This window comes from Heterodontus francisci, chromosome 8 (genome assembly GCF_036365525.1).
Source record: "Heterodontus francisci isolate sHetFra1 chromosome 8, sHetFra1.hap1, whole genome shotgun sequence".
Taxonomy (NCBI): domain Eukaryota; kingdom Metazoa; phylum Chordata; class Chondrichthyes; order Heterodontiformes; family Heterodontidae; genus Heterodontus; species Heterodontus francisci.
Window position 1 is genome coordinate 61291802 of NC_090378.1, and position 576716 is coordinate 61868517.

A 576716-nucleotide genomic window follows, 5' to 3' on the forward strand; every position below is an offset into this window, starting at 1 on the left:
CCATTAAGTGGCCGTTAATTGGCAACTTAAGGGCCTTGATTGGCCTGGGGCAGGTGGCCATTTTCCACCCCCACCCCGCCCTACGTAAAGTGGGGCGGAGGCGGGAGCAGGTTGGGAAGGCCTCCCAGAGCCTCCCGCTCCATTTGACGCCACCACCCCACCACCATCCGGCTTGCTGGGGTGGCGTAAAATTCCGGCCATGCTTACAACAAGTAAACAGCAAAATTATTAATTGCAAAAGTACATGGAAGTATCTCTAAAAGAGAACTCTGTATTGTAGAATGATGGCACATGTTTAATCTAGCCACCCCTACCTCCATATGGGATGCAGTGATGCATTATTTCTGAGACTGGATCACAGTTTCGTTTGATTAGAATTCATTTCTGCAGTTTCCCTTTTACTTTTACTCTCCTGTTTACTGTTTCATGGCAAGAATCCATGTTTCATCTTAAAATTTCTATTTTTTGTTTACTTTTTGTGCTACAGAAATGTTAAAATATATACAAGACAGTAATACAGCAATGCAATACCAATGAGCATGAATACAAAAGTGAAATACTGTGGATGCTAGAAATGTGAAATAAAAACAGAAAATGCTGGAAATACTCAGCAGGCAGGTTGCTGTGTTCTGGTGAAGTGCCATTGACCTGAAATGTTAACTCTTTCTCTCCCCACAAATGCTGCCAGCCCTTCCAGGTTTTTCTGTTCAGTGAACATGCATCAAGTTTGGACAATTATTGTGAAAATGACACTATTTCACAAAGGTTCCACTAACTGCTTTGTGCTTCTCAAACTAATCAATAGGATTAGCCGTCAGAATAGATGACAAACTTCTCAACGTTATCATTAGGTTTTTTTTTAACTTTCTTATGTATAATATTGGGTGCTCAATCAAGTCATTTACAAATCAGGTGAAACAAACATTTTGAGCAATTTTTTCCCCCTTTAGTTCAGTGTCAGCAACAATAGTATTGAACTGGTTGATACATGTTAAGAATAGTTAATGTACAGTCGTTTTGCTATTCAGCTCTATTGATTAACAAGTATAATTTCCATTCTGAAATACATTTTTTTTTTGCACTTGTAATGAATGTATTGTGGCTTTTATTTTAACTCTGCTACAATGATATTTGTATTTTGTTACTTTTTGTGAATCATAATCATGGAACTATAGTCACTATCTGGGCAGTGTTTACAGTTTTTATGCTTTTCTTTAAGAAAAAAACACAAAAAATATATTTTAATTGAAGAATTTTAGCAAATTTATAAAAGTGTACAAATGACATGGTAAATACTACTGACAGACATGTAAAATTTAGAATATTTCTGACTAACATGTATTGTTTATGTGTGTACAAATATGTCTTGCTGATTCTTTTTAGTGAATATTAATTTTATGTTGTAGTTTTAATGGGAATAAAATGGAGCAATTTTGCTTCACATTTACCCAAAAACCATACAGAGTAATGTCATTATTTTGAAGTGCAAGGGTAGCAAGGAGAGTGTTGGGGTTTGCTCTATCTCATCTGTTAAACCCACTGAGGTTCACCTTTAGAACTTAACAGCACTAAACCTATCCTCACAGAAGCACATCAGTTTTAAGGTACACAACTAAAGATCTTTTGAAACATTGGTAAGAACACATTAAAGTATGGAATGAGAGAAAAAACCTTTCTGCCAAATCAAGCCTACTTATTGCAATAGACCAAATACAATTTATTTAAATTCCTGAGTGAACTGTAAATTCCAAGAAGACAGTAAAAACATTTCCTAACACCTGAAAGATACTAAACAAAAACTCTGGGCATCAATCTAACATCACAGTCTCCAGTTTTATTCCGAATGTGGTATTTACAGGGTCCGAACAGAAAACTGGCTGTTCATCAAAAGGTCTTCTGTAATCCTGACTCTACCTTTCCAATTTACATTACAGTGCTTACGCTGAAGATGTTGGTGCAAATGCTTCTAAATGGGTTAAGTGACAAACTGAAAACTGTTTCCTCCCTGTTTCAAAGTGGACTCTTGATCATTGCCAATCCCTTGCATCATCAACAATAACTGCATGTGATAATGTACTGTAATGCATAATTTATAAGTAATTTATAAGAAACTGGATTGCTACCTTTTGTGACCCTATTCCAAGTAATTTTGGACAGTGTATTTTGTGTTTTCTAATGGAGCTTTATTGGTTAATGGGTTGTGTAGTATGGTAGCGGTGGTGCAGTACCATGGCTTGGTTAACCTATAATGAAACCATTGTCCAAAAAGTACAATGTTTATGGGCATCTATACAGAATTATATATTTCTGGTGAAATAGGCATAGGTTGTGACAATAAGTTTTATTAAATTTGAATGTAATTCTTACTGAGACACGCAAAAACAACTGGAAAAATCAAGACAATTTACGATAAAACCAAATAATCGGGTAAATGAAATCAATAAATAGAAAATACCAGGATTGTAGCGCACATTTAAGTCAAATCTGTGGCGATAACATCTACAGGTCTAATTACATAATTTAGTATAGGTCAGTATATCATAATATAGTCTTATTTATTTAGAGATACAGCACTGAAACAGGCCCTTCGGCCCACTGAGTCTATGCCGACCATCAACCACCCATTTATACTAATCCTACATTAATCCCATATTCCTAACACATCCCCTCCTTCCCCCTACCTATACTAGGGACAACTTATAATGGCCAATTTACCTATCAACCTGCAAGTCTTTGACTGCAGGAGGAAACCAGAGCACCCGGCAAAAACCCACATGGTCACAGGGAGAACTTGCAAACTCCGCACAGGCAGTGCCCAGAATTAAGCCCGGGTTGCTGGAGCTGTAAGGCTGCGGTGCTAAGCACTGCGCCACTGTGCCGCACTGTGTCTGTGAAACACTTGCAATGCAGCTCAGCAGAAGAGCCACTGAAACCTCAGAAAACAGTATCTACACCATTTATTGGGGATTTACATGACTTCTCTGCTGAAGTTACAATGGACAATTCAGAAAATTCCCATGAAAATTCAGCCCCCGTATATTTTGACAAATAAAAAGACAAGGCAATCTGATTTAAATGATGGCTCAGAAAGACATAAGTCTAATATGGTTAATAAAGTATTGCGAAACAACCTGTTCCTACTAATCCCATCAGTATCGGTACCAAAATGGGTATTGCCCCATATGTTGCAAATATGTTGATTTTGCTCCTGTTTACTACATGCCTGTGAAAGCTTGCAAATACATATCATAATTTATTATTTGCATGATTCAGTAGATAACTGCAGAGATATTTGGAAAAAATGAAATAAAAAGCGTGAATTTAACCTTTAAAAATGTTTTATTGTTCTTTGACTACAACCTGTATATATTTGTTATTTTCATTTTCTTTTTTTTTCTTTTGGGCCTCCTTATCTCGAGAGACAATGGATACGCGCCTGGAGGTGGTCAGTGGTTTGTGAAGCAGCGCTGGAGTGGCTATAAAGGCCAATTCTAGAGTGACAGGCTCTTCCACAGGTGCTGCAGAGAAATTTGTTTGTCGGGGCTGTTGCACAGTTGGCTCTCCCCTTGCGCCTCTGTCTTTTTTCCTGCCAACTACTAAGTCTCTTCGACTTGCCACAATTTAGCCCTGTCTTTATGGCTGCCCACCAGCTCTGGCGAACGCTGGCAACTGACTCCCACGGCTTGTGATCAATGTCACACGATTTCATGTCGAGTTTGCAGACGTCTTTAAAGTGGAGACGTGGACGGCCGGTGGGTCTGATACCAGTGGCGAGCTTTTGTGTCTTTGGGGATCTTGCCAACTTCCTTGCGGCTCACATGGCCAAGCCATCTCAAGCGCCGCTGACTCAGTAGTGTGTACAAGCTGGGGGTGTTGGCCGCCTCGAGGACTTCTGTGTTGGAGTTACGGTCCTGCCACCTGATGCCAAGTAATCTCCGGAGGCAGCGAAGATGGAATGAATTGAGACGTCGCGCTTGGCTGGCATACGTTGTCCAGGCCTCGCTGCCATACAGCAAGGTACTGAGGACACAGGCCTGATACACTCAGACTTTTGTGTTCCGTGTCAGTGCGCCATTTTCCCACACCCTCTTGGCCAGTCTGGACATAGCAGTGGAAGCCTTACCCATGCGCTTGTTGATTTCTGCATCTAGAGACAGGTTACTGGTGATAGTTGAGCCTAGGTAGGTGAACTCTTGAACCACTTCCAGAGCGTGGTCGCCAGTATTGATGGATGGAGCATTTCTGACGTCCTGCCCCATGATGTTCGTTTTCTTGAGGCTGATGGTTAGGCCAAATTCATTGCAGGCAGCCGCAAACCTGTCGATGAGACTCTGCAGGCACTCTTCAGTGTGAGATGTTAAAGCAGCATCGTCAGCAAAGAGGAGTTCCCTGATGAGGACTTTCCGTACTTTGGACTTCGCTCTTAGACGGGCAAGGTTGAACAACCTGCCCCCTGATCTTGTTTGGAGGACTTGTCACGTGAGACTCTTGAGGACTTGAACGCATGTGAAAGCAGCAGGGAGAAGAAAATCCCAAAAAGTGTGGGTGCGAGAACACAGCCCTGTTTCACGCCACTCAGGATAGGAAAGGGCTCTGATGAGGAGCCACCATGTTGAATTGTGCCTTTCATATTGTCATGGAATGAGGTGATGATACTTAGTAGCTTTGGTGGACATCCGATCTTTTCTAGTAGTCTGAAGAGACCACGTCTGCTGACGAGGTCAAAGGCTTTGGTGAGATCAATGAAAGCAATGTAGAGGGGCATCTGTTGTTCACGGCATTTCTCCTGATCTGACGAAGGGAGAACAGCATGTCAACGGTCGATCTCTCTGCACGAAAGCTACACTGTCCCTCAGGGTAGACGCGCTCGGCCAGCTTCTGGAGTCTGTTCAGCGCGACTCGAGCATGAATTTATGAGTATGAATTTATGTGGGTTTTCACCTTCTCGTCCATCGTAACTTTGGTGGGGGTGCTATAGAAATCCCTAGTGACCCCGTAGTCCAGATCAATGCAGCCTGAAGATGCCAGAAAAAGTCTCAAAGGGCATTTATTATTTTGAGGGAAGTAGCAATGACTGCTTCCATAGATGCCCTGAAGAACACCTTAGTTCTGGGCTTTCAGTACTTAATTCAAAATATACTGCCTGATCTTATGCAAATAAGCACAAAACTAATGAGTTATACGGAAAAGGTGCAAAAGCCGTTGCTTCTCAAGGCAGTGACAATATGCTGTCATTAATGCAACCCTCTCCAATGTCAGGATGGAGGGAGCTTGTAGTCTGGTCCCAGTAGGCATTGGACACACAAGTGACACGGCACCAGAGCAAATCCATTAATGGAATAAAAGCAAAAATACTGTGGATGCTGGAAATCTGAAATAAAAACAGAAACTGCTGGAAATACTCAGCAGGTCAGGCAACATCTGTGGAGAGAGAAACAGAGTTAACCTGAAACGTTAACTCTGTTTCTCTCTGCAGATGCTGCCAGACCTGCTGAGATTTTCCAGCCCTTTTTGTTATGTCCATTAATGGTGTTGGCATTGATAAGGCAAGTACCACTTCATTCATTGAAGGCTTCATCGGTACACTCCCAGTCACAAACCTCACAACCTGACACTGAGGTAGGTTAGTATCACGGGTGGAAAGAGTTTTAGGCACAAAGGGCAGTCACAGTGATATCAAGCAGCAGTAGTAATAGGGCATAATGAAGAGACAAAATGGTGGCACACATGTACATTATTTGCAATTCAATATGTTTGTGTATTTTTTCTAGGGAATTTTCCTGTTATCCCTTTTATATGATAGTAAATGTTTGTAACTATCCTCTCCCAGAGAGAATATTAGAAGTAGTACAGTTTAGATGAAAGGTTGTCTATGAATATGGCAAGGGATCGTGAAGGACTTCATTTTGAATGGGGCAGCCCTTTTTATTGGAAGAAGTTGGTGGTATTCTCTTGCCTAATGGCCTGTGCTGTTGGCAGCAGAATATCTGGGCCAGCCTCCGGTCTCTACTACCTTTGCCGTAAACAGGGGATTGGTCTCCAAATCCTTCCTCTTCACCTTCTATGATTGGAAGGCCCAACTTGGAGGGACAGTATGAATCATCATTTAGAAACGTACAGATTAATCAAGAACAGCCAGCATGGATTTGCCAAAGGAAGATCATATCTGACTATCCTGATCAATTTTTTTGAGGAGATAACAAGGAGGGTTGCTGAGGGTGGTGCATATGTAGCCTACATGGATTTTAGCAAGGCTTTTGACACAGTCCCACATAGCAGTCTGATCAAAAAAGTAACAGTCCATTGGATCCAAGAGAAAGTGGCAAGTTGAATCCAAAATTGGCTCAGTGGCAGGAAGCAAAGGGTAATGGTCAATGGATGTTTTTGTAACTGTTTTCAGTGGGATTTCACAGGGCTCGGTACTAGGTCCCTTGCTATTCATGGGATGTATCAATGATTTGGACTTAAATGTGGGGAGCATGGTTAACAAGTTTTCAGATGATACAAAAATTGGCCATGTAGTTAATAGTGAGGAAGAAAGCTGCTGGTAATGTAATGGAGCAGCTGGAAATTTAAAGCTCAGAGACCTCCCAAGATAAAAATAGCAGCATCCGGGAAATGTATGCCCATTCCGGGAGAACCATGCCCCATTCTGGGAGAGCTTTACCCATTCCGGGAGAACCATGCCCCATTCTGGGAGAGCCTTACCCATTCCGGGAGAACCATGCCCCATTCTGGGAGAGCCTTACCCATTCCGGGAGAACCATGCCCCATTCTGGGAGAGCCTTACCCATTCTGGGAGAACCATGCCCCATTCTGGGAGGGCCTTACCCATTCCGGGAGAACCATGCCCCATTCTGGGAGAGCCTTACCCATTCCGGGAGGGCTGACGATCCTGCAACCTATACTATTTTCTATTGTCATATATCATTATTTAGGGCTGTTTCAGAGATGTCAGGTTTGATACTTGAAGCTCTTGGGCAGCTTTTGCCAGTTTTCTAGGTTTTTATTTATGCACTTCAGAAAACTTAAGACTAACACTTAAAGCAACAATTTACTCAGCAAAAATGGCACGAACAGTCAAGTCCGAACTCCCGCCCACCAAACAGGGGAAGCAGCGCTCCTATCACGTGACAAGAGCGTCTTTCTGGAGTCACGGGTGACGACACAGAACCAAACTCCAGGATCGCGGGAATGTGGAAGACTCGGAGACAGAGAAGGATCGCGGGAATGTGGAGGACTCGGAGACAGAGAAGGATCGCGGGAATGTGGAGGACTCGGAGACAGAGAAGGATCGCGGGAATGTGGAGGACTGCTTTGGTGTGATGGTAGAGGCGGTGAACTGATGGCTCGCAATGAAGAGAAACAGTTGGGGAAGCTAAACCGATTGTGGTTGCAGAGGGAGAAAGAAGGTGAAGGAATCTGCTGCTGTTCATTTGTATTACTATCTGTTACGGAATAAATAAATGGAAGAAGGAGGCTTTTGAAATGTGGCTTGGTGACAAGGAGTTGGCAGTGCCTGAGAGCGGCTCCCCGGGAGGATTGCACAGTTCAGGCACTCTCAGCAGCATCTTTGGGTTTGATTTGCCCTATTGTGCTGGGATTCAGTTCCGTAGGACTCTCCTCTGTCTCCCCGCCCCCCCATTCCCCCACTCCTGTCTTCTCTCCCCCCCACCCCCACTCCTGTCTTTTCTCTCCCCCCCCCCACCCCCACTCCTGTCTTCTCTCCCCCCCCACCCCCACTCCTGTCTTCTCTCCCCCCCCCACCCCCACTCCTGTCTTCTCTCCCCCCCCCCACCCCCACTCCTGTCTTCTCTCCCCCCCCCACCCCCACTCCTGTCTTCTCTCCCCCCCCCACCCCCACTCCTGTCTTCTCTCCCCCCCCCCACCCCCACTCCTGTCTTCTCTCCCCCCCCCACCCCCACTCCTGTCTTCTCTCCCCCCCCCACCCCCACTCCTGTCTTCTCTCCCCCTCCCACCCCCACTCCTGTCTTCTCTCCCCCCCCCCACCCCCACTCCTGTCTTCTCTCCCCCCCCACCCCCACTCCTGTCTTCTCTCCCCCCCCACCCCCACTCCTGTCTTCTCTCCCCCCCACCCCCACTCCTGTCTTCTCTCCCCCCCCACCCCCACTCCTGTCTTCTCTCCCCCCCACCCCCACTCCTGTCTTCTCTCCCCCCCACCCCCACTCCTGTCTTCTCTCCCCCCCCACCCCCACTCCTGTCTTCTCTCCCCCCCCACCCCCACTCCTGTCTTCTCTCCCCCCCCCAACCCCACTCCTGTCTTCTCTCCCCCCCCCCACCCCCACTCCTGTCTTCTCTCCCCCCCCCCCACCCCCACTCCTGTCTTCTCTCCCCCCCCCCCCACCCCCACTCCTGTCTTCTCTCCCCCCCCCCCCACCCCCACTCCTGTCTTCTCTCCCCCCCCCACCCCCACTCCTGTCTTCTCTCCCCCCCCACCCCCACTCCTGTCTTCTCTCCCCCCCCCACCCCCACTCCTGTCTTCTCTCCCCCCCCACCCCCACTCCTGTCTTCTCTCCCCCCCCACCCCCACTCCTGTCTTCTCTCCCCCCCCACCCCCACTCCTGTCTTCTCTCCCCCCCCACCCCCACCCCCACTCCTGTCTTCTCTCCCCCCCCACCCCCACCCCCACTCCTGTCTTCTCTCCCCCCCCACCCCCACTCCTGTCTTCTCTCCCCCCCCCACCCCCACTCCTGTCTTCTCTCCCTCCCCCACCCCCACTCCTGTCTTCTCTCCCCCCCCCCCCACCCCCACTCCTGTCTTCTCTCCCCCCCCACCCCCACTCCTGTCTTCTCTCCCCCCCCACCCCCACTCCTGTCTTCTCTCCCCCCCCACCCCCACTCCTGTCTTCTCTCCCCCCCCACCCCCACTCCTGTCTTCTCTCCCCCCCCACCCCCACTCCTGTCTTCTCTCCCCCCCCACCCCCACTCCTGTCTTCTCTCCCCCCCCCCCCCCACCCCCACTCCTGTCTTCTCTCCCCCCCCCACCCCCACTCCTGTCTTCTCTCCCCCCCCCACCCCCACTCCTGTCTTCTCTCCCCCCCCCACCCCCACTCCTGTCTTCTCTCCCCCCCCCACCCCCACTCCTGTCTTCTCTCCCCCCCCCACCCCCACTCCTGTCTTCTCTCCCCCCCCCACCCCCACTCCTGTCTTCTCTCCCCCCCCCACCCCCACTCCTGTCTTCTCTCCCCCCCCCACCCCCACTCCTGTCTTCTCTCCCCCCCCCACCCCCACTCCTGTCTTCTCTCCCCCCCCCACCCCCACTCCTGTCTTCTCTCCCCCCCCCACCCCCACTCCTGTCTTCTCTCCCCCCCCCACCCCCACTCCTGTCTTCTCTCCCCCCCCCACCCCCACTCCTGTCTTCTCTCCCCCCCCCCACCCCCACTCCTGTCTTCTCTCCCCCCCCCACCCCCACTCCTGTCTTCTCTCCCCCCCCCACCCCCACTCCTGTCTTCTCTCCCCCCCCCCACCCCCACTCCTGTCTTCTCTCCCCCCCCACCCCCACTCCTGTCTTCTCTCCCCCCCCCACCCCCACTGCTGTCTTCTCTCCCCCCCCCCACCCCCACTCCTGTCTTCTCTCCCCCCCCCACCCCCACTCCTGTCTTCTCTCCCCCCCCCACCCCCACTCCTGTCTTCTCTCCCCCCCCCACCCCCACTCCTGTCTTCTCTCCCCCCCCACCCCCACTCCTGTCTTCTCTCCCCCCCCCCCCACCCCCACTCCTGTCTTCTCTCCCACCCCCACCCCCACTCCTGTCTTCTCCCCCCACCCCCACCCCTGTCTTCTCTCCCCCCACCCCCACCCCTGTCTTCTCTCCCCCCACCCCCACCCCTGTCTTCTCTCCCCCCACCCCCACCCCTGTCTTCTCTCCCCCCACCCCCACCCCTGTCTTCTCTCCCCCCACCCCCACCCCTGTCTTCTCTCCCCCCACCCCCACTCCTGTCTTCTCTCCCCCCACCCCCACTCCTGTCTTCTCTCCCCCCACCCCCACTCCTGTCTTCTCTCCCCCCACCCCCACTCCTGTCTTCTCTCCCCCCACCCCCACTCCTGTCTTCTCTCCCCCCACCCCCACTCCTGTCTTCTCTCCCCCCACCCCCACTCCTGTCTTCTCTCCCCCCACCCCCACTCCTGTCTTCTCTCCCCCCACCCCCACTCCTGTCTTCTCTCCCCCCACCCCCACTCCTGTCTTCTCTCCCCCCACCCCCACTCCTGTCTTCTCTCCCCCCACCCCCACTCCTGTCTTCTCTCCCCCCACCCCCACTCCTGTCTTCTCTCCCCCCACCCCCACTCCTGTCTTCTCTCCCCCCACCCCCACTCCTGTCTTCTCTCCCCCCACCCCCACTCCTGTCTTCTCTCCCCCCACCCCCACTCCTGTCTTCTCTCCCCCCACCCCCACTCCTGTCTTCTCTCCCCCCACCCCCACTCCTGTCTTCTCTCCCCCCACCCCCACTCCTGTCTTCTCTCCCCCCACCCCCACTCCTGTCTTCTCTCCCCCCACCCCCACTCCTGTCTTCTCTCCCCCCACCCCCACTCCTGTCTTCTCTCCCCCCACCCCCACTCCTGTCTTCTCTCCCCCCACCCCCACTCCTGTCTTCTCTCCCCCCCCACCCCCACTCCTGTCTTCTCTCCCCCCCCACCCCCACTCCTGTCTTCTCTCCCCCCCCACCCCCACTCCTGTCTTCTCTCCCCCCCCACCCCCACTCCTGTCTTCTCTCCCCCCACCCCCACTCCTGTCTTCTCTCCCCCCCCACCCCCACTCCTGTCTTCTCTCCCCCCCCACCCCCACTCCTGTCTCCTCTCCCCCCACCCCCACCCCCACCCCCACTCCTGTCTTCTCTTCCTCTCCCCCCACCCCCACCCCCACTCCTGTCTTCTCTTCCTCTCCCCCCACCCCCACCCCCACTCCTGTCTTCTCTTCCTCTCCCCCCACCCCCACCCCCACTCCTGTCTTCTCTTCCTCTCCCCCCACCCCCACCCCCACTCCTGTCTTCTCTTCCTCTCCCCCCACCCCCACCCCCACTCCTGTCTTCTCTTCCTCTCCCCCCACCCCCACCCCCACTCCTGTCTTCTCTTCCTCTCCCCCCCCCCCCACCCCCACTCCTGTCTTCTCTTCCCCCCCCCCACCCCCACCCCCACTCCTGTCTTCTCTTTCCCGTAGTGAAGTGTTGGTAATATTACCCTTAACTGCATAATTTAGTTTGATTTTAGGTTGACTGTAGTTTAGGAGTTCAGTGCCAGCTCTGCAATTTGACTGCATTCAAATGCTAAGGCTCAACATTTGCTTCATCAAATATTAGCATAAGCAATTGCCCCCTTCTTCCAGCATGTACTTATGGGATACTCGCAGCCTGCATGGAACTGCCATTTTTTTGTGATTAACACTGCATGTCATAATCTCTCTTGGTTTCCCTACAAACATTGAGTAGCAAGGGTGTGAGGAGTTGTGTTTATGATTTCAGGCTCCCAGTTTTGTAAGTAACAAGAATGCAATGGTCCTGATCTGCATAGCCGCCATGCTGTGCGAGTTTTAAAAAAAAAATTCCAACCAAATTTTTGATCCCTACCATCTGATCCTGACCTATTTATAAAAAAAAGTTTGTTTTGTGCAAATGTAATAGAATAAAAATTCAAAGAAATGTGTGTCAAAGTATGACACAGCACCTAGTTTTAGATATTTTATTTACTGATCAAATGTTATGTTTATTTTGAATGTTTGGGAATATGAAATATCAGAGTTGAAGTAATATACATAAACCACAAGGGTAAAGCTCTTGAAGGGTTTATGGCTGTTATTTGAGCTTTGAAGTTAAATATCTGTTTTTTGCTTTTTTTCAATCTTTTATTTAAGAACATTACCTTTAATAAAGTGAAAAGGAAAAGGCTTTTCAAAAAAAACTTTCAATCTGGACATCAGTGTACAGATCAACCGCAATGAAGGCTCCAATGATGAGTCACTGCTGGCAAAATAACTGACAACATAATTCTGACAAACATAATTATAAAGTCGAAATGTATTTTTTTGGTTCAAATGGTGGCTGTGAACCACTCTAACTTCACGTAACATTATCTATACTCCTTTTTCCAACACCAATGACTGTTGTCAGCTCCAAATGCTTGGAACTACTGAGTATTACTGAAATTGGAGGGTATGGTGCAATTTTAGTGGTTGCTGTGCTCACCCCTGTGTTCACTGACCTACATTGGCTCCTCTTTCGGCAACAACTTGATTTTTAAAATTCTCATCTTTGTTTTCCAATTCCCCTATGTTCTTCTCCTCCCTATCTCTGTAATCCCCTCTAGCCCTCAGATCTCTGTGCTTCTCTAATTCTGGCCTGTTGCGCATCCTAGATTTTCTTTGCTTCACCATTGGCAGCCATGCTTTCAGCTATCTAGGCTCTGTTCTGGAATTCCCTCGCTAAATCACTCTACCCCTCTCTACTCTTTTAAAACGCTTCATAGAACTGATCTGATCAAGCTTTTGGTCACTTGTCCTAATATCTCTGTGGCGCAATGCCAAATATTGTTTGATAACGGTCCTGTGAAGCACCTTGGGTTGTTTTATTACATTAAAGGCACGATATACATGCAAGTTGTTGTTAGACAGTAGTATATTAAAGGATATAATCACTTGTTTTTGTTCAATAGAGGGTCGCCTGAGAGACATACGTCAAAACCGACCCAGACTAGTGAGTAAGCATACCATTTTTTTGGGCTTCTTAAGCTGCAGTTTTATAATTGACCAGTAACACATTTGACTGGGAAAGTGAACCAAGATTGCTGTGGTCCAGTTCATGTAACAACTTCTTGCAAGTGGTGAGTGTTGCCATCTCCCACTTAACAATAAGATTCAAATACTGGTGGCTTTTTCCATTTTGGCACTTGGGTTTCTAAATATTAACCTTGGTTCAGTTTTTCTTCATATCTGATATCAGCAACTTCGTGCTGGTAGGAGCTTTCTGCTACTGTGCCATACCTTTCACAATGTTTTTAAATGTGATCTTTCAATAATGTGGAAGGCAGACTCCTGTTGGTAGTATATTACTGTACCACAATGCAGCAAAAAACAATAATAGTCAACCTGCCCATTCTGAGTTTTCTTCTACATCTGGCAGTGCTACAATAACAAATTTATTAAGAGCATTTAGAATGCTATGCAAAAGCTTAGATGTAGGGAGGTGTTTGAGATTGCATACAAACTTCTTTGTTTACCATACCCAAAACTAAGAATTAACATACATATTTGCAATTTCTGTACCAATGGTCATTTGTTCGAATTTCCTCCACTCCATTTGTGTTCAGAGGCTGAGATGCATGTTTTTTTTCCTGTGCTCCTACTTCAAATAAATACACTGTAAAGAATAGGAAGAAATTTGCATTTATATGGCACTTTTCACAACCTCAGGATGTTCCAAAGCGCTTCACAGCCAATAAATTATTTTTGAAGTGTAGTCACTGTTGCAATGGTTCTTTTTCTGAACTTGTACAGTAGGTTTTGAAATAAACACTTGGCATGTCAAAAAGTACTGCAAAAAATCTTCAGAAATGGCTTATACTGGTATTGCAGAATTGACTGTAGAAGCTTCCTGTTTGCAACACAGTTCTGCTGCAGATTTCACCTGTACCTGCCATAGCAACAGCCAATCAAAAATTCTTTTTGATGATTCGATTAATGGTGTGTATAATGTTGCTGTCAGTGTAAAGTCGCAGTGTGCTTATTAATATTTATAATTTAAATGTTATAGGAAAGTGTCATTGATTTAATCTGAGTGCTTTAAATTGTCTGAATTCATGCTTTTTAATTCACTGAGAGGTACATTTTCAATACTAATGCAATATAATGGACTGTTTTAGTACTTTGCCCTAAAACCAACTAAGTTAATGCATGGAAAAATGGGTATTACAGGTGATCACTTTCCATTTAGTGGTAAATTGAACTTTTGGTATCTTATTTGTAGTCTTCCTTGAATTCAGCTGTTGAAGTGAAAAAATGGATTCCAAGTATCAAGACTGAGATGGAGTATTATCTTCAGGTGAATAATTCTGTTTATGAAAGGGACAATGTTTCACTGCTGGGGCAAACAAAATCCCCTCTTCAACAGTGTCAACTCATCATTTGATGGTGAAAGTTTTGAAAGTATTAAACACAGTTCATGAATGTTTGTTTCCATTTTGCCTTGGAATAGAATTAAACTATATTTGTGCAGTTAACCTTCTTTCGAGGAGCTGAATCAAGATGGCCAAAACCTATTTTACATTGGACTTTGGGTTTTTAAGATTCCACAGATGACATTTTTACTTTGGAGTTGTATCTAGGGAGTTTCTTTATAATGGATTCTGCTCTAGGAATACAGTGTATACAGGCAGATTTGTGGTGTAGACCACTTCTTGCTACAAATGGGTTGATAGTGCTGAAACTCATTTCTAGTTAGATATAGTTCTTGGAGCTAATGGGATCAAGGGATACGGGGAGAAAGCGGGAACAGGTTACTGAGTTTGGCTGATCAGCCATGTTCGTATTGAATGGCGGAGCAGGCTCGAAGGGCCGAATGGCCTACTCCTATTTTTCTGTGTTTCTAGGAACCTTGCAGACAGCATCAAGATGAGATATTCATCTCATCACTCTGCACTGGATTCAAAACAAAAGTCCCAGAGATGAAAACGCTGTCTCCCAAATTGTAATACCCACCGTTTCAGTGCAACCTTTAATAGCTCAAATGAGTCCAATTTAAAGAAAGATATGTGAAAGCAATGTTGGTCACTAAACATTTGGTTAAGTAGAAAATAATTTTTGTTTGCTAAGATTCTTTGTTAACCAAATTACTTGGGCCTTTTGCTTTCATTAAAAATATATTTTGTAGGGTTTGTTATATATGTAATATAGGGTGTACTAACTTGTTTTATGTACATGTCTGGGTGTGTGGTTTAACAGGAAATTAAAGTGTTAATAAATTAAGTCATATTTTGGTGATGTAATAAAAGGAAATGTTTTCACTGCTTTACAGCAATCACAACTATCCCATTACTCAGAAAGGAAGATAAAGGAATTCCAGGATCACATTGAAGAACTTCAGAAGGAGTATCAGCATTATTTGTGGAAGCTGCGTCGGTTAGACCCTTCCCACAAGGAACACCCTTGGAAACCCCGTGCTTACACCCGGAAAAGACCATCTAACTCTGCAATGCCGACCATCAGCCAACTGGGTATTAAAAATTACATCTGGTGGTAATTTGATGTAGATAAGCAGCTGATGGGTCTCCAGTGCACTGCAGCACGTAGTACAATAATGCAAATGGTATCTTAATAGGGCATTCATCACATTTAAAATCCTCATCCTTTACTTCATGGTTTTGGCCCACCCTATCTCTGCAACTTCATCCACCCTTTAGTCTTCCACTCTGGCCTGTCATGAATCTTTCTTTCCGTCCTTCCCCTGAAGCTTTCCTCCCGACTCTCAAATCATTGGTGTAGCCGTCAGTAACTTTTTGTCTGGAACTCCCTAAATCCTTTTGCTTCCTACCTTAATTCATGCTTTTAAAACCTATTTAAGCCTCATCTGTTCAACTAATTTTTCATTAACACTTCTTCAATTCATCTCCTTGCATTGTCACGGTTTGTTGTCCATTCCTTCCAGTATCAGTTTCTGTTTATCTTTCCTCTCCTGCTGTATAATGCCCTGGGATTTTTTTAATACTAAATGTACTATTTGTTGATTAATCTGTCATTGGTCAGAGAAATTTGGAAGAGTTGATATTAACAGAAGAACCATAACTTGAAACACATTGGCCAAATTTATTTTTCCTCGAATGAACCAAGTGGGAGCTTGAATTCAATCATGAAAGAGCCACTTGATCAATGGAAATACATTTTCTGGCAATCGAAGGGTCCCTACCTAATCCACTGTAACTTGATGCAAACCTTGTAAGACTCTTAAATAGGGGGTCTCAGTTTCCCTCTAAGGTCCTGACCCCATATTGAGTATCAATGGCACAAAACAAACTTTGGTTACAATTTCCACTTTATGTGGAACACTTTTATTAACTCACAAAGCAATAGTATATACTTAGAACAGCAGTTGCTTAGTAGACCTGCGTGCTGAAGCTCGTTCCCGGGTGGTCAGATCCGCTGAATGAATTCTTCCGCACGACTTCCTGCGACTGACCAAGTCACAAAGTCCTTGTGAGCTGTGGCTTTATACCCCTTTCTGATCCTGGTCCCTCAACATATAAGGTAATGACTTGGGTCATCTGATTGGGTTTCAGTGCCTTATCAATTCCACCATGGCGATGCAGGACCACCTGCATGTGGTCAAATCCTGCTCTCAACAGGGGTCTGAGGTGCATACCAGCAATGGATGTGATATCTGCATCTTGATAAGGCAAGGAGGAAATCATTCACATATATTCCAAGAGGTCATTGTCCATGAGAGTGGTGGTATGTGTGGTGTGGGGGGGTGTCCTTGTTCAGTTACACTGTCTTTAATTTTAAAGTCCAATATGAACCCCAGTGATGATGCCTTCAGTCAGAATTCTTCTGCCTTTGTCACAATGTCCTCCACACGCCTTGTTATTTCCACCAGGTGAGCCCCCACACGCTGATCCACACAACTGGTTACATGCAAGAAATGCAAGACCTATTCAAATCCCTTACAATCTCTAATTGTAGAAATTACTGCTATGCAGTACAGATCTGTGTGATGTAATTAACTGTTATGAGGCTGTCGGATCCTGTGCCAGTTTGTCTGTCAGTTTCCATTTAATGCATTTATTCAAAGCCACCTTTTAAAATGATTTTTAATATTGATTCATCTTACCTGTCCTATCTAATAATAGTCTCCACCACTGTTCCTTGGCCCTTTATTTAGATTTTGTCAATTTTTGAAAATGATCTTTGTGCACATTGTATAAATTCCAACTAACTCACTGTATATCAAATGTCGTGGTATGCCTTGCTGTGAGGTGTTGGGAAAAGTAATTTTGACACACATGAACCAAATAATTCCCTTTAATGAAAAATTCTGAAAATAGATTATTAAATGACTATACAATGTAGTTTCCCCCTCCCCCACCCCGTATCTTCCTTTTTTTAAAGCTCTGTGCCAATTTTACCCTGTGAATTTTTCTATCCAGTAATTCAGATTAATAGCCAGATGCACTAGTGTTCTGTTTTATTAAATTAAGGTTTTGTTACTTACAGCTACATTGCAGAGTTTGAAACGACTTTGCGTGCCTCAATCAAACAAAACTGAAGGAGAGACTTATGAGCATGACTCTGATGCGGAATCTGGTGAAGTAAGGGAAAGGAGCTGCCCAAACCCACGAATACCAGATGGTGTCATCTATGACTGTTCAATAGTTAATCCAAATTTTCAGGACCAGCCCCTCACCTTTAATCCTGCTAGAGTTCCACCAAGATTTTCTATGCATCTAATTCCAAAAAATTCATCAGAAGACCCACACCTCATGACTAAAATTCTTATGTCTCATCTACCGAACTTAGAAGCTTCATCTTCCTGTCAAACTACAGCAGAATTGAACAAAAAGGAAAAAGAAATACATGCTTTGAAGATCAGGGAAGATTCCCAGGAGTCTGTTTTGCAGACTAAAAGCTCTGGTATCCTGGGATTATCTTGCTATTCTTCAGATGAAGATACATAGATGCCAAGTAGAAGCTGATTCATATTCATAGCTCTAAATGTTTATCATTTTGTCTTTTCAGCACTTATTTAATGTAAACTTTGAATATATATATAGCTATATAGCTTTGTGCTATTTGTATAGTATTGTTGAATTTCCGTTTCATCCTAAGTATGGTAATGAAATGTATCCCCTAATTCCAATTCCCATAGTTGGTATGAATTTAAATCATTCAGAAATAAAATAATCTTTCAAATGCGTATTGCGTATCGTTTACTTTCAACCATTAGTGTATAATGACTGGCAGGTCTACAGTTCTGTTGATTGAGCAGTCAGTCTGACCAGCATGCTGACCTATATTTTTGGAGCCTTTTATTTGGAAAACAAATAAATATATAGGTACAATACCAATTAAAATAAAATTCCATATGCAGACGTCAAACCCATGCATTAAAGGTGCGCGTTACCACTGAATTCCTGCAGGACGGAAGTGCCGGGCTGATGTGGGAAATGACGTTGATGCTGGTGCAATATGGCGGAGGAGGTGGATGTTGATATTGAAGGAGATGGAGCCGAACTGAGTTTGGGGTAAGAGGTGGTCCTGGGGTTGTGGGTGGAGTTGAGGCGCTGCTTCCCGAGTCTCATGGACTAGAGGGAGAGGCCAGAAGCTTTGGCCTGTTTTTAACAGCTGGAAGCCGAGTTGGGGCAGCGGCAGGCTGCAGCTGCGATGGGATCCGCCTGGGTTTGTTTATTTCTCGCTGCTTGTGCAAAATGAAATGTTCTGTCATTCGGTCATTTCACTCTGGTTTCTGAAAAATTCATATACCAGTGTAAGCAGCAGCTTTTGCATTTGAGAATAAGGCGGCATACGTTGCAGCCTTATTAAAATAAATTTAATGTTTTCAACAGTCAAACCTACAGGAAGAGGTTTGGATTTTCCCAAAGTGTTTCGCAGCCGATGAAGTCCTTCTGAATTGTAGGTTTTGTATAGAATCATACATCGCAGAAGGAGGCCATTCGGCCCATCGAATCTGCACTGGTACTTTCAAAGAACAATCCAGTTAGTCCCACTTCCCCGCTTTTTCCTCATATCCCTGTAATTTTTCCAGTTTCCTTTTAAAGGCTATTGAACCTGTATCCACCACCCTATCGGGCAGTGCATTCCAAATCCTAAATACTTGTTGCATAAAGTTTTTCCTCATGTTGCCTCTGGTTCTTTTTTCAGTTATCTTGCATCTGTCTTCTTTGCTTATTGATCCTTCAGTCACTGGAAACAGTATCTCTGTATTTTATCTAAACCCTTCATGATTTTAAACATCTCTATCAAATCTCCTTTTAGCCATCTATGCTGTCAGGAGAACAAGCCCAGCTTCTCTATCTGGTGACTGTAATCCCTCATCCCTGCAGTCATTCTAGTAAATCTCTTCTGTACTCTCTTCATAGCCCTCTCATCCTTCCTAAAGTGTGGCACCCAGAATTGGGCAGAATAGTAGAAAATTTCCCATTAAAAGAACAGATATATAAATGAACAAATTTAACAAGATATGTAAGCAGATATAAGACTTTTAATACATTACAAATCAATTGCCTTGGATAGAACAGAGCTTTTAAGTAAATACCTTAATTAGAGCAAACCATACATATCTGCCTTTCACAGTTTTCCTCTGACAAATACTGTGGTAAAAGGAAATCCGGCAGCCAACTTGCCTACTTCGAGTTCCTACAAAAAACAATCATTTAATGATGAGATGCTCAGTTTTTGGTGGTGGCTGAGGAGTAAATATTGGCCAGGATAACAGGAGAACTGCTATTCTTTCAAGAACGCGATGGGATCATTTATGTCCATTTAAGAGAGCATACAGTGCCGCATTTCATCTGACTGTGGAGGACAGAATTGATGGTTCATGTGCTCAAGGCCCAGGTCATTCTTGAACCCTTTTGACTCAAGCAAAAGTGCTATCGCTCAGCCAAGGGTAAAGGTCAGAAAGCAAGCAAGGGAATGAAATATGGCAGTAAGTTCAAAGCATAATTAGTAGATAATACACCTCTATTGCACTTCAATATATTTCAGAATACATAGCTGACACAAGAAATGACCTTCCTTCAATCATAAGGTCAGAAGTGGAGATGTTCGCTGATGATTGCACAATGTTCAGCACCATTCGCAACTCCTCAAATACTGAAGCAGTCCGTGCAGAAATGCAGCAAGACCTGGACAATATCCAGGCTTGGGCTGATAAGTGGCAAGTAACATTTGTGCCACACAAGTGCCAGGCAATGACCATCTCCAACAAGAGAGAATCTAACCATCTCCCCTTGACATTCAATGGCATTACTATCGGTGAATCCCCCACTATCAACATCCTAGGGGCTACCATTGACCAGAAACTGAACTGGAGTAGCCATATAAATACCGTGGCTACAAGAGCAGGTCAGAGGCTAGGAATCCTGAGGCGAGTAACTCACCTTGTGACTCCCCAAAGCCTGTCTGCCATCTACAAGGCACAAGTCAGGAGTGTGATGGAATACTGTCCACTTGCCTGGATGGGTGCAGCTCCAACAACACTCAAGAAGCTCGACACCATCCAGGACAAAGCAGCCCGCTTGATTGGCACACCATCCACAAACATTCACTCCCTCCACCACTGACGCACAGTGGCAGCAGTGTGTACCATCTACAAGATGCACTGCAGCAACGCACCAAGGCTCCTTAAACAGCACCTTCCAAACCCGCGATCTCTACCACTTCGAAGGACAAGAGCAGCAGATGCATGGGAACATCACCAACTACAAGTTCCCATCCAAGTCACACACCATCCTGACTTGGAACTATATCGCCATTCCTTCACTGTCGCTGGGTCAAAATCCTGGAACTCCCTTCCTAACAGCACTGTGGGTATACCTACCTCACATGGATTGTAGCGATTCAAGAAGGCAGCTCACCACCACCTTCTCAAGGGCAATTAGGGATGGGCAATAAATGCTGGCATAGCCAGTGATGCCCACATCCCATGAATGAATAAAAAAAAAGTCAAGCTACTCCTGGTTGTCTGGGAACTGAATTTTGTTTTGTCACTTTGCCATATTGCAAAGTCCACATGCAGATGACCTCAGATTTCCTGTCAAGAGGTACATAGCTTTGGACACATTTTTAGGTAAGAAACAAATGAAAAACTTTGTCTGCACACTTAGCCTTAATTTGGGACCCATTCATTTTTTATTGGTAGACAAAGGAGGTCCAGGGGATGTGAGGAAGAACTTTTTTCCACAGTGAGTGGTAATGACCTGAAGCTTGTTGTCCATGAGGGTGATGGAAGTGGAGACAATTAATGGTTTCAAAAGGAAATTGGCTGGGCACTTGAGGGAAATAAACTTGCAAGGCTACAGGGATCGAGCAGAGGAATGGGACTGATTGGATTGTTCTACAGAGAGCTGGCATGGAGTTGATGGGCTGAATGGCCTCCCATGCCGTTATGATTCTGACAAAAGCAGTTTCCATTAGCTGAAGGGTCAAAGAACTAGGAGACAGAGATTTATAGTTTAGGGCAAGAGATGCAGGGTGGATGTGTGCAAGAACTCTTTTACATAGTGAGTGGTAATGACCTGAAACACTCTGCCTATGAGGGTGGTGGAAGTGGAGACAACTAATGATTTCAAAAGGAAACTGTATGGGTATGTGAGGGAAATATGTGAGGGATAGAATGGGGGAATGGGACTGACTGGATTGCTGTACAGAGATGCAGCTTGGTCTCAATGGGCCGAATGGCCTCTGCCATAATGAATCTATGACTGGTTCACAACCCAAAAAAACCTGGGAATTTTTGTTCACTTTGATTTTTAAAAAATGATTTGAATAATCTTTATTCGTGCATCAACCTTGAGGTCATCCAAAACTCTGCTGCCTGAGTCCTAACCTGCATCACCAATATTCCTTCTAGGTTGCACAGCAACCCGAAAGTTACCACACAAGCTGTCTGCTTTAAGATACCACGTGTGTGGATGCATAAAAAAAATGTAAAGGTACTGCCCACTTAAATGAATTGGCCGCGTGCGACAAAAAAAATGAACAGGGACGTTGTTCGTCAGCCCTGTGCTTGCTGACCTACATTGGCTCCCATTTATGCAACACCTTGATTCTAAAATGTTCATCCTTGTTTTCAAATCCCTCCATGGCCTCGCCCACCCCTATCTCTGTAATCGCCTCCAGCCCTAGAAACCTCTGAGATATCTAGGCTCTTCCAATTCTGGCCTTTTGAACACCTCCAATTTTAATCGCTTCACCATTGGCAGCCATGCCTTCAGCTGCCAAGGCCCTAAGTTCTGGAATTCCCTCCCTAAACCTTTCCGCCTCTCTCCCCTCCTTTAAGATGCTCCTTAAAACCTACATCATTAATCAAGCTTTTGGTTAACTCCCCTAATATCTCCTTATGTGACTCAGTGTCCAGTTTTGTTTGATAACACTCCTGTGAAGTTCCTTGAGACATTTTACTATGTTAAAGGTGCTATATAAATACAAGTTGTTATTAGGCAGTATCGTATTAAAGGAATTCATCATGTGCTACAGTTGTCAACAGTGTATATTGGGAGGTAATACAATGGTGGAAGTAGTCTGACCCTGTTCTCACCCAAGAACTTTCTAGATGGGTAACTTGATCATGAGCAGGAACTGTGATTGATCTCATGTCCTGAATGAACCTCCCAACCACACAACTTGGGGGAGCAATTTCAAGAAAAAGTGAAGTGGCATTTTTATTTGTAGACAATTTTATTTACAAATTATATTGATACATGGTTAAATTTAGGTGGTATAATTCAATTTGAAGTTTTAGGTTAGTAGTTTTCAAACTTTATTGGAAATCGTGTACAACTCTGTAAATTTTTAACACATTTCCATTGATTCCCTGCAAAAACTGCCATGCTACTAGGGATCCCATATCCTAACAGTCAATCAACAGTGCCAGTTTCCCAAAGGAAAACAGTGTTATTACTAATAAATTTAATGTTTTATTAAAACACAACAGTGGAAAAGACATGCCTGAAAGCCAACTGATATTAGTTTCTCCTTAGATCCTCTTGCAGGTCTGCTTGAAATCCGTTGATTTAGCTAACTGCTTACTTGTAAATAATAATATCTAACTACAGATTTGAAAGTTAGTATGTTAAATTTAAATTGCTGAAACAATTTGGAAGATGTGCACCATGGCATACACGAGCTGTGGTAGTCAAGTGTACAATAACTGAGGGAAATCGTAACCCCTCCAAAATGGGTGGGTGTGGCCAAGATGGGCGTAAAAAGTTTTAAAATCTCAAACTCGAAACTGGCCACTTCTGGTATTATAGCGGCGGGATGGTGGTGGTTAGGAGGGGGAGTGTGTAACCAATCCACTCCCAAGAGGAGGGTTACTCATTTAAATATTTTAATGAGTCACATGCATCAGATTTTATCTCTATTCCAGCTTTAATGCTGGCTTGCCAAGTTTCTCAGGGCTTGGGAAACCTGGCAGATAAAGTGAGGTAAGGACTGCTGTGTGGAAGAGGTGAATGCTTTTCCAGCTTTGAGCCAGCCAGTAGGAGCATAAGAACATAGGAAATAGGAGCAGGAATAGACCATATGTCCCTCGAGCCTGCTCTGCCATTCAATATGATTGTGGCTGATCTTCTACCTCAACTCCACTTTCCTGCCCACTCTCCATATCCCTTGATTCCCAGGGGAATCAAAAATCTGTCTAACTCAGTCTTAAATATAGTCAATGATGGAGCATCCACAACCTGCTGGGGTAGAGAATTCCAAAGATTCACAATCCTCTGCATGAGGAAATATTTCCTCATCTCAGTCCTAAATGATCGGCCCCCATGTTCTAGATTCCCCAGCCAGGGGAAACAACCTTTCAATGTCTAACCTGTCAAGCCCCTTCAAAATTTTGTATGTTTCAATGAAATCACCCCTCATTCTTCTACATTCCAAAGAGTATAGGCCTAATTTACTCAGCCTCTCAAAATAGGACAACCCTCTCATCCCAGGAACCAAAATAATGAATCTTCGCTGTACTGGCTCCAGTGCAAAAATATCCTTCCATAAATATGGAGACCAAAGCCCTGTACAATTGTAGCAAGACTTCCATATTCTTGTACTCCAATTCTCTTGCAATATAGGCCAACGTGCCATTTGCCTTCCTAAATGCTTGCTGTATCTGCATGCTGACTTTCTGTGTTCCTTGCACGAGTATACCCAAGTCCCTCTGAACATCAATGTTTAGAGGTTTCACGCCTTTTTAAAAAAAAATTCTGCTTTTCTATTCTTACTACCAAAGTGAATAGTGTCACACTTCCCCACATTATCCTCCATCTGCCATCTTGTTGCCCACTCACTTAACCTGTCTATATCTCTTTGCAGGCTCTTTGTGTCTTCCTCACTGCTTACATTCCCACTAGCTTTGTATCATCATCAAACGTAGATACATTGCACTTGGTCTTTTTGTCTAAGTCATTAATATAGATTGCAAATAGCTGAGACCCCAGCACCAATCCTTGCAGCGCTCCACTGGTACTGCCTGCCAACTTGAAAACGCCCTACTCTCTGCTTCCCACTTGTTAACCAATTCTCTATCCATGCTAATATATTACCCCCAACTCTATGCACCCTTATTTTGTGTATTAACCTTTTTCCTCCACGCAAGATCAGGTGGCAGGTTGTTCAACCTTGCCCGTCTAAGAGCAAAGACCAAAGTACGGAAAGTCCTCATCAGGGAACTCCTCTTTGCTGACGATGCCATCATACATTCCTCTGATGTTTCCGGTGTCAGATACAGGAGAAATGCCTCGAACAACAGATGCCCCTCTACGTTGCTTTCATTGATCTCACCAAAGCCTTTGACCTCGTCAGCAGACATGGTCTCTTCAGACTACTAGAAAAGATCGGATGTCCACCAAAGCTACTAAGTATCATTACCTCATTCCATGACAATATGAAAGGCACAATTCAGCATAGCGGCACCTCATCAGAGCCCTTTCCTATCCTGAGTGGCGTGAAACAGGGCTGTGTTCTCGCACCTACACTGTTTGGGATTTTCTTCTCCCTGCTGCTCTCACATGCGTTCAAGTCTTCAGAAGAAGGAATTTTGCTCCACACAAGATCAGGTGGCAGGTTGTTCAACCTTGCCTGTCTAAGAGCGAAGACCAAAGTACGGAAAGTCCTCATCAGGGAACTCCTCTTTGCTGACGATGCTGCTTTAACATCTCACACTGAAGAGTGTCTGCAGAGTCTCATCGACAGGTTTGCGGCTGCCTGCAATGAATTTGGCCTAACCATCAGCCTCAAGAAAACGAACATCATGGGACAGGACGTCAGTAATGCTCCATCCATCAATATCGGCGACCACGCTCTGGAAGTGGTTCAGGAGTTCACCTACCTAGGCTCAACTATCACCAGTAACCTGTCTCTCGATGCAGAAATCAACAAGCGCATGGGAAAGGCTTCCACTGCTATGTCCAGACTGGCCAAGAGAGTGTGGGAAAATGGCGCACTGACACGGAACACAAAAGTCCAAGTGTATCAAGCCTGTGTCCTCAGTACCTTGCTCTACGGCAGTGAGGCCTGGACAACGTATGTCAGCCAAGGGCGGCGTCTCAATTCATTCCATCTTCGCTACCTCCGGAGAATCCTTGGTATCAGGTGGCAGGACCGTATCTCCAACACAGAAGTCCTCGAGGTGGCCAACATCCCCAGCATATACACACTACTGAGTCAGCGGCGCTTGAGCCAGCTTGGCCATGTGAGCCGCATGGAAGATGGCAGGATCCCCAAGGACACATTGTACAGCGAGCTCGTCACTGGTATCAGACCCTTCGGCCATCCATGTCTCCGCTTTAAAGACGTCTGCAAACGCAACCTGAAGTCCTGTGACATTGATCACAAGTCGTGGGAGTCAGTTGCCAGCGATCGCCAGAGCTGGCGGGCAGCCATAAAGGCGGGGCTAAAGTGTGGCGAGTCGAAGAGACTTAGCAGTTGGCAGGAAAAAAGACAGAAGTGCAAGGGGAGAGCCAACTGTGTAATAGCCCCGACAACCAATTTTATCTGTAGCACCTGTGGAAGAGTCTGTCACTCTAGAATTGGCCTTTATAGCCACTCCAGGCGCTGCTTCACAATCCACTGACCACCTCCAGGCGCATACCCATTGTCTCTCGAGACAAGGAGGCCAAAGAAGAAAAAGAAGAACCTTTTATGTGACACCTTATTGAATGCCTTTTGGAAATCCAAGTATACTGCATCTCCTGGTTCTGCTTTATCTACCCTACTAGTTACATCCTCAAAAATCTGATAAATTCGTCAAACACAATTTACCTTTAGTAAAACCATGTTGACTTTGACTAATCATACTCTGATTTTCTATGTGCATTGTTAAGACTTCCTTAATAAATTCCAGCTTTTTCCCCAGCGGCTGATGTCAGGTTCACCGGCCTGTAATTCCCTGTTTTCTCACTTCCTCCTTTCTTGAATAGCAGTGTTACATTTGCTAGCTTCCAATCTGCTGGGACTGTTCTAGAATCTAGAGAATTTTAGAAAATCATAGCCAGCGCATCCACTATTTTTGCAGCTACCTCTTTTAGTACACTGGGATGTAGGCGATCAGGTCCTGGGAATTTGTCGGATTTTAGTCCCTTAAGCTTCTCCAATGATTTTTCTCAACTGATAATTACCTTAAGTTCCTCACTCTTACTAGTCCCTTGTTTACTTTCTACGTCTCGTATATAATTTGTGTCTTTTACTGTGAAGGCAGACACAAAATATTTGTTCAGCATCTCTGCCATTTGCTCGTTCCCCATGATAATTTCTCCCGTCTCGGCCTTTAAGGGACCAATGTTTACTTTAGCTACTTTCCTTTTTATATACTTGTAAAAGCTCTTGCAGTCTGTTTTTATATCCCTGGTTAGCTTACTGTCATTTTTTTCCCCCTTTTTAATCAACTTTTTGGTCGCCCTTTGCTGATTTCCAAAACACTTCAAATCCTCAGGCCTACTACTATTTGAAAAATTATAACCATGTTCTTTTAATGTAATACCATCCTTAACTTTTTTTGTATTCATTGGATGTGGGCATCGCTGGCATTTATTGCCCATCCCTAATTGCCCTTGAGAAAGTGGTCGTGCCTTCTGGTGGGGGGGCGGTACTGCCTGAGTAAACCATGGATGGATATTTTTTTTATTTATTTAGAGATACAGCACTGAAACAGGCCCTTCAGCCCACTGAGTCTGTGCCAACCAACAACCACCCATTTATACTAATCCTACATCAATCCCATATTCCCTACCACATCCCCACTACTCTCCTACCATCTACCTACACTAGGGGCAATTTATAATGGCCAATTTATCTGTCAACCTGCAAGTCTTTGGCTGTGGGAGGAAACCGGAGCACCCGGCGGAAACCCACGCGGTCACAGGGAGAACTTGCAAACTCAGCACAGGCAGTACCCAGAATCGAACCCGGGCCGCTGGAGCTGTGAGGCTGCGGTGCTAACCACTGCGCCGCCCTTGAGTTCTTCCTGAATTTTTGTTTTTTAATGGAATGTATTTTTGTTGAACATTTCAAATTGTTTCTTTAAATGTTTCCCACTGTTTATTTACTGCTATAGCTTTTAGTCTATTTACCCAATCAACCTTAGCCAGCTCTCCCCTTATACCGACGGAATTGGCTTTGATTAAGTTCAGAATTCTTTGGAACTGGAGTATGTTGCTATCAAACTTAATATGGAATTCAATCGTATTATGATTACTTTTTCCCAGAGGATCTTTTACTATGATATTACTAATTAAACCTGCCTCATTGCACAATCCTAGTTCTAAAATAGCTTTATGGCCTGATTGGTACCAAAGTGTATTGTTCCTGGAAACTGTCAGGAAGGCATTCTCCAAATTCATCTTCCAGACTGCCTTTGCCACTTTGATTTGTCCAGTCTATAAAGTCCCCCACAATTATTACACTGCCTTTGTTACAAGCTTCAGTTATTTCTTGCTGAATGCTCTGCCAACAGCATAACTACCGTCAGGGGTGTATAAACAGTTTTCTGCCCCTTTTCATTCCTAATCTCCACCCATTCTGATTCTACTTCCTAATCTTCTGAACCAAGAGCCTTTCTCATGACTGTCCTTATGCCATCCTTCACTATCAGGGCTACTCCTTCTTTTCTATTCAGGCTGTCTTTTTGAAATGTTGTGTAACCTGGAATATTTCCTAACCTTGGTCACCTTGTAACCATGGCTGGTAGAATTCAGCCCCATGTGTCTCATGGCAATTAGATCCAAACCATTTATCTCTATGTGCTGCTAGTTCATCTACCTTATTGCGATGCTTCGCACATTCAGAAAAAGAGTCTTTTTTTTACTACTATTCTTTGCATTGACCTTATTCGCCGATGCACCATTACTGTTAAACTCTTTGTCCCTTCCTGTTCCACTCTGCCTGCCTTTTCCCAAATCGGTCCTCTGTTCTATTGCCTTGACATTTTTCTTTAGATTTCTAAATCTCCCTTCACTTGAGCCCTCTCCCCACCTTTTAGTTTAAAGCCCTATCCACAGCTCTAGTTATACAATTCACTAGGATGTCAATCCCAGCCTGTTTTAAGTGGAACCCATCCCAATGGAACAGCTCCCTTTTTCCCCAAGTACTGTTGCCAGTGTCCCATGAATTGAAACCCCCTTCTTCCCATCACCACTCTTTGAGCCACATGTTTAATTCTCTAACCTGCTTGACCCTGTGCCAATTGGTGTATGGCTCGGGTAACAATCCAGAGATTATTACCTTTGAGATTCTGCATTTTAATTTGGACCATAACTCCTCAAACTCAGCAGAACATCATTCCTAGTTCTACCTATGTCATTGGTTCCTACGTGGACCATGACAAATGGATCTTCGCCCTCCCACTTCAAGTTCGTCTTCAGCCGCGAGGAGATGTCTTTAACCCTGGCACCAGGCAGACAACACAACCTTCGGAACTCCTGGTTGCAGCTGCAGAGAACACCATCTATCCCCCTGACTATACTGTCTCCTTTCACTGCCACATTTCTTATCAGTCCCCCAGCTTCAATGCAGGAGTGCTGTGCCCCAGCTTCCCTCCAATGATTTCTACCCCCTCATCATGATCAGACCCACTCGCATTCAGTGAGCCCCCACCCCCCACCCCCACCACTTCTGCTCCCAGTCTTTCTCCACCACCCCACAATAACCCCCTCCTCACAATCTCTACCCCAGCAGCAGGATATATACCAACAGCTCCTCGGCTCCGGCCTCTTCTGCAGTGTTTCTCCACCTGACAGGGGGCCAAGTCTATCAATCAGGCTGGCTTCCAGGCAGGGATCCTGTTCTAGTTTAAACTCTGCAGTATTTGAGGAAACCCAGGCTTCTGACCAGAACTCCACTCCCCCTCCCACCCCAGCTTAGAAATCCTGCCCCAGCAAAGATTGGGAGCTATTTCTTTGATTCAGGATTAATTTTATTGTTTGTGGTTCTGAACCAATCAAAAAAATTATTCATTTTTGTTTTAAGTGAGGACAGTGGCACAGTTCCTGGTTTCCTGCAGGACCATTACCTGGATTCCTCCTGGAGGAGTAACAATGGTTTTTTGGTAAGTCCTAAAACTCAGCATTGTGGTGGATAATTTTAAACTTATAGAACTTATTAAATATTAAAATGTAATTTCCTGTGAAGCGCCAGTTTTTTAACAAATGGGTCACAGCGCAACATTGGACAAACTAAAGTTAACAAATTCAGCAATCAAGCTCATACACTAGTCTGAGTTGAGAACACCTTGTTCATTATAGTGTTACAAATTTGGGTCTGCCATAGATACCTTTTCAGGTTCAATGGCATCAGTGGCTCCTGTAAGCAGCCTAAAGTCTTACTTTTGTTTTGTTTAATAAGGTAACTCAAGTATGTAACAGTAGCATTGTCTCCTGTTTTTGACTAATAATTGATGTCTTTTGCATGTGTGCTTCTTCAATCTCTCAAGAGATACCAAGTAAATGCTTGATAAGGCAAGGCCAGCTGATATTATTGGACTCACTTAGTTCAATCCATACAATTTACCCTCATGCAATAATGCAAAATTAACAACATGCCACATTACACCACATCAGTGGATGGTCTTAATTTAAACAAATGACTTCTACCTATCTTCCAGCATCTCTAACCTCTTTGTTTCACTGAAAATCCTCACAAATTCCCTGACTATCTTTGTTGGCCTTCCTGTTTCAGAAAGCCTGTGCTTGATTCTCTTTTTAATCTGTTGCTGATCAAAGACTTTCTGGTGCAATGGGTGTGAGGTATTTATTGGTTACTGAGACAGCCTAACAAATCGCTTATTATTTACAGTCTGTAGGAAAATTACAAAAACTCTAGTGCTTTTGTCTATCTCAAAGAATTTTCTTTTGGCTATGCTTTTAAAAACCTAAGTTAAAAGTAACCCTTTTTAAAATTTCTTTCTGTGGAACATATGAATAAGAGTAAACCATTACCCTCTTAAGCCTATTCTTCCATTTACTTAAATATAGCTGATCTGTACCTTAAATCCATTTACCTGCATTTAATCCATATTTTTTGATACTCTTACCTCGTGAAAATCTGTCGATCTCCTGAAAATTCCAATTGACCCAGCATCCACTCTGCCTTACTAGCAAGGGAATTCCAGACTTCCAGTACTCTTTGTGTGAAAAAGTGCTCCCTGATTTCGCTCCTAAATGGCCAAGCTCTAATTTTGAGGTTATGCCCACTTTATTCTGGATTCCGCTCCCAGTTGAATATTTTCATTATTTTAAACATCTCAACCATATTCTAAACTCGGGGGAATACATGCCCAATTTATACAACTTGTCCTCATAATTTAACCCTTTAAGCCCTGGGAAAATGGTGAATTGATCCTGAAATGTGATAAATCGCAGAAAGAACTTGCATTTATATTAGTGCATTTTGTAATCTCAGGACATCCCAAAGTGCTTTACAGCCAGTGGATTAGTCAATGTTGTAACATAGGGAGACGCAGACACCAATTTCCACACATCAAGATACTAGAAACTGCTGTTGATTGAAGGATAAATGTTTTGGGTTTGTTGTGTTTTCATCTTTCTTTCTTTTTACAGTCCTGGACTTTGGATAGCTCTCTCAGTGAAGAGAATAGAGCAGCTATTGAGAAGATGTTGCAGGAGGAAGAGTATCCTTTTTATTGGTGGCGTTATTGTACAGATTCATTATCACTGGAGTCAGATGCCGTTATGTTAGCTGATAATTTTCCTTTGATACAATACAGCTTCTCCATCACTCCAATTTCAAAATTTGTCTTTCTCGACTTTCAAACTTTGTCTTCCTCTGCTTTGCCTTTGTACCTAATGACTCGTGATCCTAAATAATTTCAGCCACCGTCTAAATTCCCTCTTCCCCAGTTTCCCATTCTTCTGTCCTCACTTAATTTCACCCTGCACGTCAACTCTGCATTTCCATGACCACCCTCCTGACCTCACTATTAGATGTGATCTTGGCATCTCTAAGGTCTGTGCCATTGTTACTAGTTACTTCTGAGCACTTCCACATCTCTCTTGCTTCCAAAACCCTTTTTCTGCCCCACCCCACTACCATCACGCTGCTCTGTTGGGAAAAACTATCTGCTAACCCCTCTCCAGCTCTCAACTCCCTCTTTTTTGGCCCTCCATCCACTAAGGTGCTGCTATCTCCTTTCATCTCTCAGCAGCTTGACACTGCTTCTTACACCATCACCAACCAAGTTGGTTTCCTGTACAAAACCTGAGAGCCACAGGCTTGAGTGCAGATGGTGCATTAATGCCCAAACTGGCATTAGAAGATCTGGAAGATCATGAGAAAAATGGTCTCTCCCTCTGTAGCCAAATCATCATTTTACTCTAAATTATTTTTTGTAAGCAAGGGTAATCCCAAACTCTATTCCTGCATTACAGATTATCTCCTTCAAGTTCCCAAAGTTCTCACAGTATTTACTCCTGCAAGTTGTTCCACATATTGGCCCTGCTATGAAATGATGAGGTAATGAAGCTGGAGGCAAGTGGAATTTATTTCCAGGACAAATAGCCACAGTATATTGAGAAACAGGGTTCATGTTTCAGGTCAATTTTGAAAGGTCATTGGCCTGAAACATTAACTATCTCTCTCTACAGATACTACCTGACCTGCTGAGTATTTCCAGCATTTTCTGTTTTTATTTCAGATTTCCCATATCTGCAGTATTTTGCTTTTGTCTTCAGTATATTGGTTGGTTTGTCAACTGGCTTCCTGCCTCTTGTTATATCTTCTAAAGAACAATTTGACAATCATGGTCTTATTTTCTGTTTTCTTTATCCTTATCGGTTTTCTCCCTCCTTTTTCTGAAGAGGTTGACTCCTTTCTCGCAGTACCGTTCCATGGACACTATTGTCCACCAGTACTTCACTCAAGTGATTATTCTTGATGTGTAAGTCTGGACAGTGAGTATTCTCAGGCAATTTCACCATTAGGGGCATTGTAGCCAGGTTCAATCCTGTGCACCCATATTTCCAACAGGAATTTCTGGATAGCATTCTAAGGTTGAGCACCCTGGTTAACTTACTCCTGCCTAACCCAAGAGCATCAAGACTAATTTATCACCTCTAGTTGGTTCTAGTTGGAATCAGCTATCTCAGCGCAGACTGTAACTCTCTTTTTTGACTATATTTGTCCCTTAACCATTTGATAGGTACTACCTAACAGGGAAAAAACATCCACAAAGCAGCTGGTCTGATCACCAAGAGAGAGAGAAAATACCTGTGAAAAGGTGAATTGACATGTATGGAGATTCATTTGTTAATATTTAAGGCATATAATGTATTACTTTATAAGTGAACCTTATTCAAACAAAACCTGTCTTTTTTAATCTGTTTAATAAAATGTAATAACACCAGAAAATGTATTTGAATTAATAGACATAGGGAGTGAAAATATCTATGTTCAAGACCAGTTAAAATGAAATGAGGAGTTCCCTGTTGAATCAGTGCTTTTATTCAATGAAAAGTTGAGGCACATCAACCAAGAAAATTCCAAGTTTATTCTCTCTACTGTGATAGGTTAGCTGTTCTCAGATGGGTGTGGGGGGCTATAGAATTGCTGTAGTGCTCCATGATACAGAGGGGAAAACCAGTCGAGTTTTGTTCATGATAACCTTTTCTGCTTAGAAGTATGTACTTCTGGATATTGGGTAGGGACAGGATTGAGTGTGGTTATGAAGCCATCTGCAGTCAAATTGCACAGACTCATATTAACTGTTGAGGTTTATACTTGAATAATGGCCATTGGGGTGAGGTAGTGGAAAGTATCCAGCACCAGTTAAGTCAGCGCCTTTAGGCAAGATGGTCAGGGAAGAAAGCTGAGTGGGCATCTTACCAACAACTTGGATTTATATAGCACCTTTAACATAAAAGGTCCTAAGGTGCTTCACAGCAGCATTATTAAACAAAATATGACACCGAGCCACAAAAGGAGATGTTAGGTCAGATGACCAAAAGCTTGGTCAAAGAAGTAGGTTTTAAGGAGTGTCGTATAAAGGAGGACAGTGAGGTGGAGATGTGTAGGGAGGGTATTCCAGAGCTTGGGACCTGGTAACTGAAGGCACTTCCACCAATGGTGGAGCAATTAAAATCAGGGATGCACAAAAGGGCAGAATTAGAGGAGCGCAGATATCTAGGAGGGTTGTGGAGCTGGAGGAGATTACAGAGATAAGGAGGGGCGAGGCCATAGAAGGATTTGAAAACATGGAGGAAAATTTTAAAATCAAGGCGTTGCACGACCGGGAGCCAACGGAGGTCAGCAAGCACAGGGGTCATAGGGGAACGGGACAGGGTGCAAAGTAAGACACAGGCAACAGAGGTTTGGATGACCTCAAGTTTACAAAGAGTAGAATGTGGGAGGCCAGCAAAGAGTGCTTTGGAATAGTCAAGTCTCGAAGTAATGAAGGTGTGAATGAGGGTTTCAGCAGTAGATGAGCTGAGACGGGGTGAAGTCAGGTGATGTTACGGGAAATAGGCGATCTTAGTGACGGCACGAGTATGAGGTCAGAAGCTCATTTCAGGGCCAAATATGACACCAAGGTTGCGAACAGACTGGCTTAACCTCAGACTGTTACCAGGGCGAGGGATGGGGTTGGTAGCCAGGGAATGGAGTTTGGACCAGGGACCGAAAACAGTGTCCTTAAAATGTGAAATCCAGAACCTGTTGTATTATTTTTCAGGTGTTTGTGTGGATAGGTAGAGTATTACTATTGTAGGAAGTAGTTTGTACAAGTTCACATGATACGTTAAATCCTTGCTTTGTAGTGTGTGTGAAACTATTCGATTGTTTCTTTACATATTAAGGGGAGAAAGATACAATTTTGCATTTTTATTTAAGTTGGCACAATCTGCATTTTTTTCTTTTGTCTTTGTCTGGTTGTGTTCCCATGGCAGATACTACTGGGCCTTTACCAGTGCTGCTTTAAATATGGCTGCTAAAAGTTGCACAAGAGAAGTCCAGTGTTTGACTTTCTGACTTTCCCTGTGTACAAGCCACTTCCAAATTGCAGTTAGTGCCATGCTAATGCCACCACCTTCTGAGGGATGAGTCTTAATGCTGCAGTGGCAACACCAAAGTAAAGTTGGAGCACTTCACTAAGGCTTTTAGCCAGGATGATCCCATTAAAAAGAAACATTTTGCTTTGGTATTGATGCTGTCAGAACTTGGCTGCACTAGAGCAGTGTAAAATTAGCTATGGAAATTGTTTAGTCTCTTTGATGTTGTTACGAATGAGGCGGGAGGAGTGCACTGTTTTTTCTAGTTCTACTTCTCCACAGGCCACAACATACATTTAAATGTTTACCCAGTTACCGATACAGTCAATCATAGACTCTATTTTTTAATCGCAGAATAAAATACATCAACCAGGTTTCTATAATAAACAACAAAATTGTCCGTTTATTATAAAACAAGACGGAATCAGTATCGAAACAAAGCTTTAACACAGAGTGAAATATGAAAGTCCCCTTTTACATTAGCCCCTCTCACATGTGCGCACACACACAAGCGCATATAGGTTAACCAAAAAGGAGATTTTCTTTTTAGAGCTCTGTTACCAAAAAAAAGCTAAAAAAGAATACTTTGGCCAAATACGTGCTAGTTCTTAAAGAAAAAAGAGAAGATATGGAAAGATGTCAGTTGTCCCTTTTTTGGTTTGGTGTCCCAAATACGTGTAGACGGCTATCACCGGGATCTTTCTCTGGAGCAATTTGTTCAGGCGGCGTCGATTTATCCGGCAGGTTTTTCCAGCATCTCAGGAGAAATGCGGCAACCGAGGTTTCAGGCAGGCCTTTCAGGAGGAATGCATCATCAATTTCTCTCTTTCTTACACTCGCATCTAAGAGCTTCTCAAAGAGATGGAAAAACTGGCAGGGTTTTCAAAGAGATGGAGCAGGGTGAGCTGGGGGGACTGCTCCCCTGGCTGGAATTTAAAACTCCAACTGACTGTCCAAAGCGAAACCAAAACAATATCTCAAAAGTCAAGCCTCCTGACACCTATAAATCATGATCTGTCACTTCTCTGTAAACATCTGTCCCAAGTCAGAAAGCCCCTGCTGTGTAATTATCTGAAGTTAGGTGACTTCCAGTAAGGGTTGTTTACAAACCAGGTCCAAAATACCTTACAATGACCTCTTTTTAAAAAAAAACACAAAGTACAGCATCTATGGGATCCTTTTTTCAATTTTAAAACACAAGTCTTCAATTTAACAATAAATGGAAGTACTTTCGTAACAATGTTTCCTCACAGAGAAATGACATAGATTGGAAACTTTGCAGTGCAATGGATTGTGAGCACAATCATGTTGCATTGCTCAGTGCATTTAGTCTCAAGTGCAATATGCCATCATGTCAACTTACTGTAGAGAGAAATCTGAATATATACATCAATATATTGCCCCCGCCTCATCCCAAGGTGGGCTAATTATTTCTTTGTCTGAGTTGGTTTTAGTTCAGCAAGCCATTGCATAGAACTCTTCTGAATTTGACCTACTGTTCACGCAAATTTAATACTTGGGCACTAACTATGGTTGAAAAATCTATTCATCAACAAGCCTGGGACAACGTACTTGTAGTTTTGAGTTTTCAAGTAACCCAAATGTATGTATCTATCCCTCTACCATTGCTTATTTTTTATTCCAAGCTTTCTTGCTGCAACAATTGTAGTTTTGCTGCAAACAGAGATGTTGTCGAAGCTTTTCGTCTTGCACTAATCAGGGCAATCATAAGAATAACCAATGTAAGGGAAAACAACAACTTATGCTGCATGATGAGAGTGCTGGTTGGTTGGCAAGTGAACTCTGATCGGTAGAGGCGCTGCTATGGCAAATGCACCAGTTTACGGTGACTGACAGTTAACTGCCAAGCTTTGTTTAATATTTAAACCAGGCAGCTTAACTCTGATTGGTCAAGGCATTGTCCTGAGGAATGAACCAGTGAATGGCTGTCACTAATTTTGTTCAGCTGAAACAGGTGCAATGTTTCTACATATTTTTTCTGTCTGCAAAGAACAGGGCCCTGTGTATTAATATATGTAGCTTCCAATACACGCAAATGCACCACACTGCGAGTCCTACTGACAAACTTAAATTGGTTATCAGCGTAATTCTTAGCACGCTGTGGATTATTTAGCAAATGTTGTCCAATCGCAAAATCACATCTAATGTTGGACACTGTATTTTGAGTTTTGCAAGCACGGGCTGATTGGGTACGGCCCGTACCTTGCCCGTTGTGAACAGCAGAAGGGACACGTTGCTTGATACGATCCACCGGTCTTTGGGACGTACGACCTATATACCTAGCATCACACTGGCATTGAAATTCATATATCATATTACTCATTCGTGTGATAGGTAGGACGTCTTTTTGGCTTGACGGCAGCTTCCTGTTAGTGGCAAACGCCACATGTGTTGCTACTGCATAGTAGCAGCGTGAAATAGCTAGCTTTACCTGTTGCAAAATTTGAGCAAAATTGTCATTGCACCTGTTTCAGCTGAACAAAATAAGTGACAGCCATTCACTGGTTCATTCCTCAGGGCAATGCTTTGACCAATCAGAGTCAAGCTGCCTGGATTAAATTTTACACAAAGCTTGGCAGTTAACTGTCCGTCACTGTAAACTGGTGCATTCACTATGGCAACGCCTCTACCAATCAGAGTTCACTTGTCAACCAATCAGCACTCTCTGCTCATGCAGTACAAATTGTTGTTTTCCCTTGCATTGGTTATTCTTGCGATTGTCCTGATGAGTGCAAGATGAAAAGCTTCAACAGCATGTCTCTATCTTCAGCAATAATCAAGTTGTGTACGACTAAATGACTAATTGTAGTTTTATACTATTCTCCCCTACTTCATTAGCTCACTAGTAATCTATATGTCAAAGATGCATTTTGTGTGCCTGTAAATCATTTGGTTAGTACTCGCTGTTGCTTCTTGTAATTGAACATTTTCTTCTAAGTTAAAATTGTTCTGTTACTTGTATAAGCAGCAGAATGTTAGGCTCACTGTGCACTGGAACGTTTATTAAAAAATCAATCTTTGGATGTAGGCAACAACCTCTCATATGGGCAACATCTTCTATAAAGGTCAGTGTTTAATTAAAAAGGGAAATCATTACAACTTCAACTGATACATGTCAGTGAGTGGCTAAAGGTGAGTACTTACTGGCAACCTTGCCATCAAGGGACTGTCACCAGTCAAAAATTCAGTAGCTGATGGTACAGTTCCACAATGGGGGCTGCTTACTTGCTGACCAGCCATATATAAATCTCTCTTTTTGACTGAGATCTGTATGACATGCTACTAGTGAGAGGAGGAAAACAGCGATTTCACCAGTTAGATTAGTGAGCTACTTAAATATTTATTTCTTACCTCCACCAACCTTATATGGATGTGTACTTCATTTTAAAACTCTTCAGGAGTGTTTGTTTATCTATGCAAAAGTATCATTCTACTTCATACCCATATAAAATCGACTCAAAAAAAATCACTTTACTGGAAACTTTAAAACTCATACAACTGAGATTAGCATAGGGACAGTAACGTAAAAAAAAATGTTGTGAAAGTTAAATCCTGTGAAATTGCAGCATCAGTGGATATTTTGAATTTTGTTCTTGTGGGGTAAAATACTTTAGTTAGTTTAGGAGAAACGTTTGGCTAGGCTGCACAATGACAGGTCATCAACGTTTGTGTGCTAAATCAGAGTGGCTGATGTAGACCCTTTGAGTTCCTGATCTCACCCATGCGACCCTTAAAAGGTGCTAAATGGAGGCCAACTAGTTCTGCAGAACAAGACTAAGACATTTAGTACTGCTTTCACCCATCTCATTGTAGCTGGTTTCAGAGCTTGCAGTAAGGGAGGAGAAGGCCTATTAAATTATCAGCAGTTAAATGATGGATTTTGATGTAAAAACATGCTAACATTTCATTAGGAAAAAACACCAATTGCAACTGAAATTTTGATTGGTTACAGAAATAATAAATGCTCTACTTAATTGTTAAGCTAATAATTTACTACTTTGTTTTCTTGTTGCAAATACTGTTTATTTTCTTGCCTGTACGCATTGACTTTTTTTCCTGTTTTTACACAGTATTCGTCAGAGGAAAGCTGTGAAAGGCAGGTATGTATGGTTTGCTCTAATTAATGTATTTATTTAAAAGCTCTGTTCTATCCAAGGCAATTGTCTTATATCTGCTTACATATCTTGTGAAATTTGTTCATTTATATATCTATTCTTTTAATGAGAAATTTTCTTCTATTGTGCAAAATTCTGGGTGCCACACTTTAGGAAGGATGAGAGGGCTTTGGAGAGAGTACAGAAGAGATCTACTAGAATGACTGCAAGGATGAGGGATTACAGTCACCAGATAGACTAGAGAAGCTGGGGTTGTTCTCCCGAGAGCAAAGACGGCTAAGAGGAAATTTGATAGAGATGTTTAAAATCATGAAGGGTTTAGATAAAATACAGAAACGCTGTTTCCAGTAACTGAAGGATCGATAACCAGAGAGGACAGATGAAAGGTAACTGGCAAAAGAACCAGAGGCAACAAGGAAAAACTTTTTTATGCAACAAGTGGTTAGGATTTGGAATGTACTGCCTGATAGGACGATGGATACATGTTCAATAGTAGCCTTCAAAAAGAAACTGGATAAATACTTGAAGGAGAAAAATTACAGGGATATGGGGAAAGAGCGGGGAAGTGGGACTAACTGAATTGCTCTTTGAAAGAGCTAGTGCAAACTTGATGGACCGAATCGCCACCTCCTGTGCTGTACTATTCTGTGATTCTAAATTGGTAATTCTCAAGTCCTTGCCCTATAAATGTTAAATGAGTGCAAGTATTTCACTGATATGTTCGTCTAGTCTAAATCAGATTATTGTAAATACAACTTGATCTCCCATAGCACTATACATGAGGAATTAAGAACAACTGTTGTTTTAAGGAGAAACCAGGTCCATGTCTGGGGATAAGTGGGCATGAGGACACAGATGTAATTCAGTCCTCAATTAAAAGATTGTGCATTCTGTGGATGTATGAATTCACAGTGGGAAATTTGACAGAAAATGCAAGCAGATGTCAATTTTTTTTTTATTTGTAGTCAATCACCTATGGCATTGCACACCTGAAGTCAAGACCAAATGTAGATTTTAGGGGAAGTGGTCTTAAAAGTAGAGTGCATAGATGTAATTCAATCTCCCTTTTAAAGTCACATGTTATACTTTTAATTTCATTATAATTTTCCATACCCACATTTATAATGCAAACTGTCTATGTAAACTTGTCACGTTGCCATTATACCTTTCTGCCAGTGATGATGCTTCAGTGGGAGGGGGCGTTTGGGGGGAGGAGAAGTGAGAGGGATGGAGCAGCAGGTGGGGAGGAATGGTTAGAGGAGCAGAGAAGGGGAGGATACAATGGTTGAACTTATAGTTCATAAAGGAAGATGTGAAGGGGGAGTAATCTTAATTTTCACCTCTTTGGCATAATTTCTTCCCCTTTCCTCTTCTCTCCATCTCTTCGTTCTCCCCACCTCTTCCCCTCTCTGTCTTATCCCTCCCTTCTCTCCTCCATGTCATCCTTTCCTCTCAACTACCTCTACTTCCTCCTCCTGTTTCCCCTTTTCCCTTCCTCTTACCCATCTCCCTTTTCCCTGTAGGATGTATGTATGTTTAGCATTTGAACTGGCCACGTGCATAACTGCAATTTTTGTTAATACTGGCCTGATCCCCCCAGCACATCTAGTTCTGCTTGTATCAGTTCAGAATCCTGTCCTGTCCTAACTCTCACATGTATCTTGGTATCATCTACAAACTTGTGGAATGTTCCCCAAAAGCCTACACCTAGATTGTTAATTAAAATGGTATATAGTTCTAACATCAATCCCTGTGAGACACCACTGGTAACCAATCCCCAAGCAGATCTATTTACAACTACAGTCTGTCTATAGGTTTTCAGCCAATTCTCAATCCACTGTACCAAATGACCACTAATTCCACAGGATCCTAGTTGGAAAGAAGCCTCTTATTAAAAGCTTCCTGAAAGTCCAGGTAGGCAATATTGCTCATCCACTAACCTGGTGATTTATTCCAAAAAAAAAATCCAATCAGGTTAGTAAGATGCAGCATTCTTTTCTGGAAGCCAAGTTGGGTTTCTCAGGCCTTTTCTGTCTAAATGGTCATATAGTACATCCCTAATGATTCCCTTGAACATCTTGCCCATTACTGACAAGTCAATGGACCTTTTGTTACCCAGTCTCCCCTTTTAAAAATATTACCACCTTGTGTGACCATGTGTTTTAAAGTTATTAGTAGGTGGGAACTAATTGAAGTAGTCAACCTAATGCAAATAATGAAAGGATCAGTTTCTTTCCTGAGCTGAAGAAAATCCTTCCATCCAGCCACAGACTGTCTCATCAGCTTTTCCATGAGCATGTACATAGTGATACTTATACTTTTAGCTATAGCGGATATAATGGACATTATTTGCATTGTTTTAACTCTATTGCTATTAGTGCCACGCCAGAGGCTTGAGTAAAAATTCCAGACTGACACTCAATTTGCAGTACTGAGGGAGTGCATCAATGTCGGATGAAATGATAAACCGAGGCCCCTTCTGCACGGTCAGGCGGACATAAAAAAAAGTCCCCGGCACTATTTCGAAGAAGAGCAGGAGAGTTATCCTGGTGTCTTAGCCAATGTTTATCCCTCAATCAACATCACTAAAACAGATGATCTGGTCATTATCACACTTTTGTGGGAGCTTGCTGTGCCCAAATTGGCTGCTGCATTTCTTACATTATAACAGTGACTACACTTCAAAAGTACTTCATTCGCTGTGAAGTGCTTTGGGATGTCCTGCGATCATGACAGATGCTATATGAATGCAAGTTTTGTCTCTTTTAAGAAGTGTAACAGTAGTACTCCAATAAGGGAAGGAACACTTGGTTTCATCAGTCTCTTCGGCTTACTTTTTAGTTCTGCTTAAAATGGCAACATTGTCTTCCAGTAAAAATAAAACAATCCTTGCACATCACTTGACAGATTTGTGAACACAGAAAAGCAATCCATGGTGCACTGATGCCACAGTCACTGATCGCTTCTGTGCCACTGAATTAACATTATTTAGAAACAGTGAAGGGTTGCAGTAATTCCAAACAGAACAGATCAACATCCGCTGCTCTGCATATTTACCATTGGTGTTCAATTTGGCAAACTTTCAGTAGAGCTTTCAGGATGGCCTATTCCCCATTGCTTCAGGGTGATAGCTAATTTAGGATATTTGATGTAACATACACAATATTGGACACTCGACAACTCAATACTCATTGACCTTAATCTGACCCAATCCCCACATTATAACCATCACTGAAGCTGTTATCAGATTTGTGCCAAACAAATGCAGCAAAATCAGACCTGATTCTACTCATGTACATCAGTAACAAGAAAGTCAGAAAAATGAGCCTCCTGTAATGTCGAGTCCTGTTGATTTACTACTAAACAAAACACGAAAACAAAATATGATTCCTATTTTACTGCATTTTCAGAGAATTGGCTTCAGTTTCAAGTATTAGCTTCTTTTAAATTTTTACAACCTGAAAATTAAAATTAAGGAAACCACTGACTTTAAATCTGCTCTTTATCTCACCATGAAGTCGGTTTTAAAAAAGTGAACATATGGGTAGGAAAGAGGCAACATTAAATATCTATTAAGTTAAATGGCACCCAATTGTTCTGCGTATTAAAATTTTAAGCCACATTTGGCTTTTTTGTATGAGCTGGGGGCAGTAGACTAAACCTGAGTTGTTTACATTTTTGAACCATTACTAGGAAAATATAAACATCATGCTCACTGTATTAATTATATATAAGAAACACCTAACCTGAATGTAATACTACTGCACAGTTTGTGGAAAGCAACCAAGCCGTTTATACCATCTCATGGTCTTGAAAGTGTAATTGTATTTTACATCAATAAATCACCAAAGTACTTAGTATTTGAAAGATACAAAAACTTGAACTAATCAGCAATAGTTTATAATTTTCTCAAAATTCAAACACTATTAACCATGCTATAATTTGATTTTTAATTTATGAATTACTACTGCATTGGATGAAACTAAAACAAATGCTTGATTAAATTGGCAGGAATTATTCATTTTTTTTCTCTTAGCAATTTTGTATTAGAATAATTTGAAAGAGGATTTATCTTAATTCCTCATAAACAGTGGAATTAATTCGCCTTGATAACATGGATTATCTGTACAGCATTAAAGTATAATTTTATTTTGCAACATGTTTTCTATTTATCTATGTTCATAAAAATATAACTGTATAAAAATACTTTAATGGCTGCAGAACAGCCAACCGACAGGGACAAAAGTAGTAGGCCTAAAATGGTTGGCTGCTGGCCAGCGGGGTCAGGGAATAGCAGTGCAGTGCAAACATGAAGCAGTAGCAATGGAGGCCAATGGAAGGAGGCAGCAGGCCAAAACCGGCTGGCTGCTTTAAAAGTTGAGAATGGGTTTGGGCGGTTAACAGTTGAGAACAGGCCTGAAGCTTTAATGGGCAGGGGGGATGAAGCAGACTGGATTCCTTGGGGGTCTAGGAAGCTAGAGGAGACACAGAGCAGGGCAGTGACAGGAGACACATTATCCTCGGAGACACAGCATGGGGCACTGACAAGGAGGCTGCTGTTGCCATAAAAGAGCAGGGGAGAGGAAACCCTGCAATTCAACTGTAAAACATTTAATTTATGTATGAACTTTTGTAAACTTTAAATTCTGTTTTTTTTAAAACATCGACTTGTCTGAGCAGAAAAGTCACTCAAAATAAAACGGTGGTGGAAATTTTGGGAAAAGTTCACAAATTTGCATGGCCAATGGTCAGATTATCTAGTTATATTGTGATAAGGTTCCATGTGTGAGTTCTATATTTAGTATGAACAAAGGAAATTATATAGGGAAAAGGTTGACAGCATACGAACATACAAATTGGGTGCAGAAGTAGGCCATTTGGCCCCTTGAGCCTGCTCTGCCATTCAAATAAGATCATGATCTGTTTGCGCCTCGAATTCCACACTCCCATCTACTCCCGAAAACCTTTTGATTCCCTTATCTCCACTTTAAAAGTATTCAATGACCCTCCCTCCACCACCTTCTGAGGCAGAGAGTTCCAAAGTCGCACAACCCTCAGAGAAAAGATTTCTCATCTTAGTTTAGTTTAGAGATACAGCACTGAAACAGGCCCTTCGGCCCACCGAGTCTGTGCCGACCATCAACCACCCATTTATACTAATTCGACACTAATCCCATATTCCTACCACATCCCCACCTGTCCCTATATAATTCCCTACCACCTACCTATACTAGGGGCAATTTATAATTGCCAATTAACCTATCAACCTGCAAGTCTTTGGCATGTGGGAGGAAACCGGAGCACCCGGAGGAAACCCACGCAGACACGGGGAGAACTTACAAACTCCACGCAGGCAGTACCCAGAATTGAACCCAGGTCGCTGGAGCTGTGAGGCTGCGGTGCTAACCACTGTGCCTAAAAGGGCAACCCCTAATTTTAAAACCGTGCCCCCTAGTTCTGGACTCTCACCCACAAGAGGAAGCATCCTTTCCACATCCACCTTGTCAAGACCGTTCAGGATCTTATAAACTTCAATCAAGTCTCCTCTCACTCTTCTAAACTCCAGTGAAAACAAGCCCAGTCCAATTCTTCCTCATAAGACAACCTGCTCATATCAGGTATCAATCTCGTAAGCCTCCTCTAAACCACCTCCAATGCATTTACATCCTTCCTTAAATAAGGAGACCAAAACTGTACACAGTATTCGAGATGTGGTCTCACCAATGCCCTGTATAACTGAAGCATAACATCCTTACTTTTATTTTCAACTCCTCTCATAATAAAGGATAGCATTCTATTAGCCTTTTTAATGATAAAAGCAAAATACTGCAGGTGTTGGAAATCTGAAATAAAAACAGAAAGTGCTGGAAATACTCAGCAGGTCAAGCATCATCTGTGGAGAGAGAAGCAGAGTTAACATTTATGGTCGGTGACCTTTCATCAGAACTGGCAATGATTAGAAAAGAACTAGGTTTTAAGCAAGTGAAGTTGGGGGGTGAGGGTCAGGTTGGTGGGGAAGAGAACAAAAGGGAAGGTGTGTGATAGTGCAGAGGGCAGGAAAGATTAAATAACAAAGCTGTCCTGGGACAAAGGCAAAGAGTATGTTAATGCTTGTGGTGAAAGACAAAGCATTAGTCCAGAGAGAGTGTTAATAGCAGAATAATGAGCAGTTCTGTCTACAAGAAAAACAGGCACATGGTTAAAAAAGAAAATAAAAAAATATAAAGATATAAAAAAAGGACAGTCACGCTCTGAAATTATTGAACTCGGTGTTCAGTTCACTGGGCTGTAGAGTGCCTAATCGAAAGATCAGGTGCTGCTCCTCCGGCTTGTATTGATGTTCACTGGAACACTGGAGACACACTCGGCAAACTCTGCTCATTATTCCGCTATTAACACTCTGGACTAATACTTTGTCTTTCACCACAAGCATTAGCACACTCTTTGCCTTTGTCCCAGGACAGCTTTGTTATTTAATCTCTCCTGCCCTCTGCCCTATCACACATCTTGCCTTTTGTTCTCTTCCCCAGCAACCACCGCCCCCACCCCCCACTTGTGTAAAACCTATTTCTTTTCTAACCTTTGCCAGTTCTGATGAAAGGTCACAGACCTGAAACGTTAACTCTGCTTCTCTCTCCACAGATGCTGCGTGACCTGCTGAGTATTTCCAGCACTTCCTGATTTCATTTCAACCTTCTTTATGACTTGCTGTACCTGCATACGAACCTTTTGTGACTCATGCAGCAGAACACCTAGATCCCTCTGCACCTTGGAATTCTGCAGTCTTTCACCGTTTAAGTAATACTCTGTTTTTTTTATTCTTCCTGCCAAAGTGAACAACTTCACATTTTCCCACATTATACTCCATCTGCCAGATTTTTGCCCACACACTCCATCTATCTATATCAGTCTGCAACCTCCTTCTGTCCTCTTCACAACATACTTTCCTACTTATCTTTATGTCATCTGCAAATTTAGCTACCAAGCCATCACTCCCCTCATCTAAATCATTGATATAAATTGTAGAAAGTTGAGGCCCCAGCACAGACCCCTGTGGACTCCACTTGTCACATCCTACCAATCAGAAAAGGACCCATTTATGCATACTCTCTGTTTTCTGCCATCCAGCCAATTTTTTATCCATGCTAATATGTTACCCCCTGCACCACGAGCTCCTACTTTACTCAACAACCTTTTATGTGGCACCTTGCCAAATGCCTTGTGGAAATCCAAGTAGAGTACATCAACGGGCTCCCCTTTATCCACAGCACATGTTACTCCTTCAAAGAATTCCAATAAATTGATTAAACATGATTTCTTTTTCACAAAACCATGCTGACTATTCCCGGTTAGCTTGAGTTTTTCTAAGTGCCCAGCTATAGCCTCCTTAATGATAGATTCTAACACCTTCCCCACGACAGACGTTAAGCTAACTGGCCTATAGTTATTTGCTTTATACCTTACCTGCCACCCCTCTTGAATAGAGGGGTTATATTTCCTACTTTCCAGAATCCAGTGAATTTTGAAAAATTAACACCAGTGCATCTACTACCTCATGAAAAATGTGACAATGAGATGTCAAGTACTTCAGAAGTACTGCATTAGATTTGTAACCTGTTTTACATAGATTTATGAAACTGCTTTCATGCTGTCTTATTAGGTTGTTTAGTAGTGTCTAATTAGTATAGCTGCATACTTCAGAACCCTTTAAATTTCTTTATTACTGTGAATGCAATAATATTTATTTCAACTAGATTTGAAATATACCATATTTAGTGTTTGTTTTAACAGTATGGAGATAGTGGAAAATCTGTTAACTCAAAGTAGTAATTCACAGCATATGAAACAATGTTTTAAGGCAGAATTTAAAAAAAAAAATTTAAATTAGAATTGAGGAGCAGATAAGAATGAGAGATTGATTGGATGGGCATTAGAAATATAATTGTTCATTTTTATATTATCTGTCAACCCCAAAGAAGGTTCACATATGATTTCTATGTTCCTATAGAAGGAGCAGTATTTTAGTTTACTGATTGCAAGATTCTCAAGAACAGAATTATTTACAATTTTAAAAATTTGCTTCAGCATGCTACAAAGAATGGCATATTACATTTTTTAACCAAAGATACCTAATTAAAACCTCTTTTTGTAGTAATGAAAACAATTTGTTTCTTAATGTGCATAAAACTGAATTTAGTTCATGCCATAGCTTCAATTTTCACCCTAGGACTCCTGGAACAACAAGCAATTCTTGGCCAGCACGATGGACACCACAGGAGAAAAACCTTTTTGAGCAAGGACTGGTAAGAGATTGAAGGAACAATTCATCAAAATGGTTGTTTTACCCCAGAAAGCTTATGTTGAAGGGTTATGGTGGAGCCGATCTTTACTCAGTCTTGCATTTATTTTTCAAGGTAAAAAGATTACAAACATGCAGCTGCTCACTCAAACCTTCACCAGTTTGTGTCTCCTGATATAGACTCAAGTAAGACCATAATTAACACCCTCCACCTGCATATGATTAAACACAATTAACAATGCCTCTTAACCAGGCTTGATTCTGGTCTGTTTTGAGTTAGCTGACCTCCAGGGCAGCAACTGTGTCAGGTCCTACTACAGACATCAGTGATTCCAGAATTAGGAGCAGAAATTTCAACCAGGGTCTTGCTCATGATCGCAATCCAGTAACTCTTGGTGACAAGTACATGTGTGTGGACCTTGGGTGAGGATATGATTTGGCTTGGTTGTGATTCTCTATATGGTTTAATAACCTAACACTCACTGTCCAGGCATATATATTAGGAATTGGCAGTGTACTGGAGGGCTGTCAGCATCAGTGAAACCATATTAGCAAGTATCAGTGATTTTTGAAGAGTAGAGAAAATTGGCCAAAAAAAGTTCATTTTCCAATATTTGTATGACAAGATGTTTGTTGTAGCCCAACATCTGCAAAATAAATTCTGTATTATATTGCATGCTGCATGTAATATCTATATTTTGCTTGTGTTGTAAGGAAAGTGTAGGAGTTGGTAAAGAGAGAGTGGCACTAGGATTAACAATGTAAAAATTAAGTCAATAGATTTTTTTTGCGAATAACTGAAAACATGGGTGCAACAGCAGGCAATCATTCTGTCCTTGGGGTTGAAACCATCAAGTTTGACTGAATGAAAATCTCCTCTCTCCATCAGATAAAAAAAATCCTGCTTGAAAACCTTGAGTCAGTTCAGAGTAGCGGCGGCTTAATGTCGTGTCGCTACACTTTCCCTCGCCACTGTTCCATGCAGGCTCTGGAGAAATCTGGGTGGCAGAAAGTTAGGCATGTCATTGTAGGATTCACAGGTGAGACAAAGCCTGATAGGGACCGCAACGTGAATGCTCCTTCTGTGGCCCCCTTATGAGTGGCTATAAATGCTCATTGCAAAACAGTTCAAAAGTTGGCACTAAATTGTTACAGAGAGATCATAGGTATTGCTCATATGGGGATAAAGTGCAGCAGTGAATGATCTTCAGAAACTGAAGTTAAGGTACAGTTGTTGAGGGGCATTTTAATTTAACCTATGCTTAATGTAAGTTCCATTCCCCAACAGTATTATCTCAAACTTTGACCTAACAAAGAAATCACAATGCAGAAGTTCTGACTTTGTAAAACACGAATGGTGCATTCTTTTTACTTGCCAGAGGCAGAGATGGCAGAATTAACCCTAACAGTAATGCGAGAAAATAGGCTTGGATTGTACAACTCAAAATTATTTCTAACATCTGTTAGATCAGAATAAACACACACCCCTGGTTTAACCATTTTAGATGAAGATTTTTGTTTCAAAATTTAAAAAATCAATCCAAAGACCTGCACAGTGGTGCAGTGGTTAGCACCGCAGCCTCACAGCTCCAGCGACCCGGGTTCGGTTCTGGGTACGGCCTATGCAGAGTTTGCAAGTTCTCCCTGTGACCGCGTGGGTTTCAGCCGGGTGCTCCGGTTTCCTCCCACAGTCAAAGACTTGCAGGTTGATAGATAAATTGGCCATTGTAAATTGCCCCTAGTGTAGGTAGGTGGTCGGAGAATTGAGGTAAGGTGGGGATGTAAGGGAATATGGGATTAATGTAGGATTACTATAAATGGGTGGTTGTTGGTCGGCACAGACTCGGTGGACGAAGGGCCTGTTTCAGTGCTGTATCTCTCTATGACTCTATGACTTAGTGAAATGGCTGAATTCCTCTCAATACCACTCATAAAACTGATCTATCAGATAATGTATTAATTGGAACCAATCCATTAATACCATAAAGTTGTTTAATGGAGATGCTAATTTGAATATATGTGTATGTGTGTATATATATATATATATATATATATATATATATATAAAATGGCCTAGAATTTCCTGGAATGTTTTGCTATTGTAATGGCAAATCTACAGCATGTGGACCATTATGCAGTGCAAAAGAAAGGAAATTATGGTGTAACTGACTTGCATCACTACTTAACATCACTCCATAATTTCTTGGGACTTTACACTGCTCTGCCGCAACCCTTGAAAACTGTGCTACGTTAATTATTGCATTGCCGCCAACCATTAAAATCACCAGTGGTCGCAAATTTTCTGAATTAATGTTACCTTTATTGTCGCTGCCACTTAAACTAGAAAATATTAGCTTTGGTGGGCTCTTGGTGACCTGGTGGCAGCATGAGTTGTTGATTTTCATAGTGCATTATTGTAGCACTATTTGCTTTAAACAGTCTGCTTTTTAGAACTGCCGAGGCACAAGAAAAAAATGTGCATATGATTTTAATTAGATTTTCAAAATTGAAGTCTTTGTACTCAAGTAGACATTCTGATATAACCTCATTACATGTGAAACTGCCTGAGGCACTGGCGGTGCTGCCTCGTTCTAATTCAACGCAACAACGTGTGTTTCTCCATAGTGTCAAAAAGCATTTTAATTGTATTTTGTGTTACCATCTAAAATTTTGAACACAATCTATTACAATTTAATAAAAATAACAGGGTGACTGCACAATATATTGGGTCATCAGTGAAGCCTGTATATTTTTGCAAGATTTGCTTTGACAATTTCAGATGAAGTTTATAAATCAATTGGAGATCTGAATCTATCAGTAGCTTTATTACTTTAATAACTTTTAATAAATCAAAAAATACTGTGGTTAAGTATGGGTTTCAAAACATTTTTGTCATATAAATGTTAGTATACGTTAAATCATACCAAGATTTTATTCCAAATTGTATTTCCTTTTCAATGCCAATGGGGATAACCTTAATAGCCAATAAAAGGGAAGGAAAGGTGTTTTCCTGAAGTCCCTGCGGAACTTTGTTTCTTTCTTTCTTTGGCTCCTTGTCTCGAGAGACAATAGGTAAGCGCCTAGAGGTGGTCAGTGGTTTGTGGAGCAGCGCCTGGAGTGGCTTTAAAGGCCAATTCTAGAGTGACAGACTCTTCCACAGGCGCTGCAGATAAAATTGATTGTCGGGGCTGTTACACAGTTGGCTCTCTCCTTGCGCTTCTGTCTTTTTTCCTGCCAGCTGCTAGGTCTCTTCGACTCGTCACTCTTTAGTCCAGCCTTTATGGTTGTCCGCCAGCTCTGGCAATCACTGGCAACTGACTCTCACGACTTGTGATCAATGTCACACGACTTCATGTCGTATTTGCAGACGTCTTTAAAGTGGAGACTTGGACGGCCGGTGGGTCTGATGGCAGTGACGAGCTCGCTGTACAATGCGTCCTTGGGGATCCTGCCATCTTCCATGCGGCTCACATGGCCAAGCCATCTCAAGCGCCGCTGGCTCAGTCGGGTGTATATGCTGGGGATGTCCTTGAGGACTTCTGCATTGGAGAAACGGTCCTGCCACCTGATGCCAAGGATTCTCTGGAGGCAGCGAAGATGGAATGAGTTGAGACGCCGCTCTTGGCTGACATACGTTGTCCAGGCCTCGCTGCCGTAGAGCGAGGTACTGAGGACACAGGCTTGATACACTTGGACTTTTGTGTTCTGTGTCAGTGTGCCATTTTCCCACACCCTCTTGGCCAGTCTGGACATAGCACTGGTTGCCTTTCCCATGCGCTTGTTGATTTCTGCATCTAGAGACAGGTTACTGGTGATAGTTGAGCCTAGGTAGGTGAACTCTTGAACCACTTCCAGAGCTTGGTCGCTGATATTGATGGATGGAGCATTTCTGACGTCCTGTCCCATGATGTTCGTTTTCATGAGGCTGATGGTTAAGCCGAATTCATTGCAGGCAGCCGTAATCCTGTCGCTGAGTCTCTGCTGTCACTCTTCTGTGTGGGATGTTAATGCAGCATCGTCCGCAAAGAGGAGTTCCCTGATGAGGACCTTCCATACTTTGGTCTTCGCTCTAAGACGGGCAAGGTTGAACAACCTGCCATCTGATCTTGTGTGGAGGAAAATTCCTTCTTCTGAAGACTTGAACACGTGTGAGAGCAGCAGTGAGAAGAAGATCCCGAACAGTGTAGGTGCGAGAACATAGCCTTTTCCTGAAGTCCCTGCGGAACATACAGTGCGAAAGTATCAGAGTGATAACCGCCAAGTTTTGATACTGTTGTAATGAGTACATACTGTCAGTGTATTGGAGCAGTCGTTGCTAAATTTAAGGTTTATTGATTATTCAGGCAGACTGTCTTTTTCTGGTATCATGTCTAGTTTGGCATATTATAAATTGATTTTTTAACGGTGTCTGCGTGAGAACAATAATGATTCTATCGCATTAATGCAATTTATCAATTTCTGAAGTAATAACAAAATGCCAAGTTTTCATATTTTTACAACAAACTTCTCTTGTTAATGTTGGAGGCTTTTGTAACAGTGATGGAAAATTAGATTATTCAGTGACCCATCAAAGATGAAAGTAAATTTCTCTTCCTAAAATTGGTGCCTACTTAGACCACACCTTTACCTTTACTGTTAGCCAGGAAATCTACAACTTTGCCCCCAAAACAATTTTCTAGATCCTGAAAATATCTGAGTTGTGCTTAAATGAGAGTGTAAGAGTTGGAATGTGTTTTGGTCAAATTGATTGTAGGTTTCTTTTAACATGAATTTTAAGTGTTTTTATTTGCCAAGTCACACACCTAGCAAAAACTAATTTAAGTTGCAGGCAGCATGGAAATGGTGAGTGCTGGGTTTGTGTAAGAGCCGAAGGTGCAAGTGAAGCCACATTATAGTGGGAAGCAACCTGCATTCATACAGGCCACAATCTCTTAACTGTCCAAATCTTTTAGACTGCCCGTGCACAATATGAAAGCATCAAGCAAAGTATATTCCAATTTGTTACAACAATATGGTTCAATGCCATCCTCAGGAACGTACCATTCTCCTCGCAGATGTGTTTTGTGTGTGTTTTTCTTTGGTTTCCCATACAGCTAGCTGTCTTTATATAGTTTGACATGACTGGCATTAAATTAGGTTGCCAAGTTTGTGCTCGTCATATCAAATTATAGGTATCTTTGTACTGAGAATTCACTTCCAGGAGAATATCTGTTCAGTCTGGCCAGAATAATACCTTTACAGATGAAACGGAGAGGCCTTTATTCCATCAGTCCTGACTGGATACGACATCCCAGAGTGAAAGGACAGTGTGCTGACCTATATGTGCTTTCAATGGTATATTAAGCATGAACTATAAAAACCTAATTCATTTTACTTTCAGGCACAATTTGGTCGAAGGTGGACAAAGATTGCGAAGCTAATTGAATCACGGACAGTGCTGCAAGTGAAAAGTTACGCCAGACAATATTTTAAGAGCAAGGTGAACTTGGGCAAAGATAACTTTTTTTTAACTTCTGTTTTGGATCCTCTTCTCCTAAAGGTATTGAGTTTTGCTGGGAAACTATCCCATGAATGCAGCAGCCCTCAGGTACTTCGCATGTATGACTATTCTTCATGTATGAGTATAGACACTGAGTGTGGGCATTAAATTGGGCCATATTTTTCCCACCTAATAGCAGTTGATCAATGGATTGTTGGAAACTGCTTCCACTAACCTGAGCGGGTGCGCAGCCACGCAACAGCCTAGAAGGTACCACACAAGCCTTGTTCTTGATAAATAACGCGTATGTACGGCTGCACAAAAAAATTTAAAGGGGCCACACACTGGGGAAAAAAAAAAGAGCCATGCAGGACAACTAAATTTCAAAGGGAACATTGGTTGGAACTCAAATATAGGAACATAAGAAGATAGGAAGAGAAGGAGGCCATTCAGCCCCTCGAGCCTGTCCCACCATTCAGTGAGATCATGGCTGATCTGCGGCCTAACTCCATATACCTGCCTTTGGCCCATATCCCTTAATATCTTTGCTTAACAAAAATCTATCTATCTCAGATTTAAAATTAACAACTGTTCTAGCTTCAACTGCTGTTTGTGGGAGCGAGTTCCAAACCTCTTCCACCCTTTGCGTGAAGAAGTGCTTCCTAACATCTCTCCTGAACAGTCTGGTCCTAATTTTTAGACTATGCCCCCTAGTTTTAGAATCTCCAACCAGTGGAAATAGTTTATCTAGCCTGTCTTTTCCTGTTAATATCTTGAAGACTTCAATCAGATCACCCCTGAACCTTCTAAATTCTAGCAAAAACAGGCCTAATTTGTGTAATCGCTCCTCGTAATTTAATCCCTGTAGTCCAGGTATCATTATTGTAAACCTACGTTGCACTCTCTCCAAGGCCAATATGTCCTTCCTAAGATGTGGTGGCCAGAACGGCTCACAGTACTCCAAGTGGGGTCTAACCAGGGTTTTGTGCAGCTGCAGCATAACCTCTGTGTTTTTATACTCCAATCCTCTGGATATAAAGGCTAGCATTCCGTCACCCTTTTTGATTATTTTCTGCACTTGCTCGTGGCATTTTAAAGATCTATGCACCTGAACCCCCAAGTCTCTTTGGACATCCACTGTACTTAACCTCTTCCCATTTAGAAAGTACCCTGCTCTATCCTTTTTTGGTCCAAAATGGATAACCTCACGCTTGCCTGCATAGAAATCCATCTGCCACAGTTTTGCCGACACACTTAGTCTGTCAATATCTCTTTGCAATTTTATGCTATCATCTAGACTGTCTACAATGCCGCCTAACTTTGTATCATCAGCAAATTTAGATATATGACTTACTATGCCATCATCCAAGTCGTTAATGAATAATGTGAATAATTGAGGCCCCAACACAGATCCCTGTGGGACACCACTAGTTACATCCTACCAATCGGAGTACTTACCCATTATCCCCACTCTCTGTCGCCTACCACTCAACCAACTTCCTAACCATGTCAATAATTTGCCCTCAACTCCATGGGCTTCTACCTTAGTTAACAGTCTCTTATGTGGGACTTTATCAAATGCCTTCTGGAAGTCCATATAAATAACATCCTTGGACACTCCCCTGTCCACTATCTTAGTCACCTCTTCAAAAAATTCAGTGAGATTTGTCAGGCATGACCTTCCCGTCGTGAATGCATGCTGGCTGTCCCTGATTAACTGAATTTTTTCTAGGTGTACAGTCACCCTATCCTTGATTATAGACTCCAGCAACTTGCCCACCACAGATGTCAGGCTAACTGGTCTGTAATTTCCTTGGTTCCCCCTCTCACCTTTCTTAAAAAGTGGAGTGACATGTGCAACTTTCCAATCCAGGGGGACCACTCCTGAATCTAGGAAACTCTGAAAGACTATAGTTAGGGCATCTACAATGTGGTCCCCTACTTCCTTTAACACCCTCGGATGGAAACCGTCAGGTCCTGGGGATTTCTCACTCTTTAGTTCTATTAATTTCCTTGTTACTGATGATTTACTTATGTTAATTGTATTATGTCCCTGTCCCCTATCAGCTATTAATTTTACGGGACTTCCAGCAAGTTATCCTCCTTTTAAACGGCGAGAAGGCCCCGTCGTATGTTACCAGCGGTTGCAAGGCCAGTGGGGCCTTCATCTTAATATGAAAATTACATTAAAATGGAAGAATAATTACCCACTGGTAGCGATGGCCGTCCCACGCCGATATTCCGGCCAATAGGCCGGAACTCCCACACCTTCAGGACTCTGTTTGGAGTTCCAAGGCATGACACTGGTGGGGAGGGGGAGGAGTGAAAATTTCAGGGTGGGAGATGGGGGGAATAAGGGAGAAATATTGTATTTGGTTGTAGGGATGGTGGGAAGGGTTGAGGGTCAAAGGTGCTAAGATTGTGGGCGGGGGTGAAAGTTTGGCATATTAAAAAGTGGTTTACAGGGGGGATAGGTCTTTTTATTTATGGGGGTGTGTGAAAGGAGATTCAAAGTTTCAATTAAATTTTATGTACTATTTTTGTCCAACGAGACCTTAAAAAATTTAAATTGCTCTGCGCGGCTTGAAGTCCTTTAAAAATGGTGCCTGCGCAGTGGCGCCAGACACTGTTGCTTGGGACAGAGTGGCTGCCCCTCTACGTCATCTTTGGCGGCCGTTCCGCCCCCTCCTTTTAAGTGAGCGGGGACTCAGTGGCGGCCACTGCACGTGGCGAACCGCCGACTTCAAAGCGCGTCACCGTGAGTTGCGACTAGCCCCAGATATACCATTAAAAATGCTAGAAGCATAAGCCAAGCATATAGGGGGAACTTTAACCCCCCAAAACAGATGGATTGGGGTCAGGTGGGATTTAAAAGTTTTAACATCGAACCCAAAGCCAACCCATCTTTGAAACTCACCTTATAGATTTAATGGAAGTGGGACAGGAGATGGGCAGCCAACTAGCTTTCAGGAGTTGGGTTGGCTATTTAAATATATTGGATCGGGCTGTGAACCTTACATTTAACCTGCTGTGCATGTTTAACCCTGGATGGCTGGGTTTCTTGGATGTTGGCAAACCCAGCAGCTGAAGGGAAGCAAGGACAGCTTCAGTAAAAATGAAGTGCTTTTACAGCACCAATTCTGGGCCAGAAGAAGCAGGAGTACTCCCCCGGATCTGCAAGATTACCTGCTTCCTTGTCATTGGAGTCCGCTCACCTCCTTCCAAAGACTCCTCCTGGATTGGGGATCTGACACACATAATTCTACCCCTGGGAAGAGGGGATCGGCAACCTGCCCCTCCCAGAAGAGGGGATGGTATTTCCCCCCCCTCCCCTTACAAAATCCAGACCCCTGCCTCCCTCAAGCTCCCACAAACCGAGGAGTAGATTCCTTACATGCAACTATGGCACGTGGCCTCTTCCAGAGTGTTCCCAGCCCGAAAGGGAAACAAGCCTAGCTCCTGAGTGGGGAACTTGTTGGGAAAAAAAGGTGCATGCTGGGGACTAAAACTCCGCACCTCCCAACCTACGCAATGCATCCTTGTCAAGTATCGGGGCCATAAACTGTATATTGGAGTTATTCACTAACGTTTTCTTGAACAGTGTCTTATCAGTAGCTGCCTTTGTGGATACTGCAACACATTGCACCACAGAATGATGGGATGTAGGTCTGTGCTATAATTCCCACAGTATAAGCACTTGATTTCAAATGTGTCATAGTGGAGGTTGCCAAGTGGAGGCCAGGTAATACCCTACAGTTGATATGGCCATAAATTGAGACCCAAAGATGTGCAGAGAAGCAGAGTCATCAGAGTTACGGGAATGCCAACAGTGGCCTTCAGAATCATTATGAATTCCTCAGTTTAGTGTTAAAGCTAGAATAAAGCACAAAATGAAAAAATAATTTCGTAGAACTGTATTTGAGGATCTTGCAATCGCGTTGTAAGCTAAACTTTATGGGCCATTGTGCTCCCGAGACTTGCATTTAGTTTCGGAGTCCTAGCCTGTCTAGTTGATGTATTAGATTAGATTTGTCTGAACTACAGGGATTCTAAGGCAAATCTCACATGTTTTCCAAAAAGTGAGAGCTTGACATTTCTACAAGGCAAAGAGTTGGCATTGATTAAAATACAAGGAAACCTGATAATTACTGCATTGCATTTGTTACCATGATTTTGAGAAAACTTAGTTTAGTAGATTATGGTTGCAAGTGATGTGTAAGTTGTTGAGAAAGTGGACATTAGTAGGGAGTATCTGTGTAAGAGACTAGAACTTTGTGTCATTCATATGAAATTTGTATTTTTTTAAATTCCACAGACAAAAAATGAAAAACCTGTAGAAGAGACGAGTATCTGGACTGCCAAAACAACATTTGTGTCTGGAAATGGCGCCAACCTTTTGATAGGACCCGGGCACTACAGCACTACATCATCACGAGATCAAGCTTATCCTACTGTCAATACTGTTAAGATTGAGCATTTGTCTGATGATGAAGATGTTGATGTCATGGATGAAACAGATAGTGACGATGATGGCCTTCAGGAGCAGAAAGGAACAGAAACTCAGTCTGATTCAAAGACAGATGAACCTGAGGTGACCACTTATAGTTACGGTGTTTCTGGAGTGGATGAATCTTTGGTTATTTCTCCCACTTCTGCTGTGACATTGCGAAAGTGTTTACAGATGTGCGACATACAGGAAGTGTCAAAGCCCGATGACACAACTAGTAGTAACACTGATAATGTGAAGTCCATGATTGATAATCAAGAAAATGAAAGATCGGTAAAAAGAGCCAATGTATATTTCGAAGGCCACAGCAAACATGGACGTACTACGGAGACAACTAATGAAGGATTAGTCGTGCAAATACCAGATTTCCTAGAGTTTAAGCAATTAGAGGAAAATGAGAGAATCCCTAATGATATTTGTGCATGCAGTTTGCCAGAATCAGTTTGTGAAATGGAAGTGGACGAAGAGAACTGTGATAACGAAGAAGGGGAGGTACTGAAACCCCCTGCACAAGAAGTAATATTGGACAAAAACATGATTACAGAAGATGAGAAACAAGCTATCCCCGAGTTCTTTGAAGGGCGATCATCAAAAACACCAGAACGTTTTCTGAAGATTCGCAACTATATCCTGGATCAGTGGTAAGAAAAGGCAGTGTTTTAAGCCCATTTACAAAATGCTTGATAACATACCTGATAAAGCATTCACATTTTAAGATGATTATTTTTCTATCTCTTCGAAGATTCTGCAGCCAAATCAAAAGTATAGTTAGAATTTGATTTTGAATTATTTCAGAGTGATTCAGCTGAGATTCTTGGGGTGGGGGGGCCAAAATTGGACAGCCTCCAAAATCAGGTATAGGGATTGTGGTGCACAATTATCCTATGCCTGTTCAAAGTGAAGCATGGAGCACACAAAAGTTCATGCTACCTGCTAATTGTAATGATTGTGACGTCCAGCCTGACACTGAACCTGCTGCTGAGTGGCTGCACACCTCAGCAAGGGGCTCAAGTTGGTGCGAGGCTAGCACCACACCCAGCATCATTCCCTGCAGACTTTGCCAACGTTTATAAATTTCCGCAAGCAGCTAGTTCCTCTACAAACTCAGCAAGAACCAGTAAAAAATAACAAGCAACTAAATAGCAAGTTGGATGATGATGCCTTTAAATGTGCCATTGGGTGGTGTGAGGGGGTGGGGTGGGGGTCTGTTGTGTTGCTGAATGCGTATTTAGCTGTTTGTGTTTAAGAGGGGATGTTAACTAGAGCAGTGAAGTCCACATTGGCAGGTCAGGCATTGAATCACTGTTAGATGCTGACGGACGTCACACTCTGTCTCGTCTCCATACATCCAGTGCACGCATATAGTGTCCATGCTAACATGTTCAACAACATGGCGTTTGGCGTGGGCTGCACCGGAAGTTGTTGGTAACAGTGTGGGTGCCATTGTTCTCATAAAGCCACACCTGTAGTGCTTAAACTGCCGAGCTGAATTTTGTGGCCAATAAATCTGTTAATTAAATAATACTTTATAGCTCAATTAGAAGTGCTTTCAAGATTTCTTTGTATATTCATATATGCATATTTTGAATAATTTTTAAAAGTTAACTTTGTGGTGAAGTATTGTCATAGATAGGTACCTAATCATTTCCTGCATATCAACTCGATGAAAAGAATTGGGAGAAAATATTTCATGTAGTTTCCTTTTCTGAGCACAGGAGGATACTGTCAACTGGTATTGTGCACTGTGCAGAACTGTACTCCCATTGGAGAATTTTTTTTGAATCCTCTCTTATTTTTCTCTCAGTTGGGGTTTCCTGGGTTGTGCATCTGCATGCAATCTGGTCTAAACCTTTACTAGTCCCGTTCTGAAGCAGGCCAGGCTTGGTAATGCTTTCATCTTCTTTCATCATCGTCCCCTGTCTTGCCTATGTGCCTGGCCTCTACTCAGTGTTACCTCATAGCAGAGTCAACTTTGATATGGTGGAGGGGGAAGAGAGTGAGCGAGCGCACGCATGTCTCCTACCACTGTGTGATACTCAATATTGTGCTGATGCTGCAGTGCGCTTTGCTGATTATCCATTCATTTAGTCTTAGTATATGCCACTCAGTTTTACTGGTGGTATTTACCTGTCTACCTTCTCCTTATAAGGGTAATTTGATGCACTATGGACTCAAATAGTATTTAATCCACTCTTTAAATAGATCTTTGCCCAGATGCTGTGTAGTGCAGCTTGATTTATTTTTAATTTCTTATCTCTAGTGAAGTAGTTTCTGTTTGTTTAATATTTCCCAAGCAGATTGCCAAAGATTGGGTATGTGTATATATCTTGTGAGGAATCAGCAGGTGGGGCAACCTGGGCCATGCTTCTTTCCCTCCTCCGTCCCCCACCCCCCAATTATTTTTGCTACCAGATTTGTACTTCCATTTTGGAGACCAGTTTTTCTGGAATAAAATTAAATGTGCCCTTGCTTGTTCATCTTTTTCCGTATGAAATATAATGTGGAATTTGTAGCAAAGTATCATATTTGACAAGTCTGGGTTTTATTTTTTTTCTAAACTGTCTTGAGTGTCCCAGCAATTAGAATGTCTGACAGCCACAAATTGCAGTATGATGGCGTATGATTTGTTCCTGCAGGGAGAAGTCTAAACCCAAATACCTGAATAAAACATCAGTGCGTCCAGGACTGAAAAACTGTGGAGATGTGAATTGTATTGGACGAATACACACATACCTGGAACTCATTGGAGCTATAAATTTTGGCTGTGGTGAGCTTGTCGCATGTTTTATTTGGAAGATAAAGTGCTTTTTTCAAATTCTCAATTGGAATATATTTACTGTCCAGTTTTTTTTTACAGCGATAGGCATTAATCTGTAGGAAAATCCCATGCGTAAAATGAGTATTATGAGAGTTAGTTTTGATGTTCTTCATATAACCATTTGGTGTCGTTTAAATAGTTAAAATGATTTCAAAGTGTCAGAGTTTTCCTGGTAGTCTGAACAACTGATTTGTTTCTCTTTTTAATATTGTTCTCTCTTACATTAATTCCATTTCTTTTTTAAACTTTTCCTCTCCTATTACTTAGATACAGAAAATCCTCTGTCTGAGTGTCTTTGCTATTGTATTTGTTGTTTCCTTTGGGTGGTGCTGTAACTCCTTTTCAGACATGTTCCTGCAACCGGGTTGATCTGTGCAGCAACGGTGACAATGTCAGGAATTGGTATCACTTTAGAGATTACAAATGGAGTGAGAAAAAATTTTAAAACAGCAAATGCTGAATATCTGAAATGAAAATGCAAAATGCTGCAACTGTACAATTCAGCTATGACCAACTGTCACACCCAAAACATTACCATTACTTTTCTCCTTGATATCAGTAAACAAGGATACCTCTCCTGTACTAGCCCTCAATATAAAATTGTTCCTTGAAACATGGTAGCTTGCTTTTTACATGGCCAAACAATGCAATGGTGCATCTGGTTAGCTGAATTCCTTTGACGATCTCACACTTCCTGGTAAGCTAGACTGGAGTTGCCAAATATAAAGCCATAATTGGCAGCACTCAGCTATGGAGCTATTAGTTAATTGAATTGCAAACCCCTGCCTTTGCACTTGGAAGTAATCAAGCAAAAACCAAAATGCCTGCCTAAGTTTGTACGCTGTATTATTAATTCATGACTTTTCTTTAATAATTTAAATTAGTTACGTGAGTCATTTCAATTCCTCGCATGCTGTGTTATCTTTTATCACCGGCTATTTGCTTCATGATTCCAGCAGCTCAGGAATCACCACACAGCATTTGACCAGTTTTATCTGCATAAATCCTTATAACCCTCAATCTTGTTCCTAATTAGATAGCTATCAGACTCATTTTAAAGTTATTAACTGACAAGATTAACAGGTGTTACTGAGTATTCAGTGTACATGAGAAATAGAAGCAGGAGTAGGCCATTCAGCCCTTTCAGCCTGTTCTACCATTCAGTAAGACCCTGGCTGATCATCTACCTCAGCAACATCTCCCCGCACTATCCTCATATCCCTTGATTCCCGCAGTATCCAAAAAGCTGTTGAGTTCTTGTTTGAATATACTCAACAACTGACTTTCCGCAGTTCTCTGCGGTAGAGAATTTCAAAGGTTCACAACCTTTTGCATAAAGAAATTTCTCCTCATCTTCGTTCTCAATGGCTTTCGTCTTATTGTGAGACTGTGACCCTTAGTTCTAGACTACCCAACCAGAAGAAACATCTTCCCAGCATCTACCCTGTCAAGCCCCATAAGAATTTTACATGTTTCAATGAGATCACCTCTCATTCTTCTAACCTCTAGGGAATATACTCAATTTCACCTTGTAGAACAGTCCCCTCATCTCCAGAATCAGTCTGGTGAACCTTCGCTGCACTTGCTCTAAGGCAAGTATAGTCTTCCTTAGGTAAGGAGACCAAAACTGCACAGTAATACAGGTGTGATCTCAACAAGGCCCGATACAATTGCAGTAAGACTTCTTTACTCTTATACTCCAATCCCTTTGTAGTAAAGGTCAACCTACCATTTACTTTCCTAATTGCTTGCAGTACCTGCATGTTAACTTTCTGTGATTTGTGTATAAAGACACTCAAATCCCTCTGAATACCAACATTTCACAGTTTAAAGAATATTCTACTTTTCTGTTTTTCCTACCAAAGGAGATACATTCAGATTTTTGCACCTTATATTATTCCATCTGCCTTGTTCTTACCTGTCTAAACCTTTTTAGCAGCCTTACTTTCCTTTAGCTTCCTTTCTCAACTAAATTTGTATCATCACCAAACTTGGATACATTGCACTTGGTGCCCCCCCACCCATCTAAGCCATTGATATAGTTTGCACAGATCCTTGCCGTGTCCCGCCAATTATAGTCAACCAACCCAAAAATAACCCGCTTAATCCTAGTCTCTGTTTTCTGTTGGTTAATCAATCCTCAATCCATGCTAATATATTACCCCCCCCTCAATCCAGTGAGCCCTTATTTAATGTACAGCACCTTACCAAATGCTTTTTGAAAATCCAATTGCACAATATTCTCCAGTTCCTCTTTATCCACCTTATAAGTTACAACCTCAGAAAACTCTGATAGATTAGTCAAACGTGATTTCCCTTCCATAAATCCATGTTGACTCTACCCAATCATATTCTGATCTTCTAAGTGTTCTGTTGTTACTTCCCAAATAATAGATCCTAGTATTTTCTTTACTACTGATAGAGGCTAACTGGCCCTGTTTTCTGTCTTCCACCTTTTGCACATGTGGAATTACATTTGCTAACTTCCAATCCATGGGGATTGTTTTAGTATCTGTGGAATTCTTCAAGATCAAAACCAATGCATCCACTATTTCTGTAGCTGCTTCCTTTAAAGCCCTAGGGTGTAGGCTATCAGGTCCAGGGAATTTGTTGACTTTTAGTCCCATGTAAGATTAGATAAGATAGTGGGAGGTTTACTGCCCCTTTTTAATGCAGGAACAGACTTGGCAGCAAAAGCTTTTTGTGAATCGGATTTAAGGACAAGTTTATTAATTTTTCAGATAAACCACAGTCACAAAGCCAGGCAGTGATTAACAGTCTAACACAGATGCTACCCATATTAGATACTGGACGACAGAGCGCATGACTCTTTCTTCTGCAGTTTCTGTTCCTCAAATTTTTTGGTCGGTCTCTCTCTCTGTCTTGTTCGACATTCTCTGTCATACACAGACTCAGACAAGATATCTTTAACCTATCTGCTTTCCAATTAACCCTCCCTTCCCCCAATTATTTGTTTAAAGATGCCTTTCTTAACCAATCAAGGATAATTCTTTAGCTGTTGCTAACCTTTCGAATTTACGTAGGTACTACCCCTTTGTGTTGACTATTGTATTTCATGCTTTTACATTCTGAGGTTCCTTATCTCATTACGAGACAAATCTACATACTGTTCTTACGAAGCTGTTTTCACTGTCTCCTCTCGAGGTCCTTTGTTGCTGCAAGTATGCATTTTAAAATTTGACATAATCTCCCAGAATCCCTCTACTATGACATCTTGGCTATACTGTACCCTATTTCCTAAGTTTTCCCACTTGTTTTGTTCATTCATGGGATGTGGGCGTCACTGGCTGGGCCAGCATTTATTGCCCATCCCTAATTGCCCTTGAGAAGGTGGTGGTGAGCTGCCTTCTTGAACCGCTGCTGTCCATGTGAGGTAGGTGCACCCACAGTGCTGTTAGGAAGGGAGTTCCAGAATTTTGACCCAGTGACAGTGAAGGGATGGCTATATAGTTCCAAGTTAGGATGGTGTGTGACTTGGAGGGGAACTTGCAGGTGTTGTTCCCACGCATTTGCTGCCCTTGTCCTTCTAGTTGGTAGAGGTCACGGGTTTGGAAGGTGCCTTAGTGCATTGCTGCAATGCATCTTGTAGATGGTACACACTGCTGCCACTGTGCGTCAGTGGTGGAGGGAGTGAATGTTTGTGGATGGTGTGCGAATCAAGCGGGTTGCTTTGTCCTGGATGGTGTCAGGTATCTTAAGTGTTGTTGGAGCTGCACCCATCCAGGCAAGTGGAGCGTATTCCATCACACTCCTGACTTGTACCTTGTAGATGGTGGACAGGCTTTGGGGAGTCAGGAGGTGAGTTACTCGCCACAGAATTCCTAGCCTCTGACCTGCTCATGTAGCCATGGTATTTATATGGCTACTCCAGTTCAGTTTCTGGTCCCCTAGGATGTTGATAGTGGGGGATTCAACGATAGTAATGCCATTGAATGTCAAGGGGAGATGGTTAGATTCTCTCTTGTTGGAGATGGTCATTGCCTGGCACTTCTGTGGAATGAATGTTACTTGCCACTTATCAGCCCAAGCCTGGATATTGTCCAGGTCTTGCCGCATTTCTGCACAGACTGTTTTAGTATCTGAGGAGTCGCGAATGGTGCTGAACATTGTGCAATCATCAGCGAGCATCTCCACTTCTGCCTGAAGGAAGGTCATTGATGAAACACATGAAGATGGTTGGGCCTAGGACACTACCCTGAGGAACTCCTGCAATGATGTCCTGGAGCCGAGATGATTGACTTCCAACAACCACAACCATTTTCCTTTGTGCTAGGTATGACTCCAATCAGCGGCGAGTTTCCCCCCTGATTCCCATTGACTTCAGTTTAGCTAGGGCTCCTTGATGCCATACTCGGTCAAATGCTGCCTTGATGTCAAGGGCAGTCACTCTCACCTCACCTCTTGAGTTCAGCTCTATTGTCCATGTTTAAACCAAGGTTGTAATGAGGTCAGGAGATGAGTGGCCCTGGCAGAACCCAAACTGAACATCACTGAGCAGGTTATTGCTAAGCAAATGCCTCTTGAAAACACTGTTGATGACACCTTCCATCACTTTGCTGATGATTGAGAATAGACTGATGGGACGGTAATTGGCCGGGTTGGACTTTTCTTGCTTTTTGTGTACAGGACATACCTGTGCATTTTCCCACATTGATGGGGATGCCAGTGTTGTATCTGTACTGGACCAGCTTGGCTAGGGGTATGGCAAGTTCTGGAGCAAAGGTCTTCAATACTATTTCCAGAATATTGTCGGGGCCCATAGCCCTTTGAGTATCCAGTGCCTTCTGTCCTTTCTTTATATCACGTGGAGTGAATTGAATTGGCTGAAGTCTAGTGTCTGTGATGCAGGGAACCCCAGGAGCAGGCCGAGTATGTTTTGCATTGCTAGATCTTTTCGAAATCTATCCCATTGAGCACGGTGGTAGTGCCACACAGCACGATGGAGGGTATCCTCAATGCGAAGGCAGAACTGCGTCTCCACAAGGACTGTGCGGTGGTCAGTCCTACCAATACTGTCATGGACAGATGCATCTGTGGCAGGAAGATTGGAGAGGACGAGGCCAAGTATGTTTTTCCTTCTTGTTGGTTCCTTCACCACCTGTCACATAGCCAGACTAGCAGCTATGTCCTTTAGGACTCAGCCAGCTCAGTCAGTACTGGTGCTACCGAGCCACTCTTGGTGATGAAAATTGAAGTCCCCCACCCAGAGTACATTCTGTGCCCTTGCCACCCTCCGTGCTTCCTCCAAGTGCTGATCAACATGGAGGAGTACTGATTCATCAGTTGAGAGAGGGCAGTCGGTGGTAATCAGCAGGAGGTTTCCTTGCCCATGTTTGACCTGATGCCATAAGACTTCATGGCGACCGGAGTCAATATTGCGGACTCCCAGGACAACTCCCTGCCCACTGTATACCACTGTGCCGCCACCTTTGCTGGGTCTGTTCTGCTGGTGGGACAGGACATACCCGGGGATGCTGATGGCAGTGTCTGGGACATTGTCTGTAAGATATGATTCCGTGAGTATGACAATGTCAGGCTGTTGCTTGAGTCGTCTGTTGGACAGCTCTCTCAACTTTGGCACAAGCCCTCAGATGTTTGAAAGGAGGACTTTGCAGGCTCGACAGGGCCGGGTTTGCCTTTGTCGTTTACAGTGCCAAGATCGATGAGCTCCAGCCACTTTACCATAGTACTTTGCCGTACTACAAAAAAGGGTTCTAATAAAGGTAAATGTTAATTTATAATAAATCAGTTGTTAGCTTATAATAGCTAGATTTAACAATTAGTATTCTGGTTGTAACTTTTTGGTAAACTTACACCCATCTATTTCTCCAGTACTATTTCAATACTGGTGCTAATATCCTTAAGTTCCTAATTTTCACTCGACCCTTGGTTCCCCAATACTTCAGGAATTTTGTTTTTTGTCTTCTATTGTGAGGATAGATAGAGTTTTCATCTAATGTCTCTGCCATTTTCTTATTCCCCATTATAATTTCTCCTGGCTCTGTATCTAATAGACCCATGTTTATTCTCACTAAGCTCTTTTTTACATACCTGTAGAAGCTGTTATGATCTGTTTTATGTCTCCTCATTTACTCTCATATCCTATTTTGTCTTTCTTTATCATTTTATTGGTCATCCTTTGCTGAATTTTAAAATCCTCTCTATCCTCAGGCTTACTACTCTTTTTGGCAACATTATAACCTCTTCCCTTGACACTATGTTTACCTTCTCTTGTTAACCATAATTGTGGGGGACTTTAATCTTCATATAGACTGGGCTAATCAAATTAGCAAAGGTGGTCTGGAAATGAGTTTGTAGAGTTTTTTCATGGCAGTTTCCTGGAGCAATATGTGTGGAACCAATTAGGGATAAAGCTATTTTAGATCTAGTATTGTGCAATGAAGCACAGTTAATCAGTAATTTTGTAATAAAAGTTCCACTGGCAAATAGTGATCATAATACAATTGAATTCCACATTGTTTGAAAATGACATATTCCAATCACAAACAGGAATCTTTAACTTAAACAAAGCCAATTATCTCGGTATGACAGGAGAATTGGACAAGGTTGATTGGGTAAAAGTTATGGCAGTAAATAAACAGTGGGAAACATTTAAAAAGCAATTCAAAATGTTCAACAGAAATACATTCCTTTGAAAAACAAAAACTCAGTGAGAAAAATCTGTCTGTGGCCTACTAAGGAGGTTAAGGATAGTAAAAGAAGAGACTTAATGTTGCAAAGAATAGTAGTAAGTCTGGGGATTGGGAGTGTTTTAGAAACCTGCAAAGGGCACCAAAAAGTTGAAAGGGGCAAAATAGTAAACTAGCCAGTAATGTAAAAGCTCTTAAAATCTGTTTTCATAAGTGTATAAAAAGGAAGAGAGTAGCTAAATTAAACTTTGGTCCCTTGGAAGCAGAAACAGGAGAAATTATCGTGGGAAATGAGGAAATGGTAATGGAAATCACACCTGCCAAATAGAAACATATGGGACACTACTGAAACCTTTCTTTTACTGAACATTGCACAGAACTTGTTTTAAAAAAACAGAACTGAGTGGCTGAAAACATGGTTGCACATTTGCATTCTGAGAAACAGTTGAATAAAGTGGCAATGGAAGTGCTCACTGATTCAGTTCACAAGATTGGTCTGGGCAACAGTGATGATCCACGTCTTGTCTGTGTAAGAGTCAGCACTCCACCCTCCACCAAGTGTGTCTAGTAAGCTTTGAAGTCCAACAAACCCACCCGCCCCCTCCACAGGAACCTGCTGGCCAAACTGGGGACTGTTTAAATTGTGCCACACAGAAAAGAACAGACTGCATTTTGATGATAAAAGAGAAGGAAGGAAGGTCTCTCCCCGTCTCTCTCTCCAGCAAAGTCCCAGGGACCCACAGTAGCAGCTTCAGCCTCAAGACAGAGCACTTTTTCAGCCCTCTGGTACCAGAGAAGCAAGTTGGAAATTGTGCACAGGGCCCCAGTGAGAATTCCAAGACTTCAGCTTTTCTCAAGGACATTTCCACCCAGTAACTGAATTTCCTTTATTCTGAATTCCACTTCAACTCCCCCTCCCGCCCCCAATTGTTTCCTCCCCTCTGTATTTATTTATGTGTGTGTTTCTCTCATATGCATGCGAGCGTGGTGGCATCGCGTATTTTACACAGAATGTTCTAATCACAGAATAATACAGTGCAGAAGAGGCCTTTCGGCCCATCGAGTCTGCACCAATGCATTAAAACAGCTTACCTGTCTACCTAATCCCATTTGCCAGCACTTGGCCCATAGCCTCGAATGTTATGACGTACCAAGTGCTCATCCAGGTACTTTTTAAAGGATGTGAGGCAACCTGCCTCTACTACCCTCCCAGGCAGGGCATTCCAGACCATCACCACCCTCTGGGTATAAAAGTTCTTCCTCAAATCCCCCTTAAACCTCCCGCCCCTCACCTTTAAACTTGTGACCCCTCGTAACTGACCCTTCAACTAAAGGGGAACAGCTGCTCCCTATCCACCCTGTCCATGCCCCTCATAATCTTGTACACCTCGATCAGGTCACCCCTCAGTCTTCTCTGCTCCAGTGAAAACAACCGAAGCCTATCCAACCTCTCTTCATAGCTTAAATGTTCCATCCCAGGCAACATCCTGGTGAATCGCCTCTACACCTCCTCCAATGCAATCACATCCTTCCTACAATGTGGCGACCAGAATTACACACAGTACTCCAAAGTTCCGTACAACTCCAACATGACCTCCCTGCTTTTGTAATCTATGCCTCGATTGATAAAGGCAAGTGTCCCATATGCCTTTTTCACCACCCTATTAACCTGCCCTTCTGCCTTCAGAGATCTATGGACAAACACGCTAAGGCCCCTTTGTTCCTCTAAACTTCCCAGTATCAGGCCATTCATTGAATACTTCCGTGTCACATTACTCCTTCCAAAGTGTATCACCTCACACTTTTCAGCGTTAAATTCCATCTGCCACTTTTCTGCCCATTCGACCATCCCGTCTATATCTTCCTGTAACATAAGACACTCCAGCTCACTGTTAACCACTGGCCAATCTTTGTGTCATCCGTGAACTTACTGATCCTACCCCCCCCACATAGTCATCTATGTCGTTTATGTAAATGACAAACAATAGGGGACCCAGCACAGATCCCTGTGGTACGCCACTGGACACTGGCTTCCAGTCACTAAAACAGCCGTCTGTCATCACTCTGTCTCCTACAGCTAAGCCAATTTTGAATCCACCTTATCAAGTTACCTTGTATCCCATGTGCATTTGCTTTCTTGATAAGTCTCCCATGTGGGACCTTGTCAAAGGCTTTGCTGAAATCCATGTAAACTACATCAACTGCACTACCCTCATCTACACACCTGGTTACATGCTCAAAAAATTCAATCAAATTTGTTCGGCATGACCTCCCTCTGACAAAGCCATGCTGACTATTCCTAATCAAATTTTGCCTCTCCAAGTGGAGATAGATTCTCTCCTTCAGAATTTTCTCCAATAGTTTCCCTACCACTGACTTGAGACTCACTGGACTGTAGTTCCCTGTCTTATCTCTACAACCTTTCTTAAATAGTGGGACCACATTAGCTGTTCTCCAGTCCTCTGGCACCTCCCCCGTGGCCAGAGAGGAATTAAAAATTAGGGTCAGAGCCCCTGCAATCTCCACCCTCTCCTCCCACAGCATCCTGGGACACAAATTGTCCGGACCTGGAGATTTGTCCACTTTTAAGCCTTCCAAAACCTCCAATACCTTGTCACTCCCTGTGACAATTTGCTCAAGAATCTCACAGTCTCTCTCTCTAGGTTCCATATCTACATCCTCATTCTCTTGGGTGAAGACAGATGTGAAGTATTCATTCAACACCCTTCCAATTTCCTCTGGCTTCACCCACAAATTTCTCCTTGGTTCCTACTCTTTCCCTGGTTATCCTCTTCCTAATGATATACTTATAGAATATCTTGGGATTTTAGTAAGACTAATAAGGCTAATAACTTACATCTTTTTTACTTAAATCTAAGAAGACCTTAGTGGCGCAGTGGTTAGCACCACAGCCTCACAGCTCCAGCGACCTGGGTTCAATTCTGGGTACTGCCTGTGTGGAGTTTGCAAGTTCTCCCTGTGTCTGCGTGGGTTTCCTCCGGGTGCTCCGGTTTCCTCCCACATGCCAAAGACTTGCAGGTTGATAGGTAAATTGGCCATTAGCAATTGCCCCTAGTATAGGTAGGTGGTAGGGAAATATAGGGACAGGTGGGGATGTGGTAGGAATATGGAATTAGTGTAGGATTAGTATAAATGGGTGGTTGATGGTCGGCACAGACTCGGTGGGCTGGGTCGCTGAAGCTGTGAGGCTGCGGTGCTAACCACTGCGCCACTGTGAACTTGTATAAGACGCTAGTACAGCCTCAGCTAGAGTATTGCGTCCAGTTCTGGGCGCCGCACTTCAGGAAAGACATGAGGGCATTGGAGAGAGTACAGAAAAGATTCACAAGAATGGTTCCAGGAATGAGGAATTTCAGTGATGGAGATAGATTGGAGAAGTTGCGACTGTTTTCCTTGGAGAAGAGAAGGCTGAGAGGTGATTTGATAGAGGTATTCAAAATCATGAGTCTGGACAGAGTAGATAGAGAGAAACTGTTCCCACTTGTGAAAGGATCGAGAACGAGAGGTCACAGATTTAAAGTAATTGGAAAGAGAAGCAAAAGTGACATGAGGAAAAACTTTTTCACGCAGTGAGTGGTTAAGGTCTGGAATGCGCTGCCTGAGAATGTGATGGTGGAGGCAGGTTCAATTGAGGCATATAAAAGGGAATTAGATTGTTATATGAAAAGGAAGAATGTGCAGGGTTATGGGGAGAAGGCAACGGAATGGAACTGAGGGAATTGCTCTTTCGGAGAGCCACAAGGGACCGAATGGCCTCCTACACTGTAATGATTCTGTGAAAGGGCTCACTGAGGGGGTAAGCTAAACTCACTGTGTTTTATAAGATAAACCCTATTACGGCCAAACCAGGAAAGGGGCAAGAGGGGAGCCCGAGACCCCTTCCTCACCCAGTCGTAACGCATTGAAAATATTTTGTGTCTGTCTTCACAGTAGAAGACACAAATTACATACCAGAAATAGAGGGTAACCTAGGGGCTAATAAGAGTGCGGAAATTAGGGTAATTAGTATCAGCAGAGAAAAAGTATTGGAGAAACTCAAGGGACTAAAATCTGACAAATCCCCAGGACCTGATGGTCTATATCCTAGGGTTCTAAAAGAGATAGCTGCAGTGATCGTGAATGTGCTGGCTATGATTTTCCAAAATTCCTTCAGGGTACATTTTGGAGCACCCCTCCCCACCCCCCTGCCAACATCAGGGTCATGGTGGTGGTGGGGAGGGAGGGGGGCTGGAAAATGCCTTGGGCAGAGGCCCAACATGGGCCTTGACGCTGGGAAGGCCCGGCCTGATATTGCTGGCGGTGGCAAGGCCTTGTGGCAGCCACCCCACCGCTTGACGATGGGAGCAGAACTTACATATTTAAAAAATTACAAGTTAACAAATTAATTACTTACCCACTGCTGCTGTCCGACCCGCTCCGATATTGGTGCCGGTGGCTGGCACTCCTGTGCCTTCGGATCTCCGTCTGGAGATCCAATGTGGGACATTGGCAGGGAGCGGGGAGTAGGTAAGTATTTCAGTGCAGGAGGTGGGGGGGGAGCGGGGTCAAACTGATCTGATTTGGTGTAGGGGATGGTGGGAAGGGGTTGAAGTTAACAGTTTATGAACTTTGGGGAGGGAAGGTCAGGTACACAAAGTAATTATTTTGAGGGGGAGATGGCAATGAATGAACTGTATGGTTATTTGGGGGGTGGGAGAGGGGCTAGAAGTAATTATTTAATTTTTTGAAATAAATTTAAAATGCCTACATCTTTATATATTTAAATTATTGTAAGGGCTGGAAGTCCTTTAAAAATGGTGTTGGTGCCTGCGCAGTGGCGCCTTATGCCATTGCCAGGGCTGGACTACCCACCTCCTCCATGTCATTGGGGGGGAAGGGGGGGGACGCTCTGCCCCGGCTATTTAAATGAGTCACTGTGTTCAATATCTTGGTGGCTCCACGACGTGATTGGCAGCGAGCTTATAAATTCCAGCCCTGAGATTCTAGAATGGTCCCAGGAGATTGGAAGTTAGCAAATGTAACACCGCTATTCAAGAAAGGAGAGAGAAAACAGGGAACCACAGGTCGTTAGCCTGATAACAGTCGTTGGCTACGTGCTGGAATCTAATATTAAGTAAGTCTTAACAGTGTACTGAGAAAAGCATAGTATGATCAGAACAAGTCAACATGGTTTGACGAAGGAAAATCTTGTTTGACAAATTTATTAGAGTTTTTTTTTGAGGATGTAGCTAGTAGGGTAGATAAAGGGGAACCAGTAGATGTATACTTGTATTTCCAAAAGGCATTCGATAAGGTGCCACTAAGGTTAATAGACAAAATATGCGCTTATGGAGTTGGGGGTGATATATTAGCATGGATAGAGGATTGGTTTACGGACAGGAAGCACAGAGTAGGGATAAAGGGGCATTTTCAAGTTGGCAGGCTGTAACTAGTGGAGTTCCGCAAGGATTGGTGCTGAGGCCTCAGCAATATGCAATTTTTTTAATGATTTGGACGAAGATACAGAGCAATGTATCTAAGTTTGCTGACAATACAAAGCTGGGTGGGAATGTAAGCTGTGAGGAGAACTAAAAGAGACTGCAAAGAAATATCGACTGGTTAAGTGAGTGGGCAACAAAGTAGCAGATGGAGTATAATGTGGAGAAGTGTGAGGCTATTCACTTTGGTTGTAAAAATAGAAAAGCAGAATTTTTTTTAAAAATGCGTGAAACCTGTAATTGTTGATGTTGAAAAAGACTTGAGTGTACTTGTGCAAGGAACACAATAAGTTAGCATGCAGGTACAGCAAACAATTACGAAAGCACATGGCATGTTGATCTTTGTTGCAATGGAATTGGAGTACAAGAATAAAGAAGTCTTATGATAATTGTACAGGGCTTTGGTGATACCACACCTGGAATACTGTGTGCAGTTTTGGTCTCCATATTTAAGGAAGGATATACTTGCATTGGAGGCAGTACAGCGAAGGCTCACTGGATTGCTTCCTGAGAGGGTTGTCCTATGATGAAAGACTGAGTAAATTGGGTCTGTATTCTCTGGAGATTAGAAGAATGTAAGGTGATCTCATTGAAACATTCAAGATTATGGGCTGAATCGCGCTTTGAAGATGATGGTGCACCTGTGCGGATCGCTCATCACTGAGATCCCCGCTATATTTAGCGTAACAGCTCATTAGCATCACAGCGACACGCCCCCCCCCCCCCCCCCCCACTTAAGTGGTGGGGGCAGGACATCCAACGCCATGATGGACATCGGCTCAGCGGAGGAGCAGGTGCTGGGGCCTTATTTAAAGCGCCCCAGCACCTGCTTCCTGACAGCTGCCAATACTTATCTCACTATAGACGACTGGGGATGTCGGCAATCTGGCAGCAAAGCAGAAAGTGCTGTAGAAACTCAGCAGGTCACGGACCCAAAAGTTAACTCTTCTTCTCTCTCCACAGATGCTTCCAGACCTGCTGAGTTTCTCCACCACTTTTTGCTTTGCTACCACATACTTACTCTGCTTTGTCCTTGTGTCATATGCAGTTGAGCTCCTCCTCTTCTATTCAAGTGTAACATTCCTTTTAGTAAGCTTGCTGCACCTGGGTGAATAATCTTAATTTTGCACATATCAGAACATAAGACTGAATTGTATAAAAAAAAAAGGCAAATACACTATCAGAAATAAAAGCTTCATTTAAGAATATCTACATATTATGGGCTTTTAATTTCCTGAATGTGAAAAGCCGCAGAAAAATATGCATTTGGAATCTGTAATCATTTTGTTGCTAACTATTATATGAAAAGACATGTAACTGAATTAAAAGTACTACTTAAAGAACCAGGAAAAATATGTTGATATTCTAGCTGCATTGCAAACCAGAAATATTGCATCAATAATTATGATCAACTGTTGTTGAAGCAAAATGTATGTGAACATGTATATCTCTGTTGATCTGTCATTGATGAAAAAACAGGACAACAGCACAGATTTCCTCATTAGTCCTGCATTAGTTTTCAAACATATGCAAAAAAAACCTTGCAGCCAGAAAAGGACCAGACAAAAAACCGAAGATGGCAGAGGGGTGCTCTGAGGTGGCCCCACAGTTCAGCGATACCTTCCTGCTCACTCTCCTCTGTGCTGTGCGACAAGGCACGAGGTTCTTTTCCCCAGCGATGGTAAGAAGAGGTCTGCCGCCTGACCAAGGCAGCCTGGTTGGAGATGGCAGAGGAGGTAAGTAGCTGTGGGGCCATCCCGCGTCAAAGGGTCCAATGCCGGAAGAGGATGAACGATCTGTTTCGCACCGCAAAAGTAAGTGTCACTTAGTATCATGGTCCCACTGAACCTGGGTGTCTCCGCAAACGTGTGCCACTGCCGTGCCAAAGACAGGGAGGTTGGACGGGGATGAATGATGTGACATGAATGGATGAAAGTATGACAGAACTCACCCTTGTCTGCAGTACAGAATATGGCACCTACATGAGTGGCTCATTCAGTAGTGCACACTGTGCCTTCCCCACCGTTGGGCCCAGCACCCCTCTTGTGACGTTTCGGGTTGTTGCCTTGCCATCCTTAAACTCTGCCTCCTTGCTGCTCTGGGCAAAGAGAGTCCACAATGCTCATGAGGTGCGTTGGACTGGTGGAGGAGTGCCAGATATGCAGATGCTGACACAGGCTGAACTGCAGACCATCGAACTGGCTGCGACACATGTGGACCATGCATTTGGTGCCGTTGAGCTCGGGCTCCTGGACAAACATGTATCCATTTGATATACACAATGATCACTGAATATCATGGTGTTTGACATAATGCTGTCACAATCATTACATGCTCACATTAAAGACTGACACATGCTATTTTCATTGTATCTTGCAGGTCAACGCTCTTGAGTCGGCAATGGCTGCCCAAGCCACCTCCCATACCTCAGAGGAAGAGACATCCTCAGAAGACGCAGTGTCCCATGACACTCCCGCATCTTCCACCAGTGCAGATGCAGTCACCTCAGTGGGAGTCCAGTCGGACTTACAGTCTTGTTTACAAGCTGGTGAGAGCACTGCACATGCGCCCGAGCAGCTGACTGAGGCTGAGAAAACCGAGGCCTCTGACAGTCGGAGGCTGTGAGGGGCCAGGCCCATGCTGAGCCCTAGGCTGCTGCTGATGTCAACAGCACAGGGCATGCTGGAGCTGCAGCAGCAGTCATGGCAGCATCTGGTGGAGATGCCACAGGCCTTGCGCAGCCTTGAGCGGATGATGGGGGAGTCCATCTAGGCCATGCCAGCTGCCGAGTCCCATGCATTTGAGCACATGGCATCATACATGGAAGCGTCGTTGGCCCTTCTGGCCAGATTCTATTAATACACGCTGATCTGCAATCCCTTGCCGAGGTCATCAGCTCCACAAATCAGTAGCAAGGCGAGAGAGGGTCCAGGGGCATGGAGACTGCCCCTGCCCCTGGTCCTTCCCAGGAGAGCAGAGGGGTTCAAACGACCTTGAGCTAGAGGAGGCAACCTGCGTGCCATATCGGGGGTTCATCATCAAGGTGCATCCATTGTGGCCATGGCCCCTCCGCTGGTGAGATGAGCTCTAGCAAACTCGACATCTGAAGAGAGTTGTGTAGGATTCCCCAGCCAGCTGGGCCCCTCCAGGCCTCGTGCGCACAGAGGGTGACCGCCAAAGTCATCCGCAGCCAAAAGGCAATCTGATCAGCAGCCTTCCTCCAGTCAGGCTGCTAGCACTGAAGTGGCACCACAAAGGAGCATCCGCAAGCATTTTCAAACAACACTGTGACACAGATGGGTCTGCACAGGTGACACAACAATGTAGAAAGGTCGAAATCAAAGTCATCTTCACTAACGTGGGCGGCGCAGTGGCTAGCACCGCAGCTTCACAGCTCCAGCGACCCGGGTTTGATTCTGGGTACTTCCTGTGTGGAGTTTGCAAGTTCTCCCTTGCAAGTGACCGCGTGGGTTTCCGCCGGGTGCTCCGGTTTCCTCCCACAGTCAAAGACTTGCAAGTTGCTAGGTAAATTGGCCATTGTAAATTGCCCCTAGTGTAGGTAGGTAGTAGGAGAATTGTAGGGATGTGGTAGGGAATGTAGGATTAGTATTAAAATGTGTGGTTGATGGTCGGCACGGACTCAGTGGGCCAAAGGGCCTGTTTCAGTGCTGTAGCTCTAAGTAAATAAAATAAAAAAATAAATAAACGTGTTACTTTTACTGTGTGAATGAAGTGTGCCAGCACGTACCGATTGTGTCTCCTCCCATTACATCATTGGCCTTTCAGAACTGCTAATGTATGGAATAACATCATTGCCCTGCCAGTATTACTCATGTGCATCTCCACAGATGCGGTAACATGAACAATTGCTCAGTATGCTGCTACCAATAATGGTGGACGCAAAGATGTTGCAGATGCGGACTGCTGCACAACAGGTGAACGAGGATGCTGTGTGGCTTGCAGAGCCCATGGTGGTTCCTATGGCATGGAGAACCTTTGATCAATGGTACGTCAATAGCTCGCTGCTCGCCCTGCATGTGGCGCCTGGATGTTTTCTGTCCTCCCATGCGCCTTTCCTGCTGTATGTCCTCATTGTCCGAGGAGGGGTCCTGCTCACGCCTGTCCTAATCCTTCAAGGCCTACCCCCTACTGAGTGCGTCATGGTGCAGAGCAGAGCAGACAGCAACAATGCCAGCTACCCTTTCCACCTCGTACTGCAGGGCACCACCCGATCTATCCAGGCAGCGGAAGCACATTTTTAGCATGCCTATTGCCTGCTCAATGATGGTGCTTGTAGTTCCGTAGCTGTTGTTGTGTATCTCTTCTGCAGCAGTGGTGGGGTGTCTCACTGGTGTCAGGGGCCATGTCTGCAAGGGGTAGCCCTTGTCTCCAAGAAGCCACCCATCCATCTGAGCCAGTTCAGTGAACAGCAGTGGCAGCTGTGACTGACGCAGGATGAAGGCATAATGGCAGCTGCCTGGAAAGCAGGCATAGATTTGCATGAAGCATTTCCGGTGATCACATCCAAGCTGCAAGCTGATTAAGTGAAAGCCCTTGCAGTTTACATATTCAGCTGGTTGCCCGGCGGGAGCCTTGATGGCCACATGGGTGCAGTCTATGACCCCTTGCACCTGTGAGAATCCCGCGATGGAGCCGAAACCGATGGCCCTCTGGGCCTGGCTCTTGGTGCATCGTGAAGCGGACATAGTCACCTGCCTCTAGAACAGGGCATCGGTGATCTCCCTGATGCAGCGGTGCACTGCTGACTGTGTTACCCCACAAAAGTGGGCCCCTGAAATAATGCAAAGATGTAAAAATTAAGAGCTGCTGTCACTTTGAGGGCCACAGGCATAGGATGTCCCCCGAAGCCCATTGGCTGCAGGTCATTGTTGAGCAGGGCACAGTGATGCATCACAGCTCTCTCGACATCCACAGTCGCTTCTGACACTGGCGCTCTGACATCTGCAGGTATGTCATGCAGGACCTGTAGGTGCGCGTGATCTGTAGTGTCGAACTCTCCTTGGGGGCTGCTGCTGCTCACGACCGGGGGCCTGTACAGGGGCTGCAACTGCCTGTTGGTTTTGCCTGTGGTGCATATGGATCCTCACGAGAAATAGGCAAATGCATATAGGGTGAACATGTCCATCACCAAGTTCCAATTAAACTGGGTTGCTTAACTTCTTCGAAGGCACCTAACAGGGTAGAGATTGATGTTGACTGGTACAACAGGTGCTTTCATACATCAACAGTGAGTCATGGCAAGGAATTGCCCATCTTAGCCCCCACCAAGAGTGGCACCACATGACCACATAAAGGTTCTACAAGCTACATTGATTGACCCACCAGACATATAACCTTTACATGCCTACCGTTTCTGGCAATCTCCCCGCATACGGGGTGACTGGAGTGCCATTGCTTCTTCACTGTCAGGCAATCAATGGACAGAGTGGACAACCTTTACAAAGGGCGGAAATGCAGTGGCTCACTACACGTCTGCAGACTTGTGTCCCCTGTAATACCATTGCCTCTTCCAACCTGCCTTTAAATATGCAGACTTGCGACTCCTGTAATCCCATCTGCCCTCCCATCTCCCTTCAAGCCTGCAGAGTTGAGAACCTGATAATAACATCCCCGCCCCCCCCTCACTTCCCTTCAAGTATGCTGACTTGTGTCCCCTATAATGACATCCCCCTCCCACCTCCATTCAAGTATGCAGAGTTGAGAGCCCAGTATACCCAGACTTACCTGCACTGAGTGAGTACTCCTACTTCTGATGTCCTGTCAGCTGTTCTCATTCGTGGATGGATGGCACGTGACAGCCGCCTTTTCAACAAAAAATGCAAAACTGTGGAGCAAGAGGCAGCGGGATGCATAATCAGGCAAGGTAAGTAGCGCTTTACATATGGTAATTGGGGTGCCGCCACCGAGTGGCGAGGGAGCCACACCGAGATCCCACCTCCGCCAGTAAAATGGGGCGGGACATACCGGCGCAGGGGTCACAGCAGGCCTCTCCTGGAAAAATATTCCCCCACCACGACCCCCGATTCAGGATGAGGGGCCGATGATTGAGAACTGAGATGAGGAGAAATTTTTTCACTCAAATGCTTGTGAATCTTTGGAACTTCTCTACCCCAGAGGGTTGTGGATGTGGCATCATTGAATATATTTGAGGCTGAGTTAGATTTTTGGCCTCTCGGAATCAAGATATATGCGGAGTGGGCAGGAAAGTGTAGTTGAGGTAAAAGATCAGCCATGATCATGTTGAATGGTGGAGCAGGCTCGAGGGCTGTATGGTCTACTTCTGCTCCTATTTCATATATTCTTAAGTTAGCCATAGTTGGACCACTTCTCCTGTGGCTTCTTATTTCTTAAGGGAATGTATAATCGTTATGAATTAATTCTTTAATGTTTCCCATTGCCTATCTACCCTCATATCTTTTAATCTGGCTTCTCAGATATTTTAGCGAACTTTACCTAACCCTAACCCTCACACCTACATTGTTTGCTTTGTTCAGATTTAAGACCCACACTGCTAACTATAAAACAAGATCTATGAACCTCCCAGTGACTGATTATAGAAGTTCACAACAAGATTTCAGGTTTTAAGACTTTTACTATAACAACTAAACTAAAAATCAACTTTAGCTAAAGCATACTTAGCAGGTAGCTAATACCCTAAATTACAGAGAAAGGTATTTCCCATTAACTTATTAACACACTCGAAAACCCCATACCACATTTATACATTACACAGTGTTCTCAGTGAAAAGGTGTCCTCGCAGTTAAAAGTCCCAAACTCCTCCCAGTGTACTTCTCAAAGCCAACGTCCTCTTTTTTCACTTCTACTGAGCACATTCAACTGGACTTTCATTAATAAGGCAATCTCTGGTGATCCTGTTGGAATTCTCCACAAAGACCGAGTGTTCGAACTTGGTTCAAATCTTCGCAGCCTTTTGCTGTAACGGTGATCTGAGAGCAGCTGTTTCCCCAGAAACAGCTCACTGGTGTGTCTTTCTCTCTCCCTCTCTCTCTTTTTAGACTGTGCTGCTGACTGCTGGTCTTTGTTTCTTCCTTTCAGTCCCCAGACCTAGGAAAGCCTCTTGAATTTATCCAAATCAAAAGTCGATAGTCATTTGCCTTTGACAATTCTCAGAGACCATAAATCTGACCGTAGCAAAACCACCTGGGCCTTCCTTTGTTTCCAGGTGTTAAAAATTGGCTCTCAAATCTGCATTTTAGAGTCTGTGGATCCCTGTTTACAATCTGTATGTATGGGAGAGCAAAAACCATTGTCCTTTAGGTGTTACAACCTTGCACCCTTTCAAAACGATCTTTGACCTAGGTTCCTTTTACTCATGGTAGCCAAGACCCCTGGCTTGTCTCTGGACAGATATTGTATGAGGTCACATGTTTTCTCCAAATGTCCATTTTACACTGCATAAAAGATCACAGTTTTTAAAACATAGCCATACTGCAAAGTCCAGCGTTCATAACATATTTAACTAAGTATAAATTTACTACAAGGCTATTAATTAACCCTGTCTCATTGCGCAATACGAGATCAAAAATAACCTGTTCCCTAGTTGGTTTCATGACATACTGATTCAGAAATCTATTTTGAATGCAATCCATAAACTCATCCTCCACTCTGTTAATGCAAATTTGATTTCCATAGTCCATCAGAAGATTAAAATTCTCATGATTACAGTATTACTTGTTGCAGGCACCTCTCATTTCCTGATTTATACTTTGCCTAGCACTGCAATTACTGTTAGGGGAGCCGATAAACAGCTCCCACCAATGTTTTCTGCCCCTTGCTATTTCTTAGCTCCACGCAAACTGATACTCCTTCTTGATTTTCTGAAATAAGATCCTTTCTCTCTACTGTCTTTTTATCACATACTTTATCAGGGCCACCTCTTCTTTCCATTTTTGTCTATCTCTTCTAAAAGTCAAGTGTCCTGGAATACTTCATTCCCACCTTGGTTACTTTGCAACCACATCTGCGTAATGACGATCAGACCCATTAATTTCTATAATAAAAGCAAAATACTGCGGATGCTGGAAATCTGAAACAAAAACAAGAAATGCTGCAATCACTCAGCAGGTCTGGCAGCATCTGTGGAAAGAGAAGCAGAGTTAACGTTTCGGGTCAGTGACCCTTCTTCGGAACTGACAAATATTAGAAAAGTCACAGATTATAAGCAAGTGAGGTGGGGGTGGGGAAAGAGATAACAAAGGAGAAGGTGCAGATTGGACAAGGCCACATAGCTGACCAAAAGGTCACGGAGCAAAGGCAAACAATATGTTAATGGTGTGTTGAAAGACAAAGCATTAGTACAGATTAGGTGTGAATACACTGAATATTGAACAGCAGCAAGTGCAAACCTGAAAAAAAATCTGAAAAAAACAGTGGGTAAGCAAACTGAACAAACTAAGATGAAATGAAATAAATGCAAAAAAAGATAGTAAAAAATGTAAAAAAGAATGTAAAAAAAGGAAGAAAAAATAACTAAAAATGAAAGTAAAATGGGGGGCTGTCATGCTCTGAAATTATTGAACTCAATGTTCAGTCCAGCAGGCTGTAGTGTGCCTAATCGGTAGATGAGATGCTGTTCCTCGAGCTTGCGTTGATGTTCACTGGAACACTGCAGCAATCCCAGGACAGAGATGTGAGCATGAGAGCAGGGGGGACTGTTGAAATGGCAAGCAACCGGAAGCTCAGGGTCCTGCTTGCGGACTGAGCGGAGATGTTCCGCAAAGCGGTCACCCAGTCTGCGCTTGGTCTCCCCAATGTAGAGGAGACCACACTGAGAGCAGTGAATACAGTATACTACATTGAAAGAAGTACAAGTAAATCGCTGTTTCACCTGAAAGGAGTGTTTGGGGCCTGGGATAGTGAGGAGAGGGGAGGTAAATGGGCAGGTATTACACCTCCTGCGATTGCTATCTTTGGTATTATTTCATCTATTTTGTTGTGAATGATTTGCACATTCATTTCTTGTGTCATTAGTTTTTTTTTTCATTTTTCTCTGATGTTACCCTAGTCCCTAATGCCCCATTACCTTTGTTAAGTTCTCTGTCCCTTTCTGACCCACTGCTGATTTTTACTTAAATCACTGCTCTGCTCGACAGCCTCAATATTTCTCATTGCTTTTGATCTGCTATGTATCTGCTATTTTGTGGGTTGGGGAAGGATTTTTTTCAGTCAGAGGTTTGATAACTTAATACTTTTGCCTCTTAATTACTCAAGTTAAATCTGCTTGTTCTTGATATCTATTCCTCTTATCATGTCCCACTCAAAGGTATCAGCAGTTTGAGACTTGCGTCTAACACCTGTGAACCTTAGCTGGTCTTTAGCGCAGAATATCCTGAAGAGTATTATTGATGAAATATTGTACCTTTTTAATGGTTAATAAATCAGAAAGTTATACAGTACAATTACTAAAACCTTAGTCACCAAACTCTCATCAGAAATAGGATCTTCATAACTCACTGGAGCCCCATCTAGGTGCTCAGTGATAACGGCTCCTGTAAATATTTAGTTGCTTTTTTCCAACAGTTTTCTTCACCAGTATTTCTCCCCATCCTTCTCATCTGAAAGCATTGTATCCTTGCTGGACTATGGTTCCATGGTAGATTAATTCTACACCGAACTATTATTTTTACATGGTACTTGATAGTGCTGTTTGACCTTAAGAGCATCATAGCTGACATTCCCACCTAATATTCAAACTCCTATTTCTAGCATTAGATTGCAATCAGGAATTGGAATCCAAGCCAACATTAATCCCTGCCCTCATTCAGTAGCACTGAGCACGGGGTTATTTTGGTCTTATTGCTTGAAACGTGATGCAGCATTATGAGATGATCCTATTTTTCTGGCAATAGATCCATTTTGTCTGCTGTATCCATAAAAATGGACCATAGATCAGAAGCGGGAAAATTAATTTTTGCTACCTGTTGACATTGTCACTGAGGTTTCATGCTGATCAAAATCTGAACTTAGTGTTATAGGATTTCACTGTATGGTTGATGGGTTCTTGGTAAAAATTTACTTAGTTCTTTGCTTCCACAGAACAGGCAGTATATAATCGACCACGACCTGCAGACCGGACACGCAATAAAGAGGAAGGAAAGGATAGTGTACAGACATACTTGCTTGCTCAAAGATTGCAGTCCATGGTAAGTTGAATATATGTAGCAACTGCAGCAGCCTTTTACACCACAGTTGTTAAAGTGAAACCGAGTTCTAAAATATCTTTTCATAGAATCATAGAATTTTACAGCATAGAAGTCATTCGACCCATTGTCCCTCTTCTCCATGCCCACATAGTGTTTGATTATTCCATGATAAGCTGGATACACTAACCTTGAAAAAGTAGAATGCAAAAAATGTAATTCATGCATAGTTAGGTAGATCTAGCATGGAGTAGTAGACGCCTGACCCAGGAGTTATGAATTTGAATTTGAGTTGTGTTTTAACATGTCTGTGACTTCTTCGGTCTTTTCTGACCTGACCCCTTCCTGTGAAGATTAGAATTGTGGAAATCAGGGGCAGAAGGATGCCAATTGGCCCATTGTGCTAGTGCAAGCTCTCCAATTGGTGTAATCTACACTAATCCCATTCCCCTGCAGTTTCCCCATACCCTTTACATTCTTCCTTTTCAAATAGTTATCCAATTAACTTTTATATTAAATCCCTATCTCAATTTGCAGATGTGGTCTGAAAACTTTCTTCATGAAAGTTATTTCTTCTAACTTACTCCTTTGTTCTCGTGATAGCTCTGACTCTGTATACTTCTGTTACTGATTTGCCAATCAATTGGAAAAAATTACCATCTCAAAACCTTGCATAATTTTGAAAACATGTCTTAGATTTCCCCCTTAATTTTCTCTTTCAGCGAAAAGAGATGCCGTTTTCAAGCCATTTCTCATAACTATTACTTACCTTTTCCTCGACTCCAATCCCCTTTCTATAATGAGATTCCTAGAACTGCACTAAAATACCCATCAGGAAGATTAATTTGTGAAGCATCGCTAAAAATGACTAGCTTCATCTTCTTTGGGTTACCTAAGGATGAGAACTTAAGTATGGGTGTCTCCAGGTTGAACTTTTTTAATGTTTTATTTGCCTTTAAAACATTCTCTACTTTAGGGTGTTTCATCGTAGTACTTAATTCCAACACATCATTCTAGCATCTGGTCTAGTCTGAGTGCCCAACCAGTTCGACTGACCAATCAAGCTTCACAATTATTCTGTCTCTTTAGATATAACATCATCTTTCTGTGATGATCTTGTATGATTAACTGGGATGGGTGTTCGTCTCTAAATAGGATTGTTGGTGTAAAGCTATTCCAGACCGACAAGGTCCACTAGCCTGACTCCCAATTTTAAATTCTAGTCAAATCTTATTAATAATACATTTCTCAAATTCCACAGTAGTACCCCAAGAGAAATCATCAACATACTTCATGAAGATGTCCGAAAGTTTACCTTTTTGATACCAATAAAGCATTGCAGGATCTGCTTTTAGCTGAACTCAATCTATTTTCAGCAAAGCAGATCTCACCAAAAAATACCACACTCTGGAAGCATCATTCAGGCCATAGATGTATTTATTTAGTTTCATAGTTTTCCTTCTGCATCTGATGCCTCTTTGGGTGGTTTTGGAAACATTTCTCTCTGTAAAGTATCGCCCTGCAGAAATGCGGCTTTTATGTTGATTGATCTACACTCCCATGAATATATGGCAAAAGAGCTAAAATGATATTGAAGGTTACTTTTCCAGGTGTGGGAGAGTCCACTCTTATTTCTGTATTAGCCGGTCGGTCTTCAAAACCTCTAGAATCTAACCTTGCCTTAGCTTTGTAAGTCCTATCTGCAAGGACTTTTTCATTACAAATCTACCTATGTGACAAAGCTGGTTGCCCCAAATCTGGTAACTCAGAATAAACTCCAAACTCTCTCCAACTATCTTAATTCCCTTTGTTTTGCCCCTCTCAGTTTATCCACAAGTTGTGGCAGCCACAAACTTCACAATCATGGAGACTCCTGCTTCTAGTTTTGTTTCAAGACTGTTTGGTTGTCTTTATATCATTGTCTAATCTATTCAAGCTATGGTCTTTACTTGCACTTTTATGTCTGTCAGGACTACTGCATGATCTCCCTCATGCACTTTTGGAGGGCCTTTCATGATCATTTTCTGACACAAGAATCACTTCTGGACTCACTGTCGGTATTTGCACTGCACTTTCTTACTCCCCAATCTTTCATCCCATTCTATCAGGCCTAGGACCCTGCTTCTTGGCCATCATCCTGAACATTCAACCAATATTTAAACTTGCTCGTAGTTTTTTCTGCATGTCCCAAAGTTGTCACATGCCCCCATTTGCCAGACCCCTCTGGAATATATGTCACCTGAGTACCTACTCTGGGCAGTTGGCCTTTGTATGTGATAGCTTTGTCATGTGTACCATGACCATTCACATTACCACTATCCAGCCCTTGATCCACTGTATTCTGTTCCTCAGGAGCTTCATCATAAAAGACATGAGCAATTTGAGGTACGGGTGCCTCATTTACCTCTAGCAGCTGCTCAGAGTCCAAGATTTTGTAATTCGTTTTGATTAATCATAAGGAATGAACCGTAGCAGTTGGATTGCCATGTTAGATAAGTACTGTTTTACCATCACGACTATTACTCTGACCTTTCCATTCCCTCTGACCCTCTCTTTTATAATGTACCAAATCTCCTGAATTAAATTCTGTCTCAGATAGTCTTATGCAGTGCCTCACTGCTCTCCTCCAAATTTTCTCCGAGACCTCAGCATCAATGAAAGCCTTCCTCCCTGTAAGTAAAGCATGCAAATGTGTGGAAAAAGTGGAACTAATTGTAATACCCTCCAGAGCAGGAGGACTATTGCACAGCACAGAAGGTAATTTGGGATTTCACCCATAGACTAACTGATAGGAACTTTATTTTCCAACCATCTGGAGTGAATTCTTTGCATGTGGACATCTTTTAACAGGATTTTTATTCTTTGGCAACTAAGGTGAGAAAATTGCTTATGTAAGCATTTTTATTTTTCTGGTTCTTATCACCTGATGCCATTAATACTTGTTTAACACACCAATGAAAAACATCAGATTTTTTAAGGGAATACTGTAATGTCCTGACTGGGTAAATTACAGATCTATTGACTTTCCACAAATAATGCCTTATCATGTTCCATGTCAAGTTTCATTTGTGCCTTTTTTCGTAAGGTTTGCTAAACAGCGAAGGTATCTCACTAGAGACTACATCAGTACTTATAAAATGGCTTAATCCAGCTATTTTACGTGGAATTACAATTCTCTTTAGTTACCTCAATGTGCCATCATTACCAAATCTAAAGCAACTCATACTTTTATATTCCTTAACCTTGTGCCAACCCTCACTACATAATGAATCAAGGTAACATTTTAACCAATCTGTTCCACATACTGTGAAATTGCAAGCACTATCTAGTACGGCACAGTTAAAGGGGTCCATGAGTAACACATTAATCACAAGACTAAAACTCCTTGTGACCAGTATAAGTTGTTCAAATGCACAATTATATTCATCCTCTTCTCGGAATTCTCTTTGTTATGTGTCATTTTGAGGACCCTACCTCTCCACTTGGGGCAGTTCATCGCATAATGATACTTGGAGTCACACCTGAAGCACCTATTAACTGTTTCTTGAGCATTCCTGGGATTCATTCACATATTATTGCTGTTCTAATCCTGTCTTCTGCTGTAATAGCCAGATCTGCTAAAGGTGCTTTCATTCTCATTCTGCCTGTCTTTAATCCTTCCAATGTATTGACACCTGCATCCAGTATCTGGACTATTTTGAAATCTAGCAATTATTTGTGTCACTGCACAATGTTCAGTTTGTTCCATGTAGGCTGAAGGAAATAACTGTTTCCCCAGGAAATCTTTCAAGGCAGCAGACATCTGATCCAACAGGGTCTCCCTCTCCGAGAACTGAACACCAGTTATAACCAGTAACCTGTCCTGAGCACAATCCAGCAATGTGAATGCTGGTACTGATCCAGGGATCCCAAAATTGAATTTTATAAATCTTCTATGTGATCTGTTAACGTCCATAATATATTTTTCCATGAAATGACCATCTGTTTTCCGAAGTCTGGCTATAGCTCATAGGCTTTGAACAGACCATCTTCCTTTCATCCAAGAGCTCTCGTCGAAGATCTAAAACTCTTATCACTATCGAACTGAGGGCATCCATCTCACAAAATACTTTTGTTTTCTGATTTTACTTCCTGTAGGAAGCAACAACACCAAAACAATACCTTGTTTCCTCTTTGGTAGGGACATAACTCATGTCCACATAGCCACTTCATTCTTCCACTAGACATATAGTTCAGACGCTAAGAACATCGGAGGTGTAATCATGTCCCAACAGTTTACACTTGCTGTCTGCCATTTTCCACAATGGCCATTAGGATGTCTGTCTGAACTTTTTTTCTTAATTTTCAACCTTCATCTTGAGGCAACCATCCTCTGTTACCATATTATACTTCAGAAAACCACTTGGCGAAGGATAGAACTGGAGCCAATCCTCACTCACTTTTATCAGCATTTAATTACAGAGTTACACATTATAAGCATACACTGCCTAATCCAACAACTACCGTTTCAGTCTGTGTCTATTCATAGGGGCACAAATGAATCCCCAGTTAATGCCCAACACCTGCATACAATTAAACATAGTTAATATACAATTAACATCAGCCAAAGGAGAAAGGCTACTGTGGAGATGAAGCAAATATTTTATATATTTTTGCAAATGATTGTTACATGCATAGGTAACGCTTTGGATATCACTTTACCCAACTATGCTAATTCTTATTTGTTATAGCGTACCAGAAGACGACGTGTGCGAGATGCTTGGGGCAACTGGCGTGATGCAAAGGATCTGGAGGGGCAAACATTTGAGGTACTTAGATAGAAAAATATTACATAGAAATAACAGCTTTAATGTCTTTGAAAAAAATTCTACCAGAGACTGTGGTGCACTTTTGCATTAACTTGTTATTTACAGTGTACTGGAACTGTACAAAATAGAAAAATAAATGTATTTGTCATTATTATAATTTGAATGAAGTAATGAGTTAGTTCAGAACAAGTATCCAAATCAACCCAAAGTTTAGAGAAAACGTATTTAGTATTGAAAACAGAGAATGGTGGTGGAAAATCAGGCAATGAATGGGAGAAGGGCACTCCACGAACATTGCTGTCATAAAGTGGGATCTGCTATATATAACATCTTAGGTTCAGTGGCATCAGTTGCTCCCGTAAACAGTTTGACATCTTATTTTTATCGAAGTTGACTTAAACTACCCTATATCCAGCTTAACTGGGGAATGCGACCAGAACCAAATATACATGTCTTTTGCACTTACACTACTTCAAGTTCTTGAAAGGCTGATTGAGCAAACAATTGTTAAGAACAGGCTTGATTCAAATCTCTAAACTATTTTGTTTCAGTGAGTGAACATACGGAGCAATAATTATGATCAGATTCACTTAGTTCAATCTGCGGAGCTTGGCTTTGCATTGTAATACAAAATAATGAAAATGGCACACTTCTTATTAGAGCTTTAGTTCCTAATGACAACCCAGATGTAGTGCTGAAGAACTATACACCACATGAAATAGTTCTAGTCAAGCTCTTTCAGTGCAGCTATGAAGTTGGCATATACTTGATGATTTGGAAAATTGACAATGCATGTCCTATCCTCAAAAAGCAGGATAAATCCAATTGAACAAATTACCTATCTTCAGCAAAGTGATAGAAGATTTAATCAATAGTGCCATCAGATGACACCTAGTCACTGTTTAGCTGCTCATTTACTTCAGTTTGGGTTCTGCCAGAACTGCTTGGCATTTCTGTGGCCGCAGACGTGAATCCAGGATGGTGTGTTGCTTCCCTGGTGCCAGGGTCAAGGATGTCACTGAGCGGCTGCAGAACATCCTGAAGGGGGAGGGTGAACAGCCAGCAGTTGTGGTCCGCATTGGAACCAACGACATAAATAGAAAAAGGGATGTGATCTTCCAGTCAGAATTTAGGGAGCTAGGGAAGAAATTAACAAGCAGGATCTCAAAAGTAGTAATCTCCGGATTACTGCCAGTGCCACGCACAAGTGAGTATAGAAATAGAAGGATAAGACAGATGAATGCATGGCTGGAAAGATGGTGCAGGAGGGAGGGGTTCAGATTCCTAGGACATTGGGACCGGCTCTGGGGCACATGGGACCTGTACAGGCCGGACAGGTTGCACCTGAACAGAGCTGGGACTGAGTTCCTTGAGGGACGTTTTGCTAGTGCTGTAGGGGAGGGTTTAAACTAGTTTGGCAGGGGGATGGGCACCTGAGGGTAGACTCAGCTGGGACAAAATCAGAAATTAAAATGGAAGGTGGAAAATTATTGGATGAGTCTGGAAGACAGAGGAAACGAGGGTTAGAAAGTAAATTAAAAAAGAGTTTGGCAGTGCTCCAGGGTATCTATTTCAATGCCAGGAGTATAGCAAATAAAGCAGATAAGCTGAGGGCACAGATAGACATGTGGCAGTATGATATCATAGCTATTACAGAAACATGGCTTAAGGAGGGAGGGAATGGCAGCTCAACGTTCTTCGTTACAGGGTTTTCAGACGCGATAGTGGGGAGGGATAAGAAAGGAGGGGGAGTGGCAATTTTGGTCATAGAAACAATTACAGCTGTGAGGAGGGATGATATGTTGGTATGCTCATCAAATGAGGCCATATGGATTGAGCTAAGGAACGAAAAAGGGGCAATCACACTGCTGGGAGTGTACTATAGACCCCCAAACACAGGGAGATAGAAGAGCAGATATGTATGCAAATCTCAGAAGTGCAAGAACAATGGGGCAGTAATAATAGGGGATTTTAATTACCCCAATATTAACTGGGATAGTTTTAGTGTGAAAGGAATTGAGGGAACAGAATTCTTGAGGTGCATTCTGGAGAACTTTTTTAGCCAGTATGTAGCAAGTCCAACAAGAGAGAGTGCAGTTTTAGACTTAGTTTTAGGAAATGAAGATGGGCAGGTGGAAGGAATGGCAGTGGGAGAGCATTTTGGTGGGAGTGGTCATAATTCAGTCAGTTTTAACATAATTATGGACAAGGACAGAGATAGAACAGGAGTTAGAGTTCTCTATTGGGGCAAGGCCAATTTTACTAAACTGAGGAGTGATTTAGTGAAAGTGGACTGGAAACAGCTACTTGAAGGTAAATCAGTGTCAGAACAGTGGGAGGCATTCAAAGCGGAGATTCAAGGGGTTCAGGGTAAACGTGTTCCCACAAAGAAAAAGGGTAAGGCGGCCAAATCTAGAGCCCCCAAGGAGCCTACATGGTAAGATAAGGCAGAAAAGGAAAGCTTATGTCCAGCACCAAGAACTCAATACTACAGAAAGCTGAGAGGAGTATAGAAAGTGGAAGGGTGCGGTTAGCACCGCAGCCTCACAGCTCCAGGGACCCGGGTTCGATTCCGGGTACTGCCTGTGTGGAGTTTGCAAGTTCTCCCTGTGTCTGCGTGGGTTTTCTCCGGGTGCTCCGGTTTCCTCCCACAAGCCAAAAAGACTTGCAGGTTGTTAGGTAAATTGGCCATTATAAATTGTCACTAGTATAGGTAGGTGGTAGGGAAATATAGGGACAGGTGGGGATGTTTGGTAGGAATATGGGATTAGTGTAGGATTAGTATAAAATGGGTGGTTGATGTTCGGCACAGACTCGGTGGGCCGAAGGGCCTGTTTCAGTGCTGTATCTCTAATCTAAAAAAAAAGGAAATTAGGAAAGCAAAGAGAGGGTATGAAAGAATATTGGCAAGCAAAATCAAGGTGGCCCAAAGGTGTTTTATCAATACATTAAGGGTAAGAGGATAACTAAGGAGAGAGTAGGGACAATAAAAGACCAAAAAGGTAACCTATGTGCAGGAGCGGAAGATATGGCAAATGGTGAAATTTAGGGCGGAACAGTGGCGCAGTGGTTAGCACCGCAGCCTCACAGCTCCAGTGACCCGGGTTCGATTCCGGGTACTGCCTGTGTGGAGTTTGCAAGTTCTCCCTGTGTCTGCGTGGGTTTTCTCCGGGTGCTCCGGTTTCCTCCCACAAGCCAAAAGACTTGCAGGTTGATAGGTAAATTGACCATTATAAATTGTCACTAGTATAGGTAGGTGGTAGGGAAATATAGGGACAGATGGGGATGTTTGGTAGGAATATGGGATTAGTGTAGGATTAGTATAAATGGGTGGTTGATGTTCGGCACAGACTCGGTGGGCCGAAGGGCCTGTTTCAGTGCTGTATCTCAAATCTAATATTGGTATGGTTCTTAATGAATACTTTGCGTCACTCTTCGCAAAAGAGGGGGACGATGCAGATATTATAGTTCAGGAGGAAGAGTGTGAAGTATTGGATGTGATAGACATAGGGAGAGAGGAAGTATTAATGGGATTAGCATCCTTGAAAGTTGATAAATCACAAGGGCCTGATGAAATGTATCCTAGGCTGTTAAAAGAAGCAAGAGAGGTAATATCAGAGGGTCTGACCATCATTTTCCAGTCCTCACTGGATACAGGTGTGGTGCCGGAGGATTGGAGAATTGCTAACGTTGTACCTCTGTATAAAAAGGGAGCAAAGGATAGACCGAATCATTACAGGCCACTCAGTCTAACCTCAGTAGTGGGCAAGTTATTGGAAACTATTCTGAGAGACGGGATAATCTCACTTAGAAAGGCACATTTTAATCAAGGATAGTCAGCATGGATTTGTTAAGGGAAGATTTTGATTGACGAACTTGATCGAATTTTTTGAAGTAACAAGGAAGATAGATGAGGGTAGTGCAGTTGATGTGGTCTACATGGATTTTAGCAAGGCTTTTGACAAGGTCCCACATGGCAGACAGGTTAAAAAAATAAAATCCCATGGGATCTAGGGAAATGCAGCAAGGTGGATACAAAATTGGCTCAGTGGCAGGAAACAAAGGGTAATTGTTGACGGGTGTTTTTGCGACTGGAGGGCTGTTTCCAGTGGCGTTCGGCAGGGCTCAGTACTGGGTCCCCTGCTTTTTGTGGTATAAACGATTTGGATGTAAATGTAGGGGGCATGATCAAGAAGTTTGCAGATAAAACAAAGATTGGTCGTGTGGTAGATAGCGAGGAGGATAGCTGCAGTCTGCAGGAAGATATTGATGGCCTGGTGAAATGGTCAGAAAAGTGGCAAATGGAATTCAACTTGAAGAAGTGTGAGGTGATGCATTTGGGGAGGTCAAACAAGGCAAAGGAATACACAATTAATGGGAAACTACTGATAAGTGTAGACGAAGTAAGGGACCTTGGAGTGAATGTTCACAGATCCCTGAAGGTAGCAGGACAGGTCGATAAGGTGGTTAAGATCCCCTTACGCCCCCACTCCAATGAATTTTGCGCTCGGCATGACGTTGAGCTCTTCTTCCGTCGCCTCCGGGCTCACCTTTTTGACCAGGAGTCCTCCTCCCGACCAGCAGACCCATTCACCCGCCTCCGGCATTCTCCCTCTACCTTGGCCCCTCCCCCTGGCCACTTACCCGCTCTTGATCTCTTCATTGAAAACTGTCGGCAAGACATTGGTTATCTCAATTTCTCTGCCCCCCTCACTCTCTCTAACCTGTCCCCCTCTGAACTTGAGGCACTCCGTTCTCTCAGGTCTAACCCCGACATGGTCATCAAACCTGCAGACAAGGGTGGTGCTGTTGTTGCATGACGTACCGACCTCTACCTTGCAGAGGCTCAACGCCAACTCACAGACACTGCTTCCTACCTGCCTCTGGACCATGACCCCACCACCGAACATCAAGCCACCGTCCAAAGGATTGTCACTGACCTCATCTCCTCTGGAGATCTTCCCCCTACAGCTTCCAACCTCATAGTCCCGCAACCCCGGACAGCCCGCTTCTACCTCCTTCCCAAAATCCACAAACGGGACTGTCCCAGCAGACCCATTGTGTCAGCCTGCTCCTGCCCCACTGAACTTTCTTGACTCTATCTTTTCTCCGCTGGCCCAGTCTCTTCCCACCTACATCCGTGACACTTCTGACGCCCTACGTCATTTTGACAATTTCCAGTTTCCTGGTCCCAACCGCCTCCTCTTCACTATGGACGTCCAATCGCTCTACACCGCCATCCCCCACCAGGATGGTTTGAGGACTCTCCGCTTCTTCCTGGAACAGAGGCCCAACCAGTCCCCATCCACCACCATCCTCCTCTGCCTGGCTGAACTTGTTCTCACATTGAACAACTTCTCCTTCATCTCCATGCACTTCCTTCAAGTAAAAGATGTCGCCATGGGTACCTGCATGGGTCCTAGTTATGCCTGTCTTTTTGTGGGATATGTCGAGCATTCTTTGTTCCAGTCCTACTCAGGCCCCCTCCCCCAACTCTTTTTCCGGTACATTGATGACTGTATCGGTGCCGTTTCCTTCTCCCGCCCCGAACTGGAAAACTTTATCAACTTTGCTTCCAATTTCCACCCTTCTCTCACCTTTACATGGTCCATCTCTGACACTTCCCTTGCCTTCCTCGACTTCTCTGTCTCCATCTCTGGGGATAGGTTGTCTACTAATATCCATTATAAGCCCACCGACTCCCACAGCTACCTCGACTACACTTCTTCACACCCTGCCTCCTGTAAGGACTCCATTCCATTCTCCCAGTTTCTCCGCCTTCGACGCATCTTCTCTGATGATGCTACCTTCCATGATGAAGGTGCTTCTGGTATGACCTCCTTTTTCCTCAACCGAGGATTCCCCCCCACTGTTGTTGACAGGGCCCTCAACCGTGTCCGGCCCATTTCCCGTACCTCTGCCCTTAACCCTTACCCTCCCTCCCAGAACCGTGACAGGGTTCCCCTTGTCCTCACTTTCCACCCCATCAGCCTCCATATCCAAAGGATAATCCTCTGCCATTTCTGCCACCTCCAGCGTGATGCCACTACCAAAAGCATCTTCCCCTCCCCTACCCTCCCCTGTCAGCATTCCGAAGGAATCGTTCCCTCCGCGACACCCTGGTCCACTCCTCCATTACCCCCACCACCTCGACCCCATCCCATGGCACCTTCCCCTGCAATCACAGGAGGTGTAATACCTGCCCATTTACCTCCTCTCTCCTCACTATCCCAGACCCCAAACACTCCTTTCAAGTGAAGCAGCGATTTACTTGTACTTCTTTCAATGTAGTATACTGTATTCGCTGCTCACAATGTGGTCTCCTCTGCATTGGGGAGACCAAGTGCAGACTGGGTGACCGTTTTGTGGAACACCTCCGCTCGGTCCGCAAGCAGGACCCTGAGCTCCCGGTTGCTTGCCATTTCAACACTCCCCCCTGTTCTCATGCTCACATCTCTGTCCTGGGATTGCTGCAGTGTTCCAGTGAACATCAACGCAAGCTTGAGGAACAGCATCTCATCTACCGATTAGGCACACTACAGCCTGCTGGACTGAACATTGAGTTCAATAATTTCAGAGCATGACAGCCCCCCATTTTACTTCCATTTTTAGTTGTTTTTTCTTTTTTCTTCTTTTCTTTTTTACATTTTTTACAACCTTTTTTTTTGCATTTATTTCATTTCATCTTAGTTTGTTCAGTTTGCTTACCCACTTTTTTTTTCATGTTTGCACTTGCTGCTGTTCAATATTCAGTCCGTTAACGCCTATTCTGTACTAATGCTTTGTCTTTCAACACACCATTAACATATTGTTTGCCTTTGCTCCATGACCTTTTGGTCAGCTATGTGGCCTTGTCCAATCTGCACCTTCTCCTTTGTTATCTCTTGCCCCACCCCCACCTCACTTGCTTATAACCTGTGACATTTTTAATATTTGTCAGTTCCGAAGAAGGGTCACTGACCCAAAACGTTAACTCTGCTTCTCTTTCCACAGATGCTGCCAGACCTGCTGAGTTGTTCCAGCATTTCTTGTTTTTATTTCAGATTTCCAGCATCCGCAGTATTTTGCTTTTATTATATTGGAATCCTTTTCTTTATTAGCCGAGGTATAGGATGTAAGAGCAGGGAGGTTATTCTGGAACTGTATAACTCATTGGATAGGCCACAGCTTGAGTACTGCGTGCAGTTCTGGTCACCTCATTACAGAAAGGATGTAATTGCACTAGAGAGGGTACAGAGGAGATTTACGAGGATATTGCCAGGACTGGAAAAATGCAACTATGAGGAAAGATTGGATAGGCCGGGGTTGTTCTCCTGGGAACAGAGAAGGCTGAGGGGAGATCTGGTTGAAGTGTACCAAATTTTGAGGGGCCAGGATAGAGTGGAGGTGAAGGGTCTATTCACCTTAGCAGAGAGGTCAATGACGAGGGGGCATAGATTTAAAGTGATTGGTAGAAAAATTAGAGAGGAGATGAAAAGCTTTTTCACCCAGAGGGTGGTGATGGTCTGCAAAATACTGTCTGAAAGGGTAGTTGAGGCAGAGACCCTCAACTCATTCAGAAGGAGTCTGGATATGCACCTCGAGTGTCGTAAGCTGCAGGGCTACAGACCAAATGCTGGAAGGTGGGATTAGAATGGATGGATCGTTTTTTAGCCCCGACAGACACGATGGGCCAAGTGGCCTCTTTCTGTGCCTTAAACCGTCTATGTTTTTATGATTCTATGATTCTGCCCTTGTTGCATTAATGATCTTGACATGAATGCTAATGCTGAATGCAGAGGAGAAGTGAAAGTAACTGCCCTCCCTTAGGGGAAGTGGTGGCATAGTGATATTGTCACTGGACTAGTAAGCCAGAGACCCAGGGAAACCCAGGCTCATGGGTTCAAATCCCACCATGGCAGAAGGTAAAATTTGAATTCAATTAATAAATCTGGAATTAAAAGCTAGTCTAATGTTGGCCATGAAACCTTTGCCGATTGTTGTAAAAACCCATCATGTTCACTAAAGTCCTTTAGGGGAGAAAATCTGCTGTCCTTATCTGGTCTGGCCTATATCTCACTCCAGACCCATAGCAGTGTGGTTGACTCGTAAATGCCCTCTGAAATAGCCTACCAAGCCACTCAGTTCAAGGGAAATTAGGGATGGGCAATAAATGCTCGCCGAGCCAGCGATGCCCCCCAACCCACAAAAAAACAAATAAAAAATAACATCAAGGCAGTGTCCAACTAAGTCAGGCATTGAGGAGCCCCAACAGAACTAGGATCAATGGAAGCCATCCAATAGCTGGAGTTACAACAGACAGAGAGGAAGATGTTTGTGAATTTTTTGTTCTATTTATTCACGAGATGTGAGCATCGCTGGCAAGGCCAGCATTTATTGCCAATCCCTAATTGCCCTTGAGAAGGTGATGGTGAGCATTCCTTGTGGTGAAGGTGCTCACACACTGATCTTTGGTTGGGATTTCCAGGATTTTGATCCAACGACGATATATTTCCAAGTAAGGATGGTGTGTGACTTGGAGGGGATCTTGCAGCTGCTGTTGTTACCAAGTGCCTGCTGACCTTGTCCTTCAGGGCAGTAGAGGTTGCGAGTTTGGGAGATGCTGCTAAAGAAATTTCGGCGAGTTGCTGCAGTGCATCCTGCAGATAGCACGCACTGCAGTCACAGTGCGCTGGTGATGGAGAGTGTGAATGTTTAATGTGATGGATAGGGTGCCAGTCAAGCAAACTACTTTGTCCTGGTTGATGTTGAGCTTCTTGAGTGCTGTTCGAGCTATACTCATCCACGCAAGTGGAGCATATTCCATCACACTCCTGATTTATGCCTCATAGATGGTGGAAAGGCTTTGGGGAGTCAGGAGATGAGTCACTCGCCACAGAATACCCAGTCTCTGACCTGCTCTTGTAGCCATAATATTTATATGGCTGGTCCTATTCCAGTGAATGATGACCTCCACCCCAGGATGATGATGGGTTTTAATTATATTAATGCCATTGAATGTCAAGGGGAGGTGGTTAAACCCTCTGGCTGAATTTAATGGGGCCGCTTGGAACCTGTGCGGAGGTTGGGGGTGGTGCGTGAGGTGTAAAATCCGAACGGAACACGTTGAACCAGAAGTCCGACAGCTTTGCGTTGCTTCTGCAATTTACCGACAGCAGCCAACATGGAGGGTGGATCACACACCAATGTGGTGGAAGAGCAAAATTAAGGCATTTGAAAGGCCAATTAACTGGCATTTTACAGTGCATTTTGATTTTTACTGATGATGCGCAGGAACCACAGGGCTTTGGAGCCTCATCTGGTTAATTCTTGTGACAAGGAAATGCGAGCTCAGTGCTGGCTGCCTTGACCAGTCATTGAGAGAGCTGGCATGCCCCCTTAGGGAGGGTGGTGCACAGAGGGCATTGCCTAACGATGGCTAAAGGTGGGAAAAAGGTGCTGGTACTGCAGGGGCATATTGCCAGGGTGCTATCAGGGCCGTGCCACATACTGTAAAGGATCAATTCAGGGAAAGTGGGGGAGGGCGCCATCTGGATGGAAACCCTTGGACAAGGAGAGTGGCCACTTGTCATGGGTCTCATTCACCCAGGCTTCAGGGCCCTGGTTGAGGATGAAGAGCAGCTGGTGGGAAGGGAAATCCAGGCACTGGCAGGTGTACATCAGTTACCTCAAAAAAACAAGAAGGCCAGCCTCAGGGTGGGCATGCTGGAGAACGGCGCAGAGGGCAGGCAACAGCCTCCTATGCACAGAAGAGGCTTTCCCCAGGAGAGAGTCTGCCGTCTGAGGTTGAACTATATCCAGATGTCCGAGCGGTAGTGTCAGCGAAGACTGCGCCTCTCCAGAGAGGCCGTCACAGATCTTTGCGCCTTGCTGCAGGATGAGCTGAGACTCGTGGGGATTGGAGGCCACCCAGTTCCAGTGGCGCTGATGATCACCATGGCTCTCAACTTCTACACCTCTGGCTCTTTCTGGGGATCCACCGAAGAAGTGTAGGATTTCCCAGTCTGCAGCTCACTGATGCATCAAGAAGGTGACCAATGACATGTTCAAGAGGGCCGGCAACTATGGGCACTACCGCGCCAATCCAGGCAGTCAGGTGGAAAGGTCCATTGGATACGTAGCCATTGCTGAATTCTCCCAGGTGCAAAGTGTCATCAACTGCACGCATGTGGTCACCAAGGCTCCCATGGATCAGCCAGCAGCCTTCATCAACAGAAAGGGCTTCCACTCGCTCAACCTTCAACAGGTATGCAACCACCGAAAGTGGATCTTTCAGGTGTGTGCACGGTTCCAGGAAGCAGCCATGTCGCATACATACTTGGGCAGTCCCAGGTGCCACAGCTTTTCCGGTCCCCATGCCACCTTCAGAGATGGATACTGGGAGACAAGCGCTACCCACTAAAGACAAGGTAACTCACACCTGTGAGGATCCCATGCATAGAAACAGAGGAGAGGTACAACACCTGCCAAGGGTCAACCTGAGTAACCATCGAGGAGGCCATAGGTCTACTGAAGATTGAATTCAGGTGCCTCGATCGATCCAGAGGAGCCCTTCAGTATGCCCCAGTGAGGGTCTCTCGTATCGTGGTGGTCTGCTGTGCTCCGCACATCCTGGTGCTGCAGAGGGGGGAGGTGTTTAACAATGAGGACATCGTCGATTGCATTGCCTCCTCCAACGATGAGGATGTGGAGGAGGCAGCTGATCAGGTGATTTATGATGAAAGGACCCCATGGGCCACAGACAAGGCGCAATGAGATACATGCACGGGAGGCTCGGGATGCACTGACACAAAGATGTATCTTGTTACCTTTTATAAACATTCCAGGAGAGCTTTACCATTAATCAGCCCTGTTGTCACCTCCTTCATTTTGATCTCCATCGCCCAGCACCCAGGTGCACAGTGCACATTGACTAGGCTGAGGAGCTGACCAAATGCAGCTTAATCCTTCGCTTCCAGCTCATTGAGGGAGCCAGACTGTAGATGAGGTTTCAAACGGCAGCTAGAATTGGAAGGAGAAGCAGCAACACTGCATGAAGCCTTCATTCCATGGCACAACAAATGCGAGGCTTAACAACTATACATATTCTAGTCACCTGTGAACCCCGAGCGCAGCTTGGTGCTCTTCTTAAATCTCCTATTCATGCTCCTACGTGTTGCCCCCCTCTGCGCTTGCAGCTGAGGTGGAGGCAGGCTGCTGACCTTGCTTTCCCGTAGCTTAGGATGACCTTGGCCGTCGTCCTCTGGCTACCTGAGGCCTGGTGGGCCCTGGAATGCTGAGGGGCTCCTGCACAAGTGCAGGATCCTCCTATGTCATTGTGGCTACTTGAGGCACCGGCGTCACTGGCAGAGGGGCTGACGAGCTGCTGTCCATGACAGGAGCGCCCTGATGTGGAAGGCAGTTCCTCCTCCCTTGAAAGGTACACATCTACCATCCTGCTCACCTGAGAAGTATGGGGACCTGGTGGACACTCCAGGTGCCTTGTTCCCCTCTCACCTTGTCGTTGCTGCATTGCTCTGCACGCATCTCAAGCATTCGCTGAGTGGTCTGCTGGATCAGGCTCTCCATGCGGGTCGCCAGTCTCTCCATGGAGGAAACCATGCGCACACATGCCAGGGACATGGCACCACTCAGGACTTGGATGGATCCTCCATCATCCACGCACGGGTGCGCATAGCCTCCACAAGCTCCACCAGATGTTCCCTTACTTCTCGTTGCAGCTCCAGCAAATGCCATGTTGCTGACGACTCCAGAAGCATATCATCAGCCTGGCCCCTCGCAGTTCTCTGTCAATGGCTTTGGCTGTCACAGCCTCCATCTGCTGCTTGGGCATGTCTAATGCCTACAATGTGCTCACACTGAATCCAAGTGCAACCACGTACCCACCGACGTGAGAGTATCTGTGCCGATGGAGGGTATGCGGGAATGATTTCACGGTGCACCTTCTGAAGATCTGTCCTCATCCTCAGAGGTGGCCGGCTGCTCCCGATCTCTCCAGCTCTCCATGCTTCGACATGACCCTGCCCTACATGAGAGAACAGATACCTTGAAGGGTTAAGGGCTTCCCATTTCCTCATCCCAACCATGCCTGCTTTGGTGCTCCATGTGTCCAGTGGTGGGCACGAGCGCGATGCCTTGTGTGTGCCAGATGCACCCTTGTGCCCCTACACTCGTTCATTCACCCTGTTGGGTGGGCACTCCTGTCGTACCAACAGTGATGGCACGGTTGCCCTGGTGCCCTGCCATTTCCAAGGTCTGCTTCTGTATGGGTCAGGATATGCAGGTACGGCGCCCCTCCACTAGTCTTGGCCCTTTCCTTACTGTTGTGTGCTGTCTTCTCCTGAAAGCACAAGAAAGAAAACTGTTCGGTTCCCACGGAAGCAACAACACCTATGCTGGTGGCAGCCCAGTGATCCAATGTCTCCTGCATGCAGCCATTCTCGAAGGACCTTGTGGGTGTCAGCAAAAACAGACAGATGCCTCTCACTGAGATGAAGCCATGTCTTTGGCAACATATGCTACTGCCTGACCACTTTTGCCACAGTCTGGGTGGTCACTCCCTCTCCATCAGATGCACCCTCTCGTGTTGCCCCATGCATGGGAAAAGAGTTATGGAGTACTCCGCTTTGCAGACCGATCTGGATCCAGGTTCTTTGGGTGACCCCATGGCAGCCGACCTCCTTTCCAGGCTTGCTTGGTCAAGTGAGCTGGTCTCCTCCTTCCCTCCCTAGAGAAGAGGACCTCCTGCCTTGCCCTTGCAGCGGAGGAGAACCTGCAAAGAGGCATCGCTGAACCATGGGGTCACCCAGGGTCTTCCTTCTGTCATTCTTGCTGCAGCCTTCCATTTAGCTCCTACACAGCAGGCAGCATCTCCTTGGTAGCAGGTAGGCAGAAGTTCCTTCACAGCAGGCAGCATCTCCTTGGTAGCAGGCAAGCGAGGCACCTTCACAGCTGGCAGCAGCTCCTTTGTAGCAGGCAGCAGTCAGGCAGGGACTCTTTGAAAGCAGGCAGCAGTGAATACAGGGCTGGCAGCCCTTTAAATATGGCACCAGCACCTGCTGTGGCATCACTTGACACCATCTCACTTCACACCTCTGCAGTTCAATTGGACAACCCCTGCGCCTCCCAAGTTAATTAACTGACCACCGTGATATCACGTGCGGCCAGATGCTGAACATACAAACTGAAGCAGCACCCGTTTACAGTCCTGCTGCCAGGCCTTGCCGTAAAATCCATCCCTCTATCTTTGTACGTACGATCATACGAATTAGGCCATTCAATAAGATCATGGCTGCTCTGTTGGTGTCCCGAATTCCACACCCTCATCTACCCCCGATAACCTTTGATTCCCTTGCCGAACAAGAATCTATCTATTTCCGCCTTAAAAATATTCAATGACCCCGCCTCCACCACCTTCTGAGGCAGAGAATTCCAAAGTCGCACAACCCTCTGAGAGAAAAAATTTCTCCTCATCTCTGTGCTAAAAGGGCGACCCCTAATTCTGGACTCACCCACAAGAGGAAACATCCTTTCCACAACCACCTTGACAAGACCGTTCAGGATCTTATATGCTTCAATCAAGTCTCCCCTCACTTTTCTAAACTCCAGTGGAAACAAGCCCAGTCTGGCCAACCTTTCCTTATTCCAGGTATCAATCGAGTAAACCTCCTCTGAACCGCCTCCAACACATTTACATCCTTCCTTAAATAAGGAGACCAAAACTGCACACAATATTCAAGAAGTGGTCTAACCAATACCCTGTATAACTGAAGCATAACATCCTTACTTTTATTTTCAATTCTTCTCATAATAAAAGACAGCATTCCATTAGCCTTCTTTATGATTTGCTGTACCTGCATACTAACTTTTTGTGACTCATGCACTAGAACACCTAGATTCCTCTGCATCTCGGAATTCTGCAGTCGTTCTCTGTTTAAGTAGTACTCTGTTTTTTTATTCTTCCTGCCAAAGTGAACAACTTCACACTTTCCCACATTATACTCCATCTGCCAGATTTTTGCCCACTCACTCAACCTATCTATATCGGTCTGCAACCTCCTTATGTCCTTTTCACAACATACTTCCCCACCTATCTTTGTGTTATCTGCAAATTTAGCTACCAAGTCATCGCTCCCCTCATCTAAGTCATTGATGTAAATTGTAAAAAGTTGAGGCCCCAGCACAGACCCCTGCGGGACTCCACTCCTCACATCCTGCCAATCAGAAAAGGACCCATTTATGTATACTCTCTGTTTTCTGCTAACCAGCCAATCTTCTATCCATGCTAATATGCTACCCACTACACCTTGAGCTCCTACTTTGCGCAATAACCTTTTATGTGGCACCTTGTCAAATGCCTTGTGGAAATCCAAGTAGAGTACGTCTTTATCCCCTTTATCCACAGCACATGTTACTCCTTCAAAGAACTCCAGTAAATTGGTTAAACATGATTTCCCTTTCACAGAACCATGCTGACTATTCCCAATTACCTTGAGTTTTTCTAAGTGCCTAGCTACAACCTCCTTAACCGATTCTAACACCTTCCCCATGACGGACGTCAAGCTAACTGGCCTAAAGGGTGGCACAGTGGCGCAGTGGTTAGCACTGCAGCCTCACAGCTCTAGCTACCCGGGTTCGATTCTGGGTACTGCCTGTGTGGAGTTTGCAAGTTCTCCCTGTGTCTGCGTGGGTTTTCTCCAGGTGCTCCTGTTTCCTCCCACAAGCCAAAAAGACTTGCAGGTTGGTAGGTAAATTGGCCATTATAAATTGCCACTAGTATAGGTAGGTGGGAGGGAAATATAGGGACAGGTGGGGATGTGGTAGGAATATGGGATTAGTGTAGGATTAGTATAAATGGGTGGTTGATGGTCGGCACAGACTCGGTGGGCCGAAGGGCCTGTTTCAGTGCTGGATCTCTAAACGAAACATAGTTCCCTGTTTTCTGCCTCTCCTCCTTGAATAGAGGGGTTATATATTTGCTAATTTCCAGTGTGATGGAACCTTACCAGAATCTAGCAAATTTTGAAAAATTAACACCAATGCATCTACTACCTCATTAGCCACCTCTTTTAGGAGCCTAGGATGAAGTCCATCAGGACCCGGAGACTTGTCAGCCTGCAGCTGTATCAATTTGCTCATTACCGCTTCCCTGGTGATTGTAATTTCACCAAGTTCCTTTCTTCCTTCCACCTCCTGTTATACAGCTGTTACTGGATTGTTTTTTGTATCCTCTAAAGTGAAGACAGAAGCAAAATATTTGTTCATTTCATCCGCCATTTCCTTATTATCTACTATTAACTCCCCATTCTCTCTCTCTCTCTCTCTCTCTCTCTCTCTCTCTCTCGAGGACTCACTTTAGTTACTCTTTTCCTTTTTAAATGCCTGTAGAAACTCTTGCTGTCTGTTTTTACATTTCTAGCTAGCTTCCTCATATGCTAATTTCTTTCTCCTGATTAACCTTTTAGTCATTCTCTGTCATTTTTTATATTCTGACCTGCCACTCATCTTTGCGTAATTATATGCTTTTTCCTTAAGTTTGATACTTACCTTAACTTGCTTAGTTAACTACAAATGGCAGATTCTCCCCTTAGAATTTTTCTTTATATTAGGAATATACTTATCCAGAATATTCTGAAATATCCCCTTAAATATCTGCTACTGCTTCTCTATTGATCTGTCTCCTAGCCTAGTAACCCAGTTCACTTCAGCTAGCTCAGCTTTCATGCCCACATAGTTGCCCTTATTTAAGTTTAAAATATTAGTCTTCGATCCACTCCTCTCTTTCAAATTGGATGTAAAATTCAATCATTGTGGTCGCTGCTACCTAGAGGTGCCTTTACTCTGAGGTCATTAATTAATCCTGTCACATTACACAATACCAAGTCTAATATAACCTGCTCTGGTTGGTTTCCAGAACGTGCTGCTCTAAGAAACTATCTCGAAAGCATTCTATGAACTCCTCATCCAGGCTACTATTGCCAATCTGATTATTCCAATTTATATGTAGATTAAAATCACCCATGATTATTGCCATCCCTTTATCACAAGCACCCAATATTTCTTCTTGTACACTTAGTCCTACATTGTGTTTACTGTTTGGGAGACTTTCCCCCACTATTCCTCATCTCCACCCAACCAATTCTATATCCTGATCTCCCGAACCAAGGTCATCTCTCACTATTGCATCAGTACTATCCTTGATTAACAGTGCTACCCCTCCGCATTTACCTAGCTTCCTATTCTTCTTGCATGTCATATACCCCTCAATATTCAGGACACAATCCTTGTCATCCTGCAGCCACGTCTCCGTAATGGCTTTCAGATCAAATTTATTTACTTCAATGTGCGCTATCTGTTCATCTACTTTGTTATGAATACTACGTGCATTCAGATACAGAGCCTTTAGTTTTGTCTTTATGTTATCTTTGTAACATTTAGTCTTGACTGTTCGTGTGTTCTTAGGTTTTTTCTCTCTCCCTTCCTGCCATTCTCTGATCTTCATTTCACATATTACTATTCTGCTCTCCTGCCTTGACTCTACCCCTTGATTTGCTACATCTACCCATGTTTGATCCCTCAACACCGCACACCCCCCCTGCCCACCGCCCCCCATTTAGTTTAAAGCTCTCTCTACTTCCTTAGTTATACAGTTTTTTAAAAATTCATTCATGGGATGTGGGCATCGCTGGCCAGACCAGCATTTATTGTCCATCCCTAATTGCACTTGAGAAGGTGGTGGTGAGCTGCATTCTTGAACCGCTGCAGTCCATGTGGGGTAGGTATACCCACAGTGCTGTTAGGAAGGGAGTTCCAGGATTTTGACCCAGCGACAGTGAAGGAACGGCAATATAGTTCCAAGTCAGGATGGTGTGTGACTTGGAGGGGAACTTGCAGGTGGTGGTGTTCCCATGTATTTGCTGCCCTTGTCCTTCTAGTTGGTAGAGGTCGCGGGTTTGGAAGGTGCTGTCCAAGGAGCCTTGGTGCATTGCTGCAGTGCATCTTGTAGATGGTACACACTGCTGCCACTGTGCGTCGGTGGTGGAGGGAGTGAATGTTTGTAGATGGGGTGCCAATCAAGCGGGCTGCTTTGTCCTGGATGGTGTCGAGCTTCTTGAGTGTTGTTGGTGCTGCACCCATCCAGGCAAGTGGAGAGTATTCCATTACACTCCTGACTTGTGCCTTGTAGATGGTGGACAGGCTTTGGGGAGTCAGGAGGTGAGTTACTCGCCTCAGGATTCCTAGCCTCTGACCTGCTCTTGTAGCCACGGTATTGATATGGCTCTTCCAGTTCAGTTTCTGGTCAATGGTAGCCCCTAGGATGTTGATAGTGGGGGATTCAGCGATGGTAATGCTATTGAATGTCAAGGGGAGATGGTTAGATTCTCTCTTGTTGGAGATGGTCATTGCCTGGCACTTGTGTGGCGCGAATGTTACTTGCCACTTATCAACCCAAGCCTGGATATTGTCCAGGTCTTGCTGCATTTCTACACGGACTGCTTCAGTATCTGAGGAGTCACGAATGGTGCTGAACATTGTGCAATCATCAGCGAACATCCCCACTTCTGACCTTATGATTGAAGGAAGGTCATTGATGAAGCAGCTGAAGATGGTTGGGCCTCGGACACTAACCCGAGGAACTCCTGCAGTGATGTCCTGGAGCTCAGATGATTGACCTCCAACAACCACAACCATCTTTCTTAGTGCTAGGTATGGCTCCAGCCAGCGGAGGGTTTTCCCCCTGATTCCCATTGACCTCAGTTTTGTGAGGGCTCCTTGATGCCATACTCTGTCAAATGCTGCCTTGATGTCAAGGGCAGTCACTCTCACCTCACCTCTTGAGTTCAGCTCTATTGTCCATGTTTGAACCAAGGATGTAATGAGGTCAGGAGCTGAGTGGAACTGAGCGTCACTGAGCAGGTTATTGCTAAGCAAGTGCCGCTTGATGGCAATGTTGATGACACCTTCCATCACTTTACTGATGATTGAGAGTAGGCTAATGGGGCGGTCGTTGGCCGGGTTGGATTTGTCCTGCTTTTTGTGTACAGGACATATCTGGGCAATTTTCCACATTGCAGGGTAGATGCCAGTGTTGTTGCTGTACTTGAACAGGTTGGCTAGGGGCGCCGCAAGTTCTGGAGCACAGGTCTTCAGTACTATTGCCAGAATATTATCAGGGCCCGTAGCTTTTGTAGTATCCACTGCCTTCAGTCGTTTCTTGATATCACGTGGAGTGAATCGAATTGGCTGAAGTCTGGCATCTGTGATGCTGGGGACTTCAGGAGGAGGCCGAGATGGATCATCAACTCGGCACTTCTGGCCGAAGATTGTTGTAAATGCTTCTGCCTTATCTTTAGCACTGATGTGCTGGGCTCCCCCATCATTGAGGATGGGGATATTTGTGGAGCCACCTCCTCCAGTTAGTTGTTTAATTGTCCACCACCATTCTCGGCTGGATGTGGCAGGACTGCAGAGCTTAGATCTGATCCGTTGGTTATGGGATCGCTTAGCTCTGTCTATCGCATGCTGCTTATGCAGTTTGGCATGCAAGTAGTCCTGGGTTGTAGCTTCATCAGGTTCACACCTCATTTTGAGGTATGCCTGGTGCTGCTCCTGGCATGCCCTCCTGCACTCTTCATTGAACCAGGGTTGGTCTCCTGGCTTGATGGTAATGGTAGAGTGGGGGATATGCCGGACCATGAGCTTACAGATTGTGGTTGAGTACAATTCTGCTGCTGCTGATGGCCCACAGCGCCTCATGGATGCCCAGTTTTGCATTGCTAGATCTGTTCGAAATCTATCCCATTCAGCATGGTGATAGTGCCACACAACACGATGGACGGTATCCTCAATGTGAAGGCAGGACTTCGTCTCCACAAGGGCTGTGCGGTGGTCACTCCTACCAATACTGTCATGGACAGATGCATCTGCAGCAGGCAGATTGGTGAGGACGAGGTCGAGTATGTTCTTCCCTCGTGTTGGTTCCCCCACCACCTGCCGCAGACCCAGTCTAGCAGCCATGTCCTTTAGGACTCGGCCAGCTAGGTCAGTAGTGGTGCTACCGAGCCACTCTTGGTGCTAGTTGGTCCCAGCATGTTTCAGGTTCAGACCGTCCCATCGGTACAGCCCCCACTTTCCCCAGTACTGGTACCAGTGCCCCACAAACTGAAACCTGCTTCTCCCACACCAGTCTTAGGGCCACATGTTCATTTCACTAATCTTATGTGCTCTCTGCCAATTGGCACGTGGCTCAAGTAATAATCCAGAGATATTATCCTTGAGGTTCTGCTCTTCAACTTGATGCCTAGCTCCTCATACTGTCTAAGTAGAACCTCTTTGCTAGTCCTGCCTATGTCATTGGTATCTATATAGACCATGATAACTGGATCCTCCCCCTCCCACTCCCAGGTTCCTGTCTAGCCCTGAGCAGATGTCCCGAACCCTGGCACCAGGCAGGCAACACAGCCTTCTGGACTCATGCTCTTGGTTGCACAGAACAGTGTCAATCCTCCTCACTATACTATCCCCTATTACCACCACATTCCTTTTTGCTCCCCTCACTTGAATGGCTTCCTGTACCACTGTGCCATGGCCAGTCTGCTCATCCACCTTGCAAACCTTGTTTTCATCTACACAGGTTGAGAGCACCTCAAACCTGTTTGACAATTGCGAAGTCTGAGGCTCCTCCATTGCTGTCTGTTCAGTCCCTTTACCTGCCTCACTCACGGTTACATCCTCCTGTCCCTCACTGCTGACCAAAACAGATAACCCTATTCTAAGAGGTGTGACCGTCTTCCAGAACAAAGTGTCCAGGTATTTCTCCCCCTCCCTTATGTTGAGCAGTGTTTGCAGTTCGGCTTCTAGATCAATAATCGGAATTTCTCTAGCTGCGTCAACTTTCTGCAGACATGTTTGTCCTGGATCGCCTTGGCATCCAGGAGCTCCCACTACCACAGCTGCGACATAACACCTGTCCTGCCATTGTTACTTATGCTATTAATTAATCTACTTTAATTACTTTCTAATTAACTTGGAATAATTCCTATGTATTATAGAATTTACTGCACTTAGCGAATGCCAGTACCACCTACAACTAAAGTTATACTTTTCCTAATTACACAGGTGTGTGTTTTAGGTATTTCAATTATTTTATTTTATCTTTTATTTATTTTAAGAAGAAGAAGACTGATATTTTAGCTTCTACTTAGTAGATAGACTTAAATGTCAGAGAAAAAATAAAAATCTGCAATAAAAAGAAAATAAAGTAAGAAAATACCCACCAGAAAACTCACCAACCAGCTCCCTGTGTCTCGCTACTCTCTTTCCCTTCTCGTGCTGTTTGTAGCTGCGCAGTCTCACCCAGCCAATCACCTACCTGCTTCCCTGTAATGTCCACTTAACAAAACTAATCCACTTTGCCGCTATTAATATACCCTACCAATACTAAAATGTTACCAATAGTAGTAATAACCTCAGTAATAAACCTTAGTTTTGGAGATTGTATGTTCATCTGAACCTCTGAATTCGATTGCTGTTGATTTATTTGTGTGTTTTAGTCTTTATGCAATCTCAGGTGATTTATGAATTATCATATCTTCACTGACCAGTATACTGTAATAATCTTCAGACCTGTCGGGAGGCGGGGTGGGGGGGGGCAAGTTCACAATGTTTTCTTTTGACAAGGATAAAACTTCCTTTTTTCACGTTTACTTTCTGTCCTTTCTCATATGCACACTGTTTATAGCCAAACAGGCAGTGTTCTCCAGGCTTCCGCCAGTGGTGTTCTGCAAAGATATATGATAGCAGCTGGGCTGACAGTCCCTCCTATTTTGGCTTCCTTTCCTCTGGAAGAATGCCCAGCAACTGCTCAGCATTTTCTCCAGTAACACAATCAAGATTAGGGTGTTGGGTATTTCAGGTCACTAACCGACATCCCACATGTTGCCCATTTGTGCTTAACAGTTCCCCACTAGGCTGCCTGTCAAACTTCAAACATCAAGTATCACTGGATAACATTGAATATTGTTTTGTGAATTTTAGCATCTCACAGCAGAAGAGCTGGCCAGGAGGAATGAGGAAGAGTTGAACAAACCTCCAAAAGTAGCAAGAGGCCCACGCCAGCTGAAGAGGTATAAACTCTTCAAGAACTACAGTAGCATGTTTTTTTTTAATCGCAGCATTGAGGAATTGATTTGAGAACCCTGATCATAATATTTGCTTTATACATGTCACGCTTGCTTTTGGGTTCCACCTATGCAGATGGGCAGGATGTGGCACATCCTAAGGTTAATCTTAATTAGGTGTGTGTGTTGCCTGTTGTCAAGATTAGGGGTCACTCCATGTTCCTTCCAGAATATTTTTGATACATGAACATTTTGAAGGCATCTGGAAAAAAATTAAACAAACTGCTCAAAATTATTTTTGGTGTTTTCTGGAATTTGGGAAGATGATTTCTTGGGCTACGAGTGGCTTTGTGGCTGGGATTCAGCTGCAGTTGTCAGTTAGGAAATGTTTAAAATTCTTATTAGATTCTCAGGTGTGGTGGAGACTGTTTAAAATTTGGAAGGATTTTCCATTTTTAACCACGACATACAACTACCTTTACTGGGATCAAAGCAAATCTATATACAGTCATAGCGAGTGCATGAATTTTTCTTTATGAACCAGTTTTCTGCCAGCAAATTGTGGCTGTTTGTCAAAACACTTGAAACAATATAAGTTAACAAATAATTGAACTGATTTTAACTCCCTCCACCTGGTAGAAACAGGGATGTAGCAGAGAGAAAATTATAGCAGTGGACTTGCAGCCTTATTTCCCATCTGCAGTCGTGTTTTCTTTGGTGTTTTCATGGGCAGCTGAACTGATTCAGGTGGAGGTCTTGTGAATTCATACAAAGTGGTGTCCCATGAAGTACACAAGTACCCAGTGTCATTTTAACAGCATACTGGGTGAAGAGTCCATAGAAGATGCTCCACTCAGTAAAGCCTGACAATGTAGGAGAAGATGGCCAAAAGGTTATGTGTTAGTTTTTTTTTAATGGGTCAGAGAAGCAGGACTTCTGCTACGGGTTGCAGGAGAATGATGTGGGGTGCAGCAGCTGCTGTTCCAGGCTCCCCTTCTCATGATCACAACTCCGCCTTCCCCACCTTGCTCTGGAATTTACCTTTTTTTGGCTTGGAGTGAGTAAACTGCATCAGGCTGGCCATTTGGGATGTGCAGGTGTCCATACATATGTTAATAAGGCCCAGCCCTTGAGATGACCACATGACGAATTGGGTAACCAACCTATTCTGCCAGTTGGCCGTTCAGGAATTAAAATGCATCCAAGTAGCTGTTAGTTTTTTTCTTTGGCTGATGTACAAAAAGCCAGAACGTTTTATAGCAGTGCAGGTAAATACAGACTTTTATTTAAATGTTATTTTCCTGCAGCCACCCATGCGCCAGTGTTCATGTTTTTGTCTTCAGTGATCTGATTATTGTGCCTCATTCTCTCTCCTTAGCTCTTTTGACCCTTTCCAGTTGATCCCATGCCACTGCTTCAGTGAAGAGAAACCGGTATGAGTCTTATCTGTCTTCAGAGAAAGATGATAACTTCTAGTTTGTTGTGTTTATTTTTTTTTTAAATTATACCTGTTGGTAAATGGCATTTTCATTTCAGGAGCCATTTCAAGTGAAGGTAGCTGCAGAGGCATTGTTGGTGATGGATATGGTGAGCAAAAAGAGCAGTTGATTTAATCATTTTGGACTGATTTTTTTCCACTTTGCAGCACAAGTATACGTTGCTGCTAACTTGCAAAATTATGTACCATTTTAGTGGAAATGATATTACCAAGAATAATAGCAGAATCTATTATTGCCACAAGTGCTTAATAAATACAACAGGTCTGTGGAAAACTTCATTAAGTTAAAAAAAAAAGTATACAAATGCCAGTATCCTAAAATTCAGTGTAATACAAAATAAATTCCTCAAATCTTAATTTCTTTAAGCTGCAATATTTATAAAAATGCTTTTAGTGTGTTAAATGTCAGCCCATCTACTGTAATTAATGGAATATTTGATGTTTAAAATGTGTAGTGATGCAAAAAGAAATGCCATAATAAAATACCTTAAAAATTGATGGCAAAGTTCAATGTGTGTCATCTTAATGTACAAAATGCAATGTTTCATTAGGTAGTGCATATTGTGAACGAAACTAAAGTATGAAACTCTTAAAAAAATCAATTTGTGAGCATATAAAGTGCATGGGAGCAAAGCTTAAGTTGTTCAAAGTACATCAAGCAGCATGGTCCCCTCAGCAACATTTCAGACATTAGTGCCAAATGTTGATGGTGCCTATGAGTAGATTCTGTTGTTGAATCTTCAGCTGCTTCATCAATGACCTTCCTTCAATCATAAGGTCAGAAGTGGGAAAGATACTGAAGCAGTCCATGTAGAAATGCAGCAAGACGTGGACAATATCCAGACTTGGGCTGATAAGTGGCAAGTAACATTCGCGCCACAGGAGTGCCAGGCAATGACCATCTCCAACGAGAGAGAATCTAACCATCTCCCCTTGACATTCAATGGCATTACCATCGCTGAGTCCCCCACTATCAACATCCTAGGGGCTACCATTGACCAGAAACTGAACTGGAATAGCCATATAAATACCGTGGCTACAAGAGCAGGCCAGAGGCTAGGAATCCTGCGGCGGATAACTCACCTCCTGACTCCCCAAAGCCTGTCCACCATCTACAAGGCACAAGTCAGGAGTGTGATGGAATACTCTCCACTTGCCTGGTTGGTGCAGCTCCAACAACACTCAAGAAGCTCGACACCATCCAGGACAAAGCCTGACCTTCTCAAGGGCAATTAAGGATGGCCTGGCCAGCGTCGCCCACATCCCATGAATGAATTTAAAAAAATGTAACAGCAGCTGGTGACTCAATATTCTTAATAGAAGAGATACAACAAGACTTCAGTCTTACAAAAGACCTTAGAGACTTTGTATGGTAGACTAATTCTGACTATGGGAGCTCATACAATCAGTTACTTCTATGTTTGAGTTCAAAATGCACTCACTGAAATGGCAAGTTGATTTCAATGACAGACTACTTAGGTGCACAATTCAATTGAGTACACTTTTAACTAGTAGAATCAAGGTGCATTGCTCCAGCATGCAATTGTTTGATGAAACAAGGGAGATGGAAAGATAATATGGAACAAAGATATTCAAAGCATGTCAGATTACAGAAATTGCATTATAATTGCCATCTCTACCAGAACTAGCTTGCAATTCTCCCCATCACATTTTCCTTCCTGTACTCTCCCTAGGTGACTCTTAATGCCTGGGCAGTTAAGGTGAAAATCTACCCCTTAGTTTCTTGTGACTAGTGTAATAGATTTAGTGTTGAAAAAAATCAAATGATGGGAACACCTTTTTCCTCCATGGTTTTGAAGCTCTACTGCAGTCCTAAAAGGGTTAAGTGTCAATTGAACTCCTAGATATTGCAAATAACTTGAAAGTTGTGTGTGTTTTGGTTTGCAGTGTTTTTATTAAGGCACCATTTATACCTGTGAATTCTATTAATTTCAGTTGTTAGAATGAAATGGCTAGGGTGGAGCATAAATACTGGCATAGACCAGTTAGGCTGAATGGGTTGTTTATGTGCTTTCGACTGTTTTAGGTTGATTTGTTTGGTAAAGGATTTTTAAGATATACATTGAGTCACAAAGTTATTCAGATAATGATGCAAACAGACAGCCTCTTCTGAAAATGTAAATCAGAATCAAATACAGGTTGACTTTTTCCATGCAAAATGTATTCTGTGAACCTTCAAACATATAATGTGCATTGGGCTTTTTGTATTGAATCTTCTGCAGGATTTTAAAAATTAATTTTGTTACAACCTTGTAGCAAACCCTCCACTCAGATTTTATTTTAAGGCTCCCCCCCCCCACCCCCACCATTTAAAGGAGTATTGAGCTTAAGACAATCCTGTGATTAACAAGAAATAATTATTTCTCCACTTTGTTCCCCTCATATATCTCAGATGTGACCAGTGGTATTGTCTATGAATTTGCAATGTGAGGAATTGCATGCATAAACCTGTGCTTATTAGACCACTGACATTCAGGGAAACCGCTATAAAAAAAAAATGCTTGTTTATGGAAGAGAGTACATGCTAAATAAAAGAAAATAAAATTCTACTGGTTTTTACCGTGTAATTGTATTCATTATGCATTACTGGCACAATACTTTTGTAACTTGCTATAACAGCAATATTGTAGGTACATGGTAATTTGTTGAATGCATGAATTTTCCATATGTTGTTAAAAATAATTGTCTTATTTATTCCATGTTTAGCACGCCCATGTGTCCATGGCAGAAGTGATTGGCCTATTAGGTGGGCGATATTCCTCAGGAAAGAAAGTATTAGAGGTAAGTAGGATTTTGGATTGGTTTTAACGTCCCATGTTTTCCCTCCCTTTCCTTTCCATGCCAGAGAAATAAGTTAAGAGTGTTCGGGGTCTATTTTGATTAAAACAGCAGTATTAACAGACTTGTAAAAGACCATTAAAATTGGCAGAAGAAACAGAAGTTAATAATGGGTTAACGCATCTGTTTAAAATTCAAGTAACCGAATGTTGTATGGCAAATGAATGAAGAATACTTAACTGATGGCTGAAACAAATGTTAAATTAACAGATTGTTAGCAATAGGGAAACACAGTTCTGATGATGGGAAAATTATTTTGACCTCGTTGTGAAAAAATGTCTAAATAAGGGATTATTTCCTGTTTACAGATCTGTGTTGCAGAGCCATGTAACAGCTTAAGCACAGGATTGCAGTGTGAGATGGACCCAGTGTCACAAACACAGGCATCAGAAGCCCTAGCTGGAAGAGGATACAGCATTGTTGGATGGTACCATTCACATCCTGCATTTGATCCTAATCCATCCTTAAGGGACATTGACACCCAGGCTAAATACCAGGTACAAACTTAGCAAAGACCCAGAATTTAAAAAGTACCACCCATACCTCAATGATTTGAAGAGCAACAGTTTAATTACATTTTTCATGTATGTTCAGATATTGGCTATGAAGTAAAGGCCTGCTCAGGTCAGGAAAAAGAAACCGACCCGACCCAACCCAAATCCCTCTGATTTTGCCCCGAGCCCGACCCGGCCCGAGTCCGACTCGACCATCCCTTTACTTACCTTCCGACTCGGAACCTCCAGGAAGCTGCAGCGCATGCATGATGACATCATAGTGATGTCACTCGCTCACTGCGCAGATTCAGTTCCGTCCCGGACTCCCAGCTCAGGTAAGTTTTTTAATTTCAATACTTACCAGCAGAGCACTTACCGTGTGTGTCCGGCCTGACCTGGACTTGGCCCAACCTGAGTCCGAAAGCCGGATCTGGAAGAGAGGCCCCACCCAACCTGAACCCAATACATGTCGTCAAGTCCCATTGGTTCGGGTCGGGTAGCAGGCCTTTATTATGAAGACATAGTTATGCAATAAGTTCTCATTTGCCCTCAGCGAGCCTAATAACATAACCTATGTCAGATTTAGCAATACAATAACTACTCTATACTCAAAAAGAAGGAGAAGCAGTAATTAGGATGTACTGAATTTGCAAAAATCTCTGAGCATATTTCCCCATTCCATAGCTTAATGACACAGGGGTAAATTTGTCTCAGGCAGTGGCGCGAAATGGGAGATATGTGATCAGGTGCTGTGTGTAACAGGCGGCCGATCTCATATTGCCCAATTTGTGCCACTGCCTGAGACAAATTTCTACCCCACAGTATTTAAGAATTACTGGTTATGCATTTTGGGGATTCTGTTCAGTTATAAGAAAGAATCTCCGCATCGAACAATATTACTGTGCAGTTAGTGAATAAGGTATTCTGGAATGTGATCAGAGTTGGAAACACCGCCAGTCTTTCCTTCCCCTGCTCCATTAGGTAAATAGCTCTTACTAGATTTTCTACTCAAGTGAACTTGGGGAGTTGATATGGCACAGGTGATCCACTGGAGCTATACTGGCATTTTCTTCCAGATATTGTCGGGTGTATTATTATACGCAAATGACAGTAGTACATTGATTTATTTGCGCCTTAGCAACACTGGGTCGCAGGGATCTTTGGTGAATCAAAAATCAAAGCAGGCTCCACAGAAGACATCACAATTCCAAACTTTCTTTAGGAATTGTTTAAAAGTTAGCCCACGAGTACTTAGAATGCCCATGTCAGTTAAATACAGTAAAATGGAATTACAAAAAGTGCACACAATTTGCTCAGGAATTATATTTCATTTAACAGGGAACAAATGCACAAGGAAAGGAGGACCAAATTACTGGCAATTTATGCCAAGTTCATCTTTGGTATTCCAGCATTGCTATGGGTGCTGCAAGGATAGAGAGTTTGTAAGCTGATCATTGGGTGGTTAGGTGCACTGCTAATGGCAGTGTCAGAATTTGTCTTGTAATATTAACAGTTAAAACATTAAATCAAGTCCCTGAATCCCACCTGAGCCATTTTCTGCACCTTCTCCAGCCATGCTGTCAGGTTTGCCAGAAACATTCAAATGATCCTGACTCCAGAAAGGTCGCCAAGCTCAGAGAAGCATGCTTCCAATAGGCATAACTCGTGCCCAATTGCACATACCAGCATAACAGTTGAGCAAAACATTTAGTTTCTCATTAAAATAAAAGCAAAATACTGCAGATGCTGTAAATATGAAATAAAAACAAGAAATGCTAAAAATACTCAGCAGATCTGGCAGCATCTCTCTACACCTCCATCCCCCACCAGGACGGTTTGAGGGCTGTCTGCTTCTTCCTTGAACAGAGGCCCAACCAGTCCCCATCCACCACCACCCTCCTCCGCCTGGCTGAACTTGTTCTCACCTTGAACAACTTCTCCTTCAACTCCACTCACTTCCTTCAGATAAAAGGTGTTGCTATGGGTACCCGCATGGGTCCTAGTTATGCCTGTCTTTTTGTGGGATATGTCGAACATTGTTCCAGTCCTACTCAGGCCCCCTCCCCAACTCTTTTTCCGGTACATTGATGACTGTATTGGTGCCATTTCCTGTTCCCGCCCGGAACTGGAAAACTTTATCAACTTTGCTTCTAATTTCCATCCTTCTCACCTTTACATGGTCCATCTCCGACACTTCCCTTCCCTGACTTCTCTGTCTCCATCTCTGGGGATAGGCTGTCTAATAATATTCATTATAAGACCACCGACTCCCACAGCTACCTCGACTACACTTCTTCACACCCTGCCTCCTGGAAGGACTCCATTCCATTCTCCCAGTTTCTCCATCTCCGATGCATCTGCTCTGATGATGCAACCTTCCACGACATATGTTTTCCTTTTTCCTCAACCGAGGATTCCCCTCACTGTGGTTGACAGGGCCATCAACCATGTCCGGCCCATTTCCCGCACCTCTACCTCACCCCTTCCCCTCCCTCCCAGAATCGCGACAGGGTTTCCCTAGTCCTCACTTTTCACCCCACTAGCCGCCACATCCAAAGGATCATCCTCTGCCTCGTGATGCCACTACCAAACGCATCTTCTCCTCCCCTCCCCTGTCAGTATTCCAAAGCAATTATTCCCTCTGTGACACCCTGGTCTACTCCTCCATTACCCCACCACCACATCCCCTTCCAATGGCACCTTCCCCTGCAATTACAGGAGGTGTAATACTTGCCCATTTACCTCCTCATTCCTCACTATCCAAGGCCCCAAACACTCCTTTCAGGTGAAGCAGCGATTTACTTGTACTTCTTTCAATTTAGTATACTGTATCGCTGCTCACATTGTGGTCTCCTCTACACTGGGGAGACCAAACGCAGACTGGGGACCGCTTTGCGGAACACCTCCGCTCAGTCCAAAAGCTTGACCCCAAGCTTCCAGTTGCTGGCCATTTCAACGCAACCCCCTGCTCTCATGCCCACATCTCTGTCTTGTGATTGCTGCAGTGTTCCAGTGAACATCGAAGCAAGCTCGAGAAACAGGACCTCATTTACCGATTAGGCATGTTACAGCCTACCGGACCGAACATCGAGTTCAATAATTTCAGAGCATGATGGGCCCTGGGCCCCCCTTTTTATTTTTATCTTTTCTTTTTTCTTTTTTATTTGTTTATTTTATTTTAGTTTGTTTAGTTTGTTTCTACTGTGCCTGCCCACTCTTTTTTTTCATGTTTGTGCTTGGGGCCAGGGCTGTTCATTTTTCTGTCAATTAACACCCTCTCTGCGCTAACGCTTTGTCTTACCATTAACGAACCGTTTGCCTTTGCTCCATGACCTTCTGGTCAGTTTATTCCCTGTGACCTTGTCCTATCAACACCTTCTCTTTGGTTATCTCTTGCCCCACCCCCGCTTTGCTTGCTTGAACCCTATTACATTTCTAATATTTGCCAGTTCTGATGAAGGGTTACTAACCTGAAGCGTTAACTCCGCTTCTCCACAGATGCTGCTAGACCTGCTGAGTATTTCCATCATTTCTTGTTTTTATTTAGTTCCTCACGTCTTTTTGATGTTGAGTCTGATAAACCTCTAAGATAAGTTATTTTGCATCTTGAGATGTGAATGTACAAGAAGGCTAAGATTCAAACTCAGGTTATCTGGTTTATAGCATAGCGCACTATGTTACCATTGATTGCCCTGCACAAAAACACTTTGTAACGAAGGTTTCTACAATCATTATGGGATTTTTCCCTAATATTCTACATTGTGTGACATAGAATGTGTGAAATACATCATTGCACCCATTTTCTTACTGTGCATAAGTCTAATTACTGGTTCCTCTGCATTTCAGAATTACTTTTCACGTGGTGGAGCTCAGTTTGTCGGGATGATCATCAGTCCATACAATAGTAGTAACTCCTTGCCTTATTCCCAGGTCACATGTCTTATAGTTAGTGAAGAACTCAGCACAGACGGCCGCTTCCGTAAGTATGGGTAATTGAAAACTCTATTTAATGTTTTTCAGGCTGGCAAGACAATATTTGCCCTACCTTCTTTCTCCTCATCCTCTTCCTCTATCCTCACCATCCTGACTTGTTTCAAAACTGAACTTCACATAGACACTAGGATTGCCATTTTTTTCCATGAACATGCATGTTGACCTGCATATAGGAACATAAGAACAGCCATTTAGCCCCTTGAGGCTATTCCACAATTCAGTGAAATCATCTGCTTGTGCCCCATATCCCTTAATGCCAATGGTTAACTAAAATCTATCAAAATCAGATTTAAGGGCAGCAGATACATGGGAACACCACCACCTGCAAGTTCCCCTCCAAGTCACACACCATCCTGACTTGGAACTATATCGCCGTTACTTCACTGTTGCTGGGTCAAAATCCTGGAACTCCCTTCCTAACAGCACTGTGGGTTTACCTACCCCAAATGGACTGCAGCAGTTCAAGAAGGCAGCTCACCACCACCTTCTCAAGGGCAATTAAGGATGGGCAATAAATGCTGGCCTGGCCAGCGTCGCCCACATCCCATGAATGAATAAAAAAAAAGATTAACAATTGACCTAGCATCAATTGCCATTTGCAGATGAGAGTTCCAAATTTCTACCACCCTTTGCATGTAGAAATGTTTCCTCATTTAACTCCTGAAAGATCTGGCTCTAATTCTTAGACTGTGCCTCTAGTCCTAATCATAGAGTCATAGAGAGATACAGCACTGAAACAGGCCCTTTGGCCCACCGAGTCTGTGCCGACCAACAACCACCCATTTATACTAATTCTACATTAATCCCATATTCCTTACCACATCCCCACCAACCTCCTAGCACCTACCTACACTAGGGGCAATATATAATGGCCAATTTACCTATCAACCTGCAAGTCTTTGGCTGTGGGAAGAAACCAGAGCACCTGGCGGAAACCCACGCGGTCGCAGGGAGAACTTGCAAAATCCACACAGGCAATACCCAGAACTGAACCCGGGTCGCTGGAGCTGTGAGGCTGCGATGCTAACCACTGCGTCGCCCAACCCGTCTCACCAACCAGAGGAAATAGTTTCTCTTTATCTCCCCTTTGTGTTCCCCTTAATACCATGAAAACCTTAATCTAATCACCCTGTAACCATCCAAATCCCAGGGAATACAGCCCTAATTTCTATAATCTCCTCATAGTTTGACCCTTAGAGTCCAGGTATCATTCTGGTAAACCTATGCTGCATTGTCTCCAAGGCTATTATATCCTTATTCAAGTGTGGTGCCCAGAACTCCTCACAGTACTCCAGGTGTGGTCTAACCAGTGTGATCCACGGCAACCGTGTCTACAGCTCGAGGAGCTTCGGCTCAGATTCAACGCGCTGGAGGCCGAGCTACAGACACTGTGATCACTCGGAGGGGGAAAGATACCTGGACACTTTGTTCCAGGAGGTAGTCATACCCCATAGAGTCATAGATACAGCACTGAAACAGGCCCTTCGGCCCACCAAGTCTGTGTCGACCAACAACCACCCATTTATACTAAACCTACATCAATCCCATATTCCCTTACATCCCCACCTTCCCTCAATTCTCCTACCACCTACCGACACTAGGAGCAATTTACCGCGGTCACAGGGAAAACTTGCAAACTCCGCACAGGCAGTACCCAGAACCGAACCCGGGTCGCTGGAGCTGTGAGGCTGCGGTGCTAACCACTGCACCACAGTGCAGGTCTTTGGATTGATTTTTTAAATTTTGAAACAAAAATCTTCTTCATCTAAAATGGTTAAACCAGAGGTGTGTGTTTATTCTGATCTAACAGATGTTAGAAATAATTTTGAGTTGTACAATCCAAGCCCATTTTCTGGATATGGTCTTCTGATTTGGTCAGGGACAGGAGGATGTGACTGCAAGTGAGGCAGGTAAGGGGATTGAGAAGACAGAAGTGGAGGAGACTCAGCCCTTGCAATTGTCCAACTTGTTTGAGGTTCTTTCAGCTTGTATGGATGAGAGCAAGAGCTGCAGGGTGGATGAGCAAACTGACCATGGTACTGTGGTACAGGAAGCCATTCAAGTGAGGCAATAATAGGAATATAGTGGTAATAGGGGACCGTTACGGACACGGAACACGGAACACAAAAGTCCGAGTGTATCAGGCCTGTGTCCTCAGTACCTTGCTCTACGGCAGCGAGGCCTGGACAACGTATGCCAGCCAAGAGCGACGTCTCAATTCATTCCATCTTCGCTGCCTTCGGAGAATACTTGGCATCAGGTGGCAGGACTATATCTCCAACACAGAAGTCCTTGAAGCGGCCAACACCCCCAGCTTATACACGCTACTGAGTCAGCGGCGCTTGAGATGGCTTGGCCATGTGAGCCGCATGGAAGATGGCAGGATCCCCAAAGACACATTGTACAGCGAGCTCGCCACTGGTATCAGACCCACCGGACGTCCATGTCTCCACTATAAAGACGTCTGCAAACGCGACATGAAATCGTGTGACATTGATCACAAGTCGTGGGAGTCAGTTGCCAGCATTCGCCAGAGCTGGCGGGCAGCCATAAAGACAGGGCTAAATTGTGGCGAGTCGAAGAGACTTAGTAGTTGGCAGGAAAAAAGACATAGGCGCAAGGGGAGAGCCAACTGTGCAACAGCCCCGACAAACAAATTTCTCTGCAGCACCTGTGGAAGAGCCTGTCACTCCAGACTTGGCCTTTATAGCCACTCCAGGCGCTGCTTCACAAACCACTGACCACCTCCAGGCGCGTATCCATTGTCTCTCGAGATAAGGAGGCCCAAAAGAAAAAAGAAAAGGGGACCGTATAGTCAAGGGGATAGACACCATTCTTTGCAGCCAAGAGCGAGAGGCCAGAAGGCTGTGTTGCCTGTCCGGTGCCAGGGTTCAGAACATCTGCTCAGGGCTGGAGAGGAACATGCAGTGGGAGGGGAAGGATCCAGTTGTCATGGTCCATGTTGGTAACAGTGATTATAGGTAGGACTAGGAAAGAGAAAGGGAGTATGAGCAGCTTGGGGCGAAATTAAAACGCAGAACCTGAAAGATAATAATCTCTGGGTTATCACCTGGCCACAAGCAAATTGGCTTAGGGTAAATAAGATTGGACAGTTAAATGCGTGACTCACAGATTGGTGTAGGAGAAATGGGTTTTGATTCACAGGGCATCAGCACCAGTACTGAGGAAAGTGGGAGCTGTACCGTTGGGATGGTCCACACTTGAACCATGCTGAACCAGTGTTCTGGTGAGTCATATAAGTAGGGCAGTAGTGAGAACTTGAAACTAAATAATGGGGGGCGAGGGATTAAGTGAGGGAAGATGTGATAATTTAAAGAGAGAGAGGAGAAGGCAAGAGAGCAGGATAGCAATAAGGAACATGATAATCAGAGTGTGGTAGGAATTGACAGTGTGTACAAACTCAAGAGTGAGCCAGCAGATAAGGTTAGAGGATGTGAACTAACAGAGTGGGGGGAGGTTTTGGGAAAGGTGAGATTTGGAAATCCAAAGAGCCAAGGCATTGGAACAATATAGTGTTGTGGGTAAACACAAGTAGAATGGGACAGGAAGGAACAGAGAGTTTAACAGAAATTGTGCATCAGCAAATAAGGTCTTTGAAGGGAACAGAAGCAAAAAAAATGAAATTAAAGGTTCTATATCTGAATGCGTGAAGCATCTGCAATCAGATAGATGAACTAGTGGCACAAATAGAGGTACGTGATCGAGATCAATTCGCCATCACAGAGACATGGTTACATGGTGATCAAGGTTGGGAAATAAATATTCCAAGGTACACAATATTTCGGAAAGACAGACAGAGTAGCAAAGGAGGAAGTGTAGCACTGATGGTAAAGGATGACATAAGGGCATTATTGACCAAGGATCTTACCTCAGAAAATCATGAAGTAGAATCAGTATGGGTGGAAATAAGGAATAGCAAGAATCAGAAAACACTGGTGGGAGTAGTTTATAGGCCTCCTAACAGTAGTTATACCATTGGACAGAGTATTAAATGAGAAATTATTGTAGCTTGTAACAAAGGCAATGTAATAATTGTGGGGGACTTTAATCTTCATATAGGCTGGGACAACGAAATTGGCACAAGTGTTCTGGAAGATGAGTTTGTAGAATGTTTTCGGGACAGTTTCTTGGAGTAATACGTTGTGGAGCCAACTAGGGATAAAGCTATTTTAGATCTAGTATTGTGTAACGAAGCAGGGTTAATAAGTAATGTCATAGGAAAAGATCCACTGGGAAACAGTGATTATAATACCATTGAATTCCACTCCAAGGGAGGCGGTGGCGTAGTGGTATTGTCACTGGACTAGTAACCCAGAGACCTAGGATATTGCTCTGGGACATGGGTTCGAATCCCACCACAGCAGAAGGTGAAATTTGAATTCAATTTATAAATCTGGAATTAAAAGCTAGTCTAATGATGGCCATGAAACCATTGTCAATTGTTGTAAAAACCCATCTGGTTCACGAATGTCCTTTAGGGAAGGAAATCTGCTGTCCTTACCTGGTCTGGCCTACATGTGACACCAGACCCATAACAATGTGGTTGACTCTTATATGCCCTCTGAAATGGTCTAGCAAGCCACTCAGTTGTATCTAACTATTTGTCAATAACAAAAAAAAGAATGAAACCAGACGGACCACCCAGCAGCGATCTAGGCACCGGAAACGACAACGGCAAACCAAGCCCTGGCGACCCTGCAAAGTCCACCGTACTAATATCTGGGAGCTTGTGCCAAAGTTGGGAGAGCTGTCCCACTGAGTAGTCAAGCAACAGCCTGACAAGTCATACCCACGGAATCATACCTTACAATGTCCCAGACACTGACATCGCCATCCCTGGGTATGTCCTGTCCCACCGGCAGGATAGACCCAGCAAAGGTGGTGGCACAGTGGTATACAGTCGGGAGGGAGTTGCCCTGGGAGTCCTCAACATTGACTCTGAACCCCATGAGGTCTCATGGCATCAGGTCAAACATGGGTAAGGAAACCTCCTGCTGATTACTGTCCTCCCTCAGCTGATGAGTCAGTACTCCTCCATGTTGAACAGCACTTGGAGGAAGCACTGAGGGTGGCAAGGGTGCAGAATGTACTCTGGGTGGGGGACTTCAATGTCCATCACCAAGAGTGGCTCGGTAGCACCACAGCTGGCAGAGTCCTAAAGGACATAGCTGCTAGACTGGGTATACGGCAAGTGGTGAGGGAACCAACAAGAGGGAAAAACATACTTGACCTTGTCCTCACCAATCTGCCTGCTGCAGATGCATCTGTCCATGACAGTATTGGTAGGAGTAACCACTGCACAGTCCTAGTGGAGACGAGGTCTTGCCTTCACATTGAGGATACCCTCCATTGTGTTGTGTGGCACTACCACTGTGCTGAATGGGATAGATTTCGAACAGATCTAACAGTGCAAAACTGGGCATCCATGAGGCACTGTGGGTCATCATCAGCAGCAGAATTGTACTCAACCATAATCTGTAACCTCATGGCCTGGCATATTCCCCACTCTACCATTACCATCAAGCCAGGATACCAACTCTGGTTCAAAGAAGAGTGCAGGAGGGCATGCCAGGAGCAGCACCAGGCACACCTCAAAATGAGGTGTCAGCCTGGTGAAGCTACAACCCAGGACTACTTGCATTCCAAACTGCGTAAGCAGCGTGCGATAGACAGAGCTAAGTGATCCCATAACCAACGGATCAGATCTAACCCCTGCAATCCTGTCACATCCGGCCGTGAATGGTGGTGGACAATTAAAGAACTAACTGGAGGAGGTGGCTCCACAAATATCCCCATCTCAATGATGAGGGAGCCCAGCACATCAGTGCGAAAGATAAGGCTGAAGCATTTGCAAAAATCTTCAGCCAGAAGTGCCGAGTTGATGATCCATCTTGGCCTCCTCCTGAAGTCCCCAGCATCACAGATGCCAGACTTCAGCTAATTCGATTCGCTCTGCGTGATATCAAGAAACAACTAAAGGCACTGGATACTGCAAAGGCTATGGGACCTAACAATATTCTGGCAATAGTACTGAAGACCTGTGCTCCAGAACTTGCCTCGCCCCTAGCCAAGCTGTTCTAGTACAGCTACAACACTGGCATCTATCCGGCAATGTGGAAAATTGCCCAGGTATGTCCTGTACACCAAAAGCAGGACAAGTCCAACCCGGCCAATTACCGCCCCATCAGCCTACTTTCAATCATCAGTAAAGTGATGGAAGGTGTCATCATCAGTGCCATCAAGTGCCACTTGCTCAGCAATAACCTGTTCAGTGAGGCTCAATTTGAGTTCCGCCAGGGCCACTCGCCTCCTGACCTCATTACAGTCTTGGTTCAAACATGGACAAAAGAGCTGAACTCAAGAGGTGAGGTGACAGCAACTGCCCTTGACATCAAGGCAGCATTTGATAGAGTATGGCATCAAGGAGCCCTAGCAAAACTGAAGTCAATGGGAATCAGGGGGAAAACTCCACTGTTTGGAGTCATACCTAGCGCAAAGGAAGATGGTTGTGGTTGTTGGAGGTCAATCATCTGAGCTCCAGGACATCACTGCAGGAGTTCCACAGGGTGGTGTCCTAGGCCCACCCATCTTCAGCTGCTTCATCAATGACCTTCCTTTAATCATAAGGTCAGAAGTGGGGATGTTCGCTGATGGTTGCACAATGTTCAGCACCATTCGTGACTCCTCAGATACTGAAGCAGTCGGTGCAGAAATGCAGCAAGACCTGGACAATATCCAGGCTTGGGCTGATAAGTGGCAAGTAACATTCGTGCCACACAAGTGCCAGGCAATGACCATCCCCAACGAGAGATTCTAACCATTTCCCCTTGACATTCAATGGCATTACCATGGCTGAATCCCCACTGTCAACGTCCTAGGAGCTACCATTGACCAGACACTGAACTGGAGTAGCCATATAAATACCCTGGCTACAAGAGCAGGTCAGAGGCTAGGCATCCTGCAGCGAGTAACTCACCACCTGACTCCCCAAAGCCTGTCCACCATCTACAAGACACAAGTCAGGAGTGTGATGGAATTCTGCCCACTTGCCTGGATAGGTGCAGCTCCAACAACACTAGAGAAGCTTGACACCATCCAGCACAAAGCTGCCCGCTTGATTGGCACCCCATCCACAAACATTCACTCCCTCCACCACCGACATACAGTGGTAGCAGTGTGTACCATCTATAAGGTGCACTGCAGCAACGCACCAAGGCTCCTTGGACAGCACCTTCCAAACCCGCGACCTCTACCAACTAGAAGGACAAGGGCAGCAAATGCATGGGAACACCACCACCTGCAAGTTTCCATCCAAGTCACACACCATCCTGCCTTGGAACTATATCGCCGTTCCTTCACTGTTGCTGGGTCAAAATCCTGGAACTCCCTACAATCAGCATTGTGGGTGTACCTACCCCACATGGACTGCAGCGGTTCAAGTATGCAGCTCACCACCACCTTCTCAAGGGCAATTAGGTTTGGGCAATAAATGCTGGCCTAGCCAGCGACGCCCACATCCCATGAATGAATAAGAAAAAGGTTTGGAAGTGGCATGCTGCAATCACAAACAAGAATCTTAAACTTCAAGCCAATCACGCTGGCATGAGGGGAGAACTGGCTCAGGTGAATTGGGTAAATAGACTAAAAGGTATGCTGGTAAATGAACAGTGGGAAACCTTTAAGGAAACAATTCAAAATGTTTTACCAAAATACAGTCGTTTGATAAACCAAAACTCAGCCAGAAAGACCCCTCCGTGGCTCACTCAGGAGGTTAAGGATAGTATTCTTCTTCTTTGGCCTCCTTGTCTCGAGAGACAATGGGTCAGCGCCTGGAGGTGGTCAGTGGTTGAAGCAGCACCTGGAGTGGCTATAAAGGCCAATTCTAGAGTGACAGCCTAGTATTCGTATTAAGGATAGTATTAGATTAAAAGAAAAGGCTTACAATGTTGCAGAAAAGAGTAGCAAGTCTGAGGATTGGTAGTGTTTTAGAAACCAGCGAAAGGCCACCAAAAAGTTGATAAAAAAGGAAAAAGTAGAATGAGAGTAAACTAGCTAGTAACATAAAAGCAGATTGTAAGAGCTTTTATAGGTATATTGAAAGGAAGAGAGTAGCTAAAGTAAGTGTTGGTACCTTGGAAGCAGAAACAGGAGAAATTATAATGGGGAATGAGGAAATGGCAGAGGCATTGAACAAATATTTTGTGTCTGTCTTCACAGTACAAGACACAAATTATACACGAGACATAGAGGGTAAACAAGGGGCTAGTCAGAGTGAGGAACTTAAGGTAATTAATATCGGCAGAGAAAAAGTATTGGAGAAACTTAAGGGACTAAAATCTGACAAATCTCCAGGACCTGATGGTCTACACCCTAGGCTTCTAAAAGAGATAGCTGCAGAGATAGTGGATGTGCTAGCTCTGATTTTCCAAAATTCCTGAAATTCAAGAACAGTCCCATCAGACTGGAAGTTAGCAAATGTTACACCGCTTTTCAAGAAAGGAGGGAGAGAGAAAACAGGGAACTACAGGCCAGTTAGTCTAACATCGGTTATTGGGAAAATGCTGGTATCTATTATTGAGGAAGTTTTAACAATGCACTTAGAAAAGCACAGTCTGATTAGAACAAGTCAACATGGTTTTACAAAAGAGAAATCCTGTTTGACAAATTTTAGAGTTTTTTGAGGATGGAACTAGTAGGGGAGATAAAGGGGAACCAGTAGATTTCCAAAAGGCATTCTATAAGGTGCCACACAAAGGTTAATAGGCAAGATAAGGGCTCATAGAGTTGGGGGTAATATTTTGTAATGAATAGATAATTGGTTAACAGACAGGAAGCAACAAGTGGGCATAAATGGGACATTTTCAAGTTGGCAGGCGGTAAATAGTGGAGTGCCACAAGGATCAGTGCTGGGGCCTCAGCTGTTTACTCTCTGTCTCTTCATCTAAGTCATTGATATAGATTGTAATGTATCTAAGTTTGCTGATGATACAAAGGTAGGTGGAAAGGTAAGCTGTGGGGAGGACATAGAGAGGCTGTAAAGAGACACAGACAGGTTAAGTGAGTGGGCAACAAGATGGCAGACGGAGTATAATGTAGAGAACTGAAGTTATGCATTTTGGTCATAAGAATAGAAAAGCAGAATATTTTTTAAAAGATGGGAAACTTTGTAAGTGCCATGTTCAAAGAGACTTGGGTGTGCTTGTACAGGGAAGACAAAGTTAACATGCAGGTACAACAAGCAATAAGGAAATTAAATGGCGTGTTGGCCTTTATTGCAAGGGGATTGGAGTACAGGAATAAGGAAGTATTGCTACTGTTATGCAGAGTTTTGGTGAGAGCACATCTGCAATACTGTGTGCAGTTTTGGTCTCCACATTTAAGAAAGGATATGCTTGCATTGGAGGCAGTGCAGCAAAGGTTCACTAGTTTGGTCCCTGGGATGAGGGGGGTTGTCCTATGATGAAAGCCTAAATAAATTGAGCCTGTATTCTCTGGAGTTCAGAAGAATGAGAGGTGATCTCATTGAAACATATAAGATTCGAAAGGGGCTGGATAGGGTAAACACTGAGTGATAATTTCCACTGGAAGGGGCATCAAAAACACGGACACACAGTCTCAGGATAAGGACCGATCATTTAGGATTGAGAAGAAGAGAAATTACTTCACTCAAAGAGTTGTGAATCTTTGGAATTCTCTACCCCACAGGGTTGTGGATGCTCCATTGTTGAATACACTTAAGGCTGGGATAGACAGATTTTTGTATCCCAGGGAATCAAAGTTTATGGCAGTACGGGCAGGAAAGTGGAATCGAATCCTAAGATCAGCCATGATCGTTTTGAATGGCAGAGCAGGCTCGATGGGCCATATGGTCTACTCCTGCTCCTATTTCTTGTGTGTTTGTGTACCTGAAGCATGACTTCTACTCCTTTGTATTCTAGTCCTCAAGGTCAGCATTTCATTAGTCTTTCTGATTATTTTCTGTACCTATCCATGACATTTTAACGATGTTTGCATAGATCCGAAGTCTCTTTGGACTTCCACTGTTACTAACGTTTCACCTTTTAGAAAGTATTCTGTTTCATCTTTTTAGGTCCAAGGTGGATGACATCAGATTTGCCTGCATTGAAATCCATTTGCCACAGTTTTGCTCATTATTTTAATCAATTAATATGCCTTTGTAATTTCATGATTCCAGCTATACTGCTTACAATGCTGCCTATCTTTGTGTCATCAGCTTCCTGTCCTATTATCTAATACAAACAGATATAAATAATAATTACAGATCCTTACATTACACCATTTGTCACGTGCTGCCAATTAGAGTTTATTGTTATTACTCTGCTGCTGCTCAACCAATTTTCTAACCATGTCAATAATTTGTCTTCAATTCCATGGGCTGCAACTTTAGTGAACTGTGTCTTATGAGGGGCTTTATCAAATTCCTTCTGGAAGTCCATGTGATTAACATCCATGGGTATTCCCTGTGCACTACATTAATTGCCAGTTCAAAAAGTTCTGTCATGTTTATTTGGCATTGCCTACCCTTTACAAATGCTGTCTGATCAGCTGAAATTTTTCAGAGTTTTCAGTCACTTTCTCCTTAATCATAGACTCTAGTAATTTCCTGACACCAGTTGTTAGGCTAACTGTCCTGTAATTCCATGGTTTCCTTCTCTCATCTTTCTTATATAGCAGAGTGACATGCACAGGTTTCCAACTTAAAGCAATGGTTCCCAAATTGAGAGAACTTTAGAAGATTATAGTAGGGCATCTGCAATGTTCTCACCTACTTCCTTTAAAACACTAGGATGGAAACCATCTGCTCCTGGGGATTTGTCACTTTTTAGTGACATTATTTGCTTCATTACTGTTATTTTCACAGAATAATACAGTGCAGAAGAGGCCCTTCGGCTCATCGAGTCTGCACCGATGCATTAAAGACACCTGACCTGTCTACCTAATCCCATTTGCCAGCACTTGGCCCATAGCCTTGAATGTTATCACATGCCAAGTGCTCATCCAGGTACTTTTTAAAGGATGTGAGGCAACCTGCCTCTACCACCCTCCCAGGCAGGGCATTCCAGACCGTCACCACCCTCTGGGTAAAAAAGTTCTTCCTCAAATCCCCCTTAAATCTCCCGTCCCTCACCTTTAAATCTGTGACCCCTCGTAACTGACCCTTCAACTACGGGGAACAGCTGCTCCCTATCCACTCTGTCCATGCCCCTCATAATCTTGTACACCTCGATCAGGTCACCCCTCAGTCTTCTCTGCTCCAGCGAAAGCAACCCAAGCCTATCCAACCTCTCTTCATAGCTTAAATGTTCCCTCCCAGGCAACATCCTGGTGAATCGTCTCTGCACCCCCTCCAATGCAAACACATCCTTCCTATAATGTGGCGACCAGAATTGCACTCAGTACTCCAGCTTACCAAAGTGGCCTTACCAAAATTCTGTACAACTCCAACATGACCGCCCTGCTTTTGGAATCTATGCCTCGTTTGATAAAGGCAAGTGTCTCTTATGCCTTTTTCACCACCCTATTAACCTGCCCTTCTGCCTTCAGAGATCTATGGACAAACACGCCAAGATCCCTTTGTTCCTCGGAACTTCCCAGTGTCAGGCCATTCATTGAATACTTCCGTGTCACATTACTCCTTCCAAAGTGTATCACCTCACACTTTTCAGCGTTAAATTCCATCTGCCACTTTTCTGCCTATTTGACCATCCCGTCTATATCTTCCTGTAACCTAAGACACTCCACCTCACTGTTAACCACTCGACCAATCTTGATGTCATCTGCGAACTTACTGATCCTAACCCCCACATAGTCATCTATGTTGTTTATATAAATGACAAACAATAGGGGACCCAGCACAGATCCCTGTGGCACGCCACTGGAAACTGGCTTCCAGTCACTAAAACAGCCATCTGTCATCACTCTCTGTCTCTTACAGCTAAGCCAATTTTGAATCCACCTTATCAAGTTACCTTGTATCCCATGTGCATTTGCTTTCTTGATAAGTCTCTCATGTGGGACCTTGTCAAAGGCTTTGCTGAAATCCATGTAAACTACATCAACAGCACTACCCTCATCTACACACCTGGTCACATGCTCAAAAAATTCAATCAAGTTTGTTCGGCATGACCTCCCTCTGACAAAGCCATGCTGACTATTCTGAATCAAATTTTGCCTCTCCAAGTGGAGATAGATTCTCTCCTTCAGAATTTTCTCCAGTAGTGTCCCTACCACTGACGTGAGACTCACTGGTCTGTAGTTCCCTGTCTTATCTCTACAACCTTTCTTAAATAGTGGGACCACATTAGCTGTTCTCCAGTCCTCTGTCACCTCCCCTGTGGCTCGAGAGGAATTAAAAATTAGGGTCAGAGCCCCTGCAATCACCACCCTCGCCTCCCACAGCATCCTGGGACACAAATTGTCCGGACCTGGAGATTTGTCCACTTTTAAGCCTTCCAAAACCTCCAATACCTTGTCACTCCCTATGACAATTTGCTCAAGAACCTCACAGTCTCTCTCTCCCTGTTCCATATCTACATCCTCATTCTCTTGGGTGAAGACAGATGTGAAGTATTCGTTCAGCACTCTACCAATGTCCTCTGGCTCCACCCACAAATTTCCCCCTTGGTCCCTAATGGGTCCTACTCTTTCCCTGGTTATCCTCTTCCCATTGATATACTTATAGAATATCTTGGGAGTTTCCCTACTTTTACCAGTCAGAGCTTTCTCATATCCCCTCTTTGCTCTCCTAATTGCTTTCCATCCTACACTTTCTGTACTCCACTAATGCTTCCATTGATTGGCTCTCCTTGTATTTGCTAAAAGCCTCTCTTTTCCTTCTCAACGTACCCTGAATGTTTCTGGTCATCCATGGTTCTCTGGGCTTGTTGCTCCTACCTATTACCCTAGAGGGAACATGTTGGGCCTGTACCCTCCCCATTTCCTTTTTGTATGCCCCCCACTGCTCTTTTGTAGATTTCCCGACAAGTAACTCTTTCCAGTCTACCTTGGCCAAGTCCTGCCTTATTTTACGAAAATTCGCTCTCCCCCAATCCAAAACCTTTTTTTGCAACTTGTCTATTTCTTTCTCCATAACAAGCTTAAATTGTACCATGTTGTGGTTGCTATCACCAAAATGATCCCCCACCAACATATCAACCACCTGTCCGGCTTCATTCCCCAGAATTAGGTCCTGCACTGCACCCTCCCTTGTTGGATCCTCTACATATTGAGCTAAAAAGTTCTCCTGTATACATTTTAAGAACTCCACTCCATCTCAGCCCTTAACATGATGACTATCCCAATTAATGTTGGGAAAGTTGAAATCACCTAATATAATTACCCTATTATTTTTACACACCTCTGCAAATTGCACACATATTTGCTCCTCAATTTCCCGTTGACTATCTGGGGGTCTATAATAAACAACCAGCAATGTGGCTGTCCCTTTTTTATTCCTAAACTCTACCCATAAAGCTTCATTTGATGCCCCCTCCAAGATATCATCTCTCCTTACTGCAGTAACTGGCTCCTTAACTAATATTGCAATGCCCCCTCCTCTTTTACCCCCTCCTCTGTCTCACCTGAAGATTCTATATCCCGGGATATTGAGCTGCCAATCCTGCCCCTCCCTCAACCATGTCTCCGTGATGGTTACTATATTACAATTCCACATGTCAATCCTTGCCCTTAACTCATCCGTTTTACCTGTAATACTCCTGACATTAAAGTAGAGGCCTTCCATCCTGGTCTTACTCCCTTGAAACTTACTTCTGCTGTATTCCCTATGACTTGTTCACTTTCCTGTGTTTAGCTGTGTCCCTATTCTGCTAGAAGTCTGCATCCCCTCCCCCTGCCAAATTAGTTTAAACTCTTCCCAGCAGCACTAGCAAACCTGCCAGCAAGGATGTTAGTCCCCCTCTGGTTCAGATGTAGACCGTCCCGCTTGTATAGGTCCCACCTTCCCCAGAAACGGTCCCAGTGGTCCAGGAATCTAAAACCCTGTCTCCTGCACCAACTCTTAAGCCACGTGTTCATCTGTGCTATTCTCCTATTTCTATACTCGCTAGCACGTGGCACTGGGAGTAATCCAGAGATTACAACCCGAGAGGTCCTGCTTTTTAATCTGCTGCCTAACTCCCTGAATTCTTGATGCAAGACCTCATCCCTCTTTCTACCTATGTCATTTGTACCAACATGTACCATGACCTCTGCCTTATCACCCTCCCCCTTCAGGATGCCCTGCAGCCATTCAGTGACATCCCAGACCCTGGCACCAGGGAGGCAACACACCATCCTGGAGTCACGTTGACGGCCACAGTAGCGCCTATCTGTTCCCCTGACTATAGAATCCCCTATTACTATTGCTCTTCCTCTCTTTCCCCCTTCCTGTACAGACAGGCTGCTTGCGGTGCCAGAAGCTTGACTCTGTCCGCACTCCCTGGAGGAACCAGCCTCATCAGCCTTCAAAATGGAATACTGATTTGAAAGCGGGACCCCAGGGGACTCCTGAACTACCTGCCTGTTTCTCTTGGACTGCCTGGTGGTCACCCATTCCCTTCCTTCCTCAAGTCCCTTCAGCTGCAGTGTGACCACCTCTCTATACGTGCTATCCACAATGCTCTCAGACTCGCGGATGCTCCACAGTGTTTCCAGCTGCCGTTCCAGCTCTGAAATCCGAGCTTCCAGGAGCTGCAGCTGGACACACTTCCTGCATACATGCTGGTCCCGGGGACTGGAAATGTTCCCGGATTCCCACATGCGGCAAGAGGAGCAAACCACGGCTTTAAGATCTCCTGCCATGACTAAACCCTTTAAATTTAAAACTTTAGAAGACTATTATAATTTTTTTTAAAAACAACTAAGTCTTGCTAAAACAATGACTTACAATTCAATCCAGTTTGAAAAATACCCACCAGGACTTATTCACCAGTCAGCTGTGCTCTTTGGAAACTCTCGGCTCCCCTCACTCTGAGGACAGGGAGAAAATGAAAGGAGCTCCTCGCTCCCTCCTCACCGAACTTCCTCAGTCACCAAACTTCCACTTTTGTACTCTAATGCAACCCAAGTCAGCACTAGAGTGCAAACAAGGTCAGCACTGTAAGATGGCCCACTTTTATACTGACTGACTCTAGCCCCTGAAAACTAAGCCAATTCTCTAGTTAACAAGGTGCAGCTGCAAGCAGAGCCTGAGTGAACCCTGTTTAAAGCTGGTCTATTTCGCTTACATTAATTTTGGTAAGTTTGCATCTCTGATTTAATATTACTTTCCTTGGATCTTGTTCATAGATCTATGTTTCAGTCAATGTAGCCATCAAAGCAAGTATTCTCCCTCGGTTTAATTTAAGCAAAATTATTTAAAAGAAGATTTCCAATAAAGTTTGCTGATATGTTAAATGTAGAACAGTTATTGAACCTGTGTTTTCTTTTAATATAGGACTTCCATATAAGTGCGAATTGAAGCAATTGAATGAAGAGCCTCTATGGATGCAAATGATAGACAAAGCACGCTGGATAATGGAGAAGTACAAACTATCCCTGAGGCAAGTAATAAAATTATTGATTTCGGGAAGGAATCGCATGCTCACCGGTAGAACTGTGCTAAAACTATTTATTGTCCCTGCTTCTAGATTGGGTCTGGTTGCTGAATGTCTAATTGACAATGACCTGTGTGCAGCAGGTTATTTATTTTCTTTTCCCTGTGAACCTCCCAAATTCAGCAATATGCTCAACCCCAGCTATGTCTCACTCTGAAACTACCAATGCCTATTTCACTATAGAGATCGAGGTTTATAATGTGTTGCTCCCTCCACTGGCTTAACTTTTATCAGTTCACTACCTTTAAGCATTTCTTCTGCTTATCTTCTCATATTCAGATTTTGTCCAGATGTTTGTCATGTATCTATCTACCTGAGTTTGCGATTGTAGAAAACAGAAAATTTACATCACAGAAGGAGGCCATTAGGCCCATTGTGTCTTTGCCAGCAAAAAAAATGGTACCTAGCCCAGTCCCACTTTCCAGTTCTGGGCCCATAACCCTTTATGCTACAGCACTTCAAATGCATCTTTGAATACTGTTTAAATATGATGAAGGTTTCTGCTTCTACCACCCTTTGGGGCAGTAAGTTCAAGGCTCCAACTGCTGACTGGATAAAAATATTTCTACTCATCTCTCCTCTAATCCTTCTGCCATTTACTTTATACCCCGGTTCATGACTTCTTTGCTAAGGGAAATAGGTCCTTCCTGTCCACTGTATCTAGGCCTCTCATAATTTTATACACCTCAATTAAGTCTCCCCTCTGCCTCCTTTTTTCCAAAGAAAACAAGCCCCTGCCTATCCATTCTTTCCTCGCAGCTAAAATATTCCATTCTTGGCAGCATCCTTGTAAATCTCCTCTGTACCCACTCTAGTGTGATCACATCCTTCCTGTAATGCGGTGACCAGAACTGTACACAGTACTCTAGCTGTGGCCAACTAGTGATTTATAGCATAATCCAGTTCTAGCTTAATATCCCTACTCTTTTATGCCTCTGCTAATAAAGGAAAGTAACACGTATGCCTTCTTTACCAGCTCATCTATATTTCCTGCAACCTTCAGTGATCTAGGCATTTCTAGGTCCCTCTCTTCCTCTACACTTGTCAGTACCCTACCATTTATTGTATATTCCCTTACTTTGTTTGCCTTCCTCAAATGCATTATCTCACACTTCTCCAGATTGAATTCCATTTGCCTCTTTCCTGCCCTCCTGGCCAGTCCATTGATATCTTCCTGCAGTGTACACCTTTGTTCCTCACTTACCAATCACATGGCCAATTTTTGTATAATCTGCAAACTTCTTAATTATGCCCCCTTCATTTTGGTCGAAATCATTGATATATACGGCAAAATGCAAGGTACCTAGTACTGAGCACTGCGAAACTCTATTGGGAATAGCCTTCCAGTCACAAAAACACCTATCAATCATTACCCTTTGCTTCCTGCTACTGAGCCCATTTTGGATCCAACTTGCTATTTTCCCTTGGATCCTTGGATTACTTTGCTGACAAGTCTACCATGAGGCACTTCGTCAAAAGCCTTGCTAAAATCCATCAACATGCTACCCTCATTGACCCTCCTTGAAAAAATTCATTCAAGTTCGTTAGGCGCGACCTTCCCTTAAATAATCCATGCTATCTGTCCTTGATTAATCTGTGCCTTTCTAACTGAAGGCTTATACTGTCCCTCAGAATTTTTTCCAGTATGTGCCCACCACCAAGTTTAGGCTGACTTGCCTGTAATTACTCGGTCTATCCCTTCCTCCCTTTTTTAAACAATGGTACGGCGTTAGCAATCATTCAGCCCTCTGGCACCCATGCCTGTAGCCAGAGAGGATTGGAAAATGATGGTCAGAGCCTCTGCTATTCCATCCTTTGCTTCTCTTAGCAGCCTGCGATACATTTCATCTGGGCCTGGCAATTTTTCTACTTTCAAAAATGCTAAACCCCTTAATATTTTCCCCTCTCGTTTCTGATGGTCGAGCAAACTCATGTTTATGAATTTACTTGGTTAAGATGAAGTTGAATGTGTGCTGCATAGCCAATAAAAACTGAAATAAACTTGTGCTATCTATTCAATGCATATACTGGCCAGGATTTTGTCTTTGCGACAGGGGTCTCGATCACCGGCTAAAACACTGGCGAGAGCCCCGTGTCGCCTCCTCTGGAGGAGGCCCGCCGGATTACATGCCTGTTAAACGCCACTTAAGTGGACAGCAGCAGGCCTTCCCTAGGGTTAAGGACCCTGGCAACAGAAGTCCCACCTGCTGAGGGCTGTCAGCCATTCAGAGGCAGGCAGCTCTTTAACTGAGCAGCGCCACCACAGCGATGGTGACTGCTGCTTGGTACTAGGCTCATCTGAAGCCTGGATAGGCCACAGGTAAGTCACAGCGGGAGGGGTTTCGCAGGGTGGGGGCTGCGGGAGAGGGGTGTGTAGGGCGATTGCAGCAAGGGCAGGGTTGGCTCTCAGCGTGCCAACTCCCCTTCCTGATGCCGAGTGCCTTTACCAGGCATTAAGTGCCTTATAACGAGGAATCTCGCAAGCAGCCGCCAAGCAGCCTGCACGGATTTGCTTGCCATGTTCCCCGTGCGCCTACAGGCCCACCTGCCACTGGTATAATACCGGTGGCGGTGGCAGGATGAGGCCCTTATTTGGCCATTAATTGTCCACTTAAAAGGCCCTCAATCGCCAGCTGGACGGGAAGGCTGTTCACAGGCCTTCCTGCCCTGGACTTAATTTGGGTGGAGGCTGGGGGGTAGAAACATAGAAAAATCGCAGGAGTAGGCCATTCGCGCCTGCTCCGCCATTCTAAAAAGATCATGGCTGATTATCTAATTCAGTACCCTGTTCTCGCCTTCTCCCTATATACCTTGATCCCTTTGGCATTAAGAAGTATATCTATCTCCTTCTTGAATATATTTAATGACTAGGCCTCCACTGCCTTCTGTGGTAGAGAATTCCACAGGTTCACCACCCTCTGCATGAAGTAATTTCTCCTCATCTCTGTTCTAAATGGCATACCCCGTATCCTGAGACTGTGGCCCCTGGTTCCGGGAGAGCATTTAATCGGTTTTAAAATCATTAGTTCATTAATATTAAATTCCTTGGTTTTACTTATGTTAACTCCATTTAAATAGGGGATGTTGCACATGACTTCCTTTGTGAATACTCCGAGGAAGTATCATTCAGAATGTTTACAATCTTATGCTTGTCCTTGGCTTTAAGTCCACTTGCAATTTTATGGCTGTCATCTCTTTGACTGCCCTCATGCTGCTTTTGTACTGAAGTAATTTTTTACTATTGCATTTAGCATCCATTGTGATGATTTATTCCGAGATGTCACTTTGCACATCTGATTTCCGTTTTAACGCTTTTCAGCATTTTCTTACTTTCATCTCAGTGACCCTGTTTCTCCTGCAGGATTTGTAGAAGTTGTTTTCTTCTTCATTTCATTTTTAATTTTTAATCCAAAGACCGAAGCCATAGTCTTCAGTCTCTATTACAAACTCCGTTTCCTAGCTATCAACTCCATGCCTCACCCTGGCAACAGTCTGAAGCTGAACCGTTGTTCACAACCTTGGTGTCATATTTGACCCAAGATGAGTTTCCGACTACATATCCACACCGTCACTAAGATTGCCTATTTCCACTTCCATAACAATGCCTGACTCCGCCCTACCTCAGCTCATCTGGTGCTGAAACCCTCACCCATGCCTTTGTTGCCTCTAGACTTGACTATTCCAATGCACTCTGGCCAGTCTCCCACATTCTACCCTCCGTAAACTTGAGGTCATCCAAAATTCAGCTGCCTGCATCCTCACTCACACCAAGTTTCATTCACCCATCACCCCTGTGCTTGCTGGTCAAGCAACGCTTCGATTTTAAAATTTTAAAACTCCTCCATGGCCTCACCCCTCTATCTCTGTAATCTCCTCCAGCCCTACAACCTTTTGAGATACCTGTGTTCATCCAATTCTGGCCTCTTGAGCATCCCTGATTTTAATTGCTCCACCATTGGTGGCTGTGCCTTCAGTTGCCTGGGCCCTAATCTCTAGAATTCACTCCCTAAACCTCTCCTCCTCACCATCTGTCTTTCCTCCTTTAAGACACTCCTTAAAACCTACCTCTTTGATCTTTTGGCCATCGCCTTATGTGGCTTGGGGTCAAATTTTGCTTTATAATGCTCATGTGAAAGGCCTTGGGACATTTTATTACATTAGGTTTCTAAATAAATGCAAGTTGTGTTGTTTGTCTCAATTCCTTTATTTCTTTGCATTTAGCCCTTTTAAAGATGCCTGGTCTTGAGTAATTTTGACCCTCCTTGATTCTGATTGTAGAAAATCAAGTGAGAGTGAAGTGCTCTGTTGCAACAGCAATGATCTCTCACTTTAATGAGAATCAAACAAATTGTGCAGTTGGGAATTGTGGCGTTAAGAATTTAGAGGAAACTCTTAATAACTTACTCATAGCTTCTTCAAATCATAAATTATTAGCTCTTCCTTCTTTGCAGCAGAATCTATATTCCACAGCTCCCCACTGAGTATTCTATTTTTATAGCACAAATGTGGCCAGCAGTGTAATTCATTTTAACCACAGGGGCACTTTTAAATAAATGATTACGCCAAATGTACAAGATGTAGCCAAGATACATGCAGTCTCTACGATCAATTGAAATAATCGACCAAGCCACCCACACACTGTATTTAAAGATTTAGTATTTCCATACCACAAATTTCCATATCTGTCTTGTGGAAGCTCAAGTCTGCTCAACCTTTTCCAGTAATTGTAATCTCTCAGTTCTGGTGCCATTCTTAAAAAATCTCTTGCACTTTCTCCAGTGCTTCTATGTCCTTTTTATTGATTGGAGATTCGAACTATGCACAGTACTGTAAATACAACCTGACCAGAGTCCTAGGTAAGTTTGACACAGCTTCACTACTTTTGAATTCTATGGGCTGCATTTTAAGAGTCCACCGCCAAATAGGCGGCGGATGTAAAAAAATCCGGCCCGCCCGCATTTTCAATCACAGCGGCTCATTTGCGTGGCCACGGTGCCCGCCCCCCCGCGATGACTTGGAGGGGGTGGGCAAGCCGCCGCAAGCAATGACGTCCGACGCCAGTGCGCAAGCGCCAGCGCCATTTTTATAGGCCTTACAGCCTCAATGCACACTTAAAATTTAAAGGGATATTTAAAGGTTTAAGTTTCCTAAGAGTAAAGAAAATAAATGCACTGTCCCACCACCCCACCCCCCCACCCCCACCAATGGTAAATCACAACATTCCTGCCGTTTTCCCTCCCCCCAAAAACTTCAGCACATTTGCCCTTTACCCCTTCCCATCACCCCCGTCCCCGACCAATCTGCAGCGCTTTAACCCCGCTCCCCCCCCCCCCCCCCCCCCCCCCCCGTCACGCACAGAGAAAGAAAATCCTCCTGCCCCCCCGCAGGTGTCGCGCCACGTTTCCCTGAACGGGGATTCGAAGGCACGGCATTGTCGGCCGTCCGAATGAAGATCGGTGCGGCAATTAAGGAGGTGACGGGACCTTCATTAAATCAGGTGTGTAAATTAGTTTATATATTTAAATGGGGGTCCTGTCGCCAAACGGCGGGATTGTCGCCACAAGGCCTCGCCGCTGCCGCCAAGATCAGCACGGGGCCTTTTGGGGTGGGCCTCTGCTGCACTGATCTTCATTGCCCCCCTGCCAATGTTCCTGATGGCGGAGTGGCTTTAAAATCCAGCCCTATATCTCTAGAAAAAAATCAGTGTTTTTCTTAACGTTTTTAATTGTTTTGCTGACCTGCGGTGCTGCTTTTAATGATTTGTTCACTTGTATCCATAGATCCCTTTTTTCTTCTACCCATTCAATTTCTTACTTTTCCTACCAAAATGCATCACTTCATGTTTATCTCTGTTCAATATAATTTGCTGCTTAACAGCCCTGTCTGCAAATTTTCTGATCTCTTGTTGGATTGACTAACTGGTGTGGTACAACAGTACAATTTTGATGGAGAGAAGAAGTTTTTATGACCAGGTGGAAAAGGGATCAAGGGGTTCCCTCTCAGCCTTTGCTTGATTTAACCGTAATAGGGTTTAATTTTAAAAACACCGTATTTTTAGCTCCCCCTCAGTGACTCCTTGTTCACTGCTTTCCAATTGTAAGGTAAAGAAATCAGGCAGGTTTTCTTAGATTTAAACAAGAAAGGTGGAAGTTTATTAACCTTCAACTCTAATTCGGTTAACGGCTACGAATACGCGACGCGACCACTCTAGCAGGCATAGGCGATAAACACACATGCAGATAGAGACAGAAAAAGTAGAAAGAATAAAGGGGAAAGGTTTGAGGCAATACCTGGGTTTCTATATACAGTCTTTTGAGTTCGATGTAGAGACTTTAATTGCTGGTATGTCTTGCCATTTCATTGGAGCCCAGTGCACGCTTTAAAACCTGTTTCGATGTGGAAGTCTTTTCTCTCTTGAGATTTAGCAACTTCAGTGGATCCAGAGATTAGTGAAAGAGAGAGAGACAGACAGGAGAGAGGCTCTTGTTCCAAGTTCTGTTGCAATCTGTGAGCAGTTCAAAAACCAGACCTGGGCCAGCAGGTTAGTCATGTGACTCACTTTTGAAACAAACTCCTGCGTTTGTAGATTCCAGAGCTCTCGGTGGGGGGGTGGTGTAGTGCTGTCTCTTACACCGACAAGATGTGGCTCACCATTGCCCAGACTGATCTCTGTTAATTGAATCAGTGAGCAGTTCCCATTGTCTCTCCAAGTACTGTCTCTTAGTGTGCAGATGTTTTTCCAGCCACTGCTGATCTCTTTAAACAAGTCATCTCTTCATTCCAGCAACAGTTTAAAATTAATGTTCATATGACAAAATTAATAAGCCTTATTCTTGGCAGGTGGGGGTCTTCATGACACTTTGTTGGGATGGAGAAATTTCACTTGATTAAGTCTCAAAGCCTGAATCTAGACTTGTCTAGAAATTAATCAAAATGTTCAGAAGTGTAAACAATAATTGCAGCATAGATTTTTTAAAAAGAAATCAGCCAATCCAAAGCACAGTGACTTTTTCTAAGCTGTCTTATGGTAAAAATGTAAGATAAAAGCATTTTTAAGAAAAGCTGCCATTGTCACCTAACACCCTTCGACTACAACTTTCATTCTGGTGTCAGTGAGATCTTAAGTGCACTGATGATTTTTGGTGTGCACTACAAAACTGTCAGCGTGGATCTGCCAGCATAAATGTACAATCTCCAAGACTGTAACTGTTGTTGGTGTGAAGCCGGCTTCACATTTTTTGTACCAAAAATTCTGGGATTACAGGCTTTTAATATTTCATCAGTTCTTCATAAATTAGTAGAAGCTGACCCACAGTCAGAGGCTTGTAAGAAACATATATATTTGAGTATGTGCATGAGGAGTGTGACAACCCCACTAAGATGGAAACAAGCAGAATAGCCACACCTTTCTACTCCACAGATGCTGCTAGGTACAAAGCAACAGCACAATGAGTTCCACATTAGCCTTGTGCAGTCAAGCATCAGAAGATAAGGCAAGCAACATAACATTTAATAGCTTATGTAAGAGTCACATAATCATCGAAATGATATAACGAACCAATGTTGTCACTTAAATATTCCACAAATTTGACAGAAAACCATTTTCACATATTTTATTAGTTTATTTTCAACAAAATAGAATGCATTTCGTTGTCACTTCATTAGTTACTTAATTCTAACCACACAAATCACAAATGTGACCTGTGCTCTGCTTTTCAAACTATGTATACTGATTCCAATCCACTTCAATGTAGTGTAGTGATGTTGCAATTTTACTGACCACTCATCCAATAAACAGGATCCTGCCAAAGTAACATTGAAGAGAAAATTGTTCGAGAAGAGCAGCAGGCCTTTGTATCAGTGGTTGCTACATTGTTGGTGCAGTCAAGAGCTGCTGTGGTGATAAATTATAATGTGGAATATTGTGTAAAGAGGCCATTAGAGAGATAAAATTAGATAAGTAGACTGTGCTCTTCTACAAGGACACACATTTACTCAAAACAATATTAAATCACTATTTTTGCAGCTACAATCTGTCACCAGTCATGGTTAAAAAGGTTTCTCTGGAAAGAGCACAATACTGAGTTGATATCTAACCCAGTGGCCCAGTGGGCATAGTAGGGATCCATCTCTATGGAGGTTGGGAAAGCTAGTAAAATGCTCTGCTAATGTTAATGAAGTTCATTGGATGGATGTAGTCTTTGCACTGTTTCACTGAGCTAGTAGGACTGTAATTGTGGACAGTAATTCATGCCCAGTTCCTCAGAGCTGTTCCAGATAGAAGGTTTCTTTTGAGGGCTATATGGGGAGATTTATAGCTTTATACAAGATGAATGTATTAAGAGTTGGGGGTATCCCACATTTTCATCTGGTTTTGTAAGGCTTTCAATCTTGTGCCTTATTGCCCTCATAAAGTCCTCAGATACTGAAGCAGTCCGTGAAGAAATGCAGCAAGATTTGGACAATATCCAGGCTTGGGCTGATAAGTGGCACGTAACATTCGCGCCACACAAGTGCCAGGCAATGACCATCTTCAACAAGAGAGAATCTAACCATCTTCCCTTGACATTCAATGGCATTACCATTGCTGAATCCCCCACTATCAACATCCTAGGGGCTACCATTGACCAGAAAATAACTGGAGTAGCCACATAAATACAGTGGCTACAAGGGCAGGTCAGAGGCTAAGAATCTTGAGGCAAGTAACTCACCTCCTGAAACCCCAAAGCCTGTCCACCATCTACAAGGCACAAGTCAGGAGTGTGATGGAATACTTGCCTGGATGGGTGCAGCTCCAAGAACACTGAAGAAGCTTGACACCATCCAGAACAAAGCAGCCCGCTTGATTGGCACCCCATCTACAAACATTCACTCCCTCCACCACCGACGCACAGTGGCAGCAGTGTGTACCATCTACAAGATGCACTGCAACAACGCACCAAGGCTCCTTAGACAGCACCTTCCAAACCTGCGACCTCCACCAACTAGAAGGACAAGAGCAGCAGATGCATGGGAACATCACCACCTGCAAGTTCCCCTCCAAGTCACACACCATCCTGACTTGGAACTATATCGCCGTTCCTTCACTGTCGCTGGGTCAAAATCCTGGAACTCCCTTCCTAACAGCACTGTGGGTGTACCTCCCTCACATGAACTGCAGCGGTTCAAGAAGGCAGCTCACCACCACCTTCTCAAGGGCAATTGGGGATGGGCAATAAATGCTGGCCTGGCCAGCGACGCCCACATCCCATGAATGAAGAAAAAAAAATAAACTAGCAGCTGTGAAATCTGGGATGTGCACTCCTGCTCTAAAATCCTTGGAGAATAACTGGAAGATTCTCTGAGCATACTTATCTCAAAAGAAGAGTGAAAGTGTCCCCATCATCCATCCTTTTTGGTATGTTGGTGGCATTGCAAGGGGAGTTTCAGGGTGCCTTTCCAGGCAGTCTTGCAGCAGTTCCTTTTGTAATGGATCTCTGAATTGCTGATTTCATATCATTGCATCGAGTTTACAATAGAGAAACAGTCCATTCAGCCCAACTGCACTGTGCCAGTGTTGATGCTCCACACGAGCTATCTAGTGAGGCTCTGTTGGATGCCAATAACTATGACACATTTCTTCAGGACTTCAAGTGTCACTGTGGTCTTTTGCATCTTCCTTCAGTGACACAATTCTTGGTTTAGAGCTTCAGGGCTTGCAAGAAAGGGTTTGTTTCTGTACTGTGTAAAATCCAGGACCTAACTGAGGTGAAATTGTTGTAAAACAAAAATTCAGGGAAGAGCTTTGCTGACACCAGCCTGTCATTCACCATCCCTGGGGAAGTTCATCTTCATGACCACTATATCTATTTGCCATGCTCCTTTACTCGAGGACCTGATTAAGCATCTAATGATGGGTAAGTTTGAGGCACGACATTGGACTTTGACATTTTGCACATCTAAATGGCTAGAATATTGCAAACTGTGTAATGTACGTCCTTCCACCAAGTTGAAGGCATATATCCTTCAGATAGCTCACGACGAAGTTCTGAGGCTTGGGATTATAGTTGCTGGATATGTAAACAAATGCTTATGTATCCAGGTATTGGTGCATACCTGGTTTTGGTTGCTGCTCAAACTCTAGCCCTCCACCTGCTGAAACCATCAATTAATGCAATAAAGACAAATACTGAAGCACTGACTCTCCAATCCTCATTGCTTCATGAGCACAGCTTTTTGATGAGATTGTGGTACCCTGTGGTGTCTTCCTAAGCGATTGTCATAAGGATGTTGACAATTTACTCACATTTTAAAAAGAGTTTGATAGCTTTCCATGTCACTTGGGAGGAGTCCTGGTACCTGCTGTTTCCCCAGTGAGGGCTAAAATCATGCATTTTTCAGTTAGCTAATAACTATCTTCAGAGGAAGATGGATAAGCATAGTCACTTTGTCGCTAGCTCTAAATTAATAAGTCTGGTGATGGGAAATGTATTAATTTGAGACCTGACTCAAACAGATCTGCAGCACTGTGAGAAAGAACTTGTATTTATATAATGCCTTTCATTTTCCCAAAGTACTTCACAACAAATTAAATACTTTAAAAATGTCACTGTTGTAGGGAAATATGGCATCCAATTTGCCAACACTGCATCTGACAATCAGCAGTGAGTTAAATGAGCAGATAATCTGTTGGTTGAGAGTTAAATATTGGGCAAGCCACCAAGAAAGCTCCCATTCATCACTTTCTCCATTGACATTCAGAAGCCGTAGAATAGGATTCTGGAGTTTGTATAGGTTGGAGGTTGCCCAAATTCAGTTATCGCTGTAGATCCCTTCTAACAATGCAATAAACTACATAAATCTCAATGGGTTCACTCCATTAATCTCTAATTAGCGTATGATGACCAAAATTGAATCATGCAGGTCTGTGCCCACTTTCTGGCAGCTGCCTCAATGCTCTTATATTACGTCAGTTGTCCATCACCCCACTATTTGTGCTTGCATAGCAAGTTGTTATGCTTGGAGATGAGGGCTATTTCCCTCACGTTTGTCTTATCGCTTCTTAGGAACCCACGCTCAGCTGTGGACCCCATGAAAAGTAAAGCAGAATTTGTAGTGGGGCAATTTGTGCAAAGTGTGAAAACAATGAATTTAATCTGCCTAATGGTACTTCCTAGTTCTATACTTCAATATATTCTTTAACAAGAACATAATTTAATATTTTTGCTGTTTATGTAATCTTCCTACCAACAAAACGGGATTTTTTTTTAAGAGGGAAAGTAATTTATAATTTGTAGTTGAACTTTCCCAATATTAATCGGTCAACCATTGACAGCCATACCTTAAGCTGCCAAGGCCCTAAGCTCTGGACTTCCCTTCCTAAATCTCTCTACTTCTTTACCTCTCTTTCTTCCTTTAAGACGCTCCTTAAAACCTTCTTCTTTGACCAAGCTTCTGGTCATCTCCTTTCATATCTCCTTATGTGGCTCGGTGCCAAATTTCGTTTGATAACACTTGTTTTAAAAAAAAAGTGCCTTGGGAAATTTTATTATGTTAAAGGCACTATATAAATGTAAGTTGGTGTTGTTATTATATGAATAATATTGATTTCCTTATCCCTGGTTTTCCAGTCCTTCAGCAGCTTCTAATTTAGTTTGCCAGCCATTTGACCTGATCCAAAGAACAATTTCCCTCACTGGCTGCTAATCAATCTTTTGGTTTTCCATTAAAATTAGTGACTAGCCATACAACTTTAGGATTGTTCCTTATGTTTTCAGTAATCCTAGTTTTGAAACAATTCTGTGGCCTTTCAGCTTTCACCTTGTAGACTGGTATAACATGGGTTTTTACCCCCCACAAATGCTATGCCAGCAAAAATGTAGCTAAGTCTGTTCTTCTAACAACCTTTTATGTCTCTTGTCACATGTGATAAATAATGAATGATAAAGTATATGGTACAGTAATTCTGGAACTATTGAATTCATCAAAGCAGAAGGAACAAGAAAAGTACTGTATTTGCATGTCTGTTTTCATTGAACTGTTGTCTTCTTGGAACTTGAAAACCCGTCGTTCAAATGACTGTTTTCTTCAAAAGGCAATCTCTGCTGTTTATGTATTGCTACATAGTAAATTTATACAAGTTCATCATAACTTCCTTGCTGTTGTGCTCTATGCCTCTATTAATAAAGCCTAGGATACTGTATGCTTTATTAACTGCTCTCTCAACCTGTCCTGCCACCTTTAATGTAGCTGCTGGCTCAGTGACTTCATCCAATAAGTAATTTAGCCATACAGATCAGGAAAACTTCAATCCCTGGTTTTTGCTGAGTGAGTTCATCTCAGCTGCAGTAATGATGGGAACACTACAATTAGCCTCGATATCTCTCACTCATGGAGGGCAAAGTCGGCCAGAATTCCTGCTCCTGATTGCTAGCTAGTGACTCCATAGTCAGATACCTTGCTAATACTTTTAGTCAAGGCTCACAGATGGATAATAGAATTTTGGCTGTGGGCAACCCTGTATCCAACAAGGAGTTGATACCAGTAGGGAGGTGAATGCAAATTAGTAAAATAGATAAAATACAAACATGCTGTATAGCTACATTTTTTGTCACTTAATGTTCTATGAATTTTAACTTAAAAACAAAAACATGCTGGAAATGCACAACAGCTTGATTCACATCTGATCAGAGAAAGGTGTGATAAAGTTGCAGCTATAATCATTCATTATTTGTTTAACTTTTGAATTCAAGAAAAATAAATTATGTTTTCTTGACACCCTGCAATGTATTAATATCAGGGTACTACTTAATGTACTCTGCAGAATATTATGACCTTAGAAATGCTACAGTATAGCCTATTTACTATTTTGTTCTCTCCTGTTAACAGTAGTGTCCCAATGCTCCGCATGTTTCACAGAGATTCCAATTTGACATGTTTACAGAAGGTAAGTTTGAGAAACACTGTAGTGTTATACTGTTATATCCAAGATTGTATTCGTATAGTGTAAATGGAGACAATGCAGTACCTGAAATCTAAAAGTATCAAACTTTTTTTTTAACCAGACTTCTGTGTTTATGCATACAACTAAGTCTGTATTATAGAACAGTATTTAGCATCTGTTTCTTAGATTATTCACATGTTTGAGTTCCATATTTACCATTACTATCTATAGTCAGGAACCTACACATAATGTTCTTCAGAATGGTAGCATGGCCAGAAAGGCCACAGAGACCCCAATTGCTTTCAACAGCTGTGTCTCTGTAAAGGTACTCTTACATGCAGGGCGAGAAGGGTGTAATATTAGTTAGCCCCACCAAGGCTGGAGAGGTTCCCCTAGACACAGCCAATGAAGTGCCTTTTATCAGAAGTTCATCCAACATAGAAGAAATATTCCAAGGTGCTTTACAAAGTGAGAGATGGTACAGATGTTGAGCCATGGTTTGTGAGATTGGGAAAAGTGACTGAAAGCTTGGTTTATGATAGGTATTTCAAGAAGGCTTTTAAAGACAGTGAGAAAAAAAAACAGAAGCACAAGAGTTTAGGAGCAGAGATCACGAGATTAGGGGCAAGATCGCTGAAAGCTTATCCACCATTGCTGGGGTGAAACGAAGAGTGATGAACACAAGACCAGAATCAAATGATTGAAGGGAGGGGAGATGAGGCTTAGAAAAGCTGCAGAAATAGAGTAGGGAGAGAGTAAAAATAAGGATAGAGATTTTATTTTCAATGTGTTGGGGAAAAGGAGGTCATGTAGGGCAGTGAGGATGGGCCTGATGGACACATAGAAACAAGAGTAGGCCCTTCACCCTTTGTACCTGTTCCACCATGCACTTAAATTTTAGTTGATCTGTATCCCAACTCCATTTGCCCACCTTGGTTCTATATCTCTTTTAATATCCTACGTAATAAAAATATACCAAAATACTGCAGATGCTGGAAATCTGAAATAAAAACAAGAAATGCTGGAAATACTCAGCAGGTCTGGCAGCATCTGTGAAGAGAGAAGCAGAGTTAACGTCTCAGGCCAGTGATCCTTCACCCCTTGTGATATACCAATCCCAGTTTTGAAATTTTCAATTGACCTAGCATGAACTGCTTATTGGGGTGAAAGTTCCAGATTTCCACTACCCTTTGTGTGAAACAGTGCTTACTGACATCACTCCTGAATGGCCGAACTCTAATTTCCAGATTATACTCCCTTGTTCTGAACACTCCATTGGGGAAATACCCACTTTATCATATCCTTTAATCTTAAACACCTCAATTAGATTAATCTTTAATCTTCTATACTCGGGGGAATTCAAGCCTAATCCATGCAACCTGTCTGTCCTCATAATTTAAACCTTTTAGCCTCAGTATCATTCTAGTGAACCTGCACTGCATCCCCTCCAAGGTCACTATCACCTTCCTGAGGTGTAGTGCCCCATGCAGTATTCCAGATTCAATCTAACCAGAGCTTTATACAACGGTAGCCTAACTTCCACCCACTTGTATTCCAACCCCTACAAGGCTAATGGAAATGAAAGGAGTTGGCTGCGTTTGCTGACAATTCAACCACTAGGTGGCACATTACTGGTACATGCACAAATGCAGCCTCATTGACTGAAACGTCACTGCAACGTCTCAGGCAGCTGCTAGTAATAAAAATGGTGCTGCTCAATTTGACAGAAAAGAAGAATTGAACCCAAACCCCCTCACCCCTCAATGGCCACAATCGCCGCCTCCACACACCCCCAACAGTACCCTACTCCCTCTCAAGATTGCTGCTTCTCTTACCCGCTCCCTTCAGCGATTGCTGCCTCAATCGCTGCATTCACTTCCTCGCTCCCTCCCGCGCCCATCTTCTCGCTGCTCCCTCTGCCCGCTTCAGACCGCTTGCCATTCCATCCTGCCACTCTCGCCCACACCCATCTGCTCACCATTCCTTCCCTGCCTCGCCACCTGGAGCAGTGGTGGGGGGAAGAGGTGGGGGAGCGAGTGAGGTGCTAGTAGCGAGGCAGGAAGTGAGCACCGAGATGGAGCAGCGAAGAATCGGGAGCAGTGGGATGAAGCGACCAACAGGTGGGCGTGGGGGAGAATGGCAGGAGGGAGCAGGGAAGAGAAGCGACAGTTCAGGCGCCGATTGCTGGGGTTGGGGGTGAGCAGGGAAGAGAAGCGATGATTGAGGCGCCGATTGGGGGGGTGGGGAGCGTGGTGCTGTTGGAGGAGATGGAGGCGGCGATGGCGGCCATTGAAGGGTGAAAATACACTCTGACCTCATTACGTCTGACGTGATTACGTGGTGACGTTGGCGCGCGCATGCACAGACCCATACTTGCAAGCTGGCACACATTCGAATGTACTGATGATGTCGGCGATCGCTCTGCACATGCTCTGCAGGTCACTGTAAACTGCAGGTAAAACTTATCATGAGAACAGAAACTCCAACCTACAACATGCAGTGTACAGAATTTAGGGAGTGGCGGAACAGGCATGGAGGTCAATGAAGGGGGGGAGAAAAGGTGAGTGATGTGTTGAGAAGAGGGGATTGTAGGAACTGGTGCTTTGTTTAAAGAAAGGAGAGTATCAATATTAACAGGACTAGGTAAGGTGAGTGCTCGCAGTAATATGGTGAAGAAAAGAAAAAATGTCATCTTGAACTTGGGGGTGTTGATGGAGTTACAGCTTGAACTTGGGGTGGGGGGCAATGGGGAAGAGTGCCACTTTGAACTGTGGGGGTGCGACAAAGAGTGATGGCTTGAACGGGAGAGGGGTGAAAGAATAGTTTTAGCCAATGTTGCCACTAAGCTGCACAGCAACCCAAGCGTTCCCATGCAGAAGTCAGCACTTTTACATTATCACATGTGGGCGGCCAAGCAAAAATATTTAAAGGGGCCACACGGTTAAACAAATCGCCAATGCACTCTGAAAAAAAATTAGAGGATAAGTGGGACCCAGCTTGACCTGAGTTGGAATAGCAGAAGATTACCAGGTTTAATGGGGTTGGTGGAGTTTGTTGGGGGGTGGGGAGATGAGAAATAGCTTGAACAAGGAGTGGAAGAAGTTTGCAGGTTGAGTTGAGCAGCAGGTGAAAAGCATCAAGTTGAATTGAGGAGGGAGAGGCAAGTGCTATTATAAATTCGGAAGGTTAGAGGAGGAGAGCATCTCTGGAAGTGTGAAGAGTTGAATGGGTAATGGTGATTCTGACGTGAGTGGGAGTTGGATGTGGGAGTGTGACTCCTGAGTTAACTTCTGGGGAAGAAATTGTAGCAACCAACCGTTGGCAACCTTGGCGTCCTATTTGTCCCTGAGCTGAGCTTGCGACCCCATGTCCTCCCCATCATTAAAACTACCTACTTCCAGCTCTGTAACATTGCCGTCTCCACCCCTGCCTCAACTCCTGTGCTGCCATTGATAGCCATTGCAGAAAGATGGTTGCAGGATGACATAGATTGGGACCTGAATATTGAAGGGTGCATGACATTTAGGAGGGACAGGAAGCTAGGAGAAGGTGGAGGGGTGGCGCTGTTAATTAATGATGGTATTAGCACATTAGAGAGGGATGACCTAACTTCAGGCAACCAGTATGTATTAATGATTTGGGTAGAGATGAGAAATGATAAAGGCAAGAAGTCACTTGTGGGAGTGTTGTACAGGCCCCCTGACAGTAACCACACAGTAAGACAGAGTATAAAGGAAGAAATAATGGGAGCTTGGCAGAAAGGTACGGCGATAATCATATGGGATTTTAATCTACATATAGACTGGAAGAATCAGATGGGCAAAGGTAACCTAGATGAGGAGTTCATAGAATGTTTTCGGGATAGTTTCTTAGAACAGCATGTTCTGGAACCAACCAGAGAGCAGGCTGTACTAGACCTGGTATTGTGCAACGAGATAGGAGTAATTAGTGACCTCATAGTGAAGGCACCCGTAGGTAGTAGCGATCATACTTTAATTGAATTTTACATTCAGTTTGAGGGAGAGAAGAATGGGTCCAAGACTAGTATTTTAAACTTAAATAAGGGTCATTGTGAAGGCATCAGACCAGAGCTAACTAAAGTGAACTGGCAAATTAGGTTAAGGGATAGGTCAATAGAGATGCAATGGCAGACACCTAAGGGGATATTTCAGAATACACAGAGTTGACACACTCCAACGAGAAAGAAAAAAATCCAACGGGAGGCCCTACTATCCGTGGTTAACTAAAACAGTTAAAGATTGTATCTAACTTAAAGAAAAAGCATATAATTGTGCAAAGGTGGGTGGCAAGTAAGAAGATTGGACAAAATATAAAGAACAACAAAGAATGACTAAAAGGTTGATAAGGAGGGAAAAATTAGAGTACAAGGGAAAGCTAGCTAGAAATATAAAAAACAGATAGTAAGAGTTTCTATAGATATTTAAAAAAGAAAAGAGTTAACAAAGTGAGTGTTGGGCCTATAGAAAGTGAGTCTGGGGAATCAATAATGGTAAATAAGGATATGGCAGATGAATTGAACAGGTATTCTGGATCGGTCTTCACCTATAGGGGATACAAGTAACATCCCAGAAATTGCTGTAAATCAGGAAATGGAAGGGAGGGAGGAACTCAAGAAAATTACTATCACCAGGGAAGTGGTTCTGAGCAAATTGTTGAAGCTGCGGGCTGACAAGTGCCCAGGTCCTGATGGACTTCATCTTAGGGTGCTAAAAAAGTGGCTAGTGAGATAGTTGATGCGTTGGTTTTAATTTTCCAAAATTCCCTAGATTCGGGGAAGGTTCCATTAGATTGGAAAATAGCCAGTGTAACTTCTTTATTCAAGAAGGGAGGGATACAGAAAGCAGGAAACAACAGGCCAGTTAGCTTAACATCTGTCATAGGGAAAATGTTAGTAACTATTATTAAAGACGTTATAGCGGGGCACTTAGAAAAATTCAAGGTAATTAGGCAGAGTCAACATGGTTTTGTGAGAGGGAAATCATGTTTAACCAATAGATTTCTAAAAGGCATTTGATAAGGTGCCACATCAAAGGTTATTGCAGAAAATAAAAGCTAATGGTGTAGAGGGTAACATTGGCATGGATAGAAGATTGACTAGCTAACAGAAAACAGAGGGTAGCCATAAATGGGTCATTTTCTGGTTGGCAAGATGTAACGAGTGGTGTGCCACAGGGATCAGTGCTGGAGCCTCAACCTTTTACAATTTATATAAATGACTTGGATGAAGGGACCGAAGGTATGGTTGTTGAATTTGCTGATGACACAAAGATAGGTAGGAAAGTAAGTTATGAAGAGGACATAAGGAGGCTACAAAAGGATGTAGATTGGTTAAGTGAGTGGGAAAATATCTGGCAAATGGAGTTTAATGTGGGAAAATGGGAAATTGTCCATTTTGGCAGGAAGAATAAAAAAGAAGCATATTATCTAAATGGTGAAAGTTTACACAGCTCTGAGAAGCAGCCCGTGTAGAAATGCAGCAAGACCTGGACAATATCCAGGCTTGGGCTAATAAGTGGCAAGTAAAATTCGCACCACACAAGTGCCAGGCAATGATCATCTCCAACAAGAGAGAATCTAACCATCTCGCCTTGACATTCAATGGCATTACCATTGCTGAATCCCCCACTATCAACAACCTAGGGGCTACCATTGACCAGAAGCTGAACTGAAGTAGCCATATAAATACCGTGGCTACAAGAGCAGGTTAGAGGCTAGGAATCCTGCGGCGAGCAACTCATCTCCTGACTTCCCAAAGCCTGTCCAACATCTGCAAGGCACAAGTCAGGAGTGTGATGGGATACTCTCCACTTGCCTGGTTGGTGCAGCTCCAACAACACTCAAGAAGCTCGACACCATCCAGGACAAAGCCGCCCGCTTGATTGGAACCCCATCCACAAACATTCATTCCCTCCGCCACCGACGCACAGTGGCAGCAGTGTGTACCATCTACGAGATACACTGCAGCCACGCACCAAGGCTCCTTCGACAGCACCTTCCAAACCCATGACCTCTACCAACTAGAAGGACAAGGGCGGCAAATGCATGGGAACGCCACCACCTGCAAGTTCCCCTCCAAGTCGCACACCATCCTGACTTGAAACTATATCGCCATTCCTTTACTGCCGCTGGGTCAAAATCCTGGAACTCCCTAACAGCACTGTGGGTGTACCTACCTCACATGGACTGCAGCGGTTCAAGAAGGCAGTTCACCACCACCTTCTCAAGGGCAATTAGGGATGGGCAATAAATGCTGGCCTAGCCAGCAACACCCACATCCCATGAATGAATTAAAAAAAAAGAGGTATCTGGGTGTCCTAGTGCAGGAATCACATAAGGTTAGTATGCAGGTTCACAAATAATTAGAAAAGCTGATAGAATGTTATCACTTATTGCAAGAGGAATTGAATACAAAAGTAGGGAGGTTTTGCTTCAGGGCATTGGTGAAACCACATCTGGTGTACTGTGTACAGTATTGGTCTTCTTATTGAAGGAAGGATGTAAATGCATTGGAAGCAGTTCAGAGAAGGTTTAGTAGACTAATACCTGGAATGGGCAGGTTGTCTTATGAGGAAAGGTTGGACAGGCTATGCTTGTATCCGCTGGAGTTTAGAAGAGTAAGAGGCAACTTGATTGTAGCATATAAGATTCTGGGGGAGACTCTAGAACTAGGGGTCACTGTTTAAAAATAACAGATGGTGCAAATTTTTTTCTCAGAGGGTCGTGAACCTTTGGAACTCTCTCAAAGGGCATTGGTAGCAGAGTCTTTAAATATTTTTAAGGCAGACATAGATAGATTCTTGATAAGCAAGTGGGTGAAAGGTTATTGGAGGTAGGCAGGAATACGAAGTTGAGCTTGCAATCAGATCAGCCTTGATATCATTGAATGGCAGAGCAGGCTTGAGGGGCCATGTGGCCTACTTCTGCTCCTGATTCATATGTTCGTATGCTGAAACCCTCATCCATGCCTTTGTTACCTCTAGACTCGACTGTTCCAATGCTTTCCTGCCCAGCCTCTTAACTTGCATTGTCCATAAAATTGAGCTAATCCAACACTCTGCTACCCATATCCTAACTTGCACCAAGTCCCGTTTGCCCATTACCCCTATGCTTGCTGGCCTACATTGGCTTCCAATCTGGCAATACCTCAATTTTAAAATTTTCATCCTTGTTTTCAGATTCCTCCATGGCCTTAGCCCTTCCCTATCTCTGTAATCTCCTCCAGCTCTATGACCCTCTGAGATCTCTGTGTTCCTCCAATTCTCAGCTCATGTGCATCCCTGATTTTTATTACTCCACCATTGTCAACTGTGCCTATAGGTATGTGAAGAGAAAAAGATTGGTGAAGACAAATGTGGGTCCCTTACAGTCAGAAACAGGGGAATTTATTATGGGGAACAAAGAAATGGCTGACCAACTAAATGCATACGTTGGTTCTGTCTTCACAAAGGAGGACACAAATATCATACCAGAAATGTTGGGGAACACAGGGTTTAGTGAGAGAGAGGAACTGAAGGAAATCAGTATTAGTAGAGAAATGGTGTTGGGGAAATTGATGGGATTGAAGGCCGATTAATCCCCAGGGCCTGATGGTATGCATCCCAGAGTATTTAAGGAAATGGCCCTAGAAATAGTGGATGTATTGTTGGTCATCTTCCAAAATTCTATAGACTCTGGAACAGTTCCTACAAATTGGAGGGTAGCTAATGAAACCCCACTATTTAAAAAGAGAGGTAGAGAGAAAGCAGGGAATTATGTCAGCCTGACGTAGGTAGTGGGGAAAATTCTAGAGTCCATTATCAAAGATTTTATAGCAGAGCACTTAGAGAACAGTGGTAGAATCGGGCAGAGTCATCATATGAAAGGGAAATCATGCTTGACAAATGAGGATGTAACTAGTAGACTTGATGAGGGGGAGCCAATGGATGTGGTTTATTTGGCCTTTCAGAAGGCTTTCGACAAAGTCCCACATAAAAGATTAGTGTGTAAAATTAAAGCGCATGGGATTGGGGGTAGTGTATTGCAATGGATAGAAAATTGGTTGGCAGACAGGAAACAAAGTGTAGGGATAAATAGCTCTTTTTCCGAATGGCAGGCAGTGACTAGTGGGGTACCGCAGGGATCGGTGCTAGGATTGCAGCTATTCACAATATATATGAATGATTTAGATGAGGGAACTAAATGTAATATCTCCAAATTTGCAGATGACACAAAACTGGGTGGGAGGGTGAGTTGTGAGGAGGATGCAGAGAGGCTTCAGGGTGATTTGGACAAGTTGAGTGAGTGGGCTAATGTATGGCAGATGCAGTATAATGTGGATAAATGTGAGGTTATCCACTTTGGTAGCAAAAACAGGAAGGCAGATTATTATCTGAACGGCTATAAACTGAGAGAGGGGAATATGCAGCGAGACCTGGATGTTCTCGTACACCAGTCACTGAAGGCTGCAGATGCAACAGGTGGTAAAAAAGGCAAATGGTATGTTGGCCTTCATAGCAAGAGGATTCGAGTACAGAAGCAGGGATGTCTTGCTGCAATTATACAGGGCCTTGGTGAAGCCACAGCTGGAATATTGTGTGCAGTTTTGGTCACCTTATCTGAGGAAGGATGTTCTTGCTATAGAGGGAGTGCAGCGAAGGTTTACCAGACTGATTCCTGGGATGGCGGGACTGACGTATGAGGAGAGATTGAGTCGGTTAGGATTATATTTGCTGGAGTTCAGAAGAGTGACGGGGGGGTGGGATCTCATAGAAACCTATAAAATTCTAACAGGACTTGACAGGGTAGATGCAGGAAGGATGTTCCCGATGGTGGGGGAGTCCAGAACCGGGGTCATAGTCTAAGGATATGGGGTAAACCTTTCAGGACTGAGATGAGGAGAAATTTCTTCACCCAGAGAGTGGTGAGCCTGTGGAATTCGCTACCACAGAAAACAGTTGAGGCCAAAATATTGTATGTTTTCAAGAAGGAGTTAGATATAGCTCTTGGGTCTAAAGAGATCAAAGGATATGCGGAGAAAGCAGGAACAGATTACTGAGTTGGATGATCATAATGAATGGCGGAGCAGGCTGGAAGGGCCAAATGGCCTACTCCTGCTGCTATTTTCTATGTTTCTATGTGCCTTTGACTGCCAAGGCCCTAACCTCTGGAATTCCTTTCCTAAACCTTTCTGCCTCTTTCCTCTCTTTCCTCCTTTGAGACACTCCTTAAAATCTATCTTTTTTGACCAAGCTTTTGATCACTTGACCTAATATCTTGGTTAATCACTCAGTGTCAAATTTCATTTTAATAATGGTCTTGTGAAATACCTTAGGATTTAGATTTTAGAGATACAGCACTGAAACAGGCCCTTCGGCCCACCGAGTCTGTGCTGACCATCAACCACCCATTTATACCACATCCTCACCTGTCCCTATATTTCCCTACCACCTACCTATACTAGTGGCAATTTATAATGGCTAATTCACCTATCGACCTGCAAGTCTTTTGGCTGTGGGAGCAAACCGGAGCACCCGGAGGAAACCCACGCAGACACAGGGAGAACTTACAAACTCCACGCAGGCAGTACCCAGAATTGAACCCGGGTCGCTGGAGCTGTGAGGCTGCGGTGCTAACCACTGCGCCACTGTGCTGCCCTTGTTGTTTTACTAAAATAAATGCATGTAGTTGGTTGGTCTCTTGAAATCTAAATGTTGCAAATCTATCCATTGTGAAATACAAAAGCACTTAAAATTAACCCTGAATCTATAATTTTTTTTCATAAATTTCAATATTTTCTTTGTTCAATATTTGTGTTTCCCATTTTGGGCCTACAAATACTAGTTTTCTTTCACCCCAAAATATAGCAAAGAATTGTTTCGTACACTTATGGTTTAAGTTGCAAAACATGTGTAATGGCTTTTATTCATATTTCATAGGCTTATAATCTGCTGTCAGTCTTTGTCATTTTTTTTTATTTTAAATCTTTTAGCTTTGCTAGCTTTCTAATTTGGCATGCAAGTGTAACAGATGGTATGATCTCCTGGAATGCAATAGTGCGGGTTCACTTTCTCAAATTATTGGATTAAGTCAGTATTTAAAATACATCTTTATTTCAGATTTCCAGCATCTACAGTATTTTGCTTTTATTTTAACTTAAAATACATCTACTTGTGTTATTTGTGGAGTATTTAAAATTTTTCAGTAACATTTTCAACCTCTCATTTTGTTCTATTGTAGCTGCTTGAATCCATGAGGAAAACATTGGAAAATCAATGGAATGCTGCAGTCACTGAAGAGTTTCTGACCCAGATTGAAGATTTGTTCCTTGCAGGTTATAATGTTGAAGACAGGAACAATAAATTTGAAACTATTGCTAAGCTTCCAGTAGAACCAGCCACTTAATTTGTGCCGCATGCATTTGCAAGATCTACATGTCTGACATTCCACTTTCAAAAAATTAACTTTGCAATGAAAAATCTAATGACATTGTCAGAAGGGTCACCAGAAACTGTACAGTTGAGAAGCCAAAGGAATTTTCAGTACAATTTTGCTAGTTTCTAAAGGAAATTGAATGTAAGAAACCCTGCATTAGTTAGAGAGGAAGTAAAGTCTAGGAGATTATTTTCTTCCCAAAGTACTCCCCTTTTTACAGAACAACAATGATCTTTACTGGCAATTTCTTTGACTTTTTATAAAAAGTATGCAATTTTCTTGTCGCCATGGAGACGATTGAGTAGGGTCATTTCCATGAGGTCAGTTATGGGGACCATTGAGGAGTGGCTCAATTGGAAACAGCAATCACTATGATTTCAAACTGGTTTGTGTGCCTCTCTGAAATTGCTTGACCTTGGGACGTTAGCAGGGAAATCTGCATTCTAGTCTGTAGTGTGACTTCTCAGGCTTAGCCAGCTTTCACATTTTGTTGTTGAGCCCACTGCTCTGAGATGCTCCCAGTTATTAACTGAAGCATCTTAGCAAGGAGGAAGTTCCACAACAAGGGTCTCTATAGCATCAAGGAGATAATTGTCTTTTCAAAAAAAAGGTTGGATTAATTCCTGGTAAAACCATTATTTCTTCTTTAAAAACAGTAAATATTTTAAACAAAGATTACTTCCACGAGTCTTTCCCTCCCTTTAGTTAGATAGTACAGCTGAAATGCATCACAAAACAAAAGTTTATCAAAGTTGCACGACCAGTTGCCCTGGTAGTTACTTTGCTTCTTTTAGTGCAAGACAGAAGGTACTATTTTGAGCCATAATGTATGACATTTGGATTTATGAGCTTCAGGCTTCACCTTATACTGTAGCATGTGGACTCTGTTACTGAAATCTGGAGTGTTAGCAGATGAACAGGTTTCGATTCCAAATGCACTGATCTGAAGTGGCAGCTACCTGCTTAATCAGGACTGACCACTGCCACCTTCTGTTTCGTAAATGACTCTATTCCTGCTGCCCTCCTCAAAAACAAATATAAGTAGTTGTGATGTTCCTTTACTTTTTTCTTCCTTCTCCTATTTCTCTGCTTGGGGAGGAAAGGAGGACATTTGAGATAATGTTAAAATAAAAATTTGTGTTTAAGTTGTAGAAATAGGTCAGTGAAAAGGTTGAAGTGATAGATTTTACAGACAGTATACACATTGTTTGTTACTAAAGTCAGGTGGTTGATTAAGGTGGTATCTGACAATTTATAGATGAACCCTGGAGTTAAATCAAATAACTTGCTATTTATTGTATGATGGAAAGTATCCAGTATAATGAATAACATTGTGGTAGAATTACTCTGTGTGTGAGATAGTTTTCCCTGGAATCTTAGGCTGATTTTTAGTTTCTAAACTGTGTGCCATAGTTATTTAGATGTCTGCATTTTTAAAAAAACCTAGTAGGGAGTTATTGCTCTACTAGACAGTGAAGTTATTATTGGACATGACATACATTGGCTGCATACTTTCTTGGTAAAGCTACAGTAATCACGTCACATTTGATAATCAAACTTCCTGATGGCAATGGCTGTTTATGCATTCCAGTTGTTAATGTAGACATCTGTTGCCTTCGTACAGACAGCCTCACTGAAACTGGAACATGACATTACTGTAAAACAAGTGACTAAAAGACTGCAGTTTTGGGTTTCTGAAGTTTAATCCTCTCCTTATTTTGGATTCAAGGTGCTGACCAGCAGTTTTAATTTCCATTCCAGCACTAGGCCTAGGCATCAATATTTCAGAGCAGGAAGGTTTACTTCATTGGCAGCCGAATGAAAATAGATTCTTTAAATGCATCATCTGTGTGCTATTCTCGCAGGTGAACCACGGTGGTAGGTCTTCACGTGGCTGTTTTTGGACTGGAACAGCTTGGAATATTACTGTAAAAAAGAATATATCAACACATTATAAAAATAGTATTTCAGGAGGTAGTGTGTGCCCTTTGTATCAGTCCTAGCAAAATCTCATTTGTGTACTGGCAACTTTTTTTTGAAATGTCACCTAATTGGTTTTCTCCAGGTGTCTTGAAATATTAAATTCTGAAATCTGAAGAAATGTTAAGCATGAAATAGATAAAACTACTATTATTTTTATTCATAAGGCTGACTTTGTTTTGGACCATGAGAGTGTCTTCTGTCTTTTGATTCCAAAATATATCAACATATTATACTAGCACTGTATCGCCATTTAATTTCAAAGTAAAACTTTCTAAAAGGTCAGATTAAACAAAAAGTGTTTTCAGTGTGATTTGCTTCACTATTTCTGTGATCCAGACAATGACCCCAGACTTTTTTCCCCATTGAGGAAGTCAGTATGCCTCTTCACATTGGGTGTGCTGGCCTCTGAAGATGTACTTACCTCAGAGTCCCAAGTCACAGGAACATCCAGCATTGGGAGTCCTTGGTTCTGCCCCCTCCACATCACTAGCCATGTAAGGAGAGAGTGGAACCTGCATTTTTTACAATCCCCAGGTACTCCCAGTGATGGTTGAGAACCAGCCGTTCTGGGTCCGCGCTATTTTCCAGCCCTTCCACCAAATTTATGGTGGGAGTTTGCCAGAAGGTCTGAGGAATTTCAGCCCATATATATATATATATATATATATATATATATATATAAAACCGCTTAATGGTCATTTGAAGCTAGCTGATGGAGTTAGGCTGTTCAAAGCAATCAAACAAATAAGTTTCAGATAAAGTTTTAGCATAAAATTTTATAGTATATAAATCTGTATAAAGTTTCAATGATTTAAAAGTGATTTATTTATATTCCCTATTCCTGACATGATGTAAATAGTGCTAATTAAACAGCACGGTAAATATGAAACTGAATTCTTTCATGTCAGATACATTCTGCAAGAAACACTTTAAACATTTGTGGCAATCATTTCTATTTTTTTTTAATGAAATTGTTTCATTTATATTTACATTGGATTCATGGTGACATAAAGCTAACAATGGCAGACCCCATTTATTCCACCTGAAACAATCAATAAAACAAAAGGTTCCATATATTGATTGGTAGATTTTGAGCGATGTAATCTGTTACACAATCTCTCAGTTTAAAAACCATATAAGCAATTCAAGCTTAACTCTTGTGGTTTATGGCATTGTTTTTGCTATAGTCTTATAACAATCCCAAGTCCATCTGTTAATTCATTTATTCAGTGTTCAAAAGTACAGAATTCAGATTAACTGAATGTTGTGCATTCAGACGTAATTGAGGGCATTTGGAGTTGATCCAGAGTACTGTTATGAGATGATTCAACAACCTTAAAAGGCTACTGTGGATTAATGGAAGTTCACAGCCAGTTAGTTAGACCCAGTCACAGCTTCTTGGCACTTCTTTGGGAATCATGCACTAGTAGTAGTAACCACAAATCTAGGAAAGACAGAACAGTATCCTGAAGCTTATTTAGGAAAGGTACAAAGAGAATGGAAAAAATGAACAAGACACAAGAAACGCACATTTCAAAAAGAACCTTTGCAAATTACAATAAATGAGCTACTTGCTTCAAAGTATTTGGTCACAGCATGAGCCTATCCAGATCCAAAGATCACAATCAAAGAAATGGAACTGACTTGACTGCTGTTTGACCTAGGCAGCAATTTATGAGAGCTCTTATGAACCAGGAAAAATGGTGGTGGTAGATCAAACAGCAGCTGAAACTGCAGTCACATGTTCTTGTGCTTCAAACTGTACTGAACCATACGATACATTCTTGTTTAATTACATCTTCCATGGACATTGCCCTCCATACGTTTATTTCTTGTCAACTTGTCAGTAAGTTTTTGATAAGGCAGGTCACAGTGCAATGTTTATGTGGGTTTTAGTTCAAGTCAAGATATAATGAATGTATTGTTAATATTGACTGCATGGTAGCGTACTGTAAATAATACTTTCCTAGAACAATATCTACATTATTTTTCATTGGTTGAAAAGTTATTTGTATGTCTATTTGTGAGGTTATAGAAAGTCAAAAGTATGTACAGTATATGTAATCAACATGTATATACTTTTTGACTTAAAAAGTAGTTTAAACTAGCTTATTACATCTTCATGTTGTAAATAAAGGCTTTGAGAGTTGCAGTTTTGGAATACAAGATTAATAAATGATCGGTTTTGTACATTAATAATGTAGTTTCAGCAATGTAGTTCATATATTTTGTATTAAGCCACAATAACTGCCAATGGACAATGTTTATTGTCTGTATATATTGTCTTTTCAGTACTGTGGGAACCTGTGACTCAAAAAATGAGTGAATTAAAAAAAAGTTTGATCATTTTTATATTGTTATTAAGTTTTGTTTACAGAACTAATTACAGGTTCTTACAAAAACATAATAGGCCAGAATGTGCTGTAGTAGGACACCTTGTGGCATGCTAGTGAGTCAGCTGTTCCCGTAGCCTTCAGCCCAAAAATGTTTTGCTTTAAAGTTACTGAACGTGTCAGCTGATAATAGTGCAGCAACAGCAACAGGGTACCTGGGAGCTTGGTGAATGAATAGTCTGTCTCCTTAGCCAATGAAATGTAAAGATTGGGAAATAAACAGAGGAAAGTCTGAGAAGGAGGGTGAATTACAGTAGGTGAACTCAATGTTAAATCAGGTAGAGAAAGAGATGGAAAGAATAATTGGATTGAGAAAAAAGTCAAAGGAACAGTAAGAAAATTTTTTAAAAATTGACCTTTAATATCTCCAACAACAATTCGCTACCCGAAGGAATGAGATTGCACACTGTAACTGTTCACTTTCTGGGCCAAGCAGGTTGATTGGCAGTTATTAATAATTATTACATGGTTAAAAGGATACTTACTGTTATTAATTACCAGCCAACTTTCTGTGGCGTGTTTCAAGGGCAATTATTGTGCAAATGCAGCAACTTCATGAAACTCACCGGGAGGTTAAGTGCGAGATACTGCTTCCATGAACTTAACAGTGGAGTTGTGCAAATCATCCAGCAACTTGTGGCATTTCATATTCATGGGGTAACTTTTCCTTGCCACAAGTTTAAGTTTGTGCATTGTTCACACATTAATTTTTTAGAAAATTCAGGCCCACTGTTTTAGTACTCTTTGAATTGCATTCCCTTTCATTTCTTAACATAGTATCATTTTGCAGTGTCAAAGCTAAAGAAAGACTAAACAAACAGAAATGTAGGCCGGCAATGAAATCCCAGCGTCGGGATCTAAAGTGGGTGGCAGAATTGGGAGAGTGATATTGTTGGGGCCGTCCGATTAACAGCTAGTAAGCGTGGGAGCCAGCCAGTTAGGAGGTGCAGACGGGAGGAAGTACAGGGTCAGGAAGGTTAGTGCAATCTTTAATAGGCAGCCAACAGTACTTTTAAAGGTAGAAGCCCTGGAGCAATCAGATAGGAAGCTCTGGCAACTGCAGAGATTGAGAAATGGCAGAATGCAGAGCAAGGGTGGTGCCCAGGCTCACTGATGCCTCCCTGGAGGTATTCCTCGAGGCACCACGGACTCTGAGGGAAGACCTATTCCATTGAGATAGGAGGAGAGACTGGCTTGCCAGACAAAAAGGGCATGGATGGAGATAGTGGAGGAGGTGAGCAGCTTTGGGGTTATCCCACATATGTGACTGCTGTGTCGAAAGAGGATCAATGATCTGATGCCTTCTGGCAAGTTGAGTGCTGCACATAATGCTAAGCTTGCAGCCTTAAATGTGACTAAAGATAGGTATGAATGTGCCAAAAGTGGTGCCCACCCAGTGAGTGGCAATGTCCTGGCAGCAGCATTTGCTGACACATACGTGGTAGTCACTCTGTGGAGTATGCAGGTCAGTCAGAGTTGACCCCAGCATTGCTCGTACTGAATGGTTGCATGCTGGAGGCATCCCTGTGGCACCATGATGGACAGTTAGGCTGCCACCAACATAAGTGTGGTCAGTGTTTATGATGGGCGAGTAACTACGTACATTTATATGCTTGCAGGAGAAGAGAACTCAATATGTGACACAGATTAAGAACTGAATCCGTACACCAATAGAGGAAGAGGCATTGGAGCTGGGAGGCAGAGCAGGCTATCGCTGATGGTGGGACGGGTTTGGAGCTTCAAGCGAGTGAATGGTCTAAAGAATGGGTACAAGAGACCCTCTGGCGAGCACAAAGCACCACTGGTCACATAGAGCTCCAGAAGACGAGTAGTCAGAAACATGTGTTGCAACACACATTGCCCTCTCATCACTCTTCTCTCAAAGATCATGGATAAGAACAGCCAGCTGCAGAGCCTACGGGAGAGGCCTCCACTTCTGAGGAGGAGACTTCAGAGGATGCAGTGTCACATCATTCCACCTCCCCTTCCACCAGTGTGAGTAGCAAAGGGTTTACAACCTAGTGAGCACAGCATAGACATGCCATAGTAGCTGACGGAGGCAGTGACAGTTGCGGCCATTCAAACTCAAAGGACCATGGGAAGGCGGGATGTGGCTGATAACAGCACCTACAGGAACAAAGAAAAAGGGGTTATCCCGCAAATTTGAACATGTGCTTAGTGAGGACAATCGGATTACCTAATCAAGTGAGACAAGAGCAATTGTCTCATCAGACAAACAAGTGCCAGAAGGGGCCTGTGAAAGGTAGGAATAGCGACATGAGGAGGATACCCCGGAGATCAGCACTGCAGTTGGGACTGGGATACGCACCAAAATGTTGCACCAGGAACATTTGACAAAATTATTGTCTCAGCCACAGACATGGGGGCGATTAATCTGTCTATCAAGTATATATTCAATCTAATGCCATCAAAACACAGTCCAATTTAAAACACATTTCTCCCTATAAATAAAGTAGCTAAGCGCACAAATATCAATGGAGAGCAGCACAACAGTATTAGCTAGCTAGCAAGCAAAATAGTATGCAATGCCAATGCGAATTACTTTTGCTGCTAGGTTATTTTAAAACACAGGGTTAAAGGCTTGAAGCAGTGGTGCCCAACATTTTTGCATGGGGGGCCACATTACAATTTCTGTCTTACATAGGGGGCTGGTGAGACAATTTTGGAAAGATAAAGGCATTACAAATTTATCTTACAATTAATCAAAACAACAACAAAGGTGCATTTTTGTGAAGAAGCTTTAAATGAGAAGACTAATTTATTGACATACTTTTTGGACACTATGTTGGACACTGATTTAGTGAGACATCTGGCATTTATTTGCTTGCCAAAGTAGTCAATGTTTGCCTGCACACTTCTTGTAGCGATGTGGAGCATTCCAGATAGATGTCCATTGTTGGGAGTGATCTTGACCGCTCCTTCTCCCACTTCTCTCTCTCTCTGTCGCTCTCTCCCCCTCCCTCTCTGCCGTCCCCATCTCTGTGTCATCCCTCCTCGCTCTCTGCCCCTCTCTCTGCCACCCCCTCTCCCCGCGTTCTCTCTCTCCCTTCTCTCTCTCTCTGTCTGTCTCTCTGCCCCTTCTCTCTCTGCCCCTCGCTCTCTCTCTCTGCCCCTTTTCTGTCTCTCTCACTGCCTCTCCTTTCTCTCTCTACTCCCTCTCTGCTCCCCTCTCTCTGCCCCTTCTCTCTCCCTCCCCCTTCTCTCTCTGCCCCCCTCTGCCCTCGCTCTCTGCCCCCCTCCCCTCGTTCTCTCCCCCTCCCTCCCCCTCTTTCTACCTCTGTGTTCCCTCCCTCTGTCTCCCTCCTCCCCTTCCCCCTCCCCTCCCTCTCTCTCTGACCCTCTCTCTCTGATAGTTGCTTAGTGATTGGTCAGTTTTTTTAAAAATTGCAGCAGGCAGTTTCACAGCTGACATATGTTCGGAGTGGGACCAGCACTTCCAATTCGAACAAGTTTGTGATTTACTGGTGGGCTTTTAAAAAAAATCGGAACCTGCCAAAAAAACCCCGAACTTGTCCAAATTGGAAGCACTGATCCCACTCCTGTCAGCTGTGAAAGTGACAGCTGCGATATTTAAAAAAACAGACTGGTTGAAAAAATTGAAAATTTCTCGTCCCTGAAATTATCAGTCACGGACCCCAAAATTTTTACCACAGATACCAGTGTCCGTGTACGGACAAGTTGCAGACCCGAGTTGGGAATGGGTGGTTTAGTCAATCATCGGAAGATGCAGATAGACGGGATGTTGACGGAGTGACTAACTGATGGAGTCCGCTCCCAGGAAAGGCAAACTCAAAAGGCTTGGGTGAGAACATCGTTATATTGCTAATATACTTGGCGTTCTGTCAAATCTCAGGTCCCCCGTATGCTGTTAGCACGACGTTGTTTGGTTTCAGAGCACCTTCCCTTGGATAACCATTTTTCTCCAAATTTTCAGGAAAGATCTGCTGGTATAGTCTGAGCGGGATGATGTTACTCTGCGCTCCAGGATCAATCTTCACCTTCAGATTTATCATTGTGGGCTTATTTTTCAGCCTCTTTCTGATCTGAATGCTTGTGTGAATTTCTTTTCTCTGGTAACTGTCACATCCAGACATTTCGTGCAATTCTACGGTTCCTATGTTTATCATGTTCTCAAACCCATTGCCATCTTCCAGGATATGGATGCTTTGGTTTCTTTCACTGTTCCTTCGCCCTGTTACTCTGGCTCTGATGACTCGCCTACCACTTTGTTGCCTTGTTCTGCACATCTTTTCCCAGTGATTGGTCTTTCCGCAAGCTCTGCAGATTGATCCTTACGCGGGACATTTCCTTCTATCTGTCAATTCATGTGGTCGTCCACAGCTCCTGTACGTCTTTCTCTCTGTTTGGTGTACATTCTTTAGTTGTTGTTTTACTGCATCGACCCTGCTGCCTGTCTCTTGTCTTAACTGAAGGCTAGTCATTTGGGAGGTCAGAGTCTTCATCTGTCTGCTCGTGGCTTCATGTGCTCTGGCAGTGTCTACAGCCTGTGATATTTTGAGCTTGTCCTGTCCGATTAGAGATTTCTGTACTTCTGGATGTGCAGAACCCCAAATGAGCTGATCTATCAGCCATTCATCTGTGTCCTTAAATTTACATTTTCTAGCTGCATTTTTCAATCTTGCTACAAAATTGTCAATAGGCTCACCTAGTTCCTGTCTGAGGCCTTGAAATTCATATCGGTATATCCGATGATTTGATTTTGGCTGGAGATGGGTGCTGAATCTTTCAAAAATTTTGACTGGGTTTCTGCTGTCCTCTTCAGTTAGGTCCCAGATGTTAAATAAATTTAATCCTTTATCTCCAGTCCACATAAGGATATAGCTGACCCTCTCCTCTTCACTAGTGCCTTGTAGGAAACTATTGATTGCCACATTGCACTTTTGTTAAAAATTCTCAAATGCCTCTACGACATCATCAGCTCCCCAGTTCATGATGAGTTGTAGCAGTGCATTCATTCCTGTCCCGGCTGACATTTTTTTTTTAGAGTTTTCACACGAGTCACTCAGTTTTTCTGCCTCTCTCTCTGGCACTAATTTGGATCACTTTTCTCAATCTGATGCTTTAAAGAATGTTGTAGGTTTACTGACAGACACTCACTGCCACCATGTTTCGTCTTTATGTTGTTTCTGGTTCCCAGATGTTGGAAAAAAAATCACACTTTAAACTTGGAAAAGGCTGGAGTCAGTCTGGTTTATTTCAACACCATGCTTGTGCTGTAGAACCTGGTTGAACTGGTTCTTGTGTTACATATAACATGACTCCCCTGTGCAGCCGTGAATGAGGCCCCACACTGGAACACTTACACATAACATCTAGTTCCTAGTTAATTAGTTCCTAACACTTTACAAATAGTATAACAATATATACATATATAACATTCGGGACTTGAGTGAGGTTTAGCCGAGTTTGGGATAGGATATGTGGTAAAGACAGAGAGACAAAGATTGCAGTAGCTGAACATAAAGACTTCTTTTATTCTGTCTTAGTTTCTCTTTCTCTTTGCAAGCATGTGTGTTCTACAGCAGCCTCTAGAGTACACAATGCACAATGCAATTGCAATTTCAAAACACTACAATACAACACCAGAGGGTTGTGGCGGCTCAGTCATTGAGTATGTTCCCAAAAAAAATCGATAGATTTTTAGATATTAAAGATATCAAGGTATATGGGGACAGTGCGGGAAAATGGCATTTAGGTAGAAGATTAGGTATGATCTGATTAAATGTGGAGCAGAATCAAGGGGCCAAATTGCCTATTTTTGCTCCTATTTCCTATGAAAGTACATTTTAAAAAATCTACCTCCCAAACAATTACCAGTCCATGTCGCACAGTTACCTGCAATTCACTTTTACCAGCGCACCGAAATAAAAAGCACCATACCTTAGCGTCGCACGATGCAGGGAAATGTAATTTCAGGTGTTATTTTGAACCATCTGCCCAGCTACTGAGATCAAAAACTGAATACACAGTACTCTGCCTATATATCACTCAATTGATTTTCTCATCAAATATCTATCCAAATTTCTCTCAATATTAGTAAAGTTATCAGCTGCAATTGTTTCCCTGAGTAGTCCATTCTATAACATATATCATTTTCTAAGTGAAATAGTTAAATCGGATCTGTCCACTCACTTCCCTCTTTGAGCTTCATCCCATGCCTTTGTCTTCAAATGTACCTTGCTGTTGATGTGCAATAACTAAATCTGGTACATGTTCCTCAAAGAACACCAGAGGGTAGAATTTCAGGTACATGCATTTTTGGATGCATGGCATCCTGTGCCTGAATTGTTGAGGCCTAGGACACCCTGGATATTAGTCCTCAGGACTGATTTCAATGCAATGAAGAGTAAAACAAGATTGGGCCACTGTTAGCTTTCACATAAATGGGGAGCAGTGGGGTGAAGGGTCAGGAGATAGGAGGCCAGGGAAAGTGGTGGCCCACGTTCTTTAAATGTAGGTTTGGGAGGAGAATCCTTCTCCTGGCTCCAAATTCAGGTAAGTAAATTTTAAAGATCTATATTTTTGGTAGCAGATGATCCCATAATCTGCATTTACTGAGTGCAGGGCAACCAATCTTGCACTGGGGGCCTCAAACAGATGACGGGCCTCTTACTTGCATATGTAACTAGCCTATTGCCTGTTTCAGGTGTGCACTATGTACAACAGCTATTAATTCTTCACCAATATGGCAGTTTCCACACTTTAGGCTAGAAATGTGAGCACTTCCTGCCTACCATATTGGGGGATTAGTAGGCCAGTTAGCGTCCAAAAAACCAATAAGTGGTGTAGGATTAGATTTGCCTGCTGCAGAGTATTGCTATGGACAAGTCCTTGATGACATCCTAAAAATCCAGGGACCCTTTTAGAGTCTCCAGTTGTCTATTCACTTAGCTACTAATGCTGGGGACTACCAAAAGTAATCTAATATAATTATCACTAGAGTCTATGTTGCCAAGAAAGAGTATATTTCAGTTCTATTGTGTCAATATTGTGCTGATTGGTGTCATGCTGTGTTTTCTTGATTCAATATATTTTATCTGTAAAAAAATCTGACTGAGTATCCAGTGATATCTTAGCATGCCATTTTTTCATTTTCTGAAATGATGAGGGAATGTATTGGGCAGCAAACTCTGGTCAGTGGTTTTCTGCAATTTGGGGTCAATTCTTAGCTTTGTTAGACAATAAAGATGCAGGTTTATTTCATAAGAGACTCTTAGATTTAAACTGCTGGCGAAAAAGCTCAAACTAACAGAGCCATCAAAGTTAAGACATGTTAGTTATTGGTTGCACAAAACATGAATAAATTCTGGGTTTTAAATTCTTCGTATTGATAATTTTAGTGAGAAAGTTGAAGTGAGTTCAAAATTTTAAAGAATTAAAAGAAACAACTTTTTCAGTGGCCATGAAGGAAGCTGAGACACAGCAAGTCAGCTTTTGTAATATGAGAGGAATGGAGGAATTTCATGAGTGTGGAGTGGAATCATCAGCACTAAGGATAGTTTGCTGATAAAGGTAAAGACGGAGATAGCAGATGCTCTGGCCACAATCTTCCAATCCTCCATAGATACGGGAGTGGTGCCAGAGGACTGGAAGATTGTAAATGTTACAGTCCTGCTTAAAATAAAAAGGGAGAGGAATAAACCCAGTAACTACAGGCCAGTCAGCCTAATGTTGGGGAAACTTTTAGAGTATAATCCAGAACAAAATTAATTGGCACTTGGAAAAATATGGGTCAATACATGAAAGCCAGCACAGATTTGTTAAAGGTAAATCATGTTTGACTAACTTGATTTGAGTTATTTGATGTAGTAAGAGAGGGTTATTGTCGTATATATGGAATTTCAAAAGGCATTTGAAAAGTACCACATAATAGGCTTGCTAGCAAAATTGAAGCCCATGAGATTAAAGGGGGAGTGGTTGTGTGGATACAAAATTGTTTAAGGGACAGAAAGTAGTGAGTGGTGAATGGTAGTTTTTCAGATAGGATGAAAGTATACAGCGGTGTTCCCCAGGGGTTGGTATTAGGACCACTGTTCGTTTTGATGTATATTGACTTGGGTATACAGGGCATAATTTCAAAGTTTGCAGATGACATGAAGCTTGGAAATGTAGTAAACAGTACAGAGGATAGTAACAGACTCCAGGAGGAGATTGACAGTCTGGTGAAATAGGCAGACCAATGACAGATGAAATGTACTGCAGTGAAGTGTGCAGTGTTGCATTTTGGTAGGAAGAATGAAGGGAGGCAATATAAACTAAATGGTACAATTTTAAAGGAGTCGCAGGAATAGAGAGCCCCCGGGGTATATGTACATCAATCTTTGAAGGTGGCAAAATAAATTGAGAAGGCTGTTTAAAAAAAAAAGATGCGGATCCTTTGCTTTATTAGTGGAGGCATAGAGTGCAAAAGTAAGGAAGTTATGTTAAACCTTTATAAATGACTGATTAAGCAACAGCTGGAATAGTGTGTTCAATTCTGTGCATCACACTTTAGGAAGGATGTGAAAGCCTTAGTAAGGATGCAAAGGAAATTTACTAGAATGGTACCATGGATGAAAGACTTCCAGTTACGTGGAGATACTGGGGTTGTTCTCCTTATAGCAGGGAAGGTTAAGGGGAAATTTGACAGTCTGTAAAACCTTAAAGGGTTTTGATAGAGTAACTAAGGAGAAAGTGTTCCCAAAGGCCAAAGGAACCAAAACCAGAAGACACAGATTTAAGGCAATTGGCAAAAGAACCAGAGGGGAGGTGAGGAGAAAAGTTTTGAGCTGTGAGTTGTTATGCTGTGAAATGTGCTATCTGAAAAGGTAGTGGAAGCATATTCAGTAGTAAATTTCAAAAGTGAATTGGATAAATACTTGAAGGAAAAAATGTGCAGGGCTAAGAGGAGATGGTAGGGATGTGGTATTAATTTGGATAGCTCTTTCAAAGATCTAGTATAGGCAGGAAGGGCCAAATGGCCTCCTCCTGTGCTGTATCATTCCATGATTCTATAAGGAATGAAAAAGGTTGTTTGATGAAAGGGGGAAGGTAATCGAGAACACCCACATTCTGGTCACTCTGTTGCTGTTTGCACCTTCTTGTTCAACAACCTTTTCCCTTTGCATTTTCCACAGATTTCATTTTGCTTTTTGTTTGACAGTACCATGGTAATGGTAAATGAGGTTAATCAAATTGTTCAGGAATAGAAACAGGTCCATAATAAATCCTTAAAGGACAATGAGGCACTGTTGTAGGGTCATATCCTAGTGGTTTGCATTATACAAACAGCTTATTTTTTTTCTCCCTCAATCAACATCACCAAAATCATTTAATTGGTCATTTATTTCATTGCTGCTTGTGGGATCTTGCTGTATGCAAATTAGCATTTCAAAATACTTAATTGGCTGTGAAGCACTTTAGGATGTCTTGAGGTCATGGAAGGCATTATATAAATCCAGTTCTTTCTTTATTACACCATGTAGGTCAGGGGATTAGAATAGTCTGAAAAGGAAGAAAAAGAGAGAATGATTGTCACCAGCCTTTTCATCCTTTTTTTTCTGGAATAGGCATTACTTCTTTTAAAATAAATATGGGCAAAACATGCCATTCCTTTGGTAGTAGGGGAGTTTCAGAGCATTTTTTAAAATGTAGAAAGTAGCAGCTGTGCTTTGAGAGATAAAGAACTGTGCCTCTTTCCTGCAAGAATAACGTAATTGCTAAAGAATACAATAAGACTTTGGCATTGCCACTTTGAGAATTACAAATTAAAAAAAAAAATAAACAGTGAGTAAAAGCTGTGAACATTTCAGAGGTTATTAGATCTGCTAGTGTTGCTCGGTAGGAGTGACAACCACTCATTTTGGTTTAAAATGCACCTTGTTTTGATATATGTCACTGTTATGAGCTCTGGACTTTGTAGCATGATTATGTTTTAAAAACTGTGATTTTTAATGTTGTTTAAGATGAAGTCAGAGAAATCAGGTGACTTCACATCAACTCTGCTTAAAGACAGGACAGGGATCTCAGTTACCAGGACAACAAAGAACCCAGATCAAAGATCTTTTAGAAAAGCAGGGACTGCAGGGGTACAACACCTGAGGAATGATGGATTTCACCCTCCCAGACTTTCAGATTGTAAAAAAGGCGTCAGTGGTTCCGAAAATGTAAGTACGAATACACTCTGCTGTAGCCAAACTTGTGGACTTTGCATATTGGAAAAGACAATTGGCTATTGATTCCAGATAAATTCATCAGATTTTCAGAAGGCAGGCAGGCTGTAGGGAAGACAGGAAAGAGACAAGCGGTGGCAGCCTCAAGGGAGAGAGAGAGAGAAAGCATCTGCTCTTAGAAAACTGATACAGTGAAAGGCTGCAAAGACTTGAACCTTTTTTGAAAGTTGAGGTTTGTGGAGAAGTGAAAGACCAACGGGATCACCAGAGATTGCCTTATTCATGAAAGTCTAGGTCGAAAGTACTTAGAAGTGAGCCAAGAGGACATTGACTTTGAGAAAGTTCTGGGAGATCCAACCCTTTGCAATTGGGAGGAGTTTGGGACTTTTAGCTGCAAAGATTTCACCATCAAGGAGGGCTGTGTTACATATAAGCGTGGTGAGGTTTTCAATTGTTTTAATAAATGAAGAAAATACCTTTCTCTATAATTTGGGGTATCCGCTATTTACAAAGTATTATTTAGTTAATGGGGATTTCTTTTTGTTTGTTTGTTAATAAAAGTCTTAAAATGTGAAATCTTGTCGTGCAATTCTTTAAATTGGGCTGGGGAGTTCATATCTCGCGTTTTAATGTTAACGGTCTCACTGAGGTCATAACAGTCACCCATAAAAAACAAATGCAGCTTCATATGTTTAAATAGTGTTGCCTTGCAGTCTTGGATGATCGGTAATATTGCTCCCAACATTTACTCGAACATAACAGCTCCTTTGTTGGACTTCCCCAAGGTGTTCCATAAAGTGCCACATAATAGGTTTGCCAACAAAGTTGAAGCCCATGAAATAAAAGGGACTGTGGCAATATGGATATGAAGTTGGGTGAGTGACAGGAAACAGAGAGTAGTGGTGAACAGTTGTTTTTCCAGACTGGAGGAATGTGTATTATGGGGTTCCCCAGGGATCAGTACTAGGACCACTGCTTTTCTTGATATATATTAATGACTTAGCTTTGGAGGTACAGGGAACAATTTCAAAATTTGCAGATGACACAAAACATAGAAGTAGTGTGAACTGTAAGGAGGATAGTGATAGACTTCACGAGGACATTGTCAGGCAAACCCCACACCTGCCAAGACTGAGGCACACATTATTTTGCTACATGAACATTAAAACTTAAAAGTGCAAGCCCCTGACAGGAAAGACAGTTTTGCATAGTAACAGACAGTGTTGAAACAATGAGGACCCAATAGTTGTTTTCCCGATACACAGAAGTGGTCAAACCAGTTTTAGTCACCTGACTAACTGGCTGTTGTAGAGAATTTGAACTTCAAACAAAGAATGTTGAAGACAGAATGCCGTGTGCTCCTGGAACTGAAGCAAGAATTATCTCCTCTCCTGTCTGCCTGCTCCCATCTCCTTCCCACGGAACTGAATCTTGTGAAAACATGCGCACCTCAAAGAGGGAAAAGTTTCCTACATGAACAAGATTTAAGCAGAATACTAGGCCCCAACGAAACGCAAGAATTACCTACCAAAGGACTATACCATGAGTGAAGCACAGTAACAAGATATTGCCTCAAACTGTTACACTTTATATGTTCCTCTTCTCTTTTCTGTCCCTATCTGCACGTGTATATCACGTATGTATGCTGGCATGGGCGCGTCGTATATCCGTAGGTGTGAACTACATTAGAGTTTGCGTAAGTTTAATAAATGTCACTTTTCTTCTTTAAACCACAGAAAGCCTGTTTGTGCTCACTAATTTGCCTTATAATTGGAAAGCTGTGAACAAGAATTCGCAACGGGGCAGCTCAAAACACAGTGGCTGGAATTTTACCTTCGGGAATCTGGTCCCGTCGGAGGCTTTCAGGAGGCAAAATGGCATTGTGATGACGTTGGGTTGGGTCCCCGGCATCATGACACACAGACACCGTTTCACGAACCTAGGAACTCGGGTGTGATCGAGTCTCCACTCGCCGCCCAACTAAAAGCAATTAAGAGCTCATTAAGGTCATTGAGAAAGCAATTGCCAACAAATTTATTTGGGCCGTCTGATTTTACGGCCGTAAATCGAGTCGTGGGGCGTGTCGGGAACCCGGCAAGTTTAAAAGGGCGGCAGGCAGTGAATTGGTGAGGGAGTTGGAGGTACTGTTTTTTGCTGTTTATTTATTCTGATAGTATTTGTGTGTCCTAACAAATGGTGTTATTTGTAGCTTGTACAGGAGGGTTCATCTGAGTGTTACTCACTGCTGCTCAGGCCCCAGCTGCTCTGAGTAACTGCGTGAAAGGAAGGGGATTGTGTGTGCCTGTCCTGGCAGTTGGAAGCTAATACCTGTGGTCATTGCATCTGGTCATCAGTACAACAATGGGAATTGTGCACTCTGGAGGTGGATCATCAGATGAGGACTATGTCCCAAGGAGGGACAGAAGGACAACTGGGCAGGGGAACGTGCAACCAGCTGGCCCAGTGCATCTTCGTTATGTGGGAGGGAGAGCAGGTGGCAGAGTGGGCTGGGTGCGAACACGTCAGGAGACGTGCCTACCCAGCAGGCAGGGTATACCGCCCGCGTCTGAGCTACCTGCAGCTGTCAGAACGCCAATGCAGAAGAAGGCTACAGCTGTCACGGGAGACTGTCACATCTCTTTGTGAGATGCTGGCAGTGGGTGTAGCCTCAAACTGCCTTGGTGCCCATCCAATACCAGTCGCTCTGAAGATGACCATAGCTCTTAACTTCTATGCATGTGGCTCTTTCCAGGCTTCAATGGCAGACTTGTGCGGAGTCTCCCAAGCAGCAGCGCATCAATGCAGAAAGGTTGTGACTGATGCGTTGTTCCATCGTGCTAACAATTTCATCACATTCAAGACAGACAACACAAGTCAGGCTGAGAGAGCCAGAGGCTTCGGCACTAAATCTGGGTTCCCAATGGTACAGGGCATTATAGACCGTACTCATGTGGCCATTAGAGCACCTGCAGGTCAGTCAGGGGCATTCATTAACCGCAAGGGTTTCCATTCACTGAACGTTCAGCTTGTCTGTGATCATGGAAGGAAAATCATGCAGGTGTGTACACGTTACCCTGGGAGTTGTCATTGATGCACTCATTCTCGAAACTCCCAGGTGGCTGCACTTTTCAGTCCTCCTGACAGACTGGAGGGATGGATACTTGGCGACAGGGGTTATCCTCTGAAGACATGGCTAATGACACCGTCGAGGATCCTAAGGGGTCATGCTGAGGAACGTTGCAATGAGAGCCAAGCGGCCACCAGAGTGACAATCGAACAAACTATTGGCCTACTCAAAATGAGTAGGTTTCTCGACTGCTCAGGTGGAGCCCTGCAGTACACGCCATCAAGGGCTTCCAGAATTATTGTCGTCTGCTGTGCCTTGCATAACCTGCCGATGGAAAAGGGAGAGGCCCTGGAGGATGATCAAGGTCAGCGGGAGGCGTCATCAGACGAGGATGGAGTTTCAGATGAGGAAGATGGGCAGCAGTCACATGATGATCGGGGAGAGGAAGCTGAATGCCATTTAGAGTTAAGTGCGAGAGAGACCCGGGAGGCTCTAATAGGCAGGTGTTTCTCTTGAGCGGATCTTAATATACAAATAATTGACATTTCCAAAATATACTTTATTCATAAAAATCTGTAAAAAATGCATTACAAAACAGTTCCAAACAGCACCAAGTCAAACAATACAAAGAGTGCAAAGGAGATCAGTTTCCTTCAATACAGGAGTGAGTTGCCTCACAACCCTTCCATTTCATTTTACATGCCATGTCTATTTTACAGCAAACAAATATTTTCCGAATATAGTTCGAGGGGTTTTCCATGGATCCAGCCCCTCAGTTCAGCTTGGTGGGAGGACCTTACACAGTGGTCTTTCTCCATTGAGCCTTTGCTGCGGCTGCCCCAAGCTTTAGTGTGTCCCTCAGCACGTAGTCCTGGACCTTGGAATGTGCCAGTCTGCAACATTCGGTCATGGACAACTCTTTGTGCTGGAAGACCAGCAAGTTTCGGGCAGACCAAAGGGCGTTTTTCACCGAATTGATAGTCCTCCAGCAGCAGTTGATGTTTATCTCTGTGTACGTCCCTGGGAACAGCCTGTAGAGCACAGGCTGCTGTGTTACAGAGCTGCTTGGGATGAACCTCAACAAAAACCACTGCATCTCTTTCCACACCTGCTTTGCAAAGACACATTCCAGAAGGAGGTGGGCAACCATCTCTCCCCCACCACAGCCACCTCGACGGCATTGTGTGGAGGGGGTGAGACTTCGGGCATGCAGGAAGGATCTGACAGGGAGGGCTCTTCTCACCACCAGCCAAGCGACATCTTGGTGCTTGTTTGAAAGTTCTGGTGATGAGGCATTCCACCAAATTACTTTGGCAGTCTGCTCGGGGAACCATCCAACGGGATGACATTCCATGCAGACCACTGCCTGATGGATTGGTGGTCAAAGGTGTTTTTCCGCAGAAACTTTTCCATGAAGGATAGGTGGTACGGCACGGTCCAACTGGATGGAGCGTTCCGCGGCAATGTGACCAGGCCCATCCTTCGCAACACCGGGGACAGAAAGAAGCTCAACACGTAGTGACACTTGGAGTTTGCGTAGTGGAGGACGACACACAGCTTGATGCAGCCGCACACGAAGATAGTCATCGGGATGAGGGCGATTTTGGGTTCATTTTTCCCGCCCTTATCCAGAGGTTTGAACATCGTGTCCCTCCGGACCCGGTCCATTTTGGATCCCCAGATGAAGCAGAAAATGGCTCGGGTGACCGCCACAGCGCAGGAATGGGGTATGGGCCAGACCTGTGCCACGTACAGCAACAAGGTGAGCGCTTCGCACCTGATGACCAGGTTCTTACCCACAATGGAGAGAGATCGTTGCTCCCACATGCTCAGCTTATGTTGTACCCTGGCTACTCGCTCCCTCCAGGTTTTGGTGCACGTCCCGGCCCTTCCGAACCATATCCCCAGCACCTTCAGGTAGTCTGACCTAACAGTGAAGAGGACAAAGGATCGGTCAGCCCAGTTCCCAAAGAACATGGCCTCGCTCTTGTCTTGGTTAACTTTGGCTCCCGAGGCCAGTTCGAACTGGTCGCAGATGCTCATCAGTCTGCACACAGACAGCGGATCCGAGCAGAAGACGGCGACGTCATCCATGTACAGGGAGGTTTTAACCTGAGTGCCTCCACTGTCTGGGATTGTCACCCCTCTTATGCTCGCATCCTTCCTAATAGACTCAGCAAAGGGTTCAATACAGCAAACAAACAAGACAGGGGAGAGAGGACAGCCCTGTCTGACTCCAGATTTAATCGGGAAACTTTCTGATTCCCGCCCATTGAGTGAGACTGCGCTACTGATGTTTGTGCAGAGCAGTTTGATCCAATTGCAGATTCCCTCCCCAAATCCCATTTTGGAAAGCACGTCCATCATGTAGGTGTGCGATATCCTGTCAAAAGCCTTCTCCTGGTCCAGGCTGATGAGGCAGGTGTCCACCCTCCTGTCCCGTACATAAGCAATCGTATCCCTGAGTAGTGCGAGACTATCCGAGATCTTCCTGCCGGGTACAGTACAGGTCTGGTCAGGGTGAATCACCAACTCCAGAGCAGACTTGACTCGACTGGCTATGACTTTTGACAGAATCTTGTAGTCAATATTAAGTAGTGAGATGGGCTGCCAATTTCTGATTTCTGCCCTCTCCCCCTTCCGCTTGTAAATGAGGGTGATGATGCCTTTCCTCATGGATTCTGACATGCTGCCGGCCAGGAGCATACTCTCGTATACTTCCAGCAGGTCCGGGCCGACCCAGTCCCACAGAGTCGAATACAACTCAGCTGGTAAGCCATCGCTTCCGGGAGTTTTACTCGTCTCGAAGGACTTGACAGCCTTTGTCAGCTCGTCCAGAGTTGGCGGCTTGTCCAGTCTCTCCCTCATGCTGTCATCTAAGACCTCTGTGATAGATGACAGGAAGGACTGGGAGGCTCTGCTGTCTGTGGGCTTCGCGTCATTGACATTGCGGTATGAGAAGAGTCATTGTGAGGGTTGGAGAAGGCAAATACACTCACCTTCAGGGGGAGAGATGATCTGACGACGCACACCTTCACATAATAAATCCAACCCAAGTGTGTGACCTCGCATCTAAAACATCTTGTGTTGAGCTACGATGTTGGATGCAACTTCAGGAATGACCAATGACATGTTAAATTTTCAGTTCATAAATTTTATTACATTTGTTTCCTTGACAAATCAAATAAATAATTGGAAAGTAACCCAGTGAACTAGGAGTGATGTTACTCTGATTTCTTTATACATTTGCGAGTGCTCTTGCGTGTGGACGATCCCTCACTGCCAGTGTCACCAGAGGCAGCTGGCTGATCAGGCTGCCGCCCTGCTATTGATGACTTTGGCGGACGTCCTCTGCCTGCTCGCGGCCATGTAGGCTGCGGTGTATCAGGGTGCTCATGAGAAATATCAGGAGCACCCTCTAACACCCTGGGAGTTTGCGGTTCACATGTCACTGGCAGAGGGAGCAAGGATCTGCAGGATGCATCGGGGCGCCTGAGAGGAGCACTCATATGTGATCTGCTGCTGACCCTGTGTCCTCCTGAGGCTCGGCTGGTCCTCAATGGTGACCTCAGAATGATGAGCAGCCTTGACTTGTCGCCTGCACATCTGAGTCTGCTCTCTGACGCTCTGCTCCAGGGAGGCCACACTTGCTCTGAGGTCACAAATAGCATCCAGTACTGACCCCTCCACTGCAGCCGCCAATCTTTCAACGGAGGATGCCAGATGGACAAATGCCTGAGAGTTTGCAGCACTGGATGGATGTTTTCAGAGTATGAGTCATTGATGCCAGCATCTCTGGTAACTCCGCCAGATCTCCACGTACTGCATGCTGCACCTGCAACATCTCCTGCCGAATGGATGTTCTCAAAGACTCGTCGTCAGCTTGCAGCTCTACACTGGCCTGACCTCCCACACTCCTCCGAGTGTGTGAGGCATCGGCCGATTCTGCCTCTGGCAACTGTGTTGTGCTTACACCTGCATGTGAAGACGACTCCGCGGACACACTAATCCCAACCGTGGTGGAAGTTTCTGCGCTGGCGCTGTGAGGTGCGAGGATGTGACAGTGCACCCTCTGAGGCGCCCTCCTCATCCTCAGAGGTGGACGGTTGAGCCATTGAGACGCTTCCTGGCCACTGCTGTGTTTCACCTGCAGGGAAAATCATATTGATCCGTTTGATCAGCACTGCAGATTTAAATACATATTATTGACTGCATTTTGGTCACATCTGTGTGATTCAAATTTTGAGAGCTCACTTCAGTGCATTAGACAATCACCACACCACCGCCCTCTCCACCCCCCCATTCACTCTTACATCACATACTGGGTCACTCACTCTCTTAGCCAGGTCCACCGGCCTCCCCATCTCCTACAGTGCATCCTCCGTCCTCCCCTGTTAGCATCAAGGCACCCTCCTCCATTCTGGTAAGGTATGCCTGATTGGCAACTCCACCATCGGTCCGGGACTTCTCTCGGGCATTATGTGCCCTCCTTTCCTATTTAAACAAAAATATTTAGTTTAGACATATTAGTTGATACCTCACGCACTCACCCATATGGTTTGTTGTTGCATTTCACTGCTATACCAGTACAGTGCCCAACTTGAACACTTCTGGATCACCGTGCATCACAGACTTGCCCATCTTGTGTCCCAATGCAAGGCAGCATCCAAACAATGATCATAGAGGGCTGCCACCTTGCAGCGTGAGGACACATAGACCCTCCCTTGACACATTAACGATAAGATGAATGAGGAATGCCCCTTACCCAGGCAGACCCGGGCAGAGCGAAGCAGGTCATTGACCTGCTTGCAGCACTGGAGCCATGTCCTCTTTACAACGCTGCGGCTGCTGGCTCCTCCGCAACCTCCGGCCAGGCCTTCTTGGTTACTTGGGAGGGCTGCCTTCTGCTGTCTGCATTGAAGAAGACCTCCTGCCTTGCCTCTACCACCTGAAGGAGGACCTGCAGTGATTCCTCTGAAAATCTGGGGGCTGTGCGGAAACATCTCCCCTTCATTCCTGGTGATTGGTTCTGCAGCTTGTTTGTTTGCTCTCTTTCTTTCCTGCTCCTGGGCACTGCCAGTCCTCCTTCAATCCTTGCAGGCGCAGAGCCTTCTATCCTCCTTTAAACTTTCCACAGTAAGCACCAGCTGTCTTCCTCTGATGTCAGGTAAGAATCAGTGAGTCCATTTCATTGCTGTAAGTCTTTTTAAAGGGTTTACAGCAGCGTTTTCCGGATGTGGCCCAGTCCAGAGGCCTGCTACCTGACCCGAACCTGACGGGACCCGACGACATGTGTCGGGTTCGGGTCGGGTCGAGCCCATCTTCCGGGGCCGGCTTTCAGGCTCGGGTCAGGTCGGGCTGGACACAGACGGTAAGTGCTCTGCTGGTAAGTATTAAAAATTTTAAAAATTACCTGAGCTGGGAGTCCGGGACGAAACTGAGTCTGCGCAGTGAGCGAGTGACGTCACTATGACATCTTGCGCGTGCGCTGCAGCTGCTTACAGGTTCGATGTCAGAAACGTAAGTAAAGGGATGCTCGGGTCCGGCCGAATAGTGGTGGGGTCGAGTTGGGCTTGGGGCAAAATCGGAGGGACTCGGGCCGGGTCGTGCTCGGGCCCGCTGTGGTTTGGTCGGGTTCGGGTCAGGTTCTTTTTCCCGACCTAAAGCAGGCCTCTAGCCCAGCCCCCAACACTGCTCAGCAACCACCTGCCTGCGCCCTTTCAAATCACAAATACGCCACGGGGCCACTAATTGGCTGCGCTGCGTGTGATGCCGGTGGCTGGGAAGCGCGGAGCGAGATTGGAGTCCTCATCCGCTTCTGCCTCATCTGCCCCGGAGACACCGAGAGTGGCAAAATTCTGGCCTGTGTGTTTAAAATTAAACCCTGTTACAATAAGACCAGGTGAAGATAGTAACAGACCCCTAGACATCTTTCTCACCTGGTCGTAACAACATAGACAGGCTGGTGGAATGGGCAGATACATGGCAGATAAAATTTAATGCAGGGAAGTGCGAAGTGACACATTTTGATAGGAAGAACGAGGAAAGGCAATATAAAATAAAGGATACAATTCTAAAGGGAGTGCAGGAAGAGAAACCTGGGGGTACATGTGCACAAATTGTTGGAGGTCGCTGGGCATGTTGAGAAATTGGTTAAAAAGGAATATGGGATCCTGGGCTTTATAAATAGAGGCATAGAGTACAAAAGCAAGGAAGTTATAATGAACCTTTTCTAAAACACTGATTGGGCCTCAACTGCAGTACTGTGTCCAATTCTGGACACTGCACTTTAGGAAGGATATGAAGGCGTTAGAGAGGGTGCAGACAAGATTTACAAGAATGGTTCCTGGGATGAGGGACTTCAGTTAAGTGGATAACTGGGCTTGTTCTCCTTAAGAGGTTTGATAGACATGTTGATAATCATGAGGAGTCCCGGCAGATCAGACTGAAGAAATTATTCCCATTGGCAGTGTAGTATAATGTGATATAGATTGTTGCTGGGTAGATTATGTAAATAGACTAAGCATCATTACAGGATGTGATGTCACAGATTGTACAGCACCTCCTGTGAGGAGTATTGTGGAGGGAGATGCTAGATGTTTGTAAATAAACTCCAGTTACCTTAACCGACGGACTACTATCTTTATTCAGTACAAAGAGTATAGTAATCCGGATATTACAGGCAGAAAGGTTGAGAACCAGAGTACACAGATTTAAGGTGGTTGGCAAAAGAACCAAAGGTGACATGACGGAAAACTTTTTTATGCAGCACATGGTTATGATCTGAAATGGACTTTCTGAGAGTGTGGTGGAGGCAGATTTAATCATGGCGATCAAAAGGGAATTGAATTATTATCTAGAGAGAAAATACAAGGCTACGGAGAAAGGGTGGGGGAGTGGGACCAGTTAAATTGCTATTGCAGAGAGCCAGCCCTGTCTTGAAAGGCTGAATAGCCGCCTTCTCTGCTGTAACTGTTCTGTTGAAAAAAAATTTTGCAAAATGATTTTACATTTAAAGAAGACTGCAAATCACAGAAAAATACAGGAGAGAAGAACATACGGCCCATCATGGCTATACCAGTTCTTTGAAAGACCTATTCACTTAGATCCCTGCCCTTTCCCCATAGCCCTGCCAAAAAAATCCCACCCAAAGACAAGCAAAAATTGCAAACAAGAGAAAATTTAAAACACGAACTAAAGTAAAAGCAGACTTTAGTCAACAGCAATTTGCTGGAGCCTTGCTGTTACTGCCCTGGGCTGGTTAATCCGGGAAATGCGGGTGGCCGGGGCCAAATGAGTGAGACACCGGGATCCAACTCCATCACTTCCTGCCAGCAGAGTCGAGCGGAGTGGACAGGGCCTGTCCTGTGGAGCTGGGAAGAGTCTGGGACTCGGTCCCTGTCTCTAAACAGAGGGTGGTGGCTGCTGCTCCTGATCTCGATCTCCCACTCCCCTCTATCGGAGAGGTTTGACCTGGGAGCCTCCTACTCAATACCGGGAGTAAAGCGGCAGGGACAAAGGTAAAGGGCAGACTCGCGGGCCCAGTAGTTGTTCCCTTGCCTGGTCTCACTGCATTCATAATACTCCTCAACCCCTCAGAAAGCTGAGGTGAAGCTATAACCAAGAGTTGGACCCAAAGAAGCAATGAAACAAAGTAGGAACGCTACACTTGCATGGATAGTCCTTTAATATCTCTAAAGAGGAAAAGCAGGTTACACCTGAATTTAGATAGAGCCTGACACTACCTCAAGACGTCCCAAAGTGCTTTACAGATGTTTTTCAGAAATGAAAGTTAGAAGGTCAAGTCCCTAAATGGTGTTCAACACACTTAAAATAATACAAGATATGACCATCACAAAAAGGAAATTAATAGCTTGAATCTTCTGCCAAATGCTTATTAACAAATCAGGAAATTCACACATGATATAAAAGCTTAGTGAAGTCATGATAAAGGATACCAGTGAAGCTCCAACAAGCAAACAGGCTGAAAAAAATTCAAACAACAAATGCCTAAATCACACACTGAATCCATCCATAGCCATAAAGACAAACCAACACTGAGGACCCTCCTGCTTTGACAAAGGGTTTACATCCGACATCCCATCACACACCTACTCTTACATGCTAATAGGCTGTAATGGAAAGGGAGGGGGGAAGTTGGTCTGAAGTTTGACAGTTACATGGAACGTAGCACACAGAAACATCCTTTGGCTCAACCAGTCCATGCTAGCGTTTATGCTCTACTCGAGCCTTCTCTCATTCTTCCTCAACTAACTCTATCAGCATAAATCTCTATTCCTTTCTCATGCATATTCTTATCTAGCTTCCCCTTAAATGATCCAAACAATTTGCCTCAGCCACTACCTGTAGTAGTGAGTTCCACATTCTCAACATTCTGGGTAAAGATTTCTTGGTGACTATCTTGTATTGATGGCTTCTAGTTTTGCTCTTAAATGTTCGGATCAGAGAGATAAGAAAGGTGGTGAGGAAGAAGATGTGATACTATTCCTGAACCTTGTGTTGAGCTTTTTTAAAAAGATGTAGGTCAAAGTTGGAATGGCCAGAGTATAAGAGGGAGCTACAATATTGAGAGACAGGACAGTTAGTTATAGTTAGGGACAGAACTGAGGTGTCAGTAAAGTGATCACCCAAATTCAGTGTCCTGTTGCAGATGATCAACGTATGTAGTTAATTTCCAGACGTGATTATTGTGTCATTACATATTATAAAACACAAATCAAGCAGATCATTAAAAAAAAATCTTGTTGCCCTTCCTATTTTCTCCTGTATTTTAATGCCATGTAAGTACTGTGGCTGCAAGAGCAGTTCAGGGGCTGGGAATTCTGTGGCGAGTAACTCACCACCTGACTCCCCAAGCCTGTCCATCTACAAGGCACAAGTCAGGAGTGTGATGGAATACTCTCCACTTGCCTGCACGGGTGCAGCTCCAACAACACTCAAGAAGCTTGACACTATCCAGGACAAAGCAGCCCGCTTGATTGGCACCCATCCACCACCTTCAACATTTACTCCCCCCACCACTGACACACAGTGGCAGCAGTGTGTACCATCTACAAGATGCACTGCAGCAACTCACCAAGGCTCCTTTGACAGCACCTTCCAAACCTGTGACCACTACCATGGAGAAGGGCAAGGGCAGCAGATGCATGGGAATACCACCACCTGCAAGTTCCCCTCCAAGTCCCAAACCATCCTGACTTGGAAATATATCGCTGTTCCTTCACTGTCACTGGGTTAAAATTCTGGAACTTACTTCCTAACAACACCTACACCATGTACCTACACCACATGGACTGCACGGTTCAACAAGGTGGCTCATCACCTTCTCACGGGCAATTAGAGATGAACAATAAATGATCACTTAGCCAGCGATGCCCACATCCATTGAAAGAATTTTTAAAAAGTAACACATGCAAGGATATAGTTTCAAATGCACTGACTGCCTCAATGTGCAATGTTGGTTAGTTGATAGTGCTGGCAGGCTGTAAGGACAATCACAAAAAAACTGAAACTTCCTCTGTTCAGTGCCTACACAGGCACATTTTCCAGCAGAGAACACTGAATAGCAATGATGAGCAAGAACACGAGCTGACATGTTTTTCTTACTCTCCTAATTTGGGACTTGTAAGACCTGAAATGAGTTTTGGATGTCTGATAGTTTACATCATAAATTTTCAAATGCGTGTCTGTGACAGGATCTGACAGGGCCTGTGAGGTCATTAGATTTCTGTTTGACTGGGACTAGGTAAAGCATAAGCCCAGTATCAAGAATTCTGCATTTGTATTTGATGACTTCTTAGTATGCTGTTTTTAGTACAACTGTTCTCTGCAATTTTAGCATTGCTTTTCTATAGTTTCTTGATGTCTTCTGGAAGTTAGCAAAGGGAGTTCTTCTGATTGTTACTATCTGTACAGATTCTCAATTTGGAAAAGTTTGAGAACTATTGGCATATATTAAATAAGAATAGAGGATTGGAGCCAGTACCTACAGAACTCATCAAATATAGTACAGTGCTGGGACCTCCCTGGCACTTCAAATTCAAAAAAAGTCTTCGATACTTAGATACCTTTACATTGATGGTGTGATGTTGGCAGTAGGCATTCAGTAGTCTGCCTCCAGCACCGAACAGCATTATGTTTTGGAACCCTAGCATCAGTATTACAGAACCTTTGTAGTTATAGCTGAGAGATCTTTTGGCAGCTGTCAGCTCCAGTTTATTATCCTATCATTTTTGTATGCGATAGGTGGAAATAGACATTTTTTTTGCTTTGTAGCTCTTTTCAGGGAGTCTTGATTTCTTAAAAGATTTGCTTCATAATGTTTTGTTTTTTAGTCAGCAGAAATGAGGACAGGATTTTGGCTTCGGGATGCAAGAAGGCATCTGTTCACCTGGCGAAACTGCAATACTCTGCAAAACATCTCGGCGCTCCCAAAAATAACTCAGATGTGGAGAAATCATAAAATAAAAATCCAGAGGTTAACAACAAGCAATGGACATGGCAATTCAAGTAGAGATTCTCAAATTTTGCGAACCTCTGTTCCCCACAATCTGGAATTGATACCATGCACCAGACATCATTCAACCTTCAGAACTGTTATACACAATGCAGGACTTGCATCAAAAAGAGTACCAGCAATCAAAGCAAGCATGCTCTTCAACCTATTAAGCAGAAGATTTTCTTGCTACAGCAGATGTATGTCTGGTTGTGTTTTGTCAAAGAAACATTTTATTACTGAAGAAGTTGCTGACCTATCCAGAGACTTTCACACATCTTCTCGGGTCTTAGCCTTGCCGATCCCTCTGCTTTGGATTCTACTGAAACCAGTGAAAAAACTGATAGCAATGCTTCTCGGCAGGTAAAATGCTGGCTGTGTGAATGTTTGAGCAGATACAGTGCATTCCTAACACTAGTGGAGAATAGTACAGGTATCATATTTTTAACATCAGCCTGATACTGCACTCTCGCATCAGTGACTTGGAACTTGCTCTCAAACTTCAAAGGGTACGATCAACAAGTTAGATTTGCCTCTGCTTGATAATGTTGTCATGAGAGTCTCCTCTGTTTTGTCGAATGAGTAATTAAGATTCAAAAGATAAATGTTAAATTGCACTTCTTATAATGTATTTTTTACAATAATATAGCTTGAGATTCTTAATATAGCTCCCACTGGAAGCCTCGGGTTATTTTCATTGATATTTCATATGTGGACTGAGAAGCAGGGTTATTTGCAGATGAAAATGTGAGCTCAGGGTTTAGCTGCAATGAAGGTAAATAAAGTAGTAGTGTGATAGAAGTTGTATTGTTACTGTACAATGTGTTGGTCAGGTCGCTCTGAAGTGCTACGTGCAGATTTAGCAATCTGTCATAGGAAGGATATGATAGCCCTTGGGATGGGACAGAGGCAAATAACATTGAGTATCAGAAATTTAAGTTTGAACAGCATTTAAGGAATTTGGGCTTGTTTTCTTTAGAGAGGAGACAACTTTGAGATGACTTAATTGGAATTTTCAAAATGATTGAAAGGTAATTGACAAAATTGATTCAGTGGTCAAGTATTGAAATAATTCAAAATGAGGAATTTAGGAGTAAGAAAAAACTCAGGAGAATTTCTTTTTGAATTAGTGTACAATAGAGTTTTGAAAGACCTGAAAGGAAAGCCTTTGAATCATTGAATTCAAAAAATAGTTGGATGGCTTTGAGCAAAGGAGAATTGTGGGATATGGTGCAAAGGTAGGTGCTGGAATTGATTTCTGGAAAAGGGGCATGCTAGTTTGAGTTTAATGGTCTTTTCCTGTCCGAAAAATACTGGGAAGAGTTTTGGGTCTGGACCCTGACATTGGGGTCAAACGGCAGTCCCAACCTCACACGGTGTGGGGAATAGTCAGCTAGTGGTGATTTTCCCTGAATTGGTCATTGAGTGGCCAGAGGACATGCTTGGTGTCCAGTTAAGGATGGCAGGCAGAATTTTGAAGCTGGAGGGCTAATAGGAAGACCTCCAGTGCGGAAGCAGCTGCAACCTGCCGTTGCAGTTAAGAGAAAGACACGGCGCATCCATCTTGAGGTGTTCTCTCAGCACTTCTAAAACTTTTCAATTAAAAATTGGCCATAGCTGCCGGGCCACCATCGTGCAGGGGGAGCCACTTCACAGGGCGTCCCGTGGCCGCAGCTGCGGGCAGGCAGGTGGGGAGGGCCTCAAAGCCTACCAGGAGCACTGGTGCCACTTGGTCTGCTGCCAGGATGCCGCCTCCAGACAACTGGTCTGTTTCCAACGCTGAGGGGGGCCCGCAGGTCGACTGGAAAATTCCAGTCAGCCTCTGATTATTGGCCTTAATAGGGCATTAACACCCCATTTGGCTACCCACTGCCTGTGGGCAGGTAGCCCTTCTGCCCCCAATCCCTCCTCCAGGAAAATGGCTTGGGGGCGGGATGGTGCCAGCAAACCAGCACGCCGGCCGGTGGCACGAATTTACTTGCCCGCCTGCCTCTGTTCTTCTGTTGTGATACAGACATCAGGGAATCTGGAATCAAGTGGTGTGGATTATGAGTGTCACTTGTATTTTTAATTGTAAAGTTTTCTTGTATTACATAAATGTGCGGTATAATGTGAATTATAAACATGGGTATAACTTGATATCTGAATAAATATTACCAATGTCAGAAGTTAAAGGGAACTCACCCTTCTGACTAGTGTTACATATTCTTAATGTAACTTAGCATATCTTTAACATGCTATAAAGTCCTTCAGTAATTCTTCACATAATAGAAATTTCAATGAGCTGCAACATTCCAATTGTACAGATTGCCTTAGTTCCCTGATCTACTTGAGGCTCTGCTAACTTTTTCATTCTGGTTTCATAGGAGTGGTTTGGAAATGAAAGGATAAGGCATATATTATTTCAACAGAAATATCTTGACCGTTTCAGTTTGAATGAGTTGATTTTGAGTGCACCATTATTCAGCAGAAACAAAGCTGTCGCTGTTAAACAACAGTAGGCCTTTCAGCCCCTCAAGCCTGTTCTGCCATTCAGTTAGATCAGGGCTGTTGTGTGCTTCAGCTCTATTTACTTGCCTTTGTTCCAAACCCCTCGATACCATTACCCAAAAAAATGTATTGATCTCAGTCTTGAAAATTTCAATTTGCCCAGCATCCACAGCCTTTTGGAGGAGAATCTTCCAGATTTCCACTACCCTTTGTGTGAAAACTGCATCCTGATTTCATAAATGCTCTAACGCTAATTTTCTGATTATGTTTCCTGATTCTAGATTACCCCAGCAGAGAAAATAACATCTCTGTATTTACTCAATCAAATCACTTCATCATTTTAAAGACCTCAAGGGGGAATATAAAGTTATGCAACTGGTCCTCACAATTTAGCCCTTTAAATCCTAGGCCAGAATTTTACAGCCCCCCCCCAACGAGCGGGCTGAAGGGGGTGGGAGGTGCGTAAAATTGAGTTGGGGGGTGGGGGGGGCGGCGTTCCCAACCCCCTTCTGCCCCCGCTGCAATTTTACTTGGCGTGGCGAGAAATGGCCCACCCGTCCCAGGCCAATCAAGGCCCTTAAGTGGCCAATAAACTGCCACTTAAGAGCCCCTCCTGCCGCCGCAGGTATTTTATCCTCGGTGGTCAGACGGCAAAGACCCCCAAGAACCCCGCTTGGTTAAACCAGGTGGCCCTCTTGCGGGCTGGAGTGGGGGGGGGGTGGTTGGGGCCTACTGATCGGGCACCCAGTGCCCTACGGAGGGCTGCCCCCAATGCACAACACCACCCGACCTTGCCTTGCCGGGAGCAGGCTGATTGTTGCTGGGGAGGCCCTAAAAATGTACCTGAGTTCCGGGGCCGTCCTTCCTGTTGCCTCCAATGGCTGGGTGTAGTTCCAGCAGTGGTCATTGCTCCTGGTGGTGCTGCTGGGACTATGAGCTCCCAGCCGGCTGATTGGCCAGCAGCTCCATTAGGCAGGAATTCCTGCCTCAAGGAGGTGGAAGTCCTGCCCAAGACCACTTAAGGGCCTGGGCAGCGAAAAATCCCAGCCTCGCTCTGCAGGCCTGGCAAAGGCAGGCTCGCCACCAACTTTTTGGCCAATGGGCAGGGTCTTTTTTTTAAATTCATTCATGGGATGTGGGCGACGCTGGCCAGGCCAGCATTTATTGCCCATCCCTAATTGCCCTTGAGAAGGTGGTGGTGAACTGCCTTTTGACCCAGCGACAGTGAAGGAACGGCAATATAGTTCCAAGTCAGGATGGTGTGTGACTTGGAGGGGAACTTGCAGGTTGTGGTGTTCCCATGTATTTGCTGCCCTTGTCCTTCTAGTTGGTAGAGGTCGCGGGTTTGGAAGGTGCTGTCTGAGGAGCCTTGGTGTATTGCTGCAGTGCATCTTATAGATAGTACGCACTGCTGCCACTGTGCGTCAGTGGTGGAGCGAGTCAATGTTTGTAGATGGGGTGCCAGTCAAGCGGGCTGCTTTGTCCTGGATGGTGTCGAGCTTCTTGAGTGTTGTTGGAGCTGCACCCATCCAGGCAAGTGGAAAGTATTCCATCACACTCCTGACTTGTGCCTTGTAGATGGTGGACAGGCTTTGGGGAGTCAGGAGGTGAGTTACTCGCCTCAGGATTCCTAGCCTCTGACCTGCTCTTGTAGCCACGGTATTTATATGGCTACTCCAGTTCAGTTTCTGGTCAATGGTAGCCCCTAGGATGTTGATAGTGGGGGATTCTGCGATGGTAATGCTGTTGAATGTCAAGTAGATGGTTAGATTCTCTCTTGTTGGAGATGGTCATTGCCTGGCACTTGTGTGGCGCGAATGTTACTTGCCACTTATCAGCCCAAGACTGGATGTTGTCCAGGTCTTGCTGCATTTCTACACGGACTGCTTCAGTATCTGAGGAGTCACGAATGGTGCTGAACATTGTGCAATCATCAGCGAACATCCCCACTTCTGATCTTATGATTGAAGGTAGTTCATTGATGAAGCAGCTGAAGATGGTTGGGCCCAGGACACTATCCTGAGGATCTCCTGCAGTGATGTCCTGGAGCTCAGATGATTGACCTCCAACAACCACAACCATCTTCCTTTGCGCTAGGTATGACTCCAACCAGTGGAGGGTTTCCCCCCTGATTCCCATTGATCTCAGTTTTGCTAGGGCTCCTTGATGCCATACTCTGTCAAATGCTGCCTTGATGTCAAGGGCAGTTACTCTCACCTCACCTCTTGAGTTCAGCTCTTTTGTCCATGTTTGAACCAAGGCTGTAATGAGGTCAGGAGCTGAGTGGCCCTGGCGGAACCCAAACTGAGCCTCACTGAGCAGGTTATTGCTAAGCAAGTGCCGTTTGATGGCACTGTTGATGACACCTTCCATCACTTTACTGATGATTGAGAGTAGGCTGATGGGGCGGTAATTGGCCGGGTTGGACTTGTCCTGCTTTTTGTGTACAGGACATACCTGGGCAATTTTCCACATTGCAGGGTAGATGCCAGTGTTGTAGCTGTACTGGAACAGCTTGGCCAGTGGCGCAGCATGTTCTGGAGCGCAGGTCTTCAGTTCTATTGCCGGAATATTGTCAGGGCCCATAGCTTTTGCAGTATCCAGTGCCTTCAGCCGTTCCTTGATATCACCCGGAGTGAGTCGAATTGGCTGAAGTCTGGCATCTGTGATGCTGGGGACCTCAGGAGGAGGCCGAGATGGATCAACAACTTGGCACTTCTGGCTGAAGATTGTTGCAAATGCTTCAGCCTTATCTTTTGCACTGATGCGCTGGGCTCCCGCATCATTGAGGATGGGGATATTTGTGGAGCCACCTCCTCCAGTTAGTTGTTTAATTGTCCACCACCATTCACGGCTGGATGTGGCAGGACTGCAGAGCTTCGATCTGTTCCGTTGGTTATCGGTTGGTTATGTCTCCCGCCCAACGCAAAATTCCAGACCTAGTATTATTTTGGTGAATCTACGCTGTACCCCTTCCAAGGTCATGATATCTTTCCTGAGGTTTGGTTCCCAAACTGAATGCAATACGCTCTAGATGGTGTCTGTGCCACTGAAGCATCACATCCTCACTTTTGAATTCCAATCCTTTTGAGATAAAGGCAACATTATATTACCTTATTTGGTTAATTTCTGTCCCTGTGTACGAGTTTTTAGTCACCTGTGCACATGGACACCCAAAACCAAAGCTCCTATTCTTTCATCATTAAGAAAATATAATGATTTGTCTTTTCAGAACCAAAGTTGATGACCTCACACTTGGCCACATTGAACTCTATCTGCCATAGTTTTGCCCATTCACTTAGTTTGTCCCTTTGTAACTTTCTGTTTTCATCTACAGAACTTACTGTACTTCCAACTTAATTCTATCTTTAAACTTGAATATAAAACGATATATCTTCATTTAAGTGATTAATATGTCTGGTGAAAAGTTGAGACCCCAGTACAGATCACTGGGGATCCCCATTTGTCACATCCCTTTCTACTCTCTGCCTGCCACCTCCCAATAGTTTACCACCCCTTGTCACAAGGTTGTCTCTAATTTCCTGTGCATGCATTTTTGTTAATAAATCACTTCTGGAATCTACTTCCAGAAGTCCATAAAAATAACATTCATTGACACTGCTATCCACCATGCTGTGACCTACCTAAAAATGTAACTCGTCAGACATGACCTACCCATCACAAATCCTGCTGACATTTTGGTCAGTTCATACTTGTCCAAATGCTCAGTCTCTGATGATAGATTCCGGTAACCTCTGCACAACTGATGTTACACTGACTGGCCTGCACTTACTTGGTTTCGCACTCAGTCTCTTAATTACTATTGGCAATTTTTGAATCCAAAGATAAAATTCATGAAGTTTGGAAAATTATAACAAAAGCATCTACTTCTTTTAATACTCTAGGATGGAAACTAGCAGGTCCTGCAGATTTATCTTTCTTATGGTTTGGGATAGCTGTATGAATTAGAGGCAACAATTAGAGGTAATAGAAGAGGGACATAACTTTAAGATAGAAACAGAAACTATATGGATTGCGACAGGATAACAATATGAAAGGGAAATGGAGGAAGAAATATGTAGACAAATCTATGAATTGAGTCAAAAACATTGATTAATAATCAAGGGAGATTTCAACTACCCCCAAATAAACTAGTAAGAAGAGGCAGGGAAAGGGGAAAAAGGAATAGAGTTTTTACAGTGTGTTCAGGACTCCTTTCTTATCTAGCACACAAAAAGTTCAACAAGATGGGAATCACTGCTGGATCTAGTAATGGGAAATTAACCAGAGCAGAAAAGTGCAGTAAGTGTAGGGGCATATCTAGGCAACAGCGATCATAACATAATAAGTTTTAAAATAATGATTGAGAAAGACATAAGTAAGACAAAGACCAAAATAATAGATTGGAAAAACTTAATTTTGAAAGATTGGAACTACGGAAGAAAGACGAGAAAAATAGAGTTTAGGTGAAATAGGCATACTCTAAGTTCATAGACAATAAAGGAGAGGATGACAAAAGGGAATAGGAAGAGGTTAGGAAAGAAGTTTAAAAAAATTAGGAAAGCAAAGTGGAACCATGAAATTAAATTATCAAGGAAGTATTCTACAGAGACATAAATAACAAAAGAAAATAGGACCACTAAGGGTTGCACAAGCTAAATTTGCAAGTAATGACAGCGAACTTTGTCTCAGTATTTACCAGGGAGACTAACAAGGTGGGCATGGTATCAGAGGAAGAGATCAAAAAAGATATAAAGACATTTAAGATAGAACAGGAGGAGATAATTGATAAACTATTCAAACTTAAAAGAGGATAAAACCTCTGGTCTGGATGGATTACGCCCATGCATATTAAATGAAATTAGGGAAGGATAACGGAAGTACTATTTTATATTTATAAATCTTCGCTGCCTCCGGAGAATCCTTGGCATCAGGTGGCAGGACCGTATCTCCAACACAGAAGTCCTCGAGGCGGCCAACATCCCCAGCATATACACCCTACTGAGCCAGCGGCGCTTGAGATGGCTTGGCCATGTGAGCTGCATGGAAGATGGCAGGATCCCCAAGGACACATTGTACAGCGAGCTCGTCACTGGTATCAGACCCACCGGCCGTCCATCTCTCCGCTTTAAAGACGTCTGCAAACGCGACATGAAGTCCTGTGACATTGATCACAAGTCGTGGGAGTCAGTTGCCAGTGATCGCCAGAGCTGGCGGGCAGCCATAAAGGTGGGACTAAAGTGTGGCGAGTCGAAGAGACTTAGCAGTTGGCAGGAAAAAAGACAGAAGCGCAAGGAGAGAGCCAACTGTGTAACAGCCCTGACAACCAATTTTATCTGCAGCAGTTGTGGAAGAGTCTGTCACTCTAGAATTGGCTTTTATAGCCACTCCAGACGCTCCTTCACAAACCACTGACCACCTCCAGGCACTTACCCATTGTCTCGCAAGACAAGGAGGCCAAAGAAGAGGAAGATATAAAACAATTCATTAGAAAAGGAATACTGCCAGAGGACTGGAGGACAGCTAATGTGATTCCTATATTTAAAAAGGGAGATGGAACAAGTCTAGGGAACTATAGACAGATTAGCTTCATGCCAATGGTAGGAAGATAATGGAATCTTTACTCAAAGATGTAATAAAAAAAATCTAGAAACTGAAAATATAGTAAAAAGTAGTCAGCATGGATTTAAAAACAAAAGTTAATGTTGATCAAGCTTATTGAATTCTTTGAAGAAGTAACAAAGAGTAGATTTGGGTGGCACGGTGGTTAGCACCGCAGCCTCTCAGCTCCAGCGACCCGGGTTCAGTTCTGGGTACTGCCTGTGTGGAGTTTGCAAGTTCTCCCTGTGACCGGGTGGGTTTCCACCGGGTGCTCCGGTTTCCTCCACAGCCAAAGACTTGCAGGTTGATAGGTAAATTAGCCGTTGTAAATTGCCCCTAGTGTAGGTAGGTGGTAGGAGAATGGTAGGGAATATGGGGTTAATGTCGGATTAGTATAAGTGGGTGGTTGTTGGTCAGCACAGACTCGGTGGGCCAAAGGGCCTGTTTCAGTGCTGTATCTCTAAATAAAAACAAAATAAATAAGGGTGATGCGGTCGAAGTACTATATTTGTAATTTTAATAAGGTACTGCATAATAGTTTCTTGACTAAGACTCAGAGCATCTAGAGTTGGGGACAGCTACTGGAATGAATAGCAAGCTGGCTACAAAAATAAAAACAGACAGTAGGGGTTAAGGGTAGCTGCTGAGCCTGGCATGAAGTGGTTAATCCACATGGAATCGTGCTGGGACCACTGTTGTTCACAATTTACATCAATGATTTGAACTTGAGAATCAAAAATGCAATTGTAAACTCATGAATGATCCCTAATTGGGGGTTGTAGTTAACACAAGGCAAGAATGTGACAAAATGCTAGAAGACATGAATAAACTTGCAGAATGGGAGTTTAATTGGTAAATAAATCTCAGTATTAAGTGTGAGATGATGAATTTTACTAGGAAGAATAAGAAGGCCACATACAGCTTAGGTAATGAGAGTCTAAATGGGGTACAGGGGAAAAAGGATCTAAGTTCCTCCCCATGACTTATTTTTAGGCTTCCCAGTTCCTCCACTGAGAAAATGCATACCAAGTACTCACTTAACTAATCTGACATTTTCTTGTTGTCCATTATAGTCTTTAATGGGCCACATTTCCTTTTGCCATTCTCTCTCTCAATATATTTATAAAAACTTTTGCTGTTAGCTTTGAATATCCCTTACAAGTTTTTCGTATTTCTTTTTATATCTGTTTTCCTTTCTTTGTCCCAATCTGTGAGATTTTCAGGAGTTCCATGATTATGTGGTTTTGGGCAGCATGAGTGTGAGTACAAAATAATGTATGAGACAGTGCAGTATTTGTACAAGCCCAGAGTAAATTGTTCTGCCTAACCAGTTGCTCAAGAAATCATTTTATGTGCACAGCAAAGGAACTTAACTAAGTTCCTCATGTTAGAGAAATTACTATTATAAACAAAACTATCGCTTCACACACTGGAAGGTGTCAAAAGATCAGGAAAGTTTTGCAGGGTGGGGGTTAGTTTCAATATAATTAATCCCTTCTTCCCAAATTTAGATAATGGTAAATCATTTTAAAGCTTTACTAGATGTCTCTTTCTGGAGCCTCATCATTTCAGACATACTTTCTAGGGAACCACTCAGCTGATGTTAGCTACAGAGACACTATGAAATCCTGAACATCAGTACTCTTTCTGGTCCTCGATGAGGTGGGGATTTTTTTGGCTGTCTGTTGTGCATTACTGTGCACCTAACCGGTACTGAATTTTGGCAACCCTTCAGTCCCCATCAGATCTAGGACCAAATCTAAAATCTACAGAACTCCTTATGGAACTCCTCACTGATATTCCTAAAAATTATATAAGCTAGAATTATGGAAATGTGGTCAACGAGTAGGATTCCTTTTTATAATTCAAAGTGATTCCTGACAACGCAGCCGGCCACTGACGTCAGCAGGCTGCGCCAAGGTGCGCACATGCGCAGACGGGCTCCTGCTCTGTGTGCGCGCGCTGCGTTCCGACTTGCCAGGACTGGTTAGCACATGCGCTGATGACGTCATCGCGTGACGTGTGCATCTTCGGGCAACGCGCTTGTCGGCCTCTGCGCATGCGCTTTACGTGTATAGCAATGCAACGCTAACGGGTATTCACCCGTGCGTCAAGCTCCGCTCCCCCCTGCCCCCACCGTTGCTCTCTCCAGCCACTCCACTCCTCACTTTTCTGCTCTCGCCGGCCGCTCCGCTCCCCCCCCTGCTGTTTCGCTCTTTCGGCCGCTCCGCTCCCGCCCTCTCGCTGCTCTCTCTGGCCACTCCGCTCTTTCGGCCGCTCCGCTCCACCCCCCACCGCCCACCCCCCTCCCCTCCCCCCCCCCCCCATCCCCGGCCCGCTCTCGCTCGTTTTCTCCCTCCCGCCATTGTGTGCTGCCATGTGTTTAGGTCAGGTTGCCTTCATGTGATTATTTGGGCAGCGCCATCTTTAGTCCTGGCAGCTGCCTGAAGTCGCAGACTGTGACGTTTTAGTGGCACATGCTGCATTTGCGCATGTGCCACTGCAGCGCCACATAGTGGTAGCGTTCTCAGCAAACGCAGCCTTTATAATTCACCTTGATGGACTGTATATTGATCTCTTTTGTTCTCCTTCACTTGCACACTTCTCCTTTAATATAATTCAATGTAGAACTTTTGTAATAAAGTAAATTCCCGGGATATTAGGAGTCCCCTGAAAGAAGCAAAAGGAAAAACGGAACGGTGCATGATTTTAAAAGTTTGCCATTAGTAATTTGGTTTGGAATTTTATTGTGATTTAGGCAAGAGTTAAGCAATGTTTTTGTTTTCATTTTCTTAGGTATTTTGTTTGCGTGCTTGGTCTATATTTGCACAGGTATTAATAACTGCTGACTCTGGATGTGCTTTAATTTTTTTTTTGTTCATAAAATTAGCTGTACTTTTGATCATTGAAGAATTATTTAATTCCCATCCTTAGCTTTAGGTTGGTATTTTACAGAGCAGTCAGAGAAGTCAGCTGCCCCTTGGTTAGTTAATTGTATTCTTATTTTAGGCTGTTGCTGGGATGTGAGAAACCTTTGTCCTAGACCAGGGGTCGGCAAACTCTTTTACTTGAAGAACCTTTTAAAAAAGTTTGCCTAAAATGAAAACTAGTGGGAGCTGCAAGAAATAAATGTGGCATTTGTATACCAAATACTTGGCAATTGCCAAGTGTCTCTGGTAGAATGCATAATTTGCATATATAATAAAATACATGTAAATACATATCAATGGAAAAAAATAAAATTAAATATACCTACCTTTGAATTATCACATTCTTTGACTTTTTTGACTTAATTTTGTCAAAAAAGTCATCCTAAAACAAACTTTAACTAAGATATGTAGTATTAAGACAGTTTTTCTGGTTTGATTCTTGTGATTAAAAAAAAAGCTTCTAATAGCACATTCACAATAATTTATCATCCCAACTACATTAGAAATAATAATGGTTGCAATCATTAAACCTGTTCCTCGCACTAAAAACATTATCTATAACCATGGTGTAGCTAGACCACTTGAGTAAGTTTATTTAGAGCACAATGATATTTTTCATTAATCATTTGAAAAGCACAGCATAATGATAAGCCTTTTAACCCCACAGCAAAGACATGGCTCTTAACTTTTCTTAACTTAATTTTTAGGCTTTTTTCATGTTAATGCCATCCAACTGAAAAAGGTCGGGAGCAACATATGAGGTGTTAAAGAGACGCATGCGGCTCCGGACCTGCAGGTTGCCAACCCTGTCCTAGATGTTTAAGTCTAAAGATAAAAGCGCACCAGAGAGACTAAAGCAAATTGATGGTCAAACGTGAGAGCATAATTGGAAAAGACTGCATGAGTCTGTTTGAGTTCTGAAGCTCTTTTTCAATCTACAGTGTCCATTGTGTGGAAAATCCCATAATGTTTCTTCATATTGTAAAGTGTTAACTTTGTGTGTTTTCAGGAGTATACGGAAATGGTGGCAGGCTCTTCCCCCTGACAAACAGGAGCTTCTTAAGGACACTGTGAAAAGGAACTGGTGGACAATTTTATTAGGCATATGTAGTCTGTCAGGTTTGATTGCAATATATTTCTGGACCCATTTGGACAAGAGTCCAATCACAGGCCGCACCCGGCTGCTGATGTTCAGCAAACGACAGTTCCTACAACTAGCTGAATTTGAGTACCAATCGGTAAGCGTGCATTCTGTACACAAGGTCTTAAGTTGTAACTAAACCCCTGTGGCTGACAACACAGACTTTATCCTAGGTGACAAATTTTGTAACTTATTTTCTAAAAAAAAATACAGTTTTACATTCCACTAAAATTTTTGTGGTCCTTCCCAAATCTATGTCAATTTTTATGATCTAACAATACAATATCCAAGTAATATATTTAAATAGTACATTGGATATGCATTCCATTGAAACATTCTGCATAAACATTCTAGTAGAGATTCTCATGTTAAAATGTTTTTGCTCTGTCAGTCAGTAGATGGTGCTCTAATAGGATTTCAAGTGTTAATCTGATACTGAATTGTAATGCAGAAGTATCATTGCACCCATTGTTAGTGGTGCTCTGGTGCAAGTGCCCAGACCTGCTCACTATTTTGTTTCCAGTGCCCTTTTATTTGCATATACATTTCCATCTCCCCCTTTTTTTTGTGCCCTTCCTATATTTGTTTCCAGCTCTTTATATGCTCCTACTCCAGGCTTCCTGTGTCAGATGGAAATCTCCATATCCTCTGTTGTTTTATATCCTGCAGCATAGTTGTCCCCCATGTTTTCTTGGAGCTGTACTACACTTGGCGGACTGGGTGTGCTGTTGTATTCTTCTGGCCTTTTCAGGTGGCCTCCGTATCATTGATTTTTTTTCTGCAGCATATGCATCTTCCATGACTTCCTGTGGCCACTTGAGGCCTCATAATTCAATATGCTACGCTTCCTTTATTCCTGCCTTGTAGCCATGCAATCTCCCACCACTTTTTCCTTCTGCAGTGCAGTTATAAACAATTTTTTGCACTTCAGCCTTTCAATCTCTCAGAATAAACTAATGCACTCTTCAGCTGCACATACTGCAAGATACACTTCAACCAAGTGTAAGAACAGAGAAGATGGTAAAAGGGGGGGGGGGTGTGGCATTGTTAATCAAGGAGAGTATTACAGCGACAGAAAGGACATTTGAGGACTCGTCTACTGAGGTAGTATGGGCCGAGGTTAGAAACAGGAGAGGTGAGGTCACCCTGTTGGGAGTCTTTTATAGACCTCCAAATAGTTCCAGAGATGTAGAGGAAAGGATAGCGAAGATGGTTCTCGACAGGGGCGAGAGTAAAAGGGTAGTTGTTATGGGGGACTTTAACTTTCCAAATATCGACTGGAAATACTATTGTTCGAGTACTTTAGATGGGTCAGTTTTTGTCCAGTGTGTGCAGGAAGGTTTTCTCACACAGTATGTAGACAGGCCAACCAGAGGCGATGCCACATTGGATTTGGTACTGGGTAATGAACCCGGCCAGGTGTTAGATTTAGATGTAGGTGAGCACTTTGGTGATAGTGACCACAATTCGGTTAGGTTTACCTTAGCGATGGGCAGGGACAGGTATATACCGCAGGGCAAAAATTATAGCTGGGGGAAAGGAAATTATGATGCGATTAGGCAAGATTTAGGATGCGTAGGATGGGGAAGGAAACTGCAGGGGATGGGAGCAATCGAAATGTGGAGCTTATTCAAGGAGCAGCTACTGCGTGTCCTTGATAAGTATGTACCTGTGAGGCAGGGAGGAAGTTGTCGAGCGAGGGAGCCGTGGTTTACTAAAGAAGTTGAAGCGCTTGTCAAGAGGAAGAAGAAGGCTTATGTTAGGATGAGATGTGAAGGCTCAGTTAGGGCGCTTGAGAGTTACAAGCTAGCCAGGAAGGATCTAAAGGGAGAGCTAAGGAGAGCAAGGAGAGGACACGAGAAGTCATTGGCGGATAGGATCAGGGAAAACCCTAAGGCTTTCTATAGGTATATCAGGAATAAAAGAATGACTAGAGTTAGATTAGGGCCAATCAAGGATAGTAGTGGGAAGTTGTGTGTGGAACCAGAGGAGGTAGGGGAAGTGTTAAATTAATATTTTGCGTCAGTATTTACAGTAGAGAAAGAAAATGTTGTCGAGGAGAATACTGAGATTCAGGCTACTAGGCTAGATGGAATTGAGGTTCACAAGGAGGAGGTGTTATCAATTTTGGAAAGTGTGAAAATAGATAAGTCCCCTGGGCCAGATGGGATTTATCCTAGGATTCTCTGGGAAGCTAGGGAGGAGATTGCAGAGCCTTTGTCCTTGATCTTTATGTCGTCATTGTCGACAGGAATAGTGCCGGAAGACTGGAGGATAGCAAATGTTGTCCCCTTGTTCAAGAAGGGGAGTAGAGACAGCCCTGGTAATTATAGACCTGTGAGCCTTACTTCGGTTGTGGGTAAAATGTTGGAAAAGGTTATAAGAGACAGGATTTATAATCATCTTGAAAAGAATAAGTTCATTAGCGATAGTCAGCACGGTTTTGTGACGGGTAGGTCGTGCCTCACAAACCTTATTGAGTTTTTTGAGAAGGTAACCAAACAGGTGGATGAGGGTAAAGCAGTGGATGTGGTGTATATGGATTTCAGTAAGGCGTTTGATAAGGTTCCCCATGGTAGGCTATTGCAGAAAATACGGAAGTATGGGGTTGAAGGTGATTTAGAGCTTTGGATCAGAAATTGGCTAGCTGAAAGAAGACAGAGGGTGGTGGTTGATGGCAAATGTTCATCCTGGAGTTTAGTTACTAGTGGTGTACCGCAAGGATCTGTTTTGGGGCCACTGCTGTTTGTCATTTTTATAAATGACCTGGAAGAGGGTGTAGAAGGGTGGGTTAGTAAATTTGCGGATGACACTAAGGTCGGTGGAGTTGTGGATAGTGCCGAAGGATGTTGTAGGGTACAGAGGGACATAGATAGGCTGCAGAGCTGGGCTGAGAGATGGCAAATGGAGTTTAATGCGGAAAAGTGCGAGGTGATTCACTTTGGAAGGAGTAACAGGAATGCAGAGTACTGGGCTAATGGGAAGATTCTTGGTAGTGTAGATGAACAGAGAGATCTTGGTGTCCAGGTGCATAAATCCCTGAAGGTTGCTACCCAGGTTAATAGGGCTGTTAAGAAGGCATATGGTGTGTTAGCTTTTATTAGTAGGGGGATCGAGTTTCGGAGCCACGAGGTCATGCTGCAGCTGTACAAAACTCTGGTGAGACCGCACCTGGAGTATTGCGTGCAGTTCTGGTCACCGCATTATCGGAAGGATGTAGAAGCTATGGAAAGGGTGCAGAGGAGATTTACTAGGATGTTGCCTGGTATGGAGGGAAGGTCTTACGAGGAAAGGCTGAGGGACTTGAGGTTGTTTTCGTTGGAGAGAAGGAGGAGGAGAGGTGACTTAATAGAGACATATAAAATAATCAGAGGGTTAGATAGGGTGGATAGTGAGAGTCTTTTTCCTCGGATGTTGATGGCAAACACGAGGGGACATAGCTTTAAGTTGAGGGGTGATAGATATAGGACAGATGTCAGAGGTAGTTTCTTTACTCAGAGAGTAGTAGGGGCGTGGAACGCCCTGCCTGCAACAGTAGTAGACTCGCCAACTTTAAGGGCATTTAAGTGGTCATTGGATAGACATATGGATGAAAATGGAATAGTGTAGGTCAGATGGTCGGCGCAACATCGCGGGCCGAAGAGCCTGTACTGCGCTGTAATGTTCTAATTCAATACTCACATTCACAGTCTAATGAGCCTTCCTTGTAACTGGAGGGCTTTGTGCCATCCTGAAATTTAGATACCGTGCCTCCAAATACTGCTGGTCTCTTTTAGTCCCCTTCACAATTAGGCATGCTCCCTTTTTTTGTATCATGTGCAAATTTTTGATATTGTGCTTCCTGTATCTCAGTCTAGTTCTCATATGTATTGAGAACAGCAATGGTCCTAAACTGACTGCTGTTGAACATCACTATTTATATCCTGCAGTCCAGAATCCATTCATTGACCACTATTTTCTGGTTTGTCCTATGCTGTACCTTATCAGATAACTTTGAAAATTCATAAGTACCACATCCACTCCATTTCGTTTATCAATACATTGTATTCTTTCCTCAAAGAATTCTATTAAATTTGTAGCACATGACCTCATTTTACATATCCATGCTGGCTCTCTTTAACTAACCTGTGTTTTTCTAAGTCAATATTAATGTTATCCCCAATTGTGACCAATAGAAGCTTACCTTCTCTCGATGTTAGGTTGACTGGTCTATCGTTACTTTCCTCCCTTTCCTCTTGCACAGTTTCATATCCAACAATGTTTGAAAAATATTGTAAGAGTGTCTGCTATTTCCTCTCTGAATTCCTTCAGCACTCTCAGATGCATGCCATGTCGGCCCTCTGCCTTTTCCATTTTCAGTTCCACCAACTTTTTAGTACTACTTTATGCATTGTTATCCTATCTAATTGCCACATCTACTATTGCTTTACCTTTTCAATCCCATTAACACCATCTTCTGTGAAAACTGACTCCGAGCGCTCATTTAGTACCTCCACCATTTCTTCATACTTCTTGAGAAGATTCCTTTCCTTGCCTCTAATCGGTCCTACCCATTCTTTCTTTTTTTGTGTTCAAAAACTTGAAATTGTTTCAACTTTTCACCATCCTCTATGTCATCCTGATTTTACACCTTTTTTCCTACTCTATCCCTTCTTGATTTTTTTCCCAATTCAGGAATATTTAGCTCACAGTCCTGCCCTAGCCTAAGCCATACCTCTGTTAATGCTATTATGCCATATCCCAACAACACAACTTGTACCTGCATTACCACTTCTATTCAGAATACTTTGTGCGTTTATGTACATACAAATCAAACCTGCCTCTCATAATTGAAGTTCACAAGAACAAAACATAATTAAAAGAAGCACTTATAGATTGACTAGAACTACAGCCTCCAGGGCATTCAGGTTTTTGCTAAATGAAAATGAGCTGTTTTATGCACTGTTTTTACAGTTGGATCAATAGCTTCTCAATTTACATTCCTCTAACCAATTTCACTAAACTTAATCACTATAAGATTATTTTACTATTTATGCAGCACAATGTGCAATTATAAAAATGCATTCGTATCTTCCTTATTTTTATTTATGCACTATTTTAAAAATGTCTTCAAAAATCCATGTTACAACTTTTAGAAAGGTTCGGTGAGTTAACTGTGATCTGGGTTTTCTTTGTTATCCAGCAGCAAAAGGGTATAGTTGCCTCTGTTCTCTCAATTTACTGAGGAAATAGATGCGTCCATAAAGTAGTGACCAACTTTTGGCTGGTGACTACTTTTTGCAAAAATTAACTAATAGCGAAAAAAGATGCACCAAAGTTAATAAAGTAATTGTTCCCATATTTCATTGCAGGATATATTTTATCCTTTTTTAAGAAAACTAGCTGCAGGCACAAGGCTCAAAGTCGAGGATATCATCAAGGTTGATAAAAGGAGAAATTAAATAAATGATGAAGTAGTGGTTAGGTGATGCCAAGCTTGGCTTTTAAAAGCCTGTAAGAGAAAGAAGACTGAGGGAGGTAAGGAATTTCACAGTTTTAAGGTCATCTGAAAGAATCAGGTGGAGACTGTATATAGTGGGAATTCAGGGCAAAGGAAGTGTGTGTTTGGAGCTTAGAAGGAACAAGAGAGGAATGCTCAGAGGTAACAATGACCATAATAGAGTATATGGTAACAGAGAGAAGGCCAGAAAGTTTGTGATGGGGAAATTGAAAAATTGAAGGCTAGAATTGAGACCAGGATTGTTTTTTAGGCAACTAAATACGTTTTATATTATTATATTCAAAAATTGAACCAAACTTACATCGGTCATAGAATTTTATATTCTTACATAAAAACAGAAATTCTTGTAAATGCTCAGCAGGTCAGGCAGCAGCTGTGGAGAGAGAAATGGAAAGGTCCTCAAACTGAAACGTTAATTCTGTTTCCCTCTTCGCAGATGCTGCCTGACCTACTGAGTATTTCCAATATGTTCTGTTTTTATTTCAGATTTCTAGCATCCCCATTATTTTGCTTTGATATTCTTAAAATGTGCTGCTCAATCAGTTGGCATTAGTCAACTCTTGACTCTTAAAAGGTATTTCATTATTGGCTAAGTATTGAAACCTCAAATTACAATACCTCACACTTCTAGCAATATTTTTAGTTGGATCGCCTCCCTCAAGTCTAAATCAGGGGACACGATCACTGACCAACGCAAGCAAATGGACCGCTGGGTGGAGCACTACCTAGAACTGTACTCCAGGGAAAATGTTGTCACTGATACTGCCCTCAATGCAGCCCAGTCTCTGCCAGTCATGGATGAGCTGGACCAACAGCCAACAAAATCGGAACTCAGTGATGCCACTGATTCTCTAGCCAGTGGAAAAGCCCCTGGAAAGGACGGCATTACACCTGAAATAATCAAGAGTGGCAAGCCTGCTATACTCTCAGCACTCCACGAACTGCTTGTGCTGGGATGAGGGAGCAGTATCACAGGATATGCGCGATGTCAATATCATCACCCTCTATAAGAACAAGGGTGACCGTGGTGACTGCAACAACTACCGTGGAATCTCCCTGCTCAGCATAGTGGGGAAAGTCTTCGCTCGAGTCATTTTAAACAGTTTCCAAAAGCTGGCTGAGTGCATCTACCCTGAGGCACAGTGCAGCTTTCGAGCAGAGAGATCCACCATTGACATGCTGTCATTCTCCCTTTGCCAGCTACAGAAGAAATGCCGCGAACAACAGATGCCCCTCTACTTTGCTTTCATAGATCTCACCAAAGCCTTTGACCTTGTTAGCAGATGTGGTCTCTTCAGACTACTAGCAAAGATCGGATATCCACCAAAGCTACTAAGTATCATCACCTCATTCCATGACAACATGAAAGGCACAATTCAGCATAGTGGTGCCTCATCAGACCCCTTTCCTATCCTGAGTGACATGGAACAGGGCTGTGTTCTCGCACCTACACTATTTGGGATCTTCTTCTCACTGCTGCTCTCACATGCGTTCAAGTCTTCAGAAGAAGGAATTTTCCTCCACACAAGATCAGATGGCAAGTTGTTCAACCTTGCCCGTCTTAGAGTGAAGACCAAAGTACAGAAGGTCCTCATCAGTGAACTCCTCTTTGTTGACGATGCTGCATTAACATCCCACACAGAAGAGTGTCTGCAGAGACTCAGTGACAGGTTTGCGGCTGCCTGCAGCGAATTTGGCCTAACCATCAGCCTCAAGAAAACAAACATCATGGGACAGGATGTCAGAAATGCTGCATCCATCAATATCGGCGACCACGCTCTGGAAGTGGTTCAAGAGTTCACCTACCTAGGCTCAACTATCACCAGTAACCTGTCTCTCGATGCAGAAATCAACAAACGCATGGGAAAGGCTTCCACTGCTATGTCCAGACTGGCCAAGCGAGTGTGGGAAAATGGCGCTCTAACACGGAACACAAAGTCCAAGTGTATCAAGCCTGTGTCCTCAGTACCTTGCTCTACGGCAGCGAGGCCTGGACAACGTATGTCAGCCAAGAGCGACGTCTCAATTCATTCCATCTTCGCTGCCTCCAGAAATCCTTGGTATTAGGTGGCAGGACTGTATCTCCAACACAGAAGTCCTCGAGGCGGCCAACATCCCCAGCATATACACCCTACTGAGCCAGTGGCGCCTGAGATGGCTTGACCATGTGAGCCACATGGAAGATGGCAGGATCCCCAAGGACACATTGTACAGCGTGCTCGTCACTGGTATCAGACCCACTGGCCATCCATCTCTCCGCTTTAAAGATGTCTGCAAACGCGACATGAAGTCCTGTGACATTGATCACAAGTCGTGGGAGTCAGTTGCCAGTGATCGCCAGAGCTGGCGGACAGCCATAAAGGCGGGGCTAAAGAGTGGCGAGTCGAAGAGACTTAGCAATTGGCAGGTAAAAAGACAGAAGCGCAAGGGGAGAGCCAACTGTGTAACAGCCCCGGCAACCAATTTTATCTGCAGCGCCTGTGGAAGAGTCTGTCACTCTAGAATTGGCCTTCATAGCCACTCCAGGCGCTGCTTCACAAACCACTGACCACCTCCAGGCACTTACCCATTGTCTCTCGAGACAAGAAGGCCAAAGAGAGAAGGTGGCCCTAAAACAGACGTTGGTTGGGGGCTAGTTGATGGGGCCTTCAGGCTGTAATAAAATTTTAACAACAAATGTACACAAATTCCGCTTTAAATATTACTATTTTATCTAAGGGCTTGAAGCCCTTTAAAAATGACATCAGCGCCTGCCTCTATGTCGTTGGGGGAGGCCGCTCCGCCCCCTCCATTTAAATGGCCCCCACGCGTAATATCGCGGGGTCTGCAGTGGCTGCTGAGTGCAGGCATGCTGCCCAGATCCAAGTGCGCTGTCGCAAGATGCAGCGCACTCGTAAAATTCTGCCCAAAGACACTCTGGGGAAGAAATTGGATGAATTTCCCCGTGCTCTTTCCATACCCCAAGATTGCCCGATCCTATATTACTACATACTCAACCTTATTTATTTAGAGATACAGCACTGAAACAGGTCCTTCTGCCCACCGAGTCTGTGCCGACCATCAACCAGCCATTTATACTAATCCAGGCACTGCTCCACATACCACTGACCACCTCCAGGCGCTTACCCATTGTCTCTCGAGATAAGGAGGCCAAAGAGACATTCATCCCATATTCCTACCACATCCCCACCTTTCCACAATTCCCCTATCACCTACCTATACTAGGGGCAATTTATAATGGCCAATTTACCTATCAACCTGCAAGTCTTTGGCTGTGGGAGGAAACCGGAGCACCTGGCAAAAACCCATGCGGTCACAGGGAGAACTTGCAAACTCCGCACAGGCAGTACCCAGAATCGAACCCGGGTTGGGCAATTTTCAGGCGTCCCTAGCAGTTACCTAAAACAGGTGTTAAGGCTCCTGTATTTGTTTTTATGAGGGGCCTAACCTGTCTTAGGACCCTTTTGGGAAATTGGTCTGTGCTGAGTGGAGCAGGTGCTAGCTGAGTTACCTCTGAAGATGTGACAAAAGCTGGCACCGTGCCCAAATTACTCTGATGAGGCATGAGGCCCAATTTCAGGTGATGGGCCTGACCATGGGCCATAATTAATTTTAATCCACTATGTGTACCATGCAATGGATTTTGCACTTACACTATGATAGACTGAGGTCAGAGTGGAGCACTTTTCTGTATCATATTCTGGAGTCCTCGCCTTGACCCTTGGTTAGAATCTATCTGACACTGGAAGGTGCCATAGGAATTGAAGTAAAGTTTGATTGATTGAATTGTGAACTATGCATTATGCAAATAGGTTTAGACCATCAGCTTTATCATTCACAGGGTTGCAAGTAAAGGATGTCTTCATCTTCTTGCACTTTATCCAAATGCAGCATTTCAGTTCCTTTAGGAACAAATATAGTTGATTATTATGCAGAATACAGCACAGAGTAAAGCAACTAAGGACAGTTGTCAGGAGCAGTTTCCAGCAAGCCAGTTATATAATACAACAGAAATGGGGTTTAAGGTCCTTAAAAGGATTTTTCATTTGGAATGGAGTATGTCCTCAAACTCCTGGAACAGATTGAGAAGACAGCAGCCAGATGCACAATCTGTACCCTTTGTCATTTGGAAATAAATGTTAGCAGAAAATGCATCCTCTTTTTCAAGACCATCAAGTGGCAATGATTATTCTTTGCAATCCTGAAAACTGTATGAAGATTCTTTACAGTTTTAAATTTATTTTCCATTCATTTAATGAAAAGCCACAAATGCAGAAAATATTTCTGTTTAAGGCGTTGTTTAAATACAAGAATTTCTTTCCTGCATACTGTAGGTAAATCCAGGGCACTTAGCAGCAACACACTTATGATTATATATTATACGCCAGAAATAATTTGCCGCATAATGGGATGATGACCCTTAAGATCACCAAATAATAGCTTGTCAGACTGTCAGGTTGTGAGTGGAACACAAATGTATTTAACTCAGTACAAAGCACAAGTAAAACATAGTACATAATGTTTTTAAAGTTTCATTCAGTCGATGTTGGATGAAAATTTAGCAAAAATGAAATGGTGACAAAACCATTTGGGAAGTTGTGAAATGATCTTTGAAACCTTGCTAGGAAACATCCAACAATCAGGAAATTCTCTACGCTGTTTATACTAATTGATGTTGGAAAGCTAATAGAGCAATGAAACAATAAACAATCATGAAGTAATTATTCTTAATATAGGAGGAATTGGCTGGTTAAGATTAAAATAAGTGATGTCAATATTCTTCCTTTACAAATCAATCTTTTTGCACACTGTCTTCACAAAGATATAACCTGCTGTAATCAAGTCATTATGAGAATTTGTTGGAATGTAGGTGAATTCTGAAACATTGGACTCTACATAATGCTGTTCTCTTACACAACTGCATATAGATTAAACATTTTACTTAAAGCCACTCTGTGATAGACAGTTGCCATTTATCAGTACAGGGGTTAGAGTAGTGTTGTCCAACATACGGCCCAAGGGCCAGAGTCCGGCCCGCCAAAGGTTCCCACCCGGCTCGAGGATGTAAACTGTACTCGGCCGTTCCTCATCCTCGCTGGGGTCTGTTACTGGAGATGAGAAATTTTTCATTGTCAGACTGGCTTTTAAAAAAGATTGTATGTCAGTTTCATAGCTGACATCGGGAACAGCTGTTTCCCAACTTAGGACAGATTCGGGGTTTTTTAAAAGCCCGCCAGAAAAGCCCAAATCTGCCAAAGTTCAGAAACTGCTGTTTCCAATGTCAGCACCTGTCAGCTGTGAAACTGACTTGAGATTTTTAAAAAACTGATCTGCTGTGTATTCCCGCTCTCTGCAACTGTCAGAGAGAGAGAATGGGGGATAGAGAGAGAGAGAGAGAGAAAGGGGCACAGAGGTGGAGAGGGGGGCAGAGAGAGAAGGGGAAAGGGGGACAAAGAGATGGATGGGGGACAGAAATAGAGGGGAGACAGAGAGTGAGAGAGGGACAGAGGGCGGGGGGGCAGAGAGAAAGGGAGAGAGTGATCAAGATCACTCCTGACAGAATGAATTCTATCCAGAATACTCAGCATTGCTATTAGTGTGCGGGAAAACATTGACTACTAGCAAAAACATGCTAGGTATCTCATTACACCAGTGTTGAATATAGTGACCAGAAAGTAAGTCAATAAATTAGTCTTATTTAAAACATCTTCACAAAAATGTACCTTTGTTGTTGTTCTGATTAATAGTAAGGTAAATTTTAATGCCTTTAACTTTCTGAAATTGTCTCACCGGCCTCCCATGTAAGATTAAAATTGTAATGTGGCCCCCACGCGAAAAGGTGGGACAACCCTGGGTTAGAATGTGCTGTCAATCAGTACAGTTAGATGTAGCTCTTGCAAGGGGTAGCTTAACATTGCACTGTATTTTCTTACTTGCAGTGCTGAGTGTTTGCACTAAGAACAATAACTAAAGAAAGAACAAACTTGCATTTTTCAGAGCATCCAATGCCAATGAATTATTTTTGAAGTGTATTCACTGTTGTAATGTAGGAAAACTTACATGTTTGCAGTGCTTATTCTGTACCGAGAGATGTCTGAGTGTTCTGGAAGACAATGAATAAAAGTGGGGTGGGCAGAAAAAAGCAAAGGGGTGGGGTGTCAGTAGTACTGTTGAAGGGTGGGAGCTTTTGAAAGGCAGGAGGAAGACAAGTCGGAGATATTGGGCTGGATTTTGTTTCAAGCCCGACGGCAGGTTCCGTGGCAGAGGGTACGCTGGAGAATTGGAGCAGCAGCGGCCAGCATGGAACCTGATGCCGGGATTGCCGGGCCTGATCTTCTTGGGAGTGGGATAGGCTGACGTCGGCCTTCCTGCCCAGAGGCCAGTGGCCTATTGACGGCCAATTAAGGACCTCTTCCCACTAGCGCTGGGATTGGGGAGGGGGGGCATCTGCCGCGCAGGGAGGATGCCTTGGAAAATGAGGCGCCCTCCCTGCGGGCTTTGGGGGACGGGGCCCCTCCTTCGTGAGCAATTTGTGGCCCACGAAGGATCCAGCCCCTGGGAACCACTGTACCCCCTCGGGCCCCTCTCCCCCTGGACTGAACACCCACTCCCCCTTGTCGGGGCCTTCCAGACCAACCACGGCGACCCCACCTCACCTACCTCGGGTCCGGAGTTCCGATGCTGGGCATGGTTCCGAGGCAGTACCGGTAGTGGCCACTATTTCCAGCGGTGCTGCCAATACTGTTGAACTGCCGGTCCTCTGATTGGCCACAGCTCTTAGAGGTGGGATCTCCGTCCCTATTAACTGTTTAAAGAGACGGGGATCCCACCTCCTTAAACTTTGGCCCCAAAAGACCAGAGGTTCCCTCCGAGGGGGTTAGAAAAATTGCAGATGTCGGGCTCCCCCTGTCTTTTCAGCCCAGCGCCGGGAGTCTTGTCTCCTGCATAAAATTCAGCCCATTGAGGGACGCAGTCACTGGGGGCAGGGGTATCATGATTTGAGTAGTCATTCTACTGATGGTATTGCCCAGGTTAGACTACATGGATTTGCTACTTACTTGGATAGCCAGTTGGAGCACTAGACTCTTGGAGTGGAAAAATGCAGCTTTGATAACCTCCATTGAACTTAATTTCTGATCGTAACTGTGCTGCTGGGGAATGAAATTGGAGGGAGAATCATGCCTGGGCTATTCTTTCACATTCTTCAGTGCCTGGCTTATAGTGGCATTGTTGGAGCCCAGGGAGCAAGGCAGGCTTAGTCATGGCCCAGAAGATGAAACAGACCTGGGGAGAAAAACACAAGGATTCCACTTAACAATGCTGCTTGATTATTGTCTAACCTTTTAAGCGAATTGTTGACTGCACTTCATCCTATTTTTTTCTCAATATTTTCTCCTTGTCCTTAGGTGCTGGAGAGCTACAAGGATAAATTTCTGCCTGTGACTGACCCAGTGCATCAGACCGTTCAGTTTGTTTTCAACCAATTGGTTGAAAAAAACAAAGATATCCCAGGAGTTTCTGAAAATAAGTGGAATATTAACATTGTTGATGATCCAGAGATAAATGCCTTTGTCATGCCAGTAAGAAACAAATCCTGAAAAAGCTTCAGGCTAAAGATGTAAACATTTAATATACTATATTAGCAGTTTTATTGAGGATCTTTACTGCATCAGTATTATGATATATAATTCAGTTATGAATTCTGATTTACAATTGAAAAATAATTCCTTATTATATCCTCTTGTGGCTTACCTGATAGTATTATTCTGCAGTTAATATGTCATTACAATGTTTAATTAGTGAAATGTCTCCAACACTTCAGCTTTTGTTAACCATGTTCAACTTAATCAGTTTCACATTCCAATTAATTCAGAATCCCTACAAACCTACACTCTATGTTGCTTTATACACTCAAGCAGGGCAATAATAAGTACCAATTAGAATTTTGTACTAAAATATAGCTGAAAAGGATATTCTGTCAAGGCCTCCAGGTGACAATAATTGTGAATTTTAACAGTGTTGTCATTAACCAGTTACAAATGAAGGGAGTGCAGTGTTCCAGTGCACAGGCCCACTTCACTGGGAAGGGGTGTAATTTCATTTTCAGTTTCCCCTATGTTGCTGAGTTCCCAATCGTTCTAAATGCAGCATATGCATCACTCAACAGGGCTGAAGATCGCAGGAAAGAGAGGTTCGTTGAATTACAAACTAATTTACTACTGAAAAAAGTACATAAGTCTGATGACTTCTGAATATTATTTAGATCAGATTTGCAGGGTTGAGCTGAAGTCATTCTCAAGTTAAATATAATTACAGTATTACAACAATCGAAAATATACCTCGAAGTCTGAAGTAGTATTTCAATTCTGTAAAACTAACCTATATGCAAAAGTAATTGCTCACTTGGAACAGGTCAGTGGCCCATTTCCTGTGCTATAGGATATGATTGGCTGGGAAAATTGGAAATTAATATATATAACAGTTAAAAATAGAACAACTGGTGATTATTCTACCGAAATCATTTAACAACTGCACAAGCTCCAATATACGTTCAGTACTCAAAAGGGTTGATATGTGCTGTTTCATTTCAGTGATATCTACCAGTGGCAAAACCCTTGCTTTGGGGTTTTTTTGTGCTTATGATTGCGTTTCTTTACTATTGATCAATAGCCATGACAACTGACCACATTTACTGGATGGAATGGACAGTGTATGCGACCTGTAGTGATTTCAAACTGATACATCAGTGGTGGAATTGAGAGTGCACAGCCATAACAATGTTTTGACCAATGAAAGAAAATATTTAGATTTTTAATTAAACAAAGAAAATGATTGACCGTTTAAAATAAATTAATCAGTCCATTGTACACAATATATGTGGTTGCACTGTTAACTGGATGGTACAGGTTTGCTGGTCTTTTCTTGTCCTTCTGTTGGTATGTTTGTCTATGCACCTGGTGTACGTTAATTTTACAAAATGTAAGTACTATTTTCAACAACCAGCAGAGGAATCCTTGGGGGTTTGAAGGAAGGAAGCCTGTGCAGTTGTTCTCAGAATGTGGTTGTGCATAAGTCTAATCAGCATAAAGAACAATATTTAACAAAAAAAAAATTCTGGCAACTTGGCAGCGGCCTGCTTCCTCCCACTGCAGCAGGCCCCCTGCTCGACTTCCTGGCAGAGGCTCAGAAGACCACTTATCCTATTCAAATGCCCCTGCGCTGCTTAGAAGACACTGACTTACCAGGAGGAGCATCTCTGTGGTGAGCAGAGGTCCTGTGCTGCAGGTCATGTGCACCATTGGAAAATTCAAGCCAATAGTTTCTACTCTTTTTCCTTCACACCTACCAAATAACTGCAGCAAATATAAGTGATATTGCACAGAAAAGACTGTGCTGCTCATCAGATGTGTCCCAGTTTTTGGGTGTGGGGGTCGCGATTCTGACCTGCCAGTTCTGATCGAGGTGGTGCACCCACCTCATTTGCATGATTGTAGCATGTGACCAAATAGGTCCCACGCCTCTTCCTCCTCCTTCATGCTGTTGGCTGCCTCTTTTCTTAGCAAGAGCCCAATCAGTATTGTGCACATACCATTGGAGCAGCCAGTCTGCTCTTCTTAAAGGCAGCCTGTTGCTCTTCAAAGGAAGCTGCATGGAATAATATTAGTGGAATTTAAATGATGGAAAATTGACCATCGGAACAGAGTGAATGTTCCAGGGTGACGGATGCAGGGCTGGAGACATTAGTGGTAAGCTGGGCAGGAGGGGAGGCACCATTGTTTCGCAGGGGACCAGGAGGCTCTTAAGGATCACAATTAGAAGGGAGCGGGTGGCCAGGGAGGTAAATTCCCAGCATCTGGACTCGAGCACCTGACAGCAGTGCCACAAGGAGTCCAATGACATCATGTAGGTGGTCAAGATCAGTGAATGCATCTGCAAATGACATCTCCTACCCACCACACCACCAATTCTCTCACGCTGCACAGTGCAGCACATCCCACCACTCTCCATCTGCAGTCCCTGACACTCTGGACTCATGTCTAATATCCAGAAACTCCATCTCATCCTCTCACAGCTACCAATGTTGCCAAACTCACACCCAACTCTCACTGCCTCCACATGCCTCCAGCTATTCAGCTATGGCAGGAATATCACCCAAACACAGTGCTACGCAGTCACTGACATTCTGCCCTCTTACAGGACAAGGTGACGCACAATAGAAGTGAGCAAAACAGAACTGGCAAGGGACAAGGATGCCTGCATCTCCTGAGCCCTATGGAGGAGATGGCTCTCAGCATCATGGGATCAGCAGCGACAGAGCTTGTGTCATCCAGTGTCTCAGAACATTGAGGATGACGGTATGTTTCTTCCTTATGCCTCTCCTCAGCTCCCAGCTCATCCTTGCCCTGCTATCTGGCATGATGTGCAATCTGCAGATGGTGTCAGCATGGTCCTTGTGCTTCTCACTCTCCCCTTCCCTTAGAACAACTTTCCCCTTCTGACTTCCTGCTTTCAGACACCCAAAAACTGCCACCTGCCCTGCCACAGCAGCTTCAGGAGGAAGAGAGAGAGAGCAACAGCACACCTATGAAGTGTCACTTCATCTGACATTCAAGACCACTAGCTAATAACCTTGGAGGTTTGTATAGAGTTGGGATCAGCACATGGTGAGTCATGCGGGCACAAGCGGGCTGCAGCCAAGCCAGTGGTAAAGAATGATTCATTTGCCAGCTCCCCAAAGGGTAAGGTTGCAGACAAGTTCCTCTGTAAAGGACTGAGCTGAGGACCTCATTGCGATGGCATACAGGAGAGCGCGATGGGCATGAGATACTGAGTGTATTGGCTGGCCTACTAGACAGCCTCCTGTCACTGTCAAGGAGCGTGGATGATTCTGGTTCCAAGTTGGCAGAGGGTATGCTGCAGAGCTTCCCCTCTCCGCGGCCTCTGCTCCATCTCCCACTGTTGTGTTGCAAACTTAGAGGCTGCCCCCATGCTTGTTGCCTTTGTGTGGGCAGGTCACCAAATCTGCTGCCCTCCCTGTCTGGATGCAGCCACACTCTCTGGCAAATCCAGGAACTCACCACAGCACCTCCAAAAACAATGCAGAATACTTCCAGACAATTTGCAATAGCTGAAGTTCTTAAAAATTATGTTACCTGCAATTTGGGCGATTGGTCCTTTAAGGAATACAAGTTGTCATGCAGGCCCCACCTGCCAAGACTGAGGCACACATTATTTCACCACATGAACATTAAAACTTAAAATTGTGGCTGGGGAGAAAAGAGGGCCTATCACAAGGAATTGCCAAGCGCCTGACTGGAAAGACATTTGCATGCTAGCAGACAGTGTTGGAACAAGGTACCCAGTCCTTGCTTCCCCAATACACCAAAGAAGTGGTCAGACCAGTTTAGTCACATGACTAACTGTTGGAGTTTTTTGAACTTGAACTTGCTGAAAGAAACTCAGAAAGCTGTTTGCTTCTGGACTGAGAACACCTCTCTCCTGTCTGCTCTCATCTCGCTCTCATCAGCTTTGGAAACCATTGAAGACATATGAACCCCAAGAGAGAAAAGTCTCCTACAGTGAACAAGGTTTAAGAAGAATACTGGGCCCCAACAAAAAGCGAGAGAACCTACAATCAAGGACTACAGTGAGTTCGAAGCACTTTAAAAACTTCAATGATTGCCTCAAACCTCTTCATTTTATTTTTCTTCTCTTTTCTGTCCCTATTTGCATGTGTGTATCGCGTATGCATGCTAGCGTGGCAAGTATTCATAGGCGTTAACCGAATTAGAGTTTTAAGTTTTAATAAATTTCACTTTTCTTCTTTAAACCTAAGAAAGCCTGTTTATGCTCATTTCTTTGGCTTATAATTGGAAAGTGGTGAACAAGGATTCACCAAAGGGGGAGGTCAAAACAGTGTGTTTAAAAAAAAACTGTTATAATAAGACCAGGTGAAGACAGTAAAAGACGCCTAGACACCTTTCTCACCTGGCCGTAACATAGTTCAGGGCCATCTTGGATCTCTGCACCTGTTGTTGCAGAGTGATGTACGCATTTGTTGCCAGGACCAGCATAGTCCAAATTAGGTATCCTGATGTCACATCAGCTGGTTGGGCTGTGTGACATCAGGAGAGCGCCACTTCACAGGCTGGGGATGCCCATGTGGGCGCTGTTTTGAAGAGGCTGTGCCGGAAGTGGCTGGCAGAGCTGCATGCCCAAGCAAAGTGACACTAGGCCTCAATAGCACTGCTGGGGGCAGCGCTACAAAGATGCATTTTTCACTCCTTGGTTTTCAGATGATGTCATAAACTACAAAATTTCAACTGTGCACCCTAACATGTGCTTTCTTGAAATGCACTCCACCATTTGTTACTTTGTGGAGCAGTTCATTTGCCCCTTTCACCCTTCCTAGTCTCCCATCCACGGACCATATCCCATGAGATTTGTCAGTTGTGAGCATGCTGTCTTCAAAACAGCGCCCACATGGGCATCCCCAGCCTGTGAAGTGGCGCTCTCCTGATGTTGGGCAGCAAATTGCCATGAACTAGTTGCCTGATTTGAACCACAGTGATGGCTACTTTATTTCATCTCCAGCCACAAGGAAACATAAAACCCTGTAGATTATTATGTAATGCCATAAAAAAAATTATTTTCAAAAGAGCTTTAACATAGCCAAAATTTCATGGATTACTGTCAGTTAAAATATTGAGAGGCTCATTCAACATTAGGTTAAATTGTCAGTTTTTAGTGTTTACCGTTGCTACTTTAGTATTGATCAATTGTCCCATTCTAATAGAATGTTTTCCATTGCCATAGAATGGACAGGTATTTGTTTTGACTGGGCTGTTCAAAGCAGTGGCAGACACTGATCAACTGGCATGCATTCTAGGTCATGAGATGGCTCATTGTCTCCTTGCACATGGGGTAAGTGCAACTTCATTGCTCTCATTGGGTTGGAAAGGGAAACATTTAAGGGTTACAATCACAATATATTCACATTAACTCAGATCTTAGACATATGAGCTATCAGTTTCACCATTAGAATGGGGCAACTTGTATATCCTAGTGAAATAATAAGATCTGGAAAAATTATTTGGGCTTTATTCAGTATTCAAATCTGGTAGCAGTGGGCAAAGCATTTGACAGTTACTGCAGTTAGAGGACTTGGCCTGCAACAATATATAGTGGACACCTCAATTACTGGTAGATTTACATTACTGCTTCATGTAACAATGCACCACAAAGTACCAGCCCAGTATTGGTACTTATAATTAGAGAAGAATAGAAACTAATTAGGAAGGCATTGCTGTAGTTTTTGATCAATTTTGAGCAAACTAAAGATAGCCTTGCACATTGTGATAAGCAGCATTGTGTTCTAGCCTGTATTTTCAGCTTCTTTGTGCTCTTGGACAAATTGTCCTGTTTGACGCTGAGTTGCACTTCTGACCCCATAATCTCTCCATCACTAAGGCCGCCTACTTCCACTCCCATAACACCAACTATCTCCACCACTGCCTCACCTCAGTTTCTCCATTGCTGAAACATTTGTTGCCTCTAGACTTGACTATTCCAATGTTCTGCTGGCTGGTCTCCTACTTTGCACACTCTGTAAACTTGAACTCTCCAAAACTCTGCTGCCTGTATTCTAATTCATACCAGTTTTCCAGCACCCCAAGCTCGCGTACCTATATTGGTTCCTGCTCTGGAAATGCCTCGATTTTGAAATGCTTATCCTTATTTTCAGATTCCGCCAAGACCTCGCCCCTCCCTATTTCTATATCCTCCAAGATCTGATATTCTGATCTCTTGCACATCCCTGATTTTCATCACTCCACCATTCGTGGCCATAGCTTCAGCTGCTTAGGTCCTAAGCTCTGGAATTCCTTTCTAAACCTCTCTACCTCTCCACATTTCCTCCTTGAAGAAGCTCCCTAAACCCACATCTTCGACCAAACTTTTGGGCACCTGTCTTGATAATGCTCCTGTGAAGCCTCTTGGAACACTACTATGTTAAAGGCACTATATAAATGCAAGTTGTTGTTCTAGTGGTAGTCTTAAGAATGAAACACATATGTAAAAATTTACATTGTATTTTGTAGCTTCCACAAAATTCTGCATATTACAGTTACCTCTCTAGTCCAGGTTTTGGTGAAGGCCAGTTCTGTTTAACAGCCAGAAACAAAACTCCTGCAGACTTTCAGTAGAGTTTTCTTTCTTTATGGTATACCTGCCAGCTTATATTACTGGCCTATCAGGATATCTGGCAGCATCAACGGAGAGAGAAACAGAGTTAACATCACAGACCTGAAATGTTAACTCTGTTCTTCTCGCTCCACAGATGTTGCCAGACCTGCTGAGTGTTTCCAGCATTTTCTGTTTTTATTTCAGATTTCCAGCGTCCGCTTTGGTATATTAATGGCCTCTAATTTTACTGTTCCCCGTAAGTGGAAAGACAGTCTATATCTACTCTATCAAACCCTTTCATAATTTTAAAGGCCTCTATTAGGTCACCACTCAGCCTTCATTCATCCTTTCCTGATGGGTATAATCTCTCAGTTCTTTTTTATTCGTTTCATGGCAAGGCCAACATTTGTTGCCCATCCCTACTTGCCCTTGAGAAGGTGGTGGTGAGCAGCCTTCTTGGACCACTGCAGTCCATCTGGTGGGGGTACACCCACAGTTCTGTTGGGGAGGGAGTTCCAGGATTTTGATCCAGCGACAGTGATAGGATGGCAATATATTTCCAAGTCGGGATGGTGTGTGGCTTGGAGGGAACCTTACAGGTGGTGGTGTTCCCACACGTCTGCTACCCTTGTCCTTCCAGGTGGGAATGGTTGCGGGTTTGGAAGGTGCTATTGAAGGAGGCGTGGTGAGTTGCTGCAGTGCATCTTGTATATGGTACACACTGCTGCCACAGTGCTTCAGTGGTGGAGGGAGTGAATGTTTCAGGTGGTGGATGGGCTGTCGATCAAGTGGGCTGCTTTGTCCTGGATAGCGTCGAGCTTCCTTCGTGTTGTTGGAGCTGCATTCCTCCAGGCCAGTAGAGAGTATTGCATCACACTCCTGACTTGTAGATAGTGGACAGGCTTTGGGAATCAGGAGGTGAGTTATTCATTGCAGAATTTTTCGCCTCCGACCTGCTCTTGTATCCACCGTATTTATGTGGCTGGTCCAGTTTAGTTTCTGGTCAATTGTAACCCCAGGATGTTGATAGTGGGCAATTCAGTGATGGTAATGCCATTGAATGTCATGGGGAGATAGTTAGATTCTTTCTTGTTGGAGATGGTCATTGGCTGGCATTTGTGTGGCGCGAATGTTTCATCCTTGTAAATCTATTTTGCACCCTCTCCAGTACCTCTATATCCATTTTTTAATATGGCGACCAAAACTGCACAAAATGTTCCTAAGTGTGGTCTAGCCAAGGTTCGATCCAAGTTTAACATAATTTCTCTACTTTTCAATTCTATCTCTCTAGAAATAAGTCCTAGTGCTTACTTTTTTTTAAATCACCTTATTGACTTGCATCACAACCTTTAGTGATATGTGTATTTGCACTTCCACATCCATTTATTTCCCTGTCTTATTTAGATTCTTATTTTCCAAGTAATATTTGACCTCCTTATTTTTCTTAACAAAATGTAATACCTCACATATATCCAGATTGAAGCACATTTGCCAATTATATATCCATTCTGCAAGGTTATTAATGACTTGTAATTTATTGCAGTCATCCTTTGTGTTGACTATCCCTCCCAATTTACTGTTGCCTGCAAATTTAGAAAATGTGTTTCTGATTCCAAAGTCTAAGTCATTAAATCAAATTGTGAACAGTAGTGGTCCCTTCACTGATCTTTGTGGGACCCCACTTTCCACCTCTGCCACTCTGAAATACTATCCTTTACCCCTACACTCTGCTTTCTGTCTTGCAACTAGCTAGCCATCCATTCTGCCAAATTGTCCCCTGACTCCGCTGGCACTGACCTTATTCATTAGTTTATTATGTGGTACCTTATCAAAGGCCTTTTGGAAATCTGGATACATTTTATCTACTGCATTAGCTTGTCGACTCTCTCAGTTACCTCCTCAAAGAATTCAGTGAGGTTGATTAAGGTTATTTCCTTTTTGAAATCCATGTGGACTATTCAGTATTATATTTCTGGTTTCTAGGTGTTTTTGTGTTCTTTCCTTTAGCAGGGATTCCATTATTTTTCCTACTACCAATGTTAAGTGACAGGTCTTTAGTTCTCTGGATATGTTCTATCTCCCTTAAATATAGATATAACATTAGCTATCCACCAGTTCTCTGCACTACATATATTTTTTAACGATGATTAAGTATGTGTAATAGTCTCTCGGCTACCTCTTCCGTAGATTATTTTAAAATGCATGGATGCAATCAATCCAGACCAGGAGTTTGATCCTCTTTAATTTTGATTAGTTTATTTAATAATCCTCTTCTATTTTAAATACAGTTAAATAATTTTGATTCTCATCTTCTGATGTCATGTCCACCTGATGCTTCTCCCTGGTAAATACTGAAGTAAAAATAATTATTTAATATTTCTGCCATTTCTGTGATTTTATCCTGACTGTCCCTTAGTGGCCTTATTCCCATCCCGACTTTCCTTTTTCTATTTGTGCCTTTCGAATATTTTACTATTCTGTTTTATGTTCCTCGATAATTTAATTTCATATTTCCTGTTTTTCTTCCTTTTTTTATACTTCTCACCTAGTCTTTTCGTATTCTTCCTTGTCATGCACTCCCCTGTTGTCCATGTACGTAGTGTATGCCTCTTCCCTTATCCTCAGTTTTTCCCTTATGTCTTTATTTATCCCTGGTGTCCCATTGGTTTTTAGTTTGTTCTTGTTTTTAGCAGAATATATTTTTCCTGGGCTCTGTTAAGCACCGTTTAAAATCTTTCCTATTGCTGTTCTACATCGTTGTTTGCTAATATTGCTATTCATTTTACTTTCCTAAGTTCTATTCTCAGCCCATCAAAATCAGCTTTTCTCAATTCTATTACCCTGGGCTTTGTCTTGTTTATGTCCTTCTCAATTATTATTCTAAACCGTATTGTTTAATGGTCAATATTTCTGAGATGTTCCCCTACTTTTACTTCTCTGATCTGTTCTGGTTCATTCCCTATTACCAGGTCCAGTAGTGAATCCTTTCTTGTTGGGCTTCTTCCAGACTAGGTTAGAAAGGAATCCTGTACACCTTGTTTACCTGCCTCTTCTGGCTAATTAATTTTGGGATAGTTGAAATCCCCCATAGTTGTTACTCTATGCTTGTTCCTCATTTGCATAATTTGTTTGCATATTTCTTCCTCCAGCTCACTTTCACTGGTGGTCTGTAGACTGTCGCTGAGTGTGATTGATCCTTTTATATCTTTTATCTCTCATATGGATTCTGTTTCTGACTTACTGATGGCTCCATCACTTTTTCACTGCCACAGGGCGGCACAGTGGCGCAGTGGTTAGCACCGCAGCCTCACAGCTCCAGGGACCCGGGTTCGATTCCGGGTACTGCCTGTGTGGAGTTTGCAAGTTCTCCCTGTGTCTGCGTGGGTTTTCTCCGGGTGCTCCGGTTTCCTCCCACAAGCCAAAAGACTTGCAGGTTGATAGGTAAATTGGCCATTATAAATTGTCACTAGTATAGGTAGGTGGTAGGGAAATATAGGGACAGGTGGGGATGTTTGGTAGGAATATGGGATTAGTGTAGGATTAGTGTGGATGGGTGGTTGATGTTCGGCACAGACTCGGTGGGCCGAAGAGCCTGTTTCAATGCTGTATCTCTAATCTAAAATCTAAAATCATTATATTATCTCTCATATGTACAGCTACTCTACCTCCCCTTTGACCTGCTGTATCTTTTCTGAATATGTTATACCCTGCAATGTTTAATTTCCAGGCCTAATTTTTCTGTAGCCATGTTTCAGTGATCCTAACTCTATCTGGTTCCTCGCAACATATTATTACCTCCAGTTCCCTTGTTTTAATTCCAAACATGGCATCCATTGCTGTACAGAAGGTTTTAATTCATTTTTAATAGCAGTTCCTCTCACTTTATTTTTAACCTTTTTACACTCCTGTTCTATCACTCTATTTATTCCTTTTTATTTATGTGCACCCTTGGGTACAGTCTGTCCCATGCTCTCCTTTCCTGTTTCATTTATATTTAAGCTTGTTTTATTTCTTGTAGATCCTTCCCCCGTCTTACTAGTTTCAAGCCTTTGCCACCTCCCTATTTACCCTTTACAGAAGGACACTGGTTGTACTCCAGTTCAGGTGGAACCCGTCACATTGTATAACAGTGTCACCCATGGCACAGTTGGTATCACTCCTGTCTTTGACTCAGAAGATTGTGGGTTCAAGTCCCACTCCAGGACTTGAGCACAAAAATATAGGCTGACACTCCAGTGCCATGCTGCACTATTGGATGAGATGTTAAACCGAGGCGCTATCTCACCTCTCAGGTGGATGTAAAAGATCCCATGACGCTATTCAAAGAAGAGGAGGGGAGTTATCTCTGGTGTTCTGACCAATATTTATCCCTCAAACAATATAATCAAAACAGATTATCTGGTCTTTATCACATTGCTGTATTTGGTGCAGATTACTGTGTGCAAATTGGCTGCCACATTACCTACATTTCAACAGTGACTACTTTGGCACTTTGTTGGCTGTAAAGCACTTTGGGACATCCTGTATTTTAGGTTTAAGTTCAGTATTTCTATCCACAGAACCCACTGTTTTGATTCATCCTCTTTTCACCTTATAGGAATATTTTGTAGTCTGTCCATTCCAGTTTTGAAGATTCCTCTTTGATGAACACTTGTATATTTGCTATCTTTTATACCCAGTTAATATTGTAGTACTCCTTCCCTTTATTCTTTAATCTTTTTCCAGACCATTTCATCTGTTTCTGTTTTTGCATTGAACCTAAATATATTCTGGTTGCTCTGCTCCACTTAATTTCCAGCAATGCTTCTTTCCTTATTGCATTATGTATTGTACAAAGCATTCCGTTATTCCAGTCTATCTTGGGATAGTTAAAACCAACCTATATTATTACCCTGTTAATCTGGCATGGTTAAAAATGAGTAACATCTCAGCTCATTTGCTACAAAAATGAAAACCCATATAAGATGTACAAGTCTTGGGACCCCTCTTGCAGCAGTTGATTTCAATATCAGCTGTCTAGTAGAGGTTTCATAGGTAGATTGGGTTTAGTTTTGACTAGGAAGACCTTGCTACCTTAGGCCCTGGAATGGAGACAAGTATAATACAATTAACATAGATTTAATTTAATCTTTGATGAGTTGTGGGATTCATTTACATCAGATAGGAGCAGATTGATGTTAGTAGAGAGTGCAATGAGACAGTGGAAAATCTGGATAATTGGAATGTAGATAATGAGGCTCTATTACACATGTGCAGATCTGACAAGGTTGTTGTGATACTGGTATGAGTATAATTTGTTTTCATTAAAATTAATGACCACAAACTTACCAGGATGTTGGTCATTTTGTTGATTTCTAGGCGGAACATGCAAGTATTATTCAGCTCCTAGATTTTGTGTCCCTTGTTTTCTTGACGCTTATTTGGGCTGTGTTCCCGCGGGATAGTCTTGCTCTTCTGGGACAGTGGATCCAAAGCAAACTGATTCAGGTGAGAATATTTTCCTGTCTTTTGTGCACTTACCTTTCTAGATCAGTTTTGAAGTCAAAATATAAATGGTAGTGAGCAGTAGTAATCTGCAACAGAACAGTAATGACACTGCACTGATGAAAATCCTAGTTTGATCAAAACGGGGTGAGTCTTTTTTTCTTTGCATCCTCATCTCTCTGTCCAAAGTATTGACTCATGTTGAACTCTGATTCCATGATGGTTCTGATTCCAGTAGTTACCCAACATCTCATTTACCTGATGTAAAAACTTACTGAGCAGATTTTTAATAAACAGAAGGATTGCTGATTTTCATTTCCTTTCCTGGTGCATGGGTACTGAGGTCATTTGTAGTACCTCTGCTACTCTTTAGGCTGGCATAAGCTAACTCAGCACAAACCTGAGATCAAACTGGACCCTTCCAGTTCTATGTGCTTGATTAGTTTGCTGGGTGCTGTATTTCCTCACTGTATTTTGGGGAACATTGTGTCTTTTTCACAAAAAAATATGTTAAGAGTTAAATGTTTTAATACAATTAGCTCTCAGCATATTCTCTAACTAACCATGCTGGTATAAAATTTAAGTATTACACTGAGACCCACTTTAATGTTTTCTAGGGTAGGACATACTGTCCTGCTACTAAGCATGTTTTCCATCACAATGAGCAGTTATTGTAATTGTTTTATCATTAGGAACATAGCGTGACCTTTTAACAGTCTCTTATTGCGATACAATGCAATTTATGTGTTTTCCTAACACCTCCCTCAGGCTGTGCCAATGGCTCTGCCTCCCCCCAGTCTTAACGGCTCCTTGGCCTTGCTGCCACATCAGCCCCAAAATCTGGACTAGCCTTGTTCTTGGGAATGATTCCTACTTTCCTCTGATGGTTGACCTACCCTTCATCTTAACTCTGCCCCTGGCCCTTTGAAGTAAGTTTTACTTTTAATGCCCCCTCCACTTTTAAATTTAAAATGAAACTTACTTGGAAATAATGGCATTTTAAATGGCCTCTGCACTCCTAAATTGTAACTTTTATTATTTCTGCCTTGCCATGGTTAAATAGGGAGCCATGTTGGAAATCATTGTACTCAGACGGAAAGGGATGATGTGGGCTTTGAGCATGTTCTGACAGGGAAACACAATGGGTACAGATGGCTTCATGCAGTACCACCTGAGACACAAACTGGATAGTGGAAGAGAGGCACTGGAGGCGAATAGTGTGATTAAATATATCAAAAGTTGCAGAGAAGATGAGGAAGGATAATGTACCATGGTCACTGTCACAAAGAATGTTATTTGTGGCTTTGTTTAGGGCAGTTTTCATGATCTGGTAGGGGCAGAAAACTGGAGGCAGTAGAGATAGTTGCGGTTTTAGGAGGCACTATGCAGTACCAGAACCAATGGCATAGAAGTGAATCAAAAATGGCAAGGTAACTTGAGGTCAGATAGAAAAACAGCCACTCAGCTCTCTCAAATAATTTTTCCCTAAAGTTGCCACTGTAAAATGAAACTTGCAGAACCTTTATTACATGGCTCACCATTTTCCACCCAAAAGGAAACAACAAAACAGAAAAAATAGCAAAACATTCCAGAGACAGAAACCAAAAGGACAAGAAACACAGGCAATATTATGACAGAAGAGGCAAAGAAAAATCTGGACAAATATACACAGAAGAGACATGGCACCATTTGACTTATTGCAATCAACACCATGGGAGATGCACTACTAACATAAGATTCTTGTGATTTTTTTTTTAGAGATACAGCACTGAAACAGGCCCTTCGGCCCACCGAGTCTGTGCCGACCATCAACCACCTATTTATGCTAATCCTACACTAATTCCATATTCCTACCACATCCCCACCTGTTATTCAATGTGATATTCTATTCAAGCAGTGAAAAATGTCAGTTAAATTTTGACGCACTTTGATATGCATGATGGAATGGACCTAGTTAATTGCTGCATCTTAGTTACCACATTGTGTATGATGATTTCATTGGTACTCGGGGTCAGTTCTTTATGATGTGTGGAAAATTCAAATGTACAAGTTATTGTTATTTCTGATTGTTATGTAAAATTTCCTGCTGGATAACATTTTTGCAATTTGATGTTTTACTCCCAGCTTTTATCTGAAATTTGACACTAAATTAGAGCAGTAGCAGCAATGTGAAACCTGGTTACGTGAAGGAGGACAGGTTTTGATTGAACGTAGCCTTGTGAAAAAGTGGCATCATTACTAGTTCTTTCATTGCTGTGGAGTCCACAGGCATCATATAATGTTTTATTTTACATGTATCTAGCTCCTTGTAAAAGCAAAGCATTTCCTTAAATGAAATCTGGAACACCACATGTTACTGCTAGCTATTAAATGTTATTTTGCACAAGGATATTTGCAATTTTTGACTTTTATAATTGTGAGATATTGACTCTGGGCTCTGAAGTTACAAAATTAACACATCCGAAAGTATCTTTTAAAACTATAAATGGAATATAGTACGATCAGAGGGAGACACAAAATAATTATGTTGCATTTATTTATCTACTTTGTTAATATAGATTAGACTTGAAGAATCGGTCAGTGTTATCAATCATCATTAACTCTACCAAAATTCATTTCCTGCAGTACATGTTTGACAGACCATATAGCCGAAAACTAGAAATTGAGGCTGATGAGGTTGGACTGCGACTTGCTGCTAAGGTAACTTGTGTCTTCCAAAGATTTCTGAGCTTTGGTTTGTAGTCAAATATTGAACAATACAAAGTTCCATGTGTGACTAATTGCAGGTAATATAATCATCAAGTATTTTGCTCACCATTCTTTATAGAAAAACTAGTCAAAAATATGCTTTAATTGTGTATTGAGAAATACTATTCTCAGTTTTCTTAATGTTAGAACGAAATCAGACTCCTCGGAATGGACTGATGCTGAGGTTAATATCAATTTTTATTACTATAATTTTTACTCTTTTTTACTGAGTAAGGATACAAGGATTTCAAATTCATAGAGATAAAAAGAAAACTTGCTAATTTTGGAAATCTGAGATAAAAATGCAAGTGTTAAAAATATATAATATCAGAAAGATAGATTAACAGTTCATACGGAATATAGTTCCATTGAGCATGAGGAGGCTGTGGACTAGTAGATTTTTTTTTAAAAATTGCTTTCTTAAAATACCACCAATGGCAGTGACTAGTGCAGTGACACATTGAGGCAGACACATTCTGGTATCTCATCCAGTTACCCATCCTTCATGGATGACCTTAGCTGGTAAGTATTGACAGGTCATTCATTAATGGAGGCCACACACTTGAGTCTGATGTTATCATCCAGTGGATAGATGGCATTTTCAGCCACAGCCACTGGATGACAATCAGGAGTAGCAACTATGACAGATTTCAAACCTGTACCCCACCTCCACAATTGCTTACTTGCTACCAATTGGCTGAAATTAGCTAATTTAGCACAGATTGGTAGTTGAAACTAGAAATCAGGTCTTTTACTACCTGAGCTAACTGAGCGAACTTAAAAAATCTTTTAATTGCAAGTAATTTCTTTTTTGTAGAAATACTGAGCATAGGATCTTTGTAAGGCTTTATCTTGGACTATTTATTTAAAATATGTCCAGAACTAAAGATTTAAATGTCAGCACTGTTGGCACCAAGCATCTTTTCAATTTTTTAAATCAGTACATAAACTTGCCAATGTGTATAAATCTACTTCATGGATACAAACCCGCATTATACCTCTGGGATGGCAATACACTTCGTCCCTCTTAGTTATTTTTAGCATTTTGCTAAATATTACTTGTATGTCTGTGATGTTGCAGCTGCTATCACTTTCAATTATACATATAATGTGATCCAACAACAGTGAATCATTTCAGATTTAATTAGAAAAGGACTAATAGCAGAAGATGTTACAACTGAGGTAGCCTAGCAGTGAAGGATAGAACACTGGAGCCTAGTATTTATACGTTTAAAAACTTTTATTTATAGTGTTATGGCCAGGTAGTAAATGATATGGGTGGTTTCCCTTTTCACCTCTCAACTGATCGTGGAGAATGTTTTTATTAGAATTGTGTTCCAACCCTTGAGCGTTTTAATGATCAATAAACAGACGAATAACAGGTATTCTCGTAGATTTAAAGAAAGATAAATGTTTATTAAATAAAAAACCCAAAAATTCACAACTTCACCGACATGTCCGCACGCAAGAAAACATAAACATTCAAAGATAGCGTGCATTTAGGTCTGGGGTTTCAAAAAGAGTTTGTTGTGAAAACCTTATTTGTTTTTCTGGGAGGAAAATTTAAATGATGCAGGCCTGTTCTTCCTTTGTCTCCTGGTTCCCTGGAGTCAAGTTTTGGAGAGTTTCAGGTGGGCAGATGCTTTGCTGCAGACTTCTTTGGTTAAATCACAGTTACAGTCTGATGGTGAAGATCCCATTTCAGTCTCTCAGTTTTCAAAGGTCATTTTTTTGTCTCTGTCTCTAGGTAGTTTTTTTAAGGATGATATTTGGCAGGGTCTTCTTCTTGGCTGGAATAAGATCTCGCTCAGCCTCCTGGGTGCTGGCTTTCTGCACAGAAAAGTCTCCTTTTTTAAAATGCTTGGTTTCTGTCAGGTGACCCAAGTTGCTCTCCCCTCGTGTTTTCACACAATATCTCTGAATGTGTGCCCATTGTTAGAAAATGGTGTTTGAATGTTGCTCATCTTGATAAAGTGGTGTTTGGACACACCTATTATCCTGAATTTAAGTCTGGAGACTCAAAGGCCATTGTTAGTCTAAGTGTTTGAAAAAGGTAGCCATTACCATTGAATGGGCCATTAGCATTTCTAATGCTTTCTTCAAGGCTGGTCCAGACATGGCACCGGATTCAGTCTTCAACAGTCACTATAGAGTCATAGAGTTATACAGCACAGAAACCGGCCCTTCGGCCCACCGTGTCTGCACCGGCCATCAAGCCTATCTATTCTAATCCCATTTCCCAGCACTTGGCCCGTAGCCTTGTATGCTATGGCATTTCAAATGCTCATCTGAATACTTCTTAAATGTTGTGAGGGTTCCTACCTCTACCACCTCTTCAGGCAGTGTGTTCCAGCCACCCTCGGGTGAAAAAATGTTACCTCAAATCCCCTCTAAACCTCCTGCCTTAAATCTATGCCCCCTGGTTTTTGACAACTCTGCTAAAGAAAAAAGTTTTTTCCTGTCTACCCTATCTATGCCTCTCATAATTTTGTATACCTCAATCAGGTCCCCCCTCAGTCTTCTCTGCTCTAAGGAGAGCAACCCTAGCCTATCCAGTCTCTCTTCATAGCTGAAATGCTGCAGCCCAGGCAACATCCTGGTGAATCTCCTCTGCACCCTCTCCAGTGCAATCACATCCTTCCCAAAGTGTGGTGACCATAACTGTACACAGTACTCCAGCTGTGGCCTAACTAGCGTTTTATACAGCTCCATCATAACCTCCCTGCTCTTATATTCTGTGTCTCGGCTAATAAAGGCAAGTATCCCATATGCCTTCCTAACCACCTTATCTATCTGTGCTGCTGCCTTCTGTGAACTATGGACAAGTACACCAAGGTCCCTCTGACCCTCTGTATTTCCTAGGGTCCTACCATCCATTGTATATTCCCTTGCCTTGTTAGTCCTCCCAAAATGCATCACCTCACACTTCTCAGGATTAAATTCCATTTGCCACTGCTCTGCCCATCTTACCAGCCCATTTATATCTTCCTGTAATCTAAGGCTAACCTCCTCACTATTTCCGACACCACCAATTTTCGTGTCATCTGCGAACTTACTGATCATACCTCCTATATTCACGTCTAAATCATTAATGTACACTACAAACAGCAAGGGTCCCATCACTGATCCCTGCGGTACACCACTAGTCACAGGCTTCCAATCGCAAAAACAGCCCTCAACCATCACCCTCTGCCTCCCGCCACTAAGCCAGTTTTGGATCCAATTGCCAATATGCCCTGACCTTATCAAATACCTTACTGAAGTCCATGTAGACTACATCAACTGCTTTACCCTCATCTACACACCTAGTCACCTTCTCGAAAAATTCAATCAAATTTGTTAGACGTGCTCTCCCCCTGACAAAGCTATGCTGACTATTCTTGATTAATCCTTGCCTCTCCAATTGGAGATTAATCTAGTCCCTCAGAATTTTTTCCGGTAGTTTCCCTGCCACTGATGTTAGACTCATTGGCCTGTAATTACCTGGTTTATCCCTACTACCATTCTTGAATAATGGTACCACATTCACTGTCCTCCAGTCCTCTGGCACTTCTCCTGTGGCCAGAGAGGATTTGAAAATTTGTGTCAGAGCCCCTGCAATCTCCTCCCTTGCCTCACCTAGCAGCATGGAATACATCTCATCTGGGCCTGGGGATTTATCCACTTTTAAGCCAGCTAAAGCCGCTAATACCTCCTCCCTTTCAATGCTAACTTGTTCAAGTATATCACAATCCCTCTCCCTGATCTCTACCCCTACATTGTCCTTCTCCATAGTGAACACAGATGAAAAGTAATCATTTAAAACCTCACCTATGTCCTCTGGCTCCACACACAGATTGCCACTTTGGTCCTTAATGGGCCCTACTCTTTCCCTGGTTATCCTCTTGCCCTTCCTATACTTATAAAACGTCTTGGGATTTTCCTTTATCTTGCCCGCTAGTGTTTTTTTAGGCCCCCTCTTCACTCTCCTAATTACTTTTTTAAGTACCCCCCTACAATTTATATACTCCTCTAAGCCCTCCGCTGTTTTCAGCACTCTGAATCTGCCATAAGCCTTTTTTTCCCTTATCCATTCCTCTATATCCCTTGACATCCAGGGTTACCTGGACTTATTGGTCATACCCTTCACCTTTATAGGAACATGTTGGCCCTGAACTCTCACTGTTTCCTTTTTGAATGACTCCCACTGGTCTGATGTAGACTTTCCTACAAGTAGCTATTCCCAGTCCACTTTGGCCAGATCCTGTTTTATCATATTGAAATCAGCCTTCCCCCAATTCAGTACCTTTATTTCCAGCCCACCTTTGTCCTTTTCCCTAACAACCTTAAATCTTACAGAGTTATGGTCACTATCCCCGAAATGCTCCTCCACTGACACTTTTACCACTTGTCCGGCTTCATTCCCTAAGATTCGGTCCAGTACCGCCCCTTCTCTTGTAGGACTTTCGACTTGCTAGCTTAAAAAGCTCTTCTGGATGCACTTTAAAAATTCCGCCCCCTTTAAGGACAGGTCACTTGACATCTTATTCCAATTTGTCTTGTAGCAGAAGTGTGTCCATTTTGGGAGGTTAATGCATCAGTTCATTTTTATAGTTCATAATTGCTGCTTGTGTGAGCGTGACAACAGAGACACACATTGCATGTCGTGCACCTCCAACCAACAGCCCCTCTTTCTGCCTACTCCTATATTTATGTGCGCAGGTGAGTCCCCAATTAATGCCCACTACCTGATTACGATTAACACCCAATTTATATACAGTTAACAGGAGACAGAGTGTAAGTTAATAAAAACAATTATGAAAAACACTAACACATCAACCAAATTGTCATTTTCTTAAGAATTGGTCCTTCCTTTTATGAAAAATAATTGCAAGAAGTGATTCAACAAAGATATGTCTAAATTATAAACTTTATTGTTTGACAAAACCTTCTCATTAATCTAGGCATGCATGGATGTGAGAGCAAGCAGTGTATTTTGGCGGCAACTGGAATTGATTAAAATTGTTTCTGGAACATCTCAAATTCCTGAATGGTTTTCTACACATCCATCAAATGATCGTCGAGTTGAACACCTGGAGAAACTAATTCCTGAGGTAAATAGGAACCTGCATTCTTTAAGAGAACTGTAGAGATAGGTGGCTAATCCATTAAATATGATCTTTCTATTTATGCAACTGTGACCTCTCTTGAGAAAGTGTTCTGATGGATAACCATACTGTGCAGTTGTTTTTTTTTGCTATTAATTTTGATGAAGTTTCGATCACATTTCTAAAACTTGTTGAGTTTATTAGTTTGACCCAAAAATCAGAAAGCCATCAGTTTCACAAAATTTCTATCCCTACCCTGTATGTTGCTTGATCTTAATATTTTGAAGTTCGGATTGCAAGGCAAATTTTCAAATTTGCCACTTGGTACTCTATGCTGGTGGAGCTGAAAGCAATGGGTTGGTAATCAGATGTGTTCTGCAGTAGGTGTGCGATCTGCTCTACCACATTACCGTTTTGGTGAGGAAGTTTAAAATTACCCCCTTTATGTCATATACTAGTCGATCTCCTGTAAATCTGGCATTGAAATCAATGTAAGAGCGTGAGGTTATGGTACCTGCCCAATAGCTACCCAATAAATATGGCAGAAACCGATAGAGCTGATGCATTCAGGTGTAAGTGAAATTTTAAGGGTGTGATCAGTCATAATTACTGCTGAACAACCTCTCTGGCCCTGGAAATTTAACTTTTTAAAGTGTGGAGTCTCATTGCTTCGTAATTTAATTAGTTTTGGAGATTTTAAAAGGAAAAGTTAAAATAATTTATTTGTACTTTTTCTGTCTTTTATCTCTCTCTCAATCCCATTATTTTCCCAATCATTATTTTGCTTTCTGTACCTAATTTAAGTTGAATTTATAATTTCCAGTTGAGATTTGGTGTGTCTCAGTGAGGATTTTGCAACCTGATTAGTTGAAGAGCTGCACTGTCTCTTGCCCTGCTCACTGGTGGTGGTGAGGTAGAGCTGAGTGTTATCAGCATACATGTGGAAACTGACATCATGTTTTTGGATGAGAAATAGGGAGGGTCCCTGGGGGACACCAGATGCCGAGCACCCTATTTGGTTCTGGAAGGATCAGCAGACATAGTGGAGACCTGGAGTGGATGCAAGGATCTTGCGAGTGACTTGCAGGGTTCACACATGAGAGACCTCTCCTGGTGGAAGGAGATGTGTCATGTTTCTCTGTTTTACCATAGAAGGGACTTTCAAATGAGTTACATTTACGTAGTGTGTTTTAAAATAATCTGGGTTTGGACAACTTTAAAATCCACCTTGCAGACTTTTCTGTAAGCATTATGAGAAAGTTTCGCTGTTAATGAGCTCAACACTGATGGTGTGTTCCACAATGACTGAGCACTAGTGGTCATTTGTTATCTTGTTGCTGACGTCTACAAACACCCACTCCTGTTATCATTGAGATGATCTTATAACTTTGAGCCCAGCATGGAGTGTCTGCCGAGAATCCACTCACAGGGTGGGGCGGGGTGGGGCGGCGGGAGGAAGGCCGAAGTTCTATCAACAGGCCCGCAGTTGATTTATTGAACAGGAGGAAAGTCCGACTGAGAGCCCCCAATTCCATTTTCTGTAGTGAGAAGGAACAAAGTGATAAAAACACCTATTTAAGGTTAGCCAGATGGTGAGATCTGCTGAAAAGGTGGTCAATAAGTTCCAGGCATGCTTCTTTCAAGGAAAAAGCCAGGCTTGGCTTAGACAATTGGCCAGGTTTCAGGGAAATAGAAAAGCAAGTGTTTCGCCCTAGCCTGTTAAAGGAATAGTGTGGCATGTTTTCTTGTTCATGAGGAGTTAATATAAATTAGTTGGATTACAATAAGTTTTGATTATAGTAGTTATTCATTCACTTATAGTCTGTGACACACAGCAGCTCAATGATTCTCATCTCAGTAATAGTGTCATCAAGCCACCAACCAAAAGATTACAGAAGTGTGACTGAGGGCAAATGCAAAAAATATAATATGCATTTCTTAGGTTACTAGTGGGTTTTATTGTTTACCCCCCCACTCCAAGGTTATGATATATGATTTGTGAATGGGCAATGAGAACACAGTGCTGAATGCAAGATGTGACGTTTGTTTGTGGGAGTGACCAGTGTTGTTGAATCCAAATGAACATCTAAGGCAGACCAGAATTTAGTAAAACATGCATCTAAAGTGATAGTTATAAACCTTCAGGTATAGTAAGGTAAATTTAAATGGTCTACTATCAGACTGTTGAGGTTAGTGTTAAATATGGGATAAAGTGGAGCATGGATAAAATTAGCACATAAAAGTGGCACATTACACATTCTTTATGAATTAAAAATAAGTTCTTATTCCACCTCCACATGTGGAAAAGTGAGGATCTATAGCAGATGTATGCAAAAATAGTGATACACAAACCTTTTGATTCTACATGGACGTCAGTAAGGCTTTTGATAAGGTCCCGCATGGGAAATTGGATAAGAAGGTAAAGCCCATGGGATCCAGGGCAATTTGGCAAATTGGATTCAAAATTGGCTTAGTGGCAGGTGGCAGGTGGCAGAGGGTGATAGTTGAGGGTTGTTTTAGCGAGTGGAAGCCTGTGACCAGTTGTGTACTGCAGGGATCGGTGCTGGGACCCTTGCTGTTTGTAGTGTATGTTAATGGTTTAGGCGTGAATATAGGAGGTATGATCTGTAAGTTCGCAGATGACACGAAAATTGGTGGTGTCGGAAATAGTGAGGAGGAAAGCCTTAGATTACAGGACGATATAGATGGGCTGGTAAGATGAGCAGAGCAGTGGCAAATGGAATTTAATCCTGAGAAGTGTGAGGTGTTGCATTTTGGAGGACTAATAAAGCAAGGGAATATACAATGGATGATAAGACCCTAGGAAGTACAGAATGTCAGAGGGACCTTGGTGTACTTGCCCATAGTTCACTGAAGGCAGCAGCACAGGTAGATAAGGTGGTTAGGAAGGCATATGGGATACTTGCCTTTATTAGCCGAGACATAGAATATAAGAGCATTGAGGTTATGATGGAGCTGTATAAAACGCTATTTAGGCCACAGCTGGAGTACTGTGTACAGTTCTGGTCACCACACTATAGGAAGGATGTGATTGCACTGGAGAGTGTGCAGAGGAGATTCAGCAAGATGTTGCCTGGGCTGGAGCATTTCAGCTATGAAGAGAGACTAGATAGGCTAGGCTTGTTTTCCTTAGAGCAGAGAAGGCTGAGGGGGGACCTGATTGAGGTATACAAAATTATGAGGGGTATTGATAGGTTAGACAATAAGAAACTTTTTCCCTTAGTGGATTTGTCAATAACCAGGGGGCATAGATTTAAGGTAAAGGGACAGGAGGTTTAGAGGGGATTTGAGGAAAAATGTTTTCACCCAGAGGGTGGTTGGAATCTGGAACACACTGCCTGAAGAGGTGGTAGAGGTAGGAACCCTCACAACATTTAAGTAGTATTTAGATGAGCACTTGAAACGCTCTAGCAAACAAGGCTACGGGCCAAGTGCTGGAAAATGTGATTAGAATAGATAGGTGCTTGATGGCCGGTGCGGACACGATGGGCCAAAGGGCCTGTTTCTGTGCTGTATGTCTCTATGACTCTAAAAGCCACATTTCCAATCAAGAAAATAATTTGCTTTGTTGTAGACAATAGGGGCAAAGTTGACTTGGACAAATAGTTGGCGATCACATCGCTCTGCGCATAGGTCCATGATGGCCTGAGACCCAAGGCAGATTTGGCTTCAGTGACACCGGCAAGCTGTCAGTGCCAAACATGTGGCGGACAGTGAAGTGAGAGTGACTGCGCTTGACATCAAGGCAACATTTGACCGAGTATGGCATCAAGGAGCCCTAGCAAAACTTGGACTCAATAGGAATCGGGGGAAAACTCTCCACTGGTTAGAGTCATTCCTAGCACAAAGGAAGATGGTTGTGGCTGCTGGAGATCAATCATCTCAGTACTAGGACATCACTGCAGGAGATCCTCAGTGTAGTTTCCTCGTCCCAACCATCTTCAGCTGCTTCATCAATGACCTTTCCTCCATCATAAGGTCTGAAATGGGGATATTCGCTGATGATTGCATAATGTTCAGTACCATTCACAACTCCTCAGATACTGAAGCAGTCTGTGTCCAGCTGCAATAAGACATGTACAACATTCAAGCTTGGGCTGATAAGTGGCAAGTAACATTTGTGCCACACAAGTGCCAGACAATGACCATCTTAAACAAGAGAGAATCCAACCATCTCCCTTGACATTCAATGGCATTACAATCACTGAATCCCCCACCATCAACATCCTGAGGGTTACCATTGACCAGAAACTGAACTGGACCAGCTGCATAAATGCTGTGGATCCAAGAGCAGGTCAGAGGCTGGGAATTCTGTGACAGGTAACTCACCACCTGACTCCTGCAACCCTGTCCACCATCTACAAGGCATGAGTCAGGAAGTGTGATGGAATACTGTCCACTTGTCTGAATGGGTGCAGCTCCAACAACACTCAAGAAGCTCGACACCATCCGAGACAAAGCAGCCTGCTGGATTAACACCCCATCCCCCTCCTTCAGTATTCACTCCCTCCAGCACTGATGCACAGTGGCAGCAGTTTGTACCATCTGCAAGATGCACTGCAGCAACTCGCCAAGGCTCCTTTGACAGCACCTTCCAAACCTGCGACTTCTACCACCAAGAAGGACAAGGGCAGCAGATGCATGGGAACATCACCCCCTCCAAGCTACACACCATCCTGACTTGGTCCTACATTGCTATCCCTTCACTGTTGCTGGGTCAAAATCCTGAACACCCTTCTTTACAGCACTGTGGGTATACCTGCACCACAAGGACTGCAGTGGCTCAAGAAGGCGACAGACCACTCACTACCTTCTCAAGGGCAATTAGGGGTGGACAATATTGGTCATCCCTCATAGAGGAGGATGATTGCCTTCCATGAGTCTGAAGATGACTGGTGAGGCCAATTCGGGATCTACAGACTTCATGGCACTTCGGGCATTTGTTGTCATATGGGATGTCTGGTCGCGTATTATTAGCTCGGGTCATGGCTTGTTCTTTTCATCGCTCTCTCTTTTCCTCTTCCTTTTGTTGACGTTGGGTCTCAAAATGTTGGGGTCTTTCCCAAAAACTCTGCCCTCCATCTGGTTTGGTCCAGGGCGATGGTCTCCCAGGAGTTGATGTCAGTGTTGCATTTCTTCATGTTGTCTTTTAGCACACCCTTGAAGCGATTCTTTTGTCCTTCTCTAGTGCGTCTGCCCTGCCTGAGCTGGGAGAAGACCACTGCTTTGGGGGTCTAGTATCTGACATCAGAACTCCATGACCAACCCAACGTAGCTGATGGCGGATAATCATAGCCTCGATGCTTGTGGTGCCGGCTTGTGAGAGGACACTAATGTTGGTGCACCTGACCTCCCACTTGATATGTAGGATATTCCACAGACAGCGTTGATGAAATGATTCCAGTGCTTTGAAGTGTCTCCTGTGTATTGTCCATGTTTCAGCCACATACTGCAAGATAGGGATTACAACCACACTGTAGACCATGAGCTTGGTTTCAGTTTTGATGTCACAATTTTCAAACACTCGCTTCCTCAGGTGGCCAAAGGTTGCACCAGCAGATTTCAGGTGATACTGGATTTCTTCATCAATGTCAACCTTCTGTGAAAGCTAACTTCCAAGACACTGGAAGTGTCCTACATTTTCCAGGCACTCATCAATGGGGCTGGGGCATGTGCATTTGGAGCTTGCTGATAGAGGACTTTGGTCTTCTGAGTGTTCAGTCTAAGTCCCATCTTCTCATATGCCTCAGTAAATACGTCAACGATTCTTTGAAGATCCATTTCTGACACAGCACTTACTGCAGCTTCATCAGCATATTGGAGCTCAATGACTGAAGTCAGGGTGGTCTTAGTTTCTGATTGGAGTCGCCTGAGATTAAATAGTTTACCGTCCATTTGATAAATAAACTGCACTCCAGCAGGGAGCTTGTCTCTAATGAGACGGAGTATGGCAGCTGGGAAGATTGAAAAAAGTGTTGAGGCAATGACACAACCTTGTTTAACTCCGGTCTTAACCTCAAAGGGGTCTGTAATGGATCCATTGCTAAGGATCACCACTCACATATCATTATGAAGCAGGCGAAGGATGGTGACGAATTTTGGAGGACAGCCATACTTCAACAGAATCTTCCAGAGTGCCTCACAATTTACAGAGTCGAAGCCCTTTGTCAAGTCAAAAATTGCTCTGTAGAGAGGTTGATGTTGTTCGCGACATATTCTTGTAGTTGGCGAGCTGTGAAAGACATGTCAGCAGTGCTTCTTGATGGCCTAAACACACATTGAGATTCAGGGTGTAGCTCTTCAGCAAGTGTAATGAGTTGATTCAGAAGAGTTCTTGTAATGATCTTTCCTGCAATGGAGAGCAGGGAGATGCCTCTGTAATTTGCACAGTTGGATTTGTCAGCTTTCTTGAAGATTGTCACAGTCATAATATCCTTGACATCATTCGGGACTTCCTCTTCATTTCAGATCTGTAGGATGAGGTGTGGAGCTGTAATGTTAGTTCCTTTCCTCTGTGCTTAAAGATTTTAGCGGGGATTCCATCACCTCCTACCGCTTTGCTGTCCTTCATTTGTGTGATGGCTTTCACCACCTCCACAGGCGTTGGCAGAGTTCTGAGCTCGTCTCTAACTGGATCTTGTGGGATGGAGTTGAAAACACTCTTGTCAACAATGGATTCTTGATTGAAAAGGTCTTCAAAATGCTCCCTCAAATAGGCGTTGACAGCTTCCCTTTCCTTAGGCCTCAATGGAGCTGGTCCTTGAGTACCTGAGTACTTTGTGGTGGTGAAGAAGCCACGGATATCATTCATGTCAGCGAGATGTTGAATTTCCTTAGCCTTGTCTGCCCACCACATGTTCTTCTTGTTGCGGGTGCTTCTTTGTACCTCTGCTTTTGCTTGTTGGTAAGCCAGTTTCTTTTGCTTTGAGTTTGGGTTATTTTGCCAGGCACAGAAAGTCTTGTGCTTGTGATCAATCAGTTTGTTGATATCCTGATCATTTTCATCAAACCAGTCCTGATGTTTCCTAACAGAAAATCCAAGTGTATCTTTTCTGGCATTGATGATATTGGACTTAAAGACATCCTAAGCACTGTGGACACTCCTCTTCTGTTCTTGATTGAAGTTTGAAAGTTTTTTCTTATGGCATTGTTGGAATCGATCTCTTTTGATAGGATCCTTCAGAGCTTCAACGTTGATCTTTCGTGGACATCTTTTCTGTTGCATTCGTTATTTGGAAGCCAGTTTGATGGACATGATTGAACGAATAAGTCGGTGATCGGTCCAGCAGTCATCAGCTCCTTTCTTTGCGCTGGTGGTGCGAACATCTTTGCGATTCCAGGCATGGACAATGATGTAGTCGATCTGGTGTCAGTGTTTGAACCGTGGGTGTTGCTATTGTTACGAACCCCCAGTTAAATATGTTATGACCGAGGCAGGAGGAGTACACTGTTAATTCAGTCCCACTTCTTCACAGGTCACAACATATGTATTAAATTTTCCCACTTACTGAAACAGTCAATCAGATACACTATTTTTCACCAGAACAGAACACATAAACCAGGTTTCTTAGCTGAACAACGAAATTAACAATTTATTATAAAACAAGTCTTAACTAGTAATGAAGTAAAACATAAACACGCAAATCTACTTTTTTAAAATCCAACATTAAATTTGAAAAAGTCCCCTTTCTACCTCAACCAAATTTTAAAGTCCCTTTTTTACTTTAGTCCCTTTATACTCACACATATACACACCAGTTAACCGAAAATGTGAAAAATGATTTTTACATCAGAGCTCTATTACAGACAAAAGAAACACACCCAGGCAGATCACTTGCCCATCCCTGAAAAAGATAGATGTGACACGCTGCACCAAAACTGGCACACTGTCCAACCTCCGAGCAAATACAAGCAAGCCACCGATCTTTAGAACAGATCTGTCCAGGCAGTGTTGAGATTTTTTTTTAGCAGGCTTTCTTGAAATACAGGATACAAGACAAATCGACACAGTGAACTTCACAATCTTTTAAGGAATTGCAGAAAAGCGAGCTGTGTTGTAGTCTTCTGTTCTTCCTTGGAATTGTCTCCTGTCTTTTTTTGACACCTCAGCAGCACTTGACTTTTTTAAAACACTCAGCAAGAATCTGGTGTCTACTTCCAGAAGGTAAAGCACACACGCACTGACTGACAACCAAAAAGCTTGAGAGTTTTTATTCAGCCCATCCCAGGTCTGGTTTGCTACTACTGGACTTATCCAATCAAAGGAGTGCTTGTAACTTTTCTGTCTCTGTTATCAGGGTTTCTGTTCGAAGCCTATCCCGAGCCCTGTGAAATCAGCAACACTGTTGCCAATCCGGCTCCCTCACTGTCCTTGATGGCTTCCTTTTTAAAACAAAAAACTGGTCCACATTTATTTAGCTTAACTATAAATTCCTTTAATTTTTTTTTAACAAAACAGAATCACTTTCATACCACCATGACATTTTGTATTTGTTCTTCTGGCAGAACAGGGTATTGGTGATGATAAACCCATGTTCAGCACATTTGGTAAGGAGAAGAATGCCGTTGTTGGAGTTGACATTTCCAATTCGTTCCCTGCCAATGGTTCCATTCCAGAGATTGGAATCTCTTCCAACTCTGGCATTTGTTATAACCGAGGCAGGAGGAGTGCAGTGTTAATTCAGTTCCATTTCTCCACGGGTCACAGCATATCAATAAATTTTCCCATCATCTTTCCGCCTCCTCCATGCCAGATTATGACTAGAAGCTTCCAGACAGCATAATCCTGCTCCCATTGCCATTTTCTGGTTACTAAAGGGCTTGGAGGATGTACTCAGAAAGAAAGATGACTGTGTGTGACATCTTTTAACTTGGAGAAACGGTTGCACACCAGCTTTCACATGTATCTTTACAGAATGACACCTTGATCCAATGGCAAGGAAGCCAAGACAATTGGGAGCTGTCGTTCAGCTGCAGCCTTCGTCCGCCAGAACAGCCGTTGAGATATTTCAGATGGCACGTCTTCCTCCACCTGTTCTACCGTTGAGGACTTGTTTGCCAGAGCCCGTCTGCTGAGTATTTCTAGGGTTCCTAACAGGCCTTCACAGTAACCGAAGTGGCCCAGAACATAAAGAGTCCCATCATACTTCACCCTGTTTTGATTGACCCTTTCTTACTCATTGCCCAGGTTCCACGGCGAGGACGAGGGGGTAGACTTTGGAACCTAGCTAGCGACGTCCACATCCCGTGAAAGAATAATAACAAAAAAACTTTGGCTCAACAGTCAGAGGGCCTGGAAATCAGTCATCTCCTACGTTGAGCCAGTTGGCACATTGAGTTTAGTGTTGGACTTACATATTTAAGGAGCCTAACACCTGTTTGGATGGGCACCCTGGACAACTAAATGTTGCCTGAGCAACATGGCATCTGGAGCACTACCGTTGCAATTTGGACTGCGGATCATGATGCAAAATTCAGAGGCTGTACTTCAACTTTGTAGCAGGACCTAATGTCCTGGCCAACATTTATACCTCAACCAAAAACAGATTATCTGGTCATTATTGTATTACTGTTTGTGACATCATGATACATGTCAATTGGCTGGCACATTTACCTACATTGCAGCAATACACTTCAAAAGTACTTCATTGAATTTGAAGTGCTTTCGGAGCTCTTTCGGTGAAAGGTGCTATATAGCTGCAATTTTTTACTTTGTTTCTTTCTCTGCACAGAGGTTTGTTGAGATATGGGATGCACTATTTAAAGATGGTAGAAGAAGAATCCATAATAGCTTTTATAAGAGAAGTGGATAACTATTTGAAAAAGGAAAATTTAAAAGGTTACAGGGAAAAGACAGGAGAATGGAACTGTGAATAACTCAGAGAGCTGGAATAGCAACAGTGGTCTGAATGGCCTCCTATTGTGCTGTAAAATTCTATGATTCTAAATAGAGACCAAAGGACAAACTTTCAGTGAGAGTTGGAGCCAACACAGCTATAAAGATGCTAAGAGAAAATATGTAAGTGCTATACAGAGATAACAAATAATAGACCAACAGAAACTCACAGGTAAGGACACAGATAAAAGACACCAAAAGATCATTAAAAGAGACATCAATTTTTACTTATATATTTTGAGATTAATTGAGATCAACTAATTTACTTTAAACTTTCCTCAATTTAATTTTTATTGCAATATTCAGCCCCATATCTGCATAATTGTAAGCACTAAATGTTTCCAAGACTCATTTTCAGAGTTTGGTTACTGAGTGCAGCAGTAACAGAAAATAAATGTTTACTGTAAAAGTATTTAGTCTTCTCCACTGTTACATGAGCAGTTGTTAAATATTTTGATCATTAATACAATTTTTGAAAGTCTTTGCTGCTGCATTCCCTCAAACAGTTTTTTTTTTGGACACTGAGGCAGGTTTTCACTGTGGAATTAAAAATGCAAAGTGAAGCATCTAAATCTCTGGCAAGTTGTGGCTGTAATGTTTGAAGCTTGTTCTAGATACATTTTCTCATGCCCAACACAAAAGTCCATTTCTCTAGGCAAGCCTTCACTACTTGTAAACCAAAACATGACTTTATGTGCAAAATAATGTGGAATAATAAGCTGCAGAGTAAATAATTAGCCTATTTTTAACTGTTAAGATAGTACAGAATATCCCCATAAACCAAGAGATCTCTGACTGATGATAAATATCACTGTGACAGCTGAAAACTACATATCGAGTTGTTTAAGAAGTAAGAATCCAGATTTAAAACAAAACAATAGATCTTAATTAGATGGTAAAAGTTAATTTAACTCAAGTTTCTCTTTGAAAACAAAAGTTCTGAAACCTGTTGCATTTCTCCATACTTCAGGCAACTCCAACTGCACATTCATAATCAAAAAATTATGAATTGAGAAGGCCTTTCGACCCATCTTAATTCATCTAACCAGAAAAATCTTAATGTTCATCTCCTTGTAGCATCCATTGTTCATTAAATGAATCCAGAGTTTGTACCTACTATATTATTTTAAAATGTAATCCACATGTTGATCACTCTGTGTGAAGAATTTCCTGATATCAGTCCTAAAGGGGCCCTTTTCGAGTTTAAACGGTGTCCACACTTTAAAGTAATGCAATAACATAAAAGCAAAATACTGCAGATGCTGGAAATCTGAAATAAAAACCAGAAATGCTGGAAATACTCAGCAGGTCTGGCAGCATCTGTGGCTGCTTCTCTCTCCACAGATGCTGCCAGCCCTGCTGAGTATTTCCAGCATTTCTGGTTTTTACTTTAAAGTAATACTGCAGGTTATGTTTTACTATACTCTGACGCAATCTAATATACATCTATTAGATCAACTCTCAGTCACCTCTTTTCTTGGTTGAAAAGCTCAAGTTTTTCCAAGTACAAACCTTGGGTGAGAAATGAGTTCCACATCATAACTTCATTAGCTTTTCTCCTTGTAGTGGTACAGTGAGAAAGTAACTGGAAAGTCAGTGCTCCCACCTTGGGCTATATCATCCTCTTTTCTTTTGATATTAAGCTGATATAAAGGAAAATCAAAGAAGTATCCTTTAGAATTGGTCAAAACTATTAATCAAAGTGGAGTTCAAAGGTGCAAAGCGCCTGACAGGTTTTCTGATTCATTTATAATGTCTCTGCAACAAAACAACTCTCCCACAATGCATGACCCCTGTCCCACCCTTGGAGAATAACCACTTCTGATATTAGTTTGTCATCAGAAGTTGCTAAGTAATCCATGTAAACAAAGGCATACAACTACCTCCTTTTGATAGAGGCATTTACATACTAGCCAGGGCTCCATTCCTCACTGGGAGACATTTTAGCAAAATAACTATTTGTTTAAATATAGATATTTTGAAAATTCTTGAGAAAAGAAACTGCACAGCTTTGTCACACAAATGATGAGACTGGGAGAGATGTACCAGTGGCTCTTGATCTACAGGATAATGTGCTAATGTGTTACAACTAAAGCAGCACCATGTACTTCTGAGAATCTTAACACCCAGTTGCAGCATCCTGCTGTCTTGAGTGGCATCATTACCAACAAGTGAAAAATAACATTTGACAAGAGCAACATTTCAGTTTTGACACTTCCCTTTCTCCACTGAACTGAGCAAGAAAAAGACTCTTGGAAGTTCAAAGCGTGCTGACAGTATGATTTAACCACACTGCTGTAATCATGTTCCAGGCACCGTAAATCACTGTCAGCATAATTAGAACACAATTATTTCTACTGATTTCCATAATAATATGGTATCTTGTTGATTGATTGACACTCAGAGAAAAGATTTTTTTTGGTGCGTATCTAATTTGCATTTGTTTAGTTGGTTCATAGCCAACACATTTAATGGTTTGTCTGATTTCACTGAAAAATCTAATTTCTTTAGTCTTGCTGGGAAGAAGACAGATGTTAGATGGGGAGTGGGGGCGCGGGGGTGAAATAAAGTTAAATCAGATTGAAACCCCCTTCTCCAAAGAAAAAAAACACACAATTCTGCTTCAATTAAATTATGAAGAGTTTTGATAGTGAGCAAGGAAAGTCTTTTCCTCTGGCTTGGGAGTCAATGATAAGGAGTAGCTAAGTTGAAATTGTCACTAAGTGTAAGGAGAAAGATTATGATAAATTCCTTGTTACAGTGGGTTTTTGGAGTGTAGAATACTTCATCACAGAGACAGAAACCACTACAGCTTAAGGGACAAGTATATAAATAGTTAAAACAGAGTATGGGGAGAGAGCAAGGCAATGGCATTAGTTTTTGACTGCTTTAATAAATAAAGCACTGGCAATATGGGCTGAATGATTCCCTCCTGTGCTGTGAACTTACATGGTCCCAGACTAGACCCAGGGCTGCTTTAGGTACATGCAAAACCATGGTTGCAGTAAACCCTTAATGCACAGGGGATTCTGTGCAGTCATACCAGGAACCCTTCCACTGGAGTCGTGTGCATTGCTGATGAAATTCCTGTTTACTGCATGGATCTCCTCCAGACCTGAGCATTTTCCTACACAACATTGACTGCACTTTAAAGGTACTTCATTGACTGTGAAGTGCTTTGGGATTCCCTGAAGTCCTGAAAGGCACTATAAAAATGCAAGTTATTTTATTTATCATTGTTAAAGAACCTTACGTGAGGACCTTGATTAAGCAGTTGATGATGACTAAGCCTGGCACACGATACTGGGCTTGGGCGTCAAAACATCAAGGTGGCTGACATGATACAAGCTGCCCTATGTTGGTATTCTATCATATTGAAGGAAGCTCTCTGTTAGGTAACTGATAAAGCTTTGAGACTTGGGACAACTACTACTGGAAAACGTTACGTGGATGCCAGGTCTGAGGATTGTCACGAAAACGTGCTAGGTTGAATAATGATTTTTTTTCAATCCACTGCTAGAAACATGGGTAATCTGGGCATAACCCAGCTAAATTCCTCAGTCTACCACCTACAGTCATAAGGGCTTTGGAACCAGACCCTAAAGACAATGATCAGGGTGTAGTGCTATGAGTACCCCCATCACTGGGGCAAAGGGCTGGGATTTCTCCTCTTTGCTACCAGGGACTCACCCAGTGAGTCCACTGGCTTTAGTCCCTTTGAATTAGTTTATGGACACAAGGTGAGAGGTCCTCTTAAACTAATCAAGGAGAGGTTTCTAGGACAGAGGGGATGAACCTTCAATGTTAAACTACATTTCCATATTCTGTGAGTGACTCACAAGAGCCTGTGCAGTGGCTCAGGAACACCTAAAAACCTCCCAGACTGCTATGAAAAGGCAGGCGGATAAACATGCCAAGGCCAGAACATTTCAACCTGGAGGCCATGTGTTAGTGCTACCACCAACACAGGGAGAACCACTGAAAGCCTGGTTCAGTGGCCCATACAAAATAGTAAAGCGGATTAGTGAGGTGAATTATTTAATTGGCACTCTAGACCGTAGAAAAGAGCAAAGGCTGGGCCACATCAATATGTTAAGGCAGTATCATAACCGGGAAGAGGACAAACAAGCACAGGCCTGTCAGGCAGTCAGAAAAGAGGAGGGCGAAAGGGACAGTGAGGACGAGTTAGAGGGAGGCCTGGAGGATTCCCAAATTGAACTCCCTACTGTCCGGTTAGCTAACACTGAAATATTAGGGAAATTAGGCACCAAACTCTCCTATTTAAATGCAGAACGGAGAGGAGACCTAGCAAGGCTGCTCACAGCGTTTAAACAGATCTGCAGGGATGAACCAGGGTGCACAGCCTTAGCTCTACATGATGTGGATGTAGGCGAGATCCCTCCCATAAAACAAATTCCCTATCACCTAGGTCCCAGGAAACTGACCCAGGTTCGGGAGGAAATTCAGTACGTTCTGGAGCCCAGTCAGAGCAGCTGGAGTTGCCCAATTGTGCTCATGCCCAAGTCCGATAGCTCAACAAGGCTCTGCATTGATTACAGGAAGGTTAATGTAGTGACCAGAGCTGACTCCTACCCAACTCCCCACCTGGAACTCTGTATCAATAGTGTAGGAAGCGCCACCCACATAACAAAGATAGACTTGTTAAAAGGTTCCCTTAACCACCCAAGCTAAAGCGATCTTGGCTTTTGTCACCCCATGTGGCTTATTCCAGGTGATGCCATTTTGATTAGGAAATGCCCCAGCCAACTTCCAAAGGCTGACGAACCAGGTAGTGGCTGGCCTACCCAACTCTGTACTGTACCTGAATGATCAGATGGTATACAGTGGCACTCGGGTGGCGGGGGGGGGGGGGTGGAACCACCTAGAAGCCCCCTTCCGAAGGTTACAATTGGCTGACCTAGTGGTAAATCTTGCAAAGAGCGAGTTTGATAAAGCTCGGGTAGCCAACCAAGGGCATGTTGTGGGTCAAGGGTGGGTGCTGCATTGTTGGATTTTCCCGTCCCCACGACCAAATGGGAAGTAATGTGATTTTTAGGGATATGTGGGTTTTACCACAAGTTCGTCCCAAACTTCAGTACTTAGATACTCCACTGACAGACTTGTTACAAAAAAAAGCAAAGGTAGTGTGGTCAGGGAGGTGCCAAACAGCTTTCGAGAGGCTGAAAGCCATCTTAACCAATGAGCTGGTGTGAGCAGCTCCAAACTTTAACAAACCATTTATAGTGCAGTTGATGCTAGTGACCTAGGGGTAGGTGCCATCCTGCTCCTAGTTTAGTCAGGCATTGAGAAACCAGTTGGGTATTTCTTCAGAAAGTTAAACTTATCAAAAGAGATACTCTACTGTGGAGAAGGAAACTCTGGGACTGTTACTGGCTCTCAAGCACTTCGAAGTATGTGTCCGAAATGGATATAGAGAGACCATACCAACCACAATCCTTTGACATTTGTGGAAAAATTCTGCACCACTTAAGCATGGGCATTAGCAGCAGTCTGGCTTGGCTGGCTGACAGACAACAGCAAGGGCACTGGCGAAATGGCAGTGGTGAGAGGACGAATGCTGTCATCCTGAGAGAGGATAGCAGGTTTGTGCACTGCTGCTCCCCTGGAGTGGAGCCTCAGCAGTCCTCGCAATGTGTTGGAGCACAGATTGCTGGGCTGCTGTGACACACTGCAGTCTCCTTTGCACACTGATATCTGCAGCTGTGATGGCAGCAGTCTGAGCCTTAGTGGCTGCTAGCTGAGCTTGCATGACTTCAGTCTAAGCTTCCACTGTAGACGCCATACATTGGGTGGCTTCTGCTTGTGTTGCAACAGAAGCTGAGGCATTGGCTAACAGCTGCTGCATCGTGGATGGATCCGCTATTGTTCTCATGGAGTTGACCACCACTTCCACGATGGTGAGATTGGGCTCTGAGCAAAGCCCTGTGCCAAAATGGTATCAGACTCCTACATGGTCCCATGCCAATATGCTCCTTGACATTGACAGCAGGATTTCTGGCAGGCCTGCCAATGCTGCAAGTATTTCAGTATGCATACCCATCAGCCTGATGCTGTATGCTGTCCCATCAAAGTCCTCATTTGAGTCCTCTGCAGCAGAACTCATGTGCAACCTTGTTGTCTGGTGAGCTGGCCCTTGTACTGCCCTTGTGCCCTGCCCTGGCTGCCATCCACTCTGCCTGGTATCTCACCACGTGCAGATCCTGCCTCTAAGCTATCCTCTAAGATACACACACAGATAGAGACAGTACAGACAAAAGAATGAAGGGGAAAAGTTTGAAGCAATAGCTGGAGTTCATTTACTATCTTTTGAGTTTGATGTAGAGCCTTTGATTGCAGTTAAATCTTGTCGTTTCGTTGGGGCCCAGTGCACACTTTCAAACTTGTTTCGATGTAGGAGTCTTTTCTCGAGGTTTAATTGGCTTCAGTAGATCTGGAAATTCGTGAGAGAGAAAGAGAGCCAGGGAGAGAGACTTTCCTTCTCTTTTGTCTTCAAAGCAGTCTCTGTCTTCAAAATGTCCAGTGAGCACAATTCAAACCTCCAAGTAGCCAGCAGGTTAGTCATGTGATGAAGTTTTTTCAACAAACACTCTTGCAACTTTTTTGGATTCTCCATCTTAGCAGACACCCTCAGTGGGGGGTGGGGCGGACGGTGACGGTGTATGGAATGCTGGCTTGTTACACATTCAGTGTCTGGTGATTAAAATCCATTTGGGTTAATTGGATCAGGGAGCAATTTCATTCTCTCTCCAGGCAACTGTCTCTTAGTATGTAAATGTTCCCAGCCACTGCTGTTATCTCTTTAAGCAAGTGATCTTTTCAGTCCAGCAACAGTTTAAAATTAGTGTTCATATGACAAAATTAATATGCCTCATTCTTGGCAGGTGGGGTTTTCATGACATCTCCACACCCAGCGAAATGAAATGCGATTTTTAAAAGAGCATTTCATTAAATGAGAATAGAAAGAAGAGTAAATACAGGAAAACACACATGCATCTCTCTCATTCATTCAGAAATCCTGAAAATTGTTACCGTCTGTCATTTCTTGGTAGCAGTGCTGCTTTAAACTGCCCTTTTTTGGCATCCCAATAAACATGTGATTTTTTGAATCATTGAAAGTTTAAGGCAAAAAAGAGGGCACATGGCCCGTCGTGTCTCTGCCGGCCAAAAAACCATCCACCCATTCTAATTCCACCTTCCAGCGTTTGGTCCATAGCCCTGCAGCTTACGGCACTTGAGGTGCATATCCAGACTCCTTTTGAATGAGTTGAGGGTCTTTTTGAATGAGTTGAGGGAACTTTGGGGAAGTTTTTCAGTTTGCACATTTCCATGACTGCCTAGGGTGTCTTTGTTCCTGTTGAGGTCTGCAGGGGGAGGGTTAGATTTAATTAGCCCTAAGTTGGAATTCTGCTCAGGAGAGTCAGTAGTGGATGAATCTATTCTGAACACTCTTTCAGTGCTTTGATGAGTCATGCAAGGGCTTTTCACGTTAGGGGATGGTTGGTTCCCTTTTCTCCTGATTGTGGGGGTAGATCCTCCAGCACACTCCTGCTTGTAGGTATTTGTCCAGATTCTACTGCACTCCTCTGCGGCACTTCGACTAGGTGAGGCATCAAGCTCACAGTTTCTCTGCCCTCTTGAGGACTATCTTTGTCTCTGCAAGTTCCTGTGAATGCAGTGAGCAACTCTGGTGGGGTGCTTCTGATGTTTGCATTTACATAGGTGGATGTGGGGTCTAATTTTTCAAACATTTCGGGCTTGGCTGACCAGACAGTAGGGGTTTTCATCTGGGATTCCTCCCAGACTTCCTTTAACCTGCCCTCATTATCCCTTTTTTCCCCTTTCCTTTCTAACCTTTTGCCAGCTTTGTGCCTGCCTGTCCCCTTTTGTTCTTAGCAGGGGTCCCTTATGGTTCACCGGCTCTCTGCTGGAGGGTCCTCCAAACACCGATACAGGACTTAGGGGTGCAGATTTCATTGTAGGTTGGGGTTTCCCCTGAACTTGGCACATGTGGCATCTCCTCCAGTACTCCACCACATCTTTGTGGAGTTTTGGCCAGTCAAACTGTTGTCTTATGCGTGCTTTGGTTTTTCATTTTTTGACATGTACAGCCACTGTAATCTCGTGGGCCATTCTTAATATTTCTCTCCAGTCCCTCTGCGCACCACTAACTGGTGAACCACTGTCCACTTCTTGCTCTCAGGTCTGCGAGGAGAACTCCACTTCCTCACCAATACCTCATTCTTTAAATATTAGCAGTCAGGGACCCTCAGCTTCAATTTCAGACTGGGCAGCTTGTGCTAACTCTCTCAGCACTGAGTCAGCTCACTGAGCCTCAGCTAAGGAAGATCTATTTAATTCATTCCCTGGGTCTTCTAACTTTCCAAAGAAAGTCTCAGACAGATAGACCTCATGGTCATCTGCCTGCAGTGCCAATTCAGTCTCCTCTGGGGGAGCTGGTTTGATCATGGTCCCATTCACTACACATACAGGGGAACTGCAGGGGACCATCTCCTGCCACTGCCCTGTCTCTCTGACCTCCTGCGGTCTCTCTTTCACTACTGAGGAAACTACCATCTTTGCCCCTGCCAGGTCATTACCTAGGAGCAGCCTTTTCCCAGTAAAAAGGATCTAGTGGCCCCTGTGTCCCTGAGGATTACTATGGGCTTGCGTGCCCCACGCGAAGGGCATGAGGGTTACTCTCCCTTCAGACACAAAATCTGGATAGCCTTCAGGAACCCTACTAAGTTTTCCTGTACTCATACTGGTATGCTTTCTGGGTTTTACAACTGCTGCAGTTAAAGCCACAGCTTGTTCTGTAGTGCTTTCCATCAGGGTCCCTTCTCCTTCACTGAACGGTGTGCCCTGATTAACCCTACAGGCATTCACCTTCGTTTCCAGCAGTCAGCTATTAGATACCCTGCTTCATTACAATGGAAGCACACAGGTCTCCGGGTCTCACTCCTACTTACAGCACTATCCTTTTTGGCTGGAGGAGGGCCCCCTGTGTCTCCTGCTTTTCCTTCTCTCCCAGGACTACTTGGGCTCCTATCACCTTCCCATCCTTTGTCCTTTTTGGATTTGTGGGGGTGACTTAGGAAACGTTTTCCCCTGCGGAACTGACTCATCAGCCAGAACTGCGGCTTTCCGGACTCTATTAACTTTTTGTTCCTCTGCATGGAGAGTGGGAGAGAGTTTTTAAATTCCTCTAGCAAAATTACCTTTCTGAAATTTTCATAGCTGGGCTGCACTTTAAGAGCCCTCAGCCACTGGTCAAAAGTCGGCTGCTTAGTTCTCTCAAACTCTAGGTAAGTTTGATGAGCTTGCTTCTTGAGGGTTCTAAACTTTTGACGATCGGCTTCCGGTACTAACTCATGTACCCCGAGGATGACATTTTTTTGTCACTTCATAATTGGATGAACTCTCATCTGGCAGCAGGGAATAAACATGGGCTTTTCCTATTAACTTGCTTTGTAACAGATTCGTCCAAGCCTCAGCTGGCCACTTTAACAGCCTTACAAGTTTTTCAAAAGATACAAAAAATGCTTCCACATCTCCCTCATTGAATTTTGAAATCAATTGGGGAAATTTTAACAATTCTATACCCAGCCCGGAATTATGCTCCTCCATATTGGCCATGTTTTCACTGGGGTTGCCCCCTAGTTAACTCAAGCCGCCTCAGCTCTCTCTCTTCATATTCCTTCTGGAAGGCTCTCTCTTTTTCTCTTTCTCCTCTGTCTTTTTCTTCACATTCCTTCTAGAAGGTTCTATCTTTCTCTCCATTCTGTCTTTCTCTTTCTACAAATTCAAGTTTCCTCTGTTCCAATTGTATCTTTGCTGGCGATACCCTGTCGGAGTCTGCTTCTGACCCTGTTTCTGCTTCTTCAGATTCAAGGGAAAAATGGTTAACTACTAATCTTAGGAGTTCGGACTTTCTAGCCTTGGCATGGAGTGATCCCACACTGCTCAGCCATTTTTCTCAACTCTTCGATAGACGGTGCTTTTAACTTATCCCAAGTTACTTCACCCTGGCTTGGGGAAATACTGTTGTCAGTCACAGACATGTTAGTATTCTAGCACACACAACCACAAGAAAACCTGGATTGAAATCTTTTCTCTTTTTGATTGTGATCAATTTGACTTCTCACTTCCAATTTTCTCGTTTGTCTGTGGGTTGAATCACGGACGCTAGCCCCCAAATTTCTGTTACGACCAGGTGAGGCAGGGGTCTCAAGGTTCCATCTCAGCCTTTGCCTCGTTGACCGTAACAGGGTTTAATTTTGAAAACACTGTGTTTTTAGCTCTCCCTCCCTTGTTCACTGCTCTCCAATTGTAAGGCAAAGAAATCAACCAGACAGGTTTTCTTAGATTTAAACAAGAAAAGTGCAAGTTTGTTAACCTTAAAACTCTCATTCGGTTAAAACTACTACGAATATGCGACGTGACCACTCTAGCATGCATACGCGATAAACACACGCATATGGAAGCAGTTAAGGAGAAAGAATAAAGGGGAAATGTTTGAAGCAATAGCTGGAGTTCATTTACTTTCTTTTGAGTTTGATGTAGAGCCTTTGATTGCAGTTAAATCTTGCCGTTTCGTTGGGGCCCTGTGCATGCTTTCAAACTAGTTTCGATGTAGGAGTCTTCTCTCTTGAAGTTTAAGTGGCTTCAGTGGCTCTGGAAATTCATGAGAGAGATAGAGCCAGGGAGAGAGACCTTCCTTCTCTTTTGTCTTCAAAGCAGTCTCTGTCTTCAAAATGTCCAGTGAGCACATTTTAAACCTGTGACTACGTTTTTTCAACAGACTCTCCTGCATTTTTTGTGAATTGATGTTTTTACAATGCAATAACGTGGTTCAACAAACATTGTATTAACAAGTAGTTAAAAATAAATTAGCTTTTGTTAAATACTTAAACACTGACACTGCATCTTTAAAAGGAATTGATTTCCCAACTCTATTTATGACAAATCACTTTTTGTTTTCCTCAGAGCTGCTGTGTAGAGCATTGAACAAATTAAGGTTGCAACTTTGTGTGAAAGTAAGTGGTCTGATCACCTGATGTCCAGTTTAGGGTGTTTATCAAAATTTAATTGTACATTAGCTCTGCTGGGAAAGAGAAGGTGAATAAGTTGGAAGAGAGGAAAAATACAAAAAGCAGAATGAAAAGTTCTGTAGTCAAAGTAGAAATCCTTACAGACCATGCTTTCAGTAACTAGTGATACAACTTTTCATGGATGCTAAATCCTGTGGCCATGTTAGGCATGGTATAAGTTACGTACTGCTTTTTGTTTTTTTTCTTGCAGGCTGTCAAGCTACGAGAAGATTGTAGTTGCCCTTCTTTACCATCTTTAGATCCAAGATTGGTCTTCAAGCTCAGCGTGCAGGAGATGCTGAAGCTCTCAAAGAAGAGGGAAGAAAAAATTAGCACATTTTCTGGAACTAAGCAGCTACCTCAGTACCATGAGCCTGGTCCAGCCATAATAGAGAGAATACCCACAGTGGTTTCAGTACAGGCACTCCAAAGTACTCAAAACGCTCATAAATAGATGTATTTCATTTGTATTCAATATCATGGAATCAAAATCAAATTTTTGTGTTCCTTTTTTAAACTGTAACAGTGAGGAGCAGAAATGCTCTGTTGGTTGTTGTCCCATAGCAAATATTCCATCTGCCCCTGAATTTCCAGGATTCTTCTACTTATTTTCTAATTGCTTCCTTAAACGGCTATGGTTCCTTGCTGTTTTGTATTACAGCCAAATAGAGTAGGAAATCTGTTTTGCTTGGAAGAAATAAAACTTGTATGGGGCATTCTTGATGACAGTATCCACTCGGGTATAAAATATTGCGGATGCTGGAAATCTGAAATAAAAATAGAAAGTGCTGGAAATACTCAACAGGTCTGCCAGCATCTGTGGAGAGAGAAACATAGTTAATGCTTCAGGTCAATGACCTTTCATTACTCACAGACCAGAAACGTTAACTCTGTTTCTGTCTCCACAGATGCTGCCAGATCTGCTGAGTATTTCCAGCACTTCCTGTTTTTATACCGCGACTCTGGTGTTGTGTTCCTTGGAATCCTTTTGACCAGAAACGAACCTTGGCTACAAAGGTATTCTGGCTAGTGAAACCTCTTTTAAGGAGACTAGGTCAAAACTAATAACAATGAAAAATGTTTAAGTAGTGCATGTCAATAAAGTAATCAATAAAGTGGTACAATAGTGTAGTATGTAGGAGCATAAATTATGGGGGAGGAAGGAATTCAACCTTGAAAAGAAAACAAAACAAACCTGCATCTAGATAATTGTTTGACAATTAAGATCACTGTGAATTAATGGTAATGTCACATTTAGAGTTATTTTCCTTAACATGTAAGTTCCTGGTGTATACAAGAAAAAGGCAAACTGTTAATCTGCATGCAAAACTTGAATATGCAGTGGTCTTCTTTAAATGTAGTGCTGAATTATTCTATAATATTTCCTTTTTTGCTTCTATATCAGTGCATAAAATCAAAATGTTTCTGGTAATGGAGCAACAGCCTCTGGTTTTCCACAACTTTCAGAGAACATATGAAAATTTCCCAGTTTTACCATATTTGCAAGCTTCAATCTAAAATTGAGAACACGGGCACCAGTACCTCCACTCACTAGTGATCTTTCACTGGGCGACACAAACGTCATATAAAATGGATTTTTTGTTAGCTGTTTGCTTGATCAATTGCAATGAAGCTGGAGAATTTCTTGTACATATTTAAAGGAAAATAAATATATTTTTATGAGCTATCAATCTGTGCCTTTTTCAGTTACTTATTAAAGGTACTATTGAATACCTTGTGCAATCAAGATAAACAGGAATTGTTGCTGTAACAAACAGTGTTCAAGATTGGGCAGGCCCTGTACAGCCACAGAGGTTTCAGGAATGTTTTTATTTTATTTGTTCTGGAGCTGTGCACATCGCTGGCTAAGCCAGCCTTTATTGCCCATCCCTCATTGCCCTTGGGAAGATGGCGGTGAGCTGCCTTCTTGAACCGCTGCAGTCCTTGGGGTGTAGGTACACCCACAATGCTGTTAGGAAGAGAGTTCCAGGATTTTGACCCTGAGACAGTAAAGGAACGACGATATAGTTCCACATCAGGATGGTGTGTGGCTTGTAGAGGAACTTGCAGGTGGTGGTGTTCCCATATATCTGCTGTCCTTGTCCTTCTAGGTGGTAGAGGTCGCGTGATTGGAAGGTGCTGTCGAAGGAGCCTTGGTGAGTTGCTGCAGTGCATCTTGTATATGATACACACTGCTGTCACTGTGTGTCAGTGGTGATGGGAGTGTATGTTGAAGGTGGTGGATGGGGTGCCAGTCAAGCGGGCTGCTTTGTCCTGAATGGTGTCGAGCTTTTTGAGTGTTGTTGGAGCTGCACCCATCCAGGCAAATGGAGAGTATTCCATCACACTCCTGACTTGTCCTTTGTAGATAGTGGACAGGCATTGGGGAGACAGGAGGTGAGTTACTCACTGCAGAATTCCAGCCTCTGACTTGCTCTTGAATCCACAGCATTTATGTGGCAAGTCCAGTTCAGTTTCTGGTCAGTGGTGACCCCCCAGGATATTGATAGCGGGGATTCAGCAATGGTAATGCCATTGAACCTCAAGGGGAGATGATTGGATTCTCTCTTGTTTGAGATGGCCATCGACTGGTGCGAATGCTACTTGCCACTTATCAGCCCAAGCCTGGATGTTCTCCAGGTCTCGCTGCGTCTTGACATGGGCTGCTTCAGGATCTGAGGAGTCGCGAATAGTGCTGAACATTTTGCAATCAGCGAACATCCCCACTCCTGACCTTTTGATGGAGGGAAGATCATTGATGAAGTAGCTGAAGATGGTTGGGCCTAGGACAGTTCCCTGAGGAGCTCCTGCAGTGATGTCCTGGGACTGAGATGATTTACCTCCAACAATCACAACCATCTTCCCTTGTGCTAGGTATGACTCCAACCAACGGAGCATTTTCCCCCTGATTCCCATTGACTCAGTTTTGCTAGGGCTCCTTGATTCCATACTCTGTCAAATGCTGCCTTGATGTCAAGGGCAGTCACTCTCACCTCACCTCTTGAGTTCAGCTCTTTTGTCCATGTTTGGACCAAGGCTGTAATGAGGTCAGGAGTTGAGTGTCCCTGGCGGAACCAAAGTGAGTGTTAGTGAGCAGGTTATTGCTGAACAAGTGCCGCTTGATAACACTGCAAATGACATCACTTTGCTGATGATCGGGAGTAGACTGATGGGGCGGTAATTGGCCCAGTTGGATTTGTCCTGCTTTTTGTGTACAGGATATACTGGGGCAATTTTCTACATTGTTGGGTAGATGCCAATGTTCTAGCTGTACTGGAACTGCTTATTTTTCATTATTAGTAAGCTGTAAAGTTACCAAAATTTTGATTGATTTCCAGACTCTACCCGGTCAATCTATACTCAGATTTTTTTGCTAGGATATTGCCTACCACATGATGCATTTGCTACCATACTCTATTAAGAATAAGTTAAAATGTTGCCACAAAAAATCTGCTAAAATGACAAGCTTCAGCAATAGGCAGAGAACTGACCTTAGTCAACCAACCCGTACTTGCAAAACTTAGAACACAATGTCTAATGTTAGATGTGATTCTGCGATTAGACAGCACTTGAACAATCCTGAGTGTGCTAAGAATTATGCCAACAACCAATTTAAGATTATCAGTTTGGAATGTGCTTCACTTATGCTTGCTAGAAGCTACATATATTCATATGCAGCGACCTGCCCTCTGCAGGCAAAAGAAATTATGTTCAGGCATTGCACTTTTTTTGAATTAAAAAAAAAATATGACGGACATTAGTTCTTTCGTGCATTCTCCATGGCAACACCTCACCAATCAGAGTCGATTTGCCAACCAATTAGCACCCTTTTCTCGTGCAGTATAAATTATTGCTCCCTTTGAAATTTGGCACTCTTGCATCTGTCCTGACGAGTGCAAGATGAAAAGCTTTGACAGCATGACTCTTTTTCAGCAATATTCAAAATGTTTAATTAAAAATTGTTAATTGTTATCACTTATAGTTTCAAATATGTTTGGCTTCATGTTAGGGAAATGTGTGGTAGCATTTAATTGTAGACCAAAATGTAAACCTGAAAAGTTTAGTCATATCAAGGAAACTGGAAACATATCATTGAGAACAAGTAGTGAGAACATTTTTCTCATTCCCTTACTGCTGTCTAGTTACATGGCAGTGGGGGTAAGAAATGGAAATACACTTCTGAAATGGTACTAAGCCTATGCTGGTTTGTGGAATGAACATTGATCCCAGCCTTTAAATTTGTGTTATTTTTCATCCTCCTCCACTGCCTTTCTTTCTTGCTGAAAGTCATACGTTCCTGCTGGGACACAGTCACACAAATAGTGGCAGCTCTTTTGGAGCATTCTGCGTAGCAATTGTAGCAAGATTTTTGTGTGGAACTGGGCTGCAAAATTTGGCTCTGTAGTTTTGGTGCTGTGGGTGCCAGTTTAGCAGCAAAAAGGTGTCCATTCTGCTTCTGCCCATTTCCTGGGAGGCGCTTGCTGAATCATAGAATAGAAAGTTTAAGGCACAGAAAGAGGCCACTTGGCCCATCGTGTCTGTGCTGGCTGCAAAACGATCCACCTATTCTAATCCCACCTTCCAGCATTTGGTCCGTATCCCTGTAGTTTATGGCACTTGAGCTGCATATCCAGACACCTTTTTAATGAGTTGAGGGTCTCTGCCTCAACTACCCTTTCAGGCAGTGAGTTCCAGACCATCACTACCTTCTGGGTGAAAAAGTTTTTCCTCATCTCCCCTGTCATTTTTCCACCAATCACTTTAAATCTATGCCCCCTCATCACGGACCTCTCTGCTCGGGTGAATAGACCACCTCCACTCTATCCAGGCCCCTCAAAATTTTGTACATTTCAATCAGATCTCCCCTCAGCCTTCTATGTTCCAAGGAGAACAACCCCAGCCTATCTAATATTTCCTCATAGCTGCATTTTTCCAGTCCTGGCAACATCCTTGTAAATCTCCTCTGTACCCTCGCTAGTGCAATTACATCCTTTCTGTAATTAGGTGACCAGAACTGCACACAGTACTCAAGTTATGGCCTAACCAATGAGTTATACAGTTCCAGCATAACCTCCCTGCTCTTGTATTCTATACCTCGGCTAATAAAGAAAAGGATTCCATATGCCTTCTTAACCACCTTATTGACCTATCCTGCTACCTTCAGGGATCTGTGGACATTTACTCCAAGGTCCCTTACTTCGTCTACACTTCTCAGTATTTTCCCATTAATCGTGTATTCCTTTGCCTTGTTTGACCTCCCCAAATGCATCACCTCACACTTCTCCAAGTTGAATTCCATTTGCCACTTTTCTGCCCATCTGACCAGACCATCAATATCTTCCTACAGCTATCCTCCTCGCTGTCTACCCCACTGCCAATCTTTGTGTCATCCGCAACAACAACTGCACTGCCCTCATCCACTCTCTCTGTTACCTCATCAAAAGCTCAATCAAGTTAGTCAAATATAATTTGCCCTTAACAAACCTGTGCTGGTTTTCCTTTATGAGTCCATTCCAAGTGGCTGTTAATTTTCTCCCATATTGTTGTTTCTAAAAACTTGCCCACCACTGATATTAAACTGACTGGCCTGTAATTGCTAGGGTTTGTCCTTGTTCCCTTTTAGAACAAGGGTGTGACATTTGCAATCCTCCAGTCCTCTGGCACCACGTCTGTGCCTAAGAAGGATTGGAAAATTGTGGCCAACACTTTCACAATTTCTAATCTTACTTTCCTCTGCATCCAAGGATGCATCCCATCTTGATTGGGTGACTTACCTATTTTAAGTAATGCCAGCCTTCCCAGCACCTCCTTTTTACCTACTTTTATCACACCCAGTATCCCAGCAATCTCCTTTTTACCTACTTTTATCACACCCAGCATCCCAGAAATCTCCTTGTTTACTGTAGCTTTGGCAATGTCCTCTTCCTTGGCAAACACCAATACAGGGTACTCATTACAACAAAAGCAAAATATTGTGGATGTTGGAAATCTGAAATAAAAACAGAAAATACTGGAAATACTCAGCAGGTCTGACAACATCGTGAAGAAAGAAGCAGTGTTAACTGAACATTTCCAGCCCCGTGGAGACAGTTTTTGAGGCGGGGGTGGCTGGGAAAATAGAGAGAAACTGCATCGGAACAGCTCCCGAATGCCTTCCTCCCTCGGGGGGAATTTTCCAGGGCTGGGCTTGAAACAAATTGGAAGCCCACTCCTTGGAGGCGAGCAGCCAATTAGGCCAAATGGCACCTTGGCAAGGCTGTTAGCATGGGTGTTATATGTGTGCGCCAAATGTATGTAGAGTAGGCAGATCGTGCAGTCAGTCAGCGTCTAGCACTGATCTGATGCCAGAAATGCCATTTTGGACCTCGCTGCTCGAGTTAACTCCCTCTCAAACATTCGGGGAGGTGGTGGCATAGTGGTATTGTCACTGGACTAATAACCCAGAGACCCAGGGTATTGCTCTGGGGACATAGGTTTGAATCCCACCACAGCAGAAGGTGGAATTTCAATTTAATTAATAAATCTGGAATTTTTAAAAAATCTAGTCGAATGATGGCCATGAAACCGTTGTCAATTGTTGTCAAAACCCATCTGGTTCATTAATGTCCTTTAGGGAAGGAAATCTGCTGTCCTTATCTGGTCTGGCTTCCATGTGACTCCAGACCCACAGCAATGTGGTTGACTCTGAAATGCCCTCTGAAATGGCCTAGCAAGCCACTCAGTTGTATCTAACCGTTACAAAGTCAATACGGAATAAAACCGGATGGACCACCCGGCATCGACCTAGGTACTGGAAATGGCAATGGCAAACCCAGCCTTGTCGCCCCTGCAAAGTCCTCCTCACTAACATCAGGGGGCATTTGCCAAAATTGGGAGAGCTGTCCCACTAACTTGTCTAGCAACAGCCTGACATAGTCATACTCACGGAATCATACCTTACAGACAATGTCCCAGACAAGGCCATCCCCATCCCCGGGTATGTTATGTCCCACCGGCAGGACAGACCCAATAGAAGTTGCGGCACAGTGGTATACAGTCGGAAGGGAGTTGCCCTGCGAATCCTCAACGCCAAATCCAGACCCCAAGAAGTCTCATGGCATCAGGTCAAACATGGGCAAGGAAACCTGCTGATTACCACCTACTGCCCTCCCTCAGCTGATGAGTCAGTGCTCTCCATGTTGAACAACACTTGGCTGAAACACTGAGGGTGGCAAGGGCACAGAATGTACTCTGGGTGGGGGACTTCAATGTCCATCACCAAGAATGGCTCGGTAGAACCACTACTGGCCGAGCTGGTCGAGTCCTAAAGGACACAGCTGTTAGACTGGGTCTGCGGCAGGTGGTGAGGGAACCAACAAGCGGTAAATATACTTGACCTCGTCCTCACCATTTGTCTGCTGCAGATGCATCTGTCCATGACAGTATTGGTAGGGGTAACCACCGCACAGTCCTTGTGGAGATAAAGTCCCATCTTCACATTGAGGATCCCTCCATTGTGTTGTGTGGCACTACCACCATGCTAAGTGGGATAGATTTCAAACAGATCTAGCAATGCAAAACTGGGCATCAATGAGGCATTGTGGGCCATCAGTAGCAGCAGACTTCTACTGAACTACAAACTGTAACCTCATGGCCCTGCATATCCTCACTCTACTGTTACTATCAAGCCAGGAGACCAACCCTGATTCAATTAAGAGTGCAGGAGGGCATGCCAGGAGCAGCACCAGGCATACCTCAAAATGAGGTGTCAACCTGGTGAAGATACAACCCAGGACTACCTGCATGCCAAACAGCGTAAGCAGCATGCAATAGACAGAGCTAAGTGATCCCATAACCAACGGATCAAATCTAAGCTCTGCAGTCTTGCCACATCCAGTCGTGAATGGTGGTGGACAATTAAACAACGAAGAGGAGGCGGTGGCTTCACAAATATCCCCATCCTCAGTGATGAGGGAGCCCAGCACATCAGTGCGAAAGATCAGGCTGAAGCATTTGCAACAATCTTCAGCCAGAAGTGCTCACTGGATGATCCATCTCGGTCTCCTCAGCATCACAGGTATCCGTCTTCAGCCAATTCAATTCACTCAGTGTGATATCAAAAAACAACTAAAGGCACTGGATGCTGCAAAGGCTATGGACCCTGACAACATTCCAGCAATAGTACTGAAGACCCTTGCTCCAGAACTTGCCACATCCCTAGCCAAGCTGTTCCAGTACAGCTACAACACTGGCATCTGCCTGGCAATGTGGAAAATTAACCAGGTATGCCCTGTACACAAAAAGCAGGACAAGTCCAGCCCGGCCAATTACTGCCCCATCAGTCTACTCTCGATCATCAGTAAAGTGATGGAAGGTATCGTTGACAGTGCTATCAAGTGGCACTTGCTTAGCAATAACCTGCTCAGTGACGCTCAGTTTGGGTTTTGCTAGGGCCACTCAGCTCCTGACTTCATTACAGCCTTGGTTCAAAGATGGACAAAAAAGCTGAACTCAAGAGGTGAGGTGACAGCAACTGCCCTTGACATCAAGGCAGCACTTGACCGAGTATGGCATCAAGGAGCCCTAGCAAAACTGGAGTCAATGGGGATCAGGGGGAAAACTCTCCATTGGTTGGAGTCATACCTAGCGCAAAGAAAGATGGTTGTGGTTGTTGGAGGTCAATCATCTCAACTCCAGGACATCACTGGAGGAGTTCCAGTGTCCTAGGCCCAATCATCTTCAGCTGCTTCATCAATGACCTTCATTCGATCATAAATGGGGATGTTCGCTGATGATTGCATGATTTTCAGCATCATTCGCGACTCCTCAGATACTGAAGCAGTCTGTAGAAATGCAGCAAGATCTGGACAATATCCAGGCTTGGGCTGATAAGTAGCAAGTTACATTTGCGCCACACAAGTGCCAGGCAATGACCTCTCCAACAAGACAGAATCTAACCATCTCCCCTTGACATTCAGTGGCATTTTAATCGTTGAATGCACATCGACAGGCCCATCCACAAACATTCACTCCCTCCACCACCGATGCACAGTGGCAGCAGTGTGTACCATCTACAAGATGCACTGCAGCAACTCACCAAGGCTCCTTAGACAGCACTTTCCAAACCTATGACCTCTACCACCTAGAAAGACAAGGGCAGCCGACACATGGGAACATCACAGCTGCAAGTTCCCCTCCAAGTCACACACCATCTTGACTTGGAACTATATTGCTGTTCCTTCACTGTTGCTGGGTCAAAATCCTGGAACTCCCTTCATATCAGCATGTTTGGTATTCCTACCCGACATGAACTGCAGTGGTTCAAGAAAGCAGCCCCCACCACCTTCTCAAGGGCAATTAGGGATGGGCAATAAATGCTGGCTTAGCCAGAGATGTCCACATCCCATGAATGAATAAAAAAAAGCATGCACAACTAAATATGTGTTCAGCAGCACAAAGGCCCTTCATCAGTGCCATTTAAAGGTATCATCAGCAACTTTCCCTCTCGGGCTGCAGCACAAGAGGGAGATAGTACAGAGGCAGCAAAGAAGACAAGGTGTTCATAGGGGAAGGAGGATGATGGGAAGAAGGGCTCTCAGCAGGAGGCCTTCCCCACCTCGGGTCTTCCGACAGCTCTTCTAGCTCCACCTAAGTCATGAGCAGTATGTTTGGTGTCTGTGCTTCACCAAGGAGGTAGTCTCAGTTCCTTTGGAACCAGATCCACAGACTTCAGAGCAGGGCAAGGATGGCACTGCCAGTCACTGTGAAGATGACTGTGGCGGTGAATGTCTTTGCACTGAATCCTTCAACGCTGGAGCAGGCGACATCGCCAACATCTAACAGACCAACGTCCATTGCTGTATTAGAGAGGTGATGGAGGCTCTATAGGCCAAGAGAGGGGATTTCATTTTCTTCTCTCTAAACAGAGAGAAGCAGGAAGAACATGCATGTAGCTTTGCCAGGATTGCAGGATTCCCCACGGTGCAGGGTGTCATCGACTGCGTACAAGTAGAACTGCAAAGATTACCACTTAATGTGCAGTTGGTGTGTGAGCACACTCAGCACATCATGTTGGTGAATGCTCACTATCCTGGCAGCAATCATGATGTGTTCATCCTGTGCCAGTTAGCTGTTCGTCAATCTTTCAGCCACCACGTCAAACTAGAGAGTGGCTGCTAGGTGGCAAGGGCTATCCGCTTGACAGTTGGCTTATGACTTCCCTCTGCCACCCAGCTACATGTAGCCAGCATTCATATAGTGAAAGTTGTGCTGCCATGCGGAACATCATCGAGCAGATAATTGAAATGCTGAAGCAATGGTTCTGCTGCCATGACCACTTTGGAGGAGTCCTCCAATACTCGTCGGAGTAGGTGTCCTGATTCATGGGGGTATGTTGCATCCACTACAATCTGACCATAATGAAACCACAGTCCTTGCCACCATGGATCCAGCAAGCACCTCAGGAGGAGGTCTATGAGTGTATTATTCAACTTTGGTTCCCATAAATAAAACCCCAGAGCCCCATTGTTCAACAGTTCTGGACCTTACCATCCTCTGTTATGGACCATCACAGCATCCTCTTGTCCACAATCCGATAATTGAAGTTACCACAAAACAACCATTTCATACCAATTTTATCCAACAAAACATCCAATACTTGATACAATATTCAACTGTTCACCCTTGTGCATTCCCTCAGCACCTGTTGCAGGTGCCTTTGCCTGGCCAAGTGCTCCTATGCAGTACGATGCCAGTGGCTACAGCAAGGCTGGTGAAAGGCTGCTAACTTTCCGTGGGGCAGACTGCAGACAGCCTTGGAGGATGCCCTCGAGAGCTCTGGGCCTCAAGGGTCCAGCTTCAGAATGCATCATCTTTGTGTGAGGTGGAGGGTTTTAGATTCCTGGCACATTGGGACTGGTTCTAGGAGAGGTGGGACCAGTACAAACTGGACGGTTTACACCTGGGCAGGACCGGGACTGATGTCCTCGGGGGAGTATTTGCTAGAGTGGTTGCGGAAGGTTTAAACGAAAATGGCAGGGGGATGGGAACCTTTGCAAAGAGTCAGAGGAGGGGGATCAAAGACAAGAACAAAAGACAGTAAGGGGAATAAGAAAAGTGATAGGCAGAGAAATCAAGGGCCAGAATCAAACAGGGCCACAGTGAAAAATAGTGGGAAGGGGCCAAGTAATGTTAAAAAGACAAGCCTTAAGGCTTTGTGCCTTAATACGCAGAGCATTCGCAATAAAGTGGATGAATTAATCATGCAAATAGATGTAAACGGCTATGATATAGTCGGGATTACGGAGACATGGTTGCAAGGTGACCAGGGATGGGAAATGAACATCCAGGGGTATTCAGTATTTAGTAAGGACAGACAAAAAGTAAAAGGCGATGGAGTTGCATTGCTGGTTAAAGTGGAAATTAACGCAACAGTGAGGAAAGGTATTAGCTCTGACGATGTGGAATCTGTATGAGTAAAGCTGAGAAACACTGTCGGCAAAAAACATTAGTGGGGGTTGGATATAGACCCCCAAACTGTAGTGGTGATGTTGGGAATGGCATTAAACAGGAAATTAGAGACGCATGCGATAAAGGAACATCTGTAATTATGGGTGAATTTAATCTGCATATGGATTGGGCAAATCAAATTAGTCACAATACCATAGAGGAGAAATTCTTGGAGTGTATACAGGATGGCTTTCTGGATCAATACGTTGAGGAACCAACTATCGAACAGGCCATCCTAGACTGGGTATTGTGTAATGAGAGAGGAATAATTGACAATCTAGTTGTGCGAGACCCCTTGGGGATGAGCGACCATAATATGATAAAATTCTTCATCAAGTTGGAGAGTGACATAGTTGATTCTAAGAATAGGGTCCTGAATCTTAGTAAAGGAAACTAGGAAGGTATGAGGCACGAGTTAGCTATGATGGATTGGGAAACGTTACTTAAAGGGACGACGGTGGAAAGGCAATGGCAAACATTCAAAGAGCGCATGGTGAACTGCAGCAATTGTTTATTCCTGTCTGGTGCAAAAGTAAAATGGGAAAGGTAGCCAAACCATGGCTTACAAGGGAAATTAGAGATAGCATTAGATCCAAGGAAGAGGCATATAAATTCGCCAGAAAAAAACAACAGACCTGAGGATTGGGAGCAGTTTATAATTCAGCAAAGGAGGACCAAGGGATTGATTAAGAAGGGGAGAATAGAGTGTGAGAGCAAGCTTGCGGGGAACATAAAAACTGACTGTAAAAGTTTCTATAGATATGTGAAGAGAAAAAGATTGGTGAAGACAAATGTAGGTCCCTTAGAGTCAGAAACAGTGGAATTTATTATGGGGAACAAAGAAATGGCTGACCAACTAAATGCATACGTTGGTTCTGTCTTCACAAAGGAGGACACAAATATCACATAAGAAATGTTGGGGAACACAGAATTTATTGAGAGAAGAACTGAAGGAAATCAGTATTAGTAGAGAAATGGTGTTGGGGAAATTGATGAGATTGAAGGCCGATAAATCCCCAGGGCCTGATGATCTGCATCCCAGAGTACTTAAGGAAGTGGCCCTAGAAATAGTGGATGCATTGGTGGTCATCTTCTAAGATTCTATAGACTCTGGAACAGTTCCTACAGATTGAGGGTAGCTGATGTAACCCCACTATTTAAAAAGGGAGGTAGAGAGAAAGCAGGGAATTATAGACCAGTCAGCCTGACGTCTGTAGTGGGGAAAATTCTAGAGTCCATTATCAAAGATTTTATAGACGAGCACTTGGAGAACAGTGGTAGAATCGAACAGAGTCACCTTGGATTTACGAAAGGGAAATCGTGCTTGACAAATCTACTAGAATTCTTTGATGATGAGGGGGAGCTAGTGGATGTGATTTATTTGGACTTTCAGAAGGCTTTCGTCACATAAGAGATTAGCATGTAAAATTAAAGCGCATGGGATTGGGGATAGTGTATTGCGATGGATAGAACATTGGTTGGCAAACAGGAACAAAGAGTAGGGATAAATGGGTCTTTTTCCGAATGGCAGGCAGTGACTAGTGGGGTACCACAGGGATCGGTGCTAGCACCGCAACTATTCACAATATATATTAATGATTTAGATGAGGGAACTAAATGTAATATCTCCAAATTTGCAGCTGACACAAAACTGGGTGGGAGAGTGAGTTGTGAGGAGGATGCAGAGAGGCTTCAGGGTGATTTGGACAAGTTGAGTGAGTGGGCTAATGCATGGCAGATGCAGTATAATGTGGATAAATGTGAGGTTATCCACTTTGGTAGCAAAAACAGGAAGGCAGATTATTATCTGAATGGCTATAAACTGAGAGAGGGGAATATGCAAGAAACCTGGTTGTTCTCGTGCACCAGTCGCTGAAGGTAAGCAGGCAGGTCCAACAGGTGGTAAAAAAGGCAAATGGTATGTTGGCCTTCATAGCGAGAGGATTTGAGTACAGGAGCAGGGATGTCTTGCTGCAATTATACAGGGCCTTGGTGAGGCCACATCTGGAATATTGTGTGCAGTTTTGGTCTCCTTTTCTGAGGAAGGATGTTCTTGCTATAGAGGGAGTGCAGTGAAGGTTTACCAGACTGATTCCTGGGATGGCGGGACTGACGTATGAGGAGAGATTGAGTCGGTTAGGATTATATTTGCTGGAGTTCAGAAGAGTGAGGGGGGATCTCATAGAAACTTATAAAATTCTAAAAGGACTTGACAGGATAGATGCAGGAAGGATGTTCCCGATGGTGGGGGAGTCCAGAACCAGGGATCATAGTCTAAGGATACGGGGTAAACCTTTCAGGACTGAGATGAGGAGAAATTTCTTCACCCAGAGAGTGGTGAACCTGTGGAATTCCCGACCACAGAAAGCAGTTGAGGCCAAAACATTGTATGTTTCCAAGAAGGAGTTAGATATAGCTCTTGGGTTTAAAGGGATCAAAGGATATGGAGTGAAAGCGGGAACAGGTCACTGAGTTGGATGATCATTCATGATCATAATGAATGGCAGAGCAGGCTCGAAGGGCCGAATGGCCTACTCCTGCTCCTATTTTCTATGTTTCTATGGTATGGGCAGCAGCGGTCTGGGCTGGTTGACTGACAGGTCATTGCAAGGGGAATGGCAGTGGTAGTGGGATGAATGCTGTTACCCTGAGAAAGGACAGCAGGTTTGTACTCCATGGCATCACTGCCACTCCCCTGGGGCCAGCAATCCAGTAATCTGCAGTGAGAGCCTGCAAGCCCCTTTGAGCACTGGCATCTGCAGCCATGATGGCAGCAGTCTGAGGCTGATTGGCACCAAGCATTGATTTCATGACCTCAGTCTGAGTTTCCACTGCAGCACCAGATGTTGTGTGAATTCTGCTTGTGCCACAATGGAAGCTGAGGTATCAGCCAACAGGTGCTGCATCCAAAGTGTTTAGTTTAGTTTAGAGATACAACACTGAAACAGGCCCTTCGGCCCACCGAGTCTGTGCCGACCATCAACCACCCATTTATACTAATCCTACACTAATCCCATATTCCTACCACATCCCCACCTGTCCCTATATTTCCCTACCACGTACCTATACTAGGGGCAATTGCTAATGGCCAATTTACCTATCAACCTGCAAGTCTTTGGCATGTGGGAGGAAACCGGAGCACCCGGAGGAAACCCACGCAAACACAAGTTGGCCACCATTTCGAGGCTAGAAAGGATGTGCTCCAAGATATGCACAAAGCCCTGTGCCAATTTGGAGCTGGACTCCTCCATGCTCTTTGATAGTGACAGCAGGCTTTCTGGCAGGCCTACCAATGCACAAAACATTTCTATGTGTTTGGCCATCAGCCTTTTTCTATACGCCACCCCATTGAAGTCCATCTGAGTCCTCTAGAGAAGAACTCGTGTGCGGCCTTGCCTTCCAGTGAGCTGGCACCCATGTGATCCTTTTCCTCTGGCCAGGCTGCAGCCCACTTGTGCCCAGTGACTCATCACATGCAGATCCTATTAAAATTCACAGTGTCAGTATTTCTGCTGTTGACTGCAAATGTCAGATTAAGTGACAGTGTTTCTTCTTCCTGAATCTCTTTTCCCTCTTGGCCTTAAGTCTCCTGCACCACTGCCTGGCCAGGTGGCGGTTCTTAGTTTTCTGAAAGCATAAAGGCATGGGGCAGGTTTGGGGTGAGGGAAGTGGGGGAAAGCCATTAGCTGCAGATTGTAAATCAAGCAGATAAGGGAGACTGTGGCGTAGTTATAATGTCGCTGCACTAGTAGTATAGAGGCCCAGGCTAATGCCCTGGCGACAAATCCCATCACGGCAGCTGGTGGAATTTAAATTTAATTAATAAAAATCTTGTATATTGAAAACTAGTCTCATTAATGGTGTCATAAAACTGTCATTGATGATTGTTGTGAAAACGCATCTGGTTCACTAATGTCTTTTAGGGAAGGAAATCTGCTGTCCTTACCTGGTCTGGCCTAATGTTACTGATTCTTAACTGCCCTCGGAAATGGCCGAGCAAGCCATTGGAAGTTGGAAAGGGCAATTTTTAAAAATTCATTCATGGGATGTGGGCATCGATGGCTAGGCCAGCATTTATTGCCCATCCCTGATTGCCCATGAGAAGGTGGTGGTGAGCTGCCTTCTTGAACTGCTGCAGTCCTTGGTTGTAGGCACACCAACAGTGCTGTTAGGAAGGATTTTGACCCAGTGACAGTGAAGGAATGGCGATATAATTCCAAGTCAGGATGATGTGTGGCTTGGATGGGAAATTGCAGGTAGTGGTGTTCCCATGCATTTGCTGCCCTTGTTGGTAGAGGTCCCGGATTTGGAAGGTGTTGTCTAAGGAGCCATGGTGCGTTGCTAAAGTGCATCTTGTAGATGGTACACACTGCTGCCACTGTGCTTCGGTAGTGGAGTGAGTGGATGTTTGTGGATGCCAATCAAGTGTGCTGCTTTTTCTTGGATGGTGTCGAGCTCCTTCAGTGTTGTTGGAGCTGAACCCATCCAGGCAAGTGGAGAGTATTCCATCACATTCCTGACTTGTGCCTTGTAGATGGTGGACAGGCTTTGGGGAGTCAGCAGGTGAGTTACTAGCCGCAGAACTCCTAGCCTCTGATCTGCTCTTGTAGCCACGGTATTTATATATCTACTCCAGTTCAGTTTCTGGTCAATGGTAACCCCTAGGATGTTGATAGTGGGGGATTAAGAGATTGTAATGTCATCGAATGCCAAGGGGAGATGGTTAGATTCTCTCTTATTGGAGATGGTCATTGCCTGGCACTTGTGTGGAGCGAATGTTACTTGCCACTTATCAGCCCAAGCCTGGATATTGTCCAGGTCTTATTGAGGAGTCGCGAATGACGCTGAACATTGTGCAATCATCAGTGCATATACCCACTTCTGACCTTATGATTGAAGGAAGGTCATTGATGAAGCAGCTGAAGATGGTTGGGCCGAGGACACTACCCTGAGGAATTCCTGCAGTGATGTCCTGGAGCTCAGATGATTGACCTCCAAAAACCACAACCATCTTCCTTTACGCTAGATATGACTCCAACCAGCGGAGAGTTTTCCCCCTGATCCCCATTGGCTTCAGTTTTGCTAGGGCTCCTTGTTGCCATACTCGGTTAAATGCTGCCTTGATGTCAAGGGCAGTCACTCTCACTTCACCTCTTGAGTTCAGCTCTTTTGTTCATGCTTGAACCAAGACAGTAATGAGGTCAGGAGCTGAGTGGCCCTAGTGGAACCCAAACTGAGCATCACTGAGCAGGTTATTGCTAAGCAAGTGCCACTTGATAGCATTGCTGATGACACCTTCCATCACTTTACTGATGCTTGAGAGTAGACTGGTGGGGTTGTAAGTGGCCAGGTTGGATTTGTCCTGCTTTTTGTGTACAGGACATACCTGGGCAATATTTCACATTGCCAAGTAGGTGCCAGTGTTGTAGCTGTACTGGAATAGCTTGGCTAGGGGCGCGGCAAGTTCTGGAGCAAGGGTCTTCAGTACTATTGCCGGAATATTGTCAGGACCCATAGCCTTTGCAGTATCCAGTGCCTTCAGTCGATTCTTGACATCACGTGGAGTGAATCGAATTGGCTGAAAGGAATTAGGGATGGGCAACAAATGCTTTCTTTCCCAGTGATACCCACATCTCATGAAAGAATTTTAAAAATTGCGGGATGAAAGTGAAGTGGCGTTTGAGAAGGTGTATTAGACAGGAACATACTGTTGACCTCGATGGTTTCAGCCTCAGTACCAGCTGCTCCAGTTATTCCCAACAATGCCTCCACCATTGGGGCTGAGCAAATACAACTGTGACTGCCCCCTGCCGTTTAGTTCCTGCTGTTGCTTATTATCGGTTACCATGTCCTGCAAAAGAGAGGGAAATTTATCAGGGAGTGTGGTGCAATGTGTTTGCCTGATATGCCTGCTACACAGTTGAATAGCTGGCAATATGTGTGAGATGTGAGTGTGCTGCTTCCAGGAATGCTCTTTGTTTGAGAGTGAGGTAAGGCAATAAATGTGAAATATTAACTGTGACAGTGATTGTTGGTAGTCGAGTGAAGGGGGTATGGTGAATGGAACAGTGTGTGAGACTAGTGTTGCAGTTGGTAGGATGTGGCAAGTGAAGGTTCATTCATTGACCTTGACCACTCATGTGAGGTTGTTAAATTTCTTTTCACACATCAGGTCCTTGGGTCTAGACTGGTGGTATTGACCATAATGGCTACCTGCTCCCAATGCCTTCTCTGTATTTTTCTAGTGGGCCTTTTTCCTCATGTGCACCTCCTGCACAAAGGTCTCCATCACGGTTGCCGAGAACTTTGGGACATGCGCTCTGGCCTGTGGCACCATTTTTCTTCCTGGTCTTCCAGTCTTGTTTAACTAGTTCCAGCCCCTGCTGCAGCCAGAATACACCTCCCCTTTAAGAGGTGATGCCTGGCTTTAATTAAGGCAGCCTAGCTTTAAGTGGTGCTGGCCTCACACAAACTTGGGCCCCCCGCTGAGGCATGCAGCCACTCAACAGCGCATTCAGCATTGGGCTGCACGCCGCAATCATTAAAATTAGCAGGTAGCATGAAGATTTCAGCCTGCCTGCATTATTTTGAACAGGTGTGGGTTCATCAGAATCCCTGTGCCTAATTTCAAGGGCTATCCAATTTAGCCCCCTGAGTGTTTGATGACCCTAAATAAACTTTTTTTTACTATGCTGGTGAGTTGCCTGAGTTTATTATAAAGTTACGAGTCACCAGAAGGAAAGCTATAACAGGGGTAAACACCTGACTTTAATTATATATTTCACCCTAGCTACCTCCCAACCACATGTTTGGCCTGGCTTCTTCCTGGCATCTAATCTACACTCCTCCCCACTTCCTAGGTTTAGCACCCAGACAGATTTGCCTCAGGTCTTGCATTGTGTTTCTCTTCCACAGCAATAGTAATCCAAATGTAATGCAATAATCTAAATATAGCCATCCTATTGGTAGGTATCTGGCACAGCAACAATAATATAAGTACAGTCAAAATCACTAAGTCATCAATACTGGCCACAATAGTATTAATATAATATGGCCAGAGCTATCATTCAAATTCAGGCTATTCCAATCTCCCTATTACACCCCTGGCTTCACGCTCACTCTGACCTACATGGACACAAGAGCTGAATTCCAGAAGTGAGGTGAGGTGAGAGTGATTCTCCTTGACATCAAGACAGGATTCAACTGAATGCAGGACCAAGAAACGTGAGTAAAACAAGTCAATGGGAATCAGGGGAAAGCTCTGCAATGGCTGGAGTTATACCTGGCGAAAAGGAAGACGGTTGTGGCTGTGCGTACAATATTTTAATGAGTATGCTGCTGTTCTTTTATTCTACTATTCTGTACTTGTTAATGCAGCAGATGCATTAAAATTAAGTTGCAAACCTAATTGCACTTCTGGTTGGTTTCTGTGCCTGGAGCTAGGTATATGTGTCATTTCGTTGTTTTATGAATGCTCACTACCAAGTCAGAAGGAATGAGTTCTGTTGCTGAAACAAGACTGGACAATAAATATAGTTTAAATTGATTTGGGATTTTTAATGCCTATTCATTCACTATATATCCGCATTTCCCTCCACAATGTCTATTCATTTTCAAACAAGGCCCTTGACATCTATGATCTTATTGTGGAATATTGCATTGGTATTGTAGTTTTGACTGAAACCTGATTTATGGACGTCAACATTTTGACCCTTACATAAACTTCCTCATTGGGATATGCTTTCCACCCTCTACCCCATCTAAACGTCACTAACAGTGTGGCCATTGTCACACTTTGGTCTCTTCCCCTTACTCCTCTGTCACTCCCTCCTTCGAGCACCTCATTTTTTCCACTTGTGTTCTCCTTTGAAATCCTCATTATCTCCCATCTCCATCTTCAAGCTCCACTCCAATTTTTTCCTGAGATATCCTCCCTCCTTTTGTCCCTCGCCTCAATACTGAGTGTCTCCTCATTCCTCAATGATTTCAATCTCAATCTGAACTCTCCTTGCCCTCTTGCTGAATTCACTGCCCTCCTATCTGTCCTAAATCTCTCCCCTCATATAAAATGTTCTACCCATATTCACAGCCTGCCCCTCGACCTTGCAGTCACCCATGGCCTCTCTGCTTGCATAGTCTCAATCAATGATAAGGCCATCTCTGACCATTTCCTTGAATCCCTCACTGCCAATATCCTCCTACCCTCATCCAAACCTGTTCCTTCCACGTTTGCTGTGCAAAACGTCAAGTCACTCACAACTGCTCTTCCAACATCCCAACTACCTAGGTCTTCCCCTATGGTTACCATGATACTTCTATTGTCTACAAGTTGCTCAGATGCTCTCGACCTTTGATGCCTTTGTCTCCAGCAATACTTTTATTCTCTAATACAAAAGCAAAATACTATGGATGCTGAAAATCTGGAATGAAAACAGAAAATGCTAGAAATACTCAGCAGGTCTGGCAGCATCTGTGGAGAGAGGTGGCTAATGAGGTAGTATATGCGTTGGTGTTAATTTTTCAAAATTTGCTAGATTATGGCAAGGTTCCATCAGACAGGAAAATAACAAATATAACCCCTCTATTCAAGAAGATGGGAGGAGGCAGAAAACAGGTAACTACAGGTCAGTTAGCTTGATGTCTGCGTGGGAAGGTGTTCGAATTGATCATTAAGGAGGCTGTAGCTGGGCACTTAAAAAAACTGTGTTTAGCCAATGTATTGGAGTTCTTTGAAGGAGTAACATGTGCTGTGGATACAGGGGAGCCTGTTGACCTACTGTACTTGGATTTCCAGAAGGCATTTGACAAGGTGTCACATAAAAGGTTATTGCGCAAAGTAGGAGCTCATGATGTAGTGGGTAACATATTATCATGGATAGAAGATTGGCTGGCTGGCAGAAAACAGAGAGGATGCATAAATGGATCCTTGTCTGATTGGCAGGATTGACGAGTGGAGTCCGGCAGGGGTCGGTGCTGGGACCTCAACTTTTTACAATTTATATCAAGACTTAGGTGAGGGGAACGATGGCATGGTAGCTAAATTTGTAGATGACACAAAGATAGGTAGGAAAGTATATTGTGAAGACGACTTAAGGAGGTTGCAGACTGATATAGATAGGTTGAGTGAGTGGGCAAAAATCTGGCAGATGGAGTATAATGTGGGAAAGTGTGAAGTTGTTCACTTTGGCAGGAAGAATAAAAAAAACAGAGTATTACTTAAACAGAGAATGACTACAGAACTCCGAGGTGCAGAGGGATCTAGGTGTTCTGCTGCATGAGTCACAAAAAGTTAGTATGCAGGTACAGCAAGTAAAAAAGAAGGCTAATGGAATACTATCCTTTATTATGAGAGGAATTGAAAATAAAAGTAAGGATGTTATGCTTCAGTCATACAGGGCATTGGTAAGACCACATCTTGAATACTGTGTGCAGTTTTGGTCTCCTTATTTTAGGAAGCATGTGAATGCGTTGGAGGCGGTTCAAAGGAGGTTTACTAGATTGATACCTGGAATGAACAGGTTGTCTTATGAGGAAAGATTGGACAGGCTGGGCTTGTTTTCACTGGAGTTTAGAAGAGTGAGGGGAGATTTAGATTTAGATTTAGATTTTAGATTTAGAGATACAGCACTGAAACAGGCCCTTCAGCCCACCGAGTCTGTGCCGACCATCAACCACCCATTTATACTAATCCTACACTAATCCCATATTCCTACCACATCCTCACCTGTCCCTATATTCCCCTACCACCTACCTATACTAGTGACAATTTATAATGGCCAATTCACCTATCAACCTGCAAGTCTTTTGGCTGTGGGAGGAAACTGGAGCACCCAGAGGAATCCCACGGGGAGAACTTGCAAACTCCACACAGGCAGTACCCAGAATTGAACCCGGGTCGCTGGAGCTGTGAGGCTGCGGTGCTAACCACTGTGCCACTGTGATTGAAGTTTATAAGATCCTGAATGGTCTTGACAAGGTGGATGTGGAAAGGATGTTTCCTCTTGTGGGGGAGTCTAGAACTCAGGGGCACTGTTTTAAAATTAGGGGCTGCCCTTTTAAGACAGAGATGAGGAGAAATTTTTTCTCTCCAAGGGTTGTGCAACTTTGGAACTCTTTGCATCAGAAGGTGGTGGAGGCGGGGTCATTGAATATTTTTAAGGCGGAGATAGATAGATTCTTGTTAGGCAAGGGAATCAAAGGTTATCAGGGGTAGATTGGAGTGTGAAATTCAAGACACAAACAGATCAGCCATGATCTTATTGAATGGCGGAGCAGGCTAGAGGAGCCGAATAGCCTATTTCTGCTCCTAATTTGCATGTTTGTATGTATGAGAGTTACCCATTCAGAATGATGACTATTCATCGACGTGAAACGTTAACTATATTTATCTCTACACCAATGCTGCCAGATCTGCAGAGTATTTCCAACATTTTCTGTTTTATATACCTTCATTTTCTTGCATCCTGTTCCTTAGTTACAAAAGTCTAATAGCCAATGGGGTTGGAATTGCACTTCTGGACTAGAATGAGACTGTGCAAACCCATTTCACATTGGACAATTACTGTAAGAAGAAACTTTCATCCCATCAGTCTGGGCTGAATTTGATTCCAGGACCCAGAGGTGAAGGGCCAATGTTTAATCCACTGCACCACACAGTCCACAATATTATGAAAAACAGATAAACAATCACATTTCAATTTCCCTGATTATTCATATATAATGGTGTTATTATGATATTAACAAATCCTAATCCATAAGGGTGTGGATTTATGGGGTCTTTGACACATCATGTGTATAAAATGCCTCCTCTTGTTCGAAGAACTAAATAAAACCCAGAAATGGCAATGTCTTGTGCATGCAATAAAAAGATTCCGTGGCTCCTGCATATGAAATTATTTAAAGATCAATGGTCTTTCTAGCTGCTTATCTTACCTTACCATAGTATATAAAAATTAATCTTCATTTGAAGATTGGTTACTGAAAAATCTAAAAGTGAGTAATGACTTATTGTTTGCAGTAAAATAATGTCACAGGTCTGATTTGATAGAAAATATGTGTATATTTTGGAATTAAAAGAAATATTCTCATTTTAAGTACCATTGCAAGCAGGGTTGGCCTTGAATCAATATAAACACTTTTGCTATTCTACTTACTGACTGGAGTTACAAGATTTACAATTTAATTAACACAACAGCAGTTACTTATGGAAGAGCAGAAGTATCAGTAACTCTGAGAAAATTAAGTTGTCTTTATTTTCATTGATTATTGATATTAGATATCAAACCATTTCTCAATATATTATTTACTGTATGGGATGTAAAGTCTGACTGACGAAGTGCTTGTTTCTGTGGTTTCATTTATTTATGTCGACATTTAGCCCTGTGATTGGTATGCTGCTGTAGTTGAAACAAAGTTAGATTTGAATTAAAAATTAAAGCAGTTAGTGTATTATCACCAAGTTGAGAAATAGAACAGATGGAAAAGTCTCATCTTCCCTCCTTGCCCATGATAGTTTGTTTGGGAAACCATATGAAAAAGGTCTAATGACTGCCTTTTGCAGAAGGTTGAATTTTCCATCCTCTGGGTGAAGCAATTATCAACATGAGGACAAAATGTATGGCTTAATCGCATACCAATTAGGTACAGTGGAAAGTGCATGCTTAGTTCCAGCTGTTGATACCCCTGGGGGGGTGGAGGGGAACAATGTGACAGATCCAATAGAGATCAATGACAAAGTCTGCAGCTTTTATGCATGTCTGAAACCAGACCTTTGAATGAAGCATATGAAAGCTTTGATGCTGTAGGGAACTCTTGGAGTTTAAGAGAATTAAAAGTCAACCTAATCGGCCTTCAGCACAAGCACTTGAATTGGATTTTCAGTCTGGGGAATTCTTCAAAGTATTTTTCATCATTTTCCTTTAACTGAGAGAGTATATCCTAAGACTAATCTGCTCAGAGGCCTGGAGACAAAGATTGCTGAGTTCTGGCTATGGCACATTGGCATAATCTTTTAGAGTTCTGGACTAGAAAAGGTTAAGTTATGCTGTAGGAAGTTGTTGAAGTGATAAAACAGAAGAATTAATAGCCTGTTGCAAGAGTAATAGAAGAAAGAGACATGTTTGAGTTTTGGCTTCTAAAGAACTGCAGCATGGTGCTGTTATGGATTGTAGGATTTGTGTTAATATTAGTCACAGAAAAATATTTGTAAAAGAATATTGCTATATAGCAGCAATGTTGACATTAAATTGATTAATTACTTTCAAAACGTCTTGTATAATGCGGAACCAAAGTGAGATGCAAAAGAACAAAGTACCATCTACTAATTCTATTAAAACCATTAGTATATATTATAATTCTTGGGTGACCAGAGTTAACCTGACAACTCAGCATCTTAAGATAATAATGCAGTTATTCCACCTGCTTATCATGGACCTGGTACTCATCTCCAATACTGGCAATGCACGGCCACTGTCAGTAAAAGTGACTCTGGCACTGAACTCAGATGCCATTGGTTCCTTTCAAATAACACTGGAGAATTGGTAACGTCAGCCAATAAACTATCCACTGATGAATCAAGCAAATAATATATACATTGTTGATGCAGCAGCTCAGCTCATAAACTTTCCTCTGGACCTAGCACATCATTGTGAGAGGCTGGTCAACTTTTATAGAGTGGCATTTTTCCTCAATTCAAGGTGTGATGAACTGTACCCATATTGCCAGCCAGAATATTTTAAACTTTCTCAACAGAAGAGGCTTTCGTTCCATCAGTGTGAAGCAGGTGTGTGATTGGAAGCACCTCATAATGCAGTAATGTAGTATAAGTGTCTGAAAGGGTTAATCTTGAGAGAGTGTAAAGAATACCTCCTACTATGATGATGTAAGCAATCACATGTGTGAGAGAGACTCAATTCGATGTAGCATGGCTTTTGGAGGAGTCACACAGGCTAGTGTGGAGTGTAAATAGTTATAATGCAATAAAGATTAATGTTTAACTACTGCAGACTAAGAATCTCTCTGGCTGGATTAAATATGGTGGCAGTGTACCAAACCAACCTATAATGTGGTGATCAGCAGCGGGATTGAAAACAACAGAAGTTCTTACCGAAAAGAAAAAATTTGAAGCAACTAGCTGAAAGGCCTGACTGGGAGAAAAGCACCAAAAAACTTCAGATCTCGAGAAGAGGCTGAGAGAAGCACCACAGAATGGAAGTGTGGTTGCCTGCAAATCAATTCCATTGATTGGGTGAGTTACAGTGCTGACGGTCGAGGAATCGCGTTAAAAGCCTTTGAAAGGCTGAAAGGAATTTTCTGAAGGCATTGTGTGAGAGGAAAAAAAAATGGGGAAAAACTCAATCCTTCACTTGGGCTGAACATGAGGACAAAGAGCTGGAAACCCTCGATAAGCGCACAAACTGCCGAAAAGCGCAGGAAACACCCAGACGCAGCAGGGACATATTGTCCGTAGTGGCATAATAGCAGACCTGCAAAAGATGAAAGCCATTAACAAATTTCCACTTCCTACTTCTGTCCAGGATCTCCAATGGTTTCTTGGCATAGTCAATCAGTTGGCAAAATTTCTACCTAATTTAGCCCAAGTTACCGAACCTTTGTGACAACTGCTGAGGAATGCTCAAGCATGGTGCTGGGATGCACATCAAAAACAAGCATTCCAATGAATCAAGGAGATGCTGATTTTGCCAGATGTTTTAGCCCATTCTAACCCTTCACTTCCAACTACAATCGCAACTGACACCTCGCCTACAGTGAGAGGAGCAGTCCTTTTTCAAGAACAGCCCGATGGAAGTCAAAGACCTGTTTATTACGTATCATGAGCACTAACTGACACTGAGATGAGATACACCTTGATAGAGAAGGACGCTCTCGCAGTCACTTGGGCTTGTGAGAAGTTTTCAAACTACATTATTGGTTTAAAGGTCATCATTGACTCAGACCACAAACCCCTAATTTCCTTACTTGGCGAAAAGCAACTCGCTAGAGTTGGATCCAGAGATTCTGGTTGAGGCTCATGAGGTTCACCTATGAAACAGTATAAGTACAGGGCGAGCAGCAAATGACAGCATCTCGAGCGACGGGCAACCATCCTACTCAACAGGATGTTAACTTTATTAACAAAATTGAGTCATATTCGCAGGTCATTGCATCACAATGGCTGGCAAGTTCAAATAGACTCCAACAAATTCATCAGGCACAGAGGCAAGATGAAGAATGCATCTATGTCCACCAAAATTGCGAGCAAGGTTGGCCACAACAGAGTCCCAAGTGTAGGAGGATGAAAATCTTCTTTGAACTTTACCATAGTGAATGATTTTCTGGTATATGAGGAGAGACTGGTGATTTCGGAGTCACTCAGAGTAGATATCTTGGAGAAAATACACCAGGGTCATATAGGCATAACTAATTGTACAGCATGGCCACGGCATCCATGTGGTGGCCAAGAATCTCGAAGGATATCGAAGAACTAATTTTGAATTGTGACATTTGTGCAGTTCACATACAGAATCATGGAAAACCTCTAATTTCGACCCAATTTCCAACTAGACCGTAGGAACGGTTGGCGATGGATTTATTCTCTGATGGAAGATCCTATCTCATTATAGTTGATTACTTCTCAAGATGGATCGAGGTTAAACGGATGTACACAACAACAACTGAAGCAGTCATCTGAGTTTCACAAGAAGTTTTCACAACACATGATATTCTTGATCAGATAGTATCTGATAATGGACCACAATTTGCAAACGATTACTCCATGCACTTTGCAGAAAAATGTGGATTTATTCATCTAACAAGTTCTCCTAGGTATTCCCAATCTAATGGAGAAGCTGAGCGAGCAGTCAGAACTATTAAAACAATGTTGAAGAAAAAAATCAAGATTTCCAACTAGCGCTTCAGACATACAGAACTACTCCATTATTATGTGAATTAACACCATCCAAACACTTAATGGGAAAAAAACTCCAATCGCAACTTCCAGTTCTATCCAAGAAATTACTTCCAGGTTTACAAAGCAAGGATTATCAGAGAGTACAAGACAAAGAAAAGTCTTATCGAAAGAAACAAGCCAAAGTTGCCAGAAGGGCAAAAGGTATGGGTATGAGACCAAAACAGCGAAGGAGTAATTCTCCAGAAGGAGGAGAATCAACAGCAATCTTATTTACTAAGATCTCCAGAAGAAATAGAAGGAATCTTATTCCTTTACAGAAAAGACGTCAATTGGTCATGCATTTAGACGAATCAGATATCGAACTGGAAATTCAGAAAGCACCAAATACTACAAACCTCAATGAAGGCCATCCAAGTCAAGAAACAAGAGTTCAGAGAAAGACTACTAATCTTCCGCATCTGACGACAACAAGATCAGGGAGCATTGTGAAGCCTCCTGACAGACTGAATCTATGGAGTCAGAGACTTGGGGGGAGATGGGGTTGTATGTTTCCTTTTTATTGAAGTCAATGGTGTATAATGGGTGGCTAATTCAATATCACCTGTTTTACACATCACCTAAAGATAAAATTACCCCGGTATTTTCTGAGAACACCTCAGCCTTAGATGAACTGTGAATCGTAGGTGACTTAATTCAGAACTGCTTTTGACATTAAAATTTTCTCTGACAGCCTGCTGCATAAAGATGATATAAAGTGGCTTATTTAAGGATAAGAGCCATTAATTTGCTGTCTAGATTGCAAGGTTTTCAATTACTGCCTCAATGCTTCTTGCAAATCTTAATTCAGGTGCAGCCTTTCTCTACTTGCACAAGTCCTTTTTGTTCTGTTAATGTTCCTAGTTATTTATGTAGGTAGCATTGTTACTTTGCCACCAGGTTGCCAGCCATTTATTTGCATTTATAATGTTATTATTGCACTACTCTCTTTTCCCAAATAGTGACATATACCAGCGAACACTATTTTGCATTCCCTATCTTTGAGTTTAGAAACAATCCTGTGCATCTGCCTTTTAATACCTCTATACGATTTCCCTTTGTTATTACCCCCAATGTGGACTACTACCAGGCAGTCTGGTCATGACACCGTCAACCTTTCCTTGATGTGCATTGCACTAGCTCCAGGTAAACAGCTCACCATCCTGTCAGTCTTCTCTTTTTGTCTCATTTCTTGAGCAAAGGATTCCTTGTCCCACTACCTTGATTTCCCTTTGCCCTTGTTATATTGGTCTCCAATCCCACTTTTTGAATGTTCTCTCAAGGCCTACTGTTTGCCTAGCCATCTCACTGACACTCTGCAGTCTATCGAGGACCAGGAGTCAAGCCGCACCACCAAGTCTTTTCAAACTTCCTCCTAACAGTGCGATGATGAGGAAACCGAAGCAGAAGGATGGGAGCTCTCTCTCCTGCATCAAGCTCTCACTGGGCCTGTGCCTACTCCAGACGTAAGCCCAGTGACATGAATTTGGGGAATCCCAGGAATTTTTGAGCAGTATTGCTAGAGCAGACAGCAGTCTTCATCCGCATTTCTTCATTGCACCCAGGAACTGAAGGTTTCCCAGGCAATCAAAGAAGAAAATGTCTTCTACGATGTACATTTGGGGCAAAGATTACATCATATAATAGGGAAATGTATTAACAGTTAATGTACACATGGTTAATGTGATCTGCTGGACTGGTTTTGATCACCTGAGGTCAAAGGGAAATTTCTCAGTTTGTTTCCCCATATTGACCCTGGGTTTCTTTCAGGAGAAAGGAGTTAACATGGCTAGAGGGTTGGAGGGAAGGAGTGGTGGGAGTGGGGGAAGATGTAGGAGCTATCAATCTGCCAAGTTTTTGTCACTGTGACTTCCAGCAAGATAGCACTGCAATTGCTCTAGAGGTCTAAAGCAGTGTCTTACTTGTGTGATGGAGACCTTGGGCGGAATTTAGTGAGGCCATTAGGAGCACGAACAGAGGTGTGGGAGGTTGGAGAATACCAACTGATGTGCCTGCCTGGAATTCCGACAGGTGGGGGGGGCTTGGAATTAAGTGAACAGTGGCCAGGCCTCGCATGCCATTGGACCCCTGGCCATTGAAAGGTGGCTGCACAGAAGCAAAGCTTCAGTGCCGCGACTGGAAGGCAGTCTTGACCAGCACTGGATAGGGCAAGAGGGGGGCGTGGAAGCCATTGTCGGCCTGTAGTGCTGTACACTCTGCACAGGTAGGCTTGGTCTTGGGTGACAGTGCAGGGAGGGCTTAGTCTCAGGTGAGAGGGGAGTATCTATAGTACTGTGTACTGGGCAGGCTCTCAGTGAGGGTGGGCACTGAGGGCCATTAGTGAGTAAGCCGAGAGGAGCAAAGGCAAAGGTGCCAAGGCATGTTCGCCTCTGCAAGGACAGCATTCTGGAGGTCCACTGATCAGCTGGAATGGGTCTCACACACCCTGTCTTTGTGGACCCCCTGACATGATGTGGTGCCTCCGACGGAGACAGGGACAGGAGGCAGCTGCGCATGCCCCTGTCGCTCCACAACGAGAGCAACAGCAGCCAGCCATGCCAAGAAAGGCCCACCTAGGCCAGAGAGTGTACCGGACCCAACTCCGCTACCTCCAAATGCCTGCGAGGCAGTGTCAGCGAAGACTGTGGCTCTCCAGGGAGGCCGTCACTGCCTTATGCGCCATGGTGCAGGACGAGTTGCGACCTATGGAATTCAGTGGTCACCCTATGCCAGTAGCCATGAAGATCACCATGGCACTCAGCTTTTACATGTCTGGATCTTTCCAGGGAGCCACCAGGGACATGTGTGGGGTGTCCCAGGCAGCAGCCCATTGCTGCATCAAGGAGGTGACCAATGCCCTACTCAAGTGAGCCGGCGACTATGTGCACTAGTGGACCAACTCTGAAAGTCAGGCAGAGAGGGCCATCAGCTTCGGGACCATCACTGGCTTCCCCCTTGTGCAAGTTGTGATCAACTGCACGCATGTGGCCATCAAGGCTCCAATGGACCAACCAACCGCCTTCATTGATTGGAGTGGCTTTCACTCCATCAATGTTCAACTGGTCTGTGAACACTGAAAGTGTTTCCTGCAGGTGTGTGCCCACTGCCCGGGAGGCAGCCACGACGCCTACATACTTCGACAGTCCCAGGTTCCCCGGCTTTTCAGGCCCCTCGCTTGCTTTCGGATTCTCGTGGAACAAGGGCTACTGATTGAAAACATGGCTACTGTCACCTCTGAGGAACCCTCATACGGCAGCGGAGGAGAGGTACAACAGTTGCCATGGTTCCGCCTGAGCAACCATCGAGCAAGCCATTGGGCTGCTGAAGACGAGATTCCAGTGTCTTGATTGATCTGGTGGAGACCTGCAGTATGCCCCAGCGAGGGTCTCGAGTATCGTGGTGGTCTGCTGTACTCTGCACAATCTAGCACTGCAGAGCGCTGAGGCCTTGCATGAAGCCGACATGGTTGATCGCCACTCCTCAACCGACGAGGAGAACATGGAGGAGGGTGATGAGCAGGCAGCACTGGATGTTGTATCTCTTGCACTGGGGGTCAGGCACATTGAACGATGGGCCAAGGAGGCAAGAGACAGTCTCATATTTACCTGCTTCCAGCCACCATGATGGCCTCTCAAAGTGAACTCAATAAAGACTCACCTCAATATATTTCAGTCTGTCGCCTCCTTTTTATCTGGATTCTGTGCCTAGTGCCCAGCTTAACCATGTATTCTGGTACATCTGAGACACTTACCAAAGGAGGGCTGTATCTACACTGGCAACCCAATGACGGAGCAAGGATGAAGTCAGCATCTCCAAATTAAGGAATGAAAGAATAAGTATTTTTCAACAATGAATGTGAACTGTAATAACAATAGAACTTTATAACACAATACAAATGGCAAATGGCAAACAACTGTGAAACCCCAATTGTGCCTAGGTGCCTTTCTTAATATGTTTAGGAATGCTTCTATGAGGTGTGGCCTCTGCAATAGTAACTGCGCTGGAGGCAGGCTGTTGATCATGCTGGCCCTTGGCCGAGGATGAGTTTGGCGACTGTCCTCTGGCCAGCTGAAACCTGGAGGGCCCCGCCTGTCTGAGGGTTTTCTTCACAGATGCAGGACTCTCCTTAGGCATTGCTGTCATGAGTTTCTTTGTGTTATCTTATGCAACACAATGAGGTACGTGGATATAAATAAAAGCAAAATACTGCAGATGCTGGAAATCTGAAATAAAAACAAAAAGTGCTGGAAATACTCAGCAGGTCTGGCAGCATCTGTGGGGAGAGAAGCAAAGTTAACGTTTCAGGTCAGTAACCTTTCATCAGAACGTGTTACGCGGATTCCAGTTCCTTGATGATCTCTAGAAGGTTTACTTACAACTAAACTAATATACACAATGCATAGAAAACTAAATACAGAACCTTTGTTCAAGGTGTTACAGTGCAGAGTGACTATGCTTCTAGTCACATGACTACATCCTGGTACTTAGCTCATTAGCATACTGTTCTTAAAGCAATCATACAACAATTGCGGCTACTGGAGGTGGGTTCACTGGCAGAGGAGCTGAGGAGCCACTGCCTACTTTTAGGGCTGGATTTTATGGGCCTCTCTGAGGCAGGGTCGGAGATGGAATTGTGACGAGTGGCCGGGAGCAGAGGGCCCACCACCTCCCTGTCACCAAGCGATGATGGCCTTCCCAACCAGAGGCCAATTGAGGCCTTTAAGTGGCTTATTAATGGCCAATTAAGGGCCTCTTCCTGCCTACACTGGGATCTTACCAGTGGTGGGGGTGGGGGGGGGGGGTGCTTCTGCCATGAGGGGAGAGCGCCTTGTAAAATGAGGCGCACTCCCTGTGGGCTGGGGGTTGGGGTCCCTCCTTCCAGGGCAATCTGTGGCACATGGAGGAACCCCGCCGGAAACCACTTTTCTGTTTATCCTTTCATGGGTTGTGGGCATCACTGACAGGCCAGCATTTGTTACCCATCCCTAATTGCCCTTGAACTGAGTTGCTTGTAAGGTCCTTTCAGAGGGCAGTTAAGACTCAACCACATTGCTGTGGATCTGGAGTCACATATAGGCCAGACCAGGTAAGAATGGCAGATTTCCTATCCCAAACATCAGTGAACTACATGGGTTTTTACAACAATCGATGATAGTTTCATGGCACCATTACTGAGACTAGCTTTCAAGTCCAGATTTTTATTTAATTATCAATTGAATTTAAATTCTACCAGCTTTAGGTGTGTGAAAAGGAAAAGAGTAGCAAGGCCGAATGTGGGTCCATTGCAGGCGGAGACAAGAGAATTTGTGGTGAGAATGAGGAAATGGCGGAGAGACTAAACAATTACTTTGTGTCTGCTTTCATGGAGGAAGACACAGAAAATCTCCCAGAAATACTAGGAACAAGGGACTTGTAAAAATGAGAAACTGAAAGAAATTAGTATCGATAAAGAGGTAGTACTTGAAAAATTAAATGGATTGAAAGTTGATAAATCCCTTGGACCAGATGAGCTTCATCCCAGAGTATTGAAGGAGGTGGCTATAGAGATAATGGATGCATTGGTGGTTATCTTTCAAAATTCTACAGAATCTGGAAGGGTTCCTGCAGACTGAAAGTAGCAAATGCAACCTCACTATTTCAGAAGGGAGCAAGAGAGAAAATGGAGAACTATAGAACTGTTAATTTGACGTCAGTAGTAGGGAAAATATTAGAATCTATTATAAAGGCTGAGATAACTGGACACTTGAAAAATAAAGATATGATAGGGCAGAGTCAACATGGATTTATGAAAGGAAAATTATGCTTGATAAACCTGTTGGAATTTTTTGAGTATGTTACTTGTAACGTAGATAAAGGAGAACCAGTGGATGTGGTGTTTTTGGATTTTCAGAATGCTTTTTGATAACAGGAGGTTACTATACAAAACTAGAGCACATGGGATTGGGAGTAATATACTGCAATGGATTGAGAATTGGTTAACAGACAGAAAGCAGAGAGTAAGAATAAATGGGTCATTCTCAGGATGGGATCAGTGCTTGGACCACAGCTGTTCACAATCTATATAAATGATTTGGATGTGGGGACCAAATGTAATATTTGCAAATTTGCTGATCACACAAAATTAGGTGGGAATGTGAACTGTGAGGAGGATGCAAAGAGGCTTCAGGGGGATTTGGGCAGACTAAGTGAATGGCCAAGAACATGGCAGATGGAATATCATGGAACAAATGTGAAGTGATCCACTTTATTGGAAAAAACAGAAAGGCAGAGTATTTCTTAAACGGTGAGAGGTTGGGAAGTGTTGATGTCCAAAGAGACCTGGGTGTCTTTGTTCATGAATCACTTGGGCGGCGCAGTGGTTAGCACTGCAGCCTCACAGCTCCAGCGACCCGGGTTCGATTCTGGGTACTGCCTGTGTGGAGTTTGCAGGTTCTCCCTGTGTCTGCGTGGGTTTTCTCTGGGTGCTCCGGTTTCCTCCCACAAGCCAAAAGACTTGCAGGTTGGTAGGTAAATTGGCCATTATAAATTGCCCCTAGTATAGGTAGGTGATAGGGAAATATAGGGACAGGTGGGGATGTGGTAGGAATATGGGATCAGTGTAGGATTAGTATAAATGGGTGGTTGATGGTCGGCACAGACTCGGTGGGCCGAAGGGCCTGTTTCAGTGCTGTATCTCTAAACTAAACGCTAGTATGCAGGTGCAGCAAGCAATTAGGAAGGCAAATGGTATATTGGCCTTCATTGCAAGGGGATTTGAGTACAGGAGTAAAGATGTTTTGCTGCAATTGTACAAAGCATCAGTGAGACTGCACCTGGAGTTTTGTGTACAGTTTTGGTCTCCTTATCTAAGGAAGGATATACTTGCCAGAGGGAGAGTGCAATGGAGGTTCGCCAGACTAATCCCTGGGATGGCAGGATTGTCTTCTGAGGACAGATTGAGGAAACAGTGCTTGTATTCTCTAGAGTTTCACAGAATGAGAGGTGATCTCATTGAAACTTACAAAATTCTTACAGGGCGTGACAGATGTGGATAGGATGTTTCCTCTGGCTTTTGAGTCGCCAACCATGGGACACAGTCTCAAAATAAAGGTTATTTAAGATGGAGATGAGAAGAAATTTCTTCACTCAGAGGGTGGTGAATCTGTGGAATTCTCTATCCCAGCGGGCTGTGGAAACTGAATCATTGAGCATGTTGAAGACAGAGATTGATAGATTTCTGGATACTAATGACATGGGGATAGTGGGGAAAAATGGCACAGAGGTAGTTGATCAGCCATGATTTGTTTGAATGGTGGAGCAGGCGTGACGGGCCGAATGGCCCACTCCTGCTCCTATTTCCTATGTTCCTATGTTCCCTGGGTTTTAGACTGAGCCTCTGTATTATTAGCCCTGTGACATTACCACTACACCACCTTCTCTGCAGGACCGCTCCCCCTGGACTGCAGGACCACCCACCTACCACCCCGCCAACACCCCCTCACCAGGACCTTGTAGACTGGCTCTGGTGCCCTCACCTCATCTACCTGAGGTCCGGGGCTCCAGTGCTGGGCCTGGATCCAAGGCATCTGCAGTACTGGCGCTGGCCACTGCTCCTGAAGGCATTGCCGATACTGCTGAACTGCCGGCCCTTTGATTGGCTTAGATGTAAAAAGACCAGAGGATGGATCCAGGTGCATGAAAAGGCGAAGGCAGGGATGCTTGCACCTTTTTGGTCCAGCATAGGGAGCCCCGCCTCCTACACAAAATCTAGTCCTCAGAGTGCCCTGAGGGGAGTCCCCAGTTGTGGAGTTCAGCCTCTCCTCCGCCTTTTTAGAGCTCACTTCAACCTCCCTGCTGACCAGAGAAGGGTATTCCTGGAGAAGATGCCAGGTGCCTCGTCCTTTGCTCATCTTTCACTGCTGCGTTGAGCTCATGGCCAAGGCGAAGGTGTGCAGGCCTGAGAGCATTTGTGGGATCTGGCTCTCCATGAGGGTCACCAACCTCTTGAGAAAGCCATGAGCTCACACGCCTGAGACATGGCAGCACTCATGGTATGAATGGACTCCTCCATTGCCCGCTTATGGCTGTCATTTGCCTTTGGCTCTCTGCAACTGCAGCATGCCCTGTGCTGTCGACACCAGACGCTCGTCATCAGTCTGGGACTCAGCATGGGTTTGGCCATCCACAGTCCTCTGACTCAGCCGCCGTCAGCTGCTCGAGTGAGTTTGTAGTGCTCTCACCAGCTTCTGACCTTGATTCGAAGACCAAACGCATACCTACCAAGGTGAAAGTATCTGCGTTGGTGGAAGGTGCAGGAGAGTCATGTGACAGTGCATCCTCTGACAGCTGCTCCTCCTTAGAGTTTGACAGCCGTTCCTCTTCAGCTGCAGCCTCCAGTTGACGATGACCTGCATGAGAGAACAGAAACTTCTGTAGGTTAGGCTGTGCAGATCTTGTCATGTCAACCATATGTGACGTAGATCTCCAGGAATGTGGTGCATGTTGAATGAAGACAATCTTCACCCTCTTGTGCGGAGACGCCAGTCTCTCCATCCATTATTGAGCAGCTGCCATGGACCCCTGCTAGCTCTAGTGCGTCCTCCTCAGCCGTAGAATGATGTTGGGTATCAGCTATTCCTCCACCAGTCTGCAACGTCTCCCTGGCCTTATGGGCCCGTTTGTCCTGCAAGTGGAAGGAGTGACATAGTAAGACTTCACAGGCAGAGCAAAAGAACAGTTTTGCTATTGACAGCCTCCCTGATGGGGTTTCCTACTTGGCTCCTGCCCATGTCCGCAGTGAGGGGACGTCATTGGGTTGAACTGTTGCTGAGATGCATCCATACCTCTGCCAGGATGTTGGTGATGCCTACACCCTTGCCATCACCTTTGTGTTGAAGCTGTCCCCATGTTGCACTGCCTCCTGCATAGCCACACGCAAGCCCCAAATTGGAAAGAGGTATGGAGCACTCAACTTGGCAGACCGAAGGAGTTGACACTTTTCCTGCACTGGGCCCATTTCTGGGGGGTGGGGGATGACCCCACAGCTGCCGACCTTCTCTACGATCTCCATCCAGGCTCGGTTGGTCAGGTGGGAGGACCTCTTCTTGCCATCCCTTGGAAAGAAAAGCTCCCACCTTTCCCTTATAGCCTGGAGGAGAATCTCCAGGGAGGCATCACTAAACCCCGTGGGGCCACCCAGTGTCTTGGACCTGACATGATCCTTCTTGGCTTCTGGAGAGTTCTTGGCCTTTTAAGGCCTTGGTCAGCAGCAAAGCAGTACAGCAGCACAGGGACTCCAGGCAGGGGTGTCAGCAGCTCAGCAGCAGCAAAGTCAATCAGTGAAGCTGCAGTTTAAGCAGGGCTGGCAACGCTATAAATCTGGCGCCAGCACCTGCTTTCATCCCCACTGGCAATGCCATAGGCGCCTCACCATGCACCCCCATCCTCTAATAGGACGGGCCCCGTACCTCCTACATTCAAATCGACAGCCTGCTGTGTGATTGTGGTCAGTCGGCCGAACATGTGACGAGCGTTGACGGCACCCACTTCCGGGGTCCGCCACCAGGACCCGCAACGGGCTCACTAAGTTCAGCCCAATTCCTGTGCAGACTGCATTTTATAGAGCTGACCTGTTGAATCAACTTTTGGTGCTGTGACTTTGCATTCAAAGCTTATGTGTTTTTTTCTGAGACAGTCATTTACTGGAAATGAAACTGAAAGTTACAAAGAGTTCTGGGAAATACAAAACTGGTCTTAATCAGTTAAAAGCAAGTCTTATGATCAAAGGTGCGACCAGGGACATGTGACTGGAGCTCAGTTTTCAGATTTAGAAGATTGCTCTGCAGTGGTGCAAGCAAAAACAGCCAGCTGTTGTTTTAAAGAGACAAGCTGGGAGCTATTGGTTGTTTTTAAGAAGACCAGCAGCAGGCTGGACTCCGAGAGCCGACCATTGGCGAATACGATTTACGGCAGCTGTCTTTGATGACATAAAGAATTATCAGTGAAACCATGCCATCAGGATGGTTGTGGGCGAGGCTGAGGTTGTTCGCGAGGTGGCAAGACGGAACCATTAAAGGGAAGATTGCTTTGCTTGCTATCAACGGGGCGTTGATACTTCCATACCTGTATCACGGAGGACAGAACTTGTAAAACTACCTAAGGAAGTTTCTGACTTTGATGAACTTTGGGACTGTTCTGTACCATCTTGCTGATAGAACTCCTCAGAGGATTTGTAAGGACTATCTTTGTTGCATCTGATAATTAATGTGTAACCTTTAAGATATGTATCTTGACCATAATTTCACTATTAGTTCATGTTTAATTCATGTTGGCTTTGGATTGAGTGTTGAAGTAAAACTTATAAAAGTGAAATCTTGTCCGTTTGCTTCTTTTGTTTCCTAAATTGGGGTCAGTTAGTGGATGCGATTCTTTTGGTTTCTTGGTGGTATCCACGGAGATCACAACACTTGTCTCATCGATATTTATATTTCTCAGAGACAGTAAGATAATAAGGAGTTGAAAATTAACATCAGTTCAAATAAAACATTTGGAAGAATGCCAGAATTGAATCAGCTTCAGTTAATTTACAAAATGCCCTTTGTCCTTTGAAAAATGATGAGCACAAACACAGGAACAAAATACAGAAAATGTTTTGAATCACAACATCTTTTGCAGGATTTATGGTCTCCATGACGGTTGGTAACTGGATGACTGAATAGCCTGGCCTGGCTGTCACCAAGTAACAAAGGTAAGTATTTTTCAAGCATTCACATGTGACAGGTTAGTTATACTGTGTGCCCACATTGCCTGACAGTCTAGTTTGGGGAGTATGGTTGAAGGGGGATTTATACAGGTGGTGGGGTGGGTTTGAAATTGGTCCACATAAGATAAGAAATAGAAGCAGGAGTAGACCATTTGGCCCCTCAAGCCTGCTCTGCCATTCAGTAACTGATCTGATTATGGCCTTACCTCCACTTTCTTGCTGCCCCCCTTCCCCCCTACCAACATAACCCTTGACTCCCTTGTAGATCAAAAATATGTCTAACTCAGCCTTGACCACTGCTATCTGAGGAAGAGAATTCCAAAGATTAATGATCCTCTGAGAGAAGAGATTCCTCTTCATCTCCGACTTAAAGGGAGACCTCTTATTTTGAAACTGTGTCCCCTAGTTCTAGGAGGGAAACATCTTCTCAGCATCTACCCTGTCAAGCCCCCTCAGAATCTTATATGGTTCAATAAGATCACCTCTATACCAGGTTTCTTTAAAACAGGCTACTGATTCACTAAGAGTGTGTTTTGCACTACTGGTGTAGACTAATTTCACCCGTGGAGTTTCTAAGTAGTTAGCAAGACTCCCATGGTGACCTGCAGTCAGTGGAATTAAACTTCAGTATTGGGAATACACACATTTAAGGTCTATAAACCTGACACCTAAAGAAGACTGACTGTCATATCTAGTGTTAGAATGGTGACTCTGAATTAATTTTTAAATGATCTATGCTTATAATACTTAACATAATGTGTTACCCTTGTCAATTCCATAGGAGATAATGATGTAAGGTTAAATATGCTGTGTTGGCACTATGGGAAAGTGATTAAAAGCTTCAGATTTTCAAATACATTCTCCGACCATTCCTATATTTAGGGATAGAATTTATGAGTGCTACATTCTGCATTACTCTTGGGATATTGAATGACCTGACCAGTTTTCTGGAATGAAGTGTAAAGTTATATTAGAATTGACTGGGTTTCTTCTACATTACTCAGTTCATTACATGCAGTTGGAGAGTCAACAGGGCATTAACTTGGCCTTTCTAATTGGGTAGGTAGCTGCATTTTGAACTGTCGTCCATCATTACAAAGTAACTTAAGCAGCTAATATAAAATATGGAAAGTTTCTCTCTTTCGAACATAAATTAGCTGTGATTAATTTTCACCAGATATACATATATCTTCTTCATCTTTATTTGGGGGTTTAACAGAGCTGTATTTTCACAGTGCATGTATCTAGATATTCATACGTTTAATTCAGTTGAGGGTGAAAGCTTTGTTTTGTTAATGTATATTTTTAAAAAATCAATAAGTAATTAAAAATGTGATATATAGTCATGAATACATTGTAGAATGGCTGGCTTATGCACTACAGTTAAAAGCCAAGAATGAATTTCCCATGTATAAAGCAGTAAAGCATGTGAAATTATAATAACACACTTTGTCTTAATATATCAGTTTGAGTTGGATATTTTCTTACATTCTTTTACGAATTAGTCCTCAAATTATGGTCCATTTAGTTGCTTCCCGTTACCCTCTTGATTTTTATTTCATATGAACATACGAAATAGGAGCAGGTGTAGGCCACTTGGGCTCTCGAGTCTGCTCTGCCATTCAATAAGATCATGGCTGATCTGATTGTATCCTCAACTCTACATTCCTGCCTACCCCCAATAACCTTTCACCCCCTTGTTTATCCAATGTTCTTTTAAAGAAAATCACTCACTCAAAATCTTTTTTAAAAATGAAAAAATTTATATTTCCCCTCAAAGTAAATGGCAGCTAATAACAATTCCTCAAGCGCACTTCTGTCTTAACCCAGATGACATTAAACATGCTATTGAACTGATACTACTCTGATGTGTGGGAATAGAATCCAAACCATAGTATTACATGTTCAGTAATATGTAGAACAAGAAACATTTGTGTTTGTGATGGTATGGCTATTCAGTATTTTAGGCAATTTTATTCAATTAGGAGTCCACCATTACTGCAATTCAGGGAACAAAATTCATAGTAAGCTATCATGGAAAGCATGGAAAAACTTGGTAAATGAGCATCATTGACATGCTTTTATTAGAATGTTATTGCATAAAATAGATGTCTCTTCAAATCCCTCGATGAGTTTGAAAAGTAAAACAGACCTGTCTGACAATTAGAAAACATCTTGTTACCTTGATAGTTGAATCCTGTTAGGTTTCCACCCAGTAATTTTATTGCGAATCACACTGGCATTCAGTTGACCTTTCTCCAGTCAGTCACTGCTTTTCTTGCGACGCAGCCATCCATTCCATATAATAATTAAATTTCTATCTCTCTCTACAATGTTGTTCTATAGTGAATGCCACTCAAGACATTTTGGAGGTCTTTATTCCTTCATGCATTCTGAGATTTGTAGGATTCCCCTTCATACATCAAAAACTGTTTTTATTGAGAAATCTGGGTGAAGGGCCATGGCCCATAGAACAGGGCAATGCCAATGTTTAAAGAAGTAGCATAAAAATTAGTAAGTAGTGGTTGGATGATGACAACAACAGCTTATATTTATGAGACAGTTTATATTTATAATAAGAATATAAGAACAGAAGCAATAGGAGCAGGTGTAGACCATAAGGCCCCTCGAGCCTGCTCCGCCATTCAATACAATCATGACTGATCTTCTGCCTCAACTCCACTTTCCCACCTACTCCCCAAATCCCTTGAATCCCTACATATCAAAAATCTTTCTATTCTTAAATATATTCAAAATACAGAATCTACAACCCTCTGGGATGGAGAATTCTAAAGATTCACAACTCATTGAGTGAAAAAACATTCTCCTCATCACAGTCCTAAATGATCGGCCCCTTATCCTGAGACTGTGCCCCTGTGTCCTAGATTCCCCGACCAGGGGAAACAACCTTTCAGCGTGTACCCTGTCATGCCCCTTCAGAATCTTGCATATTTCAATGAGATCACTTCTCATTCTTCTAAATTCCAGAGAGTATAGGCCCAATTTACTCAGCCTCTCATCATCGGACAACCCTCTCATCCCAGGAACCAATCTAGTGAACCTTCGCTGTACTGCCTCCAAAAAAGTATACCCTTCCTTAGATATGGAAACTAAAACTGCGCACAGTACTCCAGGTGAGCTCTCACCAAAGCCCTGTATAGCTACGTAGCAAGACTTTCTTATTCTTGTCCTCTAATCCCCTTGCAATAAAGTCCAACATACCATTTGTCTTCCTAATTGCTTGTTATACTTGCATGCTAACTTTCTGTGCTCCTTGCACAAGTACATCCATGTCCTTCTGAACATCAACATTTAGAAGTTTCATGCCTTTTAAAAAATATTCGGCTTTTCTATTCTTACTACCCAAGTGAATAACCACATACTTCCCCACATTATACTCTCACTTAACCTGTCTATATCTCTTTGCAGCCTTATTGTGTCCTTACAGCTTACATTCCCACCTAGCTTTGTACTGTCAGCAAACTTAGAAAAGCTTAGACTTTAAAATTGTAGCTGTAGGAGGAGTTCTGCAGTTTTGAGGCCCAGCAAAAAACTGAATTCAGGAAAGATCCATTTCAATACAGCAACACATAAGGGAGAAGGAAGGCCATATAGCATTCTGTATTTGAAGCATTGGCATTTACACAGACAATACATAGAGTGCACAATTTCCTTATTACATGCACTGAAGTAATGCCCAGTAACTAAGAGGAGTCCATTACCATGCAGATGCTGCTTGGTCCACCACCTTTAGAGAATTTCACAACTTACCTGAGTAGCAAAAAGATTAATTTTTCAGTGATTTTTCAACTTGATAAATAGTAGAAATTAATGAGAATTGCACTCCCTCTCCAAAAAAATCCCTGAAATTCATTGAATCAAGTTTGAATGCTTGAACTACTTTGGTGCTTCACCAAAGCAGGATTTCATCCTTTAAACAAAGTCAGACATTAGAAGTCAGGTGACCTTTGTTTCCTTGGAATGGTAGGGATGTGGTTTTCATAGTTTCTATTTTCAGTACAGCGGCTGACGTAACTGTCACAACTGTTTCAGTAAGTTTGCGATGATGGGCAGTTTTATTTATGTGCATATATCAAGGTCAGACCATTGTCAACAGGATGTGTTTATGAGGGAAAAGGCAATGAATGCAAAGACATTAAAATAAACAGTACTATTTGTAACAATAAGAGAAAACAAAGAGCTTTTCCTTGCAAAATTGATAAGGGTTACCAAAAATAAATGATATGATGTGATACAATTTTCTTAGATTTTTTAAATCCAAAATGCTTAACTCGAGTGTGCAACTGCGATATGATATCACATCTATAATGTTCTCCTGAAGACAGCACTGGGTAATTTCATGCAGCACAAAGTATGTGTAAACACAGTTGAATGACTATTTACCTGGTCGTGAAGTAGTTCTAACTGCTGTGGTAATGAACCAGTTTTAATAGATTGAAGTGACACTAGAGCTGACATCAACCTTTATTCAGTTTGAAACGAAACAGCCTAGTATGGTACTAAAGGAGTTTACGGCAACCAAGCTCTTTCAGCTTTTGGTTATCTTATGGAAAATGAGTAAGGCCATCTTTCACTGATGATTTTGCACTACTTAAACTCAACAGTGTCTTCATTAATAGTCTATCTGAACCTAGTGAATTGAAATTGAAACAATACTTAAACCACCTGATACCTTTAACAAAGGCAAAGAAGGCTGACATGGATTATGAACCATACTTCCTTACTATCCTAGCCAAGCTGTTCCAGTACAGCTATAACACTGGCATCTACCCGGCAATGTGGAAAATTGCCCTGGTATGTCCTGCACACAAAAAGCAGGACAAATCCAGCCCGACCAAATACCACCCCATCAGTCTACCCTCGATCATCAGTAAAGTGATGGAAGGTGTCATTGACAGTGTTATCAAGTGGCCCTAGCTTAGCAATAACCTGCTCAGTGACGCACAGTTTGAGTTCCGAGATGGCCACAGCTCCTGACCTCATTACAGCCTTGGTTCAAACATGGACAAAAGAGCTGAACTCAAGAGGTGAGGTGACAGCAACTGCCCTTGACATCAAGGCAGCATTTGACCGAGTATGGCATCAAGGAGCCCGAGCAAAACTGGAGTCAATGGGGATCAGGGGGAAAACTCTCCATTGGTTGGAGTCATACCTAGTGCAAAGAAAGATGGTTGTGGCTGTTGGAGGTCAATCATCTCAACTCCAGGACATCACTGGAGGAGTTCCAGTGTCCTAGGCCCATCAATGACCTTCCTTCAATCATAAGGTCAGAAGTGGGGATGTTCACTGATGATTGCACAATGTTCAGCACCATTCACGACTGTTCAGATACTGAAGCAGTCCGTGTAGAAATGCAGCAAGATCTGGACAATATCCAGGCTTGGGCTGATAAGTGACAAGTAACATTCATGCCACACAAGTGCCAGGCAATGACCCTCTCCAACAAGAGAGAATCTAACCATCTCCCTTTGACATTCGCTGGCATTATGATTGCTGAATGCCCAACTATCAACATCCTGGAGGTTACCATTGACCAGAAACTGAACTGTAGTAGCCATATAAATACCATGGCTGCAAGAGCAGGTCAGAGGCTAGGAATCCTGCAGCGAGTAACTCACCTCCTGACTCCCCAAAGCCTGTCCAACATCTACAAGGTATAAGTCTGGAGTGTGATGGAATACTCTCCACTTGCCTGGATGGGTGCAGCTCCAACAACACGCAAGAAGCCCGACACCATCCAGGACAAAGCAGCCAGCTTGATTGGCACTCCATCTACAAACATTCACTTTCTCCACCACCGACGCACAGTGGCAGCATTGTGTACCATCCAGAGGATGTACTGCAGCAATGCACCAAGGCTACTCAGGCAGCACTTTCCAAATCCGCGACCTCTACCAATTAGAAGGACAAGGGCAGCAGATGCGTCGGAACACCACCACCTGCAAGTTCCCCTTCAAGCCACACACCATCCTGACTTGGAACGATATCGCCGTTCCTTCACTGTTGCTAGGTCAAAATCCTGGAACTCCCTTCCTAATAGCACTGTGGGTGTACCTACCCACGTGGACTGCAGCGGTTCAAGAAGGTAGCTCACCACCACCTTCTCATGGGAAATTGGGGATGGGCAATAAATGCTGTCTTAGCCAGTAATGCCCACATCCCATGAAACAAATTTGAAAAAGAGTCACCGAGGAAGCAATGAGACCCTCAACTGCAGCACTGCAGTGGTTCAAGAAAGCAGCTCACCACCATCTTCTCAAGGGCAATTAGAAATGGGCAATAATTGCTGGCATAGCCAGTGACGCCCACATCCCCTGAATGAATATAAAAAAAGCAAAATCAGCTGATTTGTTTATTCTACAGAAAACCCAGCTTCCATCTCAAGCAACAATAAAATTTCATCCTAATGTCAACCAAAATGACTTGCAATTTTATAGTATTCTAACCAAATTTTGCCCACATGTACCTTATGGTCCTCTACAATTCCTGAATGTCGACAACTTTGCCATTTGTGTAATGGTACATTGTACATTGATGATCCACACTGAACATCATTTGACATTTTGGAGGTCTTTACTCCTTTGTGGAATCTAGAGGATTTCCTTTCATATATCAACAAAGTTTGTATTGAGAATCCTGAGTGAAAGGCCAAAATCCATGGAGCATGATAACATCATGGTTTAAAGAAGTAGCATAAAAGTTAGGCTTCATTAATATGTATCAGTTGGATGAAGACACGTACGGTGATGAACCAGCAGCCAGTGTCTTGCAACTCTGACTTGCATCTCATTCACTTAGACTAGGGGAAGATGAGGAGTCAACCTATCTACATCAGTGATCATGGTGTAAATGACCATCTCATAACTTTTGAGCTCACACGTCCTCCTGGTTTGCAGGATTTATAAGTGGCCAACAATGGTTCACCTTGTGGCCTGCCTCACCACATTGCCTTCTCTAATCTCACCAGAGTTGGGCTGAGCAGCTGACTTGCTGAGCGGTTCATCCAAGGGACAGCATGAAACATCTGTTTACCCACCTATGCAACCGTTCACTTCTGCTCGCTGGGATATAAAATAACCAGCATGCAGCTTGACAGATTTACTGGCACAACCAGCCCAAGCGTCAAAAAATGATTCTACTCTTTCTCGGGTCCAGTTTTTTGTACACAATTGATTGTTCTGCAATTGATTACTTTCTGGAAACTGACCTTTTAAATTTTATATCCCCTCCAAGGGCCTCAGCAACATTTGACACAAGGACAGCCAGATGGCCCTGACACCCAAATGAAACAAAGGGCTGGATTTTAAGAGCCCGCTGCCGATGTTGGCGGTGAGCTCAAAAAATGGTGACCCCGTCTGCACGGGCCACCGCTGAAGAGCCGCCATGATCTTAAGTGCGGCGGCTCATTTAAATAGCTGGGGCTGCCCGCCCGCCCCCCTCCCCCAATCACGTGGAGGGGGTGGGCTGTCTGTCCCCAGAAATGGTGTCAGCTGCCTGTGCACAGGTGCTGGCGCATTTTTAAAGGGCAGTCAGCCCTGCCAGCATATTTAAGTTTTAAAGAAATATCCTCCAAAATTAAATCAATAAATTTCTTATGCCCCTTTCCCACCCCCCCCCATAACAATTACAATAACTATTTGCACATTCCACCCCCAAAATACTTAATTTTCACATCTGACCTTTCCCCCTCCCAAACTGCACAAAGTTTAAAGTTCAACATTTCCCATCATCCCCGACACCCATTATTTAACCCCATCCCCCCATCTCTCGCACTGACAAACTTACCTCCTCTCCCCTCCCCACCAATGTGACTCTGTGTTTCCCCGGATGGGATCTGAAGTTGTGGGAGTGCCAGCTGCCACACTGAAGATCACGGCGGACCCACAAGTTTAGAGGTAAGTGTGTTTAAATTTATTTGTTTTATTGATTTGCATATTTAAAATGTGGTCCCGTCGCCCAGTGGCGGGGGGTGGGGGGGGGGGGGGGTTGCTGCCAGGGAGACTCTCTGCCACTGCGAGGTTTGGGCCAGGTCCTACTGGCATCAAGATCCATGGCGGGCCTCATCCAGAGCCATCTTTAGTACACCCCCCCGCACCCCACCCCTGGCCCCGCCATGGATCATGCCATCGAGGGCCTGTTAAAATCCAGCCCAAAGTATGTCATGTGGCATATTTCCCTTATTTGCCTGGTGTCGTAATGGGGAAAATTTTACATACATTCCGACGTCAGTGGTCATGGTGGGGGGGGGGGGGAAGGGGCGGGCCAGGAAATGCCTCCAGCATAGGCCCACCATGGGCCTCAACACTGGAAAGGCCCAGCCTGATACTGCCAGCAGTAGCGAGGTCTCATGGCGACCACCCCCCGACATCCCCCCCCACCCCCGCTTGGTGACGGGAACCCAATCTAAATATTTAAATGAATGTAAATGAATGTAAATGAATGTAAATGAAAGTACTTACCCACTCCTGCTTGAAGCCCAATAAAAATGTTTTAACACTGTTGAATTGATAACCTGGTGGATGCAATACTCAGCCATGTAGGTCAGGAATGGTTTGGATTTGATAACTGCTCTATATTTAGCTATTTTTAGCCAGATAGAGGTCAGGCATTATAATTGGATTCATTTTCTCCATACTTGGGAAGGGAAAAGAAATTAGACAGGGTTTCTGCTGCTGATTATTGTCCAATGATCCTTGCTGCAAGGTGACGTCTGAGTGGTTATTTAGTAAGGACAGGATCTTCTGAAAAAATGACATGCACAACTGCACAAGTATTGGGATTTGTATGCTGGCAGCTATACTGGGCAATACTGAACAGGGCCAATTCTAAATACTTTTGACTATTATTTATTTGCTTCATTTGTTGTCTTGTTCTTCAAGAGGTTTGTTGCAAAGCAGGGTGACAAATTGGAGAACTGGAGAAGAATTGCTCAGTGCTGATTTGAATTTATTTATTGTCGGGGTGCGGCATGAGCCTGAATTCCAGTTCCCACTCACAAATAATTGTAATTTACTCAGGGTTGCATTTACACCAACACCAGTCTTTGTTAATTCACCTTTGCAATTTTTTGCACACAGGGGAAAAAAGATATAAATCAGAATGATGTAGTAAAGATTCAAACCAAGTATCTGTTGATGAATTCCTTTCTTTGTAAGTGATAAAGTCAAGCCCCTACATCTCATGGCCAGTTTATATACTGGCAGGAAACATTCTGCAACGTGTTGTAGCAGTGTTCCCCTCCATAGAAAAACACAAGAACACAAGAATTAGGAGCAGGAGTAGGCCAAGCCACCTACAAGTTCTCATCCAAGCCACACACCATACTGACTTGGAACTATATCGCCTTTCCCTCGCTGTCATTGGGTCCAAAACCTGGCGCTTCCTCCCTAACAGCACTGTGCGTTTGTTTACACCATATGGACTGCAGCAGTTCTAGAAGGCGGTTCACCATCTAGTTAGGGATGGCAATAAATGCTGGCCTTGCCAGTGATGCTCACATCCCATGAATGAGCTAAAAAAAAAGCTCTGGAATCCACCCATTTAAAATGCAAGTTGGATTTCATAACATTAGCAGCAACACAACAACTGCAATATAGTGCATGTGCAATACAAAGCAGTTACTTTAATTTTTGGACCACAGACTTACCACAGACTTTTACTGCTGGCTGGGAAGGTCACTAAAATGTAGTGGTCAGGTAGAAAAATAATCAAGATACCGAGTGGAATGTTAGCCTTCATAACCAGAGGGCTAGAATGTAAAAGGGAGGGTGTTTTGTTACAGCAATACAAAGTCCTGGTTCGACCACATCTGGAGTACTGTATACAGTTCTGGGCACCACATCTGAGAAAGGATATATTGGCCTTTAAAGGAGTGCAGCGAAGATTCACCAGAATGTTACAGGACTCCAATCTTTAAATTATGAGGAGAGATTAGATAAACTGGCCTTAAATTCCCTGGAGTGTAAATGGTTAAAGGTGATTTAATTGAGGTTTTTAAGATTTTGAAACAGATTGATAGGGTAGATAGGGAACAACTTGTTCTACTCGTGGGTGTGATATATTTATATAATATGCAAATGATATGATGACATAACTAAACACTTCCTTCAATTGGACATGCTTGGTATCCATCTTGTCTGTTAGTGCCACTCGAATATACCACAGAAAATGGCAACGAGGATGCGATAAAATTCTGTCGATATAGGCAGCAAACAGCAACGGGGACTGCACTGAACAAGTTCAGCCAGCTTCTGATGACCTACATGCTCAGATGTCAGAGATTTTGGCTGTTTTGTGCAAAGCCTGGGACACAACCTGTCTCCTCTATTTACTGGGAAGCTGCAGGGTCCTAGTGCGCATCGGATTCAAAGTGTTCATTTCGGTGAGAGAATATTTTCAAGCTCCACTAGACTGGTTTAAAGACCTGCTACCCGACCCGAACCTGACGGGACCCCACGACATGTGTCGGGTTCGGGTCGGGTTGCACTTCCAGGTCCGACTTTCAGACCTGGGTCGGACCGGGTTGGACATGCTCTATCGCAGGTAAGTGGTTCCAATGTTAATTTAATTTTTGGACTAGAAAGGTGGTTTTGTTACAGTTATTTTAAGCTTGTGGAGATCAGCAACAAAGTGAAAAATGGAAGGTAAGTTAACTGAAGGTCGGGTTGGGTCGGGCGCCGGGAAAAAAATGGAAGGACTCGGGCCGGGTCGGGCTGAGGTTGGATGTGGTTCTGTCGGGCTCGGGTCGTTTTTTTTTTTGCAGACCTGAGCAGGCCTTTAGACAGTTTAGGTATCACCATTACGGGCAGCCACAGTATTTAGTGGGTTACTGTGAATTTGCAAAGAGGATAATATGGCTAGAAACATAGGAGAGGGCTCGAAAACCATTTAGTTCATATATTGAAAGAGTAGACATGTTTTTCAGAGCTAATAACATTTTTGAACTCGAAGGTGAAAGTAAAGAGGTCAAAACTCAGAATAAGGCACAAGAAAGCAATTTTGCTAACAGAAGTTGGACCGGAAGTATATGGCATGCTTACAAATCTTCTTGCTCCCAACAAGGCAAAAGATATGCTATTCAAACTAATCATCACCAAGTTGGAGGAACATTCCAACCCTATGCCACTAGAGATGGCGGAAAGCAACAAATTTGGGACCAGAAATCAGAAAAGTTGTGAAACAGTTGGTGAGTACATTGCAGTACTGAAGAATTTTGCAACTATGACACATTCTTAGACTGTGCATTCCGAGACAGATTTGTGTGTGGATTGGTGGACGAAAGAATCCAATCGAAGTTACTGAACACATTTCGCATTTGAGCTAGTGTATAAGATTGCTCTTTCTATAGAGATGGCATCAAGGAATGCTCAAGAATTTCCTCCTATGCCAGTGACCAGTAAAACTTCTATCCACAGCCAGAAGGCTTCCACCAAGCCTAAAATGGAAAGACCTAGTCAGAAGAGCGCGATTGAGAGCGGTTTAGTGTTTGGTTATCACAGTAAAGGCAACCACATGGCACAAGCATTTCAGTACAAAAATTCCAAGTGCTTTAATTGCTAAAAGAAAGGCCATATTGCAACTGCTTGCTGAGTGAAGGCCAAAGCAGGAAAGAGAACTCATTCCACTGGTAATGGAAAACAGTGATGTCACAAGGGTGGAGTTCACAATCTTGAGGTGAATCCAGAGTGTCTAAGCAAAGAGGAGCTAGGGCTGTATGGCATTTATGTCACTTACAATCACTCAAGTGATAGACTTGGTCTCCTTATTTAAGGAAGGATGTAAATGCGTTGGAAGTAGTTTAGAGAAGGTTTACTAGACTAGTACCTGGAATGGGCGGGTTGTCTTATGAGGGAAGTTTGGACAGGCTAGGCTTGTATCTGCTGGAGTTTAGAACAGTAAGAGGTGACTTGATTGAAATATATAAGATTCTGAGGGGTCTTGACAGGGTGGATGTGGAAAGGATGTTTCCCCTTGTGGGAGAATCTAGAACTACGGGTGACTATTTAAAAATAAGGGGTCGCCCATTTAAGACAGAGATGAGGAGAAGTTTTTTCTCTGAGGGTCGTGAGTCTTCGGAATTCTCTTCCTCAAAAGGCAGTGGAAGCAGAGTCTTTAAATATTTTGAAGGCAGAGGAAGATAGAGTCTTGATAAGCAAGGGGGTGGTAGGTTATCGGGGGTAGGTGGGAATACGGAGTCGAGGTTACAATCAGATTAGCCATGATCTTATTGAATGGTGGAACAGGCTCAAGGGGCCAAGTGGCCTACTCCTGCTCCTAATTCATATGTTCATATGTATGACTTTTGTACAAGGGTGTTGATAAATCAATAGTACATCAGTATGTGTATTGATACTGCTGCTGATTGCTCCATTATGAGTAGAGGTATGTACGAGAGCAAATTCAGTGACGTACCTCTACCTGACAGCACATTTCAGTTGAAAACTTACTCTGGTGATGTGCTAAAAACATGTGGACAAATGGAGTGTGGTATCCAATATAAGGGCAAGTCTCTCAAGTTACCTATTGTTGTAGTGAGGTATGTTAATGAACCAATGTTAATAGGCAAAGACTGGTTTTGTAAGCTGAAGTTAGATTGGAAGCATGTTTTCCAAGTTCAGATGATCAAGAAGCTTGATCAAGTATTGAATAGTTACGGCAACCTTTTCAAGGACAGCTATGAAAGTATAATTGGTGTGAAAGCGCACATCCAAATAAGACCTGATGCAAAAATTCAAGGCTGGTTCTTTATACTCTCCAAACCTAGGTTGAAGAGGAGCTAACAAAGCCAGAGAGGAATGGTGTGCTAGTGAAAACTGACCACAGTAATTGCGCAACCCCAATTGTAGTAGTGCCCAAGTCAGACAAAAGTGTAAGACTATACACGGACTACAAAGTCCCAATCAACCAGGCAATGGATGATGAGCAGTATCCACGACTGAGCTCCCAAGATTTGTATGTGGAATTAGCAGGATTCAAGCTATTCATGAAGTTGGATTTGTCCCATGCTTATGCACAGCTCAATGTGGATTGAGTCAGCAGTATCGCATGATAAACATACAAATGGGGTTGTACTCCTACACGAAGGTACCCTACGGTATGATGTCTTCTCCAAAAATCTTCCAAACTACAATGGATAAGATTTTGCTAGGTGTGCTGCATTGCTTGTGTAATCAGGATGATGTGTTGATCGTGGCCGCAACAGAGGAAGAGAATCTTCAAATGTTGAATGAATTGTTAAAAAGGCTCAATGATCACAATGCGAAGTTGAAAAAGAGCAAGTATATTTTCGTGCAATCTGAGGTAGTGTACCTTGGCTTGAAAATCAATGAAAAGAGACTATAGCCAGTGAAAGAGAAGATAGAGACTATAGTCAATGCCCCAACACCAATAGATGTTTCTGAGCTTAGATCTTTTCTAGGCATGGTTCAATACTTCTTGCGATTTCTGCCTGAGCTCGCAATGTTGATGGCTCCATTACATGAGTTGTTGAAGAAAGATTTGATGCGGGAATAGCCTGAACCACAGCAAGATGCTTATGATGCATCTAAGAGAAGCTTGATCAGTGATGCATTACTCACTCATTTTGTCACAAATCATGACCTGAAGCGAGAATGTGACGCTTCAAACTATGGAGTTGAAGTAGTGATCATTCATAGCTGATGGTCAAGAGAAGCCCATAGCATTTGTGTCGTGTAACCCTGACCAACAGTGAACGCAACCACGTGCAGATAGAAAAGGAAGTGCTTGGAATCATCTTTGGAGTCAAAACGTTCCACCACTTTTTGTTGTGTAGAAACTTTACGCTAGTTACAGATTATAAACCCCTAGTAGCTAATCTGAGAGCGAATTCTGCAATATTAACAATGGCAGCATCAAAGATGCAGCGGTGGGCTGTACTTCTCTCACTGTATGACTACAACATTGAATATCGTAGTTTGAAAGAGAATGCTATAGCTGATGCACTGTCGCGTTTGCTGCATGAAGACACAAAAGTAGGCTGTGCAGGTGCAATCTCCACAGATGATGACTTTCCAATCACTACAACTGAAATTGCAGCTAAAACTTGTAGTATAACATACATAAGCTGTTGCTGTGTAGATTATGGAGATAGACATTAAGCATCATCATAGGATGTGCTATCATGAGTCTGAACCTTGTGTTGCTCAAGTTTAATGTTGATGCCTTAGAGAGAAGACCCCTGTAAATAAACTCCTGCTACTTTGTCCCAAAGTCTACTATTCTCATTTCATATTAATGACACACTGACCAGTATAGTATATGGTGGTAGCAGTAAAAGCAGCTTTTGTAGGGTAAAGACAGAAGATATTGAAAACATCGGAGCGAAGCATGGAAAAGTCGATACCCTGACTGGAAAGCTTTGAGCGAGTGGGCAGGGCCCAACAAGGCTGAGGTGTGGCCAAGATGGATTCAATGATTTGACAGATACCATTCTGCGTCGGGTCTAGCAGCATGACCAGACAGGGAACAGGTAAGTACTTTACACCATGGGAGGCCATGCAGACGACATTTTAACTACCCTGGGATCGATGAAAAGGAAACCCCATATGGCGAAGTAATAAAAGCCTTGGAGGAATACTTTAACATCAGAAAGAATGTTATTGTGGAAAGGGTGAAATTCAGCAAACGCACCCAGAAAGGTGGTGAAAGTATCGATTCATTCATTAATGATCTATGTAAAATAGCAGAGGATTGCGACTACAGGAGCTTACGAGAAGAACTGATTCGCGACAGGATAGTAGTCAGGGTCATAGACAAAGCACTGTCAGACCAGCTTCAGTCGAAAGAGGATTTGACTTTGCAAAAGGCCATTCTGTTGAGCAGGCAGGCAGAGGTCCGAAAATTTAATTGACTACTGGTTTGGAGGAATCGGGGGAGTCCAACCTCAAAAATTCTAGAATCAGTTGAGTCTGTGGAGAAGACAGAGAATAATGGTACCCCCCTGAAAGCCTGAGAGGTGGGAAAGACATCTACAGGTAGCAGCACTGAATTGTAGTAGGTGTGACCAGGAGAGGCACCAACGGGAAAATTGCCCAGCCAGGGAAGTTAAATATTTCTAGGGCAAGAAAAGGGGGCACTTTCCGCAGGTCTGTCACAGAAAGAAATAAACACTGCAGACTAGCAAAAAGATAGATGAAATAAAAGAGAGACAAACAATCAATACTCCCTTCCTTGGGGAAGTGCAAGAGAAAAATGATGATTGCTGGGAAGCAGAGATCTTAGTGGCGAAAAATAAAACCAACTTCAAGTTAGATACAGGAGCAGCAGTTTCTGTCCTATCTGACAGAACACCAGGGCTGAGGCAGGAGATGCTTTGGAAAACCAACAAGAAATTATACGGGCTGGGAGGGATTCAATTGAAGGTTGTGGGAGAAATACAAACAACATTAACACAAAAATAAATAACACCATTCCAGAAGCCCTTTTTGTTACAAAGTGCCAAGCCTGTTCACTGCTCATCAAGAAAGCTTGTTTAGCCTTACAGGGCTGTGTGGAAGAGATCAAGGGACAAGAGAAACAGCTCTGTGATTTTAGAGTTGAATTCCCCAAATTATTTGAAAGTTTAGGAAAATTTAAAACAGAGTATCACATTACTCTCAACAAAGAGGCAGAACTGATTTGTTTGTTCACACTGAGAAAGGTCCCACACCACTCATGGAAAAGGTAAAGAAGGAAGTCGATGCCATGCTAAACCGAGGAATTATTTCCACAGTAACTAAACCCACTAACTAGGTGGTGCTCTGGGATGGTCCAGTAAGAAAACTAAATGGGTCTATTAGGATTTGTGTGCACCTTAACCAACACAATAAAGCTGTAGAGGGAGAGATTCACCCTGTGGTGTCAGTCAATGACAGCCTTGCCAAATTAGGAAAAAGCTCTGTGTTCACCAAATTAGACGCAAATAGCAGATTCTGGCAGTTGCCTTTAAATGAGGAGTCTAAATTGTTAACTACCTTTATCACACCCTTCGCTAGATTTTGTTTCAACAGATTGCCATTCTGTATTGTGTCAGTGTTACGACCGAGGTTGGAGGAGTGCACTGTCTCCCACTAGTCCCATTACTCCACTGGTCACAACATATATTTAAAAATATTATAGCCAGTTATGGATATGGCCAATTCTATACTTTTATCTATCCATTTCAGAACACAAATCCACCAACTAGGTTTCTTTTAATAAACAATAAAATTATTCATTTATTATAAAACAAGACTTATTCAATAAAGTTGCAAAGCTTATTTAACACACAGGTTGAAATATGAAAGTATAAATATTGTCATGCTAGGGCCCCACCTGCCATGAATGAGGCACATCAATTTTGTCATGAACATTGATTTTTAGCTGTTACTGAAGCAAAGAAAAGACGTGTTAAACAGATCAGCCGTGGCTGGAAAAAAATTTACATACTAACAGACATCAAAGGTGAGGAAGCGCATTCCAGGGCCTGCTAAGGAGGACGCAATCCACAAGGGCCAGGATTGGTTAGACCAGCTGGTCACATGACTAACTGGCTGTTCCAGGGTTTTCTTTTGAACTGGCCATAGAGAGTTTGAACTGAGAAAGACCTTTGCTCCTGGACTGAGAAGATCTCTCCTGTCTGCTCCCATCTCTTTGTCACAAGCCTCTGAATCCACTGAAGCCACATGAACCCAAAGAGAAAAAAGTCTCCTACAGTGAACAAGGTTTAAGAAGAATACTGGGCCCCAATGAAAAGCAAGATCTACCTACAATCAAGGACTCTACAGTAAGCTTGAAGAACCGTAACAAAAACTCTTCAGATATTGCCTCAAACTTTTCCACATTATTTTTCGTCTGCTCTTTTCTGTCTCTATTTGCATGTGTGTATCGCGTATGCATGCTAGCGTGGGCGCATCGTGTATCTCTAGGTGTCAACCGAATTAGAGTTTCAGTTCAAGTTTAATAAATTTCAACTTTTCTTCTTTAAACCTAAGAGAGCCTGTTTGTGCTGGTTTCTTTGCCTTATAATTGGAAAGTGGTGAACAAGGATTCACCAAGGGGGAACTAAAAACACAGTGTGTTTAAAATTAAACCCTGTTACAGTAAAACCAAGTGAAGGCTGAGAGAAACCCCTAGACACCTTTCCCACCTGGTTGTAACAATATATTCCCTTCTAAATAACCCAACACACCCACACCGGTTAAAGAAAAATAAAGACTTTCTCTGCAGAGATCAACTTTACGAAAAATATTACTTTGGCCAAATAATTGTTAATTCTTGAAGAAAAAATGGATAAGATATGAAATGTTCCAGAAGGTCCTTTGGTCTGGCATCTGGGTACATGTAGATGGCTGTCACTGGAATCTGTCTGGAGCAGTTCTATTCAGGTGACATTGCGGAGTAGTCTTGCAGGCTTTTCGGGAGAATAACTGCATCAGTGGGCTCAGCTATCACACTGGATTCTCAGAAGATTTTTCAGGTGGCAAAGGATGAGTTGGGTGGCTTCTCTCTTAGCTGGATACACACCAACTGCACTCCAAACAACCCAAAAATGAAACAATAAACTCCTGACCACCATAAATCTAGACATGTGACTTCTCTGTAAACAACCACAAATAGCTCCACAGTCCATAAGGCTCCTTCTGTTTACTTAGCTTAAGACCTGTGGCTTCCAGTAAGTGTTTATTTTTAAACAAAGTCCTAAATGTCCTTCCAGTGACCCTTTAAAAAAAAACAAGTCCAGCATCTCCTCAGGTATTTTCCACAGTCTTTTAAACACAAGTCCTCCAAAACTATTAATAATGGTAGCATGTTCATGACAGTCGGCACCAGAGATATCCCAGCAGATGATGTCAACAATCCTGGAAGGCTTAGAGGGAATCATCTGCCACATCAATGAAGTTCCGATTCATGGAGCAAACCAAGAAGAGCACGACACAAGGGTATGAACTGTATTGAACAAATTACAAGAGGCTGATCCTGTATTAAATGAGAATTGTACATTCTCACAGTGAGGTTCCTTGGCCACATAATTGATGGATCTGGCATCAAAATAGATCCACAGAAGCCAAAGGCAATAAAGGATTTCCCAGAGCCAAAAAACATAACAGATTTACAACGATGCATGGGTATAGTTAAGTAGGTAGGGAAATTACTACCAAATGGGCGGACAGGTGGCAGATGAAGTTCAATGCAGAGAAATGTAAAGTGATACATTTTGGTAGGAAGAACATGCAGAGACAATATAAAATAAAGGCTACAATTTTAAAGAGGGTGCAGGAGCAGTGGGACCTGGGTGTATATATGCATAAGCCATTGAAGGTGGCAGGACAGGTTGAGAGAGTGGTTAATAAAGCATACAGTATCCTGGGCTTTATTAAAAGGGGCATAGAGTACAAGAGCAAGGAGGTTATGTTGAACTTGTGTAATACTAGTTCGGCCTCAGCTGGAGTATTGCGTCCAGTTCTGGGCACCACACTTTAGGAAGGACGTGAAGGCCTTAGAGAGAATGCAGAAAAGATTCACGAGAATGGTACCAGGGATGAGGAACTTCAGTTATGAAGATAGATTGGAGAAATTGGGACTATTTTCCTTGGAGAAGAGAAGGCTGAGAGGAGACTTGGTAGAGATATTCAAAATCATGAGGCACTAGGACAGAGTAGATAGAGAGAAACTGTTCCCACTCATGAAAGGATCAAGAATGAGAGGGCACAGATTTAAAGTAATTGGTAAAAGAAGCAAAAGCGACATGCAGAAAAACTTATTCACGCAGCAAGTGATTAAAGTCTGGAATGCATTGCCTGAGAGTACGGTGGAGGCAGGTTCAATTGAAGCATTCAAGAGGGAATTAGACTGTTACATGAAAAGGAAGAATGGGCAGGGTTATGGGGAGAAGGTGGGGGAATAGTCATAGGTCAATTGCTCACTCGGAGAGCAGGTGCAGACACAATGGGCTGAATGGCCTCCTTCTGCGCTGTAACAATTCTGTGATTCTGTGATTATTAATGAGCCTTTACGGCAACTGCTAAAGAACAGCAATGTCTGGTACTGGGGAGACGGGCAGAAAGATTCTTTTGAGAAGATGAAAGAAACGTTGACTTCGCCAGCAATTTTTGCACATTATGATCCAGAACTGGTGACCATTATTGCAGCAGATGCATCGTCAACAGGATTGGGTGCAGTCTGGTTCCAGATTCCAAAAGATGGATGATGCAGGCCGGTGTACTTTGCTTCTGGTTCGTTGTCAGAGACAGAACAATGGTATGCAGTGATTGAAAAGGAAGCATTAGCAACAACATGGGCATGCGAAACATTTTTGGACCACATACTGGACCTCAAGGTCAAAATTGAAACTGACTACAAGCCACTCATGACATTGCTTAATTCAAAGGAGCTAGCAAAATTATCCCCAAAGGTACAGAGATTTTGACTATGACTAATGATATATGACACAACAACTGAATATGACCCAGGAAAACATCAGGTGACAGCTGACACATTATCAAGAGCACCAATTGCTATACCTGAAGTGGGAGATTTCTCATTCCTGGAGGAAATGGAAGTCTTTGCTTTAGCTATAACCAAAGATTTGCTGGCAACTGGTCAAAGATTACACCAAATTAGAAACCTACAGAAAGATGATGACGTCTGTGAAAAAGTAAGACAGTTTTGCCAAAAAGGTCAGCCAGATTATATGCCGAATAACCCAGTTTTAAGAAAATATCATGAGCAAAGAAGCCATCTTACTATTGTGGACGACTTACTAGTCTATGATGAAAGGCTAGTATTCAAAGGGCTTTAAGGTTAGACATCTGAGAAAAACTACACCAAGGGGACTTAGGAATCACCAAGTGCAGAGTAAGAGTGAGAAACCTGGTATGGTGGCCGGGTGTTTCCAAGGAGATCGAAGACATAATTTCCAGTTGTATCACATGTGCTACTACCAGACAAGTGTCTGGAGAGCCACTGATGTTGTCTTTGTTTCTGTCCAGGCCATGGGGGTGCCTGGGAATGGACCTGTTTAGACATTCAGGTAAAATTTTCCTTATTGTTGTTGACATTTACAACAAATAGGTTGAAGTCAAACCAATACATGGCCAGAGTTCTGAAGCCGTAATCAAATCGTTAAAAGGAATTTTCGATACACATGGCATTCCGGACCTAGTGATCTCTGATAATGGTGCACAATTCACAAATTAAGCTTTCAAAAGTTTTGCAGAAACGTATAGGTTTGCCCATGTTACAAGTTCACCGAGGTACCCCCAGGGCAATGGAAAAGCAGAGAGAGGCATTGGAACCATGAAAACGCTACTGATAAAGAATGAGGATTTTCAGCTGGAACTATTAAACTATCGATCAACGCCACTCCAAATGTACTATCTGCCAAAACAGTAGAAAAAAGCCACCTAAAACTCCTTTGCAATCCTGGCCATGACTAGCTCAGCCATTTCAAAGAGTTCATGTGGACTTATGTGAGAAGAAAAATGACAATTTGTTAGTACTCATTGGGAGCCACTCAGAATGGATCGAAACCAAGCATGAGGCAAATGTGATGACATCATGACATAAATAAACATTGCCTTGAACTGGCCATGCTTGCTATCTATCTTGACTGCTAGTGCCACTCGAATACTTTACAGTTGGGAAGTCTAGGATAAGGGGACATAACACTAAAATCAGTGCCAGGCCATTCAGGAGAAAAGTTAAGAAACATTTCTTTGTGCAAAGGGAGGTAGAAGTGTGGAACTCTCTCCCCCAAAAAGCCACAGATGTATTATTGCCAGCCAAGGATATTATCGTAGCCAGAGAATCACTTGAAATTACTTCTCTTCCTGCTCATGCACCATTACCTCTGGTGTCCCCCAAGGATCTATCCTTTGCCCCCTGCTATTTCTCATCTACATACTGCCCCTCAGCGACATCAACTGAAAGCATAGTGTTTGTTTTCACATGTACGCCTATGACACTCAGCTGTACCTCACCACCACTTCTCTTGACCCCGCTACTGTTGCTAAATTATCAGACTGCTTATCCAACGTCCAGTAATGGATAAGCAGAAACTTCCTCCAATTAAATATTGTGAAAGCTAAAGCCACCGTTTTAGGTCCCACCTCCAAACTCCATTCCCTAGCTTCTGACTCCATCCCTCTCCCTGGCAACACTTTGACATTAAGCCAGTCTGTTCACAACCTTGGTATCACATATGGGCTTCTGACCTCAAATTTGTGCCATCACTAAGACTGCCTATTTCCACCTCCATAACATCACCTGACTTAGCCCCTATCTCAGCTCATCTGCTGCTGAAACGCTCATTCGTACTTTCATTACCTCTAGATTTGACTATTCCAACACAGTCTGGCTGGTCACCCACATTCTACTCTCCGTAAACTTGAGGCAATCCAAAACCAAGCTGTCCATGTTTTAACTCGTACTAAGTCCCGTTCCCCTATCACTCTTGTGCTCACTGACCAACATTGGCTCCTGGTCAAGCAATGTCTTGATTTTAAAATTGTCATCCTTGTTTTCAAATCCATCCATGGCCTCACCCCTTCCTATCTCTGTAATCTCTTCCAGCTCCACAACCATCCGAGATATCTGCACTTCTCTAATTCTGGCCTATTGCACATCCCTGATTTTAATTGCTCCACCATTGGTGGACACGCCTTCGGTTTCCTAGGTCCCAAACTCTGGAATACCCACCCTACACCTCTCCGCATCTCCACCTCACTTCCTCCTTTAAGACACTCCTTAAAACCTACCTCTTTGACCAAGCTTTTGGTCACCTGACCTAATATCTCCTTTGGTGGCTCAGTGTCATATTTTGTTTTAAAATGCTCCTGTGAAGCATCTTGGGAAGTTTTATTATGTACAGGCGCTATATAAATGTAAGTTGTTGTTGTAAAAAGTGACAGCTGATGGATGGAGGTTACTCCACAGATCAGTCATGATCTCATTGAATGACAGAACAGGCTCGAGGGGCTGAATGGCCTACTCCTGTTTCTACATTTCTATAATGGCTACTAATATGAAAACTGTCTTGCTGGCTTTTGTGAATAGGCTGAGTGCTCACGCTGCTAATGACCAGAAAAATTGAGACGTGCAGATGCTGATGCAGATATTCATGTTCATGTGTCAGCTGTGATTCAGTTGGTAGCACTCTTGTCTCTGAATTGCAAAGTTTTGGGTTCAAGTCCCACTCCAGGTTTTGAGTGCAAAAATCAAGGCTGACACTCCAGTGCATTACTGAGGGAGTGCTGCACTGTCGGAGGCTTATTTTTCAGACAGGATGTTAAACTGAGGCTCCAACTGCCTGCTTGGGTGGATGTAAAAGATCACATGGCACTATTTCAAAGAAGAGCAGAGAAGTTGTCCTCGGTGTTCTGGCCAATATTTATCCCTCAATCTGCATCACAAAAAAGCATTACCTGGTCATTATCACATTGCTGTTTGTGGGTGTTTGTTGTGTGCAATTTGGCTGCTGTGTTTTCTACAACAGTGACTACACTTCAAATGTGCTTCATTGCCTGTAATGCGCCTTGAGATGCTGGGTGGTTGTGAAAGGCACAATATAAATGCAAGTCTTTCTTTCAATGGTGGCACTGTGCGTCCAGTAATGTGGAGGAAATGCTCCTCTTTGGGGAGCACTATATGCTGCCAAAGACACTGCTGTTCTATTGCTGCTGCTGAAGTCTAAGGGGTCACCAGCAGCAATGCTATAACATAGGTGGGATAAAAAGTGAACAGCCACAGAAATAACATGATGTGGTAAAGTTAGGGGATGTGCAGAATGAAATTGTGGTCTTTCATTCTGTTGTTTGCCTCTGTAGATATGGGGGTTACTTTATCTGCTGGCTTGACTGATATGCTCTTACTATATCAGGTAGCTTTGATTGTTTTTTTTCACATTCACTTTAATATGTGCTTGAAAAATAGTAAACTTCATCTCAGTCATGCCTACTGGCCTGGAGGAATTCCAATCAAAGACATATTAATAGGTTTATTCAAGCAAAGCAGTCCATGCACACTTTCCACCAGATCTGCTTCATGGAACATGCACTAAAGTGTGGTTTAATGAACAATTCTTTAATTTAAAGAAAAAGGGCAACAGTGTAGTGCAGGGTGGGGCATTTGCTTTTCTTAATCTTCCAAAGACTTTGATGTTGTGATTAATGCTCATCTTAATAGCTTTGTTATATTTCTGAATGCAACAAACCGATACATCAGTTGTATACAGGTTAGGCAGTTGCAATCACTACAGTTCATTTATAAATGTCTTTGCATGATGGATCTAGGTTTTTATGGAGCTCTGGATTTTCAAATTGCTTAAATGGTCAAAGAAGAGAATTGATATTTGTTAGAATTGACTGTTAGTTGAGCATGCTGAGACTGTGGTGTGTGAAAAACAAATACTGCTGTGAACAGAATTTTGATTCTTGTCTTTAACTTCTCCCAAAGATAAATTATACAATCAGTACATTCGCTGTAGAATGATTTTAAAATCTCTTGGTTTGATATAGGCAAGGAACATGCTGCTAAAGCTGCCCTTGGGAAATGCTGTCTGTATAAATTTGTCATGTGACATTGCATTGAGTATCTCATTAAACAATGTACTTGTCAAAGATGAACTGCATCCACACACATGAGCCATCAGATTGTAAATCATGAGTGTATTGTTTATTGCTGTTGACAGTCTAATCAAATAACTGACAAGATTTTTATGAATCAGTTTCTTCATTTCTAATTGATAATATTAACAGTATATTTTGTTTCATCTCAAGGAAAGTTTGACTCACTTTCACTTCTGAGTTGGAAGATTATGGGTCAGGCCCCATGCTAGGACTTGAGGACTTAGGCCTAGAAATTGATTTAGATCCAAAATGGGTAGGCCCAAGGCACACCTAATATTGGACCTTGTGCCTCATTTAAATAAGTGAATGCAGGTTGGGTGTCCCCTTGGGAAGAATCTATGAAGTAAGAAGGCAATCAAGAGTGAGGGAAGCAATCGGAAGAGGAAGAAAGTGATCAGAAGGGACAAGATGATGGGGTGAACTGAGTGGGAGACAGCCATGATCTTTGACACTGCAGTGGAGCTGGGAAGAGCACTCCTGCACCTCGCAGATTCACACTTAGGTACTTTTTCTCAAAAACTAACCTTTTTGGTGGCGACCTCAAACAATCCCTTTAAGGTATCACTAAGATTGGTGGTATGCACCAATTTTTCTTTAATTCGTTTGTGGGATGTGGGCGTCGCTGGCTAGGCCTTCATTTATTGCCCATTCCTAGTTGCTCTTGAACTGAAGGCATTTTAAGACTTAACCACAATTCTGTGGGTCTGGATTCACATTTAGACCAGACCAGGTAAGGACGGCAGATTTCCTTCCCTAAAGGAACATATGTACACTATACAGGGCTGTATCTTCAAGGCTGCTGAATGGGAGAAGGACCTGGGGGTGGTAAGAGTACATGAGTCATTGAAGGTCCATAACCAATGCTTCAAGGTTATTGCAAAAGAAAATAAATTCATAAGATGCATGGTACTGCAATTAAATATTAAACAAGAAAAGCTTTTCTTTCTCTGTGTGAGGCCTTGATCAGACCTCATTTAGATTATTATGTCCAGTGTTGGTTCCTGACATGATGTAGAGGGTCTAGAAAAGGCTCAGAGGAGGGCCAGTAGATAGATCTTTAGTTTAAGGACCGTCTGTTACCAACATCAGCTTAGGTCGGCTTTTTACTTTAGAAAAGCATAGACTTTAAGGGGATTTCTACATTACTATATTTCTAGAGGGCGTTTCGCCGGCGGCTCCTCATCATCTTCCCAAGGGCATTTAGGGATGGGCAATAAATGCTGGTCTTGCCACTGACATCCACATCCCAAGAACAAATAAAAAAAACAACAGTGACTACACTTCGAAAGTACTTCATTGGCTGTAAATCGCTTTGGAACATTCTGTGGTCATGAAAGGCTCCATATAAATGCCAATCATTCTGTTCTCTTTGATTAAGGGTTTTGAAATAATAAAAGGATTAGACTCAGTCCAAGTATATCTGTTATTTGTGTTAGATAGGTTAAGGAGAACAAGGGAATATAAATATAAGTTATGTAAACATAGGACTAGGCTAGTTGCTAGAAGATATTTCCTTTTGCAGAGAGTTTTCAGAAGAAATTGCTGGCCTGTGCAATGAGTGTGGAATCACTGTAAGCATTCAGTTGAGAACTGGATGAATTCCTGGAACATAATGGCACAGAAAATAAGAGGGTCTCTGTGGGGTGTCTCCCAGTCACTCTGGTCTCCTGTTTGATTGCCTTTAGGGGTTGGAGAGGAATTTTGCAGCACTTTTTCCAAAATTAGGCTAAGATCTTTACTCTGGTCTGTTACCTGTTGAGGGAGATTATGTAGCTGTAGAAATGACGTGTGGGGGGTGGGGGCAGATGGGAGTAATGATTAGCAGGACATACACTATGCCAAAATAAGACTGGCTTGATGGACCAGCTGATCTTTACCTATTCTTTGTCATATGGTTTGCATGTATGTTGTATTATCTAATGTTGATATAACTGTCAACTTATCCATGTGGGATACAAGTTCTACTTTGCCCATTGTTTTTTGTTACATTGTAGATGTATAACACGATAATTGGACAAACAAGGAAAGATGAAAGAACTTCATTGGCTGATGAAAGGTCACAGACCTGAAATATTAACTTTGCTTCTCTCTCCACAGCTGCTCCCTGACCTGCTGAGTATTTCCAGAACTTACTGTTTTTATTTCAGATTTCCAGCATCTGCAGTATTTTGCTTTTATTATAACAAGGAGAGAGGCTTGTTTAAGAACATTAGAACATAAGAAATTAGTGCAGGATTAGGTCATACTGCCCCTTGAGCTTGCTCTGCAATTTAATAAGATCATGGCTGATCCTCAACCACAATTCCACAAACTGGTTATGTAAGAATACTAGCTGTAATATTAAATTTTACTGAATTAGAGCATATGCCAATTAATCCTCATGAATGTCAAGGGGCTGAATTTTACTAGCCCCCTGACATCGGGGGTGATGATGGGCTAACCCGGAAAATACCTCCGGGAGAGACCGCCACGGGCCTCGATACCGGGAAGGCCCTGCCCCATTTTACCAGCAGCAGCGAGGCCTCGGGGCGGCCACCTCCCCCCCACACCCCCACCGCTACTCAGCAAAAAAACTTAATTTACATATTGAAATAAATGCCAATAAATGAATAATCACCTAACACATCGCGACGGCCATCTCACGCCGATATTCCGGCTAGTTGCTGGAAGTCCTGCGCCTTCAGGTCTTTGTTCGGAGATCCGAGGTGCAACACTAGTGAGGAGGGGGGAGGAATGAAATTTTCAGGGCTGGGGGGGTGGGGGGGTGGTGCGGGGAAAACTCTGACTATTGGCTGAGGGGATGGTGGGAAGGGGTTGAAGGGCAGAGGTAATGATGTTTGGGAGGGGATGGTTCAGGTTGGGAAGAATAGTTTTTTTTCGGAGGAGAGGGCCATAAATGAATTCTGTGGTCATTGCGAGGGGGGAGAGGGGCTTTGATCTTTTATCAAGTTTTTTTAATCTCACTTTAACATACATTTGTCTTTAAAAATTAACATGACCAGTAAGGGCTTGAAGCCCTTTAAAAATGGCACAGCTGCCTGTGCGGTGACGCCAGACGCTGCTGCCGGGGATGGCGCACCCACCCCCTCTATGTCATCGAGGGCGGGCGGTTCGCCCTCTCCATGCTAATGAGCTGCCGTGTGAAATATCGTGGCGGCTACGCGGCACACATCTCGCGTGTGCCACGCACTTTTAGAAGCTCGCCGCCGAGAACGGCGGTGAGCTATTAAACTTCATCCCAAGGTGCTCATGTTATTAAAAATACAGAATGATAGAGCACAGAATGAGGGCCCATCGTACCTATGCAGACTCTTTGAAAGAGCTATTCAATTAATCCCACTCTCCTGCTCTTTCCTATAGCCCTGTAAATTATTTTCCCATCAAGTATTTATCAAATTCTCTTTTGAATATTTCTATTGAATCTGCTTCTACCCCCCTTTCAGGCAGTGCATTCCAGATCATAACAACTCACTGCCTAAAAAAATGTTTCTGCACGTTGCTCTGGTGCTTTTCCCAATCACCTTAAATCTGTGTCCTCTGTTTACCAATCCTGCTGCCATTGGAAACTGTTTCTTCGTATTTACTCTATCAAAACCCTTCATGATTTTGAATAAATCTCCCATAAAACTTCTCTGCTCTAAAGAGAACAAACACAGTTTCTCTGGTATCCCCACATAATTGGTACCATTCTAGTAAATCCCTCCTGCATGCTTTCCAAGGCTTTGACATCTTTCCTAACGTGTGGTGCTCAGAATATGCCACAGTACTTCATCTGGGGCCTAACCAATATTTTATAAAGATTTAGCATAACAGCCTTCTCAACTTGTTTTGCCACCTTCAAATACTTGTGTATGTATACCTCGAGGTCTGGCTGTTCCTGCACTTCCTTTAAAATTATAACATTGAGTTCATATTGCCTCTCATTCTTCCTACCAAACTGTATCACTTCACAATTCTCTGTGTTACATATCAATTGCCATGTGTCTGCCCATTTCGCCAGTCTGTCTTTGCCCTCCTGAAGTCTGTTGCAATTCTCCTCACCTGATAATTATGTTTCCAAGTTTTGTGTCATCTGCAAAATTTGAAATTATGCCTCATGTACCCAAGTCCAGGCCATTAATATATATCAAAAAGAGTTTGTTTTGGCACAAGTCGAAGCAACAGCAATTATGCTTAGACCACAGAGATCTGTATGATCGCCCACTCATGACCAGACTGTGTGGTTTCATTCCAAATGTCGGATAGTTCCAATAGAATGATATTAATATGACATTAGCAAGTTAACCAAGGATGACCCATGGCTACCTCAAATCCAGAGCAGGGCCCTCCTGACCTTGATTCTGATCTTCAGTGCCCGGTTTAGAGGACTTTTGTCTCTTAGACGGGTGTGACCAATGAGTGCCCAGCAGTGATGATTAATGATGATTCAATTTCCTCAAATCTGGTTCTCCTTGTTAAGTCTGAGTGAAATTGAACTATATGATTCCCAACATTCACCTCTGCCTCTGACAGTACATATGAACTGTTTCCAGATTCTTGATAAATTGGTTAAACGGCATCCATGTTTCAGTATTGGAAGGACACAAATCTGTTAGATCTGTACTTTCTCTTCTTTTGTCTTCAGACTGTGATGGAAACCACACCTCCCAAATGGAAACATATTAATTTTGTCATACGGAACACGACTTGAACCTATTACTGGACATTGCACATAACTTATTTTAAAAGACCAGAGTTGAACAGCTAAAAGCATGGCTGCACATTTGCATTCTGAGAGACAGTTGAATAGACAGACAATGGGAATGCTCACGGATTCAATTAACAAGATTGGTCTGGGCAATCATAATAATCGACCTTCTTTGTCTGTGTAAGAGCCAGAGCTCCACACCCCACCAAGTGTGACTGGAGAACGTTGAGAATCAACAACCCTCGCAGAAGATGCTGTTTCAAACAAACAATTGGTCACATGACTTACCTGTTGGCCAGACTGGGGACTGTTTGAATGGTGCCTCACAGAAAGGTTTTTGGGGCAGACTGCAAATAAACTCAGAGGAGAAAGCACCACATTCGCTCTGTCTCTCTCTCTCTAGCAAAGACCCAGGGACCCATAGCAGCAGTTTAAGCCTCAAGACAGAGGACCTCTTCAGCCTTCTGGTACCAGAGAAACAAGTTTGAAAGTGTGCATTGGGCCTCAGTGAGAACTCAATTCCACAATTTCAACCAAGGACTTTACAGCAAAACAAAAGACAGTAACTGAATTCCATTTACTACTCCAACCCCCCTTTAATTCTTTCTCCCCCTCTGTATCTAGTTTTGTGTGTGTTTATTTTGTATGCATGCTTGCGTGGTTGCGTTACGTATTTTAATAATTTTAACCGCGTTATAGTGATAAGGCTAATAAAGTTACATCTTTCTTATTTAAACCTAAGAAAACTTGTCTGGTTGGTTCCTTTGCAATTACAATTAGAGAGCAGTGATCAAGGACTCACTGAGGGGTTAAGCTAAAAACAGTGTTTTAAAAGTTAAACCCTGTTATGGCCAAACCAGGAAAGGGGCAAGAGGGAAGCCTGAGACCCCTTCCTCACCTGGTCGTAACAAGACCCTGTTCAGATCCTTCATTGCGGAAGTTGATGCGTTGATTCTCCTCTGTATATGTGGCTCATTGTGGTTATCTAATGACAGTTTTCAATCTTGGCAGACAAAGTCGTGAACTGTCCCTACGTTTTATCCATCAGCTTGAATGTCTTGTATCATAGAGTCATAGAGTATTACAGCACAGAAACAGGCCCTTCGGCCCAACGCGCCTGCGCCGACCATCAAGCACCCATCCTAACTAATCCCATTTCCCCGCACTTGGCCCATAGCCTTGTATGTTATGGCATTTTAAGTGTTCATCAAATACTTCTTGAATATTGTGAGTGTTCCTGCCTCTACCACCCCTTCAGGCAGTGCGTTCTAGATTCCAACCACCCTCTGGGTGAAAAAGTTCTTCCTCAACTCCCCTCTAAACCTTCTGCCCATTACCTTAAATCTATGCCCCCTAGTTGTTGACCCCTCATAATTTTGTATACCTCGATCAGGGCCCCCCTCAGCCTTCTCCGCTCCAAGGAAAATAACCCCAGCCTATTTAGACGGTCTTCATAACTGAAATACTCCAGCCCAGGCAACGTCCTGGTGAATCTCCTTTGCACCCTCTCCATTGCAATCACACCATTCCTGTAGTGTGGTGACCAGAACTGTACACAGTACTCCAGCTGTGGCCTAACTAGCGTTTTATACAGCTCCATCATGACCTCCCTGCTCTTATACTCTATGCCTCGGCCAATAAAGGCAAGTATCCCGTATGCCTTCCTAATCACCTTATCTACCTGTGCTGCTGCCTTCAGTGATCTATGGACAAGCACCCCAAGGTCCCTCTGACATTCTGTACTTCCTAGGGTCCTACTATCCATTGTATATTCCCTTGCCTTGTTAGTCCTCCCAAAGTGCATCACCTCACACTTTTTAGGATTAAACTCCATTTGCCACTGCTCCACCCATCTTACCAGCCCGTCTAGATCATCCTGTAGTCTAAGGCTTTCCTCTTCACTATTTATGACACCACCAATTTTTGTGTCGTCTGCGAACTTACTGATCATATCTCCGATATTCACGTCTAAATCATTAATGTACACTACAAACAGCAAGGGTCCCAGCACCGATCCCTGCGGTACACCACTGGTCACAGGCTTCCAATCGCAAAAACAACCCTTGACCATTATCCTCTGCCACTCAGCCAATTTTGAATCCAATTTGCCAAATTACCCTGGATCCCATGGGCTCACCTTCTTAACCAATCTCCCATGCGGGACCATATCAAAAGCCTTACTGAAGTCCATATAGACTACATCAACTGCATTACCCTCATCTACACCTCTAGTCACCTCCTCGAAAAATTCAATCAAATTTGTTAGACACGATCTCCCCCTGACAAAGCCATGCTGACTATCCCTGATTAATCCCTGCCTCTCCAAGTGGAGATTAATCCTATCTCTCAGAATTTTTTCCAATAATTTCCCTACCACTGATGTTAGACTCACAGGCCTGTAATTACCTGGTTTATCCCTGCTACCCTTCTTGAATAATGGTACCACATTCGCTGTCCTCCAATCCTCTGGTACCTCTCCTGTGGCCAGAGAGGATCTGAAAATTTGTGTCAGAGCTCCCGCTATCTCCTCCCTTGCCTCACATAACAGCCTGGGATACATCTCATCTGGGCCTGGGATTTATCCACCTTTAAGCCGGCTAAAACAGCTAATACTTCCTCCTTTGCAATGCTAATTTGATCAAGTATATCACAATCCCCTTCCCTGATAACTACACCTACATCATCCCTCTCCATAGTGAACACAGATGAAAAATAATTGTTCAAAACTTCACCTATGTCCTCCAGCTCAATACACAGATTGCCTCCTTGATCCGTAATAGGCCCCACTATTTCCCTGGTTATCCTCTTGTCCCTAACATACTTATAAAATGCCTTGGGATTTACCTTTATCCTGCTTGTCTTCCAGTGTTTTTTTAAGCCCCCTCTTCACTCTCCTAATTACTTTTTAAGTACCCCCCTACACTTTCTATACTCCTCTAGGGCCTCTGCTGTTTTCAGCACTCTGAATCTGCCACACACCTCCTTTATTTTCCTTATCCAATCCTCTATATCCCTTGGCATCCAGGGTTCCTTTGACCTGTTTGTCCTACTCTTCACCTTTACAGGAACATGCTGCACCTGAACCCTCACAATTTTCCTTCTAAATGACTCCCACTGGTCTGATGTAGACTTTCCTGTAAGAAGCTGCTCCCAGTTCACTTTAGCTAGATCCTGTTTTATCATATTGAAATCTGCCTTCCCCCAATTCACTACTCTTATTTCCGGTCCCTCTATGTCCTTTTCCATAACAACCTTAAATCTTGCAGAGTTATGGTCACTATCCCCGAAATGCTCCCCCACTGCCACTTCTGCTACTTGTCCGGCTTCATTCCCTAGGATTAAGTCCAGTACCGCCCCTCCTCTTGTAGGACTCTCTAAGTGCTGGCTCAAAAAGCTCTTCTGAATGCAATTAAAGAATTCTGCCCCCTTTAACCTTTTTGCACTAATACTATCCCCTCTAATATAGGGGAAGTTGAAATCACCTACTATTATTACCCTATTATTATTGCACCTCTCTGAGATTTGCCGACATATCTGCTCCTCTACCACTGCCTGACTGTTTGGAGGCCTGTAGTACACTCCCAGCCAAGTAATTTTTGTTTTTACCCGTATGGCCTCATTAGAGGAACCTTCTAAGATATCATCCCTCCTTACTGCAGTAATTGTCTCTTTAATCAACAGTGCAGTATTGTAGTATTTGTGTTGAAACTCTTGACCTTTGCCTTTGCCCAAGAAACCAGTAGCCCGAAGTTGGCTACCTCACACAGAAATCTCTCCAATGAGTCTCTGAAACTGCCCACATCCTAACCCAAGAGGGCGACATCGTGCACGTAGTTGAGATGAGAAAATTAGGTCTGGTCAATGGTCGTGCCGATATTTGTAGAGATGCAATCAACGATCCAGTCCATTGCTTGGCATAGCCGGATTGAAGCCAAGAATCATCCATACCTTACTCCAGATCAGACCTGTTTCTTGCTTCTTTTTAGATCTTGAATCAGCCTCAGCAGGCAGGATTTCAGGGATGACGATGCCTTTTAGAGCCTTCCATAGGGTGTTTCTGTCAGCAACATCAAAGGCTGCCTTGAGGTCTGTGTATGTGACTGACAGAGAGTGGTTGAATTAGCAATGAAACTAAGATAATATGCCAGAGCAAGTATGGTGAATTGCGCATCGATGAAATCTAATTGCTCAGGGTGGATGAAGTTTCATTTGGATGGGCTGCAGCCAAGCATGTAAGACATATGAAATGACTTTTCCAGGAAGTGAAAGGTGTGTTATTGGTCGATGACTGCCACCCTCAACGTGTGGGCTTTTTCTTTGATGGAGCAGGAAGTTTACTTTGAGAACCTACCAAAAGAGGCAGAAGAAGGAATCGGAACTAAGAACATTCGGTGTACATAAAAGCCAAGCAATCACTCCACCCCAAAATTAAACCACACAGGATAAACAAGGCCCAGGGCAGCACATGTTCAACTCAAGGAAATCTTGCAGAAGTGGAAAGAAGATTATGAATGTACATTCAATCATCCTGAAGTGACAACATGTTCAGACCTAGACTCATTAGCAACAAAAGCAACACCTGATCCCAAGGACCACGCTGATATACCCATGATGGAAGAGATGCGCACAGCGATAAAGAAATTACAAAATGGCCATGCTTCTGGACCCAACTGCATAGCTATCAAATTTCTCAACTGTGCTATTGAGCCCACAAGCTCAACACTACATTGCCTCTTTCTTTGGATTTGGCCTTCTGGAATGGTGCCATCGGATTGGGAGGTATGGATCATTAACTTGCTCTTTATCAGTCAAAGTTGAACACTAAAATCATCTCTCGAGTGGCACGGTTGTACACAATCCATTAAGTTTGTTGTTACCATTAAGTCATGAGATTGTTATCTGATATGTGCAATGGCATCATTATAAGAAAGAATTATACGAAAAGAAAGTGGTGGCAAGATGTGATGAATGGTCTTTCGTTCCTTGGTTTTGTATGTTGTTATTATATTCTGTTGTACATGATGAATATTGAAATACTTCAAACTGAGAAGGAATGAACAGCTGCAAGAAACATTTTATAGATTTATATGCTGAAAAGGAGGTAATTAGAATGTTATGATACCGAATCATAGTTTGTCCTTGACTTATCCTGGAGGAAACAACATCATTAAGCATCTTAAGACCCATCCCTTCCTTCAAATCATCTCCACTGGAAAAAATAAGTGTTACATAATGGTTTGTATATCATGGAAATTTGGGGAGACAGTGGCATAGTGCTAATGTCACTGAACTAATAATCCAGAGACTCAGGCTAATGCTCTGGAGACACAGGTTCAAAGCCCACCATGGAAGTTGGTGGCATTTAAATTCAATTAATTTATAAACATTTGGATTTGAAAGCTAGTCTTAGTAATGGTGCCACAAAACTATCATTGTCCTAAAAACCCATCTGGTTCACCAATGTCCTTTCAGGAAGGAAACCTGGTCTGTCCCTACCTGGTCTGGCCAACATGTGGTTGATTCTTAACTGCCCCCTGAAATGGCCTAGCAAGCCACTCAGTCGTCAAGGACAATTAGGGATGGGCAACAAATGCTGGCCTTGGCAGTGATGCCCACATCACATGAAGGAATAAAAAAAATCACAGAAAGTTCTGATTTGGGCCCATTTGGCATATTGAGTCTATGCCAATTTTTTCAAAGAGCAATCCAGTTAGTCCCTCTCCCTGGCTGTTGCTCATATCTCTGCAATTTTTTTTCTCCATCAAGTAGTCATCCAATTTCCTTTTGAAGGCTATTACGAACATAAAAATTAGGAGCAGGAGTAAGCCACTCAGCCCCTCGAGCCTGCTACACCTTTCAATAAGTTCATGGCTAAACTGATTACTCCACATTTCCACTGACCTCCGATAACCTTTAACCCCCTTGCTATCAAGAACCTATCTACCCCTGCCTTAAAAATATTCAAAGACTCTGCTACCACCACCTTTTGAGGAAGAGAATTTCAAAGACTCACGACCCTCTGAGAGAAAAAATTCTCCTCATCTTTGTCTCAAATGGGTGACCCCGTATTTTTAAACAATGACCACTAGTTCTAGATTCTCCCACAAGGGGACACATTCTTTCCACATCCACCCTGTCAACACCCCCCAGGATCTTATATGTTTCAATCAAGTCACCTCTTACTCTTCTAAACACCAGTGGATACAAGCCTAGCCTGTCCAATCTTTCCTCGCAAGACAGCTCACCCATTCCAGGTATTAGTCTAGTAACCTTCTCTGTACTGCCTCCAATGCATTTACATCCTTCCTTAAATAAGGAGACCAGTACTGTACACAGTACTCCCGATGTGGTCTCACCAATGCCCTGTATAGCTGAAGCATAACCTCCCTTCTTTTGTATTCAATTCCCCTCATGATAAATGATAACATTCTACTAGCTTTCCTAATTACGTGTTGTACCTGCGTACTAACTTTATGCGATTCTTGCACTAGGACACCCAGATCCCTCTGCATCTCAGAGCTCTGCAATCTCTCACTATTTAGATAATATGCTTCTTTTTTATTGCTCCTGGCAAAATGGACAATTCTACATTCTCCCACATTATACTCCATTTGCCAGGTCTTTGCCCACTCATTTAACCTATCTATATCCCTTTGTAGCCTCCTTACGTCCTCTTCACAACTTACTTTCCTATCTATCTTTGTGTTATCAGCAAATTTAGCAACCATACCTTCAGGGCCGTCATCTAAGTCATTTATATAAATTGTAAAAAGTTGAGGCCCCAGCACAGATCCCTGTGGCACACCACTTGTTACATCTTGCCAACCAGAAAATTACCCATTTATGCCTACTCTCTGTTTCCTGTTAGATTTTAGATTTAGATTTAGATTTAGAGATACAGCACTGAAACAGGCCCTTCGGCCCACCGAGTCTGTGCCGACCATTAACCACCCATTTATACTAATCCTACACTAATCCTATATTCCTACCACATCCTTACCTGTCCCTATATTCCCCTACCACCTACCTATACTAGTGACAATTTATAATGGCCAATTCACCTATCAACCTGCAAGTCTTTTGGCTGTGGGAGGAAACTGGAGCACTGTTAGCGAGCCAATCTTCTATCCTTGCCAATATGTTACCCCCTACACCATGAGCTTTTATTTGCCACAATAACCTTTGATATGGCACCTTATCAAATGCCTTCTGGAAATCTAAATACAATACATCCACCGGTTCCCCTTCATCCACAGCACATGTAACTCCCTCAAAGAACACCAATAAATTGGTTAAACATGATTTCCCTTTCACAAAACCATGTTGACTCTGCCTGATTACCTTGAATTTTTCTAAGTGCCCAGCTATAACGTCTTTAATAATAGCTTCTAACATTTTCCCTAAGACAGATGTTAAGCTAACTGGCCTGTAGTTTCCTGCTTTCTGTCTCCCTCCCTTTTTGAATAAAGGCGTTACATTCGCCATTTTCCCAATCTAATGGAACCTTCCCTGAATCTAGGAAATTTTGGAAAATTAAAACGAACGCATCAACTATCTCACTAGCCACTTCTTTTAACACCCCAGGATGAAGTCCATCAGAACCCAGGAACTTGTCAGCCCCCAGCTCCAACAATATGTACAGTACCACTTCCCTGGTGATTGTAATTTTCTTGAGTTCCTCTCTCCCCTCCATTTCCTAATGTACAGCTAATTCTGGGATGTTACTTGTATCCTCAATAGTGAAGACCGATGCAAAATATCTGTTCAATTCATCTGCCATCTCCTTATCATCCATGATTAATTCCCCAGACTCACTTTCTATAGGACCAACGCTCACTTTGTTAACTCTTTCCTTTTTAAAATATCTATAGAAACTCTTACTATCTGCCTTGATATTTCTAGCTAGCTTTCTCTCGTTCTCTAATTTTACCTTCCTTATAAATCTTTTAGTCATTCTTTGCTGTTTTTTATATTCTGTCCAATGTTCTGACCTGCCTCCCATCTTTGCACAATTATATGCTTTTTCTTGAACTGTTTTTGTTAACCACGGATGGCGGGTCCCACCCTTGGAATTTTTCTTTCCCATTGAAATGTATCTATTCTGTGTATTCTGAAATATCCCCTTAAATGTCTGCCATTGCATCTCTATTGACCCATCCCTTAACCTAATTTGCCAGTTCACTTTAGCTAGCTCTGCTTTCATGCCCTCATAATTGCCCTTATTTAAGTTTAAAATACTAGTCTTGGACCCACTCTTCTCTCCCTCAAATTGAATGTAAAATACAATCATATTATGATCGCTGCTACCTAGGGATGCCTTAACTATGAAGTCATTAATTAATCATATCTCATTGCACAATACCAGGTCTAGTATAGCCTGCTCTCTGGTTGGCTGCAGAATGTACTGTTCCAAGAAATTATCCCAAAAAGATTCTATGTACTCCTCATTTAGGCTACCTCTGCCCATCTGATTTTTCCAGTCTATATGTAGGTTAGAATCCCCCCATAATTATTGTTGTACCTTTCTGACAAGCTGCCATTATTTCTTTCTTTATATCCCTTCCTCGAGTGTGGTTAATGTTAGGTACACCACTCCCACAAATGACTTCTTGCCTTTATGATTTCTCATCTCTAGCTTAAATGCTTCCACATCCTGATTTCCTGAACTTAGGTCATCCCTCTCTAATGCACAAATACAAGCATTAATTAACAGAGCCACCCTTCCACCTTTTCCTAGCTTCCTGTCCTTCCTAAATGCCGTGTACCCTTCAACATTCAGGTCGCAATCTATGTCATCCTGCAGCCATGTCTCTGTAATGGCTATCCGATTGTACTTATTTATTTCTATTTGCGCTCTCAGTTCATCTGTTTTGTTTTGAATGCTACGTGCATTCAAATACAGATCCTTTAGTTTTGTCCTTTTATTATTTTTTGTAACCTCGAGCCTTATCTGTTCATTTACTCTTAGATTTGTATGCTCTGTCCCTTCTTGTCACAGTCTGTTTATCATTTCCCATATTAATACCTTTTTCTCTTGCCTTGTCTCTACTCCTTGATTTATCATATCTTCCCAAATTTGCCCCCACTATTCAGTTTAAAACCCTCTCTACTTCCCTAATTATTCAGCTTGCTAGAACACCAGCCCGAGCACGGTTCAGGTGTAGACCGTCCCAATGGTATAGCTACCACTTTCCCCAGTCCTGGTGCCATTGCCCCACGAACCAGAACCCACTTCTACCACACCAGCCTTTGAGCCACACATTAATTTTTCTAATCTTATTTGCCCAATGCCAATTTGCATGTGGCTCAGGTAATAATCCAGAGATTATTACCTTTGAGGTTCTGCTTCTTAATTTGGCACCTCGTTCCTCATACTATCTATGCAGGACCTCTTTCCTTGTCCTGCCTATGTCTTTGGTACCTGCATGGACCACGACAACTGGATCCTCCCCCTCCCTGTCCAGCTCTGAGCAGATGTCCCGAACCCTGGCACTGGGTAGGCAACACAGATGTCTGGACTCACACTCTCGGCTGCACAGAACAGTGTCAATCATCCTCACTATACTCATAGAGAGATACAGCACTGAAACAGGCCCTTTGGCCCACTGAGTCTGTGCCAACCATCAACCACCCATTTATACTAATCCTCCATTAATCCCATATTCCCTACCACATCCCCACAATTCTCCTACCACCTATCTACACTAGGGGCAATTTACAATGGCCAATTTACATATCAACCTGCAAGTCTTTGGCTGTGGGAGGAAACCGGAGCACCGGGCAGAAACCCACACAGTTATAGGGAGAACTTGCAAACTCCGCACAGGCAGTACCCAGAATTGGATCTGGGTCGCTGGAGCTGTGAGGATGCAGTGCTAACCACTGCGCCACTGTGCCGCCCCTATACTATCCCCTACTACCCGTACATTCCTTTTTGCTCCCCCCATTTGAATGGCTTCCTGTACCACAGTACCATGGCCAGTCTGCTCATCCACCTTGCAGACCTCTCTTTCAACCACACAGGTTGACAGCACCTCAAAACTATTTGACAATTGCAAAGTCTGAGGCTCGTCCACTACTGTCTGCTCAGTCCCTTTACCTGCCTCACTCACGGTCACATACTCCTGTCCCTCACTGCAAACCAAAACAGATGACCCTGTTCTAAGAGGTATGGAACAAAATGTCCAGGTATTTCTCCTCCTCCCTTATGTTGCGCAGTGTCTGCAGTTTGACTTCCAGATCAATAATCCTGATCTAGGATTCCTCTAGCTGCTTACACTTTCTGCAGACATGTTTGTCCTGGATTGCCTTGGCATCCAAAAGCTCCCACATACCACAGCTGCATCATAACACTTGTCCTGCTATTGTTACCTACTATTAGTAATTTACTTTAATTATCTTCTTAATTAATTCTCTCGCTGTTTCCCAATCTACTAAGCTTAACTAGTATTAGTAAATAAAACCTTACAATTTGTAAAATTAACTGAGTTTTGAATGATAAATGATAAAAAAACTCACCAACTAATCACCTATCTTGGAGTCAAGGGTAGACTCACCAGCAGATGGAGGCTAAAAAAAGATAGGAAAAGGAGGCCCACTTTACCCCTCTGCACCAAATTCCCACATGCATCAAATTTCTAGCTTCACTCTGGCAATGTCTCACTCAGGAAAATATTTCCTCTCATTGTGTCCCCTCACTGGACATAATACATGAATTGAGGCCAAATTAGTATTTGATATAGATTTAGCACACCTTCCTTGCCTTTGGGCTCTATGCTTCTCTTTATGAAGCCCAGTATCCCTTATGCTTTGTTAACCTGCCCTGCCACCTTCAAAGATTTGTGCACAAACACCCACAAGATCTCTGTTCTTGCGCCCCCTTTAAAATTATACCATTTAGCTTGTATTGCCTCTCCTCATTCTTCCTATCAAAATGTATTACCTCACACTTTTTTGCATTGAATTTCATGTGCCATGTGTCCACCCAATCCATGAGCCTGTCTATGTCCTCTTGAAGTCTATCACTATTGTTATGTCAGTGTGTTTTGTTGAATGATAATTTTCTTTGGTCCACTGACTGGAGATCTGATCTTATTTTTTTTTGAAGAAATTTTAAAAGACCATTTTAAAAAAGACAAGCTGCCAGTAAAGTCATCCTTTCAGTTTAGGATGATCACCTAGTTTTCAACACTGTATCCTGCATTACAAAGGACTGTGAGGAGAGAGACAAAAATGTCTGCCAATATCCCACCAAGAACCAAGACCCAGGAAGTTTAGAGGAACTACTCGTTCTCTGAACAAGCAGAGAAATACTGCTAACTGCTGTGTTTGAATGACTAAGTGACTGTCATGTGACAAGCCCCTCCCCAGTTTTAGGCTGGGTGTTTTCTCTGCAGCAGGGGAGAAGCAACTAGACTCTGACATGAGCAGACCCTAACTGGGGGTCCCTCTCTCACTCTCTCCATTCCAGCTTGAAAGTTTTCAAATCTTGCTGTTGTCTGACCACCTTTGCATACTCTGGCCACAATGAGAAACCCCGTTGGAGGAAATAATCTGCATCGCTGTCTCCAAGAGACTCACCGAACCAGTCATCTACCTCTTCAAACTAAAAGCCTCAGGACCACAGAATTCAGCTAGAAGCCAGCCGAATCACCAAACTTCACTGACTGTATACCTTTTTTATGGACTCTAACTCAACCAATTTATCTTTCCCCACTCTGTAACCTATTTGTGGGTGTAAACCTCTCTTGTGTGTGTGTGAGTAAAAGTTGGCACATTGTTTATTATTTTATTAGTTCAGTTTAGGTGCAATAAAGTTAACCTCTTTCTTTGTTAGCCTAAGAAAACCTGTTTGATTGGTTCTTGTTATGATCATAGAAAGTGAGTAATCAAACACCTACTGAATTGGCCAGTACATCCACTTTAAGAAAGAATTTAACCTGCTGTGGTCTAACAAGGAGAGGGAAAAGAGGAAAGCCCTTCAACACCTCCTCACTTGACCTTAACACTATCTTCCTCATTGTTTACTATGATTACAAATTTTGTGACATCTGCAAATTTTGAAATTGTGCACTGTACTGCTAAGTCAAACCATTAATGTATATCAAAAACAGCAGTGATCCTAGTATTGAACCTGGGGAACATCATCATACATCTCCATCATCCCAAAAATAGACATTCACCGCAACTCTTTGTTTTCTATCTGATGGCCAATTTTGTATCCAAGCTGCAACTATCCTTTTTATCCCATGGGCTTCAATTTTGCTGCAAACCTATTATGTGGCCTTTTGAAAGTCCATGTACACAATAGTGACTGCACTGCCTTCATCCACCTCTTTGTTACCTCATCGAAAATGTCAATCCCATTAGGCAAACACAAAATAAAAACAGAAAGTACTGAAATACTTTACAGGTCAGGCAGCGTCTGTATGGAGAGAAACACAATTAACATTGAATTGTTGAAAGGTCTCTTCTGTTTGATGTAGCCTAACCTGCTGAGTATATCTAGCATTTTCTGCTTTAATTTCAGATTTCTAGCATCTGCAGTATTTTGCTTTTGTATTAGTTAAAGATGACTTGCACTTAACAAACCCATGCAGGCTCTCCTTTATTCGTCCAAACTGTTCCGAGGGGTAATGCTTTTCGTCTGGATTATTGGGCTGTATTTTACCAGATCCCAGATTGGGGGAAATGGAGGCAGCAGGGAGGGGGGTAGTTGGGGGTGGTGGTGGTGGTGCCACATCGGGAGGCAGACAGCCTCCGGTATTTTGTGGGGCCTCCGGCATTTTGTCAATGTCAGAGCGGCCCCCGCTATGTGGGGAGGCCACCAGCTTCATGGAGGCCATCTCCCTGTGGCAAACTGGGGGGGTCTGCTATGTGAACGGTGTGGCTTACTGCCCTCAGCCATTCTGAATTTTAATTTTTAATTACCTACCTGAGGGCACCTCCATTTTGAGGTGCTCCGAGAGCTCCGATCTGCCTCATTAGTGCCCACCTCTCCTGGTGGCACTGAGGTGTCAGAGCTGCCAGCCGTCTGATTGGGCCGGCAACATTAGGAGTCCACCTACTACCCTTAATCACTGACCTCGTTCCGCTGCCAGCAAGTGTGGGCTTGGGACCCACTTTTTGCCCCAATGTCGGGGTCCTGAGGCCTCATGGTATAATTCAGCCCATTGTTTGTGAAAACTTCCTCACCACTAACGTTAAATTGGCAGGTCAGTTCATCCTTTTCCCTTTTTTAAACAAGGATGTAATATTTGCAATCTTCCAGATCTCTGGCACCACCCCTATATCTAAGGAAATTGGAAGATTCTGGCGAGTACTGCCACAATTTCTACCTTTACTTCCCTCAACAATCTAGGATGCATCCTGTTCGGACCGGGGAGTATTATCCACTTGAAGTATAGCCGGCATTTCTAGTAACTCATCTTTATCTCATCCAGTATCTGACAACTATCTCATTTACCTTATCTTTGATAAAGTCATCTTCCTTGATAAACACAGCTACAAAATACTCATTAAGTGCCTCAGCCATGCCTTCTGCCTTCACCAATAGATCTCTATTTGAATCATATGTTGTGTAGTGTCCATTACTAATATACACCTGTCTGTAAAATAATTTCCATAAACTGCTACCAAGCTTGATTGTAATGCATCTGTTTTTAATGCATTTTCCTAATTAACCCACTCTCCACTCTGTGGCATTAAGACATTGCTTGACCAAATTATAAACAGAGGAACTGCTCCCAGTCCTCTGCCACTCTGTAACAAACCATTACAAGTAGTGAGAAAATGGCTTATTTTTATCTTACTCTACAGTTTCTCCCTTCCTCTGTGAAGAAGTGCCCAAACTCTGTCTTTTCCTCATGACCTACCAGAGATTTTGAGTTTTAAGTATGTGAACTCACACTCGACAACTGCATAGTCTAGTGAAATCTTGCACTATCACAGCATGATTTGCTGTTATAGTCATAAAACAACTTATCACCAACTGCAAATAATTTTCCATTTGTGCATGTTCCTAATATCATACTGGCCAATATGCAAGGCATGTTTTTTATTTATTTTTATTCTTTTTTCATTTAGAGATACAGCACTGAAACAGGCCCTTTGGCCCACCGAGTCTGTGCCGACCAACAACCACCCATTTATACTAACCCTGCAGTAATCCCATATTCCCAACCACCTACCTACACTAGGGGCAATTTACAATGGCCAATTTACCTATCAACCTGCAAGTCTTTGGCTGTGGGAGGAAACCGGAGCACCCGGCGAAAACCCACACAGTCACAGGGAGAACTTGCAAACTCTGCACAGGTAGTACCTAGATTCAAACCCAGGTCCCTGGAGCTGTGAGGCTGCAGTGCTAACCACTGCGCCACTGTGCCATCTCTAATGGTACCTGTTATAGAGTCATAGAGAGTCATAGAGTCGTACAGCAGAGAAACAGGCCCTTCAGCCCACTGCATCCATGCTGACCATAATGCCTATCTATACTAATCCCACCTGCCTGCATTAATTCCATATTCCTCTATGCCTTGCTCATTCAAGTACCTGTGCAGATGCCTCTTAAATGTTGCTACTGTTCCTGCCTCCACCACCTCCTCAGGCAGCTCATTCCCGATACCCACTATTCTTTGTGTGAAAAATTTACCCCTTTGATCCCCTTTAAACCTCCTCCCTCTCACCTTAAATCTATGCCCTCCAGTTTTAGTCACCCCTACCATGGGAAACAGACACTGGCTATCTACCCTATCTATGCCTCTCATAATTTTATATACATCTATCATGTTAGCACATGTTTACTGCCCCTTTTTAAGCAAAGTTTTGATGTTACCCTGGGACCTGCTTGTATGAAAGAATGACTCTTTACATCTAATTTTTTCAGATTTTGTGATAACAATTTCCAATTTTAGAATCAATTTAGTTACAGGTCTTGCAACTATACATGAAAATGGAAAATAAAGTTTATAATTCCATATCAAGTAGCCAGTTTATTTTTTAATAATGTATTATGTGCATAGCTCTTGACAGAATTCATTCGGTCATTTTTCCACAACATAGGGAGAAAGGCAAAATAAAACAGCTTGATCCAAGTTTGATCTGAAGTTCTCATCTTAACATAACTTTTGTTATCTGGATTTTACAGACTGGATTTACAAATTCCATGAATCTAATTGTATCTTAAGGCTGCAAGTATCAACTATTGTACTTAGTAGTGACAGTGTGAAATTAATGTGAGATATATATCTTTACAATATATTCTTGTATTGTATTAGAAAGCAGATGTCTGCTCTGCTCTGTTCTTCACCACATTGCCTACTTTTACACAATTTTTCAGTGTGTCTCGTTATGTAGAGCTTTCAAAAGCTTCAGTGTGTTACTTAATGGGAGGACTTTTATGCTGACGGTGGGAGTCTTGACATCGAGAGAAACCGACGGCAAGATCCCTGCCTCACCTCTTTTCCGGAAGGCCCGCTGAATTTAGTGCCAATCAGGCACTTAACTGGACAGTGGTGGGCCTTCCATAGAACTTAGGACCCTGTCGCCGGAAGTCCTGGCCTTGAAGAGCTGCCGCCATTCAGAGTCCAGCAGCTGCAGCACCACCATGGAGGCAGTGGCGGCTGCTGTAGCTGAATGACCAGACGTTGAGGAGCGGCGCTGGAACCAGGCTTAAGGTAGGTCCGAGCTTGAGGCGTGGGAAGCACGTCACGACAAACCATGCAGGCTGCTTCCCAGCACTTTATGCCTGAATAGAAATGGTGGTGCCTTCTGAGGGCCACCCCATCCCCCCCCCAACCCGTCCTAGCTGCCGACACCTCCCTCCCCACAACCCCCACCCCACAAGACAGGGCCGCCCGCCACACGGATAATTGTGGCTGCAATGGCAGGAGGCCCTTAATTGAGAGTTAAATACCCAGTTAAGGGCCTCAATTGGCAGTGGGGCACGAAGACTGTTCATGGCCTTCCCACCCTGAACTAAATTTCAGCAGAGGCGGGATGGTGACGGGCCCCCCCCCACCCGCACCACCATCCCACTCGATTTTGTGCTCTCCCCACCTCCAAACTCGCCAGGGGGACAGCATAAAATTTCACTCCTTATTTCAAAAAAGGCCCTATGTTTAAATTTTCTTTGCAGGTAAACATATTTTCTATAACAAGACTGCCTGCAGTTGTATTCATTTTCTATCAAACTCTTTGTCAATTTAATTCATTCAAAATTACCTCATCAATTCTCTGGGGGAAACAACCAGCAAGTAGATTATTGTAATAAAATACAAATTATGTTTAAAATAAGGATTAGGTAAATCTGAAGTTCAAAGGGAATGCACTTTTAATATGAATGTTAATATAAGACTGCCTTAAGACCCTAAGAAAAAATCCCTTTTAGAACTATCATTTTCTGAAAGAGCATTAATTTACTCACTGTTATTGGAAGCAGCAAGTCGGGGAAGTTAGATTAGTGTTGCAAAAGGGAAAAGGCCAGCTTGTGACATAGATCAATAATAGTGACACTGGGACACAAAGAAAATTACATTTTTTTGATCTAGATCAATAAGGTCATTAAGGTAAGTCTAGAACTAAGTACTGAGATGAGATTTTGGAGAAAAACAACCTCTTGAAGTGGTTCCTGAAATTGATAGCTGTTATCTTGAAATCATTTATAGGCACCAAAGCAGCTTTGAAGCATTATGTTGAAAAAGTTAGTGATGAGTGCTAAATCCAAACCAACTGAAATGAGCGTGGTTCAGCTATCTGCCAAAGCAGGTAGGTTTTGGTCTATTTTACATTTGGATGTGCAAAAACGACCCAAAAACACACTAGCCAAATGAGCAAAATTGTATCTATCCTCAAAGTCCAATCTTATATAGAGTAAGTACTGTGATCATGGGGGGAAACTTCATTTGTACACTTTCTGTCAATTTTACTTTCAGATGACCGCATGTTGTGACTGGATGGGCAGAACCTTGCAGCAAAGAATTAGGGTAAAGCGACAAATGTTAATCATTGTATTCATCTCGCTGAAGTTTTGGCATTGTTAGTAAAATAGGAAACAACTGGGAGTTGGAAACAGAGATAATTATAACAGGATTAAATGGAGTTCCCCAGATGCTCTGTACTAGGACCTTTGCTGCTCATTCGTTTTATTAATAGTCCCGAGGAGGGTACCAGAAGTACTGTTATTAAAATTGCAGATGATAGAAAATGTGCACAAAGGCTGGCAACAGGGAGGAAATTAGTAGATTGCAAGCTGATTTAGATATGTTTCGTGAATGATCTTATAACTGACTGATCTAGAATCATAGAATGGTTATAACACAAAAGGAGGCCATTTGGCTCATTGTGTCCGTGATGGCTCTCTGTGAGATATAATTTAGTGTGGAGTGTGCTGCACTATGCACGTGAGCCAGGCAACTTAAGGCATGTCTACATCAGGTGTAGGACATAATTTGTGATAATGAGAAGGCCTGATTTATATCTAGTACTGTGTCACTTCCTCAGGATATTCCAAATTCTTCAGAACCAATGGATGTGCAGTAACTGTTGTTATACAGTTAAATACATTTGCTATTTTGCATACAGCAAGGTCCTACAAATGGCAAAGGAATGAATGACCAAATGATTTGTTTTAGTAATGCTATTTTAGGGAGGAATTTTGGATAGGACACCAGGGAAAATTCCTGCTCATCTTCAAATAGTGCTGTGGGATATTTACATTAATTTAACAATCAGACATAGCCTCACTTACAGATCACATCTGAAAGATGGCACCACTGCCAATGCAAGAGTTAGTACCGGATTGAAATGCCAGTTTATATGCTCAAGTCCTGGAACGGGGCTTGAGCCTATAACCTCCTAGCCCAGAGGTAAGTGTGCTACCAAATGACTCAAGATGTCACAAGCTGGAATAGATTACAGGTGTCGATGGTAAGTATGGATATGTCATAATTCTTGAAGAAGGAACTTGACAAGTTTCTGAGGGAGGAAATTATTGAGGATTTCAAGTTTCTAAGGGAGAAGGCAATATTATTATGGCTATGTAGCAGTAGTTGTAGCTTATTTAAGTCCACCTAGTGATTATATAGAATTACTTTAAAAATTACAACACAGGAACAGGCCATTTGACCCAATCGGTCTGTGTTGGTGTTTATTTACCACATGAGCAGAAATCCCGTGTCTGCCATGTTCTCATATCCCTTTATCTCCTTACCTTCAATATCTCTCTAACATTCTTTTATATTGGCATGGTCTCTGTGCCGATTAATAATTCTGGTAGTGCATTCTACAGTATTACAATCCTCTGTGTATAGAAGTTTCTTTTCTCTCTGTCCTAAATCAAATGATTTAATCTTATATCAACATCCCCAAATTCAAGACATTTCAATAACTGGAAACAGTTTGTCTCATATCACAAGATCCATAATTTTATATATCGCTACAAAATCATCCCATAATCTCAGTGGGCTGGATTTTATAATCTCGGTGGTGAGATGAAAAAACAGGGGCCGCAGGCCACAGAGCCGCCACAATCTTTCGTCCAGCGGCTCATTTGCATCCCCGAGGCGAGCCACCCCCCCCACCCCCCACCACCCCGATCACATGGAGGGGACAGGCTGTCCGTCGCCGGCAAGGGTGTCAGCTGCCTGTGTGCAAGTGCTGGCACCATTTTTAAAGGGCTATCAGCTGTACCGGCTACTTTAAATATTATATTCATTATTTGCCCTTTCCCCCCAAAGCACTTACCTTTACCATCTGATCTTCCTTCCCACACTGCACAAACTTTCAACTACAACCCTTCACCACTATCCCCTACACCCATGATGTTAATTTGACCCCGTGGCCCCCCCCCCACTGATAAACATACCTCCCCCACCCTCCCCACCAGTGTTGCGCCTCGTTTCCTCGGGCGGGGATCCAAGGCATGGGCGTGTTGGCCGCTGGGCCGAAGATCGCAGCAGAACATTAGGCGGCGACATGAGCTTAATTAAATCAATCATTTTAATTTATTTAAATATTCAAATTGGGGCGCCATTGCTGAGCAGCGGGTGTGGTGGGGTGGGGGGTGGTGTAGGCCTCGCCGGCACCGGTAATATTGGGCCGGGCCCTCCCAGCGTCGGGATGCATGGCGTCCCTCTCCCGGAGGCATTTTTCGATCCCCTGGTCAGTCCACAAATCAAGTATCTCAGTTTTCTCAGAGTGCTGACTTTTTGTGTTTCTGACTTAGTCTGCAGCCCTAACTGAAAATAAAAAAAAAAGTTCACAAGGTCACGAGACAGTTACAGATGAGAAAGACTACTAATCCAGTTTAGTTCAGCCATGTAGAAATATCCTAAAGTCCCCCCATTTCAGTGTTCAATTGTTTTTTAAAACATGTCTCGGCCTTTTGACTCCTCTATTCTTCCTCAAAGTCTATTCTATGCATTGACCACTTTTTGTAAAAATAAAGTTGTCCTGATATAAGTTTTGAGTTCACCTTTCACTAGATTGAATCATTGTTTGCTTCCTTGTCATTTAGCAATTTAGCTTAAGATAATACTTTGGATTTTCCTTTCCTTAATAATCTTGTATATCTCTATATGATTACCTCGTAGGCACCCCCTGTCGAGGCTGAAAAGCCCAAGTTTATCCAATTGTTCTTATAATTCAGAACTTTGACAGCAGGGATCAGCTTTGTGGCTATTCTTTGCATTGCTTGAAATCAGTATTCAAGGGGTAATCTGTCACAACACTCTACAGTTTAGTCATGACTTTCATTGACTTGTAATCTACTGTTCTGATTGTACAGTTCAGCGTTCTATTGGCTTTGTTGATTATTACTTTGCATTGGTTAGACATGCTAACCATCACGTCTACTAAGACACTGACATTTCCTTTTGTTTTCTGTCTAGATATTTCCATACTACTCATGGACTTTGAATGCCATTTATTTTTTTCTTCCGATGTGCAGGACTTTACATTTTTTGCATTAAATTTGATGTACCATTGCTCTGTCCATTTACATATTTTATCCAATTCATTCTGTAGTTTCTGAGCTGCCTCCTTCAATTCTACTGTTCTTCATAGTTTGGTATCTTCTGCAAATTTGAGCATTTTGCATTGAGTATCTGAACCCAAGAGATTTTTGTGAGGTTGCTGAATTAGCCAATGTTCTGGCACCACTGAATTTACGCATACAGCCATGTGAGAAACTGTATTCAAACTTCTATGTCACTAACATTTTTTTTTTATTCTTTCATGGGATGTGGATGTTGCTGGCTAGGCCAGCATTTATTGCCCATCCCTAGTTGCCCTTGAGAAGGTGGTGGGGACCTGCCTTCTTAAACCGCTGCAGTCCATGTCGTGTAGATACACCTGCAGTGGTGTTAGGAAGGGAGTACCAGGATCTTGACCCAGTTACAGTGAAGAGATGGCAAAATAATTCCAAGTCAGGATGGTATGTAACTTGGAGGGGAACTTGCAGATGGTGGTGTTCCCGTGCGACTGCTGCCCTTGTCCTTCAAGGTGGTAGAGTTTGGGAGTTTGGAAGATGCTGTTGAAGGAGGCTTGGTGAGTTGCTGCACCTCCAGTACCTGTCCTGCGTTGTCCAGCTAAATGGGACTGCACTTGCCTGTTTCCTTTCTTATCTATCCAGCTGTAGCCAGAGAATCACCTGCAATGGCTTCTATTCCCACTCACATGCCATTACCTCTGCTGTCCCCCAAGGATCTATCCTTGGCCCCTTCCTATTTCTCATCTACCTGCTGCCCCTCGGTGATATCATCCAAAAACACTGCCTCAATTTCCAGATGTACGCTGATGACGCCCAGCTATACATCACCACCACCTTTCTCGACCTCTCCACTGTATCTAAATTGTCAGACTGCTTGTCCAACATTCAGTACTTGATGAGAAGAAATTTCTCCCAACTAAATATTGGGAAAACAGAAGCTATTGGCTCCGAGGTGAGCTTCTGACATATTCACGCCATCACTAAGACCATCTATTTTCACCTCTGTAACATTGCATAACGTCTCCACTGTCCCAGTTCATCTGCTGCTGAAATTCTCATTCATGTCTTTGTTACTTCTAGACTTGACTATTTTACTACTCTTCCTGCCGGCTTCCCATTTTCCATTCTCTGTAAACTTAAGATCATCCAAAACTCTGCTACCCATGTCTTATCTTGCACCAAGTCCCACTCACCCTTCACACCTGTACTCGTTGACTTAGATTGGCCCCAGGTTATGCAAGGCCTTGATTTTAAAATTCCCATCCTTGTTTCCAAATTCCTCCATGGCCTCACCCCTCGTTATCTTTGTAACCCCCTTCAGTCCTCCGAGATATCTGCCCTCCTCCAATTGGGGTTTCTTGCCCATCACCATTGATGGCCATGCCTTTAGCTGCTGAGGCCCTAAGCTCTGGAATTCAATCCCCAAACCTGTCCACCTCTCTTACTTCCTTTAAGATGCTCCTTTGACCAAGCTTTTCATCATCTGCCCTAACATCTCACTATGTGGCTTGGTGACAAATGTGATTTGATAATGCCCCTATGCAGTGTCTTGGAAAGTTTTACTATGTTAAAGGCACCATATAAATGCAAGTTTTTATTGCTCTTTTTGAATCATTTGCAGGAACAAGGAAGTGCAGCTGCTGCTAAGTACTTAGAAAGCTTTGCTGTCACACTGCGTTTTGTTTATTGATTAAGTTTTCTCCTCCACTAGGAATAGAGGCTATGGTCTAAAGCCAAGTTCCAAAACCACAAACTCCAGAACAAGATCAATATAACAAAGTTCACCAAGCTACTTGACTAATAATAAAGTTCATTTTAGCATATTAAAGATGAATTTTCATTGTTTAGGTGTCAACTGAGAATGATCACAGACTTGTGCTAACAAGGCCTGACAACTCTTTGCAGCCTGTGGCATTCTGCATAGCATGGCATCCATCTGTACAATTTCAGTAGACCTGTCACTTTGTGGTAATAGCGTGAATGAAATAGATGACTCAGGGAAAGACAGGGGATTGGGGCATATCATGCGGCTGCTTATTATTTTCATAGTGCTTTTATTTACAATTACTTTTCTCAAAGGTCACTGGGTTCATGGAAACATTTGATAGAGGGCAACATATAATAACAGATATTAGTAGCAGTTGAATGCAAGGCTTAACAACAACAAAAGAGCATTAGAGAGAGAGGTCCAGAGGGTTGGATCTAGTCGGCTGTATTAGAAGAGAGTGTTTTTTCTATGTACACAGAGAGAGAAACCTAAGTGAAGATTTAAGCCCCTTTATGAAGTAAACTAAGGCAGTAAAAAAAGTAGGAGAAAAGGTGAGGTAAATCCAGAAGTAATGGTCAGGTGATGTCATGATGTTGATTGTAGGAGGCAGGGATAATTTTGTTCATAGTTATAGAACAGAATAACATTATAGAATGATTACATTGGTTAACAATTAGTAAGCAATGATTTCATGAGTTTTGATTGCAATGTAATCCAGATCATAACAACTTGCATCTCACTCTCCCACCTCCCCCCACCTGCCTCCACATTTTGCCAATTATCTTATATCTGTGTCCTCTGGTTACCGAACCTCCTGCCAGTGGAAGCAGTCGCTCCCTACTTGCTCTGTCAAAGTCCCTCATAATTTTGACCCCCTCTATTGAATTTCCCCATGATCACCTCTGTTCTAAGGTGAACAATCCTAGCTTCACTAGCCTCTCCACATATCTTTAGTCCTGTATCCCTGATACCATTTATCAAATTTAAATAGATGCAGTGTAAGGCAGCTCCACATTCACACTAATTTTGTCATTTACAGACAGGAGGAGGGCTCAAGCTAGCTAGTTCTGGGGCAGAAGGCACCAATTCAAAAGGGATGGGTTGCACCTCAATAGGACTGGGGCCAATGTCCTCGCGGAGAGATTCAGGGGTGTGGATGGGGAAAGTTTAAATTAAATTGACAGGGGGTGGGCGCCAGCATATAGAAGTAGAAAAGAGGAATAAGGTGCATAATGTGAGAGTGTTGGACAGTACTAGAGAAAGAAGTAGTTCCATATTAGATAGGAACAGACTAAGATGGGCTACGAGGAATGCAAAGACAGGATTACAATGCATGTATGTAAACGCACAAAGTGTAGTGAATAAGGTTGGTGAGCTACAAGCACAAATAGCAAAATGGGAATATGATGTAGTGGCAATACAGAAACGTGGCTTAAAAATGGTGAGAACTGGGAATATAATATACAAGGATATAAAGTGTTCAGAAAAGATAGAGAAGAAACAAAGGGAGGTGGGGTGGCAGTATCGATTAGGGAAGACATTGGGCTGGATTTTACCAGTGCCCCGACGTGGGGGGTAATGGTGGGGAAAATGCCTCTGGGTGAGGTCTGCCACAGGCATCGATGCTGGGAAGGCCCTGCCCCATATTACCGCTGGCAGTGAGGCCTCGTGGCGGTCCCCCTGCCGCATGCGACGGGACCATCAATACAATATGTTAATTTATTAAAATCAAGAAATAATTACTTACCTTGTCATAGAAACAGGCACTTCAGCCCACTGTGTCTGTGCTGACCAACAACCACCCCTTTATACTAATCCTACATTAATCCCATATTCCCTACCACATCCACATCATTCTCCTACCACCTACCTACACTAGGGGCAATTTACAATGGCCAATTTACCTATCAACCTGCAAGTCTTTGGCGGTGGGAGAAAACCGGAGCACCCAGTGGAAACCCACGCAGTCACAGGGAGAACTTGCAAACTCCGCACAGGCAGTACCCAGAACCGAACCCGGGTTGCTGGAGCTGTGAAGCTGCAGTGCTAACCACTGTGCCACTCTGCTGCCCAATTATTACTGTTGGTGGCCGGGACTCTCGCGCTGTCTGATCTTCGAACAGAGATCCGATGCGGGACACTGGTGGGGAGGGGGGAGGAGGTAAGTATTTCAGTGTGGGGGGGTGGGGGGGGAGAGGGGGAAAAGACTTACCTGATTGGTCGAGGGGGTGATGGGAAGGGGTAAAGGTAAAAGTTTCTGACCTATGTGGAGTGAAAGGTCAGACACTCAAGGTACGTATTTTGGGGGGAAGAGGGCTATCAGGGGTGGGGTGAGGAGAGGGGCTGGAAAGATTTCTGCAGTTATTTTTAATCGTATAAAATGCACTGTTGCCTTAAAAATTAAAAATATCAGTATGGGTTCGAAGCCCTTTAAAAATGGCACCGGCGCCTGTGCAGTGGCGCCAGACACTGTTGCCCGGGACGGAGCCCCCGCCCCCCTCCACATCATCAGGGGGAGCAGTCCGCCCCATCCATGTAAATGAGCCGCCGCGCTAAATATTGCAGCGGCTCTGTGGAGTAAAAACTGCGTTTGCGAGCCGCCATCTTAAAGGCTCACCGCTGATCTCAGCAGTGAGCTAGTAAAATTCCGCCCATTGTAGTGTTAGAAAGAGAGGCTGTCCTTGAGGGGGCAAGGACAGAATCCATTTGATTAAAGTTGAGAAGTAAACAGGATATGATCATGCTACCAGGGGTATTTTATAGGCCTCCAAAAAGTGAGAGTGAGATTGAGGAGCAAATCTGCAGGGAAATCACAGAGATATGCAAGAACTGTAGAGTGGTAATATTGGGGGACTTTAATTACCCAAATATCGATTGGGATAATTTTAGAGTAAAGGTTAAGGTGGGGGAAGAATTTCTTAATTGTGTTCAGGAGAACTTCCTTGACCAGTATGTTCTCAGCCAAACTAGAAAGGGGGTGTTGCTGGATCTGGTGCTGGGAAATGAGGTGGGCCAAGTGGACCAAGTGTTTGTGGGTAATCATTTGGGTAAGAGTGATCATAGTATCATAAGGTTTAGACTAGTAATGCAGAAAAGCATGGAACGATATAATGTAGAACAGTTAGCTTGGAAGACGGCTGATTTCAGTGCGATGAGCAGGGATCTAGCCAGAATAAAATGGAACCAAAGACTGACAGGCAAAGCTGTAACGGAACAATGTGTTACCTTTAATGAAGAGATGCTTCAGGTACAGGCTAGGTACTTTCCAACAGGGGCGGATGTTAGGAGAACCAGAAACAGGGCTCCTTGGATGACGAGAGAGATAGAGATTATGATGAAACAAAAAAAAGAGCGTCTATGATGCATGTCAGGTGAATTCTTCAAGTTAGAACCAGGCCAAATGCAATAAGTTGAAAGGGGAGGTGAAGAGGAAAATAAGACTGGCAAAGAGAAAATATGAGAGTGGAATGGCAGTCAACATAAAAGGGAACCCCAAAATCTTCTACTGGCATGTAAATAGTAAGCAGGTAGTAAGAGGTGGAGTGAGGCCCATTAGGGACAAAGAGGGTAAGATATGCTGAGAGGCACAGGGCAAGGCTAGAATACGAAATGAGTACTTTGTATTGCTGTTTACTAAGGAGGAGGAATCTGACAAAATACCTGTAGAAGCGGAGAGAGTAGAGATAATGGATAGGGTAAAAATTGAGAGTGAGGATATACTGGAAAGGCTGGCTATGCTTAGTGTAAATAAGTCTGTCTGCATGGCCTGCATCCCAGGTTGCTAAGGGAAGTGGGGGTGGAGATAGCAGAAGGGCTTGCCATAATCTTCCAATCTTCCCTCGATATGGAGGGAGGTGGCAGAGGATTGGAGAGTGGAAAATGTGACACCCTTATCCAAGAAAGGGTTTAAGGACAGTCCTAGCAACTACAGGCCAGTTAGTTTAGCATCAGTGGTGGGTAAGGTTTTAGAAACAATAAACAGGGAAAAAATCAACAGGCACTTGGAGAGCTTGGAGTTAATTCAGGAGAGCCAGCACAGATTTGTAAAGGGCAGATCAGGCTTGACTAATCTAATTGAATTTTTTGTTGAAGTAACAGAGAAGGTTGATGAAGGGAATGTGATGGATGTTGTCTATATGGATTTTAAGATGGCATTTGATAAAGTACCACATAAAAGGTTGGTAAACAAAATTGAGGCTCATGGAATAGGAAGATCAGTGTCCAATTGGATAAAAAAATTGACTCACAGACAGAAAGCAGCGAGTCGTGGTAAATGGTTGTTTTTCAGACTGAAGGATGGTAGACAGTGATGTTCCCCAAGGGTCAGTGCTGGGACCACTGCTTTTTTGCTATATATAAATGACTTGGATCTTGGAATACAGAGTAGAATTTCAAAATTTGCTGATGATACCAAACTTTAAGGAATGGCAAAAATTGAGGATGATATAAACCGCCTGCAACAGGACATAGATTGGCTAGCAGAATGGGCAGACAAGTGGCAGGTGGAATTTAAGTGTGAGATGATGCATTTTGACAGAAGGGATAGGGAGAGGTAATATACACATATTGGCACGGTTCTAAAGAACACTGGGGTAGGTATACCCACAGTGCAGGAACATAGGGACCTCGGGGTGTAGTGCATTGATCTTTGAAGGTGGCAAGACATATTGAGAGAGTGGTTAGGAAAGCATTTGGGATCTCGAGCTTCATAAGTAGAGGCATAGGGCTGGATTTTAAGAGCCCGCTGCTGATCTTGGCGGCGAGCTCACAAAATGGAAGCCCGTGCTAAAGAACCACCGCAATCTCAAGCATGGCAGCTCATTTAAATAGCCGGGTGGCCCACATCCCCCCAAATCTCATGGAGAAGGCGGGCAGTCCGTCCATTTTGAAAGGGCTTAGAGCCCGACTATTCAAATTGAATATTTAATGCAACAGAAAAAAAATTAAATCCATTTAAATTGCCCCTCTCCCACACCCCCAATAACCATAAAATTATTTGCTTGCCCTCTCCCCCCAAAACACTTACCTTGTCTACCTGACCTCCCCCCACCACCCCCCCCCCCAACCCCGTCAAAGTACATAAGCTTTACACCATAACCCTTCCCACCATCCCCTACACCAATGATATGACTTTGACCCCACTCTCCCCCACCACCGCACACCTCACTCCCGCACTGAGGAACTTACCTCCTAACCCCTCCCTACCAGTAATATGCCTCTGTTCCCAGGACGGGGAGCTGAAGGCATGGAGTGCCGGCCACCAGCACAGCTATCGCACTGGGACAGACGGCGGGAACGTAAAGGTAATTAATACAGTGATTTAAATTTATTTACATATGTTAATGGCGGGCCCGTTGCTGAGCGGCAGAGGGGCCGCCATGAGGCCTCGCCGGCTCCGGCAATATCAGGCCGGGCCCTCATTGCGCAGGGTGCGTGGTGGCCCTCTCCCGGAGGGATATTCCGGCCTTCCCCACCACACCCCCCGACATCAAGGGGTCTGTAAAATTCAGCCCATTATGTTTATTTGACCCCTTCCCCCACCCCCGCACTGCCAAACTTACCTATTGCCCCCTCCCCACCAGTGTTTTTTTTTATTCATTCAGGGATGTGGGCATCGCTGGCTAGGCCAGCATTTATTACTCATCCCTAACTGCCCTTGAGAAGGTGGTGGTGAGCTGCCTTCTTTAACCGCTGCAGTCCATTTGGGGTAGGTACACCCACAGTGCTATTAGGAAGGGAGTTCCAGGATTTTGACCCAGCGACAGTGAAGGAACGGTGATATAGTTCCAAGTCAGGGTGGTGTGTGACTTGGAGGGGATCTTGCAGGTGGTTGTGTTCCCATGCATTTGCTGCCCTTGTCCTTCTAGTTGGTAGAGGTCGCCGGTTTGGAAGGTGCTCTCTAAGGAGCCTTGGTGCATTGCTGCAGTGCATCTTGTAGATGATACACACTGCTGCCACTGTGCGTCGGTGGTGGAGGGAATGAACGTTTGTAGATGGGGTGCCAATCAAACAGGTTGTTTTGTCCTGGATGGTGTCAAGCTTCTTGAGTGTTGTTGGAGCTGCACCCATCCAGGCAAGTGGAGAGTATTCCATCACATTCCTGACTTGTGCCTTGTAGATGGTGGACAGGCTTTGGGGAGTCAGGAGGTGAGTTAGTCGCCTCAGGATTCCTAGCCTCTGACCTGCTCTTGTAGCCACGGTATTTATATGGCTACTCTAGTTCAGTTTCTGGTTAATGGTAGCCCCTAGGATGTTGATAGTGGGGTATTCAGCGATGGTAATGCCGTTGATTGTCAAGGGGAGATGGTTAGATTCTCTCTTGTTGGAGAAGGTCATTGCCTGGCACTTGTGTGGCGCGAATGTTACTTGCCACTTATCAGCCCAAGCCTGGATATTGTCCAGGTCTTGCTGCATTTCTACACGGACTGCTTCAGTATCTGAGGAGTCACGAATGGTGCTGAACATTGTGCAATCATCAGCGAACATCCCCACGTCTGACCTTATGATTGAAGGTAGGTCATTGATGAAGCAGCTGAAGATGGTTGGGCCTAGGACACTACCCTGAGGAACTCCTGCAGTGATATCCTGGAGCTCAGATGATTGACCTCCAACAACCACAACCACCTTCCTTTGCGCTAGGTACGACTCCAACCAGCGGAGGGTTTTTCCCCTGATTCCCATTGACCTCAGTTTTGCTAGGGCTCCTTGATGCCATACTCAGTCAAATGCTGCCTTGATGTCAAGGGCAGCCACTCTCACCTCACCTCACCGTGCTTTCCCGGACAGGGATCAGAAGGCGCGGGAGTGCTGAAGATCGCGGTGGGCCCTCAAGTTTGGAGGTAAGTATATGTAAATTCATTAATTTTATTCATTTGCATATTTAAATTGTGATCCTGTTGCCCAGCGGCAGGAGGGCCACCACGGAAGCCTGTCGCCGCTGGGAAGATTGAGCCGGGCCCTCCTGGAATCGAAGTCCATGGCGGGCTTCAATTGGAACCATCTTCAGACCATCCCTGCCATGGATCACCATGCCAAGGGCTTGGTAAAATCCAGCCCATAGAGTGCAAAAGCAGGGAAATTATGCTGAACATTTATAAAGCTCTGGTGAGGCCCCATCTAGAATATTGCATCTAGTTCTGGTCACCAATTTAGGAAAGATATGAGGGTCCTTGAGAGGGTGCAGAGGAGATTTACCAGAAAGATTCCAGGGATGGGGGATTTTAGTTACAATTAGGTTGGAAAAACTGGGTTTGTTCTCCCTGAAGCAAGGAAATTGAGAGAAGATTTGATAGAGGTGTACAAGATTATGAAAGGCTTAGATAAGTTTGACAAGGAAAAACTGTTCCCATTAACTGATGGTACAAGGTCTAGGGACACAGATTTAAGGTTTTGGGCAAGAGATGCAGGGGCGAATGTGAGCAAGAACTTTTTTACACAGTAGGTGGTAATGACCTGGATCTCACTGCCCACGAGGGTGGTGCAGGTGGAAACAATCAATGATTTCAAAAGGAAATTAGCTGAGCACTTGAAGGACATAAACTTGCAGGGCTACAGGGATCGAGCTAGGGTGTGGGACTGACTGAATTGCTCTGCGGAGAGCTGGCATGGACTTGCTGGGCCAAATGGCCTCCTTTCTATGCTGTAAATGATTCTATGACATAAAACAACTGACTTTTCTTATAATTTTCAAATTTTAAATAATTATTTTAAAGATTGGATTCAAAAGCAGTTAACATAGAATATTAGAAGACTGAGGCAAGCTTTTTTTCATTCGTCCATGGGATGGGCATCACTGACTAGGCCAGCATTTATTGCCCATCCCTAATTGCCCTTACGAAGATGGTGGTGAGCTGCCTTCTTGAAATGCGGCAGTCCATTTGGGGTAGGTACATCCACAGTGCTGTTAGGAAGGGAGTTCCAGGATTTTGACCCAGCGACAGTGAAGGAACAGCAATATAGTTCCAAGTCAGGATGGTGTGTGCCTTGGAGGGGAACTTGCAGGTGGTGGTGTTCCCATGCATCTACTGTTCTTGTCCTTCAAGGTGGTGGAGATTGTGGGTTTGGAAGGTGCTGTCTAAGGAACCTTTGTGCGTTGCTGCTGTGCATCTTGTAGGTGGTACACACTGCTGCCACAGTGTGTCGGTGGTGGAGGGAGTGAATGCTTGTGGATGGGGTGCCAATCAAGCGGGCTGCTTTGTCCTGGATGGTATCCAGCTACTTGAGTGTTGTTGCAGCTGCACCCATCCAGGCAAGTGGAGAGTATTCCATCACACTCCAGACTTGTGCCTTGTAGATGGTGGACAGACTTTGCGAGTCAGGAGGTGAGTTACTCATTGCAGGATTCCTAACCTCTGATCTGCTCGTGTAGCCACAGTAGGTATGTGGCTACTCCAGTTCAGTTTCTGGTCAATGGTAACCCCCAGGATGTTGATTTTGGGGGATTCAGCGATCATAATGCCTTTGAATGTCATGGGGAGATGATTACATTCTGTCTTGTTTGAGATGGTCATTGCCTGGCACTTATCATAGCCCAAAAATATGATCCGTTTTACTTGTGTCTGGAGATTTTAAAATGTACATCTGGCTGTAGGAATAAAATGACAGGCCATTTTTTTGTTGCTGTACTTCCCTGCTCTCTTACCTAAGCTCACATTTTTATTTGATTCATGACTTATTCCTACAGTCACTTGGATCTTGGTTAGTCTTGTCCCTAATAATTAACCAGTTACTGCCATACTAGCTCACTGCTGTTGGCCCAAGTCTCAGTGATGTTCCATTAAAACCATAAAAACATATTCTTTTGTCTGAAGATCTTTTACACCTTTATATCTCAGTCAACACTCAATGTTCTCCTGACTCTGAGTTACAGTTTGCTGCCCATTCTCGCTACTATTTCATTGAAGGCTAATTTGTCAATCACTGTGCCATAGCCAATGTTGTAGTCATTTGCCCTGTGCTCTTGAATTCTTTTTGAAAAACAATTAGCCTTGCAAACCCTGTCCCTACTCTCAAAAGCAACCTCCCATTCTCCTGCATTTTCTCTTTGACAATGCCCTTCGTTTCTCCTCCTCACAACACAGATTCCTTCAATATCTGCTTGGTGTCCACTTCTCCCCCTTGTAACTGCTCTGAGATGTTTGTCCATATGAGCGGCATGACATCAATGTAAATTGCTATAGTGCACAGTTTGCCTACACTGAATGGGGTAACCATTGGAGATCCACCAATTTTTCCGTACTAAGGAAAGAAAAGCCAACTTTACAAATAGCGGGCTGGATTTTACTATCCAGTGCGCAAAATGGCGGTGGTCCTGCCTGTGAGGTTAGCAGCCACACCGCTGCTATAACGCGGTGGGTGGTTATTTAGCATAACAACGGCAGTTGCCTCCCCAATCACGTGGCAGGGGCAGCTTTGACAACGCTGTTAATGGCATCTCCTGATGTTGGGTTGCAGAGGTCCCTCCATCCTCCCCACAACAGCACCTACTTGCAGAGGTGTTTTTTTCCCCTCACATCTACAGATTGCACTCAAGGGCAATGTCCGATGTGAAAAAAAAATCCACACGATAACAACAGGTAACTTACCTGACCTTTGCAGGCACCAATGCCTCTCGCCTCGACAGTGCCAGCTTTTCAAAGATGGTAAAGTGAAGGCATGTGAGTACCACACGCTATATAGAAAATTACAAATGGCTGGGAGGATCACAGCGAATTAGATTCAAATTCATGCAAAACAGTATGTAACAGATTTAAATTACAACCTCATCGTGTTGTGGCGGAGGTGCTGCCACAGAACTTTGCTGCCTCCGAGAAAATCGGAAACCGGCATTATGGTTCCGGGTTCCACAGCGGCTGACTCCGCACCAATTCTCTGGCCACCCCACCCACCCCCGCTGCCAAAAGACTCGCCTTCTAATGGAGCATAAAATTCAGCCTAGTAATACTGGCAGAAATCTTGGACAGGATTTTCTACCCTTAGTCCCTACTGAAATGGCAGGACCATTTGCTGTTTGGGAACGGTTAGTTAACTGCGCCATGGCATTAGCATCCTGCCTCTGGGTTCGCAGGATGGAGGGCGGGATGACACATCAATTCTGTCAAAAGAAGAATTTCTAATTAAAAGGTCTGAGCAACCACAGAAATGGAGAGGAGACCTGGGAAGGCTGCTCCCCCAGGCCTCTCACTCTTACCTGGAGGGATCTGAGGGGCTGTAGTGAGGTGAGCTGCCCCAAGGATGGGGTAGAAGAGGACAACATCCCAACCAAGCAGGCATGGATAGAAGTGGCCGAGTGTGGTACCTCCAACCTGCAGACAGTGCACCAAGAGGGTCAAGGACCTCAGGAGGGCAGGAAAGGTGAGTGGCAATATATCTTCAGGTGACAAGCCCCGCACTCTGACTTGCCCAGCATTCTCCTGCACAGCACTCCTCAGAACAATAACAGCTTGCAGCTTCACTCAATCCTCTCTCTCCAGGCACCTCCTCACATTCCCATCCAATCACCCTCATTCTATTGCTTTCTTGCACCCATGCCTCACAGTCACCCTCTACAAATGTTGTCCTTCTCTGCTACCCATTGTTAACTATTGGCAACACTCATAATTCTCAGCTTTTTCTCCTTGCAGCAGAAGAGAGCACACAATCTCAGGGAGAGACAGAAACCTCCAGTGACAGACACCTTTGTGGCCGTTGGTAATGTATGCCACCTGGCCCACTGGGAAGGAGTTCTTGTTCCAGGAGGCAGCAGATGTCAGCAGTGACCTGCCGTGAAAGCCTGAGCCTCCTGAGAGAGATGATCCTCTGTCTGTAGACCCTGTGTTAGGAGTTTTGCCTCCTTCCAGCTGGATCACTGTGTTCATCCCCTCTGCCCAATGGAATGGCATGTGGCTGAGGAGAAGGAAGCTGGTACTGGTGCTGGTGCTGTTGTATTGCTGCTACTCTTGTTCCTCATCAGATGTGCAAAGTGAGCTGCATAAGCTGCTCCCATACCATGGTGAAGGCTGGCAGCAGGGGAGTTGAAAGTGAGTGAAGTGCAAGACAGGTGAAGTGACTTCCAAGAAGTTGGCAATCATGTGTCAAACAGTGAATGCAATCTATGAGAAGGAGTTCTGTAAGGAGCAACCTCTCATCTGGCCATGGTTGGAGCTCTTCAGTTTCACTGATCAAAGGCTTCCCAACCTGTCAGTTTCATTAATCAAAGGCTTCCCAGTCCATCAGTTTCACTGACGTCAGCACACCGCTCTGTGCACTCACCTCAGTGACCCTGGTAAGTTCCACACAGCTCGGAAAATAGGGCCGCTGCCAGTTAAATGCAGAATCCTTGGTTAAAACAGAACTCAATTGCTTATTATAAATGCCTTAGCTGACAGCTGCATGGGTGTTCCCCATTTTCCTTCAAACCCACCAGGATGAAAGCCGAAAGAGGAAGGGATGATGTTGGGCTCCTGACCCAATGTCACTATTAGGGAATTTAACTCCCTACGTGCACCCAAACCCACCTCCCCTTGCCTGGGAAAATTCCCTGTCTTAAGTCCAGCCTGGGTTTAGGTATTATAGTTTAATGGGGGGGGGGTGGGGGGGTGGGGGAAGTAATTTATTTGTGTTACATATTACAAAGGATATGCAAGGTTTAACAGTGCATAAAATGAATTAGTGAACATTCATGTATTTTGAAGAGACAGCAAGGGATGCTCTCAAGCTGTGGAGGCTGTATTTCAAAATTAATAAGGCAAATCTTAACCTCAATCTTTGTAGAAGGATATATAGGCCATGGAGGAATTGCAACATAGATTTACCAGAATGATACTCGGCACCTAATGTTTAAGTTACAAAGACAGATTACACAAACTAGGGTTGTAGTCCCTTGAAGTTAGAAGGTTAAGGGCAATTTAATCAAAGTTTTCAAAATATTATGGGAAGCCGATAAGGTAGATAGAGAGAAACTATTTCTGTTGGTTGGGGAATCTAGGACTAGGGACCATAGTCTAGAAATTAGAGCCAGATCTTTTAGGAATGAAAATAGGAAACAGTTCTTCGCACAAAAGGTGGTAGAAGTTTGGCACTCTCTTCTGCAAATTTTAAAGCTGATAGCGATAGATTTTTGATATTCAAAGGTACTAAAGGATATGGGGCACAGGAGAGTATATGGAGTTAGGTCACAGATCAGGCAAGATCTCATTGAATGGCAGAACAGGTTCGAGGGGCTAAATGGCCTACTCCTGTTCCTATGTTTCTAGTTCTAACCATGGTTTTCCCAAAGGACAATTTAAGGGAAAATTAAAATGGAGTGGTTCAATTTTCCACTCTGCAGCAATTTTAACACTACTGATTTTGGTGGTGGATAAGACAGGCCTGCCTAAATCAGGTGGGAGCTTCATACATTCCTGCAAATCGTGATCTGATTACATCAATGGGATCCCATAGCTGTTAACAGCTGTCTGAGCAGGGTGCACACCTTGATTGACCCCATCAGTGAAAGCTCTGGAGATTGAAGAGGTTATAAAGGTAACAGTTAAATTTTCTTTTGTGGGGCCAAGAGGAACAGGAGTACAAAGATATCCTTAGCTTCTTCTGTCCCAGGTACTCCCCCACCCACTCCCACCCATGAGACTCTGCTGACATCCCCTTGAGAAGAATTTGGATGGCTTTACAGGGTGAAAGGAAAAAAAGAAATTTAGGTGTGGTTGAAGGATAGTTAGATTAGAGTCAAAGAATCTTTTTATTCTTTCATGGGATGACAGCATCGCTGGCAAGGCCAGCATTTGTTGCCCATCCCTAATTGCCCTTGAGAGGGTGGTGGTGAGCTGCCTTCTTCCATAGAAACATAGAAAATAGGAGCAGGAGTAGGCCCTTCGGGCTTGTTCCGCCATTCATTATGATCATGGCTGATCATCCAACTCAGTAGCCTGTTCCAGCTTTCGCCCCATACCCTTTGATCCCTTTAGACCCAAGAGCTATATCTAACTCCTTTTTGAAAACATTCAATGTTTTGGCCTCAACTACTTTCTGTGGTAGCGAATTCCACAGGCTCACCACTCTCTGGGTGAAGAAATTTCTCCTCATCTCAGTCCTGAAAGGTTGACCCCGTATCCTTAGACTATGACCCCTGGTTCTGGACTCCCCCACCATCGGGAACCATCATTCCTGCATCTACCCTGTCAAGTCCTGTTAGAATTTTATAGGTTTCTATGAGATCCCGCCTCACTCTTCTGAACTCCAGCGAATATAATCCTAATCGACTCAATCTCTCCTCATATGTCAGTCTCGCCGTCCCAGGAATCAGTCTGGTAAACCTTCACTGCACTCCCTCTATAGTAAGAACATCCTTCCTCAGATAAGGAGACCAAAACTGCACACAATATTCCAGGTATGGCCTCACCAAGGCCCTGTATAATTGCAGCAAGACATCCCTGCTTCTGTACTCGAATCCTCGCGCTGTGAATTTTATTTATTTATTTATTTAGAGATACAGCACTGAAACAGGCCCTTCGGCCCACCGAGTCTGTGCCGACCAACAACCACCCATTTATACTAACCCTACACTAACCCCTTATTCTCTACCACATCCCCACCATTCTCCTACCACCTACCTACACGAGGGGCAATTTACAACAGCCAATTTACCTATCAACCTGCAAGTCTTTTGGAGGTGGGAGGAAACCGGAGCACCCGGCGGAAACCCACGCAGACACAGGGAGAACTTGCAAACTCCGCACAGGCAGGACCCAGAATCAAACTTGGGTCTCTGGAGCTGTGAGGCTGCAGTGATAACCTCTATGCCACTGTGCCGCCCATGTATTTTAATTTTCCCAACATACCATTTGCCTTTTTTACCACCTGTTGCAGCTGCATGCTAACCTTCAGTGACTGGTGTACGAGAACACCCAGGTCTCGCTGCACATTTCTCTCTCTCAGTTTATAGCCATTCTGATAATAATCTGCCTTCCAGTTTTTGCCACCAAATTGGATACCTCACATTTATCCACATTATACTGCATCTACCATGCCCACTCACTCAACTTGTCCAAATCACTCTAAAGCCTCTCTGCATCTTCCTCACAACTCACCCTGCCACCCAGTTTTGTGTCATCTGCAAATCTGGAGATATTACATTTAGTTCCCTCATCTAAAGCATTAACGTATATTGTGAATAGCTGCAGTCCTAGCACCAATCCCTGCGGTACCCCACTAGTCACTGCCTCCCATTTGGAAAAAAAAACATTTATCCTTCTCTTTGTTTCCTGTCTGCCAACCAATTTTCTATCCATCGCAATACACTACCCCCCAATCCCATGTGCTTTAATTTTACATGCTAATCTCTTATGTGGGACTTTGACGAAAGCCTTCTGAAAGTCCAAATAAACCACATTCACTAGCTCCCCCTCATCAACTGTACTAGTTATATCCTCGAAGAATTCTAGTAGATTTGTCAAGCATGATTTCCCTTTCGAAATCCATGCTGACTCTGTCCAATTCTACCACTGTTCTCCAAGTGCTGTGCTATAAAATCTTTGATAATGGACTCTAGAATCTTCCCCACTACCGACATCAGGCTGACTGGTCTATAATTTCCTACTTTCTCTCTACCTCCCTTTTTATATAGTGGGGTTACATTAGCTACCCTCCAATCTGTAGGAACTGTTCCAGAGTCTATAGAATCTTGGAAGATGACCACCAATGCATCCACTATTTCTAGGGCCACTTCCTTAAGTACTCTGGGATGCATACCATCAGGCCCTGGGGATTTATCGGCCTTCAATCCCATCAATTTCCCCAACACAATTTCTCTACTAATACTGATTTCTTTTAGTTCCTCTCTCTCACTAAGCCCTGTGTTCCCCAACATTTCTGGTATGATATTTGTGTCCTCCTTTGTGAAGACAGAACCAAAGTATGCATTTAGTTGGTCAGCCATTTCTTTATTCCCCATAATAAATTCCTCTCTTTCTGACTGTAAGGGACCTACATTTGTCTTCACCAATCTTTTTCTGTTCACATACCTATAAAAACTTTTACAGTCAGTTTTTATGTTCCCCGCAAGCAGTCCATGTGGTGTAGGTACACCTGCAGTGCTGTTCGGAACCTTTTGTATTTGAGAGCCACTAAGATGCATGCTGTGCAACCCTGTGCGCTGCAAGTAAGTGATAATTTCACAAACCCACACTCCCAATGGGAAGTTACACACATGTGGACCATGCGCGGAGACAGGGCTGAATCATTGTAGTTTGACCAACTTTTCCTTCAAGTGTGGCTCCCTGCTGGAAGAATGCAAGGTTATGGGAATGACCCAAGAAAGTTTAAATAATGTTATCTGCATAAATTTGATGATACAAATACTAGAAGCTCTTGGTGTGCAGATTTAGAAACTATCAGCTAATTAGGGTAGAGTTCTGAGAATATACTTCTTTAAACCTCCAACACCAGCAAAATTCAATTATGATAAGCTGGTGGAGTAAGAAATATCACCACAAATAACAATGTCACTGTCGGGGCTTCATGTGCTGAATCGCCAGGATTGTAATCTTCATGTTTCCAATCAACTTTAGATTGGAGGGGTGAGAGATTAAATAAAATGACGGAGGGTGGTGATAATGGGAGTGGAGAGAAACTAAGCAGAGACATCCATGTGATTTTGTAAAGTATTTTTAGGATGTTAAAATAGGGCACTATAATGATTTTAATACCTTGACAGAACTGCCACATTATGGAGAAGAGAATGAAAGTGTCTCTTTAATAAAAAAAACCTTCAGTACGACAGGACTAAGGACATCACTGTCACCCCATCACTACTCCCATTGTTATTATGCAAAGTTGCATCTGCTCGCTTTTATTAGGTACTCTGGAAAGCCTCAATCATTAATATGCTGCATGTATTTCAGTGCGAGGAAAATTGATGTCTGTCTGAAATATGAAACCGTCACCCTGCAAAAGATTTCCCAGCATTCCCAAAATATCCCTATGTACAGAGATCCCTGTGATGCTTCATGTTAAATATGTTGTTGATATGACAATCCCTTATAGTTACTAATGCAATCTGTTTGTTATTCAAGCTTAAAGCAGACACAAAAACAAATCAAGATATAGTCAACAAATTATTTAAATAAAATATATGTAGAATAACTTATGCTCTTATACATTAAAAATTGTTTTACAGAAGAATTGCCTGCAGACCAATTCCCATCCACTTCAGAAAAATGTCCTTTTTATATTTAGTTTATTCATAGTTAGGCATACAGATGTACAGGACTGAAAAAGAACCACCCGAGTGTGAAAACAGAATACACAGTTCTCTTTCTGTATCCCTTAATAGATTTTCTCATCAAATGCCTGTCCAACTCTGTTTTAAACTTACTGGTGATATCGGCCTCGATTACTACCCTAATTTACCACTCTCTAGAGAAAATTGATATTTATGCCCATCCTTGCAGCCCACAGCTGTAGAACACAAGCTGAGAGGTGAAAGGACCAAATTAGCCAAATCAGGTCTCAAAAGCATTGTATGAGTGGAATTCACGCAAACTCTCAAGACTTCTATTAAAGTAGTGACATCTTCCACAAATATCCTTAGAAAGTGTTATTGGTGTCTTGATGTTGCAGATATCAGATATAGGGGGAGGCGGTGGCGTAGTGGTATTGTCACTGGACTAGTAACTCAGAGACTCAGGGTTTTGCTCTGGCGACATGGGTTCAAATCCCACCACAGCAGAAGGTGGAATTTGAATTCAATTAATAAATCTGGAATTAAAAGCTAGTCTAATGATGGCCATGAAACCATTGTCGATTGCTGTAAAAATCCATCTGGATCACGAATGTCTTTTAGGGAAGGAAATCTGCTGTCCTTACCTGGTCTGGCCTATGTGTGACTCCAGACCCACAGCAATGTGGTTGACTCTTACATGCCCTCTGAAATGGCCTAGCAAGCCACTCAGTTGTATCTAACCATTACAAAGTCAATAAAAAGGAATGAAACCGGACGGAGCACTCGGCATCAACCGAGGCACCGGAAGCGACAACGGCAAACCCAGCCCTGTCGACCCTGCAAAGTCCTCCTTACTAACATCTGGGGGGCTTGTGCCAAAGTTGGGAGAGCTGTCCCACAGACTAGTCAAGCAACAGCCTGACATAGTCATACCCATGGAATCATACCTTACAGACCATGTCCCAGACACTGCCATCACCATCCCCGGGTATGTCCTGTCCCACCGGCAGGACAGACCCACCAGAGGTGGTGGCACAGTGGTATACTGTAGGGAGAGAGTTGCCCTGGGAGTCCTCAACATCAACTCTGGACCACATGAAGTCTCATGGCATCAGATCAAACATGGACCAGGAAACCTCCTGCTGATTACCACCTACCGCCCTCCCTCAGCTGATGAGTCAGTAGTCCTGCATGTTGAACAGCACTTGGAGGAAACACTGAGGGTGGCGAGGGTACAAAATGTACTCTGGGTGGGGGACTTCAATGTCCATCACCAAGAGTGGCTCAGAAGCACTGCTACTGGCAGAGTCCTAAAGGACATATCTGCTAGACTGGGTATGCGGCAGGTGGTGAGGGAACCAACAAGAAGGGAAAACATACTTGACCTCGTCCTCACCAATCTGCCTGCTGCAGATGCATCTGTCCATGATAATATTGGTAGGAGTGACCACCGCACAGTCCTTGTGGAGCCTTTACATTGAGGATACCCTCCATCGTGCACTGTGGCACTACCACCGTGCTAAATGGGATAGATTTTGAACAGATCTAGCAATGCAAAACTGGGCATCCATGAGGCGCTGTGGGCCATCAGCAGCAGCAGAATTGTACTCAACCATAATCTGTAACCTCATGGCCCGGCATAACCCCACTCTACCATTACCATCAAGTCAGGAGACCAACCCTGGTTCAATGAAGAGTGCAGGAGGGCATGCCAGGAGCAGCACCAGGATAGCTCAAAATGAGATGTCAACCTGGTGAAGCTACAAGACAGGACTATCTGCATGCCAAACTGCATAAGCAGCATGCGATAGACAGAGCTAAGCAATCCCATAACCAATAGATCAGTTCTAACCTCTGCAGTCCTGCCACATCCAGCCGTGAATGGTGGTGGACAATTAAACAACTAACTGGAGGAGGTGGCTCCACAAATATCCCCATCCTCAATGATGGGGGAGCCCAGCATATCAGTGCTAAAGATAAGGCAGAAGCATTTGCAAAAATCTTCAGCCAGAAGTGCCGAGTTGATGATCCATCTCGGCCTCCTCCTGAAGTCCCCAGCATCACAGATGCCATACTTCAGCCAATTCGATTCACTCCGTGTGATATCAAGAAACGACTGAAGGCACTGGATACTGCAAAAGCTATGGGCCCTGACAATATTCCGGCAATAGTACTGAACACCTGTGCTCCAGAATTTGCCGCGCCCCTAGCCAAGCTGTTCCAGTACAGCTACAGCACTGGCATCTACCCTGCAATGTGGAAAATTGCCCAGGTATGTCCTGTACACAAAAAGCAGGACAAGTCCAACCCGGCCAATTACCACCCCATCAGCCTACTCTCAATCATCAGTAAAGTGATGGAAGGTGTCATCAACAGTGCCATCAAGCGGCACTTGCTTAGCAATAACCTGCTCAGTGATGCTCCGTTTGGGTTCCGCCAGGGCCACTCAGCACTTGACCTCATTACAGCCTTGGTTCCAACATGGACAAAACAGCTGAACTCAAGAGGTGAAGTTAGAGTGACTGCCCTTCACATAAAGGCAGCATTTGGCCGAGTATGGCATCAAGGAGCCCTAGCAGAACTGAGGTCAATGGGAATCAAGGGGAAAACCCTCCGCTGGCTAGTCATACCTAGCGCAAAGGAAGATGGTTGTGGTTGTTGGAGGTCAATCATCTGAGCTCCAGGACATCACTGCAGGAGTTCCTCAGGGTAGTGTCCTAGGCCCAACCATCTTCAGCTGCTTCATCAATGACCTTCCTTCAATCATAAGGTCAGAAGTGGGGATGTTCGCTGATGATTGCACAATGTTCAGCACCATTCGTGACTCCTCAAATACTGAAGCAGTCCATGTAGAAATGCAGCAAGGCCTGGACAATATCCAGGCTTGGGCTGATAAGTGGCAAGTAACATTCGCGCCAAACAAGTGCCAGGCAATGACCATCTCCAACAGGAGAAATCCTAACCATCTCCCCTTGACAATCAATGGCATTATCATCACTGAATCCCCCACTATCAACATCCTAGGGGCTACCATTGACCAGAAACTGAACTGGAGTAGCCATGTAAATACCATGGCTACAAGAGCAGGTAAGAGGCGAGGAATCCTGCGGCGAGTAACTCACCTCCTGACTCCCCAAAGCCTGTCCACCATCTACAAGGCACAAGTCAGGAGTGTGATGGACTACTCTCCACTTGCCTGGATGGGTGCAGCTCCAACAACACTCAAGAAGCTCGACACCATCCAGGACAAAGCAGCCCGCTTGATTGGCACCCCATCTACAAACATTCACTCCCTCCACCACCGACGCACAGTGGCAGCATTGTGTATCATCTACAAGATGCACTGCAGCAATGCACCAAGGCTTCTTAGACAGCACCTTCCAAACCCGCGATCTCTACCAACTAGAAGGACAAGGGCAGCAAATGTGGCGCAGTGGTTAGCACCGCAGCCTCACAGCTCCAGCGACCTGGGTTCAATTCTGGGTACTGCCTGTGTGGAGTTTGCAAGTTCTCCCTGTGTCTGCGTGGGTTTTCTCCGGGTACTCCGGTTTCCTCCCACAAGCCAAAAGACTTGCAGGTTGATAGGTAAATTGGCCATTATAAATTGCCACTAGTATAGGTCGGTGGTAGGGAAATATAGGGACAGGTGGGGATGTTTGGTAGGAATATGGGATTAGTGTAGGATTAGTATAAATGAGCGGTTGATGGTCGGCACAGACTCGGTGGGCCGAAGGGCCTGTTTCAGTGCTGTATCTCTAAACTAAACTAAACTAAATGCATGGAAACATCACCACCTGCAAGTTCCCCTCCAAGTCACACACCATTCTGACTTGGAACTATATCGCCATTCCTTCACTGTCACTGGGTCAAAATCCTGGAACTCCCTAACAGCACTGTGGGTATATCTGCCCCAAATGGACTGCAGCGGATCAAGAAGGCAGCTCACCACCACCTGCTCAAGGGCAATTAGGGATGGGCAATAAATGCTGGCCTAGCCAGCGACGCCCACATCCCATGAATGAATTAAAAAAAAATCTCGCAATTGTTTACATTCCAGGGTGTTTTGCGGGTTGTGGGAAATTTCCTGCAATATATTGCAGATACCTTCCTTACTTTTCCATCATCTTGATCATCTGTTTGGAAACCAGCACCCTTGCCTGTACTTGCCTGTAATGCTTCCTCATGTTCTTTTGGAGATTGAGCCTCAGAAATCCAGACTTCTCAGCTAAGGACAGTCATTTATCCACATAAAAATTGATAAAGAGCAGGTATTTGAAAGACTGGTTGTACATAAAATTGATAGGTCACCAGGGCTGGATCAAATGCATCTGAGGAAACTGAGGGAAGTAGTTTAGTTTATCTACCAACCAGTATTTCCAGCATTTCTTGTTTTTTTTCAGATTTCCATCATCTGCAGAATTTTGCTTTTATATTACCATAATTTTCCAAACCTGCTTATATGCAGGGGTGATGCCAGAAGACTGGAGAATTGCACCTGTTACATCCTTGTTCAAAAAAGGGTGTAAGGGTAATCCCAGCCACTACACACAGTCAGTCTAACCTTGGTGGTGGGAAAGCTTTTAGAAGCAATAATCTGGGACAAAAGTATCTGTCACTTGGAGAAATATGGATTAATTAAGGAAAGCCAGCATGGATTTGTTAAAGGCAAATCTTGGTTAACTAATTTGATTGAGCTTTTTGATGAGGAGACAGAGAGGTTAATGAGAGTAATGCAGTTGATGTGGTGTACATGAACTTCCAAAAGGTATTTGATAGCACATAGCAGGCTTGTCAGCAAATTTGAAGCCCATGGAATAAAAGTATGGATTCCAAGTTGGCTGAGTGACAGGGAACAGAGAGTAGTGATGAATGGTTGTTTTTCTGACTGGAGGAAGGCATACAGTGGGGTTCTCCAGGGGTTGGTCTTAGGACCACTGCTTTCCAAATATGTATTACTGTCCTAGACTTGGATGTACAGGGCACAATTTCAAAATTTGCAGATGACACAAAACTTTGGGGTATTGTGAACTGTGAGGAGAGTAGTGACTTCAAAAGGGCATAGACAAGCTGGTGGAATGGGTAGAAACATGGCAGATGAAATTTAATGCAGAGAAGTGTGAAGTGATACATTTTGCTAGAAAGAATGAGGAGAGGCAATATAAAATAAAGGATACAATTCTAAAGTGGGTGCAGGAGCAAAGGGACCTGGGGGTAAATGTGCACAAATCAATGAAGGTGGCAGGGCAGGTTGAGAAATCAGTTAATGAAGCATACGGGATCCTGGGCTTTATAAATAGAGGTACAGAGCACAAAAGCAAGGAAGTTAAGGTGTACTTTTATTAAACACTGGTTTGGCCTCAGCTGGAGTATTGTGTCCAGTTCTGGGTACCCTGGGTACCACACTTTAGGAAGGCTGTGAAGGCATTAGAGAGGGTGCAGAAAAGATTTACGTGAATGGTTCCAGAGATGAGGGACTTCAGTAATGTGGGTAGATTGGAGAAACTGGGGCTTTTCTCCTTAGAGAAGGGAAGGTTGAGAGGGGATTTGATAGAGATGTTCAAAATCATGAGGGATCTGGACCGCGTAAATAGGGAGAAGCTGTTTCCATTGGTGGAAGGGTTGAGAACCAGAAGACACCGATTTAAGGTGATTGGCAAAAGAAACAAAGGCGAGACAAGGAAAAACTTTTTTATGCAGCAAGTGGTAACGATCTGACTGCACTGCCTGAGACTGTGGTGGAGGCAGATTCAATTGTGGTTTTCAAAGGGAATTGGATAAGTATTTGAAGAGAAAAGATTTGCAGGGCTTTGGGGAAAAGGCAAAGGGGTATGACTCGCTGAGTTGTTCTGGCTGAGAGCCAGCACGAACACGATGGGCTGAATAGCCTCCTGCTGTGTTGCAACCATTCTATGATTCTACCTTCTATGAAGGAATGACACTGTACCTCTCTTCCATTTCCAGCTCTTTATGCTTACTGAAGACAATGTTAAGGGCAGTCGGAGTTGTAGGAAGGTATCATTCGTGAGTCCATATAATGATGTGTAGAAGTGCATTGTCTGTTTAAATCATGAATAAAGAAAGTAGATGAATGAGAAAGGGTTTGAGCAGTGAGAAGGGGAGTGAAATTGTATCATTTGTAATGCTGTAGTACCTCGACTTGCCACCCTTGTGAGGCCATTAAACCTCATCCTGCACTGTGTAGCAGGGGTTGGGGGTGATAGAGTTTCGTTGATTGCCCTGCCATTTCCCTCTGAATAGCCTGAACCATCCTTTTATGGGGTTTCCTGCCCCCATTAACTTGCAGTCTACAGTTTCATCCGCTTACCAACCAGAATCACCTCAACTGCTCTGAAGCAGTTTGCTTTGGAGGCTTTGTCTGCTCAAATGGATATTCTTATTCAAGCCTAAACAAAGAGATTACCTCATATTTAAATTTAGCTATAATAAATTGTGAATTGAAGCAGAATTTTGTTTTTTTTATCATTTTGACTTGATTTAACCTTTATTTTCAGTTGCTTACCCAAATACAAGCACTAAAGCACTACAGTGCACTCACTGTACTTATCTACTTGAGGCCAAGGGGTGTCGCTAAAGGCCTGCTTGGGTCTGGAAAAAAAAAACCCGACTCGAACCCGATAGAGCCACATCGGACCCGAGCCCGACCTGGCCCAAGTCCTTCCATTTTTTCCTGCTCCCGACCCGACCTGACCCAACCACCGGAATGTTCACTTTCTCCAGTTGACAGCATTCGTTTTACATCCATAGTGCACTCACTGTACTTACCACTTTTGGATGGATGGAATGGAAGGAAGCTGCAGCATGAGCGTCAGATGTCATAGAGATGCTCACTCGCTCACTGCGCAGACTCAGAGTCTGTGGAGTCTGGATGCACGTTTCCCTCCTTGATGTCCTGGACCCCCAGCTCAGGCAGGCTTTTCAAATTTTGATGCTTACTTACTCAACTTCCCTTTTCCTCCCAGCAGAGCAAAAGGTGTGTCCGACCCGGACCCGACCCGACCCGACCCGACCAGAGCTTGAAAGCTGGACCTGCAAGAGCAACCTGACCTGGCGAACCCGACACGTCGTCAGGTCCCGTCGGGTTCGGGTCGGGTAGCAGGCCTTTAGGTGTCGCTGGACCAGGCCACAGGTAGGTCAGCTTGGGAGGGGTCCCACGGATTGGGGGTCATTACTCCTGCCTACTTGAGGTGGATTTTCCTAGAAAGCATTCTACTTACAACCTGTGACAAAAGCAGGTAATAAATACATGCCAGTCTGATTATTTGGCTGGACAGCTAATATCTGACAATTTAAACGTTGAGGTGGCACAGTGGCACAGGGGCGGCACAGTGGCGCAGTGGTTAGCACCGCAGCCACACAGTTCCGGTGACCCGGGTTCAATTCTGGGTACTGCCTGTGTGGAGTTTGTAAGTTCTCCCTGTGTCTGCGTGGGTTTTCTCCGGGTGCTCCGGTTTCCTCCCACAAGCCAAAATACTTGCAGGTTGGTAGGTAAATTGGCCATTATAAATTGCCCCTAGTATAGGTAGGTGGTAGGGAAATATAGGGACAGGTGGGGATGTGGTAGGAATATGGGATTAGTGTAGGATTAGTATATATGGGTGGTTGATGGTCGGCACAGACTCGGTGGGTGGGCCGAAGGGCCTGTTTCAGTGCTGTATTTCTAAAAAAAAAAGCCAAACAATCCTGTCATTTGTGCATACAATTTTTACCTGTAGCAGGTTTTCCACTCTCAGGCTATGGAGTTTCACTGTACTGTAGCTTTGAGTACTGGCAACTGCACATCACTAAGGTTTGAAGATGTGAGTATGTGTTGGCAAGGATTCAGTCCATTTTTAAAATCTATCTGTTAAAATTACATTAAATTTTGTATATTAAACCATTAATCTTTATTTGTATTTATGTGGAATTGCCCCAATGCAGTTGATCCAATTTGTTATGTACGCTGAAAGATTGCTACTGCATATCCTTTAGTAAACAAAATTTCTATCAAAGTTTTGTGTCAATACGCTACCATGTAATGTGCATTGAAGAGCAAGTAGATTTAAAATCTGTAGTATCTGTAGCTTTACCAAATAAATAATTTCAATGATATTTTCAGAAAATCCATGATCAAATGATAAGTCACTTTAATAACATTTAAATACCTTGACTTGAAAATAAATGAGGCATGACATCATTATAGGAACTTTCCAACAGTGGAGAATATACTTTTACTAGAGATTTCAAATGTTATTGCAATATAGTCCTGAGATTGAGAAAGGAAGCTATTTTCAAAATCCAACACAACTTATGTTTCTGTTTTTGTGTTTGTTGCAAAAAGACATATGTTTTTATATCGTGAAATATTTATCCTGCTTTTGAAAGCGTCACATGCATTCAGAACTAGTCAGAATGAATGAATGAATAATTCTGTAAATGCTTGAGAGCTCTGCCAGTGGTTCATTTCTGCATAGAACTGAGCTCTACACACCACAAAGGCCATGTGTTTGAACTCCACTTCATGCTGAATTAGCTGATCTCATTGTTGGTAGGTTACTTTGGTTGACTTCACAGAGGTTGGGCTAATCAGGTGGGAAAAATCATCCACGGTTTTCACTCCTGATTGCTATCCAGTCACTCTTGCTGGAAAGGTCTTGTGTGTATGTGTCAAGGAAAAGCATCAGGCAACATCAGGCTTGTTTCTAATGGCTTCTATAGTCCAATAACTTACTGACATTCACAAGAATGGTCAACTGCAAAGGTACCGGAGGGTGGCTGCGCATGTAAACCTGTAGCAAATTAGTTCTTCAGGTGAGGAAGGGTAATGAGAAAAAAGGAGGTAAAAGAATGTTGTCACGAGTTTACTGTCAGTACATTGAAAAAAGCTACCTGTGTCATTGCTTAGCTCACAGTGCTTGGTGCCAACTTTCAGTATTTTCTGCTTAAACATTCTGGAACAATTCAGCATAGGATCAGAACTGAACTATTATTTTTTATTGAGGAGTTTGAGAGACATTTTTAACATAATTCCATATGATTGACACAATTGTGTGTTGTACTGGTCTTTGTAATGTTGCATTACACATCAATACAATGCCAATACAACACACAATTGTGTCAATCACATATGGAATTATGTTAAAAATGTCTCCCAAGCTCCTCAGTAAAAACTACTAGCTCTGTTCTGGTCCTATGCTGAGTTATTCCAGAACGTTTAAGCAGAAGATATTGAAAGTTAGTGGCAATCACTGTTAGCTGAACAACAACACGGGCAGCTGCAGAGAAAAGCTGCCTGTGCTTTGTCCTAATCATCTCAGATAGGCACAGGTGAGTCTTTCTGTCTCCGAAGCCTACATAAACCTACATTCATACATCTCCAGTCTGTTACCCAAAGCCTGAAGAGCAGAAGTCTGAACTTTCATCAAGGTGAAAGCCCTGAATGCTCCCTCACTCTTTGTTGCTGGGGGACTTGTTGAGCGTCCCCTTGCAGCAGCCACCTGCCACGTTGGTTCTTGCAGCTCTAACATTGACTGTACGATTTTGGTGTTGAAATTACAGCAGACTCAGAGGCCATACCCAGAGGACCTCTGATCTTCTTAATCTCTTAGGCAGTCCCTTGGGAACGAGGATGACTTTCTTCGACTCCAGAGTTGTGGGTCATTCGGTGACTGAATAGTCCAATTCTGGATCCGCACACTCTGCCACAGGTGGGGCAGGTGGTGTTTGGTGAGGCAAGTTAATGGCATGCTCGAAATTCCGAACGCTCCTTCCGCTGTTTGCTCTGGGTCGCTGCCTGGGCATGTCAACGTTGTTCGAACTGGCTAGCACCATCACAATGCTTCTTCTCCATTTTGGGCAGTCTCGGGCAAGAGATTTCCATGAATCAGTGGAGATGTCACATTTTTTCAGGGAGGCATTAAGGACATCCTTGTAGCATTTCCTCTGCCCTCCTGGTAGCCTCTGACCGTGACAGAGCTTGGAGTAGAAAGCTGGTTTTGCGGGTTTTGTGTCAGGCATGCGGATGATGTGCCCGCCCAACATAACTGACTAGCCATGACTAGTGTCTCGATACTGGGGATGTTGGCCTGAGAGAGGACACTGATATTGGAGTGCCAGTCCTGCACTGAATTTGCAGGATCTTATGGAGGCACCACTGGTAATATCTCTCCAGGGCTTTGAGATGTCTGCTGTACAATGTCCATGTTTCCGACACATACAGGAGGGCAGGTAACACTGTGGCGTTGTAGACCATGAGCTTGGTGCCAGGTTTGAGGTCTTTGTTGTCAAACACTCTTCCTCAGATGACTGATGGCAGTGCTGGCACACTGGAGGTGATGCTGAGTTTCATTGTCAATATCTGCCCGTGCTGAGAGGAGGCTCCCAATGTATGAGAAGTGATCCACATTGTCCAGTGGTTTGCCGTGGATCTTGATAGTCGGGGGTTGTGTTGCACTGCAGGAGTAGGCTGGTAGAGGACCTTTGTCTTCCGGATGTTTCGCTTCTGGCTCATTTTTCATACGCATCGACAAGAGTTTGAACTCTGAGTGTGCGCATACGCAAGCATCATTAGCTCGATGATAGAGGTTGGAGTGGCCTTGGTTCTGGACTGGAGGCGACGTAGGTTAAATAGTTTCCCACTTGTCCTGTAGAGTAGATCTACTCCTGCAGGGAGCTTCAAGGAGATGAGGTGGAGTGTTGCGGCGAGGAAGATGGAAAAGAGCATTGGTGCGATGACACAGCCTTGTTTGACCCCAGTTTGCACTTGGATTGAATTAGTGGCAGATGCGTTGGCAAGGATTACAGCTTGCATGTTGTCCTGCAGCAGGGGGAGGATGGTGACGAATTTCTCCAGGCAGCCAATGTTGAGGAGGATGTTCCATAAGCCCGCCCAGTTGATAGATTCGAAGGCCTTTGTGAGATCAAAGAAGGCCATGTATAAAGGTTGCTGCTGCTCCCTACATTTTTCTTGGGGTTGTCTTGCTGTGAAGATCATGTCCACTGTGCATCTTGATGGACAGCATCCACATTGTGATTCCAGTATGAGCTGTTCAGCCAGGGGGAGGAGGCAGTTGAGAAGGACTCTTGTGATGACCTACCCTGTGGTGGACAGCAGGGATACCCCTCTGTAGTTACTGCAGTTGGTTTGGCCACCAATTACAGCATCTCGAAGACCCCCTGGCATGCTCCCTTCCTTTCAGTTGAGGGAGATGAGGCCATGTATTTGAGTCAAGAGTGCCTCTCTGCTGTATTTTAGAATTTCGTCTGGAATTCCATCTACGCCGGCGGCCTTATTGTTTTTTAGCTGTCAGATGGCCTTTTCAATCTCATGTTGGACTGGGATTTTGCTGAGGTCATGGCAGTTAGCATGCTGTGGAATGTGGTCGAGGGCACTCGCATAAAGGACTGTCGCAATTGAGGACACCTTCGAAGTGCTTCTTCCAACGAGTACTGACTGTTTCTCTGTCCTTGATCAGCGCCACTCCATTCTTTGCTGTCAGCGGGGTAGGTCCGTGGATACTTGGGCCGTAAATGGTCTTGACTGCGCTGAAGAATCTACGCATGTTGTGGCTGTCGGCGATTTGCTGTACGTTCTGCGCTCTTTTAGCTCACCAACTGTTCTTCAGGTCACAGGTTTTTGTTGAATCTCGGCCTTCAATTGTCTGCTTTCTATCCTTCGAATTTTGGTGATGCTTCCAGATAAGGAACGCCTTGCGCTTGCGATTTAGTAGATCCTGGAGCTCCTGGTTGTTCTTGTAAAACCAGTCTTGATGTTTCCTGGTCGAGAAACCAAGACTATCTTCACAAATGCTAATTATGGTAGCTTTGAGGGTAGACCAGGGATTGTGGACATTCTGTGGTTCCTGTTCGTTGAGCGCCACCAAGTTGCTTGTAAGACGCTGCCTGAGTAGGTCTGTCTTCACCGACAGCCACGACATGCGTAGATTCTTCAGCGCAGTCAAGACCATTTATGGCCCAAGTACCCAAGGACCTACCTCACTGAGAGCAAAGAATGGAGTGGTTCTGGTCAAGGACAGAGAGGCTGTCAGCGATTGTTGGAAGGAGCACTTTGAAGATCTCCTCAATCACGACTCAGTCCTTGATGCGAGTGCCCTCGACCACTTTCCACAGCATGCTACCTGCCATGACCTCAGCACAATCCCAACCCAACATGAGATTGAAAAGGCCATCCGACAGCTAAAAAACTCTGATACTCCACCAGCAGGCACCTGACCAGGCTCAGCTGCCATATTACATTCCACTGACTCACCAGCCTGTGGCCATCTTCTAACTAGTCTTTCCAGAGAGGCGGTGCTATCATGCACCTTTTCAGTGTCTCCCTGTTACCTGAAACTGAATTGTGACACTGACAGCTCACATGGCAATGAGGCTCTCACTCAACCTGATGGAATTTGTCCACATTGGCACCTGGTTGAGTGGAGCTGGGTGGAAGTAGCCTATAAGTGGGGGAAAGGGTGCTTACCCAAGAAGCAGCAGAGATTCCAGCTCTCGTTTTCTATTCACCCTTCACCTGGCAGCTCAATGGGGACAAGTTGTGTGACAAAGGCAGGGCTTGCATTTTGCAGCTCCCCCTCCCTTTCACATATCCTCACACCCACATTCGGCCTCCTCCTTCTCCGCAAGGACTGTTTTCTGCCATCTTGACTGACCTGTGGGAAGGAAAAAACAGAGGGTTAGCATGCTTCTCTTGTCCACTGCTGAGAAGTCCCATTAGGGGATGGGTAGGGGAAGCATGGGCTCCTGTCCTGGAGCATTGTGAGATAACAATCAGATAGGTACTCACCTGGCTTTGAACTCTTTCCCATATCCCCTCCCACTGCACCATTGCCCCAACTTGGGCCTTGACCACAGCCATAGTGGTGTGGTTCCACTGCATTCTCCTCATGGTGGTGTGGGGACGGGGGGGTGGGGGAGGGAGTTAGCATGGAGGTTTGAAACCACCCACCCCATGTTCTTTTCCCTCTGCTGGATGTTGTGCTCCATTTTGCCCGGCAAACGCAAGAAGCAAGAAAAATTAGACTTGCAGTCGTTTTGAATTGAAAGAACTATTAATCTGCATCTTTCCATGGGTTTTGCTGCAAGGTCACTGATCAACTTGTTCCACCTCAGTGACTTGAGTGTGTTTCCCACAAGGGGTGAGGAACAAAGGGAAAGCATGCTGTGTGCCTTGCATTTTCTGCTATGGTCAGATCATTGAATTTCTTGCTATACTGTTCATCCTCTGCAAAGTTGAAAACTCTCTTCTTTGGAGCTTTCTGCTGTGAATTAGTTACCCTTGAGAAGGGAAATATTTGAGACAATGGAGACTTGCTGCGGAGCAATTTTAGTGAAATGATTTAAAATCTTTACAACAGAGATTTCTCTGCTACTTAGCTTGTGCTTCCCAACTTAACTGGCAGATTGTGTTTTCTCACTTTGATAATCTTCTATTGTTATCACCATGAGTCCCCATGGTTTTGCTCCAATTATATTCAAACCACAGTATCAAATTACATTGATTTACACCCATACTAGAGCGGCAGGAAATAATAATGAGAATAATGATGTTGATGGAATTTCAGGTCCAACGTCTGGGTTGTGCCATGCAGGAAATTTCAGCCCAAGAAATGTTGTGACAGGGAAAGAAAGAATAGTTGGAGAAGTGAGAGAAAGATCATTTTTCTGTTCTTAATTGATCAAACATCCTACTATAATTTTACAAAGATCAAACACAAACCAATGTTTGTAGAACTGAATTTTCTTAATCTTTTTTATTTTAGACCTGATTTTCTAAATGCCTGTCTCATAGCTAGTCTTCTCCAAGGCAAAATTGTATTTCAAATGACTTTATGGGTTTGACGGTGGGACATTTTTGATTTACCGTTCTCTACAACAGATATGGTGACAACATTAGTCTGAAGGTTGGAAGGCCTACATAATTGCAAAAAATAGCCCGACCAGTAGGGATCGGTTGGATGCTTCTTTGTTCAAGAAGTGTTTATGTGAGAATATAGATATATTTTTACATTGCTTTTGGTTTTAATAGAGACAAAACTAATGTAGGAAGGATTCATTTAGGAGTGCAATAATAGGAAGCAACAGTCTGATGAGAAAATATCTGAAGCCTATCATCTCTGTTTGGCAAACCATTTGTAACAAATGGATGGTTGTAAAACATGAGATAGGGTTGCATTCGGCAGCAACATAACCATAAAAGGAGAGTATAAGATAGACGTCATGGCTTTATTTAATTAGGAAAAAAGAGACATGCTCCCTTCGAAATCCTGCATTGTAGAAGCCATCTTCACAATGTCTCATTGATATCTAAGCACCCGCATCTCTGACATGGGGCTAATGTTACTCTATATAATTGGTTAGCGAGTTTAAGATTAACTCTTTTTGATAAAACTAACGTGAATTAACAAACGTATTACTGTCTCAAGGTGCGCGAATCTGAAGGATAAGGAAAGAAATAGTCAACTGTTTATTTGAAAGTTCTGCATAAGAAGTCATAATAGGGAACTCAGCTAACTAGTTTGCCTATTTAACCCTTTCATGAACTCATTTAAAGAACAAAGAACAAAGAACAATACAGCACAGGAACAGGCCATTCGGCTCTCCAAGCCTGCGCCGATCTTGATGCCTGCCTAAACTAACACCTTCTGCACTTCCGGGGCCCATATCCCTCTATTCCCTTCCTATTCATGTATTTGTCAAGATGTCTCTTAAACGTCGCTATCGTATCTGCTTCCACCACCTCCCCTGGCAGCAAGTTCCAGGCACTCACCACCCTCTGTGTAAAAAACTTGCCTCGCACATCCCCTCTAAACTTTGCCCCTCGCACCTTAAACCTATGTCCCCTAGTAACTGACTCTTCCACCCTGGGAAAAAGCTTCTGACTATCCACTCTGTCCATGCCACTCATAACTTTGTAAACCTCTATCATGTCATATTTAATTTAATTTAATTTAATTTAATTTGATTTAATGTAATTTAATTTAATTTAATTTAATTTAATCCCATTTAATTTGAGCAAACACTTTAAGCAACAGGCTGTTGCTGCTTATTCCTGCTAATGATTCCAACAATGAAGAAACTTGTTTCGTAGTTCAATCTGCATTGGTGTGGCTGATAGTCCAGAAAAAAATAATGGAGCAATTTTTTTTATTCGTTCGCTGGCTAGGCCAGCATTTATTGCCCATCCCTAATTGCCTTGAGAAAGTGATGGTGAGCTGCCTTCTTGAAAAGTTGCAATCCTTGGGGTGTAGATACGTCAACAGTGCTGTTAGGAAGGGAGATCCGGGATTTTGACCCAGTGACAGTGAAGGAACGGCGATATAGTTCCAAGTAGTGTGTGGCTTGGAGGGGGACATTGCAGATGGTGGTGTTGCCATGCATCTGCTGCCCATGTCCTTCTAGGTGGTATACGTCACGGATTTGGAAGGTGCTGTTGAAGGAGCCTTGGTGAGTTACTGCAGTGCATCTTGTAGATGGTACATACTGCTGTCATTGTGCATCGGTGGTAAAGGGAGTGAATATTGAAAGTGATGGACGGGGTGCCAATCATGCGGGCTGCTTTGTCCTGGATGATGTCGAGCTTTTTGCATGTTCTTGGAGCTGCACCCATCCAGGCAAGTGGAGAGTTTTCCTTCACACACCTGGCTTGTGCCTTGTAGATGGTGGACAGGCATTGGGGAGTCAGGCGGTGCGTTACTCACTGCAGAATACCTAGCCTCTGACCTGCTCTTATAGCCACAGTATTTATATGGCTGGTCCAGTTCAGTTTCTGGTCAATGGTAACTCCCAGGATGTTGATAGTTGGGGATTCAGTGATGGTAATGCCATTGAACATCAAGGAGAGATAATTAGATTCTCTCTTGTTTGAGATAGTCATTGCCTGTCACTTGTGTGGCACGAATGTTACTTGCCACGTATCAGCTCAAACCTGGATGTTGTCCAAGTCTTGCTGCATCTGGACATGGGCTGCTTCAAGATCTGAGGAGTCGCGAATGGTACAACGTGCAATCATCAGCGAACATCCCCACTTCTGACCTTATGATGGAGGGAAGGTCATTGATGAAGCAGCTGAAGATGGTTGGGCCTAGGACACTACCTTGAGGAACTCCTGCAGTGATGCCCTGGGACTGAGATGATTGACCTCCAACAACCACAACCATCTTCCTTTGTGCTAGGTATGACTCCATCCAGCAGAGAGTTTCCCCCCTGATTCCATGATTTCCCATTCGACTTCAGTTTTGCTCGGGCTCCTTGAAGCCACACTCGGTCAAATGCTGCCTTGCTGTCACTCTCACCTCACCTCTGGAGTTCAGCTGTTTTGTCCATGTTTGGACCAAGGCTGGAATGAGGTCAGGAGCTGAGTGGCCCTGGCAGAACCCAAACTGTGCGTCAGTGAGCAGGTTATTACTGAGCAAGTGCCACTTGATAGCACTGTTGACGACCCCTTCCATCACTTTGCTGATGATCGAGAGTAGACTAATGGGGCGGTAATTGGCCGGGTTGGATTTGTCCTGCTTTTTGTTTATAGGACATACTTGGGCAATTTTCCACATTGCTGGGTCGATGCCAGTGTTCGAGCTGCACTGGAACAGCTTGGCCAGGGATGCGGCCAGTTCTGGAGCACAAGTCTTCAGTATGCTCCGGCCAGGTGAGGACAGGGTCTCAGGCTCCCCTTTTGCCTTCTCTGGTTTGACCGCAACAGGGTTTATCCTTTTAACACAGTGATTGAACTTGCCACCTCAGTGAGTGTTTGCTCCCGTTCCTCTAATATAATTGTTAAAGAACCAATCAGACAGGTTTTCTTGCGGCTACACAAGAATGATGTTTATTATCCTTAACACTCTAAACCGGATAAAATTACTAAAATACGCTACGCATTCATGTACACATTCATACGAGAGTCACACATACACACACAAATAGATTACAGAGGGAAATCAACTTTGGTGGTTGGAGTAGAGTCCAGAATAAATGGAATTGAAATACAGTGTATCAGTCCCAGAGTCCTCAGTTGAATTTGCAGTCCTGAAGTCCGTGCTGGGCCATGTGCACAGTGGTGGGCTTGCTTTTCTCAGCGTTTCTGAAAGTGGAACAAGGGTTCAATGCTTGTCCCCAAATTGCTGGCTGTGTTGGTCTGACTGGAGATAAAGTGAAAGAGAGCTGCCTTGTTGATGGCTTTTCCCAGTTACTCTTCTCTGCTTTCTGTGTGATAAATCTTACAGTCTCCCCAGAGCTGCACAAGCAGTCACATGACATTACCAAACCTCTTTGCGGTGTTCATGAGATCCCTCTGGAATCTTCTCTGAGATTCAAGGCTCTGTCAAAGTCAATGGGTGTTGATGGCTCCTGACGACTGTCTTGATAAAGCCATTTCAGGTAATTTAATCAGAGAGCACCCCCTTGTTCTGGCTAGGTTGAGTCAATCATGTTGTCCCCAGTCTAATCCTTTGGTATTTCAAATGAAAATTGCAGTGGGCATCGTGGCTGCCAGTTTACTTTTTAAAAAAGTTATTTGTAAGAATTTCCACTAAAAGTCTCAGGCAAGGTTCCAAACGAAATTAATATTTCCCATTTGGCATGTTGGGTTTTCATGACAAGTACTATTGCCGCAATGTTATCAGAACCCATATCCTTTGCAGTATTCAGTGCCTTCAGCTGTTTATTGATATGTAGTGTGAATTGGATTGGCTGAAGTATGGCATCTGTGATGCTGGGGACTTCAGGAGGAGGCCAAGATGAATCATCCACTTGGCTCTTCCGGCTGAAGATGGATGCAAATGCTTCAGCCTTGTCTTTTGCACTGATGTGCCGGGCTCCCCATCGTTGAGAATGGGGCTATTTGTGGAGCTTCCTCCTCCTCCTCCTGTCAGTTGTTTAATTGTCCACCACCATTCACAACTGGATGTGGCAGGACTACATTGGTTGTGGGATCACTTAGCCCTGTGTATCACATGCTGCTTCCGCTGTTTGGCATGCAAGTATGTGTTCTAGCTTCACCAGGCTGACACCTCAATTTTAGGTATGCCTGGTGCTGCTCCTGGCGTGCCCTCCTACACACTTCATTGAACCAATGTTGGTCCCCCGGCTTGATGGTAATAGTAGAGTGGGGGATATGCCGGGTCATAAGGTTACAGATTGTGGTTGAATACAATTCTGCTGCTGCTGATGGCCCACAGTGCCTCATGGATGCCCAGTTTTGAGTTGCTAGATCTGTTCAAAATCTATCTCATTTAGCACAGGTGGTAGTCCCACACAAGGCATTGGTGGGTATCGTCAATGTGAAGACGGGACTTTGTCTCCACAAGGACTGTGCAGTGGCCATTTCTAGCAATACCGTCATGGACAGATGCATCTGCAATAGGTAGATTGGTGAGGATGAGGTCAAGTAGGTTTTTCCCACTTGTTGGTTCCCTCACCACTTGCCGCAGACCCAGTCTAGCAGTTATGTCCTTTAGGACTGGGCCAGCTCGATCAGTACATAAGAACATAAGAACTAGGAGCAGGAGTAGGCAATTCAGCCCCTCGAGCCTGCTCCAGCATTCAATACGATCATGGCTGATCTCATCTCGGCCTCAACTCCACTTTTTTGCCGGTTCTCCATAACTCTTCAACCCATTTCTAATTAAAAATCTGTCTATCTCCACCTTAAATTTACTCAGTGTCCCGGCATCCACCGCACTCTGAAGTAGTGAATTCCATAGACTCACGACCCTTTGAGAGAAGTAATTTCTCCTCATCTCTGCCTGTGTGGAGTTTGCAAGTTCTCCCTGTGTCTGCGTGGGTTTTCTCCGGGTGCTCCGGTTTCCTCCCACAAGCCAAAAGACTTGCAGGTTGGTAGGTAAATTGGCCATTATAAATTGCCCCTAGTATAGGTAGGTGGTAGGGAAATATAGGGACAGGTGGGGATGTGGTAGGAATATGGGATTAGTGTAGGATTAGTATAAATGGGTGGTTGATGGTCAGCACAGACTTGGTGGGCCGAAGGGCCTGTTTCAGTGCTGTATCTCGAAAAAAAAAAATCTGCTACCTCTTATCCTAAAACAATGACCTCTCGTTCTAGATTGTCAATTCCCTTAATCATCTTATATACCTCAATTAGATCTCCTCTCATTCTTCTAAACTCTAGAGAGTAAAGGCCTAAACTGCTCAATCTCTCTTCATAAGACAAGCGCCTCATCTCTGGAATCAATCTTGTGAACCTCCTCTGAACTGCCTCCAATGCAACTACATCCCTCCTCAAGTAAGGGGACCAAAACTGTACGCAATACTCCAGGTGCGGTCTCACTAATGTCTTGTACAGTTGCAGCAACACTTCCCTACTTTTATACTCTATTCCTTTAGTAATAAATGCCAAAATTCAATTTGCCTTCCTTATTACCTGCTGCACCTTCATACTAGTTTTCTGTGATTCATGCACGAGGACACCCAGATCCCCCTGCACCGAAGCACTCTGAAGTTTCTCTCCGTTTAGATAATAATTTGTCTTTCTATTCTTCCGACCAAAATGGATAACTTCACACTTATCCACGTTAAACTCCATCTGCCAAATTTTGGCCTATTATATAGATTGCAAATAGTTGGGGCCCGAGGACCAAACCCACTAGTTAGATCTTGCCAACCAGAAAAGGACCCATTAATCCTGACTCTGTTGGTTAGCCAATCCTCTATCCAAGCAAATAAATTTGCCCCTAACCCCATGTGATCTTACCTTGTGTATTAACCTTTTGTGCGGCACCTTATCAAATGCCTTCTGGAAGTCCAGATATACTACATCTACAGGATCCCCATTATCCACTTTACTTGTTACATTTTTGAAGAACTCTAGCAAATTAGTCAAACACGATTTACCCTTCATAAAACCATGCTGACTTTGATGGATTGCGTTTTGACTTTCTAAATGTCCTGTTATTACTTCCTTAATAATGGATTCTAACAATTTCCCAATGACAGACGTTAAACTAACTGGTCTATAGTTTGCTGCTTTCTGCCTCCCTCCCTTTTTGAATAAAGACGTTATATTAGAATTTTTTCAATCTACTGGAACCTTCCCTGTATCCAGGGAATTTTGGAATATTATAACCAATGGATCTACTATCTCTGCTGCCACTTCCTTTAAGACCCTGGGATGTAGGCCATCAGGCCCTGAGGACTTGTCTGCCTTCAATCCCAATAGTTTGCTCAGAACTTTTTCCCGAGTGATGATGATTGTTCTAAATTCCTCCCTTTCTATAACCTCTGCATTACCTGTCACTATTGGGATGGTACTAGTGTCATCCACTGTGAAAACTGAAGCAAAATACTGATTTAGTGTCTCCGCCATTTCTCTGTTCCCCACTATTAACTCCCCAGTCTCATCCTCCAATGGACCAATATTCACTTTAGCGACTCTCCTCCCTTTTATACACTTATAGAAGCTTTTGCTATCCGTTTTTAGATTTTGTGCTAGTTTTCTTTCATAATTTACCTTTGCTCTTTTTATTACTTTTTTAGTAACCCTTTGTTGATCTTTAAAATTTTCCCAATCTTCCAGCCTGCCACTGGCCTTTGCAATATGGTATGCCTCAGTTTTTGTCTTTATGTTATCCTTAACTTCCTTGCTTAGCCATGGATGTTTTCTCTCCCCTTACAATCTTCTTTCCTCTCTGGAATATATTTTAATTGGGAGGAATTGAATATTTTCTTAAACATCTGCCACTGCTCATCAACTGTCCTACCTTTAAGTCTTCCTGCCCAGTCCACTAGGGCCGAATCTGTCCTCATGCCTATGTAATTACCTTTGTTTAACTCCAGAACGCTAGTGTGGGACTCCAGTTTCTCGCCCTCAAAATGAATTTGAAATTCCATCTTGCTATGATCATTCTTCCCTAGAGGATCCTTAACTATGAGATCATTAAGTAATCCCACCTCATTGCATAATACCAAATCTAGAATAGCCTGCTCCTGGGTTGGTTCCACAACATATTACTCCAGAAAACAATCTCTAATACATTCAATGAACTCTCCCTCGAGGCTACCCTTGCCAATTTGATTAATCCAGTCTGTATGCATATTAAAATCACCCATGATTATTGCCGTACCTTTCTTACAAGCCCTCCAGTATTTCCTGGTTTATACTGTGCCCCACTACAGAACTACTGTTTGGGGACCTAGAGATTACTCCCACTGGGCACTTCTTTCCCTTGCTATTTCTTATTTCTACCCAGACTGATTCTACATCTTAATCTCCAGTGCTTATATCATTTCTCACTATAGCACAGATCTCTTCCTTTACTAACAAAGCTACACCACCTCCTTTTCCTTCCTGCCTTTCCCTCCAATATACTATGTGAGATTTAGATTTTTTTAGATTAGATTAGAGATACAGCACTGAAACAGGCCCTTCGGCCCACCGAGTCTGTGCCGAACATCAACCACCCATTTATACTAATCCTACACTAATCCCATATTCCTACCAAACATCCCCACCTGTCCCTATATTTCCCTACCACCTACCTATACTAGTGACAATTTATAATGGCCAATTTACCTATCAACCTGCAAGTCTTTTGGCTTGTGGGAGGAAACCGGAGCACCCGGAGAAAACCCACGCAGACACAGGGAGAACTTGCAAACTCCACACAGGCAGTACCCGGAATCGAACCCGGGTCCCTGGAGCTGTGAGGCTGCGGTGCTAACCACTGCGCCACTGTGCCGCCCACAGTGCCCTTGGATATTCAATTCTCAAGCCCTGGTTTCCCTGCAACCACGTCTCAGTAATCGCCACTAAATCATACCCATTCAGCTCTATTTGCGCTGTTAACTCATTCATTTTATTCCGAATGCTTCGTACATTCAGATACAAAGCCTTTAAATGTGTTCTATTATCAAATTTCCCTACTCTTGTACGATTCCTTGGTGCATTATGACGTTCACACGTTTTATTTTTCTGGTAACAATCAGCCTCATCACTAATCTGCATTCCTACCTTCTCCTTTAACTTTGACTTCCTAATTTTCCATACAACTGAACCCTCCCCCCCTCTATTTAGTTTAAAGCACCATCTATAGCCCTAGTTATGCGATTCGCCAGGACTCTGGTCCTAGCATGATTCAGGTGGAGCCCATCCCATCGGAACAGCTCCCTCCTTCCCCAGTACTGGTGCCAATTCCCCGATGAATTTGAACCCATTTCTCCCACACCAATCGTTGAGCCACGCATTTACCTCTTTAATCTTATTGACCCTGTGCCAGTTAGCTCGTGGCTCAGGTAGTAATCTGGAGGTTATTACCTTTTTCGTTCTGCTTTTTAATTTAGCCCCTAGCTTCTCATATTCCCTCAGCAGAACCTCTACCCTCGTTCTACCTATGTCGTTGGTACCTATCTGGAACACGACAACTGGATCTTTCCACTCCCGTTCCAAGTTTCTCTGCAGCCCAGATGAGATATCCTAAACCCTGGTGCCAGGTAGGCAACACAACCTTCGGGCCTCTTGATCCTGGCCACAGAGAACAGTGTCTATGCCCTTAACTATACTATCCCCGATTATGACTACATTTCTCCTTTCTCTCCCTACTTGAATGGCTCCCTGTACCATGGTGCTATGGTCAGTTTGCTCATCCTCCCTACAGTCCCTGCTCTTGTCCACACAGGGAGCAAGAATCTTGAACCTGTTGGACAAGACAAGGGCTGATGCTCCTGCAACACTACCTCTTGGATCCCTCTACCTGCCTCACTCATAGTCACACCCTCCTGTCCCTGTCCACTGGCTGAATTCAAGATAGTTAATCTAAGGGGTGTGACTGTCTCCTGAAACACATCGTCCAGGTAACTCTCCCCTCCCTGATGTGTCGCAGTGTCCGAAGCTCAGACTCCAGCTTTCCTCGAGCAGCCAACACTTGCTACAGATGTGGTCACTAGGAGCCACAATGGGGTCCACTAGCTCCCATATCATGCAGGTACAACATATCGCCTTGCCCTGCATCTCTATTTTATTTAATTAGATTTTAATTTGTTTTTTAAATTTCCGACTGGTCTTTAGTTTTTAGTCTGTAAAATATTTCTCCTATTCACCCTTAATCTGAAATCAACTTAGAATAGGTAATTCAATTAGCAGTTACTTACCAACCAATGAACTTACGGTTTTCCTGTGATGTACTCTTTGTTTTTTTTCTCTCTGTTTTTACTCCCTTAAAATGTTTTCTCTCTCTCTCTCTGTCTGGTCTCTGACTCTGTTCCTTTTGGCATGCTTTTTAAAGCTCTGCTCCCACTGTGTTTTCTCTCTCTCTGGTTTCAGACTCTGTTCCTTTTGGAGCGCTTTTTAAGCGCCATGGTGCTACCAAGCCACTCTTGGTGATGGACATTGAAGTCCCCCACCCAGAGTACATTTTGTGCCCTTGCTACCCTGAGTGCTTCTTCCAATTGGGGGGTGGGGGGGGTGGGGGGTGCGTGGCAGTAGGTGGTAATCTGCAGGAGGTTTCCTTGCCCATGTTTGACCTGATGCCACAAGACATCAAGGGCTCCGGAGTCAATGTTGAGGACTCCCAGGGCAACTCCCTCCCGATTTTATACCACTGTGCCGCCACCTCTGGTGGGTCTGTCCTGCCAATGGGACAGGACATACCCAGGGATGGTGATGGTGGTGTCAGGGACATTGTCTGCCAGGTATGATTCCATGAATGTGACTATGTCAGGCTGTTGTTTGACTAGTTTGTGGGACAGCTCTGCCAATTTTGGCACAAGGCCCTAGATGCTAGTAAGAAGTTACATATATACCAGACCAGGTAAGGGTGGCAGATTTCCTTCCCTAAAGGACATTGTTAGGCCAGGGCAGGATATCCCAGATTAATCAGTACTTCTGTTCATAGGAGACAAATGCTTAGTTATGGGAGCTGGCATTTGTGTAAGACATGAGAAAAAAGTATCTGAAGATAATGGAGAAGCCTGGGCTGATAAGTGTCAGGTGACATTCGTGCCACACAAGTACCAGGCAATTACCATCTCCAACAAGAGAGAATCTAACCATCTCCCTTTGACATTTAATTGCATTGCCATCGCTGAATCCTCCACCATCAACATCCTGGGGGTTATCATTGATCAGAAACTTAACTGGACCAGCCATATAAATACTGTGACTAGAAAAGCAGGTCAGAGGCTGGGAATTCAGCGGCAAGTAACTCACCTCCTGACTCCCCAACGCCTTTCCACCATCTACAAGGCACAAGTCTGGAGGGTGATGGAATACTTTCCACTTGCTTGGATGAATGCAGCTCCAACAATACTCAAGAGCACTCAAGAAGCTTGACACCATCCAGGACAAAGCTTGATTGGCACCCCATCCACCACCTTAAACATTCACTCCCTCCGCCACCAGCGCACAGTGGCAGTAGTGAATACCATATACAAGGTGCACTGCAGAAAATTGCTAAGCCTCCTTCGACAGCACCTTCCAAACCCGTAACCTCAACCACCTGGAAGGACAAGGGCAGCAGACGCGTGGGAACACCACCACCTGCAAGTTCCCCTCCGAGACACACACCATCCTGACTTGGAACTATTATAACGGTTCCTTCACTGTCGCTAGGTCAAAATGTTGAAACTCCCTTCCTAACAGCACTGTGGGTGTACCTACACCAGATGGACTGCCGTGATTCAAGAGGGTCACTCACCACCACCTTCTCAAGGGCAATTAAGGATGGGCAACAAATGCTGGTCTTGCCATGCAAGAATAAAAAAAAGATGTCACGAGGAATGCAATTTAACAAAAAATATTTTTTTTCTTCAAATAAAACACAGTAAAATACATATCCATACTAATGCATGCTAATTAATACAGCACAATAGAATGGGCAATCATATGTTCAATACAAATGAGGCACAAGCTCAGTCAATGATAAATGAGTCAGTCTCCTCCCGACGAGCATAAGCCAAATTGTCTATGTTGTTCAAGTATGTATTTAATAATAAAAAAATCCTCAGTTACACTTATCTACTCCTCTGTTGGCTGGAGACCTACACAAGTACCATGAAATCTTGCAATCCCACTCGTTGGAGACAGGAAAACAATAACTAATGCCTCTTTATAGTAAGGCTTTCTAAAGATATTTGTATCTGGATTGATGTAAAAAAAAATTGTTGATCTCCTACACCTTGACAGAAGATTTTTGTTTCAACACTAAGTTTTAGCTATATCAATCAATGTTTAAAGTTTCTTTTAAAAAATATTGTAACCCCAAATGTCCAGAATCCAGTTTTCCTCATTAAAATATATTGGATTCCTGGCAATTAAAGGGGATTGTGTTGTCTTGCAAGGCAGAAACATGGAATAATTTAAATTGTTCCAGAGCATCCAGAAATGCATTTATTATGGAATTCACTGGTATTTCCCTAATATTACGAGTTCAATAAAATGTCTATAAACAAGCATACTTTGCGACTTTTTGTAATCACACTTTTTCATTATTACCAAAATGCTCTTTACATAAGAAAGAGTTAACCAAGATTGGCCTTATCAACAAGGACCCTAAATAAGATTTGCAGGTTTTATGGCTGTGTTACCATGACAACTGTTCTCTGGACACCTGGTCCTTTGATTTGTTGGAGTAGCTGGAAGTATATTAATGCTGGCAGTATGTCTAAAAGATGAGACATATAGTGAATGCTGGGGAGATCACATAAGTATTTTCCAAGTGGAGTTGAAAGCAAATTGAACAGAGAGGTTGATATAAGGGAAGGATTGGTTTTCAGAGGGCTTGGCCTTAGAATAAAGCAATCTTGAAAGGAACAAGTGTATTTTAGAGATTTCCTATCAGAAGAACTTTACATGCCTCTGTTCTGTGGACTAATAAGCTGACTTTAATATTTGCTATCAAGAAATTAACTTCCTTTCTCCAATAACTTTATTTGGTGGGGCAGTTGATGTCACTTTGTGCTGATAATTTTGTTACTAACTGGAAAATAATGGCCTGGATTTTGCAGTCAGTTACAAAGTGACGGTGCTTGTAACTGATCTTGAAGAAAGCTGCCACAAATATTTAGTGATCTCTGTGGCATGGATTTCACCTTTCCTGATGCTAATTTTATTCTGGCACCAGCTATAGGGGATCTCCAGTGTCCAGCAACAGTGGTTAAGTTAAGTTAAGCAGTCAATCACATTGAAGAATTCTCATGGACCAGGAAATAGAAAGCACTGATTATCATTCACTTTACAATCATTTTATAGACACCAAAATAAAGATTGGGATATACACATAGGATTAAGTAGAAAGTGAAATATCATAAACAAACTTTAAAATGCCATTATTATTTTAAAAATCTATAGAATTATGCTATAATAATGGAGAAATTGGACATTCTTCAAATATAAGCATAGTTTTTCAGGCCAGAGAGGTTGTAGTAAGTAATTAGGAAGCAGTAATTATGACTTAGTACACTGTTAAAAACCCAGTTACACATCATTTAACAAGGCGTAATCTTTTCAAGGGTATTTACAGTGAGATTAACAGTGTAAAAAGTGGAAATTCACATCAAATTAAGGCATCTATCTGCAAGAACTTCAGCAGCACATCCTGTGGAGGAGCAGGAAATCATTGCCAGCACTTCTGGACTTTTACATTAAACTGCACATGTGTGAACACCAGAAGTTGCTGTCAGTTTCACAAGTAATGACAGTGAACACTGACAGTTTCATTGTCATTACAACCACAAAATCTGTGCCAATACATTTGTACACAATTACAAAATGGTATCTGGATCATATATTTCAATATGTTCCAAAGTATCATTACTACAACAATTACAAGTGACTACCTCAATGTTTGATACCCCTGAAATGGTCTTTGGGAGTTTCTCTCAGAACTTTTGCAAGATAATGAACCAAATAGAAGGGAGAACAGCTATGCATTATTGGGAAAATTCAGACTCCCTTTCATTGCATTCATAACTACACAATAGTGATGTGTATTGACAACTTCAATTAGGGGCTCCATATATCATACAACTAACCAGAAAGAGGAATAGATTTTATTACTACTTGTAATGGAGCAATTAAGGAAGCTGGTGGCCGTGCCCTTTGAAGACAAATTAGACAGAGCTTGTAGAAGGAGGGTGATGACTGTAGCATCAGTGGTTTTCCTTATGCAATGAAGCAAAACACCAACTCCAGTCTGCACTCAGGCCAAAACCTACCTCATTAGATAATCTGGCCTGCACTGAAGTTCTGGATTTGGTGTAGCATTTCATGGAATGGGCAAGAGATAGCAATGATTATATTCCTCCTTCTAAACATGTAAAGGAAATGGTTTTATAAACAATATAGACAGTCAGGAATACAATAGCACAATGACATTCCAGTTGAGAATGATTGGATAAAAGTCTCTTCTCACCTCAAGTTGTGAAATGAGTTTGAGCAACCTTAAGCCAATTTCTGTTTAGTTTGGCACCAAAACATAAAACTGGCCACAAATTAGCAATCTCATTTCAAAAGATCAAATTTAGGAGAGATGGATGACAGACATAAAAATGGAAAAATTAACGTTTCTCCAGTAGATGGTGTTCTTCTAAAGTTGCAGGTCAAGTTGTGGGGGAGGTGGTGGCATAGTGGTACTTTCATTGGACTAATGGTGCAGAGGCCCAGACTAAAACCCTGGGGACATGGGTTCGAATCCCACCATGGCAGATGATAAAATTTGAATTCAATTAATAAATCTAGAATTTTTGGGCGGCGCAGTGGTTAGCACCACAGCCTCACAGCTCCAGCGACCTGGGTTCAGTTCTGGGTACTGCCTGTGCGGAGTTTGTAAGTTCTCCCTGCGACTGTGTGGGTTTCCGCGAGATACTCCGGTTTCCTCCCACAGCCAAAGACTTGCAGGTTGATCGGTAAATTGGCCATTGTAAATTGCCCCTAGTGTAGGTAGGTGGTAGGAGAATTGAGGGAAGGTGGTGATGTGGAGGGAATATGGGATTAAATGTAGGATTAGTATAAATGGGTGGTTGTTGGTCAGCACAGACTCGGTGGGCTGAAGGACTTATTTCAGTGCTGTATCTCTCTAAGCTGCGTAGTTGAGGCAAAAGTCAATGACCTCTACTCTCAATTCTTGCAACAACTGCCGTGAATGCTTGGTGCCCAAAGTAAATGTTCTAGGGTAGTTTCCACTTCCTTGACATTCCTCAGGCTCTGTAAAAAGGAAGAGGGTTAGAGATCTGTTACATCAGGTCTCTGTCCTGCTTGCAATGCCCTAAGAATTTTTGGGTCGGAACAAGCAGCATATGTGGGCTATGCATGTCATGCACAGGAGCCTGTGCATATAGTGGGCACAGGCCCATTGTTAGTGCTCTAAAAGGTGGCAGGAGACATTTCCTACAGTGGGTCTTTTGCCTGCCTGCCCCATGCAGGTTATGTGTCCTCCTAAACTCTGGATCACAGGGAGGGATGCTATCCTGAAGAATTCTAGGGCATGGTAGTCATCTTCCTCTTTTTTCTCCCTATTCTCCAACTCAGGCATGATATTACCTCTTTAAAGGAATTACTATACATGATGTGGATAGATCACCTGCAAGGATATACTATATTTTATGAGCTTTACCAATATGACTTTATATCCTGCATTAGCCATCACTATCAGTATTTGTTCCTTGTTTGTTTTTAAAAATGCAGTTGAAGGTAGAGGGCTTTTCAATCCAAGAGTTCCTTCTTGCACTTTAAAAGATTCTTTTAGCAAAATAATGAAGCTTGCGCTCCGAGAATGTTTTTCTTAATAACATATGCACAACTTTACTTCAATTACTGGCAATGGAAAATAGGTTTGAATCATTCATCAAAGTCAAGAAATTCAATTCTGATAAGCTGTTTAACTGTGTGACTATATCTAGATTTCCATTGGACAGAGAAGTCAATTAGCATACATAGCAACTACATACAAATTTTCCCCTTCATGGTTTTTGTATCAATCAACTGTACATTTTCCACATTAAATTCTGCCTGCTAATTATGTCTGTTAAATGATGTGGGACGCACATGTAGTGTGGATCCAGTGAGTGCCAAGCTGCCGATATTTCAACCCCTCTGCACGTGCCCTATTCTCATCTGGCATTGGGGTTAATGTTGGGGCTTTTGCTCCTAATGAATTATTCAGTTTGGACAACACATTAGATGTCATGTCTACTGGCACCCCAGTCTGTGACCCCTATCTATCAGGTAAATTGTTAATTAGGGTATTTATATATCTATTTCTGGCATAAATTTATAGATAGATAATCCTACTGTAAATACAGAACTTATTTGTTATTCCCCAACTCACCATAGCTGCAGACTAATTTTGCTGAAGTAATTACTGTGTGCAAGTTCTTAAGAGGCCTGCAGATGGCCTAAGAATGAATGTGCAATGTTGTCTATCAGATAAAACGGCACCATATCTATCAATACTATCTAGCAGATAAAATAGGACACTGTCTTTCTAACCTGTCTAATTTATAGTAAAGTAGGGATCAAAGAACTGATTAAAGTGTCTGATTCTGCTCCCTTTTAAAAGGCTATCTGTCCTCTACAAAAGCAGATAATTGTTATTATTATGATATAGTTGGGGTTCCTGATACATCAGTGAGTAAATGCATTGTATAACGTGATACTGAGCTATACACATCATGAATTTACCAAGACAAAGATGGCAAAGATCAGATAGGGTTCCTGCTCCTCTGACCCTTCAATAACAATACTTCAACAAATCATTACTTTTAATGGGTGAGATTTAATGGGAGAGAAAATGGGTGAGATTCTAAACGAGTACTTTGCATCGGTATTCACCGAGGAGAGGGACATGACGGATGTTGAGGTTAGGGACAGATGTTTGATTACTCTAGGTCAAGTCGGCATAAGGAGGGAGGAAGTGTTGGGTATTCTAAAAGGCATTAAGGTGGACAAGTCCCCAGGTCCGGATGGGATCTATCCCAGGTTACTGAGGGAAGCGAGAGAGGAAATAGCTGGGGCCTTAACAGATATCTTTGCAGCATCCTTAAACACCGGTGAGGTCCCGGAGGACTGGAGAATTGCTAACGTTGTTCCCTTGTTTAAGAAGGGTAGCAGGGAAAATCCAGGTAATTATAGACCAGTGAGCCTGACGTCAGTGGTAGGGAAGCTGCTGGAGAAGATACTGAGGGATAGGATCTATTCCCATTTGGAAGAAAATGGGCTTATCAGTGATAGGCAACATGGTTTTGTGCAGGGAAGGTCATGTCTTACCAACTTAATAGAATTCTTTGAGGAAGTGACAAAGTTGATTGATGAGGGAAGGGCTGTAGATGTCATATACATGGACTTCAGAAAGGCGTTTGATAAGGTTCCCCATGGTAGGCTGATGGAGAAAGTGAAGTCGCATGGGGTCCAGGGTGTACTAGCTAGATGGATAAAGAACTGGCTGGGCAACAGGAGACAGAGAGTAGCAGTGGAAGGGAGTTTCTCAAAATGGAGACGTGTGACCAGTGGTGTTCCACAGGGATCCGTGCTGGGACCATTGTTGTTTGTGATATACATTAATGATTTGGAGGAAAGTGTAGGTGGTCTGATTAGCAAGTTTGCAGACGACACGAAGATTGGTGGAGTAGCAGATAGTGAAGGGGACTGTCAGAGAATACAGCAGAATATAAATAGATTGGAAAGTTGGGCAGAGAAATGGCAGATGGAGTTCAATCAGGGCAAATGCGAGGTGACGCATTTTGGAAGATCCAATTCAAGAGTGAATTATACAGTAAATGGAAAAGTCCTGGGGAAAATTGATGTACAGAGAGATTTGGGTGTTCAGGTCCATTGTTCCCTGAAGGTGGCAACGCAGGTCAATAGAGTGGTCAAGAAGGCATACAGCATGCTTTCCTTCATCGGACGGGGTATTGAGTACAAGAGTTGGCAGGTCATGTTACAGTTGTATAGGACTTTGGTTCGGCCACATTTGGAATACTGCGTGCAGTTCTGGTCGCCACATTACCAAAAGGATGTAGATGCTTTGGAGAGGGTGCAGAGGAGGTTCACCAGGATGTTGCCTGGTATGGAGGGCGCTAGCTATGAAGAGAGGTTGAGCAGATTAGGATTATTTTCATTAGAAAGACGGAGGTTGAGGGGGGACCTGATTGAGGTGTACAAAATCATGAGAGGTATAGACAGGGTGGATAGCAAGAAGCTTTTTCCCAGAGTGGGGGATTCAATTACTAGGGGTCACGAGTTCAAAGTGAGAGGGGTAAAGTTTAGGGGGGATATGCGTGGAAAGTTCTTTACGCAGAGGGTGGTGGGTGCCTGGAACGCGTTGCCAGCGGAGGTGGTAGATGCGGGCACGATAGCGTCTTTTAAGATGTATCTAGACAGATACATGAATGGGCAGGAAGCAAAGAGATACAGACCCTTAGAAAATAGGCGACATGTTTAGATAGAGGATCTGGATCGGCGCAGGCTTGGAGGACCGAAGGGCCTGTTACTGTGCTGTAATTTTCTTTGTTCTTTGTTCTAATGAACGGCGCACTAATGGACTTATATTTTGTCGTAAAAAGAAAATTTTTTTTTGGTCGGGTTTGATAAACCATGCAGAAAATCTCAGGAATACATATTTTTGAATTGTGGCATTCCTGAAAATACTGTTTTGTTAGCCTTCATGAAAAAAAAACTAGCAACCAGTCACAACAATAATGGTACAACATTTCTTAAGCAGTTAATGATATAATTAGTATAAACATCCTTACATTCATTAATCTAGCTGTGAAACACACTTTTACACCTTCATGTGCTTGGGCTCCTGACTTCTTCCTCAAGAATGGTTGGAAACAATCTCCTGAAAATTAAAGGAGATTTCTAAATCCCCCTTACCTTCTGATGGCTCAATTGGTAGCACTGTCAATCTGGGTCACAAGATTTCAGTTCAAGTCCCACTCCAGGACTAGAGCACAAAAATCAAGGCTGGCACTCTCGTGCAGTATTGAGTTAAATTGAAGCCCTGGGTCTGCCATTCAGGTGGGTGTAAAAGATCCTATGGCACTATTTCAAAGAAGAGCAGTGGAGTTATCCCTGGTGTCCTGGCCAATATTTATCCCTCAATCAACAACATAAAAACAAATTATGTGGTCATTTTCACATTGCTGTTTGTGAGAGTTTGCTATGCGCAAATTGGCTGCTGTGCTTCCTACATTACAACAGTGACTATACTTCAAAAGGACCTCATTAGCTGCAAAGCACTTTGAGACGCCTGGTGGTTGTGAAAGGTGCTATATAAGTGATAATCTCCTGGCTGCATTTTCTCATCAGACGCACACACACACACACACACACACACACACACACACACACACACACACACACAAGCATGATGTGCACAATGCCTCAAAAATCTGCGATCGGGGATGGGGGAGGGAGGCATCACAACCTGGCAATAGTGGCCAGAAGGGCCAGCGTGGGACCTTTGTCCCTGATCCCGCCAAAGATTGTGGGGTCAGGAGATATCCCATGATTTACTTAGCAATGGCTGCTGCCACTAGGGGTGCCTCTGCCATGCCTGCCTTGTTAGAAAGTGTGTCAGGGTCCCTCCACCCACCCACCAGAATATAGTTAGAGTTGTGGTATTTTTGTATTCCCTTTGTGGTTGGGGATAGGCCATAACCCTGGCCTGGTTCTCTATATGAGATGCACTTGCTAGTAGCTACACTAGAGTGGACCTCTACCAATTCTACATCAGGAGACTCTGAGGGCTATGAAAGTGCAAACTCCTAGCATATGGATTATGCTGATGATCTTTTTCATTGTGGCAAAGGCTTATCCTGCCTTTAACCGATAGTATGTTACTAACTGTTTACATGTTAAGATAACTTGCAGAATACGAAACACAGATGGTATAATATAATAGTTAAATATACAAATAAGTTTTTGCACTATGATGTTTCTGTTACTGGTTTCTCATGCACTATGTGTACCAGCATAAGGAAAGAAGGAAAAGACAAGGATGAGAAATTACCATTTAGCCCATTGAGCTCATACCTTTGGTATTTCAACAGATCCACCCTACAACTAAAGTGTACATTGAAATTCTCTAATAGCTTTGATTTCACTATTAAGCTGTGAAAAAGTATATGGGATCTAGGTTTTATTACTGGAGGCATAAAGTATAACAAAGAGGCAATGCTAAAGCTATACAAATCATTGGTTAGACTCAGTTAGATTATTGTGTTCAGTTTCTGGTGGCCTCTTTAAGGAAGGATATTAACGCCCAGGGACAGTACAGATATGATTAACAAAGATGATAGCAGCGATAAAAGTATTTAGTTTTGAGGAGGAAAGAAACTTGAACTCATTTTACCTGAAGAAAGAGGGTTACTAGGAGATCTGATGGAGGAACTGTTAACAAGATTGATAGGTAAATCTATTTCCGCTAACGAGTCAGAAACTTGAGGGCATTCATTTACAATTAGCACCAAAATAATGAAGGGAGAGGTCAGGAGAATTTTTTTTATAATAGAGCATTCCATATCCTGTCATCCTTTTATCAGAAACAGTGGTAGAAGCAGAATACATAATAGCTTTTGAAAAGTATAGCAGATAAATATTTGAAAATAAAAGGAGAAAGGGCAGGGGAGTGGGACTAATTAGCTATGTCTTCCCTTATATTTGTTGATCCATTTCTGGAAAGACAGGAATCCTCTGAGCAGGACTAAATCTGGCCAATCAGTCCTCTGCATATATTCCACCCTCATTTGCTCATGTCCACTTTTTTGCCCCTATGTTGCTTGACTCTAATAGCTGCACAAACAGAAACAGGAAATGCTAGAAATGCAGTCAGTCAACAGCTGCATTTAAAATCTCAAACTCTTTCAGATGCTGACTGACTAATTGTGTATTTTCAGTATTTCAGTCTTAATTTCAAGTTCCAATGCTCTCATCCTTTTTCTTTGGATCCCATAAAATGTACAAATGCTTTTACTCGTACGTGGTGATGTCACATGAGACTTGTTTCCTTTTCTTTCAATTGCAGGTGATGCTGTGTGAATTTAGAGCAGTCTCTCTGAAAATAGCTGCTGCAGCGCTGCTGTTCCAGTGGGTACCGAGTCAATCAAAGAGAGGCAGGGCATATAGACAGCAAGATCAATTGGATTCTCAATCTCGGGGAAACTCGTGCTCTTCAGCTGTTACTGTAATTCTAAGCATAGAAGAGCACTGCAGTTTTATGAGAATACAGTTTAAGGATGGACTGTTTGACCTTGGCTCAGTTACTTGATCAGATTCAAGATTATTCGACCCAATTTAAAAACGATAAGGTATCTATAGTAATTCTGATTAGTATTACGCACCATTAGTTCTCTGTGGAATGTTTTTGTTTGGGAGAGGTTTTTCATCCAATTTGGTTGGCTGATACTTTTGTTAATTTGCTTTTGATGCAAGCATTATGCCCTGTTACCCAAGCAGGTAATCAGCAATTATACTAGGAATTACAATTCAGAACAGTAATGCCCAGTTATTTTTAACATGGTAAATATGAGTTCTATTAAGACCAATTTGAATGAACATTTGATACCATTTGTCTGTAACAGAAAGCTTAAATACAATTCTAATCAACAATTTCTAGGAGCATGGAAACATAGGAACTGGAGTGTCCAGCCCCTCGAGCCTATTCTACTATTCAATTAGCAATGGCTAATCTGTACCTCAACTCCATTTAGACACTTTCCATCTCCCTTGATATGCATGCCTAATAAAAATCTGCCACTCTCACTCTTCAAACTTCCAATTGATCCAGCATTGTCAGCCTTTTGGGGGAAAGAATTACAGATTTTTACTACCACTTGAGTGAAAAAGTGCTTCCTGATTTCATTCCTGAATGACCTAGCTCTAATTTAATTATTGTCCCCCTTGTTCTCAATTCTCCAACAAGAAGAAATAATTTATCTGTATCTATCCTGTTAAATCCTTTATTATTTTAAGTGCATTAATTAAATCACCACTCAATCTTCTAAACTCAAGGGAATACAAACCAAGTTTATGAAGCCTGGCTACATAACTTAACCCTTTAAACCCTGATATTATTCTGGTGAATCTGTGCCATATGCCTTCTAAGGCCAACATATCCTCCCTAATGTGCAATGCCCAACACTGACACAACACTGCAGATGGAGTTTGACCTAGGCTTTGTACAACTGAAACATAACTTCTTTTTCTTTGTATTCCAGTCCTGTTGAGGTAAAAGGCAACATTCCATTCATCTTTTTGATTGCTTCTTCTACCTGTGCATTTGCTTTTAGTGATCTGTTTGAATGGACACCCTTTGCTTCACACTTCCGAGTCTCTCACCGAGTCTTTCATTAAGAAAATACTACTATTTGTCTTTCTAGGACCTAAATGACAACCTCAAATTTTTCCACATTGAATTCTGTCTGTCACAGTTAACCTATGTCCCTTTGTAACTTCCTCTTTCCATTTACACAAATTACTGTGCCTCCGAACATAGCATCATCTGCAAACTTGGATATACTATTTCCTTCGTCTAAGTCATTGCTATACATGGTGAAAAGCTGAGGCCCCAGTACCGATCTCTGGGGAACACTAATTGTCACATCTTGCCAGAGAACATTTCTATTACTCCTAATCTCTGTGTCCTACCTCCCAAACAATTACCAACCAATGATGCAAGGTTATCTCTCATCCATGCACTTTTATATTTACTAATAATCTCTTGTGTGGACCCTGATCAGACACCTACTGGAAGTCCATATTGACAACAACTATAGACAATTCAGTGTCTATGCTTTAGTGACCACCTCAAAAAAATCAACTAGTCAGTCTTGACATTGTCCATCTGAGGCAAGCACCTCCAATATCGTCCAAACCACGCTTGTTAAAATGACATGGGGCGTGACTGTGGCATCATGTTGCCAATGCTGTAGTTTTATCCCTCCCAGCATGTCCTGTTCCTGTTAGGTGCAGTGGGTAAAAATCGGGGCTTAACTGTTTAATCAAACCAGTACAGATTTAGACATAAAACAAATAGCACTAAAAATTGCTTGCAATGATATTCTAATGCAGACAGTGTGAAATGGTGAGTAAATTCCTTCCACTTGAATATACTTGAATTTTGAGCATTTAAAACTTTTCTTTCTTATCCCCATTCTGATTTGATTCTGAATGAAATTTCTCTTAATAATGTGTGGCTTATAAACTGATCTTGTACGACCGAAGTGATGGATTCAGTAGTTGTCAGTGGGGAGTTCACATTTATACCCAAAGAATTGTGAATTCTGCCTTTTACACAAAAAAAATAACTAACAGGTTGCTGAAATATCCAAAACAAGGTTCTGCTTCAGCCTGATCAAGATAACATTTGTTTTGGCTCAAATCTCTTTGTATCCTTATTTCGAACAGTAACACTGGATGAATAAAGCAGAAAGCAGTGTGACAAATTCATGACAAGAGTATAACAGGTTTCCTCGACAGGAACTGTATGCAAAGGTAAGAATTTTAATTTGTTTTGGTTATGTACAGCAGTATAATCAAGGATGAAATAGCTTTCGAATCACTGACCAAGTAGGTCAATGTCTTCTGTGGATGTTAGATCTCTTCTGATGAGAATTGATTAAGTTCCAGGGAATGTTATTATCAAATCAATTTGATTATATCTACTGTGTCACATGCGTGTCCTGCCAAAGCAAATATATTGGCCTGGAATTTGTGGGATTTTTGATGCCGACCTGTCAGTGTTTACCGTCATTTCCTCTCTGATTCTGACAACTTCAGGATTTAGCACAAACGCAGATCAGCGCAAAAATTCAAAGTTGTGGTCTGTCATTCAGTGCTCTGCCCCAGGGTACATTGTGGATTGCTTCCCATACCCCTCGCCCCACAACCAGAGCCAGGAATCAGTGAAATCAGTTGATCTAGAGATAACTTCTCCTTTCCTGCTCTCATATCGCTGTTAGTGTTGTGTGATTGCCTTAAGAGTGATGTCCCTTTAAGATCCTAAAGGACATAGCTGCTAGACTGGGTCTGCAGCAGGTGGTGAGAGAACCAACAAGAGGGAAAAACATACTTGACCTTGTTCTCACCAATCTGTCTGCCGCAGATGCTTCTGTCCATGACTATATTGGGAGGAGTGACCACTGTACAGTCCTTGTGGAGACGAAGACCCGCCTTCACATTCAGGATACCCTCCATCGTGTTGTGTGGCTCTATCACGTGCTAAATGGGATAGATTTCGAACAGCTCTAGCAATGCAAAACTGGGCATCCATGAGGCACTGTGCGCCATCATCAGCAGCAGAATTGTACTCAACCACAATCTGTAACCTCATGGCCCAGCATATTCCCCACTCTACTCTTACCATCAAGCCAGGAGACCAACCCTGGTTGAATGAAGAGTGCAGGAGGGCATGCCAGGAGCAGCACCAGGCATACCTCAAAATGAGTTGTCAAACTGGTAAAGCTACAGCCCAGGACTACTGGCATGCCAAACTGCATAAGCAGAATGCAATAGGCAGAAATAAGCGATCCCATAACCAACAGATCAGATCTAAGCGCTGCAGTTCTGCCACATCCAGCCGTGAATGGTGGTGGACAATTAAACAACTAACTGGAGGAGGTGGCTCCACAAATATCCCCATCCTCAATGATGGGGGAGCCCAGCACATCAGTGCGAAAGATAAGGCTGAAGCATTTGCAACAATCTTCAGCCAGAAGTGCCGAGTTGATGATCCATCTCGGCCTCCTCCTGAAGTCCCCAGCATCACAGATGCCAGACTTCAGCCAATTCAATTCACTCCACGTGATATCAAGAAACGACTGAAGGCACTGGATACTACAAAGGCTATGGATCCTGACAATATTCCGGCAATAGTACTGAAGACCTGTGCTCCAGAATTTGCCGGACCCCTAGCCAAGCTGTTCCAGTATAGTTACAACACTGGCATCTATCCGGCAATGTGGAAAATTGCCCAGGTATGTCCTGTACACAAAAAGCAGGACAAGTCCAACCTGGCCAACTACCGCCCCATCAGTCTACTCTCAATCATCAGCAAAGTGATGGACGGTGTCATCAACAGTGCCATCAAGCAGCAATTGCTTAGCAATAACCTGCTCAGTGATACCCAGTTTGGGTTCCGGCAGAGCCACTCAGCACCTGACCTCATTACAGCCTTGGTTCAAACATGGACAAAAGAGCTGAACTCAAGAGGTGAGGTGAGAGTGACTGCCCTTGACATCAAGGCAGCATTTGACCGTGTATGGCATCAAGGAACCCTTGCAAAACTGGAGTCAATGGGGATCAGGGAGAAAACTCTCTGCTGGTTGGAGTCATACCTAGCGCAAAGGAAGATGGTTGTGGTTGTTGGAGGTCAATCATCTGAGCTCCAGGACATCACTGCAGGAGTTCCACAGGGTGGTGTCCTAGGCCCAACCATCTTCAACTGCTTCATCAATGACCTTCCTTCACTCATAAGGTCAGAAGTGGGGATGTTCGCTGATGATTGCACAATGTTCAGCACCTTTCGCAACTCCTCAAATACTGAAGCAGTCCGTGTAGAAATGCAGCAAGATCTGGACAATATCCAGGCTTGGGCTGATAAGTGGCAAGTAACATTCGCGCCACGCACGTGCCAGGCAATTACCATCTCCAACAAGAGAGAATCTAGCCATCTCCCCTTGACATTCAATGGCATTACCATCGCTGAATCTCCCACTATCAACATCCTAGGGGCTACCATTGACCAGAAACTGAACTGGAGTAGTCATATAAATACCGTGGCTACAAGAGCAGGCCAGAGGCTAGGAATCCTGCGGTGAGTAACTCACCTCCTGACTCCCCAAAGCCTGTCCACCATCTACAAGGCATAAGTCTGGAGTGTGATGGAATACTCTCCACTTGCCTGGATGGGTGCAGCTCCAACAACACTCAAGAAGCTCGACACCATCCAGGACAAAGCAGCCCGCTTGATTGGCACTCCATCCACAAACATTCACTCCCTCCACCACTGACGCACAGTGGCAGCAGTGTGTACCATCTACAAGATACACTTTAGCAACGCACCAAGGCTCCTTAGACAGCACCTTCCAAACCCACAACCTCTGCCACCTCAAAGGACAAGAGCAGCAGATGCATGGGAACATCACTACCTGCAAGTTCCCGTCCAAGTCACACACCATCCTGACTTGGAACTATATCGCTGTTCCTTCACTGTCACTGGGTCAAAATCCTGGAACACCCTTCCTAACAGCACTGTGGGTGTACCTACCTCACATGGACTGCAGCGGTTCAAGCAGGCAGCTCACCACCACCTTCTCAAGGGCAATTAGGGATGGGTAATAAATGCTGGCATAGCCAGTGACGCCCACTTCCCATGAATGAATTTTTAAAAATCTCAGTATGCTAATGAGCTAAGTACCAGGGTGTAGTCATGGGACTACAAGCCAGAGTCTCTCTGCAACTGTAATACCTAGAGGAAGGTTCTGTAAATAGTTTTCTCTGTACTATACATACTAGTTTAGCTGTTAATAAACCTGTTTGAGATCTTCACAAACTGGACTCCATGCATCTCATTTATGTTGCATCAGACAACATAAAGAACTCATTACATGGTGACAGCTGTGGTGAAAAGACAAAGACTAAGTTGAAGACCACGGGTAAAACAGCTGTGAAAACGACCTTTCGTACTGCCAAAAGAAAGTTGAACAGAAATACTGGCTCAAAGAGTGGAAAGAAAAAAGAACTTACCTCCATCTACAGAAGACAGAGCTCAGAATGACAGGCTGCAAGTAAATTCTTGCTATCAGGTGAGTTATTGTGCCGAAGATCAAGGCATTCCAGTTCAAAAAAACTAGCTACGAAGTGCTTAAAGGATTGATTTTTTTCAAAGGCTCCATAGAATAGAAAAATAACGGGGAAAACCCGATTCCTCTCCCAGGCTGATTGAGGTCAGCGCCATTACAGGAGGCATCCGATAGCAAAAGCACGGGAAAACCCTGAACACTGCAGAGTCTCCATTCATGAAGCAAAGGTTTAAAAAAATCTTTGAACGACTTGAGCATGAAGAAGGGTCCCCATTCACACAGCCACAGCTAAAAAAACTCTTTAACCACTCGAGCGTGAAGAACATAAACGGACTCTCGCAAAAAAAAGCAATTAAACTACCTATTGAACAGCTGTGTAAACAGTCAAGCTTAAGTGCTGCAAGAAAGATAAACAGAGAATACTATCAAACACCTGTTCCTCACCATCCAAGCAGCTAGTCATAATAACAGAGAGTTTCTTAAAGGGGTAACAGTGCAGAGTCATCGCAAAAGTCTTAAAGCAAGTTTTAAGCAAAAGAACAGCAGAAAGATCGATGCCAAATTTTCCAGCATGAACTGGAAGGTCATTGATATCCTATCCGAGTTCAAATTTTTTAAACAAAGAATGCAATTCTGCTTCACAGACCAAGTGATTGTAGAACCAGAGAAGCAAGCTCTAAAATTACTGATAGCAGTTGGAAATGAGGGATTACACAGAATCAATACCTCTGGCTTATCTGAAGAGGACTAGAAAGATCCCACAAAGATATGGAAAGTGCTGGAAGATCAGCTCCAATTATGAGTGAATTTTCAAATTCACTGCCTGGAATTGATGTCCTACAGGCTATAGCCACAGGGATCCATAGACTAGTTCATCAGTAGATGCCGTAGTAAGGGCAACGAATGTGATTTTTTGGAAACTGAGCTGTCGAGTGACTAATGGAGCTGCTGATTGTCTCAACACCCATTGAAGCATTTCAGAAAAATTTGGGGGAAAAAGAAAATAAAAAAGCATTTATGTGCTGCTAGAAGATGACAGGAAATACAAAGCCATTGTAGCTGGACAACAGCAACTGCAAGCACTAGGTGCAGCCAACAATATCGGCATGATAACCAGGTCAAAAAGAGCAAGCAAGCTGTGTGGTAACTGTGGTTTGTCCCACTCACCGCAAAGTTGTCCTGCATTTCAAGATCTGTGCAAGGTGTGCAGTGCAAAAGGACACTGGGCCTGCCTATGCAAGAAATCTGGCTCCAAAGACGCAGCCAGAAGTCACAGTAGGATGCAAGCAAACAGAAGACAGGTGCAGCAACAGGGCAACAACAGCAAGGAGGGCTGCAGAGACCTGTGTAAATGCAAGCCGATACACTAAGTCCATAGCAAAACAGACCTGAGACAAGACTCAAAGAGGAGTGATTCTCAGCCAGAAGATGTGTTGATGAAGTCAAACAACTGGAAGCCTTACAATTAATATCATGTGCCCAAAGAAAGCTGGCAAACATCCACTCAGGGTTAATATTGCCACCAGAGCTCATGCAAATATCCTACCAGTCCAACAACTGCAAAGTTAACTGCTTACAATTGGTCATCCATCACTTGCAGTGTCACACTAACAATGCAGTGCAGCTTTGGCAAGTCGGCATGGTAAGCCCAAATATTATACCTGGTAGACACGAATGGACCAACAGTGGCAGGACTACCAGTGTTTAAGGACCTCAACATCGTGACCATTCATGAGGTCTCCAAGGTACCCATTACAGCAGAAGAGACCAAGGTACCCGCACTGAATCAGTCCATGACCTACAACAAATGTACCCAGACAGGTTTGATGCCATAGGATATTTCAAAGGCGATGCTAAACCTCGGAGAGGATGCAGTTTCATAAATCGGCCCTCCCAGAAAGTGCAGGATGCACATACAGGAAAAGTGTAAGCGTGAGTTTGATGACATGGAACACATGGGCATCATCCATTGTGTGCATCATCACACAGACTGGTGCAGCTCAATTACATGCATACTGAAGAAGGATGGAGCAATCAGGGTATGTCTAGATCTGAGGTGTCTAAACCTCTCCCTAAAGAGATGCGACCACAAGATTCCGACATTAGAGGAATTGAATCCCAAGTTCACAGGAGTCAAATTCTTCTCCAAGTTGGATGCTAAACATGGATATTGGTCGGTACACCTAGCTAAGGAATCTCAAGAAGTCACCACCTTCAGGACACTGTTTGGAAAATACTGCTTCCAGAGATTAGCCTTTAGCTTATCAGTCAAGATCTGTTTCAGCAGGATATGGACAGAATTATAGAAAATGTGCCTGGTTGTATATGCATTGACGATGATATTGCGGTAATGGGCAAAACCAAAGAGGAGCATGATTGACATCTTCACTCACTGATGGCAGTAGCTTGTCTCGAAGGCTTTGTTTTTAACAGCAATAAGTGTCAGGTGACTGTAAGTCAGATCAATTTCTTTGGCTCCATCTATTCAGGTTGCCAATCCGTCCTGAATCAGGCAAAATCAAAGATGTACGGCATATACCTACTCCACAAGACAAGGAAGACCTCCAGAGATGTCTTGGATTTTTCAACTTTTTGGCACCAGACATTCCAAATTTTTCTGACAAAGCATCATCGCTGAGAGAGCTCTTAAAGAAAGACATACCATATGTATGGCAGGAGGGCCATCAGCATATGTTTGAGTCTCTCAAACAAGCATTGTCAACAGAAACCTATACCCTGCAGTACTACGATCCAAGGAAGAAGACAATCCTGGAAGTTGATGCCTCACAGAAAGGGCTAGGAGTGTGTATCCTGCAGGATGGCAAACCAATTGCATTTGGATCCATATGTTTATCCTTGGCACAATCCAATTACTCAAACATAGAGCGTGAAACACTTACTCTGGTGTTTGGGATCACAAGATTCCACACCTACCTGTGTGGAAGCAGTTCACTGTGGAAACTGACCACAAACCACTGGAGATGATCTGGTGCAAACCATTGACAAACACACCATCTCGACTACAGCCACTCTTAGTGAAAGTACAAGGGTCCGACTTCGACGTCTGCCTCAAACCGGGTACCAAAATGGTCACGTCAGATACACTGAGCAGATTGCCAAACCCGAGCAAGAATGAAGTAGTTCCACTGGATCTACAAGTAGACAGCATGGACATCGATGTGGAAGATGTGCTCAAAATCGATTTATTGCATTTTGGTCAGCACAAATATGACCAACTACAATCAGAAATGGGCAAACCTTTCAGGGAAATGTGTGCCAAAAGGGGTGTTAACCATGCGATTTCCTCACCACATTACCATTGATCTAATAGTCTTGCTGAGTGAATGGTTTGCACAGTCATATCACTTATCTTGAAGTGTAGGACAACGAAAAAAGATTTTCGTGTTGCTATGCTCCACCTCAGAGCTACACTTATGGATATCCGCTTACCGTCACCAGCAGAGATCATGTTTGGCAGACAAGTGCGGACGACTCTGCCAAGCCATCATTTGTCCAAATTCTTCGAGATGCAAGAAACACTGCTTGAAACACAGGGGATAATGAAGATGGTGCATGACCGACATGCAGGGGCGGAACTACTTCAGCTACATGTAGGACAAAAGGTCAGGTCATACACCCCACCATGAGAAAATGGTTATCCGCAGAGGCATCCAAAGTATGCAGTGAGCCTAGGTCCTACGAGATTACGACATCTAGTGGAGTGGTGTTGAGAAGGAACCAAAGCCAACTAAGAGAAGTGTTTAATACTCCAATTGCGCACAGCGGACTCGAAAGACCACAGTCCGATGATGAGGATGTGACGGAACAACAGGACAAGAACCAACACATTGACAACATGCCTGCAAACCAAAAACAGCCAAGGATGAAACCCACATCCCCAGAAGGTTATACCATAACCAGATCCAGAAGAGTTGTCAAACCACCGAAATAATATACTCTTCAGCTTCTATACTTGTAAATTTTATAATCTATGTCCGCTATAACTAATTTTGATGTTATATAATGTTATTTGTTTTTACTAGTAGCAAATGCGACTTATCTTTGGAAAGAAAGGGGATGTAGTGTGATTGCCTTAAGAGTGATGTCCTTTTAAGATCTCAGTACGCTAATGAGCTAAGTACCAAGAGGTAGTCATGTGACTACTAGGCAGTGTCTCTCTGCAACTGTAATACCTAGAGGAAGGTTTTGTAAATAGTTTGCTCTGTACTGTACATTCTAGTTTAGCTGTTAATAAACAGCATAAAATAAGCCTGCAACTCATCTTCCAACATAGAGAAATATTACACCACTATGAGCCTTAACTGCGAGGCCCCATTGGCAGCCATGAATATGCAGAAGGAGGGTTCCTCTATCCACCATTGTCCAACATTGAAAGGCATGGGAACAGAGCAGTCTTAGATCCCCAGGCCCCCACCACGCGCAACACAATGCGGTATCCCCCATTTGGAAATTACACATCAACAACACACCTGTCATAGTGGTAAAAAAAATTATATTGTGAGGCATATGAAAAACCAGACAGATTTGCTCAGTAGCACCCAGGTGACCAATGGGTGAATTCAGCATCGTGACACCTTCCTCTCCCTAACACTCCTACAGGGTGCTCCCCCTGTGGCTGAGGATGAGGTGAAGACAGCCTGCTCTCTACTCTCTGCCTCTGGCTCAGATGCCTTTGGCTTCTGTGCTCATCTTGGAGGTGCCTGTGGGGACTGCCGCACAGGCTGCCGCGCCTGCATCATGTCAGGGGCTGCCTCTGTCACAGGGCCCTGGCACGCAGATAGCTCCTGAGTCGGAGGGGGCGAGGCGCCAAAGGGTGACACCAGAGCTCCCTGAGGGGTTGCCCCCTTGTCTGTCGCTAAGACCATCTTAGTACTTTTCTGACTCCTGTGGATGCTGCAAGTGGCCACCGACTGGGATGTAGCCGGTATCCACTCTGAGCACCTTAGTGCCATCAGCGACAATGAGCAGTCTATGTGACAGAGAGTTTCACTCCTTCTGTGCATATCAGCACACTGTTCCTGCACTCTGTGGTGCTGCATTTGACTCTCCAAGAGATTTCCCAATCTCTCAATGGAGGAACTCATGCGATCGAATCCCTGGGTCATGACAGAGCACATGCTCTGCATGGACTCCTCCATTGCCTGCTCAAGGCTCCTCAAGGCCTCAGGGAAATCCAGCAAAAGGGAACTTATCTGCTTCTGGTTCTTGAGGAAGGTCCTCCTTGACTGTGACACCTGAGGTCCAGCATCTGAGCCCAATGAAGTATTGCTATGTCTGTCCTCTGTCCTCCGAGGGGGACTGCTCACATCTGACTCTACCTCACCCTCCATCTCCTGGCGATGTGTGATTCACCCAGTGCTCCCTCTCTCTGCTAGTCTGTGGCCCAACTAAGGTGAGTGTCTCTGTGCTGGTGGAGGGTGCCAAGGTGGGATGCAATGGTGCATGTTCCCTGCAGCTGTGGATTTCAGCGTCGATATGGCAGGTTCACTTTGGTGCCTCTCTGCAACAGACTCTGTGGGTGACACAAGAGAATGGTGATGAGAACTGGTCCTACTCAACAAGTGCCCAGCACAGCCAGCCCCTCATATAACAGCGTTCTAAGGTCCATAGCTCGCATTTGATAGGAGTCTCCTCCATGCCCTTCACCTCAGGAAAGAGCTATCCAATGACAATGTTGCTCATGGCCTCCTGTCTCACCATCCACCACAGAATGGCAATCTCCAGTACCATCTCCTCCACTGCTGTTAGCGTACAGATCGGGACCACTCCACCTCACATTCTGGCTATCTCCTGCATATTATGGGCTCTCTTCTCCTGCAGGGTGAGAGGAAAAATATCCATAAGTAGGCTGCCCTCCCTCATCTCTTCCAGCATGGCATACATGTGAGCTCATGTTCCCCTCAGTGATGTCCCCATCTGAATGTTGCCCCGTATGTGAGGATGTCTGCGTCTCAGTATAGCAACTGTTCACTTACTCTGACAATGTGAGGGAGAGCTATGGACATTCTGTGAGGTCATTTCACATGCTTTCTGGTGCTTAGAGAGTTGGTGCCCAATGAACCGGATGTTGCTGGCCACCCACATTTCCAGACCAGCAAAAAGTCATTGAAACGTATTCTGCATTGCACCCAGGTCCTTCTCGTGCATCCCCAGCTGCTGACCTCCGTGGCCACCTCTATCCTTGCCCTTTTGGTCTTACTCAGGGAGGATTCCTATTTCCTGAGCCTGGGTAAAACAGCTCTTTCTTCTTGGGCATGGCATCAATGAGTGCTTCCAATGAGGCATCCTTGAAATAAGGTGCCACCCAGGGACGCATGCCCATGCCCAACAGGCTCTCCGAGCTCCCTAGGGATGCATTTCTAATGGCAATGGCAAGCCCAGTGATGGCTGCTGCTTGCCTTTTAAAATTACATTCAGCAACCCCTTCCTGCCTCCAGAATGCTTCTGGTGGCTCTAATTGGGTGCTGGACTCACTCCTGGTCCAATTACTGAGTTTACATTTGAAAATTGCACCATGGCGTGGGGTCAGGACCCAGAAATGCTCTGGGCATCGGGTTCCCAAGCCTGTAACAAAAATGCAGCCCATGGTATTCCTTAATGTTGGATAATGCTCCATCTAATAATCAAACAACATGCAACTCAGTTATGACTAGTGTTTGTTTCCCACTTGGGTGTTGAGCACTTTACCTCTATCTTTACACAATATCTTCTGAAGTATTTAACCTTTATCTTTACAACAGTAATGCAATATCCATGGTCAAAAGAGAGAATTAAGATTGATAGCGAATGTTTATTACAAGCGACAGTAAGCTACATTTTAGCAATATCAGTTTAGTTTCCTGTAAAGTGATGACAGAGTACAAACCTACCTGAAAACGGAGTACTTCATTTTGGAAGTCTTGCATCAGGAAACACAAATAGATGGCATTGAAAACAAGAATGCTACACAGGTATAGTAGGGAGTGCTTTCCAGGCTTGAGATTAAGATGCATTGCAGAAAACTCAGCATTTCAACCAAACATTTGCTACATACCTGATGGTGAGTTCACAGTGCTTTCAGATATCAAGTGGGTAAATGATAGATTTGTCCAGCACTGACATCTCTATGTTGAGAGTTAGTGCAGGCTATGCCAGTGTTGGTAAAATTGCAAGTTGATCAGTACATACATGTAGAGTATTACCAGAGCTTGAACCACAAGTTATAAATTCCACTCGCTGCTGACAAGGATGGAGACTTCTTTCTTTTGGGCCTCCTTATCTCGAGAGACAATGGATACGCGCCTGGAGGTGGTCAGTGGTTTGTGAAGCAGCGCCTGGAGTGGCTATAAAGGCCAATTCTGGAGTGACAGGCTCTTCCACAGGTGCTGCAGAGAAATTTGTTTGTTGGGGCTGTTGCACAGTTGGCTCTCCCCTTGCGCCTCTGTCTTTTTTCCTGCCAACTACTAAGTCTCTTCGACTCGCCACAATTTAGCCCTGTCTTTATGGCTGCCCGCCAGCTCTGGCGAATGCTGGCAACTGACTCCCACGACTTGTGATCAATGTCACACGATTTCATGTCGCGTTTGCAGACGTCTTTATAACGGAGACATGGACGGCCGGTGGGTCTGATACCAGTGGCGAGCTCGCTGTACAATGTGTCTTTGGGGATCCTGCCATCTTCCATGCGGCTCACATGGCCAAGCCATCTCAAGCGCCGCTGACTCAGTAGTGTGTATAAGCTGGGGGTGTTGGCCGCTTCAAGGACTTCTGTGTTGGAGATATAGTCCTGCCACCTGATGCCAAGTATTCTCCGAAGGCAGCGAAGATGGAATGAATTGAGACGTCGCTCTTGGCTGGCATACGTTGTCCAGGCCTCGCTGCCGTAGAGCAAGGTACTGAGGACACAGGCCTGATACACTCGGACTTTTGTGTTCCGTGTCAGTGCGCCATTTTCCCACACTCTCTTGGCCAGTCTGAACATAGCAGTGGAAGCCTTACCCATGCGCTTGTTGATTTCTGCATCTAGAGACAGGTTACTGGTGATAGTTGAGCCTAGGTAGGTGAACTCTTGAACCACTTCCAGAGCGTGGTCGCCAATATTGATGGATGGAGCATTTCTGACATCCTGCCCCATGATGTTCGTTTTCTTGAGGCTGATGGTTATGCCAAATTCATTGCAGGCAGACGCAAACCTGTCGATGAGACTCTGCAGGCATTCTTCAGTGTGAGATGTTAAAGCAGCATCGTCAGCAAAGAGGAGTTCTCTGATGAGGACTTTCCGTACTTTGGACTTCGCTCTTAGACGGGCAAGGTTGAACAACCTGCCCCCTGATCTTGTGTGGAGGAAAATTCCTTCTTCAGAGGATTTGAACGCATGTGAAAGCAGCAGGGAGAAGAAAATCCCAAAAAGTGTGGGTGCGAGAACACAGCCCTGTTTCACACCACTCAGGATAGGAAAGGGCTCTGATGAGGAGCCACCATGTTGAATTGTGCCTTTCATATTGTCATGGAATGAGGTGATGATACTTAGTAGCTTTGGTGGACATCCGATCTTTTCTAGTAGTCTGAAGAGACCACGTCTGCTGACGAGGTCAAAGGCTTTGGTGAGATCAATGAAAGCAATGTAGAGGGGCATCTGTTGTTCACGGCATTTCTCCTGTATCTGACGAAGGGAGAACAGCATGTCAATAGTCGATCTCTCTGCACGAAAGCCACACTGTGCCTCAGGGTAGACGCGCTCGGCCAGCTTCTGAAGCCTGTTCAGAGCGACTCGAGCAAAGACTTTCCCCACTATGCTGAGCAGGGAGATTCCACGGTAGTTGTTGCAGTCACCGCGGTCACCTTTGTTTTTATAGAGGGTGATGATGTTGGCATCGCGCATGTCCTGGGGTACTGCTCCCTCGTCCCAGCACAGGCATAGCAGTTCATGTAGTGCTGAGAGTATAGCAGGCTTGGCACTCTTGATTATTTCAGGGGTAATGCTGTCCTTCCCAGGGGCTTTTCCGCTGGCTAGGGAATCAATGGCATCACTGAGTTCCGATTTGGTTGGCTGTATGTCCAGCTCATCCATGACTGGTAGAGGCTGGGCTGCATTGAGGGCAGTCTCAGTGACAGCATTCTCCCTGGAGTACAGTTCTAGGTAGTGCTCAACCCAGCGGTCCATCTGTTTGCGTTGGTCAGTGATTATGTCCCCCGATTTAGATTTGAGGGGGGTGATCTTCTTGATGGTTGGCCCAAGAGCTCTCTTCATGCCATCATACATTCCTCTGATGTTTCCGGTGTCTGAGGCCAGCTGAATATGACTGCATAGGTGTTGCCAGTAGTCGTTTGCGCAACGCCTAGCTGTTCTTTGTGCAGTACTTCTGGCTGCTTTAAGTGCTGCGGATGTTAAATCGCTAGGGCATGCGCAACAATGACAATTGGACCTGTGAGTCTAGAAGAGAGATTTTATTTTAAATAAAAGAGCTTAAGAGATGAAAAAAGATGTTGTGAGGAGAAAAAAGATGGATGTAAATGATCTCTGACACTTCCCTTCCCTTCCTCGACTTCTCTGTCTCCATCTCTGGGGATAGGTTGTCTACCAATATCCATTATAAGCCCACTGACTCCCACAGCTACCTCGACTACACTTCTTCACACCCTACCTCCTGTAAGGACTCCATTCCATTCTCCCAGTTTCTCCGTCTCCGACGCATCTGCTCTGATGATGCTACCTTCCATGACGGTGCTTCTGATATGACCTCCTTTTTCCTCAACCGAGGATTTCCCCCCACTGTGGTTGACAGGGCCCTCAACCGTGTCCGACCCATTCTCCGCACCTCTACCCTCACCCCTTCCCCTCCCTCCCAGAACCGTGACAGGGTTCCCCTTGTCCTCACTTTTCATCCCACCAGCCTCCATATCCAAAGGATCATCCTCCGCCATTTTCGCCACCTCCAGCGTGATGCCACTACCAGTCGCATCTTCCCCTCCCTTCCCCTGTCAGCATTCCGAAGGGATCGTTCCCTCCGCGACACCCTGGTCCACTCCTCCATTACCCCCACCACCTCGTCCCCGTCCCAGGGCACCTTCCCTTGCAATCGCAGGAGGTGTAATACCTGCCCATTTACCTCCTCTCTCCTCACTATCCCAGGCCCCAAACACTCCTTTCAGGTGAAGCAGCGATTTACTTGTACTTCTTTCAATGTAGTATACTGTATTCGCTGCTCACAGTGTGGTCTCCTCTACATTGGGGAGACCAAGCGCAGACTGGGTGACCGCTTTGCGGAACATCTCCGCTCAGTCCGCAAGCAGGACCCTGAGCTTCCGGTTGCTTGCCATTTCAACACTCCCCCCTGCTCTCATGCTCACATCTCTGTCCTGGGATTGCTGCAGTGTTCCAGTGAACATCAACGCAAGCTCGAGGAACAGCATCTCATCTACCGATTAGGCACACTACAGCCTGCCGGACTAAACATTGAGTTCAATAATTTCAGAGCATGACAGCCCCCCACTTTACTTTCATTTTTAGTCATTTTTAGTTATTTTTTCTTCCCTTTTTTTTGCATTCCTTTTTACATTTTTTACAATCTTTTTTTGCATTTATTTCATTTCATCTTAGTTTGTTCAGTTTGCTTACCCACTGTTTTTTTCAGGTTGTTTTTCTTCAGGTTTGCACTTGCTGATGTTCAATATTCAGTCTATTCACACCTATTCTGTACTAATGCTTTGTCTTTCAACACACCATTAACATATTGTTTGCCTTTGCTCCGTGCCCTTTTGGTCAGCTATGTGGCCTGGTCCAATCTGCACCTTCTCCTTTGTTATCTCTTGCCCAACCCCCACCTCACTTGTTTATAATCTGTGACTTTTCTAATATTTGTCAGTTCCGAAGAAGGGTCACTGACCCGAAACGTTAACTCTGCTTCTCTTTCCACAGATGCTGCCAGACCTGCTGAGTGAATCCAGCATTTCTTGTTTTTGTTTCAGATTTCCAGCATCCGCAGTATTTTGCTTTTATTATATGGATGTAAATGATAATGCCTGTAACAAAAATGAAATCATTTGTTTGAGAAATTGACAAAGAATCAATGGTAAAGAACCAATAGAACCTGTTAATAGAGACACAGAAATGTCAGGGAGTCTGTTTCTATAATTGTATGATTCTATTTCAAGGAAGAAAACAATCAAATGTTAAGAAAAGGTGACTGCATGTTGTCAGAGCAATGTTGATGGAAAAGAAACTTTAATCAAGGAAAAGAAATGCTAAATGTCTGAAATAGAAATTGATAATTGCCAAGAACAGAAGAATCAAATGGTGATGACAGGAGGAACATAGGAACAGGAGTAGACCATTTGGTCCCTCGAGTCTCTTCCACCATTTAATTAGATCATGGATGATCAGTACCTCAACTCCATTTTTCTGCCTTTGATCCATATCCCTAGGAGTGGAAAAGATATTTTTTTTAAATGAGGGTGGTCAGGTTTAAAATTAAGCAGTTAAAGTAAGAAGATAGGCCAGGTGGTCTTAGAATTGTGGAATATATTACCAGAGAAGTCTATTGAAATGTATTGTATAAACATAACAACTAGATGTGAAGAGAAAAAGGGTTGAAGGTTATGTGAAATAGATAGCAGAAGATTGAGATCAATTTAGAAAGAATTGATTTTTTGTGCAAATGATCTTTTCCTAAGATCTATGTCAGGCAAATCCCCCACCTGCCAAGATTGAGGCACTCAGGATTTCGCCACATGAACATTAAAACTTAAAAATTGCAAGTTCCTGACTGGAAAGACATTTGCATAGTAACAGATGGTGTTGAAACAATGGGGTCCCAGTAGTCGCTTCCCCAATACACAGAGGTGGTCAGACCAGTTTTAGTCACATGACTAACTGGCTGTTGCAGAGGTTTGAACTGAGAGTTTTAAATTGGAAAAAACAGTACTTGAGATCAGAAAGCTCCTGTCTCCTGGTTTGAGAAGACCTCTCCTCTCCTGCCTGCTCATCTCTCAGGGAACTAAAACCATTGAAGACACATAAACTCAGAGAGATAAAAATCTCCTATGTGAACAAGGTTTACGAAGAATACTGGGCCCTAACGAAATGCAAGACCATATCTTCAATCAAGGACTACAGCGAGCTTGAGAAACAATAACAAGATATTGCCTCAAATTGTTCTACTTATCTTTTCTTCTGCTCTTTTCTGTCCCTATTTGCATATGTATACCACGTGTGCATGCTAGGTGGGTGCATCATATATCCGTAGGCGTTAACCATTTTAGAGTTTAAGTTTAAGTTTAAATAAAATGTAACCTTTCTTCTTTAAACCTCAGAAAGCCTGTGTGGATTGGTTTCTTTGTCTTATAATTGGAAAGTTGTGAACAAGGATTCACAAAAAGGGGAGCTCAATACACAGTGTGTTTAAAATTAAACCCTGTTACAATAAGACCAGGTAAAGACAGCCAAAGATCCCTAGACACATTTCTCACCTGGTCGTAACATCTATTATACTTTTAAATATAAGAGAAAGATATTTCCAAGGCACAGAAATGATTAACTCAAGAACCTGAACTACAACTGAAGAAGAATGAGAAAATGAAGAGTGATTAAAAAGGGCAATATCAGTTGCAGCTAAGAGACCTTGAATAACATTTATGTTTGCATCGAAAATCTGTCTATTATAATTGTTTATTGTTAAGCAATGTAATTTTAAGCTGCATTTTGAAATGCTTATAGAAAGATGTAAATTTGTTTTTAGCTAGATATGAATACTATTACCAGTACTGAAAATGTTCTGAAAATAGTAATGAAAATTTGCAAATTTGAAGCCAATGGGTATACTTATTGTAATTTATAGTGAGGTGTGAGTTCATTATGTGGTAGTAATGGAAGTAGCATGTGAAACAAAAATGAAGCATTTTTATCTAGATCGGCTTGATAGTGGTTTTTCTTTCAAATCCAGTCACAATGCATAACAAGTTAATAATCAATTGCATTCTGAGTCATATCCCAACCTGGTTCAATAGACTATTGCAAGAATTGCCAGTCAGTTTGGTCTCTCCACAGACAGTATGAGGGAGGAGCCAACCCACACAATTCAAACCAAAATATTATGTGTGATTTGTTTAATTATATACATGACTGGCAGCTGTTTTTGAACTTAGCTGATAGTTATTTAAATACATAAGCCCTGGAAACTGCTGAATATTTATGACCCTGTGCGATTCAACATTCTGAGTTGGTCTGGAACTTAGAAGAAATTAGATCAGGCTTGTTTGCTCCCACAGTTGGTAAGAATATAAAAACGAATAACTGTATACAAAAGTTAATGATAAAATGCATAGCTTCAATTAGAGATTGAGAACCATTTATTATTTTACTTGATTCAAGGAGTTGGCACATTCTAACAGCAACATAATATTACCATTACCTTCAGGTGTTCAGCTGATTATTCAACAAACTTGTTTTGTGGTTAATTCTTAAATTGAGCTCTGGTATTTGTGTCTTGGAAGATGTGGGGAGAATCTTGTGGAGGCACAACATGGATCATGTAGTTAAACAAATCTAAAGAAAGGTTTCCAATTCATTATCCTTGGCAGAGTATTAAATCTCAATGAGTTCTCAGCCAGTGGAGATGCTCTTGAGGCTGCAGAGAGCTATGATTCACCTATAAAAATAGTCCAACATACATAAGCTGAAACATCAAGAATAACAGGGTAGAACAGCCCCTAAAATGTAACTGGAAAGCATGCTTATCAAATAACTGGGAGATGAAGTGTGTGTATATTCCAACATATAACTTACACAATGATGCACTTCCACATATGCAGTGTGCACCCCTCTCTTCCTATTACCCTCTCTTGCATACTCAGCTGCACAATCCTCCATTCTCTCTCCCTATCATATACATCTTGAAATGAGGATATAGCGCTGGCTGCTGAATGAGACAAGACTTAGCCAATAAATCGCTTGCTTTTTAGAAAGGCAAATCATGTGCTATGATCAGGTGAGGAGGGGTTGAAGGGCTCCTCTCTTGTCCCTCTCCATGTTTGACTGCAACAGGGTTTTATTTCTCTTTTAAAATAGATATGCTTGCCAATTCAGCGAGTGGTTAACTATTTATGTGCCATGATCATAAAAAGAACCAATCGGACAGGTTTTCTTGAGTTTAACAAAGAAAGAGGTTCACTTCATTGTACCTAAACCGATCTAAGTAAAATAATAAACTCCCCTCCAACTTACAAACACATACACCGACACACAGACAGACACACACACACACTTGAAGTTCTCATACATGCACACAAATAGGTTACAGAGTGGGGAAGGATAGCTTGGTCGGTTTAGAGTCCGAAGCAAACAAAAGGGGTATACAGTCTGTGGAGATTCGTGTCTTGGCTGGCTTTCAGCTGAATTCGGTAGTCCTGAGGCTTCCTATCTGCAGATGTAGACAGCAGATTCGATGGTTCTCCTGGAAACAGCGATGCAGATGATTTCCTTCATGGCTCTGTCTGCAGCAGTGATAGGCCTAGGTGGTTACGGCCAGCAGGCAGGGTTTGAAGCTTGCAAGGTAGAATGGAGAGAGAGAGAGAGGGACTCCACTTGGGTCTTCACTGGTCAGTGTCTAGCTGCTTGTCTTGTCTGCAGAGAGAGGAAAATCAGCTTAAACACACAGATAGTGGGCCTTCACTTGACCGTTACCCAGTGTGTATCTCCTCCTACAACCTAATCAGTTCATGTCTAGGAATTCCCTTCTCTCAACCAGGGTCTCATTGTTCAAGTGATTAGGTTTGAGTGGTTCATCTCCACCAGTTTAATGTCCCAAGTGATTACCTTAATGTCTTATTAATGGGGAGAGGACAGGTAGTTCATTCAAAATTCCCAGGTCATTGTTCTTGCTGGGGACTGAGCAGACACTCATCTCCACTTCGATGCATTGGAATGTATGGCATAGTGATGCAAACTATGGTGTCATCATAGCTGCTAGCAGTCACCTTTTATCTGTTCCTTTTTTCCATTCATTGAAAAATTAAATCAGGTTTCCAGCCAGCGAATTAAAAAATCATCATTCCGTAGAGCACGCTTTCGTGACACATGCCGCTTTTCAAAACATTGTTACTTTTACAACTGTTTAGCTATTTTGATTCAAAGTTATGACAGATTAATTGCTGCCAAAAAGCAAAAATAAAATAAAATTAAAGGGCAAATCAGCTTTAGAGACGTGATCTTCAATGTAATAAATGAACGGTAAAACCAGGTAGTGGTTGCAAGGGAAGATGATTCTATGTTCTTAAAGGTGATGCTATATTTGTATGCATGACCTTGCAAGTAAAACTTTGTTACTAATGTATAATTCTGAGGCTGACAAGATATACATCACCTAATTAGATGAGAATGAATGAGGATGTTGTAGCTTTATGACACTAATATATATTACAGTGCAATGCAAAGCCAGGGCTACTGTGTACACTAACAGGCTTTTACATTAGGAGGTTGCATGTTTATTGTTAACTTAGTTTTCAATTTTTGTTTATCTTGCTGTGTATGTGATTCTTTCACGTTCCTAATAACAGTGTTGATGAGGCTGTGGGCAGATGACTATGATGATTGGATCTGTTTTGTACCAGAGGGCAAGGAGCAAAAATACATTTTCCCAAAAAATATTTGCAATGTTAATAGACCAATTGTGACTTGCAATGATAACTTGTGCTTTAAGTGTGAAATCACAAAGGGTGTGACTCTTGAGGATTTGGAGGCAGAGATGTATTTAACATTTAACCCATCTCCTTATTTATCAACTGCTTGCTACACGTGAATAAGTCTCATATTTGAATGCATTATCCACATGAGTTGTCAAAGCTGTCGCCCAGCAGGATTGTTTGGTAAGTACCACTCCAGGACTTGAGCACAAGAATCAAGGCTGACAATCCAGTGCAGTACTGAGAGAGTGCTACAATGTTGGAGGTGCCATCTTTTGGATGAGCCGTTATATCGAGGCCCTGTTTACCCTCTCAGTTGGATGGAAAAGATCCCATTGCACTATTTCAAAGAAGAGCGAGGGATTTGTCCTGGCCTATATTTATTCTTCAATCAACATTTTTAAAATGGATTATGTGGACATGATTGTATTGCTGTTTGTGGGAACTTTCTGTGTGCAAATTGGCTGCCATATTTCCTGCATTACAGTCAAAAGTACTTCATTGGCTGTAAAGTGCTTTGTGACATTCTCTGTTTGTCAAAGGTGCGATATAAAGGCAAGTTTTTTTGCTGTGGTTTTTCTGGCACTCCTATTGATATTCTGTCACTGATATGGTCCTACCCAGAATATTGCCCTGTGAGAAAGAACCTTGAATTATGCAGCATTGCTTTTCCTCCAACATGCTTAAGCACCATATTCGGTCCTATTCCAAGTATAAATCTGAAGTCCTCAGCATGTTGCCTGCCACATTCCTGGGTTAATTGTCACATATGGTGCTGTTTTATCTTGTGGTCCTGCTATCCATAATATAACAAGGGGCTGAATTTTATCAGTCCCTTGAAGCCATGGGTCATGGCAGGGAGGCCCGTAAAATGCTAGTGGGAGCGGCCCTCCTCGGCCCATGATGCCGAGAAGGCTCCACTGGATATTAGTGGCAGTGGCGAGGCCTCAGTGCGGCACCCCCCACCACCACCCCTCCCCCAGACCCCGCCGCTTCGGGGCCTTCATTAAAATATTAAAATGAGGATAAATAACATTCAAATTAACTTACCTGCCAATGGCAGCCATCCCATGCTGATTTTACAGCCCATCGGCCACGACTCACACGCTGTTGCGAGACACTGGTGGGGATGGGGGAGGGATAAAATTATCAGGGCGGGGTGGGGGAGCGGGGAAAATTTTTTTTATTGGTTGTGGGGATAGTGGGAAGGGGTTGAAGGGCAAAAGTTAAGAGTTTGGGGGGAAAGCTGGGGTTTGGAAAAATGTTCATGTTGTTCATATTGCATCGAAAACAAACATTGGGGGCGAGCGGGAAAGGGCCTTCAGCATTTATTTCAATTTCTACACACTGCCAAGAATATCATTTTAAAAATTAAAATTACTTCCAAGGGCTTGGAGCCTTTAAAAATGGCTCCGGTTCCTGCGCGGTGGCACTGGATGCCATTGCCGGGGATGCGGTGGCTGCCCCCTCTACGTCATCGCGGGCGGCCGCTTCACCCCCTCCATTTAAATGAGCCTCCACACGTAATATGGCGGGGGCTCAGCCGTGGCACTTCCTTGTCAGAAGGCTGCTGACTTCACAACGTGCCGCCACGGAGCGCGGCGCGCTGATAGAATTCAGCCCAAGGTGATTTGTTATAGTTGCAGAAATACTCTATTTGCCACATAAATGTTGAATTTGCATCTATTTTTAATGTGTCAGTTCAGAATTATATTCTAATATAATGTGATGTGAAGGTATGTGGCACTGAATTATATTGACTTAAGTCTCTTGGTGGAAATGAAGTCTGTTCTGAATATGACTGCTAATGTTGGTGGAATTCACAAATTCAGAATTTGCAGCATAAATTAACTCTATTAGAATGTCTCTCCTTCCTCAATAATAATAGCTGATGTTTCTGGTCCTCTGCTGTGTAAGGATAGGTGATGGCGTAGTGGTATTATCACTGGACTAGTAACCCAGAGACCCAGGGTATTTCTCTGGGGACATGAGTTCGAATCCCACCACAGCAGAAGGTGCAATTTGAATTTAATTAATAAATCTGGAATTAAAAACTAGTCTAATGATGGCCATGAAACCATTGTCGATTGTTGTAAAAACCCATCTGGTTCACTAATGTCCTTTAGGGAAGGAAATCTGCTGTCCTTACCTGGTCTGGCCTACATGTGACTCCAGACCCACAGCAATGTGGTTAACTCTTACATGCCCTCTGAAATGGCCACTCAGTTGTACCTAACCGCTACAAAGTCAATAAAAAGGAATGAAACCGGACGAACCACCCGGCATCGACCTAGACACCGGAAACGACAACGGCAAACCCAGCCCTGTTGACCCTGCAAAGTCCTCCTTACTAACATCTGGGGTCTTGTGCCAAAGTTGGGAGAGCTGTCCCATAGACTAGTCAGACCATAGCCTGACATAGCCATACTCACGGAATCATACCTTACAGACAATATCCCAGACACTGCAATCACTATCCCCGGGTATGTCCTGTCCCACCAGCAGGACAGACCCAGCAGAGGTGGTGGCACAGTGGTATACAGTAGGGAGGGAGTTGCCCTGGGAGTCCTCAACATCGACTCCAGACCCCATGAAGTCTCATGGCATCAGGTCAAACATGGGCAAGGTAAGCTCCTACTGATTACCACCTACCGCCCTCCCTCAGCTGATGACTCAGTACTCCTGCATGTTGAACAGCACTTGGAGGAAACACTGAGGGTGGCGAGGGTACAAAATGTACTCTGGGTGGGGGACTTCAATGTCCATCACCAAGAGTGGCTCGGTAGCACCACTACTGACCGAGCTGGCCGAGTACTAAAGGACATAGCTACTAGACTGGGTCTGCGGCAGGTGGTGGGGGAACCAACAGGAGGGAAAAACATACTTGACCTCATCCTCACCAATCAGCCTGCCGCAGGTGCTTCTGTCCATGACTGTATTGGTAGGAGTGACCACCGCACAGTCCTTGTGGAGACAAAGTCCCGCCTTCACATTGAGGATACCGTCCATCGTGTTGTGTGGCGTAATCAGCGGGCTAAATGGATAGATTTTGAACAGATCTAGCAATGCAAAACTGGGCATCCATGAGGCGCTGTGGGCCATCAGCAGCAGCAGAATTGTATTCAACCACAATCTGTAACCTCATGGCCCGGTATATCCCCCACTCTACCATTACCATCAAGCCAGGAGACCAACCCTGGTTAAATGAAGAGTGCAGGAAGGCATGCCAGGAGCAGCACCAGGCATACCTCAAAATGAGGTGTCAACCTGGTGAAGCTGCAAGACAGGACTATCTGCGTGCCAAACTGCGTAAGCAGCATGCAATATACAGAGGTAAGCGATCCCATAATCAACAGATCAGATCTAAGCTCTGCAGTCCTGCCACATCCAGCCGTGAATGGTGGTGGACAATTAAACAACTAACTGGAGGAGGTGGCTCCACAAATATCCCCATCCTCAATGATGGGGCAGCCCAGCACATCAGAGCCAAAGATAAGGCTGAAGCATTTGCAACAATCTTCAGCCAGAATTGATGATCCATCTCGGCCTCCTCCTGAAGTCCCCAGCATCACAGATGCCAGACTTCAGCCAATTCGATTCACTCCACGTGATATCAAGAAACGACTGAAGGCACTGGATACTGCAAAAGCTATGGGCTCTGACAGTATTCCAGCAATAGTACTGAAGACCTGTGCTCCAGAACTTGCCGCGCCCCTAGCCAAGCTGTTCCAGTACAGATACAGCACTGGCATCTACCCTGCAATGTGGAAAATTGCCCAGGTATGTCCTGTACACAAAAAGCAGGACAAGTCCAACCCGGCCAATTATCACCCCATCAGCCTACTCTCAATCATCAGTAAAGTGATGGAAGGTGTCATCAACAGAGCCATCAAGCGGCACTTGCTTAGCAATAACCTGCTCAGTGACGCTCAGTTTGGGTTCCGCCAGGGCCACTCAGCACCTGACCTCATCACAGCCTTGGTTCAAACATGGACAAAAGAGCTGAACTCAAGAGGTGAGGTTAGAGTGACTGCCCTTCACATCAAGGCAGCATTTGACCGAGTATGGCATCAAGAAACCCTCGCAAAACTGAGGTCAATGGGAATCAGGGGGAAAAGCCACCGCTGGCTGGAGTCATACCTAGCGCAAAAGAAGATGGTTGTGGTTGTTGGAGGTCAATCATCTGAGCTCCAGGACATCACTGAAGGAGTTCCTCAGGATAGTGTCCTGGGCCCAACCATCTTCAGCTGCTTCATCAATGACCTTCCTTCAATCATAAGGTCAGAAGTGGAGATGTTCGCTGATGATTGCACAATGTTCAGCACCATTCATGACTCCTCAGATACTGAAGCAGTCCGTGTAGAAATGCAGCAAGATCTGGACAATATCCAGGCTTGGGCTGATAAGTGGCAAGTAACATTCGCGCCACACAAGTGCCAGGCAATGACCATCTCCAACAAGAGAAAATCTGACCATCTCCCCTTGACATTCATAGGAATTACCATCGCTGAATCCCCCACTATTAACTTCCTGGGGGCTACCATTGACCAGAAACTGAACTGGAGTAGCCATATAAATACCGTGGCTACAAGAGCAGGTCAGAGGCTAGGAATCCTGCAGCGAGTAACTCACCTCCTGACTCCCCAAAGCCTGTCCACCATCTACAAGGCACAAGTCAGGAGTGTGATGGAATACTCTCCACTTGCCTGAATGGGTGCAGCTCCAACAACACTCAAGAAGCTCGACACCATCCAATACAAAGCAGCCCGCTTGATTAGCACCCCATCTGCAACCATTCACTCCCTCCACCACCAACGCACAGTGGCAGCAGTGTGTACCATCTACAAGATGCACTGCAGCAATGCACCAAGGCTTCTTAGACAGCACCTTCCAAACCCGCGACCTCTACCAACTAGAAGGACGAGCAGCAAATACATGGGAACACCACCACCTGCAAGTTCCCCTCCAAGTCACACACCATCCTGACTTGGAACTATATCGCCGTTCCTTCACTGTCGCTGGGTCAAAATCCTGGAACTCCCTTTCTAACAGCACCGTGGGTAGACATACCCCAAATGGACTGCAGCGGATCAAGAAGGCAGGTCACCACCACCTTCTCAAGGACAATTAGGGATGGGCAATAAATGCTGGCCTGGCCAGTGACGCCCACATCCCATGAATGAATAAAAAAAAAAATTTACTGCTGTGTTCAGCCAATGCTGTTCAGAACCGATTGTTATACTAATCTTCCTCGGCTTAATGTCTGTACTGCTGGGAAATCAGCATAAAAAATTATCATTAGTCCCCATAGTTGCTAGCAATACTTTAAAAGAATTTCAAAAACATTCAAAGTGGAAGCATTCCTTTCCTGCAAATAAATACCAACACAGACTGAATCAGTCATCAAGGCTGTGCTTTTCTCAGCGGTTTGGGACTGCGAGGTGGGAAGAATGGTCAAATGGCAGCACAATGCATCGGGAGGGAAGGCCAACCTGTTTACGTCGCGAGCGGTTATTACCAGAGGCGGCCGAGCTGGCAGGAGGAGGTCACGCTGGACGCAGTGGGAAGGTAATTAAGCCTGTTCAACAGGCAATTAACTAATTTTACCAGTTTTTTACCATCTTATGAGGGGCGCACAGGAACAATGAGGCTTCAGAGCCTCACAAGCTATAATAAGAAGATGGATTCATGGGATGTCAGTGTTGGCTGCAGCTGGCAATAATTGCGAAGTGTGAGTCTTGGTAGGGCGTGTGAACACAACAGCATCAGCAATTGGGAGTAAAGGCTAAAGCAAAATACTGCAGATGCTGGAAATCTGAACCAAAACCAGAAAATGCTGGAAATACTCTGCAGGTCAGGCAGCATCTATGGAGAGAAAAACAGAGTTAATGTTTCAGGTCTGTGTGACCTTTCATCAGAACTGACCTGAAATGTTAACTCTTTCTCTCTCCACAGATGCTGCCCAATCTCCTGAGTGTTGCCAGCATTTTCTGTTTCTTGTTTCAGATTTCCAGCATCTGCTATATTTTCCTTTTGTATTGGTATTCAATTCACTGCTACATCTCTTCCAAGAATGCCCACCTTGAAGAAGTTCTGCTCTTCTCTCTGATGGCTGTTCTGATGAAAAAAGACATAGCTAGCACAATGGAAGCATCCTGGTTGAGTGTCCACACTGACTTGGCACTTGTATGTACAGAGCAAGGGGGTTTGTGAGGCCCAGAAAACTGAGTGCAGCTATTTGCTATGGGCCTCATTCACTCAGGCTTTGAGACCTCCAATGAGGAGGAGCATCAGAGAGGGAGAGAGCTGGAGCCACCAGGAGCAGGGCAGCAACACTCAGAGGGGCATGAGGATCATGAGCCTGGAAGGAGTCAGGCAGGAGAAGGGTACAGAGGAGCACACAACTCGTCACTTACGCACAGACAACACTACCCACCAGGGAGGGTCTACATTCAGAGGTTCAGCTTTCTGCAAATGTCAGAGCAGCAGTGTCGTCAAAGACCGCATCTCTCCAGGGAGGCGGTCACCGTGCTGTGTGGGGTTGAAGGTCACTTTGACACTGAATTTCTATGCTTCAGGATCATTCTGAGGATCCTCTGACGATCTAGAGTCATAGAGCCATTTATGGCATAGAAGGAGGCCATTCAGCACATTGAATCCATGCTGGCTCGTTGTAGAGCAATCTAGTCAGGCCCATTCCCCCACTCTATTCCCATAGCCCTGCAAGTTCATTTCCTTCAAGTGTCCGTCCAATTTCCTTTTGACCTCATTGATTGTTTCTCCCTCCACCACCCTCTTAGACAGAGAGTTCCAGGTCATTACCACTCGCTGCATAAAAATATTCTTCCTCACATTCCCCTCTGCATCTCTTGCCCAAAACCTTAAATCTGTGTCCCCTAGACCTTGTACAATCAGCTAATGGGAACAGTTTTTTTTTGTCTGCCTTATCCAAACCCATCATAATCTTGTGCACCTCTATCAAATGTCCTTACAATCTCCTTTGCTCCAAGGAGAACAACCCCAGCTTCTCCAATAGCTAAAATCCCTCATCCCTGGAACCATTTTGGTAAACCTCCTCTGTACTCTCTCAAGGACCCTCATATCCTTCCTAACCTTTGGTGACCAGAACTGGACGCAATACTCTAGTTGTGGCCTAACCAGAGCTTTATAAAGGTTCAGCATAACTTCCTGCTTTTGTACTCAATACCTCTATTTACGAAGCCCAGGATCTAATATGCTTTGTTGACCCCTCTCTCAATATGTCCTGCCACATTCAAAGATCTATGCACATGCACCCCCAGGTCCCTCTGTCCCTGAACACTCTTTAAAACTGTGCCATTAAGTCTATATGGCCTCTGCCTATCCCTTCTGCCAAAATGCATCACCTTAAAATTTACTTTATTAAATTCCATTTGCCACTTTTCTGCCCATTCTGCCAGAGTATCTATGTCCTATTGCAGTCGATTTGTATCATCCTCATTGTTTGCCACTCCTCCAAGTTTGGTATCATTGGCAAATTTTGAAATATTTCTCTCTATATATCAAAAAAGCAGTGGTCCTAGCACTGCACTGACCCTTGTCTACCATCCTTCATTCTGAAAAACAACCATTTTCACGATTCACTGTTTTCTGGCCTTGTCAATTTTTTTATCCAAGCTGACACCAACCCTCCTATTCTATGAGTTTCAATTTTTTTAACCAGCGTATGTGGTACTTTGCCAAACGCTTTCTTAAAATCCAAATAGACAATATCCATTGCATTTCCTTCATTAACCTTCTGTGTTACTTCATCAAAAAATTCAATTAGATTAGTCAAGCATTATTTGCCTTTTACAAATACGTGCTGGCTGTTCTTAATTAACTCAAACCTCTCCAAGTGCCTGTTGATTTTTCCCTGCTTGTTGTTTCTAAAACTTTACCCAGCACTGATGTTAAACTAACTGGCCTGTAGTTACTAGGACTGTTCTTACACCCTTTCTTGAGTAAGGGTATCACATTTGCCACTCTCCAATTCTCTAGCACCTCTCCCATATCTAGGGAAGACTGGAAGATTATGGCAAACCCTGCCACTATTTCCATCCCCACTTCCTTTAGCAACCTGGGATTCAAGCTATCCGGACTAGGTGATTTATCTACCCTAAGCATAGCCAGCCTTTCCAGTACCTCCTCGTTCTCAATTTTTACCCTATCCATTACCTCTGCTCTCTCCACATCTATCGATATTTTGTCAGATGCCTCTTCCTTAGTAAACAGCGATACAAAGTACTCATTATGTATTCTAGCCTGCACCTCTAAATATCTATCATCCTCTTTGTCCTTATTGGCCGCACCCTGCCTCTTATTACCCGCTTACCATTTACATGCTGGTAGAAGATTTTTGGGTTTCATTTTATGTTGGCTGTCATTCTATTCTCATATTCTCTCTTTGTCAGTCTTATTTTCTTCTTCACTTCCCCTCTCAACTTATTGTATTTGTCCTGGTTCTCACTTGAAGAATTTGCCTGACATGCATCATACACCCTCCTTTTTTGTTTTTATCATATTCTCTATCTCCTTCATTATCCAAGGAGCCCTGGCTTTGGTTCTCCTACCTGATGCCCTTGTTGGAATGTACCTAACCCACACCCGAAGTATCTCCTACTTAAAGATCACCCATTGTTCCGTTACAGTTTTTCCTGTCAATCTTTGTTTCCATTTTACCTGCCTAGATCCCCTCTCATCCCATTGAAGTTAGCCCTCTTCCAATTTAGATGTTCTACTTTAGATTGTTCCTTCCGCTTCTTCATTACTAATCGAAACCTTCTGATATGATAATCACTCTTACCCAAGTATTCCCCCACAGACACTTGGTCCACTTGACCCACCTCATTCCCCAGCACCAGATCCAGCAATGTCTCCTTCCTAGTTGGTCCAAGAACATACTAGTCAAGGAAGTTCTCCTGAACAAATTTCATAAATTCTTCTCCTCCTTGCCTTTTACTCTAATACTATCCCAATTAATATTTGGATAATTAAAGTCTCCCAATATCACCACTCTATGATATATCCAAGGGATTTTCCAGTCTGTGGCTCATCGCTGCATCAAGGTGGCCATCAATAGCATTTTCAAGAGGGCCAGCCAGTAAGTGTACTTTTGCACTGATCTGGACCATAAGGCTGAGAGGGCTGTAGGATTAGGGGCAATCGCTGTATTTTCCCAGGTGCAGGGTGTTATTGACTGCATGCATGTGGCCATCAAAGCTCCCACAGACCAAGCAGCAGCCTTCATCAACTGGAAGGACTTCCACTCGCTGAATATACAACTGGTCTACAACCACCACAAACGGATCCTTCAGGTCCCTGCAAGATTCCCAGGAAGCTGCCATGACACCTACATCTGAAGGAATGTCCCAGGAGCCTGACCTTTTCAGGCTCCCCATGCACCTCCTAGGATTGATACTGCCTGATAAGGACTAGCCACTGAAGAGATGGCTACTTACATCTGTGAGGAACAGCACAGCTGCAAAGGAGAGATATAACAACTGCCACAGGACAACTCGACCAACCATTGAGCAGGCCATAGGCCTTCTGAAGATGCAGTTCAGATGCCTGGATAGATCTAGTGGATGCCTTCAATATACCCTAGCAAGGGTCACACGTATCATTGTGCACAACCTGGTGATACAGAGGGGAGAAGCTTTGAACAATGAGGACATCCAGAGCACAAAACCTCCCCCGAGGATGAGGATATGGAAGGGGAAGGTGATCAGGATCAACAGAATGAAGACCCTGAGGGACAACAGGAAAGGCGCAATGAGATATGCACAAGGGAGGCTTGTGACCTGCTAATACAGGCCCATTTCACATGAGCCCTACTTACACAACTAGTCAATCCAATAAATTTTCCACCTTCGGCAGGCCTGTTGCCATTTCCTTGAATGCCCATATCATTTCCCTGGACCCATCATCACATAAGGCCACAGCATGGGAAATGCACTGACCTCATTCGGTGTGGTCCTTCCTATCGTAGCCTTTGTGGGAGCCAGTGAACTGTAAATGGCCCAGTGGTGTGTAAAAGGGTAAAGGATTCTTTTCTGGTGCACCATTTCAGAATTCATTAAAGACACATACACAGCATCTAATAACAAAATATAACCCCCTCACCCCTCGCCGCCCTGTGAAACCCAAGTGTAGCCATCTGGACTTTTTCACACCCTTAAGCATGCTTCGACATTGTGCTCCCCCTGCACTGTCAGCTGAGGTGGAGGCAGGCTGCTGATCTTTCTACTCCATATATTTTGATGACCATGGTGGTCATCCTCTAGTTGCCTGAGCCCTGGAGGGCCCCGGCATATTGAGGGCCTCCTGCACACACCTCACATTGCAGCTCCAGCACCTGCTGCCTTGTTGATGACTCCAGAGGCATGTCATTAGCCCGAAGGTCAGCATTGCTGGTTCTTCCCACAGTCTTCCAAGTGCACTGGTGGAGAATGCAGGGAATGATGTGAGGGTACACCCCCTGAGGTATCCTCATCCTCAGAGGTGGAGGGCTATCTTGCAGGCTCTGGCTGCTCTTCATGAACTGAATGAGAAGAGTGATGAGAGGGCGATGCACTTACCAAGACATCCTTCTGACTACTCATCATCTGGTGTACACGTGCTCCAACATCTCCTCCTCCATAGGCATGTGGTTGGCCATGTAGTGCACGCCACCTCCCGTTCTTGATCTCTCCCTTGTGTTGCGAGCTCTTTCCTTCTGCAAGCACGTAAACTCCTACTGTTACTCACCCATCAAAGAGATGCACAATGCCTTTGTTGTTGGCAGTCCTAGGTGTCCTCGGCCCAACCATCTTCAGCTGCTTCATCAATGACCTTCCTTCAATCATAAGGCCAGAAGTGTGGATGTTCACTGATGATTGCACAATGTTCAATACCATTCGCAACTCCTCAGATACTGAAGCAGCCCATGGAGGAATGCAGCAAGACCTGGATAATATCCAGGCTTGGGCTGTTAAGTGTCAAGTAACATTCGTGCCACGCAAGTGCCAGGCAATGACTATCTCCAACAGGAGAGAATCTAACCATCTCGCCTTGACATTCAATGGCATTACAATCACTGAATCCCCCACTATCAACCTCCTGGGGGTTAACATTGACCAGAAACTGAACTGGAGTAGCCATATATATACCATGGCTACAAGAGCAGGTCAGAGGCTCGGAAACCTGCATTGAGTAACTCACCTCCTGACTCCCCAAAGCCTGTCCACCATCTACAAGGCACAAGTCAGGAGTGTGATGGAATACTCTCCACTTGCCTGAATGGGTGCAGTTCCAACAACACTCAAGAAGCTCGACATCATCCAGGACAAAGCAGCCGGCTTGATTGGCACCCCATCCACAAACATTCACTCCCTCCACCACCTACGTACAGTGGCGGCACTGTATACCATCTACAAGATGCACTCCAGCAATGCACCAAAGCTCCTTAGACAGCACCTTTCAAACCCTCGATCTCTACCAACTAGAAGGACAAGGGCACCAGATGCATGGGAACACCATGCAAGTTCCCCTCCAAGCCACACACCATCCTGATTTGGTACTATATCGCCGTTCCTTCACTGTCACTGGGCCAAAATCCTGGAACTCCCTTCCTAACAGCACTGTAGGTGTACTTACCCAACATGAATTGCAGCAGTTCAAGAAGGCAGCTCACCACCACCTTCTGAAGGGCAATTAAGGATGGGCAATAAATGCTGGCCTCGCTAGCGATGCCTACATCCCAGGGACGAATTTAAAACAAGTCTGATTGTCCAATGTGGTACCACAGGCATATCTCTTGCATTCGACCAATTAGCGCTGCTGTCCTGCACAAGCAACTGATAGCCAATTCTGATGCCTGGGCAACTGCACTAACTGGGTGGGCAACCCCTTTTCCTGTTTCATATTCATCTTCAGTCATTTTTAAGGCTGCAAGCTTAATATTACATGCTGCACTCACCTTGCCTGAAAGCATCAGGTCAATTCACTCTCTTTTGGCACTGCAGCCAGGTACAGCGTGGGGGTCAAACCCACGACTGCTGACCTCCTCTGCTATCTCCATCCAGGCCTGCTTGATTTGTTGAGCCAGTCTCCTCCTGCCGTCCCGAGGGAATAGGACTCCCCTTGCTCTTACAACCTGGAGGAGTACATGGAGCGACCCTTGTTTTTCCTTTGGCCATGTCAACAACTGATGCAGTCACCAGGGCTCTCTCACTGCTCCCTTCGGGGCTACTGCATGTACAGGTCCTGCTGATTGCCTTTTAAAGATGGTGCCAGCATTGCATGAGGTGGAACTGCCCCTCCCCCACACCGCCTAACTGGTTGACTCCCCTGCCTGCCCGGCCACACTGCCTGTCTTTGGTCCTGGTGCGGAATTTGCTTGTTTCTGATAAAATCCTGGCACAAGTGTTTGCTTCAAACTCTTGTTGTATCGAAAAATTCATTTTCACTTTCTATTAAGTTTTGATGTGGTTCCTGGTTAGTTCTCTCCTCCAGCAAATTAAAAAAAATACTAGTTTGCATAATTTTTTTTTTGATTGTCACAGAGGGTCACATGTGGAATTTATCTGCATTTAGTTTTTTTTAGTTTAGTTTTAGAGATACAGCACTGAAACAGGCCCTTCGGCCCACCGAGTCTGTGCCGACCATCAACCACCCATTTATACTAATGCTACACTAATCCCATATTCCTACCACATCCCCACCTGTCCCTACATTTCCCTACCACCTACCTACACTAGTGGCAATTTATAATGGCCAATCTACCTACCAACCTGCAAGTCTTTTGGCTTGTGGGAGGAAACCGGAGCACCCGGAGGAAACCCACGCAGACACAGGGAGAACTTGCAAACTCCACACAGGCAGTACCCAGAACAGATGTTTTCCAGAAACAATTTTGAAATTGTATTTTTTAAATCAATTTTCTATCATTTCTGAATGGTTTTTGGGTTACCTGGTGAACAGGATGGACAAACAATTGGTTTCTAAGACTTTGGCAGTGACACTCTTGTGCCAACCTTTGGGGGCAGTTTAGCACGTTCTGCTACTGGTGCAACATGGCAGGAGGTTTTGGTAGCCCATCAAATACTGTTTGAAAACTCACATAAACCACATGCACTGCATTTCCTATTGTGGAAGAATAACCCAACCCCTTTGTGTGTATTCCATTCACCATGAGCAGGTGAAAGAAAGGAGTCAACCTATCTACTGCTGTGATCACTACATAACTGGCTCATACCTTATAAGTTCATGTGGTTTTCCAGCTTGAATCACAGCTTTCTAAGAGACCAACAAAGGTTGGCATTGTGACTCACCATGTCACCTTTATAACACCGGATTTCATTTGTTTTAGACCTAACTGAACCACTGGGTCACTGAGCACTTTATCTGTGAGGTATCTCCCAATATAGCTTCTCAACTGCTCTCACGAGACCAGTAAATGATATTTACCCAGCTGCTTTAGAATTTTACATTTCTGATCCAGTTACCAAACTCTTAAATCATCTGAAAATATTTTAAAATATCTTTCTCTTGACAGTGAATAACAAAGACCTTTGCAGTCTATTGCAGTTTCCAAGCAAAGCTTCCAAACATTCAATTCAATAAACATTTCTCGATAAAATTGAAACAGTTTTCCTTCATTTCTTAAACTTTTGCCTATATGCTTCAAGTGTTGTCGTAAGCTCCACAACATCAGGCTTCATACTGCCCACGGGGTCGACATGAGAAAATGAGATGATTGCTTTACAATGTCGTTGCTAGACAACTGGCCCTTACATTTATGTGACAAGCTGACAATTTTAATGTCTAAATAAAGCTATAAATATCATATCCTTCTTGAAAATTTTGAATCAGATTCAATTTAATAACATTATAGATAACGTGTTTCACAGTCTTGCCACTCGATGTCAATGAGTGTTTCCATTCCAGTTTAAGAGCATGATGACACTTTCTCTGTGTCCTCAGTCCTACACTGCCATTCTTTCTTCCTGTCCTTGAATTTGCATTGTTCAGTCTCTTCTTCCTGGCTATGTTACTGTTGCTCATAACAACATTGTTCTTATTCTCATTTTTCTTCCCATTCTTGTCACTTAATTCTGGTTGAAACTTGCACTATTTTAGCTGAAACTACCTTTTATTTCCTTCAGATAATAAATAAGTTAACTTATTTGTATCTCTTTCAGCCAGGACAACATTTTTAAATATTGCTGTTTCTGTTCATTTCACTTTTAAATTTTAGGAGGAAAGCTTTGCTCACATAACGTTATTTCAAAGTGGTGCTATGTAGATGACATCGATACCGCGGGGGCAGACAGAATTGCAGGCCGCTACCTGTGTGGCATTCCTGGTTGCTATCATTGAGTAACGCCATGCGAGCTGTACAGGTAATGGTCTGTGGCACTGTCTGTCCCCGGGGAATGTATGTAATCCACGTAGCGCAGCTTCAAGTGGCGCTACACAAAGAAAGTTTTCCCCTGGGGCTAGAAATTCATCTGCCTTGATTTCTGGGCATGGGGTCCACGATTCACGGTGTACCTGTGCCCATTCAGATCTTGATAGTCTATCCAACTCATTTCCATGACTGTGGTGCTGGGCTGAGCGGTTGTCATGCTGCTCCTCGATCTCCATGATGCCTCTGTCCTCTCCATATGGCAGAGGGCTCAGCAATGCTGATTGTCCCTCATGTAATCCAGGCAGCCTGCTCCTATTAGAGACTCACTGCCTATTAAAGGGAGGCTGCACACCTGCAATGATGCCTGGGACCATTTCTGGCTCAGCAGGCACAGGAGAAGACTCGCCAGTTCAATGATGCTGCTCTAGAGGCTCTAGTTACCACCGTGGAGTTCAGGAGGGAGGCAGTGCTTCCCAGGGTTGGAAGGAAGCACTCAAGGCTCAGCCAGAGGAGGGAATGGGAGCATGTCGCCGGTGAGGTTAATGCCCGGAGTGTGGCCCTATGGATGCGGCAGCAACGCTGCAAGAAATACAATGACCTTACATGAGTGATCAAGGTGAATCTATGCATTTTCACATTGCATCTCATGCCCACCACACCAACAACCTCTCAGTAAGCTCTATTTACCACACCTCCATCTCTCACCCAGCTGCACCCCCGAGCACTCAGAACCCAGACCTAACATTTATGAACTGCATCTCACCCGCACACATCCACCAATGCTGTCAGCGTTGCCCTGCCTCTGCACACTGTCAGCTGTTCAGCTATGGCAGACATATTATCCAAGCACAGTGGCACACAATCACTGACACTCTGCCCCATCTATAGGCATATAAATTGTAAAAGGGTGGTAAAAGGAGGAGTGAGGCCAATTAGGGATCTAAATGGGGATTTATGCATGGAGGCAGGGGCATGGCTGAGGTACTAAATGAGTGCTTTGCATTTGTCTTCTCAAGGAAGAAGATGCTGCCCAAGTCAAAGTGAAAGACGAAGTAGTTGAGACGCTGGATGGGCTGAAAATTGAAAAAGAGGAGGTATTAGATAGGCTGGCTGTACTTAAAGTTGATAAGTCACCTGGATTGGAAGAGATTCATCTGAGGGAAGTAAGGGTGGAAATTGCAGAGGCACTGGCCATAATCTTCCAAACCTGCTTAGATACAAAGGTGATGCCAGAGGACTGGAGAATTGTACATGTTACACCCTTGTTCAAAAAAGAATGTAAGGATAAGCCCAGCAACTACAGACCAGTTAGTTTAACCTCAGTGGTGGGAAAGCTTTTAGAAATGATAACTCAGGACAAAAGTACTAGTCACTTGGACAAATGTGGATTAATTAAGGAAAGCCAGCACAGATTTGTTAAGGGAAAATCACGTTTAACTAACCTGCTTGAGTTTTTTGATGAGGTAAGGGTAGATGAGGGTAACATGGTTGATGTGGTGTACATGGACTTCCAACCGGCATTTGATAAAGTGCCACATAACAGTCTTGTGAGCAAAGTTAGAGCTCCTGGAATAAAAGGGACTGTCGCAGCATGGGTATGAAATTGGCTGAGTGACAGGAAACAGAGAGTAGTTGTGAATGGCTGTTGGTCAGACTGGAGGAAGGAAAATAGTTGGGTTCCCCAGGGGTCGAAGCTAGGACCCCTCTTTTTCATGATATATGTTAATAAAATAGACTTGGGTGTACATGGCACAATTTCAAAATTTGTAGGTAGCACAGAACTTGGAAATTGTGAACTGTGAGGAGGATAGTGATAAGCTTCAAGAGGACATAGACAGGCTGGTGGAATGGGCGGGGAGGTGGCAGATGAAACTTAATGCAGAGAAGTGTAAAGTGATTCATTTTAGTAGGAAGAACAAGGAGCAGATTAAAGGATACAATTCTAAAGGGAGTGAGGAACAGAGGGACCTGGAGGTATATGTGCATAAAACATTGAAGGTGGCAGGGCAGGTTGATAAAGCGGTTAATAAAGCATCTGAGATCCTGGGCTTTATAAATAGGGGCATAGAGTACAAAAGAAAGGAAGTTATGATAAACCTGTATAAAACACTGGTTCAGCCTCAAATGGAATATGGGGCTGAATTTTGTTCTACCCCAGGAGGAGAGCACAGAGGTGGGGTCAAACAAAATGGCAGGGGGCTCTGTTCCAAACGTTGCCCGAGCTCCCTGCCATTTTATCTGGGGCAGGGAAGGCCGTGGATCGCCAATTGAGGCCCTTATGTGGTCAATTAATGGCCACTGAAAGGTCTCTTCCCACCTCCACCTCAATTTTATTGAAGGCGGAGGGGCCTGCCGCCATGGGGAGATGCCACCAGGTAAAGCCTGGCGCCCCCCTAGCAGGATCGAGGATCCTCTTTTAGGGGAAGTCCGAGGACCCTGGAGGCTCTCCAGGAGGCAATCACTGACCCCCCTCTAGAAAACCCCTCCCATCCTCATCAACTCCCCCCCCACATCCCATCACCGGGGCCGGCATGAATGGCCCCTGCAACCCTAACCCCATTTCCCTCTCCCAGTGTCTTCTCCAGTCTTCGTACTACAGGCAACCTGCAGTACTGGCACTGGCCACTGCTCCCAGCGGATCTGCCAGCACTGCAGAGCTGCTGGCCTTCTGATTGGCCTTCAACTCTTGGGAGGTGGGAGCTTTTCCCTTAAAGGGACGTCATCCCTGAAAGCGGGCAGTTAATTGGCTGCGCGCCGTGGAATAGCAATGTGGGTTTGATGGAAGGCCAAGGCGGGGTTTCCCCCCCGTCTTCCAGCACATCGCCGTGGCTCCCGTCGCCACAGTAAAATGTGATCCATTGTGTCCAATTCTGGGTATCACACTTTTGGAAGGATATGGAGACATTAGAGGGGGTGCAGAAGAGATTCATGAGAAAGATTCCAGGGATGAAGAACCTCAGTTACGTGGATAGGTTGGAGAAACTGAGGCTGTTGTCCTTGGAGAAGAGAAGATTAAGAGGAGATTTGATAGAAGTGTTCAAAATAATGTGGCGTCTGAATGGAGTAGATAGGGAGAAACTGTTCCCATTGGAGCACGGATCCAGAACCAGAGGACACCGATTTAACACGATTGGCAAAAGAAGCAATGGCAATATGAGGAAAAACCTTTCACACGGCGAGTGGTTAGGATTTGTATTGTACTGCCTGAGAGTGTGGTGGAGGCAGGTTCAATCATGTTCTTCAAAAGAGAATTGGATAATTTTCTGAAAAGAAAAAAATTGCAGGGCTGTGGGGAAATGGAGGAGGAGTGGGACTAGGTTCATTGTTTTTAACAATGAATAACATTGCGCGTCATTTCCCCATGTTAACTCCTCTGAGGAGAAATAAATCAGTAATGTAAGACACCAATCCACTTCATGTGCAGAATAAGTTTTATGTTCCATTTCTTACTAAATACCATGTTCGATGATATTGAAAACTAAAATAGTGAATAAATCATCCAAATGATGGAATGTGCAACCTTTATGTTTAATGAAAAATGATTATGTAGATTGCTTTATACTCAATCCATAAAATGTTTCATGAAAGGGAATGCATTTGGTTTGCTTAGTAGATACAATGTGCAAACATTGGATTCAATGCCCAAATTCCTTAATGTGAATGAATGTACTCAAGGTCAGCATTTATTGCCCATTTCTAATTCTGCTTCAGAAATGGTGGTGAGCCACTTGAGCCACTTTCTTGAACCGCTGACGTCCATGTGGTGAAGTCACTTCCACAATGCTGTTAGGTAGGGAGTTCCAAGATTTTGACTCAGTGACAACGCAGGATCGGTGATATCGTTCCAAGTCAGGATGCCGTTTGACTTGGAGGGGGTCTTGCAGGTGGTGGTGTTGCCAAGCATCTGCTGCCCTTGTCCTTCTAGGTAGTAGAGGTCGTGGGTTTGGAAGGTGCTGTCGAAGAAGCCTTGGTGAGTTGGTGCAGTGCATCTTGTAGATGGTACACACTGCGGCCACTCTGCATCGGTGGTGAAGGGAGTGAATGTTGAAGGTGGTGGGTGGGGTGCCAATCAGGCAGCTGCTTTGTCCTGAAACGTGTTGAGCTTCTTGAGATTGTCATGATTAGCCCCCAGTGGGCGCACTGGCGGGAAGGTCGACGAAATAGTGGGATAGAGCAGTTGGGGTTGCTGTTCATAATGAGCCAGCGTCGAGTAGGGGTCAGCAACATGTCTGCACACTGACACCAGTGTCCATGGTAAAACATTTTGAGGCTGTGACTGGAGTTGCACCAACCCAGGCAAGTGGAGAGTATTCCATCACATTCCTGACTTGTGCCTTTTAGGTCGTGAAACAGCTTTTGGGAGTCAAGAAGTGAGTAATCTGCTGCAGAATACCCAACCTCTGACCTGCTCTTATAGGCACAGTTTATATGTGACTGGTCCAGTTAACGTTTTGGTCAATGGTGACCCCGAGGTTGTTGATGGTGGGAAATTCGGCAATGGTAATGCTGTTGAATGTCAAGGGGTGGTTGTTAGACTTTCTCTTGTTGGAGATGGTCATTGTCTAGCACTTATGTGTAGCGTGAATGTTACTTGCCGTTTACCAGCCCAAACCTTGGTGTTGTTCAGGTTTTGCTGCATGCAGGCACGTTCTGCTTCATAATCTGACAAATTGCAAATGGAACTGAATACTGTGCAATCATCAGCAAACATCATCACTTCTGGCCTTATATTGGATGGAAGGTCATTGATGAAGCAGCTGAAGTTGACTGGACCTAGGACACTGCCCTAAGGAACACCTACAGTGATGTCCTGGGGCTGAGATAATTGGAAATAAAAGAAAGAAAATGCTGGAAATACTCAGCACATCAGGCAGCATCTGTGGAGAGGGAAACAGAGTTAATGTTTCGGGTCGATGACTTATCATCTTCAACAACAACCACCTTCTTTTGTGTTGGGTATTACTATGGCCAGCGGAGAGTTTTCAATCTGATTCCCATTGACTTCAATATTAATAGAGCTCCTTGTTGCCACACTTGGTCAAATGCTGCAGAGATGTCAAGGGCAGTCAGTCCCATCTCAACTCTGGAATTTAGCTCTTTTGTCCATGTTTGGACCAAGGCTGTAACGAGATCTGGACCCAAATGGTCCTGGCAGAACCCAAACTAAGTACCAGTGAGCAGGTTATTGATGAGTAAGTGCCATTTGATAGCACTATTGATGGCACCTTCCATCACTTTGATGATGATTAGGCTGAGTGGGTGGTAAGATTAGATTTGTGTTGCTTTTTGTGGACAGGACACACTGGGCAATTTTCCACTTTGTCGAGCAGATTGTAATCAGTTGTAAGATTTCTCCTCCTTAGTGGTACAGGAATGGACATGACAAAAGTTCAGTTGTAAATCTACTTTATCAAGACAAAGTTAGAGCAAGTTTATTAACTTTTACTCAAACTAAAGCAATAAACTTGCATTGTTCTGGCCAGACTTGGTAATCACCTGTCTCCAGCCGGCCTTTGGCTTCTCATGTGCAAATTGTATGTGGCCATCTTGGCTGCTCGCTATTCTGTTTTTTAAAAGTTATTTGTAGCAATCTCAGTAAAAGTCTCAGGCAAAGTTCCACATGACAAAATTAATATTTCCATTTGGCATGTGGGCTTTCCGTCACATCTAGAGGCAGGCTAGCAACTGAGATGAATATGCCAACTGACAAGGAAGAGCTGGAGTAAGAAAGAAATATTCGACATTTAAGAAGGACCGGCAAAAAGGAAAAGGAGATGGTGCTGCGCTGCTAATAAGGGATGGAATTAGAACATTAGTAAGGGACGATCTCAGATTGGAAGAACAAAATGTGGAATCTGTTTGGGTGGAGCGAAGAAACAGCAAGGGCAGCAAACATTGGTAAGAATTGCTTATCGGCCACCAAACAGTAGTGGTAGTGTGGGGCATGGTGTTAATCAGGAGATTAGAGAAGCATTTGGCATGGGTAATACAGTAATAATGGGTGGCTTCAATCTGCATATAGACTGGGTAAACCTAATGAGCACTAATGCTGTGAAGGAGGAGTTTCTGGAGTGTGTTAGGGATGGTTTTCTAGAGCAGTATGTTGAGGAACCGACTCGAGAACAGGCTATTTTAGATCTAGTATTATGCAATGAGAAAGGGCTAATTAATAATCTTGTTATAAAAGAACCTTTAGGGATGAGTGACTATAATATGATAGAATTTTACATTATGCTTGAAAGTGAGGTATCAACCTGAAGCCAGGGTGTTAAATTTGAACAAAGTGTCATGCAGGCCCCCACCTGCCAAGAATGAGGCATATTAATTTCGCCACATGGACATTAAGTTTCAAATTGTTGCTGGGTAGAAGAGAAGGCTTGTTACAAGGACTGCCAGACCTTGGCTGGAAAAAAGATATTTGCATATTAACAGAAAGTGCTTGGACAGGACAAAGGACCATTCCCTGACATACAATACACAGACCCAAGACATGGTTGGACCAGTTAGTCACATGACTAACCTGCTTGGCAACCTGGGGGTTTCTGAATTATACAGTTTGAACTGAAAGCCTGCAGAAAGCAGAATGCTCTTGGACTGAGAAGAACTCTCCTGGCTGATTCGCCATAGCCTCTCCTGCCTGTCTACCTGCTCCCATCTCTTTCTCACAAGCCTCTGAATCCACTGAAGATACAGGAATCCCAAGAGAGAAAAGTCTCCTACAGCCAACAAGGTTTAAGAAGAATACTGGGCCCCAATGAAAAGCAAGATCTACCTACAATTAAGGACACTACAGTGAGCTCGAAGAACCGTAACAACAACTCTTCAGATATTGCCTCAAACCTTTCCACTTTATTTTTCTTTTGCTCTTTTCTGTCTCTATTTGCAGGTGTGTATTGCGCATGCATGCTAACGTGGAGTGTGGCATGTATCCGTAGATGTTAGCTGAATTAAAGTTTAAGTCTAAGTTCAATACATTTCAACTTTTCTTCTTTAAACCTAAGAAAGCTGATTTGTACTGGTTTCTTTGCCTTATAATTGGAAAGTGGTGAACAAGGATTCACCAAAGGGGAGCTAAAAACACAATGTGTTTAAAACTAATCCCTGTTACAGTAAGACCAGGTGAAGGCTGAAAGAGAACCCTAGACCTCTCTCTCACCTGGTCGTAACAAAAGGAAATTATAAAGGTATGAGGGACAAATTGGCTGAGGTGGGTTGGGAAAACACATTAAATGGTATGACAGTACATAGACAATGGATTGTCTTTAAAGAAATATTACATAGTTTACAGCAACTATACATTAATTCAAGGCACAAAAACCCCAAAGGTAAAGGCAGTCAACCGTGGATAACAAAGGAAGTTAAAGATTGTATAAAATTAAAAGAAAAGGCCTATAAATTTGACAGAGCATTGAGAGGATTTTAGAATACAGCAAAGGAGGATGAAGAAACTGATAAAGAAAAGAAGAATAGAATATGAATGTCAGCTAGCAAAATATATAAAAATGGACTGTAAAAGCTTCGATAGGTACGTTAAAAAGAAACGTTTGGCTAAGAAAAATTTGGGTCTATTACAGGCAAAGTCAGCAGAATTTATAATGGGGAATAGAGAAATGGCAGAGAAGCTAAATGATTACTTTGTGTCTGTCTTCACTGAGGAAGATACAAGAAATCTCCTAGAATTAGAGATCCAAGGGGGGGAATTAGGGGGAATGAGGAATTGAAGGAAATTTGTATTAGTAAGAAGGTTGTATTGGAGAAATTAATGGGGCTGAAGGTTGACAAGGACTTGATATTCTACATCTCAGAATGTTGAAAGAGGTAGCTATGGAGATAGTGGATGCAATGGTGATTATCTGCCAAAGTTCTATCGATTCTGGAGCGGTTCCTGCAGATTGGAAGGTAGCAAATGTGACCCCACTATTTAAGAAGGGAGGGAGAGAGAAAACAGGGAATTACAGAGCTGTTAGCCTTACATCAGTCCTTGGGAAAATGCTAGAATCTATTCTAAAGGATCTGATAAATGGACACTTGGATAATAATGATCTGATTGGGCATAGTCAACATGGATTTATAAATGGGAAATCATTTTGATGAAACTGTTGGAGTTTTTTGAGGATGTTACTGACAGAATTGATAAAGGGGAGTTGGTGGACGTGGTATACTTGGATTTTCAGAAGGCTTTTGATAAAGTCCCCCACATGAGGTTAGTTAGCAAAATTAAAGCACATGGGATAGGAGGTAATGTACTAGCATGGATTAAGGATTGGTTAACAGGCAGAAAGCAGAGTGTGGGAATAAACGGGTCATTCCCACATTGGCAGGCTGTGACTGATGGGGTACTGCAGGGATCAGTGCTTGGGCCCCAGCTGTTCACAATATATATCAATGATTTGGATGTGGGGACCAAATGTAATATTTACAAGTTCATGGATGACACAAAAATAGGTGGGAATGTGTGTTGTGAGGTAGATGCAAATGGACTTCAAGGGGATTTGGACAGACTTAGTGAATGGACAAGAATGTGGCAGATGAAATATAATGTTGAAAAATGTGAGGTTATCCACTTTAGTAGGAGGAATAGGTGTGCAGAGTATTTCTTAAATGGTAAGAGACTAGAAAGTGTAGATGTACAAAGGGACCTGGGTGTACTCGTCAATAAGTCACTGAAAGCTAACATGCAGGCGCAGCAAGCAATTAGGAACCCTAATGGTATGTTAGCCTTTATTTCAAGAGGATTTGAGTACAGGAGTAGTGAAGTTTTGCTTCAATTGTAGAGAACCTTGGTTAGACCACACTTAGAGTACTGTGTGCAGTTTTGGTCCCCTTACTTTAGGAAGGATATTATTGCCATAGAGGGAGTGCAACGATGATTCATCAGCCTTGTTCTGGCCTATGAAGAGAGATTGGAAAAACTGGGCCTGTATTCTCTAGCGTTTTGAAGAATGAGAGGTGATCTCATTGAAGGCTAAAAAATACTTAAAGGGATAGACAGGATCGATGCAGGTAAGAAGTTTTCCCTGGTTGGGGAGTCTAGAACTAGGGGTCACAATTTCAAAATAAGGGGGAAGCCACTTAGGACAGAGGTGAGGAGAAATTTCTTTACTCAGAGGGTTGTGAATCTTTGTAATTCTCTACCCCAGAGGGCTGTGGAAGCTCAGTTATTGAGTATGTTTAAAGCACAGATTGGCAGATTTTTAAATACAAATGACATAAAGGGATATGGGGATAGTGTGGGAAAAAGGCATTGAAGTGAATGATCAGCCATGATCATATTGAATGGCGGGACAGGCTCGATGGGCTGAATGGCCTACTCCTGTTCCTATGTTCTTATGGGGGGTTCAGCTTGTTAAAGTAAAGGAAGTGGCTAAATAATGGGTAGCCATAATTCAAGAACATAAGAACGTAAGTTCTTTCTGTTCATAATGCAAGATCTTGAATGACTGTCCCTTCGAACCAACATGCATTGGGAATGGTTAGTTGCACAGCTCTTACTTTGAGACAGTGAGTAGTGTGCTGCTGTCCAGTGTGCCAAAAGAAGAAAAGAGAGTGTGGTCAATGTTTGGTCGGGTCACTGAATTTCTGCAGCACTAGTCCGTACTCCTGGAGGTGAGAAACTAGCTCTGTACCAGTGCTATCTCTCTCCAGGTGGCGCAAGTGATGTTTGTAGCAGATTTACTGCCACATACACCCATCAATATGTGTCCTTGTCTCAATTTCGTTGGAGGGCTTGTAGGTCATAGTCTGTGAAATTCTGGCATCTTTATCTCTGGCTATATGCCAGGACCTGCTGCCTTGATTGGCTGCGTGTGCCAGCTGCTCCTATTGTGGACATTCTTGAAAAGTGACAGAAAAAGATTCATGAGACTGCAAATAAGCTGACAGTCAAATGATTAAGCCAAGCATTGTTCCTTGCTTACCTGTTGCTCCCACAGTCTGCAAACGCGACATGAAGTCCTATGACATAGATCACAAGTCGTGAGAATCAGTTGCCAGCGATCGCCAGAGTTGGCGGGCAACCATAAAGGCGGGGCTAAAGCATGGCGAGTCGAAGAGACTTAGCAGTTGGCAGGAAAAAAGACAGAAGCACAAGGAGAGAGCCAACTGTGTAACAGCCCCGACAACCAATTTTATCTGCAGCACCTGTGGAAGAGTCTGTCACTCTAGAATTGGCCTTTATAGCCACTCCAGGTGCTGCTGCACAAACCACTGACCACCTCCAGGCGCTTACCCATTGTCTCTCGAGACAAGGAGGCCAAAGAAGAAGAAGAAGCTCCCACAGTCTACTGTAGTCTTCAACAATAGCTTTTTATATACTATTATAATTTCCATATGCTGATTCCATACACACATTTACATGAGGTTTTTTTATTCATTCCTGGGATTTGAGCGTAGCTGGCAAGGCCAACATTTATTGCCTATCCTTAATTGCCCTTGTGAAGACGGTGGTGAGCAGCCTTCTTAAACCGCTGCAGTCCTTGGGGTGCATAGTATGACTCCAACCAGTGATGAGTTTTCCCCCTGATTCCTACTGACTTCAATTTTACTAGTGCTACTTGATGCCAGACTCAGTCAAATTTTTTTTAAAATTCATTCTTGGGATGTAGGCATCACTGGCCAGGCCAGCATTTATTGCCCATCCCTAATTGCCCTTGAGAAGGCGGTGGTGAGCTGCCTTCTTGAACCGCTGCAGTCCATTTGGGGTAGGTATACCCACAGTGCTGTTAGGAAGGGAGTTCCAGGATTTTGACCCAGCGACAGTGAAGGAACGGCGATATCGTTCCAAGTCAGGATGGTGTGTGACTTGGAGGGGAACTTGCAGGTGGTGGTGTTCCCATGTATTTGCTGCCCTTGTCCTTCTAGTTGGTAGAGGTCGCGGGTTTGGAAGGATGCTTCCTTGATGTCAAGGGCAGTCACTCTCACCTCACTTCTGGAGTTCCGTTCTTTTGCCCATATTTGGATCAAAGTTGTAATGAGGTCTGGAGCTGAGTGGCCCTGGTGGAACCCAAACTGAGCATCACTGAGCAGGTTATTGCTGAGTCAGTGCCGCTTGTTATCACTGTTGATGACACCTTGCATCACTTTTCTGATGATTAAGAGTAGACTGATGGGAAAATAATTGACTGCATTCGATTTTTCCTGTTTTTTGTAGACCGGTCATATCTAGGCAGTTTTTCACACTTGTTAGTATTTAATTGTCCACCACCATTCACGACTGGATGTGGCAGGACTGCATAACTTTGATCTGATTCAATGGTTGTGGGATCACTTTGCTCCGTCTATAGCATGCTGCTTCCGCTGCTGTCACACTCATGCATGGAGAAATTATGAATTATAAACTGAGTCAATCTTCATGTCTAGACCAGCCTTGGAGAAGGCATTAAAATGTAAGTGACCCATTCTATGATAATTGCTCATTCTCTCCAAACATTTGGGTTAACAATGCAATGGCAAACATGATGGGCTGAATTTGGAAAGCATCAAAAAAGGCATGGCGCACGTGCAGCTTGTGCGCCACTGAGCCACTGCGATATTTGCCAGACTTCAGCCAAATTGATTCACTCCACGTAATATCAAGAAACGACTGAAGACACTGGATACTGCAAAGGCTATGGGTCCTGACAATATTCCGGCAATAGTACTGAAGACCCTTGCTCCAGAACTTGCCACAGCCCTAGCCAAGCCGTTCCAGTATGGCTACAACACTAGCATCTATCCGGCAATGTGGAAAATTGACCAGGTATGTCCTGTACACAAAAAGCAGGACAAGTCCAACCCGGCCAATTACCGCCCCATCAGCCTACTCTCAATCATCAGTAGAGTGATGGAAGGTGTCATCAACAGTGCCATCAAGTGGCACTTGCTTCGCAATAACCTGCTCAGTGACGCTCAGTTTGGGTTCCGGCAGGGCCACTCAGCTCCTGACCTCATTACAGCCTTGGTTCAAACATGGACAAAGGAGCTGAACTCAAGAGGTGAGGTGAGAGTGACTGCCCTTGACATCAAAGCAGCATTTGACTGAGTATGACATCAAGGAGCCCTAGCAAAACTGAAGTCAATGAGAATCAGGGGGAAAACTTTCTGCTGGTTGGAGTCATACCTAGCACAAAGGAAGATGGTTGTGGTTGTTGGAGGTCAATCATCTGAGCTCCAGGACATCACTGCAGGAGTTCCTCAGGGAAGTGTCCTAGGCCCAACCATCTTCAGCTGCTTCATCAATGACCTTCCTTCAATCATAAGGTCAGAAGTGGAGATGTTCGCTGATGATTGCACAATGTTCAGCACCATTCGCAACTCCTCAAATACTGAAGCAGTCCGTGTAGAAATGCAGCAAGACCTGGACAATATCCAGGCTTGGGCTGATAAGTGGCAAGTAACATTTGCGCCACACAAGTGCCAGGCAATGACCATCTCCAACAAGAGAGAATCTAACCATCTCCCCTTGACATTCAATGGCATTACCATCGCTGAATCCCCCACTATCATGGGCCTAGGGGCTACCATTAACCAGAAACTGAACTGGAGTAGCCATATAAATACCGTGGCTACAAGAGCAGGTCAGAGGGTAGGAAGCCTGCGGCGAGTAACTCACCTCCTGACTCCCCAAAGCCTGTCCACCATCTACAAGGCACAAGTCAGGAGTGTGATGGAATACTCTCCACTTGCCTAGATGGGTGCAGCTCCAACAACACTCAAGAAGTTCAACACCATCCAGAACAAAGCAGCCCGCTTGACTGGCACACCATGCACAATCATTCACTCCGACCACCACCGACACACAGTGGCAGCAGTGTGTACCATCTACAAGATGCACTGCAGCAACGCACAAAGGCTCCTTAGACAGCACCTTCCAAACCAGCGACCTCTACCACCTCAAAGGACAAGAGCAGCAAATGCATGGGAACATCACCACCTGCAAGTTCCCGTCCAAGTCACACATCATCCTGACTTGGAATTATATCACCGTTCCTTCACTGTCGCTGGGCCAAAATCCTGGAACTCCCTTCCTAACAGCACTGTGGGTGTACCTACCACACATGGACTGCAGTGGTTCAAGAAGGCAGCTCACCACCACCTTCTCAAGGGCAATTAGGCATGGGCAATAAATGCTGGCATAGCCAGTGACGCCCACATCCCATGAATGAATAAAAAATTTTTTCGCACATTGTTTCATTTACTTGGAGTGGGCAGAATGACCACAAGGTAGAGGGGCCGGCTGCTCTATCCCCAGCAATGGCGCCACCGCGCAGGCGCCGGCATCGACACCATTTTTAAAGGGCTTCAAGCCCTTCAGTGATATTTAAATTTTTAAAGGCCCCGGTCTCTGGAAAATAAAAATAAAATTTTATTACAACTTTGAATCCCGTCTCCCACACCCGCAATGAGTGATCTATAGATAAGTTGCCGTCCCCCCCCCCCCAGAAAAACCTTTATTCATACATTCAACTTTCCGCCCCAACTTTTATTCTCTTTGACCCTCAACACCTTCCCACCATCACCTCAACCAATTGCCTTCATTTTTGCCACTCCCCCTCACCCTGACAAATTCAATCCTCCCCCCTCCCCACCAGTGTCACACTTCGGATCTCCGAATGGAAATCTGAAGTTATGGGAGTTCTGGCCACTGGCCGGTAGTTCAGCATGGGATGGCCGTCGGGATGAGGTAAGTGCGTTTGCATGTATTTAAATTTATTTAAGTATTTAAATGAATGCTCTGCTGCCGAGCGGCAGGGGGGCTGCCCTGAAGCCTCACTGCCACTGATAAAATGCAGCGGGGCCTTCCTGGTGTCAAGACCCATGGCGGGCCTCTCCAGGAAGCATTATCCGGGCTGCCCCGCCATGGCTCCTGATGTCGGGGAGCTTATGAAATTTAGCCTGATGTCTCCAAATTAAAACTCAAATGAATGGGTGTGAAAAAAACTCCACTATATCAAAATGGAGTGAAGATGGGTGACGCCTTTACTATCTTTTCAGTGTGCTATTAGTATTGAATGAAGAAAGTAGAATCTGGGTCAAATTCACAGGAGTTTATTTACAGGGGTCTTCTCCATGAATACGGAGCAGCATAAGGTACAGACTCACAACATCACATCCTGTGATGATGCTTAAGGTCTATATACATAATCTACCCAGCAACAGTTTATATACAATATACTACATCTCCCCCCACCCGCATCTCTGACTTCATTCACAGGTCTCTCATGCTGTGGGGTTCTCATGACTCTGCCATAACGTGTTCTTGTTTCGCTTGTTTGGGGTATTGAGTCTTTTAGTTCTTCTTCCTCAATTTCCTGTGTGTGAGTGGAACTATCGAATGACTCATGTTCTCTGTCTTCACTGTCGTCTGGGTTACTTGTTGTTGGTTGTATCACCGGTTCATCAGCTCCCTCTGGTAGCTGATCCTCTTGATTTTTCATTGTTTATTTGGAGATGCCTGTACCAAAGATCTTCTATTTCTCCTTATCCATCCCTGGTCTGCCTGGATTATGTATGACTGAGGATATGGAGATTTTCCATCACTTCTCCATATCGACCCTGATCTTTAAACCAAACCAAATCTCCAGGTCGGTGGTCTGTGTGATTATTTGCTCTGTAATGTCTATCATGAGTCTCCATTTGTGATGACCTTTTTTTCTCTTCTCTCTCCCTCAACCTTTCCTGGTCCTCAGCACCGATTATAGCTAAATGGTTCTTGGGAGTGTGGGCAATTGTGTCCTCAACCTCCTACCCATTAACAACTCGCATGGAGCCAGCCCATTCTGGAATGGTGTTGATCAGTAATTTAACAGTGCTAGCTAAAAACCCTTGTTCTTTTTCAGTTGCATTTTCATGGTTTGAACACCTCTTTCTGCTTCTCCTTTGCTCTGGGGGTACCACGGTGAACCTGTAACATGTGAAAACCCATATATTTCTGCAAACTGCTAGAAGGCCTCATTTGCAAATTGTGAACCATTATCAGAGATCACTAGGTCTGGAATGCCATGTGTGGCGAAAATCTCTTTTAATGATTTGATCACCGCTTCAGAACTCTGGACATTTATTGGTTTGACTTCAACCCATCTAGAGTAATAATCAATGACAATGAGGGAAATCTTCCCTTTATATTCAAACAGGTCCATCCCCAGGTGCTCCCATGGCCTGGGTGGATGCGAAAATGACATTAGTGGCTCTCTAGAGTCCTACCTGGTAGTAGCGCATGAAATACAATTGAAAATCATGTCATCAATCTCCTTGGAAATCCCCGGCCACCATACTGAGTTTCTAGCTCTTGCTCGACACTTGGTGATTCCTAAATGCCCTTGGTGTAGTTTCTCTAGGACGTTTCGTCTTAAAGCCCTTGGAATAACTAATCTTTCGTCGCAATCTAGTAAGTTGTCAACAATAGTAAGATGGCTTTGTTGCTCATAATACTTTCTCAAGATTGGGTTATTTGGCATATATTCTGGTCAACCTTCTTGGCAAAAGTGTCTTACTTTTTTGCAGACTTCGTCCCCTTTCAGTAGGTTTCAAATGTGGCATAACCTTTGAGCAGTTGCTAGCAAATCTTCAGCTATGGCTAAAACAAAGACATCCACTTACTCCAAGAATGAGAAATCTCCCAGTTCAGGTAGATCGCTTGAAGTTCTTGATAATGCGTCAGCTGAAACTGGATGCTTCCTGGGACATATTGTTGTGTCATAATTCATAAGTTGTAGTCAAAATTTCGGTACCCTTGGGGGTAATTTTGCTAACTTACCCTTGTGTTGTGCTCTTCTTTGTTTGCTCCATGAATCAGAACATCATCCATGTGGCAGATAATTCTCTCCAAGTCTTCTAGGATTGTTGACACTGTCCTCTGGAATATCTCTGGTGCTGACGCAATATCAAATGGCAATCTGTTGAAGCAGAATCTGCTGAAGGGCATGATAAAGGTATTTAACAATTTGGACTCCTCATCTAACGGCAACTGCCAAAACCGCTATTTGCGTCCAACTTTGTGAATACGGAGCTTTTTCGCAATTTGGTAAGCCTGTTGTAGACTGACGCCATTGGGTGAATCTCTCTCTCTTCCGCTTTATTGGGTTGGGTGAGGTCCACACAAATTCTAATTGACCCATTTGGTTTCCTTACTGGAATCATTCCAGAACACCACCTAGTGGGTTTTATCACTCTGGAGATAACTCCTTGGTTTAGCATGGTATCGATTTCCTTCTTCACCTTTTCTAGGCGTGGGTGTGGGACCTTTCTCGGTATTAACAAACATACTGGACTGAATTTTGAAGGTGCGCCACACATCACAGCAGCGTGCATTGAACTCAGCGGCTTTCAGACCCAGAAGCACATCCGCTGAGCCCTTGCGATATTTTGTGCAGGGGCTCATTTAAATGGAAGGTGCGGAGGACCCTGCACCCCCCCACTCCCCCCCACCCCCCCCCCCCGATGATGTAGAGGGGGCGGCCCCTCTGACCCTGGCAACAGCATCCGGCGTCACCGTGCAGGCGCCGGCGCCATTTTTAAAGGGCTTCAGGCCCTTCGGCCTCATCAAAAATTTTACAATGACAGGATGGTTAAAAATGCAGATATATATTTATTCACATTTTCAATTCCCTGTCCCATGCTCCCAATGAGTAATAAATGTATATTTGGCCCTCTCCCCCCAAAAATAAGTTTTATTCAGGTTCTGAACTTTGCCCCCTAAACTTAATAAGCTTTGACACTCAACCCCTTCCCACCATCCCCACAACCAATAGAAAAGGTTTTCACTGCTCCCCCCCACCCTGATAATTCCACTCCCCCTCCCCTCCCCATCAGTGTCTCACCTCGGAACTTCGTACAGAGTTCCGAAGGTGCGTGGGACGGCCGCCGGGACTAGGTAAGTTAATTAGCATTTGTTTTTAATTAATGTTAGTATTTAAATGAAGGCCCCACCACCAAACGGTGGCGGTGGGGGGGGGCTGCACCGAGGCCTCACCGCCGCCAGTAAAATGCGGCGAGGCCTTCTTGGCATTGGGGGTCGTGGCGGGCCACTTACGGGGTTCCCTGCCACAACCCCTGACGTCGATGGGCTGGTAAAATTCAGCCCACTGGTTCTGCCTCTTTGTTGAGAGTAATATGATACTCTGGGCTAAATTTTCACAGCTCACTGCCATTCAAAAAGTGCACGGTGCACGCACGAGACTTGTGTTGTGGAGCCACCGCGATATTTCACACAGCGGCTCATTAACATGGAGCGGGCAGACCTGACCACCCCAATGATGTCATCGGGGGGCGAGCAATTCAACCCCGGCAACAGCATCTGGCGCCACTGCGTAGGCGCCGGCGCCATTTTTAAAAGGTTTCCAGCCCTTCAGTTGCATTAAAATTTTTAAAGGTCCCGTTGCTCTTAAAATTTAAATAAAATTTTAATGTCACTTTTATGGAGAGGAACAAGTGTTTTACAGTGTCCTGTATTTATCTTGCTTGCATCACTTAAGCCTGTCTGTTTACATAGCTGTTTAATAAGCAGTTCAATTGCTTTTTTTTTGCTAGAGTTTGTTTATGTTCTTCACACTCGAGTGATTTAATAGTATTTTTTTAACTGTGGCTTCGTGAATGGAAGCTCTTCTTCATGTTCAAGTGATCTAATGAGTTTTTAAAACTTTGGCTGCATTGATGAGGCTCTGCAGTGTTTGGGGTTTTCTCGCACTTTTTTCAATTGGACGCTTCCTGTGATGGTGCTGACCTCGATCAGCCTGGGAGAGAAGTCGGGTTTTCCTGCTTTTTTTATGGAGCCTTTGCAAAAAAAAATGACCTTCAAAGATTCTTTTTAAAGCAATATCCATTGACCGTCAGCGCAATGACTCACCCCATCTACTTGCAGCTTGACGTTCTGCACAATGTCTTCTACAGCTTGAGGTAAGATCTTTTTTTTTACTGTTTGAGCCAGTATTTTTTTTGAACTTTCTCTCTAGTGGCTGTGGGACGATCATTTTCAAGGCTGTTTTACCCGTGATCTTCAATTTAGACTTTGTCTTCTCACCACAACTCCCACCATGTAATGAGTTCTTTAATAAAACCAGAAAGTGCTGGAAATACTCAGCAGGTCAGGCAGCATCTGTGGAGAGTAAAGCAGAGTTAATGTTTCAGGTCTATGACCTCTCATCAGAACTATGAGTTCTTTATGTTGTCTGATGCAACATAAATGAGATGTGTGGAGTCCAGTTTGCTGAAAATCTCTAACAGGGTTATTAACAGCTAACAAATATATACAGTACAGAGCAAACTATTTACAGAACCTTCCTCTGGCTTGTAGTGACATGACTGCATCCTGGTATTTAGCTCATTAGCATACTAAGATCTTAAAGGGATATCACTCAAAGGCAATCATACAACAGCCACCCTCTATGTTTCTTCCAAGTGGTGTTCAACATGGCGGAGCAATGATTCATCAGCTGATGGAGGGCAGTAAGTGGTAACCACCAGGAGGTTTCCTTGCCCATGTTTGACCTGATGCCATGAGACTTCATATGGTCTGGAGTCAATATTGAGGTCTCCCAGGGGCACTCCCTCCCCACTGTATACCACTGTCCCACCACCCCTGATGTGTCTGTCCTGCCGATGGGACAGGACATACCTAGGGATGGTGATGGAGGAGTCTGGGACATTAATTGTGGGGTATGATTTGGTGAGTATGACTATGTCAGGCTGTTGCTTGCCTAGCCTATGGGGCATCTCTGTCAATTTTGGCATGTCCCCAGATGTTAGTGAGGAGGACTTTGCAGGGTCAACTGCGCAGGGTATGCTTTTGTCGTTTCCGGTGCCTCGGTCGATGCCAGGTGGTGTGTCTGGTTTTATTCTTTTTTGATTTTTCTGTACTGGTTTGATACAACTGCGTGGCTTGCTAAGCCATGTCAGAGGGAAGTTAAGAGTCAACCATATTGCTGTCGGTCTGGAGTCACATGTAGGCCAATCTGACAGATATCCTTCCCTAAAGGGCATTAGTGAACCAGATAGGTTTTTAAGGCAATCCAGTAGTTTCTTGGTCACCATTATTGAGACTAACCTTTTATTTCAGATTTATTAATTAATTGAATTTAAATTCCATCAGCTGCTGTGGTGAAATTTGAACTCATGTCTCCAGAGCATTAGTCCAGGCCTCTGGATTGCACTACACTACCGTTTATGCCCATCACTATTCCAATGTACATGGAAATGAGTTGACCCAGGAAACTCTGTATAAAAATCTTTTCAGACCTTCACTCAACAACAACAGCAATAACCTACATTTAAATAGCATCTTTAACAGAATAAAATGTCCCAAGATGCTTTTCAGGAGTGTTATCAAACAAAATTTGACACTAACCTTTTTCCGGTGACATAAAAATGATTCAATTCACCACATGGAAATTTCCCCCAATTGCTTTTCTGCCAGAATATGGTAGAATTTCCAAGGAAATCTCCTGATGCCCCATCATTACTTTGGTGTTTGCTCCATTTCTCCGGGGTTTTGCTCATCTTCCATTCAATTTACAGTGGGAGATTGTGTGAGCTCCCATGGAAATTGCTGACGAATATCTCAATTAGAGATTTCAACTATCAGTGAAAAATAAATACAATAAAGCGTTATAAGGTAATTAATTTTAGTGTTGTTGTTCTTTGGTCCTGATTCAATATTTGGAAGAAGTTAGTAAGCTAGTATAGAATAGAAAAGAAATTTGCAACCTCGCCCTCAGATCAGCCATGATGTAATTGAAGGCTCGATGAGCTGAATCGCCTCCTCCTGTTCCTATGTTCCTCTCCAATCGTTTTTGGAAACCATTACAGTTTATGCCATTTGTAACTTTTAGTTCTGTAGTTGTTGCTATTAATTAAATATTTCATTTTAGCATTTTCTATAATGATGAAATCTGACAGAATGATTGCCCACTTCATCTTGCAACTACTATAACAACAGCCTGGCCCAAGTTCAACTTGCTATACACCAAAGAGCTGACAGTTCTTTTCTTTAAAGATTCCACAGATAAGGTTCAGTTTTCATTTTCATCAGTTCCACTGGCTGATTTTATAAACATTAAAAATGTATTATTTTTCACTGCTGTATTTATTTAAAAAAGGCTGCAGTAATGTACAATAAATAACTAATGGATTCATTTTAGAGTCGGCTTTTAGCAGAATGGCTCCTGACATCAAGCGGTCTAAAAATAATTGGGTTAAGAGATAATGAAGAAGACAGACTGATGAAACTTTCAGCAGTTACCTGGAAGTCACTGTGCACAGATTTCCATTCTATTAACATCCTTAATATGTTTAACTTGCTCTGAAATTGGTGCAACCATTGAAAATTATTGCCAGCAGTGTTTGGAAAAAAGGGATGCAGCAAAATGTCTTGAAAATGTATGGGAAATACAATAACAAGGTCAGAGCTAGGGCAGATAGTACCTTGAACTTGTATCACCCTCTCCCCTTATTAGGCTAGATGAAATAGTGAATTGGAGAAGCTAAATGCAACTTTATTGAAAAGGAATGTTAATGGCTGTTTACCTGGTTCTCCTTTTGATCACTTGCCAAATTGTGACTTGTAACTGATCTGAATCCTCCTTTCTATCCTGATAGTACAGTTGCTCGTTCTCCTGAAGAGAAAGCTGAGCTTTTTGGCTTCTTCTCCAGATCTTCTAATCTTGATGTTCTTGTCAAAGAGCATGCCTCTATTACTCTATTAGATTCAACCACTATAACTAAGATTGAGTTTAAACCCTGCTAATTGTGCTGTAATTTTATGGTCAGTCCTCCTTTGAATTGTCCTTTCCTATTCCTCTGAAGGTCCAAATAGACTAACATATAGGCTGCGAGTTTCCTTAGGGTTTTTTTTCTGCTCTTCTGCTGTAATTTTGCCCAAAGTGTGGCATAATCCTGATTGACATGCGTAAATGGGGTTTCCACCACACTTCCAGTGAAGTTACAATGGGAGAGCCGCAGGGCTCCAAGGAAATTCACCCCCACAGATTCTTCTTCCATCCGTCTTAAATACACTATTCTACATATTCTCCTTTGTCCCCACAATCCATAGATCCAAAGAAATTTACAGCGCAAAGGGAGATCATTTGGCCCATTATGTCCACGTTGGCACTTGTTGCAGCATTCTAAAACTACTATTACTCTCTCCTCGTAATGTTATATTTCACTCTTCTAATATTTATCCAATTTTCTCTTAAAAGATACAATTGTCTGTGCCTCAACCATTCCCTGCATTAAAACATTCCATGCTACGACAACTTTGCATAGAGAAATTCCTCCTAACTTCTAAGTTGCTAGAGGGCTAACTTCAAGGGGATGAGAGGGGGATCTAGCCAGGGTAAAATTGAACTAAAGAGCAACAGGAAAAACTATAACAGAACAATGGGTAATCTCTATGGAGGAGATATTTCAGGTATGGACTAGGTACATTCCAACAAGCGTGAAAGGTAAGGGAACCAATGCCAGTGCTCCTTGGACAACAAGGGAGATAGAGAATATGATGAAACAAAAAACGATGGTGTATGATGCATGTCAGGTGAATTCTTCAAGTGAGTATAAAAGCAGGGAAGTTTTCTGAACCTGTATAAAACTCTGGTTAAGCCACAACTAGAGTATTGTGTCCCGTTCTGGTCCCCACACTTTAGGAAGGATGTGAGTGTCCGTGAGAGGGTACAGAGCAGATTTACCAGAATGTTTCCAGGTAAGAGGGATTTTAGCTCCAAGGTTAGGATGAAGAAGCTGAAGTTGTTCTCCTTGGAGCAAAGGAGATTGAGGTGAGATTTGATAGAGGTGTAGAAGATAATGATAGGGTGAGATAAGGTAGACAAGGAAAAGCTGAAGGTGCAAGAACTAGGGGACACAAAATTAAGGTTTTGGGCAAGAGATGCAGAGGGGGTACCAGGAAGAACTTTTTTCACAGCGAATGGTAATGAGCTGGAACTCGCTGCCTACAAGGGTTGTGGAAGCGGAGATGATTTCAAAGGGAAATAAACTTGCAGGACTACGGGGTTAGAGTGGGGGCATGGGACTGATTGGATTGCTCTACAGAGAGCTGGCATGGACCTGAAGGGCTGAATGGCCTCCTGCTGTGCTGTAATGATTCTGTGACTCTATGACAGCTCTTCACTATCATGGTAGTAGTTTTAAAATGATGACACCTTGTCACTGACAGCCCAGTCAGAAGAAATAGAGGGAGAGAAATTCAACTCATGATCACCTGCTTTCAGGTGTAAAATTGGCATTAGACCTTCAATTTCATGTTGTGATCTGCTGCACCTGAATTGCACTGAAAGTAGACTAGATGCCATAGTAGCTTGGGCAACTTTTAGTTTTCTAGGCTGCCTGCCTGAAACAGGTTAATAGCTCATTAAATGTGCAAATTGGGAGCCTCCAGTGGTTGTAGGACCCTAAGCGCTAAATGGATGGAGCATGTTATGACACTCCACTTAGTTGCGCCAGGAATTGTGTGGTAACCAGAGACCTTTAAAAGGATCACCGGAGGCCGCTCAAGAAAAAAGTCTGGGAAATTTTCAGATTTTATTTTTGTGGACCCAGGGGAAACAGGAGTGCAGAACTGCCAACCTACTGTTGGTTGTCCACCTGTTCCAAGTGTAGGCAGCCAGAACTCCTGCCAGAAACATGCAGTGGCCTAATAAATATTTGCAAATTGTGGTCAAAAGATGGTGTAAAGATCCCTGATGGCATTTTTTCTTTGCCTGCATTGTTTTGCCAGTTTCTAATCCCATCCATAACCATGGATGTTACAAGTTGAGAGGTGGCCATTTCCAACAATATTTAAAGGTATCTTTAGCTGCTTTCAGGAAAAATGTTGGAAAATTTTGGGAGACAGTTTGCCTGTATTACATTTTGGCTTTTTGCTGCTCAAACCATTTCAAAGTGCTTGTGGCTTTGGAACATTCTGACCTCTTAAGAGACTTTTGGCAATGCATATACTTTCTTCATAGAGGTTCTTCTGATAATTACAGTCTGGCAAGAGGAGAAAGATCCACTTCCTTCTGCTGACTTGTAGCACCTTATCAGAGAATATGGACTCTCTTGAAGCCATGCTGTTTGCTGCCCCAGAATATGCGTGTCCACTATCCATCATTAAACAGAGCACCTCCCCTTTAAAATGCTGGGAGTTGCCTTTAAGTAGCACCCCCCCCCCTTGTGGATTTCCTGCCCTCCTAACCGGTGAATTGCCTATAGGGTTTGTGATTAGTGCTGGCAGCTCACCAAGTGCATTTAAATTAGGTCTGGCCACAAAAACAGCACAGGACCGTTGCCAACTGCATCAGGCAGGTGGAGCAGATGGCTCCCCATCATTTGCCTGATTTACACCACACACAAAGACTGCCCTCATACTGTCTTAAATTGCATGATAGCCCGACCGCCACAGGAAGCAAACTGTTAATCAGAGTACAGTTAATTACATCTCTTTTGTAACCAGTTAATGACCTATTAATGTTTCAAACCAGCTCTCAGTTAAGGCACCAAATAAGTACCTTTAAATAGTGCCCAGTATTCAACAGCTGAAATGAAGTAAATTATAATAAATTTAAAATCAAAAAACAGTAAGTATAAATAAAAATGTTAATACTGCTGACCCAATCACTCCCACTGAGTCTAATCTCCCATGATCTCCTAGCCTCTCATATTCCATGGGCCTCTCATAGCTCAAAATTCGATATTGAAACCAAAACTCATTGTACAGCCTTCAAATCAGACTTAGATTTTCCCAGGAGCTCAAAACTGGGGGTCTCCTCAGGCCTAAATTAATTGCCCCTGAAACTGGGCAGTGGGGGATCGCAATGCACATTTACCCTGCAGCCCAATGGATGTAATGGAGGCAGCATGGTATCTTCCTGCTCATTAACACGATTTCTGTGTGCAGCTAGCACTAACCATGCTGCTGATTGGCTGCATACTTCAGCAGGGGGCTCAAAATTGTAATTTGCTAGCACTATTTAAAGCTGGCCTGCAGCTCTTACACGGAAGGTGCATTGTGGCTGGAGCAGATGCTAGGAGCCCTATGTGAGCTGAATCTGACCTGAGAAAGAGGTTGACCATGGGAGCGAAGGTACATCCAGGTTTTTCAATGCTGCACTGGAGGCCTTGGTGAGGAGGTGGAAAAGATGTCCTGTAACTGTAGGGGACTAGGAGGCCCTCCAGACACATGATGAAAATAGAGCAAATAATTGCAGAGGTGAATGCCAGGGTGAAAAGTTCAATAACCTCACAAGAATGGTCATGGTCAGTGAATGCATCTTTAAATGCCATATCCCACCAAGTGCATACCTAGCCTCATACACTGCTCAATGCACCACACCACCATCATTCACCTACCAACAATCTCTAGCAATCAGCTCCATACCTAACATACCTATGCTTCACTTCACCCTCACACAGTGCTACTGCTGCAAGCCTCACCCCTACATCTTGTAGGCTTGCACACACTGCCAGCTATTCAATCATGGCAGCCCCATCACCCAATGTAGTGCATGACACTCACTGACACACTTCCCTCTCTCTTGCAGGACGAGGTGGAGCACATCCGAAGGCAGCAAGAACTAATTGGAAGGGGAGAGGCATGGCTGCATGCTGTAACCGCACCCTCCCCCTGCCCATGGAGGAGACGGTGCTGGCCGTTATCAGAAGGGCCATTGCTGAGGCTGTGGCCAGTGGTGGGGCTGAATCAATAGAAGATGGCATTACGTTCATATGTAATCCTCTTTCTCACATTCCACCTCCCCCCCCATCCCACAATATCTGCTGAGTTACAAGCTGCAGATGGTAAAAGCATGCATCTCTTACTTTCCCCCTTCCCTGCACCATCCCTTACACTTGTGCCTTTTTGCTTTCAGATACCCAAGAATTGTAACCAGGCAGTAGGGGAGCTGAACACATAAAAGTTCGTAGTGTTACAATCCCATTTGGGACCAGTAACTTTGTTAATAAGAAATTTGAACTCCCAGTTATTACTGAAAGAATTGCCACAAGATATCACGTTTTGAACAAAAAACTTTATTGCACAAGAATTAAACAAAGTAAGCACTACTAACTTAACACTGCAATTTGAAATCGCATATTTTTTAAACTTAAAATCTTAACAGAACATGAAGACGTATACTTTAACCTCTAAATCTCAACAGAACACCTCTGTTTGACATTTACTTTCACCCCAAGGGTTCCCCTATACTTTACAAGATCTTCCAAGGAATGAGATTTCCTGGGGATTCTCCCTCTAGCATTCGCTAGGCAACCCTCCAGCTCTCTTTCAACACCTCACGAATCTGGATTTCCTAGCCTGAGTCTGGGCCTTACTCAAATCAGAAACACCCCTGGTTCCTGATGGCTTCCCTGCTCCTGAGTTCAGCTGCTCCCGAAGCCAACAGCTTTCTGAACCAACTGCCTATCTGTGAGCCAGCACAGAAATAAAACACCTGAACAAAAGGCATCCCCCTGCGTCAACTATCTCCATAGCATGTGCTACACGTGGGATGTCCAAATAGCAATTTAAGCTAATTACCTCCAACTTCAAAATAGCTTTGATTTCAGATACACACGTGAATAATTTATACTATTAACAATGACAGGGTAATTCTTTTCAGACGTACTGGCTATAATTCCCCAACTAAATGAGCCCATCTGCTGTTTGATGGCTCTCACCTCTCTAACCCTGTCTCTGTAAGTACACATGGAAAGTTCTTTGAAATAAAATCTCTTGGGTAGTTCTGCAACCTTTTTAAATTCCAGAATTTCAATTATCTTACACCTACACATTTAATTTCCCCAAAACTAAAAGTGACCTCTGAAATATTAATATAAATCATGAACTAGATGATCATAACAATGGTCACTGTCACCTTCACAGCCACTGGCAATGCAGTCCTTGCCCTGCTCTGAGGTTGAGGTTGTGGCAGTTGTCGTTGGCAGATTTCACTGATGAACTCCTTAATGAATTGCAGATATCTCAAACATTGGGCATCGCTGAGTTTCAGATAGAAGAATTGCTTTCTGAACACCCGGGGTGGATATGCTTCCTGCTGAGAGCCTTTCTCTCCATCCTCCTTCTCCCTCTTCTAGCAACTTATCCTGCTCATTTTCCCAGTCATGCTCGATTCCAACAGAAAAGGCTACTACTACCCTCATGTCTGGGAGAAACTGTTAGTGCAGAAGCCTTGAAGTTGTGATTTTAATCTTTCAATCAGGATCGAGTTGCAAACAATATGGTGGGTATGTTGAGTTTAGTCAGAGTTTAAGATGGAATATAAAACATACTAGTTACACAACAAAAACATCTGACTGTGACAAGTAACGAGTACCAGTCCTGATCGGGTAGGACAGCTGGCATGCGCAAACAGCTCTCTCTTTTTTCTTCTTGCTCATCTCTTCTTGGTGCCCCACATCTTGACTTCTCAAACCACGCAGGAGTGTTGAATCGGAGACTTCCTTGAGAGTCTTCTCCACTGCCTACCTGCACTGAGGTCTCCCAAAGTCTCTTTCTTTATATCCTTTTTTAAGGGTGGACATCTGGATGGATTATTGACAAGGTCTTTTCACCTCACAAGGATTTACCTTATTTGGAAATATCCTATAAAACATTGAGTTCTTTGTCTGAACTACAGGTTGAAATAGCATTCCATCCTCCAGAGGAACAGCAATATCATTGGGGAGTAGTGATGGGGGAAATGGGATAAGGGTATCAGTATAAATTGAGAGTAATGTGAACTGGGGGTGGGGGATGAGAAGCGAGTCAGCATGAGCTAGGATGATATAGGGGGCGGAAGAAGTTGATGTTGCTAAATTGATTGGGGAGGGGAGTGGTGGGGGGGTGAAGGGAAGAGGGAGAAGAGTGGCAGTGTGAACTGGCAATGGAAGAAGAGTCCACTTGAATTTCACCTTTGCTACTGGACTCAATATCTAATCCTTTCACCACTGGTGCACTGTGGCTGTAGCATGTACCATCTACAGGATGCATTGCAACAACTGACAAAACTCACTTCAAAGACCCTGTAATTTCTACCGTCAAAAGGGCAAGATCAACAATGACATGAGAATATCACTCTTAACATCCCCTCCAAGTCACACACCATGCTAACTTGGACATATATCAGATTCCTTCATTGTTACTGGGTCAGTCCTGGGATTCATTAACTAACACTATCATAGGAGCACTATCAGAATGAGTACTGCAGCAGTTCAAGGAGAAGGGCTACCATTTTCTCAGGGCAAATCAGAATGGACTGTAAATGCAGCTTTGGCAGTGTCATGTACATGCGAAGAACAAATTTTAAAGTGGCAATATTACCTGGGAGGGGGAGGGGAAAAGTCATGGAATGCCATTGTGACAAACATATAAACAACATAACAATCAAATTTAGCAGTAAAGAGTACCACAATGGCCTGTAACCTTTCTTCTAGGATTAACGGAAAATCGCCATCATTTCATCATAAATTTCTGTTACGGAAATTAATAAATGCTGAGGAAAATGGAGCTTAAGTTGTGACATGCCTGTGCTTCACTGTGCTTTCTGGCAGAGGGAGTGAATGTTTAAGGTGGTGAATGGACAGTCAGTCAAGCAGACTGCCTTGTCCTCGACGATGTTGAGCTTCTTGAGTGTGGTTGCAGCTGCAGCCTGTTGGACTGCTTTTCGGTTCTATTTTCTTTTGTTACTTTAAACACAGACATCAGTTGTAACAACAGCAGAATCAGATCCTTGTCTTTAACGAGCTCATGTTACACAATGCAACATGTGTACTCAGTCAAATCATATGACATGATTCCATTTATTAATTCTTTATTATTGAGTTCAAAATCCAGTACAGAACTCAGGCATAAGCCACACAGTTCCAACCTGACTACAACAAACAGTGGGTTTCTCTAAACACTTACACCAATTCTATCTTTTGATCTTTACATTCCATGCATGCTAACACTCAACTACAATACATTAAAAGACACACAATGCAGACTTCAGAAAACATTGAGCAAAGAAAATACACTCAAGTTCATCAATCTCTCCCAGTGATTCTGTTACCATGGTAATATGATCCACCCAGGCACTTCATTACATTATTGCTATAAACAGTAACCAACAACATTTCCCAAGCCCATGGATGAGTGATTTCCCCATTTTTTTCAGTTTCTTACCCTTTACAAAGCATCCTGTTCAGCAGAACTGAAAACTGTTTTAACCCATCATGCGCTGATGTCACAAATAGCAAGGTACGTTGAAATATATGGGTAGTGTGAACCCACATTCCCACAAACACAAACGCTACCTCGACTTCACTTCTTCACACCCTGCCTCCTGTAAGGACTCCATTCCATTCTCCCAGTTTCTCCGTCTCCGACGCATCTACTCTGATGATGCTACCTTCCATGACAGCGCTTCTGATATGTCTTCCTTTTTCCTCAACCGAGGATTCCCCCCCACTGTGGTTGACAGGGCCCTCAACCGTGTCCAGCCCATTTCCCGCACCTCTACCCTCACCCCTTCCCCTCCCTCCCAGAACCGTGACAGTGTTCCCCTTGTCCTCATTTTCCACCCCATCAGCCTCCATATCCAAAGGATCATCCTCTGCCATTTCCGCCACCTCCAGCGTGATGCCACTACCAAACGCATCTTCCCCTCCCTTCTCCTGTCAGCATTCCGAAGGGATCGTTCCCTCCGTGACACCCTGGTCCACTCCTCCATTACCCCCACCACCTCATCCCCTTCCCATGGCACCTTCCCCTGCAATCGCAGGAGGTGTAATACCTGCCCATTTACCTCCTCTCTCCTCATTATCCCAGGCCCCAAAACTCCTTTCAGGTGAAGCAGCGATTTGCTTGTACTTCTTTCAATGTAGTATACTGTATTCGCTGCTCACAATGTGGTCTCCTCTACATTGGGGAGACCAAACGCAGACTGGGTGACCGCTTTGCGGAACACCTCTGCTCAGTCTGCAAGCAGGACCCCGAGCTTCCGGTTGCTTGCCATTTCAACACTCGCCCCTGCTCTCATGCTCACATCTCTGTCCTGGGATTGCTGCAATGTTCCAGTGAACATCAATGCAAGCTCGAGGAACAGCATCTCATTTACCGATTAGGCACACTACAGCCTGCCGGACTGAGCATTGAGTTCAATAATTTCAGAGCATGACAGCCCCCCATTTTACTTTTATTTTTAGTTATATTTTTCTTTTTCCTTTTTTTATATATATTCTTTTGTGTTTATTTTATTTTATTTCATCTTAGTTTGTTCAGTTTTCTGACTCACTGTTTTTTTCATGTTTGTACTTGTGGCTGTTCAGTTTTCAGTCTGTTAACACCCTTTCTGTACTAATGCTTTGTCTTTCAACACACCATTAACATATCTTTGCTCCATGACCTTCTGGTCAGCTATTCTGTGACCTTGTCCTATCTACACCTCCTTTGTTATCTCTTGTCCCACCCCCACTTTACTTGCTTATAACCTTTTACATTTCTAATATTTGCCAGTTCTGAAGAAGGGTCACTGACCTGAAACGTTAACTCTGCTTCTCTCTCCACAGATGCTGCCAGACCTGCTGAGTATTTCCAGTATTTCTTGTTTTTATTCCCACAAACACATCCAGATAAATGGAGAGAATTTTATCACACTCCTGGCTTGTAGATGGTGGACAGGCTTTGGGGAGTTAGGAGGTGAGTCACTTGCCACAGAATACCCAACTTCTAACCTGCTCTAGTAGACACTATGGGCCGAATTTTCCCCAAAGAGGCAGGAAACAGGAATCAGGATTGTTTTCAGTTCCCAAACTCATTTCTGGTGGAAACTGATTAAAGTCATGATTTTCATGTGGATGAGTGCTTAATTGATATGGAGACAGGTTCCCTGTCCAATTGAAGCCCGTGGGGGAGGGAACAGAGGCGGGCCAGATGAAGTGAGGGTCTGATTTAGACTCTGCACGGCAGCCGTCACTGACGCTGCTGGTTGTCCTAAAGGAGAAATTTGTTGATTGTGCCAAAGCCTTCCACAGCACCAGAGGGTAGTGAGATGTCACAGGAGAGCTGGAGGCCTGGCACCTGGGGCAGGGCTGCCCCTCGCTTCATCGATGCCAACCTGGATCAGATGTTGGAGGCTATGAGGAAGAAGAGGGAGGTTCTCTTCCCAGAGGGTAGCCCAAGGAGGCCACCAGCCGAAACCAAAAAGGCTTGGGTGCGGATTGCTGCCACTGTCAGCAGCAGTGAGACGAGAATAACCAGGATTCAGTGCCGTAAAAGGTTCAACAACCTCATATGTTCTGGCAAGGTGAGCGCAACCCCCAACCCTCCAGACAGGGCTCAGGGTTTGCACCTTCCAGCAGACACATCACCTGAGGAACCTCAGGGAGCATGCTGCTCCTGAACATGGGAGGGGTGTGTGTGCGTGTGTGGCCAGGCCACTTACCTCAGAATGGCTCACAGCCATAGTGCTGCTGAGGATCTGTCACCACTGAGACACACTGCTCCTAATGGTTAGGGGCAGATTACATTGCACATAGAGGATAACAGAGCCTTATTTTGCTCTCTTTGTTCTTGCAGGAGAAATGGGCAGACAACGTCCAGGAGAGGGCCTAGACGGGAGGAGGGGTGCTGTTCTACTACCGCATCACTCCAAAGGAGCAGACAGCAATGGAGATAGTCAGGATAGTGGAAGAGAAGGAAATCGGGCCTGGCAAAGCCGGAGCTGCTGGTGGAGCTGGTGATTACAGAGGGCAAAGTGGTCATTAAGCAGGTGCAGTGCACTCCACCCCGGCCGATAACGTGCCACACACTGAGTAACATTGGGTAACCTCAGCACTGCAGAGGTTTTTACTCTCCTCGGCTAGCTCTCATCATCTTTTCTTGTGTCTCCCACAGGTGCAGATGTCCCACCCATTGCCTCTTCCCCTCTCTCCATGGGCCAGAGCAGCAAGATGGAGATGAAGAAGCACCATCTCACCTTAGAAGCACATCGTCTACCTGTGCAGATACTCTCACCTCGGTGGATCCTAGCGCGCATGTAGATAGGGCGGCACAGGGCGATGATCGTGTCATTGGTGGGCAGGGTGAGGTGCCCAAGGCAGAGGGAGCTGTGGTCAGTTCCCCTCGGAGGAGGGAGGACAGACACAGCCCTGCTCAGCTGGGCACAGGTGCAGGGCCTCAGGAGTCACTGGAAACGAGGCTCTACCTTGAACAGCAGGAGGAGATGTCTTCCTGCATGTCAGAGCTCCCTGAGACAGTGCGGGTTCTTGGGCAGAGGATGGAGGAGACAATCCAGCTCATGTTATGCCACAATGGCTGAAGACTATGAGAGCACGAGCTCCTCCATAGAAAGAGTGGCCAACCTCTTGGAGTGCCATATGTAACATCAATCAGAGTGGGTGCAGGAACTGCACACTGATGTTCACGGGATCCATGGGACGCTGGGTAGTGTGGACCAGTCAGTGGTGCTAGTGGCGCAGAGATCTTTGGAGGGGATGTTAGCTGTATCCCTGCTGGTGTCCTCCATCTGGCATTTGGAGCACCCGGCAAGGGCTGAGAATGTCACTGAGGAGGATGAGGGTGCCACCCCTCAAGGTGTGCTGATGCAAGTGTAGCAACCTCTGGAGATGCTCCATGGGCACCTCCAAGATGAGGAGAACTGCCACATGCTACTCAGCCATAAGCCAAGATAAGTGAGAAGGCTACCTCCATCTACTTCGAGGCCACCAGGGGAGCACAGTGTAGAAATGGCCGAGACAGAGGTCACTGCATCACGCGGAGCATTAAGTGGGTCATTGGGGTGTGTTCTTACTGTGTTTGTCTACTGTTTTCCTCTGTTTGCACTGCAGAAATTATGATACTTTAAGCCACCTGTTTGGGATTCCTTTTATTGCTGCCATGACAGGAATAGTGGTATGAGGTGGTGAAAGAGGTAATGGGATCCTCTAGGCTGAGGGCAAAGCCTCTGGGAAGATGTGCTACCTTTATTGGCGGTAAGTGATTAGATGTTCCAGGCTGTGTGTTCCATCCATGTGTTAGCACAGGTATCTCAGATGCCCTTCCATGCCATGACGCTCAATCTGTGTCAAAGGGGCTCAGTTGAAATGTTCCTGAATGTGGAGATCCCTGACATTCATGGTATGCTCACTGGCCCTTCGCATTCCCAGACATGCCAGGTCTCCTTTTTGTGCAGTAGGGATACCTCTCTGTGCAGTGTTAACTCCCTCTACCTCCACTTCCTCCTCCTCTCTCACCTCCTGCTCCTGCTCTTTCCCTGATGAGCTGTCTCTTTCCAGGGCCTCACTGTCCTCAAAGTCCACACCTCTCTGGAGGGTCATGTTATGGAGAGCACAGCAGACCACCACAATCAGCGAGACCCTTGCACCTTACTGGTCCGGGCACTGGAAACGCATCTTCAGAAACTCAATGGCCTGCTCAATGGTTGTCCTCGTGAGCAGGTGGCATTTGTTGTATCACCTCTGTGCCTCTGTCTGGGGCTCTCGTAGAGGGGTGAGTAGGCATCTCTTCAAGGGATGATATCCCTGTCCCCTAGGATCCATCCATGCACTTCGGGGGTTGGAGAGAAGATCTGAGGCAGCCTGGACTGGTGGAGGATGAACAGAATCATGGTAGTTGCCAGGAAAGCGAGAGTACAGATGGAGGAAGCTGTTGCTGTGGTCGTGGATGGAGTGGAAGCCCTTCCTGTTGATGAGTCTCACTGTGTGCCTTGATGGCGTGTGCTGCACCTGGGGAAACCCAGCAATGACTGAAACTGACTTTCCTCTGTGTTGTGAAATGGATATACTGTCCAGCTCTGGCAAATAGGGCATCAGTGACCTGCGAGTTGCAGTGGTGTGCAGCCTTTTGAGAGATGCCACTAAGGTCGCAGCTGATCTTTGGAAGGAGCCAGAAGCAAAGATGTTCAAGACGACAGTGAGTTTAATGGCTATTGGCAGGGCATGGCGAGCAGTGCTGCGAGGTGTGAGGTCTTCAGCGACGAGGGCACAGATGTCTGTAACCATCTGCCTGGAGAGTTGCAGTCTCCTACAGCACTAGGATCTCAGGTCATCTCCAGGTAGCTTCATCTTCACGGTAGATCCAGTGTTGAGGGTATGGCTTCCGTTTCCTTCCTGTCCCTCTTTCCTCTTTGTCCACCTACTGCTCAGGCATACACCTTTCCTGCAGAGGGTATTGCACCCATTGTGGGTGCAGCCTTCCTTTTAGACAGGTTGGCACCCTATTGTGATTGGCAGCCTTGCCCCCTGCTCTTCTGTCTCCACGATGCCAGGGTGGTGATGATACCATTCAATGTGCAAGCGCCGACTGCCTACACTCCCTGCCTCCTGCAAAGCATCAAGGTCACCTCCTTTCCAAAGACTGCATCCTGCTCTGTACTGCTGACCCTCTTATGGGGATGGGGTAATTCCCTGGGTAGCCATGACTGGCTTCCCACTCTGTACCCGCCTCTCTTCAGCTGGTCAGCAATGGACAGCTCATGTAATCCGTACATCCCCAAGCAAATTTCAGCCTTCCCCCTCAAACAAGATCTTAATGAGGTGTTTGGCTACTTTAATTGGTTTCAATCAGGAGGCGGGCTGGATTGCTATCCCGCCCTCCCCCCACCCCACCCTAGTAAACCTTGCTGGCGCTGGGAATGGTCTCTCAAAATTGACATCCCAGCTGGTACAGGTATTTTCGGGCCTCGCCTACCTCCATTCCCATTCTCAAGGGACCCGAACATTCATCCTTATATTTTTGGCTGGCTTGGTTGAATATCTGGTCAACTATGACCACTGGATATTGATAGTGGTAGATTTGATATCAACGCCATTGAATAAAATGATGAGGTGGTTAGACTTGTTATAGATGTTCTTGTCTGGCACTTTGTGGAGTGATTGTTACTTGCCATTATTAGCCCAAGGCCAAATGTTGTCCATGTCTTGCTTTATGTGGGTATGGACTGCTTCATTATCTGAGGAATATTTAATGGAGCTGGACACTTTGCAATCATCAACGAACATCTCCACTTTTGGCCTTATGATGGAGAAGGTCATTGATGAAGCAGTTGAAGGTAGTTAGACCTAGGATGCTGCCCTGAGGAAGTCTTGCAGTAATGTCCTGGGGTTGAGATGAATGCCCTTCAACAATCACCACTGATTTCCTATTGCTAAGCATAATTAAAGCCAGTGGAGAGTTTTCCCTTTGACCCCTATTAACTTCAGTTTGACTAGGACTCATTGGTGTCACACTCTGTCAAATGCTGCCTTGATGCCAAGAGATGTCACTCTCACCTCATCTTTGGAATTCAGCTGTTTTGTCCTTGGTTGAACCAAGAATCAAATGGGGTCTGGAGCAGAGTGGTCCTGGTGGAGCCCAAACTGAGCTTTGGGGAGCAGGTTATTGGTAAGTGCTGCTTTTAGCACAGTTAGTAACTCCTTCCATCACTTTGCTGATTGAAATTAGATTGATTGGATGGTAATTGCCCGGATTGGATTTGTCCTGCTTTTTGTGAATCGGACCTACTTGGGCAATTTTCCACTTTGTCACTTTGTCAGAGAGATGCCAGTGTTGCAGCTGCACAGGAACAACTTGGCGAGAGGTGCTGCTAGTTCTGGAGTTCAGATTTTCAGCATTACAGCCGGAATGTTGTCAGGGCATTTTGGCTTTGCTGTATCCAGTGTGTTCAGCCATTTCTTGATATCACGTGGGGCTGAATTTTTGCTTTGGGGGCGGGAAACAGAGCAGGGACCTAAACCTACCCTCAGGGAGAAGCAGTCATTCTTTGGGATTTTGACAGGGGTGGCCCCTTAATCCGCATGTTCCCTGTCTAAATAAGTATGGAAGGCTGGCTTTCGAAGCCGGAGAGCCAATCAGAGGCCTTCCAGCTTGAGAGGAGCATCTGGCTGCAATGAATGGTAAGTAACTGAGAGGATGCTTCAATATGGAAGCGCCCTGTTGCCAACTGATTTAAAAATCAATTTAAAACAGAGAAAGCAGTCAGGCCACCACTGTGGCAGATGGGGTGGGGTAGGTAGGGTGTGGTGGGATAGGGTAGGGCGAGAGAGAATCCCTTTACAGGGTGTTTTTTGACTGCAAGCACACCCAAGTAGGCAAGGGAGGGGAGCCTGTAGGCCTGCCTGGAGCACTGGCACCCCAGCCTGCTGCTGGATGCCCTCCACCAGGCAGTTGAACTGCCCTCTTTCGGGTCAGGAAACCGGAAGCCAATTGGAAAAACCCAGTCAGCCTCCCTTAACAGCCTTTAACAAGACTCTGAATGAGCCTAATTGGCTGCCCACCTCATGAGGGTGGGCAACACTGCCAAGTCCCAAACTCACCTCGGCCAAAATGGCCAATACCAGGAATGGGGTCAAGAAACTGGCACGCTGGCCATTACTGGTATTTTCAGGCTCTGTTCACCTCTGTTCCTGACCTTGGTGGGGCCCAAAAATCCTGCCCTTGGAGTGAATCAAATTGGCTGACTGCTGGCATGTGTGATGCTAAGGACTTCAGGAGGAGATTCAGAAGGGTGATCTACTTAGCACTTCTGCCTAAAGTTGATTGTGAATGCTTCAGCTTGTCCTATGCACTCACATGCTGACTATGCCATCATCAAGGATGGGAGCCTCCTCCTTACATTAGTCCACCATCATTCATGACTGGATGTGGCAGAACTGCAGAGCTTTGACCTGATCCATTTATTGTGGGATTGCTTTGCTCAGTCAACAACTGGCTGTTCCTGATGTTAAAAATGCTTGTCGTCCTGTGTTGTAGCTTTACCAAATTGGCACACTATTTTCAGGTACACCTGGTGCTTCTTCTGGAATATTCCACGTTCTTTATTGATCCAGGGCTGGTCATTTGGCTTTGTCGATACCAAAGTGCTACATGTCTCCTGAACGAGAAGACATTACTAAAAATTAACCATTATTTGCAATCTATACAAAACAACTGACCATCACACATTTAAATCACCTTTCTTCTTCCTGTGGATGGCCAGCCTAGCATGAGGCTATTTGGGTAAACTACTATGTTTCAGGCAAACCTCTGCCCAAAGCACATATTAAAATCTCGATTTTCCACACCATTTTTTAATGCGAGAAAATGGCCACTGAATCTGAAACCATGGGTGGAATTTTATGAGGCCTTTGCAGACAGGCTCGGAGGCAGGAAGGCTGCCAAAGTTTTAGTTTAGTTTAGTTTAGAGATACAGCACTGAAACAGGCCCTTCGAGTCTGTGCCGACCATCAACCACCCATTTATACTAATCCTACACTAATCCCATATCCCTACCACATCCCCACCTGTCTCTATATTTCCCTACCACCTACCTATACTAGGGGCAATTTATAATGGCCAATTAACCTATCAACCTGCAAGCTTTGGCATGTGGGAGGAAACCGGAGCACCCAGAGGAAACCCACGCAGACACAGGGAGAACTTGCAAACTCCACACAGGCAGTACCCAGAATTGAACCCAGGTCGCTGGAGCTGTGAGGCTGCGGTGCTAACCACTGCGCCACTGTGCCGCCCAAAGTGGTGTGGGAAGGCGTCAGGTGGTGTGCCTGCCACCTTCCTGTCACCATGCCAATTTGCAAGCGATGGGAAAGGTGGCAGACAGCCCGCCCAGAGTTCAATTAAGCCACTTAAGTGGCCATTTAAGGGCCTCTTCCCACTTCCACTGGCATCTTACCAGCAGCAGGGCAGCCCTTTTATGTGTGGGAAGACTACCAGGTAAAAGCCTTGTGGCCTCCCAACAGGCTCCGAGGGTGGCTCTCCTTCTGGGCACCCACAAAGGGGCCTCCTGGCAGCAATGGCTGCCTGCATGGCATTGGCACTGCCTTCCCTCAGCAAATCCCACCACCCACCACCCCCCACCATTGCTGGGGCCTGCCTGACTGGCCTAAGTCACCCCCAGACCCCACTTACCTTACTTTGAGGGCACACGTCCAATGATGTGTCCTCGTCCTCCAGGTGCATCCTCAATGTTAACCACCCTCCTGGTGGCGCTGCTGAGTCTGCTGAGCTGCCAGCCCTCTGATTGGGCCAGCAGCTCCTGGGGGCGGGACACTGTCCTTAATTAGATGGCAGCCCCGATGGCAGCCACTCAATTTGGCTGCTGCCCATAAAATGCGGCCCCAGGTCCCGCCGCATGCCGAAGAGGGGTTGCCCCGTTGCCCTCTTTCAGTCCTGATGGTGGGACTACTGTGGCCGCCAAAAAATCCTGGCCCATGGCACCCATATTCAGACTTGCTCCTGGATTGTCAGTTTTATTGAAGCAGTAGGTCAGTTCTCGCTCATTTTCTAGATTGGCATGAATGCATTAAACTGTGGTGGGGGCAGGGGGCAAAGGGAAACCAGAGTTGACTCTGATCCAGGCTGCATTCCATATACGCACTTGCATTTTTCAGATTGAACAGTGATCAGTGACAGGAACCCTGGCTGATTGTTCCTCCCTAGCCAAGAGGGGCTTAGATGGTTTTAATGCTCCAAATGCTGCTGAGGCTGATAACAGATGAGAGAATCAGGATTCTAGTACCTCTGTTTCACAGCAGCCAGTGTACTTACACACTAAGCCAGCTTGAGAGTGACTGAGTGTATTGTTTTATTATATATAAACACCATATGGTCTTTTTGAAGAAGTCAGAAATGATTGACAAGTTTGCTTTTTGTTAATTAAATTAAATAAAGTCTGTGCAGGCTAATTAAGATAAATACTGCAAATATTTGAATTAACCTTCTGAGTGCTGAAAAGCGCTTTCTGAACACACGCTTATCCACCCTTTCATACACATGCCAATATTTTTCTGTAAATACCATGAAGTACAACCAGGATAAATGCATAGAGTCTAAAAAATTCCTTAAATTATAACAGAATGAAACAGTTTTTAGTTTACAATATTTCATTCTTAGTGCAGAATATAACTTGCAAGAGTTAATAATTTTGGGGCAGCAAATGTATTTTATTTCATAGATCATTGGATAATTGATTGAATATCATGTTATAAATAGCCGAAGATGAATCTAAAGGAGAAATAGGGTGCATTGTCTCTTGGGTTTATAGTGTTTATAGAAACGCCTGAAGCTTCTGGGCATTTTATTAGGAGGAGTGTGGTAGTGATGTATAAGGTATGGAAGATGTGGCCTGCTGACTGCTGTGTTCCATAGGTATTCAGACTCAGCTGCTGAGATTTTTTTCTGGGGGAAAAAAATTATTTTTGCCACAGCTGAAGGACCTACAGGCTTCCAAAATCACCCAGCAAGTCCCCAAGAGAAGGGTGTTCACTGGAAAGTGGAGGATGTGTGCAGGTTTGGTGGGAGAGCAGCACACGCTCAAGGTAGGATGGCTTTTCATTGCTGTGATGAAGGAGCTCTGCTTGTTGGGTGAAGGAAGAGAGAGAAGCTTTCTGTGTCGTCTGTCATTCAGGTCATGCTAAAATGTCAGTTCATCTGGAACCCATTTAGGCAACGTGAATGCATTTCATGAAGATTCTGGGTTTTCTTTATTCCGGAGAATTGTGCTGTCACTGACTTATATTATAGATTTCCCAGGGCAAGTTTAATGCTGGGTTATTCTGAAACAGGCTGTGTGTAAATCATTGGCTGTATGTGAACATATTACTGCTGTTTATTAGAAATCGCAAAACAAAGGAGTCAATCGGGAAACAGTTATAGGAGGAATGTATGATGTATATTCTTAATTATTACCCTGTTACTGTAATGTGATTATGGAATTTGATGAATCTGCTTTGTAATTGGTCTATTATACGATATTGTGTTCTCAATTCACAGCTTTCAGAATCTGTGACACAGTTGCTAACAGGTTACTATTTTGTTTTTCATATGCTGTATTTAATGTAGATGTTGAGAGTCTGAGTAGTGCCGACTGTAATGAAAGCTACTCTTACAGATTGGCTGGTAGGTGTGTCTCAGCTGCTGTGCGATTAAGAAAATGACATGATGCAGCACATTGCATTACAAATCAATACAGCGATGACAGTTTTTGCCTGCCCTTGCAGGGCAGCCAAAAGGGCCTGGCCTGTAATAAAGAAAAGGTTTAATAAAGAAGAACCGTGCAACAAACTGAAGAAAATGATGCTGCGTTATTCAGATAGCATGTTCTACAATAAGAGCATGATTTATACACTTTGATCTCAAATGGTCTGGGCATGTACTTACTTCAATAACTGAATTGAGCACCTTTATTTGCAAAAATTGCAAATTTATATATTAATTTTTCTTTTTTTTTTTGCTTTTCTACTTTATTCAATTTGGCCATCCTTGAGAAGGAATCCCATTTATTGTTTAACCAGTGACAGCATGAAATGCTTCATCCATAGGTCAAATCTCTACAAAAAGGAAGCAAATCCAAATGGATTTTCCATTGGATCCCAAAAATAGAATGTAAAATTATATTTGGCATACAAGACACATACGATATAATACATTTATAATGATGTAATGATTCTCTTTGTCTTCTATCTTGTGCAAAATTTCCTGAAGTACAGTTGAAAAATTCCTAAGGATTTACATCTTCCACTTCCTTTCTCAGTAGATTGTACTTGCTGTGACATAGAGTCCTCTTCAGCCAAGGCTGCAAGGTAGCTAGGGTTAGGGAATGCTCTACAATTGCCATAATTGTTACTTGGCTGACAGGATAAATGTTCAATCTCTTACTTTTATATGATCTATCCCATCACAGTATGATGATCTACCCAACATGTCAACCAAGAAATAATAAAACTCACCTCCAGCTGGCTAGGTGATGGATAGCCTTGGAATATCTGTGCATCTAACCATTTAATTAGGAGTGTGATGCATCAGGTCTCATAGGTTCTTAATTGGGTTTTGTGCAAAGTATTTTACTAATTCGCAGGTTACACCTTACCCAGTCCAACACTAACACCAGCACCATTGCAACTTACATCACAGCTCAACTTAGAATTCTTAAAGTGAAATTACATTCTAATCTTGGGTGCATCTGTCAGAGTTTACAGGAAGGGAAGGATATTGGACTTCATTTAAGATCATTATTTTAGTCACCAACCATTAGTGAGTTCAGTTCAGAGAGGGGAAAATAATGGATTCTTCTCATAGAATGGACACAAGGGCACTGATAAAACAGCCATCAACATCTGATTCAAATGCTTAGACAGTCAGAAAATTATCTAAGCAGGTGCTATGACAAAGAATAAGGTTTGTAAAAGCTGTAAACAGGGATGAAGCGGTGGAGTAAATCTAAATTTGAGGTCAGAATTCTGTGTGTGTGTTATTGGCTTTTGATTCCTTTCACTAACTTCCTGTAGAACAGCTTGAGGTTCCTTTAGGCCATAACACTGGTGCTAAAAACCGTGAAGTTGCACTTACCTGAAGCAGGCAGTGGATGGCATCCAAAACCTAAATGGATCCACTGGTATAACTAAATAGATCCGATGCCTCAATTCTGATCTATATAAATCTTTAAATGATAAAAAGCACTCGATCTTAGTTGCAGAAGAGATCTATCAGCAGTAGAGTTAATGTGAACCGAGAGAATACAATATGATTCTTCTCTCACTTGTAAGTAACTAACATAGGAAAAGCTGCTTGAAGTATTTTGTGTTTTTTTGCTTTGGGCCAAAGTAGAGTAAACCTTTTGAATCTAACTTAAAAGATCCCATGACACGATGTTGAAGACAAGCAAGAGACTATCCCTCATGTCCTGACCAATACTTATCCCTCAATCAACATCATGAAGGAAGACAGTCATTACTATATACGAACAAGCTGCAAATTCAAATCAAAATGAATGGTGAGGGCTGAAAATTTACCATGATGTTCTAAAGAATTTTATTTTTGGTTCAATTAAGTAGTTTTTAGGTGGATATTTCTACTGGAAGGTTTGACTGTTTAAAGGATTGCTAAGAAAGAACTTGGGGGCAATTTTAACCTAGCCTGCTCAGCGGGAAACTAGTGGGTTTAGATCGGCCGTTTCACAAACTGCCCAATTTTTACACTCCATTCAGCAGTGGGTTAGGTTATTTCAGCACCTCATTCCATCCTCAGCCCTTCATATCAAAATAATTACTTTTGAAGTTAAGGAGCTGTTATTGTTAACATAGCAGCCAAATTACACATCACAAAATCCCCAAAAAGCAAATGATAACAAAGACCGGTGAATCTGTTCTTTTACAGGGGAATGTTCACCAAGATAACATCCTGCTTTTCTTCAAATAACGCCAAGGGATATTTTATGCCCATTTGAACAGCCTCATTTGAAAGTTGGAGTCTCTGATAATGTAGCATTGAAGCTTCAGTCTAGATTATGTTCTCAGATCTTTTAATAGGAGTTGAACTCATAGCCTTCTAACTCAGGTGAGTGCTACCAACAGAGCCAAACTGAAAATAAATGCATCACTTTTCACTGCAAATTTATGGTGGAATTACATTACATGTGATGCCAAAGTTAACAATAAAGAATAATTAATGTTCATTTAAAAAAAATACATTCAAGCAAGTAGTAATACTTCTAACCATTTACCTCTCACCAGAACCTCCATCGTCAATGTGAGAGAACTGAGAAGACTCCAGCAGCACTTGTCCATCCACCTGCTGCTGAACCCCATTTTACAGACAGCGTTTGATACAATGCTAGATGAAAATTGTCACTGTTGCGTTGGCCACTGTAGCTGGTTGTGGAGGGAAGGCAGAGAGGGAGAGGGAAGGTTTAGTGGAACTCCTGAAAAAAAAAACCTCCAATGTGAAAAGTATATATTTTTTAAAATAAGATATACCAGCTCTCTATTACTATTGAAAAGAATACAGTAGGACTATTGGCTGTGTCTGCTGTGGCTCAGTAGCACTCACACCTCTGAGTAAGAAAGTTGTGGATTCAAGATTCACTTCAGGGACTCGAGTGCAATAAATGTGGGCTAACACTCTAGTACAGTACTGAGGGTATGTGTCAGATGACAAATTAAACTGTGGCCCATCTGTCCTCCCTGGTGGACATAAAAGATCCCATGGCACCATTTTGAAGACGAGCAAGGGAGCGATCCCTGGTGTCCTGACTGATACTTATCCCTCAATCAACATCACTAAAGCAGATTATCTGGTCAATATCACATTGCTGTTTGTGGGATCTTGCTATGCACACTTTAGTTTCTGCATTTCCTACATTACTACAGTGACTACACTTCTAAAGTACTTCACCGGCTGTAGAGTGCGTTGGGACGTCTTGAGGTTGTGAAAGGTGCTATATAAATCAAAGTCTTTCTTTTTTTGTATCAACACCTTATGCTGTTGCTAACAACCTAGTTTCTACAGTCACTGCTTTATTCTCCCCATTTAAGGGGACACTGTCTTCATAAAGAAGTGCTTGATGTTTGGCAGACATGTTTTTGAGTGGGGCTGTCTGCCATTCTCACAATAATGAAATAATGCAGTTCAATGTGACTTATGATACATTGTGTGTTTGTAAACAAAATAAAAAGTTTTGTTGAATGCTTTTAAGAGGATGTAACTTCTTTTAATCTGTATCTATAATATAAATCTGAAATACAACAGCACTAGCCCTATTCTGAATTATAAGTACGGATATTCCAACTGGGGACCTGGTTAACAAAAGTTACTTTCTACCAGTGTACACAGTTAAAACAATAACACTGCTGAAACACCTGGGCTTAGTAACTGTATGTACCGACATTAATTTAGTTTCTTCACGCTGTTGATTTTAGTTATGTCTCCAAACAATATCCTCTGATAAAGCACCATTTAAGCAAAAGTATGTCAAAAGTAAATAAAAATAGAAGGAAAGAATGGTAAAGGTAATCATATTTTTACTTTAATTTTAAAGGACTGCACTTTTAAAAGAGAATCATTGATGGGTTGAGGACAGTAAGAGTCTGGCACTGTCATTTTTTTATCATAATGACATTAAATAGAAACAATATTATAATACTTACTTGAAACTGCAACTGTTTTATGTTGCAAACAATATATTAATGATGTGATTATCATTTATTTCATATGTTTGCAAAAACTGTTGGAATGCTATGCCAATACTTGTTCAACAATGGCAGTCTGCTCTTAACAACCATTCATTTATGACTCATGCTCCCAACCCATTTCTTTAATTTGTGAGACTTGGTTAAAGGGTTAAGGACAATAATGTAAGCCATCATCCGGGCTACAAGGAATAGCAAAAGAAATAAGGGGCAAAGACAAACAAACTTTCAACTTTAGCGGGAAAAGGAAAATTGGGTGAGATGTATAACAGACGGTCAATCTGATACGACCATACGAATTAGGAGCTGAAGTAGGCCATTCAGCCTGTCCAGCCTGCTCCACCATTTAATAAGATCATGGCTGATCTGTTTCTGTCTCGAATTCCACACTCCCATCTACCCCCGATAATCTTTGATTCCCTTGTCTAACAAGAATCTGTCTACCTCCACCTTAAAAATATTCAGTGACCCTGCCTCCACCACCTACTGAGGCAGAAAATTCCAAAGTCGTACAACCCTCTGAGAGAAAAAAATTCTTCTAGTATCTGTCCTAAAAGGGCCACCCCTAATTTTAAAACAGTGCCCCCTAGTTCTGGACTCACCCACAAGAGGAAACATCCTTTCCACATTCACCTTGTCAAGACCATTCAGGATCTTATTAAGTCTCCCCTCACTCTTCTAAACTCCAGTGAAAATAAGCCCAGTCTGTCCAACCTTTCCTCATAAGACAACTCGCTCATTCCAGGTATCAATCTAATAAACCTCCTCTGAACCACCTCCAACACATTATCATGTTTTCTGCTCCCAGCCAAGTTGAAAGTTCTGCCCAAAGTGTACACCCAAAGTGTACATCAAAAAGTGGCCATTAGGTAACATCATGCTTGAGTTTTAACAGTCTATAGATTGTAAGACAAAGGAAAAACTGGGGTCATAAAACATTTCACATTTTTGAGCTCCCGGTAAAGATGAGTAGAAAAAAGTGCGATGAGTTTTTGCAAGATATCAGTACAAGGTTGAGCAGAAGATATATATCACCCAACAATTTGGATAAGGTGACAATCTTTTAAAAGTTAAGATTTTCCCAAATTTTATTTTACTTTTGTTTGGTTCTTCATCACCAAGAGCATTATTGGTAGCTAAGGGAAGAGTTTCTACTTATTTATCAGAGACTGTAAGCATTGAATGGAGGGATATGGAATTGAGGCTGGAGGAAAGGTTAGATGAACTGAAGAGATTTATGGAATGGAAAAATGGGAAACTACTCTGATATCACCTGTTTTATGTAATTTCCAAAAGTTAAAATTAGCCCCATTGAATGTACAGGGAAGAGGAACAACATTTAGATTGGTATATTTGGAGATTAGAAATAACAAGAGATCACTGTAGTAGCATTGATAGAACAGAGAAAGATTGTGATGGAAAGTGAGAGATTGCCCACTAGTAGTGACAGTGATAGTGACTTATCCAGCTATTATTTTCTTGCAATTTAAATCTTGGACAGATGTGGGATTTGGAGAGAAGTAAAAGTTATTAAAAGGAAAATAAGCATTTGGCATAAAAGGAACAGCTTCTTGGATGCAGATTGACCAATGGAGGAGATATAAGAGTTGCATCTCAACTCAGAGGAGCGAGTGAGTGAGACCAACAATGTTGATATAGGAACAAGGGATAATTGCTTCAGGACATTCACAAGGAATAAAAATAGTAGCCAGTTTTTTTTTATTTGTAAGTTGAAGTGATGTGTGGTGTATATCTGATGCTGCCAGTGGGATTCTGAAAAAAACAATGGCAAACCTGGATGCAGAGCCTCAAGTGCAAGTAGCACGAATCAATAGCAACACTGGTGTAGCAACCAGTGTCAGAATTGTCAGAATGAAAAACTTAGAAACTAGCATTCTTATTAAGATTATTTACAAGAAGAACAGGACTGTTCTGTTACAGTTTGAAGTGGCTGCTGCCATTAATTGTTGGGATCTTAATGCTAAACTAAAGCTTCTGACGCTTGTGTAAAATGAGCAAGCCTCATGTTTTACTGGAAATTGACAGTACATGTACTGATACCAGGTTGATCCAATGTGGTTGACTTTCTTCTGAAATGGCCTAGCAAGGCACTCAGTTGTATCAAACCACTACAAAGTCTAAGAAGAGGAAGGAAACCAGACAGACCACCTGCCATCGACCTCGGCACTGGAAACGACAACGGCAAACCCAGCCCTGTCGACCCTGAAAAGTCGCCCTTACTAACATCTGGGGGCTAGTGCCAAAATTGGGAGAGCTGTCCCACAGACTAGTCAAGCAACAGTCTGACATAATCATACTCATGGAATCATACCTTGCAGACAATGTCCCAGACACGTTAACAGTGCTTTCAAGTGGCACTTGCTCAGCAATAACCCGCTCACTGACACTCAGTTTGGGTTCCACCAGGGCCACTCAGCTCTTGACCTTATTACAGCCTTTCCCCAAATATAGACAAAAGAACTGAACTCCAGAGGTGAGGTGAGAGTGACTGCCCTTGACATCAAGGCAGCATTTGACGGAGTATGGCATCAAGGAGCCCAAGCAAAACTATGGGAATCAGGGGAAAAACTCTCCGTTGGTTGGAGTCATACCTAGCACAAAGGAAGATGGCTGTGATTGTTCGAGGTCAATCATCTCAGTCCCAGGACTTTACTGCAGGAGTTCCTCAGGGTAGTGTCCTAGGCCCAACCATCTTCAGCTGCTTCATCAATGACTTCCCTCCATCATAAGGTCAGAAGTGGGGATGTTCTCTGATAATTGCACAATGTTCAGCACTATTCACGACTCCTCAGATACTGAAGCAGCCCATGTCCATATGCAGCAAGACCTGGACAACATCCAGGCTTGACTGATAAGTGGCACGTAACATTCGCACCACAGAAGTGCCAGGCAATGGACATCTCCAACAAGAGAGAATCCAACCATCTCCCCTTGATGTTCAATGGCATTATTATCACTGAATCCCTCACTGTCAACATCCTGGAGGTTATCATTGAACAGAAATTGAACTGGACCAGCTATATAGATGCACTGCAGCAACCCACCAAGACTCCTTCGACAGCACCTTCCAAACCCGCAACCTCTACCACCTAGAAGGACAAGACAGCAGATGCATGGGCACATCACCACTTGCAAGATCCCCTCCAGCCACACACCATCCTGACTTGGAACTATATCGCCATTCCTTCACAGTCGCTGGGCCTTATGAAAACAATTCGCCTACTTGTTGGGTTGACTTGATGGGAAACCCACTGACACTTCCTGCTCAGGCTGCCTAGTAAAACGTGCAATAAGGTTCCAACAATATCATCAGTAGTTAATGTGCATATATAAAAAAAGACCCCGTCAGCTTTGGGTGGATGTGCTAGCTGCCTGCTCAGTGGAGCAGATTAAAATTTCAATTGGTTGGTTCATGGCAGTTTCAGGGTGGGTAAGTAACTTGGGAAATTTTAACTGCTGATCTACCCAGTTTCCACCAGGTGGGAAGGATTAAAAGTGGAGTTCCACACAAGGCAGTGCATTAATAAAGTGAGCCACTAAGCGAGTTTATCCTTTCGTCGCCTACATAATCCATTCAAGACTACAAATAGAGCCAGACCTATTTGGGTCTTTCCACTCTGCTTCTGTTCAAAAAATTATATTCTATGCTATTATTTTTATGCATATCTACCAATGGTGCTAAAGGGAGTGCCAACTGTTAAGCAATAACTTCACCCCATTATTCTTAAAACTGCTGGTAGTCATAAGAATTCTTAGTCTTGGTTGGAGATCTTTTACTCCCTCATATGGTATGGTGTTTACACTGTTGTTTCACCATCTTATATTAGGTTGACCAGGAATATTGATCCCAGATTTACTGCAATCTCATGTCCCTACTGCATATCTTAGAGCTGTGGCAGAAAGAAAATTACCTTAAAGTTCTTTCAAGGTATTTCTGGACCTATTCTAACCAATCTCATTCCTTCAGCCATTGCTTTGGACTAATATTTTAAAGAGATTTTAGTGTCTCAAGCCTGTCTGCTTCCACTTCTACATCTTGAAATAAGTTGGATTTCTAGTGCTCCACAATTACGCTTTCATCTGCCACAATAGATCTTGGTTCTATTAACGGGGCACTGTTGCTGGCTCATAGTACCCATTACATTTGCCTTCAGCGCAGTGATCTTTCCATCTTCCTGTCAGAATAGTCCATTTTCTGGTGCAGACAGAATGCATCTTCCTCTAATCGTTTTGTAAATGTAGATTGTATTGGCCGTATGAAGATGCTTCTTCAATTGTAGTATACTTAACTAAGTTGCCTCTTCAGCAACTTTCGTCTCTTCCTGAGGTTTTATATATTCCCATATTTTAAAGTCTATAATCAGATCCTCTCAGTACTTATCATCCTAGAATTTTCTTCATGTAGTCATCAGATAGTGTTACAGATGTATGCCTGAATGGTGTTTCCAAATGGATGTTTCTTTTTCTCTATATTTCTCAACCATTTTAAATTTACAGTTCAAATTTACATATATACACAAGTCAATCCAATGTTCTCTACCTTTCATGCATTTAACAAATGACCCTTAACATGATCACTGGAGTAGGCTTCGGGTTCCTTATCAATACACCCCATTTAATAATCATAAAGTCTCCTTAGCCTAATCCAGAGATGCCGTACAATGCCATTCCTCATAATCTTTTTTTATGCATTTGGGGGATGTGGACTTTGCTGACTAAGCCAGCATTTATTGCCCATCCCTAATTGCCCTTGAGAAGGTGGTGGTGAGTTGTCTTCTTGAACCGCTGCAGGCCTTGGGGTGTTGGCACACTAACAGTGCTGTTAGGAAGGATCTTGACCCAGCGACAGTGAAGGAACGGCGATATAGTTCCAAGTCAGGATGGTGTGTGGCTTGGAGGAGAACTTGCAGGTGATGATGTTCCCATGCATCTGCTGCCCTTGTCCTTCTAGTGGTATAGAAGTTTGGAAGGTGCTGGTCGAATGAGCCTTGGTGAGTTGCTGCAGTGCATTTTGTATATGGTACACACTGCTGCCACTGTGCGTCGGTGGTGGAGGAAGTGAACGCTGAAGGTGCCAATGGGGTGCCAATCAAGTGGAGTGCTTTGTCCTGGATAGTGTCGAGCTTCTTGAATGTTGCTGGAGCTGAACCCATCCAGGCCAATTACCACCCCATCAGTCTACTCTGAATCATCAGTAAAGTGATGGAAGATGTCGTTGACAGTGCTATCAAGCAGCACTTGCTTAGCAATAACCTGCTCAGTGACACTCAGTTTGGATTCCACCAGGGCCACTCAGCTCAATGGTAATCCCCAGGATGTTGATAGTGGGGGATTCAGTGATCATAATGCCATTGAATGTCAAGGGGAGATGGTTAGATTCTGTCTTGTTTGAGATAGTCATTGCCTGGCACTTGTGTGGCGCGAATGTTACAATGTGTCTACTGGTGGAGTGGTTGTTTGGTACTGGAAGATGTACATTGTCTGAAACTGTACCTCAGCAGTCAGAACCTTTTGGAGAAGAAGAGTTAAAAGTGAGAAAAACAACGTGAGCATTCTGATTACAGGTAGCCTGTTGTCTATTTCTCGAGGAAACCAGATCTGCAAAGTAGCATATGAATCAAATATCAGTAATATTATTGAATTAACAACAACATGGTGAAGTTGTAGTCCTTATAAATTCCATTTGTGCTACATATAGTTTTGGGTCAATTACTCTTTTTTAAAACATTTTTATAAATTACCTATGGCTGAATTTAGTGCTGACAGCCAGGAACCTGCCAACTGGCCCGAAAGCAGGGGAACGACCTCGCTTCAGTTGTCAGCAGGACCAGGGGCTGCATCTTTTCAGTGACAGTCAATTAATTAATTAATTGGTTGTTGCCGGGATGGCTGTCCCAATTAAGGATGCCGCCTGCCACCAAGAGCTCAAGGCCAGTCAGACGGCCAGCTGCTCAGCAGCTTCAGCAGTGCCAAAGAGAGCGGCAGTGAGGGCAGGTGGCATTGTTGCCATGGGCGCAGTCATTGTTGCCGGGTGCTCCTCCATGGGCCAAACAGTGCCTGAAAAGGAGGCCTCTCCCCACTGCTGGAGCCTGCTGGGAGGCCGCCTGCATTTACCTGGCCATCTCCCCATGCCACCACGGCACCACCACCCCCCCCCCCCCCTCTTCCCAGCAGAGGCAGGAAGAGGCCATTAATTGGCCACTTAAGTGGCTCAATTGGTCTCTGAGTGGGAAGGTGGCCTGTCACCTTCTCCGCCACTGGCAAGATGGTATGGTGGTGAGAAGATTACGGGCACACTACCCCCAGCCCATCCCCAGAGGGCTGTTAAAATCCAGCTCCTAGACTCTGGTGTAGGGAGCAATATTCTAAAGTTGAACAGGTATACAAAACTTGGCAACAGTATAGATAGGGATGAGGATCATTGTAGACTTCAGGATGATGCAAAGCAAAGAAATATAGTAGATGGAGTTCAATGCAGAGCAATCTGAATTGAAAACTGTGGAAAGACTAATATGTAAAGGCAGTATTCTATAAATGGCATGGTTTTGAAAAATGCAGATGAGCAGAGAGAGCTTGGTGTCTGTATACACTAATCCTTAAAGGTGGCAGGGCAAGTTAATCAGGTGGTTAAAAACATATGGGTTACTTGGGCTTATAAATAGAGATATAGAATATAAAACCAAAGAGATCAAGCTAGAACTTTATAAAGCACGAGTTAGGCCTCAGCTAGACTACTATGGGCTGTTCTGAGCACCAATTAGGTGACCGCCTACAGAAGCCCTGTCTAATTAAGGGCAGGCAGGCTCTGGAGTCTGGAAGGCCAATAGGAGGCCATCGTAGATCGGCAGCCCCACCATCAGAGGTGGTCGCTGCAGAAGTATGAATTGGGGCGTGAGAACACCTACATTTCTGGTCACCAGGAACAAAAGGGGTAAATAAGAGAGCCAAAAGGGGTAGGGCTGTCAGACATGAGAGGGATAGCTCCCCACAGTAACGGGCACTGCCGTGATTGAAGCCGATTTTTAGGAATGGCACCTTCCGCATCAAATGGAGCCTCCGACTCTCATGTCGACTTGGCCTGTCGCTGGGACGGCCTCCTGACACAACTTGTACCCCGTGCACTGGCTGAATAATCCAATCGGCGTCGGGAGAGTGCCCATAATTAAGCCCTCGAGGAGCTTAATTGGTTACTCACCCAACACCGATTGGATTATTCAGCCAGTGCACGAGATACCAGTTGTGTCAGGAGGCCGTCTGTGAAACAGTGGTAGCCTCCCAGCAGCAGGCCAGGTCGACATTGGCTGTCTCCTCCAAAATTGCCTTCTGGGCCCTGCCACCAGCATTTGTGGGTTCCCAACCCACTTTTCACCCCAATGGTGGGATTGAGGCCCGGGAACAAGAATCCTGTCCCACATTTTAGGCAAGATGTAGTTGCCTTAGGAAGTGTATAGAGGAGGTTTACCAGAATGTTACCAGGGTTGAGGGACTTCAGATGTGAGGATAGGTTGGAAAAGTTAGGACTGTTCTCCTTGGAAGAGAGAAGGTTAAGAGGTGAGCTAATCAAGGTTTTCAAAATGAGGGGTTTTGAGTAAATAGAGAAAGGCTGTTCCCTCTGGCGAGTTGATCAATAACCAGAGGTCATAGATTTAAAATCATTGACAAAGGATCTAGAGGGGAGATAAGGAGAATCTTTTCACGCAGAGAGTTGTCAGGTTCTGGAACACTCTATCTGAATAGGTGGTGGAAACTGATTCCATAAAAAATTTTAAAAGGGAGTTGGACAAATACTTCAGGGTTCTGGACAAAAAGTGGGAGTGTGGGACTAAACACGATGGTTCTTTCTAAGACCCAGCACAGGCACGAAGTGCTAAATGACCTCCTTCTGTCGTGTACGTTTCTATGATTTCATGATCTACTTAGACCATGAGGAATCTACAGTGTGGCACTGGTTGTTCACAACAGATGTAGAGTTATTTAGGTGACATCAAAAAGCAAACAAACTAACATAAAGGCTACATTCTGTATATTAATACAATAAATCTGAAATCTGAACTCTGTATTACCTTAAAGTGAGATTAAGTTTAAGACATTATTGTGATTGACATCTCTCATTTGCATCAAATTTGTACTGAAATAATTAACTAGAATTGCTAGCCTGCGTTTGCTACTTTAGCACGGTCTGTTCTGCCCTACATGCTTTTATTCCAACAAGATTCACACCAGTCTGATGTTTGTTACAGATTTAGTGATACCAGTTTAAAAAGACCATTCTTTCTCGATTTTTTGAGCTTTCCAGAAATTTTTACTCCTTCTATCCAACACTAAAGCAATTCAACCATTAAGGAGCTCTTTGACAAGTGCAAAGCCATAGAAGTGCAATTGACTTTGTACACCCAGTGGTGTTCGAGATTTTCTCTTTACCTATCATTAGTTCACTTAGCCTGTTGTGTTTGAAGAACCAAGCTGGATTTGTACATTCTCCTGGTATGTTTATTCTACAATATGAATCATAAGAATGTCACGTTTTGACCATATATGCAGCCCATAAGTGTATAGCTGTCAAATCTTTAAGAATGTATGGAGTCTCTGATGGGAGTTGGGGGCTGTGAGTGAAGGGCTAAAGTATGTAGGCGTTTTTAAAGATTTGTTGATAAAATGTAATATATATATATTTTCCTTTAAATTTACCCCAGTGGGAGTGGTGTGCTGTTGAGTGAGTGGTAGACAAAGCAGCAGTTACTACACTTTAAAAATAATTCATTTGTTGTAAAGCACTTTGGAACATCCTGAGGATCTGAAAAACACAAAATTAATGTAATTCTTTCTTTAGCCACTGGTCTAGGCAGGTGTTCCAACCTCTACACTCTGCATTCAGGGGAGGCATAAATCAAAAGCCTCAATAAATGAAACATAAAATAATTGCTGCAAATTGAATGGCTCGCTGAGGTTTTTTTTGTAAGATCAATATAAACCTTAATTGTAGTTGTTTTCACCAACTTGGTTTTGCTGCTTTATTTGTAATGTATAAGCACATATTCTGAACTCTGACTGAGCGGTCGGGCAGGAAGCTGAACACATCATTATCCTGACATCTTCATGGGCTCTGCTGTTAGTGGATCCTGAAGTCTGATGTGAAATGAAACCCTTGCTGACTTGCTGTTCACTCCTTCCTGTTACTAGGCATCTCTGTTCCACTCCATGCTGGAACACATCAAAATAAGCAAATTATATAAGGGAAGTATGAAATATCATGCGAAATATCAATCTTTTCAAAATGTCTGATGAATAGTTGCATGGCATTTGTAAAGAAAGACAAAACAAAATTACTTGTAACCACATGTATAATGATGGGTTAAAATGCAAAGATAAATCATGAATGCTAACAAATATGAAAGGGAACAGAATGTCCTGGAAATACACAACAGGTTGATTAACATCTGACACTGAAAGATATGACCTTTCACCAGTTATGAAAGGCATGTATGGGTGAACAATGCAGATATTGCTGGCTGATACAGGTGGCCTAGGAGCTCAGCTTTCTGATGTAAAAACAAACTAGTGACCCTGACAGCAGGTGCCTCTGGTATTGGCCAGTCATGTTTTCTGCCAAGTGTGCCTTTGTCCCAGAGGCAGGGAACAAAACCCTTGATCTGTGCCTTAGAAGTAAGTGTGCCTCAGAGGCAGCATTTTAATATAAATGGGATATTAGATGAGTAAACCAGCAGCTGTTCACTTAATGGTAATCTTGTAACCTTCTGAAACTAGCAATAAAAGTGCAAACAAAAACAAGAAATGCTGGAATCACTCAGCAGGTCTGGCAGCATCTGTGGAAAGAGAAGCAGAGTTAACGTTTCGGGTCAGTGACCCTTCTTCGGAACTGACAAATATTAGAAAAGTCACAGATTATAAGCAAGTGAGGTAGGGGTGGGGCAAGAGATAACAAAGGAGAAGGTGCAGATTGGACCTGGCCACATAGCTGACCAAAAGGTCACGGAGCAAAGGCAAACAATATGTTAATGGTGTGTTGAAAGAGAAAGCATTAGTACAGATTAGGTGTGAATACACTGAATATTGAACAGCAGCAAGTGCAAACCTGAAAAAAAACCTGAAAAAAACAATGGGTAAGCAAACTGAACAAACTAAGATGAAATGAAATAAATGCAAAAAAAGATAGTAAAAAATGTAAAAAAGAATGTAAAAAAAAGGAAGAAAAAATAACTAAAAATGAAAGTAAAATGGGGGGCTGTCATGCTCTGAAATTATTGAACTCAATGTTCAGTCCGGCAGGCTGTAGTGTGCCTAATCGGTAGATGAGATGCTGTTCCTCGAGCTTGCGTTGATGTTCACTGGAACACTGCAGCAATCCCAGGACAGAGATGTGAGCATGAGAGCAGGGGGGAGTGTTGAAATGGCAAGCAACCGGAAGCTCAGGGTCCTGCTTGCGGACTGAGCGGAGATGTTCCGCAAAGCGGTCACCCAGTCTGCGCTTGGTCTCCCCAATGTAGAAGAGACCACACTGTGAGCAGCGAATACAGTATACTACATTGAAAGAAGTACAAGTAAATCGCTGCTTCACCTGAAAGGAGTGTTTGGGGCCTGGGATAGTGAGGAGAGAGGAGGTAAATGGGCAGGTATTACACCTCCTGCGATTGCAGTGCAAACATTGGATAGTTTAGATTTGGGTATGCAACCTGATTGGATACCTTAAATCTTAAAAAGAGGTTCTCCAAAACCATGTTTAATTTTTAGTCATCTCAAATAAATAAAAAAAATTCCTGTCACCTTGTCAATTCAGATCAGTATTACTTTAAAGAAGAAATATGTTTCAAGTTATTAGTACCAGAAATGCAATATAGTACTTTTTAAACAATGTCATACTGTACATCCTTATGTTTAATGCATAACCTTGATCTTAATCTAATACACAGCAATATTCTCTGTCTGACACCGGAGCTTAGTGTATTGCTTTACTTCAAGAACTTATTACGTTTCCTTACAGTTCTTAGCTGCAGATTAACAATTCAGGAGAATTGTTCAAGTTCCTTGAAGTTAACAAAGAAAATTATTTTAGTGACATAAATCCGTTTGAAACTGGCAAAGCCTGTAGTGTGCTGCACTACTCAGCATGACATAAAGGAGCATAGAATTTGATTGATCTGCACCTTGTACATTCCCTCCTCCTTTCTACATATTAATTGAAATTCCTAAGTGTATGAGTGGTTGGGGTAGTTGGGGTGGGGAGAAGAGCTTTCTATTTATTTATCTGAAGAAAACTTAAGAGAAAAATGGCAGTATATCTGTGCATCTATTGAATCGTTTTGTGAGTTTGAACTTGAAGAGGCACTCTTGTGACAGATGGCTTTGTGTTATAGTTAGCAACTGTCACTACCAAATGGGGAGAAAGGAAACCGCCAAATTTGTTTCCCTTTGTTATCTTGATTTTATTGAATCTATACTCTGCATGACTTTTAACAAAAAAACTGCTTCAGTAGGCAAGACAAATTGATAGCTGTTAGAATCACTTTCCGGCACACTGCAGTGCTGGGAGTTGGTTAGTGTAAGTGTACTCGGATTGAGCCTCAGTCTAAAATCAAAGATGGCTGCCACACTGATGTGCTTGCCAAATTGCAGAGCATCTGGGTGATTAATAGGCCTGACCTTCAGTTTTTAATCCCTGAATCATTTAGAACTACCTTCAATTTCACAAGACAGTACGCAATCACATCTTTTACAGCTTTTAATGCAATCACACCTGAGTGGATACAAGACAATAAGTTGACGGACTTGGAGTATCTATCGAAATTTGGAATTAAAATGGCTCAGGCCACATTGATTCTAATAATGCAATAGCGTCATAATATAATCCAAACAGTATTTCATAGTCAAAAAAGTTAAGTATTAGGTAAATTATATAATTTTTAAAATTCTAACCTATTAAGGAAGGATTGCATAACAGTAATGTGCGTACTGTTTTCATGCTAAATTGTGAATTGGATCTGCAATTCAATTATTTGACTAGGATCCTTTTTAAATGGCTTATATTTGCAATGTCCGCTATTACAAAACAGTGAATTTACAATAGATGCATTCACTGTTCTTTGGCATTGAGACTTTCTTCAACTAGATTTACAGGCTTGTTTTGATGCAGAGCTTTTCAATTTTGCAATGACAGTAAGCATTGTAACAAAAACAGAAAATGCTGGCAATATTGAGCAGGTCAGTCAGCACCAGTTGAACGAGCACAGTTGACATTTTGGATACTTCTTCAGAACTGCAAAATATTAATTGCGAACAGCATTCAATTTGTAACAGAACAAGGGAGAAAAGGATGGCGGCATGCAACAAGCACATGCACATGAACAGAAATGGAATGACCTGTAAAGTACTTAGATGGAAAACACGAGAGGTTATATGGCAGAAGTAATATGCACATAAGACAAAGGGAGGCATAGTAAGAGAAATCACATACAGGATACAGAAGAGGCAATTTTAATCCTACCTGCCCAGCAGAAAGCAGGTGGATGGACAATTAAAATCACCAACATCCCGTCAATTATCTTGTTGCTGGTGACTGTTCCTTTGGTGCCAGTTTCTTACCACCTGAAATTCAACTCATGCCTGCTGGCAGCTGATGCTTCATACCTGTTTCGGATGGGGAGATGAGTGTCGGCATGCAGATGAGGTTAAAATCCCTGGGGCACATGCTGCTGAGGTTGGGGCCAGAGGTTGGGGTTAGGGGGGGCTGGGGGTTGTCGGCGGACAGTTGCGGCTCACTTTGCTCTTGCATGCCCAATTCCTGGTCCCAATTAAAATCAGGCTTAGAGTGTGTGAGAATAGACGAAGCAGAGATAGGACCATGGATTGTCATTTGGATATGAAGTCACTGGAATTGCACTTAGGAAGAGGTGTGGGGACTATTTCCAGGAGGTAGCCTAACTTCATTTAGCATCTGTACCTTTGCAATGTAGCTACTGCCAGTATGAAATTAAGTTTAAACAGATCCCCAGGAGTGTAATGGACTGCCCAGAAAGTTTTTAAAATTTCATTGTAATCTTTTAATGTGAGCGAGAGATAACATTTGCTGTTTAAAAACTCAGCTGAATTTTGGATATACTTTTCTATAGGCAGAATACATTGCAGAGCCAGTAGCATTACTCAGATCTATTGGCACTGCACCACTCTCTCTAGTGTTATGGTCAAGTGAGGAAAGGTTGAAGGGTTTCCCTCTTTTCCCTCTCCTTGTTTGACCCTAACAGGTTTAATTCTTTTTAAAGTGGATGTGCTGGCCATCTCAGTAGGTGTTTGATTACTTACTTGCTATGATCATAACAAGAACCAATCGGACAGGTTTTCCCAAGTTAACAAAGAAAGAGGTTAACTTTATTGTACCTAAACCGAACTAATGAAATAATAAACAATGTGCCAACTTTCACTCACACGCGCACACTCTGGTGGTTTACACACACATAAATAGGTTACAGAGTGCGGAAAGGTAGATTGGTTGAGTTAGAGTCCATGGAAAAAAAAGTATACAGTCTGGCTGGCTTCTAACTGAATTTGGTGGCCCTGAGGCTTTTAGTTTGAAAAGGTAAATGACTGGTTTAGTTCATCCCTTGGAGACAGCGATGCAGATGAGTTCCTCCAATGGTGTTTCTGACTGTAGCCGGAGCATGCAAAGGTGGTCAACCAACAGGCAGGATTTGAAAGCTTTCAAGCTGGAATGGAGATAGGGAGAGAGAGGATCCCCACTTAGGGTCTGCTCATGTCAGAGTCCAGTTGCTTCTCCTCTGCTGCAGAGAAAACATCAGCTTAAAACCACAGATGAGGAGGGGCGTGTTACATGACAGTCACTCAGTGATTCAAAACATAGCAGTTAGCAGTATTTCTCTCTTCCAAAAAATCAAGCAGTTCCTTTAAATTTCCTGCATCTTGGTTCTTGCTGGGGAATTAGCAGACATTTCGTCTCCCTTCTCACAGTCCGTTGCAATGTAGGATACAGTACAGCAAACTAGGTGATCATCTTAAGCTGCCAGTAGTCATCCTGTTTTAAATGTTCTTTTTAAATTCCTTAAAACAAAATTCAGATCTCCAGTCAGTGGACCAAAGAAAAGTATCATTCAACAAAACACTTTGGCGTAACACTGGGTACTGTAGTCAAATTTGTACCTCTAGTACGGTAGCATCTTTGCATATGAAGTCTGCACAGCAAATGTGACACTACATTTTTTGAGATGCCTTTCATTGTAGACAAAATAATCATTTCTAACCAGCAGCACCATTTCAGGCAAAATACAAATAGCTGACACTGATTCCTAACCTAGTTCCTAGCCGTGATCACTCATTCAAGTAGCGTGTTCAGGGCTAATATGTAAAGAGAGATTGGGAATGTAATTTTGCCTTTAAGGTACAAGCTCTTTAATGTGGTTTTGTCCTCACAGTGTCTGAAAATCAGACTGTTTCTCATTTGTTAAAAGATCATAAAGATAAAGGGATAAGTTACCATATCAAAGGATTTCCACTTTTGATGCACAAACCAATTCCCACCAGTTTGCCCACTTTTGACTGTCTTACACAGCAGGGGATTGAAAATGCTGACTGGTGGTCTTGTGCTACTGATGCCTCATTTTTATTACAGTGCTGCCTACAGTGGCTGGCTGTCATATAAATTAGGAGCAAATAAAAACTGGCAAAGCTGCACAGGCTGGAAATCTGATACAAGAGCCGAAAATGCTGGAGGCACTCAGTAGGCCAGACAGCAGCTAGAGAGAACCAATAAAGTTAATGTTTTGGACACTGCCCCTCTTCCTAATGTAAATTAGGTGGCAGGCACCAGTCTGAAGGCAGGGAACATCACCTGAAAAGTTGGGTTTGCTCCATGCCTTCAGTGCAAAGCACCACTGTTGGCAAACATAAATGGCTGATGTCCTTGAGGTTTGATGTTGGGCCACCATTTTGTTATGCCCCCTGTGGATTGAACTCTTACCCAGCTGTATGGGTAATTGATGCCATTTTAACATTACTGACCTATACCAAAAATTCTGAATGCTACTTATGCAAATTCTGTGGATGTGCAGTTATTCTGGTGTCATTGCTGATCTTCAAATCTGCTCTGTAGCTCAAATTCAGAACACAGGAAACTGCACAATATTGTGAACTGGCTGCAATTTGGTAAGTGGTATGTCACCCTGCATTGTAGGATGTAGGAGGTGACTGATCTCTCATATATACTGAGTTCTTGAGTTCAACTGGGTCCTGTAAGTAGTGCAAAGAACTTGCCAATTAAAAATCAGAAAAGTAAGAAGCACTCTAGAACATATCTTTTCTGTATAAAAAGGTGCACTTTGTAACATAACCATTGCAATACTGATAAACATGAGCTTCTCTGAATACTTATAGGCCCCAGTTATTGTAATTTTGATGTAAAGTCTGCCAAAAGATCATACAAGCACTCTGAGGAGTAGCTCTGCCATTTTGCTATGGCCTTCAACAATTATAGATTTGAAAATGTGTAAGAAAACATTATTTTGTAGAACACCGTTGCCATGCTATGAAATTATTTTCAGAACAGTAGTCTTAGAAATAAGCTAATGGGTTAAATTTACAACATGGCACAACAAAGTAGCTGTGTGCCCTGGTAGCAACAATAATAAGGAGGTGCTGCAGTTATAAGCAGGGTGGGCAATCCTTTCTGTCAGGCCCCAATTTTCTATTGAAAAATATAAATGATCATCAACTGAACCTTGGCCATGAGAGCTAACATTAATTCACACCAATGCCCCCAAAATTGGACATTTTCTTCCATTAGCGAGACTTCTGCATCTGGTAGCTGTTTAGCTAAATAAACTGATGTGGTTTGAAGCCTTGCTTCTTAATCCCAAACACAAAATAAATCGAATGAATGTTTCAAATGAACTCTGCACCCAATTCCTTCTCAATCCAATTGCTATGCAGCACACACTAGTGAATTGCATTCACATCCCAGTCAGAACATGTAACTCTGGGAAAGATTTAGAGCGAGATCAGAGTAATAGTGGTAATGCACCATGTTATCATGCAGAAAAGATTATTACAAGAGAACTGTTGTGGAAACTATTATGAAGATACCATACACTATAATATGATTTTGTAATTGATGCCCATTTAAAATAGAGGGGTGTAAAGATGAGACCCACACCTTATTCTCGCAGAACTGTCAGGCTCCTGGCAGAGGTTATTAGGTTAGATGTCTTATCAAAGACTGCTTTTTGTTGTACTTTTGCAATATTTTTTTAACTGATGCTCATTAAAGGAGATATTAACCTTATTGTAAATAACATTTTTTTGTAAAAGAACTACCCAAGTAACTGAAGTACAATCATAATTCAGCTGTGGCAACCTTATTGTGTCAACTGCTACATTTGTAACAACGCCACAAAACAAGATTATTGGGGGTTTTGGGGAAAAGATTCATGATCTATTTGTTGTGATGCTAACACTTTATTGTTTGTTTTGCTATGGTGCCAATTATTTCAAGGAGTGAAGATTCACTTAGAGTCATTCATCAATAAATAATATTTTTATGAAGTCAAGAAAATGTCATCAGGCTCATGAAGCTTCTTGATATATCAACTCCACCAATTCACCTTATCCACCAATCCCTTTTCTCTTCAGAAATGCACTTATTTGCCACTTGGACCCATTTATACTGTCTCTTTCAAAGAACTTTCCTAGTAATTTAGGCCAAAAGCCTGTTATCGTTTAGCTGAAAATGTTATGTCCAACTTCTCTACTTCTCACCAATTTCCTAATTTATATTTTGTAGCTTTTGCCACATTAAGCAAAATACTGAATATGTAAACAAACAACAAAATGACCTTTGAAACAAGACTGGTGCTCTCTGTGCCTCTTTCCTGGGGTTTCCATCAAAGTTAAAGCCGATTTTGGGACATACCCCTCCGGATCCATGGAATTTCTATCACATAATCCTCAGGACACAGATTTCATTTGAAATATTCTTAATAAACCAGTTCATATTGAACCAGTTTACAAAATCTTGGCATTGATGGAGGACAGAGATCATGGGGAGGAACAAAGAAAAAAATAGCCCTGCAGGCCACTGTGCCAACTCTAACCTGCCGTCTGGCCATTTTTGCAAAGCTGGGATGGGGGTTGTGGTGGCGTGGCAGGGCTACCCGTCCACACATGGCAGGTACCTGACACAGCTCATTAAAGGCCACTTATGTCCAATTAAAGGAGGCCAACTGTTATTTTCCAGTTGGCCTCCAGGTTCCCACAGGTGGTGGGGACCAGTTTAGATGCATGGAGGCAGTCATCTGATGGCAGACCAGAGGACCAGCACTCCAGATAGGCCGAGAGGCCCTCCCTGCCTGTCTGGGTGCTGCAGCAGCCACAGGCCACCCAGTAGAGGGGTAGCCCACCCCAGCCTGGCTTCAAAAAACATTTTTAATTAAAATTTTGAAAGGTTTTGGAGAGGGCACCTCCTTTTTGAAGCACCCTCTCCCTTATTTACCTTCCATTGCTCCTTTCAACTGGAAGGCCTCTGATTGGCCCTCCAGCTTCGAGAGCCTACCTGCTGTCCTAATTGAATGTCTAGCCTGTCCTTTCGCCAGGGATTGACCACACTGGGGAAGATCACAATGCGTTACAGTTTCCCACACAGTGGGGAGAATTTTATGGGGTCTGCAAGAGTGGCTTTCAGGCCGGCGGGGTGACTTGATTAGGCGGGAAGTTTATTTTGCATTCCCAACGACCGGTTATATTTCTGAGATTAAGTCAGCAGAGTGTTTGCAGCGGGTCGGTGTTCACGCCGTCCTGTGGCAGGTTCCAGCTTTCCATATATTTGCGTAGCATGAATACTCATTACCTTATAATTATTTCAAATTGTCTTACCTGCCAGATTAAGTCAGCAGTGCATGGGAATCTCGTGGCACCCAGTTCACATTTGTTTAAAGGAGGCGTGTACCAGTCAGCTTTGTGAAGTTGTGTCTGATGTCAGTGATTTTCTTTCTTGAACTCTGCAGCATAAGGACGGCCAACGTTGGAATGGATGTTTGGCGCCAGGCTCGGCACCAGCAAGGGTGAGTCCTTTACGGGAGTGGTGGGGAAGGTATGGTGGGGTGGTGTACAGGGTGGGGTCTCAGGTGGGTGGAGGTGATGTTGCGTGGGGTGGGGTGGTGGGTGGTATTTGGAGCAGATAATGAATGTGATGGTCATGACGGGCCTAAAGGAAGGGGTGAGTGCTGTCAACGGCGGGGTGCTGTGGGGCGAACTCAGGGTACTGGCTGGCGAGGGAATGGTCACAGTCAGAGGGGGCAGTTGGATTCTGTAGGGTGGAAAGATCTAAATTCAGTGTTGGGTATTCAATGGGATTATAAGGAAATGAATGGGACCCAGCAATTACATTGTAGTGGAGAACTGGAGGATCAAAGGTGAGAGTGGGCATGTCGATTGTGACGTGTGTAGGTACGGGGGGAAGAGATGGCATGTATAAGTTAATAATGATCCAATCCAAGGTAATGGGGGGAAGTTCAAGGTTTAAGGGAAGGTTTAAGTTAACATTAGGTGGGTCAAGGGTCTTGGGTGCGGGCTGGAAGGTGACAGGAGGAGGGTGGAAGGTGGGGAAACTCACCTCGATTGTAATATGCATCATTATTCCGATTGAGATTGTAAACTATGTGGCCATTCTAGGATTGCAAATCAAAATGAGAGGAGACCAATGATGGGCGGGTGGATTTTAGGCTGTGTACAATGTTAGGCACATACAAGCTGTCTGCTCATTACTTCAGTGGTTGAACTCTGTGGCAAAACAACATTGAAGTTTAATGCTTGTCTCATTATAATAGTTGAAAAACTTCAAGGACATGGGTCCCATGCACCCAATATTTCTGCTGCCTTAAGAAGAAGAGCAGAGAATGCAACTGAGGTCTCTTGCCGCTCAGCAGCTGATGCTGTAACGCCAGCAGCAGGCAGCATAAGAGGGGGAGGGAGCTCAGAATGATGCCATCCAGGGAAGGCATCATTGAACACGGCGCTGGCACACCAGCTAATCCTCAGAAGGACAAATTACCTTCAGATGTCTGAGAGGCAATGCCAGAGGTGCCTGAGGATGTCACATAAGATGGTCACTGAAATTTGTGGGATCATTCAACATGGCGGCACAGTGGCGCAGTGGTTAGCACCGCAGCCTCACAGCTCCAGGGACCCGGGTTCGATTCTGGGTACTGCCTGTGTGGAGTTTGCAAGTTCTCCCTGTGTCTGCGTGGGTTTTCTCCGGGTGCTCCGGTTTCCTCCCACAAGCCAAAAGACTTGCAGGTTGATAGGTAAATTGGCCATTATAAATTGTCACTAGTATAGGTAGGTGGTAGGGAAATATAGGGACAGGTGGGGATGTTTGGTAGGAATATGGGATTAGTGTAGGATTAGTATAAATGGGTGGTTGATGTTCGGCACAGACTCGGTGGGCCGAAGGGCCTGTTTCAGTGCTGTATCTCTAATCAATGACCTGCAACCATGGTGCTAAAAATGTGCTTCCTCTGCCTTGTCCGGTCTGGAGGGCTTTTCAGTACGCACCACAGAGTATCTCACGAATAATAGTTTGGTGGGAACCCTATGCTAGTTACCCTCAAAGTGACTGCTGCACTCATATTTCTTTGCTAGTGGTGCTTTCCAGGGCTCAAAGGACAGCGTATGTGGCATCTGACAGGCTGCTACACATAGGTACATCAAAGAGGTGACCAATGCCCTATTCTGTCATGCCAATGATTTCATCTATTTCCCAGTAGACGAGGACAGCCAGGCAGCAAGGACTTCGGCCTTTGCCACCATCACTCATTTCCCTAGAGTGCAAGGGGTGATCGACTGCACTCATGTGGGCATTAGAGCTCCCTGGGGCCAACCTGCTGCATTTTTTAATCGCAAAGGCTTTCACTCTGAGCATTCAACTGGTTTGCGACCACAGGCAAAAAACCATGCAGGTCTCTGCTTGTCTCCCAGGGAGCCGTCATGACTCATATATTTTGTGAAACTCACCACTGCCAGGAGTATTATGAAGCACCAGCCCAAGTTGACGGCTGGATCCTGGGTGACAAGTGTTACTCCCTTTGGACATGATTAATGACACCACTGCGGCATCCCCAAAGCGCAGCTGAAGAGAGATACGTTGCTGCTCACCCATCCACCAGAGCCATCATCGAACACACCATTGGCTTGCTGAATATGTGCTTCCACTGCCTTGACCGGTCTGGATGGCTTTTCAGTATGTGCCATTGAGAGTCTCACGGATAATAGTAATCTGTTGCGCACTGCACAATCTGGCAATGCAACACGGACATATTTTGCACGAGGAGGAACAGGATGAGCAGCAGTCCTCCTCAGATGAGGATGAATTTGAAGCGCCTGAGGAGGAGTCCAATAATACAAATCCGAATTTAATGAATGCTGAGGGCAATGGAGAAATGAGCAAGGGACATCAGAAAGAACCTTACCTTCGGACAGTTCAGTCAAGAGTGAGGCACGTACGTCATCAAAGCTCGAACGTAAAAAAAACTTTACCTTCCTGGAATGTTCAATACCCCTGTGAGATTCAACATTGTTGCAATCTAAAAGCAGGCATCGTGTTGCAATTGCAATTGCACCTGCAGTGCTGGACGCCCTGTCTGTACGAAACTGCATTTGAAGCAGCCTGTGGTTAACTGGAAAAAATGTCTTGCATCCAGGGATTACCCCTTGATCAGAAGCTGCTACACCATTCCATCACTTTGATTAGACCTGCATCTTCTGACGGATCCGGGTTGTGATGGACTCGGAACAGTTCCTGTACAAGGCATATAAGGGAGGGCCTACATAGCATAAATGTGATGGCATGTCCCTATGGAAAACTGTCACAATACTTCAAGCTATAACCAGCTGTCAGTAAAGATTGAAGGCGTAAATGTCAACATGGACAACACAATGGACATGTCCGAAAATCCTTTGTAAGCATCAAAGCGTGCCAGCCATAAGGGATCCATAATTTTTATCCTTTTCACCTCAGAAACTTTCGATGAAATACAAGAATATATCAAATAATAAACCAAATTAATTTATTGACAAATATTAACATTATCAGAGAAAATATTTTAAACCCTCGTGCCACCCTTGTGCTCAAAATTCTTTCAGTTTGTCTTCCCTACCACTACGTCTTGGTGCTACCCCAACATTAGCAGCTGAGGTGGAGACAGTCTGCTCAGTGCACTGCCCCATTGCCCTGGATGACTGTAGTGGTCATCCTCTGGAGGTATGGGGCCTTGAAGGCTCCATCCTACTGGGGATCTCAAACACTGGTGATTGAATATCCCTCTTGAGCTTGAGATAAGGGGGTTAATGTCAGGGGTGAGGGGAAGATGAAATGCCACTTACCCTGGGGGTGTCCTGAGAAGAAGGTCCTGGGGCAGCTGTCACGTGCTTGTCCTCCATTCGGGTACACAATGGCACCTGCCTGTCTCCATGAGGGGAAGGGGCACCCAGAGGGAGGTCCAGGTTCCTCATCCCCCTCTCGCTTAGACACTGCTGCATAGAACCCATGGCTACAGTGATGGAGTGCAGGTCAGATCACATATAGCTCGAGTGCTCAACCAAACTCTCCATGGAGGAAGCCAAATGCTCAAATGCCCCAGACATGATAGACGTCATGACTTGCATGGACTTCTCCATGGCACATGCAAAGCCCTGCATGAGCTCAGGCATCTCCAACGTATTTTCCCCATGATATCTCTGCACTTCCAGCCGGCTTCTTGTAGCCTCAAACAGAGGATCATCATCAGCTTGGGGCTGAGCAGGGGCTTGGTCCCCAGTAGTCCTCCTATTGTCAGGGGTCCCAGCTGGCACATGCTCCCTCAGCTCTAGGATGTGTCTGTGCCATGCCCACCATATTGTGACTCAAACTCTAATCATAAACCCCCTGCAGACCGTGTGGATGTATCCGTGCTGCAGAGGTGGAAGAAGAGGCAGATGATGGTGCACTCTCGGGGGCATTGCCATCATCTTTCCCTGAGGCAGTGTCTTCGGGTTCATGGTGTCCCGTCATTCGAGTGTAGGCACCTGTAGTGGAAAACAAACAGAAGCACAATAAGCATCATCACAGCATGAGGTCGTCAGATTTTCACATGATCCTCCTGTGTTCATATATGGCTGCGCAACAGTAACGTTGACACTTCATCCTTATACCCTGATGATCCTGCCTTGCTGTCTGCTATTGCCCTTCCTCCCTCCTCTCCAGCTATCTGTGCTGTCTCCTCCTCTGCTGGGGTCAGGAGATAGAGATCGGGTATGTCACTCCCTGTCTTGGTCTGCTCCCTTTGGTTGTGGGTCTGCTTGTCCGACAGAGAACGTTCTGATTTAATGACATGTCAAATGATGTCTAACACCCATTGTCTACATGTATGACATTGGTCATTCTGGCCTATCAGTTGCAGTCTACATCCAAGCACAAGCAGACACTGGACCTACACGTTCTCCAGAATCAATTGCGATATGCCACCAAGGCTGAACACTCATTCAGACACAAGGCATGGCTGCCCACTGCCAGGGATAAAGCTTCACAGAGGCCATGAGATAAATATTGGCACAGCTTCAGTCACATCACTCACCCTCGTCGATCTGAGCCCATGGTTCAATACCTCCTCCGCAGCCTCCATCCAGGACGTGTTGGTCAGTTGGGAGGGTCTTCTGAGTCCATCCGCAGGGAAGAGGACATCCTGCCTTTCCCTGACGGCCTGGAGGAGCACCTGCAGGGAGGAATCACTGAACCAAGGGGCAGGACGCTGCCTGCTGGCTGCCATAACGGTGTTGTTGGGGGTGGTGATAGAGAGATGAGTTAAAGATAAATGGGAGTTGGTGCTGGGGTGGGAGATAATTAGTAAAAGATGAGGGAGAGTAAACAATAAGAATGATTTAAGTTCTCTTTCAAGTAAATGTCGACAAGCAAATAAAGAATGTGCAGGCTGGTGATCCTCCATGCTTGTAATGCAGAATGATTTATAGCCGTGACATGATTGGGAGTTCCTGAATGACAGTGGGATTCACCAATGGAAAACCGTCCTTGCTACACGATCGCATGTGCTTCCCGTGCTGCCGCCAGAACATAAATTTTAATATGTAATCAAGTGGGAAAATGGCAAAAATGCTGGAAGTGGAAGTGCCGCCAACTTCCCGTTCAGCCGTTGGAAACGCCATGATATGCATAAAATACCGCCAAAAGCCAAGCACGTGCTTCTGTCTCACATTTCAGCCAGACAGCAGAGATCATAGGCCTGCAAGGAAAATCCTGCCCCTTGTCACCTGCCCCTTCTCAGAGCTGTAGCTGTGCATGACCTAAGGATACCACAATCACTGAAGAGAAAAGCTAGGTACATCAAACTGTCACTGAAGTATGTATGCTGTCATGTCCCCACCTGCTAAGAATGAGGTATATTAATTTTGCCACATGGACATTAAATTTCAAATTGTTGCTGGGAAGAAGAAAAGGCCCTGTTACAAGGACTGCCAGATCTTGGCTGGAAAAAAAGGCATTTGCATATTAACAGACAGTGCTTGAAAGGACAAGACAATCCACCAAGCCAGAAGTGGTTATACCAGTCGGTCACGTGACTACCCTCTGGCCAACTTAGGGAGTTTTAAATTATAGAGACAGGGTTTGAACTGTCAGAAAGTTCTTTGCTCCTGGACTGAGGAAGACCTCCTGCCTATCTGCCTGCATCCATCTCTTTCTCGTGAAACTCCAAAAACCCACTGAAGACACATGAACCCCTAGAGAGAAAAGTCTCCTACAGCAAACAAGGTTTAAGAAGAATACTGGGCCCCAACACCTCTACCTACAAGGAAGGACTCCACAGTGAGCTCAAAGCCCCGTAACTAAAACTCCTCAGATATTGCCTCAAACTTTTCCACTTTGTTTCTTCTGCTCTTTTCTGTCCCTATCTGCATGTGTGTATCGTGTATTCATGCTAGCGTGGGCGTGTCGTGTATCTGTAGGCATTAACCGAATTAGAGTTTAAGTTTAATAAAATGTCACCTTTTCTTCTTTAAACCCATGAAAGCCTGTTTGTGTTGGTTTCTTTGTCTTATAATTGGAAAGCGGTGAACAAGGATTCGCCAAGGGGGAGCTAAAAACATGGTATGTTTAAAATTAAACCCTGTTACAGTAAGAGCAGGTGAAAGCAGATAAGGGAACCCTAGACCTCTTTCTCACCTGGTCGTAACAATGATCAACTTCAGGCCTGCGACACTGGTAAGAATTCCTCTAGGAAAATCAAAAATGTTTCAAAGTGAGCTCTTTTTGCAATAATTGGACTTAAATGCTATTGTCTAATCTCTATCTGTTTTTGTGTGTGTGCCTGTGTGAGTGGGTGAGGTTGCAAACATTTTCAGCTATTGTTTAATAAATAGTTATTTTTCTTTTTAAACCTACAGGAAAACCTGTTGTTTGTCTGTTTATCTGACCCTTAAAACACTCAGGGACTGAAACAGTTAAAAAAAATCACTATCTGCAGTCAGTTGAGACGTGAAAAGTGGAAGTCACCCACACCATCTCCCACTTGTCCGCAACAGAATGAATATTTAAGGTGGTGGATTGGGTGTCAGTCAAACGGGCAGTTTTGTCCTGGATGGTGTCAAGCTTCTTGAGTGTTGTTGAAGCATCACTCGTCCAGGCAAGTGGAAAGTATTCCATCACACTCCTGACTTGTGCCTTGTAAATGGTGAACCTGCTTTGGGGAGTCAGGAGGTGAGTTACTTGCTGCAGAATTCTCAGCCTCTGACCTGCGCTTGTAGCCACAGTATTTATACGGCTGATCTCGTTAACCCCCCAGAATGTTGATGGTGGGGGGGTTCAGAAATGGTGTTGCCGTTGATGATCAAGGGGAGATGCTTAGATTCTCTCTTGTTAGAGATGGTTATTGCCTGGCACTTGTGTAGCGTGAATGTTACTTGCTACTTATCAGCCCAAGGCTGAATCTTGTCCAGGTCTTGCTGCATGCGGACATGGGCTGCTTCAATATCTGAGGGGTGTCGAATGATACTCAGCATTGTGCAATCATCCGCAATCATCCCCACTTCTGACCTTATGATGGAGGGAAGGTCATTGATGTAGCAGCTGAAGATGGTTGGGCCTCAGACACTGACCTGAGGAACTCCTGCAGCAATGCCCTTGGGCTGAGATGATTGGCCTCCAACAACCACAACCATCTTCCTTTGTGCTAGGTATGCCTCCAACCAGTGGAGAGTTTTCCCCCTGATTCCCATTGACTTCAATTTTACTCGGTCTCCTTGATGCCACATTCAGTCAAATGCTGCCTTGATGTCAAGGGCAGCCACTCTCACCTCACCTCTGGAATTCAGCTCTTTTGTCCATGTTTACCAAAGCTGTAATGAGGTCTGGGGCCAAGTGCCCCTGGCGGAACCCAAACTGAGCACTGGTGAGTGGGTTATTGCTGAGTAAGTGCCGCTTGATAATACTGTCAATGACACCTTCCATCATTTTGCTGAGAATTGAGAGTAGACTGATGGGGCAGTAATCGCCCGGATTGGATTTTTCCTGCATTTTGTGGACAGGACATACCTGGGCAGTTTTCCACATTGTCGGGTAGATGCCAGATGCTGTACTGGAACATCTTGGCTAAGGGTGAGGCTAGTTCTGGAGCACAAGTCTTCAGTACCATAGCCGGGATGTTGTCAGGGCCCATAGATTTTGTTGTATCCAGTGTCTTCAGCCATTTCTTGCTGTCACGTGGAGTGAATCTAATTGCCTGAAGACTGGCATTTGTGATGCTGGGGACTTCAGGAGGAGGCCGAGATGGATCATTCATTCGACAATTCTGGCTGAAGATGGTTGCAAATGCTTCAGCCTTGTCTTTTGCACTGACATTCTGGGCTCTCCCATCATTGAGGATGGGGGTGATTGTGGAGCTTCTTCCTCCAGTTAGTTGTTTAATTGTCCACCACCATTCGTGACTGGATGTGGCAGGACTACAGAGCTTAGATCTGATCTATTGGTTGTGGGATAGTTTTGTTCTGTCTATTGCAGCTGCTTCCGTTGTTTAGCATACATGTAGTCCTGTGTTGTAGCTTCACAGGTTGGCATCTCATTTTTAGGTATGCCTGCTGCTGCTCCTGGCATGGTCGTCTACACTCCTCATTGAACCAGAGTTGATTCCTGGCTTGATGTTAATGGTAGAGGGAGGGATGTGCTGGGCCATGAGGTTACAGTTGGTTGAATATAATTCTTCTGCTGCCAATATCTCACAGCACCTAATGGATGCCGAGTTTTGAGCTGCTAGATCTGTTTTGAGTCTATCCCATTTAGCACAGTGATAATGCCATGTAACACAATGGAGGATGTCCTAAGTGTGAAGACGGGACTGTGTCTCCACAAGGACTGTGCAGTGGTCACCCCTACCAATGCTGCTATGGACAGATGTGTCTGCGACAGGTAGATTGCTGAGGATAAGCCCAAGTAGGTTTTTCCCTCTTGTTAGTTCTCTGACCACCTGCTGCAGGCCCAGTCTGTCGGATATGTCCTTCGACTCGGCCAGTTCGGTCGGTAGTAGCACTTATGTAATTTACACTGAAGTATGTTAGTAGAGAAAGCTATTCTAGTTTGCAGACTGAGATTTCAACAGTCAGATTTGAAATTGTTTTGTGTCTGTATGTTTGACATCTTCCCAGTTGCTGTTGAGGTGAAGAGAATCTAATTAGGACAAGTGATTTTCTTTATTTCCAAGTACATTTACCAGGGACACATTACCTTTTAAATTTGTATTTGTATCTCCGTGAAACTAAATTATAAATCTCACAAAGCGTGCCAATGCTCTTCTTTGCTATCTCCACAGGGTCTGTTTCAAAATGAAAGCTTTCAATTTTTTCTCCGGAATTTCCAGAAAAGGCAAGGACTTTTTTCTAAAAGGAGCAGTCTGGCAATGCCTTAAGGCTGCCTTTGTGAAAATGCTGAAAATAATCATACTTCCTCATACACACAATCTCTCATTGGTTTATGTTTTAGAATCTAATTCTCAACTCTTCCATATTTAGTTTTACACCTTGTAGACACTTTTTTGTAATTTCTCCAGTGTTTCAATTCTCCCCTCCACAGAGGTCTCTCAGCTCATGAAAATTTCCTTGTAGCTAGGAGGGCGAGTTTGTAATCTTCTCTGTAACCATTCCCAACATTGTGACATGTTAGCTGAAAAGAAGCTGAAATTGCTCTCGTATGAACAAGGGTTTCTTTTCATTGAGAAACCCAGGTGAAGGGCTCAAGGTTGCTGTTGCAACATGCAGCAAGGTGGAAGAGATTAGGGACACAAACTGTGGTAACTCAAGAAGTAGAGATGATGTGATAACAAACTTGGGCTTCAAAAGCCTGGAGATAGTGAAAGCAAGGGAAGACTGAAGGAAATCAGGAGTTCCACAGTTTTCTGTTGCTGAGAACGCATCAATTAAAACATAAACATTGTTGAATTATATCTTTAGCAAAGCATTTGGACCTCGGTGAGAAATGGGCTTTTCAATTTCAATGCAGCAGCTCTGTGCTGTAAGACAATGGTCCTGAAATTCCACCGAGACAAGTTGCAGCAATGTAATGCCCCTGAACTGGGACTTGCACCCTCCAATACTGTCCAAGGCTGACCTCATTCCTACCCTGCCCTTCCATAAATTGTGAGTGGGGTCAGCCCATTTAAATACCCATTGGTGTTTCAGTATTCCAGCTCCTGTGTAACATGGGAGGGGGAAGGTTATAAACTAGGATTACTGCTGTTAAAAAGCCAAAATTGGCTGTAGCAGCAGGCTCAGGAGCAGCAGGTAAATAGTAAAATGTTTGGAACAGTGAGCATACAATATCAATGAAATCAATTTTTACATAGATAAGATTGAGTAAAGGAGAAAAAGCCTTCTGAAAACCCATGGGTGCAAATCACAGAAAAATGTCCCTTGCAGAGGGAGGTGGTAGTGGTACTGAGTGCAACAGTTGACTACACTTCAAAAGTATTTCATAGTCTGTAAAGCTGTGGTTGTGAAACATGATATATGAATGCATGCCTTTTTGTATGAAGTGAAAAACAAATAAATTATTTTTTAAAACTATAATCTCCATATTTGGAGTACTTGATAAATAACTGTGATAACAAAAATGAGTGTCATGAACGTGCTTCCATTAATAATATTTTTTGAGGACTTGTGTTTAAAAGACTGTAAATACCTGAGGAGTTGCTGGACTTTTTTCTGAAAGGGTCACTGGAAGGACACTTGGGACTTTGTTTAAAATGTTACGACTGAGATGGGAGGAGTGCACTGTTTTTCTAGTTCCACTCCTTCACAGGTCACAAGATATATTTAAATTTTTTCCCAGTTACTTTTACGGACAATCATAGACTCTATTTTTATCCCAGAATAAAATACACTAACCAGGTTTCTTCAATAAACAACAAAATTATCAGTTTATTATAAAACAGGTCTTAACCAGTAATGATGCAAAGCATTAACAGACACATTGAAATATAAAAGTTTCCTTTCTACCTTAGCCCCTCACACACACACACACACATACACCAAGTAACCAAAGAAATGAGATTTACTCTTTAGAGATCTATTACAAAAAAAAAGACAAAAAGAATACTTTGGCCAAACACTTGCTAATTCTTGAAGATAAAGGAGAAGGAGAGATGTCAGATGTCCTTTGTTTAGTTTGGCATCCCAAATACACGTAGACGGCAGTCACTGGGATCTTCCTAAAACAGTTCTTACCTGGCAACATTGAAGATCGGTTTGGCAGGAGAAATGTGGCAACAGTTTCAGTTTGTTTCACATTCTTGCTTCTCAGGGCTTCTTAAAGAGATGGAAAAGTTAGCATGCTTTTTTTTAAAGAGATAGAACAAGCTGAGTTGGGGTTTGCTCCCTTGGCAAGTTTTCTCCAACTGCCATTTTAACATTGTCCACACACCCAACTCACTGTCCAAAGCGAAACCAAAAGCAACGTCAAAAGAACCAAGCCTCCTGAACCCTATAAATCTTAATCTATCATTTCTTTCTAAACATCTTTACCCAAGTCAAAACACCCCTGGTGGGTAATTATCTGAGGACAGGTGACCTCCAGTAAGGCTTGTTTTTAGTACTCCTGGATTCTTTCAGTAATTGTTTGTTGTCAAACAAAGTCCAGAAGACCTTCCAATGACCTCTTTTTTAAACAAATCACAACATCCAGCATTGATGGAATTCTTTTCAGTTTTAAAACCCAAGTCCTCAAAAATATTTAACAAAAAATAGAAGCACTCGTAACAAAAAACATTTACTGGAAGTCACATGTCTTAAGCTAAGTAAACAGCCAGAGCTTTATGGACTATGGAACTATTTGGAGTTGTTTATAGAGAAGTCACATGTCTGTATTTATGGCTCAGAAGCTTTTAGTCTCATTTTGGACTGTTTCAATGGGCAGTTGGTGTGTATCCTGCTAAGAGAGAAGTCACCGAACTCATCCTTTGCCACCAGTGTTGAAAAATCTTCTGAGAATCCAGTGTGATAGCTGAACCCACTGATGCACTAATTCTCCCGAAAAATCTGCAAGACTACTCCTCTATGTCTCCTGAGCAGAACTGCTCCAGAAAGCTCCCAGTGACAGCCATCTACGTGTACCCTGACACCAGACCGAAAGTCACCTGGAACATTTCATATCTTATGCTTTTCTTCTTCAATAATTAATAGGTATTTGGCCAAAGTATTTTTGTTTTTGTAAAGTTGATCTCTGCAGAGAAAGTTTCTTTATTTTTTCTTTAACTGGTGTGTGTGTGTGTGTGTGTGTGTGTGTGTGTGTGTGTGTGTGTGTGTGTGTGTGTGTGTGTGTGTGTGTGTGTGTGTGTGTGTGTGTGTGTGTGTGTGTGTTGGGTTATTTAGAAGGGAATATATTTATACAAAGAACAAAGAACAGTACAGCACAGGAACAGGCCATTCGGCCCTCCAAGCCTGCGCCGATCTTGATGCCTGCCTAAACTAAAACCTTCTGCACTTCTGGGGTCCGTATCCCTCTATTCCCATCCTATTCATGTATTTGTCAAGATGCCTCTTAAACGTCTCCATGGTACCTGCTTCCACCACCTCCCCCGGCAACAAGTTCCAGGCACTCACCACCCTCTGTGTAAAGAACTTGCCTCGCACATCCCCTCTAAACTTTGCCCCTCTCACCTTAAACCGATGTCCCCTAGTAACTGACTCTTCCACCCTGGGAAAAAGCTTCTGACTATCCACTCTGTCCATGCAGCTTATAACTTTGTAAACCTCTATCATGTCGCCCCTCCACCTCCGTCGTTCCAGTGAAAACAATCCGAGTTTATCCAACCTCTCCTCATAGCTAATGCCCTCCAGACTAGGCAACATCCTGGTAAACCTCTTCTGTACCCTCTCCAAAGCCTCCACATCCTTCTGGTAGTGTGGCGACCTGAATTGCACACAATATTCTAAGTGTGTCCTAACTAAAGTTCTATACAGCTGCAGCATGACTTGCCAATTTTTATACTCTATGCCCCGACTGATGAAGGCAAGCATGCCGTATGCCTTCTTGACTACCTTATCCCACCTGCGTTGCCACTTTCAGTGACCTGTGGACCTGTACGCCCAGATCTCTCTGCCTGTCAATACTCCTAAGGGTTCCGCCATTTACTGTATACTTCCCACCTGCATTAGACCTTCCAAAATGCATTACCTCACATTTGTCCGGATTAAACTCCATCTGCCATTTCTCCGCCCAAGTCTCCAACTGATCTATATCCTGCTGTATCCTCTGACAATCCTCATCACTGTCCGCAACTCAACCAACCTTTGTGTCGTCCGCAAACTTACTAATCAGACCAGCTACATTTTCCTCCGAATTATTTATATATACTACAAACAGCAAAGGTCCCAGCACTGATCCCTGTGGAACACCACTAGTCACATCCCTCCATTCAGAAAAGTACCCTTCCACTGCTACCCTCTGTCTTCTATGACCGAGCCAGTTCTGTATCCATCTTGCCAGCTCACTTCTGATCCCATGTGACTTCACCTTTTGTATCAGTCTGCTATGAGGGACCTTGTCAAAGGCTTTACTAAAGTCCATATAGATAACATCTACTGCCCTTCCTTCATCAATCATCTTCGTCACTTCCTCAAAAAACTCAATCAAATTAGTGAGACACGACCTCCCCTTCACAAAACCATGCTGCCTCTTGCTAATAAGTCCATTTGTTTCCAAATGGGAGTAAATCCTATCCCAAAGAATCCTCTCTAATAATTTCTCTACCACTGACGTAAGGCTCACAGGCCTATAATTTCCTGGATTATCCTTACTACCTTCTTAAACAAAGGAACAACATTGGCTATTCTCCAGTCCTCTGGGACCTCACCTGTAGCCAATGAGGATGCAAAGATTTCTGTCAAGGCCCCAGCAATTTCTTCCCTTGCCTCCCTCAGTATTCTGGGGTAGATCCCATCAGGCCCTGGGGACTTATCTACCTTAATGCTTTGCAAGACACCCAACACCTCCTCCTTTTTGATAATGAGATGACTGAGACTATCTACACTCCCTTCCCTAGGCTTATCATCCACCAAGTCCTTCTCCTTGGTGAATACTGATGCAAAGTACTCATTTAGTACCTCGCCCATTTCCTCTGGCTCCACACATAGATTCCCTTCTCTGTCCTTGAGTGGGCCAACCCTTTCCCTGGTTACCCTCTTGCTCTTTATATATGTATAAAAAGCCTTGGGATTTTCCTTAATCTTGATTGCCAATGACTTCTCATAACCTCTTTTAGCCCTGACTCCTTGCTTAAGTTCCTTCCTACTGTCTTTATATTCCTCAAGGGATTCGTCTGTTCCTAGCCTTCCAGCACTTACGAATGCTTCCTTTTTCTTTTTGACGAGGCTCACAATATCCCGCGTTATCCAAGGTTCCCGAAACTTACCAAACTTATCCTTCTTTCTCACAGGAACATGCTGGTCCTGAATTCTAATCAACTGACATTTGAAAGACTCCCACATGTCAGATGTTGATTTACCCTCAAATAGCCGTCCCCAATCTAAATTCTTCAGTTCCTGCCTAATATTGTTATAATTAGCCTTCCCCCAATTTCGCACCTTCACCCGAGGACTACTCATCCTTATCCACAAGTACCTTAAAACTTATGGAATTATGGTCACTGTTCCCGAAATGCTCCCCTACTGTGACTTCGACCACCTGGCCGGGCTCATTCCCCAATCCAAGGTCCAGTACGGCTCCATCCCTAGTTGGACTATCTACGTATTGTTTTAAGAAGCCCTCCTGGATGCTCCTTACAAATTCTGCCCCATCGAAGCCCCTAGCACTTAGTGAGTCCCAGTCAATATAGGGGAAGTTGAAATCACCCACCACTACAATCCTGTTACCTTTACATCTTTCTAAAATTTGTCTACATATCTGCTCCTCTACCTCCCGCTGGCTGTTGGGAGGCCTGTAGTAAACCCCCAACATCGTGACTGCACCTTTCCTATTCCTGAGCTCCACCCATATTGCCTCGCTGCATGACCCCTCCGAGGTGTCCTCCCGCAGTACAGCTGTGATATTCTCCTTAACCAGTAACGCAACTCCCCCACCCCTTTTACATCCCCCTCTATCCCACCTGAAGCTTCTAAATCCTGGAGCATTTAACTGCCAATCCTGTCTGTCCTTCCCTCAACCAAGTCTCTGTAATAGCAACAACATCATAGTTCCAAGTACTAATCCAAGCTCTAAGTTCATCTGCCTTACCTGTTATACTTCTCGCATTGAAACAATTATACTTCCATATTTCAATCTGTGTGTTAATAAACTTTTCAGATTTATTGAATATGTCTTGTTTTATAATAGATTAATAATTTTGTTGTTTATTAAAGAAACCTGGTTTGTGGATTTGTATTCGGAAATGGATAGATAAAAGTATAGAATTGGCCATATCCACAACTGGTTAAAATATTTTTAAATATGTGTTGTGACTAGTGGAGTGGTGGGACTGGAGGGAGACAGTGCACTCCTCCGATCTTGGTTGTAACAAGAGGAAATCCATGACTTCATTAACCCAAGTGGCTGAGTGGAAAATTGCACTGGTGTTTCAATGTGCTGTGCCGTGATATAAAAGGGTATTGGTTCACAAGTGGAATTCACCACTTGAATGAATTCCCAGACAGCCAGGCATGAGTAAGTGACATCAGCAGAGGAGGTAAAATGTTTCCTCATTGTAAAAAGAGGGAGAAAATTGGAGGTAGAGTCAACCACACCAATCTTGTGTACCTCTTCATAGCTGGTTATGGAGCAGTAAAGATGTAGCAGCAGATCATCTGCCCACGCTCTGGTGCAGTGCAAAGGGGGTGGTACATGCTGTTTATATATGAAACAGAATGTTAAGTAGAACATGGTGTTACTGTTAGTATATACAGATTTTATGAATAAGTTCAAACTAAGAGACATTCTAGAGGCCAAGGACAGGTTTTGCATGAATAGGGAAATATTTGTTCCGATACACTAATGTCAATCGTATACTGTTATACATCTATTTCACTCATGCAGGCGTACAAAATGTTGAGATCAATTTTTTACTCAGTAGTCAGATGTGTGTAGGGAGTCTGGAACTACTTTTCAACTTCCGGCATGGACTCAATTAGCTGACTGGCCTCCAACTGTGCCATAATGACTCTAATGACTCTATGACATGCTTCGAATGAAATGCCTCAAACAATGACCTTAAAACATAAGTCTAGATTTTCCAATCAGTGAAAATGCCAGTATAATGCCAGTTTTTAAATGATTGACTGCTAGCATTATAAATAACTGATTGGAAAATCTGAGCTATAATTTGCTAATAATCCCCTCAATGTCAATTTAAATGTTTACTTCAGTAGATATCCACTGTGAAGAGTTGACAGACGCTCCAAGTTTAAATATATTTTAAAATCAAGTTTTGTGAAGGAACTGAAAGGGAAGTGTATCCTAGCTATTGACAGTGAGGCTACATACTCATGACCAGAATATTGATTCAATCATTTGTACTATTTAGGCTGCCATAAACACACTGTTGTGGATTATTCTACTAACGGTATGGCAAATTATTATAATATATATGGCACGTTGGTCTGTGCATTGTGGCACAGTTACACATTGACAGGAGATGGTTCAATGATCTCTCCATTGATTTTCTAATCTCAGCCTCGCTGTTGTGGGATGTGCTGAACCAAATGCCACTCCCTGGGGAGGTTAAATTGGACATGATTGTTCAATGGTCCACATTTTCACATCAATAGGCTACATGCTTTATTGATGGTGCCTGGGAGATGTCTACTTTCCTGCTCTCCTGGACTCAGGGGAAAAAAAGAAAGACTTGAATTTATATAACGTCTTTCAGGTCCTCAGGATGTCTCGAAGTGTTTTACAGCCAAAGAAGTAATTTTGAAATGTAGTCACTGCTGTAATGTAGGAAACAGGCAGCCAAACTATGCAGGAAGCTCCCACAGACAGCAATGTGATAATGACCAGATAATCTGTTTTTTGTGATGTTGATTGAGGGATAAATATTGACCAGGACACAGGGGTTATTTCCCATGCTCTGCTTTGAAATAGTGACATGTGATTTTTTGCATCCACCTGACAGAGCAGACAAGGCCTCAGTTTAACATTGCATTCAAAAGACATCACCTGTGACTGTGCAGCACTCCCTCAGTGGAGTGAAACTTGAACACACAAACCTTCTGAGTTAGAAAGTGAGAGTGCTACCAACAGAGCCACAGCAGACAGTGAGATGCAAGCAACAAAGCTTAAGCACCAAAGTAACATTCGTAGGATGGCTTTCTTTAACTATGTGACAGTGACTGTAACAAAATGATTTAAAGCAGTTTACCTTGGATAAAAAAAAACTAGGGTGTGAAATTCAATCCCATAGTGCTGCTTCTAGTGGCACTGTGCAGATTTACCTCAATTCTTTTTGGGGCATGCAGCACTGTGGGTCGCTACCAGTGTGGACCGTGCAGTGTCCATTACTGATATGGGGACATGCAGCTGCATTCCCTGTGTGTGCTCAAACACATGAAAACTCCACTATCCTGATGTCAAACAGCCCAACTCTGCTGATGTGACAACAGGATAGCAAAATTGGACCAGGTCCTGGCAATACTTGCACTGCCCACTCTTAAAAAAGAAGCATGATGTAGCAAGTTGGACCCTCCAGTAGTGTTATTCAAAGGGCTAGGCACCCCGATTGATGCTAAGTAAATTTTATAGAACTTCTTCCACTGGAAAGTGTCTGAAAGTACTCAGGAGTGTTTTGAGGTGTTTTAGTGGATTTGCCAGTATGTCTTGCTGCAACCTCACAGGGAGGGCAGAGGATTTGATGACCTGTCTACACAAAAGCAGCAACAGGTCTGGGGGCAGAAATGACAGTGCTTCTGGGTCTGCAGAATGACAGGGAGATGGAGCAGAGGCTGTGGAGAGGGCAAGCTTTGTACCATGCCCTCTGCTAAGTTGGAGGTGGACCCCTCCATGCTTCTTGACAGTGACTTGTCTGCGACTTCACCCTCCGGAGAGCTGGCAAACTAACCATTCTTTACCCCTGGTCTGGCTGCAGCCCACTCGTGCTGATCTGAACTCTATCATAATCTCCAAGGTACGTGCAATGCCAGAATCTGAGTTGGTGGCTGTGTCAGATCAAGTGATGAGGCCTCTTCATCAGTGCTGTGCTGTTGCTCTCTCCCTCTTCCTCCTGGGGCTCCTGTGACTGGGCAGGCAGCAGTTTGTGGGTGTCTAAGAGCAAGAACTCAGAAGGGGAAAGTTGGGGTGAGGAAAATGGGCTGAAAAGCAAGAGGTCCACAGTTACAGTATCCCCAGCTTGCACTTCATGCCAGATAGCAGGATGATGATGTGTCATGAGTTGAGAAGGGGCATAAGGCAGGAAGATGCCATCATCCTGAATGTTCCCAGTGATGTCAGATGCTATGAACCCTGTCGCAGCCGGCATCATGACGCTGAGAGGCATTTTTTCTGTAGGGCTCAGGAGATGTAGGCATCCTTGTCCTCTGCCAGTTCTGCACTGCTCCCTTCTATTGTCTGCCACCTTGTCCTGCAAGAGAGAGGGCAGAATGACAGTGATTGTGTAGCACCATGTTCAGGTGATGTGCCTGCCATAGCTGAATAGCTGGAGGTATGTGTAGGCAGTGAGAGGTGGGTATGAAGCTGGCAGAATGGGTAGGTGTGTGAGTGTGAGGTGGTCTATCCAGATGTTAAGCATGAGTCCAGAGTGCCAGGGAGTACTGTTGGCTGAGTCATGGGGGTGTGGTGCATTAAGCAACATGAAAGGCTGGTGGTGTGGTAGGTAGGAGATGTGGTGAAGATGTCTTCACTGATGTTGACAACCCTCGTGAGGTCATTAGACCTCTTGTGAAACTGCTGGGTCAGACTCTGGGAATTGACCTTCCTGGCCACTTGCTCCCACTCCTTTTTGAGGGTGGTCCTTGAGGGTTGCCTGGCCCCCCTGTGGGACCATGGCGTTTTTCCTCCTGTCCACCTACAACACAAATGGCTCCAGCACTGCATCGATCAGTGTGGATCCTTCTGCCTGCCCTGGTGGTTTTTTTGGCCAGGATTTTCCATTTTGGCAAACTTTTGTTCCAACTTGCCTTTAAGAGGCTGTCTGCCTTTAAGACTGCCTGTACCATGTGTTTGAGAAACAATGCTGCCAGTGCCACCTGCTGAGTGAAGACCATGCCAGCAGCATCGAGAAGAGAAGACCAGTGCAGGAGGCACTGTGATGAAATTATTCAGTTGAGGTGGGTCGACCAATTCTGCGTCTTACCCACCTCGATCTGAACGGGCATGGACATGCTGTGAACTGAGCGCCCACCCCCACAAATCGGAGAAATTGAATTTCATGCCCCTAATCTTTTAAAATAGATTTTGGAAAACAGCCATTTTCAAGTTTTGTTCAGGAGGGCACCTCTGACAATGCCAACCCACAATAGTACACTGCGATGGAAGCCTAGATAAAGTAGTACAGTTCTCAAAAGGCGGTTGAAAACACGACCTTCCGAATTAGATTCAAATCAAGCTGATGCTTACGGGATCTAGGGGGAAAAATTATAATTGTTTCTATTTGATCTGCTTTTACTAAAGTATTTTTGCTCCCCTCAGTTAAATTTCCTCTTTCTGTAATGACACTGATATATGATCGTAGTAAATATGTCCTTGTAGCATAATCTTGCAGAATATCTAGTCCAGTACAAGAATTAGAATTTTTCTACAAAATTGAGATTTTGCAGAATTCTGAAAAATATTCAGTCATACAATGATAAAAATTGAGGAATTACAGTTTGAAAATAGGGTCCTAGTACTTTTATTGAACTAGAAAAGCAGGCAAAGGCAGAGATTAACCTTCTTGGTGATTGATCCCACAGTGCCCTTTCTAACAAAATACTCTCTCCCTGAGTCATTTCCACACAGTTGTACTGTGTAAATAAGCTGCCATCACTGTGTTTATTGACAGTTAAGTAAATGTATATCATTGACATATATTAAGTAATCCAGGCTTTCAAAAACAATTTAAAATAATCCTTAAGAATAATGACCATTATTTTATTTTAAAGAATATTTGCTTCACAAATATATTGCAAAAATAAAGCCAAGAAAAATAACAATTTCGACAAATATTTTTAAAATTCTCACCATGAGGGATGCCACTGTTAATATTGGAGAATTTTCTCATTTCAAGCACTCAGTAGTAAGCATTCCCAGGTCAGGTATAACAAAGCGTGTTCTAGGTACCCCATCCAACTTCAGAATAGTGTGACATTTCATATCCCATGCAAGCTGTCTTTGTGTGCTGTCAGAATAATAGTCAATTAGTCGGGCAGCTGATTTACTGTTGCTCAAATCTGCTCAGAAACTGGAATTTTCACTGCTACTAGGACTTTAATGCAAAACTATGGTATTAAAGTACCAAACTGAAGAACCAGCTATGCCTTGGTTCTGTTGAATTGGATGAAAATACAGACTTCAGGGGACCAGCATTTCAAGGAAAGATGATTTCTGTGTACTAACACTCACTTCCAAATGCTAAATGCATTGGATTGCCTGTCAGGCAGCTTCCAAAACATGTTGGATAGTACAGTGAAGTCCACTACCATCTAATGCCTGACACTGTCACTCTTCAGTCGTCATTTGCTGTTGCAGCTGAGCACCCTCGCCACAGAAGTATGCAAAACCAGTAATAGTACCTCTCAGAGATGCTTATATTAGGGTCATGCAGACCCTGGGCTCAATCATCTACTCCGCATCGGAAAGACTGGGAGAGCAAATGGATAAGTGCATTGGGGGATTTGCTAGAAACTGCTGTCTTTTAGATCAGTAGGAGTACTGAGACTCTGCCCATTAGCAGGTATTATGCAAATGGAACACAATGCTATTTCTCATGATGATGACAGTTGTGTACATTCGTGACCTCCTAAACCATTGCCTACACTGGTACTAGAAAGCAAGCTGGCCCAGACTTCCCTGGCAAATACCAAGTTGTTGCTCAGGCCCAAGCTCTTAGAGGTCACTGACACAAGCATTTCATAATCCTTGGATGATCTACAACAGCTTCCCATCTCTCAAGCTGCAGCCACTGGGGATCATCTCATAGAAGCACAAGAGGGTTCAGACAGGCACGAGACTCATGCTGGATAAGAAATAGCTTTGAAGCCTTTCTGTAAGCCAGTAAAGCTACAATGTTGTTTGGGTGTGCTGAATAGCTGGTGCTTCTAATGTTGGTTGACATGAATATGAATTTTGGTATATGGGTGGCGGAGTGGCTAGCACCGCAGCCTCACAGCTCCAGTGACCCGGGTTTGGTTCTGGGTACCGTCTGTGTGGAGTTTGTAAGTTGTGACTATGTGGGTTTCCTCCAGGTGCTCCAGTTTCCTCCCACATGCCAAAAGACTTGTGGGTTGATAGGTAAATTGGCCATTGTAAAAAAATTGTTTCTAGTGTAGATAGATGGTAGGAGAATTGAGGGAGGGTGGGGATGTGAAAGGGAAAAATGGGACTAATGTAGGATTAGTATGGATGGGTGGTTGATGGTCAGCATGGACTCGGTGGGCCGAAGGGCCTATTTCAGTGCTGTATCTCTCTATGACTCTATATGGGCAGATACTGTAGAGTGGAATGACTGGGACATATTTTGGAGATAACTGTTAATGCAGAGGACCAAGTCTTGTTCAGTGGACATTCTGTTCAATGAGCTGCTGCTGAATGGCTCAGTTTGAAGGCAACTGTTGTAGTCCTTCTGCTTCATTGCCATTCTCTATATCAATGTCCTCTCCCTCATCATGCTCAAAGTCCTTCTCCAAAGTTGGCTTCATGTTTTGTTTCTAATGCAGGTCAAAGCTATGCAGCATACAGCAATGCACAATTATATGGGACACTCTTTATAGACTGTATTGAAGGAAGCCACCAGATCTGTTCAGGCATCTGAACTGTTCTTTGAAGACTTCAGTGATCTGTTTTGTTAGGGTTCTAGTTGACCCATGAATCTAATTGTACCACAACTAAGAGTGGGATTCCTAAGAAGAGTCATGAGCCAAGTGTGCAAGGAATGGTCCTTTTCTCCAAGCTGCTAGCCTTTAATTTGATATGCAGGGGCAAAGAATGGGGGTTGGATGATTGATACAATATGAAAGTATTGTGGAAGTTGCCAGGAAAGTGGGTGCAAACCTGCTTCACATACCAGATGCACATTAATAGAGTGAAAGCCTTGTGATTCATGAAGTTAGTTGGATTGTGTGAAGGAGCGACATGAGTCAAGTCAATGACACCACTGATTGGGGGGGATTCCTGCAATCTGTGCAAATCCCAGAGTCCTATACTGCTGCTTCAGGACGTCAGGGAGAAATTGCTGAATGTGTTTGCTCTCTTAAGCAAGACATCAGTCATTTGTTTACTACAAGCATGAACCACAGACAAACTGATGTTGCTGATATTCCCTGTGGCAAACTGAAGGAGCCAGAGGCAAAGAAGTTCAGGGCTGCAGTGGCCTAAATTATAACAGGCAATACTGTGCTAGTTGGTTGCAAATCTCCTTGTAGATATGACAACTCTGTCACTGCTTCCATAAAGAATTGAAGTGCTTTTATGCTCTGCTCCTCAGGGAACTGCTGGTATGTTGCTCTGAGCCTATAAACTCAGTTGGAAAAATAATAACTCCCTCAGAACATGCATCCTATTTGCTGTCTGTCCAGCTGCAGCTCCACTTGTTCCTTCCTCCTGCTTTTTCTTCTCTCATGTCGGCTTCCTAGAAGATTCTCCATCAATAAACAACTGCAATGCCAGAAACCCCTTACAATAACAATGACAAGCACTTTTAAACACATTAAATTCAAACACCCCCACAGGCAATTGCAAGAAAAATGTCTCCAAAAGACCTATACAGCTTTACCTGAATGTAACTGAGGAACCATTTAAATAGAATTTAAAATGATTGCATCAGGACTTGCACTGCCCATAGTTGGTGGGCAGGGGGAGGAAGTGGTGTTGGGTGGTCATGTCACAAAATGGCAACAGCATTGCAATGATGTCAATTGACCCTAGTTTGAATATATTCATCAGGCTTCTGCTCTGGTCAGTAGGATTAATATCTCCGAGAAAATCTGGCTAGTTATTAAAGCAGCAATAAGAGGCTGTAAAGAATAGAAATATTATTTTCTTTCCTCTTCTTCTCACAACAGCATGACTGTTATTCATATTTATTAAATCCAATTTGATTACTTTATTCAGCAATGACAAAACACAATCGGTATAAAATTGGGATTGTTAGCAGCTGCTGTTTGGGTGTTACAGGTGCCATTTAGGGACCAAAATACTGTCTGCAATGTGTGTGCAAACCTTTAGGGTGAGTTGTGCTGAACATGATATTGCTGAGGACAATAGTGCGTGCAATGAACAACTGCTGGAAGTATGCAGAGCAAGCAGATCATGCTGTCAATCAGAGGGCAACACTAATTTGCCGCCAGCAGAGTCATTTTGGAGTTCAACTGTCCAGCTAATTCCTTCTCTTAAAATCACACACGTAAACATGCATTTAACACCAGGAAGGACCCCCCACCAGTGCTATTTCAAGGGATCATCAACTGCTTACAGGTTAGTTCCTTCTGATTTCTTCTGGCTGTTGCATCAATTCTACAAGCATATGGTGCTTCCTATAGTTGTTTAAAATTTCAGAAGTCTACAGGGAGTGATGTGGCAGCTGCTCAAGGAGTTTTTGCTGACTTAAAAGCTTCACCACTGACCAGTTGCTCCCAGACCTGGGTGCACGAGTAACCATTCCTTTTGGAATATAGCATGACTTACAGAATGAGCAGAGGCCATGCACAGCAGGACAAGCTGCTGCAAGAGGGTGGAGGAGATGGGAGAAGGGTTCTCAGCATGCGGTCATACCTGCGCAGGGTGCTCGGGGAGCAATTCTCCTACTTGAACCTCAATGAGAAACAATGCATGTGGTGATTGCGTTTCTGTAAGGATTTTTTTTTCCAAAAATATACTTTATTCATAAAAATCTGTAAAAAAAATACATTACAAAACAGTTCAAAACAGCACCAAGTTGAATTCCAAACAGTGCAAAGGAAAACAGTTTCCTTCAATACAGGAGTGAGTTGCCTCACAGGCCTTCCATTCCATTTTACATGCCATGTACATTTTACAGCAAACCCATATTTGGTGTATACAGCCCGAGGGGTTTCCCATGGATCCAGCCCCTCAGTTCACTTTGGCGGGAGGACCTTACACAGTGGTCTTTCTTTTAAGGATGTCCTCACTGAAATCTACCACCTGCTGCAGCCACAACTCCAACCTCAGAGCAGGGCAAGAACCACAATGCCAGTGGCTATGAAGTTGACTGTGGCGATGATCTTTTATGCATCTGGCCACTTCGAGGCTGGAGCTGGAGATATTTGCAACATCTTGCAGTTTGCCATGCACTGTTGTGAAATGGAGGTCACTGAGGCTCTCTATTCATTGAGAGCTAACTACATTTCATTCATTCTTGCCAGAGAGAAGCAGGCAGAGCAAGCACATGGCTTCGTTAGGATTGCGTGCTTCCCCATGGTGCAGAATGCTGTTGACTGCATGCACATCACTTTGCGGGCGCCACATGTCAATTCTGCCCTCTACCAGAATTGAAAGGGATTCCACTCCCTCAACATCCAGCTGCTGTGTGACCATAGGCAGTGAACCATGCAGGTCAATACTTGGTATCCTGGCAGCAATCATGATACCTTCATTCTGTGGCAGTCTGCTATGCTATCTGCATTTGAGTCACCACGACAAACCAAAGGGTGGCTACTGGGTGATGAGGGCTATCTGCATGACCATATGGCGAACGACTCCGATGCGCAACTCATGCACAAGAGCAAAGCATGCATACTGTGAAAGCCATGCTGCCACACAAAATGTGATAGTGCAGATAACTGGAGTGCTGAAACAATGCTTCTGATGCCTGGACCACTCTGGAGGAACCCTGCAGTACACGGCAGAGCAAGTGCCAAGATTTGTTGTGGTCTGCTGTATTCTGCATAACCTCACCATCATGAGGGCACAGCCCTAGCTACCAGCTATATGGCTATCAGTTTAGGAGCTGCAGCAAATTTCCTTGCGGGTGATTTGCTAGTGCTATTGGGGAGGGTTTAAACTAACTTGGCAGAGGTGTGGGAACCAGGAGGAAATATCAGAAAGGAATACCAAGATGCACAGAATATTGGGAGGGAAATGGCAGGACTGCTCCAACCTCTGGCATGCACATCCTGTGCTATGTGGGAACTCTAGGACACTTCTCGTGTCCTTGATAACCATATGTGCAGGAGGTGTCATCAGTTGCAGCAGCTTGAGCTTCAGGTTTTGGAACTTGGTCAACAGCTGGTGTCACTGTGGCACATCCATGAGGCTGAGAGCTTCACATTTATAGACCTGAGCTTAAGAGAATGCAGGGAGAGAGGGAATGGTGACCGCCAGACAGTCAAGAAGAAAGAGGCAGGCAGTGCAGGAGACCCCTGAATGCATCTCTCTCTCCAACCAGTTCTGAATATTGAGGAAAGTGATGGTTCATCTGGGAAGTGCAGCCAGAGCCAAGGCGATGGCACCACGGCTGGCTCAGCTGAACAGACAGAGCAAAGACTGGAAGAGCACTTGTGATAGGAGATTTGATAGTCAGGGGAACAGACAGGCATTTATGAGGCCACAGATATGAATCCAAAATGGTGTGTTGTCTCCCTGGCGCAAGGGTCAAGGATGTCACTGAACGGCTACAGAGCACTTTGAGGGGGGTGGGGGGGTGAACAACCAGCAGTCGTGGTCCACATTGGTATCAATGACATAGGTAGAAAGAGGGATATGGTCCTGCAGAAAGAGTTTAGTGAGCTAGGTAAGAAATTAGCAAACAGGATTTCAAAAGTACTAAACTCTGGATTACTCCCAGTACCACACGCAAGTGAGTATAGAAATAGGAGGATAGTGCAGATGAATGCATGGCTGGAAAGAATGTGCAGGAAGGAGGGCTTCAGATTCCTGGGAACTGGGACCAGTTCTAGAGAAGGTTAGACCTGTACAGGCCAGACAGGTTGCACCTGAACAGAGCTGGGACAAATTTCCTTGTTGGACAATTTGCTAGTGCTATTGGGGACGGTTTAAACTAACTTGGCAGGGGTGTGGGAACCAGGAGGAAATATCAGAGAGGAATACCAAGGTGCACAGAATACTGGGAGAGATAGATAGCCCTAAAGTAGGGAATAGTAAGTTATTAGGTTGGGTCAGAGTAAGGGAGAAAATAATAAATGCGAAATCAGGGTTAATGTGCGTGTATGTGAATGCATGAAGTGTTGTCAATAAGATTGGTGAATTACAGGTGCAGATTGACATGTGAAAATATGATGTTGTGGCTATAAGAGAGATCTGGCTCAAAGTAGGGCAGGATTGCGTGTTAAATATTCCTGGATACAAGGTGTTCAGGAAGATAGAAAAAGAAGAAAAAGGGGAGGAGTGGCAGTATGGATTAAGGAGAGCATTGCAGTGCTGGAGAGAGAGGATATCCCTGAGGGGTCAAGGACGGAATTTATTTGGCTGGAGCTAAGGAACAAAAATGGTGCAATTACTTTACTTAGTGCAGGCTATAGGCCACCAACTAGTGGAAGGAATGAAGAGGAACAAATTTGCAAGGAAATTACAAAGATGCAAGAATTTTAGAGTAGTTATAATGGGGGACTTTAATTATCCAAATATATACTGGGATAGTATTATTATAAAGGGCAGAGAAGGGAAAGAGTTCCTAGAGTGTGTTCAGGAAAATTTTCTACAGCAGTATGTTTCTAGTCCAATGAGAAAGGAAGCCCTGCTGGACCTGGTCATTGGGAATGAGGTGGGCCAAGAGGACCAAATATCAGTAGGAGAACATTTAGGGGACAGTGATCATTGTATCATAAGGTTTAGGTTGGTTATGGAAAAGGACAAAGAACAATCCAGAGTGAGAATAATTAACTGGGAGAAAGCCAACTTCAACAGGGTAAGAATGGATCTGGGCCGAATAAATTGCAATCAAATGTTGGCAGGAAAATTGATAGCTGAACAGTTTACTAAAAACGGGAAATGGGAAGCTGCTATCAGTAAAAGTGACTGTGAAGCTGTTGGCTCGTCATAAAACTCAACTGGTTCACTAGTATCCTTTAGCAAATGATCCCGCCTTTATTTGCCTCCAGTTCCACACCAATGTGGTTGACTCTTAAAGGCCTCTGAATTTACCTAGTAATTCACTTAGTTGTATCAAACCGCTAAGTGAAGCAGATTGAGAAGAAAGCCTATCATCTTCTCAGGGCATCTCAGTATGAATAATAATGACGGTCTTGCTAGTAAAGCCCACATCCTGAGAATGAATTAAGAAAACCAATTTCATTCACTGGTGTAGTTATATTTTAATGTGAGCAAAGAACCAACTGGGTAGTTCATTTTCTGTTAGTTTTAAACAGGTGAAATTTATTTTTTAACTTCAAAGTTCACTTCACATGAGTTGCAGTTATGCTGCTTCTGGTGAAGCAAACTTGTGTTGGATTACCTTCTCAAAGTGGTCACACAGTGCTTACAAATATTGAATTTGGCAATTTTGCGGCAGTTTCAATGTACATTTTTAACAATTCTAACCGAAAACTACTTTGTGTTGATATAAAATGTATTGTACATTAAAAAGATTACTCGCTAAGCAATGAAATTCTGTACAAAAGAATTGAAAACACCTGATAAAGATTTCAGATGGAAGCCCATTAATCCACATCAGCTTTACCATTCTAGTACCTCTTCATCGAACATTTTAATTACCTCAATGCTGTTTTACATTTCTGCGTGTTAGCATTAATTAAATATTTTACTGATGCTGCTCATGACATTTTCCACAGTGTGGTTGACAGTGTGACAGCAGATGTTGCCTGTGACTGGTGCAGAATTCCTATAGTGTCCTAGTTTCAAACCCTAATGTACTAGACAGCTGTCATATTGTTAGACAGGTATGACAAATCAAATCTTCATACTTGTAATGATAACAGCAGATTTGATTAATAATGTTTCTGTCCTTCCTTGAGGGCGATCTAATAGGTATATCTGCTTATGAAACTACATCTAAATGATCTCTGTCTTCCACTTCTCAAGGTCATCGCTAGAACCATTCAGAATAAGGATGGAAGGACCGCTGACAGTCCCTGAGCAGTACAGCTAAAATTGAATTTGACCTCCAGTGATATTGTGATTCAGCTAACAGCTTGGAGTTCAACCTGGAAAAGTGTGAAGTGATTCATTTTGGAAGGTCGAATTTGAATGCGGAATACAGGCTTAAAGACAGGATTCTTGGTAGTGTGGAGGAACAGAGGGATCTTGGGGGTCCATGTCCATAGATTGCTCAAAGTTGCCACCCAAGTTGATAGGGTTGTTAAGAAGGCATATGGTGTGTTGGCTTTCATTAACAGGGGTATTGAGTTTAAGAGCCGCGAGGTTATGCTGCAGCTCTATAAGGCCCTGGTTCGACCACACTTGGAATATTGTGTTCAGTTCTGGTCGCCTCATTATAGGAAAGATGTGGAAGCTTTAGAGAGGGTGCAGAGGAGATTTACCAGGATGCTGCCTGGACTGGAGGGCATGTCCTACAAAGAAAGATTGAGGGAGCTGGGGCTTTTCTCATTGGAGCGAAGAAGGATGAGAGGTGACTTAATAGAGGGGTACAAGATGATGAGAGGCATAGATAGAGTGGATAGCCAGAGACTTTTTCCCAGGGTGGAAAGGGCTATCACCAGGGGGCATAATTTTAAGGTGATTGGAGGAAGGTTTAGGGGAGATGTTAGAGGTAGGTTCTTTACACAGAGAGTGGTGGGTGCGTGGAATGCGCTGCCAGCGGTAGTAGTAGAAGCAGATACATTAGGGGCATTTAAGCGACTCTTGGATAGGTACATGGATGATAGTAGAATGAAGGGTAGGTAGTTAGTTTGATCTTAGAGTAGGTTAAAGGTTCGGCACAACATCGTGGGCCGAAGGGCCTGTACTGTGCTGTACTGTTCTATGTTCTATGTTCTATGTTCTAAACAGCAGTTCCAACACCAGATACTGACTACTGCTGTAAACAGTCTCCACAGTACCTGGAAAACAGCCAGAAAAGTGAGACATGGCTTTGTTTTCTAGCATAATGGAGTTTTGGCAAGCTGGAAAATTCACAACAGAAAGTGTACGGGATGAAACCAACATTTTACCATTCGTGGCCTGCAAATCAACCTGTCAACATGGAAATCATTGAATGAAGTGAATCTGGTCATGAGGGCTGTTCTGAATGTTCACATCACAGTGAAACCAAACAGTTTAATGATTAATTTCCAGCCTCATCTCATCAAGTGTTTGCTCTTTCGCCTTCAGAGACATCAAAGAAGCATGTGTGCAAGGGACATGAATATTGGGTTTAGATTACAAGAAGATATGATTGCTACATTTCTGCATCACACTATCATACAAGTAGATATAGTACAGTGTGAGCCAACTCCCACAAAATTAAGATGCTCAACAAGTTATGGAAGTGACTGATGCATTATACCTGCAAATGCCCATAGCAGACTTGAGTTTGTAATACTTACCTTCGGAGGTCCCTTCAAATCTGATAACTGTTTCCTTGTTTGAATCTAGATGCTTGAGACTGCATTAACTCTTGATCTTCCCTCAGATTATGAGCATAGATTTCCTCTGGAAGGGAACCCTGTAGTTTCACAGGCACCCTGTTTTGCATGTGTGACATGTAACAGGACCTTTACTGGTGTATTACATCTATTGTGATGCTCCATTTCACATGTACCAAACTCTTGAGTGACTTCAATTTGCAAGCTCCTATTTCTGCGTCAGTTTCATCTCTAGAGAGTGATCAGGCTGATACCTGCTGTAGTACTCCCAAACTCTGTGTATAAGTGAAAACTCCAAGAGCACACAATGAATATTTAATTTGTGCCAGTCTGGAAGGTTAGGAGGAAATAGATGTGAGTTAATGATCCTGTTTTTGCACCACCAATGCCACCATTAGAATATTTATTCTTTGTGTGCAACTGTAGCATCCCTACTGCTGCCCTGGCTGAGATCAGCGAACATGCACAGACCTGGGATTGAAACTGGGGCCTTTCTTACCTTTGTTGCTGAGTGCTATCAGAGATATTGACATTACCCACTATAACTCTGAACCCTTAAAGCCTGACACGGAACACAAAAGTCTGAGTGTATCAAGCCTGTGTCCTCAGTACCTTGCTCTGTGGCAGCGAGGCCTGGACAATGTATGTCAGCCAAGAGCAAAGTCTTAATTCAGTCCACCTTCGCTGCCTCCGGAGAATCCTTGGCATCAGGTGGCAGGACTGTATCTCCAACACAGAAGTCCTCGAGGCGGCCAACATCCCCAGCATATACACCCTACTGAGCCAGCGGCGCTTGAGATGGCTTGGCCATGTGAGCAGCATGGAAGATTGCAGGATCCCCAAGGACACATTGTACAGCGAGCTCGTCACTGGTATCAGACCCACCGGCCGTCCATGGTTCCGTTTTAAAGACGTCTGCAAATGTGACATGAAGTTCTGTGACATTGATCACAAGTCGTGGGAGTCAGTTGCCAGTGATCGCCAGAGCTGGCGGGTAGCCATAAAGGTGGGGCTAAAGTGTGGCGAGTCGAAGAGACTTAGCAGTTGGCAGGAAAAAAGACAGAAGTGCAAGGGGAGAGCCAACTGTGTAACAGCCCCGACAACCAATTTTATCTGCAGTGCCTGTGGAAGAGTCTGTCACTCTACAATTGGCCTTTATAGCCACTCCAGGCATTGCTTCACAAACCACTGACCACCTCCAGGCGCTTACCCATTGTCTCTCGAGACAAGGAGGCCAAAGAAGAATTTCCCAGTTCTTAATCATTACCTTCTAAGTTCAGCTTTCATTTCAGCCAATGACCAACTAAATGGTAAATGATATCTCCATTTATTTCATGAAACTACACCATGAGAAGGGGCTCTTTATGACGAATCAGGATACTTGTGCCCAATTAAACTTTGTACACTCATTTGTGAGTGCTGCAGTGCTCTAGGATGATGTGTAGCATTTATGTCGTACTCGTTGCTAATTTCTGTTCTCAGCTATTGTGAGGAATCCCAGTGAAATTCCTTTTTGGGAAGTATACTGTCCTATCAGAAGTCAATTCTCATCAATGTTCAATCGCTTCATAGGGTGGATTATTAAAACAACATTGGCCTGTTCCTGTCTGGCCCTTTCTATGTAATCCTATGTCAAAACATTCAAGAAGTAGTAAAATAACATTTTACATTCACTGCTAGCTCATAAGGGAAGACTGACAAACATGATTTCTTATTCCCAGAGTAATCCCTTCATTACAGTTTACACAGTCCAATCCTAATCACGTACCTCATGTCTACAATTGATTACTCGTGTTAATGGACAATGTTGTTGTCAAATCCCCTGCCAACACTATGTGTACAATCTTTGACTTAATGTGCCAGTTCACAAGCATTGCTGGCACTATCTGCCACTGGGCATTGTGATTAGCAGATTACCTCTAACTTGGCAACACAAGTGATGGCTATCTGATTGAAGGAATACTGTGTTTACGAGAAAAAAGAGATAGGCATACCTTTTTTGTCTGTTCATTTCACTTGTGCGGAAGTCACAGTGACTCCCACCAAAATCAAAAGGTTTGCAAAAGAATTTGAGTGAGCAACTATTAAAAAGTGCTAAATAAAAAAAGGGTTTTTACACTACAGTTGCATTTTCAGGACCTTATTTCAATTCCAGTCCAGACTGACCGGATGCATATTTGCTCTAAGAGTTCTTTTAGTTTAGAGATACAGCACTGAAACAGGCCCTTCGGCCCACCGAGTCTGTGCCGACCATCAACCACCCATTTATATTAATCCTACTCTAATCCCATATTCCTACCACATCCCCACCTGTCCTTATATATTTCCCTACCACCTACCTATACTAGGGGCAATTTATAATGGCCAATTAACCTATCAACCTGCAAGTCTTTGGCATGTGGGAGGAAACCGGAGCACCCGGAGGAAACCCACGCAGACACAGGGAGAACTTGCAAACTCCACACAGGCAGTACCCAGAATCGAACCCGGGTCCCTGGAGCTGTGAGGCTGCGGTGCTAACCACTGTGCCACTGTGCCGCCCAGTTCTATATGAAGTATATTTGGGCAGTCTCAACCCAGTTCACAGTGACCATGGATCTAGAGCATTAAACTACTTCCTAAATTATCAGTCTTACTCACTGAGGTTGCATGACAGTTAAATGTGATAATGGAAGTTACTGCATTGGTACAGGGGATGGTAGATTAATGGTTATAGTACTAGACTAGCAAGATAGAGGGCATGAGTTCAAATCCCACCAGTTTAGAAATTATATTCAATTAATTTGGTAATTTGTGGGTTGACACCAGAATAAAATGATGATGAAAACTTCTTGTAAAAGCCCAACCGGTTCCCTAATATATCCCAAATTCACGTTGTTGACTTTTAATGCTTCCAGGACAACAATGAATGTATAATAAATGCTGCTTTGCTAGTGCTACTCACATACCAAGAGCACATTATAAAAAGATAATGGGCATTCTGAGTAAGGCATGAGTCACATTGGGTAGATTTTCAACTTGCAGTCTGGGCATAAATTTTGTGTTGTGGAAATGAAAAATAGGCAGTTTCTATAATGGGCGGTTGAATTGCAATGCTAGTTTTACACCATGTGATGTTTTGAAAATCTTACCCATTGAGGGGGAAGAAGAAATAAAGTTTTACTTTGCATCTAACCATACTATATTTTGCTCACATTGACAAACACCAACCAAAAACAACAGTTACCCAACACATACACTATGTCTAAATACGTAGGTACCAAATGTTCATTCATAGGATCTATGACTATCAAATAGGCTGGAAACTTGTCGGAAGCTTTCTAAGGGTACAAGTTTACAAGATGCAGCTGAAGACTCTTAAACGAACATTAGGTCAATGGAGATGGGAGAAGAAGCTATTAGTAATCAAAGAGTCTCATCAGATACAAAAGTAAAATACTGCAGATGCCGAAATCTGAAATTAAACAGAAAACGCTGGAAATACTCAGCAGGTCTGGCAGCATCGGTGCAGGCAGGAACAAAGTTAACTTTTCAGGTCAATGACCTTTCATAAAAATTGGAAAAAGTTGGAGATGTAACAGGTTTTAAACAAATACAGAGGCAAGGAAAGATGGTGGTGGTGGTGGGGTGGGGAACAAAAAAGGTATGTAATAGATTGGAAGACAGGAGAGATTAAATGACAAAAGGGATGATGGTACAAGGCAGAAATAGATGGTAATGGGGCAAGTTAAGAAACAAAAGATGGGTTGAGAAGAGATAAATGGGAATAGCAGAATCATCACCAACATCTGCTGTCTTGAAACAATAAAAAAAACACAGAAAGGGGCCAGCAGTTATGATCTTAATTTGCTTAACTCAATGTTGAGTCCAGAAGGCCTTTCTAAGGCAAAGGTTACAAAATACAGTTGAAGTCTCTTAAAGGAATATTTGGTTACATTTACAGCCTTCCAGACTCAACATTGAGTTCAGCAATTTCAGATCACAACCCCTGCCCCCATTTGTTCTTGTTTTATTTTGCTTTTGGATAGCAGATATCAGTAATGTTTCTACTTTTCACATTTATACCTCCTGTAGACACATTTTTGTTTCTTTATTTGACACATTAGCACCCCCTTTTGCCTTGTACATTATCTGGAGTATTGTGTACAGTTATGGTCTCCTTACTTAAGGAAGGGTATACTTGCCAGAGAGCGAGTGCAACAAAGGTTCACCAGACTGATCTCTGGGATGGTGGGATTGTCCTGTGAACAAAGATTGAGGACACTGGGCCCATATTCTCTAGCGTTTAGAAGAATGAGAGGTGACCTCACTGAAGCATACACAATTAATACAGGGCTCAACAGAGTAGATGCAGGAAGGATGGTTTCCCTGACTGGGGGTGGGGGGGAGGTGGTTCTAGAACCAGGGGACACAGTCTCAGAATAAGAGGTAGGCCATTTAGGACTGAGATGAGGAGGAATTTCCCCACTCAGAGGGTGGTAAATCTTTGGAATTCTCTACTCCAGACTGAAGGCTCAGTCATTGAGTATGTTCAAAACAGAGAGCGATAGATTTCTAGATATTAAAGATATCAAAGGGATATGGGGATAGTGCGGGAAAACGGCATTTGAAGATCAGCCATAATCTAGTTGATTGGTGGAGCAGGCTTGAGGGGCCGAATGGCCTACTCCTACTCCTATTTCCTATGTTCCTATTCCTTCTGTCATTTAATCTCTTCTGTCTTCCACCCTACTATAGGCCTCCCACTTTATTAGCCCCTCCCCCTCAGACCCCCCCACCCCCCAGCATTTTCTGCCTTTGTACTTGCTTAACACCTGTAACATCTCTAACTTTTTCCAGTCTTGATGAAAGGTCACTGACCTGAAACGTTAACTCTGTTTCTCTCACCACAGATGCTGCCAGACCTGCTGAGTATTTCCAACATTTTCTATCTTAATTTAGTAAGCCTGTCTTGGTTTGGGAGAAACCATCAATCACAAATAATACAATGTGTTTTGACATATTTCACATCATCACATTGTGAGTTTGACAACATTTTTATAATTTATTTATACTTGTTCATAAAATAATGATCCTTTAATCCTTACCCCAATATAATGTTTCTTTTATCCATTTGACTCTTTAAGTAAATATTGCAATATATTCAAGATGTTGACAGCCTTTAACTGGCTGTACCCAACAACAGGCCATCTGTTGTTTAAGGTATGATATTCAAATCAATTAGCTTTTAGGAAAAATGTGAGTGCCATGTAAGGAGAGAAAAACAGAAGTTGTTTGAGTTTGTTGGAATACTGCAAGCATTGCCTGGCCATTCAAAAAGACTAAAAAGAAAAGACTCTTCTGTCTGTCAATTACTGAGAGGTCCAAATAAGATAATCCATCCCTCGGCCCAAAGTTTTTCACAATTGCAGCATATGGACAAAAATATGAGATAACTAATACTATCCAGCTTTAAGAAGAAAAACATATTGGATGAGTTGCTAAATAGAGTAAGAGGTTAAACCTGATTAAATTGGAGCAGGTCCTTAGGAATTAATGAAGCTCCCTGGTCCATTTCTATGGAGAAATTCTGGGAAACTGATAATTACTGAACACAGCTGTGATTTGCAATGAATCAAAAGAATAATATTAAACCAGACTGGCATAATTGCAATGTGAAATGCAAAAGTGCTGATTTCTGCTAAGATATGATGAAAGAAAAATATCCCATGTGAACAGAGTATTTCAAAAGAAAGATTGATTTGCGGATAGAACTTGAACCCTGGAGATTACTCTCTCAGTACTTGAGGAGAAAATACAAGTTCTGAAAGTTATTCTCTCGAGCAAAGTAAGACTTCCAGTTTTGTGAATTTCCAAAGCTAGTCTGGGTAAGGGGGTCAATTAGATTTCTCTAAAAATGTAGACAATTCAACGATAATCTAAAGGACTGCTTCAATTTAAATTATAATTTAGATGAAGTAGATAATGTGTCAACACTCATGGATAGTTCTTCTTAACATTGGTGTCGCTCTGAATTAATTGGCAGCCCATTTTCCACCCCATCTGATTTTCCTTTTGGCAGAGTGTCATCCATTTAGCGCCACCTCGGAAGGCCAATTTCACCCCTGTGACAGAAACCACACCATGCCAAATGGAAACATATTAAATTGAACACTATTTGAACGGTTACTTGAAATTGAAAATAACTTGTTTAAAAAGACCACAGAGCAGTGGCTGAAAACATGGCTGCACATTTGCAATTTGAAAGGCAGTTGCACAGAGAGACAATGGAAGTACTCCCTGATTCAATTAGCCAGATGAGTTTTGTCCATAGCGATGATCAAAAGACATCAAGAATCATTGGCTGTGTAAGAGTCAGCATTCCACCGCCCCCCTCCCTCCACCACCAACGCCCCCCCCCACCACCCCCCCCCTCCCCACCCCCACTCCAACTGAGTGTGTCTGGTAAGCTTTGAAGAATTGACAAACCTTGCAGGTGATGCTGTCTCAAACAAAGAACTAGTCACATGACTAACCTGCTGGGCAACCTGGGAATTGATTGAATTGTGCTCACAGAAAATTTTTGAAGCAGACTTTTTTTGAAGACCAAAGAGAAGCAAGGTCTCTCACTCTCCCTGCCTCTGTCTCATGCAAAGTTCCAGAAACCCATGGAGGTAACCAAATTCTCAAGACAGAAGACACCTGCAACCTTCTGGTACCAGCAAAACAAGTTTGAAAGTGTGAACCGGGCCCCAACAAGAACTGCAAGACTTAACTTCAATCAAAGTCTTTACATCCAACCCAAAACCAGTAACTGAATTCCATCTACTACTTCAAACCTTCCCCTTTTAATTCTTTATCCTCCTCTGTATCTTTTTGTGTGTGTGTTTATCACGTATGCATGCTAGTATGGTTGTGTTGTGCATTTTTAGTAGTTTTAACTGAGTTAGAGTTTTAAAGTTAATAAACTTACACCTTTCTTGTTTAAACTTGAGAAAACCTGTCTGGTTGATTCCTTTACAATTACAATTGGAGAGCAGTGAGCAAGGACTCACTGAGGGAAAGCTAAAAAATCACTGTGTTTTAAAAGTTAAACCCTGTTATGGCCACACCAGGAAATGGCCGAGAGGTGAGCCCTAGACCCCTTCCTCAGCTGGTTGTAACATACACATTGGTCTTGTCAGTTCACTTAGGTTTCTCCATTGGGCAAAGAAAAATGAGAAAACCAGGAAAGTTATCTCAATCAGTCTTGCTGGATGGTGTGAAGCGGCATTCTAGTCTGTGATTTGAACGTGCAAATACCCACTTTTTTTTTACCAGTACCCTTCAGTTCCACTGCTTCATTGATAAGGAATTGTCAGATATCGTACTAACCACCTAAGCCATTTTCTCTTCTTCTCAAATTGTGACATTTTATGAAATCTAAATAATGCAGAAGCGCTTTATCATCTGTGACAAGAACCTTACGTGTAAATGTTTCTTTCTTGGGCAGAGTGGGTACCTTGTAAATAATAGTCTAAAGCCATCATTCAGGCAGTGCCATTAGTATGATTGAGTTGCAACTTAAACAATATTGATGAGAATCAAATCAAGCTGCATTGTTAGTACATGATAGCCTATGTAACAGTAGGGTTTTGTTGCCCTTTTATCCACTGACAGAACATTAATATTGAGATCATTGCTGATTGGGGAGGGAGATAGAATTCATCTTTTATTGTGCTTAGTATCACAGCAACACGCATCTTTGAGTATTTGTGAAAATGAACTGAAATCATGTTCTAACTTTTCCAGTATAGGCTTTTACTCTGAGGATTTAATTCAATTTGTTTTATATCAATGCTTACAAATCAAGCTGTGGAAAGAAGTCCACTAACATTGCAGTCAGCTATGTCTTAAAATATATTGCAGTGGATCCTAAGGGTTTATATATGTTATCAATGGCTTGACAAGAACAGCTTTTTTGCTCAGTGTCGGTTGTAAATGAAAATTTGCATTAATTAAGTCTGATTGTGTATAAGAAAATTGCTCTTAATTATTCTGCCAGCAATTCACTTTTTCAATATTAATTGCAATAATTGTAACCCTATTAATGTTCAATTTTGACAACAGTAAATAACAGGCACATTTGCGCACTGATAAACTCCACATCTTCCAAAATGCAAAGAGCTGATTATGTCAGTAAAAATAAATGAAGTAGAACCTCCTCCAGGAGCTTCATCTGGTAATTAAATATTTCTGCTTTCTCTTGGCACCTGTCAGATGAACCTAGTGCTTCACCAACTGTTTGGCAACTGTTCCTATGGTGACTGTTGCATACTTGCACCTTGTCAGTTGGCCGATTTTAACAACCGTTAATAATGAACAACAGTTTAGAATGCATTAAAGTCCACTGAAGCCTCTCTTAATCAGACTTGCATCAGTAATTATAGCTCCGATTATTCAGTTTAATCAAAAAAGCTTTTTCTAGTACTAGTAGTAAAGAAAACAGTCTTTTCCATGATTCACCAGATATTATGCCTTGATTTAATTGTCTCTAAACACACAGTGGGATGGCTTAATTTACAAAATAAAAAGAAAATGCTAGAAATACATAACACATCAATCAGCGTCTGAAACAGAAGGGTTAATGGTGCAATATTTGAAACCGTAAACCTGTACTTATCTTTCAGATGCCACCTGGCCTCTCAGATTTTCAGCATTTTCCATTTTAGCTCATTGTACTATTTCTAATAACGAGACTATGTTGATAAAGCCAGGATGGAAATTTGTTTAAAAAAAACCCAAAATAAATCCTTTTCCCTCCCTGAGGAATGCATCAATTATGACTATGAAGATAGGAAGCTAGCTCTAGGTGTCGATATCAAAACTGCTGTGAAATCCTTGCTAAAATGTAATTGAGACTGGCCTGGGGGCCATTTCCTCTTCCGCATTGTTTCTCCCTCTCTATCCCTGGAATAAGCACCTGGTTCCCAATCTGTATTTTTCACAGGAATACTGATGAGCATGGTTGCAACTGTGGCAGAATATGATGCGAGAACTCCCAGTTAGTAGATTTCTACATGATGGAAAAGACCTGAGAACTCTGCGATGGCAGGCAGAATGTGTGATCTAGTGTACAATGGTTATTTATATTGATAAGTAGCAAAGTATTAAAGATGCTTTGGTTCAGAATTTTACTGGAGAAAAATTTCTGTATCATTGGGCTTACCAAAGAAAATGGGACCTCAATCCAGATGAATAGGTATTGTTCAGACAGCAATAACATATGCAATGATTGAACATAACCCCTTGTCAATAGCGTGCAAGAAACTATTCCTCACCATGGCAACACTGATCAGTGTTCCACTGGCCTACTTATATTAACATGCAGTTACTGAATTTGTAACTGCATATGGAACTAATCCTTTTATCATATAATAAAAGCAAAATACTGCAAATGCTGTAAATCTGAAATAAAAACAGAAAGTGCTGGAAATACTCAGCAGTTCAGGCAGCATCTGTGGAGAGAGAAGCAGAGTTAATGTTTCAGGTCTGTGACCTTTCATCAGAACTAATTTTATCATATTGGTTGGGGGCAGTGGGGGGGGGGGATGCCTGTTTACATCTATCACTCCATATATCAAGGGGATCGTTGCTTGTCACAATGACTTCCTCAATAATCCTCGGAGATAAAGTAGATTTGGAACTCCTCTAGATTTCCAAAACTCAACATGCTAAGTTGACTACATGACAGTAGTGTTACTGTGATTTTTATGTCAAGTTGTTTATCTACCTTCCAACCTTTGTCACTTCTCTGTCAGCCAACTGGAGAATTACAGTTTTCAAGGCATCCGGAAGAAAACAGCCACAAATTAGTCAATTGATTTTTTTAACATGATAATCAATGTGCTGGAATTTTCATATTGTATCAAAAATTAATATTTTCACAAGAGACCTTTTAAAGTAATTTTTTTTAGTATTTTCTTTGTGGAAGCAGAAGGATCATGAGTGCTTCTCCAGGTCTCACAAGGAAAATTAAGGCCTCCCCTATCGCAGACTACCCCCTCCCTCCTTCAGAAACCCTTCCCCGCGACTTACTTTCTTGCCAGTGAGCCCTTTTTTTGCTGCAGGCTGGTGGCCTCCTGTCACTCCCACCCAATGGCCAGCTGCCACTTCCCACCTGTTTCTCTAGTTATGGTTGAATACCACAGTCTAAAAAAGTAGTATCCTTCTCCTTATCATTACCTGAGGATTATTAGTGTGTTTGGCAGAGCCCTGAATCTGGTGCCTGCATTGCTATCTCCATTTGTTATTTTAGTGATAATGGCCTCTATATTAAACGCCTCCCCCCCCCCCCCCACCACCACAACCAACCACGGGCAAGAGAGGGTCGGGTGAGGGGCTGTTAGAGAATTAACTATGGGGAATGTACCATAAAACTGCTATGTGCACTCCATGGTGGATATCGGGGCATCTGTCTGTCCTGCCATGGAGAGGCAGGGAATATATATAAATATTTATATCTGGTTCCCTCTGTGCCATTGGAAGCCCGATTTTAAAAGTGACTGTTGCTGTACATGTTTCCAAGAGGCTGGGAAACTCATTAGTGTAAGGCAGGTGGGAGCTGCTAGCTTTACAAGGTATGTGTCTTTCTCAACTTGTAGGCCAGGAGATAAAGGAAAGACAGACTCGCATTTATATAGCGCCTTTCACAACCTCAGGACATCCCAAAGTGCTTTTCAGCCAATGAAGTACATTTGAAGTGTAGTAACTGTTGTAGGAGGAGTAAGAATGCTTCCCCTCAAACCTTCAGCCTTTCTCAGCACCATTCACTGACCTCCCACCACCCCTCCCAATTTCTGACCTCTCCCCTCCCCCCGCTACCCCGCCCCTCCCAATTGCAGCCTCTCTACCCCTTCTTGCGTACACCCCCCATTGCAGGCTTTCTTTCCTCTCCCTCCTCCCGATGCCAGCATTTCTTTCCCCTCGCCCCTCCTAATGCTAGCCTCCGCTCACGCCTCCAGCCCCCAATTGCTGGGGATCATCCTCAGGTATCTCAGGTTGTGACCACAAACTGTTAGTGTTCCGTCCCAGCCAACGCCGGCCACTCTGTCAATTTGCCCAACCTGCTGGGCAGGAATCAAAATGAAAAAATGTTAATGAGGTCTTGTCATTAAGTTCTTGTTGGGAACGCTGGTCATTTTCAGCTTCCATACCCTCCCCAGCTCCCTTTAAATATTGGGGCCATTGTTTCTGCTTTTGCTATGTTTGTTGGTACTTGCACTGCTGAATTACAGTATCTGAAGATGTTGTCCCACTGTCCAATTTAGAGTTACATGGAAGTTTCCTTTTCACTAAATGCATGACATTTTTTAATAACAACAGATGTAGGGGTGGAAAAATGATAACAGATAATTTGTGTTTGCAGAAATAAATTTTGGATTCTGCAGACACCAGAGTTACCCACTGAAATTATTGGATTCCATTTTTCTGTTCAGCAAAGTAACTGCTTTGACAAATTGAATATTCAGAGCATCCAGCTGAATGACTTCATAAACTTCATGACAATATTAAGAACATTGGCCGTTGCTAGTGCTTGATGATGTATTTACTATTAACTTAATGGGTTCAGGTTCAGCCAGCTTGCAATATCTCTGTGATCTGACTAAACTGATTAGAGGGGAAGGTCATGGGGAATGGCATTTCAGAGCAAAAACACTGTTCTGGATGGCGATCTTAGAACAACCATGTATTCCAGTGTAAAGCTTTTACTGTTCCACCATGTCTTGCAGTAGAATTATGGTCTTGTTCGTTCCATGTCTTCATTAGCATAACTCTGAAGCAGTTCATTTTTATGGGAAACTAAAACAGTAAGATATTTCACCTTTTTTATTTAGTGTGCGTATAATCCTATACCAGTTTGCTCATAGTGAATTAAGAAGTATTTTAGAATTATTCTTCATCATGGCCAGTATTCTGGTTGTCTTGATATTATTGAACTTCTTTTTGAAGTTAAGATTTGTCAGCCAATGTGGGTTTGAGATTTATACAGCAGGTTCAGCTGTGTAACTTGAGTCAGATGTGAATGACAGAATTGCTCTTCAGCTTTTATAAGTGTTCTGACCTTAACCATCACAGTGCAACTGTTATGATGCAAACAAGTCATTCAACAATGAGATTTTGGCCTGGGGTTTCTGCTTGGTTACATTGGCTTTCTTGGTGTAATTCTCCTTAGATCGGTGTAACTGGTGCAAAATGTCGGGGACTTTTAAATGCAAATTGCTTTCAGCGTAAATTGAGTTTCCGTGATCTTTTGCGCTAGTTTTGAAAACATTGTTCTAGAAGCAGGTCCCACTTACAAAACTGGCCACAGCTCTAAGATAAATTAATCACCATGAGGGGTTTCTGTTAATTGTGCTCATTTGCAGGCCTTCGAAGAGGCTCTAAGATTACTAAGAAACTGATCACTGTACCCCAATATAACTAGAAAATAGTTTTGAATAATTTTTAAAAGTAATTTTTTGTAATTTAAAATCAGATTACTCACAGGTAAGGGAGACGGTAGCATCTTGGTAATGTCACTGGACTAGTAATCCAGAGGCCCAGGCCAATACCCTGGGGACTGTTGTGCTGTTGGGTTTGTATTAGTAGCATTGTAGGACATTCGAGAGAAAGCCTTAGACTCCAGTAAAGGTTAACTAATTATTTACAGTTACTTCATACACTCTCCACAAGCCACCTAAGCTAGCATCCTTCGTGTTGCTATACCTTCATCTTCTCAAGCCTATCTCATCACTGGTGATTAATTAATTCAAATATCTAGCTTAGAAAGCTAGCCTCAATAATGGTGCCACGAAACTATCATTGATTATTGTAAAAACACCCCTGGTTCACTAATGTCCTTTAGGAAAGGAAATCTGCTGTCCTTACCTGGTCTGGTTTACATATGACTCCAGACCCACAGCAATGTGTTTGACTCTTAACTGCTCTTCGAAGTTGTCAAGGGCAATTAGGGATGGGCAACAAATGCTGGCCTTGCCAGTGACACACACATCCCATGAAAGAATAAAAAGAAGTTAGTGGATCGACACTGATTAAAATTCTTATTTTTTTGTGATAAATCCATTTTCAGCTGTGTTAATCAAATTTAATCAAGTTAGCATTCTCAAATATATCAGAAAAATGTTTCTAACACAAAATTTTGTTTAAAAAATTATGTTTTCGAATGCTGTTTCATGGCAGATTTTGCATTTGGCGATATGCAAACAAGTTTGAGCAGAAACTTGGGGAAAAACGCTTCTCAAAATGGGCATGAATTTGAGTACAATCTGCACCCGGATTGCCGATTGCATCCCAAACAGAAAGTACCCCTTTATCTTTCACCACCTTGTGGTAAACTTGGCATTTCCGATTAGCCATTGCTTTTACACTCCTCTGTATTGTGAATGGAAAAGAAAATGGTGGGCAATCTGTTAGTGTTAGTTTTTTGCCTGGTGAAAATTTAAAATCTTCCGCTATTAGCTTTAGGGGTTGGAGTCGGCCAGTTAACCACAGTATTGTGAACTGTCTTCACTAACATGTTAATTTAACCAAAAGTTCTTTCGTGTCTTTGAGTATGTAATGTATGTGCAATTTAGACAACTGTCAGACATGCTAACCTTGTTCGCAAAACTAAGATTTCACATAACATAAGAAATAGGAGCAGGAGTAAGCAATATGGCCCCATAAGCTTGCTTCACCATTCAATAAGATCATGGCTGATCTGCTACATCCCTATCCCTGTATCCCTTAATTTCTTTAGTATTCAAAATCTATCAATCTCAGTCTTGAATATACTTAATGACTGAGCATCCACTGCCAACTGGGGTCGAGAATTTCAAAGATTCACCACCCTCTGAGTGATGAAATTTCTCCTCATCTCAGTCCTTAATGGCTGACACATTCTTCTATAACATGTTCTGGACTCTCCAGTCTGGGGAAACAATCTCTCAGCATCAAGCTGTCAAGCCTTCTAAGAATTTTATGTTTCAATGAGATCGCCTCTCATTCTTCTAAACGCCAGAGAGTATAGGCCCATTCTACTTAATCTGTTTACATAGGACAACCCTCTCATCCAGGAAACAGTTTAGTTAGCCTTCATTACATTCCCACTGAGGCATGTATCTCCTTCCTTAAATAAGGAGACCAAAACTGTACACAGTACTCCAGGTGTGGTCACACCAAATTACAGCAAGACTTCCTTATGTGATGGAAACCACACCAGCCAAATGGAAACACATTAATTTTGTCATCTGGAACACCATTTGAACTTTTACTGGACATTGAAAATAACTTGTTTAAAAAGACCACAGAGCTGAATGGCTGAAAACATGGCTGCACTTTTGCAGTCTGTGAGATAGTTGCATAGATAGACAATGGGAGTGCTCCCTGATTCAAAGAACAAAGAACAAAGAAAATTACAGCACAGGAACAGGCCCTTCGGCCCTCCAAGCCTGCGCCGATCCAGATCCTCTATCTAAACATGTCGCCTATTTTCTAGGTGTCTGTATCTCTTTGCTTCCTGCCCATTCATGTATCTGTCTAGATACATCTTAAAAGACGCTATCGTGCCCGCATCTACCACCTCCGCTGGCAACGCGTTCCAGGCACCCACCACCCTCTGCGTAAAGAACTTTCCACACATATCCCCCCTAAACTTTTCCCCTCTCACTTTGAACTCGTGACCCCTAATAATTGAATCCCCCACTCTGGGAAAAAGCTTCTTGCTATCCACCCTGTCTATACCTCTCATGATTTTGTACACCTCAATCAGGTCCCCCCTCAACCTCCGTCTTTCGAATGAAAATAATCCTAATCTGCTCAACCTCTCTTCATAGCTAGCGCCCTCCATACCAGGCAACATCCTGGTGAACCTCCTCTGCACCCTCTCCAAAGCATCTAAATCCTTTTGGTAATGTGGCGACCAGAACTGCACGCAGTATTCCAAATGTGGCTGAACCAAAGTCATATACAACTGTAACATGACCTGCCAACCCTTGTACTCAATACCCCGTCCGATGAAGGAAAGCATGCCGTATGCCTTCTTGACCACTCTATTGACCTGCGTTGCCACCTTCAGGGAACAATGGACCTGAACACCCAAGTCTCTCTGTACATCAATTTTCCCCAGGACTTTTCCATTTACTGTATGATTCACTCTTGAATTGGATCTTCCAAAATGCATCACCTCGCATTTGCCCTGATTGAACTCCATCTGCCATTTTTCTGCCCAACTCTCCAACCTATTTATATTCTGCTGTATTCTCTGACAGTCCCCTTCACTATCTGCTACTCCACCAATCTTAGTGTCGTCTGCAAACTTGCTAATCAGACCACCTATGCTTTCCTCCAAATCATTTATGTATATCACATAATTCAATTAGTGAGATGGGTTTTGTCAATAGTGATGAACAAAAGACATTGAGAGCCATTGTCTGTATAAGAACCAGCACTCCACCCCCCACTGAGTGTGACTGGAGAACTTTTGAAATCAACAATCCTTGCAGACGATGCTGTTTCAAACAAAGAGTTGGTCATATGATTAACTACTGGTCAACCTAGAGACTTTTTGAATTGTGCCACACAGAAAGGGGAGATTGTAATTGAACTTCAAGAAGAAAGCACTGCTCTCTCCCTGTCTCTTTCTCAAGCAAAGATCCAGGGACCCATGGAAGCAACTTAAGCCTCAACACAGAGGACCTCTTCAGCCTTCTAGTAGCAAAGAAAAACATTTGAAAGTGTGCACTGGGCCCCAGCGAGAACTGCAAGACCTAACTCCAATCAAGGACCTTACAACCAAACTAAAGACAGTAACTGAATTCCATTTACTACTCCAACCCACTCCCTTTATTCTTTCTCCCCCTCTATATCTATTTGTGTGTGTGTCTATCTCATATGCATGCGAGCATGGTTGTGTCGTGTATTTTAGTAATTTTAACCGAGTTAGAATGGTAAGGTTAATAAAGTTACATCTTTCTTGTTGAAAGCTAAGAAAGCCCGTCTGGTTGGTTCATTTACAATTACACTTAGAGAGCAGTGAGTAAGGACCACTGAGGTGTTAAGCTAAAACATTGTCTTTTAAAAGGTAAACCCTGTAATGGCCAAACCAGGAAAGAGGCCAGAGACCCCTTCTTCACGTGCTCAAAACACATCTTTATACTCCAAACTCCTTACAATAAAGGCTAGCATAATTTCAAAGATTCACCACCCTCTGAGTGATGAAATTGCTAATTGCCTGCTATACCTGTGATTCATGAACAAAAACACCCAAATCCTTCTGCCAACATTTTATAGTCTCTCACCTTTTTAAAGAAAAGATTATGTTTTTTCAATTTTTCCTACCAAAATGAATAACCTCACATTTCAACACTACCATGTGTCACATTCCCACCCAATTACTTAAATGGCCTATATCCCTCTGCATTAATTTTGTGTCCTCCTCATTGCTTACTTTCATACCTAGCCTTGTATTGTCAGCAAACTGGATACATTATACTCGGTTTCCCCATGGAAGTCTTTGATATAGGTTATAAGTAGCTGAGGCCCAAGCACTAATCCTAGAAGCACTCCACTAGTTACAACTTGCCATACTAAAACAACCTGTTTACTCCGACTCTCTGCTTTCCGTCCATTAACCAATCCTCAGTCAATGCAATGATGTTACCCCCAATCCCATGATTTTGTGATATTCAAGCCCAACTGTTCGAGAGTTGATGAAACCACCAGCCAGCTAAGCAGCTGCTATTCACACCTTTCAACCTGAATCCTAAATTGGATGAATCGCCTGCCCGCTGGGAGAGAATTACTTTAGTATTGTGTTCTGCCTTTGAGACTTGTGGAAATGAGTATAATGGGCCAGATTTTGCTGTAGCAGGGCATCTACGATATCTGCTGTTAGTAAAACTTGCCCTTGTATGCTTCAGCTCAAAACAGTTTGCCCACAAAGTTACTAGAAGTGTGAGCTGATAATGGGTCCGTGAATGAAACAGGACATGTGGGACCTGAATGAATGGAGCAATCAACTATCTATCTCCTTAACCAATCAGATTGACAGATTGAGAAATATTCAGTTGAAGGACTGAGATGAAAGTATGAATTAAAGTGGGTGAATTCAATCGGTGAAATCAATACAGAAATAGAAAGACGGGGGTGTGGGTGGGGTGGGGTGCGGGGGAATGATTGGATCAAGAGCAAAAAAACAGAAAATAAAAATGTTAAACTTGACATTTTTCAAATCTCCAACAATTTATATCTGATGGAATGGGATTCCACAATTGTAATAGTTAATATTCAGAAGTATGAGAGAAGTTGATTAGCAGTCATTAAGAATTATGAACTTGTTAAAATGGTAGTTACGCTGTAAATGACAGGACTTACTATCTGTGGCAAATTTAGTTCATACCTACTGCACAAATACAGCAACTTCATGCCATTCAATGCATTTCAATAGTGAGACAGACAGTGAGATGCCATTTTCACACAGCTAACAGTGGAGTGACCCAATTCTGACAGCAACTTTGGGATATTGGCATTTAACCACACATCTGCTCCTTTCTTAAAGTTGCTGCTTAAATAGCAGTGAAGACCATTATATTGAAAGCAAAATCTGGCCCAATGGTGTGCATTTTCCTAGTTCCATCAGTTAAGTCTAAAGTGATGACTGAACTTTGTGTGCTGGGGTTTGTGGGGTGAGATGGGGTCGGGAGGTTGGGGGGAAGGAGGAATATTACTGAATTCACATGCAAAGCCCATTTCTGTGAGGCTGAAAATCTTCCAGAATATCATATTATGCAGGAAATATGTTCTGGAGAAGATGTCTTTGGTCACAAGATTAAAAACCTTGCCCAACAGTTCCAATAGGCAGTCCTGTGTCCCCTATGATCCAGTGGCTGTATTTGTATCTACTATCTGACTTTTATGGTGTTACTTTACCTGGGTATTAAGAATTACTCCATTTGCAGTAATCTGTTTACTTAATTAGATGGAGCCTCTTGCTACCCAATCAATCAGTGAAACAGATTAGGTATTTCAGGCTAAAGCAACAAATTATTTGCAGCTGAATAGAAAGACAGAGCACAAAGTTTTGTCAAGTACCAGCTTTACAGTGGGGTAGAAATTCATCTTGGGTGGTATTGTATAAACTGCTTGCTATTCTACCCCTGCCAATTGATTTCAATAGAACTGGATATCAGGCTGGGCCTAGAACAGGTGATCAACACAACCCTGCTCCTTTATCACTACTGCCCACAACAAGCTTTCTCCCCAATAAGTTCACTTGTTATGAACTGAGATCATGAGTAGGATTTTCCCGATGGGCTTCAGCACCTCACTCTCAGGCTCAAATGGGGGTCAGACCTTTTTCAAATTCAAATTTTAAAATGGCAGCTGGACCACCATTGTGGGGAGGGGAAGGAAGTTGAACCTAGGCAGGCAGGAAGAGTCTCTAAGCCCGCCTGGAGGACATGCTCCCCGGTCTGCCACTGGGAGGCCATCTCTTGGCAGCTACACTGTTCCCCCGCCTCTTCTGGGGACCTGGAAGCCCACTGGAAAATTCTAGTCAGCCTCCAACAATAGGCCTTAATAGGCTCTTAACTAGTTGAATTGGCTACCAGCCACTTGCGGGCAGGTAGCCCTGCCGCTCCCCCATCCTGCCTCTGGGAAAATGGCACTGGTTGGGGTGCGGGAGCAGGGTGGTGATGGAGCAGGGAATCGGCACGCTGGTCGGCGCATGAATTTTCGCGCCCGCCCACCTTCCTGCCCAGTCCTATCGGGGATGGAAAATCGTCCCCATATATTCTAAATTTAAAAAGTAAAAGTGTCCTAAATTTAGGGACAGATACTCCAAAAATACCAGAACTGTACTGTGTAACATTTAACAATCTTATTGTATTACTATTGAAGAAAAACACCAGTACTTATTAAATCATTGTGATGTTCTCAGACTGGAGTGAGATTTAGCCGGGTTTGGTATAAAATATGTGAGACACTGGCTGCAGGCTGTTGAACACAAAGGCTTCTTCTTTATTCTGTTTTACTTTCACTTTCCCTTTGCTAGCATGTGTGTTCTACAGCAGCTCCAAGTGAATACAATGCACAGTACAAATTTCAAAACACTACAGTCGTTACTGGAGTAAATGAAGTAGAATGATTGAACAAAACATAATCAAGATTTTTAACATCCATTGTGCTGAATTGGTCATACAAGAAAGCTGTGTGCAGTTTCTGTATTTAATGCATTGTTAAAGTACTTCTGAGAAGGGCGCTGAGCGTTTTGATTGAGTGAAAAAAAATTGGCTAATTAAAAAATTTTTGGGTATGACATTCTCTAATGGCCCTGTGATTCATTCAGCTGAGTCCCGTGTATCTCGTGCTCCCCCAGGAAATGCTCAACACCTTCCATTAAAGAGCTGTTAATGAACTCTGCAAGCAGCTTAATTGCCTTTAATCAGGGATCAGGTGGGATCACTGTCCCGCCCTCCCCCCACCGCCATCAAAATGGTCAGTGCCGGGAACAGCATCACAAAACCAGCACGCCAGCCGGCACCAGTATTTTTAGGCTCTGTCTGTCTCCGTTTCCGCCCCCGATGCAGCCTGAAAATTCAGCCCATTGAATTTGGTTTGATTGTAGCAGGAAACAGGAGCTGTGAGAACTGAAGAGTTGTACAGCTTTGAAGATGTGGATAAAAAGGAATAAAAGTAGTAGACAACAGGATGAATCTTAAACTTGACCAGTAAGGATGGAGGGAGAGAGGGAGGAAGAAGAATATGTTGGATTGCATAAAAAGAGAAAAGGCTGGAAGTACTCAACAGATATGCCAGCATCTGTGGAGAGAAAAACAGGGTTAATGTTTCAGGTTGATGCTGTTTCATCAGAATCCAGCAGTTTTTTAAAGATTAAATATTACATACTCATGACCATCAGCAAGATCACAAAAAATGCTTTGCTGCAAAAGATTTTGCTGCAATAACACACATTACAGCTCAAATCTCCAGACATCTCCCAAACTGCCTCATCTCGCAAACTATGGCTATTGTTTTACTTCATTTATCCTGTTTCTCACTGCATTATTCTACAGGCATCTGCATTCCATAACCCTTTCCTGACTTTCAGTGCCAGTCTCTATCAAAATTTTCCCAGGCCTATTAAGTATTATATTCCCAAAGTTACACAGATGTTTGGGTTAGACAGGCCTAACATGAGAACTGAGTTTCCAGTTAGGGGTGATAAAGCAAATCTAAATGTAAACATGTGCAAACTGACCTTTGAGAATGCTACAGTAACCCTTGTACAGTCTTTGCCATGTTACTTGCTTTTACAAGTCTCTACTTCGAAGACATAACACGGAACTTAAGATAAAATGGAACTTAACATAAATGAACTATTCTTGTAAAAGTATTTCTCTTATTATTTCTCAATCTTGATCTCTAACACTATACAAAGTTGCTAACAAGCTATTTTTTTTATTATACACTTTGCATCCTCGTACAGGAATAGTTAGTTTAACTAGCTGTACCTTTAAAAATTTAAATCTTTGCTAAGGGCTTAAAGCCCTTTAAAAATGGCGCCTGCGCCTGCATGGTGACCGTTGCCGGGAAGTGGCGGTTGCCTATCTATGTCATCAGGGGCGGACACTCCGCCCCCTCTATTTATGCCGGGGAGCGTGGCCCCCTGATAAAGTTCAACCCAGCATGCTGTGAGGGGTCAACTCTGGAGCCTGGCCAACTCAGAGCTGTGCAAATGATCAATGAATGAGTGCCTCCTGAAGGAAGGAAAGAAGGTGACAACAGGGCTGCATAAAGGTAAGTTTTTATTGGTCAAGCTACAACTAGCAGTAAGGATCAAAGGAAACGCGAATATATAAGGGCATTGCGAGCCTCGCATGCACGTCTCTCATGGCGACTCTCCTATTGTCCCTGGGATCCTTCATCTGGCCTGGCTTGCCCATCTTCCCCTTCTGCATCCTCATCATCTGAAGAGGCAGCATGCTCTTTGCTATCCTCATTGCTCATCGGCTACCCCCGCTTCAGAGCCAGGTTGTGCACAGCAGACCACCACGTTATGTGAGATTCTCACTGGGGCATACTGATCCACTGGACTGATCTAGGCACCTGAATCTCATACTTCAGCAGACCATTAACCCGCTCTATGGTAGCTCTTCTTGTCCCGTGGCATGTGTTGTAACCCTCCTTGGCATATGTGTGTGGGTTCCTTGCAAGCGTCAGTGGCATGTCCTCAATCCCTTACCTCCAAGGAGCCATCCCTGAAGGTGTGCCGGTCTGCCACCTGGGACTGCCTCAAAATGTAGGTATCTTGACAACTTCCCGGGAAATGTGCACAGACCTGCAAGATCCGTTTACAGTGGTCACAGACCAGTTGTACATTGAAGGAGTGGAAGCCCTTCCTGTCGATGAAGGTTGCTGGCTGGTGTTCCGGAGCCTTGATGGCCATATGTGTGTGGTCGATGATGCCCTGTAGTTGGGGATAGCCAGCGATGGCCCCAAATCCTTCTCAGCCTGAAAGCTGGGATCCATGTGGAAGCGCACATAGCTGCCAATCCTCCTGAAAAGGAGATTAGTGAACTTCTTGCTGCACCAATGGGCTGCTGACTGTGAGAGCCCACACATATCCTTAGTGGATCCCTGGAACGATCCAGAGGCGAAGAAGTTCATCACAATAGTGACCTACAGTGCCACTGGCATTGGATTTCCACTAAGGCCCCGGGGCACAATTTGTCCTGCATCATAGCGCACAGGTCAGTGATGGTCTCCCTGGAGAGGCAGAATCTTCATTGGCACTGCCTCTCAGACATCTGCAGTTAGTTGAGCCTCAACCTGTAGACCCTCTGGAGGGTGCCTTCTTCTGCGTGGAGGAGCCACCTCTCTTTCTCCTCTGCTCCTTTCTCCACCATTTGGAGAGCACTGCTGACCCTCCTCTGGGCTCACAGGTCATTACAGTGTCGCTGCAGGTGCCTGGCCCTTTGTCCCACTCTGCTGTGCCTTCTCTTCAATGGGGTCCCCGAAGGCTGGATGAATGAGGCCCATGATAGGTGGCCCCTCCCTAAATGCTAGCCCTTCACTGCCAGTGGTCCCCCTTCCACCCCACTTGGGCTCTGATGAGATGGCACTTGCCTGTTGCCCTCCTTGTAGTGGCCACCCTGCAGTTCTGAGACCCTTGCCCTCACTCCTCACACCATGCATATGCCCTCCTTTTGTCACCCTGCCTGCCAATTGATAGTTGCCCTCCTAATGGTCTCACTTGCAGCTGGCTATGCTCTCCTGCCTCCATATCGCATCCTTGAAGGAGATGAGTCTCTGAAGCCCTGTGAGTCATTTAGAAAATTCAAACCTGACCATAAAATTGCTTTTAATTGGCCTCTTAACTATCTTAATTACCTGCCCGCTGCATCTCTGTTGGAAATCCGCCCTCCAACTTTGCCACCATTGGTAAAATTGGGATAGGACATCACGATGTCTGATTTCCTGTCCGACATGTCCCATCCCGATTTTATGTGACCCTCCACCCCCCGGCACCCGTTCCCATCCCCTAGGTTCTCTTAAAATTCTGCCCTAAGTTTGCAGGAAGAATAAGAAACACACAGCAGTGAATTGAACACGAGCTTCTCACATCTGGATCCTGGATTCAAACAAACCTAGAATGATTAGACGTGTTGTGAAGTCGATAACCCTGAAACGTTAACTCCGTTTCTCTCTCCAAATAAGCTGCCAGACCTGCTGACCAATTCCAGCATTTTCTGTTTTTTATGTTAATAAAACCCAACTGGTTCAATTATGTCCTTCAGAGAACGGTATTTGCCATCCCTACCTGGTCTGGTCTACATGTGACTCCAGTCACATACTATGTAACATCGAGTGTACAGCACAGAAACATTTCCCACTTTTTGCCAGACTGAGTAACTTTGACCCCTACTCTCTTTTTTTGTTTTGTAGCCTGCTTGCTGTTCATTCTGCTACCTCTCCCTGATGCCACATGCTCTGACTTTGGTCATGAGACTACTGTGTGGTACCTTACTGAAGTCCTTTTCAAAATCTGCTACACCACAATTGCCTTTTCTTTCTATTACAACTTCAAAGAATCCAACAAGGTTGGTCAAGCCTGACTTAGAACCATAGAGGAACCATAGAAAAGTTACGACACAGAAGGAGGCCATTCAGCCCATCGTGTCTGCGCCGGCTGATCTTTTCCCTTTTAAATTCCACATTTCTATTTTCGGTTTCTAGATGTTCTTCTGTTGAAACTTTGAGTGAAGATTCCATTATTTTTTATACCTCTGATGCTAAGCTAATTGGTCTATACTTCCCTGGACCTGCTCTATCTCCCTTTGTATATATAAGAATAACATTAGCTGCCCGCCAGCCCTCTGACACTATTCCCTTTTCTAATGAATGAATATAGGTGTATATGCAATGGTGCCTCTGCTATGTCTTCTCTAATTTTATTTAATATGCGCAGACATTTTTTAATATGCCTTTAGGGCAATTAACAGTGGGTAATAAATGTTGCCTGGCTAGCATCAACCATATACCAAGAATCAATTTTTTTTAAAAAAGCATTATTTGAAATATTGATATAATTGGTTGTTGTTCCTGCACATCTACCTATTGATAGATCCCTTATGACTGGGGGACAATATACTCTTGTAACATAAAGGAGAAGGCAGAGCCTTTAATTTTTCAGAAGGATATTCTGTGCAGTACTACTAGAAAATTGGATGGTTATATAAAGTGATTCTTTTGTAGCATTAGATGCCAATGTGAATTGATAACTTAAGATGACTCAAAATGAGGACCAAAGTAATTGTGATGTTTTATTATGATATACTAGTGCTTTATCTTAAATTATGGTCAATAAAACTAAAAATTTGACTTTGACATCAGATTAGTATAACTAGTTGCTTTAAGCACTGAGAAATGTTAAGAGTTGGGAGTGCATTGCTATGGTGATGCTGATATTTACAGTAATCATCCTAAAGTTGACCTTCTGCTTGACACTGTCACCAGAAGCAAAATGAAAAATGCTCCATTATCCCAAACTGTCAATCCTCACTCTGAAGAAGACCTCAAAATCATGGGTGTAATTTCTCAATTATAGAGTATAGGAAAGATTATACAACATCTGAATCAGCTTATTTTTTAAGTGGGCTTTCTGTGTCCAGAGGCCATCATTCAGTCAGTGGAGTTTGTCCTTGGCAAAGTGCAGAAGGTTTATGTGATCATAACTTACAAAGAAATTCAGCAACAATTTCAGTACAGATTTATTAATGCATGCAGAGTGTAGACTCTTGCTTTAATGAGCATCTGCCATGTTGTTACTATGATGCTGAGCATCCTGAAATCCTTTTTAAAAATTAAAGATGTCTTCAGGGGATGATGCTTTCATCCAGACTTAGTTAATTGATGCAGTGAACTGACACCGGAAACAGAGAACTAATAAACAGAACGCTACGCAAATATTCAATAAGCTGAGCTGTGATTAACAACGTTTCTAAATAGAGAAGCTGACTATCATCAAATTAAAAGGCTATTATTTAGTTTACCAAAAACTGCTTTTTTCCCCCCCTTTTTGATCAATCTGTATTTTTTTTCTCTCCACAAGGATCACTGATGCTAGTATAAAATTCCACTGGTACCGCCAGTCTCCAAAATCGCCATTCCTCGGTATGAGAATAGACAGGGGAGTAGATTCTTATCCTCACCACCTGGGTGTTAAGCATCACTTGGGTGGAGTGCACAGAGGATAATCTGTTGTGTGGGGGGGTGGTGGGGAGCGTGGAGTGTGGGTTGGTGCGGGGCGGCGGTCTACATGCCATAACAGAATCCATCTGATTTTTCTTCCACTGAACTTAATGGAAAAATAAAACTGTTGGGTTCTGTAGGGGGGGTTGTGATTCTCCCCATCAGATTTTCCTTTCTATGCTTCACTCAGATGATATGCTTCACCCAAGCTGTAAAGATAAAAATCTACTGCAATTACTGTGGTCAGGTAATCAGCGGGGCGGGGGGGGGGGTGCGGGGGTGGTGAGGTGGGGAGGTGGGGTGGGGTGGGAGGTAAGGTGGTTGGGCTGGGGAAGGTATCTCCATAAGCTTGAATTGTTGTCACCCTATGTACCAAGCAAGATCATGAGTTTGTAATCAGGGGCAGGGAACCCTCCCCTCGTTTCCCTAACTGACAGACATTGAACTGTAGAAAAGGAAGACTTGCATTTATATAGCACCTTTCACAACCAACAGATGACTCAAAGTGCTTTACAGCCAATGAAGTATTTATTTTTGAAGTGCAGTTGCTGTTGTGATGCAGGAAACATGGTAGCTGTATGTGCACAGCAAATTCCCACAAGCAGCAATGTGATAATGACCAGATAATTTGTTTTTGTGATGCTGATTTGAGGAATAAATATTGGCCAGGACACAGGGGATAACTCCCCTATTCTTTACCAAAATAATGCCATGGGATTTTTTTTACGTTCACCTAGGTAAGCAGATGGGGGCTTGGTTTAATGTCTCCTCTGAAAGATAGCACCTCCAACTGTACAGTGCTCCCTTAGTACTGCACTGGAGTGTCAGCCTATTTTGTTGCATTCAAGCAGGACTTGAACCCAGAACCTTACAACTCAGAGTACTACTAACTGAGCCACAGCTGTAGTACATTTAGTGCTGGCCTGGCTGAGACTAACAAATCACCACAGAGCAGAGTTTGAATCTGGAACCACCTTGTCTGCACGGCTCAATTCTACACTGTGCATTTATCAAATGAGCCATTCGGGCAGCCAGGTGGTTTGTACATGATACCCGTATGTTATACTGTATTATTGTCAATCTCTTAGAAAATGCATTATTGTTGAAATACCCGTCTTTTGTATGTCCACACTGTTCAAATTAAATCAAAATCTGAATATGAAGCTTAATGTCTGTTCCTCTGCGATGTAAATTATGTAGACTATTTGGATGGATAAATTAGTTGCCAGTGCTGTGGATCTAGTATCCAAACAAGCTAATTTATTGCAGTGGATATGGATTTTTATCACAGATAAGTCACGGCAAGAATGTGCTAATCAGTTGCTCCATACTTCCCTTTTATGTTAATAGCGTAGTCCAGAAGGTTTCTGGAGATAAGGCAGCAAGTTATAGAAGATTACAGTTTAATAGGTAGGACTTTGACATAGCGGCATCGTAGGTAAGTATAATAGATGCTGATATACATAGTTCAGCACAGAATGGGACCTGATTTTGCAATTGATGGTAATGTCACATTCTGTGTGGTGTTTTGGGCATCATTGCCACTCACATGCCACTCTCTTCATTTGCTGCTTTAACCAGAAAAAAGAGCATTGATGCTCTTAACACTTCCATTGGCAGCCTTGACTCACTTAAGTGCTTATTTTCAGCTGAGTGTAACCTGGAGATAAGAGGTTAGCTGCACTGTGTACAAAGAGTGAGGGGAACGAAAAAGAAAATAAATGAGTTTAGGGGAGAGGTGCACATGTGTGTATATGAAAGAGAAGAAAACTGGGGTTAAATGAAAATGTTATTCTGTGGGCTGCTGATGGCCACATTTCACCCAGCTCCATTCCACAAGGTTGGCTGGTTCCCAGATTTTTGGTGGCATTATAAAGCCTTTATAATTGTTTTTAAAATTCTCTCATTGGGTTGGTGAACATTATTAACCAGAAAACCTGTAATTTTTTTTAACCAATTTTGCTCCTAAAAAATTGAGTGCTGTTTTGGAAAGGAATGTACATTGATTGCAACCACAGTGGATACGCACATCACATCAATTAGCCCAGCTTCTTGCACAGTTCTACATAAAGGGGCATTTTTCACGTCATTGGACTTGTGACAGGTGAAAATTAGTGGACCTGTGGAAAGTGTTTTGTTTTATATAATGGAGCCATTGTTTTTATTTGTAAAGTAATATTCAGGGATGAGCTCCTGGAGGCAATTGGCAGAAATTTATTTACAATTCTGCTCTACTGATGGGCATATACATAATATTGCCTGTGCCTTGAACAGATAAGGAAAGAGAAGCATGTAGAAAGCTATGAACTAAACAAGATTGAGACAGTTTTGGAGAACAGACAGTTCCCAGTGGTAGCCTTGTTAATGTCCAGAAGGCAAAACAAATGCTAGAGCTGACAAAGTATGACAATTCTATAAATCCATTTTTTGAGTGACATCACTGACAGTTTAGCCTTACTTTTACATGTGCAGAAATATTTCAGGAATAATGATGCTGTTAACATCAGCTACCATGGCCTAGACCAAAAATGCTTATTTTCCTTTGGCAAAAACACATAAAAGACACAAGCACAATGTTTTAACTCATTCACGGCACACTATGACCATGTCACTTATTGTGGCTCCATTGCTACAAAACAGCAATAAGCTAGCCATAGGGTACCTTCATAGCAATAGGAAGTAGAGATAACCTATTCGTCTCTTAGGAAAAGAGAAGACTTGAGGTGATCTAATTAATGTTTTTGAAATTCAGAAAAAATTGACACTGCTGGTCCTGGCTAATCTCTATATAGGGAAGGGTTTTCAATACCAGAGGGCACAAATTAAACATGTTGGGAAGTATGATGGAGAAGAGATATTTTTGTCTAAGCTTCTAGTGGGTATTACATTAAGGTCTGGAATTTCTGCGAAACGTGCTAAAAGCCAGGCATAATTTTGATGCTGCAATGCAAAAGTTTGAGGACATTTGTGCCCAATTTCAGCTATGCCTGCATTTCCTTGATTCTTTGCACCATTTCAGTGAATCCGCTGCTTATTAACATGGCTGTACCCCCATGCAAATTAAAAGCTCATGGGAATTTCCTGCGTTTCTGACTTCTGAACTGGTTTTAAATTTACACTCATTTAGGTGTATCACCACTCAAAGTCACATGTCTGGTGATTTATGGCATTTCTTTATTTCTCTTCAATGAGACATTTATTTTCTGTATCTTTCAATGCAATTTTATGGCATCAGAATGGGTGTATCAAACATTGAAAGGTTTTCATAATTGCACTTTCTTAAACATTCTGTACCTATTGTACTTTAAGGATAGTTTGATTGTTTCAAACTTAGATTTCATATTCGAAGATTGACTTGAACAAGGAATATGTTTTAAATTCCGTGCTTTCTTTGGGCCCGTTGATTTCTGTTTCTTTACACTGGTTTTTGACATATCTTAATGATATTCTCAGCAAATTTTATTGTAAGCAGCAGTCGATGAAAAAGAAAATTGGGTGGAGTGTAAAATGCGCTGCTGATTTAGATAAGTTTTATCAGCCAGAGTGAGATCACATTATTATTTATGCAGCACTAAAACCATGAAAGCATCAAATCCTGTCAAGTTGACAGTTTATATGAATTACTGCACTTAGTAGCAACTGGCTATACTGCTTATGAAAGAAAGGCTGGCACTGTCTGTTTAAGTCCAAAGCATTGTGCCACAGAATTGTATGACATGGCATGGTACCATGATTCCTCCAGGTAATATGTTGCTGATCTCAGCTGCACTGATTCTGGTAGAACCACCAAGCACAGGCTTGACCCTACCCCACAGGAATTGAAAGAGGGTGTTGAAGTGGATACCAGTCACCGTAGGATTAATGAGATTAGTGGAGACATGGGTTTGGGTTTCTGCCCTGTCCTCTCAGCTGGTTATGAGAAGAACTTCAAATTATCTGCCTTTATTGTAACACTTTAGAAGCTAATCAGATACATTTTATTATAAGCCCTTGCTTTTGTAAAAATGGAATGATGTCTAACATAGCCTGATATCTGTCCTCACTTGAACATTTAACTGAAATATATTGTGGCTGCTATGAGCCAAAATATTACTCTAATCTGGACAAATTTAATTGTATAACTTATTATACATTTAAACCCAAATTCTGTTTTTGGAGTGAAAGACCATGTGATTTTATGAAATCATTAAAACTAGAAATGAAGTTAAAAATTCTTTGTCATTAGCTGTAATTACTTTACTTTTAAACAATCGACCTTTTGTGTTAAGAGAACAAATATTTCACATTGTGTATTGACTTTCCAGCTGTGCGATGGCATGTTTTTTTCACAGATGAATGTAATTTTGCTCTTCCCATCCCCCCTCTGTCACAGGAAATGTTTACCTCCAAATAAGATACCAACCCTGCAGACTGATTCTGCTCTAGGTCTATGTGATATGTGAGTTTTATCCCTCTTGTCATCACACTGTAGAAATGCCAATGAATTAGGAAGTCAGAATTTGAATACAAATGAGATTAGACTGTCATCTGTATACTCTTTTATGTAGCTGTGATAACAGGATTGGCACAGTTAATATTTTGTGATCTACAGCAAGAGCTTTAATGCAAACTGGTTCAGGATGTCCAGGTCTATTATAATCCCAAGATATTTTTGAAATATCAGGAAAATAAAAAGAAAATTCTGCCTTTGAAATAAAATCCTACATCTTTTACAAAGGTCTTGGGTATTCTGCTTGAAAGATACTTATTCTCATCCTCTCTCTCTCTCTCCCCCCACCCCCCACCCCATCCCCCTCCCCTCCCCCCCCCACCATTTCTTCAAATCATTGAATTGGAGATTCTAGGCCAATGTCCACGCGGAACTGATTTTAAGCAATCCAAAATATAATAAATTGTCAACATATTGCCATGCTAGGCCCCCACCTGCCAAGAACGAGGCACATTAATTTTGTAATGAACATTGATTTTTAACTGTTAATGGAGTGATGAAAGGACTTGTTAAACAGATCAGTCGTGGCTGGAAAAGACATTTGCACATTAACAGACGGTGATTGGAAGGGCAAAGCATCATTTCCTGACACATTCAACCCACAATAGACCTTGATCACCAGGTATTGTGTGTAAGAGGCGCATTCCAGGCCCTGCTAAGATGATACAACCCACAGAGCCACGACATGGTCAGACCAGTTAGTCACATGACTAACCTGATTGGCAATCTGGGGTTTTCTGAATTGTACAAACAATTTGAACTCAGAAAGACTGTTTGCTCTTGGACTGAGAAGATCTCTCCTGTCTGCTCCCATCTCTTTCGCACAAGCCTCTGAATCCACTGAAGACATATGAACCCCAAGAGAGAAAAATATCCTACAGTGAACAAGGTTTATAAAGAATACTGGGCCCCAACGAAATGCAAGATCTACCTACAATCAAAGACTCTACAGTGAGCTCAAAGATCTGTAACAAAAAAACCCTCTTCAGAGATTGCCTCAAACTTTTCCACTTTATTTTTTCTTCTGCTCTTTTCTGTCTCTATTTGCATGTGTGTATCATGTATACATGCTAGCAGGGCATGTCGTGTATCCATAGGTGTTAACTGAATTAGAGTTTAAGGTTAAGTTTAATAAATTACAACTTTTCTTCTTTAAACCTAAAAAAACCTGCTTGTGCTGGTTACTTTGCCTTATAATTGGAAAGCGGTGAACAAGGATTCACCAAGGGGAAGCTAAAAACATGGTGTGTTTAAAATTAAACCCTGTTACGGTAAGACCAGGTGAAGGCTGAGGGGGAACCCTAGACACCTTTCTCACCAGGGCGTAACAATATGTATAATGAAGAAGAAGAAACATGACCATTTATATTGAGGAACAATTCATTGAAACCCACTTACCTGGGATAATCTTTCATATATTCATGTACAGGGATCCCAAATTACCCTATTTAATACAAAATTTGGAAGTTTTAATTTCATTTTGGCTGTCTGAATTTTTCAGACATTTTTTAAGAAACTTGGAGAATGTGAGAAAATTTGAGCCATGTGAATTATTACTGAAATATTCAATCTCTATATTAAATACAAATGGCACCTTTGCAGCTATCAAGATAGGTGAGAACTGGCGATTCAATAATAAAGGTTTGTTGATTAGCTGGATGGGATTGCACGAGGCAAACAATAGTTCCTAAATGTAATATACTTGTTCCTTTGATATGTGAATTATTGTAAGACTCACAGGACCACAACTAATATCCAAGGAAAATGTGAGGGGGAATTTTATGGGCCCTGCAAGTGTGGCATTTTTGGCGGCCGGTGTGATTCTAATTAGGCATGAGCTGATGTGGTGGTGAATAGAGCGATGAGTAAACTAAAGCTGGAATTTGGTGCTGTAGTGGGAGAGAAAAAAATAAAGGATGAGGTAAGGTATTAAATAAAAATGATTCAAGCTATTGTTACGGCCCAGTGAGAAGGGGGCCTTAGGCTCCCCTCTTATTGTTTGACTGCAACAGGGCTAATTCCTTTTTAAACTGTGGCTGTGCTTACCACCTCAGGTGAGTGTTTTACCTTTTTCCTTTACTGTGATCTTGAAAGAACCAATTGGACAGGTTTTCTTGAGTTTAAACAAGAAAGAGGTAAGTTTATTATACATAACAATCTAACCTCGATTTAAAATAATAAAAAAATGCTACACATTCACACACACATTCACATGAGAATCACATACACACAAAGAGATTACAGATGGAAAAATAGATTTGGTGGTTGGATTAAAGTCCAGAATAAATGGAACTTAAATACACAGTCTGTGAAGTGGTTGATCCGGAAGTCCTCCAGCTGAAGCTGTATTCTTGAAGTCCTCAGCTGGTCAAAGTGCACTTTGTGGTTGGCCTAGTTTTCTTGAAGGCAGATTGGTAGGTGGCTCTCTTCCTCTGGTCTCTGGCTGTAGCAGTCTGTAGGCTTGGAGGGTCCACAGTCACAGACGTTTTCAAACTTGATGTTTTCTGGAGAGAGAGAGAGAAAGGGAAGCATGCAGCCTTCTCTGCTGCTGTTCACTCAGTTTCTGCTTGTTTTCTGTCAGTGTGACAACACTCCCAGTTTTTTCAGAGATGGACAGATGGCCCTCTTTGTTTTTAATGAAGTCCACAGTCTAAACCCAAAACCTTTTTCGGTGGGGTGGTCAGCGTTTATCTTCTGGAGGGATGTCTCCACTTGTGAATGCCTCAACATAGCTTTGACCATCCCGCTAATGAAGATGATCTACATAATCTACTCAGTTAGCCAAAGCATTGTTCTGGCTGGCCTTCTTGTTAGTCTTTTGTCTGCAGTTCAGTCTCCTGGTATTTCAGATGCAAATTGCAGTGGCCATCTTGGCTGCAAGTATTTTAAAAGTTAACTGTAGGATTTTTTCCATTAAAAGTCTAATGTAAGTTTCTGACCGATAAAATTAATATTTCTCATTTGGCATATGGGGTTTTCTTGACACTATATTAATACTAAATCTGTGCAAAGGAAAAGAGAGCATGCAGGCTAGTTCGTATCCATGCTATCAATGCGGAATTCTTTATAGCCCGGCCACTAATGGTGTGTTGCAGAGTGATGATGGGATCCACCAATGGAAAGCTGTCCCTACCTCGTGATTACATGTGTCTCCCGTGCCTGCTGCCGGAACATAAATTTAAATATGTGATTGTGTGGGAACCGGCAGAAGGAGAAGTGCTGCCAACTTCCGGTTCTGCCATCGGAAGCGCTGCGAGATGCATAAAGTACCACCTGTGGGTTTTAATTATAACTTAACTAGACCATAAATATATATATATATATAAACATTTACTGCACAAGCCACATCTAAACACATCTCACTCTGTTGGGCTACACCCACAACTCCCTGGTCTTGTATGACGTAACATCAGTTCCTCCAGTGATCTTCACTTACAGCTTCTTAAGGTGGGCCTCGCAAGCTGATCCCACAACATCCCCATTTTTCCAAAGAGAAAAAACAAATGTACAATATACAACGATGTTGTGGTTCTGATGAACTATACATGATTAAAACAAAACATTATTTACAAGTAAGTATATTTAACACTCTCTAAAATGTAGAGGAGGTTTGCTTATTTGCTCTGATATTGTTATCATCAACCTCTTCCCAGAGCTGAACTCATCTTGATGACTCCTCTGAGAGTCTGGTGACTCAGAACTCTGGTTGACATGTTCTTCCTCTGTGTTGTAGCCTCTGTATGTTCATTTTCAGACTTTGTCTTTGAATGTGTCCGCAATGCCATAGGATTGTCACGGGTAGTGTTGTCGTACAGCTCTTTGAGTTGATTTTGGTTCCGTCTGAGAATCGCACCATTGGATGTCTGAACCTCGTACGATCTGGGCTGGTCGTATATCCTCATAACCTCTGCAGGATACCAAGTTCCTGCCGCATGATTGAGGACTCTGACCTTCTGTCCCACTTGCACTCAAGCTAATTCTGGTCCTGCCTGCCTGTCACATGATGCCTTCATCTTCCCTTGTTTAGAAAGCTTCGAAAATTGATGATCGGCAACCCCTCCGGCCTCTGGGTACTTGCTGCAATGAACTGAAGACTGAGGAGAGACACCTGGTCATATCACCTCTTCATGTCAAGACGCCCAGTCTTTGTATCGTTCTCTATGTGGACTGACCCAATACACTCAACCTGGGTATTTCCTACCATCTTCCATGCCTTACTGAATTCATGTATGATGATAATTTGTAAATCTTGGCACACTGGAAGTCCTGTGACAGCTGGTCCAGTTGTGGCCACCACAAATGTTTTATTTTTGTAGACATTCAGAGCTCCCAAAGCTGCACTGCAAGGTAATGATTCTAACTTGAATGGAGAACATTGTAGGCAGTCATCCTAGCCGTGGTGGGTTGTGCCATAGATTCCCATTTCTTTAATTACATGTCCTTCAGTATACAGATGGGTATACTTGCTCCAGTGTCGATTTTCACTCTGAGCTTATGCATGCCACTCCCCTACAGACATATGATCTCGATCGTGACAAATGCCTTAGATTGTGTAATAGCATTGAAATGTTGATCCAAATATGACTATGTGGAATGCTTGCTTGCTGTTCGTACAAATGCACTCTTCATCTGTGTCCTCCTGACAATTTGCTGACCTGATATACCTGCTTGGGCTTTTGTTGTGCATTGACATACCATTTGTTGTGCTTGCAGACATTCTCTCTGCATGTGATCTGCCATCATTCCTGTGTGCAGTATCTGAGCTTGGCCTTTTGTACTGCCATGCCCAATGTCCTCACATGTCACAAGCTTTGCACTGATCATGGTATGCCGCACAATAGCAAATTGGGTGAGTCAGGCCACATTTGCCACAAGGCTTAACAGGCTTCTGAGCCTTGGTTACCAGATCATTTATTGGAGCCCCCCACAACGCTTATAACTGTTGGCGTCCAGCCAGGATGGCTTCAAATTTCCTTCCACCATTAAGTAGTGAATCTATGGTGTGCCTTTCTTCTTTTCTAGCAGGTCTTTTTGAAAGGCCTCTATTGTGGTTGACGCAATTACTAGCTCTATAACCCATTCTGACAATTCATTATCTGCGAAGTCGCATTCTTGATCTTTGTCTCGGCGCCTTGCAATAAATTGGTCAACGGACTCATCTTGCCTTTGCCAGTAGGTCATAAGCTCAAGCCTGTGTACTCAGAAATTTACCTTCACCTTGAGTTGTTGCACCAGAAAAGTCCATAGCTTGCTAGGGTCCTTCTAATCCTCAGCTGACAATCCTGATGTATTGATCCATTGCAGGCCCTTGTTGCCCAGTACGATCTTAATTTTGATAACTTTTTTCTCTGGTTCACTCACTTCTTGATCTAGGAAACATCATTCCATTTGCTGAAGAAACAATATAAATTTAGACGCTATGTCTGACACCTTCTAATCAATAACTGGATATTTGAACACCATTGTCTTAATGATACTACTTTTAAAAAAATATGGATTTTTTACAGGTTTTCTTTTTCACAGGCACACTTCTTTTTCTTGTTTAGACAGATAGGTTTTCTGCAGACCTGCCCCTTTAACAGTGAAACTACATCAGGTTTTTTAAACAGAGACAGCAACTCTTTGTTTACACAGCTTGTCCATTTTTTTAACTGAGAGCTTTTTTTAAACTGAGAAGTTTTTTTTAAGAGGGCTGCAGCTTGCAGCACTGGCAGCTGCCACAACCAGGCTTTATCATTGCATTGTGGATCTTCAGTGGAGTTGTTGAGTTCTTCCCTCTCTTTTCAGCTTAGACCCCATCACAATGTAAGAAAAAATAAAAACCTGAACAGTAATGGCTTCAGCTACTGCTTTTCAAATTTTTCAATCCAATGCCAGACCAATTGAAAGCTCTGATCCCCTTGCAAATGACCTACTGTACTCAGAGTTTCTACACCTCCCAGGGTCCTGTCTGTGGTTCTAGCTCAATGCACTGTTGTGGGGTCATTTGTGAGCTGCTCTCCAGGATCTTCAGTCACTCCAGGTAGGCAACCTGTTGTTTGTTGTTCTTTCTTAGCGTATTCTTCAGAAAAATATCAAATGTTGCCACGATGAAATATTTGATGGTATTCAGAAAAATATATCCCAAATGTTGCCACCATATAATATTACTTGTTCCTTTAATATGTGAACTATTGTAAGACTCACAGATCTGCAAGTAATATCCAAAGAAAATGTGGGCTTTAATTATAACTAAACTAGAACATATATATACAAACAGTTAATGCACAAGCAACATCTAAGCTCTGTCTAGCTGATCATGTTTGACCTGACATTACTTCCTCCGGAAATCTTCACTTACAGCTTCTTAAGGTGATCCTCTGAAGGTTTCCCACAACACTAAACAACTAAAGTTGCATGGTTGACCCACATCCAGTCCCATCTGCATCAATTGTCACTGGTTTTGCTGATCTCTCTTCACTGTTTCTTTAATACTTCCCCATGCATTAGTTTTAAAGTTCTTGTCCTCATTTATAAATCTCTCCATAGGCTTATACTGTCCTATCCTTGCAATTTCCTCCAGCTCTGCAACCGAGTTTGCACCGTCTCATTTTTTGACTGCAATCTACTGCATATTTGCCCTCATCTCTCTGCTTCACCATTGGTAGCAGAGTCTCCAGACAGCTTGGCCCAGCCCTTTGCAATTCTTTTTCTAACTGCCTCCATTTCATTCTGTATATATCTCACCTTTCACAAGTCTTCTCACTGTCTACCTTTTTGACTCTTCCATGGGCACCTTCCCTCATCCTTGTTTTAATTCCTGTTTTGTCTCCATCCATTTCTGCTTCAGTGAATTACTTTGAGGCATTTTTCTGTTTTAGGGATGTCATTTGAGTACAAGTTCATTTTGCTGTTAGATGGCACAGTGCAATACAAATGATAAATCACTTTGACACTCCTAAACTATTAGCAATTCTAAGTGCATATCATAAAAAGCACATAAAGTATGTATATGTGCTGAAATTTCTCTCATGTCGGGTTGCTTTGGCAACAAGGAAGTTTAATGTGTACATGAACTATTGTTAGCTTAAAAATCCACATGAGGAGGGGAATTTAAGAATCAATAGATAACTGATTTATAAAGTTTTATATGGATCTTTAACCTATTGGCGTCTATAAACTGTTCCTTCCCTTGAGTGGATTAAAGATTTATTTTAAAAATGTACAATATTTGTTGAAGTTGCTTAGTTGTGATAGAGAGTAATCTCTTAAGTTCCTCATGATTGAATTTGAGGTACATCATCAAATATAAATACCTGCTTGTTCTTTTGGGCCTCCTTATCTCGAGAGACAATGGATACGCGCCTGGAGGTGGTCAGTGGTTTGTGAAGCAGCGCCTGGAGTGGCTATAAAGGCCAATTCTGGAGTGACAGGCTCTTCCACAGGTGCTGCAGAGAAATTTGTTTGTTGGGGCTGTTGCACAGTTGGCTCTCCCCTTGCGCCTCTGTCTTTTTTCCTGCCAACTACTAAGTCTCTTCGACTCGCCACAATTTAGCCCTGTCTTTATGGCTGCCCGCCAGCTCTGGCGAATGCTGGCAACTGACTCCCACGACTTGTGATCAATGTCACACGATTTCATGTCGCGTTTGCAGACGTCTTTATAACGGAGACATGGACGTCCGGTGGGTCTGATACCAGTGGCGAGCTCGCTGTACAATGTGTCTTTGGGGATCCTGCCATCTTCCATGCGGCTCACATGGCCAAGCCATCTCAAGCGCCGCTGACTCAGTAGTGTGTATAAGCTGGGGATGTTGGCCGCTTCAAGGACTTCTGTGTTGGAGATATAGTCCTGCCACCTGATGCCAAGTATTCTCCGAAGGCAGCGAAGATGGAATGAATTGAGACGTCGCTCTTGGCTGGCATACGTTGTCCAGGCCTCGCTGCCGTAGAGCAAGGTACTGAGGACACAGGCCTGATACACTCGGACTTTTGTGTTCCGTGTCAGTGCGCCATTTTCCCACACTCTCTTGGCCAGTCTGAACATAGCAGTGGAAGCCTTACCCATGCGCTTGTTGATTTCTGCATCTAGAGACAGGTTACTGGTGATAGTTAGATTAGATTAGAGATACAGCACTGAAACAGGCCCTTCGGCCCACCGAGTCTGTGCCGAACATCAACCACCCATTTATACTAATCCTACACTAATCCCATCTTCCTACCAAACATCCCCACCTGTCCCTATATTTCCCTACCACCTACCTATACTAGTGACAATTTATAATGGCCAATTTACCTATCAACCTGCAAGTCTTTTGGCTTGTGGGAGGAAACCGGAGCACCCGGAGAAAACCCACGCAGACACAGGGAGAACTTGCAAAATCCACACAGGCAGTACCCGGAATCGAACCCGGGTCGCTGGAGCTGTGAGGCTGCGGTGCTAACCACTGCGCCACTGTGCCGCCCCTAGTTGAGCCTAGGTAGGTGAACTCTTGAACCACTTCCAGAGCGTGGTCGCCAATATTGATGGATGGAGCATTTCTGACATCCTGCCCCATGATGTTCGTTTTCTTGAGGCTGATGGTTAGGCCAAATTCATTGCAGGCAGACGCAAACCTGTCGATGAGACTCTGCAGGCATTCTTCAGTGTGAGATGTTAAAGCAGCATCGTCAGCAAAGAGGAGTTCTCTGATGAGGACTTTCCGTACTTTGGACTTCGCTCTTAGACGGGCAAGGTTGAACAACCTGCCCCCTGATCTTGTGTGGAGGAAAATTCCTTCTTCAGAGGATTTGAACGCATGTGAAAGCAGCAGGGAGAAGAAAATCCCAAAAAGTGTGGGTGCGAGAACACAGCCCTGTTTCACACCACTCAGGATAGGAAAGGGCTCTGATGAGGAGCCACCATGTTGAATTGTGCCTTTCATATTGTCATGGAATGAGGTGATGATACTTAGTAGCTTTGGTGGACATCCGATCTTTTCTAGTAGTCTGAAGAGACCACGTCTGCTGACGAGGTCAAAGGCTTTGGTGAGATCAATGAAAGCAATGTAGAGGGGCATCTGTTGTTCACGGCATTTCTCCTGTATCTGACGAAGGGAGAACAGCATGTCAATAGTCGATCTCTCTGCACGAAAGCCACACTGTGCCTCAGGGTAGACGCGCTCGGCCAGCTTCTGGAGCCTGTTCAGAGCGACTCGAGCAAAGACTTTCCCCACTATGCTGAGCAGGGAGATTCCACGGTAGTTGTTGCAGTCACCGCGGTCACCTTTGTTTTTATAGAGGGTGATGATGTTGGCATCGCGCATGTCCTGGGGTACTGCTCCCTCGTCCCAGCACAGGCATAGCAGTTCATGTAGTGCTGAGAGTATAGCAGGCTTGGCACTCTTGATTATTTCAGGGGTAATGCTGTCCTTCCCAGGGGCTTTTCCGCTGGCTAGGGAATCAATGGCATCACTGAGTTCCGATTTGGTTGGCTGTATGTCCAGCTCATCCATGACTGGTAGAGGCTGGGCTGCATTGAGGGCAGTCTCAGTGACAGCATTCTCCCTGGAGTACAGTTCTAGGTAGTGCTCAACCCAGCGGTCCATCTGTTTGCGTTGGTCAGTGATTATGTCCCCCGATTTAGATTTGAGGGGGGTGATCTTCTTGATGGTTGGCCCAAGAGCTCTCTTCATGCCATCATACATTCCTCTGATGTTTCCGGTGTCTGAGGCCAGCTGAATATGACTGCATAGGTGTTGCCAGTAGTCGTTTGCGCAACGCCTAGCTGTTCTTTGTGCAGTACTTCTGGCTGCTTTAAGTGCTGCGGATGTTAAATCGCTGGGGGCTTTCTTGTAGTTCAAAAGTGCAATGCGCTTAGCGGCTATGACAGGTTCCAGCTCTTCATTATGAGATTGAAACCAGTCTGCATTTCTCTTCGCACTTTTGCCGTAGGTGGTCAAAGCTGACTCATAGATGGCGTCTCTGATGTGGGCCCACTTGGTCTCAGCATCCCCTGTGGGAGTGTTTTGAAGGGCTGTTACAAGTGAATTTGGAAATTTTTGTAACAGCTGTGGGTGAGAAATTCTGCTCGTGTTGATGCGCGGGTGGCCCTTCTGCTTGGAATGATGCAACTTCTTTGGTCTGAGTCTAACCTTGCTGCACACCAGGGAGTGGTCGGTGTCGCAGTCCGCACTGTGGAAGCTGCGTGTGATTTGAACACTGTTTAAGGCGGCTCGCCTTGTGACAATGAGGTCTAGCTGGTGCCAACGACGTGATCTTGGGTGCCTCCATAAAACCTGATGACAGGGTTTAGTGTGAAAGAACGAGTTGGTGATGCAGAGGTTATGATAGGTACACAACTCAAGCAGTCTCTGCCCGTTCTCATTCATCCTTCCAACGCCATAGCGCCCAAGGCAGGAGGGCCATGAGTCATGGTCGGCCCCAACCCTGGCATTAAAGTCCCCCAGCAGGAATAGGTGTTCGGTGTTGGGGATGCTGCTAATGATGTTATGGAGTTGTTCATAGAACTGGTCTTTAGCTTCAGGTGCGGAACAGAGTGTTGGAGCATAGATGCTGAGTAGGTGTACTGGACCAGAGGTGGTGAGCAGTCGGATGGACAGTATGCGTTCCGAGCCATTTGAGGGAGGCTCTATCATGCTGAGCAAGGAGTTTCTGATGGCGAAGCCCACTCCATGCTGTCTTGGTTCTTCAGGATCCCTGCCCTGCCAGAAGAAGGTGTAGTCTTGCTCTGCTAGAGAGCCACTCGCGGGGAGGCGAGTCTCCTGAAGTGCTGCAATGTCCACATTGAGTCTACTGAGCTCGTTGTTAATGATGGCGGTCTTCCGAGAATCGTTGATTTGTGTAAGGTCTTCCGACAGGCCAGGACACATAGTTCTGACGTTCCAGCTTGCAAAGCGAAGGGCTGGTACCTTCTTTCCTTTTTTCATGTTGTTTGGTGCGGTGTATCAGTCCACCTTTCGGGCAATGACCCTGAGCTCCAAGCACCCATTGAAGCAGGCAGACTGTGGCGGGACAGAACCTTATTGACCGGGGGCTGCCCGGTTTGAGGCGGGCGGTAGCTGTCCAGTGAGGTGCAATGACCTCTCCCACCGACAAAGGCAACCCGTGGCGCCCAGTTTCTACGCCAATTTATCTGGACTTATAACCCGTAACTGCTGCCTTCCGTGTTGTTTCAGTCGCTGTGAGGCAACTATGGAGTGACCTCTCCATGGCGCATGCCTGGGCAAATTTATGGAGGTTGAGAGTTGCCCAGTCGTCAAAACCCCCCTCTCGGCCTTTCTGGTGGGGTCCAAAGGAGTGCAGGACACGACGTTTGGCACCAGTATGGCTGCAGGAACTGCCGGAAACATGCCGAAGGTGACACATGACCGCCTACGGGGTTCCGCTCCGGATTTTCTGTTAGGGTTTACTCCCTTAGCCTTGGTCTCTCCCGAGACGCCCACAAGGCAGTGGGGTTGTTGGGGCCCCTACACAGGTGTAGGATGGTGCCGGTGGGAGGAGGGGATGCAAGGGGGAGGGGTAGAGGGAGGGGGTGGGGGGGGGGGTGCAGGGGAAGGGGGTGCGGGGTGAAGATGGTGCGAGGGGGGGCGGGCTGGGACGGGGTTGTGAGGGGGTGAGCTGAGAGGGTGGAGCAGGGAAGGGGACGGGGGTGGGGGGGGGGTGGAAGGGGGGTAAAGGGGGGGGGGGAGGGGGGGTGGAATCTGGTGCAGGTAATAAGCCATTTCCTCAGTGCCCACCATCGACGTCCGGAAAGCTCATCCAAGTCCTTCGGGAGGTGAAGCATCATTTGGCAGACTTAGAGGTGATTACATTTGCTAAAGGTTTTTTTTTTGCAGTGGTTTAAATAAAGGCATGCAGCATTGCCGACAGTGCGCTGCAGATGCTCTCCGAGCCATCTCCCGCGGGCGCTTTGAAGTTGCGGCCGGGGGGGCCGTTCGTGGATGTTTTGGGTGTTCGGGGCACCTTTTCACAGGACTTCTCTCGGGTCCCGCAGCTCCTTCTTCACCTCAATGGACTTACCGCATGCCGTGGCTGCAGACACTCTGGACTGTGAAGACAGCAGGATCGGAGATTAAAGTATCGGCAGCTGTTCTCGTCAGTTTCATCCGGATCAATTTCATTGAGAAAACAAAGAGCAGGTGTGGCTGGGGGAGGGCAGTGGGCCCAGGTAACATCCACTAAACTAACTGTTAACTTTTAGATAGGGCTAAAATGAACTGATTTAAAGAGCCAGGGGAGTTTAAACAGTTTAAGAGGGCAGATTGGCAACACATTTATACAAAAGAAGGTCTGAATACAAATCTTATTGAAAATTAATATTTTAAATACTTCGCTACTTCCCTCCTCCCCCTAATTTTCCTCTCCTCATCTGAAAGATGCTGACTTTCCTGCACTAGTAACACCTGGTGATCTGACCAGGTCTGTCTTATACATAGGTGAGTATCGGTACGATTTCCAGCTGTGGAGGACTTCCCAGCTGAGTCTCATTCTGACAAATGTTCATTTTGCAGTATGGGTCACTGGTTAGAAATCAGAAGGATGAACTTTGGTTGAATTCATACACCACCCCCTATTCTCATTCCATGATGCTGACATCAATTGTAGTGTTGCCTTGGCTGAGATCAGCTAATGCAGCACATATCCAGGACCGGATTTGGGATTCACTCTGTACTATACCATGTGGGCGCATTTCTAAATGTTTCATTGCTGATAATTCCTTTTATCTTGCGCAGTGTCTCAGGATATGAAATGTTGTCATTTCTTCTACGCTATAATGTAAAAACAGCCAATCGAACACTAGCATATTAGAACAATAAAGCTGTTAACTCCAGCAGCACTGTACATACTGACAATTAGAGGATTGACATTGACTTTAGTTAATCTCTGCTCCTCAAAATCACTTGGAAACGTCACGTTAGCAATAGAAGGACAGAGCAGTCAATTTCATTAAATATAATCTATAAAAAAATTGTTTGAGGATATAACATTTTCAATTGACAGAAAAATTAAACATTTCACAAAACTAGATAAGTATTACTATAACATAGGATCGAATTCCTATGGAGGTTCTACAATCCCCCGCAATAACCTCATCAGAGCCTGATTCCACTGTTTCTATGGAGATTCTGGCAATCATCTTCCATTAAAGACAAATCAAAATAAATTAATTTTAATTTCCGTACAAGCCTTTGCACTTGCACATGAACAGGTTTCAAGGAGGGATTAAGAGTTCATTACGAGCTGTTGACTTGCCAGTTAAAGAAATGTGAGTCTATATGCAGGTTCATGGGGGTGAGAAATTAATAAGACAAAATTAGACTTTTAAAAAAGAAATGTGCAAGTGCACTTTTTCATTGTCTGATTTGAATGGAATTTTCTTTGTACTTTTTTCCATCTCTGCCAATTATTTTGCAAAAGTTTAATATTCTTCAAAATATGAGGGGGTGAAAAGATGAGTTGGGATATTTTCATCGTGGACACCAATGTCTAATTCCAGCTTAGTTAGATAGACAGCCTCAAATCTGCTTCTGTTGAACAGAGCTAAACAGGAACCAAATTACATTCCTGTGATTGGGAGATTCTATTTTTTTATTCTTTCATGGGATGTGAGCATTGGTGGCAAGGCCAGCATTTGTTGTCCATTGCTAATTGCCCTTGACAGGTGATGGTGAGCCACTTCTAACTAAATGGCTTGCGAGGCCATTTCCAGAGGGCAGTTAAGAGTCAATCACATTGCTGTGGATCTGGAGTCACATGTAGGCCAGACTGGGTATTGGCTGTTATTGTTGTTTCACCAGCAGCAATGGTACTGGCAATTGAAATTAGAATAACACTGACTGGTATGCATGGAGTGTGGTTAATAAGATTGGTGAGGTGCAGGCATAGATTGCCATGTGGAAATGTGATGTGGCTCTAACAAAAACCTGGCTCAAAGAAGGGCAGGACTGGATGTTAAATATTCCTGGATACAAGGTGTTCAGGAAAGATAGGAAAGGGAAAAAAGGGGGAGGGGTGGCAGTATTGATTAGGAGAGCATTGCAGTGCTGGAGAAAAAGGATGTCCCAGAGGGGTCGAGGACGGAATCAATTTGGCTAGAGCTATGGAACAAAAAAGGTACAGTTACATTGCTCAGTGTTGTCTCTTGGCCACCAGCTAGTGGGAAGGACGTGGAGGAACAAATTTGCAAGGAAATTACAGACAGGTGCAAAAATTATAGGGTAGTTATAATGGGGGACTTTAATTATCCAAACATAGACTGGGATAGTAGCAGTGTAAAGGGCAGTGAGGGGCAAGAGATCTTAGAGCGTGTTCAGGAAAATGTTCTGCAACTGCATGTCTCTAGCCCAATGATAAAGGAGGCACTGCTAGACCTCGTTTTTGAGAATGAGGTGGGCCAAGCAGATCAAGTATCAGTGGGAGATCTTTTAGGGGATAGTAATTATTGTATCATAAGGTTTAGGCTGACTATGGAAAAGGACAAAGAACAATCCAGAGTAGGAATAATTAACTGGGGGAAAACCAACTTCAATGGGGTAAGAAAGGAGGTGGGGCGAATAAACTGGAATCAAAGGTTGGCAGGAAAACCGGTAGCTGAACAATGGGCTACCAAAGTGATAGTTCGGTCACAGTCAAGGTATGTTCCCTTGAAGAGGAAAGGTAGGGCAAACAAATCCAGAGCTCTCTGGATGACAAAAAGGTAGACATTAAGATAAAGAAAAAAAGTGTGCTTATGACAGTTGCCAAGTAGAAAATACTATTGAGAACCAGGCTGAATATAAAAGGTCCAGAGTGTAAGTGAAAAAGCAAATAAGAGAAGCAAAGAGAGAGCATAAAAAGAGATTGGCAGCTAGCATTAAAGGAAATCCCAAAGTTTTCAATTGACATATAAATGGTAAAAGAGTGGTAAAAGGAGGTGTGGGGCCGATCAGGGACCATAAAGGGGATTTACACATGGAGGCAGAGGGCATAGCTGAGGTATTAAATGAATACCATGCATCTGTCTTTACCAAGGAAGAAGATGCAACCCAGGCAATGGTGAAAGAGGAGGTAATTCAGACATTTGAAGGGTTTAAAATTGATAAAGAGGATGTATTTGATAGGCTGTCTGCACTTAAAGTGGATAAAGCACCAGGACCGGATTAGATGCATCCAGGGATACTGAGGGAAGTGAGGGTAAAAATTGTGGAGGCACTGGCCATAATTTTTCAGTCGTCCTTAGACTTGGGGGTGGTGCCAGAGGACTGCAGAATTGCAAACGTTACACCCTTGTTCAAAAAAGGATGTAAAGATAAGCCCAGCAACTACAGGCCAGTTAGTTTAACTTCGGTGGTGGGGAAACTTCTAAAAAAAAAAATCTTGGACAAAATTAATAGTCACATGGACAAATGCGGGTTAATTAAGGAAAGCCAGCATGGATTTCTTCAGGAAAAATCATGTTTAACTAACATGCTGGAGTTTTTTGAGGAGGTAACAGAGAAGGTTGATGAGGGTAATGCTGTTGATATGGTGTACATGGACTTTCAAAAGGCGTTTGATACAGTGCAACAAAACAGACTTGTAAACTATCTTATAGCTCATGGAATAAAAGGGACGGTAGCAACATGGATACAGAATTGGCTGAGTAACAGGAAACAAAGAGTAAAGGTTAATAGATGTTTTTCGGGCTGGAGGAAGGTTTGTAGTGGAGTTCCCCAGGGGTCAGTTTAGGACCCTAGCTTTTCTTGATATATATGAATGACCTAGACCATGGTGTACAGGGCACAATTTCAAAGTTTGCAGATGACATGAAACTTGGAAACATTGTGAACTGTGAGGAGGATACTGAAGAACATCAAAAGAACATGGACATGTTGGTGGAATGGGCAGAAAGGTGGCAGATGAAATTCAAGGCAGAGAAATGTGAATTGATTCATTTTGGTAGGAAGAACATGGAGAGACAATATAAACTAAAGGGTACAATTCTAAATTGGGTGCAGGAGCAGAGGGACCTGGGTGTATATATGCATAAGTCATTGAAGGTGGCAGGACAGGTTGAGAGAGTGGTTAATAAAGCATACAGTATCCTGGGCTTTATTAATAGGGGAATAGAGTATAAGAGCAAGGGAGTTATGTTGAACTTGTATAAGACACTAGTTCGGCCTCAGCTGGAGTATTGCATCCAGTTCTGGGCGCCTCACTTTAGGAAAGACGTGAGGGCATTGGAGAGAGTGCAGAAAAGATTCACAAGAATGGTTCAAGGGATGAGGAACTTCAGTTATGAAGATTGATTGGAAAAATGAGGACTGTTTTCCTTGGAGAAGAGAAGACTGAGGTAATTTGAGAGAGGTATTCAAAATCATGAGGAGTCTGGACAGAGTAGATAGGGAGAAACTGTTCCCAGTTGTGAAAAGATCAAGAACGAGAGGGCACAGATTTAAAGTATTTGATAAGAGAAGCAAAAGTGACACAAGGAAAAACTTTTTCATGCAGTGAGTGGTTAAGGTCTGGAATGCACTGCCCGAGAGTGTGGTGGAGGCAGGTTCAACTGAAGCATTCGAAAGGGAATTAGATTGTTATATGAAAAGGAAGAATGTGCAGGGTTATGGGGAGAAGGCAGGGGAATGGAACTGTGTGAATTGTTCTTTTGGAGAGCCGGTGTGGACATCATAGGCTGAATGGCCTCCTGCAATGTAACAATTCTGTGATGCTGTATGCACCAAAATAATGAGTGTTAGTCTATAGTAGCATTGTCTGCAGTACAACAATATAATACCCCTGTCTTAAAGAGGGAGGTTCACCACAGGGACTTGTTTCAAAAACCCAATCTGTTATTAATGTTAATCTTCTTAATCTATCCATTTCTGTGAATGTTCTAAATATTTGAACGGTGAGTGCCAATTATCATTAGGAAGACCAGCTTAGAAGGCTGCTAAGCCTGACCATGTAAAGGATTTAAATTAACATCTGATGCGACATTATTCCTGAATTAATGATTGCTGAAGTTAATCCAGCTTTTTTATGATTGTGTGCAGTAATCCTTCAAGTTAGTGCTATTAATGTCGTTATCATTTCATGTTTGCAGGAAAAAGTATTTAAAAATGGATATAACAAAACAATTCAATGTTACTCATAATTTTGAAATGGTATGATATTTATTCATGGAATGTTGATGGTTAAAACCAACTATTCTATAATCATCAGGAATTTCTTATGCATTCTCTCTTGCAGATGAACTTTTTGAAGACATTTTCAAAAGAAATATAGTTTTTGTGTTGGAGGCACAACCATTTTGATGCATCATGAATGATATTGAACACAGACAGAAGAATTATTTCTCACATGCTAATGCAAGCTTGTGTAATCTCCTGACCAGTCAATTTAAGTGTTCAGTTCCAAATAAAGCCAAATACTTCAAACATTTTTTTTTAAGGTTGGAAAGTTTGGATACTTTTATCTTAGCTTCTAATTGTCTATAAGTTCTCCTAAATTTGGAGATTTTTTTGAATTATGTATTGGATATTGCCAGTGTTGAGAAGAGTAGGAAAGAAGATGAGATAAATCAGAAACTAATAGCTGACACCAATTTGCAGTAATAAAAGCCTTTAGATTATAGGATGAATAGATGACTGAGAAAGGTAGGAACCTTGCACAAGTGCAATAGACAAGGCTGAAAGTCTTTAGTGACAGTGCTGATTGGATAATCCTACTCAGCCTCCACCTGAGGTTGCTCTACCATGGAATGTCAATGTCAGTTCAATTAGGTTTTCTCCAAGTGGCATTAACCAGCTGACTAGACAGACTATAGCAACAGCTATGGACCGTAATAGTGCTGAAGACCTCTGTGTGCCAGAATTAGTTGGCCCCTAGCCAACTGTGTGGGAGTGGGGGAGCAGGGTCAAACTATTATGATTGGTGGAGGGGATGGTGGGAAGGCTTAAAGATAAACGTTTGTCAACTTTGTGGCGGGGCCAGGTCAAGTACACAAGGTACGTATTTTGTGGTGGGGCGGGGAGAGAGGTCATGGAATGAAGTTTATGTTTGTTTAGAGATACAGCACTGAAACAGGCCCTTCGGCCCACCGAGTCTGTGCCAACCATCAACCACCCATTTATACTAATCCTACACTAATCCCATATCCCTACCACATCCCCACCTGTCCCTATATTTCCCTACCACCTACCTATACTAGGGGCAATTTATAATGGCCAATTAACCTATTAACCTGTAAGTCTTTGGCATGTGGGAGGAAACTGGAGCACCTGGAGGAAACCCATGCAGACACAGGGAGAACTTGCAAACTCCACACAGGCCGTACCCAAAATTGAACCCGGGTCGCTGGAGCTGTGAGGCTGCGGTGCTAACCACTGCGCCACTGTGCCACCCTAGTGTATGGTTATTGTGGGGGGGGGGGAGGGGCCACAAACATTTATTTAATGTTTTAAATTTAATTTTCAATGCCCTTATCTTTAAATATGTAAATGAAATGGAAGGTCTTGAAGCCCTTTAAAAGTGGCGCCTGACGCCATTGTTGGGGACAGACTGCCCACCCCCTCCATGTCATCAGAGCGGGGTGGGGGGGGAAGTGGGGTGGTCCTCCCCGGCCATATAAATGAGCTGCCGCGTTTAATTGCAAGTTCTTCTTTAAGACAGGAGAAGAAGAGACAGTGAGAGAATGACTGAAAGAGCTGGAGACAGAGAGGATAGTGAAACTCTGTGTGAGCCATGCAGAGGAAAGAAGGAGGGAGACAGATAGACGGAATACAACAGAAAGACAAAGAGGAAGTTAGAATTCGAGGCGGGATTTAACGCACCCACCGCCAGGAGTGGCGGCAGGCGAAACTGTGGCAGCCCTTAATAATATGCCTGTCGTGCCACACTCCACTCCCCTAATCAAGTGTGGGCTCTCTGACGTCGGCAATGGCGTCAGTTCTCTAGCGTTTGATAAGGTTCCCCACGGTAGGCTATTGCAGAAAATACGGAAGTATGGTGTTGAAGGTGATTTAGAGCTTTGGATCAGAAATTGGCGAGCTGAAAGAAGACAGAGGGTGGTGGTTGATGGCAAATGTTCATCCTGGAGTTTAGTTCCTAGTGGTGTACCGCAAGGATCTGTTTTGGGGCCACTGCTGTTTGTCATTTTTATAAATGACCTGGAAGAGGGTGTAGGAGGGTGGGTTAGTAAATTTGCGGATGACACGAAGGTCGGTGGAGTTGTGGATAGTGCCGAAGGATGTTGTAGGGTACAGAGGGACATAGATAGGCTGCAGAGCTGGACTGAGAGATGGCAAATGGAGTTTAATGCGGAAAGGTGTGAGGTGATTCACTTTGGAAGGAGTAACAGGAATGCAGAGTACTGGGCTAATGGGAAGATTCTTGGTAGTGTAGATGAACAGAGAGATCTTGGTGTCCAGGTACATAAATCCCTGAAAGTTGCTACCCAGGTTAGTAGGGCTGTTAAGAAGGCATATGGTGTGTTAGCTTTTATTAGTAGGGGGATCGAGTTTTGGAGCCACGAGATCATGCTGCAGCTGTACAAAACTCTGGTGAGACCGCACCTGGAGTATTGCGTGCAGTTCTGGTCACCGCATTATAGGAAGGATGTGGAAACTTTGGAAAGGGTGCAGAGGAGATTTACTGGGATGTTGCCTGGTATGGAGGGAAGGTCTTATGGGGAAAGGCTGAGGGACTTGAGGTTGTTTTCGTTGGAGAGAAGGAGGAGGAGAGGTGACTTAATAGAGACATATAAGATAATCAGAGGGTTAGATAGGGTGGATAGTGAGAGTCTTTTTCCTCGGATGGTGATGGCAAACACGAGGGGACATAGCTTTAAGTTGAGGGGTGATAGATATAGGACAGATGTCAGAGGTAGTTTCTTTACTCAGAGAGTAGTAGGGGCGTGGAACGCCCTGCCTGCAACAGTAGTAGACTCGCCAACTTTAAGGGCATTTAAATGGTCATTGGATAGACATATGGATGAAAATGGAATAGTGTAGGTCAGATAGTTTCACAGGTCGGCGCAACATCGAGGGCTGAAGGGCCTGTACTGCGCTGTAATGTTCTAATTCTAATATCGCTGCGGCTGCTAAGAAGTAAAGCCCACGAATGCAGGCCACCATTTTTTATGGCCGCCGTCATTTATGGTGGCAGCAACATAAAATTCAGCCTAAGTACCCTTTATCGACTAGTCCAAATTCTGTCCATTGAAATAGATTTTGCTACGTGGATGTAAAATTGATATTCTGGATTGACCTTCCATTATAGAAATGAATATCAGGCATTTTTTTAAGGGTGGCCACTGTAATGCCAAATTTACACCCAGGCAGAATATTTTAAATAATACCACATTAAGTATTAATTTGAATACCATCTTGCATATCTGTATATTATTTTATCTATAAATAAACCCATACAAATAGTTTAACCTGTACTCAGACGCTTAATGGTGTTATTTTCTTCCTGCTGAGGTGTCCAGAAAATGTGATGGCAATTTCACATATGCTCCAGTAAGCAATTTACTTTAGTTTGGGGTTAATTGTTAGACCTATACTATGTTAACTGGAACATGACAAAAGGTGCAGCTTTCAGTTCATAAGAACATCAGCCTAACTAGTGAAACTGTAGCCAAGTTGTAATTATGTGAAAAATAGCAGGGAAAAAACCTGAACTATAACAGAAGGATTCACACTCAAAATGTTAAGCCATCTTTTCCCTTCTCAGATGCTCATCAACTTGCTAGGATATTGGTGCTTTTTATGTGGGGTTTGGGTCAAAACTAATTGTTAGGGCTGAATGAGGGGTGGGGGCATGGGGTGGGGAGCTTCACATTGCACTTATATGTGCTCTACCTTACATGGGAGTGCTTGAGTAAATATAAGAAAAAAAATCAATTGCCCAGTGCTAAGATGCTCATCTCAATGGACACAAAATTCACTAAAATTACTAAGAATAAATCTGAAGAAATAAATGGCATTTGTGTTTTTGGTGAGGGCGAGTTATTTTTCTGGAGTGCAGTTCATGAAACAACATGTTTGAGAAAGGTACAATATTGCTGCACTTTGGAGCTTCCAGATCATATTAACCAGCACCAAGGAGAAAACCTTTTTACAGTATTAATTTCTAGAGAAACTAATTCTCAATAATGTAATCAATCATTTGGACAATGACAGGAAATGTTTAATGTGACACTGATCTCCAGCACTGATACACAATGAATTCTTCCATGACTATTATATGATTTTCATGGAAATTTCAAGCATACTCTCCTTTCCCAAACAATTGTCAGAATTATTGAGTTTGTAGTGAGCAAAAATGTATGTGTGCAAATTATTCCTTGCTATAGCTAAGTGAGCAATTACTTGCAGTTGAATGCTAGGCATTAAAGTGGCATGGGCTGCTTCATTACAACCCTATAAAATGAGATTTAGAACCATAGAACCATAGAAAAATTATGGCACAGAAGGAGGCCATTCAGCCCATCATGTCCGTGCCGGCTGAAAAAAGAACTAGCCACGCAATCTAATCCGACCTTCCAGCACCTGGTCCATAGCCTTGCAGTTTACAGCATTTCAGGTGCATGTCCAGGTACCTTTTAAAAGAATTGAGTGTTTCTGCCCCCACCACCATTCCTGGCAGTGAATTCCAGACACCCACCACTCTCTGGGTGAAAAAGTTTTTCCTCATGTCCTCTCTAATCCTTCTACCAATCACCCTAAATCTGTGTCCCCTGGTAATTGACCTCTCCGCTAGGAGAAACAGGTCCTTCCTGTCTACTCTATCTAGGCCCCACATAATTTTGTACATCTCTATTAAGTCACCCCTCAGCCTTCTCTGTTCTAAGGAAAACAACCCCAGCCTATCCAATCTTTCCTCATAGCTGCAACTTTCAAGCCCTGGCAACATTCTTCTAAATCTCCTCTCCAGAGCAATTATGTCCTTTCTGTAATGTGGTGACCAGAACTGTACGCAATACTCCAATCAGCATTTTATACAGTTCCAGCATTACATCCCTGCTTTTGAATTCTATACCTTGGCCAATAAAGGAAAGCATTCCATATGCCTTCTTCACCACTCTATCTACCTGTCCTGCCACCTTCAGGGACCTATGGACATTCACTCCAAGGTCTCTCACTCCTTCTACTCCTCTCAATATCTTCCCGCTTATTGTGTATACCCTCGCTTTATTTGCCCTCCCCAAGTGCATTACCTCACATTTTTCTGGATTGAATTCCATTTGCTACTTTTCTGCCCACCCAACCAAACCATTGATATCTTTCTGGAGTCTACGGCTATCCTCTTCACTATCAACTACACGGCCAATTTTTGTGTCATCAGCAAATTTCCCAATCATGCCTCCCACATTTAAGTCCAAATCATTAACACATACCACAAACAGCAAGGGACCCAACACTGAGCCCTGTGGAACGCCACTGGAAACAGCTTTCCATTCACAAAAACATCCATCGACTACTACCTTTTGTTTCCTGTCTCTGAGCCAATTCTGGATTCAACCTGCCACATTCCCCTGTATCCCATGGGCTTTCATTTTACTGACCAGTCTGCCATGTAGGACCTTGTCAAATGCCTTACCAACGTCCATGTAGACATATCCACTGCACTACCCTCATCAATCCTTCTTGTTACTTCCTCAAAAAAACTCAATTAAGTTAGTAAGACATGACCTTCCCTTAACAAATCCATGCTGACTATCCCTGATTAATTCATGCCTTTCTAAGTGGCAGTTTATCTTGTCCCTCAGAATAGATTCTAACAATTTACCCACCACTGAGGTCAGACTGACCGGCCTATAATTATTTGGCCTATCCCTTGCACCCTTCCTAAAAATGGTACAACATTTGCAGACCTCCAATCATCTGGTACCTCACCTGTATCTAGTGAGGATTTGAAGATGATCCTCAGCGCATCTGCTATTTCTACCCTGGCTTCCTTTAACAGCCTGGGATGCAATCCATCCGGCCCTAACGATTTAACCACTTTCTAGGATGTCGGACCCTCTAGTACTTCCGTTTTACTTGCGTTTTGTTATATATTTAAGCTTGATTCATAGACATCTGTTTGAGTTTTACTGAGGCAGAAGGTGAGGTGCTCTTTTAATCATATAAGCTTTCCATCTGAAGTATATGTTTGAAAGGTTAAAAGTGGCTGTTGCACTCAATTGATACAGTTAAATAAAGGATTTTGTAACAAAAGGACAAGTGTCTGAGCTAGGGTATGTGAAACTATTATCAATAGGGCATTCCAGCTTGTGTTGTGAGTTTTTGAAAAGAGTCACACATGCAATGACAGTTCCAGGAATAGTTCTGTATCCAGTAGGAAATTACTGTTATCATATAAAATCAATGAAAAAATGTTTTCAGAACTGGAATTTTACCCCCACCCCCACCCCTGTGGGAGTGGCTGGAAGTTGGGCGGGGGAAGAGTGCATAAAATTGAGTGGGAGACACGGGGTGCTGTTCCCGTCACTTTCCCGTTCCCCTGCAATTTTACGAGTGGTGAGGGAGGTGACAAATGGTCTGCCTGCCCCAGGCCAATTAAGGCCCTTAAATGTCCAATTAATTGCCATTTAAGGGCCTCCTCCCACTGCTGCTGATATATTACCAGTGGCGAACGGGCGGCTCAGCACCTCTGGAGGCCATCCAATAAAATCTGGCGGCCTCCTTGCGGGCTGGGGGGGCCCTCAGCTGAGGGAACACCTCCCCCCAAATGACCTCCCTGCCTCACCAGGGCGCAGCCGATTGTCACCGGCATGGCCCCATACACTTACCTTAATTGCGGGGCCTCCTCCATTGCTGCTCCTCTCACTGTGGGTGCAATCCCAGCAATGCCCGGTGGCACTCAGAGGGTTGGAAGTCCCGCACGAGGCCTATGAAGGGCCTGGGCCATGTAAAATCATGGCGTGGCTCCCAGTTCCGGCAGAGACGGGGTCGCCCCGACATTTTGGCTGGTGGGCAGGGCTTCCGCCTCAATGTAAAATTCCAGCAGATTGCCCACCCCGACACTTGCAATTGTAGATGTTTTGCAACACAGTCACAGTTATACACAATGATATTGATTGGCAATATATTAATTTAAATCCAGCCCGAATCAATGCAAGAAAGATTTCCTCCCTCTGATGGTAGTCATAAGTCATAAATGAATTGACTTTTGTCATTCTAAGTTTGGTTGTTTCTTCGAGTTCAGTCCAACTCACTGAGCTTTAATTTGGCACTTTCTGTAGATATTACCAGCAAAGCTTTTTGTGGGACCGGGAAATGTACATGGGTGTAAAAGAAAATGCTCTTCTGAGCTTTTGACTGAGTACATTGTTGAGAATGTAAACAACTTCAAAATGAACCTAGGCTGTGCTTTCAGTTACCCCAAGTGCTTGATGGCATTAGAGGATGAAAATTGTTTCATTGCTGTGTATTCCAAACTAGTGCCTCGCATTTGTGGGCTCAGAAGATTAAATGATCAAACCAGGGCACTATTTCCCATCACTGAACATGTCGTTCAGCTTGGAAATAATAAAACCATTTTTTTTCCTGATGGGTGATGCACATTAAGTGGGTGGTGCAGGTTCTGTATCAATCACACACCTTTTCTAAATCTTTCAATAAATTATATATACCGCGTATTGACATTTTTGGTAGAATGAAGAAACTAAAAGATTTTAAGTGCAGTGAAAGGAGAATCCATCATTGAACTGACTGGTAAAGTTTACCTAAGTGTATTGAGAATCACACTGAAAGATTGGTTTGCACTAAGGTAGCTGACTACAGCTGCACTCAGGAAAACCAGGCTTACATATGTTCATAGCTTGCTGGTCTCATTTAAATAAGACCCAAGGCCTGATATTGTGTCTGCCTCTGGCTCTCCCATTACAACTCAGGGATCGTCCCCTGTACACAGTCTGCTTTGGTAAGTGAGTGCAAAACAATTGCTAGGCTCTAGGTTTCCAGTTGCACTGAGAGGAACAGCATTAGGGAAAAGCAAAAGGGGAATGACACTGATTTTAAAATCCTTGGACGCCATGTAATATAGACAACCATTTTTCATGGAAAAATGACCAGACCTGGAGAATTTCGTAACCATTGTAAAACAAAAATCAATAAAAATGACAGTATATCCCATTATAAAATGAAATTTGACACATCCAGTTGGTGTGAATGTGCAGCCCTGATAATACACTGTATTGCGTTACATAACAATTTCCTGCTATAAAACAGTATATTCATGGAATCAAACAAACAAAGAACAAAGAACAGTACAGCACAGGAACAGGCCATTCGGCCCTCCAAGCCTGCGCCGATCTTGATGCCTGCCTAAACTAAAACCTTCTGCACTTCCGGGGACCATATCCCTCTATTCCCATCCTATTCATGTATTTGTCAAGATGCCTCTTAGACGTCGCTATCGTACCTGCTTCCACCACCTCCCCCAGCAGCAAGTTCCAGGTACTCACCACCCTCTGTGTAAAGAACTTGCCTCGCACGTCCCCTCTAAACTTTGCCCCTCTCGCCTTAAACCTATGTCCCCTAGTAACTGACTCTTCCACCCTAGGAAAAAGCTTCTGACTATCCACTCTGTCCATGCCGCTCATAACTTTGTAAACCTCTATCATGTCGCCCCTCCACCCCCGTCGTTCCAGTGAAAAGCTTCATTATGAGCTATGCCACGACAGATTCACCTGTAGTGTAATAAAAATAGTTCATGTGTACACATTGATTTCCATCACATCGTGTTTCCTGTGTCACACTCTTCTACCACAGTTAATTGTAGGAAAATTTATCCAGGCAAATTATTTTTGCAGTTAAAATAAGAGCAAAATACTGCGGATGCTGGAACTCTGAAAAGAGAACAGAAAGTGCCAGAAATATCCAACACATCTGGCAGCATCTGTGGAGAGAGAAGCAGAATTGACGTTTCAGGTCTGTGACTTTTCATCAGAACTTATGTTGACCCAGACTCTGAGATAAGAGGTTACCACAGTCTCAGTTATTATTCAGTGGACCCAGAAGTAGTGGAGAACCTCATGGAACTGATTCCTGCCTAATTTCCCAGCCTCCACCACCTTGTCAGTTTCTAATTTGGGATGTCACAATAAAACTCAGCCCCATGTATTTAAGCAACATTCTTATCCTCATCTAAAACAAAATGCAGTAATTTCTTTAGAACATATGATTTTATTAGGAAGAATGCGTGTACTCCATGTTCCTCAGCCAATGTAGTTTGTAATTTTGACTCTGTGGCTTATTTCCACTTTCTCTAGTTGGTGGACATGATTGTGCATATGATTAGATTCTGCATATGAACAAATAATTTGGTTTAATTAGCTTCACTCAAAATAAATGATAAATGGACATAAAGGAACTAATTTCACAAGTAAATACCAGTGACGTAGAAGCTCACGTCCTGCCAGCACATGTCAAAAAATCAATGCTCACTACACTTTCTGACATCCACTAGTGGTGGGAAATTTTCCCTGCTGTTGGCATATACTCAGACTATGACCCCAGAGCTCCTGGGTTAAGTGCCATGAGTCACTATACCTATCTCGAGATCTAGTGCTTATGATAGCCGGGGAAGGAGTTACACTGGGTATTAGCCCTATATTGTGATATTCTTTTTCAACTAAGAAACCTAGGTGAAGGGCCATGGTGCAAGCAAAGAGGAAAGAAGATGGGGAGACGGTGGTGTAGTGGTAATGTCACGGAACTAGTAATTAAGAGCCCCAGGCTAATGTCCTGGGGACACTGGTTCAAATCCCACCATGGCAACTGATAGAATTTAAATTCAATTAATAAATTTTAAAAATCTGGAATTGGAAGCTAGTCTCAGTAATGGTGCCATGAAACTATCATCGATTGTCGTAAAAACCCATCTGGTTCACTAATGCCCTTTAGGGAAGGAAAACTGCCATCCTTACTTGGTCTGGTCTACATGTGACTCCAGACCCACAGCAATGACTCTTAACTGTCCTCTGAATTGTCCGAGCAAGCCACTTAGTTGTTAAGGGCAATTAGAAATGGGCAACAAATGCTGGCCTTGTTGGCGATGTTCACATCCCATGAAAGAATTAAAAAAAACTGAGATACCAAACATGGGTTTTAAAAGTCTGTGCATTGAAATTAAGATGCAGAAAATTAAAGAGAGAAAAGGTTCTGAATATTTATTATGGCTTTGCATCACACTTAATAGCTCCAGCGTGCCTTAAGGGTGTTAGCCCCTGTGTTAAAAAATCTCCTTAATTAAAGAAAAAGGATTGGGTTTGGCAGCTCCGAATAAGCTGGTGGAGGTTTTGATAGGGTTTCTGAATATATCTCCAATTGCAATCGTTTTAATCTGACCCGTTGGTTGAACATGAAAAAAGCAAATCTCATAAGTGAGTGACAACTTAAGGGTTACAAAGACCCATATCATTCTAATTTATCAGATTTGCTCTGTGAGTCCATTTTCATACCATAACCAGTTATTTCCGCTTATGCATAATGAATGAGTTGAAAATCCCATTTAGACTGCTTCACATTTGCTGTAAAATGGAGAGATAGAATACAAATCAAACAGGGTGTTGCTGTATCAGATATTGACCACAGCCCATAAGGAGCACTGTCTACATTTCCAATTACCTGGTCATAGGAAGGATATTATTGCACTTAAAAAGACAGTGAGAAATTCAGGCATCAAGTTGCAAGACTTGATTAAAGGAAATTAGCCTAATTTCCTTTGATAGAACTTTGAGGTATCTAAACAAAGTTTTCAAGATTATGAAGTGAATTGAAAAATTGACCAGGATGATTGGTTTATTACTTTATGGGGTTTGAAGGCAGAACAAGCTTAAAATCCAGGAATAAGAAGGAAAGTCGGTAAATATTTTCCAACCAAAAGGTAAGAGAATTTTGGAATAACTTATAGAAAAAGGCATGGAAACAGAATTAGGATACATTTCTGAGGAGAGAATGATTAAGGGACATGGTGAGAAAGTGGTTAGGTAGATTTGATTATTTCACCAAAGCTTCAAAATGTCTTTGTTTCAAGAAGCTTTCATAATTTCTCCTGAATTAAACTGATAAATCAGAGTAATATAAATACTGTTTAACTGGAATAAAAGTAGAATAATTCCTGGGATTGGGATTATTGATTTCTTTTAGTATGGGACTATATTTATTTCCCTAAAGAAATTCTAACTAGCACTGAATTTTGTTATTGCTTTTGAGTGTATATTCATAGTCTATTTTAATTATGACACTAACTAATTGAATTTTGCGCTACATTGGACATATCTCTTGACAACCTCCAATGACATTGGTTAATGGCTGAGAATTATGCAGCAAGTAACTCACCTCCTGACTCCCCAGTGCCTGTCCACCATCTACAAGGCACAAGTCAGGTATGTGATGGCATACTCTCCACTTGCCTGGATGGGTGCAGCTCCATCAACACTCAAGGAGCTCGACACCATCCAGATCAAAGCAACTTGCTTGATTGGCACCCCATCCGGCACCTTCAACATTCACTTCCTTCACCACCAGTGCACAGTGGCAGCAGTGTGCACCATCTACAAGATGCACTGCAGCGACTCACCAAGGCTTCTTCGACAGCACCTTCCAAGCCCGCGACCTCTACCACCTAGAAGGACAAGGGCAGCAGATGCAAGTGAACACCACCACCTGCAAGTTCCCCTCCAAGCCACACTATCCTGACTTCGAACTATATCGCCGTTCCTTCACTGTTGCTGGGTCAAAATCCTGGAACTCCCTTCCTAACAGCACCATGGGTGCACCTACATCCCAAGAGCTGCAGTGGTTTAAGAAGGCAGCTCACCACCACCTTCTCAAAGGCAATTAGGGATGGGCAATAAATGCTGGCCTAACCAACGACGCCCACATCCCATGAATGAATAAAAAAAAATTGGAATGACTATGAACACAGTTTTGCATCCTATTTTGCACTCTTTTAAAGCCATTTGAAAATAGTAGGATTGAGTACTATGTATCAAGGCTGTACACTGTGCACACACAATACTTACCTTGAAATTAAATTTTACATTAGCTTTGCTGGTTATGTCCCCAAGCATGGTATTATAGTATTATTTTGTTGTTATTTCAAAGTGAATTGATCAATTTCCTATTGCTACCCTAATTGTAATGTCCTTGGAGAGGAGAACTGACACTAGACATGTCTGTTCTGTGTGATACTTATCAGGTTAATCGCCGATTAAGCTTCATCAGTGTACCTAGTAATCTTAGTGAGCAAAAGGTTGCAGTTGTGGATGTTTCCATTGTCATCGGTTGGCAAAAAAGATCTGATGAACCAACATGGTTGAGTGCTATCTTAAGTAGTATAATGACGAATGGCTAGTGTTGTGGTTAATAGATAACTCTAATTTGTTGATGGATGATATTTCTAATGCATTGTTTCCACTTAATGGTCATTGTGGTTGGACCTTACTACAGTTCAAGCTTGAGTGACCATACAGTGTTAGTGGTACAACAAAAGATTCCAAGCCTTGTGGACAGATTAACAGCTTGCTTCACAGTTGCTCTTGAAGACTGGATAGGATGGATGCATCAAATGTAAAACACTATGAGCAGGATTTTCAGGACCTACCAAGGTTGGGAACAGAGATGAACGGGGCTACCAAATACTGGAACCAACCAGCGTGACGGTTACCGGAACTTGTTCCCAGCATTGGGCATTTTGGCCGAAGCTGGTTCAGGGCCGGCAGGGTACCCACCTCCATAATTTGGGCAGCTAGTTAGGCTCATTAAGAGCCTTGTTAAAGGTAAGTTCAGGAGGCCGACTGGGATTTTCCAGTTGGCTTCCAGTTTCCCGATGCAACAGTTGTTGGAGGGGGGAGCATGGGGGGGGCAGATCAACTGCCTGGAAGTGGGCACCCAGTGGCAGGCCAGGGTGCCGGTGCTCCAGGCAGGCCTACAGGCCCTCTCTGCCTGCCTGCCAGGGGGTACAGCCAAAGGCTGCCCTGCAGAAATAGGAGCAGGAGTAGGGGGTGCCCCGGTCAAAATTCCAACGAGTGACTGTTTTCCCCCAGGGCAGATTCGAGACCCAGAAACAGCCCTGGCTCCTGTTTCCCACCCACAAAGTGAAAATTCAACCCTTCATGTTAAACCTAAGGTGTTGGAAAATTTAATTTTGATTTAGGCAGCACTGTAATAGCCTTCCTCCACTTTACCAAAAGAAGTGACCTATAGCCCTTGTTTTGATTTTTGATCTTCAATTTAGATTAAGAATTGCTGGGGCGGATTTGTAATTGCAACCACCTAGTGTAAACAGGCAGCAGTGGCTCATAAACAGCATTGGGTCCCTTACCATTGTTGGCCCTCAAACTAGGGTGTCAACTGACGTGGCGGACAAAAGCCACCTACACGAGATACTTCATATAAACACTTTTATTGACACTTAAATCACTTATTAAGCTACTCATTATTTCACTTGTTAATTATTACTTGTTACAATAAATCACAAGACTCAAGGCTTGGACTTAAATACTACCCGTTGTGAGGTGAGGTGATCAGTCTCCCTCCCAATGGGTTCTAAATTACAAGACTCAGGGTTCCCTTCCACGATGGTTGTTCCTGCAGGTCTTCTTCTTCTTCTTCGGAGGCTCCCAGCCTCCTCTTTTTATCCAGTTGCTCTCAGCATCAAGAATGTTCTTAGTCATGTACACCCATGACTTGGAGTCAGTGCTAGTTGCAAAGTAAAACAAAATACATCTGTTGGCCTTGTTCTTCTTACCTATCCTTATCTAGCAACCTTCGCAACCACTCACGGTCTCATTCGGAGCACATCTTATCACACACTGCCTATTCAGCAGCTGGGTTCGTTAAACTGCAACTGCAGCTGTTTCACAGTCCTTGTCCTTGTGTGAGGATGGCTATTTTTCCCTTCATGCTTTGCAGATGCTTAACTGTTAGCCATCCGGCTACACCATCTCATTTTACGCTGGTGTTCCAGCCACCCTATTTTGGTAGGGCCTGTCAAATGAGCAGTTAAGCACATGCCTGTTTTAATGGGAGATAACTTTTAATCTGCCAATTGGGAACCTAAGTAGAATGTTGGAGCTCAATTGTAATTTTGAGGTACATTTTGAAGAAATGTGTGCCTTGCAAATTCCGTCCATTTGTACTTGCATTGAGCAGCCTAACCAGCGATGCTTAAAAGGAACCATTAGAAACTGTTCAAAAAATGGCCCAAACCATTTTCATCTTTTATTTTTGTGGGCCAATCCCCCCCGACCCCAAATCATCCCCAACCCCAAACTACAGACCTGGAACTTCTGCACACCCCTATAGTAGGGCTCCACCACAGATCCTGGATCTATGGCAATGCAGCCAGGGCTTCAAAATGCCTCAAGCCTCAGAACAACAACAATGGGCTGTCCATTCACCAACGACCTGCTTTGCACCAAGTGTTAAAATCAGCAATCTTTAGTCAGTAAAAGACACATGAGCTGAATTTTACTGCATGCTTCAGGACTCCAACATTGGACCGAAAAACAGGTTCTGAGCTCGCACTTGCCAGGACTGGGACCGACTCAATGATTTTACAGCAAGTGGCCTCCTAATTAGCTGCCTGCAGGCTGACAGTTCAATTAACGATGGCGGGCAGGCTCCTGATGCTGCTGGCCAGCAGCCAGCTGCTGAGGCAGGCAGGAGACCTTGAGGGTGCCTCAAAATGGAGCAAAGTGCTGGCGGGCCTATAAAATGGCCATTAATACGCCCTTTCATTTTGAAAATCAGCTGCCCGCCTCCATCGAGCTGGGTAGCTGATCCACCTTGTAGCCAGTCTCCTGCCTGCTGCTGGGAAACATCCCCGGTGGCGGGACAGTGATGGGGAGCCGTCCCAACATGGCTCCCTGCTATTTTACCAACTTCCTCCCCCCCACCCCCGCCTCCGTTGCCGATACCAGGGGGAGGGTAAAATTCAGCCTATAATGGGCTTCTACATTTTGTGCCTACTGTTCCTTAGCCTTCAGTAATATACTTCTATGTTGGACTCTGCTGAATGCATCTCACTACATTACGTTCTTCACCTCTGTCACAGCCTCTACTGCCAACAACTTGTCTTCACTTATATATTATGCATCTATGTAAATAGTTTGACTCTTTGGTATTAATTTTAAATGTACTATAATAGAAGTTCATGGGGTCAATAGCCATACCGCCCTGTTAACCCCAACAATCGGCCAGCTGCAACTTTCAAGGGGCTTATCACTGGGCAGCCAAAGCATTTCAGGTGGGATTCCCCTTTTTAATATCCAAATTGTGGCCCAATGATGAGTATAGGAGATCGTCCAAGCCTCACAAAAATACTGTGAACCACTGGAGGCCTGGACTTTCTCCCCTCAACCTCACCACACCTCCCCTATATCCCCCACCACCCACCCTGACAACCACAGAACCTACCTGTATCAGCGGCATGAATCCCAGACAGACAATATTCCTGTGGAGTTGGATTGAAATAAAGCCTATACTTGAACTGCTGTTATGAAGGGAGTTCCAGGGTTTTGACCCAGCGATGAAGGAATGGGGATATAGTGCCAAGTCAGGGTGGTGTGTGACTTGGAGGGGAACTTGCAGGTGGTGGTGTTCCCGTGCATTTGCTGCCATTGGTAGAGGTCGCGGGTTTGGAAGGTGCTGTCTAAGGAGCCTTGGTGCGTTGCTGCAGTGCATCCTTGAGATGGTACACACTGCTGTCACTGTGCATCGGTGATGGAGGGACTGAATGTTTGTAGATGGGGTACCAATCAAGCGGGCTGCTTTGTCCTGGATGGTTTCAAGCTCCTTGAGTGTTGATGGAGCTGCACCCATCCAGGCAAATGGAGAGTATTCCATTACACTCCTGACTTGTCCCTTGTAGATGGTGGACAGGCTTTGAGGAGTCAGCAGGTGAGTTACTCGCCACAGGATTCCTAGCTTCTGACCTGCTGTTGTAGCCACGGTATTTATATGGCTACTCCAGTTCAGTTTCTGGTCAATGGTAACCCCTAGGATGTTGATCGTGGGGGATTCAGTGATTGTAATGCCATTGAATGTCAAGGGGAGATGGTTAGATTCTCTCTTGTTGGAGGTAGTCATTGCCTGGCACTTGTGTGGCGCGAATGTTACTTGCCACTTATCAGCTCAAGCCTGGATATTGTCCAAGTCTTGCTGCATTTCTACACAGACTGCTTCGGTATCTGAGGAGTCATGAATGGTGCTGAACATTGTGCAATCATCAGCGAACATCCCAACTTCTGACCTTATGATTGAAGGAAGATCATTGATGAAGCAGCTGAAGATGGTTGGGCCTATGACATTACCATGAGGAACTCCTGCAGTGATGTCCAGGAGCTGAGATGATTGACCTCCAACAACCACAACCATCTTCCTTTGCACTAGGTATGACTCCAGCCAGCGGAGAGTTTTCCCCCTGATTCCCATTGACTTCAGTTTTGCTAGGGCTCCTTGATGCCATACTTGGTCAAATGCTGCCTTGATGTGAAGGGAAGTCACTCTTACCTCACCTCTTGAGTTCAGCTCTTTTGTTCATGTTTGAACCAAGGCTGTAATGAGCAGGTTATTGCTAAGCAAGTGCCGCTTGATAGCGCTGTTGATGACACCTTCCATCACTTTACTGATGATTGAGAGTAGACTGACGGGGCGGTAATTGGCTGGGTTGGATTTGTCCTGCTTTTTGTGTACAGGACATACCTGGGAAATTTTCCACATTGCTGGTAGATGCCAGTGTTGTAGCTGTAGTGGAACAGCTTGGCTAGGGGCGCAGCAAGTTCTGAAGCACAGGTCTTCAGTATTATTGCCGGAATATTGTCAGGGCCCATATCTTTTGCAGTATCCAGTGCCTTCAGTCGTTCCTTGATATCACGTGGAGTGAATCGAATTGGCTGAAGACTGGTATCTGTGATGCTGGGGACTTCCGGAGGAGGCCAAGATCCACTCGGCACTTCTAGCTGAAGATTGTTGCAAATGCTTCAGCCTTATCTTTCGTACTGATGTGCTGGGCTCCCCCATCATTGAGGATGGGGATATTTGTGGAGCCACCTCCTCCTGTTAGTTGTTTAATTGTCCACCACCATTCATGGCTGGATGTGGCAGGACTGCAGAGCTTAGATCTGATCCGTTGGTTATGGGATCGCTTAACTCTATCACATGCTGCCCTATGCAGTT

General features: G+C 43.5%; 4 protein-coding genes across 7 annotated transcripts; all 4 read left to right on the forward strand.

Moving 5' to 3' along the window:
• Positions 1–7158: 7158 nt before the first annotated feature.
• On the forward strand, positions 7159–17909 carry si:dkey-86e18.1 (uncharacterized protein LOC557342 homolog). Of its 4 annotated transcripts, none has more exons than XM_068037215.1 (5): positions 7159–7412; positions 12661–12701; positions 13971–14045; positions 15018–15216; positions 17210–17909. In XM_068037215.1, the coding sequence occupies exons 1-5, from the start codon at positions 7346–7348 to the stop codon at positions 17668–17670; spliced, it is 843 nt and encodes a 280-aa protein (XP_067893316.1). In that variant the 5' UTR covers positions 7159–7345; the 3' UTR covers positions 17671–17909. The 4 variants fall into 4 exon arrangements, with proteins under 4 accessions (XP_067893316.1, XP_067893318.1, XP_067893317.1 ...); XM_068037216.1 differs by having other exon boundaries at positions 7372–7412; positions 12661–12705; XM_068037217.1 differs by lacking the exon at positions 12661–12701 and having other exon boundaries at positions 7328–7412.
• A 244-nt stretch (positions 17910–18153) lies between these two features.
• mysm1 (Myb-like, SWIRM and MPN domains 1) lies at positions 18154–159874 on the forward strand. Its single transcript, XM_068037219.1, has 20 exons — positions 18154–18237; positions 29192–29270; positions 30781–30851; positions 32379–32456; positions 38313–38342; positions 46585–46660; positions 52037–52135; positions 56451–57283; positions 59279–59409; positions 81708–81814; positions 86542–86619; positions 107656–107744; positions 109117–109171; positions 109275–109325; positions 111964–112038; positions 112404–112592; positions 116436–116568; positions 132058–132163; positions 145085–145142; positions 155376–159874. The coding sequence occupies exons 1-20, from the start codon at positions 18182–18184 to the stop codon at positions 155538–155540; spliced, it is 2559 nt and encodes an 852-aa protein (XP_067893320.1). The 5' UTR covers positions 18154–18181; the 3' UTR covers positions 155541–159874.
• A 12669-nt stretch (positions 159875–172543) lies between these two features.
• LOC137373200 (putative nuclease HARBI1) lies at positions 172544–173722 on the forward strand. Its single transcript, XM_068038057.1, has 2 exons — positions 172544–173197; positions 173255–173722. Exons 1-2 carry the CDS (start codon positions 172544–172546, stop codon positions 173720–173722), a joined length of 1122 nt encoding a protein of 373 aa, XP_067894158.1.
• A 6914-nt stretch (positions 173723–180636) lies between these two features.
• oma1 (OMA1 zinc metallopeptidase) lies at positions 180637–251597 on the forward strand. Its single transcript, XM_068037220.1, has 9 exons — positions 180637–180726; positions 183562–184085; positions 195753–195981; positions 208791–208964; positions 214201–214308; positions 220927–221055; positions 223678–223752; positions 228744–228893; positions 250126–251597. The coding sequence occupies exons 2-9, from the start codon at positions 183571–183573 to the stop codon at positions 250366–250368; spliced, it is 1623 nt and encodes a 540-aa protein (XP_067893321.1). The 5' UTR covers positions 180637–180726; positions 183562–183570; the 3' UTR covers positions 250369–251597.
• Positions 251598–576716: the final 325119 nt, after the last annotated feature.

Bases quoted from the DNA above. Each gene is read 5' to 3' on its own strand.
- si:dkey-86e18.1 (XM_068037215.1), top strand. From the start codon at position 7,346: ATGGCTCGCAATGAAGAGAAACAGTTGGGGAAGCTAAACCGATTGTGG. The intron at 7,413-12,660 runs GTGAAGGAATCT...TTTGTTCAATAG, and splicing joins GTTGCAGAGGGAGAAAGAAG to AGGGTCGCCTGAGAGACATA. The intron at 14,046-15,017 runs GTGAATAATTCT...ACTGCTTTACAG, and splicing joins AGATGGAGTATTATCTTCAG to CAATCACAACTATCCCATTA.
- mysm1 (XM_068037219.1), top strand. From the start codon at position 18,182: ATGGCGGAGGAGGTGGATGTTGATATTGAAGGAGATGGAGCCGAACTG. The intron at 57,284-59,278 runs GTAAGAAAAGGC...TTGTTCCTGCAG, and splicing joins AACTATATCCTGGATCAGTG to GGAGAAGTCTAAACCCAAAT. The intron at 112,593-116,435 runs GTACAAACTTAG...TCTGCATTTCAG, and splicing joins ACACCCAGGCTAAATACCAG to AATTACTTTTCACGTGGTGG.
- LOC137373200 (XM_068038057.1), top strand. From the start codon at position 172,544: ATGTCCCAAGGAGGGACAGAAGGACAACTGGGCAGGGGAACGTGCAAC. The intron at 173,198-173,254 runs GTGTGTACACGT...CGAAACTCCCAG, and splicing joins ATGGAAGGAAAATCATGCAG to GTGGCTGCACTTTTCAGTCC.
- oma1 (XM_068037220.1), top strand. From the start codon at position 183,571: ATGAGGACAGGATTTTGGCTTCGGGATGCAAGAAGGCATCTGTTCACC. The intron at 214,309-220,926 runs GTAAGTGCAACT...GTTGATTTCTAG, and splicing joins ATTGTCTCCTTGCACATGGG to GCGGAACATGCAAGTATTAT. The intron at 221,056-223,677 runs GTGAGAATATTT...CATTTCCTGCAG, and splicing joins TCCAAAGCAAACTGATTCAG to TACATGTTTGACAGACCATA.